Below are 576716 nucleotides of genomic sequence, written 5' to 3' on the forward strand. Positions count from 1 at the left end.
TGGTGGCTTGAGAGAAACGAAGAGAGTGTGAAGTTGCAGTGTGAGAAATTCCAGCCTACTTGGAGAACAGCCAGCTGCTTGTACTCAGTGCTGAGGACCATAGAGGTTCTTCACACTGAATGTGGAGCACCAGACCCCAGAGCTCCATGACGGCCAAGTTACACTCCTCTGTCCTTGCTGGGATGTGAAGGTGTGGTCTGGACTTTTAAGTCTGTTTCTTCCCCTTGAAGGTGAGCCTGACAGTAACAGATGATGTGTGCAGTGTTGGAGAAGATGAAGTGTGTACCGAGCCTACGGTAGGTGCCCAGCTTATTCCATCAGCTCTTACTATGGGGTTTATGGTGGCCCTTGTTTGGTTGCTTTTTTTTTTTCAAAGACTTACTTATTTATTTGGTGTATGAGTACCCTATCTGCATGTACACCTGCATGTCAGAAGAGGACATTGAATCCATTATAGATGGTTGTGAGCCACCTCATTCAGGGGAACTCTCCCAGATGTAATTCCTACTCAAGTTTCTGATTTTTAACCAGTTGGAAGGTCTCTAGGATTGAGGAAGACTCTTTACCTGGTACTGTATACATTGACAGTGAGGAATGGATTCAGGGTAAGGTCAATCTCTGAACCCTTAAGGACCTCATAGACAGGCTTTTGGGGGTGATGGCTCACTAATTTGACCTTGAGAACATTTGCATATTCTCCAAAGTGTGGTGGCAATGTCGGTGGAATGTGCAGCTATTGAAGCTCAAAGGAAGGTCAGAGGCTGTGGCTAACCCGTATTAGGGAACATGTGTTGTATTTTCTTTGTGACTAACTGGTTTTATTTGCTTCTTAATCAAATTTTCATTCTATCCACAGACATCTAATCTTATCTATGTATGCAAGGTCCCTTTACATATTTTCATTACTTCTTTATCTAACCCTGAATAAATACTTGAGTTTGTCACCATTGTGTAGCTCCTGAAGGGGAATGTTCTCTTCATTAGTGCAGTGGCTTACCATTTTTTGGTTAGGCATGATAAGTGAAAAGGCCAAGGGGCAATCAATCTACAGTACTTCTCCAAATCAGCTTGTCATTGAGGAATGAGCTGACCTAGCTCTTCCTCTCCAGTGACATAGCTGCTTTCCACCTCAAGCCTGGAGACTTTCTGCTTGCTCACCTGAGTACCTGGGTTCCTGTAATAAGGCAGACATGTCTTCTGGGATTCATGACAGCTCTGGGCTGGGTCATGGGGTTTGCCTTTTCTCTCCTGTTGCTGTGGTTATTTACAGACTCCACTTGAGACCAGATCTTTGAGTGTAGAGCATAGACATGCTTATAATCTGTTCCAGAAAATGTTGCTGCTGGCGCTGGAAGATGCTGGCAGTATTAACTGCTTACTGGTATCACCTACAAGCTTTTTGACACTTTCAAAGCTGCAGCCAGACCATGGAAAGCAGAGTCTCTAGAGATGGTTCAAGACATTGGCCCAGAGATTGTTATGTGTAATGGTTCCGGAGAAACATCCTTATAGAATGTCACCATCCCATTTAGGAAGGCTGATCACCATTCATACAAGACCCAAAGGGTTCCATCTTATTGAAGAAATCCACAGTAACTTCCCGACACAAAACATGTCTGTTATAAAGAAACAGAGCCTGCACTCTGTGTTGCTTATAAATATAATTTATTACCTGTTTAAAAATTCTTTCTTACATTTGTACATGTTGGCTGACAGAATAAATGCAGGCAATTTACAAACCAAGGGGACTGCAGGAAAATTGGGTGAGGCAACCAGGGAGAGAAAAGAGGCACACCCAAAGCTGGCATCCCTCACCTCCACCACACAGCAAGGTAGAATGCTGGAGAGCATGGTATGGTAGAATGCTGGAGAGCACTCTTCTACCACCAGGGGTCATTAGAAAAGGAATTGCATAGAAGATACAGCAAGACAGAATTCCATAACAAAGAAAGAAGTGTTCCATATGGGAGAAGTCAAGGTTGCGTTATTTTGCTAAAAAAAGAAAAACTGACAAAGCATCAAATTTCAACCTGATACGTCTGAGGTTGAGCTGGTCCAAAGAAGACAGGGGAGGGTGACCCAGCCCCTCTTTTGCAGAAAACTGGGAATTGTTCTCTGATGAATATTGATTTTCTTCTTTACAACAAAGAGGAAGATTACTGGTTCCTTCCAGCTCAGCATTAAGCTCAATACACACAACACTGTGACATCCAACACACACGTACAGTGCACACACACAGCAATGATATTCCCTGCAACTTGGCGAAATACATTGTCTGGAGGCTGAGAGCATCAGTACCCATAGTAGGCTTAGGAAAACGTGAGAAAGAGGGAATGCAAGTCATGTGTTCAACTGGCTTCTTTCCCCCAAGATCTGGATAAAAATGTATCTGAGTCCATACGTGCCCAGGTAGAGGTGCCACTGATGACACAGAACAGCAAAGGCATTTTCTACTGGCTGTGGATTCTTGTCTGTGTGCTGTCTTAAAACTGGTCTAACATACAGCATAGAACTCATAATGATGCTTTGATGCTGTCACATCACAGTGCTGAGTGAGGATCAAAGGCTGAAAGCTCATCACCCCTTAGGCTGCTGATGGGTATAACCAGCCCACAGTTCACAGTCACCACTGCTGGGTGTCATCAGGCTCTGTCGCATTAGGCCTTTGGCATAGAAACATGACACGAGATTTAGACTTACTTAAAATGGGTCTTACGGCACTATTGCCTGCAATTTGAAATTCTGCCATAGCACAAGTTCCCAGATGGTATGTAAAGAGCTGGTATACCATAGCCGGTAGACAGCTGATATCTCAGGACACTCCTTGATTTTTCTGCTTAACGACTAGTGGTTTGGGCCATGACTGTCCTGATACATATCAGGGATTTCCAGTTTAGGGTTCCGGAAATTCTTGGGACAGATGGCTTCGTAAAGTGGAGCATGCTGAAGTCTTGCAGGTAGCCTCTTACCGCTCATTGGCTTCGCCTGCTAGCACGTCCACGGAGAGTGTCGATTTGTCTGAGGGCGCCACTCCAGCCACACCTAACTAGGCCTCTGGCAGAAAATAACCTTTGGTTGAATGAACCTGTTGAGATCTTACCACAGATTAAAAAGGGAAACAGCCAAGCCCCCTGGACTTTCTGAAGACCATTACAGTAAGTTTTCAGAAAACAAAAACAACAACAAAAAAAGGGCAACCATTTGGCTAAAAGGACTAAAGGATCCATGACTGCACTGTTCGTTTGAAGAGATACTCCGCCCACGTGCAGGCCTTCTCCACTCTGAAGAAAAATGAGCTTACATGTCAGCTTCTTAGAAACGTTTATGACTTCATGTGGCTTATTTAATCTAAACTTAGTATTGGTTACAACGTGTGTAATTCCCCATAGTCCCGAGTCCATAAAAAAAAATTATCAGGGACCTGTCAAAGTGGTCAGTATAAGCAGAGGTGACATAATCTGATTTCTTGGGGGGACAGAGAAACAGTATTTTGTTGCACAGAGGGAGAGTTATAAAGTTTTCAGTCAACGTCAGCTCAGTCTGCTTTGAAAATACAAAAACAATACTAAAGGAGTAAGATAGTTGGTCCCACGAGGCACTCAGAAGGCAAAACCAGTTTTATTATCTTGAGATAATAATAAAAATATTTTTCCTTTTGGATCTATAAAATAAGATGCTCATTGGTCATTATCATCTTTACAAAACTGATGTGAATAGTGATGTTTTGATTTACAAAGCGTCTCAAAGACATCTCAAGCCTAACTCCACCCACACCTTGTTTCTGTGGTCCTCCTCTCTGCCACTGGCCTTGGATTTGCACCAGCGCCTCCATCTGGATGGGTTATCTCTCTACAGCAAATGCTCAGCTCAGATCCATGTCCATCTTGAAGACTGGGAACAAGTAAACCTTTCCTACTTCTCACACACTCTCCAACATCCTTCTTGAGTTTTACATGGATTAGCCCCAGAGCATGGGCTGTGTGGATGTCTATGGATTCTGTAAGCTCCCTTTGTCCTGTGGCAATGGAGGTGTGAGTGACCTTGGAGCACAGATGCCATGTCTTCAACAGAAACACACAGAGATGTAAGACAAGCGCCTGTTCTTCTCCAGAAGAGAACTGTCTGGATCCCACCCTCTGAATGAGTCCTTTTCAAACACTTTCAAGAGAAATATCTTTAAAACCTAGTTTTAAAATACTTAGTTTCTAGAGGGTCCTAAATATACTCATTGAGACTTTTCCCTAAGGAATGTCTCTACTCTGATAGTGGAATAATGAAAATCTATAGAATTATAGCATATATGAAAGTGGCTAATGATACACTTTGATCCCGGACGTCTCAACTCCAAAATTATCCTTTCCTTGAAGAGATTAATTGGCTCAGGTGAAGATTTTTTTTTTTTTGGTATGGCAAAAGCAGTGAATTTGCTTTTGAAGATGTTTGACCAAGAGTTTCTTGACACATGCTTGTCATCATGTACTCAACTATCAAGTCAATTTGAATTAATGTCATGAGAAGAAAAAGAGAACACGAAGCCTCTGCCTCTCAAGTCCTGATCTCAGAAGATCATCTTCCTCTGAAGACTGCTCTTCTTGATCAGCAATCACAACTTCCCTTTCCATAGACACAGGGTTCTTCTTTACAAATACAGAGTTTGTTTAAGAAGGTAGAATGGTACCTTAATGCTTAAAGGCTCATCACTTGAGACACTGTGGAAAGATGGTCATGGATTTGAGGCCTTCCTGGGATACCTAGCAAGAATGTATCTCAAACATTAAATAACAAAACACCCAAGGAGATGCCGTGTGTGTGTGTGTGTGTGTGTGTGTATGTATGTGTAAGGCAGAGGACACTTTCTTCTTTGTGAATACAATTTATTTTTTTTCTAAAAGTTAGTATTTGGAATTAAAATATTTTAAATACGCAAAGCCCAATGGAATTCATAAATAAAAATGGCAACTTTCTGAGACTTTTATATAGATGTCATATTATGTCTGTCACAAGAAAGCAACAAAGGATGTGTGTGAGCAAGCTGGCGATATACTGTACTCATACATTTTTTAAATGGATGACTTAACTGAACAGATGTGATAACAAGAGAATAAAACCCTCAAAGGGGAAACGTCCCCATGTCCATTTGTCACCAATGAGTAGTCAAACTCTACAGGTACTTTGTCAACTTTTAGTGAGCTGTATATGAAAGTGAGTAACCATGGGGCAGGCCACTAGATGGCGCCATGCACACATGATTAGTGAGTCCACCCGCCGGCAGCAAGCAAGGCTTTCCTCAGAAGCTGTGTAAAAGTCTGACTTGCCACAGAGGAGATGACAGAGCTCTGTCGGAAGTGAACTGTGGCAGGAGAACCTCGTGTGTTGGAAAGCAGCAATCTAACAACTATAACTTTCCTCCCACGGAGAAAAAGCAGATTTTTTTTTTTTAAGTGAAAATTAGTTGCTGTATGGCATGTTCTAGTTTGGAAACTGTCATTCACATGAAAGACAGTAGTTTTATGACAAATGAGTACCTCACAAGAGCTCAGTCATTCTTCCTCTTTCTGTTATGAGAGACTGAATAAAAAGCAAGTATCTCTAGATGCTTGAACATGAGGACTCTCAAAAGCTTCAGTAATGTTGCTCTGGTTATAGTCATCGTTTCTGTGTTGGTGACTTACCAGTTTTTAGGATAAATTTAACTAGAATGGTAACATATTTGTTCCTTTCTACTTAGCACAAAGCACTGTTACACAGAACATCTAGTCCAGATCTCTAGGCTTTGATTTCTATGATGATTCCACAATACCAGAAATGAAGAGCAACTTTGACATTTGTTTCAAGAGGCAGCAATGGACAATTCTTTCTTCCTCTTGCTTTTTAAGAATATCTAAACTCTTAAAAGATCAAACTCATTGTTATAGACATCAGCCACTGCATTATTTTTGGTAGAACATAATTCCTTTTCTGCCATCAGGGGGACCAGTATTGTTATTTCTGAATGTTCTGAAGGTTAGAGAAAGAGACTGTAGAATACATATCTGAAAGAGAAGACAAACAGCATGACAGATAAGCCCCAACACCCATATCCACAGTTCCTTAATGACTAAGATGGAAGAGTCAGAAAATGTCAGTAACAGAACTCTAAGGGGAGATGACCAAAATGATTTCTAACTGGAATCCACTCAGCAATCTTGATACTTCCAGCCCAAAAGAAAACCACAGTCCTATTTTGAAGGCTCTGGTTAAGGACATGGGTGCTTTCTAACTATTTTTTGGGAGTGGTAAGCTTTTTAATTATCCCATCTGCTAAATGGGAGTTTCTATATCAAAACAAACCATGATGGTCCCAAGGAAAACTCATAGTTTGCACAACTAACATTTTGTAGGATAAGAGAGCTAATTAAATGCTGTAGATACAAGTCAATATTATTAAAGCAAAGATTAGTGAAGAAAGAAAAATTGTAACAATTCTTTCAGCTGCATTGGCTTTTTGTAGAAATGGTCTTGAGATCCAGGGATCAATAAATGAGTAAAGTAGAATTTACAACTAGGTGGAAGGCTGGAGGGTAGGGCTAGAGGATAGGTCCCTACCACAGAACAAGACAGTGATAATAAAAGGATGCCATCTTTCAGTGAGCAACATCATGCAACAATGCTACAATGCCACAGCCTAACAAATAAATGTGTATTGAAGTAATCCCCTTTCAAGTCAGTACTGCCTGAAAGATGAGAAAGGATGATGACATTTCAATGGGAGCTCAGTATCCTGGAACCTTGGGGTAATCTGATCTCATCCCATAGTTTTCAGATAAGGAAAATGAGCTCCACTGAGTTTCAGTGTTTTCCCCCAAGTTCACGAAGCCCGACAGTGACCAACTCCCAAATGATAACTGGTTTCCTGATTCCTAGTTCAGAAACTATTGCCCACAACCACAATGCTTCTCAGATAGACAGCCACAAGATTAAATGACCATTACACAGACAACCCTCCTCATGATAAGAGCCAGAACCCAGAAGACTGCCTGAGCAAGCTGAGCAAGCCAGTGAGTGAGCATTTCAATCTTGTCCACCACAGAATGGCAGATCAAAGGTCAAGGAAGTAAAAGCTATTGAACTAAACTGGTGACCACGCCCACCTCTTTACATAAGAAAAGGGAGGCCGGTCTAGTCAATACCAAATACTAACAGTACTGCTAACTAAAACAAAAGAAAAAAATTTTTTTTACTAGAGTCTTCATAATAATCATCAATAATAAGGATAATATGCTTAAAAAACACTTGAAATTGCATATTACAAACACACATGTGGTACAGAAATGTTTGTGGGAGGAACATGAGTCACTATCTTCCCTGCAATGCTACAGCCCTGTTCCCAAAGGAGCCCAACAGGGTTCCCCGGTGGCAACCTAAGTCGTTCCTCCTTTACATATAGAATCTCCTCTTCCCTGATAGAAATGCCAACACTGGTCCGACAGGTTTCCGAGACAAAACATGATGGGAGGATCATCTGAGACACTGGATGTACATGGTTGGTAGCAAAAGTCTGTGATTTCTCTGGAAATTACTAATCTGGAATAGACACAATAAACTGTCCACAGCTTCAACTCCAAATGATCTGAACAAAAATAGAACGAGCCATGGATAGCATCTGCATCCCTGTCCAATTTGATGTAAACAACGTTTGTAGAAACTGGGTTTGTTAAGAAAGTTTATCCATACATCTGGATAGCAATAAAAAGCGTTTCCTAGGAAACTGTAAGATCCTGTACCGTACAGCATACAGCCCAACGAAGAGAAAATTAGATTGATTTCTAAATTCAAGGTACAAATTTACACAATTTTTCTCAACTCCCGTGGCGGTGCTGTCTGAATGAAGTGGGCGTGTACCTCGGTGGTTGTGTCTGTCCCCAGCCATTCCTGTAGCCATCTTGCCTGTAGAGCGCCTTGGTCTCATCTGGATTTCCTCCTCAGTTGCGTTTCCCCTGGACACAGACTTCCTGTGTAATTTTGTCCTTCAGTTTCAGTTCCAGTGTGGTCAATACTGCCCTTCTGCTGCTAAGGACACTACTGTTTCATGTCTTCCCATCTCTTCCAGGACAGCTGCCAGCATGCTCAAGTTTCCATCTGGGAAGTTTTGTGCTTCCCAAAGATCCAGGATTACGCCAGTGGGGCTCGATTTGGTGGCGAAGTAATTCAAGTACCTGCAATGGCGAATGGGAAAGTATGCTAAAAGGTGTGATTTACAGGTCTATTTACAGTATCGTTTTCTCCTCCGCTTCTGTGCTGAAGCTGTCTGTCTCGAAGCATCTCAGCCCCACTGTGGATTATAGCGGGGCTCGCTAAATGATCGCTGTGTCCCTAATTAGATCAGCCCCAGACAGGACATGTGCTGCTTAACTTTGTTAACCTCAACTCTGAATAGGATAATTTAAGAGACAATGTGTCTGTGGGTTTTGTCCTAAACAGGAAATCAAGAGGCTTATGTTTTCTGTCCAGCCCAGGCCCTGATGGTCTTTGACAGGTCATGCCACATCTCTGCTTTGGAGGTGACAGCTACATTCTCCAAAGCAGTGGCTCTCAGGGTCTCTTCGTAACTTAATACAAGTGCTGCATGAGCATGTAAATTATTCATTACGCATTACGTTCTGCCCAACTGGTGTTGAACAATAATTATGTTAGTGAATGGACATGATACTTAGGCGTGCTTAGCACATGAGCTAGACAAAGCAGATCACAAATACTGATAAATATCTCATCACCCAGAACTTCTCTTGGCTCTGTTTGGGAGCTTAATGTACCCAGGTATATAGGAGCTGAATACATGCTTTCATGAAAAATGAAAATGTAAGAATGAAAAGAGAAAGAATGCTGCTCTCTTTTCAGTCCCGGAGATCTCTGCTAGATGAAAGCAATAGGCCCAGAAGCCTGGACACACTCACCTATCCAGGTTGAGTTTATGGGCCAGCATCCTCCAGTCATGGCCTCTTGTCTGGGGAGCATCCAGGCTGCTGCATAGCTTCTGCCGGATAGGGAGAGGGATGCTGAACGCACTTGGTCCTGTGACAGTGGTGATGGTGCTTGCAGGATCCAGCAGGGGCAAATCGATGCCAGTAGGTTCCTGTAGGAACAGTGCAGCTTTATTTTTCAGAAGACAAATGCAATCCTCAGCATAAAGCCTGACTCTCAGTGAACTGAGATGGATGCGGAGAATTAGTTCTGTTCTCTTCAGGAAGGACAGTTTCCTCCTGGCCTGGAAGTAGTTGGCGCTTACTCTAGGCGGTATGGAGATAGAAGGGAGGACCGTGCAAGGCAGTTTTGCATAGCCATTTCAGGGGTCATTGGTCAGGACTGAGCAGGACAGACAGATGGCTCTGGTGAGATTTCAGGATGGCTTTCCTAATGAGACATTCCAGTTCTCAACCTGTGGGTGGTGAACTTCGGTCTTAGGAAATGAACACGACTTAGTAGCAAAATACATTTATGGTGTGTGTATGTGGCAAGGGTCCAAGAGCATTGGAAATGTGTGTTTTTTGATGGTCATAACCCACAGGTTGAGAACTGCTTCTCCAGGAGGAAAAAAGAGAGGGAACAGCCATTTTCCTGAAGGTTTGTTTAGATGTGGGAAATGTTTAAAGGGCAGTTCTTTCTCTAGGAACAGATCTTGAGATGAACAAGATCTTCTGGAAGCCATCTAGCCCTAAAGCATGCCCTAGGCAAACATTTGGGAAACTCCCATCTAGCCTTGTGAAGGTGATTCCCTTTGGCTCTTGCTTGATAAAATGGGATGATGCTAAGAGATATCAAATTAAGACAAACTTTTTAAAAAGAAAATGGTAAACACAGAATATTGCCTTAGGGCAAGCCACTAATGGTATCCTCTAATTGCTGAACTTCCTTGCCTATTTTTTTTAAAATCCAATTTTAGTAGAGAAAACCATAAATTGGTTCTTAAAATAGTTTCAGCTCATAAAACAGCACAAATGCAAAAATCTAAATTTCATCTGTGAGAAAAACTCTCATCATTTTCTGATCATTTCTGCTGGTCTGAAAGCAGGAGGAAATGTTGCCTGGGAACCGTTAAAGCAATAACAGGAAATCTCCTTGCTCTGCTTTAGATGTCACCTTATTTTATTTTGTTATTATTTATTTATTTATTTATTTTTAAGGCAGGTAACTCCTTGATTCTGCACAATCAGTTGCTGGAGCATTCACTGGCCACAGAGGCCTGGTCGTCATGAAGTCTGTGAAGTCCTGCCAGGTGCTCAGCTTAGGGGGTCAGTGCCACTGCTGTCAGAGCCAACATGCCCTGTCCTGATCCTGAGGCCCCCAAGATGATGCACAGGTCTGCCTTTTGGGGGGTCAGTAACCAATGCTGATTTTTCAATTTCTGTAATCCTTCTGTACAGGGCCCATTGAGGAGCTGGGGGACATGTTGAAGCAAATCTTTTTATTTTTTAAATTATATACTATGCACAGTAGTCTTGGCTTTGAACAAAGTTTCAGGGCTCAAAACCTATACCTTGGTAAAAAGACAGACGCCACTGGCTCCTCTGTGTTAGCTCTGGCTCCCTGGCTAGGCTGAGGGCTGTGGCTCAGGAGCATCCAGTGAGATTGGAAAACTCTGCCGAGACTCCAAACCTGTAGCTCTTTCCCCTCAGGCACAGAGCTCTGCCATGAAGCATGAGTTCATAACCTCTAAGGTCACAGGGCTCCAAAAAGGCAAGCAGCAAGTCATTCAGGGGCACACATCAAGGCTTGTTAGTGGATTCATGTCTGAAATGTTGGGATTCTGGCACTGCATTGCTTTATGGCAGTGGGCCTTGGAGGGGAGCAGAGGAGTTCCACACTATTGCCCGTTTAGTGACCTTGTTTATGGAAATTACAACCTACTCCCTCGGCCTGGAAGGGAAACCTACCACCCCCTCAAACACATCCCACCTTGATGGTCCTTGGGTGGACTGGAGGTTAAAGTCTGCACAGGGAGGAATTGGCTTGTGAGGCCTTGACTCTCCTTATCACAGTTATCTTCCTGCTGCTTGTCTGTTTTCCAGCCTGCACCCCGGCCAGACTGTCTTTCCATAGAGCTCACCCACAGGCACCACCCTGCCCCTCTCTGCTCCTGGTCATTCAGGAGGTGTTTAATCTCTTACATAAAGTTCCTACCTTAAAACTTTGTAGCAGTGTGTGTGTATGTTTATGTGCTCTGAGTATCATTCTTCAGGTACTACCTGGCTTTAGTTTTTGAATCCAGATCTCCTCTGCAAGGCCAGGCTGGCTGCCTGTTGAGTACAGGGCATCTCAGGTGTTCTTCTGTCTCCTCCCCTCCTCAGTGCCGGGACGATTAATGCATGTTGTACCATGTGCCGCTGTTTTACTTTTTACATGGTTTCTGGAGATCAAAACCAGGTCCTTGCACTTTATCAACTGAGCCATCTCCCTAACCCTAATATTTTAACTCTATATTGTTAATGTTCTGTCTTCATACAAGGATAAAGGGTGAAGTGACAAATAGGTCTCATCACTCTATTCTTTAACTGCATCTTTTCCAACCTTCAGTACCTGGTATTTTACTTCCAGGGTCAGTGTTTTATTGTTGTTCTTTGTTTGAGAGCGATAGAGAAGGAAAGGGGATGTGGGACAAGTATACACACACAGGATTGGCTCTTCTGTGTTTGGCTCATTTTACTTAACATAAGGACCTCTATCTGGTTCTGGCCATTCCATGGCTAATTACAGGATTCCTTTATTCTTTATGGCTGAGTAATGCTCCATTGTTATACACAGCGTATTTATTTTTGCTGAGGGTCCCAGGCTGAATCTGTGACTTAGCTAGTGTGAATTGTGCTGCAATAGACAAGGGCATGGAGGCACGTTTGATTAGGCATGCTGCTTCCGTTCCCTCCGGTTATGTACTTAGAAGTGGGGAAGCTGGATCATACAGTGGACCACATTTAGTATTTTCAGGCACCTCTGTAATGACTGTTCTAATTTCCGTTCCCATCAACATGTGAGCGTCCCTCTTCACCACATGCTCATTAGCATTTGTGTGTCACTTTGATCCTAGCCCTCCTAACTGGGGTGAATGACACCACACAGTGGCTTTGATTTGTAGTCCCTGATGGCTAACTCAGCACTTTTTCCATGTTAGTCGTTTGTATTCTTTTGAGAAGTGTCTTTGTCATAATTTACTCATTTTAAAACTTAGAATGTACAGCTCAGATACAAAGTTAATAAACTGTAACAAATATTAAAAAATTAAAATTTAATTAAAAAAATTAGAATGATTTTTTTTTTAGTTCCTTCTATTTGCTAGACAAGGACCTGCCACATTTAAGGCTGGTATGTAATTTCTCCCATTCTGTAGCTGTGTCTTCATCTGTTGATCCGTTTTCCTTTACAAAAGCTTTGTAATTTGAGGTCATCCTAGCTGTCAATTTTTGCTCTATTTCCAGGGCTTTTGGCTCCCTGTCCAGAAAACTGTTGCCTTTAACACGGTTATGAGTTGTTTGCACTGTGTTTCTTCCAGTAGTTGCAGTGTTTCAGGTCTTAAGGCTTAGTTTAATTTGTTTTTGTTTTTGCTTGTGTGGGGTGAGGAGGATTATGTCTCAGTCTTCTACATGTGTTGAGTTTCCCCAGCATCATTTATTGATGAGGTTGTTGTCATTCCAATGTGCATCTTTGGTGCCTCTGTTGAAAACTATCTGGATGTAAATGCATAGGCTTATTTAGGATGCAGTATGTTTGACCGTTTATGGACCTGTATTGTTTGGGCTTCTACGACTTGATAGTATATGTTAGAATCAGGTATTGTGATGCTCCCAACTTTGCCGTTTTCACTCAGGACTGCTTTAGGTACTTACGTTATTTTATTTTTATTTCCAAATTCTTATGAATTTTAGCATTGTGTTGAACCTCAAAAAACATTAATTTTGCTAATCCATGCACAAGGGTGTTTTTTTCCATCTTGTATGTGTGTGTTGTGCAATATCTTTCATGAATGTTTTGTGCTTTTCATTGTAGATAATTTTCTTCCTCTATTAAGTTTATCCCGAGGTTTTTTGTTTTTTTTTTACCTCTGTGCCTACTGTAAACTGGATTTTATGGATTGCAGTAATGGTTTCTCTCTGACATTCATCCTTGATTTATAACTAGGCTATTGATTTTTGTAAGTTGAGTTTTGTATCTGACTACTGAGATTATTAAGTATGAAGTCTACTTTTTCTGTGGATAGAATTACACCATTAAAATAGAGGAAGACTTTAATTTTTCCTTTCATATTTGTTTGCATTTCCTTTCCTTCTCTTGCCAAATTGCTCTAGATAAAACTTCTTGTATTATGCTAAATAAGAGACATGAAGGTGGATATCCATAGATGTGTCCCTCTCTTTGAGGAAGTGCCTTTAGCTTTTTCCTATTATGTGTGACACAGTTGTGGGTTCTTCATACATACTATTTCATGTTCAAGTATGCTACTTCCATATATATATATATATATATATATATATATATATATATATATATAAACTCTTCAAGGTTTTTTTAACATGTAGAGTTGTTGAATTGTGTTATGCCTTTCCTGTACCTGGATGTTTATATAATTTATATTCTTTATTCTAACAATATGATACATGATGTTTAGGTTACAAGTATAAACTATCCTTTCATCCCTCAGATGAAACCTCTTGATCACATTTTTGTTGAGAATTGTTGTGTCTATTTTGTCATAGTTATTGGTCTATAGCTGAGTGTATGCCTGATTTTCTTAAAAAAGCAATGCTGGTATCATAGAATCAACTTAGAAAAGTGCCCTCTCTTGAAAACTGTGGAGTAGTTTGAGAAGATTGGAGTTAAGCTCTTCTTTAAGAATTTACCCCCTAGCTTTGATTAAGCAGTGAGGCATATACACCACCGCTGCCTAGAATTGCAAGGGGCCATACTTGCCATGGTGGAAGTGGACTGTCCAGATTCCTATTCCTACTACTGCTTCTAGAAACAGCCTTCTGACAGTTCATTTGCCCTTTCCTTTCATCTCAAATTCTGAGACAAATGCCTCAGAATTTGGCCCAAAGGACATGTGTTGTAGCAGTCCTCTTCATATGTACCAAAGATACTCTACTTGGAGGCCTGCCAGGTCATGATAGCTCTTCATTATCCTTCAGGTTCATCCATATGCAGACCGGAAGACTGAAAATTCTTCTCGTCTCTTAAATGTCTTGGCAGGCAGAGTATTTTTTCTGTTGTTTTATTAACAGATTCCCTTATGCTACTCATGCGGGACCCTGTTCATTGATGCTACTCGATTACTGTTTGGTAAAATGGGAGGAGGTAATTTTTGCTAGGAAAGGGAGGCAGTGAAGCCCATTCCTGACAAATTCCACTGGCAGAGTAGTACATTGTACTTCCTTTCAACTAAATATTAATAAAGGCTCAATTTGTCTCATTGGGAAACCGTGAAGGTAAAGAAAGGCCAGCTTAAAATAGCGCTGGCTCTCGGAAGGTCTCATACATTCTTGTTGCGTAAGGGCTAATACCATTTTATGTGGACGTTGCCCAGAAACCCAACCTGGCTACTAGGCCTGCCACTCTCTGTGTGTCTGAAACAAGCTCTTTCTACACTTATTGGACGGCTGGCAGTGCATTTTTATAATTCCTTGAAGGTAATCAGAAAAAAATGCAATTATACATTTGTGTTTAAATTTCATGTAGTAATCTCAGTTGCCATGCATTTCTCCTTTATTTCCAGGTAAAAGTAAGGATTACCTTCACAGAATGTTTATTACAATAATCTTTTATGATATTGGTACCATCTGCTTTTGATGTTGTAATTCTCTTAGTTAACCATATGATTTTTCAGCATTAACCAAACATCTGTTCTGGGTGATCACACACATTTCAGGCATCAGACATGGTTTCTATTACTGAAATGCATCCCTAGCCCAAACCTTTAGGTGGCTGTGGGTTTTTTAAATATAGTTATGTTAGCCATGAATCTCCTTTGCATCTTAAGATTATTTATTTATTCATTATTTTTGGCTTTTTGAAGCAGGGCTTCTCTGTGTAAATCTGACTATCCTGGAACTCTGTAGATCAGGCTGGCCTCAAAGTCAGATATCCACCTACCTCTGCCTCCTGGGTGTTGGGAATAAATGTGTATACCACCATCACCCGGCTACTTATTTCTAGGGTTTTGCCTGCATGTATGTATGTGTACCATGTCCCAGAGTATAGAAAAAGAAGATCAGATTTCTTGTCGCTGTAGTTACAGATAGTTGTGAGCTGCCACGAGGGCACTGGAGCTGTGCCCAGGTCTTCTAGAAGATCAGAGAGTGCTCCGAACCATGTCTGTAATCCGAGTTCTAGCTTGAGGAAAGGACATCCGGTGCTTAGGCTGGTGACAGTTCCCACAGACTGGAGAGGGACGCTTACCAAAGCTAGTTATTCCAATACCAGAAATAATGGATACGGTTATGTGCTATGGAGCAAGTTGCATTTATGATACTTTTTAAACACACTGAATTTTCTCAATGGCCCTAATAAACAGCGGTATACCAGGTTAAGCATAAGAAAGTGAAAAGGGGAAGATAATTGGCTATATTCCTACACTGGGAATTAAATTAATGGTGATGGGTCTTTGCCTACATCTAAAATAACATCAAAGCCTAAAGCAAAATTTCGAGTGTTTCTTCTCTGTATTATATTTTCACTTTGGATAACTTCGTCAACCAAGCCCTGTCTAAAACCGAAAGAAAAGAAAGAAAGAAAGAAAGAAAGAAAGAAAGAAAGAAAGAAAGAAAAGAAAGAAAGAAAGAGCTCTTTCATCATTTTCATCTTGACATTCATTCACACCAACATTTTAGGCTTCCGAATATTCATCTTAAACCTCCTTTTCTCAGTCAGAGGCTTTTGAGGACCGTTTGGTAGAGGGGGCATAGAAGGACAGGTGGTGGGTCCCGAGAAAACCATGGTGTATGCATGCTCCGTCGAGCCTGGTCTGTTTTGGGTAGATGGTTCTCCTCTTAGAACCTGTTACCTTGCCTTGTGACAGAAGGAGCAGGGCTCAGGGAAAGGACCCACAAATGAAGCCTTTCCTCTATTTGTTCCAGCTCAGGAGTCATACTGGACCACTTCTTCGTTTGTACTGGGGACTTTGGTCACCGGACTCCCCAGAGCTCATTGTTCTTCCTCATAGAGCCGCGCATTGAACCAGCGTCAGTACCAGATCCCTCCTCCCTCCTCCAAAACCCAACCTGCCTTCAAATGCCAACCACAATGGTGGATGCAGTGACCCAGAAGTACAAGCAATTGAGTGCCCCTTAATCCCCCAAGTCTTCTCCAGTCTGGTCATTTCTTCTATTCTCTGTACCATGTGCTTGTTTGTGTCACACATGTGCAAATGCCTGGCGCGTGACTACAGGGCTGGCCTCTGAGCTGACTGCCAAGTCGCAAAAGCAATCATCTTTTCTCTGTGTTGGCACCAGAAAGAAGTCCTTAAGTTGTGATCACACTTTGCAAAACTGCCCTTTCTGTGTGAGGAGCTAGCAGCCCTGTTGGGGGAGAACTCGGAACAGCTCTCATTTCTTTGTGGCTGCATCTGATCCACCTTTTCAGCGCACAGCAAATGTTCCTGCTGAACAGAAAGCACGCATCAAAGGGCCAGACTCCTCACCCCCCTCCAAAATTCCGCAGCCTTTGTTGTCACTGGAGCTGGGTGGTTATTGAACTTTGCAGACCTGCTGGGCCAGGAAAGTGAAAACACCCTCCGAAGCCAGCAGGGGTGGTGCTGTGTGCCTGGGAGATAGGGCTGTGCATCCAGAGGCCCGGCGGTTGCCATGGCACCCTGACACAGAGATCATTCCTTATGAATGTCACTGAGGTCTGTGACTAAAGTTGTTTATGAGTCAAAAGTCTCATGAAACTACAGGAGGAGAGGATGACTGCGCCTCACAGGCTGTGGGAAAGAAGATTGGAGCTTCAATGAGCTCACATGCTCCCTAACACCCCCCGCCCCCCGCCTAGTTTGCTAAGGAAGATCATCTTTAAATAGGACATGCGGCGCAAGGCAGTCTGAACAGGCTGACATTGCAGGCATCTCTATGCACAAGACAAGAAAGTATTTTAAATCATACACTGCTGGCTGTAGTTCTCCTGGGCTTTGTGGCTCAGGCAGCAGCATGGAGCTGAGCTCCAAGGGGCCTGGAGGGGCAGCTTTCTGACCATTTGGCTTATTCTTCCTCCTTTGTTCCTCCAACATGAAGGCTTACCGCTTTTCAAACCATAGTCTTTTGCATCCAAAGAGGACAGATAAGGTCATGGGTACCTCCTCTTTCCTTACAGAGAGGTTTGAAATAACAGCAACTATTGTTACTGCTGGAATATGAATGTATAGAAATGCCCAGCTGAGTGTGTGAAAATCATAGCAGAGAAAGGCGAAAGAGGCAGCTATGGAGGGTATAGATTTTCTTCTATTCCTGGAGTATCTCTCCCACCCTGAGATAAAGGACATCTCCTCTGATATTTGGAGGTTAGAGAAAGAAAGGAGACCAAAAGATTTCTCCTTTCAATCTGGGAAAGAGTGGGGGAACAGGCACCTATCTTTTCCTTTCTCCTACTCAGTTGCACAAGACTAGGCCAAGATGACAGAAGTTCCTGTGAGAGAAAGGTAGGGCCGACTAAGGATGGTGAAAGTGCCACGTACATGCTACTGAGATCTTGCCCTTCAAGTTCAGGTCTCAATTGTGTTTGTCTCTTATTTTAAAATGTTGTCTCACTATGCGGCCATGGCTGGTCTGCAACTCACTCTTTAGGCCAAGCTATTCTTGGATTTGCAGCAACTCTCAGGTGTGTTGGGGATTACAGGAATTTACTGTCACATCTTGTTCTCAGACCTCTTTTTATAAGTTACACTAGGAATCTTAAATGGATGGCATAAGAAAACTTTGTTTTGAAAAATGATTCCTTTCCCATTCCCAGTTGCATTAAACACATAGGAACCAGCTTGGGAAGTCTCCCTTGTCACTTACACAGGGGGAGCTTTTGCCCACTCCTTGGCATTCTTTCCCCTGAAGCCCTCTCCAAGATCATAAGAGTGTCTTACCTCTGACACAGTACAGTTGAGTTGGAAGATCTGCCCTTCTCCTTCCACTTGCCTCACACAGAGTTTGCAAACCAGCTCCACTGTGTTCAGGCTGAGTCTCTCCAGAGTGAAGGTGCAGTGGAGGTTTCTTTGAGAGCCACTCCAGATATGGTAAAATGGAATTTCCTGGAAGACATGGGGGTGGTAATCACAATGAAGAGATGCTGGATGTACCCATCAAGCAACTGCTGCTTCTCAGTTTTCACCTCATCCAGCCTCATGACTGCCCTGTGTACAGATATGGCCTCACATCTCTTTGCACAAGAAACCAGAGGTGCAGAGAGGTTAAATGGCAGCCAATGTTGAACAGTGAGGATGTGGATGAGTTGAGACTGGAACCCACTGGATCAGGCTATAGGAACCACTCCTACCAGGGTGCCTGCCTCTCATTTAGAAAAACAACACAGCTACTATAGATGAGCTGTCTGAAAAAGCACAGACAGTTCCTAAAATGAATCCTCCAATATCATCATTTCTCATTGAAAGGATCCCCAATGTGACATAGTGGAGCAGGAAAGCTAGCCCCAGGATGGAGTGATGGTTCCACATTCTTGAATCCTTGAATGTTTCTATCCTCCCTTTGCCCAGGGCAGGGGCAACTGAAGCTTGCCCTAGTTGGAAATCCTTCACCACCAAAAAAGAAAAAAAAAAGTCCTTGGCCTATGAAGCACCGAGTCCATACCACATGCTTATTTGTAAACATCCAGACCACCGCACAGAGCTAATCCTATACTCTTGTGGTAATTAAGCCAAAGAAAGGATTCATGAAAGAACATGGTGTTTAGACTGACATTCTAGTGCCAAATCCAGACCAGTGAATGACAGTGTGCCATTCACTGACATACCATCTCAGCCACCAAACTCTGGTTCCTGCAAAGTATGAGTGCTGTGTTAGCTAGCAAGATGGAAGCTCAGTGCACCTCAGATCAGACAATGTGCCCCATTTACTTCTACGGATGCATTTTAGGTTGTTCCTACTGAGGCAGTGAAAGTTGACAACTAACTCACTAAAACTAAAGTAACAGTACAGTTATAAGAATACTTTAAAAAGTATTTCTTTAAATATGTTTATTGAGCATTTCTCAAAACTCTGGCCCCATACTGTTTTGGAAAAATAAGTATTGGCACGGAAGACATTGGAGATATCTCCAAGAAAACTCCATGGCCACAAAATCTCAATCATCTATCTTATATCTGTCTCCAAGCAGCTGGTGCCTCTTGGTTGCCTCACCTGATACTTAGCCAGCAATTTGCTCTTCCAGAGGGAGTGGGCGATGTCGTGAATCGACAGGCGCAGATTGTGGATGCTGCCTTTAAAATGAAGGGCCTTGGGTTCTTCCAGGAGTTGTCCTCCCATTTGCCTCTCCAGTTGTAGAACTTCCTACAATGACATGTCACAAGCAAAGGCGTATTATTGGTGGACCTGCCTGATTTCTCTCAGAGCTCTCATCAAGTAAATAAGTTTCTTTACCATGTCTGGTGGATGGACTACCGTACTTAGTAAATGCCACCAATCTAGCACCCGTGGGTCTGAGACCCTCACCATCAAACCCTGATCATCTTGCATGGGCCTCAGTCCCATTGACAAGTAGCCTGTGCAATCTGCATCACACCACATGGGAGGAAACACGGCAGTTTTTTTTATCTATCTATCTATCTATCTATCTATCTATCTATCTATCTATCTATCTATGTATTGGTAGTTGACAAGAACAGGAGACTGACATTGAGATGGAAAGAGATTCTAATACAAGAAAAATAGTGGTAGAAATATAGGTAAACAGATAAGCAGATTTTCATTGAAATTTGAGAGAAATAGGCTGATAATTAAAAGGCAACTTTCTATGTTATATTTGATAAAACCAACCAACACAAAAATGTGGAATGTTTTAGACATTTAGTCCAGTCTCGTATTAAATTATGTACAAAAAATGAAGTGATAAAAGTTATGAAGCACCTATATCATAGTGACTAAAACATTGGTGTACATGGTGACACACAACAGAAAACCTTGAGGGACATTCATTTGATGTCCACCTGAGGAACAGTGATGGTTCAGGGCTACAGAGGAAGAGTCCAGTGAGCTTCAACCCTGGATAGGATAGCTCAAACATGAGGATGGCAGGAGTTGGCTACCTCTTCCTCCCAACGTGACACCAGAAAGCCGACTTCCCCACCATCAACCCTGGTAAGAATTTATTACCCTGACAATTATCAGGCTTTACCACTTGTTTGACTTTATAAGGTCCCCTCCCCCTGCAGTCCATGAGCATGCAGATGAAACATCGTCAAACACCCCTGCTCTGGCCATTGGTACACAGCCACATACACCTTACCCAGAGACCCTGACCACCTCTCCAGAGGCATAAATACCCACTTCACCTCCAATAAACCTAACCAGTTCCCAGGTGTGGGCATTGCCCGAACATTCACCACTGTGACCAAGCTCATGCCCTTCATTCACCCTCTCTTGGCTAAGCTTCCCTCCCTCCAACCTAGCTCGAGTGTGCAATGGACCTGGTTACCCCAAAGGGGAAGTGGACATAGGTCAGCACCCCCCTTTGTTCAGAGACAGGGTTTGTCACTGGCCTTGACCTATTCAAATAAGCTAGGCAGGGAACCTCAGAGGTTGACCTTTCTGTCTCTCTCGTTTTAGGATTGCTAACATGTTTCATTTACCATTTTTGTAACATAGGTTTTTGGACTTCATGGTCAGAACTTTACCAACTGAGCCTAAAAGAAAGATATATATCCTATTAGAGAAAAAAAAAAAAAAACTTTGGCTACAGGTAATGAAGATTTTTAAGCAACAGTTTCTGAACCAAACAGTTACTCAGATTAAAGTTTAAAAAGAAGAATACCTTATGTCTCAGAAATTCTAGGTGAAGAAAACCCACTCCAGCCCTTATTTACAGCATAGAGATGTAACAGGAAGACAAAGGCTATATCCATTTCCATTCCTCAAGCTACTTAATGGAACTTAATGAAGCATTTCCAACTACAGCTGAAATTATCCAAACAGCAGCACACTGTAAGTTATCAAGATCAATGCACAAATGGGCCACCCTTGTACTTCACTCCTCTCATGCTATCAAGATTCTAATGATGAAAAAATTGTGTAATGCATGATTTTTTAGAAGTGGGGATCCAGGAAAATAATGATATTTGTAAATAATATAAAGTAAACCATGGTTGTCTTTTGTGGTGATATTTCTTTTTTTAAATTTCTCTCTTTTTAAAAAATTAATAATTTATGTATTCACTTTACATCCCAGTTGTAGCCCCCTCTTTCCTCTCCTCCCAGTTTCACCTTCTCATCCTCTTCCCTCTCCCCTATTCCTGAGATAAGGGGAGCTTCCTCCCCCCCCAACCCAGCTCATTAAGTTGCATCAGGACTGAGAGTGTCCTCTTCCCCCTGTGACGATATTTCAGCAAATAAAAGGAATTTCAAGAATACAGGCATTCATTTAGAATGCCATATGTATGCGCCCAGGAACAACCGCATTGTGAAACACAGAGGGACCACAGAGGACAAGTTGGCTCCATCTTGCTAGATACCCAGAGATGCATGGGCTTTGCATTTGTTGAGAGAATACTGAGCCACACTCTGACAATCTAGTCACTACTGAACATCATGGATAAGATGCCAACAGCTCAGTGAAACTGCTGCTTCCTGGGTCTTAGCTTCCATCACTACCTACCTAAAGGTCCTTTGAGGCATAGGAAATACTAGGATAGTGGGGAACATGGTATCGGTAGGGAGTCCTCTAATTAGTGTCTAATGGAAGCCATGAGGCAAGACCCCTCTGGCCCAGAGAAGTGTGTGGTCCAGATGTCTGATAGTATTGACCTGCTCTCTTCAGTGGCTGGGGATGAGTAGCTATTACTTGTGACAGGAGCTGAGCAGCCAGCTAGCTACCATGACACAGATGCCATGTCACTATCCTCAGTTGTGCTTACCTCAGCAGACTCCCAAGATAGCCAGTTGGACCTACAGATCTAACCACAGTCACACATAGCCACTCTCCCAGTACACCCTTCCTGACACCGTACTCCCCATTCCCTGGCAAGAATCCTCTGTCAGCCTATGGAACAGGGAAGAGATGTGAGGGTTAATTGCAGTTGCTTCTGCTTCAGCAGGAACACATAATGAGCTTATGTTGATCATGTTCAGTGTCTAGTTAGCATAATAGAGAAAGCTGATGTTCCCAGTGAACCTGGCACCTGACAAATTCTAAAGCTAAAATGATGTTTGTTTATAAGCCATTAGAAGAAAAGAAACATAATTAGAAATCTTTGAGATTACAGTCATGCCAATCAATCAGTTCTAGCTTCTTTCCAGTATGCCCTAATTACCTCATCAAGACATCTAAAGAGCAATCGATAGTAATTATCTGATTACTATAGATCTTCATTACATCCAAATTATCTCCCTGGGATGTCTGAAAGAAGATGCATTGTATTCTAGGAGGTAATTGTACCCAACAATGTAGAATGCATATCCCATCCCTACAATCAACATAGAATGCCAGAAGACAGCACCTTATCATTATCAGTTTTCTTGGCAGGATGGACCACCTAACAAAATCTTATCTGCCTGTAGGCCATGACCTTGATGTCAAAAAATTTTGAATGCAAAGTCTGGGTTGGAGTCAGTCCAAGAATAAGGCTTTGGTTTTATAGAAGCTAGGGAGTTCTCCCTTAGGAAGACCAGGTCTTCAAAAGGGGAACCCTTTTCAAAGAGAGAGGGGGAGAGAGAGAGGGAGATAGGAGAGAGAGAGAAAGAGAGGGAGAGAGGAGAGAGAAAGAAAAAACAACAAAGTACCACTTAGTAGAAGTGGGGCCATAGAATACACTTTATGTATATTATTTTGTTCTCCTCTCCATCAACCAGAAGGCCTGTAATAAGCTGCCATGCAGAGCTGGAACATGACCTCTTCCACCTTCCTATCAATAAAATAAGTTTTATTGTCTACCAATCAAAAACTGATCGTGAAGTTTACATTAATTTCCTTAAAAATTTTAAACCCATATTAGCACATTGATACACCAATATGGCATGCTATAAAAATAAAGTTATAAACTGTGATTAACGAACACAGAATTGCTAATGTTGTCTTTTGTTGGCCAATGGTGCACTGGGCATGTGGTGTGTAAATTGTTCTCTATCTTGGAGATAGTTGGTGTGAACAGCTATCTTCACACCAATGTCTGAGTGAGGAACTAACTTAGGAATAAATACTTTAGCTATAAACATCTTTACTCAAATTTAACACATTTTTTCTGAGAAATAGTGACTAGTGTTACTACAGTTAGGATATTCAGCTTGAAGAAAAAAAATACAGGAGACAAGCACCAAAGCACAGAGTGGATATGCTGCTGAATAATTTCAATCTCAGCACTCTCAGGAGGCAGAGGCAGATGGATATTTTGAGTTCAAGGCCAGCCTGGTGTACATATTGAGTTCCAGGGAAGCTAGAACTCCATAATCAGACCCTGACTCAAACAAAACAAAACATGAAAAACAAAACTAACAAATAACAAACAAAAAACAAAATCTAAGATAAAACAAAAGAAAAGCAACAACAACAACAACAAACTAATGAAATCACAAAAGATATTCAAGCAGAAATAGAAGATATTTTAATGAATAAGTGGAACACTCCTCAGAAATAAAAAATCATGTAAATCCACTTGTGAGTCAAAATGACTAGTCATATTCAGTGGATGCCACGTGCAAGTTTTGCGACAGAAGGGGGGTCAACCTCAGGACATGCTACACAGGCTTGGTATCTGTACTGTTAGTGTTCAGTGCCCTAATCTGAGATATGCCATACCCATTTCCACTTAAAAATACACTATGACTTTTATAATAGACTTAGTTTTCTGTATTCTTTCTGAATAAAATCATACTGGTTAAGATATGTGATTGGATACAAGGATGAAATAAAAATAACGGGCTCATTCATTAATGAAGCATAATCTTACAGCTACACTTTTTTTTTCTCCTGGCCTTCTTGGAAACAGCCACTCTGCATCATTGAGACGTGTGACTTATGTCAGAAAGTGTATGCTTGGCCCATAGCTTCTCTTCTGCATGGTATAAAGACAATGTGAACCTATAACCAGGCTGAAATAAGCTCTATTCTAAAACAGTGTCTTGACAGACTGTTTTTTTGAGTCACAAAGGTTAGGTTATTTATATACCTTAATGGAGAATAAGAACCAAATATTCTGAAGGTCAAAAGATTTAGGAAGATTTAACAAAATATCGTGACCTTGGAAAGAAATGTCATAATAAACATTAGGATCATGTAGGTTGTTTGTACTCAGAAATATAAAGGTCACCTTCCTTTGTTGAGGTTGTCTTTCTTTTTGGTAGCCAGTCTTACTTTCTTGGTTAGGGTCCTGGCTGAACCTGCTGAATGCTCTGATAAACTGTCTCTGCCACTTGTTTTACTTTGAAACAAAACTGAAGAGTGACTCAATAGCGGTTGACAGCAGATCTCTATCCCAGCTTTCCATGGAGCATACATGTCTGTACGTACGTGAACCCTAGAGTACTGTCACCAGGAACTATCCCTGGGATCTGAGCAGCTCCTTGGCATGGCATCTGCTTCTAGCAGAGACCTGAATGAGGGCTGAATCAATTCCTGAACTCTATGAAATACTGCAGCAAAGGCAGCAGCACAGAATTCCACCATAGATACAAGCAGCTTGCACAGCAACTAATTAAACCAAGGCATTGTCCATACTGAGACATTAGCCTAGGCTACTTAACAGGTATAATAAATCCAAGCTCTTTTAAAGGCCTAAGTGGAAAAATAAAGTAGCACTGGTCTATGCTTGGGGCTCTCACAGGCCTCCAGATAGGAAGATCTATTTACATTGGGCCCAACAGAGGAAGGGAAGAGAAGGGAAGGGAAGGGAAGGGAAGGGAAAGGAAGGGAAGGGAAGAAAAGGGAAGAAAAGGGAAAAAAAGGGAAGGGAAGGGATACTTGGGAACCCATGACTCTTATGTTCTTTCTCTATCACTAGAAATTCTCACTCTTCAGGACTGTCAAGCCACGTGGGATGTGCCACCAATGTACCCCTAACCCATGGACAAATCTTTCTCTGGAGATAGTCTCACAATTAGGCTTCCTGATTAAATTTCAGTTTCTTATAGTCCACTGATCCCTAAAGAGATGGCAGGAAGGAAAAAAAAGCCACTACTTTGCTTCACTTGTCTGGTTTCCTTCTTGGTTGGTATTGTTTCTGTACTTAAAAACAAATTAGAAAAAAAAAAAGAATTCTGTGTACTCTATTTCCAACAGAAACAGGGACATGAATGGGCTGATCTACTTCTGCAAGGAGCTGGATCATTAGTATCAGGCTCAGTAGAAGGTGGAAGGAGCTACTGTGGAGAAATCAATGAGCCCCAAAGATATGAAGCCCACAGCAGCCTTCATAATGTGCTTTGTGCTTGCTAGGCGCTGCCCTTTGCTCTGTCCATGGTGCTGACGCAGCCTAGGGCTGTGCTAGGTCATGGTAGAGTCATAGAACTCCAATGAGCGAGAATGTGTGTTCAGCCCACCAAGCACATTAAGCCTCAGACCAGCCCCCAGTGACTGTGGTGGCTGTCTGTACAGTCGCATCTGCCTTCAGATTTAGTGAAACCTGCCCTGTTTTTATCCAGTCTTTATTCCTATGTTCAAACCTGCCCTGGTCATTGGGAATGAGAAGTTTCTCTCTGCTGCTGTGGCAATTGCCTCTGCCCCCAGCACAGCAGTGTGCCTGTACTCTACTAAAGCAGAGGCCAAAAAAGAGAGCAGCGGTCTTTGTCTCCTGTTCCCCGACAGCTTTCCAGCAGGCGGCTCTCAGTCCTGAACCTGCTGTCCTCACTTCTGGTCTTCAGGCTTCTGGCTGCTGAGCTGGGCAATGGGGAACAGCTGACTGTCATCCAGTCTCTTCCACCTGCTCAGGTCAATGTCACCTCATGCTACTTTCCCTTCCTGTGTTCACACTGGGGTGTTCTGCCCTCCCCCCAAATCTGTCTGCCCGCCTTCATCCTTTAATAATAATAAGGCTAGATGCCAGTGACCATGTGCAAACATTCTCCATCAAGTCTCTTCATTTCCAGGGCTCTGCCTGCTGTCCCAGCAGCTGCTGCTGCCACAGATGCATGAGCTGAGCTGCCACTTTCAGCCTGCTCAGTCAAGAAAGTTTGTGATGCTTTCAAAGCAGTGTGCCAAGGGTCCCTCTCAGCAGAGCGGCCATGCCATTTGTCTCCTTTGGGCATTCTTCTAATGAAAACAAGGATATACCTCACATGAAACATGTAACATGAAACAGGAACTTTCATATCACTCTAGTACTTGTGAGGTCTTGTTGAATTTCTCTTTACCCTTAATATGTTATTATTCAAATTCCATGTGAGCATTTCATAAGCAATTGCCATAAATTTAGGACAATACAAACTTTCCATCTTGTGCTGTCTAGACCAACAACCCAAACCAAGCATTAATATCTGCAATTAAGGTACATGAGGGCAGTCTTTGCTTCTGGAGACTTGTGGGGAGGGGGATTCAATCCCTTTCCCTTTCCCAGATTCGCTAGTCCGCTTGCTTTCTTATCTCATGAATTTCTCCCTCTTTCTTCAAATCCAACAATGAAACATCTGTCTCATCATTCCATGGTTATGATACCTGCTGACCACAGGTCAAATCAGCTCTCTACTTTGTAAAACACTGGTCATTATTTTATATCTACCCTGTCAAGGGGGAGCACAATCATATCTGCAAAGTCCCTATGCTGTGGAAAATGTTCACACATTCCATATTCAGAACAGCAATGCATACTATCTTCAGAGAGGTATTATTATGCTTAGCACAACTTCTTTTCTTCCTATGTTCCCTACAAAAGTAAATTCAGCAAGTAGATCATTTGCACAATATAGGAGAGGGCTTTTAAGTTAAAATCTCACAAGAAGCTGACAATGAGAAGATCAATTCTGAGACAGATCCCTATGACAACATCTGACCAGCTTGACTCCCATCAGAGAAGAAACATCCTGAAAGTAGACCACAATTAAACTTAACATCTTTGTTGTTTTATCACCTTCCAAATACTACAATAGTCTCAATGCCCATGTGGGGATGACTAATAGGCTCTAGTCTTAATTTTGTGCCAGAATTAATAACTTTATCCTTGAGTCTTCCAGAGGTCTGAGATAGAAACAATCATTGGAAGATTTAGCACATTTTTCTTGGTTTTATCTAATCTATGTATCATATGCATGGATACATTTATGTCAGAAGCCAGGACTCTGAGAGTTTAATACACAAGTCAGGTTAGCTCTGGGGTCAGCTGCTGCTTGCCATGAGGCAGTAGCAGATGGACAACAGTGGGTTGGCAACAGGTGGCGAGATGAAAACAAAGCCACCCACCCCCTCTCATAAGTTGCTTAGCAAGCCCAGCCCAGGAGGGCATTACACCATTGGCAACTGAGCATCATCCAAACTATTCTGTTCTTTCTACTTTTCAGTGTTTCTTTCCTTTTTATATTTCTCTTTTCCGGAGTTACTGTCTTCTCCTGGAGCCTACATTAGGGTGGTTGGGAACTAGACTAATCTGAGGGAGAGTTTTCTCTGTACCCAAGGACTCCAAAGTGGAAACCCAGATTGTGGTAATGTAATTTTTTTTTGATCTGGATCACAAATACATTTGTCAGAAACTCAATACACATTACTCATATAGAGTGAATGCAAATAACTTCTTTTAAGTTTTAAATTTCAGCATTTATTGAGGTCCTTTATTCTGAAGAGACATCTCTGATAGTGGAGAAGAAATTACTTATTTCTACATAGATGTATTTTTTTTCTCTCTGGGTGTTTTTTAACTTATTCCAAATATAACCTTGTTCTCTGTTAATTTCTGGTCTATTTATACTAGGATTTAAGTCTTTGCAAATAATGAAAGGAAAACATCATTTTTATTACTTTAATCACCCAAGGAGAAGGAGAGAAAAAGAAACTCACTGATACTCCAAACACCATCTTTTCAACATACGTGACCTCTGTATAGACTTTATTCCAAACTATTCTCACAGTTTTCAGAATCTTTATCTCTTTGTGTGAACTCAACCTCTACTTTGCTCCCTCTGGTCCCTCATGCATGTACACAGGGAGAAACCATCCTGAACAGTATATAAAAGATTCCTGCTGTCTTCCATTGGCCTTGACTTCTACCCCAGTAGTCACTGCTGGCATTCTGATTCTACATCAGTGCTTCCAAATTGCTAAGTGCAGCTTTTAAGTTTCAGGTGACCATTTTTGCTCTAGGGCTTAACAAAATTCAGAAACAAAAAGGCAGGCAGAAAGATGAAAGAATGCATTGGAGCTTATTGCGCTTGACTGACAAAGACTGACACATACTAATATAACCAGATTAAAAATATTTTAATACACCCAGAATTGTTAAAATATAATAATTAATATTCTTAGTATTCACACGCCAAAATTTTTTCTAATAGTATATAAGGATTAAGTAGCTATATCCACTGAAAATAAGTACTCCTCTGGACTTCCACCATAGTCTGATATTTCTGTTTTTCCACAATCTAGAAAGACTCTCTACATCAAGTTGTAACCTTATGAAAATATCAAGCCCTTTCAGACACAACACTGGGTACAAGTGTTAATTATAAGGAATTAGCTTAAAGCATAAACCAGAAAACAGACCTTCTTCCTCCCAGGGTCCAGATTTAGAGAAAAGAGACTATATCAAAGCCAGGGAGGCATAAGGGACCAGGTTGATGAAGTATCCATGGAGTAGGGAGATCATTGTTAGGCAAAACGATGGCTGTGATGTGATCAGAACACATGGGACATGGAAGAGGTTCCCAACAACTGCTATGTGAAATAGGATGCACTGGGAAAAGATGAATAAAAGGACAAGAGAATCAGGGCAGGCACTGTTTAGATTCGTCAGCTTGGGATTGTAATGGGCCTGATTGGAAATGAGCCTGAACAAAAAGAGAATTTGTTAATTTGTGAGCATCATTGGCGATGGGAATCTGGGCAGCCGGCTATAGCTCAATGTGAGCATATGTTTGAAATGAATTCTCTCTGGATATGGATAAAGATAGAAGAGGATTTTTAGATCAGGAGACCAGGGAAGGTTGAGTAAGCTTCCTCTAAAAGCCAGTGGTGGCTTAACTGTGACAGCGATGGAAGCTCATGTGGTTTCAGTCATGACACTGGGGGACGTGCTCAGATTGGAGATCCTGGCAAAGAAGATGTCACTGCTGAGACCAAAACATGAGCACATCTACATGGATAGATGGATGGATGGATGGATGGATGGATGGATGATGTGATGGAATGAAGACGAAAAATAAATGTATCTAGAACAACAATTCTGGGGCTAACACTGAATTTGAGAGAATGCGTGGAATAAAATAGGTTGAAAGAAAGTCCACAAGGCAGGTCCTGTTGGAGCTGCACTCAATGCAACTCAATGCGTAATGGACAACATGGGGGAAATCCAACCCACAAGTGGAGAGATGTCCCAGAGCAACTATGGTGTATGAGAACGAATCCAGCTTTTTCTCTCAGCCTTGTGGTTAATTAAGAGAATATGGCTTTACTACAGGCATTGGAAGGGAGGAAGAGCCATCTGGAGGTCCAGGAGTAGCTAAGGTGAGTAAGTGAAAGAATGGGGAGATGTATGATTTGAAGATGTCAAATGTTTGTTCAAGTTTCTAAGACCTTAACTGACTGCACGATATGCAGGAAACATTGAGGTATAACTCCATTCCCAGTCAAAGTAGCTCAGATCATTTGTAGAAAGACCCTGGAACAAAACCCCAGTAGATTTTTTTATAGGTACTGTGATAAAAAATTACTAAATGAGGAAGAGACCAAGAAAAGAGAAAACAGAGAAGAGAGAAGAAAGGACTGGGAAAGGTGATGCAAAAGAGCCTGGAAATGGAAAGATCACAAGACGAGCATAGAGATGCCAGACCAGCATTGAGAAACAGCAGGATGTGTGAGAAGAAGGTATGTTTCTGGTACTGGAGGGCCCTGTAGAAGTAATCAGCCTCCATGTTCCAATTCAAGTGTGGGTGAGGTAGTACAGACATGACTGAACTAATTGTCTCTTCGGAGTGTTGAGTAGACCGTTTACTTATTACCAGGATTTTGGTATTCCTGCATTATTAAAAGGCCAAAAGGTGCAAGAACGCCTCATCCATTATTCACATTTCTTTCCAGCTAAGTGCTGGGTCCCCAGATGCTGAGAATTTATAAATGTCTGTCTGGAAAGCACTGACCATGATGCAAACTGCTCTCGGGCTGTTTTCACTGCTGAAAGCAATCTGCTGGTCTTCTTTGCATTGACCATTTCCGTCCCTGTTCCATAATTAACATACCCAAATGTGGCTTTTGCAAAGCATTACATGTTTGCATAGATCTTTGTGTGTCTCTTGGGAAGGCAGGTCAGGAGATCCCGAGTACTGCTATGTCGGAATAGAAATTGTGTGGATGAAACATTTCAGATACCATCAATGTCTTTGGCCATGTGCCTCTTGTAATAATTTTGCATGGAATTGTTCAGAAGATTTGCTTTAATCAGATCCCATGGCCCTCCAACAAATACAGCTTTTCTCAAGAAGAGTTTAAACCTAGCTTGATTTGTATTCTGACAGTGCCTTAGAAGTATTGTACACATCCGCAAAGAGGATAAAAGAAACAAGCTGAAGCCTTACACAGAGCCACATTCACATTACTTATTTCCACATCAGGAAACCCAACAAGCTTAACCATTAAGAATATATGTAGTGACCAACAAGGTCCCTTCCTCTCCTGGAGACCATGCTGGCTGCATCTACCTTGAGAACTGCCCAGGGCCTATGGCTGCTCATTTGTCGACAACTGCCTTACTGTCATCTCTGAGATTGCTTCCCAGATGTCCTGACCTGTAACCTCCATTTTTTTCCACAATCCAAAATCATTCTCTGGATAGAAACTGTAGAAAGAAATACCCTGACACTCAGAAAATGTTCTTCCCTTGGCTTTCTTGACTCTTTTCACTCTCATTTTCCTCCCTTGGGTACTCTAATTTCCATTGGCTGGCAGGCCTTCCTGCTTCCATATCATGGTAGCCTCTCCTTGGTCCATGGCTGGCTTTTTAATCAAGTTAGTTCCATAGACCAATTGCAGTTAACTTCCCACACTTGAGGTTTGCTTTCTCTGTACCACTGCCATGTGACCAAGAACCAATGAAACTTTCCTGACTTTGGGAGGCCACATCTGTCAAGTAGAAATAATTATACCTTATGGGGCTAGTACAGAGAGTGAATGAGTTAATAAAAATATGTAGAAATTTGCCTGGCATTCAGAAGCACTCAGTAATAGTCACTATTTTTATTTTTGAACTCTTCTTGTTGGATATTTTCCCTTCTAACCCTGGTTGACAAATATCAACATGATATCACTGATGCCTGAATTTCTACATTGGGATCCATTGTCTGTTCAGAAAACCAGACCCATATATGATTATTTGGAAAGTGTGTGTTATTTTAAAACTGCTACCCCCCATAATAATCCTACATATTTACGGAGTGTAGTATGTTGTCAAAGAATGAGACTCATATTGCACATTCTGACTTTGATATGTATTTTGAAGAAGTTGATATTTTCGCATCAGGCAATAGAAGAACAGACACCAAAAGCTAAGCAGGGACAAAGGAGGAGGGGAACAGAGACTGTGGGACACATAAACCACATAAATATATCAAATTGTCCCTCGGATATCTTTGGATGCCAGACGTAGGCCCCTAACTCAGTAGTCCATAAGTAAAAGCACTATTGCTGGCAAATGTTTGTGTTATCCAAAATCAATAGCTGATAATGTACTCCACAGAGTCGGAGTTTCAAGAGATTGGACCCTTGGAAGGTAATTAGATGACGAGGGTAAGGCTCACCTGAATAAGATAGATGCCATTATAAAAGAGACTCCATAGACCTTCCTAGCCATCTCTCTACCCCGTAAAAGCACAGCAAGAGACTGGCTGTCTAAAACCTGGAAGAAGCCTTTACTAAAGTTCAATCCTGATGAGTCCCTCACAATGGGCTTCCAGCTTCCAGCATAGTGAGGAATAACTGTCTACATTTAGGTCACCAAGTCCATGGTATGTATCATAGTACCATGAATTGACAAAGTCACAAAGCCACCCACTCTAGACTTTGCCATTGTTAGAAGAGATCATTGTTAGAAGTTTGATCTTCCAATACTTAAGTGCCAGTCACCATGCTGCTTGGTCAAGACCCGTTTCCTTCCTCTTATTTTTCTTATATCACAACAGCTTTGCCACATCCCCTTATTAACTTGACACTGCCTACTGAAGTCAGAGTCAGGGGTCTAATGCATATTTGCAGTCATGCCTTGCTCCTGCTTAAACCTCTGTAGACTCTGTAGGGTCTCTCTGATAGCTAAGGTTTACCTTATGCAAAGATGCTTTTGTCCTCAGTCTACTGGTATAAAACATCAATTACTACTCATTTTTGTGTGTCTTTGTCCTTTTCCCAATATCTAGACATCTTGAATGTTTTTTTCCTATCAAGGGTGCTTAAAACCTTAACTTCCATTATGACAAGACTCAAATGTTAGCTCTTGTTCAGATTTTCTTAGAATACTATGTAGCTTCCCATCTGAACTCATACAAAATGTTGCATCTCAGCTGTGACATTCATCACGTTCTGGCTTATCTCCTCAACTCTGGCACACTTCCTTTATTCCTCCTTCTAGATCATAACTTCTTCAAAGGCACTTATTATATCCCTTAAAGCTTCAAATGGGATAAAACGAATGGCAATAATCACACCAGGAATTAAGCTCATTTATTCTGCAAAGCAGCAGCCTGTTGTCAAATGCTAACCCTCTCTCTCACAGCCCTCGTAAAAAGAATGGGAAAGCATATAAATGAAGTAGCACACAAGAGGAACATACAGTGTGAGCAATTACGCCAATTTCTTTTATAGGAAGAAAGCAGCTGAGATAAACACGGAAGCAGATTATTTACCGTCCACGGGCTTCGTTGCCAAATTATTCTACATTTTTCATTAAAAAAGCTCAAGTAAGATAAACAAAAGTAGCCCCGGGGAGGAATCAGCACCGAGAAAATAGCTTATCTATCAGCATGGCCACTGAGATAGATCTATCTGTGTAACTGCTTCCTCTGGGACACAAAGCATGTGTCTGCACACCTGCCCAGAGCCACACCTCCAGGTGTGCAAGGCCACTCCAGACCCGAGAGTCCAGGTGAGGGCGAAGAGGGCAGATCAGGTGTGAAACACTCACCTTCAGGGCATCCTGTGTGTCGTCCAGGCAGTAGACTCTGATGCTGTACTCCAGGGAAGAACAGCAGAGTGGCCCAAAGATGGCCAGTTTCAGGCGCTTGGCAGCTGCTTTGGTGGTGGACTGCCCCACCAGGGCGTAGGTGCTAAGGCTCTCGGTGAGGATGTGACAAGCCTCTGCATCCAACTGAATGTAACAGGGGGTTGTGAAGTTTTCCTCTCCAACCACCACCACATCCTGTGAACGAGAGGGAAGCACACGTGGCTAAGCTACCAGGGACATGTGCCAGGCACCATGGTTGGTGCTGGATAAAATGGGAATATGTCCCTGACTTCTGGTTCCACTTTCACAAACTTTGTGATATCTGTTTGCATTCTCCAGCATCAGCTCTCTGTCTCATTGTCTGTACACTGATGTGATTACTGACATTCTATCCTCGAATCTGTATGAAAACCCAGAAGACAATAGTAAATTATTCCTTTTATTTCAGTATAACTAAGCTTATTCACAGTGTCTGAGAATTTTATGATTTAATCTTACAATCTTTTATTTAATCTGAAAGTGCAAAGTATTGAGGTACCACCATAGCATGTCAACCTTTCCCCAAGAATTGACATCTAAAAATAATTAGAGGACATTATACAATACTACTGTGCTTTCTTTTCCAAAATCGTATTACAGTGATTTCTCAGAATAGTATACTTTCCCCTATAAAACCCCAGCTCTCAGGATCTGCACAAGGTGAGCTCTGGCAGGCACACACTGCCTTTTTACACACTTCTCTGCTACTCTGCTACTTACGTATTCCACTAAACAGTTCGTTACTTTAGACATAAAAATATTCAGTAAGAAATAAGTAGAAGTGATGATTTTTGTAAAAAATAATTGCTAATTCAACCATGTTTTGGTCTACTGCCATGTAACTAAACGGCTTAATTTATATACTAACGAAAAGGGAGAATCAGGTTGATAAGCCAAGGGTCAACATTCCACATGCTCCCAGGGCAGGAGGTAGGGTGGAAGGTGATAAGACATGCTGGAGACTGAAAAGATACAGCATGCGGCTGGGTTATGCATTCAGTGCCCCCTGAGCTCATCCAATGGGACCGCAGGCTCATGGCTAGCAGAGCCATGATTTACCACAGACAAGTACACATTCTGATTTTTATGTGGTCTCCCAACTTTTTAAGTAATTCAGATTGAGAATGATGGGTAGGAAATAAAACACATGCCTGAACATGATTCAATCTCTGAATTAGGTCATTTTGTTTCCAGAGAGCAGGAGTCACTTCCACAAGGCTTTCTAGTGTGCCCCAGCGAGTCTAAGTCATGGTGGGTTGTGAACTACTCAAAAAAGTGAGTGAATGAGATTTAGTTTCCAGGTCTGGATAAAGACATGAAAGAAGTAGCCACCTCAGGTGGTAGCTTATTGGTTAGGCCTTATGGTATCATCTGAGATATGATGAGCTCTGTTTTAATAAACTCAGGGAAATGATATTTTGAAGTGAATATGATTGAATCGTACGCTGATGAGAAAAGGCAGCTCAAGGCCTTTCAGTCTATTCCAGGTCCCAGGACACTGGAGAAAGGAGGACCTGGACGCAGAGTTTAGAATATCTGTGGCCAACAGTGGACACCATGGGCCAAGCCTGTTGTAAGAGTTTGCACGAAAATATTCCTTGTACTTTGCTGGACTCTGAGCTCACCATTCTATCATTATTAGCATCAGTTAGCCCCAGAAATGGAAAAGGCATTCAGCAAAGAATCTTGCAAACAATTAAGAGAGGACCATTTAAGTCTGTTTAAAGACTCTAGTTAATGCGTAACCCCAAACTCAGTCCTAGATGTAGTGTTCTGATAAGGCATGATTCCCTGGTATGGTCAAGTGTAGCCAATGTTTGTAGAAAGAAAAAAATCTAGTTAATCCCAGAATACCAGGCTTTGCTACTAAGGCAGGTTTTTTTTTGTTTTTTTTTTTTCTAAAATATTATAGCCTTAAGCTTTCATGTATGTCTTTATACTTTCTTTGCTAAAAATACCACAAGTGATTATATTGTAACTTCACATTTTGCATATGTAAATTTTATATAAATATACATTTATACTATCATTTACATAAGTATTTGATAAAGATATTCTTGAGAGACAGATGCTAAATGAAGAGTTCTGATGCAAGTTCCGATGATCCCTCCGTCCCTCTTTTCCCAACATGTGGTGCCTGTACTTCTCACAGTGGGGTTGCTGGGACATCTGATCATCCTTCTATCTGTGTGCTGATCTTGAACATCCCCTTCCTTTTGCCCACCAGGCAGACGATAGAGAAGTAGGTGCTGGTCTTTTGTCTCTCATTTTGAGCGTGAGCTAAAGGCCATCATGCTTTGCTTTAGAAATAAAGGTCTCCCCTTCTTGCCTCAGTGATGGACATGGGAGACCCAATTCTCCCACAGATGCTCACTCACCTCCCATTGTCCCTGAACTGCTTGGTTTTTAAGCTGGATCTTCCAGTCCTCGGTGTTTGGGTCTGCACAGTGATGCAGAGTGAGGATGACAGGGCGCGTCAAGAGAGCTCCAGGAGGCCCACAGCTCACCACAGGGGTCAGGAGGGTCTGTGAGTCTTCCATGGGAGGTCTGCAGGGAGAGCAGAGAACCATACCAGTGACATTTCCATAGTATTAATGCACTGTGTCATCCCTGAGATCTAAAGCTGGACAAACAGTGCAAATCTCTTCCTCATAACACTTGGGTAGGGGTGGGTATGGGGCAGTAAGACAAAAATAAATGGATGCCATGTTCTCTACAGACAGGCTTTCATCTTGTAAGACTAGTTCTGACAGCAGAGCACCTCTTTGCCAGCGTGTCTTTGATCCCCATCCTCAGACATAAGACGGCCTTGGGTAACTTCCTCTAAATCCGTGCTCTGATACTTTCAGGATGGAATGAGCAAGAACAGAATCCTTATGAAGTTACATAACCAGCTTTTCTGATAACTCTCACCACTGGTCTCACAGCATTTTAAATACTTTTGTGTTTTCAGGGCCTAACTTGAAAAATACTTCAAAAAACTCACTTCAGAATGAGGACACCCTAGAGCTAAACTTAGTCCAAATGACTTTCAGGCATAATTCAGGCTGGTATAGCAAATTCATTCTTTCAAATGTGAGCAGAAAGAATATAGAAAGGAACTTCTATAGCAAGTTAAAATGAGATTACATCACTTATGTATTTCATACACAAAAAAATCTGGTCGTAAGGGACTCAAAGATGCAAACTATCCTTCCTTGCTTCCTTTCTTCCTTTCCATTCTTTTCTTTCTTTCCTAAACTGTCAATCTGTTTCATTTACATGACTAAACAACAAGCAAATGAACTAATTAGTCCAAGCTGCCAATTAGTATGTGAGGAAGTCATTCCAAAGTTCTTGAGGTTGTTTAACTCTCTTACAGCTCACAGTTGCTTTTCTGTGATTAGACTAAAAGTGAGCTTCTCAAGACTTCTCACACTGACTCACTGCCAGAGAGCATGGCTACAAAAGTTACAGGCCCGTGAAATTTTAGGATTTCTCCCCACCCAGGACAAGAGGCTAATTACTACACAACTGACGTGTGATTAGTGTCTTAGACATATCCAAAGTTATAGACCACAGTTACTGCAACATCATTCATTCATTACCAACTCACATTATAATCTGCCACATTGACCATGATCTGCCTTCTAGACATTTCTTTCTACATGTCCTTGACCTGCTAATTAGCCTTATTTCTATCATGTATTTGGAAATCAATTTATATCTTCATTCTCCATTTTTCCAATGTCATCTGTCTCTCTCCTAATGCTTTTTTCTTCAAGTTCGTAAGGAAGTTGTCAGTGATGGTGTTCATTGAATTAGGAATCCTGAAATCAATCCAAACCTTATGTGTAGAGCACATGAGGTCTGCTATTTTGTTTAATGTTTATGTATATATAGTCACACATTACAAAATCATTGCATTGGATTATTGTCAGTCGAGTAACAACTTATAAATATTATGTATCAGGCTCCAGTTAAGAGGGGATGATGACAATATTATTATTAAAAATCTTTTTAAAAAGTAGGCAGGAGAGCCACTGGAAGCCAAGTAATTTTTTAAAGCTAAGCCCTCAAATATTCCTATCGTAAGTGTTCTTAGGCTATATATAATCTTGCACTGGTAAGTGGCTTTCACATCTAGACATATTTGTGTTTTAAATTTTGCTTTAGTAGATACGGTATACAGTTCTTCTTTTTTTCCCCATCTTATTAATATAGTATTTATTTGTCTTCTCTGTCAAATCCTGAGCCAAGCTCTTCCCCAAGACTTCCTAGGGACGTACAGAAACAGGTGCATACAGGGCAGAGGAGAACATAACAGAACAGAACAACAGAACTATGGGAGGTGGAATTGGAGACCACTGCTTCACATGGCAAAGAAGATGAGAAAGGCCAACATTAGGCAAAAGAGCCCCATAGCCTCTGAGAGGGCAAATCCCAGAATCATATAGGAGAAGAGCTGTTGTTTCAGGGAAGGGTTCCTGGCATAGCCAATGATGAGGCTCCATAAAACAGTCCCAGTCCCAGCCCCAGAGCCAGCTACCCCAACTGTAGCGGCCCCAGCCTGAAAGAACTTGGTGGCTATGTCTATGTCCCTTGAAATGGTGCTGGCTTGGAAGCAGCAGCTAGAGATGAGTGAGGTCAGAGGCTGCTGGACTGCCAAGCTGCTGAGGCCCCCATCTCTTGGCACCCGTGGTCACTTCAACTCCACAGTGGAGAGGGGACGACTCAGCATTTGAGAGATGCTCCTGATCAAGGAATGGGAAGAGAGCAGGCAAACACTTTCAGGGGTGAGGGGCCAAGGCAGGAGAGCTGCTCCCAGGGTAGAGAAGACAGAAAGGGCCAGTATATAGTTCTTAATGCTATGCTATTTCTCCAAATGTTGTTTATCTCCCATAGTCTACTGACCTTCATGATTGGATATGTCTTCCATTTTTGTGTTCATTATAATTACTGCCAACATTATAACACAAGAATAAGACAAGAATATGAACTTTCCAAGGTCACCACTTGCAGCCTCTCTCTCATCAGACATCAATACCTCCAGGTTATTTAGCTCAACCAAATATAAATCCATTAAAATGCACATCTCAGGGACATCCTTCTGTCTTATTCATGTGGACATTTAAAAGGACACATCAAACTCTTCTATAATAGCAGTGACTACCTGAAATTGATTTGTCTCTTATTGTTACCTATGGTTTATGTATTATTTATCACATCGTCTAGAGTTAGTAAATATCAATGCCCTACCCCCATCTAATGCTGCATAAATGAACAGAGATGAATGAATGATGGCAGCTATTATTGTTTTTAACATTGTTAGGAGATAATTTTTTACAGATTTATTATGATGCTTGTCTGCAGTTTCCCTGGAAGATAAAGATGTCTACCTCTGAAGGGAATGATATGTAGGACTACGTCTTATCTAAAAAAAGAGCTTCTTCGTGTTTTGTGGTCCTGTATTAAAACTGTGTAGCTATCACCTGATCCCCTCTGAAATACTCCTGAACTTCAGCTCAGGAGACTAATACAAAATCAATGATGATCTAGAACAGGCCATCATTGTGACTGATGAGCTTTCTGACCTAAAAACTTGTGCCTTCTATCAGTACTGACACAACAGTGACAGCTCACATGATAGCTCATAAGTGAGGGCAGACATTAAAGCCTTCACAGTTGCCAGTTAACACTGTCCCCAAAGCTTACAGTTTGATCTTCATTGTCCTTAAGAATCCTGACCCTCCCTCCTTCCCTCCTTCCCAGGAGCACACCAACTTCTGGACTGTCCTTTCATTCTCCCACGAGGAAGCCTCAAACAAGCTTTGATTACTTCCAGTCCTTTAATATCCCGCATAACATGTTTCCTTTATTAAGTCTACAATTTCCCAGGCACCTGGAGGATGTACTTATATTTGGAATCATAAGGTTTCTGGCAATAGCTTGAGACTTCAATACTATCCTTTCTACCACTTTGGTTTTTATTTTCTCTTAACACATTTTGTCTTCTTTTGTCTAAACTCCCTGACCCCTGTATAACATATGTGAAGCTTTGCTTTCATTTTGTCATGATTAATATTCCATTATCTGCCTTTGGCAGTGACTTTATTGTGGCCTAATACCACTTTTCCTACCAGGAGAGAAATAAGCTTTTAATGGTTGTGTTCCTGGGGCTTGTACCTACCTTTAACTTGCAAGTGTACCCTGAGAGGTAAACAGTCGACTGTACAAGGAGGGACCTCAAAGGGACCCATCTCAAGTGGCCCCAGCAGAGAGTGGAGGTCTGTCTCTCAGGCTGGTGTCAGCAGCCTGTGCTTGGAGAAGGGAAGGAGGGGCTTCCTCTCACTGCCCATGAACATATGGGAGAGGAATCCTCCTGCTGGGTTGGAACATTGTCAGCTGGACACTGTCTGAGCACACCCGTGGCATGCAGTAGTGATGGACACTGCTCTTGGAAGAGGGAGACCAAATGAACGGTGGTGGGAGGAGGGGGAATGAATGTCAAGTGAGTGTCAAAAGAATTTATTAACTCAGTGAGGTGCAAAACTGTAATGAATAGGGAAGTGAAGAAGATGGAGTGGAATCCATAATGGGGTGAAAAACAAAGAAGTAACACTCTTGTACGTTTCTACAATGAAGGAAGCAGCTTCCATCACGTATGAAAGGAGAGACTTAGGTAAACATTAACTATATTAAACCAAGGGCCAGAAGTGTCTAAATTCACACAGCCGTTACTTACATAAAGGAAGGGTTTTCAAAGCATACCGAGCCAAATAGTAGAAACTAAATGTAAGCCTCACCTATGGTTTTGTATGTCCAACGAGCTATCTGAGTTACACAAGCAAACAGTCTCTACATATTAATTGCAGATGACAGGGAAGTGAGCACAGAAACAAAAGTTAGCTACAGGAACAGCAGTTAAGTAGAAGATCAGTAAAGTCTGAGATAAAAAATTTTGAAGTGTTCCAAAAACAAGCACACAAAGAAAAACCTAACAAGATTAAAATCAGGTTAATAACTCCTCAGGTCCCAGTGTTCCTAGGACAAAGTTCATGAGGAGGAGAAGCTGGTTTTTTGTTGGAGAGATTTGCTTTCAGCTGCTGGTGGCTATTATCAGAGAGAAGACCATGCAGAAGAGCATCATGGGAAAATGCTCCTGCGAGCAGCAGCTTTAGCTGCCCATGCACACCTGCAAGGTAAGGTGATCACGTGACCCCTTTCCAGAGGAGGAAGCCAGAGACATGAACACACTTCCAGAGGATGCAGGGCCAATGATCAGCACCACCAGATCTCACAAGCAAATCGTTTCACTTCTTTCCCACTGGTCTACATAGGCTTGCTGACCATGAGCTTAGGGACGGTTTGAAAAGAATCTGCCTTCATCTGCCTCTGTGCCTTCTGTGAATGCAAGCCTTTCTGTCAGGTCCCTCAGGGTGACAATCACATGCCAGGCTCAGGTGTCTTTTAAAGCACACGCCTTCCCACATAACGGGCAATTTGAAATGTTTGCACTCTGGTGTTCCTGACAGGGAATATCCAACTTGCTTCCTGTCAAAAGCTCAATTGAGGAAAAAAAATAAATAAACGAAAGCCATTCTGAAGGGCATGTTGCCATTTTCCCAGACAGACAGAGTCTGTCCCTAGATTAAGTAAGAACAACTATGCACTGTGCTCTGGGCTGAATCCTTGTGGAATTATTTTACTGAGTGTAAACTTTGTACCACTACAGTCTGCTTCCCTTGGGAATCATTAATACAAACAGTCTTTAAACTCATTGCCACTTTTATCTCAGGATCTTAGTGACTCAAAATGTGTTCTTTATGAGGAAGCAGAGAGAAAAGAAATGGACTACTTCTAGCTATATTGTTCCTGCGGATCTGAAAGCTTAGTGAAGCCTTTTTTTTTCTTTTTTCCTTTTTCTTTTTTTTTCTTCTTCCTTCCTTCTTTATTGAGACAGATTTTTGCTATAGCTTGTGCTGGCCTTGAACTCGTGAATTTCTTGTCTCAGTGTTGTGAGCACTAAAGTTTCAGACATGTATCATGCAGCTGGCTACCTTTCTCCCTGGAAGCAATGGAATAGTCAATTTATTATCTATCCCAGGAAACTCATTATGCTACTAACTTATATTCCTACTGCCCACCTGACTTTATCCATACATCACTACACATTTTAGGGTATACATGGATATATATGGTCTTTTCATTACCTCATCACGAATTCATACTTCAGACTAGTTACATAGATTTTACCAAAAGAAGAATGCTAAAGACTACCAACATACTATAGTTGACAAACTTAGTAGTTTCAAAAACGGTTCTTCCTTATTATTTACATTTCAATTTTAGTATCACCACTGTCAACCACCTCTTTAATTTTGATTTTTAGGATCCTCTTATACCAGACAGGTGGGTTGGTACACTCCTGTAATCCTAGCACTCAGGGAGGCAAAGGCAAGTAGAACTCTGTGAGTTTGAAGCCAGCCTGGTCAAAAAAGCCAGTCCAGGACACAGTCCAAGGCTACACAGGGAAACCCTGTCCCAATAAAAACAAAAGGAAAAAAAAAAAGAAGAAGATTCTCTTACATCATGGCTTACAAGGATACCTTATACTTAGTTACCCTTTAGTTCAAAATATTCTCAGTGAAGAGCTAGCATATATTACCCCTGAGTCAGATATGAACCATGTGCCCACCTTATCCTTTCACGTTTAGTTTCATTAAAAATAAATGGGAATTTTCCCATCACCCCCACCCCCAATACCTCCCACCATTCTGTCTTCAACATATTCTACACCCCCTCTCCCCCCAACATTTCTGGCTAGTTAATAAAGAAAACAAAACAAAACTTTTTTGCTCTATAGTAATTTTCACTTTTTACTTCCCTGTCTTGAGGCCTGCCACACTCCTCTCTCACCTGTCTACAGCCCAACCCAACCGAGAACCTTCAGGAAGACCTACTGCTCCCTCTTCCAGCAGGTCACACCAGCAGCCAGCACTTCACTCTTTAAAAAAGTGTTAGTCCTGTGTCATTAAGCTGTCCATAAACTTCCTGTGGCTCTCCACAGTCTACATAGAGAGTCCTGTTCATTTTCACACCTGGAATTTCCGAACTGATTAGTCCTTTTGGCTGACTGATTGAAGAAATTATGAGGCAGTACAGGATACAGGGGAAAAAAATAAAAGAGAATTTAACTTTCAGATCTCAAACTACTTTGCCCACAAGACCTGATAAAGAATGACCTTTTGGTCTCAATGAGATTTAAAAAATAAATCATTATAGAAACAAGACAGAAAGGACCACATTCCTACATGAGCCATAGAAATTGTATTCGTGGGGAAAACTGAGGTTTTGTGGTTTTTCCAGAGCTGTGCAAAGTAGGGGAGGAAGAAATCCCTGCAAAGTCAGCCTCCCAACTCTTCACCTTCTTTGGTCAGACATGGTTTGTTCTGTCTCTGGCTCATTTAGGCCAAGCATCTGCCAGCCTGTGCTGTGCATAGAGAACATTCAGTAATGATGGGGCCCGTTTGTCACATTCACTGTGCCACATGTAATTAAGTTCACGCCTCCCTTCAGACAACTCCCATCAGCAGATGACCAGCTGGGTGCCATCCAGCTGGAAACAGCCAGTTCTGGATGCAATGAAAGGAATCAGACAGAAAGAAAAAAAGAAATGGAGAAAAAGAGTGTTCCCGGTTCCACCACAAATGCCTTCAGCTGTCACATATCTCCTCATCTCCTTGCCCCAACTTCTCAGACAACTTTCATCTGAACTGCTTGAAGATCATGAAGGTCTTCACTGAGCATTGGCAAGTATAGGCAAATGTATGGTGATGAGAAGGTGGAGGAGGGGGTTTTGGAGCGGTGTACATGGGAAGGATGCCCCTTGGAAAGCAAAAGAGCTCTGGGCTCACATGAACTTGGGTTGTGCTTAGCCCTGCTCAGTCATTGCGTAAGACCTGTTGTTGAGACTTGATTCCCCGAGGTTTAAGTTCCAGCACCTTTAAACTGATATTCATCATAATATACAGTTTCTCTAAGACAGAAGCACACATAAGAGTCTGCAGAATGAATGTCAGCAATAGTTCACATTGACGCTCATTCTGAAATACACTTCCACCGTGATTCTGCAGGGAAAACACACAGTGTGTTATAGCAGAAAATTAGTGGTGTGTAGTCTCCTCATTTATTTGAGGGGTCATCTTGTGTTTTATCCCTGATTCATAGTCTCTGGCATGTATTTTCTTTTGGGGGTCGTATGTATTCATATGCGGAGGCTAAAAGTGAACTTTAGATATCTTCCTCAACTGCTCTACATCTTATATTTTCTGAGACAGAATCTCTAGCTGAAACTAGAGCTACTCAGGCTGTTTATACTGGTTTGCTGGCAAGCCCCTGGGATTCTCTTGTCTCTAGCTTCTTAGTGCTGATTATGGGTGTGTGCTGCTGTGCCTCTATGTAGGTGCTGGGTATCAAAATCAGGACTTCATGCTTTTGTGGCAAACACCTTACATGCTGAGCCCTTTCCCTTCCCACTTCCTGCACTTTTTTTCCTCTTAAGATCTTGAGCTTTCTGATAGGGGAGGTCCTCCTCTCCTTCTAGTTGACCCTAGCCTATCAGGTCTCATCAGGACTGGCTGCATGTCTTCCTCTGTGGCCTCATAAGGCTGCACCCCTCAGGGGGAGGTGATCAAAGAGCCAGCCACTGAGTTCATGTCAGAAACAATCCTTGTTCCCGTTACTAGGGAACCCACTTGGAGACTGAGCTGCCATGGGCTACATCTGAGCAGGGGTTTGAGGTCCTCTCCATGCATTGTCCTTGGTTCAGGGCCCCCAGTGCTCAGTTTTTTTTTTTTTTTTTTAAGACAAATGTATATAACAACTGTGAAAATATAAATGTGCTATATGAATGTGAGGGAGGAGTTGGGGAGGTAAAACAGTATTTTCAAAATATATTGTATAAAAAATTAAAAAAAAGATCTTGAGCTTTTTCCATACATATAACTTTCTTGATGAAAACCAAATTCAATAGAGTAATCCTCCCCCAAGTATCTTTTAGTGTCTTTTATTTAAAGTTAAAGACTTCTGGAACCTTAAGGAAGAGGTGTTTGACCTTCTCAATATTCTATTTTCTTCCCCCCAACCAAAATGGATAATCACTGCTCTGAATCAGATACCCCCAAAGATGGAAGGGAAAACTAGTTGAGAGTGCGGAAGGACATACCAAGATGTGGCATGGCAGTGAGCTAATATGGCGTAGGCCTTAGTTGGCGATCATGGTAATTGGGTGACTAAAGGAGGATATGAACAGTGCACGTCATTGTGGCAAAAATGTACAAGCACTTCTCACTTCTTTCAAAGGCACTGCCCAGAGCATCAAAGGCCATCAGTGTTGGTTGAATGCTTGCCTTGGTTTAGGACAAGAGAAAATAAAATGAAATAAATCAATCTTGGAGTTTGTTAATGACTTTTCTTGCTCCCAAATAGGGAGCCCTAAAGGCCTATGAATGTTGCTCTGCATTAGTGATGAAAAACATTTTTGATATAGGTAAATGCAAATCTTTTAATGATTTATTTTTTCCTGTGGCTTGAATTTAAGGCATGGAATAATGCTCAAGGACTCATTGCCTTTTTTTTTTTTTTTTTTACTTCTTAGTCTGGCTATTGTTTGTGTAGTGGAAAGGATACTACCAGAGGAAAAAAAAATGTTCTGGGTCACACTGTTATAAATACCTATGTCTCCACCTGGGTGCACAACAAAAGAGCTTTTCAGCTACTCAAGTACTGAACTCAAAAGAGCTGGCTTCCTGGGGATGAGGATGAGAGTGAGGGATGACACACATGAGGATAGTCTCCTGGCCTGCATTTGTCACCACTCTGCTCAGAGCCAGGCCCAAGGGTGCTTTTCCCTGAGGCCAGTGATGCTACATATTCAGTGAGCACCTCCATTTTCAAAACATCGTTTGCTTTAAGATCTCAATGTGATTTTGAAAAGAATTAATCATCCAGGCTTCTATACACACACACACACACACACACACACACAGATACACACAGATAGAGAGAGAGAGAGAAAGAGAGAGAGAGAGAGAGAACACATTATGTGGGAACTAATCAAGAAAGACCATCTCTGCTATGTCAGAAGCTAAACTTAAAATCGAATTTAGGACATCTAACCTGTTCTTAGTATTTTTTATTTAAAATAGCTTTGTATTGATGAATATGATACATTCAAATTCAAGATAGAACCTTTGGATACAGTCTGGTTTTAATCAACACTAGGCTCATTTTGAAAGGTCTAATTATAAAAGCTAAGCATAGGAAGAAGGTTGATGAGTCCAATGCTGGAGGAGAATTACAAAGGAAAGAATCAACATGGGTTGTTCTAGGCTGAGGTGGGAGGGGCATACTGGGGGCTGTGCTAGGCTGAGGTGGGAGGGGCATACTGGGGGCTGTGCTAGGCTGAGGTGGGAGGGACATTAAAGGATATCCACTTTTGTGACCTTTAACTCCCCAATAATGAGATTCTTGACCTGAGTCACTGGAAACCAGCCTATCTCTTTAGACAATCTATGAATCATGTTTTTGGCCATATTTTTCTGCTAAAGAACCACGTGTCTACTCATAGAGAAGATCTCTAACAGTCCATCCACATTCAAGGTATGAGCCATCTGAAGCTCCAAACTAAAGGAGGAGTAAACTTTGACTTTTTTGTTTTTTATAGGTCTAGAGTCAAATGTATGTCACTCAAGACAAAAATATATTGGGTCTGTGATTTCTACTTTGCAGTTCTCCTCCAAGTCAGAGATTAATAAAAAATATATCAGAAAAAAAAACATACTTACCTCATATTTTCTTTCCTGTGCACGGTCACATACATTTCATAGACTCTCCCTTGGGGAATGGCCCCAGCGGGAATCAGCAAGCTTACTCCTGAATAGTAAAAGAGAGAAGTACGGTATAAGACTTATGAACCAAACAGAAACTTCTAGAATGCCTTTGCAGTTAGCAAAAAGGGAATGAGATTTTGTGCCCATGTAGCACTAGTCTTTAAGTTTTCCCAAAGGACATGTAAAGGCCTATAGTTGCCCTCCCTTCTTGATGGCATTGCTTTTCACCATAGCTCCCTCTGAACTTTTATGGAATTACTTAAGAGAGTGATGTCATTTTGAAAGTTCGTGTTTTATTTAAGGAATAGACAGATGGTCCCACTGTTGTTTTTCTTGTAAATTGAGGGGAAACCAAAAACTGCTATTAAAATTTTAAACAGCTGCAATGATGCATTGTTTTTGATAAAAAAAAAGTTCCCCATGAAATTCAAAGTCAGGGAAATGCTAACCTCAGCCGTATCAGAAAAGTTGTTTTGCTTTTTCCTGAAATATCTGGTGAGTCTCAGTGTTATTGCACAGCAGGGTTAGAGATGGGAAGAATGTATTACGTAAAACTTTAGAAAATGAGCAACAACATCTCACTTAGCTGCAACCCTTCACTATTACTGATGGTGCCTGTGAGAAGGATTATTGGTATGAACTGTGTGAGAACTGGGCTTCTGACAAGGTTGAAGCAATTTGAGCTGGTGTCAGGATCACCTGCAGGGCCTGGTTCCAAAGCCTTGGTGGGAATTATATATATATATATATATATATATATATATATATATATATATATATGTGGTTGTGGGTATAATACTTAATTTATATGACATTAACACAATAGGCTGATGAAACTATTTTTGTTATTTTATTGAATAATATTCACAGTCTTTTCCAGAAACGTTAGGCTGTGCTCTGAAAATAGTTACTAGCTGTCTAATGACCTACAGTTGCAAGTCCATCAGCACTACTAGAAATGAGTACACTGGAAGCCACTGACTTAAGTTCTCCTGAAAGACTGTTGTGCTTTTTATTCTTTAGACATAAACTATATAACAAACTTAAACATAAGTAAAACTACAAATGGACACTGGATGATGCTGAGGTTGTAGATCAATATATCATTGACTAGAAGAAAAACCTAAAAGATATTCTCTTGTTGAATGATACACTGAATAATTAATAAATGAAGGTTTTTGTATCTATTGTTAAATTTCCGATCATTTAAGAAATAATTTTCTGAAATATGGCTTCCTTGAAAACATCGCACTGGACCAACTGATTGCATTTTCTAATTCGTTTGTTTTGAAGTACAGGGACTACCATGAAGGTTCCTGGGTCTATTGTGCCTTCAAGATGGTTAGTGCCAGTTCTGAATTACACATCAGCAGAAGGTTCTTTCCAGAGGAACTGAATTCAGAGTTGGTTGGATGATGGTAAATGGTTTGTAGATTTTAATGTTTGAGAGCTACTGAATGGAAATTTGAGGTAGACAATATCTAACATTTCAAGTTCAGTAAGAAGAGGTAAGATTTTAGAGACTCCAATATATTTTCAAGCTGCATCTTTGTCATTTAAACTTTTACTAATTACCTGAGTTAGGGATGATGAGGTGACCTCCAAGGGAGTTGAAGGTGCCAAAGGCTGTGCAGGATGGGTCAGTCTGTCTCGCAAGACTCTGATTCTTCAGGTTAAGGGCCTCATTCTCTAGCAAGGATTGGGTCATCTGTGGCGACAGCTTGGATGTGAACTCAGAGAGGTCATCCTGGGGAGTGACAGCACCTGAGGTATTATACACTTTGATTTTCAAGTTTGGTAGTGGGTCCAGAATTGGAGAATTGGTCATTGGGATTTTGTCTGAGACATCATGCAGAGCGTAGACTGGTCCTCTGTACATGGCTGCAGCTGAGGTGAGGTCTGGGGGCACTGCCAGGAGATCTGAGTCAGAAAGAGAAAGGAATTCTCCATTCAGACCAAGCTAGATTAGCAAGAATCCACTCCACACCTTTAAGCCAGGGCAAAGCTGCTTGGCTAATAGTGCAGATGGAGAGATCAAAGGCTCTGGAAAATAGCACAAGATAGTGTCAGTATACACTGTGACATGGGCCATAACCTTGCTCCTTCTGCATTTTGCCTTGAGGTCTAATCATGATACTTAGGATATTTGGCCATTTCAACAGATTAGAAAGAACAATAAGAGCTCCTGAGTGACAATTTGGTAATGGTTTTGCTTGCATATGCTAAATTTGGATTCATCTGTACATCACCGCATTAAAAGCATTATAAGAAAGGGAAAAGGGAGCAGAAAAATCAATGAACCAGTGTACTCATTCTTTCAAATAGAAGTTAAAAAGCAGGGCAGAAGTACCTGTCAGAAAAACAAACCAGAAATGATCTGTGCATCTCATCTACTCTGACTTATTATATAGAACGATTTTATTCCTATGACGAACAAAGCCAGCCAAAACCTCTGCCTTCACTCAGCTTTTGTTCTGACTCAATTGAATGACACAAATGCCATTGAATCTGAAGCTATGGGGTGTACTGCTCACTCCCATGTATAACTCAAAGGGTGGAAAGCCTACTGACCTTGTCTGGCAGTCTTGATGTTCACAGGCTGAAAGCCTCCATTGAGTGCTGAGGAGTCAATGATGTCAGACTCAAAGTCACGGTGGTTCTTCCGATACACAAACAGGGCCACCACAACAGTGATTGCAAGACAAACAGTCACAGCTATCACAATCCCTACATACAGAGCAACATCATCTGAGTCAGGAGCAGCTGGAAAGAGAGAATGCAACATCAGGCCAACTGCTTCTAGAAACTTCCCCTAGAACACATCCGTATTGTGGTAATTTTTTCAGACATTTATTGCCATTTTTTTATGGGTTAATTTCAAGTCTATTTCAAAAGCTATATAAAATGACTGTGGCTTTTCAGTGGAAAATTATCACCAATTTCTTTTTCTTTCTCACTGTGCATCAATCCACCCACTAATCTATCTTATAATTGGGCAGCATAACGGACGATTTATTGCTAGGCATTTAAAGAAACTGGAGACCAAAACATCCCAAACCATTGGAAATAAAAACTTTATTACTATTTTTTTTTTTTTTTGCAGGTGAAAAAGTTTGGAAGGGTTTTTTAATTGACTGATAGTTCAAAAGCAAACAAACGAACAACAACAACAACAACAACAAAAAACTCAAACAAACCCATAAACACTCTCAGAAACATCTGGTATGATTTTAATCTATATGTGGATTCAACCAAGATGTTTCCTTAAGTACCATTCCAAATCATAAAATTACTTTCTGCACACTCTACTCTCTTCCTCTTAAATTAGTGTGAGAATGGATGGGAACTATGCAAATCCAGGAAAACAAATGTAAGGAGGAAGCCTGTTGGATCAGAAAGGTGTGCTTTCAGGAGCACAGATTCAGGGCAGAAGCAATGCAATGTCCAGCTTTTAATGTAGACACATTATTATCTCCCAGAATCCTGAACTTCTTGTGGGCCCTTGTTAGAGCTTCCCATTACTTCTCATTACTGGAATAAGCTATAGGTCCCCGATGTACTGTATGAGAGAAAGGTCTTGGTCAATGATCAGGAGTCGGGTAAGCATTTGGCTTGCACAAGGTGCCATCATAGGGGTTATTTCTAATATATATATTCTAATATATATATAATATATTATTTCTAATATATATTTTCTAATATATATATATATTCTTATAAATGTTGCCTGTTGCTTTGGTGACATGAAACATGCTTGGATTGGACTGGAGAAGGTGACAGAACCTGATTATTAAAACAACATAGATAAAATGAAAGTTTTGTTGCCTCAGTTTGACGGTTACATCTTTGTTTTTAGACCCATCAGAAATATTCAGCAAACAGAGTTGCAGTCTCCTCACTGTAAAAGAGGTAGTTAAATTGATGCTTAAGATAGTCTAGAACAACTTATAAAATTTGGGGAGGCAGAGGGGTGGGAATTTTCAAATCTATAGGCTTTGTGTTCTAAAATTTGAGAAGCCTTTCCTCTGTCCTAAGACACAGAGCTACATGGTTTACATGTGGAATAACTCGGCATTTTATCTGCCAGGGGTTGCCAGCAATTACCCACACTCTTGTGTGCCAGTCTTGAATTACACTGGCAGTTTACATGAATCTACTGTTGGAAAATGCCCTCTTTAACAAATACCACCCTTCCCTGTAGTTTAACTTTTCCATCAATCAAATCCATATTGACAGCATTTCTCAAACATCCCAATGCTCTTCATTATGTGAACACTGCTTTCAAAATGCTGACTCTAATTTGCTGTGGGGTTTTATTGGAGACCCTGTAGAAGAATTTGTAACCCGGATCAGAATAGTATATCTAATCCTTAATGTTTTATGTTACACATTCATGATTCACAGCAGATTTGCATTTTCGCAACCTTTCCTTCAGAGTATTTGAACCCTGCCCTTGATGTACACCAGCCAATTTCATGATATGTTTTCTCAGTGACGGGGACTCATGCTTTCAATGGTAGACTGATAGCTTTTAAAGCTGGCAGCGACTTGAAATGACCCTTTTTTCTTTTCAGCATTGGAAATCTAATTTGTTTTTTCATGTTAGAATACATTAGGCTCCTATTTCCTGTGTGCACATCTGTGAGCCAAGGAAAGGCAAACTTGAACAGGGGCAATGATGTTAAAGGATTATTTCCCAACATAAAACCCAAACATCAAACTTACAAGAAAATCCATATTCATTCTGGGTTCTGTGTTCAGTTGAAATGGGATAAATGAATCCTTGAAAAGAAAAAACAAAAAACAAAACAATGAAACAGAAAAGGGAACAAAATCAAATTAATGAAGGAAGACAAAATAGAAAACATGTAAAAAATGGTTTCATTAAAGGAAAAAGGAAAAGAAACCTATAGTCCTTTAAAATTCTGGTTCAGTATAGAACTATGATTTTTGTGCCCCCTGTTTGCTCTGGAGCCTTACTAAGAATTAATAAGTAGGCGGATTGAATTTCAGAGCAAAAACTGGTCTCGAGTCACTAACTTTGGAGTGCTTAAAGTCTTTCTTTTATTGAGCATAAACTCTAATGGATCTAATTTATTTCAGACATCAGGTGTCATTAGCATAAGGAAAATCTTTTTTTCCTTATCCTTGCCATATGCTTTAATTCCCAGGACATGCTCAGAAGGCTCTGAACAGTTTCTCTTTTCTTTTTTATTTAATCATAACAGCTTGCTTTTGGCCTCATGGAACTGAAGCAGGCCTGTCGTCACAGGTCAGAGGTTAAGTACCCATTTACCCAGCTGAGCAGTGCTCCCCTCTCCTCCATCTCAGACCCACTTTTTGGATTTTTGGTTATTGCTCATCCCTTTCATTTAATAGGAATCCAATAGAGACTGCTTGGGGACTGCACAGGCTGTCAATACAAGGACAACTGGTGTTTCTTATTTGAAATCATCATTTGAAAATCAATAGGGCTAAGGATTATAAGGTTATTTATTTTTGGTCTTTAGAGGAATGTTATTCATCCACCAGATAGTAACTAATAACCTCATCCCACTGAAAACGCAGAAGTAGTGAGGTAAGGTTTCTTTTCCTTTTGAGTACATTTTGGGTAGGAAATAGTAACACAAGACTAAAAATGCCAATAAAAAATGGAAGGTGATAGGCACAAAACAGGTAAATAAATGAGGACAGAAAATTTCTGAAATGATGAAGCCATGGAAAGAACTGTAAGTCCAGCTTCTAACTGGTACCCATGTTCCCTAAGATTTAATATTTTGCAGCATGTGAATTAATCAAATAATGTAGCACCATTTGTAGTAATCAAATGAAGATGAACATGTGTGTGAATTAAACATTCCTAGCAATACTCAAGGGCAAAAAACTAGAGAGGAACCCGAAGAATCGCAATTAATTAGTTCAAAGTGAAGGTCTGGAAGGCTGTAGAGGTTCAGAGCGACTCTAAACCATGCTGCAGGTAGCGCTCCTGCAGATAGCAGAGCGCTCACTTCTCAGCAGACATTTACCTATTTGGAAGTTAATTCCGGAGAAACACACAATGCTACTTTAATGAAAGTGAGGCTTGCCAGAGCACAGACAGGTTTGCTTCGAATTAATATTTAATGCTTTATTTTAGAGCAATGATTGCAACCTCCTACTCGGTTTTATAAATATTATATTTCTTATCCCAGTTGTCGGACTCCATGTATTAGTTCGGTTTTCATTTTTAAACATCTCGGTCTGGTAATAGCCTTTTTCCATTTGTAGTCTGTGAATTCAATAAAAGGACAATTGGGACAAATAAAGGCTTTAGAAACCCAAGGACCCAGGGCAAACCAAGTTTACTGCTACAGGAGGAGAGCTGAGGGTGAAGGCCTTCTCTTGGAAGTGAGGATGCTACCCAGACAGAATGTTGAGAAACTTATTACTATTATTTTTTTGCGTGCGACAGGACAAGGATATGAGTAGAAAAAAGAAGCTTGGAGCCGTTTTGCTAGTGATCTGGAAAATGTTGGTAAGCACTTACAGAGACCTGCCTGAGTAAGCAGGAACTTCAAATCTCATGAAAGAAAAGACTGAGTCCAGAGACAAAGGGCATGCTCTGAGGCACATCCTCCATAAAGCAGTTCCTGGTTTTGCCTGATGGCTTGTATTCCCACTTCTTAGTAAAATTCCCGTTCTGACAGGCAAAGCAAAGACTAATAGAAATTTATAGTTCTTATTTATTTCCTAATGTCATATTATTTAGATCCAGCTCATTCAATAACTACATTTGTGTAATATGGTATGATTCTGAGACTAACATTTAACTCCAGGCAGAGAATTCATTCATTCACTCACTCACTCATCCATCCATTCATTCATTCATTCATTCATTCAATCAATCTATCATTTATTCAGTAGATGCACTTGAATTCTACTATATTCTGAGTTCTAATCTAGTTATGGTAGAGGCTTTCCTGTTGCCATGGAGCTTTCATTCTGACATACACTTCACAGGAAACATGTAAGTAAATGACATAATAGACAAAATCATTTTAAATACTGAAAGTGTTGATTGAGCATCAAGCCTGTGCTGATGTAGCTCAGTTGTGGAAGCCTTGTCCAGGCAAAGCCTTGGGTTGACCCCCAGCACTGCATATGTGCAGCACCAGCTCTGGGTGATGGGCACTTCTTGTGATCTCTACTTGAGAAGCAGGAAGATCCAAAGTTCAAAGTTATCATCAGCTACACAGCAAATTCAAGAATAGCCTGGCCTTCATGAGAACTGTTTCAAAACATTGTTATCTTCATCAATGACATCATCATCACCATCCTCATAATATATATGATAGCAAGATTATGTGGTCTCATTAGATATTAAGCAGTAGAAAATCATGTACGCCTCCTGATCTACAAGGAAGTTTTAATTTTATTGCAAACAAAAGGAAAACTCTGTGTCTGAAACATGAAAAAGTCACTTTGGATTCTTTATGCCGAATGAACTGCAGAAGGAACACAGCCATAATATTTCTCTTAGCGTGCAGCTGGGAGACAGCTTTTAATATATCAATATATTTAGTGAAGTACTTACTTTTGAAGTTGTTTTTACTAAAACATAATATTATAAAATTGAATGCCTCGTTCACTATTAATTATTTCTCATAGTCAGTTAGGACCAATCTAGGCAAACTATTGGTTACCTATGTGGGAAAACCTGAAACAGACCAATGTTAAGTGTGCTCAATACCCCAATATACTATTTTATGGAAGCACCCCAATAATGAATTTTTGATGGCAACTCTGAAAAAAACCACCTCCATCCCTTTCTAAACTCTTCTGCAACTACATAAGAAAAATTCTACTTAGGAGGCTGGAGTCAGAGCAGGGGCGATTACTCTATCCTCTAAATGAGGGAACAAAGGAAACCTTTTCCAGAGCTTGTTTTTATGCTTTTCCATCTGATTTGTCTCTCCTGAAATAACAGGGGACATTTTCTTCAGTAATGAGGTGGCCCTGCTGAGTGGAGTCCTAGCAATAATGAAAAAATAACATGCCCAGCACAACACAATACAAAATGATGGTTTTATAGGGTCACTTTGGAAACTAGTTCATATCTCAGGGATTTCACTTAACTTTTCTGAAACTTAAAGTGAAGCCAAATGAAAAAAAGAATGCCAGGGATCCTGGCCAACATTCTGCACTTGAGGTCATGGACTTGAATTTGCCAGCCTGGTGAACTTCTGTTTGAATCCCAGCTCCCCCATTTCTTAAGCTGTGAGATGCTGGCCAAATGACCTTTTTCCCCAAGTGTCAGTTTTCTGATCTGGGTAGAGGACTATAGGTACTTGCTTCCATGGCTGTAGAAAAGAGAAATCAGACTTAACTTATATTGCTTATAGTCAATCAATAAATGACAAACTGTTAACTACCAGTATCATTATGAAGCTCAGTGTTTGGATGAGCTGACTTCTAAGGGATTGTTTTTTTATACACTGAGTGTGGCCTAATTAATGAGTGTCCTCAGAAAACTTGCCTGAATTTCAGCTCCCTGTTTACGGGACAGCCAAGGAGCCCAGTTTCTCTGAGAAGCCATGGCAATGCCCTGTTTTAAGTACTATATACTCTTTTGCTGTCCCTGTTAAAAGTGGTTGTGCTCAGCCTTTGTGGCTTCTGGCAACCGTACAGCGACATGTTTCAGGAGCAAGCTTCCAGGAGCGAAGTGAAAATTGACACTGACCTGATTTCTCAACTGAGAGTGCTCCATTTCTCAGCAAGGGATTTGGAAGGGGGCAGCAGTATTGGCTTTTATGTTTTGGATTCTCATAAGGTTTTGGTGGTGGTGGTGATGGGAGCTTGTTTTGGCATTTGGTAACTGATATCCAGGGATGCTAAATGTCTTGTAAAAAGATGAACATTCTTGGGAACAAAGTGCACTCCATAAACTTACACTACTCAGGTTGCTATTTTCTCTGTCACAGGCAGGAGGCCCAGGGAAGGATTGCAGTAACCTTAGCATTTGGGCCTACATGGACCCAATTTTAGGACAGGCTAAAAAGGAGCTACTTACACTCTATAAACTCTTTTAAAAACAACTTTTTATTCTTAAAGAAAATTTTCTTTTTGGGGAGGAACTTTTCCCAACTTGGAAATTAAAGGTTTCATTATGGAGAAAAAAATTGATTGACTGTAATTATATGGATTTATGTTGTATGTGTAAGTGTTGGTGCCTAGGTGACAGGCAACACGTGTGGAGGTCAAGGGGCAACATTCAGGAGACAGTTCTTTTCTCCCACCATAAGATCTGCATGTTAGACTCAGGTTACCTGGCTGCTAAATCACCTTGTCGGTCCTCATCATGGAGAAAAGTTTAAGGAAACTTAAACTTGAAAAAGCAAAAACAACTTGAAAACAAGAGGAGGTCTCGAGCCTAAGGCTCCTTAGGCTTCAAAAGTGTCTTATATGGAGAGAATGGGCAGCCTTGCCTTGTCCCTGATTTCAGCGGAACTGATTTAAGTTTCTCTCCGATTAGCTTGATGCTGGCTATAGGCTTGCTGTATATATTGCCTTTACTATATTTCGGTATGTGTCGTGTATCCCTGATCTCATCAACATTTTCATACGAAAAGTATTGTGATGGCTATTTTTGATTGTCAACTTGACCGGATTTAGTGTCACCATGGAAATGAATCTCTGGGTACATCCCTGAGGGATACTTTTGGTAAAGGCAATTAAGCTAGGAAGACCTGCCCTTAGTGTGGGTAGTAGCAGTCTACTCACAGCCTGGAGCTTAGTGCTTCAGATGCACAGGCTAGTCACCGCACCCTAGAAATCCTCCTGTCTCCATCATCCCAGCCCTGGGATGAGTTGCAGATCAGCACTCAGGCCCCTCAGGTCTCCACAATATCCCCCCAGCCCCAGAACCATCAAACAGAAACAGGAGAAAGCAGTAAACCTGGTAAAAGAACCCATTTGTAACAGGAGAAAAAAAATGAGATAGAATTGGGTTTATGTAGTGGCTCCAGCTTTTGTCTGTGGGTCTCAGAAGGGTCAGTAGTCTCTATTCAATGTTGCAATGTCTTACTTTACGTAATAGAACAGTTACTAGTGGTAGTCAAAAGAACCATGTATGAAGTTATTTTTTATATCTTCTGAGTATTAATTAAATTGAACTTCAGTCATTTACTTTTTTTTTTGTCTCCATTTGTCCATGTCTGACACTGAAGAGTACAATCAGGAACAATTTCATCTCCAGCCTAACAGTGCCTCAGGATATTAAAACAGAATAGAATTAAAATTAAAACTGAAATTTCTTTAAATATAAAAACAAGATATGATGATTTCACGTTCTACAAAATTTAAGAACTACTGCTCCAGACTTAGCGAATTCTTAAGAGAAAACATGCACATAGACGCTGTAGGAATTAAAGCTCTTTATATTTGGAACCAAGCTAGTCAAAATGAAGATGCTATGGAACTGAGGATTCTTGCCTGCCTCCATGCCTTACTTACTGTCACCTGCTATGGAGTTGATTGTATAAACAGACTTCAGGATGTTGCGAGACCTTTAAAAAAGAGGACCAATTCTTTCTGAGATGATAATGGCATTGTATCAATACAACGCAACAGTGCACATCATAATTCAACAGTTCACACGAGTGTTAACTGTGCTCTTTGTCAAGTTTGTAGTCCTTTTATTTTAACTGTTTACGTGTGAGGGAAGGTCTTACTGTGTGACTCATTCTGGTCTGGAACTCACTAGGTCGCCTAAGTCTCCCTCAGTTTTCTTGCCTTACCCTCCCGAGTGCTGAGCTTATAGGTGTGGGCCACCACACCTGGCTCAGACTCATGTTTTATTTTTTTTAATTAATTTTTATTTTTTTAATATTAACCACAGGCCATTTACTTTGTATCCCAGCCATAGCCCCCTCTCTCATTCCCTCCCAATCCCACCCTTCCTCCCTCATCTCCTCCCTGTCTTTTTCCAAGTCTACTGCTAGGGGAGGTCCTCCTCCCCTTCCATATGACCCTAGCTTATCAGGTTATCTTCAGGACTGGCTGCGGTGTCCTCCTCTGTGGCCAAGCAAGGCTGTTCCTCCCTAGGGTGGTGGGGGGAGGTAAAGGAGCCAGTTATTGAGTTCATGTCAGAAATAGTTCCTGTTCCCCTTACTAAGGAAACCCACTTGGATACTGAGCTACCATGGGCTACAACCGAGCAGGGGTTCTAGGTTATATCCATATATGGTCTTTGTGGAGCTCCTGTCCTCTCCCAGTCATATTAACTCCCCCTTTTAACATATGATTCCCTGCTCTCTACTGAAGGTTTGGTTATGAGTCTCAGCATCTGCTTTGATACGCTGCTAGGTAGAATCTTTCAGTGGTCCTCTGCAGTAGGCTTCTGTCCTGTTTCTTGTTTTATCCTACTTCCCATGTCCATCCCATTTCTCTTTCTAAGTGAGGATTGATCAACTTACCCTGGGTCCTCTTTCCTGTATATCTTCTTTAGGTGCACATATTTTAGTATGTTTATCCTATCTTATAGGACTATGTAAGTAAGTGTATACCATGTGTGTCTTCTCTCTGCTCCTGGGATACCCACTCAGGATGATCTTTTCTAGATCCCACCATTTGCCTGCAAATTTCATGATTTCCTTATTTTTTTATTGCTGAGTAGTATTCCATTGTGTAAAAGTACCACAATTTCTGTATCCATTCCTTCGTTGATGGACATCTGGGTTGTTTCCAGGTTTTGGCTATTATGAATAAAGCTGTTACAAACATGGTTGAGCAAATGTCCTTGTTGTGTACTTGAGCTTCTTTTGGATACATGCCTAGGGGTGGTATAGCTGGATCTTGAGGGAGCACTGTTCCTAATTGTCTGAGAAAGCGCCAGATTGATTTCCAAAGTGGTTGTACCAGTTTACATTCCCACCAGCAATGGAGGAGTGTTCCTCTTTCTCCACAACCTCTCCAGCATGTGTTGTCACTTGAGCTTTTAACCTTGGCCATTCTGATTGGTGTAAGGTGAAAGCTCAGAGTAGTTTTGATTTGCATCTCTCTGATGGCTAAGGACACTGAGCATCTCTTTAGGTGTTTCTCTGCCATTCTATATTCCTCTACAGAGAATTCTCTGTTTAGCTCCATATCCCATTTTTAATCAGATTGCTTTGTTTGTTGCTTTTTAATTTTTTTAGTTCTTTATATATTCTGGATATCAGCCCTCTGTTAGATATAAGGTTGGTGAATATCCTTTCCCAGTCTGTAGGCTCTCATTTTGTTCTGATGACAATGTCTTTTGCTTTACAGAAGCTGTTCATTTTCGTGAGGTCTCATTTATCAGTTGTTGCTCTAAGAGTCTGTGCTGTTGGTGTTCTGTTCAGGAAGTTGTTTCCTGTGCCAATGAGTTTCAAGGTCTTTCCCACTTCTTCTAACTGATTTAATGTGTCTGGTTCTATGTTGAGGTCTTTGATCCACTTGGACTTTACTTTTGTGCAGGGTGATAAATATGGATCTATTTTCATTTTTCTGCATGCAGACATCCAGTTGGACCAGCATGATTTGTTGAAGATGCTGTCTTTTTTCCATTGAATGGTTTTGGCTTCTTTGTCAAAAATCAAGGAATCATAGGTGTTTGGGATTATTTCTGGGTCTTCTATTCGGTTCCATTGATCTACTTTTCTACTTCTAGCCAATACCATGCAGTTTTTACTATTGCTCTGTAGTACAGCTTCAGATCAGGGATGGAGATACCTCCAGATGATCTGTTGTTGTACAGGATCGATTTGGAAATTCTGGGTTTTTTGTTTTTTCATATCAAGTTGAGAATTTTTCTTTCAAGGCCTGTAAAGAATTGTATTGATATTTTGATGGGAATTGCATTGAATCTGTAGATTGCTTTTGGCAGAATGGCCATTTTCACTATGTTAATCCTACCCATCCATGAGCACAGGAGATCTTTCCATCTTCTGATATCTTCTTCAATTTCTTTCTTCAGAGACTTGAATCAAACTCATGTTTTAAAGTCACCAAATTTCAGTTAGGTATTCATTTGTACTTATTTACTTGATGTACACTCACTAGAAAACTTCCTAAGTTTCTCAGTTTCTCTCCCTCTTTCTCTCTCTCTCTCTCTCTTTTTTTTTTTTCATTTAATATCTCATCATTAGTAGCAGCTGCTCCAGGTAGACTTGCCCCTTTCCTTGACCTCTCTGCCTGGTCCGTTTGCCAGTGATTACAGGCCAACCTAACATGTGGGCTATTCGCATCTTGATCGCATTTCTTCTGATGCAAATTTTCTTGTAAAGCCCCAAGAGTGACTCAAAAATAAACATGTCCAGGTTCTGTTTTTTCCCCTCCCATGTCAGGGCTTATTTTATAAACCCATCAGAGCACTAATGATGTCAAAGGTCAGGTTCGTTAAAAACACTCAAGGTCGTTTATTATAATTCACCTTCTCTTCTGAGAGTTCATTATTGACAGGGCTTACAGAAATCTTAGCAAACAAATGTGTAAAATTTAAGACATGACAACAAAAGTGGTAAGGAGCTTTTTTCTTATCATTGCCGTCAGTCATCTGAGGTCACTTTGGTTATCTGTTGCTCCATCGTTTAGGGGACACTGGCTGTGTCACACTAAGTTGGTTCACAACCTTGTTTGTAACAGTTGCCAGTACACATTCTGAAAGCAGGCAGAGCATGATTAACAACCCAGCAGGAAAAAGGTCTTATCTCAGGACTCACAGTGGATGCACCATAAATGCCTGAAATTCATCTCAGTTCATCAAAATCAAACTTATGTAGCCATCACTTGCCCAAGTGCTTTTATGCTGGACAATCCAAAACCATCAATGTTTTAAAAGAAGAATAAAACATTCTTTTTTCAGGGGTGGTAACACTTGACATGTCCCCATCATAACAAAGACAAGACAGAAGTAAAATAATGTGAAATCCTGAGCTAAGGTGATTTAATACTAAAGAGTGTCAGCCAATCTGATGACTTTTTATACTAAAATAAAAGTCAATTGAACACGCTTGTGCCAAACCCATTTTGCTCTGCTTATGTTTTGCTCAGTCTATATAAAGGCATCTTTACTGGTTCCCCCAGAGATGCCAATAAAGGTGAAAGCTCTTGCTTTTGTCTCCTCACACTAACCTTTTTGGGTTCCATAGGTGTTCATCAGGTTTCTGTGGCCTGAAGTTTCTGACCACATCCTTGCTTTTAAAAGCAGGAAAATGATTTACCAGAAGGCAGAAAGGCAGACCACACTGATTATACCAGAGACTATCAAGGACTGTGTTGGGCAGGAAGTCCATGAACACAGTATTTATTTGCCATCTGGGATACCGTGCATATCAAGAGCTATAGCAACACAGCTTTGACATCAACTTCTAACTGCAGAGAAGAGTGCTCACTGCCTAACACGCTCAGCTACGCTTTCCTACCAAACTGCTGTGTTGACAAGAATTTTGCTGGAAAGTGACTAGCACCTTGGCAAGTGCCCACCACAGGCAGTTATAAACACATCATCCCGAAGCCAGGGAAAGGAGATTTGTTAGGTAAATCACTTCCCCATGTTATAAACTCTTGAGGTTGCAGGAGGCCCGGTATGCAGTGCCTCCACACTGAAATTTACATGGGGAGAGTTCTACTTCCTCTGGTGAGAACTGACAGAAGATCTCTGTGACATGCAAATGTTTTAATGAGTAGAAAGTGCTAAACTTGCACAATGCATAACATTTTAATTTCCCTAGTCAGGGGGTTCACTTATGTAGACACAATTCCAGGCAGTTCTTGTTTGGAAATTACAGTTTACAGTTTGTCTTCTATATTATAACCTCTCCTTCAGCAAGAAATGATTCTAGATTCATGTTTGACCTCTTACATGCACCAGTGTGGAAATTCAAATTTCAAGTGGGATTCAAAGGTAAAATTCACAGGAATGTTTGGAGGAATGTGCATATTTAATCCATCAGTCGACATTTATGAACCAGACTACATTTAGTTTTGGATTACTATTTTCCAAAGAAGAGAAACATGGATTAAACTATTATAAAACATTACTTGCTCTTAAAATTACTGATATATTTCAACATAAAATAAGTTTATTTGTTGGCTTAGCATTTTTTAAAGATTTCTTAAGGGCTTTGTTATCCTTTGTTCTCTCTCTCTCTGTCCCTTTGTTTCTTGTTCTCTTGCTTTGTGCCATCAAATCATCTCATATAATTCTATTTCAAATACAGGGAGCAGCTTCCTTCATATAATGTTTGGATAATAAAGAAACTGAAATATTTTAATAGATCGTCAGTACAGCAGCCCTAACAGCACAGCCTTCTGAATAGGCATTAGTACATGAAAGCAGTGAAATTTGCTGTGAAGTTTATTTCTTTCTCATGTCAGAACAACAAGATATATGTTTTTCTTATTTATCTTTGTATTTTGTTATTGCTGTTGTTTGATATAACCTATGAGGTTCAATGTATCAAAGTACTTTAGTGTTTGAAATGATTGCATTCTTGTACAAGATTAATAGTATGCCTATAAAAAAAAAGTCCAACTTCTTTAGAAGTTGGTAATTTAGATACTCTGATGCCTTTAATTATGTTTGACAGTGTATTTTAGTATAATACACTTGTCTCTCAAGGTTTTGGTTTGAATAGACGATTGTCTCTAAAGTGGAAACCGCTTATTTTGTTTTAGGTCAATAAAGCTATGTCCTCTTGTCTCTGCTCTGTATGTGTCTTCTTAAAATGAATTGATACGTATGAGTTGCTAAATGGAGCTTTGGTAACATCTTAAATATTTGGATCCTGTTGCACAAATGCCATTTCACATCATTGCACAATAGTTTGATATATCAGACATTCTAAGAACAAGGCTGGCTGCAAGCGTTGTATGCTATGTGCCTGACGGGAAAATGGAAGATATGGGAAAACCATAATTCCATTCCAAATCTCAATGTCTTTAAAGTATACAATTTACTAGCTTTTAGTATCTCTTGCCACCCTGAGTTGTCTACAACTAGACTTTTCTGTGAGTATTTTATTAAATACTGTTATTAATAATCTATTTTGAATGAACATGACCAAGATCTCAAGTTAAACCATCAATATTGCTATATCTCAAATTCAGAGGACTCAGTGTCAGAACATGCTGGGACACTATCCTTCCTTCAACATTTCTTTTAAAAAAAGTCATTTGTAACTAGAAACATAACAGATTACCAAGCATAAAATAAATGTGCAGAACAGGAATAATGTAGAAAAATAAAAGTATACTTATAATCTCATAAGCTCAGAAACAGAATAATTTTCAACAATCTTTTCCTAAGCTCACTTTTAAATAGTTATAGAAAAATGCAGATATATATCCAAAACCTGCTTTTCTAGGTTTGGATCATAAAAATATTCTAGTGCATGCATCATTATGCATTTCTTAACCACTATAATTTTTAAAGTTTTCTTTCTGGCTGTGAGTGCTCAGCTTTGTTGAGACATGCATCTCAGCTCTAAGAAATGTGAGAGTCAGAAGGTAGCGCTGTCTTGTGGACATGGCATGGCTGCTGTGCGCACGCGCTCATAGCAGCTATGCTTTCCCTGCACAACCAACCCAGTGCAAACGTCCCACACGGAGAAGGGACTCCGGAGACCTCACCCCCGCTTGAAGAGCTCTTGGCTGTCCCTGGCTGCTTGGGAAGTGAGGGTTACTTTTCTTTGGTCTGTGGCCACTGGTAGGTTGCCACAGGGAATCATCTCACATATGCATATGAGCATCACTAATTGGACTTAGTAGTTTTACACACACACAGACACACACACACAGACACACACACTCACTCACATAAAGTTGTGAGTGCGGTGTTGAGGGGAGCTGGAGGGAGGTGCTGGAAGAAGCTAGAGGGAGGATAAGCCCAGGATATTTTGTATAGATATGAAATGTTTAAAGAATGAAAAAAGGGCTTTATAATAATAAGACATAAAGAAATGCAAGTGTGTAGATATACTTGACATACACACATATACACAGTGTTTATATTGATTATTTGCAATGTATTCATTCAAGTCAGATTGGTAGGTTATGTGATTGTATTTTAAAATTTTATTCTTGGATAATTAGGAAACTCTGAATATCCATCAGTAAAACACAGTTTCAACTACACATGCATCAAGATTTGGCTAATTACTTATTTGAAGTATTAGATAATTTAAAACCAATCTTCAAAATTCATTGTATGTGTATGTATGTGTATGTGTGTGTGAGAGAAAGAGATAAAGAGTCAGTTAGTGAGAGGGAGAGAGAGATGTGTGTCTGTCTACAGAGGTCAGAAGTCAATACTGAATGTCTTCCTCTGTTGTCAACTTTAATATCTGACATAGTCTCTTCACTAAGACCTCTTATGAAACCATCAGTAGCTTGGTAAACAACTGAAAATTACTTCAAATGGAAATTAAACATTTAAAATCTACAGAGCCCAAGCAAATTAACTCTATAAATTGGAAGTACGAATAAAACAATAACTAATATGTACTTAGGCATAATGAGAAATTGAACTAAATAAAGAATGATCAAAACAGATAGTCAAAGATATTAATCATCTATTTAAAAGAGATGGTAAAAATTCTTTGTCTTAATTTTTAATATTTTTCAGGACGATTTAAGTATTGAACTCATAAAAGCTTAAAACTGGATTTCTATAGGTTTAAAATTTCTATGAACAAGATGAGCTTAAATCATTTATATTGTAGTTATTGAATGTATACATTTCTTTCTGGATCTTACTTATGGTTTGTATTTACTGTGGCCTTTCTTTTTTCTTCTTTTTACCCTTAATGTTTTTTACCTTGCATTTATAAACTCAATTCATACGTTTATAGACAGTCTTACCATTATATCTTGATCACTTGAGTCAATAAAATTTAATGTGAAAAGCATTACTATCTTTTTCCAGAATAAGAAATGGAATTTTGAAATCCTACTTTAGGTTATAGCTTCTCACATTCCATCTTAATATCATTTAGTTTATCCTTAGTTTCAGCTAGCCCTCAATTATTCTTTGATCACATAAATTATTGGTTTACTTTTTATTGTTCACTTAGTGAGTTTTATGAGAAGCAAATGAATACCTTGTCTCTTATTTTTCTGACAATCTCTTTCAATTTTGCTTTCTTGATTAATAAATGTCATATTTCCTCATGTTAACTGCCAATTGTACTATTGTTCACATAGCCTACTTTAAAAAATATTAATTTATTCACTTTATAACTCAATCATAGCCACCTCCCTCCTCTCTTTTCAATCCCACCCTTCCTTTCACTCCTCCCTGTTTTCTCTCCCCTACTTCTCAGAAATGGGGAGGCCCCTACACAGTCACTTTTTAAATTTCATTTGTTTCTTTCAGTTTTATTAGATCTGTTTTCCAGTCTCTTGATTTTTCTCTTCATTCTTATCTATACCTACATCTAATCTGATTATTAATCTTTCATGGAGCTTTAAATTTTAACCATTGTATTTAATTTTTTTCACCATTCCATTTGATTCACCCAAATGTACCCATCCTTATAACAATATTCTATGCTTTCACTGTAAAATTGAGTTGCCTTTATATTTTTACTTGTTATATATTTTAATTCAGATTGTCCTGAGTCCCTGTTATGAGAATGCTAACTTGTTTGTTTTGTTGTAAGTTTTTCCTTATACTTGAACTTGGGAGACTTTAAACCTTGTATTCCACATACTTTTCAGGAATGGTCTTTGTCATAGACCAGTGAACTTAGATTGCACAAGGGACCTGTAGAGCAGCTTGCTGTCTGCTCTGCTGCCTCAGAAGCTGCTCCAAGGATGCTAATTCCACATATTTCTGGTTTTCACTCCCTGCAGAATATCTTGAGCTCCTCACCACACCTGGGAATAGCATTGTGGTTTTACTATAGACTTTACTTAAATGAAGACTTCATTTTCCTTTTTTTCTACCATGATTTTCCTGTGGTTTCCTTCAAATGGTGGGCAAAAATATTCCAGTTGCTTTTTTTGCTTGGCAACAATTAATGAATTACAGTTTTATTCAGAGTTCTTGTTACAAGTTTCAGCCCAATTTTTTCACAAAACCTCTGACCCCAAGCCAAATTCCATGTACTCTAAGACACAAATCCTGTCCACTTTGGCTCTTGGCCATTCTACCGCTTTCAAACAGCCACTTCTCCCTTTGCTTTGCAACTGCTTTCCTGGCACTTGTAGATTTTCCTCCCTCCTTTAGGTCATGTCTGTCTCTGTCTCTTTTTCTCCTCTGTCTCTCTTCTACCTTCCCTCTCTCTTTCTGTGTGTGTATAATGATAGTTAACTCTGTAACTTTTTTTTTTTTCCTAATATGCTTACACGTTTTAAACCAAAGGTGCTTATATATAGGTGGTGAAGGAATGTGTGTCAGAGTTTGGCTATTTTGAGGAAAATAATGACCAAATATTGACAGCAGCATTTTCCATTTCTCTCATCTTTCACATTTTAAATGCCAATTTAGTTTATTGAGAAACAATGTACCATGGTATCAGGGAACTCTTGAATTCTACTCAGGTTCATGAGGAACTCAGAACTTTTATTTTAACCCAGCGCTATACCAATATTTATAACAGAATTATATTATTTTTGAGCAGATTCAATTATTTTATTTCATACCTGGTTTGACATTGTGTAGACCATCTCTGTTTTGATATAACGTTATTGTGTTACTAAATAACTGAACACATTCAAGATAGGAATTACCCCAAAGCAAATGCATATTAGGTGATAAATTCTTCATTGGCAATTACAACTCTGTGGCTTTCTGTTCTAATCCATTTCCTTTTCTTTCCATGGACATTGTCTCTCTTCCAAGCTTTATAGTTTTCTCATTGAAAAGGCTTTTGTTTTTTAACCAAAGGTAATATTATTTCTTTGCAAAACTTTGGCAGCAATACTTCACCAGAAATTCTAAGCTGAGAGGTAAACACTGTAAAAAACTGTAATTATATAGTGAGGCAATATCTCTGTCGTTAGTCTATCCTCTAGGAAATCAATAGTGGAATAGACTACAATTCTCTGCTCGACCAAAGTAGATCTATGAGGCTAGATGAGAGAGTTTATTGACTTGGTAGGAACTGCTAGCATAGGAAATCACAACAGCAAGAAACTATGGCTTTTTACTTGAATGACTTCAATCCAAACTCTAAAATGATTTTGTTCAACAAGAGACTTGAATTTAAAAAAGCAAAATATAATATAATATAATAAACAAACCAAAACCATCACTTGTTGTCAAAATCATCTTTCATAGTTAGAAGCATGCTGAAAGCCTCTGTTGCTGGCAAATATCCAATCATGAGGAAAATTCACATTATGGCTATGAGAAATGGTCTAGATGTTGAGGAACTGAGGAACGGCTTGCTGGTCACGAGGTTTTAGTTTGAATGTCTTGTGTGTGACAAACGTTAAAGCTTAGTAAGTATTCTGTACAACGAAGGTTCAAGGTTATACTCTATTCATTGTCAACAATGTTGCCCAGAATCTTAAATACACGGAGTAGAAGCAGGAGATATTGTACTACTCTGTTGAGTTATTATGTTCAGCTAGGGTTACAATCCCTCACAACTCTCTAAATATTTATACTTCGCAATTACATCAATCAGTTTGTTTCACACTAAAGATAAAATTAAAAAAAACCTGTTATATTCATGATGTTGTTTTTGGTCCTCAATCAAAACTTATGCTTGGGGATGAAGCAGGTATCTCTAGACAAACAATTAATAAAACAGCTGTCTTCCATTCATTCTTTTGTGTTTATGGCATGAATAGTGTGGTATGTGGTAGCTGTCCTCAACCATCAGAAGCTTAGCAACATGGCAATGTCTGTAGAACAAATTGAGGGGCTCCTGGATTTTCATTCAATGTGGGCAACATGATTAGGTATCTGTACTTTAAGTAAGATGTGTTTTAAAAGATCTTTGTGTATATAGACTCTCAAAAGTAAACACAGTTGCATAAATATGAAAACAAAGTACTTGTCCTTAAATAACAAACACAAATACTCCTCTGTGAATGCATCTCATTACATATGCAGGGTGTAGGAGGAATGTCAACACTTGGCTACCACTAGTTCAGATTCACAGCAGCACATTGTTTAATCCATTTGCCCAGACAATTCTATGCATTTTTTTTTTCATGGTCAGGAAAAGAGATGATACATTCTGAACATCTAAGAGCTCTTCAACACATGGTTGGGTGTTTGCAAGCATTCAAGGCAAGCTACCCTTTCACTGAAAAAATTCTATGCATAAGACATGAAAAGAAGAGAGTAAAGCCCATTCCATCCAGCATATCACATGAACCAACTTCTACACTCATTAAAAGTCATTTTATCAATAAAATTCTCCTCGAACAATCTAAATTGTACCCAGGATGTAATTTCTAGCAGAGACTCAGCACTTTCAAGTGGTTGTGAAGATATTCTTACTAAAGATTTATTGTACATTCGTAAAACTACCTGCAGAAACATTTATTGTCCTTGTATATTTTATATTTCATGATGCTGGTTCATTGCCAGGCATGAATTACAAATAAATAGCTCACTTGTTGGAAGACATGCTTTGATTCTACGAGAAGTTTAAGGTACCCTTATATGAAAGGTAATAAAACTGAGTTTAACGGTTCTCTGGTCTAGAAAGAATGACCACCCCTCCCTGGCTGTGGGTGAATTGTTTCTTGCTTGGGTGAAAGCAACACTATTTGTCACATTGTTAATTTAGTCATTTATTATTCGGTCTAGTTCCTGAGAGATTGGCTTTTTCCAGTTATGAAAGAAAGCTGGGGCTGAGCTGCATCACTACAATTTTATTATTATTTAACCTTCTCAGTTACTAATATTTCTTCAAAATATCCAAACGGCATGGTCTCAGCCCCCTTGGTGCCTGCATTTCTTAACTTTCACTTACCCTGCATGCATAGCCCATCAGTGCAGTTCTTGGATTGCAGGACCAGGCCATCACAGTCTTTGCCTCCATTCTTGGGGGCTGGTGCAGTACACTCCCTCCTGCGCCAATGGGTGCATTCAGTTCCACAGGTCGACCATTTACTCCAGGAGGTCCACCTGCCATCCACTGCAATGAGAAAAGCCAGCATGAGGTCAGAAGGCAGGTACTTCAAGGGTAAAAGAAGCACGGCTCAAGTCCAACATACTAATAAGAACAGACGAACGTACATGAGTGAGAACCTGACATCCTCTTTAGCCTTTAGTGAATGAGTCATGTTCCATCTGTGGGAGTTCTGTGCATTTCCTCCCATCCAATGGGTCACAGAAGGCATACTGAGAAATATTAGGAGCTACGTAAGAAAGCCATTACACTTCTGCTTTATCCATTATGAGTGAGATGTCTGGATACTGTGTTGATGATTTGAAAGTTTGGGTTTTTTTTTTATTATTATTAAAGATTCTGTCTTGTCATGTAAAGAGTGGAAACAAACATGTATGAGATTTGGCAGCAAAGGATGTGTAATGTTCAAGAAACACATTCATTCTCTTTTCTCTTTCTTCTCCCTCTCCCCTGTCTCGACTTCTTTTTCTATTTTCTTTTTGTCATCCAGGCCTCTTAATTTGGCTCAAACCTTTGCTATTCCTTCCTGTAAAGACAACATTATTTGTAGCTTATTTGATGATTCTACTCCTATTTGATGGTGTAGACATTTCTATTCATGTTGAAATAATATTTCAGTAAATCCACAATTTTAGCAGTGATATGGTTATTCAGAATTGACCCAATTACATTCTAATTTTGGTGGATTACTTGTAATAAAGATCAGTAATAATGAGCTGAGATATCTCTATCTTGAGAATATACAACTTGATGCTAATTTGAAAAGTAGAATGAATTGTCATACTTCAAAATGAATCATTTTAAGTATAACAAAGAAATAATATTAAAATGTTAAACCAAGTTTAAAAGAGTTTGATTTTTCCATGAAATACACAAGTGATTATGATTACCTAAAATTCCACAAAAAAACAAGGCCAAGTATCATTTATTGAACCTTTAAACCTCTCAAATCTGAACACAGGGAAAAAAAATATAAATTTTAGTAGCTTACAGTGTTTGGCAAATATGTCTTATTACTGAGTAAATATACTATTCATAATGTGTACTAAGATATAAACATGCCTATGTGCAAAATTAAGGAACACATTACTGTTTCCATAATACCAAGTCAGCCATACATCAACTTTCAGTTACCCAAAGCAATATTTGCTTTGCTGTAAAACAACAATGGGTGCCTGTTACCTAAATTACTGGCACATATGTACATGTGTGCATGTTCTCTCTGTGTGTGTACACACATTGTTCTTTCAACTTAAATTAGTCAATGGACTCTGAATTACAAGAGTCAGAACTCAGGTGAAATAAGGGACAGTGTTTGATAAAACCCGAACTTCTAAGCTTACCTACAAATCAAAATGTGCTCCATAAATAAGCGCCCTCAGCGGTTCAGTGCAGGAAGCCATTTTGATTCTTGGAATCAATACTTGAAAATATAACCCGTAGATTACATGTTTCTCTCCCCCCACTTCTGAAGAATGTTTTATCAAAGGGTGAACAGTAAAAAATTGGGCAAGGCAAAAAGAGCTAAGGAGCTGTGTATTCAAACACTGATCTTGATAACAGAATTCCTAACAATTGAGAACACTGTATTTATGGATTACTTCGAAACTATTTTAGCTTAACTTCACGATATGTTATATGGCTAGGTATTTTAATAGGCTTGGGATTTGGTTTGAATTTGCCTAACTATTAACCCAAATTTACCTAGAGTCAAGAGCTGATAGAAATATGAAATACCACAAGATGATTCCAAGTGGCAGAGGGACACTGCAAATAATTTATAAGACAGATGACCAAGATGTAGAGATAATGAAGAGCTGGCTATGTTGTATTTTCCAAATCCATTATCTCATATGTCACAAAGCTTAGACTTCCTTTTAATTCATTCCAAATGTTTTATTTGCCACTGCCCAGAAACTGATACCACATATCAACTATTCCAGTTAAAACAAACAAAAAACATTTTCTAAATTTCAGCTCCTATTAATTTTCATGTTTTTTTGAAGATCAAGGATCATTATTTCTAACATTTGTGGTTTTCAATGCTATTCATATCATTTGAATTAAAGGATTGCAAACCTGCCTTTAGCAGTTTCACTGAGAAACATAGGATTGTATTATAGGATTGTATTAATGGGTGTTTGGTTCTCTTATATAGCATGCTGCATGTTTAGGTGATAAAGTTAAGGATCCTTTTGGAGGAAGCTTTGACTTCTCAGCAAGGTAAATGCTTAATGTAGAATGGATTTAGATGTTTATCACATGTTTCAGTCAAGGTTGGGTTTTCACATCTAATTCTAGTGCACATTTTCAGAACAGTGGAAGACCACTGGAAAGAGAGGATTGCTTGCTTACCTGGGCACAATGTGGTACATGCAATTTTCTGCACGCTCTGGCCCTCACAGAAGGCCCCTCCATTGAGTGGGGCTGGGTTGGTGCATGTTCTAGTGCGTTTCTGATATCCTCGCCCACAGCGGCTGTTACACACAGACCACTCTGTCCAGGTGGACCAGCCCCCATTAACTGAAGGAGACAAACCAGAGAGGGTGGGTTAAACACATGGGGATGTCCAGCACACACAAACCACCTACAGCTTACAGACCAGAGTCATTCCCCATGCTACCATAAAAGAGTGAGATCTCAGTGCTAGAAAACCACAGATACCAGCTCAGAGATTTGTTGTGTAGCTGAAGAATCTAAACACAGATATGTAGAATTATTTTCCATGAGCAACACACTTATAAAAATAAATAAAACTATGTTCTTTTTTCCTTGGCTAATATTTTTTTAAAGAAAATACATCCCCTTACCTAATTAAACTCCAAAAAATTTTACATTTGACAGTTTATCTCTCACAATAAATGTTTACTTCCTGATGCCAAGGCTGGGAGCCTAAGCATGGGAACTAAATAAAATCACTTTGTCTCCTTAAAAAACAAACGATTAATTATTTTTCTTCAGCTTTTGCAGACTTCACAGCTTTTCAAGGAATTTTATCCAGTTACACAAACCCACATGTGAACCCAATTACAGAATTAAATCTTATAGTATTCAAGTTTTCAACAAACTGTCACTCTGATTGAGCTGGCAGTTGGTTAGTGCATTTGAAATGGATTCTCATCTGTGCAGAAGGATAATCATAGTATGCAATGGAGGGTCAGTATCTATGTGACATCTCATGCAGAAGGATAATCAAGGTATGTGATGGAAGGTCCGTATATGTGTGACTGTAAAAGCAGAATCCCACCCTACACATAGTATTCATTTCTAGACATCTCCCTATAGAAAAGATATCATTATTTTAAACAAATTATTTTGCTAATGTATGTATTGTTTATGTAATCTCTTCAATGAAGCAATTTTAACCATGAATTATTTGCTGGTAGTAAGACACTGTGGAACAAACACTTTTGTCTCCTGGGGTAAAGAAGAGGGTGACCGACTGAAGCAATATAGACTTTATACATGCAAATAATTTGCCACAAATTATATTTTCTAGAAAATCTACTTACTCATCAGAAAATAAATATGACTGTGTAAGTATTTTGTAACATATGTTTAAATGTAGTAGTAATAAATAATTAGAAGCATCTACGATGGTAAAAAAGGAAAATGTTAAGTTGTATATTTTCATACCATTAAAATGATGGAAGAGGAATTATTTAATAAAACATGAGTATTTAACATTGAACATTAAATAAAAACATATATAGGTTTGATTTTAATGTACTATCTATGCATAAAAAATACTAATGGTATCATAATAATTTTGAAAACACTATCTGTAGATGACAGGATTAAAGACATTTTCTACTGTGACCTTTTCTGTGTTTTCCAAATTTTCTCTATTAGATATATATTTATAAGCCAAAAGTAACAGAAAAACAAATATGAAACAGATTCAGAAGAAATAATAATTTCATATATATAAGTAAATATAATCATTTATATTATATATAATATATATATATTTCTGTGGACTATGAAACCCAGTACATGAGCCTTGGGCAATTTACTTTATAGAGCCATGAAAAGCACAAACAGTTGACAGGTAGGGTTTCAGCTGGAGCTCCCAAATCAAGTTCCCGACTCAGCTTTCTAAAATCATAAATGTCACGATGTTGTCATGTATGGTGCTTACTAACATGGAAAGCTAAGAATATGAGTTACAGCTACAATTACCAGTCTGTTGATATTCTAATGTGAAGTGAAAAATCAGAAACTTTTAGACATTCATTCATTATTTATTGCAGATACTAGAAACATCCCCTCATTTTACAGAAAAAAAAAAAAAAAAAGAGAGACTCTAAGACTATAGGTTCAAAAGCCAGATGGTTATTGATCAAGGTGTAGCTGCTTCATCTTTGGTCCTGGCCCTAATCTAAATAATGATGTTATTTGTATATTATCCTTTATAATAACAATGTACTCATTGCATTTGCAGGTATTGAAATCATGCTATATAGAAAGAGATTTTCATTTATATGAAATAGAATATGTCTGTTTATAGTGTGCCTTCATTAGTTATTTGCAATTGGCACATACTATGATTGGGCCCCATTGCTTCTCTGTATTTTAAATGCTGTTATTCAAGTGTTTCAGGCAGTTTATATTCAGATAAAAAGTACAAAACAATTTCTTGTGATTTAAGAAATGCAATGCCTTACCATTCAACTTAGCCATCATCTGGACTAGTAAATTAAACCCCAGAGTAATCAGAGAATTATAAAATAAAACAGAATGCTTTTGTCCCATAATTAAAATGGCAGTTTTCAAGTATTACTATGTGCAGCCACTGGAATATCACAATGGTTTCTGCTCTTGTGACTCCTCATCTTGGCAGTACACAAGCACACAATGTCCTGCCGGTTAGGAAACCACTTCATCTCTATATTTTCAGGTTTCTTCTCAGTATGATATGAGACTTAAATTGATAGGATGGATCAAGTAAAAAACACACATGTGAATCCCAAACATGTTTATACCTCATAGAGACATCATGAAGAAGTAAGTCACCACAAGGGCCATGAGCACTAAATGTGTGTGTGGAAGTGGTCACAGGAAACGTGAGATAGGTAAAGGTTACTAAGAGTTAAGAGTTACTAAACCTACGTCAGAGTACAGGGAATCATATGAAAGAAGGGGAGTTAGTATGATGGGGAAAGGATAGGAGCTCCACAATGACCAAATAGATCTGGGCACAGGGTCTTTTCTGAGACTGACATTCAACCAAGGACCATGTATGGATATAACCTAGAACCTTTGCTCAGATGTAGCCTGTGGTAGCTCAGTAACCAATTGGTTTCCCATAGTGAGGGGAACAAGAACTATTTTTAACAGGAACTCAATGACTGGCTCTTTGACCTCCCCACCCCCACCAAGGGAGGAGCAGTCCTGTTAGGCCACAGAGGAGGGCTTCACAGCCAGTCCTGAAGATACCTGATAAAACAGGATCGGATGAATGGGGAGGAGGTCCCCCCCATCAGTGGACTTGGAAAGGGGCACTGTGGAGATGAGGGAGGGAGGGTGGGATTGGGAGGGAATGAGGGAGCGGGACACGGCTGGGATACAGAGTTAATAAAATGTAACTGATAAGAAAAAATAAAATTAAAAAAAAGAAAAAGAGTTAGTTGAATCAGATCTCTACAGAACTCTCCTGCTTTCAACTTTTCTATCCTCAGTGATGAGAATTTTATGTTCTTTTTAGGGTATGGGTGTTGGCAACTTTTCTTGTATTTAAGTCAAAGGAGGAAAGTCAGGGTGATCTCTTTGGATCTGCTCTTATTGAATTGCCTTCAACTTAAAATGGTCAAACAGCTGAAATGACACATTCTTTGGCACCTCATGTTATCTTAGTCTTATCTCCTGGAATAACTGCCAGGATACTCTTAGAGACAGTCCTCCCTTCACAGGCCATCAGAGTCCAGGCATACTGCAGACTGCTCAAGTAGGAAGGGACAGCTTCAGTATTTTCTGAGTAGAGGAGAAGCCTGGGTTCCTTGTCCTGCAGGACACCTCACCTCAAATACTTGTTCAAAGTCTTGGGGTTTATTTTCCTCTGTGACAAAAATCAATATAATGAAGATCCAATGTTCCAAGAATTACGTAAATGCACAGTGTAACTTCTTAGTGTACAAAAGAGTTCAAAGCATAGCTGGGGCATGAGTCACATTGTGAAACAGCTAGCGGAGCTTTGAATGCTGGCGGCCTAGGAAAGAAAGGGCATTGAAGCCACACCAAAATGGGCTGTGCACCCGCTTGACACTTGAAGAGAATCTATAGATTCAAGAGATGAGCAGAATGAGAGGGCCCAGAATGTGGTAAATCCTTGGCCATGCTGGGAGAATGACAGTCCCTTTACCACAATTGTCTTTATTATGGCTCTACAGTCCTTGGGTGGAGGCCAGTAAGCAAGTTACTGGGGTAGGTAGGCACCAAGTGTGTTTATGGAATATGTTGGTTTTTATATTTCTTGTGTGTCTGTACTCCTGGGTCTGAGACTAGATTCAGAGAAATGTCGTTGGTCTGTCTTGACCTTTGTTATCTCCCCAAAACTCAGTCAGGTCTTGCTGATACTAGTCCTCCCTGAGGAATGAGGCCTCTGAGAAACAGCAGACACTTGGGTAGGTTTCCAGAAACTTCCAAGGCTCAACAGATAATAAGCTTCATCACTCTTTTTTTTTTTTTTCTTCATCACTCTTAAGAACCTCCTGGAAAAACTTAAACTTACTGACCATGCATGAGGCTAGAAGGAATGGTAGTGGGAGTCTAAAAGTATTGGTAGCTGAATATTAGAAAACAAAATAGTGCTAATTAGTGAGGACAAACAGCTTGACAGGTGCTGGACAGAAACCCTGAGAGTTCTCTTACCATACACGATGACAGTGGCTGTGGTGCTTTTCCTCTTAGCAACAATGTTTTTGGCAACACAGGTATAATTTGCCGTGTCTGAGAGCCGGGCCTGCTTGATGATCAGGTTGTGATCGATAGTAATATAAAAATTCCGATCTTCAACAGGATCAATTATGTCCTCATTCTTTAGCCACTCCACCTGAAGATGCACAAGAAAATTTGATAAAGCCCCCACCTGGGCCCCTTGCATGGCTGCTTGTCCCAACCTGGGGTTTGTAGTGTCTATAACATTGTTTCATGCTATGAACTGCTGCCAAGCAGAGGAAAGCAACTTTCCGAGGTCATATTGGGTATCACTCACCTGCCAAACCTGCTGACTCTGTCTGCACTACATTATTCTCAAATGTCAATGAACCAGGTGGGAAATACAAGGCTCAAATTGTTTTCACTTTGCCCCGCAGGCAGGAATGGAGAATGAGCAGTGCCAAAGAGAGAACCCAATCAAAAGTAACAGGCAGAGCATTTCAAAATGAACCCAAACCTTTTGCTATTTGATTTGTTTACTCTTGGCAACTTACCCGCTGTTTTACAGAAAAGAATATGAGGCTATAAAGAAGCTCAAAAGGCATTTCAGACATCATGAAGTTCTAATAAAGCAACATTCAGATGATTTACCTGTAGTTTCTCTGCAACATATGGATTAAATTTTCCTGGAACGGCACACACCTTAAAAAGCAGCCAAACACAAATTTGGAGATGGGCATAAGCCAAAATATTCGGGGGATGGGGAAGTCTCCCCACCAACCCCAACACAATCCAAATAGCCCATAAGTCACACTCAAGTCTCTTTTTGAATCCTTCTAGTATTCAAATCTTTGGCTCACAGTTTGCTTTTGTAGAATCTGGCCTAAGACACGACTATTCTACACTGTCAAAGCATTGTTTTGCTATGCAAATACTATTGATTTAACAACAGTAGTGGTGTCCTTGCTAAATAATGGCAGAGAAATAGTCTCATGAAAACTGTCTTTCTGGAGGGCAAACTATTTTTTATCCTGGCAAATCTGTTTCCCTGTGAACCAGATTTTCCATAAAAGAAAACAAGAGTGATATTTGCTACAGTTAAACTTTCCTTTTGCATTACAGTGGATGTGGACACAGGTAACCTTTAGTAGGAAGGAGTCAGTACTGTTGCCATTTTCAAAATCTTAAAGTGCTTCTTCAGCACTGTAAGAAGTTTAGAAATTAATCTCTAAATCTGACAATGAACTTCACACAGCACAGATCTAAGTTATGTCTATAGTGTGAGGGACTGTCAGGTATAATTCTTAAATCCATAGAAGAAAAACCAGCATTCAAAGGGAAAACCAACAGGCAACCATACTCTGAGAAACAGAAGTTGATGGGGTACAGATGAGAGTCATTATCTGCAAACATGTCAATTTGGAAGCAGTTAAACATTCTTGATATGTGCACTAATGGTAGGGAGAAAGAGAATGGGATCCATTTAAAACTGGATTTTTAAATATGAGTTTTGCTGTCAGATGCAGCCCATACATGATGCCTGTGGCTAGCTGCAATATATTTATATATGTATGAATATAAGGTCCTAAAACATTTACTATTAGATATCTAATTGATAATATTGATAGTTGCTTTATTATTTCGTGGTCTAGTCTTGGCCTTGGTTACCTGTCTGTGATGGTTTAAATAAAAAGGGCCCCATAGGTTTATAGGGGGCTGTCATTATAGGAGGTGTGGCCTTGTTTGAGGTGTGGACTTACTGGAGGAGTTTATTTTGCTAGGGGTGGTCTTTGAGGTCTCAAAAGCTCAAGCTCAGGCCTCGTGGATCATTCACTGTCTCCCCTGCTGCCTGCGGATCAAGATGTAGAACTATTTGCTTACCTCCAGCACCATGTCTGCTTGTATGTCACCATGCTTCCCACCATGATGATAATGGACTAAACCTTTGAACTGTAAGTCACCCCGGTTATATGTTTTCCTTTATAAGAGTTGCCATAGTCATGGTACTCTTCATAGCAATGGAAAACTTGACTAAGATACTGTCTCATCTTTTATTTTTATTTCTAATTAATTTATTTTTATTGATTACAGTTTATTTACTTTGTTTGCCAGCTATAGCCCCCTCCCTCGTCCTCTCCTGACCATACCCTTTCACATCTCCCATGCTGCTCCCAAAGTCCACTGGTAGGGGAGGTCCTCCTCCCCTTCCTTCTGACCCTAGCCTATCAGTTCTCATCAGGACTGGCTGCATTGTCTTCCTCTTTGGCCTGGCTCTAAGTCTGGGTTCCCTAAAGGTCAATGGGACTGTCCCTGACATGAACTCAGTGGCTGGCTCTTTGATCACCTTCCCCTGAAGGAAGACAATGCAGTCAGTCCTGAGAAGATTTAATTGGCTAGAGTCAGAGGGAAGGGGAGGACCTCCCCTATCAGTGGACTTGGAGAGGGGCATGGGAGGAGATGAGGGAGGGAGGGTAGGGTTGGGAGGAATGAGGGAGGGGTCTACATCTGGGATACAAAGTGTATAAACTGTAATTAATATGAAAAATAAACATAAAAAAATAGACGTCCCATCTTAAAGAACACTTTCTTGCAAACTGACAGTGGGATTGATCATTTTGTACTCAGAACAAATCATGTCTCAAGTGTCTGTTTTATTATCACTTTTTAAAAATTAACTTATTTTTTTAAATAAATTACAGTTTTTTCACTTTGTATCCCAGCTGTATCTCCCTCCCTCAACCCCTCTCAATTCCACCCTTCCTCCTTCATCTCCTCCCATGCCCCTTCCCAGTCTGATAGGGGAAATTCTGCTCCCCTTCCCACTGACTCTACCCTATCAGGTCTCATCAGGACTGGCTGCATTGTCTTCTTCTGTAGTCTGGTAAGGCTGCTTCCCCTCAGAGGGAGGTGATCAAAGAGCTAGCCACTGAGTTCATATCAGAAATAGTTCCTGTTCCTCTTACTAGGGTAACCACTTGGAGATTGAGCTGCCATGGGCTACATTTGTGCAGGGGTTCCAGGTTATCTCCATGAATCATCCTTGTTTGGAGTATCAGTCTCAGAAAAGACCCGTGTACCTGTGTTTTTTGGTTCTGTTGTTATCCTTGTGGAACCCCTCTCCAGGTCTTTCTATCCCTTCGTTCATAAGATTCCCTGCACTTTGCCCAAAGCTTGGCTATGAGTCTCAGCATCTGCTTTGATACCTTGCTGGCAAGAGTCTTTGAAAGTCTGTGGTAGGCTCCTGTCCTGTTCCTTGTTTTCTCCCTCTTCTGATATTTGCCTTTCTGAGTGAGGATTGATCACCTTACTCAGGGTCCTCCTTCTTGATTAGCTTCTTTAGGTGTACAGATTTTAGTATGCTTATCCTATATTATATGTCTAATATCCACTTAAAAATGACTATATACCATGTGTGTCTTTCTGCTTCTGGGATACCTCACTCAGGATGATCTTTTGTAGTTCCCACCATTTGCCTGAAAATTTCATGGTTTCCTTGTTTTTTATTGCTGAATAGCATTCCATTGTATAAATTTACTACAATTTCTGTATCCATTCCTCAGTTGAGGGACATCTGGATTGTTTCCAGATTCTGGCTATTATGAATAAAGCTGCTATGAACATGGTTAAGCAATGTCCTTGTTGTGTACTTGAACATAGTTTGGATATATGCCTAGGAGTGTTATAGCTGGATCTTGAGGAAGCACTATTCCTAATTGTCTGAGAAAGCACCAGATTGATTCCAAAGTGGTTGAACCAGTTTACATTCTCACCAGCAATGGAGGATGGTTCCCCTTTCTCTACATCTCTCCAGCATGTGCTGTCACTTGAGTTTTTGGTCTTAGCCATTCTGATCAGTGTAAGGTGAAATCTTGAATGCCATGCCTCAGACATACGGATTCTCTTTTCCTTGGACATGTCTTGAGTTTATATTCTTCCCTACAACATCCCTGTCAGTCACTGTTCTATGTATATGTAGACTCATAAATACCAACTGAGTTCTGGGGTGCAGTTCTCTGATGCCATAAGATCATGTGGAATCTTTCTTCTGAGATTTTGTTTGAATTTTTGGTCTCCTTTGTCTGCATTTTTTTGGGGGCTTGTGTTTTCCCTGCTCATTTTTTTTGGGGGGGTGGGGGGAGCTTCCTTAAAGAATGACTTACATTCAACCCTTAGGCTCATGACTTGCCTCTGGTTTCTCTATGTAGACTGATAATTTGTTTAACAACAGTGATGCTATCCTAATCACAATTGGCATAAAGAGATACAAAGGATATATTACAAACTTCTAGTTTATTTGAAGAGTTTATTACACGGAAAAAAAGAATTCCATTTGCACAATTGAAAAAAGATTTTGAGATTCTGGCCTGACTTTTTGGTGCATGATTGTTTTGTTTTTATACATACAGACACGTATTCTTTCAGTGTTTCCATTAGTGTTGGAACACATAGGACCTGAGAAGAGCCAGGTTGAGCTGAATGCCTCCTGCACTTGAGAAAGTGCACTCACACTCTCCTCTAATGATTGTGTTGACCACAGAATTTCTGCTTTGAGCACTTTCCTGTTCTGGGCTATCTAGTGCCCTTGCAACAAATGGTGGGTAATAGTACTAGAATAGAAAAGAAGAGGGAGGCTCTCACAAAGTTTCACACTCCCTGCACTCCTGTAGCCCTGTATCACAGCTTCTGCTCTGAGATCAGACCCCGGTATGAACAGTTTAGGGCTTTTCTGCTGTGACAGGCAGCAGCACCATCTAGAATTCTACCTTATTAAAATGTCTACTTTTTTTCTTCCCCATCTAAACTTTATGCCTCTTGACATCAGTGTTTCTTCTGAAGTCTTCCCAAGTGGAAGGGACTTGGTTTCCTTAGTGGGTCAAACAGTTGAACCTGGGTTTGGGTAAGTGCTGTATTTTATACTGTTGCTTCAGATTTTTTCTTTTATCAATCCTGCTTTTCTTCTCAGGCATCATGTATCATCTGATATCTTAATTTTTTTTTTTTTTTTTTTTTTTTTTTTTTTTTTTAGCCATCTAGAGGTTTCTTTACTTTATCCAGCACAATTTCTGATAAGACATCTTACTTGTTGGCCCTGCCCCTAGTCTGGATCTATCTGCAACAAACAATTTTATCCTCTTTGTAGAGGTTTTCAACTTTGGCTTACCGATAGGATGACTTGGAGACTGTTTCTAATGTATCAGTTCTAAATTTGACAGGGAAAGTAAATCTTCCCCAGAAAATTTAGGATTCTCATTCTAAAGGGTTCTATGATCAGTGTTTTTAAATCTCACTCAGTGGTTATATGTTATTGTTAGATTATTGACTTTCAGTGAGAGATCTCTAGACTGATAGTGCTAGCACTACCCCAGGAGCAAGATGGAATGCACAATCCCATGTTCTGCCCAACTGGACTCATTGATCCATGTCAAGCACCTGGACAAGAGCTCTGGGCACCACTTTGTACAATGACATTTTGGAAACACTGGTACAAATTTTGTCCTTACCAGTACATGTCACCCACCTGTGGATTCAATGTCTAATATCCTCTCCTCTCACCATTTTGCTATCACCCATACCTCCTTTCTTTAGGGGTCTTTGCTCAACATCTTTCACTAGAATGTCTCCTCTGTTTTATTTCTATTCTCTTCCAATTTTATTTCTATCCTTTCTGTATGACAGCAGAGTCCAGGGTCTTTCTAGCTCACTCATCCTCCTCAACATCCTAGATCCAAGTTGTTTCACCACCTTGATTTCTTCTTTCTTTCTCTCTTCTACTCAGATTCACTTTGTGATGAGCTCATTGCATCTGCTGCAGATGACTCTTGAGTTTATTTCTAATCCAGACTCCACCCCTGGTTTCTGGGCTCATATCTGCTGCCTTGTAATGTGCTCAGTTATCTGATAGTATCCTAAACAGACTGTTCTACCCTGCCCTTCCTACCCTCTCAGCTATCCCAGCCAAGGCCATGTTCAGCCTGTAGCTAGTGAAAGATGCTCCCTGGGTGCCTATTGCATTCTTTCTTTCTCTGACCATTAATTATATGTTGCACAGCAAGATTCTAACTCCTCCTCACCCCCTACCATCCACTTCCTTCCAAGTTTCAGTCTCCATTTTCCTCCTGAATTGCAAGAAGATTCTTACATCTTTCCTTCTACATTTCCTCTTGCTCCTCAATATATGGGGAGACATTAGAATCTCCCAAAGCATGCTACACCATATCTCCAGATCTCCAATGACTCCTTAGTTAAACCAATGTCAACCCCAGGTCTTGACAATGAACTAGTGTGGGGCCCCATTCTGCCAGAGGCCTGTTGCAAAGGCCTCAGTGCTAACTGGTGTGTTTTTGGCAGGAAGATACTGAATCTGCTCGTGCCTCTACATCTGCATGAATCAACCTTCCCTGACGTCCCTCATGCTGTGTCGTTCTCCCACCTCTGAGCATATTCTTGTTTTCAGTATGTCTGTTCCTGGTCAGCCTTTGTACTTTCAGACCCCGTTTATTCCTATATCCCAACCTGTACCCTTCTTTCTTTTATTTTCTCCATCTCATTTGCTAAAATTTAACTAATTCTGTTTCCCTAACATGTAAGCTATATGGATTTTTTGATCTACTATTTAGTTGCTATGTAGCTCAAGCTGGCCTTGAATATATGATCCTCTTGCACAAATATTTTTTTAAAGTACTATAATTACAGTCATCAGCCACCATGCCAAGCTTTTCTTTTTCTTTTCTTTTCTTTCTTTCTTTCTTTCTTTCTTTCTTTCTTTCTTTCTTTCTTTCTTTCTTTCTTTCTCTTTCTTTCTTTCTTTCTTTCTTTCTTTTCTTTCTTCTTTCTTCTTTCTTTCTATGACTTTCTTTCTATTTCTATCTTATGCTCTGGAACTGGCCTATAGACAATGCTTAGCCAAGATATCCTCACATATGAATGAAAACAGAACACATAGTGGAGTGAAATTTGTTATACACAATTTTAGGTTTTTATAAGAAGACTTATGTTCATATGTCAGAATGAAGACTAAATATTTTTAGGGAGGACCATCCCCTAAAACATGATTTTAATTAAGTAGATTTAACTATGGCTAGAGTTCTACTGGGGATTGAGAATTCAAATCTCCAATGCCTTTGAAGATAATTGCTTCACCTCTAGGTGGCTTTATCAGAGAAGCATGAAATAGAAAATGACTTCCAGTTACCCTGAGGAAAACCTCCCAGTGCCTGTTGCCATCTGAATCCAAGTCTATCTTTCCTATCATCAGTGAGTCTTTCTTCAAAGGTGACATGTCTACACAGTATATGTTAAACCTGTGTAACTTCTGGGGAATTAAAAAAAAAAGCTGGTTGAGTAACTTCTACAAACATATCTAGAAATCACAGAATCTGTTTGCAAAATAGCTTCTTAAGAAGTTGAGTCCACCTCTTTCCTAAGATTCCCTGCACTCTTCCCAAAGGTTGCCCTAAGTCTCAGCATATACATTGATAGTCTGCAGGGCAGAGCCTTTCAGAGGCCCTCTGTGGCAGGCTCCGAACTTGTTCCCTGTTTTCTCCTTCTTTTGATGTCCATCCTTTTTGCCTTTCGGGATGGGGATTGAGCATTTTAGCCAGAGTCCTCCCTCTTGATTAGTTTCTTTGGGTGTACAGATTTTAGTAGGTTTATCCTATGTTAAATGTCTATATGAGTGAGTATATACCGTGTGTGTCTTTCTGCTTCTGGGATAGCTCACTCAGGATGATCTTTTCCACCATGATCTTTTCCCACCATTTACCTGTGGGAAATAGTAAGATCTGGAGAGGACAGGAGTTCCACAAGGAGAGCTAATTCTGATCCTAATTGACTAGGATCAGAAGAAAGGAAAAGAAGACCTCCCCTATCAGTGGACTTGGGGAGAGGCATACGTGGAGAAAGGGAAGGAAGGGAGAGATTGGGAGGGGAGGAGGGAGGGAGCTACGGGGGGGGATACAAAGTGAATAAAGTATAATTAATAAAAAATTAAAAAAAAGAAGTTGAGTCTGGCACCAGTCCACAGAGGAAGGCTATGAATGACAGTCCTGATGAGACCTGATAGGCTAGGGTCAGATGGAAGGGGAGGAGGTCCTCCCCTATCAGTGGACTGAGGAAGGGGCATGAGGAAGGGAGGGAAGGAGGGTGGGATTGGGAGTGGACGAGGGTGGTGGCTACAGCTGGGATACAAAGTAAATAAATTTTAATAAATAATTATATTAAAAAAACTGAAAAAAAAAGAAGTTGAATCTGTGGCTCAGTGAAAGAATACTGGTCTAGTGTGAGTGAGAACCAGGGTTCATGCTCTAGCAAGTTAAAATTAAAGAAAAAAGAAAAACAAAAAACAAAGCCAACAAACAAAGAAGAGGGTATGTGCCTGAGTTTGTGGACTGGATGGCTGGCATGACCTGAGCTCTAGCTTTGATCTCTAGCCTACAGAAACCAAATGTAAGTGGTACATAAATTCCAAGAGAAGCCCTCGGGCCTTCGGGTAGTGGGGCAGATGTTCAAAGTCATTCTAGGCTATATGATGAGTTCTAGACTCCCCTGGGATATACCAAACCCTATTTCAAAAAGGAAAATAAGTTTGATCTGTGGTTTCAACTCTCAAGTACAAATCTCAAGTACAGACTATGCATAGGTTCTGTGTCAAGTGCTGGACAATGGAGAGGCAGGGGCCTGCTGATGGTGTTCTCTGCAGAACAGGGGGACGGCACACAAGCACAATTGCAACAGGACACATGTTACAATAAAGAGGGCCTGACACTGAAACATATGAAGGATGGACCTTGAGGAGGGGGGACATCTGCATTTGCTTTTGATGATGGAATTCTGATTACTGAGAGGCAAAGGGCACTGGGATGATGCGGATGCTTGAGGAAGAGGACATGCCTGGGTAGCGGCTGCAGAGCCTTAGCTGATGGCATATAGAAAGCAGAGTATGAAACGGACTCTGCAGTTTCTAGCTCGGGAATCTGTGTGCAGAGCATTGTTACCGAAGGTAGAAACAATATGAGGGCCAAAACAATGACTTGTGTTTGGCCCAATCTCATAAGGAATCCATGCAGAAGAACACGGTGCTGGCAACAGTTTAATTACTCAAAATTCCGTTGGCTTTTTTTTTTTTTTTTTTGTAAACAGTGAAACACTTAAATACTTATGACTTTTTTGGAAGTGTCAGCTTTATCTTAACATTAAAAACAAAACATTGATTTAAAAGGATATTTACAGTGCAAGTGGTCCGAAATAATATTTGATTATTATTTTTGGCGTAGACAAATCATAAAAACTTAAATGTATGAAAGAGAAAAATACATGAGAGTAATTCTATTTATCATGTATAAGACTATCTGAGTCAGCAAGAGAAATTAATATGCAAGAGCTGTAACATCTAATTTTTAAAAATATGCTTCATGTGCTCACTCCAGAATACACAATACTAGAGGAAATGACTCCTCCATTTTGAAGTAATTCCTTGGATATATTATATACAAAATTATGAAAAATATATAGCATCCCTTGTTGTATTTTATTTTTATCATATAGAATGTATTATATTTTTATCGTATTGAATAGTAAGTAATTAAATTGTTCCAATAAAATTTATGCACAATGCAGTCTTGGTTACTCAAGTGTCAGTACCTGATCTGGCTTTTAATTCGCTTCATATTTTGTTTTGTTCCATATTTTTCTCTTTTATATTCCATCTCTCCCATTTGGTAAACTGTCTTATACAACAAGAAACTCACAGTACATAGTTATATTTAACTGTGTATAAAACACTCAAGAAGACAGGAAAATAGGTTGAAATGCAGAAAGCAATAAAAGGTTTCTGCCATAAACCATGGCTTGACACGGTTGCAGTGAGACCAACAGCTTACAGTTTTTGTTCATGGGTTCAGTAACTGTAGCCTTTTGCTACACTGGGTGACATATTTGATGTCATTTTCCCAAGCGTTTAAAAAGCATGGAATTTCATTAAAGGTGAAAAGAATAGTTAAGAAGCAATATTAGAATGTCCTGCTTGCGTATTCTCTGTTACACTTGGAGTCATTCCACTCTGTTCAGCTGAGAATCTCCCCTAAATGGCAGTTCCTAGAGTCTCAAAGAAAAGGGCTAAGTTGACAATCTGAGTTCAAAACTGAACTTGTTCATTTTGGATGATTTGTGTCTCTTTGAGTTGGTTTCTCACCCCCTTGGTCTGCTTGTTTATAAAATGAGAATAACTCTAGACCACATTTCATATGGATTTGGAGGTCAAATGCCTATGCCTAACACACAACGAATAGTTTAAAACTGTTGTGAAAACTTACATAAAAATTTACCTAAGGAGGTGAGAGTGAGGCATGTAAAGACTCAAAATACGAAAGAAACAAAGTTAATCTAAAAAGCTTGATACATGCTAGAATCTAAGTTCTTTACCCTTCACTGAGATTTAGCCTGTCAAGTCACCTCCATTTACTTTTAAATAATAACTGAGCACTATATAAGTAAGCATTGGATAAACCAATAGCTATTTGGCTGATATTAAAACATAACATTTAATTAACTGGCACAATTGCTTTCTAAAAGCATATGTAGAACGCATTGTTAATTGAGGACATTTAAACAATATTAAACCTAACATTAAACCTAATGTTCATTTCTATTTTTGTAATAAATGTAAGAAATATGATAAATATATCCTCATATATATATATATATATATATATATATATTATTCCTCATATGTGTTTCAAGTAATTATTCAACACTTGTTCTTTGTGGCATCCCTCTAAGGTATGGTACGCCTTTCATGATCTTTATCATTTTAAGTAGGCTTTCAGGGATGATATTTCCTGCTAGTCACTTCAAAATGAAAGATATCTAAAAATATTTTCAATGGGTACGTTTATTTTTTTAAATCAAGCAGCATCCCGTTATGATCTGTCCTAGAGACACCATGTCTTTGCAGATACAGAGGAACTGAAATTCATGATGTGAAATCTAGACATCCTGTGGCTTGTGATATTCTTGCTCTGCGGCAGGTATGCTGAGCGAGAACATGATATAGTTCTGCAAAGAAAAACTCACATTGTGAGTCCTGTTTCAACATTCAATCAAAGAACAGCAAACAAAATTACGTTCATACAATTCTAGCTGAAAGCGTTAGCAAATAGGCAAGAGAGGACATTTATCCAGAAGACATAACCTGAAGGTTTATGTACCACTCCAAAAGCCATCTGCAACTCCAGGTTGCTGAGACTTTACCTTCAGAAACCGCAGCCACTGGTGATTCATATTATTTTACTGCTTAGACCTTCCGAGCCCCTGGGTCATCAACAAAGTACTCGATATTTTTGTAGCTCCCTGCCTAGTCCGAGCACATGTTGTGTGTCTTTCCTTTTCAGCAGTCATGCTTCAACCTTTTTATCTCATAAAAGTTACGACCGTGTCGGTCCCCATCACTTGCTCATTCACTCTTCAGATGGCAACACTCTGGAGTACCCCCATCGTTCTGCCCCATTTTTACTTCCATGGCAATCAGTGGTCCTGTTTAATTTTCAAATGCAAAGGCGTCTTTGGTTACTGACTTTGCTACTGCAAGGAGCTGCCCTGGGTGCCCTCAGGAAACCCTCTCTGATGTTTGCATGCCATTATGCAAGTGTCTCACTGCTCCCATTTTATACCCTCTCTCATTTATGACAGTGTGTCTTAACTTTGTGCGACAGAATTGTCCGGCATCTTTGTCCCCAGAGCCCATGGGACAGGCTCTGATTTTATCGGTTACAGGGCAGGGCCTAAGTAACTGAATTTTGAAAGCTTGACTGCAACTTGGCCTGAGACCTGAAAGCTCCTGGACACTGCATGGCCATACCCTCTCTTCGCTTTTGGCTGATAATTCTAAAACCATCAACATTAGTTTCAACTTCTGTTAAGTTCTGCGCATCTTTCCAAGTACTTTCAACTTAGTTCCATCAAGATGTTCAACAAATACGAAAAGCATAATAAGCGCATGATCGATCATAACCTCTTTTCACATTGATCTCTCTTTCAGCTTGATATCTTACTGTTTATCTTATAATAATGGAGTCAGGAGCAGACTTTCAAGTCGGGTTTAATTAATTCTTCTTCTGCATCTTGATTTTCCTTATTTAACAAAGTATGGCCAGATAGTAACAATATACCGTATCATAAAATGGCTTCACTAGACTTTTATAAAGCTGGTGAAACAATCCAACACTTTAAAAATAAATTTTTCTGAGAGCTTATGAAAATCAATCAAATAAGGCCACACATAATTTGTACCACTTTAATGAGCCAAATTTCAAAAATGTATAGTCAATAAAACTATTTTGTTACTAGGGGTGACAAAGAATGTAAGAGTTGAACAGAATTGGTTACAGTCTTTACCTGTTACAAGGTGAAGGACTACCCGGTGAGAGGGTGCTGGAGGATTTAATGAGGTAAGAGACGGGAAGTATATGGAATCAGGAACTGCTCCACAGTCTAAATGGATTTTTCCCTGGTGCTAAACTTAGGACCCAGAGGCTAATGTCAAAATAGGCTGTTTTAAACATGACCCAGAGCCCTCAATGTCTGTTAATGAGTACATATTTTTAAATTCCCAATACCAGTCAGGAAAGCAAACACTTTTACTATACCATTGTAAGGCATTCCGTGAATACCAGCTGCTAAGTTCTCATGTTGGAGGCCAGTGAGATGGCTCAGTAGGCAAGGTGCTTCACAGTCAGTGACCTCAGTTTGATCCCTGAGACCCAGAGGGTGGAAAAAGAAGATTGAGGGTTGAAGGTTGTCCTCAGATGTCCACCCACAGGCTGTGTCATATTCACACCCCAAACAAAATAAATAGATGCAACTTAGAAATCCTCACTTAGTAAACTCTCCTAGTGGAGGCCAGGGCAGCCACAACAGTATTTGTCCAGAATAGATGTTACATTTCCAGCCTCCGTGCATAGGGGTGGGTTCCCAGGTCTTGCTGTAGGAGGATCACATGCTTAAGAATTCCCCCAATACTCTCATCACACAGTTCAGTTGATTGCCTATAGAATTCTCCAAATACTAACATGATTTTAGTGATGAAGATGGGTGATTTCCAACTTGATTAGAAGTTCAGGACTGAAGCATGCTGTCCCTATTGTATGTTTCTAGAAAAAGTGTATAAGAACTGCCAACTTTACTTGTGTGGTTTGATTTAGGAAACAAACTTTATGGTTCTTAGATGCACGGTTTTTTTTTTTTTTTTTTTTTCAATGCAGTTTATTCAGGAACATTGAACAATCCTCCTCGGACCCCGGGGATTTTATAGTTTCACAGTGACTGGTATTTTATAAAAGTCAGTACTACTGGCCGTACTGTCAGGGGAAGCAAGGCTTTGCTGTAAACCACTGCTCAATGGCCCAGACTTCCATAAGTTCTACTGAGAGGTCACTTCAACATTTTACAACCATCACATTTTAACATTGTCTATTACCTTCTTTCTAAATACTTTATATTGATTTTTATAAAATCTACACCATGGACAAAGACAGAAAAAAATTCTATGGTTCCCAATAATTTATCCATTTAAAACTCACAGTTAGATATGGGATAAGTTAAAACCCTCAAAATGAATCCCAATTTTGAAAACTCATTTTTCCACTTTTATTCACCCCTCATTTTCCTAACCAAATATCACAATAGTTATGCTACCCAATACTGACCCCAAACTTCTAGCTAAAATAGTGTTCTTATAGCTAATAAGGTAAAAAAAATAGGAAGTTATTTAAATAAGATAGTCATTCAAAATTTATTTCTAGTAGTGTTCCGTGATTTTTATGTTAAAACTTTTGCTAAGAATCTCACTATATTCCTGTTTTACTACTGAAGAATCAAACTCAAATATTTGTGGGTAGAGTAAAAATAAATAAATAAATTAATTAATTAATTAATTAATTAATAAAGCTAACCATCATAGCATCTTCCTTGGTTTTCTAGTCTTCTCAATGCACTGAGAAAATGAAAAAACAAAAACAAACAAACAAACAAAAAAAACACATCAGCATTAGTCATCTATGAGGAAGACTGAAGGCCAGTGTTAGCAAATGTAACTTCTTTTCAAAACATTATTATATGTCTTTTCTGAGCTGTTATTTTCAATTAAAAGCATCACTGTAAAAGAAAAACTACAAGTGGACATTGTAGATTTATTGTCTAACCAACTGTTTCTCAGAAAACAGGTGGGATGCTATATTTGAAACCTCAATAATACAATTTTTAGGATCATATCTGATGGGGTCCTTAGATGATAAATATACATAGTGGAATGTTATTAAGCGTTGGATATAACAAAGCATATTTACCCAGAAATGGAAACTTTGAATTTTAAACAAATCCACAAGCTTTACATTAGGATATTCTGAGACTACCTCACAGATTACAATATGTGGATTTTATAAGACTTTTCTTTATATTTGCAGTGTCAACCCCAGGATGGAGATATTGCCTATGGTACTAAATAATTTAGATAAAACTTCATCTCTCTCTCCAGCCCCACCAAATACGGAATGTGAATGCCAGTAATGTTACAATGGAAATAACATCAATTTTCCAGTAACCAGAAGTCTCTGAGATTTAGATACATAGAAAGTTCTAAACAGAGATTGTAGCAAACTGAAATATCATGGTGGCTCATGTATATTCACAATCCTTTCACTCTGGTCCCACAGGCTGAATCTTGTGATTTCTTTCAGCATAATCTCTAATATAAATAAAACCAAATTCTTTGAGAGCTTAAATCCTTCTATACAAGAACTTATTGATTTCGGTAGATTAGAGACAAATAAATACATAACCTAACTACATTTTACCAATAGGGCTATGTAATTTTGCTGTTCTGAAGGAAGAAAAGATGGCTTCAATTCTTTGTAGAAACTTCTCATTTTCTGGAGGTATTCAGACCCTCAGTGGCCACTGGCAACCTGCACCCTTCTAACAAAAACTTGCTGACCCAGAGATTGAATTAGGTCTTGTCTAATCATATATGTCAATATAAGAAGCCAGGCACCTTATACATTCCTATTCTCCTCCCCTGCGAAAGACAGATGTGTTGTGTCTAATTATTCACTGATTGGTATCGGGAGAAACATTAACATAATTGGCACATTTGTCCTAATTAACCAAGGAAACTGCCACATGCCATCCAAGATGAAAAAGTGACTCCAGCAACCATTATGCAGAAAAAAATCACATCTATCAGAAAAGTTACATTGTTAATAGGAAATTGGGCCCACTGTGCCAGAACATTGCACTGGAAAGCGACACAACAGAATTCTGAAGTGTGTGTACACCTTTGAGAGTGGGGATTTGGTAGGGAATTGTTATATAGGTACATTAATCAAACAAATGGGAAAAGCAATTATTGGGCAATTATCAAATGCACACTCGGCCAAGCTAAGTTTCTCATAGGTGTATTAGCTAACCTCTGGGAATCTGCCAAGTTTCATTGACTTGTTTACAAGTGACATGTCTGAAGTATTATTATTGTTACTATTATCATTAACTTATTTTTTTAATTTCCCCTTCTTAAAATATGCTATAATATAGAAAATATGGGCAGTTTTTACAACCTTTAGTAATTACATCATACACAGTACATGTTAATCTGTACTTAAGAATGGGACATTACTGTCAGGTTTTCCAGCTGAGCGATACTTGTAGACTGTAAAATGCATATGCTGATGAAGTGGTCGTGTGTGGGGTGGGAGTGTCTAAGAGTCTATCTGAGAAACTCTCAGACTGTGTCCACATGGGTCATGTGCACCATATCCAAGGGAACAAAGCTTTGACAATTCTAAAAGATGTCTATAGGGAACAAGCATTCTGTATAGCCCCACAAAGAGTGTTTGGCTCCCCCTGCTCACAGGCTTGAAGTTCTGGGGTTCTCTCTTTTTTTGTTTCCTCCACTGGCAATAGATATGGTAAGTCTCTTTTGAATATCTCAAACAAGCAAGAAAGCATTCCAGGAAGAGAAGGCCACATTGATTTTGCAACTATTTGCTGCTCTGATCTTAAAAAAAAATATCATCTAATTCTTCTTTGATGGTATTATTCAGTATTCTTTCCACTTTTGGTAGGTCTGTGAAAATAAAGGTATTTTATGTGTTCTAAGAAGTGTTAGTATTCAAGCAAGTTGAAATTCTATCTTTGGGCAATTGTAAAAATAAAATGGGCAAAGAATTAAAAAATTCAAATGGAAACTACAGTGACATTTTGCTCAGTTGTTGTAACTTCTGCAGAAGGAAGGAATTTGCCAAGAAAGGGAATTTGTTTTCCTCCCTTAATTGCACATATGTCTGGCTCATTGCTTTTGAGAGCTGAATGTACACAGACCATATTGCGGAGGCGAACTCATCTTCAGTTCTGTAAACTTCTAAAACTGAAGTTAGACCGTGAAGAGATAAAAGCAAATGGACAAAGAACGTAATGCAATAAAGTCTAATTGAGAAATAAAATTTAAAACCAAAAAAGTCCCAAAGTTGAATGACTATATATGACAATACCACACAAGAGAACAAATCAGCCCAGAATTGTGTTTAAAAGGCTGATTTTTTTTTAAATCAGTAAAAAGGGCTCTAAATTGACAAGCTTATTGATGTTACTAGTCTATTACTCCTTTTTGCCAAGAATTTGACTTCAGATAAACAAGGCAATTCTTAGCCTTCTTTTACCAATGGAAAGTATTCAACACTGTGCTAAGTCTGACCATCACCAGGAAATGCAAACCTTCTGTTCTCTAGAGATGTCTTTTCCCTTTCATGCTGACTGAGGTAAGTACAGACTGTAGGCATATGGAGAGTCTTTGGAATTCCAAAGCAAGAAAGGGATCGAAAAATACAAGATAACTTTTTATTTGCAACAAATCAAGGTCTTGAAAATAAAAGACACCTCTGCCTAGTGATTATAAGTCTCTTTAAGACTTTGCTCATTGTTGAAGCATAAATGATATGTGGAAACAGATTCTATTTTGGTTTTGGGTGATCTAGGAGCCCCTGCTAAGTAGCTCTGTTGAATGTGAACATGCAGAGATATCACTCTCTCATGACAGAACAAATAACTGACAGATTTTATTCATTTTTGAAAATCATATTTAAATAACATATTCAGAAAAAAAAACCTATATATGTTCTGTGCTTTCCCATTTTTCTTACCTTCTACTTCTATCTTAGGAAAAGAAACTATTTTCTTTTTTTTGAGTATCAGTGACAGCCAAGCAAGAATCCTAAATATTATTCTTGTCCCCTTTTTAATACTCTGAAAAATATCTGTTTTCCATTAAGTAGTAAGAGTGATCTTTTAAAGCCACATATCAGGTCATAAAAATTCCTTATTTAAAATCTCTGGTGGCATCCCACACATTTAAAGATGGTTCCAAGGGGCTTGTTATGTCTACAGCCCCTGAAGTCTTCTTTTCTTGACATGGAATATCTTCCTGTCATTGGCTCTCAGATGAGAGCCTCCTGCTTGGTCTTTCAAAACTATCAGCTCCTGGGGGGATTTGTGCCATTTCTCTGATGCCTAGATCTTTCTGACCCAGTTCTTTTCAAGACTGGTTCTCTCCTGTTGCCCAGATCTCAGTGCAAATTTATCTTGCCAGAGAGACTTTCTTTGAACACTCTCAACCGCCAATAACCTCCTAATATGACCTTGTTTTTTTTTTTTTTTCCCACTCTCATACAACCTTGCTGTATTGCTTTTCACTGGTGCTTGACTGAAAACACCTTCATTCTGCCTCTTCTTTTTGTTTGTCCTTTCTCAGGAAAATCATAAGATTATTGAGTGCACAGTGAATCTACAAGAAATATTTCTTGAATAAATGGACTGACAATGGAAGATAGACTATGCATTTTGCATCTACAGATAGTCCTGAGGGAATCACCATGCATGCTCAAATACTGACCCTTGAATCAGGAGCTGGTAAGACAATGTATCTCATAGCTTATATTTGTTGTATAAATTGATGTGTTGAATGTTAATTTTGTCATTAATTTAAATATAGAGGGATGCATAGCTTTGTGTTGTGCTCAGTGTATTAAGAACTAGAGATAGGTTAAGAGAAAAATACCATAAAGGTGTAGAAAATGTTCTTGGAACAATGCAAAGCTTATAATGACCAGCCTGGAAACAAAAGACTTAAAAAAACAAACAAAAAACCATTTTCTAGGTTTTTTTTTATGGTGTTATACAGAAGAGGAAAAATTCCGACATTATAGGCACTGAAAGTAAGGTTCCCTCCCAAATGAAGTCCAAGCTCTTTGTTTCTCTCTAAGCCTCTTTTACCCAGAAAAACCATGACTCATGGCTTGGTAACAACATGCCTGGCAGGAAATTCATCTTCACCCCTTCTGAGGGGTGGCATGGCTCGCGAGGCGCTTTTCAGTGGCCATATTAGACAGAGAGCCACCTGATGCTGCACATTCGCTAGGCTTTTCAGTGGCCATATTAGACAGAGAGCCACCTGATGCTGCACATTCGCTAGGCTTTTCAGTGGCCATATTAGACAGAGAGCCACCTGATGCTGCACATTCGCTAGGCTTTTCAGTGGCCATATTAGACAGAGAGCCACCTGATGCTGCACATTCGCTAGGCTTTTCAGTGGCCATATTAGACAGAGAGCCACCTGATGCTGCACATTCGCTAGGCTTTTCAGTGGCCATATTAGACAGAGAGCCACCTGATGCTGCACATTCGCTAGGCTTTTCAGTGGCCATATTAGACAGAGAGCCACCTGATGCTGCACATTCGCTAGGCTTTTCAGTGGCCATATTAGACAGAGAGCCACCTGATGCTGCACATTCGCTAGGCTTTTCAGTGGCCATATTAGACAGAGAGCCACCTGATGCTGCACATTCGCTAGGCTTTTCAGTGGCCATATTAGACAGAGAGCCACCTGATGCTGCACATTCGCTAGGCTTTTCAGTGGCCATATTAGACAGAGAGCCACCTGATGCTGCACATTCGCTAGGCTTTTCAGTGGCCATATTAGACAGAGAGCCACCTGATGCTGCACATTCGCTAGGCTTTTCAGTGGCCATATTAGACAGAGAGCCACCTGATGCTGCACATTCGCTAGGCTTTTCAGTGGCCATATTAGACAGAGAGCCACCTGATGCTGCACATTCGCTAGGCTTTTCAGTGGCCATATTAGACAGAGAGCCACCTGATGCTGCACATTCGCTAGGCTTTTCAGTGGCCATATTAGACAGAGAGCCACCTGATGCTGCACATTCGCTAGGCTTTTCAGTGGCCATATTAGACAGAGAGCCACCTGATGCTGCACATTCGCTAGGCTTTTCAGTGGCCATATTAGACAGAGAGCCACCTGATGCTGCACATTCGCTAGGCTTTTCAGTGGCCATATTAGACAGAGAGCCACCTGATGCTGCACATTCGCTAGGCTTTTCAGTGGCCATATTAGACAGAGAGCCACCTGATGCTGCACATTTGCTAGTACCTCCAGCTGCCGGTAGGTTTTGGTCTTGTCAGTATCTACTTAAAAAAAATCTGTTTCCTATTTATCATGACTAAACTCAGCAAAACAATCTATTCTTTCACACTTCACCCCATATTTTCCCACTCACCAATTAGAGATGCAAATGTTGATAAATAAGGAGACAGTTTTTTTTTTTTTTTTTTAAGTACAACTGGGTCAATAAGTTGAACACTGTGCCCTGTTCCTCCAATTAAACTCCTATGAGAAATAGCTCAATTATAATTAGGGAAGCAATTATCCCCTTGTTAAAGGTGAAACAAATCACAGGTTTTAGTGAAATTTTCCGTATTGTTCCTCCTCCCATGCCAAAACCCCTTGACTCCATTGATGGTTTGATCCAGTGATCCCCTGAAGGAATAATCTGATGATATAAAGCAGCCCAGGCTTGCCATGCGATAGTAACATTTTTCTAGGCATGAACTCAAATGAGCGGAGAGCGATTAATTTCATAGAGGGCTGCTATTATGCCTTGGGAATGGCCCAGCACCCACTTTATAGCATATTAATTTTCTAGCTTCTTCGGAGACATGGAAGAGAGACAGGCTATTGAGATGGGGTCAAATGCCATGAAGAAGGAAAGGAACTTTCTGGATCGATCCTAGGAAATATGCTGTAAAAATACCAAGAAATACTACTCAATGGTATTTCTGGGATTAGTTTTTCTTTTCTTTCTTTCTTTCTTTTTTTTTTTTTTAAATTGGCTACTGTGTAATTTTAGTGAGACTATGATCCGCGTCACCTGTGATCTTTGGGATGAAGTATCTCCCAAGTATCTCCTTTTATTCCTAGTCTCAATGACATGAGGGTCTCTGAATCGGGCAAAACTTTATAGGTGAAAGGTCATTATTCTTCTAGAAATTTTTATATTTTATTTCCTGAAGGGCAGCTTCTTCATTATATCCAACATACTTTCTTTTTTTTTTTTTAAAAAAAAATTAGGTTTAACATGCTTTGAGAATCTATTGCAATCTTTAGTTTGCTGTTATTAGAGATAAAATAAGAGCCCAAATTTGTGTTCCTTCTCTTTTCAAGTATAGTCAGACAGATGAGTAAGTACATGAATTTCCACATAGTTATAAAATTATAGTACATAGGAGCTTCCGTTTATCCTGACAAACGTTCACTCACACCAGGAGTTAAATGCTAAATCAGCTGTGAGTATGTGGCCAAATAACTGATTGTCCCTTGGCCCCATATCCTGACTGGCTCCTTGGCACCCCTTGACTACTCTGTGAATTAGTCACTGATGGCATTATACACAGTACAACAAAAGGCTCACAGGACTCTGTGCCTATGTGAAGAACACTGTGCAGTCATTAAATACTTTTAAAACATCCAAGCCAAACGGGAAAAATACTGAAAGAAAGAATGTAGAAAAGAAATTAGAGGAAGTAATAGTAGGTAGAGAGTTCTCACATCCTAGTGTTTTGTTCCTAACATGGAAACATTTTACTTAACCAATTAGCTCTAGAAGGCACTCAAAGTCATTGCCACATTGGGAGGTTGAAGTATAAGTAAGCTTTGGCTTACTTGAGACTTATCATTTTTGCCTATTATACTCTAAAAAAAAGAGATATATGAACCTCTGCTCAAATTTCCTCCTTCGCAGAAAATCCAAGGGATGTTGAACTCTTGGAGGACTGGATGGATGGCAGTAACTGCTGACTGGAGGGTAGTGAGGACATCAGCAGTTCATGACATTTGCCCATACTATGGCTTGAACGGGAAATGTTCTCCACAGGCTCCTGTGCTTGAATACTTGGGCCCCAGCTGGCAGTTCTATTTTGGAATGTTGTGGTGCCTTCTGGAAGCAAAAACTTGATGGAGAAGTCAGTCTTAGGCAGTAGGCACTGGCGTTCATTATCCTGGGAGGTGAGCATGGGGGTTGAAATACCCACTTTCTGCCATTTTTTTCTGACTGTAGCTGCATTGTGAGTACCCCTCACTTCTGTTGGAATACCATCCCTATTGTATTTGACTGTATCCCCTCAAACTATAGCCTAAAACAGAAGCTTCTTCTCTGAAGTCTCTTTTTGTCAGGTATTTGGTGACAGCAATGAGAAAAATAATACATCAGGCAATTTGATTAGCATTAGCAGAAGGCAAAGTTGTGTTCTAAGTCTTACATTTGTCTGTAGCACTAATGGCCTCCAAGCAAACCAACGACTGTAGAATATAGGAGGTGTCTTGTTGATTCTTCACATAGCAGAAGTTCCTCCATTATGTATCCCAGAGAGCTTAGGGTAAGCAAAGTTCAGTGGCTATTTTATAATATTGAGCTCAATCTTCTGGGAATTAATAACATAACCTAGTAAGAGGTTATGTTGATAGCACTCTACGGATCTAGATAGGATTAAGCGCTTTTCACGTACTATGTTATTAAATATCACAAACATTTAGTGTATAAATAATAATATCTTCCTTATGTGACTGAAAAATCTGGATGCAAAAGATTAAAATGTCTTGTCTAAAGTCAGAGAGTAAAACATGATTATGCTTGAATTTAAACCTGGATTTTGAAAAGAAAATCAGTTGCTGTTTCATAAAATAGACTACAGGATGCCCATATCCTGGCAAGGACCAACAACTGTTACCGTCACGGCAACACCTATGACATTATAGGCACAAATGCAGTATGATTATATTTGAGGTTAGATTTTTTTTTTAAAGATGCCTGGTTTGGATAGTCAGAAGAAAATTACTGCTTCCTGATAATTTGCAAAGACCGGATCTTCCTTCATGAGACCAACCGCATGTGTGTAAAGTACAGATCATTGGACTGGACCAGCCAGGTGTTCACTGAACACTGATTGTGCTTTCCCCTCAAAAGTAGTTGCTTTAAATAGCAGTGAAGCAGGCTGACCTCCTTGGGGCTAAACTAATGATAATAAAACATGCATTTTCACCTGCTGATTTTATGTTAAGATCAACACCTTATTTTATGTCACAGTTATGCCTTCAAATTCCGTAAACATAAAATGAAAATGAAGTACTGAATGTATTTATATTGACAATAAAATGATCAAATAATCTCTTAGTCTCCCAAGCTCTCTTTTATCCCTTTCTCTTTACATTTTTCTATTGCTCTTGAGCAAACGGCAGCTGGAAAGTGTCATGTAAAGTCATCCATTGGATTTTTGATCTTGGTGATTTTAATGGTGTTAAAAAATCTACAGAGGAGTTTATTAGCCTTCTCTTAAGCATGTATGTTTGATCTCTTTTTTGACTGAAAAAAATAACGAAAAAGTAATATGTATTAAATATAGTTCTTTGAATGTCAAATGGGTATATGATTTTTGAGCTTGCCAAATGTTAATTAGACTCTTCCCCAGTGATGATACACATAAAATTCATAGCCAATTAGTTTGAAGTCATGAATCTTTACTCCTTGACAAAGTGAACTACTTTGTTGAGACTTAAAAAAGAAGAGTAGCATGATATTCTCTTTGTAAGATTTTTCCAGGGTAGCTGTTTTTACGTTGCCTTGAATAGAAGCCAGGCCACAGATGTTCATGCTGCTCATAGGATGCTTGGAACATCACAGTGGCTTTTTGAACAGGTTTGCTTTAGAACTACAAGTAAAGAGGCAGATGTACTATTACGTAACTCAAATGAAATGTATTGAAAACTGTCCTTCAAAAAAAAAAAGAAAAAAGAAAACTGTCCTTCATTTTGGGCACACTAAACCATAGCCTGTGTTTTGGATCTACAAGGTGTGTAGTGATAATCATGCAACTTCTGATACAGTGCTAAAGAGTCCTGAGATGCCAATTACAAGGAAAAATGGTTTTATTTTTTTCAAAGTTAAAAAAAAAATAGATGTCCCTCAATTGAGGAATGGATATAGAAATTGTGGTACATTTACACAATGGAATACTACTCAGCAATTAAAAACAAGGAAATCATGAAATTTGCAGGCAAATGGTGGGAACTAGAAAAGATCATCTTGAGTGATGTATCCCATAAACAGAAAAACATATGTGGTATATACTCACTTATATGTGGATATTACACATATAATATAGAATGGGGGTCTTTTCTGAGACTGACACTCCAACCAAGGACCATTCATGGAGATAAACTAGAACCCCTGCTCAAATGTGGCCCATGGCAGCTCAGTTTCCAAGTGGGTTCCCTAGTAAGGGAAACAGGGACAGTCTCTGACATGAACTCAGTGGCTTGCACTTTGTTCACCTCTCCCTGAGGGAGGAACAGCCTTACCAGGCCACAGAGAAAGACAATGCATCCAGTCCTTATGAGACCTGATAGGCTAGGGTCAGATGGAAGAGGAGGAGGACCTCCCCTATCAGTGCACTGGGAGAAGGACATGCAAGGAGAAGAGAGAGAGAGGGCTACAGCTGGGATATAGAGTGAATAAAATGTAATAAATAAAAAAATGAATTAAAAAATTATAAAATAGGAAATTGTGACTGCCTTGAGTAACAGAGATATAAATGCTATGGCAGAAAAAGTAGAGTCCTTTTGAATATATATTCAAATAATTTGTTGCCAGTATTAACTCAGAAGAATGAGATGCTCTGTTTTGCTGTGATTTGGGGTGGGAAGGGGAACTACCTTAGCTAATTTCTACCTTGTACCAATCTTCAAAGAATTTAAAAGCTGCTAGAAATCAAACAGTAAATGAATTTTTATAATTAGGCACTTAAAATTTCAATATTATTATTTTTAGATTTTTGGGGAGACAAAATTTCAAGATTTTATTGCATGAACAATGAGCAGATCTATGTCCACTGGATCCATATATAGGTGTGAACAACAACATCAGGCTTATACCTCTTTGCACATAAGCAAAATACAGTAAATACTTCAATGACTTCCTGGAATTCAGAGGCTAGTAAGGACCATCAACAAATCTTGGTATTTGTCAAATAAAAGTGTGTTTGGATTTGTAGAACTCTGTAGCATCTATGACAATCATGTTGGGCAATATGAGATAGTTTTCTATTAATCATGTGAAGTAAAGATTGGGTTAGAGTTTAGAGTTATTTGGTAACAAATGAAAGACACGGGATTAGTTTCCATCAACAGGATGCTGGAGTGTAATGGTGAGTGTCCCCGGAGAGCATGCATTCTCCTATACGGTCACCTAGGGCAACTTTTTCAAATCCAGCCCTTTTCAAAGGGCAATATATTGCTGCTAATGAAAAGTCGTGCCAAAATCTGATTCATAGCATTTCATTAGCAATCCAGATGCTGCATTTAAGCAGAACCAAAACATTGAATGAACTGGTAGAAATATAACTGGATGAAAGTGAACATCTTTACGACAGTAGATACAGCTTTCTAATCTCAACAATGATACCATAGACTGAGAAACACACATGTGAAGAGCCAGCTCACAGGACAGACACACACCTTTCTCATATTAACGTTTTTTAAACATCATCTGGAACAGTATTACAATTGATGGTGCATTAAGTCATCGCATCTCTTTCTATAGATGTTTTGAAAGAGAATGATAAAATTAAACCATGGCTGCCTGTGGCTTTGTCCAAAGGGGCTAGTCTAATTGACTCCCAAGTCATTAATCAGTTCCTAATCAATCTGTTTTGCCAGCAGCAGGCAGTTAGGACTCCATTACCAACCATTCATCATGCCATGCCCTAATTCACTGCACCATTAGCCATGGATTAGGCTCTGTTAGAATAAGTGAGTGCCAACTGCTAAATGCAATGCATTTTTGTTACCTCAGCCACTGGGATCCCTTCAGGTGGCCGACACTGGAGTAAGACTTCCTGTTCCAGGGACACTTCCTTTCCCAAGGGTTCCTGCTCAAATGTCTTCCGTAGATCTGGAAGGTGCAGGCAATAAAGTACATGTCAACAGGAAACAACATCTTGCAGGTAGTCCCAAACTCTCCCCAGTTTAAGTATTTTACATCTTCATGTTTTATCCATTTATTGATATTATACCATAATCTGAGAAGTACTATTCTCTGTGGAAGAAAATGTGAAAGTTAAAGGTTTATTAACTGTACTAACTTTAAGCTTCAATGAAAAAACATTAGAGCATTTTAATAATTACTGAAACAAATTAATTGCACTTCAATATTTCTTCGTAATCTATTATGATGATAACCTTTTTTAACTAAGAGAGCCCCAATCTCATGAATCTTATAGAGAGAGTTCCTTATGTACATAAGCATCTTTTTCTTGCAATTGATATTATAAGGTTGTAGTAACTCCAGGATATTTTTATTCATAAATCAAAAGTAAGCTTCTATTCAGGTTGGAAAATAGGATTGTTTGAGAAGCCACAAAGAAGGCACATAACTTCTGGAAATGTCTTTAAAACTCAAGGGAAAACACAGGGGAGCTACTGAGAATAGTCTAGAAAGAATTTAATTTCTAATCATGTAGCCACTTTCAATGAGAAGATTAAGTATTCATTTCTGCTCAAACATGCCAAGCACCTAATTATGTGCTTGTATGGCTAGAGCTATTACAGCAAGATACAGCAGCTTTTGGAAACTATGCAGAGATGAAAATGTCAGAAAACAACCTATCATCTTACAAACATCACTGGTACACACAGCAGGAGACAGATTTAACTAACACATCCTTGAATGAGATATAATTGTTTTGTTTCAAAGATTTGGTTTTAAAATCTAAATACATTTTCCCTATTTTTCCAAGGAAAATGTATTCAGGGCATTTCTTAAGGACCTCTAGAAGTTTATATGGCTTCTACAGCTCAATTCACAGCATTATCTTAGGTTAAAGGGTGGGTTTCAACAATAATTTAATGCTTCTGTTCTTTCATCTATGTCCATGACAAATATACAAGAATCTGGAAGTACCATTTCAGCCAACTGAACTACTAGGTGGAAACACAAAGACTCTAGAGGTGAGGATGTGTGATAACACATTCCGTCCAGAAAGTACTATCTAAAAAAAGTCACCAAGGAAAGATTCATTTACATATTAACTATATTGTTGAAATAACTTGACAGAAGAAACTTTTCTAAGATTCTGGTGGCTATAAGAAAATGATGGATAGATGTAGACTGAGTTAAGACAAGAGTCTCTAAAGGATGAGAAAAATGCTTCCAGAAGGACATTTTAAATATGATTTAAAGAAATCAAGAAATTAAGAAATCAAGAAATTAAGTGTAGTTTTGAAAGGAATATTTAGAATCTAGATTATTGTCATAAGCTGAGAGATATATCAACTATATTCCTGCTTCACAAATGAAGAAAATGTTCATTAGGTCACCCACAACCTCACAGCAAAATCATTGGTATAAAATTGGGATGTGCTAGCCCTTGACTCTATGCGTCTTGCCATCCCACACTGTCCTCTTCATCCTTTCTCATCTGTTTGGGCCCCAACAGAAATATATATATTAAAAATTCTCTTTGTTTTAAATCTGCATTGAGGTAAAGGTTTTGTCAAATATGGCTGCCAATGAAAACTATAGTAGGTGATAACTTTTATAGGCTAAAACATTATTTGGTATGTCTTAGTTACAGAAAATGACCTTAAAAATATCCCAACAAGCAGGGGACAGAGCTCCAAGACCACTGCAAAGGACTGAGGTCAACTGGCACATTACCCTTAGGATGCAGACAGATTTACATAGTAATGAGGAATCAGAGTTAGGGACCAGACGTAAAAACTGATGGGGCTGAGAGAGTAGTGGTCCCAGTAGATAGTTTACAGCAGGAGAGGAGGGAGATTCTGCAATGTATGCAGATCATACCTTCAGGAGTATTTGCATATTTAGAGACTGTCAGCAGGTAAGGCTGTTGTTATATTTGAAGCTACTTCATTAAATCAAAATGCACAGTTACTGACTTGAGCAGCAAAGGGTGGGAAGAAAAAGATAACGTTTCCTTGATACATATTGACTTTAGTATTTCTATAGGATGCTCAAACAAAATTGTCCAGTACATTTAGATCCTATTTTATAATCCTCAGCACTACTGAATTTGGGACCTGTGCCATTTCATTTGGGAAGCTGTTCTTTCCATCACAGGATGCTTATTGTCATCCCTGATCTCTGCTCACTATATTCAAGGAGAACCTTTCTCTGCCGTGACAAAAATCAGTGGATGCAGAAAATGCCAAATGTTCACATGGATGACTATCTCCTGCTCCGAGAAACACTTAGTCGGCTTGGCTGTCTCAGCGGTAGCTGAAGCACTAGAAATAAATGCTACTGCCAGGGAACAGAAAGCAGGCAGAAATATTGAAGTAGAAGGGCTTCCAACAAAAATGACAAAGAGTGAATGGAGAGGTGGGCGGAAGCCCCAAAGAAGAAAGTGGCAGAGGGAGCACAAGGAAACTAAAGTTTTAAGGAGGGGGCAAGGTGCCAACAGCTACAATGTGGCACTGGTGTAAAGACAAATCATTTGTTTGGGAAGAAATGAAGAAATGAACATTTTGAATAACTGCTATTTTTTCCATGGTTAAGGGACAGTGGGTTAGAGTACAGCATGCTGTAATTTCTGTTGGGATAGAGTACAACTTTTGACACCATATTTAGATTTCTGCAAGATGATAACACATGATAGCATGTGCCTGTCGTCATGGTTTTTTAATTGAGAAATACTACGCACCAAGTCATCTATAAATAAATACTACATAATTACTTTGACATAATGGCTGAGCTTTAGGTTCTGCATAAATTTTATCGAATTTTTAAAATAATATCATATTTAACCCCAGAGAGCAGTTATTTCTTTCTGAAAAAGAAAAACATTCTTTTAATTTGCATCATCAAACCTTGCTTTGGGTTGTATAAGGAACATAGAATATATTGTATTGTGGCAGTGTAAGACAGGGTGATTAACATCCTTTATCATTCAGAGAGAGATGATAGAAAGTAGAGAGGACGCCTTGCAGGCAGAGTGAACACAAGGGTGACAGAAAAATGGGTACTTGTCTGCTAAGAATTAAATGCAAAACAGGGTTCAGAATAATATGGGAATTCATGTCATGGAAAAAAAGATAAATTTTACTCTCAGACAGCCTTTAGGATTCTGTATTTCTGGTTTCTTTCCATCAGTTAAAAGGCTGCTACAAAAGTCAGTGTAACAGGTTATTTCTGCAAAGTTAACTTGGTCTAAATATGATTTAGCTATTGATTCTATCAATTAAAAGAAAAGTCAGTGTTGCTGTAAGCAAGGATCCAGAGACAGGTGGACCCCTGAACATGAAGATTGGCTTTCTAAATCCATTAGCTGAAATCCAATTAGCAGATGTTGAGTCAGACCTTCAACGACAGGGATTTCAATCAACCATTTATGCCCAATCAAGGAATAGCTTTAGAATATACACATGTGTGAAAAGACTCATTTGTCATCCTAGTGTTTTGTGGCTTTCAGTGAAGCTTTTGTACAATACTGTGGTTGCAAATTATGTATAGTATGAAAAACACCCACCTCAGACCTTTGCAAGCATTGTGGAGGCTATGATGATGGAATCAACAGATGGCTAGCTAAAAAGTAGACTTTTGGGCCTTTATTTTACTCATTACGAAAAATAAAAGTCTGTTATTTATAGGGTCCTATTACCTATTGGGATCTATAGATGCACACTTTCAGTATGTATTTAAGAGGGCAGGAATCTTATTCTTCATGGAATAAGATGCCACTTGGTTGTAATTAGCAGTGCCCAGAGGAATCGACATAACACTTTACTTTGTAAATTCTAAGTGTAGATAGATCTTAGAAAAATTAACCTTACTTTCATTGAACTTTTTGACACCTGGGTCTGTAACTTGGGTCAGAGAAAAAGAGAAACTGAAGAGAAAGGTGACTTCAAGAAGGTCAGGTATTAAAAATATCAGAAACTAGACTGATAAAGTCTCACAAACATGACTGGCTAAACATGAACTAAACAATGACAACAAAAATAAACATGCTAAAGTAGAAAAGTCCAGCAGGTTCAGGACTACACAGCGAATGCTAAGAATGGGAGAAATAGTTTTCCCCAGGGAAGAGTATATGAATGGGTGATTTGATATAAAATAGTCAGCCTGAAAATATAAAGATAGCATTTACAGAATGAGCCAGTTGTATTTAGGTATGTATTTGTACACACACACATGCATGCACACACACAGCATCAATTAATGAAGACAGAAGATATGAATTTGAGAGGGGCGAGGTGTATGGGAGAATTTGGCAGGAGGAAAGGAAAAGGAGAAATGATGTAATTATATTACAATCATAAAAATAAAAGAAAACAATTATCAAAGTCTTAGATAAAAATTTAAGAACTATATGTAAGACAAAACAGAAGAACATTGAAATTTTGATTATTATATGTACACCCTGAATTACTTTGAAAAAAATAGAGAATAACAGAGAAATCCATACCCAACATACAAGAATGTTCATTATGTTAACTACTTCATTAAGAAGAGTGAGAGCAACATGTCTCTTTCCCAGGGATGGCCTTCAGGCAGCATTGCCTGACAGTCTGAAATGGGTGAATGTTCACTTTGATGGGAAAGTTGAGGCTGCACAGTTCTCGGCTTTGTTTATGATGGATCACACTAGCTTTCATGCACTTGAGAGCCCTGCTGATGTGGGAAGAAGGGAAAGAGAAGCTGTCAGCAAAGAGACCTTCCAATCATATTTAAGCAGGCAGGTGACCAATGCTGTTGTCTTTTCAAAAGACAAATTCTTTGTAATTCCAAGCTTCAAGGAACAATCTACATTTGTTTAAAGTGTCCAGTCTTTCAGGATTTACTATAGCAAAATAATTTTAAAAAGAAGATTTAGGTGTTTTGATGGAATGGTTCTGTAAACTGAAAAATTCACTAAGATTCATTCTTCAGTAGACTATTCTAGTTGTAATTTAGATTCTAATTTACATAGAGTAAGATATAAAGAAAATATTATATTATTAGTATTAGTTGGGTTTTGTCTTCATTTAAACCCCATAAGGCTGTATGAATATTAAAATACATGTTGAATGTTAGTAGGGTTTGGAAGATTTTAAAACACAATATATAATAAGTAATTGTAACCATTCTATACAGAAAATTCTAGAAGATAATGACTCACATATGCATTTTTAAAATGTCATTTCATTATAGAGTTTTACCATATGTTACCTATCTTTAAACTCTAGCATTTTGTATTATATTTACTATAGAAACATAATTTTAGAAAATAAGATATAAGTATTTTGATAGACTGGTTCTGTGAACAGAAAAATTTGCTAATGATTTATTCTTGAGTAGACTATGAGGTTTATTGCTCTTTTAAAAAATTACTACAGTCTTTAATCACAAACAAAATTCTCACAAGCTTTACATACTTCTGATTTTTTTTTTACATGAAACCTTATCTAGGAATCCAGTTTGTTTTGGGAACAAGGAGATCTATTTCCTTCACCATTTATGTTTGTTTTGGATGGTGTCGAATGTCTTACTTGTGTATTGTAGCAAGAGGGACATGACCAACACCTGAATTCACAGTCCCATGTTTTGGGGTATTGTTAATGAACATTTACACTACCTAGTCAGAAAGTAGAAGTTTTGAGTGGTACTAGGAAACAATCCACTTAAAGCTAATATTCACTTGGGTATCCTGTGAGATAGAAATTTACACTTTGAATCGTACTAAAACCCTGTCATAGCCCTTTGAAGCGTGATAAATTCTTGTCGGAGGATTAAAATCCAGCACTAGGGAAGTATAATTGAATAAAAAATTAATATGCATTATGATTCATGTTATGGGTATTGAATGTATAGTTGTATATATACAGATTTTGCATGTGAGTCTATATTAAGGAGGTAAGTACATGCTCAGTGGATTATGACAGTTATTATTATTGTTGTTGTTGTAGGTCATTGTAGAATGGGTCTGGAAGCAGTTGGAAGGGAGAATGGCCAAGAACAGGGTTTGGTGTAGGAAATGTGGTTTCAGGTGTTGATCCTACCACTTGAAACATCTACCTAGGTTTCTTCAGTGGAAAAAAATGTGAATATTGTAAGAAGGATTTCAGAAGCTGCAGGGGCACCTACAAAATCTTTAGTGTCATAAGTAGCGTATAGCAAGTGCTCATGCAAACATTAACCCCACACCTCACCTTTCCCCATGACAGGAGAAGATTTTATTATGGCATATCAACATTTGGCACTGTCACTATTACTTAAACATTAATATGAGACAAGGCTGTTACAAAGGTGGAATGGCTAATATTGATGGGAACTTCATAAGGTGAAAGCTAAGGAGTTCAAGCTACAACTGATAAAACTAGACAACTGTTCAGGTCAGACCCTGGTCCTGACATCCCCACTGGGTGTAGGCAAACAACTCAAATCTGAGTATCGCAGGTTGATAATTGGTTGGTCTGCCATGGTATATGTAGCCCAGTGCCAAATACCATAGGAATTGTGGGAAGCTTTGGGCAATGAGGAAGCCATGGTCTTGACTAGTAGCTCTAACCAGCTGGTTTGAAAAGGAGTCCTTGCTGGCAATTCCACGGCATCACCAGAACTCCCTTCTCCACTGGGCTGGTAGCCAACACTGTCTAACATAGGCCTTGAACCTCCCATACTTACAAAGACTATGTAGGTAACACAATTAGCAGAGAACGGCACATCAGTTCTCTTCCTTGAATTTCCTTACTCACCTGAGTCACTTCTTTTTCTAAATTTTAACAAATTTGAGTAGAAAAACAAAGACACAGCAAAACACTTCTGTTCTCTCACTGCTCAGCTCTGCTCCATGCAGCTTAAAGGAACACGTGCTCTGAAGGCCACAACCCTAAATTTAATTGCTAATTCAAATTTGGAATGTGGATTTTTGTGCAAGTTTTTGTTTATGATGTGGTCAAATACCTAAAACATTATTAACAAATGTTAGTAGGGCAAAATTTTGAGGGTAAAACAGACTAGTTGATAAGCCTCATGTGGCCCAAGGACTGCTATTGTGAGATCATTGGTCTAACATATGTTGAAAATGCTGAAAATTAATGTTTCCTATGCCCTGCCTTCCGCTTTGGAGGAAATCCTCAAGACTTATCTCTATAGCTGTTTTATTTATGAATTTTAGATACAAAACCAAGAAAACTGGCCAAGATATTTTGGAAGGTAGGCTGATCTCATAAAGATTCGTTGTCTAATATTTTAATTAGTATTTAATAATTATTAATGTATATTTTCCTACCTGCTTTCAGAAAGGACACTAGACAATAACCGGGTGTAGTTCAGAAGATGGGTGACATTTTAAATAGATGTAGGACTATTAACACTGGAGCTAGGAAAATGAGTTTTAGATGGCTGAAAAGACAAGTTGTCATTCCTGTAATTCTTGATGATCACATAGGATATAAATGTCCCCGCATTCTTTGCTGAATGAGAGCCATTAATTGCTCTAATGGCTAAATACAGAAGCCGGAAGCTCTTTAAGGTACAGCAGGAAACTGTCATGATCAGTTACGGTCTTTTTCTTCCTTAGAGTAGGAATGGCAAATATTTGGTACCACTGCCTTCCCTTACAGCTCAGATGTCCATAACCAATCAATTATTCCTGTCTATGAAATCTGATTGTGTGCTCAATAGCCTTCTCAATGCAGGGGTCCCACAGGCCAGAGCTAAGCAGTAGCTTTAGTCATGAGGTGATGCTTTGGTTTCTACCCTGATCTTTACTGTATAAAGCTTCCTGACCTGAGGGAAGGGGAGTGGGAAGTACATCAGTCAGACCATTTTTCAATGAAGTACAACATCTTCAACTTTTTGGGTACTATTTTATTTTTAATATTGCAACTGAGCCTAGAACCTCACATACTAAGTAAACATACACTCTATAACTATTGCACATCTCCAACCCTTTTACATTTCTTTATCTTTCAATAAAGGGGCTCATTATATTTCCCAGGCTGTCTCTAAATGCCTTCTGCAGCCTAGCCTTTTCTACAACTTGGCAATTCTTCTGCCTCAGCCTTATAAGTAGCTGTGATCATATATTGCACCTCTAGACCCAACTCTATGTTTATTTAAAATCTCAAAGTGTTCTGAAGTCAAACATATTTTCACGGATGGTGCATATTACACAGTAGCTTTTTAGTAAATGTGCAGTCAGAGTAAATTGCCCAAAATAACCTGGCAGCCTCCTGTATGGAAGGGCTGGGGGACTATTTCTCTTATGGTGTAAAACTTTCAACTCTCATAGTACAGTCCATGACTTTATGTGTTGTGTATCTGAGGTCTTGAGAGGTTAATTTACTTGTTCAATTTGCTTAGAATGGGCTACTCCACATGTGTATTGAAGAACTGGAGGTGCATGCTGGGTGTAGTTCTTCCCTGTTGGCACAGAGCATCACACGCTCTAGAAGGCAGAGATTTGAAAGAAGTTTTATTGGCTTACCATGAAAGAATCAGCAAGGTAGCAGTTCTTCCAGGTTTTTAAGAAGTGTTCACAGTTTTGTCACAGGTGTTGGTGGTGGTCAGTGTCCTTTGACTTGTGGCTATATCTCCCTTCTTTATGCTTTTGCTTCTGAATTTTCATCTGTATCCAACCTCCCTCTGAATCACTCTTTCTACTAGATAACATCCAGTCTGGGGGTCTATCATCAGATCAACAAAGACCCTTCTCCAACATTTGCAACTTCTAGATTAGGGTGTAATAATTTTTTAGGGGGTTGAGGAGTGATTGGAGGGTCACATTTAAGCTTACTACACTGGTTATTAACATGGATCTTGGGTCCACCTGGCCTGGGTTAGATTGTGATCAGCCCTGGGTTAGGTTCCTACACTTGTAAGTCTTCATGCATAAAGTGATGATTACTGTAATGGGTACTGGCTTTGAAAATTAAAAAAGGCAACAATATAAAGACAGTTCATCTTCATTAAACATTTCTTCATGGATGCCATCTCTTAGATACTCTTCTGTCTTGCCCCCTTAAGTCAGTATAGTTGTGTAGTGTTCAGAGTCAGGGTCACACAATTAACTCATTTAACTTTTGCCAAGAGGCTGAACTTCAAACATTAGGATTAAGCTTCCTGCCTTTCAAACTAAGCTTGTTTTGACAAAATGGCTCTAGATTTATGTAAACCCTACACTTCCAAGACATGTATGTTGCAGTGATGTGTTGCAGGCCATCTTCAATACTTCTGATGGATGTCTGACCCCACATTTAGCAAACACAGTGGCTCCACTGTGTTTCAGTTTTTAACTTTTAAATTACTTCTTAATTAATTCCTTTTACAAGTTCAATTGACAGAGGCACTGCATACACTTTTGATTTAAAAAAATCTTTCACTGTATTTTCAAAGTGCTCCTTTATCAAATGAAATAATTCCTCTGTTATATAAGACATTCATACTTGTGTTCATAAAGGGAAAAAATGTACCTGTCCTTCGCTGATGATGGAAGGGGCTAATTATGTTGTCATAGTAGAGTAGAATTTATGCTTAAATCACAAAATTTGCCTGTTAACAGGACATAACTGCTGAGAACCAAGCAACAGGGCATATTTGGGAAGAGTTAGATTAGTCTTCAGAGCTTTCAGCACTTATTAAAAGTGAAAAATGCCTGACTTAATGTCTTAGGACCTGGAGTTCACCATAGCTTTCTCTCCCAGAGACAGATTATTACATCTGTTCTGTCTTTCTTTTAATTGTAAAAATACTGTATTAAGCAACTGAGTGTTTATAATTTAAAATCTAAGGACTATAATATAAAATGTTTTCCATTTTTCGCTTGTCTTTCCTTTCTAGATATTGTAAATGATAAGCAAAGAGCCATTCACCGAACCAAGCCAACTGCGCACCCACATTTGCTACAAGTGTTAGACTGTGAAGTCAACAATTTCTTCCTGTGTCTGCAACTGTAAGCAGTGAGGCAGATTGCACTGAGAAGACCTTGCTCAAGTTTCAGAGCCATCACTAGGTAAAAGGGACACTCAGGCAACATTCCTGATGCTTCCACACCTCTGCTTTACTATTGATAGAATGTGGGTGATGGCAAGACCTGCCTCACAGGATTCCTGGGTAATGGAAAGGGGCTAGAACACAGTTAGGCACAGAGGATGAATGCAGGGCTGTTGGCTTCCAACACAGTGTTTTAAGAAGAAAGAGGGAAGCTAATAGATTTTGACTATTTTCTTTGTAACTTTCATTCTTTGTAACCTCATTTTTCTGTTTAGGAGCTAAAGTTTTTGGCCCTTCCTAAGAATTGACCACAAAAACTTCTACATCACTGTTTATACCTCAGGACAGAGGTGAGGCCAGTATCTTTAAGCAGGAGGAATGGAGACAATGTCTTTACTGTACCAAGAACTGCTCTCCTTCATTGCACTGAGACCATTTAAACTGACGAATCTCAAGTGAACAGTCCCTGAAGTAAAAATGTGCCATCAAGCCATTCTTTTTTATTTCTTGACTTTAGGGCATTTATAGGACAAATATATTTGTATTCAGACAGTATTGCCAAAGGGTTTTTTAGAAAAAATATTTTAGAGTTAGAAGTCCAAATGACATCCATTACAAAGAAGAGGAAGAGAGTAATAGCCATGCAAGCCACACTTTTATATTCATACTGCATCTTTAGTTTCAGAAAAAGATGATTAGATGTCATCTCAATATTTTTAAAGGTATGTCTTAGGGATAAATAATAAGAAACATGCCAACTTTATGGATGGGGAACCTGACATTCCAAAACATTAAGGCTTTCTTTGCTGAGTACAAAAAGAATTCAATGCTTGCTGATAATATTTAGGCAATTAAGCATTTAAGCCATAAACTTCCCCTTTTGTATGGCATAAAATATAATTCCCTGTCAAATTTCAGTCCCATGGTTACACACCCTACCTATAACATAGGGGATGGATACCTTTCCCTAGAATTTAACTGTATGAGATAGTTTTCTATCATTTACTTGTCTGCCCCCTCCCCCAATAAATCTGGGTTATAAATGTCTGTGAATTTGTGAACCTCCATGAAATTTGAGAACATTTACCCGCACACAAAAGCATACATGTTTGGGAAAATACATTCAGCTATGGGCTCTAGCTTTTAATCTTCTATAAACCATAGTGAACTGTTTACAGCTACATTAACTATTAAGATCTAAATAAAACAAAGAGTAAGTTGTTAAAAAAAAATCTCTCCCTTATATAACAATGTCTAAGCTATATAGTTAACCTCTTTTAAATCAAAATATGGACATTGCCATTTGTAACAGGCATTGGGGGCTTAATGATGGTTTCAGGACTAGACCCATAATTCGGAAAAGCACACTAGTGAATAAACTATTTATTTTGGCATTGGAAAATCTGTTATGCTCTACCAAGACATTCAGTAGTAAGATATTAAGTTCATGGTATGGTCCATGCCATTAAGAATGGCTAGTTAAAGAAATACATTATTAGGTTAAATTGTTTAAATGTTTTTTATAATAAGTATTGCAACCAATCACAAGTTGAGGGGTAGCATATTTATTTTCATAAATATATAAACCAACATGATAACTCACGAGAGTTATCTTTAACAAAAGATATCTGAACACAAAACTGCTAAGGTATTCATTGCTTTGTGACACTTGATCCCCATACTGTTCCAGGAATATTTTCTAGATAATTTTGATTAATAATTGAGCAATAAAACATCTTTCTCTACATGGATCTCTACATGGATTCTAAGGGTGGCATGAGGGATATAATAGAAACTATGAGCATAGAATAGATGAATAAATGTTTAATAGATGTCCCCTACTGCCATAAGAAGCAACAAGAAATTAAGGGGGTGTTTATGGGGGTCTGTGGGGAACTACAGAAGCAATCCTTTCCCAGAGATATCTTTGAATTCCTTAGAAAAGAAACTGATTTTACCAAATGGGAAAAAAAATCCAGCATTGCACCATTAATTTGTCCCATGTTTTCAATTTAATTTCACTTATTTGCCATCTTCATTTGTTTACTGCAGCCACATACATGCAAGGAACTAGTTTTATACACTGGGGTTATAACACTGGAGACAAAAGTCCTTGAACTTTGGGGGCTTGCATTCTTCTACGGGAGAAAATCAACACTAGAGAAAATTAAAAAAAGGAGAAAAATACTATCAAGAAAAATATGTGCCTAAGAGAATCATAGGAGTGGGGTTGTGACAGAGCCAGCTGAAGAGGTGATTTCAGTAGAAAATAAAATAAGCAAGGGAGCTGGCCTTACATAGGGGGGAGAATATTTGCGATAGGAAAAAAAAGTTGTGTAAATTGGCTGTCTGGAGAATGAGGCTATTATCCTTTGCAAACAACAACAACAAAAACAAATGGGCGTGGTTATATACACCACGCAAAGAGGAGAAATTTAGGAAGCCTTGGTTCTCCTCCATACTTTTATACTGTAAATAACAAGGAGTGTTCAAGGATTCATCAAGATGAAAGGATAATCTTGAGAATTTCCACCTGACCAAAGCCAAAGCCAAAAGAAGTGACAATAAATGCTATCATCTCCTCCCTTATTTATTCTTAGTGTGTTGGATAAGATATAGATTTGGCTCCTGGGTTGATAAGATTCTGCCTACTCCAACTGCAGGATTTCAGGCAGAATTTTTAGCCTCTGCATTCAATTTCCTTTACCTATAAAGCATGGATCATAATCTCACTCATCTCACAGTGCTTGCAAGGACTGAACAGCTACTATGTGTGAAGTGCTTCAATAGCACCTTTGTATAATTATATGTTCATTCTACAGATTATGTGTTCTTACTAGCCACATGGGTCTCTGGAGAACTTGCTCTGAGGGTTGTCTTAACTGAGAGGTCTTAAGTATGTATAGAACCGATCCCAAAGGTTGTTAAGTATTTCATTGATATATGTTTTCTTGCATTTATTGTTGAAATGCTCTTGTACATATGAGACTCAATGCAATACATTATTAAAAGTTAAATTCCTCTATGTTTACTTTTGAAAACATAGACACCTAATAGAGTTTAGGTGACAGATGTAGCTGGCATCATATTTCTATTAGACACAGCTTTTCTAGACAGTGTGCTAAATACTATAGACTCACTAATGTGAGCAAGGTTGGTGCAAACTGCCAGGTGGCTCAAAAGGCAGTTCTGATCATGTGGAAAAGGAAGGAGGGCAGGAAGGTCACCTTGGCTCTCCTGAGTTCTTTCCAAGAACTTTCTGGTGCCTGATTGTGTCAGGCCTCTGTGAAACTACTGTGACTTACAGGTTAGTACATGTGATTCAAGAGGAACCTCAAGGAACTGTCCCGACATTTGTAAGAAGATGGATTCTTTATGTACTCAACATCCCACTATCACCCAAGATTTGTAGAAGAGCAGTTACCATGTATCCTCAGGCTTGAGGAGAAATTATGACCCCATATTGTGTGACTCAGGAGACAATTCCAGCCTTCTGGATTGACAGCCTAGACAGACACAAGGGAGTGAAGGAAGAAGTGATTTTTCACCCTCAAAGTTTGCTTAGGATGTATAAGTTTTAAAACAAGTGTACAGGGCCATTGCAACCGTGGTAGCTGGCAGCATGAGCAGCTGTTATCACTTACTGAGTTCTTGATTTGTGTCCTGGCCCTTTGCCACATGCTTGGAAAGTTTATCTCCTTAAATCTCAAAATAGCCCTATCATTTTCATTTCATGGTTTATGAAATTAAGGCTCAGAGAGGCTAAGTAACATGACCAATGTCTCACTTGTCAGTGACGGAAGGAGGATTTGAGCATATAAAGCCGGGTCTAGAGGCAAATGCTTTTAACTGTTGCATTTAGAGTTTTTTATTCCCCCTCCTAAATGACAACAATCAAAGAACAACCACCATTACCACTAATACAGCAGCATCTATAACAGCAAGGATATTGACCCAAGTCTTTCCTGTATAGTGTTGCCTGGATTCCCCTTCTTGCCTTACACTTTGGGGTTCTCAAACTGGCTCTGAAACACTTGGGAAACAAACCCTTCTCTGCTTAGGATGGTTCTGTGGCATGCCCTTGGGGCGCTCTGGTTACATTTCCCTCCACAGAGGAAGCCCCCTGCCCCATACACACCTGGGATTGATGACACTTTTAGTAGAAATGAAGGAGTTTGATCAGGAAAGGTATGTTCTTAACTAATTTCTTGCCAAATATTTACTCGTAAATTTCTAACTTTTCCTCTGCTCAGATTGTGTCACTGAATAATTTTCTACTTGATAGAGTTTGGGTATGTGAATTATTGATCATAAACATTAATGGTTCATTCACTCTTCTTCATATAGTTCTGAAAATGGAGCTTTTTAATGAAAGAATGGCGGATGAGCAAAAAACATTTAGGATAGATCCGAGTTCATGGATTTAACCATTGCTTTGCAGTTATGTTCACCTGTGACAAATGTGAACTGGAATTTTTGTCTCACACAGCTCATTTGGCGCATGGAAGCCTCAAAAATCCACCAATGTTGTGTCACCCGAGGGAAATCGACTTGGTAGGGAGCACCCTACCACTGTGATCTGCATCTGCATGAATGAACAGTCCTGAGTAAGGTGGCATGTCTTGGCCATGTGCATGTGAGTTCAATTAATTTGGAAGTTATAGGCAAATCTCCCTTGAGAATTATCACCAGAGGAAAAAGAGCCAGGGAAGAGTTTGTTCTTTGATCATCTGAACATGTCCCTCATGCATATACACGCGTATACACATTTCTGTATAGAATTGGAAGCAATCTTTTCTTTCAAAAATCTATGGACTTCCAAAGCTTATTATATAAGAGTACAATGGGTGGAACTCTGCAGCCTTTTAGTAACAGCTCTAGATTAACTTGGTGTAGAGTCTAGGCTGCAATTTTGAATATTTACTGTCCTTGATCCTCATCAGTATGTCGAAGAATAGAATAAAAACTAATTTTCATCACACTTCTCTCTTCATTATAATTCAAAGTTAATTTTGAATTTATTTATTTATTTTTCTTCAAGACAGGGTTTCTTTGTATAGCCTTGGCTATCCTGGACTCACTTTGTAGACCAGGCTGTCCTCCAACTCAGAAATCCACCTGCCTCTGTCTCCCTGAGTGCTGGGATTAAAGGCATGTGCCACTGTACCTAGCTTTAAAAAAAAAAGTCTTTTTTTAAAGAATGTATGTATATTATGTATGTATGTATTTTATGTGCCTGCATGTATGTCTGTGTGACAGTGTCAGCTCTTGCAGTTATGGACAGTTGTGAGATGCCATGTGGGTACTGGGAATTGAACCTGGGCCCTCTGAAAGAACGGGCAGTCTTCTTAACTGCTGAGCTCTCTCTCTAGCCCCTAATCTAAATCCTGCCTGGAGGATTTAGAGGGCTGTTTCACAGGGGTCTCTTTCAAGCCTGATCCCAGCTGTTGGCAGTATTGGGGGAGAAATCCTCTCTCCTTTGGAAACTGCTCTGGATGTAGAAGCTATTTCAGCCTGGGTCATAAGCTGGCTGGAGTTCCTACCAGCAACTCAGATCCTTAGACCAGTCAATGTGGAAGAAAAGAAGCCCATTGTTTTGTCTCTTCCCCAGGCATCCTAGCCCCTGCCTTCCTGTGGTATTGCTCTCTTCTTCCCATGCCCAGCACTATTGATTCAGCCCTCCACCTAACATCTGTAATGAGCCTAGCATGTTGTTCCTAAGAGCAGTCGTCAATAGGTGTCCTTTAAGTGTGTCTCACATCACAGCGACTCAATGGACAAGCCACTCAGGACACCAAACACATCTCTAGCTATAGTCGGAGAGGGGTACTCTTCTTCAGTGCTTCCATAAGCTGACAGAGAATTCATCAGGAATTGTGTTCAGACACATCTCCTTGACAAATAGTGTACCTTAGGCTTTTTTCTAAGCCTTGAAGACACAAGATTGTGTAAAATAAAATTCTCAACTGCTAGGATCACACTGCTGTGAAATACAAACACTACAGCAAGTGAAAATAAACAAACACAGACAAAGTGAGCTTGATACAGGTTCAGGGCAGGGATAGAAAGCTGTCAAAACTCACAGGGTTTTTTTTTTTTTGAATATTGTTTTTTCTTTCTCATTCACATCTAAACAATCAGAAAAGCTCTCATTTCTACTTTTGATTTATGCAGAACCCTGTTCTCAGCATCTTCACTGCTCACGTCTATATCAGCCCAAAGCGAAACCTTGTAACTCTTTCCTTGTCCTTCCATATTGCTTCTCACTAGCATGCAACCAGGGATTCTTTAAATGAAGGTGAGGTGGCCTTCTCCCTAGTGTGAAGCAATCAGTGATTCTGTGAATGGGGGAGAGATGGCTTCTGCTGGGTTTCCGAGTCATATTACACCCAAATGTCCAACACCTGCCATGTCCTAACTTTTCACCCTCCCATTTTCTCTTGACCCCAGGCCTTACCTTTCCCTGGTCACCCAGAGATCTTAGTGTTTATGCTAGCCTCCTGCAGTCCTGGCTCCCACCCCCACCCCACCCTCACTTTCAGGGTTAGCAGAGAAGCAGAGCTTAGCTCCCCAGCAGACTTCCCTGACCTCTTTCCCCCAGCACAGCATCTTCCCAAGCTGCTTGGTTTAAACCTGGCACATGTCCCCTGCTCCTACCTGTTCATTATTTACTTTATATAGTGTTTACTTTGTCTCACCAGCTCACTCCCAAAGTATAAAACTGTCCAAGGACAGAAAAATAAATCTTGATTAGATAGATATTTGTTGAAGAAATTAACTTTTAAAAATCACAAAGGTAAATAAAGGCTGTAATTCATAAGTAGGCTTGAATTACAGTTGAAGGGCAAGGAAACTGAAATAGTTCACATCTATGTGACTCACATTTTAGAGTTCCTCAGTGATCAGACTGGAGGCTTTGGTGGAGGAGATGGATTGTGACATATAGTGGTTATGTACCAAGCTGTACCCCACCCCCAAGTTCAAATGCTTAATCATAACTCCCAGTAGCTTAAAATGTGATGGCACAGGGAAAATGACACCTTCAAAGAGGTGATTAATTTAAACTCAGGCTGTGTGGATGGGTCATAATCCAACCTGACTTGTGTCTTGTAAGAAAACGAAATGAAGAGACATAAAGAGACACCAGGAAGGATCCCAAGAGTCCTTTGAGGATGCAGCAAGAAGGCAGCTGTCTGCGAGATGCAGAGGCCTCAGGAGAAACCAGGCCTGGTGACACCTTGATCTTAGACTTCTAGCCTTTGAAACTATAACAAAGGAGACCTCTGAGTTTAAGCCCCACGATCTCTGGTGTTTTGAAATGGAATTGTGACTTTATGTGACAGGTCTCTGCTATTGTGAAGTGGGGTGGAAGTGAGACAAGATGAGGTCCATGTTTTAGGAAGGCTGCACCGATCAAAGAGAACACTGAAGTGGGGACCAGAAGACGATAGCTTACTGGGAAGCATGGAAGAGGAAGAGAAGGCAGAGATGAGTGTATATCAGGGATGACATCAATCAATTATGAAGAGAAAGTCTGACACATTAATGTGGTATTGCTATCTGCCACAAAATATGATTTAGTAAAATGCTGTGGTATAAAGAGTTCAACAAATAAAACATGAGTTCCAGGGGTCACACTGTCTGCTAGGAAGAGTGTCAATGTGGAATGTAATTTAGGCCCTATCAGCCTTCACACTGCTCCAGTGGGGAGGGCTGTGTGCTCAGAAGGGGTTTTGTGGAAAGTACCAGCCCACCCTTCCATTAGCACAACAATGAACAAATGAAATCTCTGTAACTATATAAACCAAAAATATTCCTGACATTCAATTGATTGTCCTTATTTGAAAGGTACTTTTATGCCTTTCTGAACTGTACATTTTAGAAATTAGCATTTTAGGAGTGTGTTCCGGCACACTAATACAGCTTCAGTGCAAGTAGAGAACCTTGGCCTGGGAGACTTCTAGTTCTCATAGAATCGCTGTTGAACAGTATCTTAACAGGCTAGAAGAATTAGTTACAAAAAAGCAAACAAACAAGCAGTAGATTCTTCCATAGCCGGACAGCCACCAGATCTAGAAACAAATTAGTTTTCTGATGGCGGTTTCTCAGTACTTTGAAAGAACAATTAAGGTGGTTTCAGAAGAACTATGGTTCAAGTGCAGAACTCTGGGGGCAGCTGTTCGAGTTAGAACTCAGCCTAGAGTTCTTTGATGCCGTATCAACCACCGTCCAGGCTTCTGCACATTCCCATCAGCTCTGTACCCAAGAAGGTCCACATGCGGTGACTCACAGGCGATGCGCACGTATGCCTTCCGACTCTTCGTGGTGCCTGCCGAACTCCAGGCCACACACTGGCACCAGTAATCTTCAGGCCCAAACAGTTCCTCCACCTGCTGCCGCGAAATCTCAATGCTCACTTCCCTCACAATGAGACCTGACAAGAGAAACACAGGTTCAAGTCAAGAGAAGACCTGCAGTGATGAAACGAGATGCCTCCGCTTTCATTTGACGCCACTGATCGCCATGCAGATACTGCCTCTCACCTCTCATTTCCTGAGGACTCCTGTCACTGTACTATACATAGTTGGTCTTTCACTGGCGATCTCATGTCTTCAATATTCATCAGAAGATGAAAGTGGGGATGGGTTTATAACCCCACAAAGTAGCATTCCTTCCTACCTAGTTCGGTAATATTCATCTCTTACCAGGTTCTATCTGTCTATTGCTAAAATGGTATCATCTTGTCTCCCATGTTTGCTAAAAATTCTGTCTTATTTATGGAGGTTGTGCTTAAGATGCCCAGGTATTGTAAACAGCCTTTTCCAATAGGGGCTCCCTGTACTTCACAAAAAAAGCAAGAAAATAACCTAAATCTATAAAATCAGAAGACATCACTTAAAAACCACTTTAACAGATGTGTTTAAAATATAATAATCAGCCCACCGCTTTTTATTGAAATAAATTAAGTTTCAATCAACCAAAGAACATATGTTTTCAAAAAGTTTTTCCTGTATAAACATTTAGAATCTCACATGTTCCTCTGTAATTGTAATGAAATCCCAATGAAGTATTTTCAGCTACAGTGTTGAAATAATTTCAATCTCTTGTATCCTGAGTAACAAAAATTGAACCAAGGATCTAGAATTACTGTTTCAATGGTATTTATATGAGCTGTTAAGGCAACTTCAGAGATTCATTCTGCTATGTGTCTCTTTGCACTGACCAGGGGAGATTATTGGAGTGAAATATGTGGGCAACTGCCAGTTCCCCTGGAGAGTGAATGTACACAGATTCAAAATAAAGTGTTCATTGAGAGCAATAGTGGACCACCCAAGGGGAGCAAGGGAATTTGCTCTGAACCATCTATGGACACAGTAAGAATGACAGGATGAATTGCTTTTGTCTATTAGCGTTATATCCATCAATCCATTCATTTTCCATTGATACTTTATCAAGTATCAGTTATGTTAAAGATATTGTATTAAGCACCTATAAAATTCTAATGAATGAGATAGTTTATTCATTCAACCTTAGTGAACTATAGGCAGTCAATGATATATATGGTGAAGAAGGCTCAGATTAACAATGGGATAACACCATTTACTAATGTGGAATACTTATGTTCAATTCTACAAAGAAGCTGTATAGAGATGAGAGAAAATTTCAAGGGAATTCAGTCTACTATGAAAGATCCCATAGGAGTTACTTTATTTACATTACATGTGGAGAGGTATTTAACATTTAGGTAGGAGTAATGAAAATTATGAGATTAGAAATCAAAATGACCGCTGAACACTGGCCATAGAGAGCAGTGGTATGAAATGGAAATACAGACAAGAAAGGGTCCAGTTTTGATGTTTGCATTCCAAAAAGTCTCTAGTGGGACTCCTAGAATGTCTTCCTTGATATTGCCCAAAGACCTATGGGAAATGCAAGTTCTCAGACCTTACTCCAGATTCAATCAAAAGGAAACTTGGGGATGGGACCACCCAGTAAGAAGCCTGCCAAGTAATGGTGTTTGCTACACTGGAGAATTCTTGTCCATAATGCTTAAGACTTTGGTTGTCTTTCTGAAAGCCGTGTATATCATCGGGGTGTTTAAAAGTAGAGGACTTGGGCAGAGGATGACTGAATATATATGTGAGATAGATAATATCTGTACATTCACATACATGTGTTTAGAGTTTAGTAAACTACAGAATATTATGATGTTTAAAATTTTTTTTTATCATAGGTGACAGGAAAAGGCATGGCTTCTGGACACCTTGAAAGGGGGTATCCCAAATATTTCTCTAATACCTAAGATATATTGAAATAATTTCACTGAATTTAGAGAAATTCATAGGTACCCAACAGAGATAGGTGTCCTCTTATGGAGGAATGAGCAGTATTTTCTGCTAAGAACCTATCGGGTCTGAGTCATAGGCCCTTAGATCTCCTGAAAACTGAATTATACAGAAGCCTAGGAAAACATGTATCACATATCCAGGGCAAGGCAAGATCCTGAAAAGACAACTCTATAAACTCAAATGTTTATAATTTATTATTATTTCAAAGTTTGAGAATAATTAATCCCTTTATATTTATTTACTAGCCAGTTTTATAAAGGTACTCTCAGGTAAATGTCATAGTCTCACCCTCCATCCAGCTCTGAAAAGGACATAAAGAACTCTACTCATCAATGTTTAACTAGTAGAACAATCTTCCTAGAAAAAAAAAAAAATCACTGCTCCTCAAGTCTCAGTTTTCCAACCTTGCTGCCATTTTTCCCTTTAACATGTAGAAATCTTTTTCAAATAAAGAAATACAGCCTTCTTCCCCGACCCCCACCTTCTTTTTCTCCTTATTCTCCAAAGTGTAGTGCTTTCGTGCCCCGTCCCCCTGTCTTGCTAAAACATATTCTTTTTATGTGGAAGTCCAGTTACGGGAAACAAAACTCCTTCCTTTAAAGTTGCTGCGGGAAATTTACAGGCACCGAAGGGCTGATAAAACTGCAGCGTATACTTCTAACTATAATGGCTCTTTCTGAAATGCAGAACAGCAACAAATGGGCTACGGATATTAAAACCACGTACAAATATTTTGTGTCCCGAGATGATAACCTCAGGTCTCATTCCCCTCCCGTTTACTTGAAGTAATTACTGGAAACCTAATTAAATGCCGGTGGAACTTCACCGGGTTCACTGTATCCTTAAGACTGAATAGGTTCGTGGATGTTTCTACTAACCACAAATCCGAAACCTTTTAAGAAGCCACAGACCAGCCCTCCTGCTCCAGGAGCTATTCATAGCATGAATGTTCTGAATTATGTGGCTCAGGCTCCCTGTGGGCACTGGAGTCTAGCACACATGGAGGGCTGTCTTGAGCTTCACAGACACTCCATTCAGGAGCACATGAACTAATTACGGTTGTGTACAGTTGCCTGACCACATGGCCCACACCATTTACATTTCAAATTTTGGTCAATGACAGAATAAGGAATGACTGCAGCATGAAGTATCTAAATCTTAGAGCTCAGGATTCCCTACAATTCTCTGCATTGCTCAGGCTCTTAGCTGCAGAGTTATGTATAGTTTTTCTTTTCTTTTTTTCTTTTTCATTGCTGTGGGTAATTTCATTACCTGTGACATTTTGCCCATCAAATAAGAGGTTAGTGGCTTCAGTAAAAGTAAGTAATATCTTTCCTTTTTGAAAGCAGAATTTCAGATCTTCTTGAAGTCAAGAAAGAGATGCAAGAAACAAGCCTTCTTGACATCTGAAATTCCATCAGCGTTACTTCCAAGGAAGACTGCTTTGAAGAGCTTTTGGAAACTTGAAATTGGTTTCAGGTTATTTAGGGGTTGGGGGAGTGCTACACGATTTACAAATGAGTAGTTGCCATCACATGTGATAACATCAAAGGTTTCCCATCACTTTCTTTAATAGTGGTATCTCAAAGATGCAGGCTGTTTGAAGTTTGCAGTCATTTGTGTTTATAATAGGATTCATTGTGGTTTGGGAACCAGAGTGCAAGGAGCTGATTAGCTTTTTATATCAAAAACTCTTACAGTGAGTATGAACATACAATTAATAAAGAAGTTTCAAATGGATATGAAAATCTAGATAGAAGTTCACCCTTCTGAGACCTCATATAATAAATAAAACAATGAAACTCTCAGTATTATAATTGATCACAAATATATGTATAACTGATTAAAAAACTATATTCCCACGGAAATACAATATGCAATACTATCAAATGACTATGTATTAACAAAATAACTAATATTGGTGAACTTTTAAGTTTTATAAGTGAAAAGACAGGCTAAATATTATCCAGCCTAAGGTTGTTAATTTATTTTATGAAAGGTCTTCTTTTGGGAGGAGGGGAGGTGGAGGGATTTCGAGACAGGGTTTCTCTGTGTAGCCTTGGCTGTCCTGGACTCACTTTGTAGACCAGGCTGGCCTTGAACTCACAAAGATATACATGCTTCTGACTTCCTGAGTAAGAAAGGTCTTCTTTTTTTAAAATTTATTTATTTTTTATATTAATCACAGGTTATTTACTTTGTATCCCAGCCATAGCCCCCTCCCTCCTTCCTTCCTAACCCCATCCTCCCCCCCTTATCTTCTCGATGCCCCTCTCCAAGTCCGCTAATAGGGGAGGACCTCCTCCCGAAAGGTCTTCTTTATAAGTCATTTTATAAATGTTATCTACCAACTTGCTGCAGTCATCATGGAGAACTATGGTGTATCAACATACAACATGAATTAATAAATGTAACACATAAATAGTTTCACGTGCAGAAATCATATAATACCATTAAATACAGAAAAGGTCTTTGACAAAATATAGCATCTCTTCATGATAAAAGTCATGGGCAGTCAAGGGATAAATGGGACATATATCAACATAACAAAGGTAGTATCCAAAAAGCCTATAGGCAACATTATGCTAAATGGAGGAATATTCAAAGCATTTTCACTAAAATCAGTAAGAATATAAGGGTATCCACTATCTCCAATAATGTTCAGTATAATCACTTAAGGTCTCAAAAACAGCAATAAGACAAAAGAAGAAGATAAAGGGAATGCAAATAGAAAAGGAAATCAAAGTATCTTTATTTTCAGGTGTTGTATTTCTCTATATAAAATAACATAGATTCTACCAGAAAACTCCCACAACTGATAAACACATTCAGCAAAGAAGTAGGATACGCAGTTAGCATTCAAAAACCAAAGTCTTTCTATATACCAAAAGTATCCACACTAAGAAGGGAATCAGAGAAATAGTACCATTCATGGTAGCCCTGACAAAACTGAAGTTTTTAAAAATAACCCCAATCAAGGAAGTGGAATATTTATACAGTGAAAAAAAAAAAAGAAATTTGTGTGACTAACCAATTTCTGATTGGATTTAAGGCCCACTTCACGAGACGAGACCCATCCTTGACACTTGCTCCTATGGCCAAGAACCTGAGACTAGATAGGCTAGGGACCTAGGGGACAATGTTATGCTAAAGAAACATATCCATAAAATGTCTCTGCTATAAGGGCATTCTGCTATAATCATAGACCAGTGTCTTACTCAGCCATCATTTCAGAAGTTTTCTCCTGCAGTAGATGGAAACAAATAGTGAGAGTCATAGCTGGGCTATGTACACAGAGCTGATGTCTCTGTCAGCTCCATCCCCACACAGCTCAGAGAACCCTGTGGAAGACGAGGCAGGAAGATCCTGACAGCCAGAGGGAATGGAGATAATCAAAGGAAAAACAACAACAACAACAACAACAACAAACACATGTGAAGACACAGAAACTGAGGTAGCATGCACATGGCAAGCACAGGTCTAGGACTGAACGGTGCCCCAGGGCTGAGAGGGGAAGGGGAGAAAGGCTGGTATCCCTAACTCAGATGCTATCTTCAATCGATAACACTTGCAAAGGAAAAACTAGTTTTTGCCAATGGAGTCTTATTTTTAGTCTACAAACCACTCTTAAGGCCAGTCCCCGTGCCCAGCAGAAGCTGGCCAGCACAAAACTAAGTCATTGGTACTTATGGAGGTTTTCTTGTCTAAGAATTATTTGTTCATTTCCTCTCCTTCCATCTGACCCTAGCTTATCAGGTCTCTTCAGGACTGGTTGCAATGTCCTCTTCTGTGGCCTAGCAAGGCTGCTCCTCCCTCGGAGGGAGGGGGGTCAAAGAGCTCGCCATTGAGTTCATGTCAGAAATAGTCTCTGTTCCCTTTACTAGAGAACCCACTTGGATACTGAGCTACCATGGGCTATATCTGGGCAGGGGTTTTGGGTTATATCCATACATGGTCCTTGGTTGGAGAAACAGTCTCATGAAAGACTCCTGTGCCCTGATATATTTGGTCCTTGTGGAGCTCCTGTCCTCTCCAGGTCTTAATAACTCCTCCCTCTTTCATATGATTCCCTGCACTCTGCTGAAGGTTTGGTTATGAGACTTATCTGCTTTGATACACTGCTAGGTAAAATCTTTTAGAGGCCTTCTGTGGTAGGCTCCTGTCCTGCTACTTGCTTTCTCCTACATCCAATGTCCATCCCATTTGTCTTTCTAAGTGAGGATTTTATCATCTTACCCTAGGTCCTCTTGTTTATCTTCTTTAGGTGTATAGATTTCATTATATTTATCGTATTTTATAGGTCTATATAAGTGAGTATATACCATGTGTGTATTTCTGCTTTTGGGATACCTCACTCAGGATGATCATTTCTAGGTCCCACCATTTGCTTGCAAATTTCATGATTTCCTCGTTTTTAATTGCTGAGTAGTATTCCATTGTGTAAAAGTACCACAATTTCTGTATCCATTCCTCAACTGAGGGACATCTGGATTGTTTCCAGGTTCTGGTTATTACAAATAAAGCTGCTACAAACATGGTTGAGCAAATGTCCTTGTTGTGTACTTGAGCATCTTTTGGATATATGCCTAGGAGTAGTATAGCTGTATCTTGAGGAAAGAGTTTTAAATGGAGCTACCATACAACAGGGAGATGATGTCTTTCCCCGATATGATAGGTTATCATATAAAAAAGTTTAGTGCTAGGTATTGGATACTGTTGGCCATTGGGGTCCCACAGATCTCCCCTGAAAACATGATAGGCCATTGCCCTTTTTCTTGGCTGCCCTTCGAACACTGATGGCGATACTCTATTGCTGAAGACACTACAAACAGGAGCCACATTCTTGATTATCTTCTTTAGGTGTGTAGATTTCATTATGTTTATCATATCTTGTAGGTCTATATAATCAAGACACGGGTGAAGATGATCAATCCTCTTTAGAAAGACAAATGGGATGTGCATTGAACATATGACAGGAGTCTACCGCCGAAGGCATCTGAAAGACTCTACCTAGCAGTGTTTCAAAGCAGACCTAAGACTCATAATCAAACCCTCTGCAGAGTGCAGGAAATCATATGAAAGAAGGGGAGTTAGTATGATATGGAAAGGATAGGAGCTCTACAAGGACCAAATATATCTGGGCACAGGGTCTTTTCTGAGACTGACACTCAACCGAGGACTATCTATGGATATAACCTAGAACTTCTGCTTGGATGTGGCCCGTGGTAGCTCAGTAACCAAGTAGTTTCCCAAAGTAAGGGGAACAAGGACTATTTCTAACAGGATCTGAAGGGCAGGCTCTTTGACCTCCCCACCCCCCCAGGGGAGGAGCAGTCCTGTTAGGCCACAGAGGAGGGCTTTGCAGCCAGTCCTGAAGATACCTGATAAAACAGGGTCAGACGAAGGGGGAGGAGGTCCTCCCCTATCAGTGGACTTGGAAAGGGGCAGGGTGGAGACCAGGGAGGGAGTGTGGGGTTGGGGAGGGAATGAGGGAAAGGGATGATACAGCTGGGACACAGAATTAACAAAATGTAACTAATAAGAAAAATAAAATTAAAAAAAAGAAATATCAAAAAAAAAAAAAAAAACAGGAGCCACAAAACACAAAGAAGTCAAGCTAGTATCAACATGGAAGCTTCAATCCTACTAGCTGTCTTTCATAATGCTAGAAGGGTCTATGCACAATATTAGGAAGGAAAATTAATCAATATTCTTACCCACCTGTGACCTTTATGAGCCTCAATAATATTTGGCTTGGCAAGATAATGTTCGCTGGTACAACAGTGGCACAAATGAATGCTGTGAGAGTAAGCAACGACATTCTGATTGGATTTAGAGGCAATTCTGTACGTTAGAACTCATATATGGTATCACTAACTGGTCCAGTAACCTGTGATTGTCTAGGTCATAGACCCTATGGGGCACCTAATACCATTACACTGCTAAATGAGCATAGTAATAAATAGCGCAGTAGATTATTATCTTCATGCTCACAAACCAATGCACCACTTAACTCTAATCAGACATGGTTCTTTTTCTAGTATCTGACTATTAATACAATGACTAACAACTGCCCAGTATGCAGAGTGTAAGGGACTGTGGTACATGTGTATTATACCTTCTTATATGAAGACTCATAGGTCACTTTGGAAAAGGGTGTGGAAAGACTGTAACATTTACAAGTTGTGGATATCTATAATGGATAGTATTTGTTAGACATGACAGGGTCACTTCATGTATCAACACATAGGGGCTGTGGAGATTGGGCCTGTAAAATTTCCAGTATTGGTGGGAGAAAAGGTCTCAGGAGGCCTCATCTCTATGTGAAAATGTATTGATGGGTGCTGGGAGAAAGAGATGGTTTTGTTTTGTCTTTTAGGGACACAACTCCTGGGAGTCTAAAAATACTCTACTAGATTGTCCTCCATCGATTCGCCTACAGGCAGCAGGAAGTGGGAGTCAGTGGCTTTACAAACAAGAGCACATGACATTTGGAGCAAAGCAAGATGCAGGGGGAGAATTGCAGGTGAAGGATCAAAAGGGAGATTTGATGCAAACACATACATGCATTAAATTATCAAATATAAACTATAAAGTAAATTTACACACGGTCATGAAACATGTCTTTCCAATGTAGTTATCTATTTGTATCTTCAATACAACCGAGTATTTCACTGAACCCCATCCTAAGCAAACAGACTTTGGGGTGCCTGAGCTGAAGTTGTCATTCCTCACAATGACTTTATCCTATGGCAAAAAGAAGTTCCGAGACATCATATCCCACAGACTTGCCAATTTAACTTCCTCTAGCAGCCCCTCTAACAGGGACAGAGCAACAGGACTCTAACAAATCTCATTTCAGGACATTTACAGTTGAACACGAGCTGTGGGAAATGTACCGGGTTTCGGGTAGTGGTGCTCTGGAATGCATTACAGCACCTTATTGAATTAGTGCGGTCTCCTTCTCAGGCTCCCATTCAGATCTTAATCCTATTAGTCTTCACTAATCTGATCTGAAATATGAAACACGCCAGCTTTAACTGTCTTAACCTAAATTAAATCACAAAACCTTGTCATTCTTTAAAAGGATGTCATATGTTAAAAATTGATAGTTATTCTGACAACCTCTACCTTTCATTGCAAAAATGAAACTACTGTAACTTGAAAGGCAGAACTTCACAATCAAGATACTGGTTTATGTTAGACAAGGTTATTTGAAAATCTTTAAACTTTGACAGGAAAGGTGGACACTGCAAACACAGTTAACTATTTTGTCAGACATTGTCTTGCAAATTTTGATATAACATTCATCATATAAGTAGACTAATATAAATAAAAATCACTTAGGCAATTGAGAATTGAAACAGTAGTATGCTAGCTTTATTATGACTGCAATTTTGAATATTACTTATGCTTGTGATAAGGATGAATTTAAGAACTAAACACCTAAGAAGACAGAGTCATGAAGAAACAAAGTCTGAACAGATCAATGAGGAATAATAAGATTAAATCAGTAACAAACTACCACCCTCCGAGGAAAGCTCAGGGAATAGCGGTTTCATTCCTAAATTATGCCAAGTTTTTAAAGAACTACAAACAGTTCTTTTCAAAATCTTCCCAAAATCAAAGGTGGAACTCTTCCATATTCCTTTTACCTGGGCAGCATTGTCCTCACATGAAAACTATACAAGGGCAGTATAAGAAAAAGAGAAGGTGAACCTAGTTGTGAAAATTTTCCAAATACCAGTGAGCTGAGTTCAACAGACTGTTAACTGAGAGGATTATTTCTTACAGAGAGGGAAAGTTCATTGTGCACACATCAAGCAGTGTGGCATCTTACAGTAACAAAAGGAAGGAAAGAACTTTCAGATCCTCCTATTATGGAAAAGGCACTCTAAAAGGCTAACATCCATTCATGGTTAAAAAACTCAAATCAAGACAAAACAAACAAAGAAAAATGGTCTCAACAGGTTAGACAGAGAATGACCACAGTGCAACATAATACAGTCCTACATTGATAAAGCCTCAAGTGAGACCATACTTACAGGAAGAGTTGAAAGCATTTGTTCTAATGCCTAGAGCAAAACAGAGACATTCATCTTCACCACTTTCATTTAACACAGTACTTACTGGAAGCCTTTACCAGAATAATCAGATAAGAAGAGAAGCAAAGGACATTCAAAGAGAAAAAGACAAAATTATACTATCAGCTCTTGGATAATAACATTATCTTTCATATATAAAATTCTATATTTCCCCATAAACCTGGAATAATCAACAAATTCATTAAAGTTGAAAAACAGAAACTAACATACATACAATCAGTGTTGTTCCTATAAATTAACACCAACATAAAAACTTGAAGTGAGCAAGCCCAATTACAATACCCATAAAACAAATAAATGAAAGAAAACATTAAAAAATGATATTAAAGACCTATCTCTCCTGTGAATATTGATGTAAAATATACCCAATAAAATACTTGCAAACCAAATCCAAAAACACATAAAAGATATCATCCACCATAAGTAAGCTCGCTTCATTCCAGGAATACAGGGTAGTTCAATATATGGAAATCCATCTATGTAATCCACCATATAAACAAATTGAAGGAGGAAAGCCACATAATCATCTCCTTATATGCTAAAAACGAATTTGATAAAATTCAACACCCATTCATGTGTAAAGTCTTGGAGAGATCAGGGATACAAGGCACATACCTAAAAATAGTAAAGACAATATACAGCAAGCCTATAGCCAACATCAAACTAAATGGAGAGAAACATGAATCAATCTCACTGAAATCAGGGACAGGGCAAGACTGCCCACTCTCTCCGTATCTCTTCAACATAGTACTTGAAGTCCTACCTAGTGCAGTAAGACAAATAAAGGAGATCAAGGAGATACAGATCAGAAAGGAAGAAGTCAAAGTATCACTATTTTCAGATGATATGATAGTATACATGCGTGACCCCAAAATTCAACTAAAGAACTCCTTCAGTTGATAAACACTTTCAGCAAAGTGGCTGGATATAAAATTAACTCAAAAAAATCAGAAGCCCTCTGTATACCAAAGACAAAAGGGCTGAGAAAGAAATTAGGGAAACTACACCCTTCACAATAGACACAAATAACAAAGTACCTTGGTGTGACTCTAACCAAGCAAGTGAAAGACCTGTTTGAAAAAAAAATTCCAAGTCTCTGAAGAAAGAAATTGAAAAAGATATCAGAAGATGGGAAGGTCTACCAGGTTCATGGATTGGTAGGATTAACAGTGAAAATGGCCATCCTGCCAAAAGCAATCTACAGATTCAATGCAATTCACATCAAATTACCAACACAGTTCTTTACAGACCTTTAAAGAACAATTCTCAGCTTCATATGGAAAAACAAAAGACACAGAATTGCTAAAACAATCCTATACAAAAACAGATCATCTGGAGGTATCTCCATCCCTGATTTCAAGCTGTACTACAGAACCATGGTAATAAAAACTGCATGGTACTGGCATAGAAACAGAATGATGGATCAAAGGAATAGAAAAGAAGACCCAGAAATAAACCCACACACCTATGGATACTTGATTTTTAACAAAGAAGCCAAAACCATACAGAGAAAAAGACAGAATCTTCAACAAATGGTGCTGGTCCAACGGGATATCTACATGTAGAAAAATGCAAATAGATTCATATATATAACCCTTCACAAAACTAAAGTCCAAGTGGATCAAAGACCTCAACATAAAACCAGACACACTAAGTTTGTTAGAAGAAAAATTAGGGAAGAGTCTAGAACTCATTGGTACATGAGACAACTTCCTGAACAGAACACCAACAGCACAGGCTCTAAGATCAACAATCAATAAATGGGACCTCATGAAACTGAAAAGCTCTGTAAAGCAAAGGACACTGTCATCAGAACGAAAGGATAGCCTATAGACTGGGAAAGGTTCTTCACCAACCCTATATCTAATAGTGGGCTAACATTCAGAATATATAAGGAACCCTGGGTAAGATACTCAATCGTCAATCAGAAAGGCAAATGAGACAGACATCAGAACAGGACCAACCCTCCTGCTGAAAACCACTATGCTACACTTATAGACCATTGCCATCATCAGAGACAGCAGCAGATGGGAACAAATACAGAGAGCCACAGACAGATATTATTCAGAGAATGAGAGATCTTAGAACACTCAGACCTAAATGTGATGACTCTATCAACTTCTTCCTCTCAGGGCTCAGAAAACCTTGTGGAAGCGGAGGGGGAAAGAGTGTAATGGAGAATCTGTTTCTCGTGTCTTTTCTTTTTCTGCTGTTCAATTCTGATGTGTAGCTTTTGTTGTATTATATTAATTCATATATTATATACATTAAATAGATTATATTATATTCCCTTGAAGTTTGCTTTATTTTCTAATTAGGAACAGAATAGAGTGGATCTGGATGGGAAAGAAGGTAGGGAGGAACTTGTAGTAGAGGGAGAAATCCATCATCAGGATATACCATGTCTATACATATATATGGATATCACCATATAGATGTGATGGAAAAAAACAATTTTAATAAGTGGAAAAATAGTCTGCCTTGTATGAACTATACTCCCATTTATTTAAACCATAATTCCCGTAATTAACACAGGAACAGTGCCCACCAACCATGGCTTACAATGTAGTCCTATGCAGTATTTTTGATATTGATCTACTATATAACAGTGAATCACACTTTAGAAAATTCTGTAGTTGTTTGAAAAAGTCTAAGATGAACTAGACTTAGACAGAAATTGGGGAAAATGGAGAATTGGATCATTTGAGATTATCACTGAAGCATGGTTTGGCTACAAAGAAATAGGGAGGGATCAAAGACAATTCCAGAAGAACAACATGAAGTGGAAGAACACAGATGATGAAAACAAGCAGACCATTAGATACAGAGGAGATCACGTGTGCTGTGGAAAAAAGTGACTGTTGAATGAGACAGAAGATAGATTCATGGTGAGCCCTGAGTGGCAAGCCTGTAATGTGTGCTGTGTAGAACAGGAAGACTAGAAATTATAAATAGGTTAAATGACATTTTTTAAAAATGCTTTAGGAAGATTAATCTGTGTTTGCTAGTAATTTGACTTGAAGAGTGTTTCAATAATTTTCATTTTAATTATTATAAAATTGTTTCAGATCTATGACCTTACAACAAGTCATTTACCAGAAGTGTTGAGAGCTTTTTGCGGGTGTGTGTGTGACCTTCTGAAAACACTGATAATGGAGACCAGGTGTATGCATCAGGAATAATAACCATTTGCACTGCGGGCCTTTCTTTCTGCACTTGCTCCGAGTGACTTGGACTCGAGCATTAAGAGCTGTCACTCTGAGTGAGTGCCACTCAGAACAGTCCAGACTTCATACTCCATTCTTGGGGGAGGCAGTTTTGTTTCTCCTAAAAGCTCTATTCTTTCTATACTAAATAAACTTTAAAAAACAAAACGTAAAGCTTACGTTTCTAACAGTTCAGCTCTCTTGGGACTTTTATTACTGCAGTGGAACAAATTCCTATCACACATACAAGGTGGGCATTAATGTGGGTAAGAAAATTAATCTGGCTCTGTATTTGTACCTGCCTTTAGGTAAATCTTAAAGTCATTAAGGATTGAATTCCTAATATAACACGAGATTTTCTGTTTATTTATTTATTTTAATCTTGGATTGTGAGAAGATGTCAACAGAGTTCGAAAGAAAGTTTGATACCAGAAGTGAGGCGGTTTTTAAGATTTCTGCTTTCAGCCAAGTTCTCTGGAATTTGACTGATCTCTGGGGGTCTGACTATTAAAACATACAGTGGCACTGCCTAGCGCGGTGAGTGGAAATGTGCACACATGGTTCCCTTATTCCTCACGTCTCGATGAAATAAAACATGGAAGACATTCAGCAACTGTATTGGGATTTCTAAGTTAGGCTAGTTCTGAATAACACGGACAGAATACACAAACTTTGTACTTAAATGAGAATTAAAGTGGTGAGTGTAGTCATGCCTTCTACAGTCTTTCTTCACTTTCCTGGTGTACCACAGTGGAAATGCTAACAAGTCACACACTGTATCAGATCTAGAACAATGTCCAGAACATACTGAAGATTTATAGAGAAAGATTGATTAATAAAAGATAAATCCTCCAATGATATTACATATTTATATAAGAGATATGTCACTATATTTTAGAGGAAAGAAACATTTTTAGTCCTGATAATAATTATATAATTATAACCTGGCCAGAAGAATTAAAAAAATTCTAATTTAAACTGTGAATATGGTAAGCATTCACTCTAAAATTTAGCATACATATAGTTATGCTTTTTAGAGCCTCCAGCCATTTCTGTAACAGTTGAGAAAATACAGATTTAATGTATTAAAAATATTCTCATCATCTTCTTTTATAGAGAATTATAATTAACACAATTATAACTCACTAAATCCTACAAGGACAACTTCAACCTGAAACATGAGCTTTAAAACCCCATTTTTTTCTTGTGGTAATGGGTGATCACTGTGTTTTGATGTTTCTAAAATATTCCTGTATCCTAAAAGCCTTTTATCATGGAGAAAAGGCCGATTTACTAAAACCGCCACCACCAAGTATGATGTACTTCCTTATTGTGGGCATAAAGCTATTGTGAAATTCAAAGGCTGATTTCTGTATACAAGAATATAGCAATTCTTGTTCTGAGACTCTCCTGTCTCAATCATGGATAAACAGTGCTCCCCAACTATACCCTGATATGTCAATAAAGCAGCTTATAGCCATTTGCTGAGCAGGTGAGAGAATAGGACTGGATTTCCTGCCAGCCAGGGGAGAAGTCGCTAGAGGAGGAAGTAGGTGGTTCAGCTAGAGAGAGGTCCAGGTAACATCAGGAGACAGGAAGAACATTCAACTGGAGTAAGGAAAGCTTGAAGCACAAGTGTCTCTCGAATGTACGCTGGGAGGAAACCACTTTAGCTTAGGGGGCTAAGAACAGAATAATAACTGCTTAGTTATTGTGTTGTGAAGCTTATTATTAAACAAATATAAAAGAGTTTCAATTATTTATGAGATAGCTGAGATAAGAGAGAAACTGAGAAAGAAACACAGTTTTGTAAAAACAACTGTAACATGCTATATCTTTTTATTAACAATGTAAATATCTCCTTTCTGCCCTGCTGATCCCATTGCATATATTTTTGTCTTTCAGACTTAGATTTTGATAAACAAGTTTTAAGGTAGATGTACAGAGCAAAGTGTTGATGTAGACTTGTGTAAACCTTTTTTTTTTTTTAATTAATGTGTGTGAACTGTTTGAAAGTATGTAATTTGGAAGGGATATGGCTGAACCTTGTGTTTTTTCTATTAGTTAAACTTATAGCTTTGGGGAAAGTCCTTCATCTTATTTAATCCAGCCTTCTTTAAAAGTGCAGTGCAATTAGAATTCCTAAGTCAGTGAGATGTTGAAAAGTTGAGTATGTAAAATTCTTAGCATAGTAAATACAATGTGAGTAAACTAAAATGGTTTTAGGAGCTAGAACATTTTCATTATTTTCTGAAAACATCGCCCTGACTTCACCATCGCCAGAAACCCTGCGGCTGCTATCTGAGAGGAGCTTTCCTCTGCTTTGTCCCCTGGAAAAACAGTGTGCTTGTAGTTGCTCTCAGTTGCTTCAACGGGACACTAGCACCATTTCCTAACAGTGAGAAATGGCTCAGATGGGCAAGGATAGGATCTGGATATGGGTAAGAGTAAGAGGTCCTGCTATGCCATAACTGATAAGGACTGCTCTTAGATAAGAAGAATGCATTTATTTTCTAAGAGATCACAACAGCACTGATAAATTGATATTCATGATATCAAAATGAAACATGCATTACTGTTTTCTACAGTAAGAGGTCTATACTGACAGAACTAAATGCAGAAAAAAAAGACAACTTCAATAAAAGGGTTCTGGCTTGGCTGGTACCATAAATAACCTTGAACATGGCCCTAAATTTCTCACTGTTTTTAAACTGTTCCCAACTAGCCTGTCAAAACAGTAGTTCTTTCCGTGAATGCTTCACAGGAGTTCAAGGGGAACATATGGAATCTTGAAAAGAATCTACTTCTACAGGTAGACCGTGGAGCATTCTAACAGCTTTCCTTTGGTATACTTTACCACATTTCCCAGCTTGTTCTGCTTTGGATGCGGTCACAAAGTAATGCTAGTGAAGAGCATGGATGTGCTCTTGTTGACCCTTTGGGAGCACATGGTGGTCCTCTGCCTTCTGGTATTTCCCCTTCTATAGGTAGATACAGAAGATATGACCAGAGCTGATGACTGACATTGTGGGCAGAAGGCACCTAGGTTATGGCCAACCAGGAGGAACAACATGACTTTCAATAGGACCTCCTATAGTGGACTGTCATAGAAAGAGGTCCTTGCTCTATTATGATTGGGTCATTTCACCTTGCTGAGGTATCTGAGTGTTCTTTAGGCCTGTGTAATAAAAAGTCTGAAATAATAAAGACCACAGAAAGTTTGCATTCATACTTCTTAGTACAAGTAGGTGCTCCAAATGAATGAAGAAAATGCAAATCACACAATGCTTTTGGAGCATGATTTAAAACTCAGTTCCAGGTTATTAAACATTTAAGAAAATATAGTAATTTTGACTCTTGTCAAATATCTAAATGTTTAATTTCAATATATTTGAAATACTATTCAGGAGAACTCACTCATTATATACATAATACTCTTTTCAAAATACTATGCAATATATTCAAACTATCACTTCTGATAGGGATGTTAAGACAGTCTGTCATTGTGTTTGATCACCATTATCATTCTTTTACCACAAGCCCGATCTGTTGACGTTTTAAAAGACAACTTAAATTTGAAACAACAGAAGAATAATTTCTGGTAATGAATATTATTTGCTACTTGTAATATCTTCATGTTACTTTCACTCCAACATAAAGAAATGGAAGAAAAGCAACGTCTTCCCATTGTGACTCCAGCTCCCTGAGATGTTTATACAACTGCATAGTATTGAACTGAATTGCGTTAGACATTTCTCTGCTTATGTCTCCAAGCAAAATTAGTTCTCTGCTTTTATAAATGTATGTTTGTATGTATATGTGTGTATACGTATGTATGCATGCATGTATGTATGTATACATACAAATGTATTCCCTTCAAAGGATACATTCATGTAACAGTGGCTAACCAAGATCTAGAGGAAGAGCATGAATGCAAACTAACAAGCGTAGTTACAGTTGTAAGATGTGGAACCGGGATTAATGATTCTAACATCAATAAGGATTATGGTGCTTCATGATTCACTGTTTTTAGTACAGGGAAATTACTGCATAGGAAGTTCTGTCTGATTCATATCTACAAATTGCTGGAAACACAGCTAGGATTCAGCAGAAAGTGGATATATCACACAGTCGTTGTATTTGTGCACCTTTCATCCCTGTGTACATTTATATGTATATTATTTTCTGTTGTTTCCTTTTTATCTGCAAAATGCCATGTGCATACTTCATATCCGGTTATATCCCTATTTTAACTTCCCTACTGCCAGGTTCCACTAACTTCTGCACTACTGGATAAATTGGTGGTTAATAAATGGCCTTGAAAATACACTCAGAGATGAACAATAAGCTGCCGTATCTAATCATGACTGTACACCTAGCATATATATTTACTCGTGGAGTCCTGAAGAAAGACAGCTTTACTTAGCAAATGCATCCACGGAAAGAAGAGAAATAATTGTAGAGCAGGCTTGTAAAAGAGGCTCTTTTGTGCTTCTGGATGGATATGGGGCATACAAAAAAAAAGTTCATTACTGTTTAAAATCTGCTACTGCAAAGGAAGTGCCAAATGACGGTCGAGACCAACATTTCAATTATGATTGCTCTATGTCATAAATCCAAGGGCTTGTGTTGTGGTCTCATCCTCATAGTAAGCACATCTATGGGACTTTTGGGCTCTAGCTTTCCCCCAATACACTGAAAAGCATATGTGAGCCTTCCTACGGCCACACCGTTTGTGTCTAGCAAGGTAATATGATGAGGAGATGGGGAGAAAGGCAGAAGTGAAAATGCAGATAATGTACAAAGGGACATGTGTGCCCATTAAATACACAAGTAAGATTGAGGTAAAAATGTACTTGATAACTCAGAATAGAGTTATTGAGATGAGAATAGAAACACTACTTTCTTTTTTATGATTTTCATACCCTCATTACATTCTACAACTTCGTAACTAAAATTGATATCCCTTGATCTATCTTATAAATGTCAGTCCGTCCCCATCTCTCAAAGTTTCCTGCTGGTCAGAAGGTGTTTAGGTTTATTGTGAAAGTCTATTTTGTAGGTGAACCATCCCTATTAAGTACCATTCCTATTTAGACAGAAGGGACCTGGACTGCCATAATGTTGGAGGGTGCCAGCTAGTTTAAATGTTTTTGATAAAAAGCTGACTGCTTAACAAATAAACCACAAGGCAAAGTTAAAATAAGCTGAAGTAGAGTTGAGATGGTCAAAGGGGCCACAGGAAGTCTTGCCAAGGGTTTGTGTTTTACATAAAGCCACAGTTTGGGCTTCATAGAGGAAATCTGTACATTTTATTTCGGGTTCAGAGGATTTACATGCTCTTTCTAATGATCTGAGCCTTCAGCTCTGGGTAATGTATCCCAGTCCCTAGCTTAGTGCTCATGCAAAATTGAAGCACTTTGGAGGCAGTTTAGTGGCTGCAGATGAATCTCAATGTGCAGAAAAAGGCATAATGGCTATTTAGCACTTGCTAGGAGAAGCTGAGGAAATCAGGGGGAAAAAAATCTATTGAACCTGAGCCATCTGGGAAGCCAAATGAGAGAGTCTACATTCACAATGTGTTTGCTAGCCAAGCAATAAGGTGTGTGTGTGTGTGTGTGTGTGTGTGTGTGAGTGTGCATGTGCACACACATTAATGAGGGCACTAGGGAGTGAAGACTGGACTTTGACTGCACTGGCAATTTGATTTGTCTTTGGCAATACATGGAGAAAATGTGATCATGAGAGTTTTCAGGTCTTGGTGAGACAAAGACTGGAACAGGGCAGGGTTAGCACAGATGCCACGGGCATGAGGAAAATGAGGGACAAGTAGGGCCAGAATGAGCAGCTCCTTTCCTGTCTCTGGCTCAGAGTGGAGCATGGCAGATCATAGGAGCTTAGGGAAGCTCACACCAAACACTAGAAAGACACTTGCCATCTGTTAAAGCTGTACTTAAAAACAGGAAGCAAAGCAGGAAAACAAGGCAGGCAGGTACTCTCGCTTTGAGGCTCCACCACTCACTGTGACCTTTGCTTAATAAATACTTGGTAACCATACCATTGCTTATGCAGTGCTTTTACAACATAAAGTCCATCATTTGCTGTATTTCGAGCTGGGTTGTATGTATCAATACAGATTTTGAGACAGGTAGGCAGGCACATAAACAGCAAATACCACTGTGTCTACTCAGTTCACAATGAAATAATCATCACGCTACCAGGTGTATGCTCCCCCAGCCCACAAAGAAACATCCATGCTGGAATTCCTAGAATCTGTGAAAGCAGCAGTGTTTGGCATGCAGCCTTTTCAAAAACCATCAATAGAAAATATCGTAACCTTCTTGGATTTTTTTAGGGGATCACCAAAGCCTAAAGCAAGTGTCCTCATAGAAGACTCACAGAACACAGACACAGGGGAGAAGGTGAAGTAAAGATTGAGGCAAAGGTTGCGCTGATGCGGCCACAAGCTCAGGGATGCTGGGCAGGTAGGAGTAGCGGGAAGGGACAAGGCATGCCTAGTCTTCCTGAGTCACCGAGGGAGGAAGTGTGGCTCTGTCCCACTTTTGACTTCAAGCCTGTGAGAAACAAGCTTCATTTGTTTGAAGTCACCACATCCTTGCTAATTTATTGCAAGGGGCCTACTAAACAAATATGGCAGCTAGATGGATACCCCATCCATTTCCATATACGGAAGCGCCAGGAGAGTCTGGCAGAGCAGAAAGTGAGGACAAGCTGCCTGCCAGGAAGCGGTTTTTCTGGTTTCTAAAATGTCCCCCTAGTAGGTGTGGGGAGGCAGCTTCTTAGTCCCTAACATCATTCTACTACACACAAGACACCACTGTGCAGGAGCATCCTGGCTGCAGCTATAAAAAAAGAGGCATGGCGTTCATCCCCTGCCGTCCCCAGGCTTGCCATGCTCAGCACTTTCCCCTTGGTTTTTCCACATAGATTTTAATTTGCCTCAGATTGAGAGCCTCCATTTTTTCAAGATGGCAGCTTGTTGTCCCAACAAGGATATGAAGTTGAAGAAGGCAGAGGCTCTCTACCCTATAAACTCTATGAAAGGCAACTATGAGTCTCATGAACATATTTATTTAGACTGCAGGAAAAATCAAGGAGATGTTAGAACCTGTCTTCCCTCTGATTTCTCTCACCTATTTTGGCTCTTTTTTGTTTCCTTTACTTTCAGTTCCAAGAAAAATTCCCAGTTCATTCGTGGTTTTTAAACAGACTAGACGCATGCACACTGCTTATGCGATGCTTTTACAACATAATGTCTCCTGCTTGCTGGTTTTTAATCTGGGTTGTATGTCTGACTTTGAGACAAACAGGCAGGCCTACAGATTTGGGAAAAGATCTACTCTGTTCCCAAATAAAATAACAATCATTCGTTATGCCATGTTCAGTTGATATCCCCGGGAGGCCTGCTGTTTCCTGAAGGGAAATGGAGAAGCAGTGGATCTGGGGCAGAGGTGAGGTAGGGGGCACTGTGAGGAGCGGAGAGAAGGGAAGCTGTGGTTGACATGTGTGAGAGAAGAATAAGTAGATAGGTAGGTAGGTAGATAGATAGATAGACAGATAGTCATTAGAACATGGGCCAGCATGTAGGCGTCTGAACACAAGCTCCCTCCTGTCAAGTGCAATGAGGGTTAATCGTACTGTTCTAACAGTTTCTTCTTGCTCTTTCCTTCACTTCTGGGAAACTTTTTCCAGAACAGATTTTTATAATTAGGTCAAACCTTAGCTGAAATTAGGAGTGAATACAAGACTTCTCTCTTAATATGAATTGTTTTTTTTGTTGTTGTTGTTTTGTTTTTTTATTGCTAGATATTATGCTTTCCACAGGCTGTGCCTGCTTTTTATGCCAAGCTCACTGATACTTGGCAAATTGTAGCCATCATGTTATACACGCTGGCTTTGTATTTCCAAATGCACTTGTCAGGGGATCTGGCAAAATGGCTATTTGAACAGGCATGGTGAGAGGGGTCTGTGACTAGCTGGCTAAAGGATGACTCGGGATTGCTGGCAAGTTGGGGTGAAGAGCAGAATTAGCCAAGTTTGTTTACACGTAACAAATAGGTTCATTAATATATATACATATGTGTGTGTGTGTGTGTGTTACTTGTGTGCATGTCTGTATATGCCCAAGTATGTGTGTAAGAGAACAATCCTCTGCCTCACGTCTTAGGCATTGCCTACCTTGTTTAAGCGTATCGTGGGGCTGTGCCTTTCTAATTAGGGTAGGCTGGCTGGTAAGGAGCCCTAGGATGGAGCTACCTGTAGATCCTGTAGCCTGGGGATGGATCTATCTGCCACTCCAGTGCTGGTAATACAGCTACTATCATGCTTGGTTCTGTTTTACCTGGATTTGGGGGCTTGAACTAGTCTTCAAGGTTGTATGGTAAGCAATTCGCAAATGAAGCCTTCTCCTACCCCCTTAAAAAGAATATTAAACTTGCAGATAAGAGTCTGTGCGCTTCAGTAAGCTCAATTTCTTTTTAAACTAAGGTTATTTCTTCTGTAAGTGCCTGAAAACAGGGTGATTTATCTGTTTCATGTACTTTCCCATGAAAAGAAAGTACAAGAGACCCTTCTTAAACCCCTATTTCACCCGCAGGTTAGATTGAAAAAAAAATGAACTACAGCTTCTGACAATGCTGTTATTCTCACTTTGAAGTGGGCATTTTCAAACTGGAAGGCACAGCGGATGCGTGGTAACTGGGCAAATGGCAACATTGCCATAGCAACACAGAACTAATGTTCTCAGAAGCCCCGTTTGGGTATCGAGTAACCTAGAAGAAGAATGTCCTTGGATACCTGCTTCTTATTGTGACCCTTGGGTGGGCATGAGAGCTGGGACTTGATCTTTCTCTGGATTTGTGGACACACACAGACACAAATATGTACGCAATTATATATTGATGTAATGCATATTTTACATCAAATCACATTAATCAATGCTTTTTTATCTTACAGAGGGAAAAGGGGAACTCAAAATGACAAAACTCCTTGTTCTTAATGCTAATTTGAGAAGAATGTTTTTATTGCCATAAAAACTCTCACTACACACAATTCTAGAAAATTTTTGTTTTTCCCTAATAAAACACAGCTTGTTAAAATAGCACCGAAACATGTTTTGGTTTCTTTCCTTAACAATCATCTTTGTAGCCATCTTTGTTCAATAAGTGCATGCTATTAAAATTTTCTATGCAATATGTAATTTAGACAAGAGAAATATTGTAGTTCTGTAAATGTGCTATTGTCAGGGTTTTCAGTATATATGCAGAGTTTATAACATTAGAAATTTCAACTTGGTATTTGCAAATATTAGAATTATAAAATGTGAACAGAAAGAACCCAAAAATGTAGTCTGAAAAATATCAGGTACTCACTTTCGTTTATAAGTTTGGAATGCAATAGACTGAGAGGCCAGGACTGTATGCAGTACAGGAGCTCACATCGTCTGCCATGTAGGGGGACCCTCTTAGTGGTAGAAGGGAAGCAGAAATCAGCAACTGAAACTCCAGTTCTGGAACTCTGACTGAACTGTATTTTTATAATTGCAGTTGAGACTATGTCAGCCATGTTAACTCATATGTTAAAGACTGATTTCAATCAACGTGATTAATCAACTATAAACAGTAACAAGCAAAGAGTAAGCAGAAGCGTCCAATTCAGCATAACTTTTCTTCTCTCATAACTATCTGGCAACTATTCTCTTGTGAAGTTATCAGAGTGACTCCATGGGAAAACCTTCTTGTACTACATGGATCCTTATCAATTTTGTATTTTGATTTACCCAGCCCTGGGGCTAGCTTCATAATGCAAAGAAAAAAAACCTGTTAGTTTCTGGTACTGAAATGAATACCTCTGAGAAGGAAGTCAAATGAATAATTGACTTATATTCAAAAATAATTTATTTTCATTGGCAGATAACTATGTTATGTATTGACATCTCTGTATTTGCAGAGGCAAGATACCAATGACTCAAATTTAAAAAGTCATGATATGGGGTTAGAATATACTTTCCAAATTTTATACATCGTGTACAGAAAGGTAAACAAAACACACACAGCTTCATTTAAAAATGGTTGCTCTGTTATTAAGGGCTGAGTTTAAGATGATTATGAAGAACTAACAAATAGCATGATGTATACACTGGATGCACAAACTAACTTTCCTTACAGAAGTCTTCCTGCTTAATGTAATCATTAAATCACCAATATATGAGACAGAATAGACAAATCACCATTAGAACATTCACAAAATTTCAGTTACCTAAATTTAGCAGAGTAAGTAACTACAATCTCCCCAACAAATACTCATTGACCATTTCTTATGTTTGGTGCCTTATGCTTCTTACTTTTGAAGACAATCATTTTGTGAATAGTGGGTCAAAACATGCCATTTTAATGTGGTTTAAGAGACATATGGCAGAGAGATAATAGAACGATGACAGAGGTAGATGACAGGTAGATAAATGATAACTAGATGATGTGTAGATAGGTTGATAGATACATGATAGATACAGATAGATGAGAGGTAGATAGGTAGATAAATGATAGATATATAAGTGACAGGTATATGGGTAGTTAGATGATAGATGATAAGTAGGTAGATAGATGATGATATTTATAGATAGATAGATGATAGAGAGGTAGATGATAGATTGACAGATATGTAAGAGTATAGAATTATTACACAAATAAGATTTATGGTAAGCCATGTTTTGTACAATAAAATGGTTAAATATTTATACTTTCTCATAGCTTAAGCTATTGTGCATAAAATTAGCATACAAGCACAAATGAAAATGGAATAAGCCCAAGTGCAAGAAATGAAGATATATTAGTTTCATTTTTACAGAAAGATGCTTTTGCAAGACTCCCTGTGCAATATTCTCTATGAATGAAAAGGATTTTGACAGAACGAGGAAGCAGGAAACAGGTTTGAAGAGTAATTCATCTGACATATATTTATAAAGCTAAGTATCCAACATCAAGTAACCTTGAACCTGGAACAGTAGAAATCACAGATAGTATTCTTGATTTCACGGAGTATACTCTTGACATGAAGCACCATGGGATGTAGTAGGTCCATGAACTCAGGAGAACCGATCAGTTATACTCAATGTAATGACAAGCCCGAATCATACCAAACTTTCCTAAGTTAATGACTACCACAGTTCTCTTATTTTGAAAGCCTCATGATTCTAAGACATAAAAATGTAACATAAGAGTACATGTGTAATTTAATACAATCCACACAGCCATCTCCGACTTCCCTTTGACAATATCAGAGCAGCATTTCTTGATCAGCTCCCAGTGTGAGGACTTACAATATCTTCATAGACGTTCACTTGCATAATAGTAAACAATTTTTTTGAAGTAGAATGCTCCTAAGACTTTCACATGTTGAGATTCATATATGGTCTACACAGACCACATGTTCCTCCAAAAAGCATTCATAGAAACCCAACTCCTTAGGTGAAAAGATTGAGGTGGGGGAGAGAACTTTTGGGAGGTCATTAGGGCAACTGTGTGACTCTCAGAAAGGAGACGGCTGTCCTTATAAATGACAACTTGATTAAGTACCCTGTTGTAAGAAAGCAGGCACTCACCAAATACCCAATCTCTACATACCTAGTTCTTGGGCTTCTTAGTTTTTAGATCTGAGAAATAACTTTCTATTGTTTTAATCTACTTGATTATGGCATTTTGGTATAGTAGCTCAAGTAGACTGAGATAACTTTATGCTTTTCCCTGAGGAAGAATCTAATTATTATGGTATTTTAACAATGCTCAACTACATCGCAGTGTGTCTGTGACAAGCCCTTGCTGAGATGTGGAAGAAAAGCAATCAATTTGAATGTGTGGCCAGCTATGTGCATTACCTTTTTTTTTCTTTTTCTTTTTTTTTTTTAGCTGAACTTTTGCTAATTGCTCCAAGACAAAACACCTTCAAGAATAAAACGAATCAAGTCCTAACCCTGCATTAACACTATTATTATTTTAATATATTACACATATATATTAAAGAATCACAGAGGACTGTATGTGGGAGAGTGATGTAATGCAAGTGACATAAGGGAAGCATGAAGAGCACACAATAGCTGCCTTTCCTGGATGGTGCTGTGGATTGAACTCAAAGCCTCAGGCATGCTAGAGTTATTGTACCACACGTTCAAGAGCCAAAGGAGTCCTGTGTTGACATCCTGGTTCTGTTTCTGCCTCATTGTGTAATTTGGGGGAAATTAGCTTCTTTATCCTGCTGAGCCTTAGTTTCCTTATTCACAAAAGAAAAACCCAGAAACTGTCTTATATAAGATCTGTGGAATGCTTAAAGAGCATAAGACATACAAAATGCTCAGTTGAAAGGTCAGAGAATCTTTTCTTGTTGTGTGTTGGTCCTACCAACATTTCAGCTAATTTGAGAATAACGATGAAAGGAGAACAATCTCAGAGATTATTAAAATTTCAAAACAACTGTGGCTTTCTTAGCTCCGCTGCTTCTTCTTGGAAGAAAAATATTTGCTTTCACATGGTGGATTTAGGTGCCATGGAAACAAGAATTGATAAAACTTCAAGTAAATAGAAAGCAAGCAGCTGAGCCTGAGTTTTTCTTGAAAATATTACCTTAAATTTTTGATCAGACCAACATTTCCATGTGATTTGGGGGGTGGGGTGGGGGTAGAGAGATGGCTCAGTGGTCAAGAACACTTGATGATCTTGCCAAGGACCTGGGTTTGGTTCTTGGCACCCACATGGAGCTCACAGCCATTTATAACTCCAGTTCTAGAAGATCAAATTCTTTCTCCTGGTCTGTAAAGGCACCATACACAGGCCAAATACTCATAACACATAAAAGCAAAATAAATATTTCAACATGGTTTTAAAGGACATCTAGGAATATATTACTGTATTATCAGGTCAAAAAATTCTGAATACTGAATGTTGCAAACAAGTAACGTACTCTGCATTTCCTCCAGTTTTTGGACATATGAAAGAAATACAAGTTGGTTTAAATGATGAAAAAGCAAATGGTAAGTGTAATGAGGGCTTTAATGATTAGCCTTCATTTTGATCTTTGTTAAAGGAGTGAAAATAATCATTTGTTTCATACCTCAGAGGACGAGAAACTACAGAATAGTTCCAGAATTTGAGGGGGACACTAATTTTTCTGTTTTATTTAGCTTGAAACTGGGTCTCAAGACCTAGCCTAGAACTTGCTATGGATCCCAGGCCTTGTCTTGAACTGACTGCAATCCTCTTGCCCCAGCCTTCTGAGTGTTGGGATTGCAGATGTAAGCCAGTGGGCTAGGAGTAGCTGAAAGAACTCAAGAGCTCTGCTCTTAAAAATGTTAAATTTTTACTGTGAAAGTATCTTTGCTAGAGACTTTGTTGAATGAAATTAATTATTCTTAGTTGCCAGGAAAAATGTGATTGGTACTAAATATGTTTGCATGTGTTATTCTAAGGAAGATATATCTATAAAAATGAATGTATTTGCCATGACTTTTGTCTGTTCTGTCAATTAATATCAAATTTGTGTTTTTTTTAAGACACTAAAACTATTTCTGTTTTGCAATGTATTTAAAGACTTAATGTATTCTAATATTTCATGCTATAAATAAAAACACCATGGTCCACTCAAAATAATAAGATCAAAATGTTAATGTACAGAGCTGAGGACCCAAATTGCAGATGAATCTAGTTTTATGGAAACATATAAGCAAATAAAGAAAAGCCACATAGAATTCTATTCCCAATCCATTCTCAGGGTTTTTGGTCTCAGAAGATAGCAAAGAACTAAATTTAAGGGACCAAGAAATTTCTACACAGTTTGTCCAGACTGAAGATTTATGATAGCTGGCAGAGAGCTGAAATAAAATGTTGTGGGCTGTTTTGTGGATTTCATTATTTATGATGAAAGTAATATATTCAAAGGACTGAAAAAAATCAAACAATAAAAGTCTCAACTCATCACCCTAGATTCTTAGTTGTCAACTTCTTGATGTGCATTTATGTAGAAGATTTCAATTTATATACAAAAACATGTGTATCCTTTTTCATTGCAGAGTGGTAATATACAGTGGGAATTCTGTGTTGTCCTTTGGTTTTGTGTTCAATTTTATTTGACAGAATTTTGCATAGTTTCACAAGTGGAAAAACTTCACCTAAAAAACATTATAGTAATCCAGTCTAAGAATGAACATAATCAACAGGGCACAGTGGACAACTTGCAATGGAAAATCAGTGTATATACAAAATTTTACTTGAAGGACATCCCTAGACTCATTTACTGCAAAGAAGGAGATATAGTTATTCCAATATTGGTGATATTTTTACACTGTCATTGCAATTTGTGCAATTAGATTCCTTTCCCTATAATTCCATGTTCAAACACTGGTTGGTTTTGTTTGGGGTGCTGGTGCATTTTCTAAAATATAATTTAAAAGATATTTACATAGTATCTAAGTCACATCTTTGAGTCATATTCATCAATGTTGATAAAAGTTTCTAAAAATACTCTCCTTGGCTCTGTTTGTAGTGTTTTTAAATTAAATTTCATAATGATTTCCTATAAGATTTTTTTGTTTTGTGTTTTAAATTAAAAGACTTGACTTCCCATTATTGATACTCAGTAATCAAGCAATAAATGGCTAAAATAAAAATAGTGATGGTGATTATGATAATGGTAGTAGTGACTGTAGTGGTGGCACTGCTGGTGCTGGTGGTGGTCATAGAGTTGGTGATGTCACGCTATAACATCTAGAACTTTCTCTAAATGATGAACTAGGATGCATGTTTCGTGTATCTATTTCTTTACTTTTTCACTTCCTACCTTGCTATCTCATGTACCAATTATCTTTTAACTGGCTAAAATAGCCATTATAATATTCTAGAAGTTTTAAAGTATCTTAATATTTTATCTAAGCAAATTTTAACTGTTAATCTGTGTTCTGTCTCCTGTGATGATCAAATACCCTTGAATGGCTTTTTAAAAAAAAGTTTATAAAGATTTTTTGATTGTGCTTATATTCCAGGTTTCATTCAGCTATTCTTAGAAGTTATTCTACATAAAAGCGGGGTAATCTTATTAAAGCAGTAATAAGTAGCACATATCTCAAATCATTTATTTCTTTTATTCAGGAACTGTATACACATATGTGTGTTTTGTCTATATACAATTTTTACAACTGAGTAGAATTTGAAATTTTTCTTTCTAATGCTGGGTGTGAATCTCAGCGGTAGAGCCTATGCCCCACTGATATTCTAACTGGCTGCCTCATTACATTTGAATTTGAATTGGCTACCTCTACCTAAAAAAATTAACGAGTTATACAATTTTGACCAGCTAGTTTTCTGTACTCTCAATATTTGTAAATTTTTCTTTGAAACCACTTGTTTTCCATGATACAAAATGATGCCACATGTCAGAAATGATATTTTTTTTTCTGTTTCTTTGTAAGCTGTATACATCTTAACGATCTAAGTTACTTAAGACACTTGTTGATATGTTAGCGTGAGTCACTCAGTACTAGCGTCTGGAGATCCTCCTCTTATATGTGTCTAGTATGGCAACATGAGGATGGTTGCTAAATTTCTTGCAAAGTTTCCTTTGGAAATTAAAGCCAACAAAAAATGTGATTTTCTCTCTGATCGCAGGTACTGAATTTTTTTTCCTTAATTCTCATCCAGTCATCCTGTATTGAGTGAAAATGTGTAATCATTTTTTGTTTGCAGTTACATAAAATTACATGAATTATTGATATACACACAATTAATTTTGTGTGTAGAACATAGAAATCCAGTATTTGGAGAATACTGGTATGTTACCAACATACTGAGAAGTTATCAGAAGTGCTGAATATGAATATGAGAAGTTCTATTTTTATTCATAATCTTCCTATATAGACATTTTATTAATTATTAATGACATGCCTAAAAACATTGTGATTCTTATTTTTAGATTTTGATAAGTTGCACTCATCATTAAAAGCCTTTGTATTTGAAATCCTTACAAACAAATGAGCTGAAATCAATAAAATTCTATTCACTTGAGATTTTTGTCAACATCTGGTAGAGTTATTTTCTGAGTAATTAGATGAAGAGGTCCGGCATTTCCTTCATGTAAGCTTGCCCATTCTTGGATAAGCAGTTATTTCTGTAGTCAGCAGCCTACAGTCAATGAGCATACTGATTAATAAATGACCAGCAATTATGCTGAGATGCTATTTGATTTCCTGACATTCCACGTGTTTTTTAGAGTTGCCTCTTCTCAGTCAATAGCCTAGTCTAGGTCTTCAGCTACCATCTCTTCAAATGACATAGTTGTTGGGGAGGTTGAAATATGTGCTGTCATTTGCTGGTCTGTCCTTGTTTTGGCTTACGCCAACAGTTAGGCACAAATTATTTGCAATTTTGAAAACCTGAATCTGCTTTTTGTATATAGAGGTATCTGTGGAAGATAAGATGTAAAAATGATTTCCATTTCAGTCATTTTATTTCCTTTCAGTTGGACGTTGGTTAATAACGTCTTAACATCTACAATATATATCTTAAGGTCATAATATTACAGCTTTAGATCTGAATTTTTAAAGTGCTATTTTCCCTACTGGTTATGAAGACACTTAAGCCACAGAAGAAAGGTATCTATCTTTATAATTTGAGAGAAATATGAGATATTATATAACTATCTTTAATTTGCAGTTGTGAAATAAAACATCATGAAAGATTCATTAATAACTATTTTCAAGTACTAAATTAAAATGTTATATAAAGTAATATTCACTCATTATGTGGATCAATATTGGGCAGTGATGCCAAAAAGCACAGTGTGTTCCCGTTTGCACATATTTCCTGGGTTTCAGGATATATGCCTTTGACTACTATTCAAGTGAGATTCAAAGAAATTTGTGAGGATGTTTAACCTTAATTCTGTAGGTTCGACATTATGTATCTCATTGAACAGTCTGCAGTGTGGCAGCAATAAAGCTTTGATTGCTCATGGCTTGCTTTGCATTGCACAGAATGAGATCATTAATTCTCAGCCAAACTGATTCAAAGCTTTTTTTGCCACAGAATGATGACTCCGTTCTCAGCTTCTCTAAATAAAGCTGTCTTACGACAATAGCTCAGTGGAGTAAACACGCCCCGGACCACAATCCCAAACTCACCAGAGTTTTCATCAACTCTCTCATCTACCACGTGGTCCTTCTGATGAACCCACTCGCTGTTGCACTTGAAGTAGATCTGGGTGGCGGGGCTGGCTTTACAGTACAGGTTCACAGGCTTGTTCTTCACGATGTACGCTTCCTCCGGCTCAATGAGGAAGTGCGGCAATGGCTCGGGTGGGTCAGATGGAAAGGTTTCTGGGAGTTCATGAAAGAAGTCATCGTCTAGTGAAGGAGGAGAAAGTGGAAAATGGTCAAAATACGGCAACCTATCTTTTAGTTGTTAATTTTTTTTTAAGAAAATGACTTTTACTGAAAAATAAAGTTCTTGAATGCTTGCTCTATGCAAAGCAATATTTTGAAATATTGACTGTTTGGTTAGCAAATAATTTGGATTGTTATGCTACTTTCTACACATGACAGAGTTCAACCCGAGGAAGAACACGTTGTATTGAAAACACAGAGAATCGGTAGCAAACTGGGAAATGAAGACCAGGGTCTTGTCTTCCACAGACGGTGCTGTCTTCATAACATATTGTGTGTTTCCCAGTGTACAGCGTTACTATGGAGAACTGAAACAAGGGACTGCAGAGAGGGCTCAGTGGTTAAATGCACTTGTTGCTGGTCCAGAGGACCTGGGTTCAGTTCTCAGCAACCACATGGTGACTAACAGCCATTCATAACTCCAATTCCTGAGACTCTGATGCCCTCCGAGGCCTCAGATGGACACTTTGCACAATACCCATACCCAAATATAAATAGTGATACAAACAAAATGACTCCGTTAGAAGCACAAGGCTTGTAGCAATAATTAAATTCTTTGCAAAGATCTGAGCAAAGACACTAGAAGGTGGATTAACGTTCTCTATGTACAGATTCAAACTGATCATTTGTAAAGATGCAGTTGACTCTTTCATTCAGCTGAACATATTCACCAAGACTTAAATTGTCTAAGCACGGGCAGTGCGAATGAGAGCCTCAAGCTCTAGGGTAGCCGTGGTAGCAGAGCTCTCTGGTCTACTCTTGACATTTTACTTCACACGTTACATGGTATTAGAAAATTGTTTAAACTCATTATAAACAAATTTCATTTTTATAGCTTTTGAAAATTGTCAAAGTGCTATTCCCCACTTTGATATTTCAACATCACTGAATAAGTCTAATCTAAAATCATTGGAAATTCTTGTGGTGTTCATGTCCCCTCCATGTCCTTCTACTCCCACCCCCTTCCACAGGACTTCCCGAGCTCCACCTCCAACACAGTCAACTAACTGAGGCCTATGCGGGCTTACAGAGATGGAAGCACCAACCAAACAGCATGTATAGACTGGACCAGGCCCCCTATACATATGTAGCCAATGGACAATTTGATCTTCTTGTGGGTCCCCTAATAAGTTGAGCAGGTGCTGTCTATGATATGGACTCTTTTGAAAGCTTTTTTTATCACTACCTTCTAATGGGGCTGTTAGTGGATGAGGATGAGCTTAGTCCTGATGCAACTTGTGCTGTGGTGGGTTGGCAGGTAGAGGGAGGCTCTCCTTTTCTGAGGAGAAGGGGAGGGAGGATAAGGGAAAAGGATTGGGAAGGTTGGAGTGGGAGGAGGGGAGGAAGGGGGCTATGATCTGGATGTAAAGTGAATATATAAATTAAAATAAAATCACTGGAAAGATTTATACACTTTGAAATATTATTTTTCTTAACTTAGATTCCACATGATTTCAAATTTTAAAAATTATTTGTGTTTGTTTTAATAAAGCCTAATAATATTTTATAAAATGATAACTGTCCTTTTATTGTGTTATATGTTATATCTGAAAATTATATTCCTATGAGGGACAGAAAAGAACAAGATATCATTAATCCATAAATATGCTAACATTGTGTTTTAAAAATTATGGCTCAAAGGTAAATAAAAAAAAAAAAGGAGTTTACAAGTTCTCTGAAGGTGCTGTTGTATAGCAGTAGTCCTGGTATGATATTGGTGTTTAGAGATTGGCCACAAAGATATTACCTTTAAACTCATTCTATTTGCATTTAGTTACTACCCCATGTTTGGGAGCTAGCCACTGGTGAAGTGGACATCTGTCCACTAAGAAATCTGGCCTGTGACTTTTTTCATCTAGGTCATGGGATAGCTTTCAAATAGTAATTACACCCAGTCATTGCCAATCTGTTTTGCGGTATGAATTGGCTTTACTTGAACCACAGACAAAATTAGTTTTTGAAGCAGCTCCACGATAGTCAATTCCTGACATTGGAGAGATGATGTCTGCTCCAGCTAGGCTTTCTTTTGTAGTTCACTTCCTTGATATACTTCCTAATGGCAAGGCATCATTTCTAGTTTTTCCACTGCTGACAAACAAGGACACAAACTGTCAGCGTACTAAAGACTAACCTTGTTTATATCAATTTCAGCTCCACTAGCCAATATGCAAGACCACTCAAGACCGCTCAGAAAAAAAAAAAAAAAAAAGCTAAAAAGGCAAAGAGATAAGGAACTAACTATTGACGGATCCGTCTGTACAAATTTGATGTCTTAAATGCCTTACCCAATCTTTCTGTCATCTTCAAGAGCACTTCCTTTTATACGTGAGGGTATAGTAGGCTGATAATCAATACAGCTATACAAAATGCCACACACAAATTTCAGTGAAGCATAGCTCTGGTTTCATTATTATTCATGAAAGCAAACAAGACGGAAATTCTAGTATATTTCACTTTTCTTTGGATTGTGTTTGCACACATACAAGCATAAAAATGTAGTTAAAACTACACATTCACTCAAGCATGTAAAGGATAAATGGATGTATGTTCGAGCTATTGTTTTAAGTGAAGCTTGTTCCTTTAAAGGAAATGATTACAAAGTACTAGACAATTACACACATCTATTTACTCAGCATTGTAGCCTGTGTATTTGTATGTTTATAACACATAGAAGGAATTCATAGACACTAAAATTCAGTTATCTCACCTTGCCAAAAACATGCATCTCTTTATTCTCATTATTTTATTGCAGTTATGAAGAAGATGAATAATAATGGAGGATAAAAAAAATCACATGCATATTTTTAAGCTAAAAGAGGCTCAGTGAAATGTCATTTGGAAAAGTAATGATTTAATAAATATCCAGAACACATATGAGCAAACCAATTGGGCATTACCTTAATTTTGAGTTTTACCATAAAATAATCATTGCAAGTGAAAGAAATTAGCTCGTGTCTTGGTTGGAAGTCTCATAGTATTGGTTTGTCAAGTTGCTTGTTAACACTGAAAACGAAATATAATAAGGAGTCATTTCCATCATAAGAAATAACCTTTTCTTCATGTGATGGAACTTGTATTTCTATTGTATTTCTCATCTCTTAGTGTTCTTCTAGAGAGTTGCCTTAACAAACAACAGTCCATTAGCTTGACATTTTTGATGGTGTCCATATTGTAAATTCCAATTTACAGTCTAAATAAAATCACATTATACATTATGCTTTATTTCTAGGGCTCAGTTCAACTGTAGAAATGACAATTACACAAGAAATTTCAATAGTAGAGATGTGTAGTTTAATAAACACAACAACAGGCCGATTCTTAGTAGGCTCATGGACTGCTGTGAAATTTCCACTTCCCGCTGTCACAGATGCCTTGTGTGCCAAGCCCAACCTCCTAAGCTAGTAGAGATAACCCCATCTCGATCTCAGTAAACGTGCTAAGAAAATACTTTCTGATTCTTGCTCCAGATAAAAATTCCAAGAGTCAGTACTCATTTTACAGATAGCACGTGGGTTTTTTTAATAAATTTTATCTTAAAACTTTATCTAAAGCATTTTTTAAATAAACAAACCAGTTCCCCTTGACTAAAGTGATATTCTAACATTCAGGGTATCTAAATCTCCAGCATGTGCTAAGTCAGCTTCTAACGCCTCTGAATCTACACGAACACGTAGCTGCTTTGCCCCTTGCATTTGCTTCTCACAGAAATGGTGAAATCTAACCTCTTACTTTGCCAATCAGTTTTATGCAACCATCAATAACCTTGAAAAGACTAAAAATACTCAACAGATGTTTAACACTAGAATGGAAATAGCATGACGTTGAAGATTATATTATGTTCATGTTCGTTTTCATGTTTTCAAAATATTTTAAAGCTTTTATGTGCATACATGTGCTTGCTGGAGTTTATGTACCTAAGGTTTGTGCATGCACCTATGGTAGCCAGAGGGTACCATGTCCTCTGAAACTGGAGTTACAGGTGGTTGAGAAATGCCTAATAGGGATGCTGGGAACACATAGAACTAGCTGGATAATTCGTGTGGCCAAATACAGAATAGAAATTCAAGGATCCTCGTTAAAATTCATGAACATTTTTGGGAGAATGAAAGAGGAATGTTAAATGAGGCCCTTGTCCCTTGAAACAGCACAGGTCACATTAGCTAAGAATTCAGCCCTACCTACTGATGAAGTTAACTGGACATTCTGTTCGACAATGTCTGAACAGACATGACAGTATTTATAGTGGACATTCATGGTGAAACTTAATTGGGATTTTGCACATTTTTTTAAAGGTGTATTTGGTAGTTTCTAAAAGACATGGACTTTTAGACTGAGAAACCTAGGCTCTAGTCAATTCCTTGCAATTGAAGAACTATGGTAGTCTGTGCAGAGTCTTCCCTTGAGGGCTACTCTTGTTCCCATCAACTGTCCGGGCCCTCAATAAAAACACCCATGTTATGCAGAGGCCAATCTTTCAAGAAAATGGGCCATTTGCACTCTGAGTGGGTAGACTACTTACTGAGATCTCTTCTTACAACCTTATAGGTTTTACTCTTTTTTTTTTTCCTGTTTCTTAGTCTGTATCAAAAGATTTTTAAAATATATTTATTTAATTTTACTTTATGTTCATTGGTGTTTTGACAGTATTTGTCTGCGTGAGGGTGTCAGATCCCCTGGTACTGGAGTTACAGACAGTTGTGAGCTGCCATGTGGATGCTGGGAATTGAACTCAAGTCCTCAGGAAGAACAGCCAGTGCTCTTAACCACAGAGTCATCTCTTATTTTCCCATTATTCACTTTATTATCCTGTTTGCAGTCCCTCCTCCTCTTCTCCGAGTCCACCTCCCCTCACACACTCCTGCTCCCCAGTCTCTCCTTTCCTCTTCAGAGAAAAAGGAAGTTCCCCCTTGGGTACCAACCTGCCCTTTCAGATACTATTAGTCACTTTCAGATACTATTAAGGTCCTATCACAAAACTTGAGATATTAAGGAATAATCCCGAGTTTTCCCTCCACAGAGAGATCAGTAATAAACTCCTCACTGCTTCATAGCTAAATATTTAAAGTGCTATCAGGGTAATAGCAGGAACCTGGTTTACACAGCTTCAGACTGAAAACTTATCTTGTACAATATGTTTCATTTATTCTAAATTATTTTTTATGAAAATGTATATAATTTCAACTTGAAATTGAATGTACTAATTTAGGCAAAATAGTTTGAGTAATGAAATTAAGTTCATGTATAGTTTATTCATATTAACACAGTAAAATTCTCATGGTGATTTTCCTTCTATATGGTACACCTTCAATCAAAGGCTAGATATGCCTTTTTTTATGAGGATAGAGCATTATTGACTTAATTTTCCACTTTCTACCATTACTTAATAATGGCATTCCAACAGCAGTACTGTTTTTATCCAGGTATCAGTAAATCTTATCATTTCTGCTTCTATTATGCCATACAGGCTTGGCTTTTTCATTTATATACAAGAGAGGAAAGCTTTGTACCATGTATTATCTTTATAGACTTTCATTCCACCTAATACTTGACAGGAAAATATTATGCTATGAACATCAATCTGGGAAGCTTTAGGTTGCTGGTTTTATTGCTATATCAAGCCTTAATTTTCATCAACTTAATACATAAGTTTCTACATTTCTGAATCACACGACTTAAACTGTTATTGCTCATAGAATGAAATATAGGACCATTATCTCTTTGTCTGAGACTTGAATCATATTCTTCTAAAACGGAATTTGCTTCCAAAGAACTTGAGAGCAATTTAAAATGAATGACTGAAAAGCTAATTTTATCTGCATTTGGCCACTCATCCATCAGAAACATAATGTATGATATATTACAAAAAAAGCAGCTGGAATTAACTGTTTGAAAAAGACTCTAGGCTATTTTTAATACTTTGATTAAAATACCCTTTGGAAGATAAAGGCTATGGTCCATACATCAAGAAACACATCCCTAGATTCACCATTTAAATTCAAACAGTTGGATCAACAATGCCTTAAATGTATTACATATTTTGGATCTACTGAATATTTCTACCTTCAAAAGAAAAACTTTTTACTCTCAAAGAATTATTTTCTACATCCTTCTATTACTGGGAGCAATGTTTGCCATTCAGCTACTTAGAAGTAGAAGGGCCTCCTTGCGCCCCAGGTGGTTCTGACCTCTGGCTTCCATACTATGAAATCCTCTTAGTCTCTTGCTTGCTACCTCCTCTATGTCATTTCCACTGTGCACCTGGAAGAAACATTTAAAAAGCTCTTATATTCTCATTCCTCATATAATCTACCATGTACAAGGTAAAGAAAGTGGCCAGTTTTATCTGCTGAATTTTTCAGCTAAAATTTTGAATAATTAAAGAGTTGATGAAAGTACATTTACACACAATATTGAGAGCACAAGTGGACACCAGGATCAAGAGTATTTGCAATGTAATATATTATTATATGTCTATATTTATAACCTCTTTTTATATAGTCTGTATATTTCTGAATCTTTGAATTCACACTGTATACAAAGTAACAGAAAAATTTGCGAATATGTACATAAATATATTCACTGAAGCACTGTTTATTTTAACCCCACACACTATATTACAGCAAAAGCCATTTGAACTTATTTGAATGAGATTGAACATATCTAACCTTCAACTGAAGGACTGTTTAATAGGTTTTGAAATATCCAATCATGAACATACCGTTTCGTCAATAAAAATAAAGATGAAGACTTGTAAAGGTTGACTAAACAAAGCAAAGTTTTGGCTAATGTTTTATGCTTTCTGTATCAAGAGGAGGGAAAGAGGTTGTATATATGCAAGTGTGTACACATCCATGAAGCTGGCTGCCCTGTCAGGTCAGAGGGCACACAAAGAAAAACCTTACAGCTGTTACATGCAGACGTTAGAAGTCATTACTTCTGAGACAAAAAGTACATGGATTGATGGGGAATGTTTATCTTTTAATTGAAGATTTTTCAAATCCACCACAGCTGGTGCAAATACATACATACATACATACCTACATACATACATATACGTATGACTTTTGAGCTTTTGTTCAAATTAAGAGATAGAGAAATTAGATAGTTCTCACATATAAACTAATTTCTGCCTAGAATAACACCTTAGGATGCCATGTTAATTACAGCTTCTGAAACCAACAGCACTGACTCCAGTAAAAATTACTTCACATCTCCGCTAAAAGCTGTGCTTTCAGACTGTGGCACTTGTATTTCACTTGTATTTACTTATTCCTAGTTTCATTTTATTTTTCTCCTAATTTTGCCTTAAATTCTTCAGTTCCATTATCTCTGACTCTGAATTCATAGTTTACTATTCTTTTCCTATTTTTTTTCAGGAATTCATATTTGACAATCACTTTCCATAAGATAGTGTGGTCCACACTGTTGTGGCTGAAGCTATGTTTAAGTAGATAAAACTTAAAGATGAATGTCCTTTTCTGGTCTCTGTAGTTGCCTGACAAATGGATGGTGCACAGACATATATGGAGACAAAATATCCATAAACATAAATACATGAAAAGATAATAAATAAATAAAACACATAAAATAGTTTTAAAAGAACTTCATAAAATCTTTTTAATCATTGACAGACAAATAAGACAATAAAGGTTGAGGGTGATTTCATTACTAATGAGAACTATATAGAGAGAAGTCCCCCATAGACGTGAATGTGCAGTGTTTAATGAATTCACAATGCACATTCTGGTGACCTTCCTTGAAAATTGTCTGAAGTGCTCAGCTTTTGTGTTGACTGTGCCAGGCTCTGGTTTCCAGGTGTCACGTGTTAAGTATGTGTTCCCGTGAAGGTGTTTACGATGTGATTATGCTCAGAGGTAAACTAGAGTAAGAACAACAACGACAACAAAAAGTCAATTATCCTAGATTATCTGATTATATTTCGAACCTCAAGGCAGACCTGATGGTCCCAAGATGCTCTGCATCAGTCTTTTAACTAAATAAACGAAAAACATAGGCAGATAAAACTCATGTCATTAAAACCTCCCACGACTTCCCACTGACACTCTTTAGCAGCCTAATTCCTCCATAGCAGATGAAACATCCGGTTCTCTGAACCTGGCTCCCAGATTAAGCCTGTTCTGTGGCTGCCATTCTGGTTACTCCTTTCCCGTGTACATCTAGTCCCTACCAGATGGCGAGTTCATGCCCAAAGGTGGTACTTATTCACTTCCAAATACCCCATGTCTAGAGTGCCTGTCATAGAATTCAAGGCCTTTTTGTTTCAATTTGTATTGTTATTCTTAAGGAGATTTCACAAAACAACACAGCAATGTATAGGAATTACTTCATTTACTGAAATCATGAAGTAAGAAGAAACCATTGTAAAACTATGGCAGAAATATGTGTGTGTGTGTGTGTGTGTGTGTTTACATTTGTGTTTGTGTGTTCAGGGTATCTGGACTCAATGTCTTCATGTTTGAGCTGTTGGCACTTTACTGACTGAGCCATTGCCTCAACCATGAAAGGTATAACAATCTTGTTTGTAAGTATAAATCTACTTCTGATATGAAGAAAAAAACACCTATCTATAAAGCAAACTTTAATACTATCAATCAGGAGCTGTATCTAGTTTTGGACTAAGTAAATTCTTCCACAAAATATAGAAAGTTAAGTCTATCATCATGTGAGTGGGAAGTCTTACAGTATATCTGATTTTATTGCCTTCCTCTTTTGTGCTCACTTGACACCTCGTGAATTACATCACTCTTCCCATTTATAAATTTCCTCTTCCTTGGGGACTCCGCACCAGCACTCTTTTGCTTCCTCTCCTATGTCTTTGACCTTCCACTTTCTCCTTTGCTGCTAAAATACAGATACTTCTCAAAGTTTCTCCTTTGCTCTCTCCCCTGGGCATCTCATCACAGCAGTGGCTTCAATTATCAGATTGTGTCACGAGCATAACCTTCCCCTCCGCTCCCTAACTCCTTAACCCACCCCCACGCCTTTGTATTGACCGAGAATGAAATCAGACTCTGTCCAGGCCAACCAGGACCTGCCTGCTCCGATTGCCCTTTATTGCCTCGTGCCTTAGCCTCCTGTCCTCTTGCCAACATGTGGAGACAGACAGCCTGGCCCTGGAACCTTTATCACACCAGACCCATCCACACTCATGTACTTGGGCTTTACTCGAAGGGCATTTACTTTCCTTCATGGCTTCAAGGTTATAGCTCAAATTATTCTCCTGAGCAAGAAGAGAATCAAGACAAGAAAATCCAAATAAATGACTCCTAAGAACACATTTCTATGTGATTTCTTCTTATCATTTGTTATTATCATCATCAACATCATTATTATTTTTGTCATTATCTCAAATTAGCTTGTTCGCTAAACTGATTGATTTTCCCCTTGCATATAACTACTAGCTCCATGAAGTCAGTTATCAACCATTTTGCTCAACACTGTATCCTCAGCATCAACATCAGATAGATTAATCTCCCCGCTAAAACTAACCTTTCTTTTAAAATCAATTTCTCATTTCTACATATAACATTTCTTTCACAGTCAAAATAAGGTTTTCACGAGGGTTGAATAATAAATTAAGGAACAGAGTCCTTTTTTAGTCCTTTTAGAGTGCTTTTTTAAATCTGAATTATTGCAAGAACCTTGATATTGAATTGTCCTAGATTTTCCTCTTTCAAGTCTACCTGCATCTGTATTAGTCAGCTTTTCGTTGCAATAGCAAACTACTAGAAAGAAACAATTTAAGAGAAAAACAGGTTTCTTTTATCAATGGTTTGAAATCTCATATCTATATCCTGATCATTTGAATCCATCACTCTGGAACCCAGTTGATGCTGCTCATCTCATGGCGACTAGGAAGCAACCAGCCTGAGAGAGGAAGGAACTGCTAACAGGATAGACACCTCTAAGCACAGGCTTCCAAGTACCAATTCCTCTAATAATCTCACCCAAACTTCTAATACCTCCTTGTAGTCCGTCAGTCAGGAGGCATCAATGGATAAGATGGCACCCTCATACCTCACCTCTGAGCACTGCTTTCCTGGGGAACAAGTCGAAGCCGAGATGGTTCAGATTCACAGCACAGCAATAGTACCCGACTACACTGAGTATGAATATTTCAGGATGAAAGCGGAATCAAACACACATCTGCTGGAAACTCTGAGCACTCTACAGACCGTGGCCCCACACTCACTCAACATCCAATTTATCACTAATCCACCAAACTGAAATTTGGAGATTCTAAAACCCACAAATAGAGCTTATAAGGTGTTTGTTTGTTTTACTTCCATATATTTCATGGCTCGGAATCCAGCATCCAGAATTGACTCCTCAGTGTCTGTTTCAATTCTATTAAAAAGTTCATTCTTAATCTTCTCAAACACAAGCATCCCTTGCTGTTCAGCTGTAGAAGTTCTATAATGCAATTTGAGGGGCCAAAGATTTTACATCAGGCAAGAGCTGCCATCTCATAGAAGGTTCTAAAGCTATTTCTCAATTGAAGTGAACTTATCTATAACTGATGACTTCACGAATTACAAAGGAAATTGTTATCGGTATAGATTATGTGTTATAAATCAAAGTTTGGTGTAATCTACAGCAATATCACTATATATAATGCATACATCTTTTAACTGTTATAGAAAATTTTACACATCATAGATGTTAAATACCTGTAACCTATGTTCAAAGAACTTGCATATTCTCTTGCAATTATTTATTCCAGAGCAATTCAAAGTCTCATAAGCAGTGTCCTTTGCCTGCTACAGACATGCAACACCTAACTATTGCTCCTTGGTTTAAAATACTATAATTCCTCATTTCCTGCCAGCATGGTACACAAAGCCACAACAATTAAGTGTTTGTGGATCATACTACACATAATTCTTCCTGATAATTTACCTGGTAGTTTGTTTATGGTGTTTTATTTTTTAAATTGATTTGAGATTGTAATATATTTATATCATTTTCCTTTCTCTTACCTTCCTCCAAACCCTCCCACATACCCAATCCTTGTTCTTTTTCAAAATTATTTTTTATTCATTAATTGTTGTTACATTTATGTGTATTGATTTTTGACTTCCTTAATAAATATTGTTTTTTAATGCTACTACTTTTTCTTTAGTAGAAGTATACTAAGGTAGAAATCTACAGAAACTGTCATGTGTATGTGTGCATGCTGTGGGTAGTCAAACAGCTTTTAAAAACACAAATGTGATCATGTTGAACATGCCGTTTAGGCTTCAGCTGCCCAGTCTATTCTCTGGCTCCTTGGAGTCGTCATTGATGAGAAAGTTGTTTACCTCACAAACCTGTTCTTTCCCATCCTCTTTTCTGCAATGTTTAACATGAGTTAACTAGTACTGGAGACACAGCAGTGCTATGTATGTATGGGCTTGGTGATGTTTCTACAACGCTCAAATTTCTCCAGATGCTTTATAATAGAAGCAGACATGCATCACAACTCCACCCATAGCATTGCTGTCCTGAGATCCAGGAAGTTGAACTATAAATTGATGTATTTTGACAGTTCAGGTCACGATGTTTATACAGCTGGTGCCATAATTCGAGGAAAGAGTAAACTTTCCTAGTGAGCGAGAACGTAGGTGGTGAAGCTCTGCCTTTGCACCAGATCCTTGTGGATGGCAGCAATGGCATTCCTACACTGGGTGTGCTGAATGAAACAGAAGGCATACTGACATGAAGGACAATATGCCCAGCAGACTAAGGAGATAGAAAGGGTATGGATCCCCTCAAGCAAACTGCAGGGTTGCTTAATGTTTCCCAATGTCACCTCCCCTGCCACTGGACATCAGGATGCTTGACACCAGACACCAAATTATTAAAACTTCAAGCAATGACACTTGCTTCTCCACGTGAGGCCTGGCTTCTCCTTGACACTTTGCTCCTACAGTCCCTTCAGGCTCCGTAGCCTTTATGCCCTCCCATTTAACCTCCAGAACTAATTAAATCTGGACAACTCTTCTGTGAAAAGAGTTTCCTTCAAAGTTTTCATTCAATGTTGCCCTCTGGCCATTTTGTTGTCACTTTTAGTCTATCCTGCCCTCTTTACATGAAGTTTATAAAGCTGAGCTATTTTTATAAGATTAAAAGAAAAATCTTTGAAGACCTAAATCTAGTTGATGCTTCACATAACAACCAGCATGTGGAGTCTGACAAAAGCTTCAGAAGCCATGAAATTATTAGTTTCAGAACTTTATGGATAAATAAAAAGTTATAAGGACTCTGGTCTTATTTTAGATGGTTAAAATTTTAAAATTTCCATCATACCTGACTATAAAGAACATTTCATTTCAGCTATCTTGTGTAAAACAACTTTTCAAATCTTATAGATGAATGCTTAGATATTATACATTTGCGCATGCCTCCAAGACAAATTCTATCTGTAACGGAAGAGCTAGGAATGGAATCTGTATGCTCATGGCTTGATAAATATGACCTAAATACATAGGACACAGCCTTCTACATCCTGAGAATGTATTTAAGAAAATTTTTCTTGTGTTATTAGGTTTAACAATTATAACAACTCTACCCACAAACATCCGTGAAAGCACTTGCAAAATGCCAGGTCCCTCATAACTTTCTACTTTCTAATATGTTCTGTTAGATACACTCCCATTTATTTCCCACAGTAGCATCATGGGTGCTACATTATCTCTGTTCTAAAGATGAAAATACGGGCAGGGAAATGAATTAACGTGCTGAAACATATATAGCTAATAAACCCCAGAAATAGCCTTTGACTATCAATCAGTGTCTAGGCCTAGAGAACCACTGATATGTCATCCTCTCTGTGAAGCTGTTGGTAAGAATACCAGCATGTATTTACTAGTTACAGGGAAAAAATGAGAGCTGTTCCCCAAGTTCCCACACAACCATGTTTCCTAGTTTCCTCAGAGGTATTAGTAATATGTTCTTATATTTTTTTCATTTGTATATCTTCCGAATTCCAGAAGCATTTTTGTATATACTGCTTATAGTTGTCTATCAAAGTTGATTTAGGGCCTAGAGATATAGCTAAGCAGTTAAGAGTGTCTCTTTTAGAGGAGCACAGTTCAATTCCCAGCACCCATCCTATATGGCCTGTAATTGCCTATAACACCAGCTCTAGGGGATCCAGCTCTCTCTTCTGTCCTTCTATTAAACCTGCACACACACACAAACACACACACACACACACACTCATAAGCATGCACGCACATAGACAGACAGAAGCACACTCACATATACTCATAAGCACGCATGCACAGAGACACATGAAAGTTATTTTTTTAAATTAAAAAGGTAATGTGTATGCTAAATGAAAGAATTATCACACCAAATCATGTCCACAGTATAGAAAAAAAACGTGGATGCAGAATATGTCTAGCATAAATTATTTGCTGTTCCAAAGTTATGTTTTAACACTGGTACAATCACCATCAAATAAGTGATAATAAAATGAGGCAACATGAAAAAAATAAAGGCAACTGAAGAAGGGCAGGATGATATATGGCATGAGGAGGCACTGAGGATCCAGCCCTGGTCTTTTTGTAACACAGGAAGAGGAAATATTTGAACACTGTCTATTTTCAATCATCAAATCTCCATGAGGAAATAGGAGTTGGTCATGTTTGCAAGTACAGAGGAGCCAGTGATTTGTGGGAAGGGAGAAAGCACAGCTTCTCAAATTAAGGAGGTATTCTATCAGAAAGGCACTCATGTCTGGAAAATAGAGGTCTTTGAGCCTATATAGTTCTTTTTAGGAAAGCATGTCCTTCCTGTCTTCCACTTCACTAAACTTGAGGAGTGAAAAGACATTTGTGAGTGCAGCAAGTTCATTGACATTAGCAGCATATCATTTCCCCAAAGTTTGAAAGAGCAATGGATTGATTTCAAGGTTCACAGTGAGACAGGTTAGGACAGCATGGCTCACATGTCTTTTGGAAACAATATAAATTCATAGAGCTATTTCAAGGTCTTGGGAAGAGGTGATAAACTGCTGGATTTGGTTACACATTTCCTCCTGTGGGGATGATTTTATCCACTGCTTTGAGATAAGTCAGACTGATTTGTTGTTTTCATGCTTTGTTTTTCTTCAAATCTACTTTAAGTGAGTAGGTTGATTTCAGGGCAGGCCTCTTAACTCCCTCTTCTTCCGCTTGAGTTCAACTCAAGTTCTCGTGAAATCATTATCCTTTCTGTACTTTCAAGATGGACTGCCGCAAAACCGAATTACAAAGTAAACAAAATGAAGTTAAGAATGCGTTCCTCAAGGATATGCTGCTTGTGCAGATTAGGGCACAGAATCAGACAGCCACTGGGAATGTGCCACCTTTAGAGCACTTCCTGCCTCCACGTCCTATGCTGTGACTCTGAACACAGCCCCTCAGGCCAGAGAGCGACTTTGCTCTCCCCAAAGTAGAGATACATCCAAATCAAAGGAGGCACACAGCCTCCTTTCAACAGTTGGGAGTGCAAAGAAGCAAGGCAGTCACTGGGGTTCCTTGCTTCTCAGAGCTCTAGTTGTGAGATCTGTCGAGAAAATTGAGCTTGCAGTTCTTCATAAACTGGAAAATCAACCAAACATCACTGAGCCAACAACTCTAACCACACTCTTATTCTGCTCAGTGACAAATTTATCTGTTCACTTCTGGTTCTTCCATAGCCTCAGTGAACCATGATACATGTCTAAAACAATGAAACATTCCATATTGCTCACTACCAACAATTCTCACCCTTCCCAGGAACGAATAGGTTAAAAAGGGCACCCTACATTAATTGTTACAAACATATAGAGTCCACATGTGTCAGAGCTCTAACAGTTTCATTAACTATTAAGTGGGGGCTAGGGGAAATGTGTTGTTTTTATTGTCTTATCATCTACTTCTTGTTTTTATCGTAATCAGCTCCCCCACTCTCTCAGTCCATGTGGCTGAAGTTCCTATAATTTTCTCTCTAGTCTCACAGCATTCCAATCTTCTGACCATAATTACTGGTTTAGGGTGAGCACAAGACTGAGCAGCTCAGATGAAATCTGGGATTCTACTGTAGTGGGAAGAAGATGAACACTGAAAGCATGATTGTTATTAGGAAGTGGGAGGGTCACCTTCATTGCAACTGGCTCTTTCTATGCCCCATCAAGGTGGAACATCATAGGAGACAACTCTAGGGGGTGCCCATTACACTGTAGTCCATGTTAACATCAACCCGGGAGTTATGCATGTAGGAAAAGCCTAGTTCAACTGCCCTTTGCCAGATAGTGGACTGGGCCAGGGAAATGCTTCCCCAGCAAGTGTTTTCAGTCACCATAATGGTTCTTCTTGGCTGTTTCATTGTGTAATGAACTGATTATTGTCTGCTATATTTGCATTTTGGGGGAAGAGTTTCTGGCAGACAGCTGGCACCACAGTTTTACCATGACACAAAACAGACACAAATTGCCTACCCTTGCTTGCCTGTGCTGTGTTTAGTATTGAGTCACTGGCCTAGGCACTGCAAAATCAGGCTTCTGAAAACACAAAGTGTTGTATCTCAGGATGACCCAGGTCTTTGGGTGGTGGGAGAGTCATTGAACCTGAAATGGATTAGCAAGTGGAACTTGTATAATTTAAAGGTCTTTTTATAACAACATCTTTTCAGCTTGCTACTACAGCAATATTTCATTGTAAGTTGGCAAAAATCAAACTAATAAGTGCTCATCTTAAGCTAACAGCTATGTGTTTTGGTAATGATTATATGAACTACATAAAAGAATTTGAGAGAGAATATCCTCTTTGACCCTTCTATAACAATGCAAAATTATTCATTAGTTGTTTTGCTTGTTTGTGCTATATCACTACCTCCACAGCTCACCAAATATTCTGGAAGAAGAGACAGAAAGAGAAGAGGATTATGTGGAATAAAAGATTCCTTTTGTACATGACACTGTCATTGCATTCATGAACATAGCAGAGGTGGCTATCTGCATAAGACATGAACAAAATGTGACCCATTAACATTTATTTCATTCTGGATGTGGAGGGTCCCTGAGACCCCATCCCTCACTCAGGGACTATTGGCACTTTAAAGCTATTGGGAGAGGGGTTTTCATTTGCTTCAAGCTATAACCACTTATAAACTGCCCTAGCTCCAAGTGAATAAAACACATATCTGTTCTCTCTCTTTTCTCACACACAAAGGTACAAAAGTAGGATGATGAGGTAAAATGGGGAATGGAGCATTAAAATGACTAAATTTCTTTATACAAACATATAAAACCACCCAACAAACATAAATAAAGTGCTATAAGATATTCAATGAAGCATAGCCTTTCTTCTCGGTGGAGTAATACCCACAGCTTCTTTTGCTGCCCTGGGAAAGCTTGTCTGAGACCTCAGTTGAGGAATCACATCAAATGAGAGAACAACACAGCTGCAGCCCTAAGCCTGGGTTCACAGGCAGGAGCAGCCATGCAGAATCTCATTCTTCAGGGCAGTACCTGGAATCCAGCATTGGTGTCATGCTCAACAGCTTGTTTAGAGACAAATTGATATGCTTCCACACATACACTATCATGGTAAGATTGGCCAATTGATGGCATGAAATTATCATCTTGATAATTCCTGGTCCAGCTTTCTGTTGCTGCTCTTGCCCCTAATACCCAAGTTCTAGAATCTGATGGGGTTGGCTTTAACTGATACTGAAAAACATAACCCTGCTTTCCTGGTTGGAAACACATGACCCCACCATGAATTTCCCATGCCACATGTTGTATCTGGAGGCAGTGAAGGGAAGACACAATTTTGGTTTTTTGTTTGTTTTAAGATTTACTTAATTGTTAATTTATTATGTATACAGTGTTATGCCTGCATGCCAGAAGAGGGCACTAGACCTCATTATAGATGGTTATGAGCCACCATGTGGTTTCTGGGAATTGAACTCAGAACCTTTGAAAGAGCAGCCAGTGCTCTTTAACTTCTGAGCCATTTCTCCAGCTTGAAGAACTCGTTTTGAAACAGCAATTTAATACTTAATTTCTTGCATTCAGAAGTGTTTAGATACTTTGGACAGCTATGTCTTATTGAGTCATATATAGACTCAAAATGATTCTATATATGACACCCTTTTATTTGTGCTTTTGCTCTCTATATCTTGTTACTCATGGTCAGTTGCCATCTGAAAATATTTATGAAAATTTTCAGGTCAATGGGTGAGAATTTGAATTTGCACACAGTTCTGAGCAGCCTGTTGAAATCTCACCCTGTCTTGCTCTGTCCAGCCTGGGACGTACGTGAGTGATGTTTTTATTGAACCACATCTATGAGTATACTCGACATGCTGCTTGGCACTGTAGCCCTCTTGGTTCTCCCGTTGACTCTAATTGCCCATTGTTTCTTTTCAGTAGGAAGTACCAGTAGCAAAACCAGGCCTAGCAAGGTCATTCATTTCATTGCACCTCACCACATTGGTATTGCATTTTTTTCATTAAACTGAGAAGAAGCGAGAATATGGGGTAAAACATTTTGAGAGAGAACTCATTGTTATATAGGAACATTTTAAATTTTATTTATTGTTTTCTTGTTTATTATCTGTCTCATTGTATTAAAAAGACATGCAATTCCACAACTGGTCCTGAGAGTATTTAGGGAATCCCAGGTGCAGAGACCAACCTCAAACACTAACTGATAGACTTGAAGCACACACTCTTTTCTAAGCTCTGATTTTGTACATGAATCTAATTCTTTCCTCCTCCTCTTACTCCTCCCCACTCCTCCTTTTTCTTCCGTATGATATTTCTATCACCTGTGTTTACTTTGAGGATCCAATGAACCCCTACATGGTATGGGTTCACAACAGTGTCTGATATGAAGTACACACTGAATAAACAGGTCATTCTCAGTTCCTCTTCATCTTTGCCTTTATCATTTTCCTGTCCCACCAAACACTTCATTGAGTTTTTATTGATCATTAAGAATTTTGTGTTGTAAAGCATTTTTCATATCCTTTATTAACCCAGTATGGCATCATCACCAACAGCAAAATAGTTTTAAGGGATGTATTTTTCAAAAATTTCTAACAATTAGCACCTCATTGAATATTTCAAAGGCCACTTGAAGATTAAATTTTATAGCAATATTTCAAATGGCTCATATCTATTAAAATGTTCTCTGAATATGTGCTGAAATGTAAGTGAACCTCTCTGTTCAAATATAGATCAATTTCTCACATATATATAGGCTTAAAATTAGAGGTACTCTAAATATCAATGTATTTTAAAATTATTTAAAGAAAACAACATGAAAAGAAGCATAACACCGAGACACAGGTTATCTTGATGAGTGATGCTCTCTTAAGAGCTGGGCACATGCGTTCATCCACAAGGCAATATTTTCCTTGTTAGCTGGGGTTTAGCTGCCCTATACAACTGATGTTCCCCGCAGGATTTCTTCACTTTAAAGAATTTCCTGAGAAGCAATTTTTCCTATCTAAATTTGATATAATAGAATGCAGTTTTTTTTTTCTCCATTGGAAGAGAAATCAAATTTTGTTTTTAGAGTATCCTGGAGCAAAGGTATTAAAAATTCTTTCTTATTGGTTCTCAGAGGCTTAGAACCACTTCCCTGAAGGAAGGAACAAGTATTATTTAGGAAATGAAAGAAGGGTAAATGTTATCTTCTATTTGTAAGATATATGTGATGCTAAAAACATTAATCAACTTGCAATTTATGTTTGACCCAAAATTTATTGAGTGATGAGTCACTAGACCCTCTGTTCTTTCTGGATGAACTTGACTGCCTAGCACACCCAACAATAACAAAACAACACAACCAGGTTGCCTAGCGTACCAAACAACAACAAAATAATACAACCAATCCCTATCTCTTTTCTGGCCTCTAGTTTATTTATTTATTTTTGTTGTTGTTTGCTTTTGAGACAGGGTCTCTCTGCATAGTCCTGTCTCTCCTGGAGCAGACAGGCTTGCCTCAAACTCACAGAGTTCCACCCATTTCTGCCTCCACCATGATGAGATTAAAGGCATGCACCAGCACACTCAGCTAGATGCCTCTACATGCCTCTCAAAGTTGGCTCATGTTACAAAAAAACATTCTGTTTGAACAAATCATCAAAGAGCAGCCTAGGAATAAAGCCAATTGCAACATGTAACCTAAGGACAGACCATGGTTGAACATGTCACTCAGTAACAGTGCTTGACTAGGCATGTGTACATATCCAGTCCTTGTACACTGGGGTACAGTGCTCTGCTGAACGTTGACCAAAAGAAAGGTTTACTCTTGACAATATCTCCTGCGGCTCAGAAGCACGTCCCAGGGACCCAAGAGTCATTCTTAAGACTGAAACTATCAAAAGAATAGGACCTTGGTCTCTGTCTATCAGAAGACAGAACCTGGTCTAAGCAGTTGTCAGCCAACAAGCTCCGATGGCCTGGATGCATCTATACCAGGCACCCACTTAGATCTTTGAATCTCTGAATCAGGCTCTGTACTCTCCCTTAGTTTCTTGCTTTTAGTTTGCTTTAAAATTCTGAAAGTCGACAGCTAAGATGTGTAGCACTAGTACCTTTTCTGTTAAATAACACTTCTCCCTCATAGGTATTACTTGGATAGTAATTTTGTAACTTTGTTTTTTAGGGACATCAAAGCTATTTCTATTAATCTCATTGTCTCTTCTCTAGGTCTGTACAGGTGTCCCATGGGTGAATTTTTTATGCCAGGTGAGCAGATAATCTGCATTTTGATCACATTATTTATATATTCTGAACACACATCTGGTGAACAGCCATGGCACTTTTTATTTTCTTTTTGAAATTTATTGTTTTATTTTTAAATTGCAGATGAAGCTGAGCATTGCTCTGTTCTTTTTCTTATTATTGAATTTTAATTTTTATATTAACTACAGTTTATTTACTTTGTATCCCAGCTGTAGCCCCTCCCTCATTCCCTCCCAATCCTGCCCTCCCTTCCTCCCTCATCTCCTCCCTGCCCCTCTCTATAAGCAAATCCCTGATCACTTTAAACTCTTTTCATTTTAACTGTCTTAAATCACATGACTTCATTACCTATCCCAAATCCTGTTCCAAGGGAGACAGTTTTGAGACTGGACTTTGCCCCCTGCCACTCGTCAGCTCACAATAGAAATCAACTCTCTTTTACCAAATTCATTACTTCAGTGTCTGCAGCTCTCACAAGCCTACATCATTGCATCTTTACTAGAAAGCTACAATAGAGCAGGGCTTATTTATCCACATTTCACAGGTTAGGATATTAAGGCTCTGAAAACAATGCCTTACCCCAGAATTGCACCATTGTCAAAACAGGTCAGCTCTAGGAACTGCATCTTAGCATTTCCCCTTTATTCCTTTTTAGCATGGTGTTTTATTGACATGCATGGGTATTTGATATTCTATATGTTAAATATCCTATATTTGTCCTATAAAATGTAATTATTTCTTCTTTCAAACCTAATGCTAACTCCCAGGATGCAGAAATACACAATTAAGAATGTGTCCGTGATGCTATCCAGACCCTTGGATATTATTACTTACACAAATATTATCATCATTTTATCTTTCCTGTTCTGATGTTTATATTTTTCACATAAATTAACTTCAGATCATTCTGATAAATATTTGTTGTTTTAAGCAAAGGAAATACCTACCCTCTTTAGCTATAGTAACAGAAGGATTTTTTTTTTCTTTTGCTAAAAAAAAAAAAAAAGCCTACAGATTGTGCTAGAAATGGAATATAGATCATACTTCTGGAAAATAATTGACTATTATCTTTCCCAGGAATGGCTGAAAAATTCCCTCTGATGACAGACAGACGTGTAGAGTGAATAGATTCTTTCACAGAAGCATTGCAGGCTGTGAAAGCAACCTAGACATTTTCTGAATGAGCCTCAGATTTGCTGACAGCCTGCTAACATCACTATGAATACCCCTTTCATTATTTAAAAACATTTGGTTGTCTAAAATAACAGTAAATGTCGTTATATTATGTATGAAATTATAATATACCCTAAGTGAGCACTTCAGTTGAACACTGAGGTATTTAGACATAAATTCAATAAGCTAAGAACTGTCTTCTTTCCCTATGGTCCTAGAATCTAAGTAAAATAACTGATATTTTTGTAGTGACATTTAAAAAAACTCATTAATTTAAAATATAGCTTACAAACTAGAGACATTTCAGGTTCCATTGTGATATTAATAGGAATTATGAATTAATTTAAAAATTTAATAATGTTTTTAAAAAGCCACCACCAAAAGCTAGAAAGGAAATGGGGCACAGGGTTTCACATGACCAGCTATGGATGTGACTCTGCTCTTACCTAGCATGTGTGAAACCCTGGATTCATCCCCCAGCACCATGTTCACAGGCTATGGTGGTTCATGCCTATAATGCTGGCACTCAAGAGGTGGAGGCAAGAGCACCAAAAGTTCAAAGCCATTTTCATCTATAGAGCAAGTTTAAGACCAGCCTGCTCTACAGAAGACCATGTTTCTTTTTTTTTTTTTTTTTTTATCAGTTACATTTTATTAACTCTGTATCCCAGCCATGTCCCGATCCCTCATTCCCTCCCAGTCCCTCCCTCCCTCCCTCATCTCCATCGTGCCCCTTTCCAAGTCCACTGATAGGGGGGACCTCCTCCCCATTCATCTGATCCTGTTTTATCAGGTATCTTCAGGACTGGCTGCAAAGCCCTCCTCTGTGGCCTAACAGGACTGCTCCTCCCTTCGGGGGTGGGGAGACCAAAGAGCCAGTCATTGAGTTCCTGTTAGAAATAGTCCCTGTTCCCCTCACTTTGGGAAACCAATTGGTTACTGAGCTACCACAGGCTACATCTGAGTGGAGGTTCTAGGTTATATCCATACATGGTCCTTGGTTGAATGTCAGTCTCAGAAAAGACCCTGTGCCCAGATATATTTGGTCCTTGTGGAGCTCCTATCCTTTCCCCATCAGACTAACTCCCCTTCTTTCTTATGATTCCCTGTACTCTGCCAAAGGTTTGGTCATGAGTCTTTGCTTTGAAAACACTGCTAGTTAGAGTCTTTCAGATGCGCTCAGTAGACTCCTGTCATACGTTCAATGCACATCCCATCTGTCTTTCTAAATGAGGATTGATCATCTTACCCCATGTCCACTCAATTGAGAAGACCATGTTTCTAAAAGGAAAAGATACAATATATATGGGAAGAAAGGAGAGGACATAAGAGTGAAGACAGTGAGCCACTGAACTCACAGTTGCTGAGCAATGGAAAAGTAGTTTAAACTGGAACATGTTGTTCCAGTGCCTTAGAACATATTTCAGTACTGAATGCATATTAAAACAGCACTATAGTCAGGTGGTATCATATGCCTTTGAGACAGAGATAGGCATATCTGAGTTCGAGGCAAGCCTGGTCAACATAGTGAGTTTTAGGACAGCCTGGGCTAGACAGAAAAACCCTGTCTTGAAAAACCAACCAAACAAACCGCAGTACTATTTAGACATATTGGTTTGTATTTTTACCTTTCCTAACTTTAATTCCTTTTGTTTTTAATGCAGTTATAAGAAAGTTTAAACTTTTGTCTATGGTAAGATATATATACATACATAAAACATCAGAGTTGGTACTGGGGGCTGCATTGCCTGGATGTTTTTGTTCAACTACTCATATAGAACTCTTTTTCACCAGTGAGCTCTCAGAAAAGTCTGTGAATGTCTGGCCACAGCAGGGACTTATGGCCCGGTTCCTGTTGCTGGCTATTGCAGGCAGAGCAAGGGTGCACGCTAGGGCCTCTGTGATAAAGGAAGGGTTATTTGTGTTCATTTTCAGCTAATTGCTGTTTTGCTCTGTTAAACTTCTTTTGCTCACTTAATGTTTGGCAGCTTGATTTGTGCCTTTCATTCTTTAGCAACAGCAAAAGTAGCAAACTGCACCACCCATTGTGGGTGACTCTAGGCAATTACTGCACAGAATTTTATATTTTATCACAGTGAGACAAAGGCGCCTAAAGAAAAGCACATGAATGATTATATGAATAAAATAACCACCAGGTTGTACAAAGACTATGTAATTCAAATGAACGTGCAGTGCAAAATGGCCATTCATTTTCTTAATAGGCAAACAGTTTGGGAAGGAAACTTGGGTCTTTATTTAAGCCTCTGTCATTTAACTGTCTGTCAGTTTACACCAGTTCCCATGTTCTGAAGGTCCTGAGATTGTGGGACAAGGTAACAGGATAGGAGGTTACTTCTGCTTTTTGCTGTGATCCATCGAGGTAGCGCTGAGTTAAGGTCTTTTGGACCTTCTCTGCTTAAACTTATCAGCCATGTTTTGGTCTTAGACTTCTATATTTGGTGCTGTTGACAATTCCTCAAAGGCCACTTGCTCATTTTCCCAAGGTGCCGGCCACATGGCATGCCCATGGTCCGTGTGTCCTGGAATCTCCCAGAGACACTGGAAGTTTGTCTCAAAACCACGGACTTTGTGTTTGGCTCCTAAAGGAATTTGTCTCTGGCTCTGGAATCCTGAAACACCACATTGTTGCTTGACCCCAGTGATGAGGATTTGATTCTGCTCCACTGAAACCCTGTGGTTTATTCACATCTATGCACCTATTAAGGGAACCCTTTACAATATGATAGTCAAAATCTCATTAAAAACACAGTGTTCAATAGCAACATTTGCAAACACTGACTTCCAACAGGAAACTTAAAAGGTCAGTGTTTCACAGAGTGAGTTTGTGATAGGGGCCCCTCTGCTTCAGCCTTTCTGAGGGGCTAATAATGTTGCCTGAATGGCTGAAATGGAAATCAGCTGCTGGAACCCACCTTCTCAAAGGTTAACCTTTTTTTCCCTTGTTTTTCATGAGTATATTATTTTATATTATTATAATTTATTACAATTTATTCACTTTGTATCCAGGCTGTGGCCACATCCCTCATCTCCTCCCAATCCCACCCCCTCCCTCTTCTCTCCCTGAGATTCATAGCCATACTTTGGGCAGAGTGCAGAGAATCTTATGAAAGAAGAGGGAGATAGAAAGACCTGGAAGGGGACACATGCTGCACAAGGAGACCAACAGAGCCAAAAAATTGTCTGGGCTCAGGGGTCCTGCAGAGATGGATACTCCAACCAAGGACAGTGCATGGAGAGGACTTAAGACCCCGGCTCAGATGAAGTCCATAGATCCAATCTCCAAGTGGGTACCCTAGTAAGGGGAACAGAAACTGTCTCTGACACGAACTCAGTGACTGGCTCTCTGATCACCTCCCTCTGAAGGGGGAATAGCCTTGCCAGGCCACAGAGGAAGACAATGCAGCCAGTCCTGATGAGACCTGATATGCTAGGGTCAGATGGAAGGGGAGGAGGACCTCCACTATCAAAGGTTAATCTTGAGGAGGCCATGAAATTGATGGACAGCATAAGTAGACTTCAGCACCCCATGTGGTACCTCAAATGCTCCTAACACATTCCTTAGTTTTAAGATGAGCGTAATCATGGCATATCTGCCCTTTCCTCTTAGAACAGTTTGCACAAATTCATTAGTATGTGTATTACAGAAGTGGTATATTCTATGGGAAAAATTGCTCAAAGAGATGGGCCTTGATGTGCTCATTGTTAAACTGATTCCTTGATATTCAATTATTTACCTTTCCTCTTTTTTGTAAGCATTAATTCCCTTCATGGTTTCATTTCCATAGATTTTAGGAGTCAAGTAGAAACTGCCATTTCGTTGAGCACTGCTCTATAGCCACATAATTAGCACTTTTAACTTCCACTGTCCACAAAAGAAAAGAGAAAAATGAATAAAAGAAATTGATATTTCAATGCGCCTGCCATGTGCAAGGTAGCTTTATTTGCATATGTTATTACTGGATGAATTCAGAGACCTTTCCTTTATTGCTTAGCTTAAATGCAGCCAATTAAGTCTTACATTTTTTTCCTTAGTCAGCAAAGGTAGAAATCTAAGGATAAAATTTAATTATTTTGTCTCCCTCCTCGTAGTATTTTCAAGTATTTTCAAGTCCTGTCATTTGTATCTCTGAACTCTGTCTTCAATCCTCCTAATCCTCTAGAATGAAACACTAGCCTACACTTTGTGTGCCATTTTAAGTATAGCTTATTGTATTGCCAACTGTCTCTAAAGTCCTTTTCTGCTTATTCTTTATCTGTATCATTGAAATTATATTTTACTTTTATACAAAGTTCTTGATTACATAGCAGTTCATTATCTGCATCTCTTCTAATATCTTCTGAACACACTTTGATCAAATATGATTTTATTTTATTTTTTGCCATTAACCTAATTTTTGATGCTACTTCATCTATTACAATTAAAGCCCCTCTCTATTGAGCACTCTTTGTTTTTTATTTTCTTGGATGAAGTTTATTTCTTTCTCTGTCTCCCCCAAAACCATCCACAGCCTCTAACACCCTGACAAGTCACTTATTTCTCTATGATACACTGTCACTTTTAACTTACTAGAACTTAGGCTCCACGAGAACAGACTATGCTTTGCTGCTCAAAGTACATGCCAGTGAAAACGATCAGTATTCAAAGCATAGTGGGCATAACGGCTGTTCAATAAATACTCATTGGATTAATTAATAACCTCAAATGAAGCCTTTCCTTGTATATTTTGTCTCAGAGACACCTTGTTTGCATACCCATCCTCTAGATTGGGAAATATCCTTCAACTCATAAACCTGAAAGTACCTGCCTTTTGAGGCTTTTACTTTTGGGGTATGATTAATCAATAGTCACTCTATATGTTTATCCCTGTCTACCCATCATCACTTGAATTATGGTCGGCTAGGTTCTTTCCAGCCATGCTCGTGATGGAGCTTAAAACATGCTCAGTGATTTGACTGTCTAAGTAGAGTACTAAGGTAGGATAGAAACAAAGGAAAGTAAGAAATGAGCTTATTAAATGGATTCATAAGTAGATTATTCATGTATTTGGAAGAAATTACAAATTTGTATTAATTCTTCAGGTAAAAATGAATAAAGATAGAATGAAACATTCATGTTAGGCCAATAACAGGACATTTAGATTCTTACTACCAGTTAATACTTTAAATGTTAATCTTGGCTATATTTATATGGACAAGTGTTAAGTCTGAAACCAGGACTTCTAGAGTGTTAAAACAGTCCTTAATGTCTTTGCAACTCACTGTCTAACATAGCCTAACTTAAAGGACCTAGGAAAAAACCACAGGAATGGATTGCTTCAGGCTAGCAGTAAATTCTGTGCTCTAAGACACTGTCTAACATGTCAAATTTTAATTAGATAATATGATAAACTATAGTTGGCATTAGAAAATAGGCAGGCATTGATTTTTCCTTTTTTTTTTGCTTTTTATTTATCAAAAAATGCTCAGACAAAACATAAAGTTTCTTGACTTACTATTTATGAGCAATTTCCTCCTTTTAATGGAAATACCTTTAGATATGGATGAAAATCTCTCTCTCTCTCTCTCTTTTTTTTTTCAGTAACTCCCTAGTTAGGCAGCTTCTCTCAGCTACAACAGATTCCTCCCTGTAATGTTTGGTAACATTTTTCACTGAGTAAATCACAGTAGTGTCATAAAATAACAACAATAAAAGTTAAAAGATAAGACAGCCAACAGTTTCTTGAAAAGATCTCAGAAATCCACTGTGCATAAGGTGGACCTGACACTGGTCACCAACATCTGGGCTACCTATTGTGATGACAGAAACAAATTCAGGCATTTAAGATCCTTTTGGAGGGATGGACAGGGTTGAAATAAAATGGGATGGAGGTTACAGCTGAAAAAGACCTTGGGTTTTGGTTAATTGAATGAAGAAGGAAGTTTGCAGGGTGGCACATACTTAGACTTCCAATGTTCAGGAGGTTGATACAAGGGAATCCTGAGTTCAAGGCCAGCCTGCATAGGCTGACATTGCGACCCCCCCCCCCTATACAATAAACACACCAAACCAAACCAAACAAAAGCCATAAGAAAATGTGGGAGATCAAACGTAAGACCCAAATCTCTTCATCCACAGACAGTCCCTGTATTAACCCTTTAGTTCCTATTTGAGTTTGGAGTAACTTAGCCCCTCTGTACCTCCAGATTCATGTGAGAAATGGGCATAATTTTGAAACCAGTTTAAATATGTTGTTATATAGATTAAATGAGTTAAAATGCATAAAACATTGGGTATCCAATATGTGTGTGTGTGCTCAACAAATAGCTTTTCACAAAAGGAGTCAGCTAAAACCCTCACAGCTTACAGCATAAAGAACACTTGAGAAGCTATAAATCAAATGAGTATTTAATTCAAATTTCCACCCAGTAAAACATCTGTTCCCTTCCAAATCAACATTAAAATGCAATAACCCTTACTAGCCATCAGCAATTTATTTATGAAGACCATGTTCTGCATTTCTTAGTACATGCTAGCCTCATGTCTTCCAAGTTTCTTGATTGTAATTGCAAGTAGCACGAGAGCCAGGGCAATTACAGTGTTTTCTATGAATTGCCTCTTCCGTGCAATGCCTCCTGAAACCATTTGCTAAAACAGGTAACAATCCTATCATATAATTGTGTAAAACCCAAGACACCCATGTCTGTTGTTTAATGCTAATTTCTTTGAGTTTCCTGAGAGGAATTGCTATTGACTATTTTCATTAGGAAACTATTGACCCTTCTCCAGTGGAGCATCCTGAGAAGAAAATTTCTAAAGATGCCCATATTTCATTTTTGATATCAAGGTGCAATATGCTTGCTGAAGGATACAGCTTATTTAATACAGAATTAAAATTTTATAGGCTACATTACCTAAAGTAAATTGCTTAATACATTGAGAAGAATAGCTTCTAAGTGTTTGGAACAGCTCCCATGTATTTGAAACCTAAATTAGGTAAACCCACTTACACGAGTACAGAAGTAATAGTCACAGTGATATTCCCCTTTTATCTTATCTTCCTGGCCTCCCGCAATCAGACAAGCAATTTTGAAACAGGCAGGAGTTGTTCTGCTGGTTGTTGCTGGCTGCATAGAGATACATTTCTTCTTCCTCTTATTTTTCTTCATTCTTTCCCCATTTCCTATCACTCCTCCTTCCTCCATCTCTCTATGGGTTTTTCATTTTTTTCCTATTTTTATTAAATTTTTGTTTTTTATATTAATTACAGTTTATTCACTTTGTATCCCAGCTGTAGATCCCTCCTTCTTTCCCTCCCAAGCCCACCCTCCCTCTCTCATCTCCTCCCATGCCCCTCTCCAAGTCCACTGATAGGGGAGTTCCTTCTCCCCTTCCATCTGACCCTAGCTTATCAGGAATCAACAGGACTGGCTGTATTGTCCTCCTCTGTGGACTGGCAAGGCTGTTCTCCCCTCAGGGTTAGGTGATCAAAGAGCCAGCTACGGAGTTCATTCAGAGACAGTCCCAGTTCCCCTTACTAGGCAACCCACTGGGAGACTGAGCTGCCATGGGCTTCATCTGAGCAGGGGTTCTAGGTTATATCCATGAATGGTCCTAGGTTGGAGTATCAGTCTCAGAAAATACCCCTGTGACCAGATTTTTTTGGTTCTGTTGTTCTTCTTGTGGAGCTCCTGTTCTCTCCAGGTCTTACTATCTCTTCCTCCTTTCATAAGATTCCCTGCACTCTACCCAAAGTTTGGTTATCAGTCTCAGCTTCTGCTCTGATATACTGCTGGGTAGAGTCTTTCAGAGGCCCTCTGTGGTAGGATCCTTGAAATAATCCATTGGTTTTTCTACTTAGCTCAAGTCATTCATGATACTCCTGCCTCAGCCTCCCAAATGTTGAGATTACTTGTATGTGCCACCACACCCAGAGTCAGTGATTTCATTTCCTTTTCTTTTTATCTTTTCTTATTCTGCAAAGTTGAGTAACAAGAAAAACAAAATACAAACAAAAACCCAAGACAAATAAATGACATTTTATAGGGTTTAATGCTGATTTTCAGCTTCAACCTTATTTGGGTAATACTACACTGTGTTTTTGAAAATGAATCTTTGTTCCACATTCAAAGTCATATCTAATATATTCATAACAGAGATAAATATAAGACATAGAACTTAAAGTAAAGCTCCAACTAAAGTATGCCTGGTGATTTGTGAGCACAGAGGAGATTTCTGCACTATCCTTTGAATAGAGTAGTTTGGAATCATTCTATAATGATCAGAGGATGCATATGAATTCTGAAAAGCTGGTATAAGGAGTGGTAACAGATGCCAGATGCAGGTCAGATGTTTACCCTCAGCAGGAATGAAAAAGGCAGGGGATTCTGCTAGCCTACCTTGAATATAGGATTAGGTTAGGGCCGTTTTTTGCCTTATCACTTTTACCACAAATTCAACTGTTTTCTATGGAGTCAGTCATCTGCTGCCTAGTATAAGCCACACGGATCTCTCATCTCTCCTCAGATTCCCTTCATTGCTATTTCTAACAGCCAGAGGGATTGGTTGAAATCCTGTGTAAACACATGCGATCAGAATCCTTGAAAGGCTTTGGGCCTCCTTACTAGGATGTGGTGCTGTCTTCCCAGTCTATCCTTCCTACTTCAAGCTAGGTGACTATGCTGAAATCGCTCTCTGCTCTCCAAAGTGTCCCTGTGTGAGGTGGGATGCACCTACCTCCCCATTGTCACTTGTCTAAAGGATCCTTTCCTAAAAGTTGCCTTGATATTTGTTTTTCTACTTCCCTTTGTAGCTTTTATATTTTTAAAACCTTGTTTATTTGTTAATACATTTTAAAAATCTGGTTTTGAGAAGAACAGAGGGTAGAAATTTGCTAGGCAGCTTTGGGGTAAAAGAGCCAGAAATGAACAGTCTTTATTTTTGTTTTGACGTTGCCAGAAAGGTATAAAAGTACTTAGCCCTTAGTTGTTGGCAGGCTACTTCTTGACAGAGACCTGAGATGCCAGAAATGTTTAAGCCAAATATCTTTGGTTCTCCTTGACCAAAAGCACTGAAGAAAGGGGGCCTGGAATCCTTATCTGTTTTCCCCCAAAGGAACACTGCTTTCCTGGAAAGCTACTCAGGAAGTGACTGCAATTGTGATGTAGCTGCATACCCGAAATGGGAAAACATGGTGGTCCCTAATGGTATCCCCAATGGGAGGTCTCCTGTGTTGTAAGAGCTCTGCTTTATCTCTTCATCTCTTCATCTGAAGTACACTATAATAAAGCATTTATTTCTGAGGTTTACCCTCTGTGTTCTGTAAGATTATTTCTTAGATTAATCACACAAGAATCACAGAGTCACTAGCTTAGGGAGACTTTCTTGGCTGCTGAGTTTATGGAACCCTAGACTCTGGAACTAAGCTCATTCAGAGCTGACAAAGGATCCATGGCCTACAAAGACACCCTAATATCCCTGCATCCCTTCCTCCTCCCCTGTCTTTAATGTTTGTTTTCACTACTTTAAAACCTCAGTACTTACACAGTGACTAGTACAAGATTGCCTTCAACAAGTAGATACTGAAGAAGTCAAAGGCCTTCTGTTTTCCTAACCATTGGTTAGAATACTGAGTGAAGAATGAAAGACACTGATTAATTCACCTGTGAATTAATGAAGGTGAGCGACAAAGAAGCTGTGTCATAGCAGGTTAAGCAATTATGAAAGTGATGTAATTGTTTCGATGGCAGTGTCTAATCCAGTCAGTGACAATGAGGCATGCAAAAACTACAGCTGGCCTCCAGTTCTCATTTGAAGAATTTGGACTGAACATTTCAATTACATGAGCAAATCTATATCTCAGTCCCAGACTTATACCTACTCTGATGTTAAGATAAGAAAGGAATCTCAGAGCTGTAGTCCTCCAAGAGCAATCGTAAATGGATTTGCAAAATAATTCAAGAAGAAAAAAAAAGTTATATTATAAACATTCTGAATGACTTGGGATAAAAGCATAAATGGATGCTTGCATACCATATGGCTGAAATTTCAAGGTTACAAATGAAGTTAAGAAACTGTTAGATGAAGTATTTATTAGCCTGAAATCTTGGCAAACATTCTGTGCGGGGACTTCTTATAAGGGTAACTTTCAAACATATTGTTCTTTGGATGACCCATTCTCTTTATCTTCCCAACTTAATGAACATTCTTGCCCACACCTCCATGGCTTTCCTAGTCCTTTTCACAGTTCTGCCCATACTCCTGATAAGCATGGATTCTTGCCCACTCTATACACCTGGGGATTTGCTTACATAGTGAAGAGGAAGATTTACCACTGGGTTATACACATTGTCTAATCAGGCCCAGTTAAGTAGATATCTAAGAGTCCTGGTGACCCACAACATAATTCAGAACAGAAAATGGTTAGAAGGGGCAGCTAGGGAAGGGGCAAAATGAGGACGTAGACATTCTAGAGCAGGAGGCCCAGGTTGGCAAGCCCTCCAGCCCAGCTCTCAGAGTGACACAGTGCGGCCACCATACTCCTTAACAGGAAGGGACAAATTACAAAAGTATGGGAAACAAATACAATTGATCCCATAAAATATAAACAAGGAATTGTCAAAAATACTACTTTGCAATAAGTTAAAAATCTCATGGTCGTTAAATTAGAATAATATAATATGTTGAACTAAATACCCAATCTTTAAATCAGAACTTCACAAGCAATGTGGCATAATGTAGAATACAACATTGTGACATGTATTTAAGGTACATAACGAGCTTAAGAAGTGGGCATTTTAATAAACTTACCTTTCCTTCATCCACTTATGGTTTGTCCTACAGTAGATACTCAATAAACATTTGAATAACTTACACAAATAACAAGCTGAAGTAAACATTGTTAGAAAAAAAAAAGACAGCATAAGTAAAGGTGTTCTGATTTACCGTCGAAATGCATCAAATTGCCTAGGAAGGGCGTAAGTAAAGAAAGCACGTCAAAACTCAAGTAAAAGTAGAAATAAACAATATTAAAATGTCCTGCCAAGATTCTTTAATATCCTGAAAATATACTTTCTATACATTCAAAATGACAGAGCCGAAAGAAAGGATTGTTTTAAAAGAAATGCCTTTAAGAAATGTGCAAAGGGTAAACTGTCTCCTGTGCTCCATTTTTCAGCCCACAACTCTTTTTCTGAAGGTGCCAGGGAAGAACCTGCCCCAAGCCCTTGCCTGCCACATGCCCTTCAAGCACATCCAACAAGCCTTAAAATACATCCTACCCCCTGGAGTCTGTTTTCCAGACCACAACTTTACCTGTTTTTCTGGAGGCTACTCTGGCACCAGGTACTTCATGCCACACTGGTACTAGGGATCCCAGAGGCAATGTTAGTACCCAAAACTTCAGAGGCCATGCAGGCCACAAAAACCCCAATGGAGATACCTACTGGACCTGAAGACTTGCTGGACACTAAAACCTTAGGCCAATCAGGTCAGAAGACCAAGAGGAAACAGAAACCAAAGGAAAAAAGAATAAACAAACAAACAAACAAAAAACCCAAAACAAAAACAAAATACCTCAGCCAAAATAGATAAACTTAGAAACCAGGACCTGAACCAACAATAACCACAAAACTCAGATGGTCAGAGGCCAGCGCAAGAACACAATCAACAGTAATGAGGGCAATATGGAACCACCAGAGCCCAGCTATTCTACTACAACAAGTCCTGGATATCCTAACACAGCTGAAGCATAAGAAAATGACCTTAAATCCAAATTTATGAAGACGATAGAGGCCTTTAAAGAGGAAATGGATAAGTCCTTTAAAGAAATACAGGAAAATAGAATCAAACACATGAAGGAAATCAATAAAACTCTTCAAGACATAAAAACAGAAAAAAAAAGCTGAAGAAATCCTAGAGATGGAAAATATAGGTAAGAGAACAGAAACTACACACACGAACATCACCAACAGATTATAAGAGATGGAAGAAAGGATCTCAGGCATAGAAGGTAGGATAGAAGAAATTAATACATTGGTCAAAGAAAATGTTAAATCTAAAATGTTTCTGACACAAAACATCCAGGAAATTTGGGACACTATGAAAAGGCCAAACCTAAGAACAATATGAATAGAAGAAGGAGAAGATTCCCAGCTCAAAGGTACAGAAAATATTTTCACCAAAATCATAGTAGAAAATTTCCCTAATCTAATGATAGAAATGCCTATAAACATAGAAGCTTACAGAATACTAAATAGATTGGACCAAAAAAGAAAAGGCTCCCACCACATAATAATCAAAACAAAAAATTACACTTGATTTCTCAACAGAGACTCTAAAAGCTAGAAGGGCCTGGGCAGATGTCTTGCAGTTTCTATGAGACTATAGGCCATCCCAGACTACTATACCCAGTAAAAATTTTAATCACCATAAATGGAAAAAACAAGACATTCCATGACAAACCCAAATTCAGCCCTACAAAAGATATTAGAAGGAAAACTTCAACTCAACAAGGTCAACTACAGTCAATAAAACACAGGATATACATAATTTTAACCGGCAAAAGCAAAAGAAGGAAACACATACACACATATACACACTACCATCAAAATAACAGAATTAACATTTGTTGGTCATTAGCATCTCTCAATATCAATGGAAGATGGGGAAAGAGGGTGTGAGGGTGAGATTTGGAGGAGAAGAGGAAAGGGACGAAAAGTAAATATATAAATTAAAAATAAATTTTAAAAAATTAGAAAGAGTCAAAGTATCCCTATTCCCAGATTACATAATACTATACATAAGTAACTTCCAAATTTTACCAGGAACTCCTACAGATGATAAACTTAGGAAAGTGGCTGAACACAAAATTAACTCAAAAAAATTAGTAGCCCTCCTATGTACAAATGCTAAATGGGGTAAGAAAGAAATAAGGGAAACAACACCCTTCACAATAGCCACAAATAATATAAAATATCTTGATATAATTCTAACCAAGCAAGTGAAAGACCTGTAAGTCAAGAATTTCAAAGTTTTGAAGAAAAATATTGAAGCTATCAGAAGTTGTAAAGATAGCAGAAGATCTCCCATGCTCATGGATTGGTAGGATTAATGTATTAAAAAATTGCCATTATACCAAAAGCAATATGCAGATTCAATGCAATTTTCATCAAATTTTCAATACAACTCTTTAAAGACCTTGAAAGAACAATACTCAACCTAATAATAATAATAATAATAATAATAATAATAATAATACAGGACAGCTAAAACAATACTGTACAATAAAAGAACTTCCAGAGGTATTATTATTCCTGACTTTTAAGCTGTATACAGAGCAATAGTAATGAAAGCCACATAGCATTAGAATAAAACAGACACGTTGATAAATGGAATTGAATCAAAGATCCGGAAATAAATTTACACACCTATGGACACTTCATTTTTGACAAAGAAGCCAAAACCATACAATGGGAAAAAAAAAGATCTTCAATAAATGGTGCTGGTTTAATTGGATGTTGTTTTGTGGAAGAATGCAAATAAGTCAACATTTCTCACCCTGCATAAAACTCAAGTCCATATGGGTCAAAGACTTCAACATAAAACCAGATACAGTAAATTTGATAGAAAAGAAAATGGGGAATAGCCTTGAACACATTGGTACAAGTGACAACTTTCTGAACAGAATATTAACAGCTCAAGCACAAAGGTCAACAAATAAGACCTCTTAAAACTGAAAAGCTTCTGTAAGCCAGAGGATACCATACCTACTAAAGGACAAAATGGCAGCCTACCAAATTGGAAAAGATCTTCACCAACCCTACATCCGGCAGAGGGCTGATATCCAAAATATATATAGAACTCATGAAACTAGACAACAACAAACCAAATAGCCTAATTAAAAAATGGGGTACAGACCTAAACAGAGAATTTTCAACAGTGGAATCTCTAATGACTGAGAAGCACTTAAGGAAATGTTGAACATCTTTAGCCATCAGGGAAATGCAAATCAAAATGACTCTGGGATTCCAGCTTATACCTGTCAGAATGGCTTAGATCAAAAACTCAAGAGACAGCACATGCTGGTGTGGATGTGGAGAAAGAGGATCCTCCTTTATTGATGGGGGGAGTATAAACTTATACAACCACTTTGGAAATCAATTTGGAGGTTTCTCAGAAAATTGGGAACAGATCTACCGCAAATCTGAGCTATATAGTTCCTGGACATATAACCAAAAGATTTTCCATCATACCACAAGGACACCTGCTCAACTACATTTTTAGCAGCTTTATTCATAATAGCAAGAATCTGGAATCTACCTAGATGTCACTCAACCGAACAATGGGTAAAGAAACTGTGGTACATTTACACAAAGGAACACAAATCAGCTGTTTAAAAAAAATTACATCATTGAATTTGCAGGCAAATGGATGGAATCAGGAAAGATCACTCAGAATGAAGCTACCCAGATCCAGAAAGACAAACATGGTATGTACTCACTTATAAGTGGATATTAGTCATAAAGTACAGGATAACCATGTTACTATCTATAGACCTAAAGAAGCTAAGTAACAAGGAGGCTCAAGAGGGGATGCTTGAACCTCATTGAGAAAAGAAAATAGATTAGACATAGTGGGTGGATGAAGGGAGGAGGCCTGGTAGGGGAGGGGTAGATTTGGGAACAGGAGGGATCTCATGTGGGAAAGATGTAGGATGAGAGTACTTGGAGAGACAACTGGATTGGGGTGCATCTCAGGGACAAACTAGAAACTTAGGACATTGGAAACTCTCAGGAATCTATGAGGGTGAGGCTAATCTAGCTAAGGCTAATCTAGCTAAGGCTCCTAGGAATGGGGGATATGGAGTCTAACCTGGCCATCTCCTGAAACCAGGTAAGACTTCCAATGGAGGGTTTGGGATAGCAAGTGGGCCACAAACCCACAATTTTTCCTGACTCCTAAAGTGGGAACAGGATCCTTTTTCCCTAACTGGGCTGCCTTGTCTAGCCTCAATAGAAGATGTGCCCAGTCTTACTGCAACTTGATGTCCAAAGGCTGGATGATATCCATGGGATAGCATCTCCTTTTCTAAGGAGAGAGGGAAGAGGGTGGATGGGGAGAGGGCAAAGAAGAGGGAGGGACTAGGAGGTTGTAATCTGGATGCAAATTGAATAAATAAAGTTAAGTAATTAAAAAGTTAAAAAGGGAAAAAAAGAAATGTGCCAATATTTCTCCACTAACACACAATAAAACAATGGGAAAAAAGATGACTGATGGAGAATCTATATTCATGGAAAATGCTGAGGAACAAAACAGTACATAACTAACATGAGATATAGTTATTTCATAACAACTAATAACCTTTAAAATCACTGAAGTTAAGATTTTAAAGGAATTACTTGTCATGAAATACAATGTTCTTGGTTACAAAGATCTTCAGGAAGTATCTTTAAATTTATAGATAACATAAGGATACTTACTACTTAATATTTTGTGGAAGATTTTTCTTATCAGAAATATTTTAGAAATGACATAATCTGCAGCTGCTAAAGAATTTTGCCCAGGGATAACTACCAGAGAGAACAATTCATGTACCTCAGTGTGTATGTGGCTATAATTAGATGCATGTAAATATGCATGTGCATGCACATGAAAATATATACTTAGTTTTGGCATCAGTTCTACAATCTGCATTGTTGAGCAATGAGGTAGCTTATGGTTTCTAGTCTAAGAAACAGTCTTCTGATACCAGAAATCAAGGGAAAGTTGATGCCTTTTAAATATTAAAATTAGTTTTACATTTCACATGAAGAAAGGGCCATATAAGTGGCGAGGTTGGTAAATCAATATTTAGGTTAGTTTCCAACAGGATCACCGGAGAACCAGCAATCAACTCAGACTTTAAGCAGTTTCTTTAATTTCAGTAAAATGGTTTCATTTTTCTGACTTACCAGGGAGCCTCTTAAAATGTTGAAGTGATTCTGTAAAGTGTTTTGTTATGAGCATAGCTGGCTTATGAGTATTTAAGTTAGGACTAAAATGCAGCTGGTGACAGATCTTCAGCTTTCTTTATACATCTTTCTCTTGATTAATTCTTGAATAACAACACTGCCCCATATTCACCACTATTATTCACAATGTTCTGCACATCCACTCTACATTAAAACTTCATGTTTGAGCCAAAGAAGGAGATAAAGCAGGAAAATATGGGTATCAAATGAAAAAAACAAAAACAAAACAACAACAAAAAACCCCACACAGAACAACCAACCAACCAACAACAAAAAGGTTTCTTCTTATTGTTAATGATGCTCATGATTTTCTCTAGAGCCCCTTGACAACTGTCTTTGCCTTGCCTATGAAGTGTTAATATCATTCTAGACTGTGGGCCTTAATTCTGCAGAATTACTTAATGTTTGATACCCCAGGTAGAAGCAAATCATTATTCAGTAATATTCAGGGAGTGCAATCAGCAACTTGATTGTATATAGATTGTAATAGCACCTAGGGGAAAGAAAATCAAACAATGACAAAGGAAGCAGGTAAGCAGGCTTACTTAGTGGGGGAGGTTGTATTTAATATTATTTTAAAAGCACACTTTTCAATTTTCTGCTTTATAATGAACTACAGCCAATTACTTTCCCTCAGCCCTGATAAAAAGAGCTGTCCACCTATTCAACATTTGTTTTACTAATTGAATGATCAATTATTCAAATAAATAATTCTGCTATCAAGCTCCTGGAAAAGCTTGATGTGTTTTCTAGCCACAGCTATAGCAGAGTGTAAAGCAACAGAGCAACTAACCCCAGATAGAATTCTGAAACATTTGCAGAAATTCCTCTAATTGGGAGAAGATTTACAGCAACTGGAGCTGCTCTGGCATCGCCATGTATTCTGATCTTTCTCAGAGACTGCTAATCTCACCTTCTCATAATCTATTTTGCTGATTAATTCATGGGTAAGTATCACTGGGTTCCTTACGAACATGTACTTTGTTAGGTAATGGGTTTTAATGATTAGTCTAAATGCACTCATTCCTTGCCAGCAAGGAAAAACCTCTCCTAAGTTATGTTAGCCCCAAGAGGGCTTTGTGTGGAGTGGGGGGGGTCTGTGGTGGCAAGGGACTTCTCAGCTGACAGATGGCAGATGTGTTCTGTATTCACGTCCTACATTTAGAAGGATTAATAGTAACTGAAGGTCACTCTGTGGCTCTGCACTTTTAAAGACAAACTAAGTTTTGAAAGACTGACTTGCATGTGTGAGCAGATACCGGCCATAGTGTTTGTGGGTATAATTCAGAAGGACTTTCAGCAGTAAGTGACTTGCCTGGATTACACAAATGCCCCTAAGCAAGCAGAACTTACACTGCTGGGACGAAGCCCCTTCTTAAATCTTCTCCTAGGAATTAATTTTCCCACACAGGGGCAGGATGGAAGGGTTTTAAATGACTTTCCTCCATAGCTTACCCTAGAAAGAATCCTATATTCTCTGTACTCACTTCTTTTATCCGTAAATGAAAGTGTCTTGGTTATTAGATACTGAAGAATTGGGAATTTATATAGGGACTACCATAGTTTTCTTTGGCAGATCATATTCTTCCTGTCACGAATACATACTGGTGGTGCCGAGAACTTTAGTTTAAACAATTCGGATTAATTTACATTTAGTCATAACTAAATTAAAGTGTAAGTGAGTTTCAAAATAGGAACTAAAAATTAGATTCTCAGATAAATTATGATCTATTAATGGGAATACATTTACAAAACTAGGCAGAATTTTATCTCAAATCTGATTAAATACTGATGAAAGCCTGTGCAACTGGAGCTATTTTTCTAATAACCTAAGGCTATTATGGCTTGTGGTCATTTCAGAAGCCAAAATGAGTCAAACACTTTGCCTTTCCAAACTAATGTGGCTCATAAAAGATCTAGTTAGTAAGAGTGCATCACGACAAGCTTAGTGAATGATTGCCATAATAGAGATATCAGAAGGGTTGAGAACTAAGTTACAGTACCTTCCAGTACTTGGCAGATCATAAACTAGCAACTGATGCTTGCTGAATGAATAACTGTAGGCAGTTTTAACCATTTAAAACTGCATTTAGTCATTCTTTCATAGTCAGTGTAAGAGTAGAACAATCACGACATTTTAAAATTTTGTTGAGATAAGAATAAAATGTCAGTTAAAAAAATTGACATTGAGGTTGTTGTTAATGGTTTGAGGGTGGTTAAGGTTGCTTGGATAGTAACATGTGTGACTTGGACTAAGAGGTCACGGAGTTTCCTTTAGAGAGATTAGTAACTCCAGCCAGTGGGTACTAGTATCCACAGTTTGTTTGAAGACTTAGGTAGGCAAATAATTAGGCTCTTATTGTAAATAATATAAACATATAAAATAATATAAACATAAAAAATATAAACACAGCTTTGTAATGAGGAACTAAATATTCATTGTGAGGAAGCTTTATTGATTTTGGAATATTTAATTTAAAGATTATTGGTGCAAGAGGGAAAGATAACAGGGGAAGGAATAGACAGACAATAAAGCAATAGTCTGATCAATAATAAATAGGAAACTAAGAGACGCCCCAGAGACTCTGTGCCTCCAAGTTCACTTAAGTCTCAACGTACTTTACATTTCAAATCATATCTCACAAACCAAGTGATAGGATTACACTCCTAAATCCATAAGCATTGATTTTTTGTCTCAGTCGCAGATGCATGCTGTGCACTATTGGGGAATTTGCTAAAACGGGTTTAGAGCACTCAGTGACTACAGCAGAGCAGGCACTATTTTTATAAACTTGCAAAGTCTCCAATAAGCAATTATCTGAGTTTTAGAAAACATAACATTAAGTTCTGCGCAAACCTATCTGAGCATGCTCATGAATCCTTCTAATTTCTACTTTTTTTTTTCCTCCACTGTTGCGGAGGCCTCCTACTCCCCATGGGGGAAGATCCTGCTCTCTAAAAATCACAGCACAAATGTGCGAGCTTTCAGAGTGGTTTTAGGAAACGTTCCCAGTGGACACTGGGAAGCTTGCCTTCCAGTCAGCGAGAGAAGCAGTGCTCAAACGGGCTATTATTTTCACTGATAGCTTGACCCCCATTCCTTGTGGAATTTTGGGTTTATTTTCACATGATTTACTTTCACAGGGCTACAGACACAAGAGCAGCAGCCATCGGAATGATAGCGAGTTGGCTTCTGAGGCAGGATAAGGAGTTTCAGAGAGCGCAGGACCCAAGATAGGAAGGTGACATGCCTGCCGCAGGCCTTTGTTTAGCGCTCCTCCAGAGTTGTCATAGGCCTGAGGATGTGATAAGAGCCATCAATAGTCATCGAGAGCCCCTTGGCTCATGGTGTAAGATGATTGCTATTATCGTAACATTGGTTTCACTTATCTGCCTCGCCTCCAATACAACTTCTGGTTCCCTTCAAAGTTCCTGCTTTGAAAATTCGCTTCCTTTTTCTTCCCCCTTCCCTTTCCTGTGCTCTAGGCTAACTTAACTGTTTTGTCCACTTTGATGAAAGAAACAGTTAGCTTCTGCTTTAGTTCTTCTAGTATAAACATTCATTTTGAACATTTACATATCAGCATGTGAATGTTCGTGTACACTTACTGAATACTTCGAAGCATACCATTACACACATGTGGAAGACAGAGGATAATTTGTGAGAGTAAATTTTCCTCTCAACAAGTGGTGTCTAGGGTCAAATTCAGGTTGCCAGACTTGGTGACAAGCACCTTTACCTACTGACCTATTTCATCAACCCTCATATCCAGTTCTTAAATTTGTTTAAAATAAACATTGAAATCTTTATCTAGATGTCTAAAAATACTACAGAACTTTAAAATTTATTTTTAAAAGAAAATCAAGTCAGTTTATAGTTTATATGTCATTAACATGGTCAAATTTCAAGAAATTAAGTAGCATATTGTTAAAAACCCTTTAAGATCATTTATATAATTATTATGAGTTGCTTTTCATGAACTAATAAACTTTATGTTGAGTGGCTATTTCAAAATTCCCTGGTAACTAATGGCAAATTTTCTTATCTTTTTATGTGACAACACTTTTGTGACCTTTTTAGTGAAAAAAAAAAAGAAAGAAAAGAAACAGTCATCTCTAATTTCTAATTTCATTAGCCACAGGTTTACATGTAGCTGAAAATGTTGAGCCTACTTAATTAACCTGACTTCATCAAATAAGAATCTTAGCCAAGGATACAGGACAAGCACAAAGTCAAAATTTTTATTTTCTTTAATTTTCCATACCATTTAAAACCTCAATTACCATAAGAATTCATTAGTACATAATTTCTACTAGAAGAATTTTACTTGGCACATAGAAAAAGAAAAGGACAGAATTAGGAGTCAGTTTTGTTGTTGTTGTTGTTGTTGTTTAAATATCTAACATTATGATTGTGTATTAATGTACTCTCAATAAGCTTTTACTTTGGCTTCATCTATATAGTTAGATTTTTATCATCATTGTTATTGAAGGACAAGAAGCAACTTGAATTCTTACGGGACAGTATGAGAGGTAGCTTTGCTGCTAAGTACGAATACTCTTGTTTAACAGACATCCACTGCATACTCTGGGCAAACACTCAGAAGAGCTGCAGCATCACAGAGAGCGCTCTGTTGACCATCTCTGTGAAATTATTCACGAGGGTGCCAAACGGCTTCACGCTCACGGCAGACCTACTCTGGAAGGGAAATAGGGGCGTGCGTGTATATATACGTATATGGGAACTGCCGTGTTAGTAGAAAAGAGAATAGCACTGAAAGGAGCAACCAATACTATCCTCCAGTCTTACCTCATTCATCTTTCATAGTAAACACCATCTTTGTAGCTTTTGAAGAAAAAAACAAAAAAACAAACAAACAAATCACAGTGTCAACAGTGCCTCCACACTGCTACCATGTACCTTGGCCTATTGCTAACCCAAGTTGCTCTGATATGAACAACAACAACTGACTTAAAATTTGAAGACTATGTCCTAGATCTCATGTCGGGATATAATAGCTAGTTATAGCACTTAATTATATTAAGGATAACTTGTATATTTTGAGTCCTTTATTGCCAATAATAGAGTTGTGAAAATATATATCAAATATTGCACATTTATATTACCAACTACCGAAGTGGCATGAAAATGGATTACAATTATTCACACATACATGCAAGTATATACATCCAAAAAATAAAAACATGTACCCCGCTAGAACATTCCATGGGGACTAGAGATCTACCTGACAAGGGAGGCTCTGACATAACAGAAGGGACTCTTGTGTTGGTGTGGTATCTGTTCCATAGCTTTTCTATGTAATCCTGGAGTGTATGAAAAAGCATACATGTGTGGATAGGACAGCTGGACAGTGACAGGACCTTAGTAAACGAGAAAGTTGCCAAAGCATCAACCCCCCAAGGACAGGAGCCTGGATGGAGCTAAGTATGAACTGCTTGCTTAGCCTAGGTGTGTAATGCATTGGTGTACATCAAGAGGAGCATGGTTCAAGTCCAGTGTGCGTATTTGGCAAACAGTGTTCTTTTGCCAGGATCATTTTTTTTTTTGCCTGACTTTCAGAACACATTCACATTTTATGTAACTTGAAGCTTAAAAAAAATATAAGTCTTCATTAAGAAGAATTGAAAATTACAAATAAATTAAAAGAATAAATTTAGATACATTGAATGATTTTTTTTTTTTTAGAAAGAGCAAAGACATCATAAATTAAAAACTTGGCATACTGACAGGTACCACAAAATTTAGGAAAGTGACTCATTTCTTCTTACCCCTTGGCATGCTTCCATTATATATATATATATATATTTTTTAATTTGTTGTTACCCATGCTTCATTAGTATTTCCAAATAACAAAAGCTTCACATTTACTACGTATTAATTTAACTTGTCTCTCTTGTCTAAACTACAGAAATATCTTGTTATCTCGTCTTCAGTCCACTGTTGGTCTTTGAAAAACTTTTCAGTGTGGCTCCTTTTAGTGTCTCCCCTCGAAACACTGATGTTTGGTTTTACTTCCGATGCCAGGAACATGCACTGTTTAGATCATTTTTTTCAGCTACTCAGTCACATGGCCTCGTGGCCTAGCAGATATAATTTTAGGGATGGGCCCACTGGCTGTTCTTTTGCTCTCCCACTTGACTCTATTGTCTGAGTGTCTCTGGCATTTACCCACAGTATGTTGTAAAGTACAATGGGACTCTTGAATACACACGCACAGATGTGTGTGTGTGTGTGTGTGTGTGTGTGTGTGTATGTGTGTGTGTAAAAGAAACTTAGGCAAAGAATTATGAAAGCAGCTACTTATTACAGTTTAAAATTCCTTTAATGATGGTCCTGACACAGTTCCTCATCAGCATAAACAAGTAGTAAGTGAAATCACTGTGGAAAAAAAATAAAAATTCATACTTCAAAAGTGTTCCTCCAACTTGAAAACACTGTTATATATAACCCCAGGTCCTACTCTTTCTCCGTGATGCCATGGACACCATCTTGCATGCTTTCTTTTCTACTATTTTGTCAGAGGAAACTTAGAACTATTTGTGTAACTTTGTGTACATCAGTCATTTGTGAATGGTTCCAATTATGCTTATGAAACTATTAGGACATTAACACTTGAGATTATGGTGATTTATTACGTTCTTCGTGTAAGTTCATAGTATAGGACCTTCACACAGAGTAATGCACTATCTACCTGTGCACCCCTTTGGCAATAGGATAAATCGCCTCACCATGTTTTAAAGTCTAAATTGATTTCCTTTTTAGCCACTGCTTCATCAATGCCTGGATGAATGTGAAGGCAGACTGAGCAACGTCCTTAGGGTGCCCTGCTTCTGATGGGTTAGCTGTCAAATGCACCATTGTCCAAATTACACTGCAACTGTAGAATTCCTGCTAAGAAACAACTTACTGCAGCATTGGGCTATCAATCTTATGGGCTGAGTTAGTTTTGGGGGTATCGAAATCTGATCAACTTACTGCAGATACACAGCCTTTCCTACTGCTGCTTCCCCCGATTGCTGTTCACTGCACTGTTGGCAGGATCCAATAACAGAGGCCTATACAAAAGCATCTCTGGGGTAAGTGGTGCATGGTGCTGCCTAAGTGAACGCATTATCACAGCCAAGAACAAGCGGGAAAGTAAGGAAAAGGGAAGAAACTACATTGTCCATATCCAATCTTATTTTACCTCTTCCAACAAAAGACACATAAAGTATATATATATATATATATATATATATATATATATGTATAATGTGATATATATATGTATATATATACATATATGAATATGTATATAAATGTGTGCAGGTGTGGCATGTATATTTTATATATACAAGAGTGTGCTGGCCAGTTTTTATGTCAACTTGACACTAGGTAGAGTCATCAGGGAAGAAGGAAAATCAAGAAAATGTCTTCACAAGATAGGCCTGTAGGGAGCTCTGTTGGGTATTTTCTTGATTGATGACTGATGTGGGAAGGCTCAGCCCACCATAAGCAGTTGTACTACCTGGCAAGTTGTCTTGGGTGTGCAAGTTGTCAGTGAGCAGGCTGGAAGGAGTAAGCCTTTAAGCAGCATGTCTACACAGCTTCTATATCAGGTCCTCCCTTGACTTCCCTTGATGATTTATTACAACTGAAGACTGTAACATAAAATAACTCCCCTCCTCCATATTGCTGTTGGTTATGGTGTTTTGTAACAGCAACAGAAACCCCCAAAGCCTAAGACAAAAGATTTACAATTAGGATACATTTATATCTATCCATATCTCTTTTTATATCTATGTAACTATCTATATATAATGACATGTATAATTTTAGTCATCTATCATTTAAAAATGATCAGTCATTTGTTGTAAAAGAATAACCACTATGCCCTATATGTAAATGGGTTCTCTCTATTGTTATTATTAAAAGGATGGAGCTGGGGACACAAATTGGTGTTTAAGAGAATGCACTGCTCTTCTAGCGGCCAGGGTTCACTTTCCAATGACTACTAGGGCATCTCACAACTACCTGTAACTCCAGCTCCAGGGAACAGGACTCCTCTCACCTATGAGGACACCTTCATATACATATAAACATTTATGCACACTCTTCCCCAGTCCACTCACTTAATTAAAAATATTAAAAGCAAATACCATGAAACAACAGGATAAGTGAAAGAAATCTCCTATAATTATTATTTTTTTATTCTTATTGAAAAGACTTCATATAAAACACATTCTCAGGGTATGTATTTTGGTATGTTGGAACCAATTATCACTTTAATGATTCTATACAACAACTTAATGATGAATCTGCTTACATTTACCTACCTGCATATTGATATAAATACACAGGATGGCAAATAAAGATTTCTGTGATAAGGAAATGCCAGGCTGTTTACTGTGCATTAGATATGAGGTGGGTGAATTCTAGGCTTAATTTAATCATCACACTCAAGACAGGGTTGGACATCAGCTTCATTATTGCATTTATGATAATATTGATGCTTTTGTTTGCCAACTTAATTGAAGCATGATAACATTTTATTATAAATGTCCCCATTTTTAAATAAGTGCAGAAATGGACTCTATTATACTAGCTAACAGCCTTGCAGGTAACCTTTCCCTCCGAATTCTCAGTGAGACCCACTGGCTTCTGCTTCCCACCAGGATGCTCAAATATTTTTCTTTTAAAAGTTAGAAAAGAGGCTCACAAGGTTTTATTACTTCGTTCTATAAAATATTTTGTAAATAGCAGTCTAATTTACTTCATAAATGGACATTTATTAAATCAATGTGAGTATGATCTGATTTCACATATATTATTATGCAGAAATGTATATAAACATACATATTTTATATGCACATACATACTTAAATAAGATTTCTATAAAATGTTTCAAAAGTGTACCATTAAAGAAACAATTAGAAGGACTAAACATTGTCCTAACATTAAGCCCATCTTTACCCTCTTTTGAAACTCAAATTCACTTGAGGGATAGTTCCATAGTAATAATTACTGCTAGGTTCTGTGTTTGGTCTTGACAAGACAAGGTGCTTATAGTATCATTAAAAAGAAGTTAAAATGAGTACAAATACAGAAATAGTGCACAAAGTATTAAGCAAACAGGGCAGAAATGTGGAGAAGATAATGTTTAAACAGATTTTTCAAGGACTTCCTGCTTAGGTGGGAGTCCATGCAAGGGGAAGGCTGTCCACTTGCCATGTTCGAGAACATCAGCAAGTATGGAGAAGCACAGAGTCATTGGTAATGCTGGACCACAACTGTCACATATATAAATATAGGTAATGGCTGGAGAGTTGGTGTGAAGGCTTGAAAGGCTACTGATTTTTTACATTATCAAACCCATTGCCAGGGTTGAGATTCCTTCATTTGACTTGTTGATCAAGAAAGGCCCTGAGTCCTCCAGAATATTCAGGTTATTTCTCTTGCACTTGTTTTCCTACTAGAACTAGACTGTAGGAATCTATCACTAAAGACAACACATACTTTGTTTCCAAGACACAGACATCAAGCTAGAACTAACCTCAAAACTTCTTACCTGCAGACTAGATTCATAGTCCCAAAAGATGCTATGATGCAGGGTGTTGGCAGAGAAAAGCTACTAAGCCAATATACTTAGCTGTAGGCCTTGTAAACTACACTATCAGCCTGCCAAGAGAAACATGCCCAATGGTGTAATGTGGTAGGAACCAGGTAAAAAAAACAGCAGCTAGAAAAGTTACAGACCCTAGCGGGGAACCATTACAGTTATTTTGATAAACAGGCATGGTTTTCTTATGAATTGCCTTCTACATATTTATATTCATGTGATGTTTTTATCTGTAGTCAGAGAAGTTTCTTTTTGCACCAGGCAGCAAAATACTGAGAATAAGTGACTGCTGAACATTCAGGTCAAAGGGGGACATCTAATATTCAAGAAATATGGCAGAAGAGTAGGCAGAAAGAATGGGGAGCTAGAGAAAGGTTTGGGATGTTATGGAGTGTTGTCCTCCTGACATGACTATTCTCAACTTTGAACTCTCAGCAGCTACGATAACCTAGGCAAAACCTGCCTCAAAGTAGGTCCATGAAGATTCTGTCACTGAGGGTGGGACAGCTTTCAAGGTCTCACATGCTCTGAGCTCTATAGGCAGTTAATGGCTGCCAGGCATGTTAGATACATTTTCTTCAGTGGTCTATTTACTGTCAGTTGCCATGCTCCTATAAGGTATTCTAATTGGACATATCGGGTTCCCCAAAAGGAAGACACAAAAGGAGAAGGAAGGGTAATTAGTTGGGAAGAAAAAGTGGATCAATGGGAGTGGGATGGGGACATAAAAGGATAACGGAGGTTGAATATGCTCAAACTGTATTACCTACACATATGAAAATGTCATACCAATTATGACATTTTATTTTCTATAGTTATTATGTATAATTAATATATGCTAATAAAAAGAAATTTGAATGATCTCCTGGCAGGAGGTCATTAATTCTTTAAAGAATGAGTGACAGTGAGAGGCGTAGGAAGCCTGTACTAAACAGTATCTTCAGAGCAGATGGAGAACAAAGTTCTCCAAGGCCAAGTTGAAATGCACAGGTCTCTGGTTGGATCTGGGTGCTTTGGTGTAGTGAGAGGGAGGGAGGGTATAGCTTGGAATAAATCCTGTATCTTGACAGTCTGAAGCTACCAATAAACACACTGAGAATGTTAAGAACAGTAGAGAGTTAAAAAGGGGGAGAAGAGACTTGAGTTACTTCATGCCACATTCGTGTCTGGAGTAGGCCGGAACTGATTTTGAAGTACCAGTGACAGATCTTCCACAGTGAGGTGAAATGTCAAGAGTAGAAACAGCACACAGGAGGGGAAGGAGAGGAAAGGAGGGTCATCATAGCATTGAGGCCAGCCAGGTGTACCAAATGAGTTCTGGGGTAGCATGAGCTACAGAGTGAGATCTTGTCGGGGGAGTTGGGAAAAAATGTCACAGTGATGGACTCCCTGTATATACCTTCTGTCCCAAGTGCTTGGCACACTTACAAATAAAGAGAAGCAAACTCATGAGTGTGCTGTTTATGATTTCCTCATACATATATGTATACAATGTGTGTGTGTGCAGATATTCACATTTCTCATTAGCTATATTAGCTGTACATTTGTATTTGTAGAGACAGAAAAACAAGCAGCCAGTGTTTATTGCTCAGTTTCATTTTGTTACTTAAAAAAAATCTTTTTATCCAAATTCATTTTGTTATTATTGACCAACTAAAGACAAATGTTTTTCAGTGATGGTTCCTGAATCTTGATAAAGAAGGCATTGGTAGCTCAAGGGGTTATTCTAAGGCTCCACAGCCTCATACAACAGAAGCCTCCATTGCAGCCAAGTAGGTGGTTGTCTTATTTTAGACAAAAAAAAAAGCAAATCCTGCTTATAAAATAACATGAAAGGATTCTGACAAATCTTTGCAACTGAAAACAAAATGGCTTTTTTTATTACCCGAAATTCGTCTTCAGAGTTTGCTCATTGGTGAAGCTCCAGTTTTCACATAGATGTTCACAGAAGGCAGCTTATTTAGACATCTCCTCAATACTAAAATATACCTCCCTAACAAATGCAGCTCCCTCTGTTTTTCAAGTTAATATCTTTGAGTCCTAATATGTTTAGAATAATCCTCTTTTATCATGTTTTAATCACTGCTATTGTTTGGCATTATCTAATTAATAAATAATACACAAATAATTTTTCTATTTTTATGAGAGAGATCAGGCTCTAATAGCTTAGAAACTGTCACAAAAATACACAATCTAAAGAATATTCAAAGATGAGAGGTTTGTACAAAGTTGAACCATCAAAAATCTCTAGTTTTCTCCAAGTAACCTTTTCTGTTTTTCTATATAGTGTATCTGTTAATGGAACCATTAGTACAGCTGATGCTAATTTGAAAATTGGGTTAACCCATTTCTGGTCAGCCATTAAAACCTACAGTCTCTCCCTTGGTTTTGTCAAATAACTCAACATCTCTTCCTGTTTTCTCCAACAGATACACTGTTTGTAGTTACCTTGGCTAGGGATTCTTGTCTCCCCCTTGTTTTTTTGTCATATACCTCTTTTCACTGTAGTGCTGGTCTTTTGATCTAGCACTTCGGGGACATACTCAGCTCACTTGCAAACTTTGGGCATGAATGACTTTGATTTTTTTTTCCACGTGGCTCTTGTAACCTTTCCTTCTTTTTAGTTTATTACAATTTATTCACTTCGTATCCCAACTGTAGGCCCCTTCCTCGTTCCCTTCCAATCCCGCCCTCCCTCTCTCTTCTCCTCCCATGTCTGTTCCCCAGTCCACTGATAGGGGAGGTCCTTCTCCCCTTACCTCTGACCCTAGCCTATCAGGTCTCATTAGGACTGGCTGCATTGTCTTCCTCTGTGGTAAAATAAGGTTTCCTGCCCCCTCAGCGGGAGGTGATCAACAAGCCAGCCACTGAGTTCATGTCAGAGACAGTTCCTGTTCCCCTTACTAAAATCTGTACACCTAAAGAAGCTAAGCAAGACAGCAGACACGAGGTAAAATGATCAATCCTCACTTAGAAAGACAAATGAGATGTGCATAGAATGTATGATAGGAGTCTACCACAGAAGGCATCTGAAAGACCCTACCAAGCAGCGTTTCAAAACAAATACTAAGACTCATAGCCAAACCTTCGGCAGAAGGGGAGTTAGTATGACAGGGAAAGGATAGAAGCCCCATAAGGACCAAATATATCTGGGCACAGGGTTTTTTTCTGAAACTGTTTCTCCAACCAAGGACCATGTATGGTTATAACCTAGAACCTTTACTCGGACGAAGCTCGTGGTAGCTCAATAACCAATTGGCTTCCCATAGTAAGAGTAACAGGGACTATCTCTGACTGGAACTCAATGGCAGGCTCTTTGACTCCCCACCCACCAAGGGAGGAGCAGTTCTGCTAGGCCACAGAGGAGGACTTCGCAGCCAGCCCTGAAGATACCTGATAAAACAGGGCCAGACGAAAGGGGAGGAGGTCCTCCCCAATCAGTGGACTTGGAAAGGGGCAGGGAGAAGCTGAGGGATTGAGGGTGGGATTGGGAGGGAATAAGGGAGTGGGATACAGCTGAGATACAGAGTTAATAAAATGTAACTAATAATAATAAACAATAAAAAAAGAAGCTAAACAAGAAGAATGACCCTGGGTAAGATGCTCACTCATTTAGAAAGGCAAATGAGATAGACATCGGAAGAGGGCAAAAACAAGGAACAAGACAGGAGCCTATCACAGAGAGCCTCTGAAAGACACTATCCAGCAGGGTATTAAAGAAGATGCTGAGATTCATAGTCAAACTTTGGGCAGAGTGCAGGGAATCTTATGACTTTGACCTTACCTCCTGTTCTAAAGGCCTTGATGTTTACCTCATTTTTAACATGGTAAAGACTTTTTGTCTTTTTCTTGATGAGGATTTGTGTGTATGTGTTTGTATGCGTGTATGTGTTAAAATGAAGATATAAACCTATTTAAGATGCCAACCGACCTGAGGATTCATGCAAAGCCTTGGGTATTTATTGCAACACTAGTTAATCTCAACTCTGGCCTTTGGAAGACTACCCACTTTTACTATTTATATAAACAAAATGTGAAGCTTAAAGGCTAGTAACTTAAATTCTAGGAAAAAACATACTCTTAGCCACTGAGAAATAATACTTTGAAAACATATTAATGCTTCGTGTAACTGGTTCCCTACTTGCTTGAATTTGATATCTGTAAGAATAAATAGACCTGTTTTTCAAAATTATTGACATTTCTTATTTCAATAAACTTTTACCCTTATTATACTTTCAAACTGTAAAAAAAAAACATTGTTTTTATATTCTATCTACATGCAAAGTTAACAGCTCAACATTAAGGAATTTGAAAATAATGCCTTATACTAAAAACAGAAAAAAAAAAAAAACAACCAGTTTTCTAGCATTGCTGTCTTCTCTATGAATGTCTATTGTCAACCTTGTCAAACAACAAAGTGAGGTTTCTCCCCTGTGATAACTTGTCTTGAACATCAGTTCAGTATAGCTTACTATGTTCGCTGACAGAGATCCCCTTCTTAAAATACTTTCACTTATAATAACCTGATTACTTCAAGCATCTTGCTATTCAGCGGGAAATGTCTAAATGATTGACTGGTCCCCAAAAGCATGAGGATGATTTCCAAGCTATGTTTTCAAGACAGTTAGGCAAATAAATAAAACCCATAATAATTCTGTTGAAGAGATGCATAGTCCAACATTTGTTCCTCAGGGACATTTTTCATATTCAGTGAGTAAGCACATTTGCTTTAACATTAAAAACTACCTACCAGAAATGATCTATTTTTATGCAAACACTATAAACATTAAACCTGCCACATTAATAATAATAACACAGAAAAGGATCCTGAGAAATAGGAATCCAGGAACATCAAGGATGATATAAATTAAAAAAGAACTACTACAACCACCAATAATCAGACAGCAAAAAAGGATAGTAATTTACCCATCTAACATAACATAAAACTTGCCAATGTAGTTCATGATGTTCATCTTTGCTATAATTTTTAGAACATAAAGCCATACCTTGATTAAAAGTCTGATCTACTATTCATGGAATGGTTTTAAAGACTTTGTTTATAAATATATGTATCAAAACAGATGCAAACTAGTTATCTTGGAACAGGTGGGAAAATAAAAAACCCACAGTGAAACTGCGGAATAATCCAGTTTACACTAACTGAGAACAACTAAGATAGGAATTGGAAGTGGGGATGTTAACTTTTGAGGGTTACCTCATCATGGTTACAACAATTACTTCTTTTCTTTATAACCTTTGGAGATGGCGCCAAGATGCGATGATGTTTATGATGCTGGTAGCCTGGACAGTTGCATTCCTTTGTCCCACAGACATTCATATTCTCATATTATTAATTCCTTAAGGATCCTGTTCCTATCTCCATTCCAGAATAAGGAAACTAAAAAATAAAATAAGGAAAGAACTGAACAAATTCACCCAGTCTGAAAACAGTGCTAGCATGCTCCAACAGCCATTCTGATGCCAGTCAAGCTTTCAATTTCCTTGCCTCCCAACACTCATTTCTCAAATAATAACAGCAATTAATAAGCATATAAATTACACATTGAAGTATTCCTATTTAAAGTTGTGTATGTTCCCCTAAAATGCTAGAAAAAAAAATCTGCCTTAAGCACACTCTCTGATCTCCCAGTTGGGAATTTGATATGCCTGCTATTATTCAAAATAATGATCTTAGCTATGCTAGAGCAATCAAGTGAAGTAAAGAAGTTCACACGGCAAATATTTATGAACCAGGACGCATGGTTATACAGACCCCATTTAAAGCTGGTAGGAAATCTGGTCAATTTCAGCAGCAACAACCACAGTTAAGATATTTTTCCCACAGTTTATCTTCCCCAACCATCCAGAGAGCACAGGTTAAGTGCCAGGAAATGTATGTGGCTATTATTTCTAATATTAAAGCATTAGTCAAGTAATTCAAAAATAGGTTGTCAGCTGGATTTTTGTCTCTTTTGCATAGAGAGGGCTATGCTAAATTGAGACTATGACACATGTTTTAGAGGTCTGTTGTTTTATGTTGTAACCAATAGTGACATGTGTTGCCAGGGACATTGTCATCTGACTAACGGGTGAACTTAATTTTTAATTTTAAATTATACTTTTTGATTAGATTATTAAATTTATAAGTGATAGTTCACTTGATAGAATAATTTTAAGTACATTTGGAACAACTTGGGTATGTAAATTTACTTTTCAAATGCAAATTTTATAAAATCAAATACAGATCGTGTATTTCCAATGAAGATTTAGCATATGAATTGGTGATCATAAAAATAACAAATGCAATTCCAAAGACTCCATTAAAAAGGGACTATAAAATATTTCATTGATAGTTTAAAAATATTGGTTACACATTGAAATGGCATTTCAGATACACTGAAATAAAATATTAGCGAGATTAATTTCAGCAGCTTATTGTTTTCACGGTAACCATATGAACATTGTATGGTACATACATAATGTGGTGCCCATTATGGTTTATTGCCTAGAACTCTTCTGGATTATGTAAGCACAGTTCTTGTCCTAAAATACTCTAATAGTATTTCCCAAACGTACTAAAATGTTACTGCTTCAATTGTGATCCTCATTCTCACTGTTATTCTACAAAAGTTTCATTTTGATACATATGGTGGGGTCTCACAGAGAGAAATAATCTTAAACTCAAAGAGAAAACTGCAAGAGCCTCTGCATTGTCTAACTTACTCCACTGCTCCAGACAGCGGGTGGGTTAGAGTCAGTACTTGATAAAATACTTACATTGAAGTAGCAGGACCCAAAAATCTGGGCACAGGAATCTTTTCTGAGTCTGATACTCCAACCAAGGACCATTCATGGAGATAACTTAGAACCCCTGCACAGATGTAGCCCATGGCATCTCAGTCTCCAAGTGGGTGTCCTAGTAAGGGGAACAGGGACTGTCTCTGACATGAACTCAGTGGCTGGCTCTTTGATCACCTCCCCTTGAAGGGGGGAACAGTCTTGCTAGGCCGCAGAGGAAGGCAATGCAGCCAGTTCTGATGAGACCTGATAAGATAGGGTCAGAGGGAGGGGCTGGAGGACCTCTGCTATCAGTGGAGTTGGAGAGGGGCAATGGAGGAGATGAGGGATGGGAGGAGGGAGGGAAGAATGGTGAGATTGAGAGGGTACAAGAGAGGTGGCTATAACTGGGATACAAAGTGAATGAACTGTAATTAATAAAAAACAAATTTTAAAAAGAAAGTAGCAGGACAATAGACAGGAGGTGAGGTACATTTCTAACATGTTCAGAATCAGAAAAGCTCCCTAGAAAATCTAAACAAAAGCATCCAAAGTGGAGAAATCCTACACCATTTTCCTCCTGTGCTTAAAACATTCCAGCTCTTTTTCATTGTGACCCTAACAGTGTTTGTTACAACCTTTAGAGTTCTGAAGTTAAAATATAACCAAACACCCACAGCTGAATCGCTGAACGTCTCAGCATTAGTAGTGCCCCATGTGATCGTCCAGTTCGGGGTGGTCTTCCTTGCCCTTCTTGGTTCCTTATTCTTGATTTCCAAACAGAGTTGAGTAGAACCATCACCAATAAAGCTTCTTCTAGTGCCAGAAGTTAGAACTTTCAAATGAATTCTAGCAAGTTAATACACAGTGCTTTACATTTCCCATAGTACTTTCATAGGTCTGATTCACCATAACTTGATAGGCTTAGTAGGTAATCTTTTACGAAACAAAAATATAAGATTCAAAGAGGCTAAATGTCCTTCAAAGTGACACAGTTTTAGAATCTCATGATCCTGGGTCTGCAACTACTCTAAATCATTTTCCAGTAAATTATGCTGATTGTCACTTTCTGGCAATCATAGAAAGTATGCTGAGCTATTTTCACATATTAAATCATTTATAAGAGATGTGCCAGGCAATCAGATATTTATCATATCTTCAATATATCTCCCTTTTCCTCTCCTGTCAATAGCACCTATATTATATGCAGTCTTAGACATTACTATATATCATTAAATTTATATATAAATAATTCAATAGGCATTGTTTTAACTACTTTAATAGTGACTAATCCCTTAATTGTTATAAGTGCCTTTTTACATAAACAATGAACTGAGCCATGTTAACTTTATGAAGTATTGTTGAAAGCATTTGTTTTGAAGTATTTATAAAAATGAAAATACTCCTTAAGCAGTCATCATAGAGGTTTTCATATGTAGGTTTAAAAATAATTGAGTTTTTTTTTTTGAAAAACAGTGTACACATTCAATTTCAAAGGATTGCTTCCTTTTACCCCAGCATATTTTATTATTTTTAAATTACAAAGTTGTATCTAGTATCTTTCACGACTCAATAGAAAATAGCTAATCAATAATATTTTTAGTCCTAGAGAAATTCTTATAATTAAGCTGATTAGTCGTTAATTAGATTTAAAATAGCACAGATTTGGTGTATAATTTAAACATCTGGCTGAATAATTCTGAAAGGTATATGAATTATTCTACCACCCTTTCAACCATTCATCTACTATAACAAATACTATCACCTAAAAATTGTAACAGAGAAAATAAGGAAATTTTAAATTACCATATGTTTTATAAGCCAGTAAATATATGTTATTTGCTTGAAAGGATTGAGGCTGTATTGACCTGTGACTATTGAAAAGAAAAACTCTCCCAGGAGGATCTAAATAAGATCTACACATCTCATGTTCCCTCAGGGAAATTCCTTCAGATCAGCATGCGTGATATTAGATGTCCAGAAGTAGACCCTTTAACCTGGATATAAAACAGAAGAGAAACACAAGGGATTTCTACCCTCGAGGAAGCACAGTCAGTCATTGGCCAAGATTTATTATGTGGCCCATGTATTATGTGTCACTTCATGATGAAATGCAAGGTGGCTTTAGTACAGATGGAGGAGTTAGATGGTTCAGGAGGAGTCTAAAAGTCATGCCTGTTGATTGCAACCGTGCTCCCCTTTCCAATACAGCCAGAGTTGTTTTCTTAAAGATGTCAAAGGACAAAACATCAAATGTGGAGGGAACAGAAATAAATTGAGATTTCTAAGATGGGATTGTCACAGTTTGGTCATAGCAGTTGATCGAAGAGTGCTGTTGGAACAATCAGGGGGGAAATGGCAGGGGAACCTTTTACCCACAACTCTGGTGAAGCTGATAACACTTACCATGTAAGTCGGCACACAAACCGCACAGAAGTCTCGCTATATTTCTGCCATCTTCTGGGGAGATTTCTAAGTTAAAGTGATTCCAATTATCACTCTGGTCTTGACTAGGAATTTCCACTGAGTACCGTTAACATTTGTGAATACTTAATTTTGTGTTGCATCTAAATATTGAATGAGGGCATTATTTCTGTGGTCTAATTACCCATCCCATCTCTGAATTATGGGCACGATAATTTTTATCAGTATTATGTGGAGAATACTTAGTATGCTATTATTTTTTTTCCTGTTACCATTTAATCATTTGAAATTTTAAACCTAAAATGGACAATTTTCAAATGTGTGATGATAGTCAGCTATTGCATAATTAGAGTTGCTTTAAAAAAAAGAATCCAGCTATTAATATCCATATATTTTGCTTTTAAAGAAACTACGTTATTTCAAACTTTACCATTAAATAGTTTTGAAATTAACTGAGTTTGAAGCTGTGATGATGGCACGCAGATGTGAAAGTAGCCCTAGACAGCCTTATTAAGACATAGGAAGAGAAAAGAAGTTGTAAGTCTGGCTAGCGAAGAGCTTCCTATAAAAAGCCTATATTGAGTTATTTTTAAATTACAATTTTAGGTTAGCATACAAAGTAATGGGTTTCATATGGCACATAGACACACGTCATTCATTTCACACTTCTGCCAACACCCCTATCCCCATCCATTCTGTCCCTCCAATACTTAGGCCACTACTGCTTTGTTATTACACGCATGCCATCTCCTCCTCTTCCCTTTCAACCTCCCTTATTATCTCTTCCTCTTTGCCCAGGATCCCCATTCTCATTTCACCTATAAATACAGAATGCCTGGCCTTTAGATGTGCTTTGAATATATGAAAGTTCACATTGATATTATGAAACACATCTTCTCTGCAGATTGCTACTCCATTTCATTTAAGAGTTTTGTGTCCATGTCTGCTTTGTAACTAAGCCTCTGTCTACCTCTGTCTATCTACCTCTGAAGCTTTGGGAGCAATTTTCAAAAGCACCCGTGACCTCTCTGAAACAATGTTTGAAAGGGTGTGATGGAGAAACTGGGGGAGGTAACTGTGTCATCAGATATTCTGTAAATGAGAGAGTAAATATTTCTGACCAGAAAGCTCTGCATAATACAACAAAGATGCACTCTGCCCATCTTCACCCCCAAAGGGTGAAGACTACCAGGAGGTATAGGGTCTACTTTCACAGCTGAGAGTACAAATGCTGTATCTGTGGTTTCTACAGATAGATTAAGTCTTGGGCTAGAAAAGCTCATCACTGAGATGGGTATGTCACAGGACCTGTCCTTAGGCTAATCAGAAAGGGTGACAATAATATATAATCACCACTCTGGCGTCTGCTGTGTTCTTCTTATTTGTCACTATCTGGAATTATTCTTATCCTTGGATGGTGTGATCCCACTGTTTGCTAAAATGAACACTCTGCCACAAGAAGCTAGTTAGAAGCAACTCTGAAACTTAGGAGGATTGGTTACAGGGCAGACATGGACTGAGAACCAATAAATAAATAAATAAATAATTAAAATTAATAAACCCCCTCTCTTCTAAGCCTTACACTGAAAACAACAGGCTGCAAAGATGCTATCATTAAAAAATAACAAGCCCCTGCTCACCAGGAGATCCACTGGGGCACAGGGAAACAAAAATTCCTCAATCACTGCTCAAATAGGTCAGCTAGAATTAATTCAAAGGGTGGAGGTTCAGTGTGAGCTCCTCATTCTCCTCAGCCTGCTTCTGTAGCCCCTCGTCTGTCCAGGATGTAAGCAGTGTGGCGAAGCCCTCTGCACTTGGCTGGACATTTGACCATGTTCTGTGTGTATTAGGATGAAAGTGGGCCATGTCCTGTAGAGTCAAACTGGAGCTTAGACAATTGCCTAGACTACAGTACAAACAGACTGCTATTTGAATCCAAAGCTATCCACGTACTGCCATGGTCTTGTCTGGTCGCCCTGCTTGCCCTGCAGAGCCACTAGTGCAGTTGGGTGGTCAAAACTCGGGTCACTATCACAATGGGGTCATTTGTCTTTTGCACAGGTTCTAACACAGCGTGATTGGCTTTATGCTCATACATAAACCTTCATTTTTCTTTAAATTACAAAGAACCTTTATACCAAGGTTGAGAGGCAGTAATTCATGCTAGGCTGTGGTTCTTCTTGTTCACCCCCAGGACCTGTCTGTAGGTTCAGCTGTCTCTCAGCAGGCCTGCCCTTACTCTCTTCTATATTAAAGCTAAGGAACACACTGCTCCAATGAAAAGATCCCTTTCGTTTATGACTAACTAGGGTGGTGGTTGTAGTTATAGTGCCATCCTTTGCTGGTAAGAGCAGATATTTCCTATCGGATTGGGACTTTCCTAAGTGCACAGCTGGTTATTACTCCTGCCATATGAAGATGGCCAAATCTTTCCTGGGACTGAAAGACAAATGGAAATGTGATATTGCCCAAACCAAACCATCAAGAATGATAAACATTATCAGAGGCTATTGAGGCAAGCATCGGGCTCCTGTAGGTTCCACAGCCTTCTGGCTGGGCTGCAGGGTCCATGCTGCTGTCTCTGAGTCTCACTGAGCTGCCCTGTGTAAGACAAGCTCTTCAGAGTACACCAGTCCCTTTGAATACATCCTAAAGCAACTTCTACTGTTCTTAGTTATTATGGCAGGCGCCCTCAGAGAGGCTCTGAAAGATCCACAGAATGCTGTTCTGGGTTTCTGCGTCTACAGCAATTTCAGGAGTCACAGGAGACTAAGAAGTGAGCGACCCTTAAGTTTAAGAAAATGAAGCTTTGAGTCAGTACTCATTAATTAGCTATGAGATGTGTAGGAATTTATCCCTGAACTCTGGGATAAGGAGGTGTTACATGACCAGAGGAAGGTTTCTGGAATATATATTACCTCTGTGAGGCTCACTCTATAAAGTGATAATGACTTGTATTTTCTTTTCTCAAAGAGAATATCTCTACTTTTAATTGGTGCAAGTTTATTTTAAGGGTAGCCATAGTGGTGATGAGGAAAGGTATATGCCAGGCACTGTCTCAAGGCTTCAGAGTCCCACTGGGCTAATTTCTTTCATATTTAGTTCATCTAATATTTATAACTACTTTACGAGGTAGGTGCTATCATAATACCTTTTAGGCTTAAAGGAATTAAAGCTCTCAAAGCTTAGGAAAACTGTCATTTTTTAAAAGATGCACCCAAAAGCTCAGCTCTGAGAAAGGTTCTCAGAATCTGTGCATCCAGTGCTCAAGCACCGGGACACAGGCAGCAGAAGGAGGAAGGGGAAGAGTCTTGTGTGTAGTGTTCTATCTCTTGTTGGTTTCATAAACAGCATGAAATAGATTCTAGTTACGGTTTTTAAGAAACGCAAGTACTCTACACAAACTGAGATAGTGTAACAAATCCCCAGGTTAATGGCTGCATTCACACTTGAACCAATCTGTTAGACTTTCCGCTAAACAATTAGAGACACAAGAACTTACTTTTGATCTTCAGCTAAGCCCTTCCCATCAATGACTTTTAAATAGTAGCATTAGCGAAGTCAGTAAGAAATCACAGAGGCACCTACAGGATTCTTTCAAATTAAGCCCTCAGGCAAAAAGCCAGCTTATCTTACATCCCTCCTAATTTCTTATTGTGTATTATATGCTAATAACTAACTTTCAAATATATACAAATTGCATTGTCCCAAAATAGAGAAAGTGTTTCGATCAGAATAAGCTACAAACGAAAACTTGTACAACTTGTATGGATTTTGAATTATCACAAAGGCCCATGCTGTATTCAGCAGAACCCATAAAATTTTATCCTTTGGACAGACGTACACATAGAGAAAATGTCTGGATTTTTTACTATTCCAATTTTAACCTGTACTTCATGAACTGAAGCACATTTAAATTATTGTGTAAACTAGAGGAAGGGAATGGTGTCAGCGAACAACCCGAGACGGCTACCAAGCTCTCTTCAGAACGCTCTGAGTGCCTTAGCATCGTGGCAGTGTTCATTGTCTGCACTCTGCTCCATCTTCATAATTCAATGTGTCCAAGTCCACATTCATTCCACAAAACTGGCATCGTTATTGTACCCCTGGGATAGACCTTCACAGTAAGAACTAGCTAAATGCAGCTCTCCATTTCCTTCTGCTAGTCATGTATCAGTTGCATTAGAGAACAAGCCTCTTGGTTGTATCACTTAGCCTATGCAAATGGAAAAAAAAGGACTCCACATTTATAATCCAGACCATTTATCTGTGGCATCAAACCACTGTGATAATCAGAAGAAACCGGCTCTTCAGAGTATCCGAGAAGGCATTCCCTACTAGTGACAACTAGAATCGACCTTTCCCTTGAACCAAAGTTACAATCCAGAGATACCTCCTCAACCCCTGCTTGTGACACACTTCTTGCCCCGTTCTGGTGACCAGATAGATACTGCAAACTATCTACCAATTTAGTGAGATGTAGTTTAGTTCACTAGTACTTAACTACGCCCAATTGCTGATCATGCATTCATTCACATTCACTCATTCAAAAATTGAGATTCCATTAGGCACAAGGCCATGGGTGAAATCCTGCCACAGCAGACAATTCTCCAAATTGCCTACTCATAGCATTCGCAACTGCCACTGATTTCCTAACAAATTGCATTTGAAAATAAAAACTTACATTTTAATTACTTGTTTTGACACAGCAATGAAGGCATACCTCCTGTTTCTTGTTTCTGCTTTAAATTACATATTTCCAGAAGACAATGGGGCATTGATTTTTAACCACAAGTAAACAAGGCATCTGGACTTTGTCTTAATGAGATAAAGTTTAGTCTGTGCTTCCTCAGTGGGATGGTTTTTGCTATTTAATTGGGAGCAAAAACTTCAGTAGCATGTCCTTTGTCTGCCAGCAGTGAATTCTGTGTGGGAGCAGAGTTCCTGTAGAAAGCCCTCAGATAGAAATGTTGCCTTAGAACTAATTAGATAAAAATCACAGAAAAAAAATGTTATTTATGACTTGAGAGGAAATTTGAAAATATTATTGTACTGCATGATTTCCTTGAATAACAGAGAAAAAAGTGCAGATGTTGGGTTCCATATCTCTACACTGAGATCTTTCAAAAATACTTTCCTTTAAGCAAGCTATTTATATCACAGAGATTTCATGAGGTCTTAGACAAAATTGAGATAGCAAATACAAACAAGTATATTCCCTGACAATGTTTATGTCCCCAAAATAAAAATGCAGTCATTATAAAATAAGAAGAAGAAAAAAAAAACACACTGGAAATATCGCCCCCAAAGCAGCATTTTAGAGATGCTATCACAGACATGATTAAATACCAATTACTTTAATTTGAATGGGGCCTTCCCTAGGGACCACCTGGGAAATCTTGTCAGCACCACCAACAAAAACATAGTGGGACATTTTTCAGGATGTCAAGCAAGAATCCTTTCTAGTTAATGAGGAAATACACTAAAACATCTTTAGTATTTTTCTTCTTCTTCTTCTTCTTCTTCTTCTTCTTCTTCTTCTTCTTCTTCTTCTTCTTCTTCTTCTTCTTCTTCTTCCTCCTCCTCCTCCTCCTCTCCTCTTCCTCCTTCTTCTTCTTTTTCTTTCTGTTCTTCCTTTTTTAAATTGAGTCATTTTCCCTCCTGGTTGAAACCCTTCAAAAACTTCCCACTGCACTTATGACTAATGTTGCCTCCTTCATGTGGCATGCTCACGTTGCCAGTTTCTATTCTCTATCTGTCCATAGCTATCTCCTTAGTTAGTCCAATCACCTCCCAGTCCCTGTGATGGATTCTGGATTCGGTCTTTCCTGCCTCCAGGCCTTTGTGTACTATCACCTGAAGTTTTCCTTCCTTTCTCTTAAATAAGTACTAGGCACGCTTTGCTTGGCCAAAGACATCTCCTTAAGTAAGCACGACCAAATCACCGAAGTCGAGTGTTTTTTTTTAATTAGTCTCTTACTCAAGTAGATTTTTCTGGTTCATCCTTCTCTTAAAACTCTGCCCTCCTCCTCCTCAGTACTTATTAGAACAAATTACATATAGGAATAGGAATTGTTATTTATCAGTCATTCAATTTAGTCTTAGTCATTAGATTGTTTATTACACAGTTATGGGGACCATACTGCCCTTGTTTATCCCAAGTGAGCACAGGTCTGCATGTGTTTACTTGTGTATTTTGTTTTGAAGTACCAGTTAATGGGTTAGTTGCTGCACTTGATTTCTAAGATGGCTGTACGCAAAGGTAGTCGGTCTTCCACAAATCTATGGAGATTGGTAGAATATAGTGGAGAAAGCTCTTGTGTACATGTCTGGGGTTGATTGCAATGAGTTAGCAAAACATTCTCATGGAATTCACAGGACCTGATGTGCTCAAAACTAACCAGAGTTGGAGGGGTGGAAAAGGTGATGTCATGTCTTTCTGTGAGTAGGTTACATCCTAACAGACACTGAGTGTACATATGCACAGCTCTTGTTGGCCATGTTATCTGAGTGGGAGGTGGTCTGGCACTATTGGTAGCCTGTGGGAATGAGGTCAGATCTTGCCAATAGCTGGAAGAGGAGCACACCCCTGTAATGTTAGCACTTTGGAGATGGAGCCAGGAGGATCAGGAGTTTGTGACCACTGTGACTGCGAACACAGCAGAACATAATACAGAGCAAAACCATAAAGGTGGTTCTTAGACCAACATCAGAAAGAACTGCATTTTGCCAAGAACATGAGGCAGCCAAGAAGTGGATCACCAGGCAGAGCCCGGAAGTGGATCACCAGGCAGAGTCTCTGGAAGAAAAGCAGCCCTAGCCAACTCGTGGTGTATGCTGCTGAGACCTGGGCCTGGAGGCAGGTGAGCCCTCCCTGGGCCTCATGCTCCCAAAGAGAGCACAAATGGCTGTTGCTTTTGGCTGCTAATTCTGTGGTAGCTGTTGTACAGCAGTGGGGAACTAACACCACTGCCAAACTGAATCTCGTCCAAAGCCAAGTTGTCAGGAAATGCCTTCTTTCTTCACAGTCTAATTTTATTTTCTGTTATTTTAAAAACCAAGTTTTTGGATGGCAAGGCGTTTTCATTTTTTTAAAAAAATTTTAAAGGTATTTTCTCACTGAAATAATTACATTTTACTTTGTGCTGGGTGTGGTGGCACACGCCTTTTATCCCAGCACTCAAGAAGCCAGAGGCAAGCAGGGGAAAAAATAATAAATACATTCTATTTCGAGATGCAAATAGATTAATATAAGACTACAATAAGAATTGATGCAATTCTAATTTTATGACTTCAGGTTTTGGTGACAGAGTGACAACTGTATGCACTATAGGTTGCCTTAGCTAAGGTGAACTTTTGTGGGAGCTGAAAGTGGTAAGAAAAATGGTTTAATAATATAACTGAATGACACATAGAAAATGTATGTGTATGTGAGACATACATACATATACACACTTAGCTTTTTCATGAGATTATGATTCTAGTGCAAAATCCAGAGAGGCTGAGACAGAACCCTGGAAGGTGTTTGGAGCAGAACAAATGGACCAAGGGCCTGAGGAGATATGACTGGATATACCGAGGCAAAGATGTTTTGATCTTCTCTCCTGAGAGAACATGAAAGTGTTTTATCGTTCTATATATTCGTCAGTTGCATGTCTGGCAACGTGGAGATACTGATCATTCATTGCGTCCTCAGATATACTGGGTACAGTATACCAATATATTAAGGATACTTTCTGAAATGGGTACCATACTGAAAGGGGCGGCCTGTGGTTATTGGTGGGGAGAATGAAGAAAATGGCCTTCTCCCCGTGTCCGTGAAAGTCGCGGTTGTAGACCATTATCCTAGCTGTTGCTTCTAAAGAGGGATCTTTAACAATTTTATTCATTTTTGTACTTCAGTGACCCACTAATCCTAAATTAATCAATTTCTATCAATACCCTCTTCAATTTTTAAAAACTTGTTTTTAAATTGACTCTATTAAGGAACCTAAACTTACCACCTTGCTTTCTTTCACTAGGTTAGATGTTTAAATGGCTATTGCCCTTGTAGAACATGCGTCAGATGTGTGTTTTAAGGTTTTTCTCTTCTGCCTGGACCTGATGCTTTGGCATGCTAAAAGCTTTGATAAAAGAGAGTCCACTGGACATGGGTGAAAAAGCACTGTGTGTAAGTCTGGGCTCTGAGATCAAGCATGCTTCTCCCTGATACCTGTTTGTATAATTGGCATAATGATTTTCCATTTGTTTATTTCTTAAAGCACTGCTAGGTCTTGAGAGGAACTAAAGGACAGGGTAATGATTCCTCCTGTTTCTGATCACATGAGCCATGGGAGAAAATAAACAACAGTCCAAAAGGCCTTAGACTGTCAAGTGATCCAAGGTACTGCTTTGTAGAGGTAAATAAATAAATAAATAAATAAATAAATAAAGCCAAACCCACTACTCTGCAAACATGAAGTGACAGGTATCTGGCTTCCCTGTCTCAACTAATTCTGTTTTTCCCTCCTCTACACATTAGTACTTGCCACTCTTTGAGACTAATATTCCCACTTAGTGAAATCTTCTAAACCCACTGGAAATACTAGTTCCTAGATGGCATTTTTTTAAAAGAATCCTTTTAAGAGATCCTTCATCTTTTTTTTTTTTCTAAATTGACAAACTACCTAAAGTAACTTTAAAACTTTTATTTGGAGATGCTAAAGGTGATCTGAGTTTTTAATGATTTCTTCTATCATGTATCAAATGCACGTTTTTTTCTTTTTTATTATTATTATTATTAATTACACTTTATTCATTTTGTATCCCCCCATAAGCCCCTCCCTCCTCCCCTCCTGAGCCCACCCTTCCTCCCCTTTCTGCATGCATGCTCCTCCCCAAGTCCACTGAAAGGGGACATCTTCCTCTCCTTCTTTCTGATCTTAGACTATCAGTTTTCATCAGAAGTGGCTGCATTGTCATCTTCTGTGGCCTAGTAAGGCTGCTCCCCCCTCAGGGGGAGGTGATCAAAGAGCAGGCCAATCAGATTATGTCAGAGGCAGTCCCTCTTCCCATTACTATGTAACCTACTTGGACACTGAACTGCCATGGGCTACATCTGTGCAGGGGTTCTAGGTTATCTCTATGAATAGTCCTTGGTTGGAGTATGAGTCTCTGGGAAGTTCCCTGTGTTCAAATTTTCTTATTCTGTTGCTCTCCTTATGGAGTTCCTGTCCTCTCCAGCTCTTGCTATTTCCCACTTCTTACATAAAATTCCATTCACTCTGCCCAACAGTTAGCCATCAGGCTCAGCATCTGCTTTGATAGTCTGTAGGGCAGAGGCTTTCAGAGACCCTCTGTGGCAGGTTCCTAGATTGTTTCCTGTTTTCTTCTTCTTCTGATGTCCATCCTCTTTGCCTTTCAGGATGGGGATTGAGTGTTTTAGTTAGGGTCCTCTCTTTTGCTTAGTTTGTTTAGATGTACCGATTTTAGTGGGTTTATCCTATGTTGTATGAAATACAACTCTAAGGTACTTAATGTATATTTTAGACTCAATGAGCATAAATTACTTGTGTTTCAGAGGACTTCAAGAGCATGTCAATCTTGAGGAAATGGAGAATCAGGCACACTCAATAATTTCTAAGTGGAATAAGACAGTAAGTGGTAGCCATTAAAAAGCAGGAAAAAGAATAAAAGACCTGGGTGCCAGTAAAGTGGCTTAGCAGGCATTGCTTGCCATGCAACTCAAGTCTGATCTCTAGAACCTATGTAAAGGCAGAAAGAATAAAGCAACTCCACAAAGATGTCTTATGATATCTACATTATGCATAGCAGAACACCCATCATGTACACATGCATGATAATAATTAATAAAATAAGATAGTATTTTAGAAGGATTGCAAATGGTTGGGAGAATTGTTGAAGACCTTCAAGTAAGATTGTGGTGCCAATGCTACTTTCAACAGCAGAGACTTTGGGGTAGAGGTCCTGTGAAAAGGAGAACATTTGAAGAAACAGTCTCTGCAAAAAATTTCAGTAGAGCAATTATGAGTGTGTTCTTTCATAGGTCAGGGTAGTGGGAACCCAGATGAGCATCAGAGCCTAGACTCACAGTTTGGAATCAGTTTAGCGTGGAGGTAAACAGGAGTCATATAATTTCACCCACAGTAGGGAGCTGCTGAAAGTTTCTGGACAGGCAAATTAATAGTACTCAATTAATATTTGCTAATTCTTATTTTACTCTCACTACATTTCCAAAGCTAGCTCCCCTTTGGGAGACTGTGTAGATATTTTAACCATAATGCATTATTATGGAAAGAAAATAAATAATTTCCCCATTCAGGTTTAGATTCAGCCTAGCCACTGTGCTCATGGATCACCTCTTAGTCCGTGGTCTATCTGTCAGGTCTTTTGATGTCTTTTTTGGTTGTTTTTCATCTCTTGTTTCAAGATGTTTGCTCTAGCTCTGTCTTTCAAAATCCACTGGAAATCTAGTTCCTTGATAATAATGTGTAAAGAGATCCTTAAGAGATTGCTCCAATTCTTTCAAAATTGGCAAACTAATCTAAAATAACCTTAAAGCATTTGTTTGCTGATCCTAAAAATAACGGGAGTTTTTAGTGATTTGCTCTTTTGTTTGCTTGATACCAGCTCTTTAAAATAATTTGTAAGGCACTTAAAATATATTTTAGACGCGATAAATGTAAAAATATATTTTAGACGCGATAAATGTAAATTACTTTCATGTTCCAGAGGATGGGAAGAACATCACAATCTAAATTTAAGAATAGGAACACAGGTATGTTATGTTTTTTGAATCGTCTTTTGAAGATCTTTTTAGCAGGGAAATCAATGGGGCCAGTGTAACCCACAGATGGATCGCTTTCCAGCAATAGACACTACCTTGGGGAAGGAAACTACTTAGTCTCCTGTGTGGCAAAGACATTAGACAGCTATAACACAATAATTAAATTGATGAAGAGTCAATAGACTCTGAAGGACTGGGGGTGGGTGGGAAGGGGGAAGCAAAGAGCACGTAAACATTCTCTTCCATTTTTCTTTAAGAATCACTTTTATATCATCAGAAAGATAACAGGCATTAATAATGCAACTGTATACAGTTTGTAAGTAATTTACAATGTCTGCTAATCCTCAGAGTATTTTCTGGAAGGGGCCTGGTCATATCTCACTTATTACTTAGATCTAACAAAAGGAGGTAAAAACTTTTAGGGATAATTTTTAAAAAGTGTCTTAGATTTTTTTAAATGGCATTTTTGTTATCATCCTCTTGCATTGATGAAAATAACTTACTTGATTACTCAAGTGCCCACCTGGCCAAACTTTGTCTCAATTCTAAATGTACTGCACACAAATAATATCAGAATCTATGATGAACTCACCTCTTCTCAAAACCACAATAAAGTGAGAAAAATGATACTGAAAAACCATAATTATTTAATGTGACAAGGCCCCTCCAGGTTCTAGGTAAAGATCAAAAGATCATAATATTTCTTGGCATATACTGTTTAACTATGTGATAGGGCCTTATACGTTTTCTGGGGTACTGTTTTTATCAATTGCTAAATGACTGTGGGAAGGCATTATTAGTCTTGATGACCTCACAGGGTACCACCAGCTGCCGGCAGAGCTACTCTGTTCTTCCATCAACCTAATATCCCTCAGTGGATGCAATGACAGACTGTCATGTGCTTCTACAGAGTCTTCACAACCACAGCGCCCTCACCATGGGATCTTGCCAGGTTGCTAACTTCTGATGTTTTTGATCACTACTGTTACTATTTTCTTTTAACATTTACTAGAAATTGAATGTTCTTTACAGTTATACTAAGCTATATTTGCTACTAGAGGAAACTATAGCCTCAGAGTGAAATGGAAATGAGTATCAAAGGTAAACCTTAGAATATCATCAAAATCATACCAAAATGATCACAAAATCAAGGCTCTTTTTCTTTACAGAGACTGGGGACCCAATACTGAGACACTTAGTTAATACAAAGAAGTAAAAATGTCAAGAATTCTCATTTACACTAGCAAAAATAATGAATGAATGAATGAAATAAAAATTAAAACAGGAGATTATTACCTTCATTTATCAGGACTGAGAAGACAAACAACCCACCTCCTGCTAAACCAAGTTGTGATTCCAGTGTTTTTGCAATCCCAATGACTGGTATTTTAAACATATTCCTGTACTAAAAAGTAACTGTCTAATCCAACTTGGGTAGATATGATGTCTCCTATTGTCAATGCGCTAGCTTTATATCATGAAAGTCTTAGGGATGGTGCTCTGGACCACAGATACTGTGTGGCAAGATTTTCAAAATCTCTGGCATCAACAGAAAAGTTACTGTTTGATTCGATTAGGCCAGCACAGATCGGATTTCTCTAAGCGAAACCTGACAACTGCAGCATAGAAGTGGCTTATATGTGCTGCAATTGGGGCAGACATGATTCACGAAGTCCAAATTTATCAGAATGTGGCAAAAAAGGTTACATAACAAAAATAGGCCATAACCCTTGATTTCCTTTATAATCATTTCCTTAGGTCACCCCACTTCATAAACATTTATCCTCCACTAATTCTCTACTTAAATTTCTGAGACTAATTTATAGCTTAAACAACTCAAACATACCAAGAATAAAAGTATAAATAAAATGCAAACAGTAGACTAAAAGCAATCTAGAGAATTTCAAAAGCCAGGTAATTTTCCACTATATTTTTAACAAACTCATTATTTTAAAAATGCATTTGCCTTTTATATCCTAAATCTTACGTTAGTTGTTATAGTTAACAAAATTATCACACATATAATATCAAATAAGCAAAACAGAGGATTATGGAGGAGGTATAAAACTATGTAATTTGTTGATTATACTACAATGGTCATATCTTGTCCCTGAAGCCCCAAATTCCAGTAAAGAAAGAGAAAATTTACAAATATATCAGAACAAAAAGAAGGGGAGAGTAGACAACAGTTAGTAAAAATATGTTGAAAAAATATGAAAATAATATCTGATGTCCATCCTCTTTGCCTTTCGGGATGGGGATTGAGCATGTTAGTCAGGGTCCTCTCTCTTGATTAGTTTCTTTAGATGTACAGATTTTAGTAGGTTTATCCTATGTTATATGTCTATATGAGTGAGTATATACCATGTGTCTCTTTCTGCTTCTGGTACAGCTCACTCAAGATGATCCTTTCCAGGTCCCACCATTTACCTGCAAATTTCATGATTTCCTTATTTTTCATTGCAGAGTAATACTCCATTGTGTAGATGTACCACAATTTCTGCATTCATTCTTCAGTTGAGGGGCATCTGGGCTGTTTCCAGCTTCTGGCTATTACAAATAAGGCTGCTACAAACATAGTTGTGCAAATGTCCTTATTGTGTACTTGAGCTTCTTTTGGATATATGCCTAGGAGTGGTATGGCTGGATCTTGAGGAAGCGCTATTCCTAGTTGTCTGAGAAAACACCAGATTGATTTCCAGAGGGGTTGTACAAGTTTACATTCCCACCAGCAGTGGAGGATGGTTCTCCTTTCTCCACAACCTCTCCAGCATGTGTTGTCACTTGAGTTTTTTTTTTTATCTTGGCCATTCAGATGGGTGTAAGATGAAATCTCAGGGTCGTTTTGATTTGCATTTCCCTAATGGCTAATGAGGTTGAGCATTTCTTTAAGTGTTTCTCTGCCATTTGATATTCCTCTACAGAGAGTTCTCTGTTTAGCTCTGTTCCCCATTTTTTAATTGGATTACTTGGTTTGCTGCTTTTCAGCTTCTTTAGTTCTTTGTATATACTGGATATTAGCCCTCTGTCAGATAGAGGGTTGGTGAAGATTCTTTCCCAATCTGTAGGCAGTCTCTTTGTTTTGATGACAGTATCCTTTGCTTTACAGAAGCTTTTCAGTTTCATGAGGTCCCATTCATTGACTGTTGCTCTTAGAGCCTGTGCTGTTGGTGTTCTGTTCAGGAAGTTGTCTCCTGTACCAATGAGCAGGAAACAACCTAGAAACCCGCCATGGAGGGCCTCTGAAAGGCTCTGCCCTGCAGACTGTCAAAGCAGACACTAAGACTTATGGCCAACTGTTGGGCAGAGTGCATGGAATCTTATGTAAGAAATGGGAAATAGTAAGATCTGGAGAGGACAGGAACCACACAAGGAGAGCAACAGAACCAGAAAATTTGAACACAGGGATCTTCCCAGAGACTCATACTCCAGCCAAGTACCAGGTATAGAGATAACCTAGAACCCCTGCACAGATGTAGCCTATGGCAGTTTAGTATCCAAGTGGGTTACATAGTAATGGGAAGAGGGACTGCCTCTGACATAATCTGATTGGCCTGCTCTTTGATCACCTCCCCCTGAGGGGGGAGCAGCCTTACCAGGCCACAGAAGATAACAATACAGCCACTCCTGATGTGATCTGATAGACTAAGATCAGAAGGAAGGAGAGGAGGACCTCCCTTATCAGTGGACTTGGGTAGGGTCATGCATGAAGAAGGGGGAAGGGGGGTGGGACTGGGAGGGGAGGAAGGAGGGATTTAAGGAGCGATACAAAGTGAATAAAGTGTAATTAATAAAATAAAATAAAAGATAAAAAATACTTGGGCAAGTCATAGGTAGATAATGTCAGCAACAAGAAATCTTGCCCTTAACCCTCAAGATATGGCTTCCCTTTCAGAATATGTACCATACATGCCTTTTCTGAGTGCTGGGCTCTTCAGTAATGTGGCCAGGCCTGTGAGTCCCAAATCCATATAGCCTGTGAACCTGTTCTGGTATCAACCCTTTGCAAAAGGGAAGGAGACTCACAACTGGTGTCCAGTCAAAGCACCTCGTCTGCATCACAGGCACTCCGCTTTCTTGGCATCCTAGGAGCAAACCACTGGAGTTTTAAGGAGGAGCAAGGGCATCCCAAGATGCTCCAGGAAGCATCAGTGAGTGCACAGCGCAGCTCTGAATGTATGTATGTAAAGTACTGGTACTAACTTATAAAGCAAGTTACTATAAAACAACAGATGGCTCAGAAAAAAAAAAAAAGACTGAGTTGCTGAAGACTAAGGTCTTAGATAAAAAACAACAAAAACCAAAAACCCTCCTCTTTAAAATTACACATGCAAGATACCCCCCCCACCCCAAAAAAGATAATATGAAGAGAATAAAGGTATTGTGACAAACACCCACACTCATTCTTTTTGAAGAAGACAAGCGGTGGGCAACCTATAAGTCGGAGCTAGAACATAAGGCTGAGGATTCCAAAGGGATTGCCCTCAAAGAAAACTAGGGAGGCTGACATTGAGTCTCATACTACAACAGAAGCATTTGGGGTGAAATTTAACAGACACAAACAAGTGCAGAGGGTCAAAATATCAACTGAAACAAATATAAAAATGTCCCCAAAGTAATCTAATCTGATGAGACGACTCACCTGTGAATAATGTTTAATAACCAGACACTTTCATATAATACTAATTTAACCAAAAGGTGCTATGTTATCTTAAGGACAGGGAGGGATGGGTGTGGAAAGGAAAGAGAAATAGAACAAAGCCAAACTGCAATTTGCAATGTTTGGAGGTTAATTGCAGATGACTGAAAACTTTAGTAACAACAAGAAAAGACCTTATTTAGAAATTAATAGGCAAAACCAAAGGAAATAAGTGAGTTAAAAAGGTTTGATTCAAGAATTAGAGTTCAGTAACTAAGGAATTGTTTGACTTTTAAAACTGTCACATTTTCCTGTTATGGTCATATTGCATTATGCATTTAATTAATTTGTAAATGAAAGAGTGTCTCCACATTGCTAATTTATTATTAAATACATTTATGATAAATTTGTGAATGTTATCTCTGAATACCTTCAAGTAGCTATCTAACACTGAATATAATATTCAGCAAAAATATTTTCTTGTCATAGACTACACCTATTCATCAAATCTGTTACGTGTTTGTTTCAGTGGAGTCAAAGTATTTAGGGAACGTCATAGAATGAAATGCTTCTTGACTACTGAATTAAATCCTCAAATTCTGTCTATGAGCCAGCAAGCATGGCCACCTGTAGTCTCCTTTTTTGGTTCTGTATCACACAAATGCTTTCAGTCTGCTTTAATTAGTGTTCTTGCTTCTTGGGCCAGCCCCTCTCAACTGAAGATATTAAAGACAAGGATAAACTATAAAATCCTTTAGAATTGCTGAACTCCTGTGTGTGAGCTTTCAATAGAGATCTTGCCTTTCTCTATAAAAAGGCACTTGTTACCAAAAAGCAGCAGAGATAATATTATTTGAAATATTCTAATTGAACATTGAGTGGTTTCATAAATAAAGAAACCTGATTTGACTATTTAGCACCATAGAGTATTACTGCTCAGGGCACTGGTATATATTTAATGCAAAATACCATATATATTTTTTTACAGTAGGAGTGCGATTATATACAGGGACCTATACAAAGGAGATAAAAAGAGGAAAGGACACTCTTAGTTTGTCAACTGTGAGGAAAGGGCAATCCATTTTATTTTCTGGCATTCTAAGGGTCCCTTTATAGTGGGCAGAGTATCCCTGAAGCTTTGAGGGCTAAGTAGAATTCTTTGCACTTTGAGCCTCAGATTGATTCACATTCACACAATTTACATGGGTGAGCACAGGCTCATAGCTGATGCTAGACACGTATGTTACAACTCTAATCCAGGCGGACACAGGTGAGGTCGCTAGCATGGTATATGAGTACCTTTTGAACAACTCAATTGTATCCTAACTTATCAGAATCCGTTATTTCAAGCCATTTTTAATACTTTATTTTCACAGTGTTCTGCCTGGCTATCTGTCAAATTAGTCAAACCTCAGACACTAACAACCCTTGCTATAGCCGCTCCAAATGACAAACGTACGAGTATTGTCATCTTTGTCTCTGTTAAGCTTCCAACAAACAGGGCTAATACTAAGAACACTCTCACTCCCCATTCAGTCTGTGTCCTAGAATAAACAAAGATTCCTAAATTGCTAAAGATACTACATATGCTACAGATGTAGCTTAGGCTGCCCTGAAACTATGGCAATCCTCCTGCCTCATCCTACTGCCTTCTCCTCCTTAGTAGTAGGATTATGGTTGTGAGCCATTACCCCTGATATCAGCATATCAATTTTTAACTCTAAAGCAAACTCAGCTTTTTCTGCAAAAATTAACAAGGCTATATCTTTCTTACACATATTTGTAACTTTATTTTCAAATGGATGTTGACACTGCTCTGATGAATGAATACATGTTTCATAAAAGCTTTAAATTGTATACACAATAGCTTTTTTTCCTATTTTCAAGTCAAGGAAAATTAAAAGCAAAACTACTTCATTCATGGAAGTGAGTACAGCTATCTGGTGTTAAAGGGAGATTCTAGATGATTGAATCTTGGGGATATGATACTACGGTCTTGGTAAGGATGTCCTTGACTAGCCAAATATAAGGAAACATGCCTGTCCATTTCCCATTATTCTCTACCACAGGTCATTTAGCTCTTTGTAGCACCTAATAATACTCCCAAATACTCCATTTACATTTGACTTCTTTGGGGTCTGGCCTCCCTAGTCCCTTAGTCATCACTCAAAGCTATGGTTTTGTTTATTGCCTTCATCTAAATTTGGCCTTATAGTGAGGATGACAACTAGAACACACTATAGGCCCATCTCCAAGCTCTTTCAAGGCTCTACTCTCTTAAAAGCATAAGATCCCCTTGTAAGTGGCAGAATAATAATAGCAACAGAAATGCATGGGGTTCTTGATGCCCTCCCAGTGTAGTATGTTACCTATCTATTGTAGTCTTGTATCTACACTGCGGCTATAGAGTGGGGCTTACTATCTCTCCTTGGCAGATACCAAGACTAAATCTCTAGAGCAGTGGTTTTCAAATTCCTAATGTGGCAGCCCTTTAACAAAGTTTCTCATGTTGTGATGACCGCAATCATAGAATTATTTCTTTGCTATTCCGTATTTGTAATTTTGCTACTCTTATGAATCATGAAGTAAATATGCAGAGTACCTGATATGAGACCATGTGAAAAAGTCGTTCAATCCAGGTTGAAAACTATTGCCCTAGAGCAATTAGGCTCTCCTCTCTAGGCTGATGTACACGGGCTTCACTGAGCTATTCCAACTGTATGACCCTTCCTATTAGGATACTTAACTGAGAGAGAGAAAGAGCAAAGACCAACAGATTTCATCCAAGGTACTACCTGTGTTTCTTTCTTTAGTGCATTCATTAGGGCATCCTTCAGAGTTCAGCAGATGCTTCAGCATTAATCCCCTACTGTTTTTTTTTAAGCTCTGGGGGAGGAGGGCACCAGAGAGTAAGGGCTACAGAGATGGCCACAAAGGAAGTCTGTGATGCTGATTCAGCCTCAGAGCTGATGCACAGGGTGAAAGATGCTGTACCGCCCAGGGTAGAATGAAAGAGCCACTTTGTTAGCAATGGGGGAGAGTGCTAGGGGAAACAATGTTTAGCTAGAAGAAAGTCAAGCCTTAGGCAGAAATCAGGGCAATTATTGAGCAGATCTGGGGCATCGCATTCCCTCTGAACACTAGAGCCCATGGCCTTCTGTTTAGAGGCAAATGACAGCACTCAAATAAGTCTCCACCCTGGGTCAGCCCCTGTCCCTCCAGCCGGTATACAAAATCAAAGGGAGTTCGGGACTCTGCCTGGCTTCGCCTCGGGGTTGACAAATGTGTGATCAGCCCCTCCTCATAACCACCTGCTCCCTCTGGACCTTCTAATGGCTTTGAGGACAGAAGCATAATGCAATTTGTCAGAAAAGGGACAAATGTGGCAATAACAATGTCCACCTCAACTGAGTGAGGGCCTGGTTTAATTGTCTCTGCCAGTCTACCTAGCAGGAGTTCAGTGGGAAAAGCTGGCGATCCAAAAGAAATTATTTTCTTATCTTTTATTGAAAATTTCAAGGAAAACACAAGCCTCAGCCCCATGGGACAAAACAGGGAATCATGGGGACAGGGAAGATGGATGTCTTCCAATGTCTTGGCACATCTAACTTTAAGATATTGACGATACCATCATAACTTTCTGCCCTAAATGTCTTTATTAGAGAAACAAGATTTATGTTTGGGGTCTAGGGGGCAAAAGAAACTTGGGTGTGTGTAACGGGTCTCCTGTCAGTCACTAGTCTATTGGATTATGGGCACACAGGGAAAAACAGTAAGAAAGTTATCTTGTTTGGGTGACCACAATTCCATTCCTTGCAATTCACTTTTATCCATTCCCTTGAGCTTTCTGGTATGTGATATTACTTTTTTTTTTTAAGGGAGTAGGGAGTGGGGAGAAGTTGCTACAGGAAATAATGATTCTCTAGTTTCCTGATTTTCAAAAATTAATGTGCACATATGTTTAGCATCAGACTCTGCCATATCGAACCATAAATCTGTACACTACAGGAAAAGTGCATGCATTTTAAATAATTCATGTGTCACAGTATGGACTTGGATTACACTGGAGAAAATTAAGCATGCTAAGAATTCACAATTAAATCGTACCACAAACTCTTTCTCTTTATTTGTGTAATCCACAGAGTTGGCTAGGCAGCATCTGAGAGAACAGAGTTGTTTATTAACCTGGAGTTTTGTAAGGGTTTTCAACAGGGGATCCCGGACTCATCATTATTTTCCTTCCCACTGGTGCCCTCCTGCTTGCATTCAGCCTCTGCCTTCATTACCATTGCCTGGGAACTGTTCCAGAAGTCTCCATACTGGCCTCCCATGGCTTCCTGTCTTTACTCAGTTCCATCCATTCTCCAGTCTCATTTCACCCCATCACTCTTCTCTGCCCAGCACTTCATACTCAGGCCACAACTGTTGATCAGTAGTTAGTTCTTCAGGCACCAGGTCTGTTGCTGCCTCAAGCCTTCTTTTCCCCACTCAGAAACACGTGAACTCGCCTTTTCCTTTCACCCTTTATTGTTATCTTAGCTTGCTTCTTCCTATGCTTTGGTGTATCAGCGCATTGAAGGAACTGACCTTCATTTTGTGGTTGTTTTGCAAGTACTGAGAATTGTGTCTGGCACATATTAACGTACATATGACAAGGGTTTGTTGGGTAAGTCAATACACTGTGTATGCTGAGTTAGAAGGAGATGCATTTGGGAAGATCAGACAGAAAAAAAAGACAACTAAAATGCCTCTCCCCCTAATTTTTGATACCTGGCAATCTAAAATTTGTGGCTGATTCCATGAATGATTTAGTTGCCTCATCCAACAAGACCATGAGAACATAAACACTGCTAACTCGAGCTAGTACAATGAGTCCCTGGCTTCTGACCTCGCCTTTGCCAGAGAAAACAGAGAGGATAAGATGTAAGAGAAGGTGAGAGAAAAAGGGGAGGTGGCAGGAAGGTGATGCTGTCAGAGGTAGGAAGTAGGAAAATAGAAAAGTGTGACCAATCATGGTCTGTCATGGTCCCAGGCGCCAGCTCCTACCTTTCATCTCCTATGCCCAGCAAACCTGGCAACTCTTCTTTAAAAGATAAGGCTAATGTCTGTGAGTGAAAATGTAAGCTTCTCCCGGGACCCTCAGGTGCATCCATTCTTTCTTTCTGCAACCCAATTCCCCAACCTCATATGTGAATGCTCATGCTGTATCCCAGCCTCTGGGTCTGACAGCCACTTTGACATTTGGGAGTTATTACTTGCTTTAGTATTCCTGGGGCACATCTTGTGCAGTTCTTGGAGTGACCTCTACTGCTCTGCATCCAATACCTCTCAAAACACCACAACTGCAACCCCAGCAGACTTTCTCTGCTTCTCTGCAGAGGCAGAAGCATTGACCTACTTTCCCTGCTGTCCCCTCAGCCCACCTGCTCTAGGCCACCCAGCTTCCGGCATATTCCCACAGAGGACCTCTTTCCAGAATTGCCACTTGTCAACCAGATCTGATCTAACATCCAGTTATTCTGATTACACCACAGTTGCATGGACATCCTCATCATCTTTGCCTTTTTAAAAGTTAATTTAAAATGATACCAATATTCACCAAAACTATGTTTTCCCCCCCCAAAGAGCCCAAAATCTTTCCTCACAGCCTATTTGAGGGTCTGTGTGATAGCTGGAGAATAGGCAGCTACCTGCGTCATTAGATTTCCTAGTGTGATCCCCACAAGAACACAGGCCTTAAGTGTCTCCCTGGGTGTCTGGAATAAAAGAGGTATAATCTTCAAACTAGGAGTCCTTACCATCAAGGAAAAAAACTGTAACCGAATTTGCACTCACTCTAAAATGCAGACTGAAGTTCCTCTGTATTTTTCTTTCTTTTTCAATAGAGGAAGTACATTACATCCATAGCATTTTCTTTGATAAGACTAATATACCATCTCAAACAGCACACCATGTTCATTTACTAAACAGATCAAGGCATTGGTTAAAGATATATATCAAAAACCCTGAACTTGACGGCAATTCTTTTTTATCAGTCCTCTGGAATCTCAAGTTTCTTGTTTGAGTTCCCTCCCCCAGTCACAAGTACAGCCCTGGGAGACAGAGAGAGTTTAACACAATGACACAGATATGATCACAGAAGTTGGAAAATCACATTGGTAAAATATCTAGCAAGCTTCCAGCAGTCTGCTGGGTCAACAGCAGCTTCTATGTTCTTTGCTGCTTCACTGCCTGCTTCACTGCCCACTTCACTGCCTCTGTCCAAGACAGAGGGTGAGCAGGGAAACTCAACTGGTTCTTAAATGGAAAGTGACTGTGGTGATGTGAATTCTGCTATGAATGTGACTTGAATATTTTGGGGCTTACCTGAATTTATTGGCAGATGATATAGCAAATACAGAATATAAAGAAAATACTTAGCACCTAAAATACTTAAACCCAAAACCTTCTGTATTTAACATGAATGTAAAACTTATTCCTGTGTGGCTAATTGGATATAGACACTTTCGGATGTCAGGTTCCTCTAACTCTTATATTCTAATCAAATGTACCTGCCAAAACCGCAGTTAACTCCCTTCCATATGAGAATATTAATACCTATAACTTCATCCACATGATGCAAATGGGCAGGCAGAAATCCATAACAAGAGTCTGAGGTAATTTATTCAGGTTCAATAAAATGTCTTTGAACTTAAACACATTTTCAAGAAGGTTATACAGTGCAGTGAAGGAGAGAAAATGATCCAGATAATTATGCTGGAAAGATAAAGAAAGGAATTTTGGAGATTATTGTGACCTTTCTTTTACAAGTGGGAAATAAGATAAAGTCCAAGTCTTCAGTACAATAATATTTACTCATCATATTAAATTCATATAACCTTAAGCCTCTCCCTTGATTATAAATCTGTCTGAGCCCAGGCCATCAGAGGATTATCTTGTTGATCCTTTACCTGAGCTGTCACAGACCCATTTAACTCTTTCAAAAGGGTGCTGTGACCATGATTGTAAAACTAAATAACTAATTTAATAAAATACAAGCTCTTCAGAGATATCATTAGCTGTTAATTTTTGTCTCCATCAAGACTACATTTTTTTCACATCCTATTTTTCTTATTAACAACATTTATTTGCTGAGCCAAACATTAATCATGCCTCAGAATCTTCTGCTAGACCCATCTATGACTTCCTTAAGAAGCCAGTCCTAGCAGAGAACCCTGCTGCCTCAGTTTAGCCCAAATCCCTCATCCTCACCACCTGACTATTTTACATATCTGTTTCCTGTGCTTAGAGGTCTTTTCTTTCCACATTCTAAGCAAGGTCTTCTCACGCCAAGCTCTCTACAACAAGAATCCTGCTGGGTTTATTTAGCGGGAATCCTGTTTAGGTCTGGGGATTTCTCTTAGTACTTTTCCACCCATCAACCCTCACACTGCTCCTTACTGTAAATCCACACGTTTCCATGCTGGCTGCAGGGGAGCCCAGTCTCTTCCTTGCTTCAAGAAAGAGCTCATTGCTCTCTCCCTAAAGTCTTATCTCAGCTCTGAATAAGGTCCTCCTGTGATTGACACTATTTTAACATCAGTCATATTTTCATCTTCAAAATTCTAAAATATAAGAATGATGTTAAAATTGCTCAGTAAAAAAAGTAGGCAAAATTTATATATAGCTTCCTGGCCTGTACTCAACTTTCTGAAGCCTGACCTTGAAGGAAGACTCTGAGATCACAGATGATTGCTAGATCCTCCACAACCAATCTCAAGTGTCTTCAGAAACCAAGCCATCCAGCAAAACAACTAAGTGGGTGCAAACTACAATGAACATGCTAATTGTTTGGTAGGGAATTTGCGTTTACTCTTTTATTTTTTTATTTTAGTCATTAGCTAATATTCACAATATCAGGTGAACTGTAATGTAAGTTCGATGGCTTCTATTCATTCAGGCAACTTTATTTTAAAAATAAAATTCATCGTATACATGAAACTTATTTCTGAAACATGTTTGCCGGGGGTGGGGGGTGGGGGCTACATATCGGTCCATGATGGGGAACTATGAAATAACAGACAGAGAAGATTTTCTTCTGGAGTTCTGAAAGTGTGTGTGATAAAAGGTAAGCCCTACTGTTATCCCAGCATTCTACAAGAGACCCTTACTTTAAAAGAGCTTTCTGAATGTTTTAAAAACTTTAAAATTGACTCTTTTTAACTCTAATTACAACTGAAAGTTGCTTGTGTCTGTATCTTCCAGGCCCAATGTCAAGGGTAATGATATCACATAAGAACAGATGTGAGCATAGTAATAATGCAACTGGAAAAGATAAGTGAGGGGAAGGCAGCTCAGGAATGTCCATGAGCCAGACATAGAACAGGAGATATAAACATTAAGTCGATATAAGAAAGAACCTCCAGGAGCTGATTTAAGGAAATAGCAGAGAGGCCTTGCCTAGCATAGTCACATTCTTTGCTTCCATCTCTAGCACAGTAAGCCAAACCAAACCAAGCCAAAACAACTCCTGTGTGGTAGTTAGTCTCCACTGTGAGCTTGACTTGAGTTAGCATTAACGTGGAAACACAGCTCTGAGTGTCTATGAGGGGATTTCTAGAGAAGTTTCATTGAAACAGACTGAGCAGCCCTGGTCTTGAATGTGATGGCAGTACTGATGGGCTGAGGTCCTCCATTGCATGGAAAGGCAAACAGCAGTGCAGGTGAGTTCATCTTTCTCTGCTTCCTGAGCAGGGCGGCACAATGCTTCTGACTGCTACACTCTCTTGCAGCCATGCTGTCCCTGGGTGACCATCCCTTGAGCCCTCCTCCTCAAACCCTTCCTTATGTTTTCTCCTGTCAGATATATTTTGTCACAACAACCAAAAAAAGAAGCTAACACACAATGTCCTATGTTTAGAGCTGGAGACATAGTTCAGTGGTAGAGCAATAACCTACCACGTATCATGCATGAAACTGTGAGTATAATCCCCAACAAAACAATGAATAAATACAATAAAATCTCTTTTCATCAGAAACCAGGGAATAAGTATTTGTTCAGACAGTGGACAGGTATATAGAAAGATTACTGGGTAAATATGGCTATTTTATAATAAGAAAGGCACTTGTAAAGGTGATGTGTACCATAACTTCCCTTGGGAAGTGAGTTAAAGGGAACTTCACTCCTCAGTTAACCTGTGAGTCATGTTTGTCTTTAGAAACTCAGTAAGACATCAGGCAGCCTGGGCTGAGGCAGTCACAGTGCGACTATGGCTTCTCCTAAAAACAGCCAATAATAACAAGAGTGATGGGAGCAGTCTTGGGTCTGATGAAAGTTCTCTGATGTTAGAATCAAATATTTCACAATTTATTTTGGCTAGGGTGTGGAAAGAGAGGAATGTGTGAAAGCTAAAAATAGTTATATCTTGAGTCAATGTAAATTGGGTAAGATTTTGGCAAAGCAGATAGTATGGCCTTGTTCATTTGAAAATGCCTTTATCAGCTTGAAAAAAAAATGTTCAATCACTTCCAAAAGTTAGTAATGTCAACATCAATGTAAAGGTGTTTGAAAGGACAATCGCGTAGCAGGGTGTTGATCCTGCCACAGACTAAACATGGAACACACAGATTTGAAGGAGAGGGGTGGAGCAGTTCAGGCTTGTGCACCGGGAATTAATGGACTTCCTTCTCCCTCACTTTTTAGAACAGGCTCGCAGAGGGCATTCTGCACATTACTGTTACTGATAACAATCTGAGCCCCTAGAACTCTCCCAAAGTAAGTGCCACAAATACATCATAAATCCAAGCCCTTGTAATGCAAACCGTGCTCCCTCACCCACTGGTAACCCGAGCTCACTGACTCTGGTTTTTCTTTCTTCTTCCCCTGGTATATTTTTCTTCAGACAGTTCTGAGTAAGCCCCCATTAGGGACTGTGCAGTATGAAATGTTTCATCTCTATGAACACACACACACACACACACAAAAAAAAAATGATTTGCAAATGGAGATTTTTGTCCCAGTGGAAAGTTAATCTTTTGACATAAATAGCACTGTGAGTCCTGAACGTGCATTCGGCTTCATCATTTGCTTTAAGTGTGTCTCCCCATCACACGGAGCCCTTTAACCTACGTTTTTCTATTCTCCTGATTAATAAACCCCAATGTTTGACATCTCCCACTTGTTGCATAGTGATTTTCACATTTAGAGAGCAGGAAGTACCATCCTCTTGATGACCATTTTGCAATTCTCTCTGAAAATGTTTCCTTGGGATGTTTTTCAGATTGATTAAAACTAATTAAGAGGGAAAAAAGGAGGAAAGCATTTTTACTTCCTAAGCTAATTAGCCTCCTATAAAATCTCTGTAATTGACATAACATTTCGTAGTTGGATTTCATCATTCACCTGATGATTATTCATGAGGCTGAGCAAAGCAGGCAGCGTTGAGAGAAGCTGAGGGAATGAACAGGTGACTGTGACACACAGGCTGGAGCATTGCCTCTGCCGCCATGTCAATATAGAAAGATTACTGGGTAAATATGTAATATGGAACAGGAATATGGCTGACATTTGTTGTGTTGTCACGGCTACTCCCGTTCTTTTCTCTCCCTACCTCTGTGACCTAGCATATTTGGAACAATTCTACATGGGCACAGAAGGTGCAAGGCAAAGGATGTTGAGTGGCGTGAGAGAAGGAGAGACCCTTGTGACTTTTGCTTTTCCTTGACAGCAACCACGTTCAAATGTTCCTTGTGCAAATAAAGATGGTTTATTCATGAATTTGGCTAACTGCTTAATGAATCTGTTTTTATTTTTAACTTTGCCTCCTCAAGATAGCTCTATAATCTTCTGGTAAACTTGGTATCTCGTATCATTTGATCTGGGAGCATTTCCACTCTGCTCAGAACATTTCCAAATTCTGAGCTTCGGCAAGATGGACTTATATCCGCACTGCAGGGTGGATATTTCCTGCAGTTGAAGGAACTCAAATTTGCCTTTCTGTGCTTCCTTTTCTGTACCTGTCTTCTTCCTCCAAGAGATGAGTAAACAGTAGCTGCTGTGTCTTCTAAAGAAATAAAACAAAATGCTTAACAATAAATGAAGAACATTGTTGGTCTCACAAAATGATCGGAAACTCAATTATCACTTCCCTCCATATGAAGGCATGGTAAGTTAGATATGAGCAAATAACCAGTAGGGAATGATATAGAATAGGTTACTTCTGAAAGGATAATTTCTTACTGTAGGTAATTGACATATGTAAGACCCAAACCTCTGGCCCATAATTTTAGACTATGGTAGTTTTTTTAATCTTAGTCTTCTTGTCTAAAAAACAAACAAACCATACTTCTCATAAACAACAGTATCTTCCTTTAGAATCTCAGTCTGTGGTTACTTTCCACTCACAATGTTCTCAATCTAAAACCTATACAAGTCTGATGGCAAACAGCAGGGCAAGAGGTTTTCATTTAGAGTTTTAGAGTTGATGACAGTTTTTTTTTTAATTAAGAGCAGTTTCATATTTTAGACTAATATTTTAACAATCACAAAGTTCAGAAAGAAATGATGAAAAGAAAACACATCACAAGGAATCGTGCCACGATCCAGATCCAAAGTGAACATTTGAACTGAGATTCCATGGGTGGTAGGATTTTCTCACAGCAACTTGCTTACAGCTTGCCTTTTACTTTAAAAGCATGGATACCAGCATCATTTCCTAAAACTGCATCAAACACACACAGCTCTCCAACACTTGATCATCTATGTAAAGGAAAAGTGTTTTCAAATGCTTTGAGCCATTGTGGAGGAAAATGAAGATTTCTGCGTTCACCAAGAGCAAGTCTGGCTTTTTCCAGGAGGATGAGAACAAGGCAGAGCACGCTTCATTCTTCACAATCAGTGGCCAAGGCAAGTGTCTCCTAACTACACTTCTCAGCTGTTTACCTCTGCTTGATCTGGCCCTTGGGCCCTCTTACTGCATTGACTTTCTATTCAATGCCTTTGGCTCATTTCTGAAGGATCCATCCCACGACTTAAGACATAATTTCTTTGTATTTTGTGCATCCCATCATTTCTTCCCACAGCCAGATACTAGGACTTAAGATGGTATAAACAAAGCTACAGATTTCTGTGCTGGGGAATAGCATAGTTGGAAAACACATACAACCCAAGCTGACCGGAGTTCAGTCCTCAGAATCCATAGGGAGAAACGAAAGGAAAAACCAGGCACGACAGCACATACAGATAATCCCAGTGTTGAGATGGTGACTCTAAGCAGAACCCTGGGACTGGCTGGCTCACCAGCCTGGTCTACTTGCCAACCCCAAGCCGATGTGACAGCCTGTCTCACAAAACAAGGGGGAGAACATCTGAGTAGGGATCTCCAAGGTTGACCTCTACATGCATGAGCATGAATGCATATAGCCATGTGCACACACAAACATACACACACAGAGAAAGAGAGAGGGAGGGATGGAGAGAAAGACTATATATCATCTTAGGTTAGCAATGTTAGTATTATAAAAACTGAAACGTTATGATATAAATCTATGATGATTGATGGAGAAAGATTATATCCATGCTATTGTACTTTACTCAGTTTCTATAAACCCTTCAACTCACTAGATTTTACATCAGGAACATCAAGGTGACAATGTAACCTTGGTAATAAACACAGTTATATGGACAACGTAATGATTTAGTATGGCAAAGGCATTACAAACTAACTTAACGAGAGCCAGGACACAGTACTGTGCCTAGTCTGCCTTTTGTCCATAAGCTACTTGCGATAATAGGACATTTAGTTTGTATTAAACTGTATTATATGTGATCACACCTGGTTACACAGCCTGACTACCCTCTTTGAGCAAAGCTAGACACTAAAAGAGGCCATGTTCCCTTCTACTCCAGGGAGAATGCGCTACAGTTCTCAGCAGCCTAATGTAACCGTCTGCCAGCAGAGGGTTTCTGGTAAATGCTATTTATTCCCACTCAATTAAAGTAAACTGATATTTATTGAGCGCCACTGTACATAAGACAGAAGTTGTAGTAATGCAGTCTCCAGCCCACTAGCCTGCAGACCCCTGGAACTTACTACTTTCCAGGCTCTGCACTCAGGGAGTTCATCAGAGAGTGCTCATGGTCTGGTTCCTCTGAATATTTATACAAGTCCAACTGCTCCTGTTGCTATGTTGGATAACAGAAAGTGCTCTAAACAAAGGACCTTCACCCTCTGAGTCTGAACTTCTGAAATGTAAGCTTAGGATATCTCAAACACTCTTACAGAAACAGCCGCATAAACCGTATTCACAAGAACGGGAGTATAAAGAAAATTTGAATGCAGTACAACATTACCATGGCTGATGGACCTTCCATGAAGAGAGGATGTTTGCACTGTTTCCCAATAAGGGGGCATAACTATAAACACAGAAAATGAGAACTCATGAGTATATGGCAAATGGGTTTAGACTTCCTATACATCTAAAAAAATAAATGATCAACAGTGAGACTTACTGAAAGTATTACTAATCTGCTTCAGCACCTCTCAAACCCAAAGAAAACTCTTTAACAAGTACTGTGACAGCTTCTTTAGTTTCCCTCCACTTGTTCTCAATTTGTCTCATTGAGATGTCTGATATAGACTCTGGGGACCTCTGGCCCACTTTGGAAGCAATTTTATTGAGAATGTCAGATGTATTTGTGTCAATGGGACACTGAACAACAACAGGATCAATATTTTCATAACTCTAAAGAGTCAACAAATCTGATTTGTTCTAGCTGTTAGGAATTGCACAGTTTTATTTTTAAGAAATTGATAAACATGTCAGTGAAAATTTGCAAGTCTTTGTTTTATTGAGGCATATGCTAAAATGCACAAAATGCCCCCTTAAAGTGATAGCCTGGTCTAGTTCATGAGTTTGTCCATTTTAAAACTAGATTTGCTTTTAGGATTTCCGACAGAGGTAGGGTTCCTTTCCCATCACGGGAGACATCTGTGGTGGAGTATGTGATCATAGTGGATAACAGAAAAAATACAGATGGCTCAAAGAAGGGCCAGAAAGGGGACATGGAAATAATATAGGTTACATTTATGGAAAGAGCTTCCTTTTTAAAGCGAGCAGAATTCTCCAGAACAAAAGCTACTTTGATTGAAGTCTATAAAGCCACGTGATTAGCTCTCCTGATTAGGAAGCCTGAAATCAAGGCCACCTGGAATTAATTTCTTTCTGCCATTTGCAATAACATTCAGGGACAACTTTCTGAGATCCTAATCTGACAATGCTCTTTTTCAGCCTCTTCACACCATCTAGGGGGGGGAAAGTGATGTTTCCTTTCCAGATTACCAGACATAGGTTTGAAGTTTAAAAACCCTTCTTAACTCCTGTCTAGTTTAATCCCCTGCATCGAGCAAATATATGAGGCTCCTCTTCCATGTGAGTTTTCTGAATAGGCTTCTCAAACTCCAGGTAAACAACTCTCTTTTTTCTTGAACACCATCTTTAAACTTAAGAAGGGTTATCCAGATCATTTTTGCAGGATGGTATCAGAATCAAAGGTCACACATAGCTCAAGAGAGAAGAGACCCCCACATGCCCGTTTTACCCTGTGCCTTACCTCTACCTGCCATTTCTAGAATATATCACTTTCTTCTTAAGTTAAAAGAAAAAAAAAACTAAAAATAAAATAAATTCAACATTTTTGCTGCACATCTAGTTATATGCTTGTTGTTATTTCAGGTACTATCATTGATAATAAAAAAAAGAATTTCTTCAGTATGTTTCTCTCTAGCCTTCATTATATGATATTTTATCTAAAACAAAATCATTACAAACCCAACTATTTCACTCTGATACCTGTATCCTGAAATGTTAATTGTTACTAGTTTTTATCAGAGTCTGAAGTATAATCATGCTTGGCAAACAAATGTTTACAAATAATCTAAAATCACTATTTTAGGCCCCCAAAGTGACATATGTGCTGTGCTTTCCAAAGCTCTCAGACAGCTAGCTATCATTTATGGAAGAGTCTGTACTGTATCGCAATGATGGATTTTATGGTTAACATCACTGAAATATTTCTTCCCCTTTGTTATCTAGGATTTAGCTGTTTTTCTCTCTCTAACACTTGACTACTGAGACAGGAAATCAAGTTGATAATGTCCTCTGGATCATAACAAGCTCTTCTATTTGTAGTGGTAAAAGATCTGTGGTAACAGCCAGGGCCAACTGAGTGCATGTCAGATGTGCGGGCTGGTCCCAAGACAGCAGGCAACATGAAAGAAAAAAAAGCAAGTTCAAGACCTCACTGACGACAACAAGCTGCCGCTCTGGCCTCCCAGCCGAGTGACACTAAGCCTGTAATGGAAACATTACTCACTGAGGTAGGCACACATGAAATATTAATTTCCTGGACAGTCTGCATTTGCATACTAATACTAAGTTCATCTCCTTGTCTTGTCCTGACTTCCATTAGCAATTCGATTGTCATACCTGAGATTTGGGAAAGAACGGAAAAGAGAAGATCTGTAGAAAATTTTCCTGCGGAAACAGCAACAACAGTGCTTATCACTAGCATCATTAATTTAATCAGAAACCTTGAGGCAGGAGGCTAGAGCAATCTGTTAAGAAAACATTTTCTAAAATGAGAATGCTTCCCATTTCAATTAGGGTCTTGCTCTCTGTTTTTCTCTTAGAGATGTTTTATTTCTCTGTTCTCTCTCTTACCTCCCACGTGGCAACTGATTAGATTTGCAACCAGGGGCTGTAGTTTCTCTAAAGAACTCCTTGCTGAGACTCGACAATTTTGCGACAACATCCCTGTCCCCCAACCTTCATAACTGACTTAAAAAAAAAAAAAAAGACATCTCAATTAGCTTAGACCCACTGTGCCAACGATCGAGTACTTGTTCCGCAGTGAGCTATTACTCCAGAGAACGGATTTTGTTTTATGGTGTTCATGTTAAAGCTCTTTTCTCTTTAATTAGTTTTCTACAAATGGCTGCCAGTGAATAAATCTGCTGTGTCTGTGTGTTTGCACACATGTGGCTGGTTAGTGTGTTTCCTCTCCCAGATGCATGACAAAAGTAAAGCAAACAAACAAACAAAAATGAAGACAATGGGGAGGCACACAGGGGGGTGACATTTTTTTTTTTAAATTGGAATCCCAGGAAGAAGTGTGGGAATACAGAGAGTTTACAAATATCAATTATCAGTTTCAGAATCTTAAAAGTGCTGATCTTGAAACCTCAGGAGACATATTATTATTAAATATACATGTGGTGGTTGGGGAAGTCTCTTCCCAGAGCCAGACCCCATCCCACGGAACATCTTTATTAACGCTGATTCCTCCTTTGGTGAGCTCCACTGCAGTGATGGTGTTCTCTACGTGGAAGGATGGTAACTTCTCTAGAGAGTTTCCTGACTGGAAATCATGTGAGGATGCTGAAAGGAATTTGGGTTGGGAATCAGAGGAAACAGACAAACAAACAACTACAGCTGGAGACACGCAGGTTGGGTCATGCCCGTAATCCCAGCCCTCGCTCAGAATGCTGGGACAGAAGGACTGGTCCAATTTGAGCCCAGTCTGGCCGCACAGTGAGTTGTAGGTTTTTCTTGCTACAGTGGGGACCTCTTGATAGTATGGACAACACCAGCCTGGACATATTTTTGAGAATATATTGTCCTCCCCAAGCCTGTATTTACTTGCAGCCCTCAGTGGGTTTTTCGATAAAGGGAGAGGCAAGTTGCCTGCTCTACAAGTCAAGTTTTCAATGTAGTTATAATTTAAACATTTACATCCATAACCATGGAAGTATAAAAATCAAGGAATTGCACTCAGTAGGTTTCATTCAAGTCCTACTACTAGATATAGAAGATGCTGTCAATAAAATTCATTTGGAAGACATTTATCTATGACTTTAGCACTCAAATTAATACAGTGTAATAATATTTTTAACTTTAAAATCTATTTGAAATTGGGAGACAAATCAAAAGTGATGTTTTAGAAAGCTTTGGGAGAAATGTCTTTTTCTGGTTTCCTGTTTTAACTTTTTAAATTATTATTATTTATTACAATTTATTCACTTTGTATCCTGACTGTGACCCCCTCCCTTATCTCCCAATCCCACCCTCTCTCCTTCTTCTCCTCCCATGCCCCTTCCCCAGTCCACTGAGAGGGGAGGTCCTCCTCCCCTTCCCTCTGACTCTAGTCTATCAGATCTCATCAGGACTGGCTGCACTGTCTTCCTCTGTGGCCTGGGTAGAGGGGACTTCTAAAATCCCAGCAAGTCTCAGACTTATAGAGCAGAGTCCGTTTGTGTGTGCTGCTGCAGCAGAAAGGGTCTTGTATATGCATGTTTTTGTACTACTGTGGTAAGAGTCAGACTTCTGAAACATTAAACGTTCTCCAAGACCCCAATAATCTTGTAGTGCTAAGGACACAGACACTAGTAAAAATAAAAGTAATTTTAGCATAGTTATGATTGCTTCTAGAACTAACAGAAACATATTTACAGTTTAAGTAGGAAGGTCTTAATCTCTCCACAAACATTAAATGTGTGATGAAAAGGCACAGTCTTTGTCCCCAAAGGCTGCCATGTTTAAAAGGAGAAAACACAAAGGGCTCTATTTTTATTTCTTTGGATTCACAGTTTCTTCTATGATACGGAAATGATAAGGAACCAGATGAGTGAGTTTTGCTGGTTCATGCCATGAAAATGGATAAATAACATGGAATAGTCCCTGATCACCCTATTATAGAGACACAGACACTCCCTGCTCCACAGAGCATTCACATATAATGACTTCTCTCATATTTCTAGAACTCACATATTTCAATGGCTTTAGAACTATGAAGGTTCTTAGTGCTCTTTGCAGCCTACCAGGTATAATAACTATTTTCTAAGCTTATTTTTATGTAATAGGCCTTGACGGATTTTTTTTTTCCTATAGATGCAGAAACTGGAGAACAGCAATGTCCCAAAATTAGAAGAAACTGCAATCCAAAAGCAGTCACTTTAAGCCACAAAAGTAGCTTGTATCCATAGGTGAGGCCTACCAGGCAGGCTACTATGACTTCAGACTTCCAGTTTTACTTTTTAAAATGTCTAATTTGAGTGTAACAGAAATGGCTCAGCAGTTAAGAATGCTTGTTGCTTTTTTCATAGGACACATGTTTGGTTACTGTGCCCCTAGAAAGCAGCTTAGAACTATCTACAACTCCACTCCAAGGAATGACACCCACTTCTGACTTCTGTTGGTACTTGTACACACTTGCACATGTGTGTGTACACACACACACACACTCACTCACTCACACATACACAGAGAAAGAAATAAGTTTTGAATGTATAACTTGAAGTTGTGAGATGCCCTATTCTTTGTCACTCTTTTTAATTCTAATCTCAATGTTTCAAGTTGTGAATTGCTCTGCTGTCCTGCCTCCCAAATGTTCAGTTTTGGAAGGCTATTTAAGGTTGCCTATTCACTCTCAATTTCTCGTAAGGAATCTATTATATGATAAATATGAACCACAGCAATTTCTGAAAGAATTTTTCTAATGAAGGAGACAGCCCAAAGGCTATCAACTAAGACATTAAAAATATAATTACTAGAAATTAATTTTGTTAACTTTATGAACCCATAGATCTAAATATTTTATTCACTTGTTTTCTATAGCTATTGTTTATAAACCTTTCTGTAAGCATGAAGAACTAAGGTTGACATGCAAAGTGTTGAGAAATACAGGAGTAATAAAAACAAATAAAAATGGTCACTTCAACTACTTAAAGAATTTCTCAATAGTTATTTTTAATACATATATTCAACTTTCAAAATTAAAATTCAACCTAGACAGACTTTTATTCAACATATATTGTGAACATTTCCCCAAAACACCTTTATCATTGAATGTGGTTTTGATAATTTTTGTGCTTCTTTATATTTTAAATGTTATGTTTTAAGAGACTCAAATGTTCTGTCTCATGGAAGCAACACTTGGTTTAGTAATTTTATCATTTAATTCATATGTTTGGCTCCAGAATATGCTAAACATTTGCTTCTGCTGCATTTTTTATGGTTTCTTCATTGTTCCTCATATCTATCTGTAACACATTTGCTATTAATTCTATTGTATGGTTTGGGAACCATACATTTTCTTGACTCTTGCAAATTATATATTTCTGTGTAATTGGCCTTCAGGTGTTTGAAACGTGTTTCAGCCTTAATTATCACCTATTAAAATCACTAGATTTTTAGCCTCACCATTTAATATGAACAGTTCTATTAGGAACTTTTTTGTTGTTGTTGCTTTGATGTGTTTTGTTTTAGAAGTCTACACATCGTCTTCTTTCTATGCTCTCAAACATGTGATCTTTTTCCAGAAGTGTGGTGTTCATGACTGAACACAACTTTTTAACTGTATGGTTTAATTTCATCCATCCCAGGCAGAAAATCATTATTCTACAAATGCAGTAATATTAAATTGGTTGTTGGCCACCACATCCCTACCTTGGCACTCATTCACCATGTACTTGACTAGATCTCTCAGATCTTTTTCACACGAATCACTTTGGTCCAGCCCAGTTTTTGGAAAATGCTAGCAATCAATCTGTAAGCCTTTCATCTGTAAGCCAGTGTGTATGCAATTGACTCATGTTTTGTCTTTCAGTGGTGATTGAGTTTCTTATTTAAATAAGATTATGCTATTATCCAGAAGCATAGAAGAGGCCCAGTGGCTGCTTGAAGCAGAGTTGTAGTCTGGGGAATATGGACACTAGAGGCCCTGCTTGGTAAACCTTTCTCATAAACAACAAATCTCCAAATGCCTTAGTTGTATGATGGTCATACAGTGAGTGATGCCTTCCTTTAAAACACATACCTGCAGGGTGATAAAAGGGATTTCATGGGATTCCTCAGAGAATACCGAGAAACAAACTTAAAACTGCTCAGATTCTAAAAAGGGTTTCAAGCACCAAAAGAGCTGTGGAAATCACTTTTTTCTCCTTGAAAAGTCCTTTGTGATCTTAAGCCCATCTATTCAGAGTAAAGGTCAAGTGGGCAAACCCAGCAATTCTGTTTTCCCACAAAGCTGTTGCAGTTTTCTGTCTCCTGACAGCCATCACTGGGAGTCTATTATCTACCATTCTGTTTACAGCACCACCCAGATCCTTAACTGGAAACCCACTAAACTGCTCCCTCCTTTCATGGGCTGCCTAGCAGCTTCTTGTAATGGCTTCATGTTATCCGTCTAAAAGCTTTCTTCCCTTGCTCTGTTTGTTTAAGGAAGTGGAACTATCCTAAACAAGCTTTTCGCTACTGGGGAGACCAAATGCAAGCTAATTTGCTAATCAAGGGTCCTTCCGGTTCATTAGGTACCACTGTAAAGTAGCATTTTGATGGCATGCCTGAAACTGTTTTCAAAGAGTGTTTTAGGATTTGATATCTAGTTTCTGGAACACATGTCTTCCCTTTAAGTAACAGTTAGTAGGTTTTAAGGCAAACAGCAGAACACTTAAGTATGCTCTGGAATGTTTCAGAACACAGGCTGGTCCACACGATGTGAAGATACACACACACACACACACACACACACACACACACACACATGCACGCACACTCACATACAACACATTTTCCTTGTCTCCAACCCCCTTTAGATTGGTAGCTTTTTCATGTTCAGGTCCTAATTCAGTTTAAAAACTCAAATGTAAAGAAATAAAGTCTTTTCATTTTAAGTTGATAGTTATCTGGCGGGTTAAAAATTCAGTGTTATTACTTTCCAAGTTCAATGGAACAAAAGAAAACAGGGGATAAGATTCTTCTGAGAAGGCTGTAAGAGAGCTGCTTAAAATATATTTGCATATTTACAAGAATCAGAGCAAGGTCAATGAAGCTCCTTATACTCCAGGTGGAGTCAACATGTAAAATTCAAGCCTCAGGTTAGCTATTTTCATGTTTTCCCTGATTTCAGTAATGTAGTTTTTTGGATTTCTTTATTTTTTTCTTCCATTTTTAAAATTATTATCATTTATTACAATTTATTCACTTATTCAATTTGTACCCAGCTGTAGGCCCTCCCTCATCTCCTCTCAGTTCCACCCTCCCGCTTCTCCCCCTATATCCCTCCCCTAGTGCACTGATAGGGGAAGTCCTGCTCCCTTTCTATTTGACCCTAGCCTATCAAAGACTCTACTGATCGAGGTATGGAAGCAGAGGCCAAACTTTGGGCAAGAGTGAAGGGAGTCTTTTGGATTTCTTAACCAGAAATTCTTGACAAATATAATTTAACACATATATTCTTAACCAAGAAATCAAGGACAGGTAACTTACTGAGACATGAATGGCAAACAAGTTAAAACATAGACATGCAAATGCTTATCACTGAAAGAACCATGCTACATAATCAAAATGCATGACTTTCTGGAAAAGCCACACTATGAAACCCTCGTCAAGGTTATCAGTTGATAGGTGCAATTGTGGAGAATGGATAAAGAGGCAAAACAGAGGATTTCAAGAATTACCCTAATGATGCATGTGATTCTACAGTGATGCCAACATACACTGTCCCTCTGTCAAAACCCACAGATGAAATGATAACAGAAATATCAATAAAATACTTCGGTACAGACCCACACTAACATGTGAAACAAGTAAGGAGTATACTGGTTAAAGAAATAAGATGACAACAGGAGGCCATGCATGGGGCAGGTTGTGGATGTACAGTTTCTGAATGTTCTTGATTGTGGTGCCACCAAAGATGGCTCTGAAAAAAAAGTTTGAAAAGCTCCAGTCTTCACAGCTGGGATACAAATTGAATAAATTGTAAGAAATGATAATAACAAAAAAATTATAAAAGAAAAGCTCCATTCTTCATAGTAGCTTCACATTATTACTGGTTTGATAACATTTAATAAGTATTCTAATTTGCTTTGCAGGGCATGTGGGATTTTTGCTTATTTAAATTTAAAATAAGATATATTTTTAAATGATTGAAAGGTTTAGTTTTTAAATTTTTTCTAAGAAAAAAGGAAAACCACTTAAGCATATAGTCCATAAAACCTGAACACTACCACACAATGAAGTGTTTGTCTTTGTCTTTGCCATGTGATGTTTGTCCCATGTTATTGGTCTCTTCCTAACAGTTATGGTTCAAAGTCAATGGGAATAGTAGAGAGGTAGCAGTCATCTTCAGATAAAAACGTTTTACTTCCTTGTCATCTTTCTTCCTCTGTGAACTTTCATGGCACCCCTATCAATCCCAATAACACTCTTTCCAGCATGCATCCAACACATGTTAAAGGCTTGTGAAAAAAAAAAAAAAGAAAAAAGAAAAAAGATTTCTGGTCCCACAAGTGTCTCACTGAAGAGAAACTTCCAGAAACAAGGCTGGCAAATCTGTACTGGAAACAAAGTTCACAAGCAACATAGATGTGTCCTAACTCCAGAGCTGCAAGGGAGAAATAGATTCTTCTAAAGGGTAAAACAGACTACAGATACATTCATGTCTCTAAAATATCAAGAGAATAATGTGGGGGAGCCCCCAAATGTGATTGCTTAAGTTAGAATACAGCTCTTTTATGTAGGTAGAACATCTGTGCCTCTTAAGTTAGCATTCTTGAGAATTCCTGTTCTAACCTCAAATATGAAATTGTAACTTAACTGTTTCAATTGCATTCAAAACCACTTGAGAAGTGTGTGTGTGTACGCACGCACGCACACACGCACGCACACACGCAAGTATGTGTGTATGTATTAAAGAATGTACTTTTAAAAGAGACATTTTAATTAACCCCAATTTGGTAGACAATGTTGAAACACAGGGGATGTAAGACATTTCTGACCTATTGCCTCTCAGTGATAATGATGATGATAAATGAGGCTACATTCTCAGTCTAGGAATACTTGCCACAGGCATGATTTCTGAACAACTCCCCTCATTTCTCACTGCCGCATATTAAGTAATAATGATGTTAAGCAGAGAATGAGAGAGAGAGGAACCAAACGAAAGAGAGAGGGGGGACAGTGAAGTGAAAGGAGAATGACACAAGTTTTTTTTTTTTTTTTTTTTCTTTCTAAACTTCAATAAAGTTAGTCTAGAAATAAAAAAAATAAAATAAGAAAAGCCCTTCAAGGTCAGTTCTGCCAGCAGCACTGCTGTTTCCTGAGCCATTCTGGTGCGGATCCTTGGGTTTTAATTAGCAATGATGCCACCCTAACAGGAATCCTGACAGACTCAGAGACTCAGACCACTCGCCCTCGTTATGAGAGTCTGCTTTCATGGTTCCGGCAGAAGCACCGATCTGAGCACAGTTGCCAATGCCAACAATCATCTCATTATTTTCTGTGTAACTTAAAGAATAAAGATAAGTTCTCCTGTAAAACGCCTAGGACATTTTTTTTAAGTCTCTTGGTTTTCAGAAAATGTGGAATAACCCTATAGCTTTCTAAATGTTAAATTATTTCTCTATGTGAGTCATAAACATTGATTTTGGCATTTTTCCTACACCAAGAAAATCAGGGCTTTGAAAGCAGTGAGCAAGTGACTTTACACAGAGCCTGTTATAATCTCTCACCCCCCTACCTTCTTAGAAAAGCAGAATTCACAGTGGTCGGTCAAAATTCTGTGTGAGGCTGGAATAGGCCACAACCAATCAGAAGTTTCTAGAGCCAATTAAATACCCCTGATTTACTGATTTAATAAGGAAACTCTGTCTTCTGACCTAAAAGGGTCAATGAGACCAAATATCAACAAAAAGGGAAATGTTTTCATTGAAAACACGGGGAGGTTTCGAATATGTGTCTGTGATGCACTCATTTATCAGTGGAATGTTCGGGAGGGAGAGTAACAAACCATTCAGAAGACTTCACACTAGGCTGCTTAGATTAGATTTTCACTCAGACAGATTAGAAGCTAAGCTACCAAATACACCAAGGCTCTGGGGCACCACTGCATTCACTTTTCAAAGAAACAGTGGTTCTTTATTTCATGTCATTTTGGTCAACCATAAACCTGAAAAAAAAAAATCTTTAAAATAAAAATCTGCTGGTGGCTGATCAAACTAATAGACTCCATTGCTGACCTCCTTTCTACTGTACTGGCAGGCAATGGTTAGACTGAGGGTCTAACCTAACACGTTGCTCCTTACTCCTGGGCATTATTCAAAATAATACACCATCAAAAAAATCTGATAGCTTAAATGACGTGATGCGAAATGATGACAAAATTTGACGGCTTTCTTTTTTTTTTTTAGAACTATCATATATCCTTATTTAAAAACCAGTTATCTATTTCATAAAGTCATAGATAAGTATTCTAGTCAGAGCATACTAAAATGACGCTTCTTTTTGGTTTGGGTGTAGTGGTGCTACGTGCATCTTTCATTTGTGAGCATCTAGTCTTATACATATTCTGTCACGAACATCTTCAAATATGCGGCATGTCTGAAACAAATATACAGTGAGCATCTGTACTTCTTTTGCCTGTATTTTGTTAATAATGTCACTGCATCTATGCTTGCTTCTATCACACTTCTGTATTCCTTTTCCATCCCTCTACCTAGCAATTTTATTTTTGATGTACTTTAGAGAAAATTACATACATGAAGAAATTTCCTTCTGCACACTTAAAGTATTTTATTTAATAGCTATGTGTAGTATAATTCATTGAGTTTTATCTCACTGAGTTACAACAGTGACAATCTTGATTTAATTTCATACCTTCTATCCAGCATGATCAGGTTCTCACTGTTTTTTGACCCACAATGCCCATCTTTGTATTATGGTCAGCTCATTTGAGTCCAGTGATATAGGCTGAAGTATCGAATATACCAAGATTAACATGAGTTGAGTTCATGATTCCTTTGGCCTACTCACAACTTTAACCTCCCTTTGCCACTCAGTTTTGTCTCCCTTAAAGACCTACTTAAGATAACATGAACTGCCTGCCCATGGAGACTGTCTACTAAGTTAACGCTTGTGCTATTATCAGCACTTCAAATATGCATCTGTTTGTTTCTACTCAAGGTCTATGTTGAACTTTGCATACCATATAATGCCTAGATATAGTTGGCTGTGCAATGATCTCCATGATTATAAGGACTGTATGTTCTCAAATTGCTAGGTTACACAACACTTTGAAACACGGAAGCAAAGAACAGAAGAATGTTCAGGGAAAGAATTAGCCCTCTTTGAGCTCCTCTTTCCTGAACAGCGCCATGCTATTTTGTAATGAATCCGCATGTTTATATTCCAGTTCTCTCTGTAAAGTGTTGAGTTTCAATGCTTAGCTTTTCAGTGATCTATGTATACCAGGAAAGGAAATAAACATGGGTGGATTTAAGAATGATATAACAGAAATGTTTCTTTTCTTCCTCACTCTACAGAAGTGTGAACAGCTAAATACAATACAGGCTGCAAAGGGTGTTAGAAATCCAAGCAGGGGCACTTAATGTCAGTCATAGAGGAATGGAAATCTTGACATTGAAAGTGGCCTCCAGGCTGAGGCTGAGAACAAATTCCTACCTTACTCTACTTCCTTTGCACACTAAATTCAGACCACCTTCTCTCTCATGTGTGAACTCCCTTCCACTTTTATCAGTATGGACTGCGGAGCACTTTTCCCTACACGGAGAAAGAGCTGGTAACAATAAGGCATCAGATGACTCTCACTTGCTTTCTAGCAAGTAAAATCCAGGAGAAGTTCAAAGATATGACTATATTATCTTTCTCCCCATTGGTCTCCTTCTTGGATATCCCACAGTGACTATGAAGTTTAAGCTCAAAGAACTTATTATGCTTCTCTGTGCAGTGAAGTCTAGCTCCAGAATATGAAAGCATATGCATGCAAAGGCCGCAAAAGCGCTGAAGCCTGTCAAAGTCTGTCCCCTACCAATATTTGTTAGCTTCTCTCAGAGAACAGACCACATCACAGAGCATTTTTGCTCTTGCCGAAAAATGTGCAAGAGGAAATAGACTAGGCGGAATACAGTCCACATCTCACACTTGCACAAGATCTATCACTCATTCACTTTTTAGATATGTAGAGAGGCCTGTGGTTGTTTGTCCAGTTTTTTTTTATTTGTTTGTCTAATTGTTTTGCTACTGCAGGACAGTGGCAGAAGATAAGAGATCAGACAAAAGAAAACTATTTAAAGGTTATGCCAAACAGTGTTTGAATAAGGGTAGCCACTTAGACAATGAGGCAGAAGTTAATTAGTTTTACGTATCAGTGGATAGAAAAACAAAAATGCTGCCCTTTATCATCAGGGTGTTAGTAATAATATTAAATGGCTATGCCCTTTTCCCCCAAGAACACACTCATCATTACTGACTATAAAATTAAGGCGAGTCCATCTCTCAAATGTGCAGTCAGCATGCTTTGACTCTTCTTTTGAAAGTGTGAACTCTCAACAGAGGTGGTTTGAATATGGCATGAACTTCCTGTTTTGCTTTGTGTGAGCAGCAATAAATAACCTCAGAAGACTCAACCCAGAGAACTGAACTATTTGGGAAAACACAAAGTACATGTTCACAGGCTCAGTCATGAATGCTCATATTTCAGTTTGTTACAGGTTTTTTTGAGCCATATTCATTCACATCCAGTATCATAGCTTTCTCTTAGATTTCAGATAACTCATCTCTTACCTCTTTTAATTTCTCCAAGTTGTAACTCTTCTAAAGACTCTTTTTGGTAAGCACTTTCACTGTGAAGTCCACAGTTGTAGTATTTCCTCTCTCCCAAACATTTATACATAGAAAATGTTTTCAGCATTTAACTAAGTTCTGTCTCAGGGTTAGAGCATATAATTCAAATTTAAAGTGTTATTCCCCAACTCTATTTGATTCTACAATGATTTGAAGATTGTAACATATATATTGTCTTATAGCAAAACTGAATGTATTTTTTTTTCTGTGTGGGTGATTTTCCCAAACAATTCACTATAATTTACAAGTGTTCTATAACAAACATAATGGAATGTAAATTTGAGCATTTAAAAGGAAGCATTTTCACTTTAATAATTTCCTATGATTTCCCATCTGAAGTGTTAGCAATGATTAAAGAAAGAAGGAACAAGCATTAACAGAGGTATTAAAAGTTGGAGTCACTGACAGGGTTCCCTGATGTCTAAGAAGAGAGCCATCAAATACCTAATAGTAGCCACAATCTATTATTTTCTTAAAAACAAACATTAGAACTTCTTTGGAAACATACTATAAAATATTCTTCAGTATGAGCAAAAGTAAAAAAAAAATCCCATAATTATTGAAGTTAAAGCAATTGTAACCACATTGACTGTACAAGTGAAGTATTATACTACAAAGATATACACTAAAACTTATTACAGATCTTATATGGATAAAGGGTCTTGATTTTTGCTACAGTGGTTCTAGGCAATTGTCTTATTAAAACTGAAGATTTGACTTTATGACAACAGACCCAAGTTGGCTTGCATCAATTAACTCTAGAAGTGACTCAGTTAACAAATTTCAAGCTATCATCAGCACTTCTCTCTCTCTCTCTCTCTCTCTAGATATATGTGTGTGTGTGTGTGTGTGTGTGTGTGTGTGTATGCATGTGTATGTATGCTTACTGGTAGCATTTATGTTATTAGCATAGTGCTAGTGGATCTATAACTGATAGAAATATAACATAAGCTTGCAAACTATGGTAGAAGGGTATAGGGGAGATATTATTAAGCTCTATATTTTTAGAACATAGGCAACAGCATGATGTTAGAAATAATATTTGAGAAAATTTCATGGTTTATGCATTTTCTGTATCTGTTTCTATGGCCTGTATGATGAGATTTTCATAAAGCTTTGATGAGGGTGTAAAATATTTTTGAAGTGCTTGTAAACTCTGAGTAAACTGCTTTTGTCATACTTGGTTTTTTGCTTGCCTTTTCCTTTTTGTAAAAGAAAAGAGAGAATTAATATGAAACAGCAGGTTTTCAACTTTCCCAAGGAAATAAAGGGAAAAATACCTGACAGAGCAAATCCAAACCAATTAAGCAGAACAGAAACCATTTTACAGAGAATAAAGGCATTGCTGATATCAAATATAGGCCTAATATGGAAGCAAATAAATTATGCAGCTCTAATTGTGAGATTTACACTAATGTATCATGTCACTTCTAATGTATTCATTATATTTTATTAAAATATTATTAAAATTTATATTTAGGGGGCCAGGCATATTTGAATTAGTATTGCTACATTTTCATAGTTCTTTTTGTTTAACCTAAGATTCTCAATAATTATAAAATTTAATAAATTTTAAAAAGTATTGTGGTGAATATTTTCACTGACTGATGATTCATAAGTGATAGAACAAAACACAGAAACCAAAAGCCAAATTTGATGCAGGCCAACTTTGATGAAGGCCACATAAGAGCAGAAATAGGTAGACTTTTATAAGAGAAGTTATGTAATGTTTAGAAGAGTTAGCCCCTTTACTATATCTCAACATGACAGAACAAGAGATTATAGAATAAACTACTGAATATTTTGGGTAAATATGATTTTTTTCTATTATGTAGGAAGTAGATCACAAGAACTTTCAGAGACCAACTAAAACACAGCCTTCCTTCTGTCCTACAACTCTGGAAGGCTGGTGAGTCAGCAGCATCCACTCATTAGGAGAAAGATCTATCACCTTAGTGGAGTGTAGACATTATGTTTCTGTCAAAAAAAAAAAGGCTCAACTAAGAATAGTTTATTAAATACTTTTTCAGAGTTAACAGATGGATGTTAACATTCTGGAGTCACGATGAGTTCTATACCAGTGACCGTTTATTGGTTTAGTAGCCATAAAAGTCATAGCTGCGTGTACACTTGGATCAATTACACTTCAAAATTTATGAATGATCTGTAGGGACGCCCCTCCTCCACAAAACCATGAGAAAACCTATGGTAAGAACCACTCCTGCCAGAATTTATAGATGTTGCTACTGTTCTGCACTCAGAGCTCTGTAGATGTTTATCAGCACAATAAAAGGGTTTAGAATTGTTTTAATAAGGTACCCTTCAAAAAGATGGTGAGGATCCTGAACTCAAATCAATCACTTTAACCAAAAGCACCAGTGAAAATCAAGTAGCTATGAGAAATGTCAGCCACATGCTTTCTTCTCTTCCTCTATTAAATAAAAGCTTCCAAAATAGCCATATAAATATTTTTAAGTACTTATAAGAATAAGTTCCAGGGGCTTGACAAAGGAAAAGGACTCCTCTCACTATGTGAAAACCATTTTCTTGGTGATATTCTGCAAATACAAATTACCCTAAGAACTGTAGTGTAAACCACAAAATATGTTGCTCATGGTAGAAACTATATAACTTGTAAAAAAAAATAAAAGAATTGATTTTCACTAATAACAATAGCAATTAAGCAGTGATCACTGAAACATCATTAAAACATGACTATGCTATTACTATTGACATCCTGATGCTGCAGAATGTAAGTGCACATTATCTGAGAAGTTCTGGAGCAGAAGTTGGTTACTCAGCTTGTTTAACAGCTGCTGTGACAGTTTCATCTTGGCCATCAAATTGAGAATCACTTAGGAGATTACTAAAGCACATACTCTGTGTTTGTGAAGATGTTCTGGAGAGAAGTAACCAAAGGTGCTGCATACGTGAGTAGCACCGTTCTGTAGGCTGGCAGTCTGAATGGATGGAATAAAAGGAGAGAAAGGACAGCACCCAGGAGAACACAGGCATCTGTCCATCCTCTCCTTCCAGATGCCATGAAGTGAGCTCATCTGTGAGGTCTTCCCTTCCAGGATGGCTTAAAACATCTGTAACCACAAGATTTACCAACTCTTAACTTACTAAGCTTGCCAAAAAGAAGCAAAATAGTACAACTACTGTTTTGATTAATTTATTTGTAAAATTTGCAGATAACATTTCTCCTTCCTGGAGAGATTTAGTTTTCCAGATATACTCCATTAGATACCTTCCCCTCTTTCCTGTTATCCATAAACAATGAGCCTTCTCAGCACTCATCAGAGGTCCATTAGGAAGTTGTAGGCCATCCCTAATGCTAAATGTCTTTTCTTCTCCTCAAGTATGCATGAGATGATATATGGTTACTTTGTTTTAATCTTTAAATCTTCAAAAACCCTAACAATGAGACACGCTCTCTTTCAGCCCTGTTATGAAGCAGGAAAAATTATTCCCTGGGTGCATTATCCAAGTTCATAGGCCAAATTCAGCTTATTTTTTTTCTTTTACAGGTCCTGGCAATAAGGACCTATTATTAACAGGCTCCTCCATCAAGACTAGCCCCAACAAGTACAGATAAGTAATAAAACAACCCAGGCTGTTAGAATGTAAAAGATTTATAAGGATGGCTGGCATGGACAATAAAAACAAGAGTTCAGAGGCCTTCTGAATCATACACAAGATGAAAAATCAGAATCATTTAGCAAAAATAAGGTGCTACGTTAGTTTTCTGGATTTTTTTCATCTTTTTGTGTTTTAATAATATCTACTTAATGCAACAGAGAAATGTCCTCTGAATTATTAGATATGGTGAGGATCATAAATGAAGGGATAATACTTTTGACTAACAGGAGAAAAATACTTTCCCAAGTAAAGGTGAATTTTAATTGAACTTTTTATGCAGAAGGGCAGAATATACTTCTAAAATCATATCACATATTTGCTTGGTGATATGAGATTAAACATGTGATTGAAACTATGTTATTATCATTATTAAAATGGCATTCACTAATATGTGTTCTGTGAAAGACTTAATGTAGATGTAGAATATTAAGTATTTGAGGGAGAACAGAATGCTGAGGTCAAATAAATGGAGAAGATGTTGACGTCATCTCAGATCCGTTTAAATGTCGGGCAGTCCCACTTAGCCAAGGCAACCAGGTGGGAAACCGAAACCCACACAAGCACTGAGAAATAGAAGATCCCTGGCTCTTTCCTTCCATCAGCTGGCTTCAAAAGGTTGAAAGGTTAGAAGGAATCAAGGCTAAAGGCTGAGGACAAGCCAAGTGATGCGCCCATTTGACTGAAACTCATGTTTACCTCGAACTTTCTAGGAAACATTTCTGACCTGTGTTTGGCGATTATAAATTCCCCCTACTGTTGCTAGTTCTTCTTTCTCTCTGGGGTTGTGCTATTTCTGTTTTCTGTATGCCATGAAGTATGTTGCTGTGCTCCTGCATAGACATGGTAACATCACAGAAAGTCCTTCTCTCCTATGTGTATAGAGATGCCACATACAGATACATAACTATGCTGTGAATGGAGAAACTAAGTTATCTCAATGGGAAGTGTGTCTATAGCCACTTTGCTTCCCTATGCTGCAGAACTAGACAACAAATGAAATGATGGGACATCACAAGTTAGTCTGTCTTCAAAATACTTTGCTTTGTAAACACAAGCAAGTCAGTGAAATCAGACCATTTTTCATAACCTTTACTGGTAGTTTATTTCATTTACCATGGAGAAAGGGTATTTATTTCTCTTCAATTCAGCATGCTTATAATTATTTCAAATACTTGAATGATTTTACTTGTTTGGTTTTTGATTTAATTTAAAAATGTAAGCTATTTTAAAATTACAGTTATTTATTGTGTGCATGTGTATATGCCCGTGGTGTGGGGGTAGGTGTACACATGACATATTACAGGTCTATAAATTGGAGGACAACAGGTGGGAGTTGGTTCTCTGCTTTTTTCAGGTGGTTTGCAGGAACTGTACTCAGGTTACCAGACTTCATATCTGAACTATGTCACTGGGCCCCTTAATATTTTATATCTGGATATATATGTATATAATGATAACCTTTATACAGGCATTTGCATGCAAAGGTATTAAGTAATTTTAACTAATAATATTTGGGGAGACCATCTTACTCTTTTTTTCTGTACAATAAAAATTTAACAGTATTGTATAAACAGATAATCTTAATTACAGTTTCAAGGATGTTTTGGATGGTAGAAATGATGATGAGTAAGAAAAGTCAACATTGAAGAAAAGAGACTCCTATATTTCTTGAATAACATTTCCACATCATAGCAGAATTTAAGAGGCTCTCAGTGAAACAGCAAAATGAAATTTAAATGAGTTAATTTTAAAAAATACCGTGATATTTTAAAGTTAAACCCATAGTTTCCATTATCAAGTTAATTTAAAAGTATTGCAAAATCTTTGTCTTACTCAAGATTATTAATGACATTTTTGTGCTTTTCATGGGGTTATTTGGAGAACACAAAGGCATTTTGCAAATAATAAGTTTAAGACATAATCAACTGGGGTATAAAAGAAAAACAGAAAGAGAAAGTAAGAAAAGCTAATTAGAAACAGAACCCACACACCACTAGCATTTCCAGTATGTGATCTCTCAATTAGGTTCTGGCTGCATGAAAGAATTACTCTACAGAAGTTGCTTCAATCTAGGAATGCTTAAAAGCTGGTTCAGAACTGGATACAAAAGGTGTAATTTCAGTTTAAAGCCACCAGACTTCCAGGTTTCATCTGTGTTCCATGTACTTCCCCATGAGAGGGGTCTGGCTACCTCGTTACCCTTCGTAATGGGAGCGGGTGCTGCTGCTGCTAATGCAAAATGTGACAAGAAAATCACTCCGATGGACTAATGAGCTTATTACTCTCCTTGTGAAAAAGCAGTGTTCAAAATCATATGCTTCAAAAGATAACACTGAAATTATTTTACTGTTATTTCATAGTAAAGAATCCCATCAGGATTACTGATGAAAAAAAAAAAAACAAAACAACCAGGATATTTTGCAAATTTTTGACTAATGAAGTAATTGTTAATTAGTTTGGACAGGTATTATTTGTTTAATACAGATTGTTAATCAACTTCTCTTTATCTTAGGTAACAGTGCTTTACAGATATTATTAAATGGGTATAGTTGTAATACATAATCCATATACATACTATACATATATACAGTACAACTACATAATTTATTCCCCACAGCAAAACACAGATATCCTTACTGCTTTACACGTGAGTTAAACAAGCCACAAAGAATGGAAATCATTAAGATGCTACAGTGAATGAATGCTACCAGCAGGAGTCAGGCTCAGTCTCCTTCAGGAGTCTGAGTTCTGAAGCATCTTTCAGAGTAGGGACCTCTGTGAAGCTGAATAGTAAAGTGCTGAGACCATCAGATGCTGGGAAGATAGATCTTCACATTACCCAGCAAAGAGGAAAAAAAGGCAACATAGGGAGTAAAACAGATGCTGACTCCACCTTAGAGAACATCTTGTGGATATGCATTTTCTATATACTAGACATGGGAGGCTGTATCCCAGGAACTTTTAAGGTTTCTCTCTTTTTACACAGTATAACATGAGTAGAGAGACATATAATTTTTATCCTTGAAGATCCTTAATCTTTATTAATAATTCTCTTTTCCTGTTATTCATAGCTGAGAAATTTTTGATAAGATGAAATACCTGTTTCATAATATAGAATCAATAGGTTTTTTTTTTTTTTTTTCTGAGTCTCTAAGTATGGTAGAAACCCAGGCTTGCACTTATCTTAATTCAGGGATATCATGATGAACAAATCTTTCAGCCCCTCTAGTAGCTTGCATTCTAGTTCAGGGACCATGTAGAGATGGTAGTTGGAGATACTATGAGTTAGTAAATCAGATGGCAATTTGTAGTGAGCATGTTCAGAGATAGATTAGATGATTAGAATAATGAAGCCATATTAAATCTATATGATCATCTCAAGGAGAAAGAAAAGCGAATGTGGACAATGTCAGCTGGTGCTCAGTTTGTCTAACAGGAAGGAAAGGACAGTAAGCGCAGCATGATGAGAATGGCAAGGGGCTAGTCCCATGAGCATGGAATCAGGTAGGGGTTTCAGAAGGATCAGGACCGCCTCCCCCAGAGATCTTGTTTTCTTTCTTTTCCAAGTGCCACTAGATATCATTGGAGGGCAAAAAGCTATCCATTTTTACTATGCAGTGTAAGTTTGTATTCTCAACATAATATTTTCTTTGTCTTAATTTTTAAAAGTTTCCTTTGTTCCTTGCTAATCTCAATACAGTTAAAAATTATAAGATTAATTTTTTTTTTACCCATCCCCATCAAGAACATTAAGAGTCTGGAATCTTTGGAAACCTGATTAACAATGTCTCCATTTAGAACTTCCTGAAATTTTTATATTTAATAATATGCTCCTTTTGTTATCTATGGTCTTCTGTCTTTTCTTTTGATTTTTTGTTTTCTTAAAGATATAAAACAAAAATTGTTATTTCTAGATTAACTCTTGAACACAATGAGAGAGATGAAAAAGCTTTTTTGATTTCTGTGTTTGTTGTCTCTTTCTATTATTATTTATTTTATTAAAGTTCTAAAAAGATGATTAAATTTTAAATTTAAGCATTGGTAGGATTTGTGCTGCCAGTTCTGGTATGATTAATGACATTACATTCCTCACTAAAGATAAAATCAAGTTAGGCTTGTACAAATATTAATTAAGTGATTAACTTTTTTAACATAAATTATCATTTCAATCCATTGTCTCCCAGATCCTATGGGAATACTGAAAGAATGAAATTCTTAGTCTTGTTTCATGGAGATGGCCTTTTGAACAATGCTTTATCATAGTACTGTTCTCTGCTGAATCTTCTTTGAAAACACAAAATGTTCTCCATGTTTGACATTAGGAATGGACAGATAGGGGATGGAACCAGAGTTACCCATGTTATCAGTAATTTCTACAGTGAAAAGAGCATTGGCAGATGGCAATCTGCTTCTCATTAACCTCTTCTTCCTTTACTCACTGTGGGGCCTCTGGAGCTCATGGTGGGCCCTAGCATCCCATTTATAAAGTGAGGACACTTGCTTGGCTGACAAATAGGCCACTCAAATACACTGCCTTTAAAGTCATTTTCGAAGTTGAATGATTAGCCAAGGGGCATTCACTAGAGCATAGGTTTAAGAATAATAGTTCTCAGAACTACAGCAATGGATCGATAATTATTTCCTCCAACTCATGGCATCAAAGTGTGTGTTTGAGCTCTGATATTCATGCATCTGACTGGGGAGGGGGAGTCATTACCATTTTGCAAAATCTAATATTCTTCCATTAAAAAATTAACTAAGTATCATATTAAAATGTTTTTCAATTATATTTAGAAATGTACAGAGAAGCATATAAATAGCCATTCTTAGTCGATGTTTTTTTCCATTGGAGCCTTCCTTGCAAGGTTTAATTGTGTTGGCGGGAACTGAGCTGACAGCTGTGGAGGCAGGCCCCTGAGTGCATCAGTCTGGAAGGACGGGTGAATCCAATTAAAAAGATGACATAGTCATCACCTCACCCAACTTATTTCCATTATTAGTTGTACTTTGCTTTTCTAAGTTTTGCAAAGGAGAGGGAATAGAAGTATTTCATCTATCCAACATATATCAAATTTCTGGGAATGCCTTGTAAATTAAAATACTAAGGCATCCTCTTTCTTCCTCACTTGTAAGTATCTATTTCCATTCTCAGGGTTTTTCTCTTCAATTTCATCTATTCCCTCTTCAGTCTTAGATATATTAGCTAGGAGAATAAGCCATTTCTTCATTTTAGGTAAATAAATGGGGAAAATGGGGAAGGGATGGGATTGAATGCCACTTAGATTTTTATTCTCTTTAAGGTAGATTTCAGCTAAGCCTTTTCTCACTCCCCTGTGATAGCAGCTGCAATGTAGGCTTATTTTCTTTTATTTTTTTATAGTACCCTAGGATAGACACAGCAACAGCAAATGTGCCTGTTTAGTAAAATAAGAGTGTGCTTAGAAAGGCTGCTTCTCACCATCAAACCAGGCAATAAGTGTGTAAATATTTATTGTGTTGACAATAATATGCCTGGTGTGTAGAGAAGCTCTTCAGAGACAGAGCACATTCTTGGCAATTTTGTTGTCAGCATGTACTTAAAATGACTGTGCAATGAACACACACACACACACACACACACACACACACACAGCTGATAAATGAATTTTCTGAGCAGTATGAGCTCACAATATCAGTCTTGAAGAGATGGAAAAGTTGAGGGCTAAGCCAGTCAGAGAACAGGTGGTCAGTGTTACCACTGTGGTGATAGCTGGGTTGTAACTTCTTGTCATTACTAAGCAAATAACACCAGAAGTTTCTTACTGAGAATAGCAAGAGCCTGGAAGACAAAACAGACCCTGCCACAAATTTTTCTTTTAATTTTAAAGTAGTTTTCTTTTAATTTTAAAGTAAAAATTAAAGTGTAAAAATATAAAAAATCATATTATCTGACTTTTGAGTTATTTGAATTATTGATATGAGATAAATATCTAGAATGAAATTATTGATACGATATAAATATCAGGAATAAAAATTCATATACCCTTAATAATTTTTACATGTATTTTTTTTGTGTGTGTGTGCAGCTGGTTGAGTATATGTGTTCCTCCAGACTTCACAGGACAACCTGGAAAAGCTGATCCTGTTCTACCATGTGGGTTTAAGGGAACAAATTCAGGTCCTTAGACTCTCTAACAAGTGCTTCTACCCATTTAGCCACGAAATAAGCTCCAGAGATTACAGAAAGCTCAATGCCATGTATAGCCAAGTACAATGGCGTGCTGATGATAAAATCTCAGGCCTCTTAGTCACACGTTAGGCACCCACGATGAGAGTTGTTTCATAGCCTGGTTTGTAATCTATATATCAGTGGGGCTTTGAAAAGATGTGTATCAACACTCATAGAATTACATAAAGGGGGTGAAATTGACTATGTAATATTTCTTTTCTGTTTTTTTGAGATAGAGTTCCTCTGTGTAGCTTTGGCTATGTTGGAACCCACTCTGTAAATTCGACCGAGTGTGTCTCCCTTTACATTTGAAGATGAAGCTACTGTTTTGAAGCTACACAAATCAGGCTTTTATTTGGGGGTCTCCACAGTTAAGTAAATGTTCATCTTTCTATCAACCTAAGATGGAAACTGGATACAGAATTTTATTTTATAATCCATCAGAATCTATATCTAACCACGAGATCTTCCTGCCTCTGGAGTCCTGGGATTAAAGGTGTGTGCCATCACTACCTGGCTACTATAGCTCTCTCTTTCTCTCTATTTTGTAATTCTCTGATGGATGAGCTATAGGCATGTCTGTCTGTTAGTGGCGTGTAACTCCCTGTAGCTGTTCCTTCTGCCTGCTTTTGTATAATTCCCTCTTCAGGAACCAGTAGGCTGAGAAGATTGCCATTATATATGTTTAAGGTTCTTTCTCTATCGATCTCAGTCAATACTGATCATACTACCTTGAGCCATTGAATCAAGATATAATTCCATTTTGCTTATAATATTATAATTAATCTAGATAGATCTATTCAAACTAAATCTAGTTGGCCTAGTGATAGAAATTAGATATAGACTCGGTTTTATTATAAAATAAAATTCTGTATCCAGTTTCTGTCTTAGGCTGATAGAAAGATGAACATTTACTTAACTATGGAGATGCCCAAATAAAAGCCTGATTTGGGTAGCTTAAAAATGGTAGCTTCATCTTTAAATGTAGAGGGAGACACAGTCGCTCTAATTTATAGGAAAGGAAGATCATGTGAGATAAACATGACAGCTTGCCCAATGATACCTAGAGAGGCAACATTGAAGTTGGGGGGTTAAATTTCAAGCTGCTTCATTCCAAATTAACAGAGGCACACTGGGAGAGACTTAAAAGACTCAATTTATGAAGAACAATGTACCTGAAAAGAAGAGCACTGGAGGAAAATGGATCCTCTTCTCCATAAAAACAGCCTTGGACAGTGCTGAGCAGCACACCCACAGAGAAGGCAGGAAAGCTTTGCACATAGGGGAAGCAGCACTTCTCTGCCTATTATTTTTAAGTTAATGTCCATCTGAAAACGTGAGTCTTATTAATTTTGTGGGTTGATCGGGACAGAAGTAGCGGAAAACGATTAGCTTCCTTTCTGAAACTTATTTCCCAAAGTGTGGGCTATTTACTCATTTTTCTTTTCATGTGCATTGCTATGACTGTATGTGCACATGTGTGTAGGCCCACTGTGTGCAGTTTGTGTGTGTGCCCATCGGTAGAAGCCAGGGATAATTTGAGTTTCTTCCTTCCTTGCTATCTACTTTATTCTTTTTGAGGTAGGTCTTTCAGTCAAAGCCTGGGCTCACCTAAATTGCCTAACCAGCTTGCTCTGAAGTCCCACCTTCAGGTCCTCCTGTGAGGCTGCCATATCCACCAGGCATTTATTAGTTCCCGATTCCTGCATAGCAAGCACGACAGGCACCGAGCCGTGTCCCCAACCCTAACAATTTCTTACTCATCTATTATACTGCTGCTTCAATGGCAAAAGGCTGACTCTGTCATGCACTTCCCAGAACTTGACTGCATATCTTACCGTAAGCTAAATGTGAGCCACCTACCACATATTTTCTTAGTTTTATATAGGAAAGAGCTAAATTATGCAGACATAGTTACCCTTATTACATCTTAGTTTAAAAAAATCAATACCTTTGTTGATTGAACAGATAGTATTGTGCTCCTATGAATTTACAAGAACAGGATTAGGCCAGATATAATAATGACCAGGAGTACTATCTTTCCCTTCATAGGCTTTGGAGGCCCCAAAGACTGATGAAATAGAGAGTATATATGCAAAAGTGTCTAAAACTTTGTTTGACAAAGAATGGTAAATGAATGGCAGAGATGAAAGTTGTGTTAACACTGAATCCATATAATAGAAAGACTGTATTTGTGCCAGAAACTACGACAAATTTGAAATTTAAGCAGCCAGTAGTTTGCCATTTCCCAAAAGGGTGTTTGTAGATATTAGAATTCTCTTAAGTTTCAACTTAAAAACTCTTGTTTCTTTGACCTTATTAGTGGCAACTGAGTGACATGACACATGGAAATAAACTGACCACAGAGGCCTTATTCAGAGTGGCAGGCATTGCTGATATAAATGAGCTTTGAAATCCACTTCTGCAATGTGAAACATTCCCCCTCAGGTTTGCAATGTGGTGGTCAAGGAACCCTTGAGAGCAGCAAGGAGGAGGGAGAACCCTTCTATCTCTGAAAAACTCACATCGTTTACTTCTTCGTGCCCAAATGCTAAAAACTAGTGATGGTAGAGCAGTAAATGTCACTGATCCTTACTCCTTGAAGAGCACAAAAATTAGACACATTTGCTGTAAATTTACATTATAGAAATACAGATAGAGCTTAAATATTTACTAAACTTCAAACCAAATATATTCTTTTATTATTAGAAAAGAATCCTATATTACTGCTTCAGTTTTGTCTGAGATATGATTGATGAAAAGTAATAAAATATAAAAATAACACTAGTGTTGGCAAAGAAAACAACTCCTACATTTTTCAAGAGAGAATTCTTTTGACAAACGTTCTTCAGTGCAATTATAAGCATTGCAATATGCCAGAATAAATGTTAAATGTTTAATTTTGGTATTTCAGAGGCTGAATTAGTTTTCTTCTATATTCTATATACCCTAAATACTTAATAACCTGAAGGAATTTCTGTTTTTAAATTCACTGTAACAATGATAAATTTTGCAACAACATTTTTTAGGTTACAAGCCATAAAAGACTATATTGAGTGGAAAATTTTGAAATAGAATCAGCCAAAAATTTGGAAGATAATTTTTTAAAGTAGTTGCAGTTCCATAGATGAAACATGTTTTTATGTGATTGTAGTTATGGTGCATTGCTTTAAATAAAGCTTCACGTTGTTGCTGTTTATGACTTTTTTTATAGACTGATTTTCACACAGAAATACTTTCTTGTAACTTGCTACTGAGATGTATTAATTAATACAAAGTGAATATGCTGTATTAAGTAATACAAAGTTATATGTAGTAAATTCTTTGCATATAACCTTCCAATTGTAAAATAAATAAATAAATAAATAAATAGCCTTTTGCATGCTTCATTTTCCCTGAGGAGCAGCATGAGATTTCCAATCCTTTGCTTGAACACATGAAATATTAAGAGCCAATTTTCAGCAGCACCTCTGTCACTTCCATTATCATTCTACACATCCAGAGGTGATAATGGACTCTGCAAATTGCAGTCTTTCTCTGTCCCAGACCACTGAGAGTTTCACCGGGGAACAGCTCCACACAAAGGGTGGCCCAGATGTCTGTTAATGGCACCGTGTGGCAAACTGCAGACCCTGTCACATACTACAATGTGATGTGTTACCCAGAGGACATACAAAATGAGCAGAAAACAATTTTCTTAGGAATTCAGTAAAATAAACAACAACTTATCCTTCCTCACAGATTAAATATGTATCCCTGTCTTCTCTGGACCCTGGAAAGAGAAGACAAGCTCCCAACTGACTCACTACGAGCACTGGAAGGACAAGGATGTCATTGAAATGTATTACAGACAAGGCTGTTATTTCCCATCACTTTCCTCAGATAGACTACACAGACCTGCCAACATGTGTAAAATTACGTTTCAAAAATGAAGTGAAAGAAACAGAGGAAGATGTAGGAAAGCTCTTTTACCAGCCATTGCTGAGGTGCTGTCCACCAGTCTCTGTGAGGACTTTTGTCTACTAGAAAGAAAGTTCACAACAGGAAAGTCAATGGATTGAACTGGGTTTCCAAACGAGCACATGTCCTGCATCCGCAATTCAGGGAAATATAGGAGAAGAAAGAAGAGATATGAAATGATGCCTTGATATAGATACCTAATCACTTTTTCTCCATTTTAATCACCTTCTGTGGGTGAGTTATCATCCACTGAACCACAAGATTGGTTGTAGGTGTTCTGGTCCAAAGAATGGGGTCACAGTAGAAGGAAAGGACACTTTGAGGATGAAACAAACAAACAAATTGACTTCCCTCACCCAGGTAACCAAATGTTGGTTTACATATTAGACAATATACACATACTTACATAGCACTTAATGTGTAAATTAAGCTAAATGCTGGGTAAGACAAAGAAAGGCTCATTAAATTCTACAAATACAACGTAAACCAAATTTATAACTATCAAACTAATTTTGGCAAGATCAGGAAAGTAAGAGGCAAGAAATGGAAAATGACCAAGTAAAAGGATACTAGCAAAACCAAGGCTTTCATTGATTAGTTTAGGATTAAGTTATGAGCAATGGTTGTGAGGTAGATGGAGATGGCAGGAAGATGCAGGGGGGCGGACCTGAGAGTGTTCATGATGTACACACTGTGCACAAGACTGGCATTGCTTAGGAACGGATTTAATTACTAAAAATTAAATGTCTTGTGGTAGTCCTTCCTTTGTCCCAACTCTTCAAACACAGAACCACACTAAGCATTAGGGCTGAGGGAAGATACATCCCTAGTGTGTACAGCCTTGAAGGGACTACATGCAGTTGATAGATCATTACAGCATAGTGTGGTCCTTGCTCTGGCAAAGGTTATCAAGTTTGCTTTTCTGACACTTTAACATCTGGCCAGAGTTTCAACAGCTAATTTTAAGGCCCCCATGTCCTTCTATTCCCCATGGCTTTCCCCAAGAAATATAGTGTTAAATTAATGCATACAATAGTATGTAATTTATATATACATTTAGAACAATTGATACCCAGAATAAATAGATTAATAGAGACTGTAGGGAGAGGAAGAGAAGGAAATGGAGAATGACCACAATATTTCAAATTCAGGAATCTTCTTTAGGTGATGAAGTTTTGAAACTCAAACAAGATGGTGGTGGCCCAATCACTGCCTGTGTACTAAATGGCCATACATTGTGCATTTAAAAATGATTGCTGTGTGCTTTATGGTAGTTATTTCAAAGTAAAAACCAGTAAAATCTTCGATTTTTTGAGGCAGTGTGAAATAGTATTTCTGACACATTACAGAGACTTGGAGAATCAATAGGTCTCCTCGCTGATTCTGTCTTACTATCTAAATGCAGAGAATGGTATGATTCTATCTGAGGAAAAACATCAGAGAGAAACTTTTGATATAATTGCGTAGACAGTACAAGGTTAATGTTTTTGAGCTTTTTTTTTAAAGTGCACAATACTGCACAGTAACATAACAGGAGGTTCTTTATGACAGAACATGTCAGAACGGTATTCTCAAAAACTTTATTTTCTATGAATTTTTAATGATGCAAGTAATTTTTCAAGGTCACTGAGCGAGCAATCAGTTACTCAGACATGAAATTTGTTCACAGTTTCTTGGCAGCTCTGCAAGGAAACAAGCAAGTGGGACTTGTGGAGGAGGGGAAATGATACCCTTCAGGAGAATGTGGTGCACTATGCAATTAGCTGGAGGTAATGTTGACTCACCCTTCAACCTGCCAAGCTGAGGAGTGTTCTTCACTAGGCGTTCTCGAAGGTGTGGGGTGTCAAAGTTAGTCGCTTTTTTATGGCTTCCACGGGGTTAATACCACGTGTTTAAGAAACTGTTTTCCAGTGATCTCACCCTCACTATCCATCCACACTATCTTCATAACACTCCTAAAGTTGTAACTAACTATAAAAAGAGGATTAAGAAAACCAGCTGTAGTGTTTGCCTGTTGTCATTTAACTTACTTGTCATTAGCAGATCCATAATTCAAGTGAAAATTAAAAAAAAAATAACGCCAATAAAAGACTTTTAGTAAGGCTCTCCTGAAGATAAATCAAGACTAAAGTTTTAGGGAGGCAAAAGTGACCTTGAAGGCAACAAAAGAAATCACTTTAAATTCCTTAAACAAAAATGTGCAGACTTTAAATAAAAAATAAGAAATATGCACTTGTCAATATTTGCAGTCTAGAATGAGATTCCTTAGAACTCTAAAATAATGCAAAAACATGCTGCTATGTTAAGGTTTAAGTATCAGAACCATAACAAAATCAGACGAGTATGAAAAATGTATATATGCACAAAAATATGCCTTAGTCCCTGGTAGGGACAGAGAAATACTGATTGTGTACAGAATGACACCTGAGGGATCACAGAGGTCAAATTATTCTCATCTACTGTTCAAGAGATGAACTTAGGACCTCAAGAAGTGTTTCCCATTTGCAGTTACATTTTTTAAAAATTTTATTCATTTATTTATTTACTTTACATATTGATCTCAGCTTCCCCTCCCTCTCTCCTCTTTCCCCTATCCTCTTCTTTCCTTCCCTTCTCCTCAGAAAAGGGGAGGCCTCCCATGGATATCAACCTGCCTTGGCCTATCAAGTTTCCACAGTTACTTTTGAGCCAGAGAAGGATGCAAGTTTTCCTATTGTTGCCTTCCCAGAAGCAAAAGCATATGCTACATTTGGTGTCTGTCTGTGATGGTTGACATCCAGCAAACATCATAAATTACTCTGATTTTCTAGCAACTTTCATTACGTAAACTGTCCAAGGACATTTGCCTACAGATAGGAAATTATTTTGCTCTTGTAGACCATAATATTCTTGGCTATAGATATTAGTCCTCATGGAATATTAATTACTTTGCATTCTATATGAACTCATTTTGCACTGCTAACATAATTTCTCATTTTAAGTCGTTATTTTCATTTGACATGTTAGTGTACCCATGCAAGAAGGGTAAGTCCATCAGGGTCTGAAGCCACAAGTTCAAGAGAAGATGGAGGGGAGGAGATCAGCAAAGGAAAAGAGTGCTTTCCAGTGACCTATGGGTAAAGAATGGGAATGGGCCAAGGTGAAAAGACAGCCCTATGTTTTACTGAATGGCTGCTTGTAAAGATATTTCCTCATCTTCACCTTAACTGCCATGTATAATGGTTGTAATTACATAAGACAATGAGAAAAAACGTGAAGTATCTAAAAGAAATTATAATAAACAAAGAAGATAAAATGTGTCCAAGTAAAGCTAAGCAGCACTGCCTACTAATTTCCTATAAATCCTCTAGATAGGAGGAAGGCATACAAATCGAATAGTGAAGACTGCGGATATTCCTGGAAAGATAGAGGAGTTGGTGAAAGAATTTCACCACAGCACCAATAAAATAGAGTAGTTTGCTTTGGCAAATTCAACAGTCTCATCTCCATTTTTACTGACTCTCATTAAATTTCTTTTGCATGTTTGGATACAACAGCTTTATTTGCTTCTTTTTTTAAAAAATCATTTCTTTATTTAGGATATACTAGTCTAAAGTGAAACTGTCATGTAAAGAAAAAAAAGGACTGTATTCGGGAAATTAAATACAAGGTTTATCATTAATAACTGTTACATATCAAAATATTTAGAAACTCAAATGCATGCAGAGACAGAACTTATTTTCAAAATAAATCTTTTTAAGACTTTATTTTCAGGTAACAGATATTGTCTGATTTAAAAATGTAAATTCCTTACAAGTCAAAGACATACTGAAAATTAAAAATTAGCAGTATAATTATGAGAAAAACTACAAGTACTCAAACATAAATCCAAAATAGGGACATTGTAAATGTCATATATGTGGAAGTTCTGTATCTGTATGTAAAAAAATAAATGATTTTTAAAGCCCTCTAATTACATATTATGTGACATTTAATGTGTATAGCACATTCATTGGTGAAACTTCAAATGCTAGTGAAATATTTTGCTTTTTATGCAAATATAAGGAAGAGATTTGTTTGTTTAAAAACTAAAACAAGTGAAAACTATTGAGAGTGTTTTCAAAGATCACAAGTATTCAAAGAAATGGCTGGCTTTTTTTAATATCATGAGTAACATGAACAATAAAATATTCTTTTCCTGTATCTTCAATGTTCCCTGTAAAAGGAACTTTTATGTTCCTAAGGTAATTGTCATATTAGAGGCTTTCTGCCTCCTTCTGCTAACCTAGGCCTAGTCCTGGAAGCTTCTAGCCTCTGCACAATCTAACCTAGGCCCAAAATGTTTTCAGCCTCTGAGACTTAATGCTGAATGAGTTCACCCCTCTTGTTCTTTCTGAGCTCAGGGCTGGCTGGTTTAACTCAGCTGTTCTGGCTCAAACTCCTCTCCCAGCTGATTTTTTCAAACTGTATTTTCTCTTGGCCTCTGAATTTCTCTGCTTGACCTCAAACTAACTCCAGCAATTTTTTTCTAATATTTTGGCTCCTCATTCTCTGGCTCTTTCCGCATTTTCAACCTCTCTCTATATAACTCTCCCAGTGAAACTGCCTCCTCCATCTCTCTGCATTGTCCCTTAAGCCGCTTACCTTTTCTCTCACTTCTTTCTTTTTTAAAATTATTTATTTTTATTAATTATGGTTTATTCACTTTGTATCCCAGCTGTAGCCCCTCCTTTGTCCCCACCTAATCCCACACTCCCTCCCTCATCTCCTCCCATGCCCCTCCCCAAGTCCACTGAATAGGAGAGGTCCTCCTCCCTTTTCCACTGACCCTAGCCTATCAGGTCTCTTTCTCTAATTCATCACTGTTTCTGCCACTCATTAGATATCACTTTCAAATATGGATGATTCCTTTTACAAACTACTTTCATTGTTTGGGATTAAAGGGGTCTACTCTACCACCATGCCTATACCTATACTTATCTTTACTTGAAACTTGCTCTATACCAGGCTGGTCTAGAATTCAGATCTGCTTGACTTTGTATCCTGGATTAAAGGCATGTTTGTGTTCCAGCCAGATCTCACTGACATAGAAGGACTTTAGATGCACTCTCTTGCCAGAGCAGCCATGTTCTGAATTCAAATTTCTCTACAGTTCCCAGACAATATTTATACATATTTTAGTTTCTTCATATATAACCTTAAATTAATTATGGATCAGTGGAGGCAATTGTAGATGAACAAACTAAAAGTTAACCTGAAATTATCATTAATGCCTTTACCTACAGCTGTTTACACATTCATAAACTATCTCTCCACACTGGTCAGTGTTGTTTATTGACCTTGTTTTAAGTAGAATTGAAATGCATCAGGAATGCATCTATTTTCTATTATCTCCATTTTTGAGAGATGTTATGCACAGTGACCGCAGATAATATTACTTGAAAAAAGAAGAAAAGCATATATATATATATATTCTCTCTCTCTCTCTCTCTCTCTCTCTCTCTCTCTCTCTCTCTCTTTGTTTCTTGAGATAGGGATTCTCTATGTAGCCTTAGCTGTCCTGGACTCACTTTATAGACCAGGCTGGCCTTGAACTCACAGAGCTCTGCCTGGCTCTGCCTCCTGAGTGCTGGGATTAAAGGCAAGTACCTGCTATTTTTTTTTTTTTATAGAGAATATATAGTCAGGGTTTGAAAATTTTCTTTCTTGAGAAACAAAGAATCCTGTCTATGTCTTCTCTATCTAGCAAATATTTTTATTAACTTTGTCACTTCCATTCATCTGAGATTGGCATAAAAAGGGCTTTCTTTCAAATCACCACAGGAGAACAGCACCCAGCATAGAGGGTTGTGACCCAACCCCGTTCCTATCCCCTGCCTTCAATGCTGTTTGTGTCTCAACATTTGGAGCATTGGGATACAACTGCTGTCTTAACTATTTAGTTCTGAGGTCTCTCACAGAACTTAGAATGCAAAAGAGTGAGAGCTAGAGGTGGTAAAGAGATTGAGAGACTGATTCTTTTCTATTGATCAAGTCAGCATTTGAAATTATTTCATTATGAAAATTTAATATATCACAGGTATGATTTATATGGTATATCATAGATATCACTTATAGATCATAATAGTTATATCACTGTACTCTGGCCATACTGACCCCTCCACTGACCTTCTGGATCCACTCCCCGACTGAGCTTCACACTTCTTCCTCTGCGTGCGTGTATGTGGTGTGTAAATCTAGATTCACATGAAAAAAAATGTCACATTTGGACTTTTCTTCCCCACTGCCTTCTGTTCTCTTCTGCATTCTCCTTATACTCTTTTTTACCCTCCCCTCTCTTCCTACCATTCCTTTCTTTTTCCATGCCCACTCTACTTTCACAACACACATGCACTCACTTACATTTAGATTCTGTATATAAGAAAAAAATTATTTATCCATTCCATCACCTTTTCATTTTATCCCACACACCTTCTTGGAATTTTTTTTGTGATGTTTGTTCTGTATCTCTAAACTAAGAAATAATAAAATAGGAAATAATTCTGAATCTCATTTTACTTTGTCTTTGCTCAGGGAGAAAATAATATAATGGGTCACAGAGTTTAACCACCTCTTTATTTTTTTTTTCAAACCCATGTTATTTTCCTAAGTTGAACAAAAATATAAACTAACGTTGGAATTCAAATCCCTTCACAAGGCAGTGTGTTGCTGTAAGAACTGACTAAATTAATAGGTATCAAACTGAACAAAGTCATCCAGAAAACCAATGATGTGCTCTTCCTGTGATCAGTGAATTAAAAGTTTCTAAAGCCCATGGAGCCATTGGAAAACACTGGCTCCAGACCTGATATTGTCTGGTTTGGTTCAATAATTATTATGTACATGTAATTGACTGAGAATATAACAGACCCATAAGTCACATTGTAAATGGACAAAATGCAATACATGTATACAAATTGACTGTAATTACAAGCTAGTTCAATATAATTGATTTGATAAACTTCCTATTAGTTATAAATATTCTAACAACCCTGTGAATGACTCTGCCTGCAGTTTCACTAAGGGTAACATAGCAGCAGAGCAATCACAGTGGTTGACCATCTTCAAAAGTGCATGTAGTTACTACATGTTTCTTTAGTGGCTCATGATTCTAGAAGGGCCTTAAGTACTTCCATTAAAGGATGCTAATCCCTGAATAGCAACTATTGATTATAATAAATCACTATTATATTGGGATTAAGTATTTTTTCAAATATGAAATTTATCATCTACCCATGATCTAGTATAGTCATGGTCACAAAATACAGTTATTATAAAGTTCTAAACCTTTTCAATTACTGTAAGTGGTAACAAATATCTTTCTTCATACTCAGTAAATCAAAAAAGGCATAGGCTGTAACCCAGACTCCATTTATTTCCTATAATCATTGTTCCCCTCCCCTTTGGAATACATTTTTAAAAAGTATTTAAGAAAACACAAAGACTAATTATTGACCAGAGAGATTCCTATTAAAATAGCCTGGGAGCTTGAGAGAAAGCATGGCGCTTACGAACATGGACTGTTCTTGCAGAGGACCTGAGTTCTGCCGCAAGCACCCATATCAAGTCGCTCCCGGTTGCCTGGTGGCTCTACAGCTCCAAAGAATCTGGTACTCTCTCTGGACTCCAGGGCCGCTTTCCTCATGTCCTCATACCATACACACATACACACGTGATTTTAAAAATAAGAAAAATAAATCTAGAAAAAGTATACGCTCTTTCTGTAATTGTGATTTCAAGGCCAGTCTGTAGCCAGGTGTGACAATCGACTCATCAATGACAACACGCGGGAGCCTGAGGCAGGAGGATCACATATTCAAAACAACCTGAGCTGCTGACAAGAGCCCCTGCTCAAACAACAAAGTGCCATGTTAATAAAATAGAAATCCAGATAGTGTGGTAATTCAATTTTGGCAGTTCTCATGTTATCTTAGAGCCATATGCATCACACAATCAGTGTGATCATAGGGCTTTCGGTTTTTACATTGACTGAACATAGAGAAAAGCACATCTGAAATACCAGAAAAGAGAACCACATTCAAAAGGAGCCACTGATGTTCTTTAACTGCTATCGCGTGTGGAAATTCTCCCTCTAATACTCAGCTGCCTTCCCTCTCTGAAGGTAAGCACCTTTGTTTGGAATATGTGTGTGTGCTCCAGTTACACCCAAGTGGATACCCAGTAAACACCTGGTTACAAATGTACACTGCAAAAACTAAGACCAAAAATGGAACATTCAGGCAGCCGCAGGAGAAGGATCCAAGCACACCATGGATTTACTGATAAATTCCAGAAATGCTTGCTAGAGTGGCAGACGTGTTCCAGGCAGCATCTTGGGTTTTAGGGGTAAGAATATAAACAAAAGCCAACCCCTGATTCGAAAGGCCCTTATCAGCCTAGAACCATTACCCAGCGAAGAGTGCACTCAAGTCAAACCATACTGTGAAACTGAACTGTCTAGCAGTGACTCCAAGTTCAAGGATAAGTTCTGGTGAAAGCAACAGACAGGAGGTAATTTAGTCTTACAGGCGAGCCAAAGGAAAGCTTTCTCAATGTAACGACTGAGCTCACCTCTGTAACATCTCAGGGATTTTTCTAAAATGATAAGAACAAAAATAAAAACTGCAGCCGTCATTAACATGGATCCAGGAGTTAGGTGGGAAATTTTAAACAATTTATGCAGATGGATTTCTCCTAATGTATTAAAATTTTAATGGATGGCCCTATTCTTAGTGATATTCAGAAAAGTATACTTGAGTGATATTTGATTTTTCAGACTCTTTGATTAAGGGCCAAGTCATCACAAACACAGCAGTTAGGGGTCATGGCAGGGTGACGGCCTTTTGGCTGTTCTGCTAGTCCTCACAACTTTGAAGGTGACAGTGTCTTTGATCTGTCTGCCTTTTAAACAAGGGGACCTGGAAATATCACAGATGATCATTTGATCTGTTCCTGGTGGAGACAGCCGTCCTCTGCTGCCCCCAACAAGCATGCTGGGCTCTCTCCCACTGGCTAATCCCAGGCTTTCATGTTGGAGAAAAACCAGGCTTCCAGCCACCTAGAGAGCTAAAGAGAAGGCTGATGAATAGACCTGTGTTTCTAGTAGGCCACAGGATCTAACTGCAGTGCTCTCAGTGAGGAGCTCACCAGTGACCCCCCTCCCCCCACTCCCCTGAAATGGGGAACTGTTAAATGTGAAGAGTCCTTTCACCGCAAGGAAAACAAGGTGGTTTCAGCTGCTAGAAGCAGCATTCAGGAGAAAGCTGGGGGCAGAGAAGGACTCAGCTTAGGAAAAACCTCCAGGCTTCCTGACATAAAGGCCAGCCTCAGCATCCTATCACTGGGGAACACACAAGGAAGCACAGGCAGAGACTCACAGAACAAACCAGGAGACTCGGGCCCAGGACTCATAAAACCTTATGAAGAAACAGAAAGCAGAGCTAGAACAGAGACTGTGCAGGCAGATTGAAAAGTCTTCCCCACAAACATGAGTGACCTGCTTCACTGCCATGACTTAGCATAACAAAGAAAGAAAGCAAAATCAATCAGAAAATGGTAAGGCATTATTATTCCCAGATACAGTAAACTTCAAAACACCAGCAGTCCTGACATGCTTTAAAGCTGCAGTTACAGCCATCTCAATGTTCATTAGGTGAGCAAACCTGTGGTCTCCTGTTTACACATTCCTCATTTACAAACCTCTCCATTCGACAAAGATGAGGAAGAATCAAGTCAGGCTATGTAGGAAAACTCTGGGGCGGAAAAGCCACGTGCTAATAGCAGCTAGCTTTCTATCCCCAGCCTTATTAATCTCCATGGCTTTTAAAATATCACAATTTTACAATATTACAATTCAGCTGAAACAACAAGGCATTTTACTACAAACCAGGTAAACCACAGAAACATGTTTACTTTTATGTAAGCAGAAAGACTAGGTAGGCTGCCATCAATGGCAATGCGTTTCCTTGTTTATAGAGTTCCACTCTTTCCATCTGACCACAGAAAATTTGGACATATGGGGGTAGGGAAATATTGCTTTATTGGCCCATTAAATCTATTGGGAAAATACTGATACTGAACCATGGTAAAAAGTTCATCTAAGAAAGACCTCTTTGGTTTAACTGAAGGGAAAATATATAGAGAAAAATTAGTAGGTTTGCTTGGAGGAGCTAAACCAACGGGTATCCTAGAAGGACTGCACCTTAATGAACTGTTTCCTACAGAAATAAAACGTAACTGTTCATCTTGTCACTTACAATTGATTCATGTGCTGCCTTTGGCATTTTAATCTGAGCATCTGAGAGCAACTTTGTCTTTCTTTAAGACACGAGAATCAGTCAGAGTTAAAGATGGCAAGTGCTGAACATGGTATCATTAAGGAAAGTCTGATTAGAGAACTCCTCAAGCCAATGGTACTGTCATTGGGCAGTACCTGAGTTTTACGTGAAAGACCTTGGTAAGCCAGAAAAGGCAAAAGAATCTAAAATCATGCAAGATTAAATCTTTTAGCTTATGAACATACTTACACGTGATTATATATTCTTGGCCATAATGTAATTAGAACTACATTTTATTAATAAAACTTCAAAATGTCATGGATGCCTTTCTTAAAGTAAAATGCACATCACTTTTCAATTGAAATGATTTATGGGAACTATTTATATTAATTTCTTTTATAAATCACTGTCTTATTTTTCTTAGCATGAACCCAAGGAATACTGCTTGTTTCTATGTGAATCTTTAAGGGGTTATCCCAGCCATTCCTCATCTAAACCATAACAAACCAAAACAAAAACCACAACTTTTCCTTTCATTTAGACTAGTTTGCAAAAGGGGGCTTAGCACTATATTTTAATTTGGGGCCAAATCTGACTAGTCCAAATGTTCAAACCAAATAGTACAATTGGGTTTTAAATAATGAAAAGGAAAGTCCTTTGAAGCTTTTCACAGAGAGCTGATCTGGCTGGATGAGTGTCCCCAGCGGTGGGGAGCAGCCTATGCCTGCTGCCTCGCATCTTCAGGGTGTCATAAAAGCCTTCTGGAGGCGTGCAGTTCCAGATGAAAACTGTACGGGTCACTTGCAGGCTATGCTAAGTAAACAATAAAAAATTTAAAACTGGCACAAAGCTTAAAATCACTCAGGAGGGGGAGTGAAGGAGTTATTTTGAGGAGACTCCCTCCTGCACCCATCCCCTTCACCCATGCACTCTCAAGCTGTGTTGTGAGCAGTAGCTCCTGTCTCCAATGCTGGAACAAGAGGTTCACTTGTAGAACCTGCCACATGGACACACGCGAGGGAGGGAGGAGGTAAATGTTAGTGTTATATAAGGAAATTAAATGCTCAGCATGTGTAATTTGAATCATTGCGTTACTCCATATACACTACAGTGCAGGGGTCATGGAACGTTCCACTCCCCTGAATATATTCTTCTTTCTTCCCATGGAAAGGAAGCCAGTCTTCTGAAAAGACTTGGTACACATCACCTTAAAGACTCTCCTTCATTTCGGGTAACGTGTGGGATGGGTAGAGATGAATAAAGAATATTCATTAGTTTATTTTAGAGTGCACAGCCATATATATTCTAGAAATTAGAAAACCTAATGATGATAAATATATGATATATATGTATATGACACACACACTCAGCTTCCAAGTTAAACAAAGTTTGCATTCATATGTTACTTTATTTCTAATTTCAGGACCAGAATAGAAATAAGTAAGTTCATCCATGATCTCCTTACTTTTTGTTCCCTAACCCAGAATCTGGGTTAGGTTTCCGATCTTCCTCAGTAGTAAAAACTTTTCTTTCTCTTCCTCTCTATTGCATGGTGCCAACAGACTAATCAAACAAGAAAATCATACTGATGGACTAGTATCTTGACAAGAGCAGTAAGGCAAATATGTTTTTCAGTGATGCCTTCAAATATACTAACTATCTAATACTAAGAATTTTAGTTTATCCGAATAGACAGGTATCTTGAAGTCCATCAAGTAGATTTAACCATGGATGGTTATCTAAGTAAAATTCCTGAAAATTAGGCTTATGTCTGACATGTTTAGCTTACTTAAATTAAAAATATATTATTTTATGCATATGGCTGTTTGGGCTGCATGGATTTGTCTCTGCACCATGTGTCCACCCATTGAGGTAGAAACCAGAAAAGAGTACTGTGTTACCTGGTCCTAGAATTACAAACAATTGTGATCTTCCACATAGGTGCCAAGACTTGAACCCAGGTCTTCTGGAAGAGCAGCCACCAGTCTTAACTGCTGAGCCATATCTCTAGGTCCTAGCTTACTGAATTTTAAATGATTTAGTTACTAGACCCCAGTGGCTGTGTTATATCAGATGATATTGTATTCCAGAGGCACTGCTTTACAAAATAATAGGGCAAAGTCCTGGATGCTCCATGGAGCTTTAATTATAAATTGATGATGTATATAGTCATAATACCAGATAACCAACTCTAAGGAAATAAACACAAGTCACATTTAAATCAGTAATTATGAGACAATTTAAGGCATTGTAACAGTTACATTATTTAAAATTTAAGGAAATAAATACCCTTCATTATTCTTCCTTCATTTTCCCATCATTCAAAGCAGAATAAGAGAAACTAAATGCTGGTAGTAAAACTTTATTTTAGAACTAATATACATGTGTGGAGGTCATACGTCAAATGTGGGTGTGGGTTTACCCCTTCTTCATGTGTCTTCTGGGGATTCAATTCAAGCTGTCATCTCTCTAGACTGGCAGTAAAATGTTAAATATTTAGAAACCTCTAAAATATTTAGAAATATTTTAGGATACTGAATCAATTAATTCATCCATCTATCCATCTCTTTGTTTATTCAAGTATTCATTCAGTAGTTACTCACTACCAACTACTCTCTGCTAGTTTCTATACTAGATTTGAGTTACAGAGATTGGGAAGAATAAGATTAAACAAAACATTCCAGCTCTCAGAAGTAACTTTTACTGCTATACTTTTAGCATTCACGTAGCCCCATTTGTCATCACAGTGACTAGACCCTTTTGCTTCTGTTACAGCAATGGAAGTTTTAAGATATTCCCACATATACTTGACCTTTATTTCAGTCAACAGGAAGGGCCTCACTTTATTCACACCCAGTTTGGCGTGGATCTAGTGGCTTGCTTCTACTGTATGACAAGGGAGTAGTGATGTGCAGTTCAGGCATGAGTCATGAACTTCACTGTGGCACCCTGCTGTTCCATTACAGCATTTGCTCTGTTGAAGCCAGGTGTCATAGTATTGTGAAGACACTCACTGAGCCTCCTGCTGTTTGTCACATGATCAGCCAAGCTGAAAGCATATCCAGCCCTAGTGAAGCTCTTAGGTAAGTGGCCTCTGCTGATGGCTGAACTGCAACTCCTCAAGAAACTCAGAGCCTGAAAGGACCAACGCCATTACTCTCTATTGCCTGATCCTGAGTTTGTGTATACACATCACTCACAGCAACAATGAAAGCCATCACTCTTTGGAGGGTAGATTAGGAAGGGGATAACAAAAAATGAAGCATGTGCGTGTGTGCTTGCTGGCATACGCATGTGAAGAGAGAGGGAATGTAGAATGTCTAACTCTATGATATAAACAGACACACCTAGGGAAGGCGATTAGGGGTTGAAGGAAACAGAAACAGAGGTGGGAAAGCACTCAGAACACTTCTAGTACTTATATTCTCTCTGTATAAACTGTTACAGAATCATTTTGAGCAGGAGTTCCCATAGTTAACCAACGCCTTCTGGATTAGGCATGGGAGAGTTACAAAATTGTTGAGAGCCAAACCAGACTCTGTATCTGCTGATTCGCTGCATGGAATGTACTGTTTCCAAGAAGGACTTCTAAGAAAAGGTTAATGTTATAAAAAAGGAAGTGGGGTTAGGGGTAGCTTTGTGAAAAAAAAAAAAAAAAAAAAAAAAAACATAGCCTGTACAAGTCCTGAGTTTGATTTCTAGCATTGAAAACAAGAAGAAAGAATGAAAAAGGAAATTAGCATAGACAAATTAATCAGTTTACCTTGGATTGCCTCATGAAGAGAATGGGCCTTGCTATGAGAAATCTCACTGTCTGGAAAGGAGATAGGGTGTGCTGCTGAAGGGGCTCTCTACCCTGTGTAGATCCAGTGTAGGTAAGAAGAGGGGAGATAATGTAGGTTGCAAAAGGGCCTGAAGAAATAAATTGCCATAGGTCATAGCAATAAGTTATACGTGAATGAGTATGCAATGGAAGGCTGTTTCGTAGTAGTTATTGAGTTGGGTCAGATATTTATCAAACTTTATGCTTAATGAACACTTAATGACCAGAGTAAGAAAATAAGCAATACTCCTAAGATTAGATAAATATTTCAAGAAGGTGATAAAGAAGGCGTTTCCAGTAAATCTTAACTTACCTATGGTTTGTCTGCTTAGCTTGGCAGAAACTATTTATTATCATTAGTTTTACTATTATTAGTTATTTTTATTTTACATTTCAAGAGCTTGCCTTAAGAAAGAAAGAGAGAGAAAAATAAAGGAAGGAAGAATGAGGGAAGGAAGGAAGAAAGAAAGAAAAAAAGAAGGAAAGAAGGAAAGAGAAAAAGAAAGGGTAAAAGAAAGAAGAAATAAGAGCATGAAATATGTGATCTCTCAACAAGATGGATTAAAGAAGCTAAAAACGTTCTAACTATGGTGAATGTCAGGAAAGTCATTTTAATATTTTATCCTTATCTGAGGGAAAATATTCCTATGATAGGAACCATTATGCAAGTAAAATGAACCTAAGTTAGGAAATTTGGAAATACCCTTTCTAAAACTTCTTAAATCTAGGAAGATTGGCTGAAACTTGAAAAGTTCGTTGTTTCTGAGGGAGAGGCAGAGGTTCCATGCTGGTAATGAGAAGGTTGAAATTAAAAATAGAAAAAAAAATCAATTCCTTGGAAATGTTAATTTTACTTTGAAATTGGATGAATAAAAATAATATAAATAGCTTATAAACAGTAATGGCATGCATGGCTAAGATTTCATGGACGTAAACACATTGATAAATAATTTTTAACATTTAGCTAGGAATAGAAGGATGACAGCACTTAGATTATTAGGAGTCTCTGAGTATTAATGAAAATGCTTCCTTGAGAATACACAAGGCAGCCCAGGAGGGTAGCCATTGAGTGTGGCATCTCAGAGCTGATGAGAAGCTGAAGAGGAAACTTGCGGCCTGTACAAGGGACATGCTCCCAGCTAACAGCTGTGCTCCCCAGGACATGTGCCGATCACCTCCGCCCTTGCTTTCTTTTATGTCCATGCTACCTCATTAGAAGACTGAGCATTTTCCCTTGACTCACTCTGATCTGCTACACTTTTCTGCTAAAATCTTTTCATGCACAGATATTTATACATTTTATTTTAATACTTTTAGGAGGTACTCCTCCCAAATTTATTTATAGACCTCAAGAGCCTATTTTGTGAAAACAAATGTCTTCCCTTGTCCAAACTGCCTACCTTGGGCTGGCATGATAATTCAGCAGGTAAAATTGCCTGCTGCAAGGCTGATGACCTGACTCTGATCCCTGGAAACCGTGGTATAAGTTGACTCCTAAAGTTTGCACTCTACCTGTGTGCTCTGGTATGTAAATGCTTCTATACCCATAAGCACAGGTGTATGCACATGCACTCACGTGCGCACACACACACACACACACACACACACACACATGAACTCCATTTTACTTTGTGTGTAATTCAGTTATGTATAAAGTCTGTTCTGTATTTTATTTCCAATAATCTTTGTTATATGCATTCAGCCTAGGTCAGTTAGAGAGAGGTTAGGTACCCAGTCCCTCTGTTGGGTCTAAAAAGAGCTAAGAATCACGTTTTGAATATAGTTTTAAATATACTTTAGAGTTATCTTTATTTTATGTGTATGTGTTGGCAGATGCATGCAGTGCCTGCAGAGCCCCGAAGAGAGCGTTGGACCCCTTGGAATAGGAATTACCATCAGTTTGGATCAGCAGCCTGGGTGCAGGAAATCAAAGCTTGGTCTTCTAGAAGAGTGCTCAGAGCTCTTAGCCACTGGGATATCTCTCCAGCAGCATTTTTTTTTTATTGTGGAAGGCTAAAATATACTTTGTTACTGGCAAACTTAATCAAAATTTGCAAAATCCTTGTGAATAACATATTGGCACACATTAAGAAACCTGCTACACAATATTGAGCTATAATTATTAATATACCCCAAACTGAAAATATTTTGTAGAACCTATTCAAATGTTTCAGTGTAATAACTTTAGCTGTATTAAATAAAATATTCTTTCTTTTTAAAAGTATTTCAAACTCCATAATGCAAATTAAATTATATACATGAAAAATAATATTTTCATTTCACATTACCAACATGAACTTGACATTTTAGATTTCAAAATTATCTGAACTAGTTTCTAATCTGTGTATTGAATTTTTCTGCTGCCTTTTTTTTTTTTTTTTTGTCAAGAATCCTCAGGTCTGAGGATAATGAGAAATAGCTGGCTTGCTCACTTTTAAATATATAACTTTTGGGCCACTAAGGCATAATTTTGTTTTTTAGACAGTAGTTCTGTCTCATTATTTTCCATATATTTAAATATCATACATCTTTAAAGTGGTCACATAAAGATGGAAGAATGGTATTCTAAATGAACAGCTCATTTTATTTTTTGCAGCATCATTTCCCTGCAGCAGCCGGTTCTCTCTGCACAGCCCCATGGTACAAATACAAATCCACCTTTCAATCATCCATGTGGGTTAATGACACTGAGTAATAGCACATTAGCGAAGTGCCATTCCAGACACCAGCCAGGCATGCCAAACGGATCATGTGACAATCGTTTCGGATTCATTTTCCACGAACAGAAACGTGGTTCAGGCTTATTAACCAGCAAATCTGCATAAAGGCAGAGCGTAGAGACAGAGCCTCCATTAAGAGTAGCATCGATCTCATTAATGTAATTTACAAGGATATTTGGCCCATTCTATTGTTGTAAAGCCCTTTTAAAAAAGTTCTTATTCAATAAAGCTGTTATTCCTTTGAAGCAAATTTTTATCTTGTCTCTTATGTCTCTTGAAATAAAAGAACTATAGATTGGTTAATGAAAAACTGTTACTCCAGTCTCCTAAGCTTTGCCACCACTGAGGCAGCACCTTAGAGTTAACTCCTAATGAGTGCCACAAACCCAATGAAAATTTATGGGGATGTCTCCTCCTTTTATGTTTTAATGTTTTTAATTTTTGGTCTGTTCAAAATTGTCTTCAGGGTTTACCTTGAAACTTGGGATCTAAGGCTGAAAATACCTGCTGACTTTCAATATAGACACTTTACTTAAAATCTTTAGTGCATACCAATCTTAAGATAACCAGGGATCCTCTTTCAGTGTTTATGAATGAAAAGCTGTAATTCTCATTGTATACGTGACCGATACATTCCATTTTTGTCTTCAAAGCTTATTGCTTCTTTGTATTCTACGAATAAACCGTATGTTCTTTTTCTCCTTTGGCAGAAAAATCTCCCTACATTTATCTTCAGACTTGCTATGAACACAGATTTTACTTAGAATTCACAATGACTTAATTTATTTTCATCTTCTCCTCTTACAGGTGTAACCAATATTAAATTAAGATGACCTGTTCTTATGTACTCATTTTAAAGAGCAGTGTCAGATGATGAGCTCCAACCAGAGATGGTCATTCCTACAGACAGACAGACAGGCCGACTGTCAAGGGCTGTAACTTCCTCCACTGAGCTTACTCAGGAAACACTGCACTCTTCACTTTCTGTGACATTTACTAAGTTTAACCACTTGGAGGGAAGTCTTTTATAGAAGGCAGACAGTAGCTGTAAATAGCTTAATTATGAGAGGGGCCAGCAGACTCTCATAATGACATAATTTTAGAAGGGAAGTGTTTGTTAGGTTAATAGTTCCCATGTGAGGATCTGTTTCATTTCAAGGTAGCATTTCCTGATGGACAGCGCCAGGGTTTTCAGCTCTGGTAGGCTAATCAGTAAGTGCATCTTTCTTCAGACCTCAGTTTTCTCTTTGATGATGCAGTGATATTTCACAGAATGACAGTCTTTGCTTATGTCACCTAAACCTTCAGTAGTGAATGCTTTCTTCAGTCGTTCAATACTCAAGAGTTTTCTTTTGTTCAGCAAACACAGATGCTGTTATTTTCCCCTAATATTTTATGATCATAAAACTTTGCTTGCATTTCATAGTCGATATTTGCCTTCTGTGATTGCTATTGCACACAGCCGAGATGACTCAAACTGAGCAGATATACATAGAGGCCGATGCAAATGGCACTTGGTATTGCAGTTGCTAATTCTACAGATTCAACCATCCTGGATTAAAAATAGAAAAGTTTTCATGTGTACAGAACATCTAAAGATCTTTTTTCTTGTTATTTTTCCAGTGATACAATATAGCAAAAATTTGTGAAGAATCTGCTATTAGGTATTACTAATAAGCTAGAGTTCATTTAATGTACACATGGATACATATGTAGGCTGTCTACCAGTGCTAAGCCATTTTAGATAAAGGACTTAAGCATCTCCAGATTTCTATACTCGTTGACAATCCTAGAATAAATCACACACACATACTAAAAGATCACCAACCGTATACATGACTGTGCATACATTCCGTGTATACTTTGTTTTTATGCACTGTTACATACAGTAATTTTAAAAGAACAAATGGGTATAAAAGGGATTCCTTAGGACTAGCCAAAGTAGAAACAGAATCATAATAATACATAAAAGTATAAAATGAACAAATAGCTGAATAAAAGAACTGGGACAGATAAATAGGTCATAATGCAGGACACAGCAAATTTCCCAAACACTGCAGATTTGCCTCTCTACAAATATCCCTCCCTGGCTCCTCTATCCTTCCTGCCACGGCCAGTCTTCCCACATGCAGCACCACACATTGCTTTTCGGATTTTCGAACTTGTTCGCCTTATAATTCCTTGGTATTAAAAGTCCATTAAAATTTGTCCATATCATAAGACACATTTCTGCTTATTCTCTTCCGTGGCTGTGCTTTACTCTCTCCCTAAGAGCCACTACTGTCGCCACCCCAGAGGCTGCTGTGCTCTCTGACAAAACTCATCCCCTTGAGGGACTGCGGGATTCTACCCCCTGCCCTGCTCACTTGCAGACTATGTAAAATGTCCAAGATTTGTGAAAGAAGAAGTCATTTAAATAAAAAAAAAATATGTCTGTATACCCCCTCCTCTAGGCTTATGGATGATAGGGAAGTCTGGAAAACCCACCAACATTCATATGATTAAAGGGAAGTTGTGGGACCTTGGCAAGTCCGTTCCTCTCTCACTTGTACCTCACTTTGCTAGGGGAGGTGGCATTATCACTCAGTATCAAGATGTGTACTGAGAACTCACTGATGCCAGTGAATCTTGAGTTGAGAGTGCTTCAGTTTTGAGATAATAAAAGTACAACAATCATAAGAAATCAGAAGATACAAATAATAACACAAATTTTACACAGTTAGGGAAAATAAATTTGCTATCCTTGTAATCTCACAGTAGGGATTTAAAAGTTAATTTTCTAAACCTAAACAACTACCCCAGCTGGGATGCCTTAGAACCTCTTAAGTGTTTTACAGAAGCTTTTCCTATCTTTAGAAAAATAAATGTTTAGAAGACTTTATTTCTTCCTAAACCCTCAGTCAAAATATTACCAATTTGGTCATTAACTGTAAATAGGTAGTACGCTCTGCAATTATAACCAGAAGGTTCCCATTAAAGTTCTCTGAGAAGGGAAAACGTCTTTAAATTTTCCTGTAATTATACCAGACACATGTTAGCTCTTACTTGGGTTGCTGTATGCTACCATTATTACTCACATAAGTAAGTTTTCTTTTACTCTTAAACCATAACATCGATAAATTATCAAGGTCTATATTCTTCATTTTTTATTTAAATCCATCTCATGCTCCTGGTTCATTTCTGGGTCCTCTAGGTGAGACCATCCCTAGTGTTGGGGGCTAGTCATGGTCTCTTTTGCATTTCTGTATTTGGTTTACTTTTTCAGGAAACACTTCCACCTGATAGTAGTTGGGCTCCAATCTTTGTGACATTTTAAGGAGGCTGGCAGCACACAGGGACTTTGTCATTCCACAAGCAATGGAGCTGGTTGAGTATGCCAGTGATATCTTCTGTTCCCAGAGGGGGATGGGATAACATTACTCAAATCCCATAATCACACAGCCAAGTGATACAACATTTAGGAACAGAGCTGCCTTTTAGATTCTACACAAGACACTTCCCTTTCTTTATTATCCCTTCTAAATATATGGGTAAGTAGCTTATATATTTAGCTGTCTAAAATATCACAATTTCTTTATATGCTACTAAGAACCATGCAGCACATATTAAGTTAAAAAAAATAAAGTAAAATCTCATATAAAATAAAAAACCCACAGGCAGCAAGAAGTTTGGGTAAAAACGAGAAATGCATGGGCTTGAGGGGTGGGCCAGAATTCCAAACCCATGAACCTTGCTAGCCCTGGGCACTTGGGTAATTTTCTCACATTCTCTGAGTCACCCCATGCATGGACTAAGTAGAGTTAAACTTGATCTGTCATTTGTCATGAAGATGGAGTGGTGGCTTTATGATGCTGTGCGTTCCATGAAGATAGAGATTAAGCACAGCATGAAAGTGTACTATCATTTAGAAGTGAATTAGGACCTTAAAACTCTAACGTGTGTGTGTACGCGCGCGCGTACTCTTGAAAACAAAGCTTAACAACATTGTCTTGGGGCAGGACATTTCTTTTTTCATTTTGGAGCCCAGTCATGTACTTTTCTAGTGTTTGTTCCCCATAACAGGTTGTAGATCTTCTTTGGAGAAAAGGACAATGACAGTGCATCAATATTGCTCTGAAGAAAGACACAACATGGCATCTACTGATAAAAACTCCAGCTCTTTCTTTACAACCTCTGATGTGTGTATTACTCTTATGCATAGGATGCAGACAAGAACTTGATGAGATTAAGGAACGCTTAAACTCACGTAGGAAGTTCAGTCCTGGTCTGACTACATCTTTTCAACCTTTCGTGACGTCACCCAGTCCTGAGTCTGATTATGACACCCTGTGATCCATACACATGCCTACACAACACATATCTGTATGACTAAGACAAGAGAAAAATCATTGACTACAACCCAACAAGAGTACATGAATCCAATGTCTAGAAAGATCAAGTTAAATTGCTATTATAGATTGTGAAGGAGTAGATATGTACGTTGGAATGCTGAGACCAGTCTAAGATAGCATGAGGTAATTTTGCTTCCTGGCTGTAAAAAGCCTTAGATTTCTTTTGGATCCTCTTTCATCCAAATGATGTTCTTATTCTCTTTATAACATATATGTAGACCACAACTTTGAAAATAGTATGAGTCATGAAGGTTAAACTATGAAATCAACATAAAGCAGATGAGAAGAAAACTTAGGGGAATGAGTGTGATTGGAGAAACTGAAGTTGATGAAGTCATTTTAAGCAATTCTCATGATACATGGGGTCCACCCCTACAACAGACAATGGGGGTCCCTGTCATAGTCAAGCATCTCCAAGACTAACAGTCCCTTGAAAAATTTTGCTCTGGCCAACACTCACCAAGTAACTTGTTAAAGTTTCACTTGGTAAAGAACATGCCAGTCACCCCTCCCCCCTTTTTATCTTTTACATTTGAACTTTTCTTAATTCAGAATATTACTATCTTTATAAAGGGAAGAAATGTTGTGACTAGCTATATAGACACAGATGCCATTAGCTCTTGCCATATTTTAAGAGCACTTTACGTGAACATGAGTGCAAACTTTGGAGCAGGATTGCAGGGGTTGAATGTCAGGCTGCAGTGTTTACTAGTCATGAGATTTGCATCCAATTATGTAGCTTTTCTCTGGGATGAAAAAAAAGTCCCTACTTCATACTTTAAAATGGTTATAACAGTGGTAATACGTGGTATGTGATGAATAAAGTTTAGCTATTCTTGATATTATTATCAGGTGTTTTAAACTCAGTCCTACTGCTCTCAAAGTAGCAATTCAAACTGTCTTTAGTGTACCAAATCCCATCTGTACTTACATCCTTTCCTGCTTTTAAAGTTCTGCTCCCTAACTTTCTCCCACCATTTGCTTGCATTCTGCGGAGAAGCACTTGGTTCATCTAGGGAGTCTTGTGAGAGCTAGCCTTTTCTACATGCTTGTCACAGGACAAGGAGAGGGGGCTGTTCTCTTTCTTGTTTCTTATTACCACTTTAAGATCACCATCAGCCCCACTTTTCGAATATTTGCACTACTTCGCATAATCAGCTAGTAAGATCCTAGATACTCTTCTGCCTACTTCAGTGGTCCCATTTGCTCCCATTTCCTCGTCTCTCCAGACTTTGCTTAGTGGTAATCATGCAAGATGCTAACGAGCCTTCTAACATCTGGTGAGCATTTCGAGTGAGCATTCTTACTGTAAACTGCCTGCCTACACTTCCCCACAACCGTCCAGCCTGCATAAGGGCCTCTCTTTATTCAATCTGCATTGTAGTACTTTTTTTTTTTTAAATAATACACACAATGGACTCGTATCCCAAATCCAAAGCTGTGCTCAGATGGTCTTCAAGATGTGCACATTCGTTGATTTGTATGCAGAAAGAATATGTGAGCTAATGCCTTCCTGGCCATTACTGAGCTTGAATATTCTCTCCCAATGTCTTTACATGTATACTCCTTTGTCATGTGTTTCTATGTTTAGATTTAGAAAAAACTGTTTTTCTTTTATTTATTTATTTATTATGTATACAATATCTGCATGTATGCCTTCACATTAGAAGAGGGCACCAGATCTCATTATAGATGGTTGTGAGCCACCATGTGGTTTCTGGGAACTGAACTCAGGACCTCTGGAAGAACAGCCAGTGCTCTTAACCTCTGAGCCATCTCTCCAGCCCCTTAGTTTTGTTTGTTTGTTTGTTTTTGGTTTTGTTTTGTGAGTTTTCTGTGTGTGTGTGTGTGTGTGAGAGAGAGAGAGAGAGAGAGAGACAGACAGACAGACAGACAGACAGACAGAAAGAGACTTAGGATGGTATAAAATTTCAGAGTATTGGATAGATCCCTGGATGAAGACCATGCTAGAAGAAATATGGTCCCCAAAGTAAAGCAGAATAGGAAGGTAACTCTTGTAGAACAAATTACAGCAGAAGTAGAAAACTGTGTTGTCATCTGAATGGGCATTACTTTCTATTCAGTTTGCTTAAGTGAATATTGAAAACAATATGGAAGCTCTGAATCTGATGACATCAATATCGGGAGGCAGATCCAAAATGGTAAAAGAAGTACTTTATCGGAGATTAAATGTTTCATATTCATAAAGAAAAGTTCTATTTACAAGATACCTAACACGTAACTATATTTCACCCAGAAAACCTACTTTCTTCCTAAGGAAGTAATTTTCTATATATGGACATAGCGATTAATTTTAAGTGCCCAGATATTTACATTATGAACATTATTCATGGTGTGTCCAGAAAATTCCCCTAGAGAAGGCTCAGATATGAATCAGTGGGTTGAATTAAGTTCATAACCTTCTGCAAGGTAAAAGTGTGTATGTGGGCGGGGGGGGGGGGGAGCTCTCCTTGCTGGAATACCTTCAGAATGGGATATTTTTCTTCTACTGTTAGACTTTCTCATACTCCTTAAGCCTTCAGAGCTCAGACTATGAAGGTTGCTAACTGCATATCCTGATTTCTTTTTTCAGAGCCATCACTGCCCTGTTCATATCTTCCCCTCTCCCCGTCTCTTTATATATGTATAGATGTCCCCTAAACAAGTGTGGCTAACATATGAGGCTTCAGTTTATCACTTCTACAGTGCTAATTACTTCAGCAAACTGTTGCTTAAAATCACTAGTTCCTCTGTTCTCAAAAATGAGTAATAAGTGCTAGACACTGGTGTGTATGCTGATGAAATCTGGTTGAGGATTTTCTTTAAGACCACCCACGGATAGTCCTCTGCCACTATACACCTCCTACTTATTATGCCTCGGATTCATAAGGGGGAGGGAAAGCGCTTCAGAAGACAACAAAGGAATTCACTGGAAGAGCAGCAGGGGGTTCTAGCATTCCCAGAAGGCAGGCTTTTATAAGCACCAGCCCATCACTACCTCATTTCTGAGCCCTCCTGCTAACATTCAATGGCTGTGCTTTGGTTCTGGTATATTAGAGTGTCCATTGGCAAGGAACTCAACTTCTATTCAGACATAATAAATCACCGGTCTCATACTAGCACATAATTCACAGTTTCTCCCGCCTCCACCCATTCCCTTCTTTGACAGTTCATCTCCTGTCAAGTGAAGGGAAAGGATATTAATGTTCTTTATTTGGCAACTTTAAGTCAAATCAGCACTCTTCATACCGTCTTTAACTCTTTATTTTGCAAATATGCACTGTAACTCTGAGCTAAGACATGTTTATGTATATTAATGAATGTGCATTTTTTCTCTGTTTATCATGTTAATAGAAGCACTGCCCACTAGAAATCTCAAATGCATTATAATTTCAAGTTTGTAGACCAGGGTTTAGTACATAAAATGACCGCTTGATAAGACTTCTCATTTCAAAAACTGAACACAGTCAAATACAACTACACCAGGAACAGACTTATTTACCATTCTATGTTCTGTTCTTACTAATTCAATTTAATTCAAACCATGCTAACTCAGGTCATCCCCAATCAGGCTTCTGTGAGCCTGAAGTGGGTCCGTATGACACAATTTCTCACTAGGGTAGCTGCAGCCCGTGCTTGGTTCTGGTATCTTACTTTTTTCAACCCGATGTCATTAAATGCAGGGTAGGACTTTAGATGGCTGATGTTAGTATATCCTTCAGAAACAAGGAATGGGGTAACAGAAGGGCGTGGGAGAAAAGACGATGTCTGAGAAATAGTACATGCCAGGCTAACTAGGCAGAAGAAGAGGAATTCCCCAGTACAGTTACATATCTATCCATCCATTTCCATTCCAACACATCAAGCACCATTCTAGGCACCAGGATTTAAAATATTGAGCTACATAGAGCCCTTACTCTTTGTAGCTTGCAGTAGGTAAAAAGTACAACAATAAATAAATAAGCTCCAGTATATAGATCAGAATGGAAGGTGCTATAGAGAAAAGCTAAACAGGGTAATGAGAAAAGGCACATTTAAAAACAAAATTAGCCAACTGAGTGCATAAATGTTTGTGCTGTGCTTTTTAGAAGGACGTTAGTGTTTCTTCAGGTTATGACGGACTTTGCTTAAAGTCCTCAAAGTGGCAGAAGAGCAGTCCATTCTGAAACCCTGAAACAAATGCATTGTAATCTGCTCTGTTGAGATGATCTTCCAGTAATAGGGGACTGGAGCTTTCAAACCTAAAGGAGAAGCGGTATTACTACTCAGAAATGGTCAGCCCCTTTTCTGCCTCGGGAGAGGGAGCATCACCTTTGCAGATAGGGGTAGCCACTAGACTAGAGATGGACGTTGAAATTTGCTTTTGTGAAGATGGCAACTGTGAACACGGATTCCCTCTCAAGTCCCATGCATTCCTCTTACACTTAGCAACTTAATGGAGACATTTGTAAGCAAGTTACACAGCTCTTTGAGGGTTAATCTACTGAGATTAAGAAAGTTGAAAGTTACAAGTTCAACTATTTAGGAGGTTATTAGAATGGCTCCGTTTGGAGATGGAAGTAGGTTAGGCCAAAATTAAAGCACCAGAAGCAAGATTCCAGATTTATATATTGAAAGCAGAGCCAAACAGTTTTGCCAATCCCTATTTTTTTAAAGGTATTTAGAAATCCAAAAACACTTTTTAAAAAACATTCATCCTTGGTTAAAATTGGTTAACAGACGACAAATATGATTCATTCAAATTTACATAATCTGTTTGGGTTGATGTAACACAATTTTGATAAGTGTTCTCAGAGAGTGCAGTGGTGAGTATCTGACATTTATATCCTGCTTCCCTTCTTTAGTACAACACTTCTTTTGAAAATATATGCAATTCTAGTTAATGTAATGTTCTATTTCCAACGAGAAGAAGATATATCCCTTTTAAGAGCTCATTGCACTGTGCCATACTATAAGTTATTGGATACCTGCTGCCAAGAGAGAATATGACAGCCTTCACTACTTTTGTTATAATAAATGAGTTGAAGTTGTGACTCAAACTAAATATCATAAAGCTGTTTACTCAATAAGTATGTGCAATGGAAAGAAATGTTGGATAAGAACTTGTGCTAGGCATTTTATGCCATGGTTAAATATTTTTAAAAAGTATTGATACTGACAAGGTCGATGTCTACTATTTAAAATAAACCATTTTACAAAATTTCTAAGAACAAACTGTATAGGGACTTTTTATGAAGCCATAGAATGTTAATAGTTAAATTATTTAATAGAGCATCCTTCAGCCTAACAAATTTGTTGAATACTTCTTTCTCTGTTCTACTCTCTTTAGGCACAGAATTTAAAAATTAATAAGTTTGTGAATGATTCCAATGTAGTCCTAAGTTAATGCAGACCAGGAAGGTGAACATACCTTGGTATTTCCTGGCCATTTGTAAAGGGGAAAGGAACAGTATTGTTTTGATCTAGGCCTTTCATTTTCCTGTGATTAATTTTGCTATTGGGTCTCAACTGTGGTTTAAAAAAAGCCAAGGTTTTGGGGTGGAGTTCTATAAACTGTATCTATTCTTTCCCAGATCTTCATTTTGTAATTACCGACAAAACAATGTCCAACTACATATATAATTTTACTGTCTTCTGGTATCTTTCCACTGAGAACAAAGTGCCTTGGGATAGTAGAGAAAATTATTTTATCAATTGATATTGAAAAATAATTATAAAAACTACTTTAGTCTGAAAAAAATCAGGTTACTCAAGGAGAGACCTTTTGCTAAAGTGTTCTCATTTGATTCAATCAGTTTTGATTTTATTTAAAAATATTAGAGTTAACATTCTACTTTTTTATATATTCAAGTTCAAAATGTCAAATATACATAAAATAAAATAAAATTATATGCATTACAGAATTTTTTATTATATTAACCTTAGGGTAAAAAAAAATTGTTTCTGAAAGAGCCCTATATTCACCAAGACAAGATCAAAGTATGAATATTCCCTTTTCTTAAGCTTTACAGTGACTATCCTCATCTACTGGGCTTTGGTTGTCAAACGTAAAAAAATATGGTAATTTGCAATTAAACTCCTTGATCACCCCAACATTCTCTGAGTTCAAGTCATTGCTGTTTCCATACCCTGCTCTCTTGCCTTAGCACGCCTATTGCCACTGTCCTATTCAGGCTCTGGCTTCCTACATGAGTAACACAATGGCCTCTCAAGTCTATGAGGCTCTTATTTCTACTCCAGATCCATGCCAACCAGGCTCTACACGACTTCCATGACAACCATTTACAAGTTCAAGCCTGATTCTTAGCATTTCCCTCTACATGCCTTAAAGATTTATTTATTTATTACAATTTATTTACTTTGTATCCCAGCTGTAGCCCCTCCCTCGTCCTCTCTCAATCCCACCCTTGCTCTCTCTTCTCCCATGCCCCTCCCCCAGTCCAGTGATAGGGGAGGTCCTCTTCCCCTTCCATTTGACCCTAGCCTATCAGGTCTCGTCAGGACTGGCTGCAATGTCCTCCTCTGTGGCCTAGCAAGCCTATTCCCTCATCAGGGGGAGGTAGTCAAAGAGCCAGCCACTGACTTCATGTCAGGGACAGCCCCTGTTCCCCTTATTAGGAAACCCACTTGGAGACTGAGCTGCCATGGGCTACATCTGTGTAGAGGTTCTAGATTATCTCCGTGCATGGTCCTTAGTTGGAGTATCAGTCTCAGAAAAGACCCCTGGGCTCAGATTTTTTGATTCTGTTGCTTTCCTTGAGGAGCTCCAGTCTCCTCCAGGTCTTTCTATCTCTCCCTTCTTCCATTAGATTCCCTGCACTCTGCCCAAAGTTTGGCTATGAGTCTCAGCATCTGCTTTAATACCCTGCTGGGTGGATCAGTGGTAGATTTCTCGCGTGCCTTAAATGATTTTTAACATACTTTTTTCTTTCCAGAAGACATCCTGGGTGTCATGATCCAACCAAGATGCTCTTATGCCCAATCCTCAACACTAGAACCTGTCTGTTATAGTGTTTATCAAGATGTGCTATGATGATTGACACACTGCTACTCCTTGGGTGAGAGTAGGGCAATTGATCTGAGATACCTGCTAACTCATATATTGTTTTGTTCCATTAAGTGGACCAGCACATGCTTGCTGAACACCAGAGACACTGAATGGACAGTTATCTCTAACACTGACTGCTGCAAGGCTTTATTGGTTGACTAAGATATCTATGAGTCTCTCTAAATAAATTTTCCTTTCCATATACACTCATAAATCTCTAGTAAATTTTTTCCACAAGTGATACAAGAAGATATTGTTATATAAACACTAAATTTCTGGCATATATTTTAATATTCACATTTAAAATTGTCACTTAAAGTAAAACATTGCTTTTTTTCTTAAGTTATTTCACTTAACAAAGACACCAGACTGGCTAGACTGGTGAGCTCGTCTACTATAAGTACATACATGCCAACAAAAATGTTGCTGTTTTAACCAAAAAACTATGAATGTTGAGTTATTAGCAATTTCTCCCCTACCACATCCTAGTTATTCCACGTGGATTCTAAATTTGGGGTCTAAATAAAAAAAAAAGTATGCAAGTCTCACACAGCATAATTTAGAGCAGGAAGTTACCTTGGTAACCTTATATAAGTTGGCAGACTGTAAGAGGAACTATAGCCTTAGGTTCTTATAAGAAGTAGGAAGTCTACTTTACGACCTTAAATTTTTAGTGGCTAACTCCTTCCTATTGCACTATGGCATTACATTTTCAGGTCTTTTTTTTTTTTTTTTTTTTTTTTCATTTAAGCAAACTGTAGTTTGAAGATGATTTTGCTAAACCCCATCTCATTTTCTTCAAAACTTTACTAATATTTTACATTTTGCTAACAATACCAATAATTTTTATCTTTTTTCTCCTTAGCAAACTAGCTCAATCCACAAAGCACCCAACTTCCCTCACCAAACTACAGTAAGGCCAGAGGACTTTTAAATAATCCCTGACCTAGTAATGTTCCAGAAATAATCAGTAAATCAACAGCAGGAATTTTTATTATAAACTTATTAATCATATAAGCTTATTGAACAAAAAAGAACTTTGAAAACAAAGTGCTATTTATATGATATTCTACCACTGTTAGTATTTATAAAAAAACAAGCCTAAGTACAATCTTTTATGGGTAGCTTTTTATTAATTCACTTTATATAATGAAAAAAATGGAAAAGACAAAAAAACAATAAAAAAATAGAAAGATTCTAATTATTGTTTGTTTTTTTGTTTTTTGTTTTTGGTTTTTTTGCAGATTTTAGGAAGGAATTTTCTTCTGACATAGTTTCTGAAACTTCGATGCTTGTTCACAAGGATACCTACCTAGTATGTTTTAAGAACTTTCAGGTCTGTTTTTTTAATATTGTGATTCTCAGAAATGAATACTGTAATTATATATGATTTAAAGAGAAAAATGCAAGCTCAGGCACATTTTACCATTAACAACAGGAACTCATAGCACAAGTTAATGGCAGCACATGCCCCTTAGTGGTTAATATACCATTTACAAAAGCTTTTTGTTAACTGTAGCAATATGCTGGGATTTTAGGGCCATCTGGAAGTAATTTTACTCCAAGTCTCAGGAGGAGGCAAGAGTTGTTAGCACAGAATATTTCAAATATTTAGATAACTTTAGATAAAGACAATATTATATGATTTAGAAGCTCACTTTCACACAAGCTTGCAAGCTCTCCAGTTTCCAGAGGCATCCTCAAAAGAGATCAGTTAAAAAAACAAAACAAAACAAACAAACAAAAAAACAACAACAAAGCAGTAACAAACAACAACAACTCACAAGGACCTGAGGGGACCACTTGACTTGGCAGGTACTCTTCTTGTTATGGTAAATGGTCTTAACACACCATGGGATGGGTATAATGACATAATAAAATGAGAGAAGGTAGAAAAATCAAAAGGAATGAAAAAAGGAAAAATAAAAGAAAATAAAAAAGTATACTTTTCAAGATCTAAGAAATCATAATAGCACCATTCAGGGTACAAGTCTGCATTTAATCTTGCTCACTGCAAGTACAGGAGTGAAGGGCTCAGATGGGGAGGAAAGGCAGCCTTCAGGAATAAAATCAGCCAGATACTCTGAGTGTGGAACAGGGTGTAATCCGAGCTGTTGAGAGATTTCAGAAGACTTGGGGCCCTCAGACCACAGTAGCTAGCGATGGTTTTATTCTGAGTGTGAGGAAGTGCTAGGTGGCGATGGGAGGGAGAGCCACTGACCACGTGTGGATTTTAAGAGCCTGTCTGCATCTTTATGCATAATGTTTTATGGAGGGAGGGAGAAACTGCTGACTGCTGTGTTGGAACTGTGCGCTTTATACTAGAGGGAAGTAGATCTGTGTAGACAGTTAGCAGACAGATGCAGCCTACACTGTGGAATCAGAGTTTCTGGTGATGCTGTTGCTCCAATACTAAAAAAATAAAAAATAAGAAGGGATGCACGAGAGAAGCTTTGGGGTGAAGTAGACCAGTAATCCTATCATGGAAAGTCTCTGTATGAATCCTGTTCTAGCTGAACTGGTCAAATACATATGAGATTTTTGGGGGGAGGGGGGACTTCAGGGCTGGTGTTGTGAGATTTTGGTGTCACCATCAGGTAGATGAAAGTTCAACTCATTGGACTAAATGATATCATCTCAAAAGTTAATCAGAACACCCTACATAACCCAAACTCACACAAAAATGCATGAGACCAGGTGAAGGGGTGGAGTCCATAGTCCTACTTGAGGAGGAGAAAGAGCCAGAGAAGGGAACTGAGAAAAATAGCTTTGAGAGACAAAAGGGAACCAGGGCAGGTACCATGGCCATCAAGCAAAGTACTGCAAGATCATGGAAGTACCTGACTGCATAGGTCAGCTCCAAACGTAAACAGTTATCACAAGTCTGTAGAAAATTGCTGAAAGGAAAATAAGACATTAAAGTTTGTGAGGGCCTCTGAAAGCCTCTGCCCTTCAGACTATCAAAGCAGATGCTGAGCCTGATGGGCAACTGTTGGGCAGGTGAACGGAATTTTAGGTAAGAACTGGGTAATAGTAAGAGCTGGAGAGGACAGGGTCTCCACAAGGAGAGCAACAGAACAAGAAAATTTGAACACAGGGAACTTCCCAGAGACTCATACTCCAACCAAGGACTATTCATGGAGATAACCCAGAACCCCTGCACAGATGTAGCCCAGGGCAGTTCAGAGTCCAATTGGGTTACATAGTAATGTGAAGAGGGACTGCCTCTGACATAATCTGATTGGCCTGCTCTTTGATCACCTCCCTCTGGGGGGGAGCAGCCTTACCAGGCCATAGTAGAGGACAATGCAGCCACTTTTGATGTGAACTGACAGACTAAGATCAGAAAGGAGAGGAGAACCTCCCCTATTAGTGGACTTGGGGAGTGGCATGCAAGCAGAGGGAGAAGGGAGGGTGGGACTGGGAGGGGAGGAGGGAGGGGCTTATGGGGGGATGCAGAATGAATAAAGTGTAATTGATGAAAAATTTAAAAAAAAATTTCTCAACGTCTCACCTTAAGCTCTGATCCCACTATAAAATTTTAAATTAATATATGAAGCGCTCCTCCTTTAATTTATTCTAATCTTCATAAAGCAATTAACATCTTGGTTCTGACTCGGGTTCTGCATATCTATTATCTGTCAGATAAGGCATAACTAAAATCAACTGCATTTTGGGGGGCAAATTTCAAGCTTCAATAATGTCCTGGAACATTAGCATGAACACAAATTCAGATGTTAAAGACAAAAAGTGTTGCTCCCTGGTTATCTAAATCTTCTGCCTAAGGAGAAATTTTACTTTGGCATATATCTATGCATTCAGCCATGTTGATTAAGAGAACATCTGAAGATAACCCACTTTCTCTGAAGTTCTTAGTTTTTGCCAAAGAAGAAAAGTTCTTTAAAATCTAAGATATAATACAAATATAAAATGTTTCCAGTTGAACATCTCTTGAATGATATACCCATCCAATCTAATTTCACTGGTTAGGTCAACAAGAGAAAATAAGTTGTTTTTTTGTTTATTTGTTTGTTTTAATTTTTTATGGTATCTGTTTTTCTGCTAGATAAAAGGATCATTTGATGGGAGATAGATTTTTTTTCATTTGGAAATACCTACTATGTAGAACATGTAGGAACCTAAAACATCACTGGTTGAGTGCACAGGTAAATTAAAAGTTTCAGGACAAAGTAAACAAAACTCATGCCATAATTCAAAACCTTAAAAATAGAACATTTTCAAGGCCTAGGAGACAGTTCAGTCAGCAAAGTATTGTATTACAAATAGGATGGCCTGCATTAAGTCCCCAGAAGTTGTCTTACAAACAAGATGTGGTGGTGGGAGGACCTTGTAATCCAATGCTGGAAAGGCAGATAAAGGCATATCCCCAAGGGCCCAGCCTCTCCTGCTGGGTGAGCTTCAGATCACTAAGACAGGTTTTCAAAATGGTGGATGGCCCTCTGAGTGGGGAGGGAAAAAATGGTGGGGATCAGATGTGGGGAGAACAGGGAAGAGGGGGGTGAGAGGACTAGGAACAAGAAGGGAAACTGAGGGGTGAACATCTCTTGTCAAGTTGCAGGCTCCTGGGAGGACATGGGTGTGATTTTAGCAGAGACTCCTAACTGGGGGTGGAGGTAGGGAGGGGACATGAAGACTGAAGTGACTACCTCCTAGCCAGATAGGCCTAATGGAAGGAGGGGAACAATATCCCACCCACAAAACCTATGATCCAAAAATTACCTTGCCTACAAGAAGTGCAGGGATAAGGAGGGAACAAAGATTGAGCGAAAGTCCAACCAATAATTGGCCCAACCCGAGAACCACTCCACAGCAGAGAACCAGCCCCTAACTATGATACTCAACCTTGCTTGCAGACAGGAGCCAACCTGACTGTAATTTGGGAAGCTTCAGCTAGCAGCAGAACAGGACAGATGCTGGGATTTGCAGTCAAGCATGGGGCAGAGCTGCAGGGATCCTGTGGAAGTGTTGGGGGAAAGATGGAAGGACCTGGAGGGGACAGGAACCCACAAAGAGACCAACAGAGACAACTAACCCAGGCCCACGGGAGCTTTCAGAGACTGAGACATCAACTAAGGAGCAGGCATGGTATGGAATTAGGCCCCCTGCACATATGTAGCTGATGGACTGCTTGGTCTTCACATGCGCCACCTGGCAAGTGGGGAAAGGGGAGCTGTTTTAAACATGGACGCTATTTCCTGCTTTTGGATCACTTCCCCCTGGCAGCACTACCTTGCCAGGCCTCAGGGGATGAAGATATCTTCAGTCCTGATGTGACTTGATGTGCTGGGGAGGCTGATACAGGGGGAGGGGGCCTTCCTGTGGGGGAAAAGATAAGGGAAGGAGTGGGGAAGAGGAGTGACTGAGAGGAGGGAGGGGGCACCCTTGAGATAGAAAATAAATGAAAAAAAAAGAAAAGAAAAATAAATTTTAAAAAATAGTGGATGGCATCTGAACACATGTAAGCATATACACATAAACCACACAGAGAGAGAGAGAAAGAGAGAGAAGACAGAGACAGAGTCAGAGAGAAAAATATACACACACATGCACACTGGTAAGCACAAAGGTACAAGTACAATATACAAGACATACAATATTTTCCAGTGACTAGCTATGAAACTAGATTCATGTCAAGCATTTATAGGCATCTGGGATGAAAATGAATGTAGTAGATTATTTAATTGGCTAATAGCCCAAAAATCAGACAAAAAAAATTGGCAAAACCCTAGTACAGTTCTGAAATGCTATTTTTTAAGATGTTTACAGGACAATATTTTGTGGAAATAGTTATAACCACACATTGATAGCAAAAAAGCAGAATTTAGGATAAGTAACACTAGATGTTCCATACAGAGGCAAAATGTAGATAATGATCATTTTCAATCCCTGTGAATAGAACAATTGCTTATCAATAGATAATCCAACAAAGCTTCTAGGTCTTCTGGGACAAATTCATTCCACCTCCCCTGTGAAGCTGCCACAAAGCAGACCCAGCGAACGGGAACCAAGAGCATGGACTGAACTTCATATTAATTCACTTGAAGTGAACTCATTTAAGCTTAGACATGACAGTCACTATGGATAATGCTTCCAGAGTTTGGAAACCATGGATCTGAAGTTTATCTGCCAATTATAAAGCACTGAAATGAGCTCTGCTGCAAATAGGAATTTTATTAGTGCATTTTCTAAGGCATCTATGTGATTCACTCTCAAACTGAAATAGCTACAGAAATACCAATATGTTCAAGCACTATAATGATATCATCACTGGCATTGTTCATTAACATTTAGGGGGCAAAGTAAATTTGGCTCAGAGCCAGTAAATGAAATAAGTTAAAGAACTGAACTTTAGTATGTTAGTTATATATTTATTTGTTCCACATATTTTATATAGTACATAAGAAAGTGTTAGTTATCCACAGGAAAAATTAGACATGGTACAAAAGTATCTAATCAAATAATAATTACTTAATTATTAATAATCATGCGAAATTTATCAGAAAGGCTTGAGTATGCATGTGTAAAAGGGCCTATTCATGAAGCTGGATAAAGTAGTGCAGGCCTGTAATCCCAGCACTCAGGGAGGCAGAGGCAGGTAGATCTCTGTACGTTCAAGGCCAGCCTGATCTATAAGGAAAGACCAGGATAGCCAGGGCTTCACAGAGAAACCCTGACTCAAGAAAAAAAAAAAAAAAAAAAAAAAAAAAAGCCTATTCATGAAAAAAAAAAGCCTATTCATGACAAAAGAAAGCAGCAATGCAGACGACAGGGAGGAATCACTGTATAATATTTACGGAAACATTGCAGCACTGAGAATTGTACCACTGATTTTCACAAATACATGTTAATGAATTATTAGATAATTAAAAAACATACACAGAAATAGCTCTCTAATATAATAGTTTTATGTTCTAACGAAGCAATAGATACTCTGAGGCAGGAATGAATAATTCCAGGATTAGCTGTGCCATCCCAATGATTTCGCTTATGCTGAGTAGGTAAGGCTCTCTTCCTTCAGCAACTCTTTATATCTTATTTCTAGCATGTTTCTTTTACCATTTGTTATCAGCTTTACAAAAAAAAAGTTACAATAACTGTTTTGTAGCATGTTCTTGTATAAATTTTAAAAATATCATTTCCGATTTCTGTCAAAATTTACCCAGAATTAATTTATTAGAAGCCATTTAATTACTGGGCTCTTCTTTGCCCCCATTAGAGAGCTGAGTTATTATCTTCCATTTTGTTGTAATGATAACATTCTGACAATACATGTCAGGTAGCTTAAAGGTTTGTCTTGGTTACATTATGTGTTTATACATGTGTGCATGTTTAAGAGTTAAAAAATAATATTTAATAATTAAGCCACATAATTATTAAAGAATTTCAACTTCACTTTCTAAGGAGATTAAGCTACTGCTAGAAAGTTCTGGGGAGGCGTTGACTTTTGTTCTAAACTAAATACACTGCCTAATGAGATCAACAGTGTAAATTCTTATGGATTCTCTGTTTAGTTTAGCAGAACAAACTTCTTACTTTAAAACTTCTTTCCCCCCTTCTTCCCTAAGTGTCAATCTATTTACAATGTAGAAATCATGGTTAGAACACTTACCCAAGTTATGTATTAAAACTGGACTTTTAAACTGGGCATGGTGGCACACGCCTTTATGCCAGACCTCAGTGAGGCAGAGGCAGGCAAACAACTGTGAATTCATGACCAGACTGGTCTACAAAGAGAGTCCAGGATGGCCAAGGTTACACGAGAAACTGGGTCTCAAAAAGCCAAAAAACCCCAAACCAAACAACTTTTAAACACCATGATTTTCTTTTTTTTTATTAAATTTTTATTTTTTTAATTAACAGTTTATTTACTTTGTATCCCAGCTGTAGCCCCTCCCCCATATTCTCCCAACTCCACTCTCTCCCTCATCTCCTCCTTGCCCCTCCCAAAGTCTACTGATAGGGGAGTTCCTCCCTCCCCCCTTCCATCTGACCCTAGCTTATCAGGTCTCTTCAGGAATGGCTATACAGAGGACTGGCTCCTCTGTGGCCTACAAAGGCTGCTCCTCCCTTGGGGATGGGGGAGGTAAAAAAGCCAGCCATTGAGTTCATGTCCCACTTAGGCACTGAGCTGCCATGGGCTACGTCTGTGCAGGGGGTTTAGGTAAGCTTCATGTATGGTCCTTGGAGAGTCAGTCTCAGAAAAGACCCCTGTGCCCAGATATATTTGTTTCTTGTGGAGCTCCTGTACTCTCCAGGTCTACTAACTCCCTCTTCTTTCATATGATTCGCTGCACTCTGCTCAAGGTTTGGTTATGAGTCTCAGCATCTGCTTTGATACACTGCTAGGTAGTCTTTCAGAGGCCCTCTGTTGTAGGCCCCTGTCCTGTTTCTTGTTTTCTCCTACTTCCAATGTCCATCCCATTTGTCTTTCTAAGTGAGGATTGATCAACTTACCCAGGGACCTCCTTCTTGCTTAGCTTCTTTAGGTGTACAGATTTTAGTATGACTTACCTATCTTATAGGTCTAGTATCCACTTATCAGTGAGTATATACCATGTGTGTCTTTCTGCTTCTGGGATACCTCACTCAGGATGATCTTTTCTAGATACCACCATTTGCCTGCAAATTTCATGATTTCCTTATTTTTAATTGCTGAGTAGTATTCCATTGTGTAAATGTACCACAATTTCTGTATCCATTCCTCCATTGAGGGACATCTGGGTTGTTTCCAGGTTCTGGCACTATTATGAATAAAGCTGTTATGAACATGGCTGAGCAAATGTCCCTGTTGTATACTTGAGCATATTTTGGATATATGCCTAGGAGTGCTATAGCTGGATCTTGAGGAAGTGCTATTCCTAATTGTCTGAGAATGCACCAGATTGATTTCCAAAGTGGTTGTACAAGTTTACATTCCCACCAGCAATGGGGGAGGGTTCCTCTTTCTCCACAACCTCTCTAGTATGTGTTGTCACTTGAGTTTTTGATCTTGGCCATTCTGATGGGTATAAGGTGAAATCTCAGGGATGTTTTGATTTGCATTTCTCTGATGGCTAAGGATGTTGAGCATTTCTTTAAGTGTTTCTCTGCCATTCTATATTCCTCTACAGAGAATTCTCAGTTTAGCTCTGTACCCCATTTTTTTAATTAGATTACTTGATTTTTTGCTTTTTAATTTCTTTAGTTTTTTATGTATTCTGGATATCATCCCTCTGTCAGATATAGGGTGGGAAACAACATGATTTTCAAACTAAGGTTTTATTGTACACATTATCTTTTGAACAGAATTTTCTAAATATTTTCTCAACAAAATACTACTTATTCAGGGGATTGAAATACTTCAGTGAGTATTATTAAAATTCAGCAACTAAGGAAAAGAGACAATAGTGCATATAGTAAATATATAAAATAAAAACACTGTGAATCCCAATGAATCTTTCCTTTTAACTTTTAAATTCTAGTGAGGCACTCATTTCCAGCTCTACACTACAAAGCAGGCATTATGGAGGCCTGAAAGGCATCCACCAACAGGAATTTTAAAATGTTGCTTTGTTAAAAGCTGCTAGCTGACTCCTGCTTGCTTCAGAAAGCTTTGCAAGTAATGACTGCTTTGTTAGGTCAAAGTTAAAGATGGCTGGTTGATCAACGATATTACAACCTACAGGCTAAGTATGTTATTAATAAACAATCTGCAGGCCAATGATAGATAGGAAATCTCCAGACCAGTTCTAGTTAATATTAGATTTCAATTACAATGCCATTTTTTTTTAGTTTTAAAAAATGGAATCTGCCAAAAATGCCAAATATATAGTACATTTCATGATTAAATCAAGACCCTGATATCAAAATGCAATAAGGAGATATTAAAACTGTAGGAGTTAGTTATCTTGACTCACTGCACTGAGCTTTAAAATGCTTGCTGGATTGAAAGGGGTAATAAAGAAAATCACTCTGAGGATCAAAAAGTAAAAAGGGAATGTAGCTGAATATAGCTTAGCCTATTGCAAAACTTGAAGGGTGGTGCTATTTGGCAGATGGAGGTGTGACTCAAATGACTCTTACCTTCTCTAATGTTTTGAAGAGCATTTATGTTTTTGGCAGTGTCAAAGAGTGTCTGTATGTTCTGATATTCAAAAAGCATGGCAACAGCAACAGCTTCTGACTTGCTCAATGATTTCGGGATCTTTAGAAAGAATTACCGATGATATAATCTCCCCAATAAATAGGAAGGAATTCATTTTTTAGTATTGCAAACCTAGTCAATAACCCATGGCTGGTGAGATCCCTCTAGAGGAGAATCTATTATTGCCATTTTTCTAAACTGGAATGACTTCTAACTATATTCTCAGTATTTATTTGTATACAGAGTAGTATAGCTCTCATCCCTCCTCAAAGAACTGCTTTATGCACTGGAGAGATACTATTACAGAAATTTGCCATGGAGCAAAATACAAAGAAAAAAATGACGTGGGGTGTCCAATCCCCAAATGACATATCTACAACACAAATCCCACCCTCAAGATTCAGGGAGCAGCAGAAAAAGGGAAGGACTGTGAGAGCCAAAGGACCAAGACATCTTTTGTGATATTTTGTCTTCTACAGATGACAAAATATCATCTGTACCAACAAAACTTTAAAAACATGGTAGCCTAAACAAGTCTGTCATAAGAACATGGATAACGAAAATCCCACAAGATCCTACGTCTGGATGAAGAGCTACAGGAAATCAGAGACTCTGTCTTCTCCAGGGATAAATTCCCAGGTAAGTCATCCAAACCCGAGTGGCCAGCCCTAAACACATATACCTAAGTAACAATGAATGGAATAAGAAGTCTGTATGTATGTGTGCATGCACATTGATTTTTATGTGTGTATATATAAACACGATGATAACTGAAGAAGTTATGAGTTTGAGTGGGAATAGGGGATGACATAGGAGGAGTTGGAGCGGTGAGAGCAAGAAGCAGAAATAATGTATATATACTATTCATTATAAAAATTATAAGTTATTTTTAATTGGCAAAGGTTTTGGGGAATTTGAAATCAAACCAAGAAGGTTCCCAATTGCACAGGAAACTGGGTGTGTTTTTGTTGTTGTTGTTATTCTCATCTTTTACCCTTATGTAGAATCAGCAGATATCTGCTGTCACTAGGAAATATGCTCTTAAAATGCACCTCAAAGTTATGTCTGCATCCAAAGACCATTATACAGTAAGTAGAATTTTAAAGGCTGGAAAAGTTAAATTAATATGAGGAAAAGCAATTCTGCTGTATGAAGAGAGGTGTCTCCTGCCAGTAAGAGGCCATGCTAAAATTAAAGCTTCTTTTAAATCTAATCAAAAGGAAAAATTCTTTTATAATGTATTCATAGGCTCTCAAAGTTCAGGCCTCACACAAGTGCTTTGAAAGCCACTGCTTACTGTGAAAATCTTCATTAGCGTTACTCATTACTACTTTCCCCCAAATTTATGTGGATTAAGTTAGATGGAGAAAATCTGATTCTATGATAAACTGGTCTATTTTATATTAATATTTATAGTTACCTCATACAGAGACCATTTCAAAACGGGCTTTATATATGATACTTTTCCAAATGCAGCCAAAGTAATAGTTATATGCAATTGTACATGTAAATCATGCAGGCATTTCTAATTATTTTTAATGGAAAACAGCTAGTCATTAAGCTGGAAAGAGTGTACATATTTTTCCCTAGTGTCTCATATTTGTTCGCAGTTTCCTTATTTCTGATGAACATTATTTTTTTCTTTCTACATAATATTCACGCTCTTAACCTGAGTCCAATGAAGACTACCATAGATCTTTTGGAAGAGCCTTGCAACCATAAGCTGTTCTTCTTATTTCTCCCTGGGAAAACTCTCAATGATAGAGTGTTCTTCTAGCTATCTATAACTTTATCAGTTTTCAGACAGATGAATTAGACCCAATAGAGAGGTCAGGTCCTGCTGGTCTGTAATGGCTCCCCTGGAATTGAGCAAACCGGTGCCTTTAGAGACAAAAGGAAGCTTTTGTCAATTTCAAAACCAAATTGGGCACTATTAGGCATTGATGTCATTCCTTAAGAACAGGATGAAGTTATTTGCAATGAAGACACACACACAGACACACACACACATTTTCCACATTTTCCTGACATCATAAAGGTCATATTAATCCCACATATAAGATCTCTTTAGGTATCCAAAACAATCTGAGTATATGAGACATAGGTTAAAATCCAGAATTTGACAGGCACATCATGTCTCCTCAGTGAAACAATAAATGTGCTGTCAATTTTCCTTCCAATTATCCACTCTCAGAGTAAAAACTACCTGCTGTCAGTTTTGGTCAGAGAAGCTTCTTTTTGCCATTGTCAGTGGTGATGTAGAGATTCATAACTGCTCAAAGCACAGAGAACAAATGATTGTTCAACTCAGGCTGTAATGAGCTAGTATTTCACCTTCTCCAAGGTTCAGGGAACATCCTGGAAGAGGGTGTGAGAAGAATCTAGGAGCCATCTGGAGAAGAGACTTTACAGATGTGGAACACTGATATCTGGGTATGATATGACTCGAACTCAAAGCAGTACTGATCACCCATAGGAGATCTCTGTGAGCTTAGACTTGTTAACTCTCTGCATAGGAAGAAGGAAGGGCTTGTAGTCCCCTGCCCTTCCTTGAGGACATGTATTCAGGTCATGGTTGCTAGAGAAGAGAAATATTTTGTATAGTTGTGTAGCCAGTGGTAAGCTCACATTTTACAGGAGCAAACTCAACCATGCTTTTATAAAGAATCCTAGTGAAACTGATTGAGTCATATGAAAGAAGAAAAGACATGAAAGTAGAAGGGTGTATTCCAGAAGGGGAAGGGGGTTAGCTAGAATTAGGAGAGCACAAGAAAGAGTAACAGGCTGAATATGATTAAAATCCATTGTGTGCATGTAGGAAAATGTCACATTATTTATATATAAAGAATATATGCCAATAAAAATGTTCTTTAGTCAAGGCTGTAGGCAGAAAGCTACAGCTCCAATAATTTAACTAGCTTTCCAAGATTAAATGCCTATTCAATAGCATATCCTGGTTTTAAAATTCCTTTTTCTTCCTCCAGAACCCATATTATTTTAGTGGACAACTCTCACATTCTTATCTTAATACCCTTTGTGTTAATCTATGTCAGTCAGTAGAATCAGATTTCAAATAAAATATTCATATAGAAAAATTAGAAAGAGTTCAAGGACATAAACTAATATAAATAGCAATATTTTCAAGTTAACACAATTGTATTTTTCAAGGAACTTTACAGACATTATCCTATTTAGACTACACACAGAAGCAATTCATTTAAGTACTAGTTAGATAATAATATTTAATGACAAAGCTTCTATAATGTAAAATTCAAAATCTGAAAACCAAAAGATCACACTGGAGAGATACAGCATTAGCCACAATAGTCATAAGCTCTTTCTCATATGGTCTCACTCATCACTTAGCACAAATCCCAAAGGCATGCTGTGTACCACCAACGTAACGCTCACATGATCTTCAAAGGAGACAGTTACTAGGATGTAGAAGTTAGAATTTAAACACATGGGGAACAACAAATTTTTTTTAAACTAGCTAATACCACAAAGTGGTCAATAATAGGTAAATGTTGGGGTCTATCAATAAAAAATTAAAAGTATTGAGCACATATTTGAAACATAGACAACTTGTAAGCCATTTAAGAACAATTAATTTATTCTGTGGCTTCTTTATAACCTATATAAAAAGGCTCTGCTCACTCAATGAGCCTACATCTAGGTTTCATGGAAAGGAAAGGCCTGTTATCGTATCTGTACTGGAGATGAATGAGTAAGGAAGACATGGGCATGCTTGTATGGAAATCAGCAATACTTCTCCAGGAGGGTAGAGGAATGTAAGACTTAAAGTAAAAGTGTTAAGACTTGGCTGGAAAAGGTGTACAAAGAAAACCACTAAGAAAATTCTCTATCTTCTCACTTATTATTCAACCATTTGTTCACAACAGAAGCTTATTACCAATCATTACAATTTATTAAATTTAAAATGTCAAGAAGAGAAAAAGGAACACAAAATAACTTTCATTTTTTTAACTCTTTTAGTGCATTTTATTGTGACCAATTTTATACAGTTCTAGGTGAGCATTGTCACAGAATTCAAAGCATCCTTTGATGAGTGCTTTAAAAGCCACTGATACTCCAGTCAGTACACAGAGGCTACCTCCTGTGGTAAGCTGAAGGTCACCTGCTTCCAACTCTGAATTTAGGCTTTACACTTAAAGTCACTTCAGGTTTCTCTGCACTGATCAGTGTTTTTATTCATGAAGCCTGGCAAATAGCAAATATTTTAATGTGTCTCAATCATTCAAAACTATTACATATGACGTACCTACTTGAAACATAGTGACGATTAAAAACAGCTACTATTCATAGATCCCACCATGTTGAAGAATTAGACCGTGAGAGTTCACATTATTATTCTTTGTGAATTATATCATTTTCGACCACAATTGCATCTATCATTCACCATGATCCTTGCTTTCTTATTTTCTATGTGGTTCTCCTTAGTTTTTTTTTTTTTTTTTTTTTTTTTTTTTTTTTTTTTTTTTTTTTGTCATTTTGTCACAAACAGAGTCACCTGTGAAGAGGAACCCCCAATTCAGGAACTACCTTTATCAGACAGGTCCACAGACGTGTGTGTGGAGGGGTTCTTTAGTGACAGATGTTGGCGGGCTTGGACCATTGTCAGCCTTGCAACAACTTGACATATGGTTCCCGATTATGTAAGCAAACAAGCCAGCCATGAAGATCAAGCCAGTGGGCAGCCTTTTCCATGGTTCCTGCCTCTCTTCCTGCTTGAGTCCCTGCCCCAACTTCCCTCAAAGACAGACTGACTGTGATGAAAGCCGAATAAACTCTTTCCTCCCCGGTTTGGTCTTGGTTATGGTGTTTACAAAAAGCAAAGAGGGACACAGCCTCAAAGCAACCATGCTTTATGTTAATTATTTTGACAAAAGAGAAGATTTTAAAAAAGGAAGACATAGGCAAAAGAATACAAGAGCTGTTGTAGCAGAAATATCTGGTTAGGTGTGAAGGGTGTGACAAGAAGAAAACCATACTTCTCACACATAAGCACCAAAGACCATACAACCTTCCCCAAGCCAAAGCATGTCAGCCAAGGTCAGAAAGTCTACATATAGCTATGGGATTTTTTTTTCTTCACCAACCATCTCTATCTCAAACTTAAAGTCAAGCTCCACATATTTGTAAAACAAAACAAAACAAAACAACTAAACCAAAAACAAATAAACAAAAAAGAAATGTAATGTTGAAAAGTCTCTGTCTCTGCTTGTACATTTTATTTTATCCGAAATATTTTCAGAATGGAAAATATATTTTTCTGTTAGGGCATATATCTTTTGTAAGATTATGACTGAATTCAGACTTTTGCCTATAAAATTTATTTTTATTTTTAAGTTGATTTATATAAAATGCCTTGTACAATTTCATGAGAGTCAAAAGGTTGGGAAGACACACAGAACCATTACTTCAACTGCTGACATTTTACTCTTCTTTGCTGTGGTTCATTTGTTTCCTTAGACAAATAAAAACGTACTTCTCTATGCTTAATAACAAATAACAAACAGCGATAATATCCTCTATTGGTAGAGTCTTTGGATAATGCAACCTTTTAGTTACCATGGAAATGGAGAGAAACAAAGTTTATCAAGGATCCAATAATATGCAGACACAAGAGAATGAATACTTTAAGGCATTCAGTTCTAAAACATACTTCTTTTTTCAGGACACATTGCATCCATTGTTATTTCCAACTTAAAAAAAATACCCATGATTTTCATAATCCAATGAGGAGGAATACAGCTTAGAGACAGCAAAAAGTGGTCTTGATATTGGTAGGCCACTGAAGACCTGGTCTTGATTCCATTCAGCGATATTTTGAAGCCCAAAAATCAGTCCACTGCTTTGTTCGCTCTATAACTATTTTCCACAGCTGTGGAGGAGCACAGAAATTATTCCACACTCTACAGTGTTTCTTAGAGAGCATTCTCACGGTCTACTTGTACAAAATTAACCATGGCCTCTGGAGGAAACCAGAGAGGCACCTATGTGAGCTAAAGTATGGACATACTGTTTTCTGGAAGCTTACCTCTATGAATGTTTCACGCAATTAGCCGCAGAGAAAGATTCAACAGGCTCCTTTCAAGTAATGACTCACTCACCAACCGACACTGATGCCAACTGACACTGATTAAGCCTGAGAGGCTGAAGGGAAGAACACTGCAATCATGCAGGAAATCAGGGTTCTTTTCCTCTGCTCAGAAGACTGGCCACAGTAAAATAAGCCTCTGGCCTTAGCTAAACAGAATTGCCAAGGAAAGGAGGCTGAGTGTATTTAAGGTGTAGTTGGAAGTTGGTGCATGTGTATATGTCTGTCTGTCTGTCTGTCTGTCTGTCTGTCTCTCTCTCTCTCTGTGTGTGTAGCAGTTCTTTCAGAAAAGGCCAAGGTATCAGGTACATAAAATAGGAACAAAGATGCCATCATCCACTGTAGAGGATTAACAAGACAGGGCTCTGAACCTGAATGATTAGCCCAGGGCAGACTAGGCCAGTAAGCACAGATCTGAATTTCAAGATACAGTTGAGAATGAATCACATTGTCCCTTGAACACCTACAATACTTTCATTGTCTGACTCAATATTAATGATATAAAAGTCTGATATATACCAGTTAGCATAGTAACGTAATAGATATGATAGAAGATTTGAGGATTTATTTTATTTTGTGAGGGGTTGATTCTTGAACAGTTACTTCATAGAAATGTGGTGATATTTTCTTTGTAATCAAAAATAAATTTAGTTTCCATTTTGGTCTTATTTTTTGGCACTTAGTCATCCATGAATAAAGTCTGTAAGAAACTCTCCAGTTTCAAAGGACTTTGGATTTCTAAAAGTCTTAAATTACCCACTAAGTGTTCTCCTAGACAGCAACTCTCACAGACAGAGCATAGGACTTTTCAGTTCCTTGCAATGGCCACGGTGTCAGACAACAAGGCCGGGGCATGCTGCTGCCTTGAATGTAAGCTGGCCCATTAATGGGTGCATTCCCAAGGATCTATGCCTGTCAGCGAAATTAGTACCATCTCCCCCTACACTTTCTTTAGGTACCCCGTTGGCCATTCTTTGATTTGGCATAGAAAGAACATGGGCGCCCTATTCTGAAGTTTCTCAGCTGGATAAACAACAGCTTGCTCTTATTTTGATTAAGGAGAAGCATTACATGTTCTTCCTCAAGCTATTAGTCTGCCAGGGACACACTATAATTTATAAGCCCTATCAAAACTTTCCCTTTAATGAAATGAATAGAAAATTAATGCACTCAGGCGGAAAGATCTTTTAGCTAATACTTTTTAGTACATTCTTCTTTGAAGTACTAGGGAACAATTTTCACTTACTGGTTATTTAAGGAGAAAAAAATCAGTCTCACTGATAGCACCTTGATTGGGTGTAGGAAAAAAGTACAGTATATTACTTCCCTTGTATAAATCATGTCCTGTAAGATGGCAAAGAAAATGCTCCATCCTTTGGATTTTAATGACTATATTAAATATTATCTATCTGAGCATTTAAAAAATTCTAAGCATACTGCCTTTTCTTTTGTGTTTGCAAATGTTGTACATACTGAGTTAATTTACAGTGGAGTCAAGAAACTATAGCCACAAGCATTGGAAGTTTTTTGTTCCTGACTTTGCCTTGAAATAGGGATGAAAATCAGTGTTACTTGTCCAGTTCATAGAAAGGTATAGTATCTAAGGATACTGAAATTAGTGATAATGCAATTATATTTTACTTTTTAATCACAACGATGCAGCTATCCCTCAGGTCTGGGTGAACTGGTACTCTTTACAAAGAGGGGCTTGGTTGAACGTGATTTTACATTTTATACAATCATTATTTTTCCTTGTTTATAATGAGAAACAATTGTAGCCAACATATACCAATTACTACTTAGGTAGAGTGTGAATGACTCAGAAGTACTAAAGCTGTGCTATGAAACAAATAGGGCTCTTATTGTCAGCAATAAGAAACAACCATTCTTGAAATGTTATACATATGTATAATTTTACTAAGTAAGATGGAGTCTGTTCCCTGAGAATTTTAGCTATTAACAACTAGCTAACCCACTCATTTTTTAGAACAGAGGCATTTTTTCAACTAACAAATATCATGATGGTACATGTAGAAATATTGAGTACTATTGTAAAATTAATGTTATTTAGATCTTGTTAATACTTACATGTAGATTAACTAAAATATTTTTAAGAATAAGAAACTATAACTTGTACAAATATTCTAAAAGGGAGTCAGAAAATCCTAGCAAGAGGCAGAGAATCAAGGGTTCTTTGTTTATTATCATTTGTCCTTTAGGATTCAGCTTGGAGGCAGTTTTGAATTTCATAGTTGACACTACCTTTGAAAATATCCTCACAGTAGTGAATAACTTCTTCCATGAAACATACACACACACACACACACACACACACACACACACACACACAGGCACATACACACACCACTCCAAAACTTCTTTCTTTTCATATCTGAAAAGGAAACATTCATTTCTCAATTAAAAGCAACCACAGTAAAAGGTGAATTATTCATTTTGCCTTGATACTCTGTTGACAAATCAGGTCACCGAGATGTATAGTTCCATTTGGTTGTTTTCATGGTGGAATCCTGTAAGCTGAGAGATGCTGTTCCTTGCGAGTGTGTTTGTGCTTACTGTTCATTACCTCTGATGGAAGAACCAAATGGATGTTCAAACTTGACATTCCAGGGAAGAAGAAAGTATTGTAATTTCTTCTACCTGGGTTACTTATTGCAATTTATTTGGCATAGTCATGATCATCTTATAAAAAACAGAAGGAGATCTTTATTAGAACTGTAACAAAATCTTAAATAAAATTTTTTAGTCATCCATAAAATTTTGGGGGGCTAGAGTCCCATTCAGTCAGAGGAATCACATGGTGATATATGAGGCTGGGCACAGGCTTCACTTCATACCTCAGTGTCTTCACTATGTGTGAGTTATCATTCTGTCATCATTTTTAAAAACATTGCAAAAGCAATGCTTAGTTTCATCGTATGGAACTCTTTAAAATCACTTCCATAACTTTCTTTTAGGACAGATTAGAAATTCTGGCTAATGTTATTGTGAATTTTGTAGTTGGAATAACCATTGATAGAATCATTAATATTTCTGTCCCATAAACATTTCTCCATGTAGCATCTTCAAAAGTTTCTAAATCTTGTCTTGAATTCTCACTATCCTTTTGGCATTTAGAATTTTATTTCTAATCACTTAATCTTTTATATCTTAACTTCTTATTCAACAAAAATATTTTGTTCAGATGTATCCCAATTTTTTCTAAGTTATAATTACAGAAAAAATGTATATTTTTCTGTTGCAACATAAGTTGGTATTCAATTTTACTTTTTCTGTAATTTATGGTTTGTTAGGATCATCTGACATCTTCTAATGAAACAAAGTCAGATTATTTTAAAAAAGAAGCATTGGCTTTTTTCAGTACATAAGATTCCTGAAAATCACCAACAACTAGAAGCTACACAAATTGAAAAGTTCATCAACTTTTAAACATTTTATATATTTATTTATTCTGTGTGTGGCTGTATCCCCCCCCACACATTTGTAGTTGTGTACACCACACTATGGCATGATAGGAATATGGAGAAAAGAGGACAATCTATGACAGTCAGCTGTCAGGCTGAACCATCTTATTGCCCCAAACTTGGCTACTTTTAAAGAGATGCTAAAACAATACAGCATCCACAGGACTTAAGATGTTGTGTTATATTTCTATCCTTTTACTTGAAGGATAGGGCAAACCATCTGAACAACTCAACAGAAAACCTTCAACCTCATCTCTTGTCTACTCCTCCACATTCTTTACTGCTGTCGACCATTTTAACTGCTCCACTCTCCCCCTACAATTAGGCTATATTCAATGGAAAATGTCAGAAGTGCCCTCAGTGAAATAAAGAAAATACAGGACCTGATGGCATTTTCTTCTCTTTCACCAATCTTTGCCTAACTGTTACCACATCAAACTAAGAGGATCTTCAAATGTACATCAATCACCACTCTCTAACAGCACCGAGAGTTCTGGACAAGTACTGCCTACAGCTTTGTAATGTGGGATTTTATCTTAACCCCATTTACATCACACAACAAGGCAAGACCTCTGTTCTTCAAGTCTCAGCGCCCCTGTCTGTCTATTAAACAGTGAACACTCAGTGCCTGGCAGGCACAGAGCCCTTTCTGCTCTTCTGATCCTTAAAAAAAGGTTTTTCATTTCTCTCAGCCTTTGAAAACCTTGGCTTTTCTCCTGTTTCTCCTGCAAATAGCACTTTCTCGGAACAACATTATCCCCACTCGGTTTTAAATACGGTGGAAAAAGAAGCTAGACACCTTTAGCGTTTCTTTAATTTTCTGCTTTCAAGTTCCCAGTTGTCCAAGTGGGACAACCGTCATGACCCAAGCGTGTGGCAGCCCTCCATACTTACCGTATGAGCCACTTCTTTGTAACCTAACAAGTTAACATCATTCCTGAAAGTCAGTTATCAGGATTTCAAACCAAGAACACAGTATCAAAAATTTAGGCTATACTGATTTTTACCTAAAGACAAGTCATTTTTTTTTTAATCAAGTCTACAAACATGATAACAGTTTAAAAACCATGCTGACACATGACAATAGGGAGTGATGAAATATTCATTTTGTGGAAATGAAATTAAGAATTTTAAAAACATGATTAATGATTCTTAAATTTGTCAATTATTCATACATAAAAACACAAAATACATACACAATGAATCCAATAAGATACTTTGTTTCATGTATTCACTGTATGCTATTTGAACAGGTTGAACATACTCATATATCATTTTTTTTTTAATATTTTGAAGGTGAAATAATATTTTCTTTTTTCCTTTCTTCAACACCTCCCATGTGCCAAAGGAGGTGTCTCTTAGGTCTCTTGCAAATTCATGGCCTCTGGAATCCTTTTATTAAATAAAAAACCCTGCTGTTTTTTATATATATATATGTATATATATATATATACATATATTTTTTACAAAGCATTATATATGCACATGTGTATACATATACACAGATTAATCTTTGTTGCTATTCTTTGCCTTTTTCAAACACTCAGTTTTATTTTAAGGATGATCTTTTTATAATGTCTATTAGGGAATCATATAATATTCTCTTCTAGAATATATTAAATAAACTATTACTATATTCTATAATTATCAAAAAATTAATTAAAACACAATCACAACATTTTCCTCTTTCCTTCCTTTAACACTTCTCATGTGACCCTTCTCCTTGTTCTTTTTCAAATTCATGGCCTCTGGCCTCTTTTTCTTTCTTTAATCTATATCTCCAAGGCTGATTAACCTACATATTCCTGATACTCTTTAAAACGTCAAGCTGAAAATGCTTAATGTGACTGAAATCAAAGAGTAAAAGCAGGAAACACTTCATACCTTCAGAATTGTGATTCCTGCTTCAAGTTGATTATCATAAATTGATTTTAATTATTCATTATCACATAACAAATTTTGAGTTAAGAACAGTAGCAAAGGTACAATTTCCATCCTCCAAGGCATAGTTACCCTGGTCCAGAAGAGCAGAGCTAGGCAAGCAAGAGGCTGATTCAAAACTCCCTACCTAGTTCCCTTCCACAGACGGGTCTTTATGTGCAAGAAGTCATGGAAAAGATCCTAAAAAAATAAACTGTGGAAACATTTCAGTAACTTAATTGGGATTTTGCAAGGCTCTCAAAGCCTGCATTGTTATAGCCCACTCCCATCAAAGGCCATGATTCAGCTTCAGGACTGGTGCTATTCAAACCCTTTAGCCATATATCTTGGGAATTTACTTCCTAATTACACTGTATGCCTTATAAACACTTTGTTTAGTCATGGGGTGGCATGATATTTTAAGAGGATAAAGCTAATTAAGTCTCACCATTATTTTGAAAAGTTCTTCCTTAACACTTGTCACACATTTAGGTTATAGCCTCACATTGCATTTTTGTTCTGGAAAGTATAGTGATATACTGATGAATTTATCATTTGCTAGAGTGCAGGGAAAATATATGAATATATAACTTTACAGGGATAGGTGTAGTTGCCAGCTCTATTTAAGTTCAGGAGGTACTGAAATGGCAAATGCCACGGCTCCTACCAGAAGTAAGAAATTACGTATTTTGGAAAACCAATACTATCACATTTTTTTATTTTGCCTGAGCAAGTGGAGGGGTAGATAAAAGGAATCCAGGGCTACTGAATTTCAACTGTGAAGAAACTCTACAGTGCTCTCTTCCTGTGCATTGACAAAGTAGACGAGATCTTAAATTGTCATATGAAGAATGTAAAAGTAATGTGGAAGTAAAAATCATAAGGTAGTTGCAATATATTTGGTTCTGGGACAATAGGTGAGTTGTAATGCCATGATAGTATTTTTTTTTTATTTAAAATTTGATCATTGTTTCGTGTCACAATGTGAGGATACATGTGCCATGGCATGCATGTATTAGTCAAAGAACAGTTATGCAGAACTTATTTTCTCCTTCCATCTTTGCAAGGTTTGGCGAGGACCAAACTCAGTTCACAGCAGCTGTCTTTACTAATGGAGCATCTCTATGGCCCAACTGAGGTGTTTTTATTTCGAGTATTGTTTTCATGTGCTTCAGAACAGTCGTTGTCCTAAATAATGGCATTTGATTGATGCCCAAGGATCCACATTTCGATTAAAAAATGCCACCAACCCATGATCATTATCTGACATTGTTTGGTCCTAGGTGACAATGAGTTAGGAATAATACTCAGTAGTAATTTGTCCTGCCTCGTGCATGTTTTAAAACTGCTATTTTGAATAGATTGTGTTGAAATAATATATTACAATTAAAAATTTCAGCATGGTGCGGAAGGTTAATTGTTATAGAAGGACAGGAAAATGACTATTAAGTTGCCCTAGACAGCTGTAAAATCTGGGGGAAAAAAATCAAACAACAATAACGTAAGTAATCTGGAGTTATTAAACAATTAGATTGCATTAAAATATAAAATGTTTTCTTCCATACAAGAGCATGAAAACTAAAATATACATGTAATTTTCCTCTAGTTATGGAGTTACAATTGAAGGTGAGTATATTAAAAACAAGAATACAATGCGCGTGACATGAATGACATGTAACATATATGAAACCACACCTGTCTGCTGCACACTATACACTACACCATCTAAAATTTACTGCAATTTTACTGTGAGATTAAGAGTTAGAACGCTGACAGTATTTGAAATCTTAATAAATGCGATACCTTTTCCAGCTTTCAAGATTTTACTCCAGTGAATCTGAAAACTGGTGTAAAAAGAAATACTAGAGGGTACTCACTTTAAGTTCTGATGAAGTAACTGCCAGATACAAAGAAAAGTCGTCATCTATTTAAACATTCCAGGAAAAATAATAAAGTAGTGATGTACATTAACGAGATAAGTAACAGCTGATTCTGAAATATCTTACTGAGCCCTCCCTGATGTCAGATGGACAGTCCAGCACTTGAAATGCTTCATGGCTACTCCTTCTTCCTAATTCTCTTTCCACTCAGTTTTGCTCAACAAGGTTGGGTATTCTCATTTAAAATATATCTTTCTATGTAGGCATCACAACACTTAGTTTCCTTTTTCTAAAGACTTACTTTTTTGAATTTTCTTCCTCATAGACTTATAACATTGGGCAGAACCCATGGCCTCAGCGGTTCCTATTTGAGCCTGTGCCTTAGAAACCTCATGTCCTTTTTTGATCTCAGCCATCACGTGGATGCTGAGGACACCAAGTTACTATCTATAGCCTTTTCTTCCTTCCCAATACAGGTGAATAATTCTGATACGCTGACATCGTTTCCAACTCGAGACCATTAAAATTAAGACACCTCATCTTCCCTGCAACTCTACTATCACGCTCCTCAGTTCTGTCAATGATATTGTAATTTCTCCATCTTCATGTTCAGAATGCCACCATCAGCTTTAACCAATACGGGGAACTCCACTCCTCTGGAACAATGTGAACTCATCAATTAAATTAAAAGCTGAAGCTTGATTTGTCTTCTAGAATCTCTACCTCTCCCTTTTTTCTCATTCCTGGTGCCCTCATATAAGGACATTTAAATTTTTGTTGCAGTTGGTTGCAGCTTAGGTCCATTTTTTTCCAGATGGGTTCTAAATTATTCTAACTCTGTATGATTTCCCTTATACAATAAAATATAGCTTAAGGAGAACAAAGATCCTGGACCCACCACACTGCTTTGAAATAGATGCACGTCAGCTCCAACATTCACTAGCTTAGCTAGGACTAGTTATTTAATATATGTTGTTTCTTCTCTCCCACATCATGGGTTTGTGAAGCACAATGAATAAACAGTTCCTGAGATAAGCGCTCTATAGATGACTGTCACTGTCACTGTTGCTATTCTACTGCCTTCATTAAAAGCTAACATGTATCAGATGACAAGACTAAAGCCTCTCACTCTCAATGAATCCCGTATTCTCTGTATAGTTTGGCCCCATGCAAACCTCCATTCAGACAGTAGTATGGTTAACATATATACATTTCTGTTTAGGGGGTGGGGAATGAGGAGTAAGGGAGGGGCAGGTAGCAAGGAGGAGCAACAAAACAATATTTGAAATTGAAATTGTCCCTTCTGCTTTGGGTGACTCATGGTTTCCTTTCTTCTTCAGATTTGCTTCCTTTCACTCCACTTTAAAAATACTACTTATTTTAATGTCTTACACTGGCTTTTATTTGCTCCCCCAAAAACATAGAACAAGCCAGCATCTTATGTCTCTGGAAGTTTCCAGAAAAAAAAATAATAAAAGTGCTCCTCAAACTTTGAACGAACTGTTTGTTATGCCACTAGGGCATTGACGTTACTGTTTAGTGAGCCCCAAGATGACCGAAGGACTTTTAAATGTGGTACCCCAAATTTCCCTGTAGAAACCAATTGAGGGCCAAAGAAGAATATTTAAGAGTTGAAAGCACAACTTAAGACCTTCAGAAAAATTTAAAACTGTTATAGGTAAGATTTGCTACATAATTCTACATTTCAAAATGTATTCAAGTAAATCTCAGAGAACTGATGGCACACAACCTTTGTTTTTCTATCAAATATGAAGCTCAGAAAACACTCTATACTATACACTATAACAAAGAGTTAAAGTATCTGTGGGGTGAGGATCTGGCTCATTGTGAGAGTACTTGTCTAATATACACAATAGACTGAGTTAGATCTCCAGTACAGAAAAAAAGAAAAATATTTAGTTAAGTTTCCTGTTGACTAATGCAGCTGTATCAAATAGACAGAGAAAAGATGTTTTAATCATTTTTTAAGCAAGCACATTAAAGTTTTATACTGTCTACTCTTATTTTTCAATGTAGTTTTTAAATGTTGCATCTAGAATAACTAAGCAAAGGTACAAAACCCAGAACTGACTGAAGTTTTACTATAAGTTACCTCATTTGTGACTGGTGCCTTACTGTCAGTCTGTGAGGCTGGCTTCTCTGCACACATGTCTCAGTCTGCAGTCCTAAAGTCCAGGTTCTAGTAAACAAAACCGTATCTTCACTCTTAATATACATGATCTAAACTAAAACAAAGCAGGGAAAGAACACGCTGGCATAAAATGAATGAGAAGGAGACTTAATTAAAATAAAAAACAAAAAACAAAAAACAAACCCTCAGTCAATTTGGGTATCAGATAACATAAATAATGGAACCACTGCTGCTTGAGATATTATTTAAAATGTAAGCACCCTGCCATCAATTCAATTAAAAAGTAGTTATGACCATATAGATTAAAGATAATTAGTATATAATTAGTGAGGTGAGAAGATCACTTTTCTGGAAACTCTTGCTTTAGGTTGCTCATTTAATGTAATTCCCATCAGATCCTCATACTCCATGCTAGAATACTAGGTCATGTAAGTCGAAATGACTATTGTAAAATAACCAAACATGAGTAATAGGAATGATAGAAATTACAATTAAATGGTAACCAGTGGCGCGTGTGTCTGGGCTCACAATTGACTTTTAAATAGTCATAACAGTCTAAATAAAGAGCAGGCTTGTCTTTATTTTTATAGATTATGATGTTATGAGGGAGATTTTAGTTCTCACCTTTGAGATATTTGACTCATAGAAGACAGAAAAAATGTTTGAACTTTTATCTATATTTTATCGAAGGTAGAAAATGGAAAGGATCCTAAAATACAGCAATATTAGGCTTAAAAACCCAATGCCACAGAAAATATTCGCTTTGCTAAGGATAAGAGTCTTTTATGTTGGTTTCTCAAATCTTCCTTGATAGATTTAACTTCATAAAATTTTATTATACATGTATTTATTAAAATTGAGAGTCCCTTACTGTCCTTTTATCAGTGATTTACTATAAATAGTTTACAATGATCTAGTAGGTCCCTTTCAGAAGCCAGGCTTAGAGTCCATTAAACTACACCACTAGAGGGTAACACTGAGCTCAGTCATAAAATGTAATACTCTCTCCTTCCATTCTTTATTCTTCTATGCAAAACTCTCACATCACTGTGCACTTTAATATAAGAATTAAGTCAAATAAGCCTCCTATGAGCCTTGGCTCTCTTCACTGTACGAACAGCTTTAAATACATACATGAAAATGTTTAACATACTTCATCAAAGACTTTCTTCCTTAATAATTCACCTTTAGTTTGTTAGTATGAGTAGGATGGGCTATAGAGAAATCACACATCCCCTGTAGCCATACAAGTTGAAGATTTGTGTCTTAGACTTTCTCATATTCATCATCAGAGAACTACTTTGATCACAAAGAATATTAACAGCAAAATAATAGGTGGAACCTTTGATAAAATCTTATGAAATTTCAGTGGAAGTGTCCAAAATTTGACTCAACATTCTCCCAACTCAGTGCACACCCTCTTAAACTGGGTGGACCAGCATATCTACACAGAGATGTACATGGCTGAGTTGTCAGAGACAATCAAGTCTTTTTCAGGTCCCCATTAGCCATGCCCTGAGAAAGGGGTGAAGTGATTTCATAATTTCTGATCAATAGAAAAGGACACTGATACCCTGGGGATATTGATTCAGAAAGACAGAAAGAATAGCTGGGAAGCACTTTCAGGGATAGAGGAGTTAATGATTTTGTGATTTATCCAAGAGAAACGCCCTACAACCTTTGATAATTGCAAGGCAGAGAGAGGCACCGCTGGCCCTGTCAAATTAGCGGGAGCCAAACCCAAGCGCCGTAAACAGAAAGCTAGCAGGCCTTATTCATCTCAAACTGTGTGTCTGGTTTTTGTGTGTGTTTGGGGTGGGGGGTAGTACTTGTCTAAAAACAGAATACTTGTTAATCCTTGTTAATCCGAGGATCAAAACATTTTACCTTAATTTTTTTATAACTTTTTAGATAAACCAGATCATCTCTGCTGAATTTTTAGGGGAAATTAAGGTTCTTTTTTTTATGGAAATAAGGGATGCATCGATAATGTTCTTAGTATTAAATAATCAACATAGTTAAAATACATACGGGGGTGGGGGGAGTCTATGTAGAAATAAAAATTCAAAACCTTTCACCACCAAACAACAATCTTTGTCTACGTAACTGAAAGCTTCTTTTAATATTTAAATGAATCGTTTTACCCAGACGAAGCTAGCACAGTTTTTATTCCTTCCCATTGCAGAACTGAATTAGCTCTCTGGTCTATCAACACACTAGCAAGAAACCCCGAGGAAGTGCACAATGTGCTCTCCTTGAAATATCTCCTTTTACGTGATGGAGGAGCACGTAGGAATTCAGAACCATGCAATGAGGAAAATCAATAACAACAAAAACTTTAATCAGTGTCCATGCAGCAACAAGGTGGACATTGGCTTCTGAGAGCTGAGGAAGAGCATGCTGTTTGTTAGGAGATGCGAAGAAGGTTGCTGGCGAAGCCCTTCTGGGTTGGCAGGAAATGCAGAAAAAGCAAAGAAGACTTATTAGATGAGAGGGGAAGTACCACACAAGTACTGGGCACCGGCTGGCTTGAACAGTACGGCAAGGGAAGGGAATCTGGAGAAGGCAGCAATAGCCAGGACAGGAAGGGAAGGGCTCACAAATACTGCGTACAGGGATCTATGACTTCCTGTGGCTGGTGAGTGGACTGAGGCCTGAAAGTTCCAAGTTGGAACTTGAGAAGCAAGTCAGTGAAAAATTTGAAAAAACATTCTTCCATTTCATACATGTGAATGCACATACACACAAGTACACACACACACACACACACACACACACACACAAAAGTACACCCCCACCACACCCCGCACACAAACTGGGTTGAAGGAATCAAGGGAAGACTGAAGCTAGGTAAGAATGCATATTTACAGAGACTGAGTGCTTATAGTCAACCAAATAACAAGGAGAAGTTGTCCTGCAGTTAGCGATTGTTTAATTCCCGTATGTCCAAACGATGTTCTATGTAAAAAGGTACAATTCAGTTCTGGGAGGAGTCCACGTGCAGATAGAGCTGAGGGCTGCAAAATTCATGCTCACAAACAGATTCCAAGCAATGGCCTCCTCCAGCTTGGGCTGAACTGCTATCTCTTTATGAGATTAATATCTCAAACCTTCCCATCTCTCCCATGTCTGTAGGAACTGATGTTTTACCTTAACTTACATTTGTCTCCTTAAGTACAGTGACCAGTTAAAGTTTCGATGATAATTTCCAGGGTTATGGAAACAAACATGTTATTTGCTACTCCCTAATGAGTTAATTTTTACTTATTTTCTTAAAAAGGAAAATTAAAACTTAAATTTTAAAGTAACAAAGGCATTTCTCAGAGGTGTTGATCTAAGAACAGTCAATATTTTAAGGACATAACAATCTAAGATAAATTAATAAACTTCCTGTGTATAAGTTATGTGTTGTATGTTATTTATCCCTCTGAGAACAAAAGAAAATGGAAAAAAACAAAAAACAAAAAAAAAAAGCAAACCCACACTCACAACACTAGGCAGCTATTTTTCTAACAGAGGTTAGCATGGCAATAGCCACAAGTGGTTTGACAAATCTAGTCTTTGTCATTGTGTTAAATATGTAAATTACCCTGAGTGACCAAGGCTAAAAGCAAAGTGACAGTTGAGTGTGACTGCCATTAACTGTGCATCACATCCCTGCATGTAATGCAATTATATGGCAGGAAAGAACTAATGCGGGCTGCTCTGGTGGGAGAGGGGAGAAAATATTGAATTTTTCTTAATCTATTTACGTCTTGCAATAGGGGCATTAGCTAGATGGAGGTTCAGCATGCCAGGCACAGTCTTGCTCAGTGTGCTAAGTGGTGCCTCCATTCATAACGTGATAAGAAGGTAATGGTTAGGGAAACAAATACATTATAATCCCGCTGAGTCAGAGGGCAATTTTCTCTTATCAACTTCTCCTCTATCACACCAGCCAATGACATAGACAGAAATCTTTCAGACTTATGCTGCTCTGCTAAGCATCGACATTACTTCTCTCTCTTTCTCATTTTTTTTTTCACAAGTAGAAATATGTTGAAAAATCTCATGGTAAACTATGAATTTCCTCAAAGTTCAAGCTTCACATATTATCAAGACACACAAATAGAATATAGAAACATCCTTCAATGTTTTGTTTATATTTATTAATGATAAATGACAGGTAGTTGATTGATAAATAGAGATAGAAGATAGATAGATAGATAGATAGATAGATAGATAGATAGATGAACAAAATTTAAGAATGAAATAGAGCAAGGTTAGGTGCTGAGCAACATCTTCAGTGCAACTTGGTTTTTAAATACTCTGGGAGTCTGAAGATTAAAATGTTAAGTATCTTTTTCTTGGATGCAATGGATGGTTAACCATCATGACAAGCCTTTGAATGTGTATCTAACTTGTTTCGACAGTTAATTTGTTTGGTGAGTACACAGATTTTAATTTTAGAGCTGACGAACTGCTTGCCTGACAATTTGAACTTTAAAGCACATCACTTATATAATGTGAGGCTCTATAAATACATGCTCTCCTAGGCTTTGGGCACACTGTCCACTTCAGAGTCAATGTCAAACCTATTAACGTGGGCACAGACAAACTCGCTGTTTCTGAGCACAGCATTCTGATAATGCTTTCCATTAATAAAGGGAAGGGATTTCTATTTATTTATCCTTTCCGTTAATAAATCTCTCACTTCCCCAAGGTCTCTTTCCTCAGAATGGGTTTGTGCAAGGCCAAGATTCAAGAATCATCAACTGTATATAATAACCCAACACCAAATCTATAACAAAGAAGCTTGATATGTTAAAGAATGACTCAAGTATTAAATGTACATTTTCTTTAAATATTTCTATTTAGTTTGTATATCCAAATTTAGGTAAGACTAAAGGAAAGTTATGTTTCTCATTAGGTACAATCATAAAACACAACAAGACCTTTAAAAAATGTTGGCCATTAGTCATAGTGCCATACTAATTTACAAACTTTGTAGTTCTGGGACATCTCAGCAGTGGATTAGAATGTTCTACATGGGTAAGTCATATGAATCTTCTGGAAGTCAAGTATTTTACTATGTATAACCTTCTTTGGGAACATCCACAAATGACCATATATTTCAGTTACTGTTTCTGTCCTCCAAGGCAATTATTTTGATCACAATTAAATGTTCTGTGCAACTCTTCACTGTGTTTACTACAGTTTATGGCATATCAGATCCTAGATACAAAAATCAGTGCTCTGTAAGCAGCAAGTATTCAATATTTAGTAAGTGAGTAAACATTTAATAGTGGTTTATTCATTGTCATTTCTCCATTTCTATATTAAACTATGTTAAGCATATCTAATTTTTATGGAAAGATAGATTTTTATAATACATACATATTAGATTGGCTGCTTTATATATTAAGCATGGCAATACCCAATTCAGAAAGAGCATCAGGAATTCCTTCTTCTATGCCCTTCATAATATACATGTCATGACATCTGATTAAACCACAGTAATCATAGAATATGCTCTATTCACATGTCTTCAAGACATCATTACAAGAATCTCTCAGTGAGGTATAGCTATGCCCTGCCTTAAAATATTGGTGGAAATAATTCTGAGCAGCCATGGAGTCTAAATGAAATCCCAGTGCCATAATACTTAGAGCTTATTTTGGAGCCAGTCCTTTAAAACCACATATTTGTTAACAGAACATCGGGTTTTCTTCAGTAAGCCTGTTTTTTTTTTTTCTTTTAGTTGAATACAATGGATCTCTGACTGCATCTAAAATTTTCTACACAGTAAAGAAGTGACTGTTAATCATGGATAATGTAGCTGAATAGCTATAATCATGGAGTATAGCTAACATTCAAAATGCATTAGATTGATGTCTAAGGAAGAGTGCCTATCTACCTCATCTAGCCGGAGTTTTGTTAGAAAGGGTGTATCTCAAAACAAACACACACACAACAGAAAAATCATCTGTAGAAATTCTTGCTTTTAGAGATTTTTCTATTCTAGGACAGACTGGGAGCTACAGCCAAGGGGAAAGTTCGCAGAATCAATATAGATATGGATCAAGATGTCTCAGAAATATGTGTATATGTTAGCCAAATACTTCCCTAACTGATTCATAGTGTGTATGCTTACTTGCAGTGACACAATTTGTGTAAAGACATATTTTATTAACTATGATATTGAGATTTGTAAATTGTCCCTATATGCTCAAGTAAAAAGTAGTCCTTTGTACATGTGTTAGACTGGATCGCCCCTCACAAAGTACCTGATTTCTCTCAATATTATGCTACTCAGGTTTACACACATTTTCAGAGTGGAGGGTTACAGCAGGTTAGTTGTGTTCAATTACTTCTAATAAAAGCAAATTACATATAGACATGGTGTGCACATCTTTAATCTCGGCACTTGGGAGGAAGAAGCAGCTGGATCTCGACGTTCAAGGGCAGCCTAGTCTACACAGCAAGTTCCAGGGCAGCCAGGGCTACACACCCTGCTGTCTTTATCTCTGTCTCTCTCTTTCTCTCTACATACACACATACACACATACATACATACATACATTATTAAAATCAGAACTATCTTCAATTGACCTAACATGTGAATTCTCACAGAAGTGTCATAAATGTACACTCTGATTAAAGATTCTCAATGTAAAAATAAAAATATTATTGACTTTGACATGTTATTCTTTGGTTTCAATCAGCCTTGTTTTTCTGTGTTTCAGATGAAGCATACACAAGGGCATGAGCATCAGTCTAAGTGAAACAACTAAGTTGGAGGCTCAAGTTGGAGGCTAAGTTGGAGGCTGGTATGTTTGGATAGTGAAAATCAAATGCTTGTTTTCTGAGACATTTAAGCACCTTGGGAGAGCTCGTGGATGAACTCATTTGTGTATACCTAGCATGGTCAGCTGCCCCTGAAAGGTACCCATAGGAACCTTCTAAACAGAGAGAGTAATAGATCTGCAAGACCTCTCACTGCGTCAAATGCTTCACTAGCACTGTCGCAAGTCTACTGCTCTTGTCATTGGGCTCATTAGCCTGGATAATTGTCACATCAGTGTCTGCATCTGCTGCTTAACTTCTTGGAGAGCAAAGCAACAGAAGAGTACATTTCAACTACACTTTTTTAAATCTATCTATCTATCTATCTATCTATCTATCTATCTATCTATCTATCTCTATTTATCACAATTTATTTACTTTGTATCCCAGCTGTAGTACCCTCCGTCTCCTCTCAGTCCCACCTACCCCCTCCCTCTTCTCCCTGTGCCCTTTCCCTAGTTCACTGATAGGAGAGGACCTCCTCCCCTTCTACCTGACCCTAGCCAATCAAGTCTCATCAGGGCTGGCTGTATTACCTTCCTTTGTGGCCTGGCAAGGCTGCACTCCCCAGGGGGGAACTAATCAAAGAGCCAGCCACTGAGTCCATGTCAGAGACAGCCCCGCTGGCTCCTTAATACATGTCAGAGATGGCCCCTGTACCCCTACTAAGGAACCCACTTGGAAACTAAGCAGGATGTCTAGGTCCTCTCCATGCATGGACCTTGGTTGAGGTATCAGTCTCTGCAGGGCCCCCTGGCCCAGGGTTTTTGGCTCTGTTGGTCTCCTTGTGGAGTTCCTGTTCCATACAGGTTCTATCTCCCTCTTCTTCCTTAAGGTTTCTTGCACTCTGCCCAAAGTCTGGCTATGAGTCTCAGCATCTGCTTTGATACTCTGATGAGTAGAGTCTTTCAGAGGTTCCCTGTGGAAGGCTCCTTACTGTCTACTTCCCATGTCTATCCAGCTTGCCCTTCTGAGTGAGGTTTCAGCCTCTTCCGTAGGGTCCTCCTTGATGTTTATCTTCTTTAGGACTATAGATTTTAGATTCTAGTATGTTTATCATATATTATATGGCTAATATCCACCTATAAGTGAGTATACGCCAAATCTGTCTTTTTGATTCTGGGATACCTCACTCAGGATGATCTTTCGTGGTTCTTACCATTTGCCTGCAAATTTCATGATTTCCTTGTTTTTAATTACCGAGTAGTATTCTATTGTGTAAATGTACCACAATTTCTGCATCCATTATTCAGTTGACGGACACCAAGGTTGTTTCCAGATTCTGGTTATTATGAATAATGCTGCTATGAACATAGTTAAGCACATGTCCTTGTTGTATGGTTTAGCATCTTTTAGAAGAATAAGTGCGAAAGAGCTTGGACCTCTTTGGCACAGGAGACAACGTTCTGAACAGACCACCAACAGCACAGGCTTTAAGAGCAACATTCACTAAATGGGGCCTCATGAAACTGAAAAGCTTCTGTAAAGCAAAAGACACTGTCATCAGAACAAAACGACAGCCTACAGACTGAGAAAAGATCTTCACCAACTCTACATCTGACAGAGGGCTAATATCCAGAATATATAAAGAACTCAAGAAGTTAACATCAACAAATCAAGTAATCCAATTTAAAAACTGGGTACAGAGTTAAAGAGAGAATTCTCAACAGAGGAATGTCAAATGGCAGAGAAACAATTAAAGAAATGCTCAAAGTCCTTAGTCATCTGAGAAATGCAAATCAAAATGACCCTGAGATTCTACCTCACACCCACCAGAATGGCTAAGATCAAAAACTCAAGGCATGACACATGCTGGAGAGGTTGTGGAGAAAGGGGAACCCTCCTCCATTGCTGGTATGAATATAACCTTGTACAACCACTTTGGAAATCAATCTGGAGCTTTCTCAGAAAATTAGGAATAGCGCTACCTCAAGATCCAGCTATACCATTCCTGGACATATATTGGTAACACATTTTAAAATCTCTTCTTAGAGTATATTTTCTGTGCCCTGAAGGACTGATGGTGGGTGACAAACAGAGAAAACAGGACGAAGAGAAGCAAAGGCTCCATATGGAGGATTACAGGAAGCATCAAGGCATGCCACGTCCCAGAATGGTTCACGGCTCAGTCCCTCCCTGTTCTTCTTCAGGTTAGTGGAAGGATAACATCAGCAACTATTTAGTATGAAACACTCTCTCGTTGTAGAGGTTAATAACAGAAATTTATAAATTATGAACCAAGGTGCAAAGTACTAATAATCTTAACTATCCTAAAAAATGTTTAACCAGAATTCAAGTTCAAGATGCTATTATTCCATAAAGAAACTCAGAGAATGATTTCCTCCAATTCTGATATGTTTACTTCTTTGAAGCTTTCATCTTGATATTTTGTTTCCATAGACTGTTCAGGCATGCTACCTTAACGATATTTTGTTTCCTTATATCTAAATCTGAGAATGAGATGGTTTATGATTCCCAGTACCTGAAGCTAGAGTTACACTTGTATGGGTATGTAGATGAATAGATAGACAGACAGATAGATAGATAGATAGATAGATAGATAGATAGATAGATAGATAGATAGATAGATCGGACCCAGTAAGACCTGCTTGTGAGTTCACACAAGTCAAAGGAAAAGAGGTTGTTCCAGTTTTCATCATAAACACACATAATATCCAAGTTTGTACCAACACAAAAATGGCCTAAAAAATGAGTAATCAGATTAAGTGCTCTTAAAAGTATCACGATAAAAGCAACAATTCTGAGAATTAAACTAGCAAGCTAATATTATTTGCAACTCTACATTGCAAAATATTTTGCTATCATAAAAAGTTAGAGTTGGGGCACAGTATTAAAAAGGTCCACCAATAAGAAGAGACATCTGGTCATTTTGGCAAGAACCCATTTCTGTTAGGGAGTGCAAATGTGTTCTTTATGAGAATGTGCATCGATCACAAACTCTGTGTTTCAGCAGTTTCCAAACATACTGTAAATTATGTTAAGTAACTCATTGAGTCTATGATTTAGATTTTTTTTCTTCAAGCAGGAAGATAATGTTTGCTCCAAAAAGAATAAACCAGTAGACAAATCACATTTATAAACTCTGCAAGTGATGTGAGTGACTGTAAAACATCTGGGAGACGTTAGCGGCTGCATTAACTCTAATCAGGAATCACATTATGGCAGAAGGTTCTTTTTTAATTTTTTTTTTCTAATGAGGGGTAAAGCCCGAGATAGTGAATGTGTTACTCAACGCAACCCTGCAGTCCTTGTCCAAGAACTGATAAAGCACCGAAGAGCTGCGGCCCGGCCAGATCAGAACCAAAGCAAATATCCTTGTTTATATTCGGCCAGAGTGTTACTGGTGATGGTGTCTGAGAAACAAGGTCTGTTCGTTCACAGCCTGATAAATCACAGGCTGCCCCATATCCAATATTTACATTTAATAAGATCCTTCCCCTGTTTCTTCTTGCCACACTCCATTTATCCACTAACAGAGAAACCAGAATAGAGGTCACTAAAGATAAAACTTCACAGGCAATGACGAGATGGAAAGTTCGAAGCCTAGTAACGATCCTATTAAAGCCAGGCAAGCAACATTAAAAATTACTTCAAATGTACATCCTTTCAAAAGAGAACTCTATGATCTTATTTTTAAATGCACAAATGTGAGAGAAAGGCCAAAGAAAGTAGCTTTCCTTGAAAAAGACTTAGTCATCACTTTCAATATATCAGAGAAATATGTTTCAGCTATTTCATCTTTAATAACTATATTTTATTTTATGTACGTAAAGTAATCAAGTTTCACTTTTTATGAGGCGTAAGTCCAATGTATAATCAAATAAAATCTTAATAATTAATATTTGCTAAAATGATTCCTTTCTAAGAGTAATTGCTTCATCGACAAGTTTGCATGCTATGCTCTGAAGAAATAGTGAGAAGTGTACTGACTTAGGTGGCTGGCATGGTAATGGAGGATTAGAGGCACTGATTTATCATAATATTTCCCAAAGTCTCTTTTGAAATGAAAGAGAGAGGGGGAGAGAGAGAAAAAGAAAGAGAGAGAAAGAGAGAATGAGAAGGTGTGCTTGTTAGGCCTGGGTGAGGGGTGAGCAGTACTGTCTTTCAAACCAAACTTTTCAAGGCTCACCATTTGAAAAACCTCCCTTCATGAGTAAATCCACACCTGGAAGTATTGCTCTAAAAACAAGAAGGCTAAAGGAAGTTTTATGACAATTCTTGGGTGGATAAACTGCAATGGATAACTGGAAAAAAAAACTCCCAGTAATTAAAATGAAGCACTTGAGAGATAGGAATGGGTATTTGGGCGTGGGAGCAAGGCTGGAAACTCCCAGAGGAATAAAAATCCATTTGTAGAGAGAAAACAGAGCCCTGCCTTCAGGCCATGTACTACCTTCATCATTTCAGTGTGATTAAATGATCTTCTTCCTTTATAGACCATAAAATAGACTAGCTTATCTCATTATCAAACCACCATCATTACTGCTGCCCAATGTCCCAAAATATTGCTTCTCTCACTCAGAAAACTTCACCAGAAAAGAAAATGCTATCAACACACACCCACAATGCTCCCACCCACCTATGCCCTGCCAATTAAAATATTAAAACAAAATCAAAATAACTTTTCATCCTTCGAACATTGATTTGTGTACCGTGTTGACAGAATGCCTTGCACTAAAGTAAAATCAACCACTTGTCTAACTACTTTCCAGCCAATACTTTTCTATATCAATACAAAGGATGGAATTAATTGGAGAGTGTTCATTAATTCTGTTTTAATTATCTTGAGTGCATAAGGGGACAGAAAGCAGAGACTTCATGGATTTCCCATTTCTTCCCATGTCTGCCCTACTTACCTTCAAACCTAAATTGCACACTGAGCTAAAAGAATTTTTGTCTTGCATAACTGCAGATTCCTACATCTTTCATAGATACTGTTTATTAAAAAAAAAAAAAAAGGTCACAGCACACACTGACTTTATAATGAAGGAGCTCCACTCCCCGAAGAACAGTTAACCCAGACATGTCCAGTGCCTGGAACACTGGGAATTATCTAAAATCATCCTAGAAGCAATGCTGAGATTGTTACCTGCATTTACTGGAATCTGTATTTATCCTCCCAAATCTTTGAGATAAATAGTAGATTAAGGCCTCAAATGGTTAAAATGAGTTCAGAGTTCAATAAGTCTGCACTTGACAGATATTTCTCCATCATTTTTCTGAGCCACCTGGCTTCCTCATACAGAATATGAAATATAGTTATAGGAACATCTTTGCAGTGTCGTTGTTCTAAATTAGTACAATTAATTTTAAAAAGATGATATTTATTACAATATATAAATGTATGGTTAATATTCAGTATTTGAAAATTACTCATGAGTCATTGACTCACTGTATTTATTGACGTTATATTGCTGTGACTACAAAATTAAAAAATGGTTAAAAAAAGAAGTGCTCCTAGAAACTTGTATCTGAAGAAAGCTTTTATGCAAAAATCTATACATCACTTCTTTGAATAAAGGATCAAAAATGGGGCATCAAACTCACATTTATGAAGTTACCAGAAACTCTTTCCTGGGGGAAAATAATGTCTATTTTTTTAATTGTTACTCTCTGTACCTCTTACTCCTTTAGAGCCTTTTAAGAATACACCGTCACTCTACACAGGAACACTGATGAAGACAGCTATTGGTAACACATGTCCACAGACCATTTGGCTTAAATAGTAGACATTTGTTTTCATGGTTCTGAAAAGTGGGAGTGTGAGATACGGTGTGGCAGGGTTGGTTCTTGGTGCTTCCTGGGTATGTCCCATAAGGCCTGTCATTGGCACATGTACTCTATCATCTTTGCTATGTAGCCTCAGCTGCCCTAGAACTTAAGATCCTTCCCCTCCTGGCTTCCTCAATATTGAAATTGCAGGCAAGCATCACCATACCTGGCCCTTACTCTTTTTATAAACACACAAACAACTTGAGAATTTTATCCTCTGAGTCATATAATACTGACTTTCTTTCCAATGTCCTGCTTCTGCTAACCATCCCATGAAGATTCAGTACGTCAATTTATAAGTTTGGAAGGAAAGAGGCATTTAGTTCCTGTTAAACATACATAGCAAAACACTGTGAGGGAGGACCATAAATCCTCATAGCATTTTCCAAGCTACTCATTAAAATACACAGACTCTACAAATCAATCATCATATTCATACAGTTTTTATCCAATTTTACAGTTAAGGAAATACATGAGCAAGTAAAATGGTTAAAATATAAAAAGGTCATCATAATTTTTTATTTAATTTTGTCATTCAATTGGTTCCTAGCTTGGTGAATGAGAAAACTGGCAATTAAAAATTGTGTAATTTAACTTAATGAACATCAGACTGAAAGTAAGTCACAAATACACATTTCCTCCCTTTGGGGAAAAATTACCAATTTTCTTCCAGTAATTTATCTCTGGATCAAATTTATTGTTCATATTGTACAATATACAATTTTATTCTATGTGAAAAATAGCCTTTATTTGAACATCACATGTAGATACAACATTTATACTCAGATTTAATCTATTAAATTTTCTATGCAAAACATTATAAAAGAAGCTCTCAATGGGTCAAAAGTAACCAGGAGCTATAATCATTTTAATATGAAATACCAAAATATCTTTCAATAAAAATAGAGCAAGTTTGATAAAAACCTATTGGATACAAGGTAGTGGGAAGAAAGGTATATGATATTGTGTTTGACTGAAAAAGGATCATGGAGGAGATGGCCAGAGGCTCATCAAATATTTTCATTTAATCCTTATGAAGGGGATAACATGGAAACAATCGAGAGAAATATTGTGATTTGGAGAAATCATTCTGTATTTTCAATTAGTCTTTCAGGAGCTTAAAGCACTGAAAATCAACCTCCAAAAGCACAATGAGTCGTATTATCACCATTAACCTGTGTACTCAGGGCTATTTTGCAGAATTATTGAATAATTATTGAATTATTATCGCTTTTAAATGTTCTCAGTCAATGTTATATCTTTATCAGCTACTTTCAGTGAAAGAAGATATTCTGAGACATACGTCCTAATAATTGTTATGTTCCAAAGACCCCAGAGTCTTTTCTGGTTCCTGGCTTTGCAAAATCCTGGGCACTGGTGTAAAGCATGAGGTAGGAAAGACCTCTCAATTATGGGTATGCTTTGTACAACACCAATAGCGGCACTAGTATCTGTTTACCAGAAGAGCAGGGCAGAGGGTTCTAAACAGGAAATTGAGAGAGCCATGCCCACTGAGGCCGAGGAGGATCAAAGAGAGGTGCAAGCTTCAGCCTCATCTTCAGAGAGCTCACAAAGTGCCACGCAGAGTTCTTCTCACCTTCAAGACGCCTATCAGGAGAAAATGCTCATGATTTAGCAGGAGGGATCCTTCATGGAAGGGAGGGGGCGTGGCAGGCAGCATCACAGCAGCCAGGGGATGTGTGCACCAGGCCCCATCCCCTGGTAAAGGAGATCAGAACAAGGAGGAAACAGCCTCCACTGCAGAGACTCCCCCAGCCCCCATAGACGCACCTTTTGGGAACAACTGATCACCTCTGCGTATAAATCAAAGAGCAGAGGGAAAACTACAGGAAGATACCGCATTCTGCAAAAGGAATGAGGTTAAGATTCAGTACCTGTTTAGGGGTAAAGTTTATGAAAACACACACAGCTGTATTGTGGGGCAAGAGAGCTGAAATAACAAAGAAAAGCTGAAATTCAACAAGTTCTGTTACAGTGACAATGCCACTGTTGTATTTTAGATAGGGAGAATAAGACAGTATGATGCATTTACAGTTATGATTAAAATGATATAGTATAAAGATCACATATGAACGTAATCATTAGAATTATAAGTTGAAAATACATAATAAATTGAGTTGTAATAAACCTCAAAACAATCAATCATCTAAAAAGTTTTTTAAAGCCTTCACTTAATGTCTATTAAAAGTATTCTTTCTCAGAAAAAGCATGAGAAGACATGCATGTCAAAACACTAGAGGCCAACTAAATAGGCAGTTGTATTAATGTAGAGCTGTGATTTTAAGTTATAAATTACTACAGTCTCCTTGAAGTAATTGTTAGTTTATATGTTTAGCTTATTCACATAGCCAAATACCAAGTTTTGTACAACATTGCTCTTCACGTCTGGAGTATAGTAATACATTTTACTTAGTGGCGATCCAACCCAAGTCTGAAATGCTGAATTAAAATGAAGTTTGGGCAACTGTATTTATTCTGCAGGAACTTTCATTCAAGAATCAACAGCAAGGCTAAAGGATATCAAAATAAAATAAAATTAAGAGTTGTGGGATCAGAAATGATCTGTTACCTCAGCACGGAATTTGGCTGTTTCATATTCACAAAAGTTTTTGTTTTTCTTCCTTTTTAGCTCCTCTCTGGATTGGGAAGAATAACTATGGAATTATGCCTGAAACAGAAATTATGCCTTCACTGTCTTAAGGAACAGAGACCGTCATTATTGACGCCATTTGGAAGGAGGAGGCATGTATTGGAGAAGCATGGGCTGCAGCCTGGAAGGCGGCTGGCAACTAGCCCCCGGTATGCATGTTTTCTTTGGACTGCCTCACACAAGAAATTTCAAAGAAACACAGACCTGGATTTTTTTTTTTTTTTAATTAGAAACGGCTACCCTTCTGGACCTATACACCTCCAAGGCAGTCTGAGAAAGTTTTATTTTAAGCAGTATTTGTGTTTTCTGATTTGCCACAGTTCCCAGTGGTTTCCATCAGCTTACACTCAGCCCACTTACTCATGTAACTTCATTGGTCCCAGTAGGAATTGGAGCTTGTGACTCTAGATCTGGCAAGGGAGCCCAAGACTCAAAGGCATGGATTATAGACCTGGGGTAGAGGGAAGTGGAAGATGCAGTGCAGCATGCTAGAAAACAGCTGGAGCTGGGTGACAAGGGGTATGCGATGTGGTCCTGGGCGCACATTAACACCTGTGTGAACTCGGGGCTCCAAGGGGGTCTGTTTCCTCATCTAGGAAATATATGTTCTGGGTAGGTCAAGTTTCAGAGTGAAGGCAGTTCCCCATCTGGGTTTCAGTTTCTCGTGTGTTCTTAGAAAAAAAAAAATGATGCCAAATTAGTGGGTTACTGAAGCCTGGATGATTTAGAGAAAGCCTTGCCTTTGCATAGCCCTGTCAAGAAACGAAACACTGCACACAAAGCTGATGGAACACATTTGGAAGCCAAAATGCCCAAAGGAAGCTTAACATACAAAAGAGCCGCAGTTTTGAGAAGGGCCTCCCCTGTGATGCTGGCTTTACGCATTAGTTCTAACTGACAAAAGAGAACTAATTGTTTCCCCCCGCGTTTATTTTTATTCCTCTTCCCCAAATGCCTGTCTATGCTCGAGGAGCTAACACAAATTCGATCTGCTTTCAAATTCTTGAGCAATTTTTCAACTTTAGCCTGTTTTTAAAAGACTTCTTTATGGAGCTTATGATCCTGAGTATTTTTGTGTACTCACCCCATCATTGGTTACTACTCTTGTACTTTCCTTATCTGTTTAGTCAAATGTGTGTGTTTTTATTTTAGTTTCAAAGTATAAAATAATGTGAAACACATATAATTCAAATTGTGTCACTAAAAATTTCAACCAACATATATAAATTTGTATGTATGTATGTATGTATGTATTTAAATCTACATTCAGTCCTCCTATCAACTGTGAGGATACTATTTCTTAATCATAGAAATAAACTTCCCTAGATATTCATGTATTAGTCAGAGGGCAAGCACTGAAGTGAAGCACAAAGCATATTTTTTCATGTGGGAATGTGCTACAATAGACCTATATGAAGACAGAATGGTGATGGTGTTCTCAGCTGGTATCATCTCTGAGGCCACCGTAGTGTTTATGCTCCATGGTGATGCAAAAGTCACAACGAAATATTTACACACCAAGCTATAATAATAAATTCTGATATCTAAGATATTTGTTTTAAATTCTTATCCTTTGGTCTAAAAGGATCATTATTTGGCATTTGGCTCATTCTGTTAATTCATAGATGCTCCTTAAGTAGAAATTAAGGAAAGTAAGTCAGCATACAGACAACTACTGCCAAGGCCTTCTGATTTGGACTTTGCTATTGAGAACAGTTGCTACTATCCTCCAAGGGAGGAGTCATTTGGTAACAGTTAGGAGTGTGACTGTGTATGTGTGTGTGTGTGTGTGTGTGTGTGGTATGTGTGTGTATTGATTGTGGCAGCAAATGAGAATGGGAGAAAAGTGGTTAAAACACAATCCAAGTTTTTAGGCCTGTTTAACAAGTTTGGATTTCTATACTTTTCAAGAATAATCTGTAATTGAAGACAACTCTTTTCCTTCCTCCACTACACCTAGCATGAAACTCAAATCTCAGGACACACAGCTGACGGCTGCTATATACTGGCGAAAGCGAGAAGGCAGCTGTTTTAGTTGAACAATAATTCTTTTTTTTTTCTGAAAGATGGCAACTTTTCAAAGATGTGAATAAAGTGTGTTTACTCCTAAAAACACCATGAAACCAACCTAATTTCTCCCCACGCTTGAGAAGGCATTGGATGATCTCGCAGTGTCCGGTAGGGTGACATCCAACGGAAAGGAGTAAACAGCCGTTACTTTCCCCTTGATGTACAAAATGGCTCAAGACAGGCAACAAACTATGTGGTCTCCCTATGCCTCGCTCACAATAATGCATCTTGTCCTTGATGGACCTTATTGCTGACACACTGGCATGAAGTTTTGGCAATAGTTAAGAGAAATAGTTTAAGCAGATTGCCCACGTGATGTATAAATACACAAACAGGCAAATATTGGTCAGTCTCTCCCATAAAGTTCAAGTGAGTTCTCCAATGTCAAATATTTTTTCAAAGTAAGGTATTATTTAAAAAAATAGGTTAAAATAATGAACATGTAATAGCAATTGATACTAGAACAAATTGCAAGTAGTGATACTTGGCAATATCTAAGACTTTCTAGTTAGTAAATTAATGTAAAATTCAAACAATCATTTAAATAATTAATATCAAACTATATCGTTATCATTTCACAATAAGTTAAATCAAGTAAAAAAATTGAATATGGACCCAAAACAGGTTACTTGGTTACTGAAGCTGAGATAGCATCTTCATAATGTTGGTTTTGCTGTGTACTGCCTGAAATGTACTTGTGGAATGACCTAAATCTATCATTAACATTACAAGCTAACAACAGAATGATTGTTTTCACTAATTCTTTCGTGAATACAAACAATAGTTCAGTTTTAGCTCTGTTAAAACAACACTAAAAAGACAATAATATGAATGAACCTATCTTTACTACAAGCATAGTCCTCACTTTTAGTAAGAATTACTGATGACACTGATAAGTCAATCCTGGCATGTTTTTAATGAGAATGGCCCCCAAGAGTCCATATATTGAATACTTGTTTTCCAGTTGGTGGAACTGTTTGTGAAGGATTAGGGCATGTGGCTTTGAGGGAGATATTTGGCTGGGGTGAGCTCTGAAGTTTCTACCTCCACCGTTGTGTATAAAGATGTAATCTCTTAGCCTCTGCCCCAGCACCACGCTTACCTGTCTGCTGCAGTGATCCCCATCATTTGGACTCACTCTCAGAGCCGTAAGAACCAAATAAATCTTTGTTTCTGTAAGTTACCTTGGTCATGGTGTTTTCTCACAGCAGTAGAAAGGTAACCAAGGCACCTGGGGAGATGCAACATTAGTAAGGGCACTTGGTGCTCTTACAGAAACAGGGTTCAGCGGCAGTTCCCAGATAGCAGTGAATTCCGTGGGCTCCAGGACTCTATTCTCCTCTACATGGGTGACGGAATGCACATGGTGCACACATACTCATGCAGGCTAATACACGTACACACAAATAAAAATACATACAACTTTTATGGTCTTAAAATATGAGAAAATTTTACATATATGAATGTATCTTTATTTTCAAAGTTCATAAGAACAAAGGCTCCTAAACTGGTCATTTTGAAACTCATATGACAAAATTTAAACAAACTTAGTTCAAGTAGTATATATTTCAACTTTAAATATTATACATGTAATGATATGGCATATATCTAATACATATTACATCATTATAAAATTATATCACCTGTAGTTAAACATTAATGATTTTGTTAACATGTCAATGAGTTATTTTACAACCATAATAAAAGTTTTAGTATTTTAGCCTTTGATGTTATTTTTATTATTCATACTTAATACATTTCATTTGTTAAAAATAAATTAAGTAATATTTATCTATTTAATACATTTTGCTGAGACAGGGTCTCAGTATATAGCTAATGATGAGCTGGATCTACCATCCTCAGTGATTTCATTATTCCTCATCTTGTACAAGGTTGCCTGTCACTTTTAAACACAAGGATACACAATAACAAATTAATATTTCTAATCAGTGTTACCAAATAGAATCAGTAATAAAAACAACTAGAGTCATTCTCAGTATTATTGTTTTTTTCCGTCACAGAATTTGTTACCAATCATTAGGGATATCAGTACCAATATATGTCCTTGTATAGATGCATGCAACAGAAATTTAGAGTTACTTCTATAATTGCTATTTTTTATATTTTATTTTATATCTTTTATTAAAATGTTTATTTTTAAGGTTTTATTTTTTATTTTTCAAATTTTGTGTACATAGTTGTGTCTGGTTGTGTGTTCGTGTACATGAGTGCAGTGATGTGAAGGTCAGAAGATACCCCCACACAGTTGGTAGAACCAAACTCAGTACCTATGCAAGATCCCTGAATTCCTTATTTTGTAATTGATTTTAAAAATTATGCAGATTTTGCTTGAGAAAGTATGGGATAATAGTACACGTTCCTTTTGTGTGACTGGGCAGAATTCCTGGCGGAACAATTCATGACACAGAGATTATTTCAGCACAAAATTTCAGCCCAGTACAACATAGAAGGCATGGTTGTGTGGCCCAGTGGACTTGGCCAGGAGCACAAAGCTGTGCTTTTTCATGAATGAAACAAAAACAAGAGAGACAAATTAGGGATGAATCTTATCTTTTAAAACCCACCCCTTAAACTGGGTGGTGGTGGTACAGGCTTTTGATCCCAGCACCCGGGATGCAGAGTCAGGAGGATCTCTGTGAGTTCAAGGCCTGCCTGGTCTACTGAGAGAGTTCCAGTACATCCAGGCTACAGAGAGAAACTCTGTCTTAAAAACAAAACAAAACAAAACAAACAAACAGCCCCTTATAGTCTATTTCTCCCTGAGAGGCTCAGCCTCCTGAAGGTTCTACAACCTTCAATGTAGAGCCGCAAGTTGGGCACCAAGTTCTCAGCACTGAACAGTGTTGGTGGTGGTGAGGCATTCCAAATTCCAATCTCAACAGTGATTTCATTATTCCTCTAAAATACCAACTTCCAGGCTTGGAAGGCTAGAGGGATGGTCAGAGTTTAAGAGAATTTGCTCCTTTTGCAGAGGATGTGGGTTCTGTTCCCAGTAGCCATCTAAAGCAGTCCACTACCACCTGTAACTACAGTGCCCCGTAGTCCAGTGCCCTCTCCTGGCCTCCTTGTGTATCTGCACTCACAGTAGAAATACAGATGAGTAAAATAAAAACAAGTTTTATTATGTTTATTTTTAATTCGACCAATTGAGACAATTGTAACATGAAGCTACCTCATGTGAGGCTGACAATGTCCCCCAGACTCACTTTACACACTTCACTCACATTTTCCTACATTCTTGTTTTTCACACCCACTTTTCTAAATCTAGAAAATACCAGAGCCTTGGAATCTTTCACTGGCATCCTAGCCACTGTTTACTCTAGCAATCCTAGCAGAGGACAGCTAAAAGATGCTCGCTCGGCCAAGGAAGGGCTACCACGAAGACATCACCGCCAACAATAAAAATACTGCAGGTCACTCTAAAACTGATCATCTCTTAGCCATCTGTCTACATTTAAAAACTTATTTTGTAAAATATTGGACACCAATAATCTTATGTTTTGAATTCAAAATAAAGTTTCAGGTTTGATCATATAAATCCCTCTTGTCCTTTTAATTTAGCGATCCATGAAGAAATACAGAAATTTGCACAACTGTCTTCAAAGTAGTTCTGTTTAACTCATCAGTTTTCCCACCCATGGAGTTTCATACCCTAGCCCCCCCGCCCATGTAACCTTTAAAGGGATGGAGAAATAACTGCCTCATCATCCTGTCCAGGATTTACATCATTTCATAAACATTTGAGTACCAAAGGGACCATCACTCTAAATCCAAACACGTAATTAAAAAAAAAAAAGTAAAACTGTATTTAAAAGGAGACAAACAACCTGAACTACTCGACAAACTCAAACCCTGTTGCTGAGGATGTGGTCACGTCTGGGCTACGTGGCTTAGCTATAGAGTATGTAATAAAACAGCTAAATTTGGATTGGAGGCTCATTTTGCACTCCAAAATGGAATGCAGCACCCGGGAGAATAAGGCAGAAAGAGGCTCTGGAAATCAGAGAGTGCATCTCTGTAATCCTTCAGTGTTGATAATGAAGCATTAAAAAGAGAAGCCTGGGCCAGGGTGCTCTCAAAACTGGAAGGGGAAGAAAATGAAATGACATAGACACAGGTCACAGCGATGGGCAGCTCCACCAGGACCTCTCCTTCCTCAGTCAGAGTGGTGCTGCTGTCAGCTTTCCCTCAGCAGGAAGCTCCAGCACTCTGATCTCTGCTGCTCAACTACTTTTTATTACTGCCATCTCAACCTATCGTTTCACAACTTAACAGACCTTTCTGGAATTTTTAATCTCCCTAACAAGATTTGAAGTTTCTTAAAGGCAAGGAGTGCATGTTGAGTGAAAATAGCCCGGTTGGTAAAGTCCTTGCCTGGGGGAGTATGAGGACCTGACTTCATCCCCAGGAGCTACGTAATAAAAGCAGGTGTGCTTGTCACACTGTCTTGCTCTAGGCAGCAGCCGGCTGGATCCCTAGGATTCAGTAGCGGGCCAGCTTAACTCCCACAATATTGACAAAACTATGTCTCAAAATAAAGCATGGTAGATAGCTTCACAGGAAATGCTCCTGGGTTTTTCCTCTAATCTCCACATGCATGAGCACACATGTACACATAGTGCCACATATGAACATGCACAACACACACACATACATTCTCTTCTCATTTATCTCTATTAGACAAAAGAGTAATACTTCCTTAAGTAAATTACCTTTAGTTACATTACACTTTTTTTTTCTTTCTTCCATAAGTAAATACAAACTGAATCATCAGAGTCTGAAAGACATATAACATGTTAAAATACCTGGAGACAGCATGACCAGCAAGGCTGACACCTAGTCACGACTTAATCCTTAGAGAAGCTTGAATTTCAGCTAGCAAGTCTCCAGGCAGCTACCGAACTACACATTGGGCTCCATAATGACCACTGCTTTGAAGTCAGGCATAGTCTAACACTCAACAATCCGGAGCAAAAGTAACTCAAATAAGTGAACATACACGGATAATTTACACATCACAAAATCATTATTTCCTCTCATTTTGTATCTACCTTCTTTTAGATAATTCTTGAATCTCTTCCAAATTTGGTATTTGCTTTGAACAAAACTGAGACATCAAGCAATGAAGGTGTATATTTTTTTAGGTTGAGTTATCCTACACATGACTTTTGTCAGCTGTGAAAAGTTTATTTTAACTTAGCTACAGAGATCTTTATCCTTCACATTTTTTTAAGGGCTGGTCTGTCCTGGCAAATTTCCAGAATAAATTCTCCATCTTCCTTTTAAGTAGGACAAGATCTTGACATAAAACTACTGAGGGAGCTGGAGGTATGCCTGGCAATGTAGTGAAGGCCTGGATTCCCCAGTTGTTTTCATAGTGATAAATATAAAGTCTGCATCAGGCAGCAAGACAAATCCCCCCTAAGTATGTGCTGGGCACATGTGAGAATGGAGTTAAACAGACTCATTGTCAGTGCGATTTTCTCCTGTTTCCCAAATTTCCCAGAGCACAAAAAGGACCAAAGCATACCCTTATTTGGAAGGGGTACAAAAGCGGGGAGAGGGAAAAGGAAGGAGAAAAGAGAGAAAAGGGGGAGTTCTCCTCTTTGCCATCTGCCCATAGCTTATTATGTCTCATCAGGATTGCCTGGATCCTCTTCCTCTGTGGCCTGGTAAGGTTGCATTGCCAGGGGCAAGTGTTCAAAGAACAGGCAACCAATTCATGACAGAGGCAGCCCCTGCTCCCCTTACTTGGGAAACCCACATGGAGACAGAGCTGCCAATTGGCCACACCTGAGCAGGGCATCTAGGTCTTCTCCATGCATAGTCCTTGGTTGGTACTTAAGTCTCAGCAGAACCCCCTGGGCTAAAATTTTTTAGCTTTGTTGGTCTCCTTGCGGAACTCCTGTCCCCTGCTTGTCCTTCTCTCTCCTTCTTCTTCGGTAAGACACCCTGCACTCTGCCCAAAGTTTGGCTGTGAGTCTCAGTGTCTGCTTTGATCCCCTATTGAATGAAGTCTTTCAGAGGACCCTCTATAGTAGACTCCCATCCTGTTTTCTCTCTTCTACCGCCTCTGGTGTCTCTCCATTCTGAATGAGATTTAAGCATCCTCCTTAGTGTTTAGCTTCTTTAGATCTGTAGATTTTAGTATGGCAATTCTATATTATATGGCTAATATCTGCTTATGAGTGAACGTGTACCATGCCTGTCTTTCTGTTTCTGTATTACCTCAACTAGGAGGATCTTTTCTATTTCCATCCATGTGCCTGTAAATTTCATGATTTCCTTGTTTTTAATAGCTGAGTAGTATTTCACTGTGTAAATGTACCACAATTTATGTGCCTATTCCTCCATTGAGGGACAACTATGTTGTTTCCAGATTCTGGGTAAGAAGGAAGAAAGGGGAGAGGATGGGTCTGGGAGGAGCTAAGGGAGGGGGCTCCAATTGAGATGTATAATGAATAAATTGTGGAAATAAATAAAAAAGAGAGAGAAAAGGGGAGTGGTGAGGGAGAGGCAAGAGGGAGGTAAAAAATATATATATATACTCCATACAAAATTTCTTTCCTCTTTATAGTGGAAAGTCATACACGACTTTAGAGAGAAAATTTTAGCTCAACAGATATCCCAACAAGATACAATCCTGCAAGCAACATAAAACAGCACTGAAGCCATTACCATAGATTCTATTTTGAAACAATGAACTATACTGCTGTAACAAAATAACCCCCCCAAGCACAATTCTTTTAAAGGAGGTCCTACCAAAGTGACATTCCTTTCTGAATGTTAATTACATGATTTGTTAATGTACATTATCCTATGACTTATTATGCATTTAAGCACCTCTAATGATGTTTCTTTGTTTTAGAAAAAGCAAAAAAAAATGTTAGCACAGTAGGGTGAAACTGAGAAAAGATTTAGGCTATACGTGGTCATGAAACCTAGAGTTGGTGTCTTTGAAGTCATGAAAATTACTCTGTAAAAGGAAACTAATTTCCACTCAATTTTTTCAGATGGCCTTTAATAACACACAGATCAAAACATTTTTAAATCACAAATAAACATTTTAAGAACCAAAAAAAAATTTGATGTTAAATCACTCCTTCTCTAAAACCAGCTGGCTATTCATCTCTGCTTTAAACATCTTCTCTTCAGAACATTTAGGTGTATCGGGGAAGAGGTTAACTTCCATTAAAGAGTTTATTACATTTTTTTTTTTGTCTACACAGAAGTACCCATTTAATACTGCTCTCAAGCCTTTTTTTTTTTTTTTTTTTTTACTTCAAATGTCTTTGAGCCTAAATTGTAAATTGTCTTTGCTGAAGTAGCGTTTGCCTGTTTGACCATCTCTGTGGCATTCCATTATGGGCACCTGCTGTTGGTAATTACAGGTCTGTCTCCCTACCATTTCCCTTGCTCTATGCCAAGGCAAGCTTCAGACTGCCTGATTACAAACAACACCAGTTAAAAATCCCTAAGTAGATCTCCATGGTAATTATCCAGGGCAAGTTAGGGCTGTGTTTAAGGAGCTACTCCTTGTTAGAATTTTCTCTTTGCTAGAATTGTAGCATAATCCAGAATCTGTAAGAACTTTTGATTTAATAATGATTTGTTGGATTATACCATTCTGTAGTCTAAAAAAATCAAAATATCCGCTTAAAAATAATAGGCTGTGATCACACTGAAATATCTGCAGACAGTAGAAGCTCCAGGAAAATGACCACACATGATGCACAGGAATTGGCTTTCATGATTCTGGGCCAATAGCTCTTCACAGAGGAGAGCCGCCCTTCACCTAAGTTCACATACTCACATCCTGCCAGAGAGAAAAGTAAGAAATTACCTCTAGATCAATAAAGAATGCAACAACAATTCAATATTAAAAAGACAGGTTTTATTGCCAATATTAACAAGTGAACAGCTGGGAGAAGTCCTTGGCGCTCGAGGACTTCTGACTTGTAGACCTCCACAGCTCCAGTGAGAGTGCAACAGTGCTCAAAGTTCTTGTGCATAATTATTTGAGGGTTACTTGTTTCACATACTAGAGAAGCAAAGTTCTTTTTCACTACAAAGCCATGAATTGTAGGACAGAAAATCCGATGGGAATGGATCTCTAAGGCAAAGAAAACTGACCTTTTGGTTAATCTTTTAGCTTTCCATGACTGCAGAAGAGTATCTGAGATAATCAACATAAAGGAAGAAAAATTTATTTTCACTTATGGTTTCCAAGGTTTCAGCCTATGGTCAGTTGGCCATGTTGCTATTTTGGGGCATAAGTTATTGGGGTATAAAGTTATTGGGAATGCATAGGTGGGGCAAACCTGCTTGCCCCATGATGACCAGAAAGAGGAGTGAATGAAAAAAGGAAAAAAGAGAATTCCCATAACACATGGCCAGTAATCCATGGTTATTATCTAGTAATTGGGTAATAACCTCACTTCCTCCAATTATGTCCTCTCTCTCAAACATTCTATCACTTCCCGGTACTACTACTGGCTGGGTATCCGCCCTCATTCTCTGGGCATTTGAGATCCCCGCTAAAAACAGTCAGTGTCTAATGGATGCTGGATGCTCATTCTTCAGTCTGTTTGGGTTTCCATCTAGATACTAACACTCACCTCACTTGATCCAGAAGCTCTTAAATCAAGGTAAGAGAGAGGGAGGGAGAGAGAGAGGGAGAAAAAGAGAGGCCAGATCTTCCGTAGTGGACTGCCACAAAAAGCTGTGCTTATATTTATGCAAAAATCACAAATTCATTCAGCACCATTAAAATTTTAGATATCACATACTGCTCTTGTGTCAAATACTATGTCCTGTGCTAAAGACAACAGGACGATCAGGCACTGTGCTGGCACGTGGCTGGGAACACGAAAATAGCAGTCCAGATGGGTATGAGAGGTCATTTTGAAAATGAGTGAACTAAAAAGAAAAACGAACAGTGGGATTGGGAGTAGCAGGAGGAAGGGATAGAGCATGAGAAATGAATGTCCAGGGATGGAGTCAAAGAGAAGACTGGTTCTAAGCAAGTGGCTTGCAAAGGAGTGGGGGAGGGCTGTCCTGTTAGGGAGATAGCAGAATGACAAGTGCATAATCTGAAGATGAATCCTGGTGTGGGGAGACTATTCCCTCAGAAAAGTTTGTAGGATCTCAGTAGGACATACAAACACAACTAATCCTGCCAGCCAGGACTATTTAGAACTTTGACACAGGCAGGTACGAAGAGAAAGAGTTCCCATGGATGGCACTACACTTACCTGACTTCACTTTGCAGGCCGAGGAGGGGCGGAGAAACACACTCCACTTCAGTGCAATGGATATGCGTGAACACATTTAGGTAACATGCGCCTTTTGGAATGCACCGCTGTCGAACGCCTGAGTGTATTTCAAGTTAAACCTCAACTAAAATGTCCAGTCAATCATCAAAAACAATCCAGGTCACTTCTGTTGGCTTCTGTTTACAGAGTAAGACCCATGAAGGTAAGAGGTTTAAAAATTACATAGAGAAGACCCTACACCGCTGATTCTCGAGTTCCTATGAACTTTGTGTTTTGTTTTTTAAGTGACTGTTCCTTACGATAGCACTTAGGGAATGAGGGAGGTTGGAAATGAATGGACAGTAAATCTTGTGTTTGTATAAAGTGAACTAAAACGTATCTCTGCCTCCTAGGGGGGACTCTGAAGTGATGAATGACAGGACCTTGTTTGCTTATTCGTTTACTCCATCTATCTCACTGTGATGCTGAAAGGCCGAGAACTGCAGTAATCTGGGACGCGCTCTTTGGTTATGTACTTTCTATTGAGTGTACATATTTTGAAAAAAAAAAAGTTTTTTCTTCTTTAAACATTATAATGAAGCATTTCAAAGGATACAAAGCAAAAGAACAAAAGGATTAGCAATGTCACTATGAATCATAAAATACAACACTGAATATTCTTTGTAGCTGGGAAATTCCTCCTTTGCCCATATTCTTCTCAAAATACAGTCATTATTAAACCAACCATAAAATTTTCTTTTATAACTACGCACCGGAAAAGTTTCTTAAGGCAGAACTATAATCTTTGCAAATGTTCTTTTTAATTCTTACAGAACACGAGTTGCACATGGGTGTCTATGGGAACTGGAGAGCTCCACTGGCCACTCCCCGAATCCATTTAAAATATTTAATTACATGAAGTGTAGGCCAGTCCTAATACATGCGCAGATCCTTTTTCCACTCTACATGCACATATATTGAACAGGCTGGGCATCTAATTAATTTCTTTTTTTCATTTTGGCTTTTATTGTAATATGGACCCTGAACATATAAAGAACCCTGGCCTTACTTGGAAATTTTAGTTTAATTAAATTTTGCTTTTATACTAGGATCAGTAAATGCTTTGTAATGTTAAAAGTTTTGACATACTGAAGAAGGTTAATTGTTTCAATTCCTTTAGAAATAGTTTAAATATTAGCCAAAAAGCAGAGTTTGGTAATTAAATTTTCTTAATCTTTAACCTCCACTTTTACAAACATGGCAATGTATAGTTTTAAAAGAATAAATGGGTGTTTTTCACCTAATGTTATCAAATACTAGTTTTGTTGGACTATATTTTACATTCAGAACTTGGAATTGAAAAAAATATATTTGGGGGGGCTGGGGCGGTGGCTGCATGGTTGAGTACTTCTCTTTCTTTCAGAGAACCAGGGTTTGATTCCCAGCTCCAGCATGGCTCGCAACTCTGAACCAACTGTCAATTCCAGGGGATCACATGCTCTCCTCTGGCCTCCAGAGGCATAGCAAACACTGCTCCCAAAAATAAAAATAAATTTGTTCTTAAACTCATTATGAAGAAAATACTCTCCAAAGTATTTTAATGTAAAAATATTATAATTTGGTATAAAGTATGTGTTTTAAAAAAAGTGTCATTTAAAAAAAAATAAAGTATCGTCGGTAACACGCTTTTGTTGGTTCATAAGCTGTTCTTCTTCTTGATGTTAATCCCAGCTGAAAACAGTCCTCTCATTCTTGTAATAGAATTTTAGCAATGCCAAATGAAACCTGTTCCGTATTGTAGACATTTATGATAAGAATGAAATATCAGCAGCAATAACAAAGGCTAAAGTGCGTTAAGTGCTTTCTAGTGCCAAGAACAGTCCTCCGTTCTTCACTTTTCACAGCCCCATTCCTCCTTACAGTTCTATGACATCAGTACAACAATTGTTCTTATCTTTTACTCCCAACGGGAAGTGAAACGAAGATTTTTATACTTGTATGCAGTTGCCAGACACAAAGTTGAACACACATTTTACTCATCTTTGCCAAGGGACTCACAGACAGACTGGCAATATTTGCAGAACCAGTTGTCACAGAATACCCATTGTTCATATATATGAATGATTTTTAAAATAAATTTTGATTTATTTTACAGATTTCTTCAATTAGAAGATCATCAGATCCAAACATACAGACGCAGGCACACACTCACAGGTGTACACAGACAGGCAAACAGTGTATTTTTAATTTCCTGGCAGTCAAGGAAAGAAAGTTAGAGACAGAAGGAGAGAGGAAGGGAAGGAAAATGGAGAGAGAAGGAGAGGGGGGAGGGGAAGGGAACAGAGAGGGAGAGATTTGAGGCTGGGGGGAAGAAGAGATAAAGCCATTTATTTATGTGAATGCAGTCATGATAAATCTCAGAGTGGACATCAGCTATTTTAAGAAAAGCTTTGCAAGCATAAACAAATGCATTCAAAAGCTAATGTTTTTACTCCATTTTTTAAAAAATGTAGTTCATACCAAGAGGGGTGCATATTTTTTAAACTGTCCAAGAAAGTAACAGTCTATTACACAGCAGGGAATTATTTTCCTAAAAACTGTTCTAAACTAATGGAATAACTGTCCTATTTCAATCAATCTGGGATCATCTTATTATATTTTCAACATAATTTAATTTTATAATACAAGTTTGTGTATATGTACACATTTATTATGTAGCTAAGTACAATGACATCCTCTTTTCATTTCTTAATAGAATTAAATTTCATGCATTGCAAAAGAAAAAATGTATGGAAATAGCCATTTTAAAAATATGTTTTAGTCTTAAAAATAGGTTGAAAATTAAAAATAACAGTCCACTCCATTGGATGAAGGCATACTACCATCTGTTATTAATGTCTAAGTTATATACTAAGGACAAGATTATTCACCAAGGCCCTCATATAATATGTCAGTAAATGGGATTTGGGTTAGTAATTTAATTACATAAACTTCGACCATGTAAGCTCACAATTCATTCAAAATGAACATTTGCAGTGGCCTGAAATGAATTAAAACAGTTAATGACACTAAAGAGGACTTCTTGATTTTATTAAAAGATGTTTGTGTAAGAATCTATTCATGCAAAAGGGAAATCTCTGCTATGGCTAAAGAGTAAAGTTTTTTTTTTCATTTTTGTTATTATTCTTTTCAAAGAACTATAGGGTCATGTAATGATTTGCTTTCTATCCTGTAAAAATATATACTCACTTAATTTCAAAGTACAAATAAGTAGAAGATGTGACACTTATGGTCAGAGAACAGAACTCAGAATTCTGAGAGCAAGAAAACAGGATGAGAATCCAAGGGGACAGTGCGAAGATGCTCAGTAAGCCTGTGCACACGAAATTGGGGTCACGTGAAGACCTGGGCTCCACCCTCCTGACTTATGCGGGGTTTTGCTAATGGCCTGATAATAAGGAAGGGGGAGGTGGGTATGGAGGTCTCCTAGTACTTGAGAGTGGTGTTAGCATGACAGCTGCTGATTAATTACTGCCTGGTTCTCCACTCACACATCAGATGACTGAGCAGCCCTGTTCAGCATCACAGAGCTTTCACAGTTACAGAACACTGGCTGGGAGAATACTTTCAGATGATTACAAGAGATTTGCAGATTCTAGAATAATCGACAGGATCCATTTTTTTTTTCCTTTCAGATGCCTAAAATGTCCATTAGAAATTTTTCTATAGGAGAAATGTTTGTTTAAGAACCTGGTGTTGGGGGTTGATGTGAGCATTTGAGCCTTCACTTCCATCACAGGTAACATGGACATATCACAAAGCTTTGAAAACATTAACCCAGAGGTCTTTTATAAATATTAGCGAGTATTAAATTATACCCATGCTTCCCTTGTTCCCTTCCCAGACACTGCTCCCCACGCACACACACAACTGCATGGATGGGCTCCCTGCAATTTTAAAGTACATTGAAAAATAAACATTGTAGCTAATAGCAAAAGAAAAAAAAAAAAACCTTCACTTTAAATGAACTTCTCAAGGCATCGCATGTGAATGCCATCCCCTATGGAAACAACTCCTTTATAATGTCAGCTTAAACTACTCCAGATGATTTCTTTCAAAGCCTCCCTTTTAAGGCCATCATTGCCACTTATTATCTTGTTATATAGACTGCTACTTTTGTTTCATCACAAATCTTTGCCTGTTTAGTAGCAGCCTGCTACCACTATCAGATGGCATTTGTTTTACTTAATGTACATAGTTTCAGAAAAAAAAAACACAGAACGGCTATTACTGCATTCTATGAAAACATGCCAGTGTACATTTAGCTGACGCAGCATCAGCTGGTATTTAAACTGGGCTTAGCTAATGGACTTTTAATGTCAGCGGGGTTATGTGCAGTTACTGGCTATTAGCAGAAATGGTTCCTTTCTATAAAAATCACTTTTCCTCAAGTGTGTTGTTTGAACATTCCTTTCCCTAATTTAGTGACTGTCACTGAATGCTAAATAAACCAAAGGACTCTGGAGTCTACTGTTATCTTTAAGATCCTCTTTTTAACTTTGCAATTCAGCATTAAACAGGCAACCTTTCCCATTAACGTTTAGACTTGTAATCACAAAACTTTGTGAAGAATTATTTTTACCTTGTCGTTTTCCACGTTGTACTGTGTACATTTCTGGAGGATGGGTGCATGATGGTGTGTCCAATATCGTTATCAGAATCCTAGAATTTGTGTGCTTTTAGAAATCGCAGTCCAAAATTGCCAAAAATTTGGAAGTGTCTATATGCTAATAGCCACTACCTAGTGACATTTGGATGGGTCTATAAATAATTATTATTATACTTAATGTAAGCAAGAAGCATATAACTGCCACATCCTAAATGAAAATCTGGATGTTTTCGGCACAGGTAACTTTCTTTGGCCACTTAAGTAAAAGTTTCATTGCCTATTGTGATAACACTGAAAATAATGCCACTGATATGGCAGCTGTGGGAAACCAAGAAGATTTATCACAATTCTGTTTTTACAAGAAGGAAATAGACCATCCCCGGATTCTGAGCAACAGAGAAGAGCCCAGCTGGCCTTGCCTTCATTGGGCCCATGAATAAGGTCACTTCACATATGGCATTCCAAAACAATGCTGACTCTCTTAGAGAAGTCAAAAACATGTTCTCCCTGAATGCTTGGAAGTGGATATTCTACTGAACATAGACATTCAACTCCAGTCAGTGAACGAGAGTCCACCATAAGACAAGGGGGGGGGGAAGAAGACAGAAGTTCTGCACTTGTTTGTCATAGGTCATGGAAAGGCGACATCACTTGGAAACAGTAAATGTGTCTCTGTCAGATGAGACAGCCTCTACACCACACAATGAAATAACTTAGCAATTTCCCAAGACATCTTTTTGCAGAAACATGGGTTGTAATTTTTTAAGAAACCTGTGATTAAACCAAAACTACCAGTTTACAATCACCTTCATGAATGAGCTTAATAAATAAAACTAAAATATTTGATAGGTTCCATTTTTTTGGGGGGGGATATGGCCGAATCTGTTTGAGATACATGTTCTTTTTCTAAAGCATCAAGATGTGTTCTGCGTACACAGTGCATACTCCTATTATTAACATACACATTCATAGGAAATTATCAAACTGCATTTACCTAATTTTTATAAATATTTATTGCATTAAAACCTCTGTGAGAAATTATCATTCTAGAAAAATTATACTTATTTAATTTGATGAAAATAACATGTAAGTCTTTCATGTGCTTCGTAATAAATTCAATAAAATAACTGCCTCCCCTTTGCAACTGGGGAGGCACACATACAGCTGGCACCTTCCCCAGCCATCTTTCTACTTTTCTTAATAACGTTATTGCAAATAAATTATAACTGTTTTACTGTGGTCATTTTCATTACTTACACATAGATATATATGTATGTGTAGTAGTGGTATAAAAATAAACATTTAGTTCAGCCAATATACCTGGAGAAGCAAACAGTGATGACATTCTCTTAATGCACTATACTTCTATTAAGTCAGCTCCACTTTAGCAAATTCTTTTTTTCAGAACGATTGTCCCTAAGAATTCTCATAAATTTTGAACATAATGCTATCAGATTTCTTCCAAGCAGGTGAGCCTTAGGAAACAACAGGGTATTGTTGTCTATGGCAATGTTTAACAAGGCAGTTCAAGACTAAGTAACACATTTCCTAAAGATCACTGCTGGGTCTCTGCCAGAGTGCTCATCTAATTCCCAGTCCAGCATGCCCAAATAGGTACACACAAGATCAAGATATAACCTAACAAACACAGTCTTTGAAAATACTCTGAAAATCCATTTCCTATGTCACTTGAATAAGACAACCAGGACATGATTAATATAAAAGTTTTATGTCATAACGTCTTCAATATTATGAGGAGAAATCAATCTTAAGTCTCTGTTTCAGAACTAATAATGAATCATAAACAAAACGAAACAAACCCCCCTCCATCTTCCCTCCACTCCTGAAAGAAACCACCGAAACGAGTTTCTGTTTTCCAGGGTGAAAGCCCTGTGGGTGAGGGGCAAGTGTCAGCTTCCTTCATCCTTGTGCAGAGTGCTTAAGCCAATTTTAAGTTACAGTCTCACTTCATCATCTTGTAAGAGATCCAGAATGAAGGCTGAAGATTGCCAAAGAAAATGAGAGGCAATGTAATTACTGTTTTATTTAGAATGATTTCAGTATTGCTACTTGCTAAACTTGAGTCTTTCCACTGGGTGGCCACAATGTGTACATTTTGCAAAGTCTTTACTCAAAGGAGATAAAACATATCACTTTTCTTTTGACCAAAAGCCAAACAGAGTAAACATATATGAAATACCCATAATCTTCAAAGTCCAGTTACCAGAAATTACTTGTCTTTCCTGTCTTCAAGTGTTTTTGTTGGGGTATAATTTGGGAGTTGTTTGGCTTAGATTACAGATAACTTATATCTTAAAACCCACAAAACAGTCCTATGGTCACTGACTGTCATTTTCAGCTCCTGTCAAAGAGATTGACCATCTGCTTAATTTTCAAAGGAGTTGTTCAAAGGACTTTTTCAGTTCTTGTTATCCCAAAAAAGATAGCACAATGATTTAGAATCTTTAAGAACAAGTACCAAACTTTTAGCTTTACAGAGACTAGAATGGTCCAAAACTCCTTCCTCTAATTTTAATCTTACACTTGACTTTTCTTTGCCAATGATTAGAAATGTTGTTACATCATGCAGCCTAACACATTGTACAAAACTTCTGTTGTCTGGGAGAATGTATCTTATGAATTAACTTTACATGAAAAATTTTCTTCACAAAGGGTATGCTTCTAAACTTTCATATTATTCCTTTTATGCTACTTTTATAATTTCTACAGCCACATTAGTTTTCATGAGCTGGAAGAAACAAAGTCTACATTTATCTTCCTGGACATATTTGAGTTAATAAGGGGACTACAAATACAAATTAAATATGCATCAACTTTAAAATCAACTTTCCTAAATAAGCCTTTCCTTTCCATAGGAAAAATAAAACACAATGAATTATATTTAAGTTCAAGTAGTGTATAATTAAATAATCAATTAAGACATTGACTAAATATGTGAAATGTTAACACTTATCAATAAACTTGTTAAATGTAATGAAGGAGTTTTTGTTTGGCATCTTTATCTGGACAAAAAGATAGTTTGTGTTCATCTTACAAGGCCTTTTTACTGCTCTCATAATTGCTGAGAAATGAAACTAGCCACAGGAGCCACATGACACAATGATTAATGAAGGTAAACCCCTCTATACTCACAACATTTTAAAATAAATAAGGCTTGTAACTCTGGAGTTAAATTTGATTAATCAATACTGTATGCTAATAGGATGATGTTAGCCCTATTATATGAAATAAGAACTCCAACAGGCATGTCAATATGAGGAAGGCTCACCTTGTCTCATTTCTCTTCCATAGGAAAATAACACTCAGTATGTTGCTTAATTGAAGGAGGATATTCCCCAAACATTGGGGTTTTCAGATGTTATGCTTCACTTTGCAATACAAAGCACCTTTGAGTTCCTGTTCTTTGCTAATAAAAGGTATACTGGTGTAAGGACAAATATCTGCGTGTTAGGCACTTTCATGTAGCTTGCTTTCTAAGTTATAACTTCAGTTTAATTGATGTCACAGGATTTTAGCATTATGTGGGGAAGGATGAATTATGTTTATGTGCCTAATTTCAAGGACATTCTTTTGCATATTTCAAAACTTCATTGTTTAAATCTGTGGGGAAAGCAATGCTCAGGATGAGAGAAAGCCCATATTTCAAATGCAAGTCAAAACTTTTCAATAAATTCTCACATTATAGCTTGATATCTTCTAATGTTTTCCTTATAAAGAGTGTGATTATTTGCAACATACCTTTCAGATTTTCTTAAGAAGGCATTTTGACATATCCAAAACTAGCAGAGAAGAAAAACACACTCAGTACTTCTGATACTGTGAGTTCACAGAGGTATTTGCACGAAATACTTTTTTTTATTAAAACTTCTATAAATTTTAACACAAATGTTCTCACAACAAGTTAAACTACAGGTTACAATATTTTTTTAAGAATTATGAATAAGAAAACAGTAGCATTTTAAAATTACTCCTGAAAATGTGCCTTAATAAAGTAGCACAAAACTATCACTGAGTTTCCATTAAAAACATCCTTGAACTGAATGCTACTCTCTGTATCAGGTTTCAGATTCATGCAGTCCTTCTTCACAAATACCAGCAATAATTAACACCAGCGAGTAGTTGAAGTAGAGAGTCCATACATATGTTCAAAACCTGTTGATTAAGATTGAGACAGAGACAGCGATAACACTGAGAGATAAAGAGGAGAATAGAGGAAGAGGGAACTGAGAGAAGATAGGTGATTTGGGAGTAAGTGCAGAAGTTAACTGCCAATAATTTAAATCAGAAGGACAGCTTTGTGGGAGAAATAACTGTTTTTCTTAACTGTTTTCTTAACTTTAGTTTTGTTTTAAAAGTTGGTCAGAATCAACATGTGAAGAAATATCAGTGTTTATTGCATATGTCACTGCATTTACAAGCAATTAAATATTAAAATTCAAACAGTGTTTGAATAAATTTAAATCCTGGTGCATTCCTCTCACTTTCTGTCAGAGTTTTACAAAGTTGGAAGGCAAGAACTAATTATTTTCTATGAGCTACCTATTGCTCTAGTTGATTGACACACACTAACTCAACCCTTGTATGATATATGGTATGTATTTTTCTCAGTTTACATGGGCGGAAACCAAGGTACTGAAAGGTTAAACAACTTAAGCATGGTCACATGGCTAGGAGATGCTGGGAGAATTCTGAAGCATTCTACTAACTAAACAACAGACTCACAGTATTAGCAGTTCTTAGCTTGTACCTCCCCAAAGCCAGACAAAATAGTCATTGACTCTAAGTAATAGATAGGGGTGGGGCTATAGCTTCATGGCATAGCTTCACTTGTCTAGCACACTATGTATAGATACCCAGATTCAGCCCCTCTACCAAAGTGGAGGGTCATCTGAATATAATACTGTTGAAATGGAAACTTAACTTCAAGAAAACCCCACTTCCAACATGGGCATGGTGGTAGACAGTTGTAATCCAGGAACTGGATGAGGGTGGGGGCCAAGGTGGGTGGATCATGAGTTCACAGCCCACATGGGAGGTGGGGAAGCATGAATCAGAGTATATGTCTGGACTGGTTCAACTCTCAAGTGTCTCTTTCCTACCACTTGTGACCAATCATTATCATTAATCTTCTAAAAACAGAAATTTTGAAACTGTCCCCACGATCACCATCACTCATGATAGAATCCTGGCCTCCTTGACAGAAGGAACATAGCTGTGCCCACTATTATACTTCAGAAAGTAATATGCAGACAGATCTGTCTTGAGGTGGAACACAGTTTATTCACATCTAAGTCTCCAGTAAGAAGCACACAATCTGGGACTTGTTTGCTCTGCAATGCCACTACTAATATCATTCTGGTCAAATGAGCTCAAAGGTGCCCTGCGCAGGAAATGGGAACAGATTTGTTTTTAAGTTCCACAGAAACAAAGGTCAAGTGAAAGATCTAAGCTGAAACTTCAAGGCTGGAGTCTCTAGGCTCAACTTCAACCCACAAGGTCTTCCAGAAATGGCTACAGCCCCTAGTGCTAATGTTTCTTCTGAAAGTGACTCCCTCTGCTGCTCCAGCAAATCCTTGACCTAAATCAGAAAAGCGCTCTGTGCAGTTAGGGCCTAATGGAGTACACTCTCCCTCCTCATGCTAATAGGAGAATATAGCACACATTACAAGACAGTTATATTTAAGTCTCAACAATAACACTAAATAAGCAAAGAGGGTTCACCTCATACAGCCCTCATGCCTTCCTTTCCTCCTTAGGGGAGTTGCTTAAAAGATATTGGTGTGGATTCTAAGGATGGTTTGTTTCCAGGGTATAAAGATAGATACTTTAAATGATCCTTCCTTGCTTAACACTCATGTTTATTATAATGTAATGATTTCTTTGTTTTACTGACAGAGTCTGGCTTTGTTGTACAGGCTGGCTTTGAACTTACATTCCTCATACTTTGCCTCCTTCAGTGGGACTCTTACAGGTATATGCCACCACATTCTGCCATGACACCTCATTTTTTTTAAACCAGTGCTTGAAAAGTTTGTTCTCTGAAGGTTCTTAATCATTATATAAGTTAGAATGCCCAGAATTACTTGTCTAACAAAAGCCAACTTGACTATTTTCCCTTATTGGAAATCTCCATTGTGTCCATACATGAATTTGTCCTACCAATTATGCCATATGTGAGAGAAAAGCCATCAAATATGGTTGTCATCAAAACCCACTGTCAACTTGTAACACATAAAGTCATGAAAGTACTTTTTATTCCTCTATGGAAAGAAGTGTTTTACATATCTTAAAACACTATAAATTTATGCAATAAGACAATTAACTCTGAACAGTCTCTAACAGTTTTCTGGTCTGAATTTGGAGGTGTTAGCACACATAACACTAGTTGGTGGCAGATAAGAGAGACATTATGATGTGTAAGGGATTCTTCATACATATACATACACACACACACACACACACACACACACCTTGCCTTTCTTAGTACAAATATTTCATTCTTGGAAGTCAGGAGCCCTGAAAATCCCCTAGGGTGGAGGTTTCCCAGCAATCATCAATGAAACAGTGAGAGCACAGGCAGAGAGGGGAAAGTTGTTGCCCACTGCTTACAGATTTTCCCTAGGACCCTTTTAAAATGACTGCTGTCTGTCTTTAAACCACAGTTTCAAAACTCCTTCACTCACAAATAATACCCCTTCTGTTCTTCTATCTTAAGCACTGGTTTTTTTTTTGTCTTGTTTTGTTTTGTTCTTTTTCCTCCCTAGACTGTTTTCAACTAGATATATATTTTCAAAAGCTTCTAATTTTCACAGTACTGCTCCAACAGATTATAAACCTTCCTCACATTGTAAAGTACTTAATGAATGTCTCTGTTCTAATTGCATATGCACTTCCATTCATAAAAATAGTCCACTGGGGTCATTAAGGCATCAGAACTAGCAAATGCTACACCTTTAGGGTATGTGTGGGAGCTCTAGTGTAAAGTGAAGAGAAAGGAGACACACTGGAGAAAATGGGAGCCTGCCCACCAGACCATCCTACAGTAAATGACTTCAGAAAAAAGTGTTAACAGCAGGTCAGTAGTAAACAGGCCTGGCTAATGAGTAGCAGCCACAGGGACAGTAGCTGATAGCAGATTTCTGTGCTTTACACTTCCTTTGATGTCTCACAGATAACACAGAAAGAGCTGGTGTTCTGGAACGCGGAGGATAACAAAGATAGAAGTAGGAGTCCTGCATCTCAGACCACACGATTTGAAGGAAAAAAAAATGTTATTCTCCCTGAACGAAAGTAAATGGAGAAAGACCACACCGAACCCCACATACACCCTGCTGAACCTGCTTTTCTTTTTCTAAGATCATCATTAATCCTCAACCTTTGACTTGTCTGCTGTAGATGGAGAAAAAGTGCAAGAGGCACAGAGTGCTCCAGTTCCTTCCCTTTCAGTCTATGCTTCCTTCTTTCAATATTAATCCACTTATAGTCCCCTGTTTGATTATCTCTATTGATCCTTCTCCTACCCAGTCTTTTTAATTTGGTTGTTGTAAGCTCTCCACAGGGATCCTGCCTCCTTTCGGCATCTTGGGGGACTTTAACATGCCCTTTTCCCAAACCATCCCTTACCTGCCCCTCACCCCCAGTGGCTTAGTCCTTTGTGCACCCAATAACACCAAGGAATTCCAGCAGGAGTCAACACAGCCGATTCCAGAACTGTTCATCAGGTTGCTCACTAGGGCTTCCCAAGATCCTCCTCTAAGCATTTCTGGCTAGCGTCCTGAGAACTTCTGACCAATTTCAAGAAATGTAGGCTTTCTAAAACAGATTCTCTTGAGCATGGTCATATGTGCTCCTGGGGTGTACATAAGAAAACCAGAGCTGACTCAGAAGGATGAGAGGCATCTGTCTAGAAAGGAAGGGGAGATTCATGAGCGTGGCCACTCACTGTAGCAGGAAAAATTTACTCCCTAAGTAGTTATCTCTGATAAGCACTGTCTTGCTAGTCATGTACCTCTTCACAAGCACCAGACTGGCCTGCCTCTGGGCTGGCTGCCTTCCACTTTCATCACCCCCTCTCTGCACCGGTGCCTTAAGATTTTAAGAAATGTAGTCTGCATTAGAGATAAGCCAGTCTGTGAGCATCGTTGGAGGAGCCAGGAAGGTTACTGCTTGTTCTCTCAAGCTCTCCAAATTCATAAAGGAGTGGAACAAACCAGACGTGTGTGTGTGTGTGTGTGTGTGTGTGTGTGTGTGTGTGTGTGTGTCGCGCACAGGGAAGGGAAATTGCTGCCTCTCTTTCCAGGCAAAGCAGTATTGCCTCCTGGCGATACACGTAAAATAAATAAACAAATGCATTTTAAAACATTCGAGAGAAGGATCCGGGTGGGAACTGGGCTTAGATAAAAGGTTATGTGCCTAGATGACCTGAGAGACTCCAGAAAGGGCAGCTTGTGTTCTTTTTCTCTGCCTTTCTCTTTTATCCACTTTACAGACCTAAGGCGGGGAGTTGCAACTACTCCCCCACCTCCCCCACACCCCAAACTCAATGAGGAAGAAGAGATCCCACAAGATGTCCCTCAGTCTGGGTGCTTCCCCTCTGCCCTATGCATCCCCAACTCTGGACCACTGTCCTCCTAGCCTGGCTTTGCTCAGAGCTCCACACACTTACTTCAAGGCTTCTATGCGTTAAAATGTCAGTTGTGAATTGGTTAGCGGCGCCGCTTCCCCCCCCCCCCCCGGGGAGGGTGCACATTTGATTAGCACAGCTAGAGTCTCCCACCAGAGCTGTGGGTTTGAAGTTTTTCAAGGGTCTTCTGGCGGGAGGGTGACACGGAGGGGCTGTTAGTGGAGAGGCAGGCACGCCAGCAGCCTGTCCTTTCTGGGCGAATTGAGCATCCCCATAGCGCCCCAGCAGCAGTCTAGGGGCACTGGCGCCTATGGGTCCTCGGCGGTAATGGACAGATTTTCTTAGCTGAGATGCAAGAAGACCCTGCAAGCCTAGGCAATGCACACCGCGGGGAGCTTCTGCGCATAAGACATACCGGGGCGCGCGTATGGCACACCACACCGACGCTACCCAAAGCCTCTGAAAACCCCCGAGTGTACAATAGTCAACAACGTGCGCGTGGGGGGGTGGCTGAAAGTGTAAAAGACACCCCAGAATCTCAGAGGCGCAGAGGCAGCGGCTACACTTCCACAGCCCGTGTCCCTCCTTGCCCATCACCTCCGGAACGGAGACTGAAAACCTGGTTTCCTAACTAGTTTGGAAAGTGGGATTTAAAGTGGTTTCCAGTGAGGGCAACCAGGCAGACGAGGAAGCTAGGCGCCCCAGGGACAAGGAGAGGTATGAAAAGAGGGAAGGCAGAAGCGAAGGGAGGTGACCGCCGCGCCCTGCGGACCCCCTTACCTTGAGCGGCCGAGCCGGTGCCGCTGGCGCTGAGCAGGGCCAGGGCAGGTAACACAAGCATCTGCAGCACGTATCCTAGTCCCAGTCCGCAGCGGGCCGCTGTCGCCCTCAGACCTTTCCTCATCGTCGGCAGAGGTGTGCGGGGAAGGGAAACGCCACCAGGAGACGCACAAACAGCAGAAAGCCCCGCCGGGCAGAAGGCTGAATCCGGCCACCGCCAGGCAGTCCTGAGAAATAACAGCAGCCCAGAGCACCACTCTCCACTTTCTCCAAGGGCAGGGGCCAAAGGGGGTGGAGAGGAGCCTCCGAGGAGGAGTTTGAAGGTCCCTCGTCCACTGCGCCTAGCCACTGACGTCTCCCGCCTGCGAGTGCTCTGCCCCCAATAGGGAGGTGCAGGGAGGCGCAGCGCGGCCACCACCGCGGCTCTCCCGCAGCTCCACCGCCAGCCGAGCGGGCGCTGCTCTCGGGTCCCCGGGCCCGCGGGGGATCGCACGGGCGGCGGGGAGGGGTGGTAGCAGGAGCGGGAGGAGAGGCGAGCGGCCGAGGCGCTCCCGTGCGCCCGAGAGAGACGCCCCAGCTTCCGCTCGCCCGCCGACGGTCCGGCGACGGTCGCCTCCCGGAGTGGGGCGAGCGGGGGGGGGGTCCTGGGAGGCGCTGGCAGAGGAGGCGTGGAGGGCGCGGCCCCACTCCGCGCGAGGGGAAAGCGACGGCGGGAGCGCGCTCGCCCGCCCGCCCGCCTTATGTAAGCGGGGATGGAGCGAGATCCACGCCTCGCGCGGAAGGTGGAGTCCGCAGGGTTCGCTCGCTCACTCGCTCCAGCGCTGACAAGGGACACCTGGGGGCAGAAGCAACCGCGGCCAGGGGCAGCGCAGCATCCCGCCGGGCGCCAGACTCCTGCTCCGCCAGAGCTTCGGGCGCGCCTCGGGCCACTTGGCCGCGTCCAGCGGAGCTCAGCCCACCGCCTGGCAGTGTCCCCGAGCCGGCCAAGCCTCCGCCAGACGCCCCAGGAATGCACTCGCGCTAGGATTTGGGAGTTGCGCTTGATTGAGCCGGAGGCGGGCTGGAACTTGTTCTCATAGATGGGAAGGACGGCGAGAAGCTTTCGCGGTGCCACAGCCCCACTAGCTTTGGGTTGTCAGCGCCAGTTAGGCTGTTTTATGCTTTGCGAGCCCGTGACCTATTTGCGGTGGAACAAAAACTAAAAATCAATGGAAACTCCCTCCGTACTGATTCCTCTGCCTGTTCATCTGGGTGGCTGCTGAGACTGAGCCTATCAAGAGTGCTGAGGCAATACCAAGAGACACTTTCAGAAAACAGAACCAAATTTGCAGGTTCTCAACATGATGTTGGAGCCTATAACTTAGTCTGCAAATTCCGAACAGGGCTAAATATGCTCCGATTCGGAATGATTTTTTTGGGAGTAGTTAGGCTGGGGATTTCTGACTTAAAGATGAAGGAAGACTCTAACGAGCGGGTAAAACAAGGCCAATCTAGACAAAAGGAAGGCAAATGTATGAACACAGCAGCTAAGCTCAACAAGACAGCACTGTGGAAAAAAAAATCCCTTTCTTAGACTAGTGCACTTTAAAATTAATACTTTATCATGTAAAAAGTTCAAATTAAAGTGCCAAAAGAGCCATGAGCCACACGTAAACACACACACACACACACACACACACACAGAGCTAAGCAAATAGATGGGAGGAAAATATATGAATTCCAAGTCTAATTTAAACTGTGCTCATAACTGTTGGGGCAAGGAGGCCAGGTAACCTCTGCATGTCTTTTTTACTTTTTGTTCTCTCGGAAACATTCTAACTCTAATGCCCGGTGATTCTGCCTGCCCAGCTCCATTGAAACCTCTACCCGTTACGTGTGCCTTGGATGAATTTCATAGACTTGGAAAGGTCACTCTTGGGAGAGTCGTTGACAAAATTAGCCTCTTTTTATTTCCATGGAGGTTCTTCCTGCCACTTTAAAATCGCTTCATTTTCTTTAGCTTCCCCACATGTCCACACCATGATATTTAGGTAAGAGGTCAGGTGCCGGTGCCAGATGGGTGGATCAATCCATGGCGATTTATGAGCGGGATGGCTCCAAAGGCCAGGTGTTTGTTTTCTAATCTGTAAAGTGGGTTCATTCGAAGCAATGATATATAAGGTTTTGTGAGGTTCGATTGAGTTAAATATAGGTAAAAATGTTCAGCACAAAGTCATTGTTGACTGCTGTTCTGATCTAGAAGATTCTCAGCTTTTCTTGCTGCCTCAGCCAGTTCTCTTCAACAGTTCTCATTTCAGTGAGGGTTGAGAATATGTTTGCACCTGTGGTCTCCTTTTTTTTTTTTTTTTTTTGTAGTTATTAGCTCTCACACATATCTGCTGGGCACTCGAAGTGTGGCTTTTGTGAAATGGCGTATTTTTTTTAACGTGTTTCTAATCATCAGAATGTAAGTGGCTATGTGGAGATGGAGATATTGGCTACCATGGTGGATGGTGCTGATAGCCTGTCAATGTCACGCACCACCAGAAGAGACTATGGTTGAATCTAGTGGTTTTATCATTTCCCCTAGGAAGGATAAGAGCTTAGAGTCCACGGGAGAAACCTCTGTGCATAGGCAGTGTCCTGTAAACAAGACTCCAGAAGTTGTAAAGTGATGGGCGTGGTGGCGTGAGCTTCTCATCACAGCACTCAGGAAGGAGACTCTCTGTAAGGTCTTAGCTGGCGTGGTCTACTTATGGAGCTCCAGAATAGCCAGGGCTACATAGAGAGAACCTGTCTCAAACAACAACAACAACAAAATTGTAGAGTTATTCATTTATTCTTCATACCCTTATTTTGCCTGTCTTTCCTGAGTAGAATTTAACTCATTTAGAGCAGAGATCTTTCCATCCCACACTGCTAACACAGAACTTAACCCATACTTGGTATTCAGTCAGGACTGGTTGTCTGGTTGACAAAAAGATTCACCTGGGAAGAATCTTCAAAGTCTAGGACGGTGCGGAAGGTTAAAATGATCACATCCTCCTGTTTGGGTCTTTGAAGCACTCAGCAGTCGATACTGCATGAAATTAATTCCTTAAAAGCATCAGTAAGCGATAAGGCAAAAGAAAGTAGTTCAATACTGAAATTCAGCCTAAAGAGGGCAGGAGCATGGTTTGAGAAATGATGTGTGGAGATGCCGGGGGAAACAGGAGAGTGGGAGTCCAGGGGCTGGGGCCCAGCTAGCACCTGCAAGCAGGGCAGCTCCGGTGTGCAGGCAGGCTCCACACTGCCTTTGTATCAGCACTCTGCCTGGTGTCACTGACTGTCACAATTTCGTCTCCAGGAAAACAATAATGCAGTGTTTCAGAGGCTGCTGAGTGCAGGCTTACTAAATCTCTGAGATCTGGGCAAAAATATCTCTGCCTAGAGAGGATTCTGACTCATTTCTGGCAAACAGGAAAAAGTTATCACCCTTTTTTCCATTCACCTGCTTGAATTTTCACAATAGTGCTTATTTTACATATCTGCCCATGTATTTGAATGCTTATTTTATACACCTTTATGTGTATGTGCATGCCCAAATATGTGCAAGTATAAACACGTGCCAATAGAATGTATCCACCCCAAGGTGCATTTTCCCTATTACATTCAGCACTCTGCCCAGAATATAGAGCACAGCCTAGCACAGGGTCAATAAATATTTCCTGGATATTGAATAGAGGAATATGAGTCAGTGGATTTGAAAACTGAGCCAAGTCCAGTATAGCACCCTGTGCAGTTGTAGACAATATGGAGGCTTTTCTAACCATTGAATAAAAATTAAGTGTAAATAGATTTGAACCCAAAGTGTATCTGAATGTGACCTTTCAGGTTTGGAATAACGCAGGTGTTTGAGGAACCAACATGAAATGCAGCTCACTTTTGAAAAATAAAAAAAATAAAAAGCATTGCTTCAATCCATATACAAGGGCTTCCCATTTCTTGGCTGGCTCCGGTAAGTGGAGAATTAACTGTGGGATAATAAATCCCAGTGACAGGTGCTAATGGGAATTAAGCATGCAAATCCCCTGCATATCCCTCCAGAAATCTACACCAAGAAAAGTATGCTATTTAGCATGTGGGCTGCTTAGAAATAATAGTATTTACTCTAAACCACTATGGAAAAAGTTTCCAGTGCAAGGGTTAAATAAAATGAAGTGAGCATATATTTTCATTACAGAAATATTTTCTCTCATTTTTATCTCTGCCCTGTGTTTGATTCTTCATATTTTTGTATTTTAATGGATATCTAAAAATAATTCTACATAGTGGTGATATTATTAGTTGGCTACATAGAAGAAGGATTTTACAGTAGGATGACAATAAGGAGACCTTTTCCTGACTAGGAGTGGGGGATGGGTGTGTAGACCACAGATAACATGATTGATAGAACTCAAGGAAGGAAGCCCTGATGGTCCAGAATTAGCTGATTCAATCCCTCCTCTCTTCCTCAGCTCAGAGAGACTGAGTCTATCATAATCCTGTAGATGCTAAGTCTTTGTGCTTTTTGTTAATTATGTTAAACAAGACTCTTCACAAGGGAAAGCAATCTGAATTTAGTGTCTTTAAAAGAAGAATGATAACTTATCCCTAACTTAAGAGCCACAGAGGGCAAATGTCTGTGTTCCTAATAGCTAACATGTATGAACTGATTGTTGTGTGCAAGCGATGATTTTAAGCTCTTGTGTACTACCTCACTTAATTCACACACTGCATGTTGATGAAAGTACCACTGTTGTCTTTCTCCAGTAATACTGCTGTAACAGAATACTAAAATAGTAATACATGAAAAACACAATGAATCTGTTGTGAAAGCAGAGTTAGAAAATCTAAGATGGAGATACTGGCAACCGAGTTCGTTTGCTGAGTCATCTAATGAATGAGGAAAGACAATGAGATGGTTTGAGAGAGCAGGAGCAGATAGGCCTCTCATCCCTTTTTAAGAAACCCATTTACACACACACACACACACACACATACACACACACAAACTTACCTTCATGATAACTTAATACATTGATAAGAACAGTGTACCATGACTCAGTTATCTCCTGGAAGGCACCCAAAACTACTGTAGTAGAGAGGGATCAAGTATCCAACACATGAACTTTGGGGGTCACATGGAAATCTAAGATTTATTATTTTTATGCTGAAGGGAGCAGAGTGGCTAAGCAACACAGTTGACATTTCTTAGTGCCAGTCAGATTGCATCGATCATATTCTAGAATCAAGAACTTACACACCATTAACAGAATTGCTTCTTATCCCAATACTCTAGAACTTGATGAAGTTCACTTGTATTTTGACTTCCTAAAGAGACTTGTGGTTGTATGCAAGCTTTGGAAGCCCCCAATTTATAGTGTTTTTACCATTATCAATATCAGCAAAATGACTAACCCTTTTCTCACCTGGCCAACAGAATCCAGGAAGGATGCCCTTGACCAGCGTTAGGCCATGTGCTTCTGACCAAGGCAATCATTATGACCATAGGAATAAGTTATATTGAACTGTGTGGCTTGTGTCAAGTGCTCATTTTGCTAGCAGGAAACATGAGCTAAAACTGGGGAGAAGGGATTCCCCAAAGGAATAGCAATATAGAAAAGAAAGATTAATACAAATTAACTGCCAACATAATGGAAGGGAGTACTTCTGTTTTGTATGGTGTGTAGCATAACTGGTCATCAGGCAGAATTTTGTTCCATAGCTCAACACTGTAGCAAAAGAAGCATTTCTTAAGAAGAGAAGAATACTGGTCCACCTTAGATTGCTTTGACCGACTGGAAGAATTGAGTACAAATTCAATTCAATTTAGAATACTATCACATTACCCTTATTATATTGAATCTCCAGTCTAGGACCCTGAAGAAGAATACTGTGGGTAATAGTCACTGTGCACTAAATGATGATAAATCAATACACAATATAGAGGAAAAAAAGTAAAGGAATTCTAAATAAAGAAAGCATGTGGGGATATAAGGTTTCAGGAAAAGTCAATGAAGGAATAATAGAAAGAAGACAACTAGAAGTGAGACAGAGGCACTTGTATTGGCAACGCGCATGGCTTCAACAATGAGACTATTTATCCGTAACAGCAAGAAGTCGGGGAGTGGGCAGTACAAGGAGGCTCTGGGAACTCAGTTGTGTTTTTCTAAATGACTTGGCTCTTGATTCCCGTAATATGCGGCCTTTGTTCTCACATATGCTGATGGCTTTTACTGCTCTAGGCATCATGTCTGTCTTCCCTGCTGGAAGAAGGAGCAGGTCTCCATAGTACAGCAACCTTAGGTCCATTCTAAACAGTCTTTATGGAAAACCATAGCCAAAACAGCTTCACTGTCTCACACTGACAGTTTTACCAGTGATCCCCCTTGAAGTAGTATGGAGGAGGAATAATGTTGTGAATGCTGGATAGAACAGCTGTGTTGGCAATGGAATGGAGGCACCAACAAAAGGCACTGAGGGAAAGACATTTGGGACGCCAAGAGGTATTTGAAGATCCGGAGGCAGATAGGAAGTAGCTTGAGTATTGGCTGAGTAAAAAGGATGGGTGTTGTTTTTTCTATTTAATGAAAACAGAAGGATAGCCTAATTATGTCTAGTAGGGTGTAGAATTGCAGATTCGGGGAACCTGCAGCATTGGGGTGGAGTGGCATGAAGTACAGTCAGATTGTAGAGGTACTGTTCATAAAATAAATGAAGAAAACAGACGGAGCAATGACAGAGAGCATAGGAAGGAAGAACAGCAGGAGTGACAGTGTGCAAAGTAAGGAATTAAAAGGCAAAGAAGGGAGTTCACTTCAGATGGCCCCAGGGCTAAAAGTACTTGCTGCTCTTACAGAAGGTTGGGTTTGGTTCCCAGCACCCATATCAGGTGGCTCACAACATTTTATAATCTCTGCTCCATGGACTCCAACACATACAGACTTGCAAAAACATACCCATGTACACATAACTGAAAATAAATATTAAAATTTACAAAAAAAAAGGAAAAAATAAAAATAAACGAAGCAATACACAAAAGTTGGTATGATTTCTACAAAGGAGCATTATGTTGTAACTGGCATATTAAAAAAATCAATAGTTCAACAAAAATATGACAAAAATAGAATATGTAACTTAAAAGAATATTTATGGGCAATGGTGCCATTTCTTATTTTGCAGACTAAAGAAATAAGACATTGAATGGAATGGTGAGAAGGACCGTGGATTGGTAAAAGCAGATTTCAGTCTCATTTTATCTATGATAACTATTTTGCTTATTTTTTCGGAAATCTCTACGACTTCCAAACTTAGTTCTGTGTCACAGGAAACTAACCATTTATAAATATGCAAAATTGCGGTGACGATTAAAGGTAGAGCATTTTTCTGTAATGTGTATGAGATATAGTATGATATGCCTGCGTTATCTATTTTGCGACACTTGATTAGCCATCTGAAGAGCAGCGATTGTAGCTGTCTGTGCAAGCGTGATGCCACTGTGGAGTAAACGTTTGACTATTAGATGCTTTCTCTTCTTTGTGTTGCGTGATAATTACTAAACAGGTGATATTCCTGCTTACAGATCTGTGGGACCTTCTCCAGCCTCACCACCTTACAGCTGCACATAACTGCAAGTTCCAACTGATCTTTTAATAATTCCGGAGTGATTTGTGTGCCTTTGTTTGGCTGCCTTGCCTCCCACAACTAACCCTCATATTAGTATCCTAAATCCACGTCAAATAATTTCACCTGCTTTCCGAGAGAGTCTACTATGAGGGGCTCCAGAGCAATCAGTTGCATTTCTCAGTCTTTATTCTTTCCCTTATGAAACAGCAACCCCTCCCTCCCCGCCCCGCCACCTGTGCCGGTTAGGTTTTTGTCGACTTGACGTAAACTAGAGTTGCCTCCAGTTGAGGTCTTGCCTTTATCAGATTGGCCAATGGGTGTGTTTGCGGGTCATTTTCTTGCAAATCACCTCACTCTTCGGTCTATCTTTCACGATGTGTACATTAGAAAGCTGCCAAAGGTTTTGTAAAATGAGGTAGTGTCATAACGACATTTCATAAATGTGCACCAAATGTATCAAAGCCTTAGGAAAATCAAAGAAAATGCACCAGAAATCTGCTCTAATAATCCAGATGAGAAACAGCGATAGTGCGCATGTCAGAAGTAATAAACAGAAAATGAGCGAAGGGAACATGTTCAAGATGTCCAAATGGGATAGAGGCTGCTACACCAGAATATAGGATGAAAAACATTGTATTATTAAATATTCATAATGTAATTAAGAATAAGCTAGGTAACCCTGCAAAGCTACTTGCAGCAATAAATTACTCTCAACTTAATTAAAGCCATTAAAGAATTAAAAATAAGATTTAAGGGGTGAAAGGGACACATAGATTTTTAGGATTACTGGCATTCATTGGACTGAAGCGCTGCTTTCAAGTAATATGGTAATGGCTCCCCAGCACGCACAGCCATATTATTTGCTTTTCAGAGCCCTTAACTGTACCTGACACCAAAAAGGGAACCAATAAATATTTTTAAAATAAACAAAACAGTAATTCCTGAGAAACATTCATAAGATGAAACCTATGCCAATTATATGTGTTTGGTGTCCCGAACTTTATTTTTCCTGAATTTATTTGCAAATTCATTGTTAGAAACATGCTCTGCTTTAGCTTACAAAAATATGCCATAAATTACAGCTTAAAATTCAGAACAGACAACCCTGTTAATCACAAGTCATTATATGGGAAACAATGGCATTACAGTGCATATAACCCAATCAAAACACAATGTGATTAAATCAGACAAAAGGGAAAGTACTTGACCTTTGTGCTTATGACATAAATGAAGAATGAAACACATTGTATGGGAACTGCCAAGTTCATTTCATCATATCACTAACAACTGTCAGCATGAAATACTCTCTATTTTCTTTCTCTGTGTATATACCTTTGTGTGTGTGCGTACACAAGTGTGTGCAGGCACATTTGTCCAGCAGGATTTTGGGGGTCAGGGGACAACCTCTCTCTCAGTCCTTAGATACTTCCTTTTTGTTTTAAATAGGATCTCCTGGTTGGCCCAGATCTTCACTATGTACATCAAACTGCTGGCTGCTGGCTCCCAGAGTCCTCTTGTCTCCACCTCATATCCTGCAGCACCTGGGATGCTACCATGCTTGCTTGGGTTCCGGTGAGTTGAACTGAGGACCTCATGATTCAAGCACTTTGTTTACTGAGTCATCAACCCATCCCCCATTCTGTTACTTCTTTTTTGTAATCTATTTATTTTTTTATTAATTGCAGTTTATTCATTTTGTATCCCAGCTTTAGCCCCCTCCCTCATTCCCTTTCAATCCCACCTTCCTTCCCTCATCTCCTCCCATGCCTCTCTCCCAGTCCACTGATAGGGGAGGTCCTCCTCCCTTCCATCTGATCCTAGTCTGTCAGGTCTCATCAGGAGTGGCTGCATTGTCTTCCTCTGTGGCCTGGTAAGTCTGCTCCCCTTCAAGGGTAGGTGATCAAAGAGCCAGCCACTGAGTTCATGTCAGAGACAGTCCCTGTTCCCATTACTAGGGAAACCACTTGGACACTGAGCTGCCACAGGCTACATCTGTGCAGGAGTTCTAGGTCATCTCTATGAATGGTCCTCATCAGTCTCAGAAAAGACCCCTGTGTCCAGGTATTTTTTCTCTCCTGTGGAACTCTTGTCCCCTCAAGATCTTTCTATCTATCCTTTCTTTCATAAGATTCCCTGCACTCTGCCCAAAGTTTGGCTAAAAGTCACAGCCTCTGCTTTGATACCCTGCTGGGTAGAATCTTTCAGAGACCCTCTATGGTAGGTACCCTGTCCATCCTGTTTGCCTTTCTGAATGAGGGTTGAGCATCTTACCCAGGGTCCTTCTTCTTTCTTAAGTTCTTTAGGTGTACAGATTTTAGTATGATTATCCTATATTATATGTCTAATATCAGCTTAAAAGTGAATATATACCATGTGTGTCTTTCTGTTTCTGGGATACCTCACTCAGGATGATCTTTTCTAGTTCCCACTATTTGCCTGTAAATTTCAAGATTTCCATGTTTTTAATAGCTGAGTAGTATTCCATTGTGTAAATGTACCACAATTTCTATATCCATTCTTCAACTGAGGGACATCTGGGTTGTTTTCAGCTTCTTGCTATTACAAATATAGCAAGAACATGGTTGAGCAAATGTCCTTGTTGTATACTTGATTCTGTTACTTTTTAATTAGTTCTGATTAGAAATAAAAAGACTTTTTTTTTAAGATGGGTTTCTCACTAGTGCTATAATCCACATGAGGATGTGTTTTGTCTTTGGTAGATTGGCAGTCTTAACTAAAAGGAATGATGAATGTAAAAAAGAACAGGGTCAGATGAATGGGGAGGAGGTCCCCCCCATCAGTGGACTTGGAAAGGGGCAGGGTGGAGAGGAGGGAGGGAGGGTGGGATTGGGAGGGAATGAGGGAGTGGGATACAGCTGGGATACAGAGTTAATAAAATGTAACTAATAAGAAAAAAATAAAAAAATGAAAATGAATTCATATGATTGAGGAAAGCAAGTGAAACACACAGAGATAGAAGTGAAGCAATTCAAATGGGAATGTCCCAAAGTTTGTTTAAAGAGACCTCTGACTGTTTCTCCAAACAAGGACCATGTATGGATGCAACCTAGAACCTCTGCTCAGATGTAGCCCATGGTAGCTCAGTGTCCAAGTGGGTACCCTAATAAGGGGAACAGGGACTGTTTCTGACATGAACTCAATGGCAGGCTCTTTGACCTCCCCCGTCACCTGAGGGAGGAGCAGCCCTGCTAGGCCACAGAGGAGGACTTTGCAGCCAGTGCTGAAGACACTTGATAAGCTAGGGTCAGATGGAAGGGGAGGAGGACCTCCCCTATCAGTGGACTTGGAAAGCGGCAGGGAGGAGATGAGGGTGGAAGAGTGGGATTGGGAGGGAAAGAGGGAGCGGGATACAGCAGGAATACAAAGTTAACAAACTGTAACTAATATTAAAAAATAAAAATTAAAAAAAGAGAGCCCTCTGTAAGATAAAACAATCAAACCCAAAGTTAAAAAAAATGATGTCAAGTGATGAGGAAGCCCTGGTCCTGACAATTACCAACAAGTCCCACAAAATGGCCTCAGGGGCTCAAGGACAACCTGGTATTGCTGGCCAACATACAATACAGCTTATTAGAAGGCAACAAGTCAGACACCTTCAAGGATGTGTCCCAGTGTTCTGCATCCACATTTGTGTGGGTTGACACTATGGACTAGGAAGTTCTGAAGGAGATTTTTACTGTGATAAAGCAACATTTGAGTCATGGGCAGTGTCTGACTGGCTGCTTACCTCTTGAGAGAACCAGAGAATAGTTACCTAATGAATATATTAATCAGTAAATTATTTAGCAAATGTAAATGGATTTTAATGTAATCAATATTATTTTCTGTTGCCCTTTGCTCTTTCAGTTTTATTTAGGCCATGGAAGAATCTCTTGATCATGGTTATTCTGAAAGACAAATTTTACCTTGCGCCTTTGTCATCAATGAGGACAAAGGGAGAAATTTACCATTTGTTAACTTGTTTGTCTGCTGGCACATGGCTTTTGTGAAAACTCTGAGGCAACCATTTATAATTAATAGTCTACAGTCCCCTTTTGACCGTTTGATCCAAAGACTACAAATAACACTGATTACAAGCAAGGTTTAATATGAAGATAATCTATTTGAATAATTGAAGAAGCTTAATTGTTCCATGAATCAGTAAAATGAGTTATTGAAGAGGTTACAGAAGGGAGAGTGCATGTATTGAAACATCTCCTCTCCCTCCGTGTTTTTGCTGAAGCTAAGTCTTTCTCAGGACTCAAACTATCTTTGAGTAATGGTTTCTTGTGATGAAGAAAGGTCCACATCTGATTGCTTTTACTCAAGATCCTTGGTTTATCTAAAATTTGTTTCTTCGTGCCGATTCCTCAGAACCCACCTAAACCCACCATTTTCTTAAGCCTCAAATGCACACGTTCTTTGAGGTCTATGTGCTTTGTGGTACCTTTCTACAGATATGTACTTTCCGTCCAGTTGTTTATATTGCACAAATGGTTCAAATTGTGGTCTCAGACACCTCAGCCTCTTTTGACAACAGTTAAAAAATTTAATATACTGAATAATTTTGTTTTACAATTGGAAACAATATTGTTGGTATAATGCTCTTTTGAAATGTATACACCTTAACCCTTGTTCATTCAAATGCTGATTTCTCTCCCCCTACTCTCTGGTTTCAATCCGGACATTGCATTGTGATACCTTTTCTAAGCATCACCTGTCTCAACTTTGTGTGAACATGACAAAATATATTCGACAACCAGCCACAATGTTGAGCAACAGAGAGGAAGGAGTAGGCAGGAGAGGAGAGGAGCCAGAGGACAGGAAAGAGTGGGAGAGAATGGCAGGAGAGAGCCGGGAGAACAGAGGTAGGAGAGAGATCTTGGAACCATGAGCAGAGATGGGCTGGACCTAATATATCAATAAAAGCAAGTATAATGTGGGAAATCTAAATGTTAGGAAACTCTGAGGGTTTGGAGGTTTAGGATGGAGTAAATATTGCCCAGCATTGTGTTCTAGGTTAATTAAATAAATCCCAGTGTCTGTGTGGTGATTTGGGTATACAGCTGTTTAGGATTAACAACAGTGTTAATAAAAGAACATCAATAGTAAATATTAATAGTCACCTACAACACAATATAAACATATATACAAATATTTAGTTAGTATTACTGTATAAAGGCAGATATGTTCTAATTATTATTAAATCAGGCATTATGAGAACGAGAATGAAATTAGGCAATTAACTTTTCATATCCATACATGTGCTTGTGGTTTAGATTAGTATGTCGACTATATGCAAAAATGCTTTAATAAAGTAAGGAATTTCACTTAGTTAAAATTAGCGTATAAGACAAAAGTCAAGTAACAGCAATGTGTGTGTATGTAGTAACATTCAGTCACTATTTAAAATATAGCTAAGATATATTATTTAATAAACTCTGAAAAAATTGACCCCTTCAGACAGACTCAATGTCCCGTTGTTTTTAAAATGCACTAAAAGGTCCCGTCTTTTGTCTTTACATGAACAGAACAGTCTTTCCTCTCATCTTGAAACAGTCATCACTCTAAGGAAGGAAAAGACAAGAAAATGATGTACATTCTGCTTAGGGCAGAAATGCACATGATGAGCCTCCTCTCCCTGGATAGAGAGAAGATGCTTCTTAAACTGGCGCTGTGGCCCTTGACTTTCCTGACTCAGAGGAACACCTCCCTAGCCACATCTAAGGGCCTGCAAGCAATCTTCCTTCATCAAGGCAGGTGCTTAGGGAGGAGGAGGGAATCAAAACCCCCGTTACAGTAAGGGAACTGCTGCTGTAAGTGAACAAGAAGAGCAAGCAGCGTTCCTTGCCACATGTTGACGTGCCTCAGTAGGAGAAAACAGAAAAAAGAAAAAGGAAGATTGGAATTGGCTTTTCTGCGTTCTGACTCTCCAAAAGTAGTTTCGGATTAGAGAGGAACACCACGTGCTTTGAACTCAGTGTGACACAACTGTGGACGTCACTGTGACTGCCGTTATACTCTCAGTGGCAGAGGCCAATGGTGTGAGTGAGAATCTTAACAGTAAGGTCAAAACTATGGAAGAGGAGGACGAGACCTGGAGTACTTGTATGATCTCTTTGTTCCCAAGTCTTCCCCAGAATAATCCCTGAAATAGACATACCTGGCTTCTAACTGCTATTCTGCCTCTGACTGATGTCGTAACCTGTTAAAACTTCAGTCTTCTTTACTCAGTAGCATCTCCTATAAAGTTCTTATTTTGATCAAAGTGATTACCACAAAATATGAGCATATTTTATTCTTGAGATAAAATATAAATGAATAAATATTAGCTTTTAAAATGCCATTGTACTTCAACAAATAAATATTAACAAAAGACAATTTAAAATTTTTTTTGTAAGTGTAATATTTGTGATATAAGATAAATTTATTTCCTTAATAATTTGAAGTATTGTATCTGCTCATAGAAATATTTTAAGGGAGAGTGCTCTATAATAGCTTAGTGAAAGACTCAACATATTCCACAGTCAAAAAGTTGGCAAAAAGCATGCAAGAGTGAAATGATTCAATTATGTGATGATAACATATGATGTGAGCAGCGTGTGTACTTATGTTTGTACCTTATGTTCACAACTTCATGCTAACACTTTCAGCAAAGGAAGCCTCCAAGGTCGGTTGTGTAGAAAACAGAACAATATCTCTAAATCCTCACCATCTTTCTTAAAGGGAAAAACAGCAAAGAGAATGAGACATCTGTTCCCAGGAATTCAAGGGATGGAGACTGTGCATTTTGCAGGAATATGTAACGGAGTTGGTATAACCCAGCATGAGTTCCCAGTAACCATAGCCTCTTAATTCTACAAAGGTTCAGTGTAGTCAAAGTCTCCCAGAAGCAAGCCAAGTGTACTGAAGTTTTGGGACTTATGCGAGTACTCAAAATATCAATTTTTATCTCATTAATACAAGGGGATAACCAATTGAAAGCATCGCTCAGAAGATATTACAGCCTCAGCCATTTTTGACTGGTCAGCGTTCACTGGGAAGATTATGTCATTGATGTGTGTTTCACCCCCATCCTCGACATGTATGTGAAAGGCTCACGTGCGGAATCCTGCCCTTTTGGAGATAAAAATGTCTATTTTTAGTGAGCAGATGGTATCCTAAAGTTTAGAAACACATCTCAGGTGGAATCTTTGAGGGAGGAAGGAGGTCTTGGCCTAGAAGAGGTCTAGTGTCAGTGGGAAACGGCTCCTGGGTGAGGCTGATAGCCTCTCCCCTCCACTGAGCAGCCCTGATTTATGGCTTAAAATACATAACTGCCATGGATGTGCTGATCTGAGCTACAGAGTGAAAGATGAACTCTTTCCTGGCAGACGCCTGTCTGATTACATTCCTGTGCATTTTCTGTCGTGGTTTTTAAGTCGGAAAATCCCAACATTATCTTAATTGACTCATAATTTTAAACTTTTTGATTTGTTCAAATACCACATCACTTTTATTTATATGGTGTCACCAAAGGGCAGAACCCCACACAGTCATGCAAAACCTTTCGGTGTGGCTTCCAAATGCATGTATATGTTATAATACATATAATCCCACATGTGTCTTATCATTTCACCTATGCACTTTATTAGTGGGAACACTGCTCTTAGGTTTCAAATGCAGAATCATAAAAATCATTAAATCCAAAACTTCCTTTAAAAAATACTTCAAATATGTCACAAAGAACAAAACACAGTTTTACACATATATATTCAGGTGGTGGTTCTTTACCATACTAAATTCAATATCAAATTTTAATCCAAGAAAGGTCTGTTTGCAGATGTATGCATATTTATATCTATATACGTTGCGAGGAGTTGTCAAATTTCTAAAAGATGCCAGGGAGAAGTGGCATAAAGTTCCTTAGATTTTTGGAGAGGGTAAATAACATTTACTACCACAAAAGGAGGTGAGTTCATGGAAGCTCTGTTGTGTCCTGTCTTTGGGAGGACAGGATAAGTATTTCATCTTTGCTGGTTTGGGCGGTATTTTAATCAGGTGTATTTTGGATATTTAAAGAAAAGTTGTCAGATCTGGAGAAACCATGTACACTCCAGGAAATATGCATTTACAACCCGCTTTGAAGTAGTCTTTGTGAGTCCTTTCAGATCATTGTTTCCTGGAAGAAAATGTAAAGTCAGCAGAGAATTAAGCAGATTAGAAACAACCCCAAGGGTCTGGAGGGATGGCTCAGTGGTTAAGAGTGCTGGCTGCTCATCTGGAGGACCTGGGTTCAATTCCCAGCATGGAAATTCAGAAAGAACTGCCTGTAACTCCAAGATCTGACACCCTCACACATATGTGCAGGCAAAACACCATGCACATAAAATAGAAATAAATAAATTTAAAAAAAGAAGAAGAAACAAACTAGAATTCATACAGTCTTAGGGACAGAAACTGTCTTTTCCTCCCAAGAATGAGTCTGACTAGCTAGACCAAAAGCTCCTTGGATAGTAGCTGACTAGAATGATTTAGTGTTTTTCTTGTGAGACAACCAGTTCCACACCCCAGGGCTGATAATGGGGTGTATGAATATTTAGTGTGTGTTTGTGTGTGTGTGTGTGTGTGTGTGTTTGTGTGAACACTGACACACACAGAGGAAAGAGAGAGGATAGGAGAGAAGGAGAGAGGACAGGGAGAGAAAGAAGGAGAGAAAGAAGAGAAAAGAGAGGATTGTTACAATTTAGCTAAATACTCTTCTGTCATTAGTTTTACAGAATTCTCAGGCAATTCTGAAGTAGGTCACTCACATGCACACACACATACTTTCTCTCTCTCTCTCTCTCTCTCTCTCTCTCTCACACACACACACACACACACACACACACACACACTCCAATGTACATAATACAAAGTTGGATTGTGCACATCTGGCTCTATGTCTATGCAAACAACTACAGGTGGAAAACATTTGGCGAAAAATGGTTCCCCATCCTGTTCTCTTTCATCACCCCCTAAACAATAGCACAGCAGCTATTTACAGCCTTTATGTATTCCTGGTCATTGCAAGCCATCTAGAGATGAAGGAGTATGTATGAGTGGGCACAGATAGCTTGTATTACATGTGCCCATTAAGTAATTGGACATAATGGAGCTGAGCATTAGTGAAATTTTGTGTACATAAGGGTGGGTGTGTTCCTGGAACCAATATGCCACTTTTTCTTACTTGTCTTGTGACCGATTAGACTTGTTTGAAGAATCGCTATGTAAATGCATGTAAGGTAGCCTCACACAGTGCATGAAATATACTAATAGAAAATTAAACAGGACTTTGTTCCCAAGTCTAACACTTTCTGTTTTATGTCACATTTTTCTGAACTTTCCTTTAAGTTTATGGTTTTTTTTTTTTTCAGAAAATTATTCTTTTTGTATCAATATACTTTTTCTCTACACATTCACTTATTCAGGCTCCAGTAGCTGAAGAAAGTTTTCTCCAAATCTGTTACCGACCCCTTGAACGATAGAGAACATTTTCCTGCCTGCCTTGGTTTTCTGAATTTCTCAGTGAATGGCCAAACACGGCCTGTCTTAATGAGTTCTCTGCATCCCTGAATGCCGGAGAAACCCAGAGCGATAGAAACTCTCCTCCCACGGGTGGTGTGAGCCGTTCAGTTCTCCAAAGACCCTGACATTTTCTGCAGAATTATCGCTGCTGCTTTTTCCTTTTCTGGACCTCAACAGAGATACACTGACTGGGGGACAGCCAGTGGATATGTATGAGATACACAAAGGAATAAGTGATGGAGTGACCACACAAATCCTTGCTTCCCTCTCTGCAAATGCCAAAGATCAAGCGTTTCTGTGCCAGTATTAGTCTCTTACGTTGTGTGGCATGCTTGTTAGGTTGTTAGTGTAGGACTTTGAAGCAGTCCTACTCTCTGCCAGTGACTTAAATTCTGCCCTCTTCTGGCTATGTTTTCATCTTCCTAGAAGAAACACCAAGGTACCTAGGTTTAGTCAGCCTTCCTAAAGGATTCCCTCACTGGAAAGCAGAGCAATGTTCTGGTGAACCATCTTAACACTAGCCTTGCTCCTTCTACTCCATGCTTTCAGCTCACACATGCAGCCCAAGACTTCCTTTGCTCGATTTCCCTTATGATCCTTTCCAGATCATCTTCAGGTTTGAGATTTTGACTTAATTGTGCACAGTAGCTCTTTTCTCTTGAAACAAGTAAGGCTTTGCAATACCCCAAGAGATAAAACATACAAGCCAAAGGAAAATAGACATGATTTAAAATATAAGACTCTATTCATTTAGAGAAACACCGATTTTTAGACATCCTGTTCGACTGTAGGCTCTTCTGGGTCCCTAATAGTTTCATTTGACGCACTTTTTGCTCTGATCATATATGGAGAAGAAATTTAAATAGAGAAGATGTTATGACAATTTCTGATCGTCTACCTGCATGCTGATGTCCCACTGCAGAACTCTGTCTTCAATAGCCAATGGATGGCCAGACTATGGATTACAGGAATTTATGATCCCCTCTATCTTCTGTGACTTGTCTATGAGTTAGCATAGCCCTTGGCTAATTCCAGATTTACCACTTAAAATATCTTTTACTTCAACATAGACAAACTTGTTAATGCTTACGTATTACTGGTCTTCCCCTTAGACTGCAGTCTTGCTAAGTCAGCCAGGTATTTCCTATGAAACAATTTCTGAAAAATCTAAGAGAAAGCAATCACTCCTTTTTATTGTACATTTGTTTGTATTCCGTGCACTCCATGTCATGATTCAAAGAATAACTTCCATGGCCTTGAGTTTGGCATCCTTTGGTGTTTGAAGAGATTTCATCTGAGCTGGGATCTCCCAAAAATCTAAGAGCTGGCTTTGAATAACAGTTTATATCTCAGGGAATTCATCATAAATTGAAGATGTTGTAAGTAAAAAAAAAAAAAAACACACACACACACTTTCTATGCCTTACCATCTGAACAACACAGCCTCGCCTAGTATACCTTTAATGTTCTCAGAGCTCTGGTGTTCATCTTCTGAACAAAATTGCCTAACATAAACCCCAAGTCCTGACTATCTCATGTGGGTTATTAACTACTCTGCTGAAAATGAAAACCACAAAGGTTGTTTGTTTAGTGCATAGTTTCTATTGCATACACATTATTTTTATTTCCTCATAAAGTTTTAGAATAGTTAGTTAAACCAGGGTACTGTCTATATATCAACATCTATTTTATTGAGGAATGTAATGTTATAGTGTCATGGCCTCCAGTTCATCACATCTTCATAGTTCTTGTTTTTTACATGTGGATAGTGTTAATTATTGTCTTTCATTTCTTACACATTTTTACTGTTACAATTCCCTTTCCTGTGTAGGTTTCTTTCTTTTACTAGAAAGGATTCCCATACCAGATGAGTAAGTAATGTTAGGCAGCATATTGACTTTCAATATTCTTCTTATTTGTATGAATTCCCCAGATAAATCCTGAGGTAGAAGACTGCTAATATTTGTTCATATAGCTCAAAGATGAAAATGAGGTAAGAAGGAATTGGAGAAGAAATGCTTTACTCCTCCATAACAGAGTGAGGCAGGGGAGTTCGTAGAGTAGCTCAAGTCATTTGAATGAATTACTGTCCTATCAAGGTGCTTCCGTTTCTCATGTTCTTTGCATTCTCTGTGCTGAGTTCTTGGGCCTGAATCATTAAAAAGGTCTTCCTTGATCAAGCGGGTTCTACCCTTATGCTGACTTTCCATCACATTTCTTTGATTTTTCTTTTTATTGTAATTATGCTTATGGCGTGCCTCAGTCTTTTCTCTACTGACTTCTCACTGCCTCCCATTAAAATTGACATACAATAGTAGTCATTTTGAGTGACTAAATGAGCAGTACTTAAAGAAGTCTGAGTGGAAATTTAATTCATACTTAGTACACCTGTCTTAAAATATTAATATAAAAACAATTTTGTTTTTCCACTTTACAAAATTATTGTGTTTAAATAAATATTTACTTTGTAAAAACAATTATAAAATATCTAATGCAGAGAAGATTTGAGGATGTAGTTTGAGACTCAGTAACTATTCTAATTATTATGACTAGAAAATCATATCAATATTTTCATGGCAAAGATAGTTTTAGAACAAATAATTCTTTAAGGGAAACTGAGTGTTTCCACAGTAACTGCCTCAATGGAATACATATCTTAGAACACATATCAGTGATTTCTATGCTCATGTCATGGCAGCACTACAATGTATCCAATAACCATCTGTACTGAAGGGTTTGGGAGAAGGGTCACTAGTTAAGAGCCTTCCTGCCCTTCCAGAGAACCTGGGTTTGATTCCCCGCATCCACTTGGTAGCTCCCAGCTGTTTGTTATTCCCATTCTCGCTCATCTGGTGTCCTCCTCTGACCTCCTGGATGTGAATTATGCGCATGGCGCACACACAAACATGCAGGCAAACACCCATAAAACTAAATCTTAAAAAAAAAAAACCTTCAGTGTTAAAAAAATCATCTAACTGTAGTATCTGCCTCACTAGGTAACACTCAATTTCTAAAACGCCTTATTCAAACATACATATTATTGGTTTAGTTCATGAAAGGCAAATGTTCTAATCTTATAATTATTATAGATGCAGAACCTTCTGCTTCATTTGATAAAATTAGATAAAACTATTTCTTTTCACGTTTTTTTTCTGTAACTTTTTCCCATAATGCGGAAGGTAGGGTATTTACTTATTTTGAAATAGCAAGCCAGATGATAAAACATCTAGATGCCTAATATCAGTGTCCACGTGAAGACAAAAGAGATCTTAGGAGTGAAGAAAACATATGCCATATAGCCTTGTACTATCTGGTGAATCAATGTAAGTGTTAGAGATGACACAAAGCTGAAAAGGGGCAAAGTCGGAGTACTTTCTCCAAAGGAAAATGGGAACTGTGCATATTTTCAGCAAGAAATCTCATATCAACACGTGCAAACATTCTCAGGTAATTTGCAAGCTTTAATAGACATTAATGTTCACTGTTCACAACCATTGAATCAGTCAGCAAACTCCCTATCAAAGTTTTACCTTTTGTTTTTGGACAGTTATTACCTAGACCATCTCAATGAAATATGACTGATAAAGGGTTGGTTTTCCCTAAGGTTAACTGTGGAGAAGATATTGAAACGTGAGCCTATGTAACTAAACAGAACAACTGGATCAGGATATGACTGAAACAAATTCAATACATCAACGACTTTGAATCTTCAGTAATTGCAGAAATAGACCTGAACAACTAAAACATTTAAAAACTAGAAAGTGATAAGAGAACCCTTTCCTTTCCAGTTTGCCTCCACTCCAAACCGAGATTGTCTCAATTGAGTCTGAAATGTGTATTGGACTACTGTGGCCATAGAAGGCTGGGTGCAGCTCTTACTATCTCTCCAGATAGCTTAGGAATGGAGTGTTTGGTTTCTAGAACTCTGAGCTACAGAAAGGCCTGCTAGTTCCTGCAAGTACTAAAAAATAATGTTGATGGTTCAAGAAGGCACACCAGAGACACGGAGCTTTGTTTCTTCCCGGCTTGCCATGCTACAATTGACAACCAATGGCTGCATGGGATGGAGGGCTCCCAATTTCTCCAGGCTGTGTTGCAGGCTGAATGAGGTCTTTATGTAGAAGCCCCACACTAAGCACAAGATGACAATTAAAAAAATGTAGGTGACTGTTCAGAGGAACTAAATTGTCTAATAACAATACCGAATCCATTTGAAAATCAGATGGTGTCTAATTCTTTGCTTTCAACAAAATTGAAGGAGCATCTAATTGATCTATTCTTTGACAATAAATGAAATGGAATAGAATTGATAGTGAACCCTATCTTATTCTTGCAATAAGTAATATTCATTCTTGGTTACACAAATTGAAGGAATAAAACTGCATCCATCTCATCAAGAAATTTATTTCTAATAAAATGCTGCTTTTATGTGTAAAAATTATTATAAAACATAATATATTTATGTTGTTTTGCTCAAATTTTTACAACTAATCATTGTAATTATATATAAGTGAAGACATTTTTAGGATATAAGAGCCATGTAATCAGAGAAACATTTGTTAAAAATTAAATTTCTATCTATAGACATATCACATGAGAGAAAAGTGTGATTAGGATAGATAGCAAATGAAAACTTAATAACTGAAATAGAATTGTTTCGTAAGTGAATTGAACTTACCAAGTTGAGCAGAAAATTCACAATGTTAAGTTTCTAACTGCTGAAGAGATTTCCCTGTATTTTAAGGACGTGGATAATGTAAATATAAAACCAGTGTCTATTTAAATGCTGCTAAATATACTTGTGTGTGACGTAAGGTTTTTATTTTAAAATGTCAGTAATTATAATTTGTTCAAAATTGTATAATTTGCAAGTACTTGAGTTTATGAAAAATTATTCATCAACAAAAAGTTCTGTGAAAGGTTTGCAGGGTTCAAAGATCATTTCGATTTTAGCAAAGAATAAAGTTGAAGAACATGAGGATAGATTCAATGCATTTATAAAATTGTTCCTAACCACAATAAGAGAAAATCTGTTCAACTCATAAAAAGTGCCATCTAGATATTAATATTAGTGAAATAGACATCCTGGTTTAAAGTAAACCTCTGAGCCAGGTCCTATGTTACTATCAAAATATATTTTTCTTAAATTTCATAACCTGAGACTATTTATTGTATTAACACATAATTGTTCGAGGACTTGAACTTGTAACATACAAAAATCCTGCTGTGACTATGAACTTGAAATAATTATATTCAATGTGTATGAAAAGTTGAAGACTGAAAAACAAAAAAGAATGAGTATACTTTTCTAAGCTTTCTCCAGTTTAAAATACAAGCCGAGTAAACCTGAGAGAGGAAGAGAAGGTCTTCCCTAGGAAGAAGCACACCAATTGTTGCCTTCTGCCCAACGGTCAGCTCTGAGAACACACAAACAAGCAACAGTGCATTGACTCAACAGATTATGTTTGTGAATGTATATGTATATACAAATATAATAAACAATAATAACAACTGGTGAAAAGAGAAGCCATGAATTTTAACGAGAGCAAGGAGAGTTATATCAGATAGTTCAGAGGGAGGAAAGGGAAGAGAGAAATGTAATTGAATACAATCTCAAAAATAAACAGAAAAGAAAATAAAAAATACATGCACATATGAAAACATGCATATATAATATAAAGAATATGTATTTTACATGTTATTTTTATTAACTTACACAGTAAAATACTTTGATTCTAACTTATAGTTATTTTTAGTTTAATATATTACATGGAGTGAACTCTCAAAGGATATTGATTGTACAATACATTTTAATTTTAAGATATTTGATTGCATATTTTTCTGTTTGTTTACTTTCTGTATTTATGCATGTTGTTTTTAAACACTTCATAAAAGTACTACTGCTAATATTAGAAGATTCAGAGTACAAAACACAAAGTAATAGATTTTACAGAATATATATTTTCTCAACTTATTTTTATTATTCCAATATAATATTTATGGCAATAATTTGTTTAATGATACATTATGGTTTATAATGAACCAGATTCAGTGAGATTATACAGTTAACAACCTATTAAATTGTCCTATAGTAATTAGACTTTGGGACATTAGATACGATGGTTAAAACAAATTGTTTATCTGGGTTGAAACTTGTAGGCAGATGAAAAAACACAGCTGCCCTTAATAACTGGATATGATTCTGTTTTATGTGTTTAAAATACATTTTAGGATCTTTAGTGAGGAGGTTATTAGATGAGAGAAAATAACTGTACCAGTGTGGCCTGTGTCATTATCCTAATTAAAATCGACAAGGTTCTTAATTTGAAAATGTTTCTCTAGAAAACAGATGCGCATTCTGCGGATGACTCATGTTTTACATAAGGAGAGCGGGGTATGCAATGGCAGCGCGTGCCTCTCTGCAGAGCCAGCGTGGTGCAGTGGAACACAGTCGTGGATCGGCACTCCAGGGTTTTTCCTGGGAACCCGATGCGTACGCACTGACAGTGGAGGTGCATTTTGGTAAGGATCATTCATTCATCTGAAACCCATGCTTTTGAGGATCTTGAGGTTCATCTACTCAATCAAGAGGAAAGTTTTTCTTTCTTTCTTTCTTTCTTTCTTTCTTTCTTTCTTTCTTTCTTTCTTTCTTTCTTTCTTTCTTTCTTTCTTTCTTTCTTTCTTTCTTCTTTCTTATCTAAGTTGAATCCTTGGTTTGGGTTTGAAACCGATGAACAAATGGTAGGTAGTAATAACTCCCTGTACCACAGTGAGGAGCAAATAATAATGGGGTTGACACTGCCTCATACGTTCATTTGTGCACATGTGTGTGAGTGAGCACACGCGTCCGCATGAGACACAGCTCTGCACACCGTAGCGCTTCTCTCCTGCAGGTGGACGTTTCAGGAGCACTGGGGAACCGCCCAGGAATCTTCCCGGAACATCTCGAGCTTTACACACTCAACATCCCATGCTGTGGAAGCCACTGAAGATGATCTCATCCGGAATGAGTAGGTTCAGCAGTAACAACTTTAAACATTTAAACAACCTTGGTAAAATGAGCATATTTGATATTTCCGTGTTTCTCCAGAATTCAAGACTAACGGTGTAAGTGAAACCAACACAGCGTTTGTCTTTGTAAGAAGTACTTTTTTTTTGTTTTTATTTTTTAAAATTTATTTATTTTTTCCCTTTTTTTAAAATTTTTCATCAATTACACTTTATTCATTCTGCATCCCCCCATAAGCCCCTCCCTCCTCCCCTCCCAATCCCACCCTCCCTCCTCCCTCTGCTTGCATGCCACTCCCCAAGTCCACTGATAGGGGAGGTTCTCCTCTCCTTTCTGATCTTAGTCTGTCAGTTCACATCAAAAGTGGCTGCATTGTCCTCTACTATGGCCTGGTAAGGCTGCTCCCCCCCCAGAGGGAGGTGATCAAAGAGCAGGCCAATCAGATTATGTCAGAGGCAGTCCCTCTTCACATTACTATGTAACCCAATTGGACTCTGAACTGCCCTGGGCTACATCTGTGCAGGGGTTCTGGGTTATCTCCATGAATAGTCCTTGGTTAGAGTATGAGTCTCTGGGAAGTTCCCTGTGTTCAAATTTTCTTGTTCTGTTGCTCTCCTTGTGGAGACCCTGTCCTCTCCAGCTCTTAGTACTTTTAAAGGCTGGTCCTTTAACATTGGGATAAATAATATTCCAAGGTACGGCCATGGCTATCAATCATAGAGCTACTTAAGGAAAGCGTGTTTTAGAAACATTCTAAAAACACATATGAAATTCTAGGATTCCTGTTACTCTAGGGCTTTTACAGTAATTTTAAATTTCTTTAGAACATCTAAAACCCAATGTTCAAGCAAAGGTGATATACTGCTTCTCTCTTTACTTTTTATTTATAATGGCAAGACTGTTTTAATTTTGAATACACTTTTATTTTTAATCAATGGATATTTATGAGGTACTTACTAAGTGCCAGGTGTACTATTAAGCAGCCCTAGGTTAGACAGCCAAATTAAAGATGACATCTGCTTTATGGGAACCAGAGACTATTAGTGATAAGCATCACTCCATAGCCATTTTAAAAGATGAGCATCCACAAACAGCAGGAAACAATTTGGAGAAGTGAATGTATAGACATTTCTGTCTTTGGTAGTTTTATTTTTGAATTTTATGTTATTATATTTCCTTTTTTAATTTAATTTTTATTTTTTTACATTAATTAGATTTTATTTACTTTGTATCCCAGCTGTAGTCCCCTCCCTCATTCCCTCCCGACCCTACCCTCTCTAAGTGCCCCTCTCTAAGTCCACTGATAGGGGAGGTCCTCCTCCCATTCCATCTGACCCTAGCTTATCAGGTCTCATCAGGACTGGCTGCAATGTCCTCTTCTGCAGCCTGGAAAGGCTGCTCCTCCCTCGGGGGTGGGGGAGGAGTGGTCAAAAAGCCAGCCACTGATTTCACTTCAGAGACAGTCCCTGTTCCCCTTACTAGGATACCCACTTGGATACTGAGCTGCCATGGGCTACATCTGAGCAGGGGTTCTAGGTTATATCCATGAATGGTCCTTGGTTGGAGAATCAATCTTAGAAAAGACCACTGTGCCCAGATATATTTGGTCCTTGTGGAGCTCCTGTCCTCTCCAGGTCATACTAACTCCACCTTCTTTCATACGATTCCCTGCACTATGCCCAAAGTTTGGCTAAGAGTCTCAGCATCTGCTTTGATACACTGTTAGGTAGAGTCTTTCAGAAACCCTCTGTGGTAGGCTCCTGTCCTGTTTCTTGTTTTCTCCTTCTTCCAATGTCCATCTCATTTGTCTTTCTAAGTGAGGATTGGTCATCTTACCCTGGGTCCTCCTTCTTGTTTAGCTTCTTTAGGTGTACATATTTTAGTGTGTTTATCTTATCTTTTAGGTCTAGTATCCACTTATAAGTGAATATATACTATGTGTGTCTTTCTGCTTTTGGGATATTTCACTCAGGATGATCTTTTCCTTGTTTTTAATTTCTGAGTAGTATTCCATTGTATAAAAGTACCACAATTTCTGTATCCATTCCTCCATAGACAGACATCTGGCTTGTTTCCAGGTTCTGGCTATTACGAATAAAGCTGCTATGAACATGGTTGAACAAATGTCCTTGTTGTGTACTTGGATATATGCTTAGGGGTGGTATAGCTGGATCTCGAGGAAGCAGGAAACAGATAATTCTCTGTAGAGGAATATCGAATGACAGAGAAACACTTAAAGAAATGCGCAAAATCCTTAGTCATCAGGAAAATACAAATCAAAATGACCCTGAGATTTTGCCTTACACCCATCTGAATGGCTAAGATCAAAATCTCAAGTGACAACACATCCAGGAGAGGTTGTGGAGAAAGGGGAACCCTCCTCCACTGCTGGAGGGAATGTAAACTTGTACAACCACTCTGGAAATCAATCTCGTGCTTTCCCAGACAATTAAGAATAATTGTCTTCCTCGAGATCCAGCTTTGATAGTTTTTGGATCACCCCTTCCCTGGAGTACTATGTAGCCTACTAAGAAGGAGCTTTGCTTTTACTCTTCACATTGGCTCCGAGCCTCCTCAGACTGCATGAGTGTGATTTCTCCTAAATGAAAACCAGGCCATGAACACACTCTACCAAACACCCCTCAATGCTTCCCACTTCTCTAAAGAGAAAGACCACTATTCTTAAAATGTCCTGATTGGATTTTCATATTGCAGCCCATTTCCATCTTCATGGCTTTCCTGAGTCTCTTTCTACACTTTATGTGTCCTAGCTACCTATACCACAGGGTTTACAGTACCGGGTCGTTAGTCATGGTCTTCTGCAACAGGCCCGATGCACGCAGTTTGCTTTCTCCAATAAACTACTGAGTCCTTTTCTGTGTGTCTAGGTAATTCTATTAAACAAATATTCCAATAGTACCTGATTTTTTTGACAAAGGTCCTCTGATAAAAGTACACTATCATCCTGAGTAAGGTATCCCAGAAGCAGAAAGATATACATGGTATATTCTCACTCATAAGTGAGAATAATATTATATTATATTATATTATATTATATTATATTATATTATATTATATTATATTATATATTAATATATATTATAAGTCTAATATAATATTATATGTCTAATATAATAAAACATACTAAAATCTGTACACCTGAAGAAACTAATCAAGAAGGAGGACTCTGGGTAAGATGCTCAATCCTCATTCACAAAGGCAAAATGGATGGACATCAGAAGAAGGAAAAGACAAGGAACAGGACAGGAGGCAACCACAGAAAACCTCTGAAAGACTCTTCCCAGCAGGATATCAAAGCAGATGCTGAGACTCATAGCCAAACTTTGGGCAGAATGCAGGGAATCTTATGAAAGAAGGGGGAGATAGTAAGAATTGGAGAGAACAGGAGCTCCACAAGGAGAGCAACAGAACCAAAATATCTGTGCACAGGGGTCTTTTCTGAGACTGATACTCCAACTAAGGACCATTCATGGAGAAAACCTAGAACCCCTGAACCAATGTAACCCATGGCAGTTCAGTGTCCAAGTGTGTTTCCTAGTAAAGGGAACAATGATTGTCTCTGACATGAACTGATTGGCCTGCTTATTGATCACTTCCCCCTCAGGAGGGTACAGCCTTGCTAGGCTACAGAGGAAGACAATGCAGCCATTTCTGATGAGACCTGCTAGACTAGGATCAGAAAGAAGGGGAGGAAGACCTCTCCTATCAATCGACTGGGGGAGGGGCATGGGTGGAGAAGAGGAAAGAAGGGTGGGGTTGGGAGGGGAGGAGGAAGGGAGCTACAAGTGGGATACAAAATGAATAAACTGTAATTAATAAAATTAAAAATTAAAAAGTACGCTATACTGCGTTTATAATTTACAGATATCTTGGTATATTTTATAACACATACATTCATAACTTAGTGCTATTGTAATTGTGTAATTGTACATTTTGTATATAAGTACAGTGTACATGTGTTTGCTATATATGATATAATAAATATATCATATGTATCTGAGAAGTATGTAAGGAATATTTTCCTTTGAAAAAATTAATAGAGTTGTTTCAATTTTATCTTGATAGTATGAAAATTAGATTAATGAATTCACGGGTAAGAGTTATAAAGTATATGTCTCTGAAAGCAAGTGGCTATTAATGAATTTCCCAGTTATTTATTTCAATGAATCTTATTCATCATGTTTCATTCAGTGTAGAGCTTGGAAGCAGTCTCCTGTAAATTAGGAAACCTTTTCACTGGCCTGAGGAATTTATAGTCTACCAAGAGAGACAACATAAATGCAACAATATGAGGCAATATATCCACAAAGTACAACAAAGATAGTAAAAAAGTGAACATAAAAGAAGAAACAGAGAAACTTGTGTCACCCCAATTATTTTCAATTCACTTCCTTATTCAGCAAGACCAAAACAGTATAGTCATGAATTTATGTGTTACCTCAGATAAAGTTCACAAATTACATTCCAATTTCTGGTACAAAACATCAGCTAACTAGTGTTTTCTATGACTTAAAAAATGTAGAGGCAACAACCATGAATCTCCAAGAAACTCCTGGAGGCAATATGTGGGGTTGGCCTTCTTTTATGATTAGAAAACCTCTCTTTAAAGGTTACACACATTAGAGAAATTAAGAGGAAATAACAGACCAAGTAGAGTTTCTTCTTTGCTGCTCTCTGAGACCATGAAAAAGGTCAAGGGCAACAGTGGAAGGTCTCACGGGTGCTTAAGGTAACAGTGTCAGGCAGGAGCTTCTTATAGCAACTGTGTCCCAACCCAGCGGTGACACAAGAGAGAATGTACAGCGACGGATGGAGGAAATCCTGTGAGTTGAAAGGTGTGCTGGTCAATGGTCTGAATAAAGCCATAGTCAGTAAAAACGGAGAACAAATCTCCATGCGTTTGGTGTTTAGTAGCCTTGGAGACTTCAAATAACATTTCCCCAAATTGCTTCTAAGTCCTTCAGAGGTGTAATGGTTTTTCCTTGACTCACATGATAGTCCAAAATCTGTTAGCAGTTGTATAACACTGTAAAAGGGATATAGAATATATTTTTCTTCTGAAATGTCATTTAATCTAATAAAATTTGTGCCAAAGGTATATATGAATTTTAAAGCTTACCATCGATTCTCACTGCTTTAAGAAGGCACTGGTTTGTACTCAGAAAATTCTTTATTTGGTTCCTGACAAAACTGTTAGCTTAAGGATTGTTTTCAAAGAGCACAGCCAAATTAGTAGGATTATTTAATGTTACTTCAGGTTCATTATTTATGCCAGATGTTTTGTATGTGGGGCACACGGTTTAAAAGGGTGCACTCAGTAATATTAAATAATATGAAAAATGAATGCTGAGAACTGAATTTAAATTTGAAAAACTGAACAGGCTGACAATTGACAAATGGCCCAATTAACATTACAGACATTTCAGCAACTTGAAAAATTAGGAGCAAACAAGCAAAATTGTATTTGTATTAGAAACAAAGTTTCAGAGATTATGAAATCATTTCATTTTCTACTTGAAGAAAATAAGCCAGGATTATTTTTCTCAAGTATTTATTTATGGTCTTTTAAAAGAAGAACAGTAATGTGTGATTAAGTCACTGATGATTTAGAAGTGTTGTTGGGAAAATTTTGTGTGAAATAAGTAGTCACAACTATTTATTTTCTTTCTCAGTTTGTGTGTGTGTGTGTGTGTGTGAGAGAGAGAGAGAGAGAGTGTGTGTGGCTGGTATATGTGTGCACCCATGCACATTGTTGCTAATGGTGGGTGCATGTATGAATACATGCGTGTAGACACCGAAAGTTGATGTCAGGATCTCCATAGATTTTCCACCTTCTCCACTGAGGCGAGGTTGCTTAGTCAAACCTAGGATATTGTCAGTATGAAGAGTTTCACTAACTGGTTAGTTAAGATTAACTCTTTTTTTTTTTTTTTTCATTAGGTCCCATTTATTTTATTTTATTTTTTTCAATGCAGTTTATTCAGGAACCTTGAACAATCATCTGACCCCGGGGAAAGCCAGCCCACAGCTTAAATAGCCTTTGGGTAGCCAACCCCAGCATGCCACGTGAGCAATGCAGATAGGTCCACATACATGCAAGCAAGCCAGATCCTCAGCTTTAGCCAAATGTGGAGCTATTAGTGACAGAGAGCACTCACCATCGGGAAGGTGAAAGGCGGAAACCAGCTCCATCTTTAAGGCGGGGCATTACGCAGCTCTCTACAGTTCCCCCTTTTTGTTTTAGACGCATCAGGCAAGAGTAGAGGTCCGATCTCTGATATTAGAAATAAATTGGGACTTTGTATCGATGTTCATTTAGGTGTCATCCACCCAAAGAGCATCAGACCCGTCAGATACCTTTTTCTCAGAGGTGGGACCTGGGGCATCAACCCACATGCAATCAGATATGCTCTTCTCTGGGTCCAAAGCGGCTGACCCTGAGTGCAGTGCTTAGCCTCGCATCCTGAGCGTAACATTTTAGCTTTTTATGGTAGCCAACGATGCTTGGGGAGACTGTCCTGCTTTAATGGCTATAAAGGCCTGAATGGTCATGGCTGCATTACGCTGTTGTGAGACTCTAATCTTGCATATATACCACAGGCAAACCAAAGAGACCAACACCAGAAGGCCTGCTAATGCTCCCATGCCCGCCCATTCCTTCAGATGATTCATGGCTGCAGCAATCCATGATGATAATCCTGTGGCTAGTCCTGCGTCCACTCTGGTAGAATTTACTGTGACAATGGCCACTCTCAGCTGCTCCATCGTAGTATCGAATTCTCCAGTCCAATTACCTAAAATATAGCTAGACAATTGTTTAGACAGATTTGCAGCACAGGGAAAATTCTCATGTTTTATGCTAGTGACTCAAAGTTCAGCATACTTTCATTGACAGCCAAGTTGAGCGATTTGCCATAGGGTATCAATTTGCTCCTGCACGAGGTCAATCCTCTGATTGAACACCATCAAGCCTCCTTTTAGTTGAGCATTATTTCCTTTTTGTACATCTAAGGCATGAGCTACCTTGGCTAAAAGGTTATTCAGGGTCTGAGCAGTCTGCACAGTTTGACTCCTGGCTAATGCCGCGGTGGTAGCTCCAACAGCTGCCAATGAGATGGCAGTAACAATGGCGGCTGTAATTCCAAGATCCCTTTTCTGTCTGAAGAGAGTCATAGCGTGAGGGGCATCAACGGGCACAGGCACCCAGCGAGGCATGCGAGTAACCAGCTAGTAAATTTACTTGCATTCCAGCATTGGGCAAAAAAGCAAGTATCATTACCACAATTACTTGGCTCTATCTGGCTAATAATGAATAGAAATGGGGGATATAAACTAACAGGTGTGGGTTTATAGGAAATATTATGAGAAGCCTTAACCCCCTCCTTGGAACATCCTGCATCAGTTCTAGAACTAGCAGTGGTGGTGTCCGAGGTCTGAGTAGGTTCAGGAGACCATTGCCCCCAGGGGCGAGACATGCTCCATGTAAATTGACTAACTCCATGTTTTCCTCCACTTTTGAAAGTCATTTAAGGTTCTTAAATTATTTTTTCCCTTTTTTTTTTAAATTTTTCATCAATTACACTTTATTCATTCTGCATCCCCCCCATAAGCCCCTCCCTCCTCCCCTCCCAATCCCACTCTCCCTCCTCCCTCTGCATGCATGCCACTCCCCAAGTCCACTGATAGGGGAGGTTCTCCTCTCCTTTCTGATCTTAGTCCATAAGTTCACATCAAAAGTGGCTGTATTGTCCTCTACTATGGCCTGGTAAGGCTGCTCCCCCTCAGGAGGAGGTGACTAAAGAGCAGGCCAGTCAGTTCATGTCAGAGGCAGTCCCTCTTTACATTACTATGTAACCCAATTGGACTCTGAACTGCCCTGGGCTACATCTGTGCAGGGGTTCTGGGTTATCTCTATGAATAGTCCTTGGTTGGAGTATGAGTCTCTGGGAAGTTCCCTGTGTTCAAATTTTCTTGTTCTGTTGCTCTCCTTGTGGAGACCTTGTCCTCTCCAGCTCTTACTATTTCCTAGTTCTTACATAAAATTCCCTTCACTCTGCCCAACAGTTGCCCATCAGGCTCAGCATCTGCTTTGATAGTCTGTAGGGCAGAGGCTTTCAGAGGCCCTCTGTGGTAGGTTCCTAGGTTGTTTCCTGTTTTCTTCTTCTTCTGATGTCCATCCTCTTTGCCTTTCCGGATGGGGATTGGACAATTTAGTTAGGGTCCTCTCTCTTGCTTAGTTTCTTTAGATGCACAGGTTTTAGTGGGTTTGTCCTATGTTGTATGTCTATATGAGTGAGTATATACCATGTGTGTCTTTTTGCTTCTGGGACAACTCACTCAGGATGAAGATTAACTCTTAATTCCTTCAGAGCCCTCGATTCAGCCTCAGATAGGTAGTCATCAGATTACTCTTCCCACAGAACGAGCTTCTTAAATACCAGAGGTCAATGTTTAAATCATGGCTATTGCCCTAACCCCTGTACATTTGTGGGCATAGAGGCCCTTAGACTGTCAATATGGTTTTAGTTATTGTCATTTGGGCAGACAGTACATAACATATCAACTCAATGGAAAAGAAGTTTTTCTTGGCTCACAGTTTGGGAGGTTTCCATTCACAGCTGGCTGGCTCTATTCAGTGCTCACAAGAATAATGTGTGTAGAGCAATTTATTTGCTCGGTGACATCAGGGAAGGAGAACAACAGCAAGGGGCCAGGCACATGACATATGGCACATGCCCAGTGACTTGGTTATGTAACTAGGCCCCTGCTCCTGATTTCTACGACCACTCAATAATGCCGTCAAGTTCTGTCTCTATTGATCAACTGATCAGAGCCCCCACTGTGCAATAAAATCACAGTGATCCTATCCACTAACTGAAACCACATCTTCAGCACATGATGGGAGGCACATTATACATGAGCTATAACAGAGTATCAAGAAATTTCCCAGGGCCAATGCATTGGCTCAATTTCCAAACCTGGGAACATTAGTCTGATCTCTAGGACCTACACTGGAAGGAAAGAACCAACTCTTACAAGTTGTCCTCTGACCATCAAATGCAAAACATTCCATGCGCCTCTTTCAATAATATAATGACATAAACAGATAGAAACTATTTTTTGATTATTCAGGTTATTATCTTAACCATACAATGAATATTGAAAAGCAACGTAACTTTACGGCGGAAGCATTCAGGTGGAATGCCTTTAATATTGAGTTTAGGATAACGAAACTAGTCATGCCAAGGTAACTGGAATAAATGGAATTACAAAGTCACACAAATGTAAGATGTTTGAATTCTGTCTAATAATTTCCATTATCTCTTTAGGAGGAAGAAAATAACATAAGATTAAATTTACTCTAAAGTGGAGTTAATATGATTATATATCCCTAACCATAGTAATAATAAGAAATAAAAATGATCTACTCTTTTTTTTCCTTCTTTGTTTCAGAAAGTTATTCTTCCATAGGAAAATGTTTGCAGAGAAGGTCAAAGCCCGATGGTGTTGAATTTGCTTTGAAATGCATCCATGTGTAATTGATAGGTTTTTTTTAAGTTTTTGATTTATTTATTTTATTTTGTCTGAATGTATGTATGTATACAATATGTGTGCCTGTTTCCCATGGAGGTCACAGGTGGCATCAGGTCCCCTGGAACTGATGGTGCAGACAATTATAAGCAATGCCATGGGTTCTGGAAAACCAGACACTGCTCCTCTGAACAAATCCTCTCACCACCAAGCCATCCCCTCCGAACCATGCTTGACGCTTTCAATCATTTCATTACAATTCCTCAGGAAGAACTTATTTGTTTGCTCCTTCAGCCATGTGTTCGCTTCTCCTCCTCCCTTTATGTTTGCAGTCACTCTTGTTTCCTGCCTTCCTTAAGTCAACAGAGCAGGTCAGGGATCTGGTCAGATCTAAGGGACTTTGGGGGATATGACTCTGATAACCATCAAGGATGCATCCCTGGAAAGTATAGGGATTTAAAAACGAATGGGCCTGACACATCGCTGTGCCTCTTCAGGCGCTGCTCTGTTCATGTCCTGTTTGTGCCATTCCGAGACTTCTCCATACACAATAAACTCTCAGTTGATTGCAGCATTTATTTATTCCTTCAGTGTTTTTATTAGGTTTATCTAAATCTCTAAGGGGTATCATAACACCATTAAATTGTCATATTGCTAAGTGTTGGAAGAAGATGGGACTGTTGGCCTCTGAACCAGGTGGCCCAGCTGTTTATTGGGTAGCACCCTCTTCCTGACGTTATCCATTGCTGCAGAGCAGTGCTCCCACTTGTTGTGCTGTTTGTTCTTGGGAAGTCAAGCACTTGAGGGCACACTGACCTTAGAGTTTGAGAGGATGGAGATCAACTCTCTGTCACCTGGGCTCTATTGGGTATTATACCCGACTGGGGAAGTGTTACACTGTCAGAAGGAACTCAAAGGTTACCATAGTTAAATGATATTGGGCTGTTGGGTGCCAGGAGTTTCAAATCAGATTCATCTGAAAAAATCAATATGGACACAAGACATTTATTGCCTTATTCCATTATACACCCATACCTCAAACATTTAACATGTTGTCAAGAATAGGACTTTGAGCTCTTAAGCCTTAACCAAATGTAAAAGCAGGGAGCCACAGAAAATTAAATCTTCAGTGAACTAATACATCAAATTTATGATTTTTGTTCTCAGTTATTCCAATGAAGTTATGAAGAAGAAGGGGAGGATATTAAGACCTATGTCCAGTAACAGAAGCATTTTTGTAGAAGCACTGGTAATAGTCATTAATTAAATAAAAATCCAGTTTGGTTTACTAATAACCATGCAAAGGGAAATAAAGGACTTAAAGATGGCTTTGAAGAGTGAATCGATTTAAAGTTGTTTAGCTGATTAGAGAATATGTTGAATTGAAATAGTTCACTGTGCTTTTTTGTGAGAAATAAAAAAGCACTGTGGTACAGTGGCTAGGTTTAGAATACAAGGTGTGATGGGCCCAAGAGCGCCATGAACCGAGAAAGTAATGACATTGTCTACTACAATCTTTTTTTTTTCATCTGTCAATATGGTTTTATTTTATTTTTTTTGTATTTTTTTTTAATTTTTCATCAATTTCACTTTATTCATTCTGCATCCCCCCATAAGCCCCTCCCTCCTCCCCTCCCAATCCCACCCTCCCTCCTCCCTCCCTCATGCCACTCCCCAAGTCCACTAATAGGGGAGGTTCTCCTCTCCTTTCTGATCTTAGTCTGTCAGTTCACATCAAAAGTGGCTGCATTGTCCTCTACTATGGCCTGGTAAGGCTGCTCCCCCCCAGGGGGAGGTGATCAAAGAGCAGGCCAATCAGATTATGTCAGAGGCAGTCCCTCTTCACATTACTATGTAACCCAATTGGACTCTGAACTGCCCTGGGCTACATCTGTGCAAGGGTTCTGGGTTATCTCCATGAATAGTCCTTGGTTGGAGTATGAGTCTCTGCAATCTTAAAGTGAATGAGTACTCAAAGAACAATAATCTAAGAGAAGAGACCTCAAGCCAGGTATTTGCTTACTTTGATTGCATGAACCATTAAATTCATGCTTAAATAATACCAACAATGTTGAGCATAAAAACCAAAATATTTTGTAATCTCATTCTTAGTATGTTTAAAGTAAATATATTCAAATAAGTGATTGTTTGGGTTTTTATTATTTTTCACTATAGGTATGGGGTGGATTCAATTGGAATTATAAGGAGAGTGCATTAAAATTAGTATGAACAAAAATACAATGTACCTTATTTACGGAAGATAGTTACCATATATAATTAGCTATTTATGCTTTACTCTGTTGCTTTGGTAAAATATTTTTGTTGCATTAATTTTGTTTTACAATAGTTTTAGTTCAAATAATACTGAATATATTCTTGCCAAGTAGATAAAATTTGAGTATAACTTTATTGCCCAATTTGGCCATGTAATATTTGTACTCATAAAAAAACAACTGGATAAAATCCCAACTTTCTGCTGTTCTAATTTTAATTATTTAATATTATTAGACCATTCCAACATCTAAGTTCCTCCAGAACAAGTTAACATGTTACTTTTACCAAACACAGACATGCTTAGATACATGCCGCTTTTCAATAAAAATATATTCACTTAATCAGTTTCTTATCTATATTAAAAATTTACAAGTATGTCACAGGAAAATAGTTGGAAAAAACAATGTTGCTGTTTTTAGTGCCTCTACTTTTTCTTGTTATACATAATGTATCTAGTGGGTGTATAGGCCTTTAATTCTATAATTTTGGATGGAGAGGAAGGCAGATGTCTATGAGTCCCAAGACAGCCTGGTCTACACAGTGAGTTCTAGGCCAGCCAGGGATTCATGGTAAGATTCTGTTTCAAAACAAAATGAAGCCAAAAAGACCTGAATGATTTCTGGGCAATGTACATTCAGATATACGTAGATTTCCTCAGCTTTTCTTGTATGTTTATATTAATTAAATTGGTGTTTCCATTAAGCTTCTAGAATAGAGAAAAGATTCTTTAAATGTTACAAAAAAGAGAAACAATATATTCCTATGACTCCTATCCACATGGAAAGATACATTGCAGTATAATAGAAGGAGATAAGAACATTATATTAAAGACTGAGAAAAAACAGAGTTGCTACAGTGTACCAGGAGGGAAAAAGAAAAGGAAATGTCTCTTTATGGGTAATAAGCCTGTGCTTGTTCAGTCAAGCAGTATTAATATTTTGATAAGAGCAAGATTTAATATAAAATCTGAGATGACCAGAAATTTGTAGTAAATAGCGTGCTGTTTTGGACTGCATATTACTCTTGCTGGAGGTAATTTATTTTCAGTTTGGAAGTGCTTGGGACACTTGCCAAAGTGAAGGAGCACAGAGCAGATCACCCAAGACTACGGCAGCCCAGAGGCCTAGCTGGAAACAACCCAACTCAACTGAGCCGCAGATCACCCAAGACTACGGCAGCCCAGAGGCCTAGCTGGAAACAACCCAACTCAACTGAGCCTCAACGGAGGAACGGATACAGAAACTGTGGTACATTTACACAATGGAACACTACTCAGCAATTAAAAACAAGGAAAACATGAAATTTGCAGGCAAATGGCGGGATCTAGAAAAGATCATCCTGAGTGAGGTATCCCAGCAGCAGAAAGACACACATGGTATATGCTTAGTTAGAAGTGGATATAAGACATATAATATAGGATAATCATGCTAAAATCTGTACACCTAAGGAAGCTAAGCAAGAAGGAGGACCCTGGGTAAGATGCTCAAATCTGAAAAATTTTGTCTCAGCACCTTGTGTGGGCCTCAGGGTGACCACTGAAAACATACACTGCTTAACAGGAAGACTAGAAACTGATGTCACTTGTCACATAACTTTGAGTCAAATACAATGCCATCTGCCTTTAATTCCCAAGAGTAAAAGACTTAACAACAAATTGAACACATAATTTATAAGTATTCACAAGAATTTTGTTTGGGATAAACTTGTTAGATTAAAACACTTATGTAGTTCTTGTCCCCTCTGGGTCCTTTTGTACTTTTCCCAAGGTTCCCCATGCTCCACCTAATGTTTGGCTGTGGGTTTCAGTTTGTGTTTCAGTCCGCTGGTGGGTGGAGCCTCTCAGAGAACAGTTGTGCTAGGCTCCTGTCTGCAGACACAGCATGGAGAAAGGTGACCATTTCAATGTTCAGCTCAAAAACTCTCCTTCAGGTCAGGTCATCAGACAAGAAAGTGAACCCAGAAGTCAGTATGGATCTTGATTCTTTACACCATCTATTTTAGAACCTTTTAGAATGTAACACATTAAAAATAACTTTACATGTGGCACTCAATAAAATGAAATAGGGGTATCATATCCCTTTTGTTTCAGAATTACAGATAATGTCCTCAAGGGAAAAACCAAGAACTCAAATCCCTCACTTAATAATTCAGAGGCAACATATGTCCACTTAGAACATATTTGCCTTTAAATCTGAGTTTGGTATCCTACCTCTTTGGGTCATCGTGTCACTACTGCCTGCTTTTTACGTTAACAATCAACAAAACGGAAATTACTTCTAAAAAAAAAAGTCCTCGCCCCAAATAATATAGCAGATAGTTTTCACTTACATTTGAGAAGAAATCTTCTTTCACTCATCACAAAAGGAACATACGCACACATGCAAAGCAAAAATCTCCCTCAACATAGGAGGAATCAAACTTAAAAGAGGGAAAGAAAAGAACTAGGCATATGAGTTAATTTTGATTATTTACAGATCAAGTTTTATCCAGAAAAACTGCTACAAAGATTTTTGTACTCAAGCAATGGAGATGTAACTGTAGAACACATCCCTGCCCTGGGGAAGGAGAAAATGAGGATATGTGGGTTTATACAAACATTGGTCAACACTCCTATTACTTCCTGACCATGTCCGAGGTTACAGCCTACATGTGCTGAGGAGAAAGCCTTATGAAGAAGGGGAAGAAAGAAAGACCTGGAGGGACAGGAGCTCCACAAGGAGACCAACAGCGCCAAAATTCCTGGGCCCAGGGGGGTCTGCAGAGATCGATACTCCAACTAAGGACCATGCATGGAGAGGACGTAGACCCCCTGCTTAGATGTAGCCTATAACAGCTCAGTCTCCAAGTGGGTTCCTTAGTAAGGAGATCTGAAATGAACTCAGTGGCTGGCTATTTGATCACCTCCCACTGAGGGGGCTGCCACAGCCTTGCAGGCCACAGAGGAAGATGATGCAGCCAACCTTGATGAGACCTGATAGGCTAGGGTAAGATAGAAGGGGAAGAGGTCCTCCTCTATTAGGGGACTAGGGAATGGCCATAGAAGGAGAAGAGGGAGGGAGGGTGGGACTAGGAGGAGAAGAAGGGGGGAGGGTGGGACTAGGAGATGAGGGAGGGGCTACAGAGGAGATATAAAGTGAATCAATTATAATAAATAAATAAATGAATAAAAAATTTAAAAGATATATTTATGTATTATGTATACAATGTTGTGTTTCTGTCATGCATGCATACCTGCATGCCAGAAGAGGGCACCAGATTTCATTATAAACAGTTGTGAGCCACAGTGTGGTTGCTGGGAATTGAACTCATGACCTATGGAAGAGGAAGTGCTCTTAATCTCTGAGCTATCTCTCCAGCCCCAAAGTATTTGTTTCTTTTTTTTTTTAAGATTATATTTATTTATGCATTGAGTGCTCTGTCTGCATGTGTGCCTGCAGGCCAGAACAGGACATCAGATTTCAATATATAGGTTGTGAGCCACGATATGGGTGCTGGGACTTGAATTCAGGACCTCTGGAAGAGCAGCCAGTGCTTTAACCAGCTGAACCATCTCTCCAGCCCCCAATAATTTTTTTTAAACAATATGATTATCTGATTCTAAACAAAAACTCTACTTTGGTTTATAAAACATGCAGGTTCTGAATACCCTTAAGTAAACTATACACACTCTAAATAACAAGTAATATAAATAATAAGTATTGCTATGCTGATAAAGGAGCTTTTGCAAAAGAGACTAAATACACGGGGTTTTGCAAAATGTGATATATATATATATATATGACAGTATTCTGGCACTAGTCTAGGTACTTAAGCATAAGAGTGAGGCCAGAGACTTTAGGAACAATACATTAATGAGTTCTCACACCTTAGGAGATATATATGTCATTTATCAGTGCTCATTTTCGCCTATACTACTACTGATATATTACTGTTTATTCACTTGTGACATCCTCAATACTCTGTACTTTTGTGTGATGCTTTCTGTTTTATTCACCAGTTTAAATATCAGCAATTGCAGTGTTCGAAGTTGATCTAGAAGATTACTTATAAAATATGTAACAGTAGAAAAAGAATAGTTCAACTTTACATTTAGGACTCAAAACCTCGTTTCTTCATGGGAAGAGTAAAGTGGGGAGGGACTAATGACTACGTAATTATGGTTAATTACGTTGAATGCATTTGACAGATAAAATCAAGGGTGGTTGTGCAGCAGTGTAAATATTCTTAGTGCCATGAGGTTGGACCCTTAAAGACCTGGACAATACATTACTGGTTAACGTGCCAAGGTGGACAGGGAAATTTTCACTAGGACCCACCCTTGGGTGTAAAGCTACAGGCAATTAATGACTGCTGAGAGTTAGGGAGGATAAATCTTCCTCTGAGATGAGCTCCCTAAGTGGTTTTCTGATACCAGTGGTCACCCCTAAAACATATGCTATGAGCAACATTAATGACTCATCAGGTTGTATATACAGGTTTATATTCATGTATGTCTATATACATATAACAGTGATAATTGAAGAAAGAAAAAGAAAAAACAACTATTTGAGACAAAAAGAATTCATTTGGATTCTTTGAGGATGAAATTTTGCCTCTTTTTGTCAAGTTAAAAATAGCAAAGCAAACAAAGCCAATATTGTGGCTGAGGGTTAATTTAAGATCAAAATAAAGAAAGAAATGAAGAAAATTATGGCTGAGTTACCAGTTATAGGGCTGGGGATGTAAACGGCATAATCTCCCCTAGCTTACTGTATGTCTACTATATCTTAGAATGCTAAAAGGAAGGCAATGATTGCACAAATGTTCAAAAGTACAGAAGAGTGAGAAGAGATCACAATATTTAAGCTGTGTTTTGGCTGTCCATACCTGAGTCCTATTTTCTACAACACATTGTCCTGGTGAGCCTCATGGGAAATCACATTTCTTTTCTGTCTGGTTCCATGTTAGGTGATTTCATGGTTATCTTTAATATATATATATACATATATATATGTATGTATACATATATGTGTACATGTGTATGTAAACATGTATATATTACAGATATACATGTTTTCATGTTCCTGTAATGAGCTCTCTGACAATGTTTTGTTTTGCTTTGTTTTCTTTTGTGACAGGGTTTCCCTGTGCAGTCTTGGCTATCCTGGACTTGCTTTCTAGACTAGCCTGGCCTCGAAGTCACAGAGATCTGCCTGTCTCTGCCTCCCTGAGTGCTGGGATTAAAGGCCTGCACTACCATGCCTTACTAAGACAATGGTTCTTTATCCTGGAAAAGGCTGTTCTATTTCCTGGTTCATTGTTCTTGTTTTCTCTCTCTCTCTCTCTGTCTCTCTCTCTTTCTCTCTCTGTTTCAGAAATGATGTTATTGTTTGCCTCAGAGATACAAGAGCCAAAATGTTCACATCCTTCTTCCAGATCTTAGTCTTGTTGAGCTCTGCCAAACTCCTAAATTACCAGCTTTCTGTGGCTGGTCGCCACCTTAAAACCTCAGCTCTGAAGGCTCCACCCAAGCTTCAAATTCCTCAAAACACAGACTTGACCTTTTGCTCATTTAATTCAGAGAGGGAGTTCCTTCAGCTGTTAATATTTCTGTACTGTGTTCTCTGTTTCCCCTTATGTCTTGAAATTTTGTATTCAAAATAAAATCTTATTAAGTATGCTTTATAAAAGTCATCAGTTATGATAGTCAATGTCTATTTAATCATGTGTAGACCTATACATATGCATATTAATAATAAGCTTTCTAATATGAAATGTTTCTTAGCTGTTAAGAGCAACTATGGTAAGCATCGCAGAAAAGATCACCTATGATCATAGCTTGACATACGAGACAAAATAGTAAGAATAATATTACTTAAAACCTCCAGGATTTAGGCTTCATTACTGAGGAATTATTTCTTCATGTAATCTAAGAGGGAAGATTTGACAGGAAGGTTGATAGGTCTTTTCTTTCTTGTTCAGGTTTACTGCTACCCATCCCCCATCCCCCACTGGAAAGGTTTTGCTCTTATCTTTGCATTATATCTCACGTCCTTCATTCTGGTTCCCCATCTCTTTCATTAACCCATTTTTCAAAGCCCCATGTGACACATTTGAAGTTTCCACAGTTCTAAAGCTCACCTTGCAATCCACTCAATGTGCATTTCCTGAGATTTATATCTTCCTTAAAAGCCTGCATTGCAATTGATCAGTTTTCACTAGGAGTCACAGCCTCTGCTCACCTCCTTGTACAGTTTCATTTCGTCTACCTCTGGCCATTGGTATAAGAGATCGCTTTAATGGTTTTCTAGGAGCCTCAATATCTTCATTTGTAGAAAATGAAAAGGTGACTCTCGACATTATGTTGCATTCACACATCGAGAGCCGAGGGCTCATCCCTTCATAGCTTTTACTATTGGGCTGCTCAGCCTTTCACATCAAAATAAATCAATAGTAGAGTCTTCTGTTCTCTTTACTCCACATCAAGGGATATTTGAAACAAACAGGACTCTATAAGTCTAAAATATGCAACTCAGGAGAGCGGACAAAATGTAGTCTGAAAACTTCTGTATAATTCAGTCATTTCTCTACATCTCAGATGAGAAGTCCTGTCATGGAGTAATCTAATTATAAAAGCATTAAGACACTCCAGGCCAGGGGATCTCACTAAATCAGAAGCCGGCCATTTGGGCTAGGCTGTTTAGTCAGCTAGACCATGAGATCTTCCTTTCTCTTCTACCTAATGCAAGGGATTACTGGCATCCACAGCCACACCCAGCTCTTGATTTAGCAACCTGACTGTGCCCCCACCCCTTTGCTCTAGGCAATAATGAAGGCAGAGATGAGGAGAGGTTCACTTTCTGGATCAGCCATCCATGAAGGACCACAGTTGCTCAAGATACCACAAGAAGCCATGTTGTTGTCTGTGGTCCATTTTACTAGCCATGATGAAGCCTGAGATTCATGTGGACATATGCAATCTCTGCTAATGTCTGATACCTTGGTGATGTCCTCAGCCTTTGCTGCCTCTTGGGGCCATTTTGATGTGAGTTTCATATGTAGACCTGAGATCATGTTGAGGCCTGTTGTGCAGCCACTGAAGGTCATGAGTGGGTTGATGGTCCTGATATGGCCTGGGGCTGTGTTGATTTGTGTGTCCTGTGTTATCAGTGAAGCCCAGGAAGATGCTTGTGGTCTGGGCTGCCATTTGAAGCCGTATTGATGTGTGTGAGTGCTGGAGAGCTGGCGCTGCAACTTGCTGGCTGCACCTCATTTGAAGGCTTTGACTCTCCTCATTTGATGGCTTCTGGGGGAGAGAAAGATTCAAAATCTCTTGGGAACTGAGCACTAGGAATGTGACCATGCCCCACTGTGCATATGGAGAATACAAAATGACCTTACTGACTGGCTCCGCAGGGTTTGGCCACTGAATGTATGGCCTGCCCAATCCCTCAGTGACAAATAATACACTATATACTCACCAAAGCCAGGCAGAAACACCATACAAGCTAGGCCCACCAGGCACTGGGCCTCCCAAGCTTGGAGAGCACAGTGGAGAGCCCCCAGGACTTCCCAGAAAGCAACTGGACCAGCATCCCAGTCTCCAGCTACAGCAGGACTTCCTAACCTGGCGGTGGCAGCAGCACTGAGCTGGCAGAGCACATCAGTCCTCCAGCACAAGACCAACCAGGGCCAAACCAGAGAGCAAAGAGCCCAGATACCCCGATCCCTGCCAAAGTGACCTGCTTGAGAGTGAGTGTGCCCTTGAGTATCTTGCAAAGCCCCAGATCCAGGATCTTTCTAAAACAGAAGCCAGGCATCGGTCCCCTCCCACCTACATACCCACTGTGGGAAACAGAGGGTCACTTGGGACACTGAAGCCCCTGCTTTGTGGGTCCAATTGAGGAGTTAAGGCAGTTAATGCCAGAAATTGCACCATGACTATCACTAGCGCCTGCTACATATACAGGGCAGAGCCCCTCCCACACACTCAAGGGTTCAACATTATCTATCACCTTGTCCCCCGAGACACACTTCCACGCACACTTCTACACACATACAAACAAACACAAACACGCGTGCCTGCACTTGCCTCTTTTGCGCCTGCACACTTTTCTCCCACAAGTACAGCTAGTCCACCAATGCACACGCTGAGGTCACTGGACCTCTCTCAGATTCCTGAAGAACTCTCCAGACACCAGGGAGAGACAGTACCAGTCTGAACTGCAGAATCCAAAAACAAACAGGGAAGGTTTCAGATAAGCCAATAGCCAGGCATAGGTGAAAGAACACATCCAACATAAATCAGGACATCATGACTTCACAAGCAACCCCCAAAATTGATTGATCCTTCCAATTCATCAGAAGCACAGGAAAATGACTTTAAAACTATGCTTACCCAATTATTTAAGGCTCATAAAGAAGAAACAAACAATTCTCTCAGAGCAATAAGCATGCAAATTCAGACAGTTAAAGAGGAAATGAATAAATCTATCAAAGATTTGGCCAGTCAATTGGAGGTAAAGAAAGAGGAAATGGACAAAATTCTTAAAGAAACACAGGCAAACATAGCCAAACAAATAGAGGCACAAGTAGAGATAACATAAGTGGCATATAGAGAGGAAATGAACAAAAAAATAGAGACTATCACAGAGAGACAGGAATCCACATTCAAACAGATGGAGGAAATGGTGCAAGGCCTGAAAACAGAATTAGAATCAATAAAGAAAATACAAACTGATAAAACCCTTAAGCTGGAGAACTTGGACAAAAGATCAGGAGCGACAAAGGTAAGCATCACCAAGAGAATACAAGAGATGGAAGAGAGAATCTCTGGAGCTGAAGATACACTTGTAGAAATTGATAATTTTCTCAAAGAAAAAATAAAATCAGAAAAGTCCCAAACACAAAATATCCAAGAAATCAAGGACACCATGAAAAGAGGAAATCTAAGAATAATAGGAATTGATGAAAAAGAAGACTCCAGGCTCCAAGGTCCAGAAATATTTTCAAGAAAATTATAGAAGAAAAATTTCCCAACTTAAGGAAAGAGATGTCCATAAATATATAAGAGGCCTACAGAACACCAAATAGACTAGACCAGAAAAGAAATATATCGTGTCACATCATAGTCAAAACACTAAATCTACAGAACAAAGAAAAGATATTAATAGCAGCAAGGGAAAAAGGCCAAGTAACATATGAAGGTAGACCTATCAGAATCACACCAGACTTCTCACACCAGAAACTATGAAAGCCAGAAGGGCCTGGGCAGGTGTCATGCAGACTCTAAGAGACCACAGATGCCAACCTAGACTATTATACCCTGCAAAGCTTTCAATCAATGTAGATGGAGAAAACAAAACATTCCATGACAAAACTAAATTTATGAAATATGTACACAGCAAACAAACCCTACAGAAGATACTAGAAGGAAAACTCCAATCCAATGAAAACAACTTCACCCAAGAAAACAGCATACAGATACTATCCCAAACAAAATGAGAAGAAAACAAGCAATGAAACACAGTAAGACCACCGACTCCAATATAAAAGGAACTAACATTCATTGGTCACTATTATCTATCAACATCAATGGACTCAACTTTCCAATAAAAAGACACAGACTAACAGAATGGGTGTGGAAACAGGATCCAACATTCTGCTGAATCCAAGAAATGCACCTCTGCAACAAAGATAAACAATACCTCAGAGTAAAGGACTGGAAAAATGTCTTCCCAGCCAATGAACCCAGAAAACAAGCTGGGGTAGCTATCCTAATATCTAATAAAATAGACTTTCAACCAAAATTAATAAAAAAAGAGGAGGAAGGACACCACATTCTCATCAAAGAAAAAATCCACCAAGAAGATATCACAATTCTGAGCATCTATGCCCCAAATACAAGAGCACCTACATTCACAAACGAAACATTACTAAAATTTAAATCACACATCCATCCCAACACCTTGATAGTGGGAGACTTCAACACCCCACTTTCACCAAGGGACAGATCATCTAGACAGAAACATAATAAGGAAATAAAGGCACTTACAGAGGTCCTAAATCAAATGGACCTAATAGATGTCTACGGAACTTTTCACCCAAACTCAAAAGAGTATACCTTCTTTTCAGCACTTGATGGAACATTCTCCAAAATAGACCATATAGTTGGTCACAAAGGAAGTCTCAACAGATACAAGAAGATTGAAATAATACCCTGTATTCTATCTGACCACCATAGACTAAAAGTGGACCTCAACAACAATGGAATTAGAAAAAAGCCTACAAGCACATGGAAACTGAACAACTTGCTGCTCAATGATAGTTGGGTTAAGGAAGAAATAAAGAAAGAAATTAAAGACTTCCTAGAATTCAATGAAAATGAAGGAACAACATACTGTAATTTATGGGTCACAATGAAAGCAGTGCTCAGAGGAAAATTCATAGCACTAAGTGCCTTCAAGAGGAAATTTGTGACATCTCATACAAGCAACTTAATGGCCCAACTCAAAGTCCTAGAGAAAAAAGAAGCAAATACACCCAAGAGGAGCAGAGGGCTGGAAATAATCAAACTCAGGGCTGAAATCAATCAACTAGAAACAAATAAAACTATTCAAAGAATCAATGAAACCAAGAACCGGTTCTTTGAGAAAATCAACAAGAGAGACAAACCTTTAGCCAAACTAACTAAAAGGCAGAGAGAAACTTCCAAATCAGCAAAATCAGAAATGAAAAGGTGGATATAACTACAAACACCGAGGAAATCCAAAAACTCATTAGGTCGTACTACAAAAGCCTATATGCCACAGAATTCGAAAATCTAAAAGAAATGGACAATTTTCTTGATAGATTCCATTTACCAAAATTAAGTCAAAATCAGGTAGAAAGATTGAATAGTCCTATATCCCCCAAGGAAATAGAAGCAGTCATCAACAGTCTCCCTTCCAAAAAAAGCCCTGGGCCAGATGGATTCAGCGCACAATTCTACCAAATCTTCAAAGAAGTGCTAACTCCAAATCTCTCCAAACTATTTCACAAAATAGAAACAGAAGGAACATTACCAAACTCATTCTATGAAGCCACAGTCACCTTGATACCTAAACCACACAAAGACCCAACAAAAAAAGAGAACTTCAGACCTGTCTCTCTTATGAACATTGATGCAAAAATACTCAATAAAATACTTGCAAACCGAATCCAAGAACAAAACAAAAATATCATCCACCATGACCAAGTAGGCTTCATCCCAGGCATGCGAGGGTGGTTCAACATATGGAAATCCATCAATGTAATCCACCACATGAACAAACTGAAGGAGAAAAACCACATGATCATCTCCTTAGATGCCGAAAAAGCATTTGACAAAGTCCAACACCCATTGATGTTTAACATCTTGGAGAGATCAGGGATACAAGGCACATACCTAAACATAGTAAAGGCAATATACAGCAAGCCTATAGCCAACATCAAACTCAATGGAGAGCAACTTATATCAATGCCACTGACATCAGGGACAAGGCAAGGCTGCCCACTCTCTCCATATCTCTTCAACATAGTACCTGAAGTCCTAGCTAAAGCAATAAGACAACTAAAGGAGATCAAGGGATACAAATCAGAAAGGAAGAGGTCAAAGTTTCACTGTTCACAGATGATATGATAGTATACATGAGCGACCCCAAAAATTCAACCAGAGAACTCTTTCAGCTGATAAACACCTTCAGCAAAGTGTCAGGATATGAAATCAACTCAAAAAAATCAGAGGTTCTTCTGTATACCAAAAATAAATGGGCTGAGTAAGAAATAAGGGATACAACACCCTTCACAATAGCCACTGATAACATAAAGTACCTTGGGGTAACACTAAACAAAGAAGTGAAAGGCCTGTTTGAGAAAAACTTAAAGGCTCTAAAGAAAGAATTAGAAGAAGCTATCAGAAGATGGAAAGATCTCCCGTGCTCATACATTGGTAGGATTAGCATAGTGAAAATGGCCATACTGCCAAAAGCAATCTACAGATTCGATGCCATTCCCATCAAAATACCAACTCAGTTCTTTACAGACCTTGAAAAAAAGATTCTCAGCTTCATATGGAGAAACAAAAAACCCAGAAACTCCAAAATGATCCTGTACAACAACAGATCATCTGGAGGTATCTCCATCCCCAATCTCAAGCTGTACTACAGAGCAATAGTAATAAAAACTACATGGTATTGGCATAGAAACAGAAAGGAACCGAATAGAATACCCAGAAATAAACCCACACACCTATGAATACTTGACTTTTGACAAAGAAACCAAAACCATTCATTGGAAAAAAGACAGCATCTTCAACAAATGGTGCTGGTCTAACTGAATGTCTAAATGCAGAAAAATGAAAGTAGATCCATATTTATCACCCTGCACAAAACTAAAGTCCAACTGGATCAAAGTCCTCAGCATGAAACCAGATACTCTAAATTGGTTAGAAGAAAAAGTGGGGAAGAGTCTAGAACTCATCAGCACAGGAGACAACTTCCTGAACAGAATACCAACAGCACAGGCTCTAAGAGCAACAATCAATAAATGGGACCTCATTAAACTGAAAAGCTTCTATAAAGCAAAGGACACTGTCATCAAAACAAAACGACTGCCTACAGATTGGAAAAGAATCTTCACCATCACTTTATTTGACAGAGGGCTAATATCCAGTATATAGAGAGAACTAAAGAAGCTGAAGAGCAGCAAACCAAGTAATCCAATTAAAAAATGGGGAACAGAACTAAACAGAGAATTCCCAATAGAGGAATATCAAATGGCAGAGAAACACTTAAAGAAATGCTCAACGTCATTAGCCATTAGGGAAATGCAAATCAAAACGACCCTAAGATTTCACCTTATACCCATCAGAATGGCCAAGATGAAAAACTCAAATGACAATACATGATGGAGAGGATGTGGAGAAAAGGGAACTCTCCTCCATTGCTGGTGGGAATGTAAACTGGTACAACCACTTTGGAAGTCAATATGGGGCTTTCTCAGACAATTAGGAACAGTTCTTCCTCAAGACCCAGCTATACCACTGCTAGGTATATACCCAAAATTTGCTCAAGTACACAACAAGGACATTTGCTCAACCATGTTCATAGCAGCTTTCTTTGTAATAGCCAGAACCTGGAAACAACCCAGATGTCCATGAACGAAGGAATGGATACAGAAATTGTGGTATTTTTACACAATGGAATACTACTCAGCAATCAAAAAGGAGGAAATCATGAAATTTGCAGGCAAATGGTGGGATTTTGAAAAAATGATTCTGAGTGAAGTATCCCAGAAGGAGAAAGACAAACATCGTATATACTCGCTTATATAGACCTACAAGATATGATAAACATAATGAAATCTATACAACTAAAGAAGATAAACAAGAAAGTGGACATGTGGTAAGATGATTAATCCTCACTTAGAAAGAAAATGGGATGTGCATTGGATGTATGACATGAGTCTACTGCAGAAGGCATCTGAAAGACTCTACCTCAAACAGATACTAAGACTCATAACCAAACCTTTGGCAGAAGGGGAGTTAGTATGACATGGAAAGGATAGGAACTCCACAAGGACCAAATGTATCTGGGCACAGGGGTCTTTTCTGAGACTGATATTCCACCAATTACCATTATAACCTAGAATCTCTGCTCGGATGTAGCCCGTGGTAGCTCAGTAACCAATTGTTTTCCCATAGTAAGGTGAACAGGGACTATTTCTGACAGGAACTCCATGGCAGGCTCTTTGACCTCCCCAACCCCCAAGGGAGGAGCAGTCCTGCTAGGCCACAGAGGAGGACTTTTCAGCCAGTTCTGAATATACCTGATAAAACAGGATCAGGTGAAAGGGGATGAGGTCCTCCCCAATCAGTGGACTTGGAAAAGGGCAGGGAGAAGCTGAGGGAGGGAGGGTGGGATTGGGAGGGAATAAGGGAGCAGGATACAGCTGGGATACAGAGTTAATAAAATGTAACTAATAATAAAAAAATAAAATTAAATTAAAAAGCAAAACAAAACAAAACAAAAACGAAAATGGCGTTATTTTTTCTCTCCCCCCTCCTCCTTTTCCTCCTTTTTCTTATTTTTCTTCTTGTCTTTTGGTGGGGGGATTACAGGTGAGTAGGGGGACTGACATGGGAGGGTTGGGAGGTGAACACAATTGGGGAATATAATACAAGATTCCAAAATAATCAATAAAGATGTTTTTAAAAAAGTATGTGAATCTAACATGACCAGTAAAATATTTCATTTGCAATTGGTTATTCATAATTTATGTCAACGATTAAAATATCATTTACTTCAACAAAGCAAATGCATCCATTAAAATATATATCTATTAAAAAACAAAACTAAAGGACCCCAAACACCCCATATTGAGATATAATTAATTTACATATCTTCAAATGAAGGCAGTTAAAATGTATAGTTCCATAGATTTTAATGTCATCCTTATAGTCGGTATCAGACCCTTTTGGCTCTCTTCCTTTAGACTCCTAGCAGTCAGTTTTTTCCTTCTTTAGCTTGTATCCAGGCAATCAGGAATCTACATTTTGTGGGATATATTTTTTATTCATTACCATCTTTCCAAAATGTAATTTTGTTTAATAAGTAATTTCAATTTCATTGCATTTTTTTTTCTGTTTGATGCATCAACCAGTAAGAGATAGGTACTAAGAAAAATTTTGATGGATGATTTCTTTTTCAATTCTGAATCTATGTTACCAAAGACATATATGTTAGAATGGCTAGAGTCCCCGTAATGTGAAATTACTAATTTCTCATAGGGATCAATACCTCTGGTTGATCCTTTTGCTTTGAAGGTTTCTCATAAGCTTCTCTTAGTATAGTATCATGCTAACAGCTATAATATACATGCTATCTTTGTCGAGTATTGTTTGCTGACATCTTACTTTTATATCTCTACTTGCAATTTTGTTTCTTAAAAAGAATATACTGGCTTGGTATTAATCAGGTTTTTAAGTACACAGTTTTCTTCAAGAATTTACGGATAAGATTTAATCATTTTATAGCTGTATTTGGCTTTACACATATTTATCTTTAATATGTTATGATCATTTATCTTGTCAGCATTGCTTGAAAGACTGTACTCATGAGGATGTTTCCAGAAATGGTTGTCTCAGGAGTCAGTAAAAGGAGGATGAAATACATATTCTGAAGGTACGTGTCTCCCTTCCACATGCTGGGGACCCAGAAGGACCAGAAACCAGAAGGGAGAGTCCCTGTGTGATTAAATTCAGTTATTCAGCAGACATGTTTTTGTTGATACCTTCCTACCCCCCAGATAAAATATTAGAACCTCCAGCCATTGGAATGCAGACTCAGAGAAGTGTCTCTTCAGAAATCTTTCAAGTACTTAACACTGGAGTTGCACTGTTTGCTTGCTTGTTTTGAGGCTTCAAGCTGCTTGGACCAAAAGGCTATCCATCTTCCTACCTCTGCAGGCTGTGGTTGACCATTGTGGCACTCTCTGGCCTCTGATCATCTGGACTGATCTAATAAATTCCATCACAATTACATATACATTCTATTGGTTCATTTCTCCAGAGAACCTTGGCTAATACAATATTCCATCTTTGTCCTGTATTGGTTCAAGGAGTTTAGTCAACTTAATAAAAATGGTTTATTCTTTTAGGTGGTTGATATACTTGCTTCTGTTGAGAATATTTTATATCTCAGTGAAGCAGGCATCTAATCAAGAGAGAGCCAGTGGTATTAGGTTAGTTAATTCATCTCCCAGTTTAATCTTATAATGGAAGTCCTGAGTATAAATGCTTTACAAACTGAAATCAGCACTATTTCTGCTACTTTCTTGTAGACTTTAAAATAGGACATTAAAAAAGTTTCATTGTGAGGAAAATATGTAAGGGAAAGAATATTTGGGCAATAGGGTCCCAATGTTTGTTTTATGAATTAATAATCAACACATGTTCATACCATGAAGAAATTGTTCTATATCACTTCTCCCAGATATGTGTAAACATTAGTCCATGTAAGAAAGAAACAAACTTTAAGAAATCAAACTGAAATACACACCCTTGAATGGATGGTAAGAAGAATCATTTTCCATGGATGTTGAGTCCAAATTGCCTGGATTCCATCTCACACACCTGTATGGATGTGAACTATGATTGCTCTCATTATTTAGTGCAGGAACAGAGAAATGAGAGTTTCCTGTACCTCTAATATCTCTAATATCATAAATGCCATGCAATACTTTTACAGTACTCTCAGCCCCGATTTTCTAACCACTTATGTGAGGTCTCCAGTGTATCTTCTCAAATAGCTTTATTTTCATGTGTTCAATATAAACATTTCCAGAAATGCACACCTAGTTCTTTTTCACAATTCATGCCTTATTCTTCTTTTGATCTTATCTACATCTGTGTTCCCAAGTGTTCTTTCTTTTCTTATTAACTCTTAAGCTTGTAACACTATCTCTTTGTGCTCTCTTGTACTCCATCAAACTTTCCACTAATCTTCTTGAATATGGCTACTTGTTTTCACATGTTGAACTAATTATGTGAGGACCTAAACTCTTCACTTTTTTTCTCACAAAACTTTCTGGAAAATATTGCTATCTTCTTGGTTACTGGTATGTTACGGAATCTCTCTCTCTCTTTCTCTTTCTTTTTAAGATTAACGCTTGGCCAGTTATAAGCCCGCCCCTTGTAATTCCTACTAATTCTTATAGACCTCTCCCATCTCTCTCTGCTTTGTCTTTCTGGAGCCAGCCTGGTTCATGTCATTATTATCTCATGATCCTTACTGACTCTGGACTGATTTCTCAACAGTTGTTTTCGTTGAACTCACTCTATACACAACTTCCAGATGGAGATTTCCTATCCCCTTCTCTAACTATGACATTATAATACAAAACACTAAATTCCAACATACCCAGTCTTTATATTCTACTGCCTATCAACTTCAGTTCAATACTTTTTTTTTTTTTTAGCAGTTACTTACTGCAACAAGCCCAGGGCTGATATTGCCACTGTCCAAAGCCAGGTCAATGTATTACAACTCACACATCCACATTGAAGGGGAAGCCTCTAAAGGGCTTTGTTACATCCCATAAATATTTTTATTTTTTTCCTGAAACATGCTTCATTCTTTTTTCAAATATGTCACAGGATTGTCTAATTCTAGTTCTCCATTTTTCCCATTGTTGGACACCACCTGAACAAAATATTTGACAGCATTGCTCTGCTTTCATAGGAGTTTGGAAGCATTTATTCCATATAGTGCAGTCTACCTGATTTGACCTGTGTGGACACATTTTATATTTTGCCTTAAACTTTTATGGCAAACTAACATTTAATAATATTATTAATTAATTTTATAATGATATTAATAACTTAAATTATTATTAGTAATAATGTTTGATATGTATATCATTGCATCACGAGTGTTCAGTGCTCACAAAGGCCAGAAGGTGGCATTGTATCTCCTGGAATTGGAGTTCCAGACACTTCTGATACACCATGTGGGTGGTGGGAATTAAATCTAGGTCCTCTGGAATAGCAGCCCGTGGTTTTAACTGCTAAGCAATTTTTTTCAGCCCTAAGAACTAACACCTAATAAGTGCTCCATGGAGAGACCATACTGTCTTTCTTAAAATGCTGTGCTCAAAAATATAACCTTCACTTAGAGTGATGGGTCATTTACATATTTTGTTGTTGTTGACTATTTTGTTGCTATTGTTTTGTTTTTGTGAAACATGGTATTTCTCTTTTGCTCTTGCTGGCTTGAAACTCGCTATGTAGGCTAGCTTTGAACTCATGATTCTCTTGGGTTTACAATTATGCACCTCTACTCTGTCTCTTGTACTTTGTTTGCCCATTTTGAGACTGGCTTTTTCTGTGTTAACTAGGCTTGTCTGGCAGTTCTGGGCTCAGTTGAGTCCTCTGCCTCATTCTTCTGAGTATAGGTGTGTATAACTACACCTGTTTTTGAATTGTACTTTGACAAGATCCTGGTCAGTTTTAATGTCAAGCTGACTTCCCATGTTCTAAGGGAAACTTAATCCTGTGAGTCTTTCCATGACATGCTGGCTTCTCATTTGACTTTTTACAGCAAAAAGATGTGCAGCCATCAGGGTGAGCTGGCATAAGAAATTTTACCCACATGGCTTTGCTCTAACTTTCTTGAGAACTTCTAAGGAGTGACTTCTTGCCCTTCTATATGATAGTTCTAAAATTCAATGAGAAAGATATTTACAGTTCTGTAAATATCACTTTGGCATTTTACATTTTGTAGGAAAAAAGCTTTTACATTGCAGTTCATAGCAGAGTTTGAGGTTCTTAAATGCCAGTGAAAGATGTAGAAAAGAGACCTTTTCTGGTAAAAATAAAAAAGACCAACTTTTGAATTTGACATTGAGAAATAAGAACTTTTAGGAGTTACTGTGAAGAGTAAAGATGTTATTTGATGTCAGGGCACAGGACTCTCTACTCATTGGCTCATAGGAGAAAGCACGGGTTATTAGAGTAAAAAAGAAGGGTAGGTGCTGTGCTTTACTTCCTTTATACAAAGCTTATAAGACCACTTGCAATACTATACAGCAGTAGCAATAAAATGCCTCCAGGAAATGGTGCTGTGTATCTTGGTGTACTGAAGAATGGAGGTATCCAGACACTCACATAAATATTTTAAAGGTGGATAGCATTCCAGTTGGGAACTAATACTGTGATACTGCTTCAGAGAACATTATCTTTTCAAGGAGGAGTGTTTTGCTTTTCCTCTGTGAGCTGATTATGTGGCTTGAAAAATGGTTATAAAAGTTTGGAAAAAAAGTTGCAGGTGGCTGAAGAAGTGTATATTTTGTAAATTTTGTTCTTGCATTCATAAAGCAAGCAAGAAATTCCATGAAAAATGTTACTGTTATTTTCACAACAAATGTGTATATAATAGATGTAATTATTTATTTAGTAGTTTTAGTTTGGTTGCTTTTATAGAAATAAACTTTTATATAATATGCATGAGTATGTGCTGTCCATATTATTACTCAGAGCCCCATTAGAAGGCAAAGTGTTTAAATGAAATAATTAAGTACACAACAAGGACATTTGCTCAACCATGTTTGTAACAGCTTTATTCGTAATAGCCAGAACCTGGAAACAACCCAACTCAAGTGAGCCTCAACTGAGGAATGGATACAGAAATTGTGGTACATTTACACCACGAATTACTTAATACTCAGCAATTAAAAAGAAGGAAATAATGAAATTTGCAGGCAAATGGTGGGACCTAAAAAAAGATCATCCTGAGTGAGGTTAATCCCAGAAGCAGAAAGACACACATAGTATATACTCATTTATAAGTGGATAGTAGACCTATAATATAGGATAAACATACTAAAATATGTACACCTAAAGAAGCTAAGCAAGAAGGAGGACCCAGGGTAAGATGATCAATCCTCAACCAGAAGGGCAAACGGAATGGACATAGGAAGAGGGTGAAAACAAGAAACAAGATAGGAGTCTTCCACAGAGGGCCTCTGACAGACTCTACCCAGCAGGGTATCAAAGCAGATGGTGAGTCTCATAGCCAAACTTTGGGCAGAGTGCAGGGAATCTTATAAAAGAAGAGGGAGATAGAAAGACCTGGAGGGGACAAAAGCTTCACAAGGAGAGCAACAGAACCAAAAAATCTGAGCACAGGTGTCTTTTCTGAGACTGATTCTCCAACCAAGAACCATGCATGGAGATAACCTAGAACTGCTGGACAGATGTAGCTCAGTGTCCAAGTGGGTTTCCTAGTAAGGGGAACAGAGACTGTTTCTGACATGAACTCAGTGGCTGGCTCTTTGATCACCTCCCCCTGAGGGGGGAGCAGCCTTACCAGGCCACAAAGGAAGACAATGCAGCCAGTCCTGATGAGACCTGATAGGCTAGAGCCATTGCAAGGGGAAGAAGACCTCCCCTACAAGTAGACTTAGAGAGGGGCAGGGAGGAGATAAGGGGGAGGGGTGGGATTTGAAGGGAATGAGAGAGAGAGAGAGGGCTACAGTTGGGATACAAAGTGAATAAACTGTAATTAATATAAAAATTAAAATTAAAAAAGAATAATATAATAAAGGACCCACTTGTAAAAAACATTGCCACATTCTTGAAAGGTTCCTGAGACTTGGTCCTCACTAGTATAGGGAGATAATAAAGAAAAAAATAAACACAGATAGAAAAGTTGGAGTTGGACACACTGGATTGTCTTAGGGAGAAACTCCACTCACCTAAACGTTCGGTTACATAGTTGAACAAAAAGTTAATGTTATTTCATGCAGCTGAACAAGGAAGTCAGTTTAGCTCCTCTAAGTAGGAGAATTCTCTGCAGTGGAGCCATCTTCAAGCCATAAATTCCTAGGGATAGAAATCTATGATGAACCTTTTTTATTTATTTATTTGTTCATTCATTCATTTTTATTTTTTATTTTTTACACACACCATCAACATCCACACTTGCCATTTCCCTGAGTCTAGCCCATTTATGATGGGTCTACAGTTTCGGACGGAGTCTTTGGCATTGCCACGTTCATGACTACAGCACACATTCATTTAGGCTACATTCGCTGCAGGCTTTCTCTACTCCCACATTACTTGTCGCTTCATAACATTAATATCATAAGCTGAAAAGAGTGAGCGGATGAGAAAAGACTGGTTTGTGAACAAAGTCATTTTTCTAGGTGTCTGTGGAAGGAAACCAACAGCTACCAGCTCATAGTGTTTTGAAGAAGTAGCCAAAGGGTGCTGTGACCTTCATGTCTCTGTTGGTCAAACTGCAAAGTGAATTTCATTAATGATCCCCCAGATTTTATCCTCGTGGGACATAGAGCGAACAGGGATTGGTGGTGGACTGCAAGCAAGCTGAGGAAACCAGCAGGAGCATCTTATGCATTGTCTTATTCCTTAACTTGTAATTTACTCAAAAACCCACCTAAAATTGGGGGGGAGGAGAAGAAATAACAGAAACAAATTTTAAAGAATCGTTACATATAATCGGTATCTGTTTTATTCATAGGAATAATACACTTTATTTTTGATCACGTGGGATACTTCTTTTAAGTTTATTGCTAGCAGCTTTTTTTCTTGCAACTCTAATCATTTCTTTGTTTTGCTGCCATATTAGTCTGTTTTATAATCTGAAAATAATGAGCCAACAAAATTGAAATTTTGTGACAAATATTTAGATATTCAGAATTGCCAAAGATTTCATAGGCAGTCACATTGGCATAATTTTGTGACCAAATAACATGAATACCTTTCTCTTTCATGATGAGATAGCTTCCGTATGAGTTTCAATGTCCACAGGAATGGTGATTTATAGGCTGGCCTATTGTGCTGCTAATGATATAGAAATTGCAATTTAATGGTTAAGGTTTTGTCACAGTACAAGACTGTTTCACAACTTTAAGGGAAAAAAAAATCTAATGATTTAGTTGGAGCTTTAATTTATTTCTCCAGTTTTTCTTTACTGTTTTGTCCAAATAGGGTAAGTCCTGGTCTAGAAACACAATGACACAACACAGCTCAAAGCTGAATGTCCTTTGAAACCGCTGGGCAGACATTTTGTCTTTCTGAGAAAGTGGCCCCAGAAGCAGCTTAAGGGCATTTTGTTGAAGAATCTGATCTAGCGTATATCTGTCTATCAGTTACCAATTTTCTTTTTGGTCTGTGAAGAGATAAATCAGGTGTTGTGTTCTTTGTACACAAGTATACGGGATCACTAATGTGTACTTGGCATGCCTGGAAGTTTATTACTCAACAGTCACGTGTGAGATAAACTGACTTCAAAGTAAGAAAATTCTTAGAAAGATAATGGGTATGTTTATCTATTTATTTATTCTAGGCTGCTGGCAGGTAAACTGAGATGTTTTACATGTTTCCCTTCATAGATTTCCAAATTCTCACAAATGTTATCTATCTATAGATATGCATAAAACTCACACAGTGGAACTTCTAGCATAGCAAACTGCTAACTCAGCCGTTGCATTATTTCCATAATCTATTGCTGAGTGACAAAGTACCCCCAAAGGGCTGGATTTAAAAAAATAAAAAAAGCACCTACTGTGTTGTAGTTTCTGTGGGTTTGGAGAAGTAAGCCCAGCTGACCTGGGTTATGTGTGCCAGGACATCTCGCAAAGCTCTGATTTAGGTGTGGGCCTTATGATAGCTTTGAGGATACTCTTGGAGGCCTTACTTCTGCGATTCGTGATAGGAACCAGCCTCTTGCCAGAAGGTGGGCTGAGTCCTCCCTGGCTTGCTGCCTTCTAGGCCTCCCCATTTTGTAGGTGGCACCAAGGCAACCTGCTTCCCACTGTGAGGATGAGAGGAACCGAATGCAAAAATGCCACAATCCTGCAAAACCTCCTATCACAGGAATCAGCCCATCACTTCTGCTGTGTTCTCTTCAATATAACAGGGACTTGAGCCAACCCCTTCCAGAATGGGACACGGGAAGAAGCAGCTCGGGCATTTTAGAGGAAACCTCCATACACATATTTCATTCTGGAGCATCGCACAATTTTGCACTCAACATGTCCAAAATGAGTTGTGTTGACGTTGGCTCCAATTTTTCTTTTTTCCTACGTTCTCTCTTGAGTGTGGGTAACTCCTTGAGGTGTGCATAGTTAATGCTTTGTAGGGACTTTACATAGGTGCATTTGTTAAATTTTTCATGTGTATAATATTTATTTCTTATCTATCTATTTGTTTATTTATTTATTTTGTCTGAAGGCTGGTTGATAAAAGTTTGTGTTATTAGTTCAGAAATCGTTGTATCAGAGTATAATGTGTGCATTTCCAAGACACTACATGCTTAGTGAGCATGTCAGAAAGACCACAGGGCACTGCATTTCCTCTTTGACCTGATCTCTTTTATTCTTACCTATTTATTTATTGTTACAAATGCACAGCATGCTGGCTCTCGCTTCCTTTCTGCTTCTGCCTTCAGCTCCATGAGGTATCTGAAAACTGTTGTCTTTCCATGTAGTTAGCATCTGTCTGCGGAGCACAGTGATCTGGAATTTCAATGTGAACACTGAAAATAAAGAAGCCACCCTTGTTTGCACATTGGCCTTCCCTAAACTCCAGCCATTATGCTTCCAAGTCAAAGGGAAAGAGATTTCTCTATTTGAACTCTTGCATTTTTTAAAAAGGAAGTCTCAAGATATTTTTCAGAACTATTAATCCATATATAGAGAGTTTTGAATGAAAATACTATCTAAAAATATTCCATATGAAATTTATATTTCTATAATGCTTTGATATTTGGAGAAACTATTTGAGATTGGTTGAAGAAAAGGTGAGGTGAACTAGAAATTTGGATCCAATTGCTTATCTTATACAGATTTTAAAAACAAGCACTTCATTTTTCTTGCCCTGCTAACAGAACCTGATTCTGTTATAGGAGCTTAATGACATTTTGGAAATTTCTCCTGTCAGAAACAATTATGCAGCAGTTCCCCCTTGTCCAAACGTTTATTTGTCCTTCCCAAAGAACTCTGTAGATTAGTGAGAACTAATGCTACCTTGATTGCAGGAGATTGCATTTCTGTAAATAGAATTATGTCTAGAACTTTCCTGCCATGCAAGTGAGCTAATGTAATTGCATGTGCCCCATTTCTTTTCTGGAAACTTTTGGAGGGTTGGGAGATACCATAGCCTGCTGGCTCTGCTTCTCTGGAAGTAACTATTTATATGCTTGTGGGAAGGTACGATAATCATGGTGTACACAATTTATGCTTCCGCTGTTCCGATTTTTTCACTAGAAATTCAGCTTTGTGCTAACATCTAGTTCATCGAACAAAACAGGATGTCGATCTAGTCACTTTAACTTACTTCTCTGTTTAGATGACCTTAGACTAGTGCTCTCATAAAATCTTATAAGGGAGAAACTATAGAGTGGTTTTCGTGTTTTTTGTTGTTTTTTTTTCTCCTTTTTCTTTTTCAGAACCAGGACTTGAGCCCAAGTCCTCCTGCGTGCTAGGCAAGAGCTTTACCCTTGAACTCCACCCATCTCCATCTCCAGCGTCAGCTCTTGCTGCTCTGTTGCCGGCAAAGTTTGAAATGACCTTACTTTTATGAAGATATCACGTCTCCAGTGATTTCAAGAATACTTCTGGTAAATAGTTGCTAGGCACGCCTAGGTATTCAGTTTACTCTTGCCACATTTTGATTTTGTAAAGTTCTCTTTAGAGGTCAGAATGATGCTATTCGTTTGCCTCATCACAAATCCTTAGTTCTCAACTTTTATCTCTCCTCGAATCGAGTAAGCATGCCGTGGGTACTGATTGCATAAGGTCATTTCAAACATGGACTTTATTTCACTGCCTCTGGTTTGGCAACAGAGGCCTTTGTCACTTCTTGAAGCTGTCGGGTGTCTGCAATATTTAGCGGGTTACTGTTCTGGGATCACTTGGCTCAGCTCCATCATCAAGGCGTAGCAGAGGGTCTTCAGGAGACTATTGCAAACCGGAGTGTTTTGCTCCTCTGCAGCGCTGATTTCTTTCAGTGATACGTAAAAACTATAACCCAGTTTTATGAACATTTTTACACGTTAGCATTACTAGGCCATATTGTCTTTCGTGTACTTTCTTTTTCAATAGTAAGCCTTATTTATATTTGGAACGTTTTTGTGGGTTAGGTCAAACTCAGTGTTTTCTCAGCACTTCCAGGCAGCGCCCTCTGAATTCCGGAGTCAAGTTATTCTCACAATGTCAAACAATATCAGCTGAAATTTGCCATTTATTTCACTGAAAATAGTCATACAATGAGAAGGAAAAAAACCTTCTTTCTCTTCCATTCGCCATATTTATTATAAATACATATTTAACTATAGGTACCTATGGGCTCTGTCTTCTATCTTGCCCCCTAGCCCCCAATATCCTTTCTTTCATTGAAACACTGTACTTACCTACTTGATCCTTTTCATTTTCTTCGCGGGGCTGTTTTCTTTTCCAGACAAAAACATTGTTTTCTGCATCACCAGTTTTTCATATTAAGAAATTATGTCCATTAATATGAAAACATAATGCACAGATTCTCGTGAAAACAAGTTGCATACACATAATGAATGAGCAACAATTATCGTCATTTTTTAGTCATTCAAATCTTTAGTCTGACCTGGTGGTTTTAGGCTTTTCTCCCAGATATTTGAGAGAAGGTGGAAAAAGAGATGCAAGGTCAAGGATATTTGGATTAGATAATGAGTTCAGGGTCAGCCAGTGCAAATTATTAAAACTCTGTATCAACATACAAATTAAAAATTGGGTTGGGATGTAGCTGAGTGGCAGAGCACTTACCTAACTAATACATATGAGGCCCCGTGCCTAATTACTGGTATTGCCAAAAACTTACTTCAGTCACATGAATTAAGATTAAATGCATGGCCAAGTGTGGTAACACAAGCCTGCAATTCCTGCACCAAAGAGGTAAAGGCAGGAAGGAGTTCAAGATCATTCTCAGCTGCATAGCTGGGTTTTGAGATCAACTTGAGCTATGTAAAGCCTTGTTTTAAAATAGAAGCATTTAGTTCAGTTCTGATGCAACTTGATGTGCTGGTCCGAGTTGGTAGGGAAGAGGTTCCCAATATTTGGAGGAGGAGTAGGGGGAAGTGGGAGGGTGGATGGGAACAGGAGGAGAGGAGGGAGGGCCTGTGATAGGGATGTAAAATGAATAAATTAATTAATTAAGAAACAATAAAAATTAAAAATTAAGCATTTAATTAACACACTAACAATATTACTTCATTTAATACCTTAGCACAATATATACAAAATCTATTCTATTATTAGATTTCTAGATAAGTGATGTGGCATACACTACATTAATTTGCAACTAGTATAAAATTAAACTATTTTTAACATGCAGAGAATTTCTTTCCTGTATCATGGTTATAAGAAAAAAAAAAACTGAGGAAAAATTTTCATTCCTAAAGATGGTAAGAAATTAATTCTAAAGCTCAGGTTATGAATCTCTTTGTTTCTCTTTCTCCCTCCCTCTCCCTCGGTCTCTCTCTCTCTCTCTCTCCCTGTGTCTCCCCTCTCTCTCCCTCCCTCTCTCTCTTCCTCCTCACTTATTTCTTTAAAATATATATTCGCATCCCTTTATTTGCCCTCAATAACTTCAGTATAACATCTTATGAATGTAGAAAAAAGAAATGACTTAAGAATTTCAATGTTTTGTTTTTTTTATTTAATAAATGTTTTAATTCACTCAATATTAATGCAACTACAAGAGAAAATTATCACATATAACTTGGGTGTACTGATTCTGAACTTTTTTTTTTTCAATGCAGTTTATTCAACAATAAACCTTGAACAATCATCTGACCCCGGGGAAAGCCAGCCCACAGCTTAAATAGCCTCTGGGTAGCCAACCCAGGCGTGCCACTTGGGCAATGCAGATAGGTCCACATACATGGAAGCAAGCCAGATCCTCAGCCTTAGCCAAATGTGGAATTGTTCGTGACAGAGAGCACTCACCATTGGGAAGGTGGAAGGCAGAAACCAGCTCCATCTTTAAGGCACAGCATTCCGCAGCTCTCTACAGTTCCCCCTTTTTGTTTTAGGCGCATCAGGCAAGAGTAGAGGTCTGATCTCTGATATCAGAAATAAATTGGGACTTTGTACTGATGTTCATTTAGGTGTCATCCACCCAAAGAGCATCAGACCCGTCTGATACCTTTTTCTCAGAGGCGGGACCTGGGGCATCAACCCGCATGCAATCAGACATGCTCTTCTCTGGGTCCAAAGCGGCTGACCCTGAGTGCAGTGCTTAGCCTCGCATAGCAAAAGTTGCCTACATTTTCCCTCTAGCAATGCCCAATATCAAAATTAATCCTTTGCACCCCTTTAGGTGGGTATCGTAATTAACCAATTTTAAACATGTCTCCGTGAGTGGCCATGAGCACAACAAACCACAGCATAGGTGCAGCAAGCAAGGTGTAAACTCAGATCTTGTCCTTCCTCTCCATCTTCAGAGAGGCCATATTAGTTGTTAGCTACTACTTAAGCAGCTTAGCTGGCTCTTGAATTCCTCTCCCCACCTCCCATCTCACTGTTGAAGCTCTGAGATTTATGTGGGCCCTTACGAATCCAACTCTTGTCTTCCTGCTTCTGTAGCAAACGCTTTAATTACTGAGCCCTTTCCTGTCTCCAATCCATTGTTGCTAGTAAGTGCAATCAGGCCAGTCCAATCAGACTTTGTGATCACTCAAGTAATCAGAGCGCTAACCTGGTTTTGTAGGCAAAGCAAGGTTGCTACATATTGAGGTCAAAAGAATGAACAAGTTCCAGTTGAAAGTCCTTTGGACTTTCCTTCCCACATACTTTGTGTGTGGGATTACACACTCCATTTGAACTCATTTTCTCTGAAACCAAGAAAAGTGCTTTGGCCGTTACTGATTAAAACTAACCTGTTTGGGGTTCTTCCAAGTTGCCTTTGATGACAGTATTATAAGTGCTTCATGTGGATTATATAATTTAATCCTCACAACAATCCCTTTAATTTTGGTACAATTAATATCACAGATAAAGACCGTGAAGCTTATGACAGCTAATTAAAATGCCAGAAGCCCCTTAGTCGGTAAGTAGTGGAATTGAGCCTTAAAGCCAGGCTGTCTGATACAAAAGCTCCAGACCCCATAATCCTATAAAAGGATGCACTATTCTGAAGCTGAGAAGAGCCACAGAGAGTAGAGTATAGCATAAGTAGAATGAGGGTTGCTGGCTTTCCTCTCCTTTAATAAAATCTGTGGTAGAATTAAATTTTTAGATCTCTATAAACCTGATAATTTCCTCATTCTCTACCCTGGAGCTCCCAAGTGTCTCCCCCATATTTTGCAATCAGAGATTGCTTCCTGGAAAGGATTACATAGGATAAACGAACAATTTGCTAGAGTTTAACCTTTTCAATATCTAAATTGAGTTTCCAACTCATAAGAAAGATACTTAGACATTGAGCTAGGGTTTCTGATAGAGTATAGCCTAGGTTTTTGAGTTTCAGGTGGACAGGAGCTTGGCCTACTGAAATGAAGTGTGCATTTTTTTTACAATGTATTTAAAAGGACAAACAAGGAATGTACTCACCCTTCTCTTAGAAACTAGAGTAGTCTTCTGGTCACAGAAAAAAAGTCAAACATGAAACAAGTAAGTTAGAATCGATAAAAAAGGATTTGTGTTCTCTCTTGGATCTGAAGTCCTAAGAGGAAGAGACAGCGAGTGATCAAGGCCCCAAGTAACCCCACAGGGATTGGGAGGGCATGGAAGATGTCATCATCCTTTTAGAAGATTTTCACAGAAATGAGGTTTTTATGCAGTTAATGTGCATATTTTCTTCCAGTGGGGAATCAGAAAGCTTGATATAATTCCACTTTTTTTCTGAGTTTAAGTCAATGTGGAAGAACATTATATTTTTCTTATACAGTCACAGTGTATAAAATACACAGTGGAAACTTTAATCCTGGAATTGACTTGAACTATAGACAAGACAAATATAGACAATGAATCCAACCAAAGGAAACAGGATATGTAAATAGAATAACCAGTAGTCAGAAAGAAATTGAGAAATATCAGTTGCTATGAAGGATATGACCTTTGCCTAGGTTTAGTGAAATGAAGCATGTATAGAAGCATGGCTTCAGAATTTTTCATGTCTTTTATTAGTAGCTTTTCTCATTACTGTGACCAGATATATGACAGAGATTCTTGAAGAACACGTTTATTGCTGGTTGCAATTTTAAGTACTACTTCTATTACAAAAGCACAGACATGGAGCTAATGGCTTCAAAGCATGTGGTAAGGGCTCTCACATCTTTGTAGACCAGAAGCTGAAAGTTTGCACTAGAAACAGGGAAGGCTATTACTTACAAAGCTACTCCCTATTTCCCAGCTCTGCGAGGTATGCTATCTATTCCCAGACACTCAAAACTTCTCCTAACATTGCCAAGATGGAACCAAATGTTCAATTATCATTCTATGGGGAAAACTGCAAAAAAACCCACCAAACAATAACATCTTGTCTGACTTTGTAATTTAACCTTTAGCCATGATGAGTTCAGGAAATAAAATTACTTTCCAGATAATATTATTTGCACATTTTCTCCCTCCCAAGCTCTCCTCTTAGTAAGTTTGAACATTGTTTGGTTTGATTATTGTGTTATTTTTGAGTGTGCTGTTTTTAAACTCATTCTGAATTAAGATCTTATGTTGAGAGTTCTCCTGTCACAGCATTTTCTCTTTATGCTACAGTTCCTAGTCACAGTTGGCTGCCTACCTACTGTGCTGGAATATAAGCCCCATAAACATACATATATTTGTGTGCCTTGTTCCATCACCAGTTGCTATCCAATAATCGGTACTATCAGATCCTTCTTCTGGATCACTCAGTCCTAAGTGGGATGTATTCATCAAACCCTTCTCCCTGAGGTTCAGTAGTCTATAATAATTTTAAAGGTTTCACCAGGCATGTTTATAAAATAGGTGTATAAACCAAAAGTTTATTGGCAGTAACCCCTAATGAACTATATTTGTAAATTAATAATATAATTTTCATTACATTTTAATTTGTGTGTGTGTGTGTGTCTGTGTGTGTTTAGGTCATATTATAACTTGAGGGAATCCATTATTTCCTGCTTGAGTCCCAGAGATCAAACTCAAGCCTTAGTCTTGGTGGCAAGTGTCTTTACCTGCTGAGCCATCTGACTGGACCTGAAAAACATAGTTTCAGTGGTTTTTGAAAAATGAAAGTAAATACCATGCTGAGCTGATGGATGTGCTCGTTTATTTTCACATGAATATTTGGCTGAACATTTGTTACCACATGATGATTGTAGGACATCTTCGATGTCTTTTGGAGTAGGAGGATATTTTGACTTTATAGTCATCAGTTGTGAGAATGCTGATTCACAGAACTCTGAAGCACAAAATGGAAAAAGTAAGTTTAAATTCATTTCAGAAACTGCAGTAAATTTTGTCCTCAAGCCAAGCTAAAATCCACTCAGTAATTAAAAACAAAACAAAACAAAAACAAAAACAAAAACAAAAAAAACTCAAATAGAAATTTATAGAACCAATCATTATAAAACAATACAATCCAAAGACATACTTATCTCATTCTTATATTCTAAAGAACTATGGCAGGAAAATATTAACTGTCTTTCTGGTATAATGAACCTAGTATATTGGCACATGCTGGACATATAGAAGAAAGGATAAACAAAGTCCTAAGATGAAGCGTAGACAAGCACCGCCAGAAACACTTTCTCGGGTCATTCAGCACTTGGTTTTGAGCTATGCTTTATTCATTGTGTATTTAGAAAACTTTTCTGCCTTTTGAATTATTATCCACATGGTGTCACATGACCCCATAGGTGGTTGCCACCCATCTGGAGGAAGGTGAGATTTAGAGTAGTTCAGAAGCAAGTTGCTAGTCAGACTTGTCATTACCTATACTTTATTGGTCTATTTCCTTAGAAGGTCACTGTGTTGACAAATTAAGACAGCCTTTTTTTTCCCAAGTAGAGAAATGGATTGGGACACCAAGAGCATATCCTTTCATTGAGGAGATTTTTCAAAAGTTCCACAAGACACTTGCTTTTCTGTTGTGTCAGCTAAATATTAAGTGTTCGTATTTATCTTCAAAAGAAAGGGGGGGCTGGGTTTTCAGCTCCAAGTAGGATTTTGTCATAAGAAAGGAGCCTACAAATACCTGTTTAGCGTGATTACAATGGAAATGGGAGTGGCTGAAAGGAATTCAGGCCTTTTTAAGGAAAGGCTGAGAGTCTTACTCTCATTAGTGAAGCTCTGTTATAGTTCATGTTATGAATAATAATAAAAAAAAGGTGAGGTGAGCGAGAATACGTGTGCACTCTCTTCCCCTCATCCTGATAGCAGAACACTCCTTCTGGTTAGTGAAAGGCTTCTCATTCAACAAGTTTCATTTCTACTAAATCTTTAAGAGGAATTCACTAAAGCATGCTCAAAATGCTTAAGCAGCTTGTATGATGTAAATATTTAAAACAAATATATCCAAATACATAAACACTGACTGTCTCATTTTTCTCGGAGATAAATCCAAACATTTAAACATTTTCGTGGGGGCAGTGAAAAGTCAACTATCTTTGTTCAGATGTTATTTAGCATATCCCTAGATACCATGGAAATTGTTTGGGGTAGATGTTTCCTCCTTTTGACTAAGCCTTTTTAACATTTTGTAATCTTTTACATGTGAACGTAATCCTTCTAAGGTTAAATGTGCCCACTTAAAATTTCATCCATACAAATGTGTTTTTCTCACTGAACATAATTTTAGGCTGTTAAAAAGATTCTGGCATATCCGGTATTCTTTCATATTTAATTATACCTTATTTTAATTAAATAATATTGTCCTCATAAAATATTTTGTAAACTATATAGAAGCTTACTTATAATTCATTTTTTCTTATATTTCTTTTTAGTCGAACAAAAATTCCTGTTTAAGTTCTCTTTTAAAACAGGAGCTTTTGTCAAAATTCTGTCAACGTGAACAACATTGATCAGTTGAAGGCTGAAATAACACCCACTCACAGGATCACATCATGGAAATGAAGATTACAAACCAAGTAATGATCAATGATGAAGTATTTACAGAAATGGACACTGAGGACTTGGCATGCAGCATAGTGATCATTTTTACATTCTGTTGAAGAAGAAAAAATTTCAAAGACATTAGACATCATGTCTGAGAACTCAAAGCTTCAAATACCCTGAGATATAGCTAGAAGAGCAAGATAAATATAGATTTTATGGGCATACTGGGTTAACAATTGCATTATCCTGCATTCACTTGGAGGCCTAAGGACCCCTGTGGATGCAAAATATGTGTCAAAGTCCTTATGAAATATTCTGAAAACTTATCTTTGTTTAGGTATATAGTTTATAGTCTTCATCAGATATTTTATAAGGATATTAGTGATTGTTAAAAACCAAGACCTAGAAAAACTAATAAATAATCATGACAACTAGTAAGATAATTATTCATATATTTGCTCTTATATTTCTTTATACTTCCACCACAGCCAGGTCGGTATGAGAACTGTCACCACACGTGTACCTCAGGTGACAAGACTCAAACTCTGGGTTGGTTGTACAAAGGTACCTTGGCTCTGACTCTAAGTGGATTTGTATTTTGAAGAAAAAAACTTGTTTATACTTTTTAAGTTTAGTTTTTTTCTAATATCCAAAATGATGTTTTAATTGGGAACAGAGTATGAGAAAAGATGAATCAGGCTTCTCGACTAGCAAATAGAAACTAGAAAATCTTTACAGTGAGTATTCAATGAAACACCTTCATAACTGTTGGCAAAGCAAGCAATTCAGTAACGTGAACTGGGATTAGTAACCAACTCCTGTAATCAAGCACTTGCAAGGCTGAGGAAGATTGCCACAAATTTGTATCCAGTCTGTTACGTAGTGATGTCTAGCCCAATGTGGTCTCCAAAGTGAGACCTTGCCTCAAAAACCCAAGTTACAACAAACGAACCTAACCCAGCTCAACCAAACCAAGAACAAGCAATTTGGAAAAAACAACAACAAAAAAAACCCCTATTAAACCCATCTGGTAAATACAGTAACAAGCCCTCCTTGTGAGTTCTCTGAACATTTGGACTTTCACAAATGCCCTAAAACTGTGTGTGTTTCAGGGAACATTTGACTGTATTCAGAAGCACTTCAGGAGTTTGTATGTGGGCAGACACAGATGGCTGGGGCCATATGGGCCTGTGGACTTCAAGGATAATCATGTACTAATAAACTGTCTCAGATAATTTCTCCCATCCAAAACCTCCTACTCAGTGCAGGCAGGCCTCTCTTTCAAATCTCAGCATCTAAGTCATTTCATACTGGGAGCTCTGAACTTCCCCCACAGGGAGGTATAGTGACAAAGACATGTGGGACAATTTCAGGAAAACAACAGGTTGTTGCTAATGCTACTCTCATAAACAAGGTTGATGAGCACAGAAAGTTCTAGAGCCATTCATGTGCCAATGTGGGAGTTAACATCTTACTTTAAGTTTGTTGGGAAGATGGTCCCTAAAACTTGACTGGAACTATCTGAGGTGGTAATAATAAAAAGGGCCAGAAAGTATTTCAAGTGTTAGGCCAGTCTGTGGCTGTCACCTCACTGAAGAAGTTGCTATGAGGTGCCTCATTTTCCCACAAAAATTCTACACATTTTGATAAGGGTGAGGGCAGAAATGAAGCATCATCTTATAAAAATGATATTTTAGGAGAGTTGACCTTGATTCAGTTGAATTAGGTGGGGAAATCAGGATGATATGATTGTGTTTGCTCAGTGGTGCATAAAGGCTGCTGCCCTGAGTACAAGTGCATGCGGTGTAGGTGATCCGTCTCAATTTTACCGTCAAGCTGACACTGGCTTATTCTGCCACACGTTAATCTATCTTTGTTTTGTCATATAAAACTTAGCTTCCAAGTCTATTGTTATGTAGAAAGGTACCTTGCTTGCTTGTACTCTGCATGTGCTGTATTCTACACGCTTGTGGATTCCAACTACAAATCCCTATGGCTGTTTTTCTCAGTCTTCTGAAGGGTGAGTTAGAGGAGTGAGTAAGACAGCCCTGACTCTTAATTTCAAAAACAGAGAACAGGACAGGAGCCTACCACAGAGGGTCTCTGAAAAACTCTACCCAGCAGGGTATCAAAGCAGATGCTGAGACTTATAGCTAAACTTTGGGCAGTGTGCAGAGAATCTTATGAAAGAAAGGGGAGAAGAAAGACCTGGAGGAGACAGGAGCTCCACAAGGGGAGCAATGGAACCAAAAAAATCTGTGCCCAGGGGTCTTTTCTAAGACTGATACTCTAACCAAGGACCATGCATGGAGATACCCTAGAACCCCTGCACAGATGTAGCCCAAGGCAGCTCAGCATCCAAGTTTCTGAATAGTAAGGGAAACAGGAGCTGTCTCTGACATGAACTCAGTGGCTAGCTCTTTGTTCACCTCCCCCTGAGGGTGGGGGCAGCCTTAACAGGCCACAGAGGAGGACAATACAGCCAATCCTGATGAGACCTGCTAGGCTAGGGCCAGATGGAAGAGGAGGAACACCTCCCCTATCAGTGGACTGGGGGAGGGAAAGGGAAAGAAAAGAGGGAGGGAGGGGGTATTGGAAGGGGATGAGGGAAGGAGCTACAGTTGGGATACAAAGTGAATAAATTGTAATTAAAATAAAAGAATTCTATAATGACAGAAAAAGAAAAAGAAAAAAAAAGAGGAGACCTTAGTCATTAATGAACAGCTGTCAGCAGATAAACAGTTTCCTCCTACCTGGGTGGAGTGAGTTTGGATTTTCCTTTATGGGGTTTGCCCTATGTCCACAGCTCAGCTGAGTGATCTGCTATGCTATGACAACTGCCTTGGCAATTTCCTCATCACCATCCTTTGAGCAAGTTCTTTCTTATCTTACTTCCCTCCACTACTCATACTTCCTGGACTCTTTCCAAAAACACACTCAATTTAATTTCTTCAGCTCAATTCCTAGAAGGAACCTAAGACCCTATGAATAGGAAATTACTGTCAGTAGGTTGGTGATTTCCTCCACCCACCAGGAGTCTTGTCTAGATAAAGGGTGTCCTCTTCAGTCTCCATGGCCCCTGCTGCTAGGAATTTTAGTTAGTGTCCCCCTCATACCCTCCCAGAGGCCTGTTCTGATTTAGGTCTATGTTTGTCACAGAGATGGTGCCACCCACCATTTCTTTTTGCTCTGCAGGCCTTCTGCTCTCCCTCCCCTACTCTCCCAGGCCTGATCTCCACCCTTATTTCTCTTTGTGCTCTCTATTCTACCTCGTTCCCACTCTTCAACCACTACCTCTGTCTATTCTATTTCCCCTTCTGAGTGAGATTTACATGTCCTCCCTTGAGTCCCCCTTGCTACTTATCTTCTTGAAGACCATCAGAGCCAGTCAACACGGAGCAGAAGGGCCTATGGAGTCTGAAGGACCAGCTAAAATCAATGCATGGTCTAGACCTAGGTCCTCTAGTTATAAGTAGCTAATGGGCATCTTAGGCTTCAAGTGAGCCCACTAGTTGGGGGATTAGTGGATAGCTCTGACATGGACAATGCTGTCTGCATTTCGATCACTTCCCCCTCATGGGACTGCCCTACCAGGCCATAGAGGAGGAGGACTAACTCAGTCCTCATATAAATAAATGATCTGGATTTTTTGGATAGGGGACTTCCCTATGCTGAAGAAGGGGGCGGTGAGGGAAAGAGGGTGGGACTTGGAGGAGAAGAGGGAGGGGCCATGAGAAAAACTACATTGAATTAATTAATAAAAATGAAAAAAAAAAGAATATGAAATTATTAAAGGATGCAGAAGCATTGTGGCTAGCAGGACAGGAGATGTTCGTTCATTCATTCATTCATTCATTCATTCATTCACCGTTCACTCACTGACAACCTTCAGTGTGCTAAGTAGACATTTTAATGATGACTAATAATTCCTCAAGATTATTGGGGAGATCTCAGTTAGTGAGACACCAGCACTTTCCAAAGATGTGAGAATTTAGATTTTTTTTCTTGCTGTTCTAGGGACCAATTCCAAGCAGGCACAGTGAAATCAAGATTTACAAAGTCTTCATTTGCAAATGACAAAGGGTTAAAATTGAACACATCCTATTTATTTCATGGGCAGAGGGACTCTCTATGCTCCTGGGAGAAAAGTCATTAGTAAATCCTTAGCTATGAGTTGCTTGAGTTTAAGCACGCTAACTACAAGGTGTTATGTTCTAAATTCTTAGCATAAAAAAAACACATCTTTGTTTAAAATGGTGTGTAGGAAGGTTTCGGGAACACATTTTATTCTGTTCTTTGTTCTGTTCCGTCAGTACCATCTGGTATAAGGAAGAGCCTTCCTAACTGACATTAATGACTGGGAGGTCCATCGCAAAGTACAAAGTTTATGGAGTAGAAAGCATGAGTAGAATAATCAAGGGATCTGCATGAAACTAATATATTTTGTTGAAAACTAAGAAAGGAATTTGAGCATGTTATTAGAGCTTAATATTTTATTATATAAGCTATTTTGTAGGAATTGACTATCCTACTAGGAAGTCCTGAAGCACAATATTTTTTTTTTACTTTTTTCTTTTTTATTTAATTATTTTTATTTTTATTAATTACAGTTCATTCACTTTGTATCCCCCCTATACCTCCCTCCTTCCTTCCCTCCCAATCCCACTCTCCCTCTTGTCCCTCCCCCAGTTCCCTAATAAGGGAGGTCCTCCTCCCCTTCCTTCTGAGACTAGTCTATCAGATCACATCAGGAGTGGCTGCATTGTCTTCTTCTGTGGCCTGGTAAGGCTGCTCCCCCCCTCAGGGGGGGGTGATCAAAGAGCAGGTCAATCAGTTCATGTCAGAGACAGTGCCTGTCCCCATTACTATGGAGGCCACTTGGACACTGAACTACCATAGGCTACCTCTGGAACACAATATTTTATGGGAGAATTTAGTTGTGTTCCTAAAAGAAAATGGCCCCATTATTTATAAATTTTCTGACCTCTACTGATTCCCATACTAAAGAACTCTGAGTGAGTAGAGTCAGCCCCCAAGACTCCCAGAAGTTAGCTAGTGTCATCTACTCTGATAGAGGAAACATACAAATACTGTTTGTGCAAGTGTCTTTTTATGTTGTCCCTTATTGCTTTATAATAACACTGCTTATGTTAATAGAAATGTTGTGGTTTGTAAACATTTTAAATGTCAGCTATTGAAGCTCTTAATGTTTATTATTCTCAGATCCCATTCTGCTGTTATCCTTGTTCTTTATCAGACAACAAAACCTCTTCCTCCCACACACCAGTGTAAACAGTCTAACACACATAACTCATGTATACATACAACTTTTTTTAGGTCCAGCTGTGTGTGCCTTCTGCATCCTTCAGGAATTCATTCAAGCAGGGAACAAGTTAGGGGAAAAGAGGAGAGGAAATGAATGTGGGGGAGATTTACAGTCACAAATAATTTTGAGATGTTTTTCTAAGTTGAGTATTTCAATATACAATATCTTGTACATTGTAGAAATTTAAATTATGGTTGTTATCTAAAGAAGTTATGAACATTAAGATAGAGTAAAATATAGCGTTTTGGGTTGTGGGGATCATTGCTCTGGCCTATCTACTGTCCTTATCACTCAGAAATCAGAGACCAGTGCGTCTAACCTCACTGTGACACGGTGAAAAGCTGGTAGGAGGAGTGTGTCTGGAAGAGGAAGTAATCCTATACACATCCCACACAGAGGTGGCACCACACGAGAGAATGGCTTTCTGCTGTTGCCACGACACCTCTTGAGACTAGAAGCAGGACAGCTCAAAGATGCATATCTAACTGCAATTCAGGTATGAGAAATAATGTCATGTGTCTACTTAAAACAATGGGGAGCCCTTGAAAACACTCACTACTTTGTAGCACCCAGGTTAGGGTTAGGGTTAGAGGTAGGAGGAGCTGTTAATGCACATTTACTCTTTAAAATGAGTTTTCCCTTCAGCTAGGGTAGCAGCTAGATAGTGGACTGCTTTTGCTAGCATATGCAGGGCTTTATGTCCAAGATTGGTGAGTTACCATTGTAAAGTGTCATTGAAACAAACATAAATGAAACATAGACTTACCCAGGCAAACACAAGGTACTACATAAGCCAAGAAGGGAATTAGGATAGAATACAAATACCTGACACAATTATACTTGCTTTTCCTCACTGCAATTTTTACAATCAAGCTCACCTGACCCTTCCCCCGCTGACTTTTCACCCCGTTGACCTTTCATCCTGCTGGCCATTTACTCCTATTGCCTTACTAGGAGGAGATTGGAAGAGATCAGTCTGGTCCTACACGCATGATGGGCTTGGCTTTTCCCCCTTCATTGTCATTTCTTTTGAGTTTAGTCTCTGACTTTTACTGATATTTTAAACACTATCAGCATTTTTGTTTGAAGTTTCCATTATGTTGAGAATGTGCTGAAACCTGAAGTTCCTGGAGGATTTTGATGATGAAATATAAGTAATTCATTCACTGGATGGATTTTGCCTTCTAATACTAAGAAGGCATCCGCTCTTTCAGGCAAATGTGTATGCTTTGATTTATTAAAGTTAATCCAGAGAGGAATGTTGAGAAAATATATCATTCATTCATGTGATTTAAAGAAAAATACAAACAAAACATAACCAAAAGCAATCATACCTTGAGAACTTAGTGTATGCAAAGCTCTGCAACAGTGGGAAAATCAATCTGCATATGAATTGCTAGAATAATAACTCCTATTTTTTTTTTTAAGTACAGACTATATTCAGTTCTGTTGTGGTGAGTGTGTGTTGGTTCTCCATACTGGAAGAATTTGCAGAGTTGTTTTTGTAAGCTCACATCAGAATGGTTATCAGCCCATGGTAGCATTGAGCAGAGTCAGAGAGTGATGCAGCCTTTAAAACTATGGTGGCTATGGAAGATCAGCATACGTTTAGGAGAGGGAAAGAACCTGGCCTGCCAGACCCTAAAAGGAAACGTGCACAATCTCGTGTGCAAGCACACAAGTATAGTGACTGGAGGGAAGTGCTGGCATCCTTTGCTTCGAAGTCCTTCTCTTGGGTATGAGTACATCAGTTAGCTCAGAATGGGAATGACACTGAGTGCCATTTTGATATTCCTGTCTGTCACTGCTGTGTTGAAAAGCAGTCATTTCTGGGAACTTAAGAGGCATTTCTCAGCAGTCACCATAATGTTTACCCTCAGGGAATTCAGCCCAACAATGTCAGCAACCAAATTGGCTTAAAGATATTTCATCTCCAAAGGTCTCTGTCACGTTCAAAAAGAGCAAATCATCCTTAATCTGCAGTTGAAATTGAAAGTGAAAGACAGTAGGTATTAACCTGAGTCTCCACTCCAGTCGCATCCCACAACCGCAGTCAAATGCCCCACTGGAATGACAGGCAGGAGCAGCATGCCGGCACTTCTGATCTGAAATATTAATCATTCTCTTTGTAGACCTTCGAGATGGCTTGCAAGTGACAAAACATTCTAAAAAGCACAGGGGATAATAGGCACATTCCGTACGAGCCTTGGAAAATGATGTTCGCAGCGGAGGAAATATTCAGAAGAGGCCAATGACTGCGTAATTGTTAGAGCATTAGAATCCTCTATACTTATGCACAATATAAGTCCTTCTGCCACTGCAACCCCATAACATGTACAAATATCGTCCCTGCTTCAAATGTAGCAACACTATCATGCACATTTCTTTTTGCTCTGAGTTGACATATCAACACCCAAAGTTGAAGAGAGGAGGGAATTTAAAAAAAAAATTAGAGAAGACACGTTTTATTTTAGATTCTGGGTAATAAGTTTGAACTCATCAAGTCTCCAGGCTTTGCTTATTCTGTTAAGCTCTGTTGTTTATTAATTTCAATCAGCCATCAATGCTTCATAAGGACTGTGTTCAAGATATGGATGGCAACAGTGATTCTGAGACCTTGTGGTCCCAAAACGGAGTCATGGCAGAACATACGACATATGACCCTGGAGTGTTCCACCTGCTGGCCTCCACAGGACATCGTTGGCAACAGGACATCATGATCTGGAGCCTCGCTCTCAATAACTCTTAGTATTGAGTGGAGTCGAGGGGGACTTGGTTATAAGGATGGAACACCCTGATTCCAATACCTGAAAAACAGGATGTGTCAGTGTCTGAAAGATTTGAGCACAGCACTGCAACAAAGTAAAAATTCAACACCGTAAAATTTTGTTTCCTGAACAAACTCATTTAAAATGTTGTACAAAATTGCTTTGGTGTTGTGTTTATATAGTATATCCAAAACACACATGAATTTCTCATTTGATTTGGGTCCTGTCCTCAAGATATCTTATTGTGTTTATAAAGCTATTCCAGAATATGAAAAATTTTACAAAATCTGTAACAATTTTGGTTACGATTTTTTGGATAATGTATACTCTGTAAATACACTGTAACAAACTCTACAAGTGTGCTTTGAATACTTTTATTATGATACTTTTGCCATAGTCTCTCTCTTACATGGAAGCCCAGTGAGAATTTTTCATAGCACTCTCCTTATAATTGCAATGATGTCACCTGAATGTACATGGATTCATAGTTGTGGTAAGGCGGGTGACTTGAGGCATTGTCTCTCACCCCCAGAAAAGTACCTGCCACAGGACAAGAGCCTGGGAAATGAGATGTCTTTGCACATAAATAGCCTATCCCTTGTTTATGGTGTTCCTCCCACAGTTTCCTTCTGGTCCTTGCTCTCCTGGGTTCCTTGCTGCTGCATCTTCGCTTTGCCGGGATGCTAATTCATAACCTTCCCAGGTTCCTCTGTCTCTTGGATGCACCTTCATAGGACACTTCTGATCCACATGCAGAGTCGGTAATGTAGTTTGTTGTTGTTGTTGTTGTTTTTGTTTTGTTTGTTTCTGGCCAAAGCAAAGGCTTTGCTTGGCAAGTCTTAAGTATGTATATGTATTTGGAGAGGGGTGGGTGAGAAGGGTGTCCTTCCTACACCTTAACCATTGCATTGCAGGGAAGCTTTCTGGCTTCTCTACAAGGAGATGTGGTCAAGGACTCATTACACCCAACCCAGTCTTGAGATTACCTGTTCCTGTATAGACTGGCATATCTGCACACTTTCCCAGAAACCTCCACTGGGAAGCCTTATCCATCAGGGACCTGGCTGTGTACATACATTGGCTCAATAACTTTTTTTTTTTTTTTTGTTTTGTTTTCCTTGCCCTTGACCCTTGCACATGTATCCCTGACTTGGAAGAAACCATTTTTGGGGAGGCTATTCTTAAAAATGAGTGATTATTTAACCTGCATTTCACCTTCCCTATGTCATTCAGTGAGAGACCCAGTGCATAGGTGAGTGGCACATTGGTATTTTTGCACTATTGGTAGAAAATAGATAGACTTAACTCTCACTTTCAGTTAAGCTAATTTCTTTAATAATTGTCAGTGCACCTGACTCTTGATTAGAATTGCCATGTATATACATACATATGTATGTTTGTGTATGTGTGTGTGTGTGTGTGTGTGTTTGTGTAAAGCTTATTTATAGTTGCCATTTCCCTACTTCAATGAAAGTTCTGTGGTTCTTGGGCCCTTGCTTTCTTTTTCCCTTGCTATACTAAAGTACCAGATGAAAAGCTGAATATACTTTTCCATTAATAGAACTATAAACACACATTATAAAAGATAAGTCACAAAGTTGCTAACTTCCTTGGTCTGGGGCTTCCCACAGGAAAATCAACGTATAACGTGATTTCCACAGAATGTAAATAAGATTCAAGCCTTTAATTCTCAGATCTTCTTTTATCTGCTTTTAAGTCTCCTTTATACAATGTCTTCATCCACAGACCCTTGAAACAATGCTTTATATAACTGATTCTGGTTGACATTTATCATCCCACTTTTTCTACCTGATGCTGAGTGCTACTTAGGTAGAACATTCTTTTCCTAGTTGTTAACTTTTGATTACTTTACCAAACTTCCCATCTTTTTTCCTCTTGTGGGTTCCAGGAATCTTACAGTTGACCTACTTTTCTTATTACAAAAGATGTTAAAGTCTAAAACAGAAGTTGGCAAACTGACCAGTTGGGCAAATCTAGCGTGGACTTTGTTTTTCTGAATTCCCAGAACTATGAAGGTTTTACATTTTTAAAAGATGCTTAAAAATAATATAAGATAGAGATGGAATGTGGCCAATAAACCTAAAATATGTACCATATGACTCTTTGGGGGATGACCATGCTGCGGAGTATATCTAGCTGGCCTCCAAGTAGCCAACACTCAGAGAATCACTTGTTATCAGTAGAAGTAGTGCATTAAAATGAACACCTATCCTCAGAGAGGACCATTTACCTGATTATAGGTGAAATGGGCTGTCCTGTATTTTATTTCCTTACCAGGTATGAAAGCATTTCAAGGTGACTTCTTGCATAAATGTTGGGACAAATTTTTCCTTGCTCTTTTAAATGGTAAGAAGACATTTTCGTATTTGCGATTTTCTGATCTTCTATCCAGAGCAGAGTAGACAGCCACATTAGGAGTCCAGCACATGTTCTCTTTGTTCTCTGAATCTTGAGGTCAACTATGAGCAACACTTATAATGGTGAGGTGTCTAGAAGTTCATATAAGGAACAACACTATGGTAAGTTTTTGATTGCATGCTGTCCATGATAAGTAGACCAAGGTGAGAATGGAAAGGGATGCCATACCAAGAGAACAATTTGAAATGTCATCTATTGAAAATAGAAATATGTGTCCCCATTGATTTTTCTCTTATTTAGATTACTAGGTCTGAAGAAAAAAAGTTGACTACAATTTATGAGTGCAAAAGTGGTTTTGTCTGTGGAGTGTAATAAACTTTACTGATTCAATAAATATACATTGAACATGTTTATCAAGACTTGGGAATCTTGTTTTTTATTTTTTTATTTTAATTTTTATTAATTACACTTTATTCACTTTGTATCCCCCCATAAGCCCCTCCCACCTCCCCTCCTAATCCCACCTTCCCTCCCCCTTCTCCACACATGCCCCTCCCCAAGTCCGCTGATAGGGGAGATCTTCCCACTTCTTTCATAAGATTCCCTGCATTCTGCCCAACAGTTGGCCATAAGTCTCAGCATCTGCTTTGATAAAGACTTGGGAATCTTACAATTGACTCAGGGCTTGTTCTTACTATCAGGGATGAAACTATGAGCAAAATGATATTTCCATTTTGTCTTATTCTTGTGATGATGTGCGTGTAATATACCATATGTCAGATGGTGGCACATAGCATGGAGGTAAATATCACAGAATAAAAGCAATAGGATATATTGAATAGGCATGTTTGTCTGTTGAGTCAGAATTAACTGTATCTTGAATGACATACTGAAAATAGAACAGAAACAGTATGAAACATAGTACTGAGATCAACACTTCATCCCATAAAACCAGGCATGTGTGGTGGTTGGTCACCTGCAATTCTAGCAGTCCAGAGGCACAGGAAAGGGATTTACAAAGCAAGTTGGCCAATCAGATTAGCTGGAATCAATGGATTTAGGTCAAGTGAGAGACCCTACCTTAAAAAATAAACTGGGTAATGTCTATCTTTGTGACTTAGGTGTGTTTCTTGTATCCAACAGATTGTTGGGTCTTGTTTATGCATTCATTCTGTTAGTCTGTGTCTTTTTTATTGGAGAGTTGAGTCCATTGATCTTGAGAGAGATTAATGACCAGTGGATGTTAATGTTGCTTGTGATAGTGTGTTTGTGTGCTTGGTTACTTTTAGTTTTGCTGTAGTGAGGTTATTTATTTCCTGTGTTTTCCTGAATGTAATTAGCTTTCTTGGGTTGTAGTTTTCCTTCTAATATCTTCTGTAATGCTGGATTTTGTGGGTAGGTATTGTTTAAATTTGTTTTTTGTAGTTGAATATCTTGTTTTAGGGTCAGATGGAAGGGGAGGAGGACCTCCCCTATCAGTGGACTGGGGAAGGAGAGTAGGAGGAGAAGAGGGAAGGAGAGTAGAATTGGGAAGGGATGAGGGAGGGGACTACAGCCAGGATACAAAGTGAATAAATTGTAATAAATAAAAAATAATAAAATAAAATGGGGAGCTATTGGAGAAAATACCTTATGTCAACTACTTACAGGTTACACACACACACACACACACACACACACACACACACACACACACAAGCATCCCTTCCTCACATCAGTATACGGATGTACACTACAGACACACATTTTTAAAAAGTGGAAATTATGGTATTTGGGACATTAACGTTTGTTGTAAAGATAGCAAGAAGGCCAGTACAAGTGTGGAGGAAAGAAGCACAGTGGAGACATGAGCTCAGAGATGCCTCTAGGTACCAGATAGAAGGGATGCTCAGCATGTTGTCTTTTATTATAAATGAGCTAGGAGCAGCTAGGGACTTTGAGCATAGGACTGCAACTTAGTACTCAAAAAATTGGAGTTTACTTTTCTCTGTGGAGATTAAGCTGAATGAGAGAGGAAATCCTGACAGGTCAGCTAGAGAAACATTTAAAACATTTAAAAACTGAGGGTGCTCGAGGTAATCGTGACAGCAGCATACAAAATCGTTATTTAAAGAATATAATTGTATTTTGAAGCTACAGTATTGTGTTGTTTTCTATTGCGTATTGTATACAAAATATAAGACAAAAGGAGAACAAAAAATTATCTGTAATTTTAATGCAGTGCAAATGAAACTGATGGAAAAAATGTGGGAAGAAGGTAAAGTTTTGATAGAATGAACTAGAAGTTGGATGCTGGAGTTCGTAATTTTTACCTAACTGTTTGATATCCCAGCCGAGGCCTAAGTGAGACAGAAATACATGCAAGCCAGAGGGAAATGAGGCTGCAGGTACATATTTGGGAGTTACCATTTTATAAACTTTGTAAAGGTGTGAAATGGAATAAAAGGTCCCCAGGGAGTTTTGAAAAAGAAAATGCCTGAGACCTGAGTGCTGGGCTGTAGAAGTAGATGTGGTAAGACAAACAGGGAAGACTGAAAATTACCATCAAAAGCCCAGGATCAAGCGAAGGAGAGGTTGGTGTTAGAAAACAGGTGAGGAAAGTATGTTGAGGAGGATGTGACAAATTCTATTAAATGATGTTCATGGGGAGTCAAATACTCCATTCACAGCTCAGTGATATTTTTTTTAGGGACTTTAGAGGCGGTGTACATTCAAGATAAAATAGAGGAGACACTGCAGAAGTAGGGATTTTTTTTTAATTACTTGTAAAGGAATACGGTAAGTAGAAATGAAAGAAATTAGATGACTTGAAAATGTACAGCTTCATGGGGAAATAAGTTTAAAGTATTTGTATGCTACTCGGAACTAAAGATTGTTTCAAAAAGCAGAATAGAAGGGGGGGGCAGTGTCTAGGATGGTTACTTTCATGCCCATCACTCAGAAGGTTAGAGGTATTGACCTTTGATAAATTTGTTTAAGTCTTTCATGAAAGATGTAGAACTAGGCTAAGAGATGTTGGAAAGTTTATAGAAACTTCTATTCTCTCAGTAAAAAACATGAATGGAAGAATAACCTAAGTGAGGAGTCAATGTTGGGAGCTGGGGAACAGATCAGGGATGAGACTAATTAAAGAAGCTAATGAGGTCATGTCCATGTGAAAATGTATAGACTACCAGAAGCTCAAAGGTACTAAACCTAAGGCAATGGATCAGACCTCCATGAAGAGTCAAGTTCAAGTTATGAGAATTGCAGGGGGATGTAGACATGCACCAGGAAATATCAACATTAATATGACAATGGAATGTCTTAATTTAATAGCAGAAAAATAACACCTAAACATGACACTTAGCTGTGAAATACTTATTCATTCTCTAATTCTACCAGGGCATGGTACATGGAGAGGGTGTGGGACAAAGTGTTTACATAAAGAGGAATTTATTCAATTTCTAACATTACTTTTTCTATAAACGAAACCACATATTTTGTGAACCAAAATAATTGGATGAAAGTATAATGATACAGTCTTAGCTGTCTCATTAACCTGTACTTCTAATTGGGTTAACAGCCAATCTATTCAGTTCTAATTTAGGCATTTTCTCAGGACTTTTTCTGATAATTTTCAGAGAGTCTTGTGAAATCACAAAAGACACATCAAAAGGCACCTATTATCATTAGCATTTCTTTGGTGATTGGGCCTTTTCTTAAGAGGTGGGTGTAGAAATTTAATGCATACTTTATTTACAAATAGTTTGATGAGACCTGCCATATTGTGGTATTTATTATTAAAGTATAAGCACCTATTATCATTAGCATTTCTTTGGTGATTGGTCCTTTTCTTAAGAGGTGGGTGTAGAAATTTAATGCATACTTTATTTACAAATAGTTTGATGAGACCTGCCATATTGTGGTATTTATTATTAAAGTATAACTTAGGGAACTGGAATACCATGGTGCTGTGAACATTCTTTCAAAATGAATTTTATGAACAAGGGGACATTTTAAAGAGCTAGTGTTTCTGCTCTGTTATGTTTCACACTTATATTCTTAAATGACCTTTCTATTTCATTTACAATCATTCTAAAGGGAGATTTTCTTCCTTGTGTATTCTAAAGCACCAGAGAAACCTTTATACTAAGCTAGCTCTAAAGATCAATCTTTAACATTTAATAGATGGATTGCAAACACAAAAGGCTTAAACTCATCAAACCCTTGATACAGAATGCCCTGTATTTTATAGCTTATTATATTTTCTCATTACCCAGTATGAATGTTGTTCAAGGTTACACCTTGCTATTCTATAGTTTTATATGCATCATATTGGTATTTAGATGAGACAGGAACAGTTGACTGCTAACATTATATAAGACTCATTCAGAAGGAACCATTAGTTCATAAATAAATTTCATATATGCCAGAACTAACAAAAGTTTAAATTCAATTTTGCCTTTTAAAAATTAGAATGCTGCATTATAAATCTCTGTGATGTTGTCTGATAAACAACTGTGTCATGTAGAAAGACTGTGGGGCCTAATATACTTTGTAGCTGTCATTTAGCAGGTCAGGCAACAATTTCTTCCCCACATTAAATAAATAATATACCTCTGCACCATTTCCTGGGACCTACTCTGAAATGTGGCCCCCAAGACCAACACGGATCAAGGAGCAGCTGCCTGCTCCCAACAGTGGCCAGGTCTGTCCAGGGTCTTATGTGCATTAATTTCTTTATGTATTCCACACCCCAGTTCCTGGCCTGCTCCATTTCCTGGACCCACTCCAATCTGATGCCCCTGAGAACTAGGACGTATCATTGAGCAACAGGAAAACCAGAGGACTGCAGCCATCTGGGACCATGAGCTCTATCTACAACCCCAGAGACCTAGTACCATCAGAGACTACAAGGGCTGCTAATAACAGAGTCAACCAAATGGTAGTGGACAGCCCATGAACACCAACAACAAAACCCAGGGCAACATGACACCACCAAAACCCAGCTTTTCTACCAAATGTACAGAACAAAGAAAGAATTTTAAAAGCTGTATGGGAAAAAGACTAAGTTACATGTAAAGGAAAACCTATCAAAACTACACCTGACTTCTCAACAGAGACTATGAAAGCCAGAAAGGCCTGCGACCCTAAAGAGCCTAACTGTCAACCTAGACGTCTATACCCAGCAAAACTTTCAATCACCGTAGATGGAGAAAACAAGATATTCCATGACAAAACCAAGTTTAAACAGCACCTAGTCACAAACAAAGCCCTGTGGAAGATACTAGAAGGAAAACCCCAACCTAAGGAGGCTAACTATATCCAGGAAAACACAGGAAACAACCCCACAGCTGCAAGACTAAAAGAAAAAAAGCACGCGCATAAACACTCTACCACCACCAACATCAAAATAACAGAAAGTAACAACTGGTCATTAATAGCTCTCATCATCAGAAGCCTCAACTCTCCAACAAAAAGACAAAAACTAACAGGATGAATGCATAAACAGGACCCAGCATTCTGTTACATACAAGAAACACACCTTAGCAATAATGATAGCCATTATCTCAGAACACAGGGCTGGAATAAAGGTTTTCCAAGCAAATGCACACAAGAAACTAGCTGGAGTAACTATGCTAAAATCTAACAAAATAGACTGTCAACCAAAATTAATCAAACTAGATGGGGAAGGGCATTTCAAACTCATCAAAGGAAAAATCTACCAAGAGGATGTCTCAGTTCTGAACATATATTGTCCAAATCAAAGGGCACCCACGTTTGTTAAAGAAATATTATTACATCTTAAACCACACAATGAACCCCACACGTTAATGTAGTAGACTTCAAGACACCTCTCTCACCAATAGACAGATCATTGGGATAGAAACTAAACAAAGAAATATGATACTAACCAATGTTATGAGTCAATTAGACCTAACAGATACCCACAGAACATGCCATCCAAACACAAAAGAATATACTTTCTTCCCAGTATCTCATCAAACCTTCTCCAAAACTGACCACATCCTTGGACACAAAGCAAGCCTCAACAACTATTAGAAAATTGAATATCACCTTGCATTCTATCAGACCACCATGGATTAAAGCTAGTTGTCAACAACAACAGAAATAATAGAATGCCTATAATGTCATGAAAACTGAACAACTCTCTACTCAATGACCATTGGGTCAGGGAGGAAATAAAGAAAGAAATTATACACTTTCTAGAATTCAGTGAAAATGAAGTCACAACATACCCAAACTTATGGGACACAATGAAAGCAGTGCTAAGAGGAAAATTCATAGAGCTAAGTGCCTTTACAAAGAAAGTGGAGAGAGTTCATAATAGCGACTTACCAGCTCACCTAAAAGCTCTAGAAAAAAAAAAAGAAAGAAAAGAAAAGAACCAAACACACCCAAGAGGAGTTGAAGGCAGGAAATAATCAAACTCAGGACTGAAATCAATGACCTAGAAACAAAGAGAACAATACAGAGAAGCACCAAAACCAAGAGCTGTTTATCTGAGAAAATCAACAACAGACACAAACCCTTAGCCAAACTAACTAATATACAGAGGGAGAGTATCCAAATTAATAAAATCAGAAATGAAAAGGGGAAAAACCACAGACACAATGACAATCAAAAGAATCATTAGATTGTGCTTCAAAAACCTGTATGCCACACAATTGGAAAATCTAAATGAAATGGGTAATTTTCTTTATAGATACCACTTACTAAAGCTAAATCAAGATCAGGTTAACAATTTAAATAAACCTATAACCTCTAAGGAAATAGAGAAGTCATCAAAATCTCTCAACCAAAAAGAGACCTGAGCTAGATGATGTTTGCACAGAATTCTATGAGAATTAAAAAAAAAAATACCAATACTCCTCAAAGTATTTCACAACATAGAAACAGAAGAAACATTGCCAAACTCATTCTATGAGGTAGCAGTCACCCTGATACCTAAACCACATAAAGACCCAACAAAGAAAGAAAATTTAAGACCAATCTCCCTTAAGAACATTGATGCAAAAATGCTCAATAAAATACTTGCAAATGAAATTGAGGAATGCATCAAAAATATCATCCACCATGATCAAGTAGGCTTGATCCCAGGAATGCAGGAATGGTTCAACACAGGAAAATCCATCAATGTCATCCACCATATAAACAAACTGAAAGAAAAAACCCACATGATCATCTTACTAGATACTGAAAAGGCCAGACAAGATTCAACACCCCTTCATGACTTAGAGAGATCAGGGATTCAATTCACATGCATAAGCACAATAATGGCATTATATAGGAAGGCAATAGCCAACATCAAGTTAAATAGAGAGAAACTTAAAAGTGTTTCCACTACAACTAGAGACAAGACAAAGTTGCCCACTCTCACCATATCTCTTCAACACAGTACTTGAAGTTAGAGGTAGAGCAATAATACAAGTTAAGGAGATGAAGAGGATACAAATTGGAAGAGAAGTCAAAGCATTGCTATTTGTAGATGATATGATAGTATACATAAATAACCCCTAGTTTCTACCAGAGAATTCCTATGGCTGACAAATACCTCCAGCAAAGTGGATACAACATTAACTCAAAAGAGTCAGTATCCTTTTTTTTTTATACAAGTGACAAAAGTGCTGAGAAATAAATTAAGAAAACAACACCCAGCATAATAGCACAAATTATATAAGATGTCTTGGTGTAACTCTAATCAAGAAAGTGAAAGAATTGTATGACAAGATCTTCAAGTCTCTGAAGAAAGAAATTGAAGAAGATTTTGGAAGATGGAAAGATCTCCCATGCTCATGGATCAGTAGGATTAACATAGTAAAAATGGCCACAAGCCATTTACAGATTCAAAACAGTTCCCATCAATATTTCAACACAGTTCTTTACAGACATGGAAAGAGCAACCCTTAACTTCATAGGGAAAATTAAAAGACCCAGGGTAATCAAAACAATTCTGTACAATAAAATAACATCTGGCAGTATCAACACACCTGATTTTACACAGATATAGTAATAACTGCATGGTATTGGCATAGAAACAGAGAGGTTGATCAATGGAATTGAACTAAAGACCTAAAAAATAAACCCACACTCCAACAAGTTCTTGATTTTCAACACAGAAGTCAAAAACCATACAATGGAACAAAGAAAGCATTTCAACAAATGGTGATTGTCTAACTGAATGTCTGAATGTAGAAAAATGCAAATACACCCATATTTAGCACTCTGCTCAAAACTCAAGTCCAAGTGGATCAAAGACCTTGACTTAAAACCAGGGACTCTAAATCTATTAGAAGACAGAGTGGGGGGGAAAAAAGAAGAAGACAAAGTAGGGACTGAAACTCCTTGGCACAACTTCTGAACAGAACACTAACAGCACAGGATCTGGGAACAACAAATAGTAAATGGGATCTCATGAGACTGAAAAGCTTCTATAAGTCAAAGGACACTGTCAATAGAACAAAATGGAAGTTGAGAGTTTGGGAAAAAATCTTTACCAACCCCACATCAGGCTAATATCTATAATATACAAACAACTTAAGACATTAAAATCAACAAATCAAATAATCCAATTAAAAAATGGGGTACATGGCTAAACCAAAAATTCATGAGAGTAATCTCAATAGCCGAGAAGCCCTTAAAGAAATGTTCAAAGTCCTTAGTCATTAGAGAAATGCAAATTACTGTAAGATTTCATCTTACAACAGACAGAATGACTAAGATAAAAAAACTAAAATAACAGCACATGCTGGTAAGGATATCTAGAGAGGGGAACACTCCTCCTTTGCTGTTGGGAGTGCAAACTTGTACAACCTCTCTAGAAGTGAATCTGGTGCTTTCTCAGAAAAGTGGGAATAGTTCTACCTCAAGACCCAGCTATACCACTCCAGGGCATATGCCCAAAAGATGCTTCACCATACATAAGGACGTTTGCTCAACTATGTTCATAGTGGCTTTATTCATAACAGCCAGAAACTAGAAACAACCTAGATGTCCCATAACCAAAAAATGGATACAGAAATTGTGTACATTTTGTGTACAAATTGGATACATTTAATAGCTGAATACTACTCAGCTAATAAAAATAAAGAAATCATTAAATTTGCAGGCAAATGATTGGAACTAGCAAAGATCATCCTGAGTGAGGTAACCCAGATCCAGCATCACGCACATGTATGTATGTGTGTACATGTGTGTATGTGTGTAGGTATGTACTCACTTACAAGCAGATATTAGACCTGTACTACAGGATAACCATACTACAATCCATAGATGCAAAGAAGATAAGAAACAGGGAGGATCCAAGGGAAGGTCCTGGAATGTACTCAGAAGAGAAAATAGAATACACAGCAGAAATGGTTAAAGAAAGGGAACCCAAAGGGAAACAAGGGTGGGTATCAGATGTGGGGTGTGAGAGGACTGGGAATAAAAAAGGGGAACTGAGAGGGGATATCTCTCACGCTGGAGATCTGTGACAGGGTAGGCTGGGAAGATCTGGGAAGATCTGGGTGTGACTCCACCTGAGACTTCTAACAGGGTGGGACATGAAGACTGAAGTGACCACCTCCTAGCCAGGCAGGACTAATGGAAGGAGGGCAACAACCTTCTGACAAAACCTTTGATCTAAAAATTACCCTGCCTACTTAAATGCAGGGATGAAGAGGGAACAAAGATTGTTGGAATGTTTAACCAATAATTGGCCCAACCTGAGACTCACCCAATGCTAGATAGCCAGCTTCTGATACTATTAATGATGCTCTACTGTGCTTGCAGAGAGGAGCCTAAATCGACTATCTACTGGGAGGCTCCAACCAGCAGTGAATCATTGAGACAGGTGCTGGGCCTTGCAACCAAGCATGGGGCTGAGCTCTAAGCATACTGTTGAGGGAAAGATGGAAGGACCTGGAGGGAACAGGAACTTCAAAAGCAGACCAAGAGACACAACTAACCAAGTCCCATGAGTGTTACAGAGACTGAGACACCAAGTAAGGAGCATACATGGTCTGGACCTAGGGAGCCTGCTCATATGTGGCCAATGGGCTGCTTGGTCTTCATATTGGGTGCATAGTGAGTGGGGGTGGAAGGCTGTTTTTTGCTTGTTTGTTTGTTTGTTTGTTTTGCTTCCTTTTGGATCCCTCCCCCGGCAGTGTTGCCTTTCCTGGCCTCAGGGGATGAGGATATGCTCAGTCCTGATGTGACCGGTTGTGCTTTGGAGGGTTTTCCAGAGCCTGCCAGCAGAGTTGAACAGTACCAGAGGAGTGGGAAGTGAGGACTGAAATATTTAAAGCAAGTCACACTACACACAGGATCAGCTGTCACTAAGATTGCAGGCACAAGTTTGTTCTACAATTCCTTTTTATAGGCAAAGCAAACAAATCACAACAATACAAGAAAGAAGTTCATGGACCTGCCAAACTTGTTTTCTTCAACTACTTCCCTGTAGCAGATATGGTTCAAGGTCACACAAACAAGTTTTAAGGAACTTGGAAAACATCTTCTTATCTCTGTCTCCAGATGAATATGAAAAACATTTATTTCTCTGAAACACTCAATAACATAGCAGTTTGACAAACAAGCAGCTCTGCACAGGTTGACACAGGGGGAGGGGACTCTGCTTTTCTGGAAGAAAAGGGAGAGAGGAAGGAGGAAAGGGGAGAACTGGGAGGAGAGGAGAGAGAGGGCACCCTTGGAATATAAAGTAAATAAACTAAAATTTTTAAAAAGAAGGAAAGTACACCATCTATTTCATAAAATAGTAATATATCATTATTTTAGAACCCAAGTTTTCTACATCTCAGGAATGAGAATCCATTTGAAATCATTTACAACTTTGCACGTGTAAGAGTCTTTTCTAATGCTTATCAAGTTGGTTATGCAAGATCTACTTTACTTCCTTCTTTTCTTTTCTTTTTTTTCTTCACAATTTATTCATTATGTATCCTGATTGAAGGCCCCTCCCTCAACTCCCCCAGTCCTACCCTTCTTCCCTCTTCCCCCCATCCCTTTCCCCTAATCCACTGAAATGGGGAGTTCCCCACTATTGCCATCTGCCCATAGCTTGTTAAGTCTCATCAGGACTGCTTGTATCTTCTTCCTCTTTGTCCTGGCAAGGCTGTATCATCAGGAGCGAGTGATCAAAGAGCAGGCAACTGAGTTCATGCTAGAGGCAGCCCCCTGCTCCCCTCACTCAGAGATCCACATGGAGACTAAGTTGTCAGTCTGAGCTGCCACATCTGAGCAGGGGGTCTAGGTCCTCTCCATGCATGGTCCTCTGTTGGTGCATCAGTCTCTGCAGGATCTCCTGGGCTCAGATCTTTTAGTTTTGTTGGTCTCCATGTGGGGCTCCTGTCCCCTCCATGTCCCTCTAATCCCAACCCTCTCTTCCTCCATAAGACTTTCTCTGCCCAAAGATTGTCCCTGAGTCTCAGCATCTGCTTCGATCCCGTGGTGGGTGAATCCTATCAGAGGACCCTCTATAATAGACTGCCATCATGTTTCCTCTCTTCCACCACTTCTGGTGTCTACCCTGTTTGCCATTCTGAATGAGATTTAAGCATCCTTCTTACGGTCCTCTTTATTGTTTAGCTTCTTTAGGTTTGTAGATGGCTGTCCTATGTTATATGTCTAATATCTGCTTACTAGTGAGTTTATACTATGCCTGTCTTTCTGTTTCTGGGTTACCTCACTCAGAATGACTTCTTCTAGTTGCATCCATTTGCCTACAAATTTTCTGATTTCCTTGTTTTAATAACTGAGTAGTAGTCCATTGTGTAGTTGTACCACAATTTCTGCATCCATTCCTCTGTTGAAGGACATCTAGGTTGTTTCCAGATTCTGACTATATGAATAAAGCTGCTAGATCTCCCATGCTTCCCTCTTTTCTAAACATATTTTATTTATTTATTGTATATGATGGGGGTCCCCTGTGCCATGATGCACATATGGAGTCAGAGGAAAACCTGTGATTGTTGTTTTTCTCCTTCCTCTGTTTGGGTCTTTAAACATTGCAAACAGAGTTTCAGGCTCTGTGGCAAGTACTTACCCTTTGAGCCATCCTATCAACCCTTGCTTTTCCTGCTAGGGGTGCAGTCTGCTCTGCTGCTCTCAGGCCCTCAGGAACAGATGATGGGTGGAGCCAGTTCTGCATAGCCCTCAGACATCAACATGACCCTGGGAGGCAGTCCAGACCAGGGATTTCTGCCTGGCCATTGGTGGCAACAGACCCCTGCAGGGCCACACACCCAGATGTGACCCCAGGTGGCAGCACAGGCCAAGGCCCCACCCACCATGTTCCCATGTGGCATCACTGGCTACTCACATAATACTGTTCCTCAAGGCCCTTGAGTCTGCAGTTCTGCCACTCTTCATTGTGGCCACATCCTCCTGCTGCTCTTTTCCTTCCATTTCTGCAACACCTGCTCCTCTTAGTGGGTCCCAGGGTCTCTGGGTGTCTGGGGTCATCTCAGGAGTGCTCTGTTCAACTTATGCATTATGGCACTGGGCAAGGGTCATCTTGGGCATGAACTGTTCCCATGGCCTGAGTAGCACCTGACCAGTGGTCATGCTGGGCTTGCTTTTGTCTGGGTTGTGCAGTCCTTGGTGGGGCTCATATCCTCTTGGGCTCACTGTCCTCCCTGGGAGGACTTATGGGCCTGTGCAGTGTTGGACTGGTGCTGGTCTCAGGCTAACTCCCTGTCTGGGCTCTTGGCACTGGACTGGTGGTGGTCTTGGGCCTGCCTCTGGTCAGCGCACACCCTTCTGGCCTCAGTGGGGGCAGTGCACCTTGGACTCACTCTTGCCCCACCCTAGGGGGGTGGCTGGCTCAGCCCCAGGTGGGAGTTTTCCAATCCAAACATTTTGATTTTTAAATGGCTCTTTGTGGTAGTTATTTTGCCTTATACTGCTCAATAATTAATGATTCAGTAACTATTTGCTTAATTCCTACCATATTCCAGGTACTATTTTGTTCTAGATGAGAATGAAACAAACAAACAAACAACCAAAAAAACAGTTTACTGTATAGATCTTAGCAAAGAGGGAAAAAGATGTTAGAAAATATGAGTGTATCACCTGTCAAATGGTCCACAGTAGAGGGAAAAGTAAGTGGGGTTAAATATGGCAAAAAAAAAATAATAACTAGGGTTGGAATATTGTTTTGAATATTGAATATTCAGTTTTGAAGAGGGGTTTTAGGACAAGTCTACTGGCAAAAATGACTGTTTTAAGTGAAACTGCTTATCGACTTACGGGAGAACTCATTAAGTGAACTTCAGAAGTTGTGACTCTAGAAGGTACTTTATTATTATTTTTAAATAGTTCAGTGATTAAACCTGGGTAGTAAAATAGTACTGTCTGTTCCATAGAGCATGCATAAAAGCCATAAAAATGTGAAAGCACAGTTTCACATTTTGGAGTGTAGAATCCAGTAGTGGAAACAAACAGAGCACCAAGCGATTAACGAGCTGCCTAAGATACAATGTAAAATGGAAGTCCAGATCCATTCCCGCCACTTCCCACATTTGGGGAAATTGTATCAGGAACTATCAGGAGTCAGTACATTCCTTTGTAAAACTGACATTTTGATGGGGTCTGTAAGGATAAGTAAGAATTAAGTTTGTAGGGAGACAAGAAAGATGAGAATTTAGAGGACTTCAAACAGCTAGAGAAAGCTTAATTTGATACCAAATGGAACTAAGGTCTATCTATCAAATAAAGTGTTCGGTTTGTTTTATTCTTTTTTTTTTTTTTTTGATTTGTTTATCTTTTTTTTTTTGACCGCTTCAAATATCTTTTTTTTCCTTTTTTTAAAATTTTTCATCAATTACACTTTATTCATTCTGCATCCCTCCATAAGCCTCTCCTTCCTCCCCTCCCAATCCCACCCTCCCTCCTCCCTCTGCATGCATGCCACTCCCCAAGTCCACTGATAGGGGAGGTTCTCCTCTCCTTTCTGATCTTAGTCCATCAGTTCACATCAAAAGTGGCTGCATTGTCCTCTACTATGGCCTGGTAAGGCTGCTCCCCCCCAGGGGGAGGTGATCAGAGAGCAGGCCAATCAGATTATGTCAGAGGCAGTCCCTCTTCACATTACTATGTAACCCAATTGGACTCTGAACTGCCCTGGGCTACATCTGTGCAGGGGTTCTGGGTTATCTCCATGAATAGTCCTTGGTTGGAGTATGAGTCTCTGGGAAGTTCCCTGTGTTCAAATTTTCTTGTTCTGTTGCTCTCCTTGTGGAGACCCTGTCCTCTCCAGCTCTTACTATTTCCCAGTTCTTACCTAAAATTCCATTCACTCTGCCCAACAGTTGCCCATCAGGCTCAGCAACTGCTTTGATAGTCTGTAGGGCAGAGGCTTTCAGAGGCCCTCTGTGGTAGGTTCCTAGGTTGTTTCCTATTTTCTTCTTCTTCTGATGTCCCTCCTCTTTGCCTTTCCAGATGGGGATTGGACATTTTAGTTAGGGTCCTCTCTCTTGCTTAGTTTCTTTAGATGCACAGGTTTTAGTGGGTTTGTCCTATGTTGTATGTCTATATGAGTGAGTATATACCATGTGTGTCTTTTTGCTTCTGGGACAACTCACTCAGGATGATCCTTTCCAGGTCCCACCATTTACCTGCAAATTTCATGATTTCCTTATTTTTCATTGCTGAGTAATATTCCATTGTGTAGATGTACCACATTTTCTGCATCCATTCTTCAGTTGAGGGGCATCTGGGTTGTTTCCAGCTTCTGGCTATTACAAATAAAGCTGCTACAAACATGGTTGAGCAAATTTCCTTTTTGTGTGCTTGAGCCTCTTTTGGATATATGCCAAGGAGTGGTATGGCTGGATCTTGAGGAAGCACTATTCCTAGTTGTCTGAGAAAGCGCCAGATTGATTTCCAGAGTGTTTGTACAAGTTTACATTCCCACCAGCAGTGGAGAAGGGTTCCCCTTTCTCCACAACCTCTCCAGCATGTGTTGTCACTTGAGTTTTTGATCTTGGCCATTCTCATGGGTGTAAGGTGAAATCTCAGGGTTGTTTTGATTTGCATTTCTCTAATGGCTAGTGAGGTTGAGCATTTCTTTAAGTGCTTCTCTGCCCTTCGGTATTCCTCTACAGAGAATTCTCTGTTTAGCTCGGTTTCCCATTTTTTAAGTGGGTTCCTTGGTTTGCTGCTTTTCAGCTTCTTTAGTTCTTTATATATACAGGATATGAGTACTCTGTCAGATAAAGGGTTGGTGAAGATTCTTTCCCAATGTGTAGGCGGTCGCTTTGTTTTGATGACGGTGTCCTTTGCTTTGCAGAAGCTTTTCAGTTTCATGAGGTCCCATTTATTGATTGTTGCTCTTAGAGCCTGTGCTGTTGGTGTTCTGTTCAGGAAGTTTTCTCCTGTACCAATGAGTTCTAGGGTATTTCCCACTTTTTTTTCAAGCTGATTTAATGTGTCTGGTTTTATGTTGAGGTCTTTGATCCACTTGGACTTCAGTTTTGTGCAGGGTGATAAGTATGGATCTATTTTCATTTTTCTACATGTAGACATCCAGTTGGACCAGCACCATTTGTTGAAGATGCTATCTTTTTTCCATTGTATGGTTTTGGCGTCTTTGTCAAATATCAGGTGTCCATAAGTGTGTGGATTTATTTCTGGGTCCTCTGTTTGGTTCCATTGATCCACCATTCTGTTTCTATGTCAGTACCATGCAGTTTTTAAAACTGTTGCTCTATAGTACAACTTAAGATCAGGGATGGAGATACCTCCGGAAGATCTTTTATTGTAGAGGATTGTTTTAGCAACTCTGGGTTTCTTGTTATTCCATATGAAGTTGAGAATTTTTCTTTCCAGGTCTGTAAAGAATTGTGTTGGTAATTTGATGGGAATTGCATTGAATCTGTAGATTGCTTTTGGTAAGATGGCCATTTTCACTATGTTAATCTTGCCAAGCCATGAGCATGGGAGATCTTTCCATCTTCTCATATCTTCTTCTAATTCTTTCTTCAGAGATTTGAAATTTTTTTCATACAAGTCTTTGATTTCCTTGGTTAGAGTTACTCCAAGGTACCTTATGTCATTTGTGGCTATTGTGAAGGGTGTTGTTTCCCTAATTTCTTTCTCAGCTCTTTTGTCTTTTGTATACAGGAGGGCTACTGATTTTTTTGAGTTAATTTTGTATCCGGCCACTTTGCTGAAGGTGTTTATCAGCTGTAGGAGTTCCCTGGTAGAGTTTTTGGGATCACTCACGTATACTATCATATCATCTGCAAATAGTGATAATTTGACATCTTCCTTTCCAATTTGTATCTCCTTGATCTCCTTCAACTGTCTTATTGCTCTAGCAAGGACTTCCAGAACTATGTTGAAGAGATATGGAGAGAGTGGTCAGCCTTGTCTTGTCCCTGATTTTAGTGGGATTGCTTTAAGTTTCTCTCCGTTCAGTTTGATGTTGGCTATAGGCTTGCTGTATATTGCCTTTACTATGTTTAGATATGTGCCTTGTATCCCTGATCTCTCCAATACTTTAAACATGAATGGATGTTGGATTTTGTCAAAGGCTTTTTCAGCATCTAGGGAGATTATCATGTGGTTTTTTTCTTTCAGTTTGTTAATATGGTGGATCACATTGATGGATTTCCGTATATTGAACCACCCCTGCATACCTGGGATGAAGCCTACTTGGTCATAGTGGATAATATCTTTAATGTGTTCTTGGATTCAGTTTGCAAGTATTTTATTAAGTATTTTTGCATCAATGTTCATAAGGGAGATTGGTCTGAAATTCTCTTTCTTTGTTGAGTCTTTGTGAGGTTTAGGTACCAAGGTGACTGTGGCTTCATAGAATGAGTTTGGTAATGTTCCTTCTGTTTCTATTTTGTGGAATAGTTTGAAGAGAATTGGTGTTAGCTCTTCTTTGAAGGTTTGGTAGAATTCTGCGCTGAAGCCATCTGGTCCTGGGCTTTTTTTGGATGGGAGACTTTTGATGACCGCTTCTATTTCTTTGGGCGATATAGGACTATTTAGTTGATTTACCTGGTCCTGATTCAGCTTTGGTAAGTCAAATCTATCAAGAAAGTTTTCCATTTCATTTAGATTTTCAAATTTTGTGGCATATAGACTTTTGAAGTAAGTCCTAATGATTGTTTGGATTTCCTCAGTGTCTGTAGTTATATCCCCCTTTTCATTTCTGATTTTGTTGATTTGGGTGGTGTCTCTCTGCCTTTTAGTTAGGTTGGCTAAGGGTTTGTTGATCTTGTTGATTTTCTCAAAGAACCAGCTCTTGGTTTCATTGATTTTTTGAATTGTTTTATTTGTTTCTAATTGATTGATTTCAGCCCTGAGTTTGATTATTTCCAGCCATCTACTCCTTCTTGGTGTGTCTGCTTCTTCTTTTTCTAGGGTTTTTAAGTGAGCCATTAAGTTGCTTGAATGAGCTGTCTCGAATTTCTTCTTGAAGGCACTTAGTGCTATGAACTTTCCTCTTAGCACTGCTTTCATTATGTCCTACAAGTTTGGGTATGTTGTGTCTTCATTTTCATTGATTTCTAGAAAGACTTTAATTTCTTTCTTTATTTCTTCCCTGACCCAGCTGTCATTTAGTAACAAGTTGTTCAGTTTTCATGTGTGTGTAGGCTTTTTGCTATTTCTGTTATTGTTGAGGTCCAGTTTTATTCCATGGTGATCAGACAAGATACAAGGGATTATTTCAATCTTCTTGTATATGTTGAGGCTTGCTTTGTGACCCACTATATGGTCTATTTTGGAGAAGGTTCCATGAGGTGCTGAGAAGAAGGTAAATTCTTTTGTGTTTGGGTGTAAAGTTCTGTAAATGTCTGTTAGGTCCATTTGATTCATGACCTCTGTCAAAGACATTGTTTCTTTGTTTAATTTATGTTTTGTTGACCTGTCCTTTGTTGAGAGTGGGGTGTTGAAGTCTCCCACTATTAATGTGTGGGGATCTATATGTGCTTTAAATTTTATCAATGTTTCTTTAACAAATGTGGGTGCTCTTGTATTTGGGGCATAGATGTTCAGGATTGTGATGTCTTCCTGGTGGGATTTTCCCTTGATGAGTATGAAGTGTCCTTCCTCATCTCTTTTTATTAATTTTGGTTGAAAGTCTATTTTATCAGATATTAGAATGGCTACTCCTGCTTGCTTCTTGGGTCCGTTTGCTTGGAAAGTAGTCTTCCAACCTTTTACCCTCAGGTAATGTCTATCTTTGTGTCTTAGGTGTGTTTCTTGTATGCAACAGATTGCTGGGTTTTGTTTACGTATCCATTCTGTTAATCTGTGTCTTTTTATTGGAGAGTTGAGTCCATTGATGTTGAGAGAGATTAATGACCAGGGTGCTGCTAAATCCCTTGATTTTGATGTTGGCTGTGCTCATCAGGTTGTGTGCTTGGTTGCCTTTTGTTTTACTGAAATGAGGTTATTTATTTCCTGTGTTTTCTTGAATGTAGCTAGTTTTCCTGGGTTGTATTTTCCCTTCTAGTGTCTTCTGTAATGTTGGATTTGTTTGTAGATATTGTTGAAATTTGTTTTTGTCATTGAATATCTTGTTTTCTCCATCTATGAGGACTGAGAGTTTTGCAGGGTATAGTAGCCTGGGTTGACATCTGTGTTCTCTTAGGGTCTGCATGATATCCGTCCAGGCCCTTCTGGCTTTCATAGTCTCTGTTGAAAATTCAGGTGTGATTCTAATGGGTTTGCCATTATATGTTACTTGGCCTTTTTCCCTTGCAGCTTTTAGTATTTTTTCTTTGTTCTGTATACTTACAGTTTTGTTTATTATGTGGCGGGAGGATTTTCTTTTCTGGTCATATTGTTGGGTGTTCTGTAGGCTTCATGTATTCTAATTGGCCTCTCTTTTAGCTTGGCGAAATTTTCTCCAATGATTTTGTTGAAAATATTTTCTGGGCCTTGGAGAAGGGAGTCTTCTTTTTCTTCTATACCTATTATTCTTAGGTTTTGTCTTTTCATATTGTCTTGCATTTCTTGGATGGTCTGTGTCAGGAATTTTTCAGATTTAACATTTTCTTTGACAGATACATCTATTTCTTCCATTGTATCTTCTACACCTGAGATTCTTTCTTCCATCTCTTGTAGTCTGTTGGTTATGCTTACCTCTGTAGTTCCTGTTTTCTTCCCTAGATTCTTCCTTTCTATTATTTCCTACATTTGTGTTTTCTTTAATTTTTCCAATTCTATCTTCAGGTCTTGAGTTGTTTTGTTTACTTCCTTCACCTGTCTGATTGTACTTTCCTGTTTTTCTTTTAGTTCCTTCAACTCTGTTTCTTTTATTTCATTCAGTGCTTTAAGCATTTCCTTTCTAAAGGCCATAAACTGTTTGGCTGCAGCTTCCTCTATTTCTTTACGGATGGCAATATTCTATTTGAGTTTATCTTCCTCTATGTCTTTACGTATCTTATTTGTTTCCTCTGTTATCATCTTCATGAGCATAGTTGTTAGGTCATCTTCTTGGATTTCAGTTATTCTGGGGTGTCCAGGGCTACTTGCCCCTGGGTAACTGGGTTCTGGAGATGCCATATTGCTCTGTCTTTTGTTGCTTGAGCTTTTATGCTGGCCTCTACCCATTGTGCTATCTTAGGTGTTTGGGGTTATTTTCTGGTGGTTCCTGGGGATCCCGTGGTGGAGAGAATCCCCTTTGCAGAAAGGTGGTTTTTCTTGAAGGATGTCTTCTCAGCTTTTTGGGTATAGTCCCTGGATGGCTGGTGTTTTTTCAGGAGTTGCTCACCTCAGGGATATAGACCTGAGTGGTAACTGTGGTCTTTGTTAGTCAAGAGGGTTCTCTTCTCACCCAGGGAAGTCCTGAGGGCAGCTGCCCTGTTTCTGGGTTTCTTGTTGTAAATTTAATGATCAGCTGCTGTGATCCAGTTGGACATCAGGCGAGCAGCAACTGTTTGTGCCTGTGTCTGGAGCACAGCTGAGTGATGGCCCCACTGGTCTGCTAGACTGCTAGACTTTTTCTAGGGAAGGATTGGGTGATTTAAGTCAGTACAGTCTTCTTCCTTCCCTGTGGATTCTCTGTAGACACGGACTCCCAGTGTCTTTTTTGCCCTGGTGCACACTGCTCAGTGTCCGCCAGCTGGCTGGCTGCAGAAACTGCCTGTGCCTGGAGTACAGTTGAATGATGGCGGCTCAGTCTCCGCCACCTGTCTGGTGCACAGAAACTGCCTGTGTCTGCCTTTCCGGCCTTTGGGAGCCTGGGTGCCTCCCTAAGCTGGGTAATTTCCCGGGGAAGTTTTCAGGCTAGGGGTGTCAGCTGAGTGCTCTGAGATCAGACCAGCCGTTTCCCTCCCTGTGTGTTTGCACCGGACAGTGAAACTCATTCGTTGGTGCCCTGGTGCCCACAGTTCTATCTCAGGTGGCGAATCAGGTGCGCAGGTAGGCAGGGCTCTGTGCCGGAGCCTGGGTCTCGGGCTCTGGCTCCGGGCTGGGTCCTGGGGTGCCCGTGGAACCCGAGTCTTTTCCAGGGGATGTCTGGGTGACCTAAGGCCGGTCCCAATCATTTCCTGTACCCTGGGGTTATCTCTCGACTGAAAATTCCAGTCTCTGAGAGTGTGGTGCACACGGTTCAGTCTGGGACTGTGACCAGAGACACTGGCTTGTGGCTCTGGGCTGGGGCTGGGGCTGGCAGCTGGCAGCTGGTAGCCAAGCGTCTGGTGGAACCGGGATCTCTTCTGAGGTTTAGCTGGGTGGGTTAAAAGCTGATTGAATCCCCCACCGTGGGGTATCCTCTCACCTGGGAAACACAATGACTGTGTTTTATGGCTGCAAGTTCTGATTACTAGTCACTGTGCTGATCCTGCTGCTGCTGCTCAGAATGAGAGTCCTCCCGGCGCCGCCATCTTGCCCCTCCAGTTTGTTTTATTCTTACCTAGGACAAAATAGTACCTGAAATATAGTAGAGATTTAGTAAACAGTTATTGAATCAATTAATTATTAAGCAGCATAATACAAAATAGCTATCTCCGAAATGACCAGAGTTCAAAAGAATGAAGAGTACATGCTTCAAGCTGGGGTTTTTGTAGCTAAGAATAGGAGAGGGAGAAAGGGGTTTCTTCAGGGGCAGAATGGGGCAGTTTGGTGATTTCCTTCAATAACTGCTTCTGAAGTTGTAGTCTGTTTTTATTCACTTGGTATCTAAAGTAGGAGACAGCAGCTTTGTTTCTGCTATCCTCAAATAGCTGGCTTCGTGAAATTTTAATCTCAGTTTCAGGGTCCCGACAGTTTGTTGCTGTTGTTGTTTTGGAGGGGAGCGCATCCTTTACACTTTGTATCTTTGCCCAAAGTAATTGCAATGATGGGTATGAAAGCACAGACACAGCTTCATAAATTGAAGATTTGTAATATTTTTCTTCTGTCAGGGCTGATAGCGCCATTTCCTCAACACCATATATTCATTTTTTTTTCTCTTTAGGTCATTGGTAATTATCCCTATATTTCACACTGTTCATCATTATTATATCTGTTTTATAGTAACTTCTAGCCAGCGAACTTTAAAGTTAGTACAGAAATTGTTCTGAGATTGTCGTGGTGAAATTGATTAGTATTTGTGCTCTTCCTAATGCAGAATTTCAATTCTCCAACTCTTTGGCCCTTTCTAGGAATCCTTGTTCACCAAAGAACAGCAACATTAAACATTGATCTCTTTTTAATCCTGCAATGGCCTTTAAGTAGTCAAGTGAAAGAAACTCATATATCTCTTACTTTAAAACAAAGACCTTAGCTCTCTCTATAAAGAATTACAGGCAACTGAGTACAGATGGGAACTAAAAAGTTGATCTTCCCCAGGGAAGAACACACCAATTGGTATTGCCAAACATTCACACCAGTAACATTATATAAGCTCAACAGGTTGTATTTGGGAATCTATATGTATATACAAATACACATATTCATGTACTAACAATGAAAAAGAGGTCATGAATTTGAAGAAGGGTATATAGATGATCTTGTAAGGTTGAGAGGAAATAAAGAGAGGGGAGGGGAAATATTATAATTAAAATATAATAACAGAAATAAACAATCATAATAAAAATATAGGAAAGATTAAGCTTAGAAGGAACACATATTGGAAACTAGATCTCCTAAGCTGAAGAGTCAACACAGTTGAGGATCTACAGGAAAAGCTCCTGAGGGAAATTATATATTCTCTCGGTAATACATGAACAGGGGAGAAAAACAGTCTTGTTAGTATTAAGAATTAATTAGCAGTCTAGATAGAAGATCAAACTGGCTAGAACATGATCTTAAGCCAAAATCTAATAGAAAGAATTCTCAATTCTCTCCACTTTTGAGGGCTGTGAAAGATGGTCATGGTGACTGATACCTGAATCCTAGTGAGTTAGTGGCAGGGTCAAGAAGTTTGCTGCTAGTTTTAGATAGCAGTTTATGTAGTAAGATTGTATCTCAAAATGAAAGAAACAAGAGGAGGATAGAGAAATGGAGAAATAGGGAGACATACACAGAGAGAAAGAGAGACAGAGAGATAGAGGGAGAGAGATAGAGGCAAGAACAGATAGGTAGGGAGACAGAGACAAAGAGAGATAGAGCAAGGCTGGCTCATCAAAATCAAGTAGAAAGGCTGTCTTTAGAACATAACATGCATAGTGCTACAGTGAGTGGTGATGCAAAGATTCAGTGAGTCCTCCAGAAGATCTAGCTAATCTGTACTCGAGGATGAGTACACTGAGCCAGTTCTATACACCTAGATAAAAAGGCCAAAGATAGGAAGAAGGTGCCATGTCTGACTCTTTCTCTAGTGTGGAAAAGTCAAGGACTAGCTTCAAGCTTGAGATGGCATACTGACTGTCTTGTTAGAGGTGAGTGTAGCTGGTGAAGTGAATGGAAGCCAAAGCCCGGTTACCATTCTGAGAAAATAGTAGGACACCTAAAAATTATACGAACAGCTCTTAGTGCTATAACCACAGTAAGGATACTCTTCCTGTGCTCCGTACGTGGAACATGTATGTTCAGGCTGTATGACAGCCTGTCTGTTTACAACATGTAGTGAACAGGAATATTTTAGTCCATTGTTGAGACATGCAGTTCCCTCAGACTCCATTTCTCAGGTGCAGAGTCCTATCTGATGACCTTCACTGATCAACCAAGCCTTTCAAAAATACCTTCGTTCTGCATTAGACACCTGCTTGTCTAAGAGCTCTCATGGAGATGTGCACTGAGTTAATGTTGTTCTTTTTTATTTTTTAAATTAAATTAATTTATTTATTATAATTTATTCACTTTGTATCCCCACTGCAGCCTCCCCCAGTCCCACCTACCTTCCCACTTCTTCCCCTATGCCCTTTCCCTAGTTCCCTGATAGGGGAGGACCTCCTGCCCTTCTATCTGACCCTAACCTATCAGGACTCATCAGGACTGGCTGCATACTCTTCCTCTGTGGTCTGGCAAGGTTCCACCTCTCTACCCCAGGGGGAAATGATCAGAGAGCCGGCCACTGAGTTCATGCCAGAGACAACCCGTGTACTTCTTACTAGGGACCCTACTTGCAAACTGAGCCACCTATGGGCTTACTCTGGGCAGAGGGTTTCCATGCATGGTCCTTGGTTGGGTTGGAGTATCGGGCTCTACAGTTTCTCCTGGGCCTAGGATTTTGGCTCTGTTGTTCTCCTTATGTAGTTCCTGTCCCCTCCATGTCTTTCTTTCTTCCTCTTCTTCCATAAGGTTTCCAGCTCTCTGCCCAAAGTTTTGCTATGAGTCTCAGTATCTCCTATAAAATACTCAGAAGCTTAATCCAAAGATATCATCTACTACAACCTAGTAGGCTTTATCCCAGGCATACAGGAGTGTTTCAACATATGAAAATCTATCAATGTAATCCACCACATAAACAAGCTGAAAGAAAAAACAAAACAAAAAACAAACAAACAAACAAAAAAACCCCACAACACATGATCATCTCCTTAGATGCCAAAAAATTGACAAAATTCAACACCCGTTCATGTTTAAAGTTTTGGAGAGATGGGGGATAAAAGGCACTTACGTAAACAGTAAGAGTAAGACAGCAAGCTTATAGCCAATATCAAACTAAAGAGAGAGAAACTTAAATCAATCCCACTGAAATCAGGGACAAGGCAAGGCTGCCCACTCTCTCCGTAACTCTTCAATATTGTTCTTGAAGTCCTAGCTAGAGCAATAAGACAACTAGAGGATATCAAAGGGATACAAATCAGAAAGGAAGAAGTCAAAGTATCACTATTTGCAGATGATATGATAGTATATATTAGTGACCCCAAAATTCTACCAGAGAACTCCTTAAGCTGATAAACACCTTCAGCAAAGTGGCTGGATACAAAATTAATTCAAAAAACTCTGAAGCCTCCTGTATACAATTTTAAATCTTTTTACACAGAAAATATATTTTTTAAGGCTATAGATTCCAAAGATAGTGATTACTTTGAAAGATCTGTGTAAAAAAATTGAAAATAAAAATCTTGAGGCATGGTTATAGAATTCTAGATGCATGAAGGATGTTGGTGAGCCATGGGAAGAGATCAAAATGTCAGTATTTATAGATCTTTAGAAGAAGTTAATAACAACTCTTATGGATTACTGTGAAGGGCTAAAATGTCAGTAGATGATATTAAATTTCTTGTAGAATATATTAGAAAACTAGACTTAAACATGGAATCTGAAGCTATTACTAAATTCCGAGAACTCATAATAAAAATTGAAAAGAAGGAAAGTTGCTTCTCATGTACTATCAAAGAAAACATTTTTGAGGTGATGAAAAAGTTCAGAACATGGATGAAATAAAATGGAGGATTAAAAATAATAGAGTAGCAACAGGGATTGGAAATGTTCTATGGTGGGTAGGGAGCTACAGCCTTATGCACTTTAGAGAAATAATCCATGAAAAGAAGACTTGATTGATCTGATAAATGTTATTATTTCTGTATTTAAAAAATTTGAAATCTCTCAACTTTCTGTACACACCACCCAAAGGAGTAAGCTGCCATCAACATAGAGAAACACAGGCATCTATTCGTTAATATAATGTTTTTGACTCATTGAAGACTCATGTGATTGTCAGCATTAATTGAGCTATGCAGAACTACTTTGAAAGATTATTTGTGCATTTTTATACTATGTGTATGTGTGTGCCTGCAGAGGCCACAATATGTAATTGTATCCTTTGGATCTGGAGTTACTGGGAATTGAGAGCCTCTTGACAGGGTTTCTTGGAACCAAACTCTGAAACTCTGGAAGAGCACCAAATGCTCTGAATTTCTGAAACATCTCTTCAGCTCATGCAGCATTTTTTCCCTTTTGTAAATGAAATACTGTTGTATCCTTTTTAGAATACAATATAGTAAAAGTAACTTTCATATCCACTGAGTAACACAAGACAAGTTTGTTTATCTTACTTGCTCTATTGCAATATTTGCCTTATTGTTGTGGTCTGCAACCTAACTTACACTAATTCAATGTGAGCCTGTACATGTTTGTTTTGTTTATCAGAAACATAGTTTTGCAACTGGAAAGATGGCTCAATGATTAAGAACATGTACTGCTCCTGCATAAGACCTCTATTATGTTCCCAGCACTCAAGTTGGTTGGCTTACAACTGAATGAACTCCAAATAGAGCCCAGTCTTACAGTTTTATTTTCTGTAGTTAGTCTAATATCTATGTGTGCGTGTGTATATGTATGTCTACACACACAATCATAATCCTTTACTAAGAATTTTGTGCTTATGTTTATCTTTTGAATTATGAGAGTGGTAGCAAAAATTTGGGCATTTCAGCAACTATAAATCAAAAGGCAGAACAATCTTAACACTGCTGATTTGAACATTAAGTCTTTGCTCAGTAAATATAATTTTCTATGAACAAAACTGAATGTTGATGTAAATCCCCAGTTATTATGGTTAACATCAAATTTTCCCAGACAGGATTGGAGAGTGTTTTTCATAAAATGAATGAATCTATTTCCTTGTGCTCCCTGAAGGTTTTAGCCCGGAGGGCAGTGCCATGTTGCACTTGTACCGAGGTACTGGCTGCTCAGATGTTGGGTTAGGATGCGCCTTTGAAACTGGCTTTATCTATAATACACTAAGTTAGGCCTCATTCTTTTCTGAAATGATTTTAATGACGTCATTCATTTCCTAGTGGAAAGGGTGGGAAACTAATGTGCTGTGCATGCTGTAGGTAGCAGTGTAGAGGCCTCGCCGGGAGCCTGGCTGTGGAGACCAATCACATTACTTTTGCTTTAGCTTTGATGTGATGTTTTCTTATCTTTCTGTGTGTTTAAATTAAGAACCATGTTAAGACTGCAGAGACAGCCACACTTCCCATTAAGTTCCTGTGACCAGTGCATTTCCAAAATGCCAAACCTGATGCAATGAAACCAGAGAAATTGCTTTGGCTCTATCTCGAGGCTTTTGCATCAGAAATATTGAAATGTGTACTAAAGGCAAAAGTTGTCTTTCACAGCTATAGAAGCTTTTTCTGTTCCTATAATCCATCAGCTTTTGAAGGGGATGGAGGCTTTCATTTGAAAACAAAGGTCATATTAGAAATAAAACAATACATGCATGACTAACAGCATCCTCTCATTCCTGAGGAAGCCCTCATTTCAATTTCAAATCAGTAACAAACTCCACAAAACGCTTTTTTAAGAAGAAAAAATAAACTCTTTATTTTTATAGAGAGAGTTGTGAAATGAAATGTAAGTTACATACCATTTTTTTTTCTTTCAGATTTTGCTTATTATAAAAGGTTCAGCTGGTCTGGGAGAGGTATATTTTAGCTGATAAGTAACATTTAACTCACTTACTTCTTATTCATTATTATGAAGCCAGTTTAGTAATCATTGGCCTCAAATATAATAACAAAGTAGGACCAGTTGGATGGGTAAAATCACTTTTCCCAGAAGCCTAAAGTCCTGACTTAGATTCCTGGATCACACGCTAGATGGAAAAAAAATAAAAAATAAAAAACTACTCCTGAACATTGTCATCTGACGTCCAGTACTCAAACACACACACAAATATTACACATACCCAAATACCCAATAGTAAGTCATGTAAAAATTAAAAATAACAAATAATAATGAGTATGTAGAAAGGAAACATTTATAAAACATTGAAACATGTTAGTGATGGTTTTAAAAAGCTGAAATGTAAATTGGTAGCAAATACAGACAAATCATATTGAATCACAAAACTGAACCATTGTGTACATTTAAAGCATTGGGCAGGGTTCATAACACTTTAAATTTCTATATCCAGTATATTTATGTGCAAGATCTGATAACTACCTTTGATTTCTGATATATTTTATACAACTGGTTTGGGAAAATACTTGTATAAAATACATTATACAAACCGAAGTTAGTAGATCATCTGGGAAATAAAAAGAAGTGTGTTATTGGAAATGGAGGTTATTGAAATTTTAAGTCTGAAAGTGACTTTGAATAAAGCTCTCTGTAGACAAAACTTGTCACCAAAGAAGTATAACAAAAAGTAGCCCTTTTCTTTTTAAAAAAAAATCAGTTCATTCATTCTATTTTCTTTTTTAAATTTTAATTGTTTTTATTAATTACAGTTTATTCACTTTGTATTCCCCCTGTACCTCCCTCCCTCCTCCCCTCCCAATCCCATCCTCCCTCCCCCCCCCCTGTGTACCTCTCCCAGTCCACTGATAAGGGAGGTCCTCCTCCCCTTCCCTCTGATCCTAGTCTATCAGGTTTCATCAGGAGTGGCTGCATTGTTTTCCTCTGTGGCCTGGTAAGGCTGCTTCCCCCTCAGGCAGAGGTGATCAAAGAGCAGGCCAATTAGTTCATGTCAGAGACAGTCCCTATCCCCATTACTAAGGAGGCCACTTGGACACCGAACTGCCATAGGCTACATCTGTGCAGGGGTTCCAGGCCATCTCCATGAGTGGTCCTTGGCTGGAGTCTCATAAAGACCCCTGTGCCCAGACTTTTAGGATCTGTTGCTGTCCTTGTGGAGCTTCTGTCTTCTCCAGGTCTTACTATCTCCCACTTCTTTCATAAGATTCCCTGTACTCTTTCCAAAGTTTGGCTATGAGTCTCAGCATCTGCTTTGATACCCTGCAGGGTAGAGCCTTTCAGAAGCCCTCCGTGGTAGGCTCCTATCCTGTTCCCTGTTTTCTCCTTCTTCTAATGTCCATCCTCTTTGCCTTTTTGAATGGGGATTGAGCATCTTAGCCAGAGTCCTCCTTCTTGATTAGCTTCTTTAGGTGAACAGATTTTAGTATGTTTATCCTATATTATGTCTAATATCCTACTTATGAGTGAGTATATACTGTGTGTGTCTTTCTGATTCTGTGATACCTCACTCAGGATGATCTTTTCCAGTTCTCACCATTTACCTGAAATTTCATGATTTCCTTGTTGTTGTTTTTTTGTTTTTGTTTTTGTTTTTGTTTTTATCACTGAGTAATATGCCATTGTGTAGATGTACCACAATTTCTGTATCCATTCCTCAACTGAGGGGCATCGGGGATGCTTCCAGCTTCTGGCTATTACAAATAAAGCTGCTACAAACATGGTTGAACAAATGTTCTTGTTGTGTACTTGAGCATATTTTAAATATATTCCTAGGAGTGGTATAGCTGGATCTTGAGGAAGCACTATTCCTAATTGTCTGAGATAGCGCCAGATTGATTTCCAAAGTGGTTGTATAAGTTTACATTCTCATCAGCAGTGGAGGAGGGTTCCCCTTTCTCCACAGCCTCTCCAGCATGTGTTGTCACTCGAGTTTTTCATTTTGGCCATTCTGATGGGTGTAAGGTGAAATCTCAGGGTCACTTTGATTTGCATTTCCCTAATGGCTAATGACGTTGAGCATTTCTTTAAGGGTTTCTCTGCCATTCGATATTCCTCTACAGAGAATTCTCTGTTTAGCTCGGTTCCTCATTTTTTAATTGGATTACTTGGTTTGCTGCTTTTCAGCTTCCTTAGTTCTTTGTATATACTGGATATGAGTCCTCTGTCAGATAAAGGGTTGGTGAAGATTCTTTCCCATTCTGTAGGCATTCGTTTTATTTTGATGACAGTGTCCTTTGCTTTACAGAAGCTTTTCTGTTTCATGAGGTCCCATTTATTGATTATTGCTCTTAGAGCCTGTGCTGTTGGTGTTCTGTTCAGGAAGTAGTCTCTTGTGTCAATGATTTCAGCATTTATTCTATTTTCATTATCATTAAATATTTGGCACTGTGCATGCTTGGCCACTCTGTAGTATGGGTAAAATATTCTCTTCAGGTTACATCAGATCCACATATCTATCACACTCTAATGGCAAGTATGTTATATTACTGTAGAACAATCAATGACTCATTGGAAGCATTTTGAAGGAAAGAGAGTGAAAAGTAAAATATATTTTCTACATGCAATTTTTGGGCCAGAATCAGGTTAGAAAGAAACACACAAAAATTTTGAATTTGTACAGCGACTAAGATGCTTGTGCCTGAATGCAAAAGACAGTGCTATATACAAGTATTGGCAATGAGGTATAGTTCAGTAAGCACTTGATGAATTAGTGAAAGCATGGTTATAAGTTCTCCAATGGTACAAGTAGCGGCATTCGGGTTGGGAAGGGGGAGAAAAAGAGGGATATCCTTTTAACACCTTTCCACTATTTCCTTTGTCTTAGGTAGCTTTTAAAAAGACCTGGTTTTTCCTTGCTCCTGGTACCAGTGCCCACTGTTATCTCCCTGACCATATACTAGAGTTTTGATTGTCTTAACTGGGTCATTTGAATGCAGCAAACATGACCAGACAGATGCTGGGAAAGTCCTTGAAGCATCAGACTTGTCCTTTCTCCTGTGGACATCATTGGTGTAGCATGTTGGAGTTGGGGAGACAAGCAGCAGAGCTGAATCACTCTAGGTGTGTCACCTGAGCCCTGCCTAGATAAGGTCATTGCCAAACAAGTGCAGCCAATCCAACAGTTCCAGTTAGAAGGTATCCCAGAAGCTTGGACACCGAAAACAAGTTTGTTTTCGTCTGTTTGTTAGTTTTGTTTTGTTTTGATTTTTTTTTATGCAGTAGTGAGTTTGGTGACTTTTATTTTTTTATTGCTATGGCATCCTTGCATCCTTGGATAAATGGAATAGCCTCTTTCCACTACTCTCCCTCCCATTCCCTATCTCTCTTCCCTTGAATGATTTTCTCTCTTCCTTTCAACATAAATCAAAATTTATTTATTACTTGCTGTGTGTCAGGCAGTATGCATAGAGCTGGCAGTGAAAGGATAATAAGATACTGACACAATTACTTTATCCCTACATAAGTCAAATTTCAGTACAGCCCATGCTCTCTATGACTATCAAAGTCAATAAGCTATAAAACTAAGTGACTATCTGAAGCCAGGAGTAATTTGCTTAATTGTTGGATTCAAAGCCTTTGAGCTTCTAACTAAAGGTAAATAATAGACAGTGCTTAGTCATTACTTTCATTGTTGGCTCTGGCCTCATATCTTGGAGTCTGGGCATGGAACAATATTGTCATTCCTAGCTTGTTGGTGTCTGAAGTGCCAGCAACAAAACAGATAAAAGATACTTTACTTATAGGAATTGACAAGCATGTAATGAATGTTGTTATGATACTTCCTAACACGTACTGACACAAACATCAATAACAAATTACAATTTTAGTGGCCTTAGAGCAAATTGCTAAGGAATATCTAAGCTTCATATTTTAAGAATTATATTCCTAAAAATCCCAGGTATATGTAAAAATGAAGATCATAAAATCAGTCATAATCCACTTATGTGAACTGTGCTGTAGTCACTTTCCTAAATATAATTTCATAGCAAATTCTAGCTATAAAATTATGTAGTCTATAAATATTCAGTACATCTATCTTTAATTTTTCAATACATATGCAAGTATGTATCAATTTCTCAGCTAGCTGAATATTATATGTATATCTAAACTTAAAGTTTATTTTCATGAAGACAGTTTTGATTTGACTACTAGCCTATCAAGCAACTTCATAGGGATGGCTAGAAAGGATCATGCACGTAAGCCTAATGGCCCAGGTTCCATTCCCTGATCTACCCTGGGGCTCCAAACAGTTGTTCTCTGAACTTGCTGACTGTCACATCATCATTAGGAGGCGTTTCTCAATGTATATTAGGCAGCACTGTGGCACAGTTGTTGTAGGGAAAAAACAGATTCATACATACTTCTTGCCCATATTTGCCAGTGCCCAAAACGGTAAATAAGTTATCAATTCCATAACAATGAAAACATTATCAGTTATGTCTTCCAAAGGTGAATAATGAATTTTCCTCATTTTTCTTTTTATCTACTGTGATTTGTTTTTTCAAGAAATATTAGAGGTCCAGGTAATTAGTAATATTTGGTATATTTAATCTCATTGCCTGTTGATTCTTTTGATCAATCCCAGTAATCTTTACTAGATTCTTTGGCTTCCTGTTGGAAAAGTGTCTCAGATCCACCTCAAATATTTTCTTTACCAGAACCAAAATCATTTTCCAAGAAGCCCTTCACTTCTTCAGATAGAGACTGGAGTATTGATAGCAACAGGGTCAGGCAAAATTTTTCATTTGTAACTCAAAGGCCTCTCAGTGGAAGATGCAAGGCATACATGCAAAATGTTTAATGAATTCATATAGATCCTTGAATGTGCATGCAGGAATCACTGAACTGTAATTTACACATAATGTCATTGCTTCCATATCTGCATCTCCTATCATCCTTTGCTGAAAATTCAGGTCCCCAACAACAGCAATGTGATCACTCATTTGCTTTTTTTTAATAACTAAAAACCACACAGGACTGTTGAAGAGCAGTTCGGCTGTTCATTCACCATCACACACAAAGCTTTAAATACATTGTTCTCAGTTTCTTTTGTGCTACGATCACATGGATAGGAATATATACAGTTTAATTTTGTATTTAGTTAGTAGAAGCAGTTATTTTCTTTGGCTCTTCTAGCCCATAACTAATTGGAATTATAAAAACAAACAGGAGGATTTTTTTTAATACTACTATTGTGGGCATTTTTATTCTAACTTATTTATTTATTTTTATTCACTTTACATCCGTGTTGTAACCTCATCCTTCCTCCCCTACCAGTCTCACCCTCTTCCCCTTCTTACTCCCATCCCCTTTTCACCAGAAAAGGGAAGCTCCCTTTCCCATCCAGCCTAGCTCATCAAGGTGCAGCAGGACTGAGCATGTCCTTTTCGCCTGGGCCTGGCAAGGCAGTCCCATCAGGGGAAAATGATAAAAAAGCTGGCAAATGAGTCCCTGTCTGATGCAGTCCCCACTTGCCTTACTAAAGGACCCACATGAGGTCTTAGCTGCCCATCTGCTACATTTTTATAGGGGGCCTAGGCCCAGTTCTTAGGTCTTTGGTTGATGCCTTAGTCTCAGCAAGCTCCTCTGGGCCCTAGTTAGTTGGCTCTGTTGGTTTTATTGTGGCGCTCCTGTCACCTCCAGGTCCTTCCTCTTTCCTCCCACTTTTCTACAAAAGTCCCTACACATTGCCGAATGTTTGGCTGTGAGTCTCAGCATCTGTTTTGAGGCACTCGTGGGTAGAGCCCCTCAGAGGACAAATCTGTCAGGCTCCTGTCTGCAAGCTTAGCAGAGTTTTGTTCATAGTGTCAGGAGTTGCCATTCAAAGACCATAAGGTAGGTCTTTGGTTGGATCAGGCATTGGTTGGACATTCCCTCACTCTCTGCTTTTTCTGCTCTCTCTTTGTCCCTGCATATCTTGTAGGCAGGGTAAATTTGGGGTTGAAGTTTTTATGAATGGCTTGGTGTTACCTCCCTCTTCTAGTAAGCTAGTCTAGTTAGAGGGTGTCCTCTTCAGTCTCCATGGTCTCTTCTACTAGGAGTCTCTGCGTGAATTCCCCTTGTATCGTTCCAGGGACCTAGCTGACTTAGGTCTCCAGTTTGTCACAGAGATAACTCTGCCTTCAGTTTCTATTTTCTGTACAAGTCTCCTGTCTTCTCACCCTCACTCTCCCAGGTCTTATCTCCACCCTCTTACCGCTGTGCAGCCCCTCTGCCTCCTTGGTCCCTCCCTTCAGCCATTACCTTTGTCTATTCTATCTCTCCTTCTGAGTGAGATTTATACATCCTCCCTTGGATCTTCTACGTTACTTATCTTCTTTAGGTCTGTGCCTTTTAGTTAGCTTACCCTGTATTAAATGGCTAAAATCCATTATACTTATATGTGAGTATATACCATGTGTGTCTTTCTGGGTCTGGGTTTCCTCACTAAGTATGATCTTTTCTAGTTCCATCCATTTGCTACAAATTTCATTATTTCTTTGTTTTTAATAGCTGAGTAGTATTCAGTTGTTTAAATGTGCCACAGTTTCTTTATCCATGCTTCAGTTAAAGGACATCTAGGTTGGTTCCAGAATCTGGCTATTGTGACTAAATCTGCATAAATATTTTGAGCAAATGTCCTTGCTGTATGGTGGAGCATGTTGTGGGAGTTGTAAACCAGGAGAGGCATAGCTGAGTCTTGAAGTAAAGCTATTTCCAATTTTCTGAGAAAACACCAGATTGATTTCCAAAATGGTTGTGTAATTTTTAATCATTAGATTATTTTCATTAAAGTCAAATCATATCCACATAGTACCTACAATTCAAAGTACACACACACACACTCACACACACATACACACACACACACATATATATAATTTTAACTGTATGACTTCAAATATCTATCTCTTCTGGTATCCATGACCTTTAAAACATGACCAGTTACCTACCAGTCATGCTATGATGTGTTATTTCTGAGTGCAGATCACGTTAGATGTAATGGTTCAGGTCTTTCTTAATGTTCTGAAAGAGACCTCCACTCAGTGTGATGAAGTTCTCAATGCATGAAGGTTTTATCCAGAGTCTACTCAAAAACACAAGTCAAGCATGTATACTACATATGAAAAAAAGGTACTCCTATGTATGTCTACCTAAGCCTTCATCTCTCTCTCCCATCCATTAAAGAAACTCTAATACATTCATGTCTGTGTCTTAGCTAAAAGCAAACTGCTTGTGACTAGCTGCTGGAGCTGGAACATAGATCCAAACTTCTGATAAATGTATCCATGTTAATCATTTGTTATGATCAAAAGTTTATTTTGTCCTCCGTGTATGTGTGGGTGAATTTTTAGAAATTGTCCTCACATATTTCCCAAAGATTTTGTAGCTAGATATTAACAAAACAGTACAGTTATTTTTGACTGTAAAGTATTTGTCTCTCTTCTTTGTTGGTTTTCACACTTATTTTTCTCAAGTCAGAGAAGAGCTGATGGTAAATATAGTTGCAGAGGCATTAGCAGCAGGATTTTTGTTTTGAGAGCCATTGGCATTTCCTCACTGTCTTCCAGCTACAGACAGGTTTGCTACATCACAAAAGAGAAGGGCATTTCTTTGGACTGATGAAGAGGGGGAAGAGCTGCTGCTAACAATAGCTCAGAAACACCAGAGTGATATGAATACTCCATTCATTTGATTTTTTATTTTTCAAAATCTCAATCATTTGCTTTTACTAATAAAGACGCAGGAGTCAGATGTTAAGGTGAAAGCCTGCTAACCCAGAGAGTCAGAGAAAGTACCCAGTTGACCATCCTCTTCAGCCAACGGCCCAAAAGTTAAAAAAAAAAAAAAAGAGGATCTCTCCTTCTCCATGCAATCTCTTTTTTTTTTTTTTTTTTTTTTTTTTTATTTTTTTTTTATGTTATTTTTTTTTATTTTTTTTTATCAGTTACATTTTATTAACTCTGTATCCCAGCCGTGTCCCGATCCCTCATTCCCTCCCAGTCCCTCCCTCCCTCCCTCCCTCATCTCCACCGTGCCCCTTTCCAAGTCCACTGATGGGGGGGACCTCCTCCCCATTCATCTGATCCTGTTTTATCAGGTATCTTCAGGACTGGCTGCAAAGCCCTCCTCTGTGGCCTAACAGGACTGCTCCTCCCTTCGGGGGTGGGGAGACCAAAGAGCCAGTCATCAAGTTCCTGTTAGAAATAGTCCCTGTTCCCCTCACTTTGGGAAACCAATTGGTTACTGAGCTACCACAGGCTACATCTGAGTGGAGGTTCTAGGTTATGTCCATACATGGTCCTTGGTTGAATGTCAGTCTCAGAAAAGACCCTGTGCCCAGATGTATTTGGTCCTTGTGGAGCTCCTATCCTTTCCCCATCAGACTAACTCCCCTTCTTTCTTATGATTCCCTGTACTCTGCCAAAGGTTTGGTCATGAGTCTTTGCTTTGAAAACACTGCTAGTTAGAGTCTTTCAGATGCGCTCAGTAGACTCCTGTCATACGTTCGATGCACATCCCATCTGTCTTTCTAAATGAGGATTGATCATCTTACCCCATGTCCGCTCAATTGATTATCTTTTTTAGGTGTATAGATTTCATTATGTTTATCATATCTTATAGGTCTATATAAGTGAGTATATCCCATGTTTGTCTTTCTCCTTCTGGGATATTTCACTCAGAATGATCTTTTCTAGATCCCACCATTTGCCTGCAAATTTCATGATTTCCTCCTTTTTGATTGCTGAGTAGTATTCCATTGTATAAAAATACCACAATTTCTGTACCCATTCCACCATTGATGGACATCTGGGTTGTTTCCAGGTTCTGGCTATTACAAATAGAGCTGCTATAAACATGGTTGAGCAAGTGTCCTTTTTGTGTACTTGAACAAACTTTGGGTATATACCTAGCAGTGGTATAGCTGGGTCTGTAGGAAGCACTATTCCTATTTGTCTTAGAAAGCGCCAGATAGCTTTCCAGAGTGGTTGTACCAGTTTACATTCCCACCAGCAGTGGAGCAGGGTTCCCCTTTCTCCACAACCTCTCCAGCATGTGTTATCGCTTGAGTTTTTCATCTTGGCCATTCTGATGGGTGTAAGGTGATATCTCAGGGTCGTTTTGATTTGCATTTCCCTGATGGCTAATGAGGATGAGCATTTCTTTAAGTGTTTTTCTGCCATTCGATATTCCTCTGTCGAGAATTCTCTGTTTAGCTCTGTTCCCCATTTTTTAATTGGATTACTTGGTTTGCTGCTTTTCAGCTTCTTTAGTTCTTTGTATATACTGGATATTAGTCCTCTGTCAGATAAAGGGTTAGTGAAGATTCTTTCCCAATCTGTAGGCAGTCGTTTTGTTTTGATGACGGTATCCTTTGCTTTACAGAAACTTTTCAGTTTCATGAGGTCCCATTTATTGATTGTTGCTCTTAGAGCCTGTGCTGTTGGTGTTCTGTTCAGGAAGTTGTCTCCTGTGCCAATGAGTTCTAGGCTGTTCCCCACTTTTTTTTCCAATTGATTTAGGGTATCTGGTTTTATGTTGAGGTCCTTGATCCACTTTGACTTTAGTTTTGTGCAGGGTGATAAATATGGATCTATTTTCATTTTTCTGCATGTAGACATCCAGTTGGTCCAGCACCATTTGTTGAAGATGCTGTCTTTTTTCCATTGAATGGAATTGGCTTCTTTGTCGAATATCGAGTATTCATAGGTGTGTGGATTTATTTCTGGGTCTTCTATGCGGTTCCATTGATCCTCCTTTCTGTTTCTATGCCAGTACCATGCAGTTTTTATTACTGTTGCCCTGTAGTACAGCTTGAGATCAGGGATGGAGATACCTCCAGATGATCTGTTGTTGTACAGGATCGTTTTGGAGATTCTGGGTTTTTTGTTTCTCCATATGAAGCTGAGAATCTTTTTTTCAAGGTCTGTAAAGAATTGAGATGGTATTTTGATGGGAATTGCATTGAATCTGTAGATTGCTTTTGGCAGTATGGCCATTTTCACAATGTTAATCCTACCAATCCATGAGCACGGGAGATCTTTCCATCTTCTGATATCTTCTTCTATTTCTTTCTTCAGAGACTTGAAGTTTTTCTCAAACAGGTCTTTCACTTGCTTGGTTAGGGTCACACCAAGGTACTTTATGTTATTAGTGGCTATTGTGAAGGGTGTTGTTTCCCTAATTTCTTTCTCAGCCTTTTTGTCTTTGGTATATAGGAGGGCTTCTGATTTTTTTGAGTTGATTTTGTATCCTGCCACTTTGCTGAAGGTGTTTATCAGCTGAAGGAGTTCTCTGGTTGAATTTTTGGGGTCGCTCATGTATACTATCATATCATCTGCAAATAGTGACACTTTGACCTCTTCCTTTCTGATTTCTATCCCCTTGATCTCCTTTAGTTGTCTTATTGCTCTGGCTAGGACTTCAAGTACTATGTTGAAGAGATATGGGGACAATGGACAGCCTTGTCTTGTCCCTGATTTCAGTGGGATTGATTTAAGTTTCTCTCCATTGAGTTTGATGTTAGCTATAGGCTTGCTATATATTGCCTTTACTATGTTTAGGTATGTGCCTTGTATCCCTGATCTCTCCAAGACTTTAAACATGAATGGGTGTTGGACTTTGTCAAATGCTTTTTCGGCGTCTAAGGAGATGATCATGTGGTTTTTCTCCTTCAGTTTGTTTATGTAGTGGATTACATTGATGGATTTCCGTATGTTGAACCACCCTTGCATGCCAGGGATGAAGCCTACTTGGTCATGGTGGATGATATCTTTGATGTGTTCTTGGATTCGGTTTGCAAGTATTTTATTGAGTATTTTTGCGTCAATGTTCATAAGAGAGATAGGCCTAAAGTTCTCTTTTTTTGTTGGGTCTTTGTGTGGTTTAGGTATTAAGGTGACTGTGGCTTCATAGAATGAGTTTGGTAGTGTTCCTTCTGTTTCTATTTTGTGGAATAGCTTGAGGAGAATTGGAGTTAGCACTTCTTTGAAGGTCTTGTAGAATTCTGCGCTGAAGCCATCTGGTCCAGGGCTTTTTTTGGAGGGGAGACTGTTAATGACTGCTTCGATTTCCTTGGGAGATATAGGGCTATTCAGTCTTTCTACCTGATCTTGACTTAGTTTTGGTAGGTGGAATCTTTCAAGAAAATTATCCATTTCATTTAGATTCTCAAATTTTGTGGCATATAGGCTTTTGTAGTATGACCTAATAATTGTTTGGATTTCCTCAATGTCTGTGGTTATGTCCCCATTTTCATTTCTGATTTTGCTGATCTGGATAGTTTCTCTCTGCTTTTTAGTTAGTTTGGCTAAGGGTTTGTCTATCTTGTTGATTTTCTCAAAGAACCAGCTTTTTGTTTCATTGATTCTTTGGATAGTTTTATTTGTTTCTAGTTGATTGATTTCAGCCCTTAGTTTGATTATTTCCAGCCGTCTGCTCCTTTTGGGTGTATCTGCTTCTTTTTGTTCTAGGGTTTTCAGTTGGGCCATTAAGTTGTTTGTATGTGATGTTACGAATTTCTTCTTGCAGGCACTTAGTGCTATAAATTTTCCTCTGAGCACTGCTTTCAGTGTGTCCCATAAATTTGGGTATGTTGTGCCTTCCTTTTCATTGAATTCTAGGAAGTCTTTAATTTCTTTCTTTATTTCTTCCTTAACCCAGCTGTCATTGAGTAGTAAGTTGTTTAGTTTCCATGTGTGTGTCGGCTTTTTGTTGTTTCTGTTGTTGTTGAGGTCGAGCTTTAGTCCATGGTGGTCAGATAGTATACAAGGGATTATTTCAATCCTTTTGTATCTGTTGAGGCTTGCTTTGTGGCCCACTATATGGTCTATTTTGGAAAAGGTTCCATGGGGTGCTGAAAAGAAGGTGTACTCTTTTGAGTTTGGGTGAAATGATCTGTAGACGTCTATTAGGTCCATTTGATTTAGGGATTCTGTGAGTGCTTTTATTTCCCTATTTGGTGTCTGTCTAGTTGATCTGTCCCTTGGTGAGAGTGGAGTGTTGAAGTCTCCCACTATTAAGGTATTAGGATCAATGTATGATTTAAGCTTTAATAATGTTTCATTTACGAATGTCGGTGCTCTTGTATTTGGGGCATAGATATTCAAGATTGTGATGTCCTCTTGGTGGATTTTTCCTTTGATGAGAATATAGTGGCCCTCCTTATCTTTTTTGATTAACTTGGGTTGAAAGTCTATTTTATTAGATATTAGGATGGCTACTCCAGCTTGTTTTCTGGAACCGTTTGCTTGAAAAACATTTTTCCAGCCCTTTACTCTGAGGTAGTGTTTGTCTTTGTTGCATAGGTGTGTTTCTTGGATGCAACAGAATGTTGGATCCTGTTTCCTTAACCATTCTGTTAGCCTGTGTCTTTTTATTGGTGAGTTGAGTCCATTGATATTGATTGATAATAGTGACCAATGCATGTTAGTTCCTTTTGTAATGGAGTCGATGATCTAACCCTGATTCATTGCTTGTTTTCTTTTCATTTTTGTTGGGACATTATCTGTATGCCCTGTTTTCTTGGGTGAATTTGTTTTCATTGGATTGGAGTTTTCCTTCTAGTATCTTCTGTAGGGATGGTTTGCTGTGTAGATATTGTATAAATTTAGTTTTGTCATGGAATATTTTGTTTTCTCCATCTATGTTGATTGAAAGCTTTGCAGGGTATAGTAGTCTGGGTTGACATTTGTGATCTCTTAGAGTCTCCATGATACTTGCCCAGGCCCTTCTGGCTTTCATAGTTTCTGATGAGAAGTCTGGCGTGATTCTGATAGGTCTACCTTCATATGTTACTTGGCCTTTTTCCCTTGCTGCTTTTAATATCTTTTCTTTGTTCTGTAGATTTAGTGTTTTGACTATGATGTGACGTGATGTGTTTCTTTTCTGGTCTAGTCTATTTGGAGTTCTGTAGGCCTCTTGTATATTTATGGACATCTCTTTCTTTAAGTTGGGAAAATTTTCTTCTATGATTTTCTTGAAAATATTTTCTGGACCTTGGAGTCTGGAGTCTTCTTTTTCGTGAATTCCTATTATTCTTAGATTTTGTCTTTTCATAGCATCCTTGATTTCTTGAATATTTTGTGATTGGAACTTTTCTGATTTTACTTTTTCTTTGAGAGAAGTATCCATTTCTGCAAGTGTGTCTTCAGCTCCAGAGATTCTCTCTTCCATCTCTTGTATTCTGTTGGTGATGCTTACTTTTGTGGTTCCTGATCTTTTCTCCAAGTTCTCCAGCTCAAGGGTTTTCTCATTTTGTGTTTTCTTTATTGATTCTAATTCTGTTTTCATGCCTTGCACCATTTCTTTCATGTGTTTGAATTTGGATTCCTGTCTCTCTACGATGGCCTCTATTTCTTTTTTCATTTCCTTCTTATATGCCACTAATTTTTCCTCTACTTGTGTATCTATTTGTTTGGCTATGTTTGCCTGTGTTTCTTTAAGGATATTGTCTATTTCTTCTTTCTTTGCCTCCAATTGACTGGCCATCTCTTTGAAAGACTTGTTCATTTCCTCCTTATGAGCCTCAAATAATTGGGCAAGCATGGCTTTAAAATCATTTTCCTGTGCTTCTGCTGAATTGGTGTATCCATCGATTTTGGGGTTTGCTGGTGAAGTCATGATGTCCTGATTTATGTTGGAAGTGTTCTTTCGCCTACCTCTGGCCATTGGCTTATCTGAAACCTTCCCTGCTTGTTTTTGGATTCTGCAGATCAGACTGGTGCTGTCTCTCTCTGGTGTCTGGAGAGTTCTTCAGGAAGCTGAGCACTCTCAGCGTGTGCTGAGGACTAGCTGTACCTGTGGGAGGAAAGTACGCAGGCGCAAACGGGGCAAATGCAAGCGTGTGTGTGCGCGCGCGCGTGTGTGTCTGTGTGTGTAAGTGTGCGTGGATGAGTTTCTCGAGGGACAGAGTGATGGCTAATGTTGAACCCTTGAGTGTGTGGGAGGGGCTCTGCACTGTATATGTCGCAGGCGCTAATGATGATCGCAGCGCAATTTCTGGTATTAACTGTCTTAGCTCCTCAATCAGGCCCACAGGGCAGGAACTTCAATGTCCCTAGTGCCCCTCTGTTTCCCAAAGTGGGTATGTGGGTGGGAGGGGGGTTCGATGCCTGGCTTCTGATTTAGAAGGACTCAGGATCTGGGGAACTGCAGATTCTCAAGGGTGCACTCACTTACAGGCAGGTCTCTTGGCCGAGATCGTGGTATCCGGGGCTCTCTGCTCTCTGGTTTGGCCCTGCTTCTTTGATGTGTTCCGCCAGTTCTGTGCTGCTGTCACTGCCAGGTTCTGAGGTCTTGCTGCAGCTGGAGATTTCAGGGTGGTCACTTCAGCAGGGATGGGGTAACCAGGCTCTCTGTTCTCTGGTTTGGCCCTGGTTAGTCTTAAACTGGAGGGCTGTGGTGCCCCGCCAGTTCAGTACTGCTCCGCTGCCACGTCCTGCTGTAACTGGAGACTGGCTTGCTAGTCCCAATGCTTTCTGGGAAGTCCTGGGATCTCTTCGTTGTGCTCTCCAAGCTTGGGAGGCCCAGTGCCTGGTGTGTCCAGGTTGTATGACGTTTCTGCCTGGTTTCGGTGAGTATATAGCGTATTCTCTGTCACTGTGGGATTGGGCGGGTCGTACCGTCAGTGATGGCGATCCTGCGGAGCTAGTATGGTGTCTAGCAGATTCGCGCCCTGGGAGGATGGTGCAGCCGCTGCGCGAATCTGGGACTCCGGGGTACGTACTGCTGGCTTTTGTCTGCCGCTAAAGTGGTTGGGGCTCCGTCTCAGCGGTTGTATACCGCAGGCAGTTAGGTCTGTGCTGAGAAAGATGAGTCCGCTGTGCCGCTGTGCCGAGGAGGAAGGAGGTCTGGGGGAAGGGAGTGCAGCAAGAACAAAGGATCTTTTCTCTCCCTCCCCAAGCAAGTCTCAGGGTGACCGGAGGCCAAAGTTTTCACCTCCTGCGATGTTCTCTGGTGTTCAGAAAGCCTCGCTGTGGTTTTCCTGGGTTGGGGGTCCTTCCATTCTCCAACTTAGAAGATCAGGTATCCCACTGCTCAGAAACTGTGTGTGCTAGTCGCCATCTTGGCCTCAATCCCATGCAATCTCAAAAAAAAAAAATCCTGGAATTGAATGTCCCTCCCTTCTACTTCCTATGTGCCTCTCCATCCATCTTCCTGACTTGTAAATCTCCATATATTTTTTCTTCTTATGTTACTCCCTGTCAACTGATTACTGCTCTGCCTCGTTGACCTATGACTGACTTTATTTAACCCTGTTCAAGCAGAAAGCCCTCCGATTAAAGGTGTGTGCCCTATAGGACTGAGCCACATCACAATTAGAAACAAGTTTTTCCAGTACACAACAGAATCTCAGGGTTCACAATGTGATCAACTACCTTGTAACATATTTGTCCTCAGTGACCTAGCCGAGGCCCTGAAGCTCAGTTGGTAAATCTGTGGGAAAAACTGTACACTGTATTTTTCCAAACTGCACAATTAACTGTTGTGCTTTATCTGCAGGAGGGCGGAAAATACAACCATAAGGACAAGCGATTACACTGTAGTTCTTTGTGACTTAAAATCTTTAGTTTCTCATAGAATGGATGTAACTTAACAGGGTGGTAATTGGTAAATCATTTTAAGTGTTAAAGCTCAAGCATCACAAAATGGAATACAAAAGTAGAGATTAACCGAGGAAAGTTAATAGTTAGAAGGCTGGTGCAATCACTGCCTTTTCTGTTGTTTAGAAGAGGTTTGTCATGTTCTGTCTCTAGAGTTTCTATACCTGTGATTAACACCCAGATACACACAAATAAAGAAGTGTGTTCTGTGTGCTCTGGGGTGCCTGAATCACCCTTATTTTCATTTGGAATTTCCTTGTTCCATTGTGTTTCATTCCCCAGTGAAATCTCTCTTTCCAATGGATTCTCTTAATGATGCTCAGAACCCAGATAAAGGTAGGTGGGTGTTCTCCAGCTTTCTGAGTCTAGGTTGCCACACTGACTGCCTTTCCAAGGCCTGTTTCACATCTTAATTGGAGGGTGTGTGTGTCTTTCACAGCTCTCACCAACCTCTGAACTCTGCAACTTAGAAGCTCTGTGTTGGAGAAAAACACTTGTTGATGACTAGCTCAGCTTTGTTGAGAGCTCTTTTCCTTCCGTCTTCTGCACATGCGGATACAGCATGCGGTATTTGACAGCAGCACTGTGTCTCTGCCTTCCCAGTTTTGCAAGCTGAGGCTATGCTGGTGTTCATTTTGCAGCAGCAGCTGCCTGTCGGTATTTTCTTTCAACCAATTTTTAATTTTCACATATCTTACAATTTCCCATTTAAAGTGCCTAATTTAATGGGTTTTAGCAAATGTACAAAGATGTACAACAATTTCACCATCTATTTGAGAACATGATTCATCACCATTTGAAAGAAACCTAGTGGCAATTATACTATAATTTCTTTCTACACCTTCCTCTGTCCCCACTGTTTGGTACTGATAATTACAATATCAACGTTGTTAAATGCTATCATTTTCTTTTTAATTTTAAAGGAACCAATGCTGGTGACTGTTGATGTTTCCCTATTTTCTTTCCCAGTTTCATGAATTTATCCGCTATTTTTTTTAACCTTTGCTTCTCAAAATTTTGATTTGTTCTCTCTCACACTATTTTAAATGTTTTGTTTTTTTTTTATACAGAATTTGCAGAGATTAAAAAGTTATTTTGAAGATATTGTCATATTAGGTTATATTTTAGTATTACAACAAAAATACTCTGTACTTTCTGTCGTTATTCGTAATATGTTTTCTTTTAAAATTATTTATTATTTATTACAATTTATTCACTTTGTATCTTAGCTGTAGCTACCTCTCTTGTCTCCTCCCAGTCCCACGCTCCCTTCTCGCCCTATGCCCCTCCCTTACTCCACTGATAGGAGAGGTCCTCCTCCCTTTTTATCTAACTCTAGCCTATCAGGTCTCATCAGGACTGGCTGCATTGTCTTCCTCTGTGGCCTGGCAAGGCTGTGCCCCCCAGAGGGAGGTGATCAAAAAGCCAGCTACTTAGTTGATGTCAGATATCCCCTGCTTCCCTAACTAGGACACCCATATGGAGACTAAGCTACCCATGGGCTCCCCAGCTGAGCAGGGGTCTAAGTTCTCTCCATGCGTGTACCTTGCTTATAGTATCAGTCTCTGCAGGGACCCCTGGGTCCAGATTTGTTGGCTCTGTTGGTCTCATTGTGGAGCTCCTGTTCTCGCCAGGTCTTTCTATCTCCCACTTCTTTCATAAGATTCCCTGTAATCTGCTCAAAGTTTGGGTATGAGTTTCAGCATATGCTTTGATACCCCAATCAGTAGAGTGTTTTAGAGTCCTCCTATGGCAGGCTCCTGTCCTGTTCCCTGTCTTCTCCTGCTTCTAATGTCTATCCCATTTGCCCTTCTGAATGAGGATTGAGTATCTTTCCTAGGGTCCTCCTTGTTGTTTAGCTTCTTTAGGACTATATGTTTATCCTATATTATAAGACTAATATCCACTTATAAATGAGTATATACCATGTATGTCTTTCTGTTTCTGGGTTACTTCACTCAGGATAATCTTTTCTAGTTCTACACATTTGACTTCAAATTTCATGATTTCCTTGTTTTTAATTGCTAAGTAATATTCCATTGTGTAAATGGAGACAACTTCCTGAATAGAACACCAACAGCACAGGCTCTAACAGCAACAATCAATAAATGGGACCTCATGAAACTGAAAAGCTTCTGTAAAGCAAAGGACACTGTCATCGGAACAAAACAACAGCCTACATACTGGGAAAGGATGTTCACCAACCCTATATCTGACAGAGGGCTAATATCCAGAATATATAAAGAATTCAAGAAGTTAAAATGCAACAAATCAAGTAATCCAATTAAAAATGGGGTACAGAGATAAACAGAGAATTCTCAAAAGAGGACTATAGAATGGCAGAGAAACACTTAAAGAGATGCTCAAGGTCCTTAGTCATCAGGGAAACTCAAATCAAAACAACCCTGAGATTTTAGCTTACACCCATCAGAATGGTTAAGATTAAAAACTCAAGTGACAACAAATGCTGGTGAGTACGTAGAGAAAGGGGAGCCCTCCTCCATTGCTGGTGGGAATGTAAACTTGTACAACAACTTTGGAAATCAATCTGGTGCTTTGTTATACCATTAGGAATAGTGCTACCTTAAGATCCACCTACACCACTCCTAGGCATATATCTGAAAGATGTTCAATCATCCATAAAGGACATTTGCTCAACTATGTTTGTAGCAACTCTATTGTAATAACCAGAATCTGGAAACAACCTAGATGTCCCTCAATGGAGGAATGGATACAGAAATTGTAGTACATTTACACAATGGAATACTACTCAGAAGTCATAAAATTTGCATAAAAGATCATCCTGAATGAGGTAACCCAGAAGCAGAAAGACATACATATATACATGCATACACTTGTAAGCAGATATTAGCCAATTTGATTATTTGTCATTTAAAAGTATACAGTATCTTGGACTAGTTTAATCTGCTAAATTTATTCAATTTTCAAATTTAATCCATCCAAGATTGGTGAAAATGGGATGTACTTTTGAATATGAATGCTTGTTGTTGTTACTATCTTATAACCTTCAGAGACCTTAGGCCTTGGAACTATGATGCTTCAGACTATTATACAAAAACAGACTATGTAATACATATGTTAATAATAATAATATTGGCAAAATAATTTTAGCTTAATATTTTAGTTTTACTGTAAATATAGATACATTATATGCATTGCTTCAGAAAATTCTCACCACCATAGAAATTGAGAATGATTCTTACATGAATCTGAAATCAGGAAGGCGACATTCTTCTCTATAGCTTTGTGGGTAGAAATTGGTAGAGTCAATATTCAAACAAGATATGCCATATTTCAGAGCTACTATCTTTCAATATAACTCTGCAGTCTGAACTGATGATCCTGTGAGAAATGCTTTAGAGCATATAATTATTCCATATGAAAAAGCCAATTGTTTTCTACAGTTACTAGAAGTAAACTGATAAATATTTGAGATGAACATACTATATGAATATATCTATATAAATAAGTATAGGTATCTTTGTTAGAAAAATATGAAAGCAATGGTGGGCTGAGTAAAAGCTTTCATGACAGAACATTGACCTCATAATAGTCGTAGGCTCAAGGGCTTGTCTGACTATACTTCTTTGTAATTACTATGATGTGATTGATGTTTGGGGGTGGGGGCTACCAGATTTGACCATATAAAATGGTTATCCATCCTTGCAAAGATCAAATCATTAGTGTTGACCTTCAAGACCTTCCAACAGGCACAAAACTTCCATGGACAATCAGGAGAAGAAACATAAAGCACTACTGATGTGTGACTCCCTTATTGATATGATTGATTACAGAACGACCTACATGATTTGGCAGAGATTGTGGGTGGAAAGGCCTCAAGGGGAGAAGCCCTTTGTACAAGAAGATGAGTTGGAGAAGAGGGTACAGGACTGAAAACATAAATTATTGTTTGAAGTAGGAAGTGATAAATGACATCCTCCTGTTGGTGCTCAGTAGTGGCCAGAGGCTATAGGAGACCATTAGGAAATGACTGCCTAGTAACAGCATCTTTAAAAATACTTCAGTTGACATGACCTTTATTGCTTTAGATGTAGCATATTCTTTTGCAAGTCCTTCAATTCCTGGGGTCATCTGCATATCACAGTTTAACTTTGCATGGTCTACTCTCCAGGACTACATATTGATCCTCTCTGTAAAGGAAGATGAGTATAATCTTTTTATCCAAACTCTATGTGCCAGGATGGCCAGTAATACTTACATTTGTGAAATTTGAAAGATTCACTCATTTAAAAATCTCGCAGCTTAAATCTTGCAAAATTTTAACAAGGCTGAGGAGAGAAAATTATCAGAACACCAATGAACTCTCATTGCTTCAAATACATCCCACTAATGAGGTCATGACTGATTTTTGATTCATGATTATGAAAATGTTGAATGTGAGAACTACTGATTGAGCCCTCACATCTCCATGCTCCTTGGCACCAAACCAGCATACATGGCTCCCAATTCATGGGATCAAGGTGGTGGTTTCTGGTTTTCTGCTTATGACTCCCTGGGATAGACAAGGAATTTTCAGCCTGCTACACTAGCACCTGCTGAGAAACCGCTGTCTGAATTTTAGACAAAGGAAAACTGGCTCTCTTTTCTTTTTCTCAGAGGCTCAAACAAAAATTGTTAGGGTGACCTTGTACTCCTTATTCAGGACCCACTTTGCTTGAGATAATGAGGAAAACTTTCAGAGGAGATCTTCCCCTACAACTTCACCTGCCATCGCTCTCTTTTGTTCTCCTCCCCGCCACTTTTCTTTCTTACATTCAACTCCTTGAATCACGTTTATATATCCTCCTAAATTTCATGCTTAAGATTTCAAGCACCAGTGCCTTAGAAAATGAACTTTGCCTCCTTCTTTTCATTCTTCTACAAAGCAGAGTTGAGTGTCTTGGCTTTTTCATTTGTGCTAGGCCAAGGTAAAATAGTCTGGAGAATCTGACCATTTAGGTTTAGTTGTGAGTTTATAGAAGAAAAGTTAATATCATCCAAGCACTGAGCCAGGTATTTATTCTTGTGGTTTATCTTTATGTCGGCCATCTCCTATGTTAGTGATCAAGAACATGGGAAACACATCAGGAGTTGTGCATTACACTGGAATATCTGCTGAGCCATCTTCTTCACAGAATGATGGGGAAAGTATTGTGGGGTAAAATTACGTGTTAGCCCAGTAACAAAGTGGGATGCTATAAGGTTAAACACAGCCATTCTGAGAAGCCTTAAATTTATTTGTGCACTTCAGAGAAACACACTCAATGGCATAGCTGTGTAGAAACATATCTAATGAGATAATTACTAGGGAAATTGACTCTTGTAATTAAAGCCACAGAAGTCTATCTGAATTCTGGAGAACCAAAAAGCCAGTGATAGTAAATCTGAGCCCAAACGCTTGAGGGCAAGGAGTTTAAGGGAAGAGATGATGGATAGCCTAAGCTTAAGAAAGAGAAAATCCTCTTCATTTTATTTAGGTTTCAGTGGACTGGGTAGTGGTCTTTTACATTGGTGAAAATGATCATCGTATGTTTTTTTCTGGCTGCTTTCTGAATTCTTTATATAAATATAGATAATTAATCCTCTGGCATGTGTATGGCATTCTATCATTTTCTTCTTGACCTTCTTGCCTGTTTCCTTAGCTGTATAGAAACGTTTTGATTTTAGAGGTGCCATTGTCAATTGTTGGTCGTCATTCCTTGGCTAATAGAATCATCTTCACAAAACCCTTTACTAATCTACATCTTGCAGAATTTCTTCTCTCAGTTTTACCATTTCAGGTTTCAAATTGAGTGTTTTTTTTCTCCTAAAATTGAGGTCTTTAATCAACTTGGAGGTTAAGTTTTGTAGAAGTGATAGATGTAGATATATTTTTATTTTTCTGAATGATGATGAAGGCATCCTGTTGAAATTGTCGATTAATTTTTACTATTGATCTATCTTTTAGTAATGCTGTTGTTAATCCTAAACAGCTGTATAATCAAATCACCACACAGAGACTATTATTTATTTATTTATTTATTTTTTTCAATGCAGTTTATTCAGGAACCTTGAACAATCATCTGACCCTGGGGAAAGCCAGCCCACAGCTTAAATAGCCTCTGGGTAGCCAGCCCCAGCATGCCACTTGGGCAATGCAGATAGGTCCACATACATGGAAGCAAGCCAGATCCTCAGCCTTAGCCAAATGTGGAGTTATTCCTGACAGAGAGCACTCACCATCGGGAAGGTGGAAGGCAGAAACCAGCTCCATCTTTAAGGCACGGCATTCCGCAGCTCTCTACAGTTCCCCCTTTTTGTTTTAGACACATCAGGCAAGAGTAGAGGTCTGATCTCTGATATTAGAAATAAATTGGGACTTTGTACAGATGTTCATTTAGGTGTCATCCACCCAAAGAGCATCAGACCCGTCTGATACCTTTTTCTCAGAGGCAGGACCTGGGGCATCAACCCGCATGCAATCAGACATGCTCTTCTCTGGCTCCAAAGCGGCTGACCCTGAGTGCAGTGCTTAGCCTCGCATCCTGAGTGTAACATTTTAGCTTTTTGTGGTAGCCAACGATGCTTGGGGAGAATGTCCTGCTTCAATGGCTGTAAAGGCCTGAATGGTCATGGCTGCATTACGCTGTTGTGAGACTCTAATCTTGCATATATACCACAGGCAAAACAAGGAGACCAACACCAGAAGGCCTGCTAATGCTCCCATGCCCGCCCATTGCTTCAGATGATTCATGGCTGCAGCAATCCATGTTGATAATCCTGTGGCTAGTCCTGCGTCCACTCTGGTAGAATTTACCATGACAATGGCCACTCTCAGCTGCTGCATCGTAGTATCGAATTCTCCAGTCCAATTACCTAAAATATAGCTAGACAATTGTTTAGACAGATTTGCAGCACAGGGAAAATTCTCATGTTGTATGCTAGTGACTCAAAGTTCAGCATACTTTCATTGACAGCCAAGTTGAGCAATTTGCCATAGGGTATCAATTTGCTCCTGCACGAGGTCAATCCTCTGATTGAACACCATCAAGCCTCCTTTTAGTTGAGCATTAATTCTTTTTTGTACTTCTAAGGCATGAGCTACATTGGCTAAAAGGCTATTCAGGGTCTGAGCAGTCTGCACAGTATGACTCCTGGCTAATGCTGCGGTGGTAGCTCCAACAGCCGCCAATGAGATGGCAGTAACAATGGCGACTGTAATTCCAAGATCCCTTTTCTGTCTGGAGAGAGTCATAGCGTGAGGGGCATCAATGGGCACAGGCACCCAGCGAGGCATGCGAGTAACCAGCTAGTAAATTTACTAGCATTCCAGCATTGGGCAAAAAAGCAAGTATCATTACCACAATTACTTGGCTCTATCGGCTAATAATGAATAGAAATGGGGGATATAAACAAACAGGTGTGGGCTTATAGGAAATATTATGAGAAGCCTTAACCCCCTCCTTGGAACATCCTGCATCAGTTCTAGAACTAGCAGTGGTGGTGTCCGAGGTCTGAGTAGGCTCAGGAGACCATTGCCCCCAGGGGCGAGATGTGCTCCGTGTAAATTGACTAACTCCATATTTTCCTCCACTTTTGAAAGTCATTTAAGGTTCTTTTTTTTTTATTTTTTATTTTTTTTTTCAATGCAGTTTATTCAGGAACATTGAACAATCCTCGGACCCCGGGGAAAGCCAGCCCACAGCTTAAATAGCCTCTGGGTAGCCAACCCAGGTGTGCCACAGGGGCAATGCAGATAGGTCCACATACATGGAAGCAAGCCAGATCCTCGGCCTTAGCCAAATGTGGAGTTGTTCGTGACAGAGAGCACTCACCATCGGGAAGGTGGAAGGCGGAAACCAGCTCCATCTTTAAGGCATAGCATTCCGCAGCTCTCCACAGTTCCCCCTTTTTGTTTTAGACGCATCAGGCAAGAGTAGAGGTCTGATCTCTGATATTAGAAATAAATTGGGACTTTGTACAGATGTTCATTTAGGTGTCATCCACCCAAAGAGCATCAGACCCGTCCGATACCTTTTTCTCAGAGGCGGGACCTGGGGCATCAACCCGCATGCAATCAGACATGCTCTTCTCTGGGTCCAAAGTGGCTGACCCTGAGTGCAGTGCTTAGCCTCGCATCCTGAGCGTATCTTAGCTTTTTATGGTACCCAACCATGCTTGGGGAGAATGTCCTGCTTCAATGGCTGTAAAGGCCTGAATGATCATGGCTGCATCACACTGTTGTGAGACTCTAATCTTGCATATATACCACAGGCAAACCAAGGAGACCAACACCAGAAGGCCTGCTAACACTCCCATGCCCGCCCATTCCTTCAGATGATTCATGGCTGCAGCAATCCATGTTGATAATCCTGTGGCTAGTCCTGCGTCCACTCTGGTAGAATTTACTGTGACAATGGCCACTCTCAGCTGCTCCATCGTAGTATCGAATTCTCCAGTCCAATTACCTAAAATATAGCTCGACAATTGTTTAGACAGATTTGCAGCACAGGAAAAATTCTCATGTTGTATGCTAGTGACACAAAGTCCAGCATACTTTCATTGACAGCCAGGTTGAGCGATTTGCCATAGGGTATCAATTTGCTCCTGCACGAGGTCAATCCTCTGATTGAACACCATCAAGCTTCCTTTTAGTTGAGCATTAATTCCTTTATGTACAACTAAGGCATGAGCTACATTGGCTAAATGATTATTCAGGGTCTGAGCAGTCTGCCCAGTATGACTCATGGCTAATGCCCTGGTGGTAGCTCCAACAGCCGTCAATGAGATGGTAGTAACAATGGTGGCTGTAGTTCCAAGATCCCTTTTCTGTCTGAAGAGAGTCATAGTGTGAGGGGCATCAATGGGCACAGGCACCCAGTGAGGCATGCGAGTAACCAGGGCATACCTAAATTTACTAGCATTCCAGCATTGGGCAAAAAAGCAAGTATCATTACCACAATTACTTGGCTCTATCTGGCTAATAATGAATAAAAATGGGGGATATAGACAAACAGGTGTGGGCTTATAGGAAATATTATGAGAAGCCTTAACCCCTCGTTGGAACATCCTGCGTCAGTTCTAGAACTAGCAGTGGTGGTGTCCGAGGTCTGAGTAGGTTCAGGAGACCATTGCCCCCAGGGGCGAGAGGTGCTCCATGCCAATTGACTAACTCCATGTTTTCCTCCAATTTTGAAAGTCATTTAAGGTTCTTAAATTATTTTTTCCCTTTTTTTTTTTTTGTAGTTTCTTTTTTTTTTTTTTTTTTTTTTATTTTTCATCAATTATAGGAAATATTATGAGAAGCCTTAACCCCTCGTTGGAACATCCTGCGTCAGTTCTAGAACTAGCAGTGGTGGTGTCCGAGGTCTGAGTAGGTTCAGGAGACCATTGCCCCCAGGGGCGAGACGTGCTCCATGCCAATTGACTAACTCCATGTTTTCCTCCAATTTTGAAAGTCATTTAAGGTTCTTAAATTATTTTTTCCCTTTTTTCTTAAATTTTTCATCAATTACACTTTATTCATTCTGCATCCCCCCATAAGCCCCTCCCTCCTCCCATCCCAATCCCACCCTCCCTCCTCCCTCTGCTTGCATGCCACACCCCAAGTCCACTGATAGGGGAGGTTCTCCTCTCCTTTCTGATCTTAGTCCATCAGTTCATATCAAAAGTGACTGCATTGTCCTCTACTATGACCTGGTAAGGCTGCTCCCCCTCAGGAGGAGGTGACTAAAGAGCAGGCCAGCCAGTTCATGTCAGAGGCAGTCCCTCTTCACATTACTATGTAACCCAATTGGACTCTGAACTGCCCTGGGCTACATCTGTGCAGGGGTTCTGGGTTATCTCTATGAATAGTCCTTGGTTGGAGTATGAGTCTCTGGGAAGTTCCCTGTGTTCAAATTTTCTTGTTCTGTTGCTCTCCTTGTGCAGACCCTGTCCTCCCCAGCTCTTACTATTTGCCAGTTCTTACCTAAAATTCCATTCACTCTGCCCAACAGTTGCCCATCAGGCTCAGCATCTGCTTTGATAGTCTGTAGGGCAGAGGCTTTCAGAGGCCCTCTGTGGTAGGTTCCTAGGTTGTTTCCTGTTTTCTTCTTCTTCTGATGTCCCTCCTCTTTGCCTTTCCGGATGGGGATTGGACATTTTAGTTAGGGTCCTCTCTCTTGCTTAGTTTCTTTAGATGCACAGGTTTTAGTGGGTTTGTCCTATGTTGTATGTCTATATGAGTGAGTATATACCATGTGTGTCTTTTTGCTTCTGGGACAACTCACTCAGGATGATCCTTTCCAGGTCCCACCATTTACCTGCAAATTTCATGATTTCCTTATTTTTCATTGCTGAGTAATATTCCATTGTGTAGATGTACCACATTTTCTGCATCTATTCTTCAGTTGAGGGGCATCTGGGTTGTTTCCAGCTTCTGGCTATTACAAATAAAGCTGCTACAAACATGGTTGAGCAAATTTCCTTTTTGTGTGCTTGAGCCTCTGTTGGATATATGCCTAGGAGTGGTATGGCTGGATCTTGGGGAAGCACTATTCCTAGTTGTCTGAGAAAACGCCAGATTGATTTCCAGAGTGGTTGTACCAGTTTACATTCCCACCAGCAGTGGAGAAGGGTTCCTCTTTCTCCACAACCTCTCCAGCATGTGTTGTCACTTGAGTTTTTGATCTTGGCTATTCTCATGGGTGTAAGGTGAAATCTCAGGGTTGTTTTGATTTGCATTTCCCTAATGGCTAGTGAGGTTGGGCATTTCTTTAAGTGCTTCTCTGCCCTTCGGTATTCCTCTACAGAGAATTCTCTGTTTAGCTCGGTTTCCCATTTTTTAAGTGGGTTACTTGGTTTGCTGCTTTTCAGCTTCTTTAGTTCTTTATATATACTTGATATGAGTCCTCTGTCAGATAAAGGGTTGGTGAAGATTCTTTCCCAATGTGTAGGCGGTCACTTTGTTTTGATGACAGTGTCCTTTGCTTTGCAGAAGCTTTTCAGTTTCATGAGGTCCCATTTATTGATTGTTGCTCTTAGAGCCTGTGCTGTTGGTGTTCTGTTCAGGAAGTTTTCCCCTGTACCAATGAGTTCTAGGGTATTCCCTACTTTTTTTTCAAGCCGATTTAATGTGTCTGGTTTTATGTTGAGGTCTTTGATCCACTTGGACTTCAGTTTTGTGCAGGGTGATAAGCATGGATCTATTTTCATTTTTCTACATGTAGACATCCAGTTGGACCAGCACCATTTGTTGAAGATGCTATCATTTTTCCATTGTATGGTTTTGGCGTCTTTGTCAAAGATCAGGTGTCCATAAGTGTGTGGGTTTATTTCTGGGTCCTCTGTTCGGTTCCATTGATCCACCAATCTGTTTCTATGCCAGAACCATGCAGTTTTTAAAACTGTTGCTCTATAGTACAACTTAAGATCAGGGATGGAGATACCTACAGAAGATCTTTTATTGTAAAGGATTGTTTTATCAATTCTGGGTTTCTTGTTATTCTATATGAAGTTGAGAATTTTTCTTTCCAGGTCTGTAAAGAATTGTGTTGGTAATTTGATGGGTATTGCATTGAATCTATAGATTGCTTTTGGTAAGATGGCCATTTTTACTATGTTAATCCTGCCAAGCCATGAGCATGGGAGATCTTTCCATCTTCTCATATCTTCTTCTAGTTCTTTGTTCAGAGATTTGAAATTTTTTTCATACAAGTCTTTGACTTCCTTGGTTAGGGTTACTCCGAGGTACCTTATGTCATTTGTGGCTATTGTGAAGGGTGTTGTTTCCCTAATTTCTTTCTCAGCCCTTTTGTCTTTTGTATACAGGAGGGCTACTGATTTTTTTGAGTTAATTTTGTATCCGGCCACTTTGCTGAAGGTGTTTATCAACTGTAGGAGTTCCCTGGTAGAGTTTTTGGGGTTACTCACGTATACTATCATATCATCTGCAAATAGTGATAATTTGACTTCTTCCTTTCCAATTTGTATCCCCTTGATCTCCTTCAACTATCTTATTGCTCTAGCAAGGACTTCCAGCACTATGTTGAAGAGATTTGGAGAGAGTGGGCAGCCTTGTCTTGTCCCTGATTTTAGTGGGATTGCTTTAAGTTTCTCTCCGTTCAGTTTGATGTTGGCTATAGGTTTGCTGTATATCGCCTTTACTATGTTTAGATATATGCCTTGTATCCCTGATCTCTCCAATACTTTAAACATGAATGGATGTTGGATTTTGTCAAAGGCTTTTTCAGCATCTAGGGAGATTATCATGTGGTTTTTTTTCTTTCAGTTTATTAATATGGTGGATCACATTGATGGATTTCCATATATTGAACCACCCCTGCATACCTGGGATGAAGCCTACTTGGTCATGGTGGATGATATCTTTGATGTATTCTTGTATTCGGTTTGTGAGTATTTTGTTGAGTATTTTTGCATCAATGTTCATAAGGGAGATTGGCCTGAAGTTCTCTTTTTTGGTTGGGTCTTTGTGAGGTTTAGGTACCAAGGTGACTGTGGCTTCATAGAATGAGTTTGGGAATGTTGCTTATGTTTCGATTTTGTGGAATAGTTTGAAGAGAATTGGAGTTAGCTCTTTTTTGAATGTCTGGTAGAATTCTGAGGTGAAACCATCAGGTCCTGGGCTTTTTTTGGACGGGAGACTTTCGATGACTGCTTCTATTTCCTTGGGGGATATAGGACTATTTAATTGATTTACCTGGTCCTGATTTAGCTTTGGTAAGTGGAATCGATCAAGAAAATTGTCCATTTCATTTAAATTTTCAAATTTTGTTCCGTATAGACTTTTGAAGTAAGTCCTAATGATTGTTTGGATTTCCTCAGTGTCTGTAGTTATATCCCCCTTTTCATTTCTGATTTTGTTGATTTGGATGGTGTCTTGCTGCCTTTTAGTTAGGTTGGCTAAGGGTTTGTCTATCTTGTTGATTTTCTCAAAGAACCAGCTCTTGGTTTCATTGATTCTTTGAATTGTTTTATTTGTTTCTAATTGATTGATTTTAGCCCTGAGTTTGATTATTTCCAGCCGTCTGTTCCTTCTTGGTATGTCTGCTTCTTCTTTTTCTAGGGTTTTTAAGTGAGCCATTAAGTTGCTTGAATGCGCTGTCTCAAATTTCTTCTTGAAGGCACTTAGTGCTATGAACTTTCCTCTTAGCACTGCTTTCATTGTGTCCCACAAGTTTGGATATGTTGTGTCTTTATTTTCATTGAGTTCTAGGAAGATTTTAATTTCTTTCTTTATTTCTTCCCAGACCCAGCTGTCTTTTAGTAGCAAGTTGTTCAGTTTCCATGTATGTGTAGGCTTTTTGCTATTTCTGTTGTTACTAAGGTCCAGCTTTATTCCATGGTGATCAGACAGGATACAGGGGATTATTTTAATCTTCCTGTATTTGTTGAGGCTTGCTTTGTGACCAACTATGTGGTCTATTTTGGAGAAGGTTCCATGAGGTGCTGAGAAGAAGGTAAATTCTTTTGTGTTTGGGTGTAAGGTTCTGTAAATGTCTGTTAGGTCCATTTGATTCATGACCTCTGTTAGAGATATTGTTTCTTTGTTTAATTTCTGTTTTGTTGACCTGTCCTTTGTTGAGAGTGGGGTGTTGAAGTCTCCCACTATTAGTGTGTGGGAATCTATATGTGGTTTAAGTTTTATCAATATTTCTTTCACAAATGTGCGTGCCCTTGTATTTGGGGCATAGATGTTCAGGATTGTGATGTCTTCTTGGTGGAATTTTCCCTTGATGAGTATGAAGTGTACTTCCCCATCTCTTTTGATTAATTTTGGTTGAAAGACTATTTTATCAGATATTAGAATGGCTACTCCTGCTTGCTTCTTGCGTCTATTTGCTTGAAAAGCCGTCTTCCATCCCTTTACCCTCAGGTAATGTCTATCTTTGTGACTTAGTTGTTTTTCTTGTATACAACAGATTGCTGGGTTTTGTTTACACATCCATTCTGTTAGTCTGTGTCTTTTTATTGGAGAATTAAGTCCATTGATATTGAGAGAGAGTAATGACCAGTGGCTGTTAGATTCTTTTGAATTTGATGTTGGCTGTGGTCATCAGGTTGTGTGCTTGGTTGCTTTTTGTTTTACTGTAGTGGCGTTATTTATTTCCTGTGTTTTCTTGAATGTAGTTAGCTTTCTTGGCTGTATTTTCCCTTCCAATGTCTTCTGTAATGCTGGATTTGTTTGTAGGTATTGTTGAAATTTGTTTTTGTCATTGAATATCTTGTTTTTTCCGTCTATGAGGACTGAGAGTTTTGCAGGGTATAGTAGCCTGGGCTGACATCTGTGTTCTCTTAGGGTTTGCATCATATCTGTCCAGGCCCTTCTGGCTTTCATAGTCTGTTGAAAAGTCAGGTGTGATTCTAATGGGTTTGCCATTATATGTTACTTGGCCTTTTTCTCTTGCAGCTTTTAGTATTTTTTCTTTGTTCTGTATATTTACAGTTTTGATTATTATGTGGCAGGAGGATTTTCTTTTCTAGTCTAATTTATTGGGTGTTCTATAGGCCTCTTGTATTCTTATTGGCCTCTCCTTTAAGTTGGGGAAATTTTCTTCAATGATTTTTTGAAAATATTTTCTGGGCCTTGGTGCAGGGAATCTTCTATTTCCTCTATACCTATTATTCTTAGGTTTTGTCTTTTTATGTTGTCTTGAATTTCGTGGACAGTCTGTGTCAGGAATTTTTTAGATTTAACATTTTCTTTGACAGATACATCTATTTCTTCCATTGTATCTTCCACACCTGAGATTCTTTTTCCATTTCTTGTAGCCTATTGGTTATGCTAACCTCTGTAGTTCCTGCTTTCTTCCCTAAGTTCTTTCTCTCCACAATTTCTTCCATTTGTGTTCTTTTTAATTTTTCCAATTCTATCTTCAGGTCTTGAGCTATTTTGTTGGTTTCCTTCCCCTGTCTGACTGTATTTTCATGTTTTTCCGTCAATTCCTTCAGCTGTTTGTTTGAACAATCCACTGTTTCTTTTATTTCATTCAGTGATTTAAGCATTTCCTCTTTAAAGGCCACATACCGTTTGGCTGCAGCTTCTTCTATTTCTTCTTGTATTTTATTTGTTTCCTCTGTTATCATCTTCTTGAGCATAGATGTTTGGTCGTCTCCTTGAATTTCATTTATGCTGGGGTGTCTGGGGCTATTTCCCCCTGGATAACTGGGTTCTGGAGATTCCACAATGCTCTGGCTTTTGTTGGTTGAACCTTTACGCTTTCCTCTACCCATTGGGCTATCTTAGTTGTTTGAATTTAGTTTCTGGTTGTTCCTGGACTGTTTTAGTGGAGAGAATCCCTTTGGCAGGAAGATGTTTTTTCCTGAAGGAAGCCTTCCCAGCTTTTTGGGTATAGTCCCTGGATGTCTGGTGTTTTTCAGGAGTTGCTACAGCTCACCTCAGGCATAGAGACCTGGGTGGTAACTGTGGTCCTGATTAGTCAAGAGGGCTCTCCTCTCACCGGGAGAAGTCCTGGAGACAGCTGCCCTCCTTCTGGGTTTCTTGCTGTAAATTTAGTGATCAGCTGCGGTAATCTGTGGCGGGTGAGTACTGCTCTGGTGTCTTGGGGCACTCAGATCTGTCTGTTTGCAATCTGCAGTCTGCTAGACTTTCCCTAGGTGACCCCAGCAGCATGGTTTCTTCCTTCTCTGTGGGGTTTCTCTCCGGACAGGGGTTCCCAGTCCCTGTTGTACTGGGGCGCGCAGCTTGTCTGTACTGCCGAGCTGAGCGCAAAGCTCTCTGTGCGCGGCAGGAGCTCGGTTGTGATGGTGGCAGAGACCTTCCGGGGAAAGACTGGGTGACCTGCGATCAGACCCGTAACCCTGCTTCCCCGTGGGGTCCCCCTGCGACTGGGACTCCCAGTCTCAGGTACCCTTGTGCCCACGGATCAGCCTGGGAAAGTGCCTGGGACATGCCAGCTTGCGGCTTCAGCCCGGAGACCCAAAGCCTGCGTTACCCGGGATTTCTTCCGAGTTCTGGCTGGGTAGCCGTGAGTGGACCTGACCGATTCCCACGCCATGGGAGCCTCCCCTCACCTGGGAAACACGAGCGATGTAGTTTCAGGGCCCCGAGTTCAGTCTCCTGGTCTCTGCACGGAAAGTGCTGTCCTGCTTCTCAGACGCGCTGTTTTCCTGGCGCCTCCATCTTGGCTCCAACCTGTCATGAACCAACTTTAATTTATTTAGTTAACCTAGAACACAACGCTGGGCAATAGTTACTCCATCCTAAACCTCCAAGCCCTCATAGTTTCCTAACATTTAGATTCACCCATTAAACTTGCCTTTTGTGAAATCTTAGGTCCGGTTCATTCTCCACATTGTTCCAAGACCTCTCCTCTAGCTCTGTCTCCCAGCTTCTGCTCCTCTCCATCTCCCACTCCTTCCTGTCCTCTGGCTCCTCCCCAATCCTGCCCAGTCCTTCCTCTCCATTGCTCAACATTGTAGCTGGTTGTTTTATTTTGGTATGTTTACACAAAGTTGAGACAGGTGATACTTAGAATAAGTATCACAATGCAATGTCCCATTGAAACCAGAGAGTCAGGGAGAGAAATCAGCATTTGAATGAACAAAGGTAAGGTGTATACATTTCAAAAGGAAATTATACCAACAGTATTCTGTTTTCCAAATGCCATTTGCTAAAAATGTTGCCTTTCCTCTAGTGTATTTTCTTTTTTTGTTACTGTTAAATGTCAGATGTCTGTAATTGTAAGTGATCATATTTGGGTACTCTCTTTTACCTCATTGGTCAGCATGTTTATTTTTTGTTCCAGTACATAATACATCTTGAAGTCTGCAGTAGTAATCCCTCTAGTATTCTTTTCCCCCCCTCAGCATTGCCTTGGCTATTTTGTGTGTTTCTGGTTTCATATCAACCCACACTTTTGAATTCTAATCCTTCCCAGAAATGTCATCACACACACCAAAAAACATACTCTTACAAAGCTATCTAGTTACCTCCTGAGGTAGTCAGGTTGAAACATAAACTTAGGTACTATACACATAGCAGTTATCAGAATAAATTTTTGTCAGGATGAAATTCAGATTTTACAGCAAATAATTTTCACTCCTATCATCATGTATACTTATGCTAGCTGAAGACAGTGATGAAAGAGGTACTGCTCCTCCCCTTTTGGGAGAAGACATAATCCCTAGGAGTGTGTGCGTGTGTGTGTGTGTGTGTGTGTGTGTGTGTGTGTGTGTATGTTGTGACTTAATACTAAAGTTTAAATTTCCCATTCAACAGTTGAATCTATATTAAAATAAGAATGGTTATATTGCACTAAGATAGAGAGAACAAGAATTAGATGATACTCGTCAAGTTCTCGTAGCTCCAAAGAAAAAGGAATTATCGCCTCATAGATAGAAGTTCACATAAAAATGACTGAAGTTATAAAGATAAGAATATCCTCCATTCCCATTTAATTATCCTATAAAACTTTAAGTATTATATATTTATATCTTGTGTTCCTAGTAGCTATAGATCTCTGAATTATACTGAGGTTCAAGTCAAAGACAAAGCATTTATTATAAAAAATGGGCAAATGTGTAATGGTGAATAAGAACATAAATATTATGTAAATTGTTAACATTTCTAATGTTTTACATAATTAAATAATAATAAAGCATTTGATAAAAATATATATGACTTCCAGGTATTAATTTTTTAACTTTAATTTACTATTATGTCTGTAAAGGGCCTCTCCTAAATACTTCCTTTTTAAACATTTAAAGCCCAATTTAATAGGAGGTAGTACTTATATATATATTTGAGAAACACTGTTTTTATTCAGTAAGTGTAAATTATAGTGCACAAATGAAAAGTTTTGTTAATATAGTATCTTTATAATTGAGAATTCCTCTTTGTTAGCATTAAAACTAATAAGTAATAAAAATAAAATAATAAAAATTGAAATAATTATTTCTGAATACAGCATGATTATTAAAACTTTATGTTGTGCTATGGTATGAGTGTGTGTATGTGTTTGTGTGTGTGTGTGAAAGAGAAAGAGAGAGAGAGGGAGAATGGCTTAATGGCTTACTCCAAGTATAAAATATGTTAGGGCTCCTAACAGCAGAAAAACATTAAATTATGCTTCTTAAGGAGATTAGAATTTGTCAGGTATGGTGATACATGCCTGTAATGCCAGCACTCAGGAAGGCAGAGGCAGGCAGATCTCTTAGTTCAAGGCCATCCTGGTCTACAGAGTAAGTCCAGGATAGCCAAAGCTGCACAGAGAAACCCTGACTTGAAACACCACGACCACCACCACCAACAACAAAAATCAGAACTTGTCCTGCGTTTTTTGTCTTTTTCCTGTTTTTCTTGTGGTGTGTGTGTGTGTGTGTGTGTGCTGTCCATTCTATCTGTATCTGTCCAATGTATTACTTGAAGTCCTAGCTAGAACAGTGAGACAACTAAAGGAGATCAAGAGGATACAAATTGGAAAGAAAGAAGTCAAAGCAGATGATGTGATAGTATACATGATTGACATCAAAAATTCTACCAGGGAACTCCTACAGCTGATAAACACCTTCAGCAAAGGAGCTGGATACAAAATTAACTCAAAAAAATAAGGATCCTTCCTGTAAAAAAAAAAAAAGACAAATTGCTGAGAAAAAACATAAAGTATCTTGATGTATCTCTAGTCAAACAAGTGAAGGACTTGCACAAAATAAAAAAAAAAATTAAGTCACTGAGGAAAAAAATTGAAGAAGATATCAGAAGATGAAAAGAGGTCCATGCTTGTGGGTCAGTAGGATCAACATAGTAAAAATGATCATCTTACCAAAAGCAATCTTCAGATTTAATTCAGTCCCCAACAAAATACCAACACAATTCTTTACAGATATTAAAAGAACAATTCTCAACTCCATATGAAAAATCAAAAAGCCCAAAATTGCTAAAATAAATATAATGTAAAATAAAATGGCTCCAGGAAGTATCTCTATCCCTGATCTCAAGCTGTACTATAAAAGCAACAGTAATAAAAACAGCATGATACTGTCATAGAAACAGACTGCTGGATCAATGGAATCAAACTGAAGACTCAGAAATAAACCCAAATACATGCAACACTTGATTTTTGACAAATGAGGAAAACTGCACAATGGAAAAAAAAGATAGCATCTTCACGAAATGGTGCTGGTCTAAATGGATGTCTACATGTGAAAAAAAAAATATATATATATATCACCCTGCACTAAACTGAAGTCCAAGTGGATCAGAGATCTCAACATAAAACCAGACACACTAAACTGCTTAGAAGAAAAAGTGGGGAAGAACTTTGACTTCATTGGCATAGGAGACAACTTCCTGAACAGAACACCAATAGCACAGGCTCTAAGAGCAACCATTAATAAATGGGACCTCATGAAACTTAAAAGCTTCTGTAAAGCAAATGACACTGTTGTCAGAAAAAACAAAAAACAAAAAAACGACAGCCTACAGACTGTGAAACGATCTTCACCAACCCTATATCTGACAGAGGGCTAATATCCAGAATATATAAAAAGTTCAATAATTTAAACAGCAACAAATCAAGTAATCCAATTAAAAAATGGGGTACAGAGCTAAACAGAGAATTCACTGCAGAAGAATATAGAATGGTAGAGAAACACTTAAAGAAATGCTCAACATCCTTAGCCATCAGGGAAATGCAAATCAAAACAACCCTGAGATTTCACCTTACACCCATCAGAATGGCCAAGATCAAAAACTCAAGTGACAACACATGCTGGAGAGGTAATGGAGAAAGGGGAACCCTCCTTCATTGCTGGTGAGAATGAAAATTTGTATAACCGCTTTGGAAATTATTCTGCTACTTTCTCAGACAATTAGGAACAGTGCTTTCTCAAGATCCAGCTATACCACTTCTAGGCATATCCAAAATATGTTCAAGTACACAACAAAGACATTTGTTCAACCATGTTTGTAGCAGCTTTGTTTGTAATAGCCAGAACCTGGAAACAACCCAGATGTCCCTCAGTTGAGGAATGGATACAGAAATTGCGGTACACATTTTACACAATGGAATACTAAGCAATCAAAAACAAGGAAATCATGAAATTTGCAGGCAAATGGTAGGATCTATAAAAGAGTGAGGTATCCCAGAAGCAGAAAGACACACTTATATACTCACTTGTAAGTGGATAATAGACTTAAAAGATAGGATATACATACTAAAATCTGTACAACTAAAGAAGCTAAAGAAGGAGGACCCGGGCTAAGATAATCCTTACTTAGAAAGACAAATGGACATTCAAGTAGGAGAAAACAAGAAACAGGACAGGAGCCTACCTTAGAGGGCCTCTGAAAGACTCTACCTAGCAGTGTATCAAAGCATATGATGAGACTCATAGCCAAACCTTGGGCAGAGTGTAGGGAGTCACATGAAAGAAGGGGGAGTTAGTAAGGCCTCGAGAGGACAGGCGCTCCACAAGGACCTAATATATCTGTGCTCAGGGGTCTTTCCTGAGAATGATTCTCCAACCAAGGACCATTTATGGATAGAGACTAAAACCCCTGCTTGGACATAGCCCAGGCCAGCTCAGTGTCCAAGTGGGCACCCCTGTAAGGGGAACAGGGATTGTCTCTGACATAAACTCAGTGAATGGCTCTTTGACCTATCCTGCTCCCCCAAGGGAGGAATAGCCTTGCTAGGCCACAGAGGAAGACATTGCAGCCAGTCCTGATGAGATCTGATAAGTTAGGGTCAGATGGAAGAGGAGGAGGGCCTCCCCTATCAGTGGACTTAGAGAGGGGCAGGGAGGAGATGAGGAAGGAGATGAGGGAGGGAGGGAGGGTGAGATTGGGAGGGAATGAGAGAGGGGGCTACAGCTGGGATACAAAGTAAAACTATAATTAATATAAAAATTTAATTAAATAAAAGACAAAAAGAAATACACACAAAAATACTTGCAAACTGAATCCAGGAACACACCAAAAATATCATCTACCATGATCAAGCAGGCTTTATCCCAGGAATGCAGGAATGTTTCAACATAAGAAGATCCATCAATGTAATCTACTATATAAATGAACTGAAAGAAAACACACACACACACACACACACACACACACACACACACGATCATCTCATTCGGTGCTGAAAGGCTTTTGACAAAATGCAACACCCCTTCATGTTTAAAGTCTTGGAGAGATCAGGAATACAAGGCACATACCCTAAACACAATAAGGGCAATATACATCAATACTATAGCAAACATCTAGTTAAATGCAGAGAAACGTAAAGCATTCCTGCTAAAATCAGGAACAAGACAAGGCTGCCTACTCTCACCATATCTCTTCAATATAGTACCTGTATTTCTAGCTAGAACAATAAGACAAGTAAATGAGATCAAGGGGAAGAGAAGTCAAAGCATCGCTATTTGCAGATGATATGATAGTACACATAAGTGCCCCAAAGGTTCTACCAGAGAATGCCTATGGCTGACAAATACTGCTAGCAAAGTGTCTGGATACAAAATTAATGCAAAAAAGTCAGTATCCCTCCTTTACAGAAGCGACAGAAGGGCTGAGAAAGAAATTAGAGAAACAACATCCTTCACAATAGCCACTAATAATGTAAAATATCTTGGTGTAACTCTAACCAAGCAAGTGAAAGTCCTGTATGACAAGAACTTCAAGTCTTTGAAGAAAGAAATTGAAGATTTTAGAAGATGGAAAGCTCCTTCATGTATTTGTGTCTGTAGGATTAACATGATAATTATATTTTAAGTCAAGATGTTTGTTTTGTTTAAAGGGGACTGGAGAATTGACTCTGCTACTAAGGGCAACCTTTATTGCTTCTTCAGAGGACCCACATTTGGTTCTTAACATCCACAATAGGCATCTCAGAACTGACCATAACTCCAATTCCCCAGTGATCTGCAGACCTAAAATCACCTGCACTAATGTGAAAACCCACACTTATATTAAACACAGATCTGGCTCTTTCTCAGACAACTAGGAATAGCGCTTCCTCAAGATCCAGCCATACCACTCCTAGGCATATATCCAAAAGAGGCTCAAGTACACAAAAAGGACATTTGCTCAACCATGTTTGTAGCAGTTTTATTTGTAATAGCCAGAAGCTGGAAACAGCCGAGATGCCCCTAAACTGAAGAATGGATGCAGAAACTGTGGTACATCTATACAATGGAGTATTACTCAGCAATGAAAAATAAGGAAATCATGAAATTTGCAGGTAAATGGTGGGACCTGGAAAGGATCATCCTGAGTGAGTTGTCCCAGAAGCAAAAAGACACACACGGTATATACTCACTCATATAAACATACAACATAGGATAAACCCAGTAAAATCTGTACATCTAAACAAACTAAGCAAAAGAGAGGACCCTAACTAAAACGCTCAATCCCCATCCTGAAAGGCAAAGAGGATGGACATCAGAGGAAGAAGAAAACAGGAAATAAACTAGGAACCTGCTACAGAGGGCCTCTGAAAGCCAGAAGAAGAAAACAGGAAACAACATCGGAACCTGCCACAGAGGGCCTCTGAAAGCCTCTGCCCTGCAGACTATCAAAGCAGATGCTGAGCCTGATGGCCAACTGTCAGGCAGAGTGAATGGAATCTTATGTAAGAAGTGGGAAATAGCAAGAGCTGGAGAGGACAGGAACAAGAAAATTTGAACACAGGGAACTTCCCAGAGACTCATTCTCCAACCAAGGACTATTCATAGAGATAACCTAGAACCCCTGCACAGATGTAGCCCATGGCAGGTCAGTGTCCAAGTGGGTTACATAGTAATGGGAAGAGGGACTGCCTCTGACATATCTGATTGGCCTGCTCTTTGATTACCTCCCCCTGAGGGGGGAGCAGCCTTACCAGGCCATAGAAGATGACAATGCAGCCACTTCTGATGAGAACTGATAGTCTAAGATCAGAAAGAAGGAGAGGAAGACCTCTCCTATCAGTGGACTTGGGGAGGGGCATGCATGCAGAAAGGGGAGGAAGGGTGGGATCGGGAGGGGAGGAGGGAGGGGCTTATGGAGGGATACAAAATGAATAAAGTGTAATTAATAATGATAATAATAAATAAATAAATAAATAAATCTTTGGATGCTGAATGTCAGTCAAAGATTGTTATTGAAACCAACAGAAATTTGTTTTGACCAGCTAAAGAAGAAATATGATTTACTAAAAGATTCTAAGTAAGCTCACAGACTCTTTGTGTAGGTCAGTGAAGTGGGGTTGGAGACAATGGACTTCTGAACACTGTAGATAGCACAGCAGCATGAATTCCTTGGTGCCAGTGTTGGATTTTTGTCACCAACATTGAATGCTCCTGTGGTAACCTTGATCTCTGGGGTTCTTAAAACCGAAATCTGGTGGTCGTTAGCATAATCTTCATCATGAAATATTAAATTTCGTGATTACCTTCTGAATCAAATGTGCTCTGATTGCATCCGATTTCAACAGTGCTTTAGTGAACTGGTACCTTTCACTTGTCCTTTGTTAATGTGACCCTGTATTGTTAGCACAAGTCAATACAATTACTGAGCATGTGTAGATTTTATCACATTTGCACTCCTTAATCTCAGAATCATCTAGAGCTCTGACATGAATGTTGGCCCATTAGAATAAGAGCAGCAATACATGGCTGAATGCAAATAAGATATTTAATCTATTTTGGTTTAATTTCTAGAATGGGTTTTGCAAAGACACTTAGTTGTATCTATTGATCTGAGTTCTTTGGACTTGATACTGGCTTATCTGCCCCTGCCCCCATGGCTTTTTGGTTTCAGAAAGTCTATCACAAGTTCCCCTGTCATCATTTCATTCACATGTATTACATTTAATATGTCTCAGATGCTCTGCTTCATGAGCCCAGAATGCAAAACACATGGAGCCCACAAATGAACTGCTCAGGGATATGCCCTGAGCATGGGCCCTTGTAAGGGAGACCAAATTACCTGTGGCATTTAGCTCATGAAATACAGCTAGTACTGCACAATTTTTAGTTTATTATGTTTATTTATTTAATATATTTTAATATTTATTTCTTGGCTCATGGCTAGCATATTGACAGCCAAGTTCTACAGTGGAGACATTTATCTAAGAATTGCCCAGTGATTACTTGCAGGTTCAATAAATGAGTGTTTTTGTTTGTTTGTTTGTTTTTGTTTTTCCCACCAGAACTGCTGCTTTGCTCATTCCGCTCATTCCTGAGAGGTCAAGCAGTCTTTGTAAGTTCTACAAACTTACAACATAGCTATGTAACCCACCAAATGATGAAAGTATTAGCCTGTTAATTTTGCTCTAGTCTGCTTTTCTTAATTCTAGGTGAAGCTACTTTCCTATGAATGGCACATTTGAATCCAATCTCTCTCTCTCTTTTTTTTTTTACTTGTTTTACTTCCTCTTCCTTTCAGAGATGTTTCATAGGGTATATAATGTTAGCTTGTGCTCTTCTCTACTGCTATAGGTTAGAGTGGTAGTCATGAGCTGAATAACATAAGAAGGATTCTACTAATCAGTTATATTTAAATTTGCATTTGCTTACCAATGAAGACTGATGGATTATTATCACCTAACATTGCTAACCTGGAAGTCCAACGTCCATTCTTTTTCATATTGATTGATTTCAAACATTTAAGGATCAACACCTAAAGTTAGGAGGAAGAATTTTTGAGATTGCAGTTTGAAAGGTTTATTGATAATGTTGCTAATAAAACATATAAAACCTGGACTCAAACCAATAAAACAAACAGTCCATTTCATGAATAAAATTGAAATTAAGGAGTTTGTCCTATAAACTTTTATTTAAAGTCATAATTATTTCTATGTATTCTAACAAGATTTTCTTGTTAAACCAATCTTCATTGAGATACTGGTAAGCAATATCCTTATGAAAAAAAATGAAGCCTCTATACTCACGCTCACACATAGAAATGCACACATACACACATACACACTTAGGTCATGGGTCCTAATTTTATTTACATAACATTAGTTGTGTACCATCAATGTCTACTTTAAAGGCTTTATGATATTTATCTGTTTTTCTTTTTCTTTTTTTAATTTTAATTTAATTTTATTTTTAATTACACTTTATTTACTTTGTATCCCCCCCTAGTCCCCTTCCTCCTCCTCTCCCAATCCCTCCCTTCCTCCTCTCTCTCCACGCATGCCCCTCCCCATATCCACTGGTAGGGGAAGGTTTTTTTTTCTTCTTTCTGATCTTAGTCTGTTAAGTCTCATCAGGAGTGGCTGCATTGTCTTCCTCTGAATGATATCTTTCTTAATGCCAACAAAGTAATTGTTCTAGGAAGAGTAATTTAGAGGATATGTCTACAATCTCCTCCAAAACCGTAGGGCATTTTGTAATCTCCGTTATTACCTGCACATTTGCTGGAAGTATTCAGACAAATTGGTGAATAGATAGCAAGCTAAGCCTTCTATTAGTACACTAAGGGATGGCTAAAGAACCTTGGAAGCTCTGCTCTAAAGATTTCTTTTCTTTCTGAGCTTCAGATCACAAGGCCACTGTTTCTCAGTTTGTGTAGATGTCAGCTTATGTCACTTTGGGGGATGAGGGTAACAGATAAGACAAAATTATGGTCAGCATCCAATAAGCTGAGCTAACACAGAGACAAAAAGGTGCACTTCCTTGTCTTTCCTTCTGATCTATTTAGTGTCATATAAAGAACTTCCATGAAACAGAGCATGCGGAAAGTCCTGGAAATAATCTAGGCAAATAGTCCCATGACTGATTTGGGAAAATGAGGATGAGTAAAATTATTTATAAATTTATAATCCATAACATAAAAACTCAAGAAAGATGTTTATAAAATCCATGGAATTGTATTAAAAATTATCTCTAAGTGGATTTAAACCATGACTTTGTTTAAAAGTAATAGCCCAACTTGATACCCACCCCATGGGAGAGAACTAACCCTTGACACGACTAATGATACTCAGGTTTGCTTACAGAAAGAAGCTTAACATAACTGTCCTCTGAGAGGCTGCATCCTCTCAGATAGATGGATGATGGAAATAGATGCAGAGACCCACAGCCGAACAATAGAGCAAGTTCGGGAAGTTCTGTGGAAGAACGGTTGGAATGATTGAGGGAGCCAGAGGGGTCAAGGGCTCCACAAGAAGACCCACAGAGTAAACTAACCTGGGCCCATGGGGGCTCAGAGGCAGAACCAGCAGCCAAAGAGCATGCATGGGCTGGACTGAGCCCCCCTACACATATATACCAGATGTGCAGCTTTTTCTTCCTGTGCATCCCCTAACAATTGGAGAGGGACCTGTCTCTGATTTTGTTGCCTGCCTTTGGATCTCTTTCCCCCAGCTGGGGTGCCTTGTCAGGCCTCAGTGAGAGAGGAAGTGATCAGTACTGCTGCAACTTGATGTGCCAGGGTGGCCTGGTACTCATGGGGGACCTCCCCTTCTCTGAGCAGAAGAGGAATGGGGACGGGAGGAAGGGAGTGTAATGGTAAGACTGGGAAGAGGGAATTGGACTGTGAACAGGATGTAAAGTGAATAAATAATGGAAAAAGAAAAAATGAAATGGGTAAATATATATATGTATGGCATACACACACACACACACACACACACACATATATGAGTTGTGTACATGTAGTCCAAATACTACCCCCCCAAATGACATAAAACAAGCTCAATACTTTTTTTAAACACTTTCATTATGTTTTATTTCTGAAATTTGGAGAGTGTGCATACAGCTCTTTTTTAAATTTAAATTTTTATTATTATTTTCTTCACAATTTATTCATTATATATTCCAGTTGAAGCCCCTCCATCAACTCCCCCAAGTCCCACCCTCCCTTCTTCCCCTCATCTTCTTCCCCTCGTCAACTGAAAGGGGCAGTCCCCCACCATTGCCATCTGCCCATAGCTTTTGAGGAGAACAATGCCGTGCATGAGTTGCAAGACTGCACTAGCCTGCTAGAGCTGTCCTCACAAACTACAACAGAACGGGATTGTAGACCAGCATGCAACTATTCCTCAAAATTCTGAAAGCTAAGAGTCTTGTGTCAAGCTCTGGCAGGGCTCACCTTCTCACGAGGGCTCTCCGTTGGGCATTCTGGCTTCCAGGTGGATGCCTCCATTTTATGTCTTCATTTGTCTCCCAAGAGTGCGCAACAACAGTGAATGAGTGGATTCTGTGCAGTTTCCTAGGAAACCAATCTGTGGTCAGCAACACCAGCATCATGCTATTTGTGCCAAATACAGATGATCTCTAACTTTAATTAATCCATTATATCTAATATTGCTAATTATAGTCACACTATAGTGATAATAATGTAAGTAATTATTATAGCCAAAAATGACAAAGCTATTATCTTACCTATTTTTCTTTTTTGGCAAATTGCTGCTATATAACACCACGTTGTTAACTATATCTCTCATATCATGCATTAGGTACTTGGATTTATTCATACCGCATAAGTGTAGTATCATATCTTTTGACCTGCATCTTCTCTTTATTTTTCCAAAGCAGGGTTTCTTTGTCTGTCTCTGGCTGTCCTCGAACTCAGAGATCTGACTACCTCTGCCTCCCAAGTGTTCAAACTAAAGGGTGCCACTAAAGGGTCTGACAGCTTCTCATTCTTTTTGCTTGCCATTTATTCTTTTTTCTACTCAATATTTCTAGGTAATTTTAGGTTTTGCATATGAGTGAGATAATACAATTTTTTGTTGTCCCAGTCTGGCTTATTTAGCTTAATAAAATGTACTGTGTGTTCAAAGATGTTGTAAATATGAAAATATCTGCTTAAAGTTTAAATTTATTCCACTGTGTAAGAGGTAAGATGTAAAGATATATTGCGATATCATTACCTATATATCTGTTCCTTGACATGGTACTTTCCCCGCTATAACAAAAATGTTCTATAGCACAATTTATTTTCACTTATTTCATAGACATGTTTATTATGAAATATTCTTTGAATTAAAGGAGGACTTGTCTTTGAGCATAAACTGATGAAGAGTGAAAGTCAGAAAAATAGTTTTAAGACATCATGAATATGTATTCAATGATAGTAACAAAACAGGGATTGTTCTTCAAATTCTGTAAAGAGTGGATTTATCGTTTTGTAAATAATAGTTGTTATCAGTGGTAATTTTATGAAGAATAGGTTTGCACTTTTTATCTGAAGGGTATGCTTAAAGAAAATAAAGAGCCTTCAGTTTCTCCCTCTCTTTTTCCATAAGTATTTTTCCTCAAAAACCACATTAGTTTTTAACTTTTCATTTACACAGCTGAGTGATAATCTCTTTACAAATTTCTATTACTAAATTTTTGGCTTTTTAAATTTAATTTAGTTAAATTATTAATTATTAAATTTATTCACTTAGTTTCACCACTGCAGCCCCCTCCTTCGTCTCCTCCCAGTCCTATCCACCCTCCCTCCTCTCCCCCTATGCCCTTTTCCTAATCCCCTGATAGGGAAGAACCCCCTCCCCTTCTATCTGACTAGCTTAACAGGTCTCATCAAGGCTGGCTGCATCTTCTTCCTCTGTGGTCTGGCAAGGCTGCACCCACCAGGGGGAGGTGATCAGAGAGCCAGCCACTGAGTTCATGTCAGAGACAACCCTTGCCCCTCTTACTAGGGAACCCACTTGGAAACTGAGCAGGCTATGGGCTTTATCTGAGCAGGGGGTATAGGTCCTCTCCATGCATGGTCCTTGGTTAGAGTATGGGTCTCTGCAGGTCCCCCTGGGCCCAGGTATTTTGGCTCTGTTGTTCTCCTGGTGAAATTCCTGTCCCCTCCAGGTCTTTCTATCTCCCTCTTCTTCTATAAGGATTCTGGTACTCTGCCCAAAGTTTGACTATGAGTCTCAGTATCTCCTTTGATACCTTGATAAGTAGAGCACTGACTAATTTTTAATAAGAAAATAAAATCTTTATGAAAAGAAAGGTCTGTCAACATGCATGGCTGTTTAGGGTATATAAAAGCTTTTGTCTTATTACTAAGATTCATAATCAATTGGAAGGCAATAATAATATAAAATAAGTATTAATTGGCTCTTTAAATGCATTTAGCGTCCTTATTAAAGAATATAAATCAATTTTATTTATAATTTTGTTTTAACTAATTTAGAGAAATATAAACATGGAAGAAGTGACATAAACACAGGTTAGTTTCATAGTTTTATAGCTTAGATAATCCAGGCAGTGAATTTCATATATTTTTTGTCATTTTTTTAAATTTATTTTTTTATTTAACTTTTATTAACTACACTTTATTCATTTTGTATCCCCCATAAGCCCTTCCCTCCTCCCCTTCCGGTCCCCCCTCCCCCCCTTTCTGCATGCATGTCCCTCCCAAGTTCACTGATAGGGGAGGTCCTCCTCTCCTTCTTTCTAATCTTAGTCTATCAGTTCTCATCAGAAGTGGCTGCATTGTCAGGATTCTAGGTTATCTCCATGAATAGTCCTTGGTTGGAGTATGAGTCTCTGCGAAGTTCCCTGTGTTCAAATTTTCTTGTTCTGTTGCTCTCCTTGTGGAGTTCCTGTCCTCTCCAGCTCTTGCTATTTCCCACTTCTTACATAAAATTCCATTCACTCTGCCCGACAGTTGGCCATCAGGCTCAGCATCTGCTTTGATAGTCTGCAGGGCAGAGGCTTTCAGAGGCCCTCTGTGGCAGGTTCCTAGTTTGTTTCCTGTTTTCTTTTTCTTCTGATGTCCATCCTCTTTGCCTTTCAGGATGGAGATTGAGCGTTTTAGTTAGGGTCCTCTCTTTTGCTTAGTTTGTTTAGATGTACAGATTTTAGTGGGTTTATCCTATGTTGTATGTTTATATGAGTGAGTATATACCGTGTGTGTCTTTTTGCTTCTGGGACAACTCACTCAGGATGATCCTTTCCAGGTCCCACTATTTACCTGCAAATTTCATGATTTCCTTATTTTTCATTGCTGAGTAATACTCCATTGTATAGATGTACCACAGTTTCTGCATCCATTCTTCAGTTGAGGGACATCTCGTCTATTTCCAGCTTCTGGCTATTACAAATAAAGCTGCTACAAACATGGTTGAGCAAATGTCCTTTTTGTGTACTTGAGCCTCTTTTGGGTATATGCCTAGGAGTGGTATGGCTGGAACTTGAGGCGGGCCACAGGCCGAAATTCATATTTTAAAATTAACGTCTAAAATTCTTGTCTTGTCATGTTTTGATTGAGTTCATGTCCAGTTTGTTTGAACTGTTTTTAGAAAATTGCTGCCGCAAAGGACACTTACACCCTCATCTCCAGAATATTTAAATGTATTATACTTTATGGTAAAGGGAAATTAAAATGGCAGACAGAATTACAATTGCAACTCATCTGACGATAAAACAGTGAGATGTCAGTTGCTCTGGTGTGGTAGTGCAGTTAGTCGTTGTCCGTGTGCGGTCATTTAGCCAAGATGCCTGAGAAAACCCAGACCCAAGACCAACCAATGGAGGTGGTCAAGACTTTTGCCTTTCAGGCAGAAATTGCCCAGTTAATGTCCTTGATCATGAATACTTTCTATTCAAACAAAGAGATCTTTCTGAGAGCGCTCATCTCAAATTCATCAGATGCTCTGGATAAAATCGGATATGAGAGCCTGACAGATCCTAGTAAACTAGATTCCAGGAAAGAGTGCACATCAATCTCATTCCCAACAAACAGGATCACACCTCACTATTGTGGATACTGGGATTGGAAAGACCAATGCCGATTTGATCAATAACCTTGGCACTATTGCCAAGTCTGGCACAAAGCCATCATGGAGGCTCTGCAGGCTGGTGCAGATATCTCTGTGATTGGCCAGTTTGGTGTTGGTTTTTATTCTGCGTATTTGGTTGCAGAGAAAGTGACAGTCATCACCAAGCATAATGATGATGAGCAGTATGCCTGGGAATCCTCAGCGAGGGGATCATTCACAGTGAAGACCAACACAGGTGAACCAATGGGCCATGGAACGAAGGTTATCTTGCATCTGAAAGAAGACCAAACTGAGTATTTGGAGGAAAGGAGAATAAAGGAGATTGTGAAGAAACACTTTCAGTTTATTGGCTATCCCATTACTCTCTTTGTGGAGAAGGAGCATGATAAGGAAATCAGTGATGATGAGGCTGAAGAAAAAGAAGATAAAGAGGAAGAAAAAGAAAAGGAAGAAAAGGAATCTGATGACAAGCCTGAAATAAAAGATGTTGGTTCTGATGAAGAAGAGGAAGAAAAGAAGTATAGTGAGAAGAAAAAGAAAAAGAAGAAGATAAAGGAAAAGTACATTGATCAAGAACAACTCAACAAAACAAAGCCTATCTGGACCAGAAATCCTTGATGACATTACTAAGGAAGAATATGGAGAGTTCTACAAGAGCTTAACCAACAACTGGGAAGAACATTTGACAGTAAAGCATTTTTATGTTGAAGGGCAATTGGAATTCCGGGCCTTTCTTTTTGTCCTAAGATGTGCTCCTTTTGATCTGTTTGAAAACAGAAAGAAAAAGAACAGCATCAAGTTGTATGTACGCAGAGTTTTCATCATGGATAACTGTGAGGAGTTGATCCCCGAGTATCTGAATTTCATTAGAGGAGTAGTGGATTCTGAGGATCTCTCTCTAACTATTTCCCGTGAAATGTTGCAAGAAAGCAAAATTCTGAAAGTTATCAGAAAGAATTTGGTCAAGAAATGCTTAGAACTATTTACTGAACTGGCAGAAGACAAAGAGAACTACAAAGAGTTTTATGAGCAGTTCTCAAAAAATATAAAGCTTGGAATTCATGAAGACTTTGAGAATCAGAAGAAGCTTTCAGAGCTCTTGCGATGCTACACATCTGCTCCTGGGGATGAGATGGTGTCTCTCAAGGACTACTGCACCAGAATGAAGGAGAATCAGAAGCACATCTATTTTATCGCAGGTGAGACCAAGGACCAGGTCGCTAACTCAGCCTTTGTGGAACGTCTCTGAAAGCGTGGTTTAGAAGTCATCTATATGATTGAGCCTATTGATGAGTATTGTGTGCAACAGCTAAAGAAATTTGAGGGCAAGACCTTGATATCAGTTACCAAAGAAGAACTGGAACTTCCAGAAGATGAAGAGGAGAAAAAGAAACAGGAAGAAAAAAAAAGACAAAATTTGAAAACCTCTTCAAAATTATGAAGGACATTTTGGAGAAAAATGTTGAAAAGGTGGTTGTGTCAAACTGATTGGTGACATCCCCATGCTGTATTGCCACACGCATATATGGGCAGACAGCAAACATAGAGAATCATGAAAGCTTAGGCCCTCTGAGACAACTCAACAATGGGTTTCATGGCAGCAAAGAAACATCTGGAGATAAACCCTGATCACTCCGTTATCCAAACCACAAGGCAAGAGGCAGAGGCTGATGAGAAGGACAAGTTTTTGAAGGATCTGATCATCTTGCTGTATGAAACTGCACTCCTGTCTTCTGGCTTCAGTCTGGAAGATCCCCAGACACACACTAACAGGATCTGCAGGATGATCAAGCTTGGTCTAGGTGTTGGTGAGGATGGACCTACTGTGGATGACAGCAGTGCTGCTGTGACTGGAGAAATGCCACCCCTGGAAGGAGACAATGACACATCAGGCATAGAAGAAGTAGACTAAGGCTCACCAGAAGAACTATGTGTTTACACTGACCCTCATTCCTTCTGATGATATATTTTCCAGGATTTTTCTTTATTTTTGTTAACCTTTAAAGCATCTATGGCATGAAAACTAAGGGAAGATAAAATTCCTTGTGATACTGTGATACTATAGGTTTGATTCCGCAGGTTGATAGAATGTTTAAGATATAATGTAACCTACTGTTAACCTTGTGGTCTAAAGTGTTTGGCTGTTGAGCTGGATTCCTTAGACCAAATCATTTGTCACTTTAAGTATTCTGAGATATACATGTCTAGAAAGGACAAAAATTAAGATGGTAAGTTTCATCTTACAGTTTTTTTTCATCCCCTGTAGTTTTAATTCTGCATGTACTAGTCTTAGAAGAACACATGTTAAAACAACTTGACAGGAATTCCCCTTTGTGGCTTATTTTTCAAAGTACTGAGAACAAACCCTAAGTTACTTCCCTAGGTCTTGTAACTCAGCAAGGCTTGTGAATGGAAATAGTGCCCAACCACATTTTGCTTTAAAAGGTAAATACAGATGAGATAAAAAAAAAAGTGAGATGTCCTAGTATAAAGACAGGCATTTCTTTTTTTAAAATCTATCTATCTATCTATCTATCTATCTATCTATCTATCTATCTATCTATCTATCTATCTACCTACCTATCTATTTATCTATCTATCTATTTATTATATTAATCACAGGTTATTTACTTTGTATCCCAGCCATAGCCCTCTCCCTCATGCCCTCCCAATCCCACCCTCCCTCCCTCATCTCCTCCCTGCCCCTTTCCAAGCCCACTAACAGGGGAGGACCTCCTCCCCCTCCACCTGATCCTAGCCTAACAAGTCTCTTCAGGACTGGCTACAATGTCCTCTTCTGTGGCCTAGCAACGCTGCTCCTCCCTCGTGGGAGGGGAGTGGAAGAGCTCACCATTGAGTTCATGTCAGAAATAGTCCCTGTTCCCCTTATTAGAGAATACATTTGGACACTGAGCTACCATGGGCTATATCCGAGCAGGGGTTCTAGGTTATATCCATACATGGTCCTTGGTTGGAGAAACAGTCTCATGAAAGACCCCTGTGCCCTGATATATTTGGTCCTTGTGGTGCTCCTGTACTCTCCATGTCTTACTAACACCCCCTTCTTTCATATAATTCCCTGTACTCTGCCCAAGGTTTGGTTATGAGTCTTAATATCTGCTTTGATACACTGCTAGGTAGAGTCTTTCAGAGGCCCTCTGTGGTAAGCTCCTGTCCTATTACTTGTTTTCTCCTACATTCAATGAAAGACAGGTATTTCAAAGATGGAGGAGGTGAGTGATTTCTGTTCACAAGATCCTTTCTCACTGGCTTTGAAGACATGGTAAGACCTGTGAGCTGAGAGTGGCTTCTGAAGCTGAGAAGTAAGGAAATGGACATCCCATGAGCCTGCAAAGAGCCAGCATAAGCTTCAGCATCACAATCAGTTCTTAGACACTGTTTTCTATCCTAGTCACCTCCTTACAACAGGACAACATGCTTCTTCAGTCCTCAAGAAGATCAGCTGCTTCAGCTTGCCATGCCACTGTCTGGTAACTTAAACCAGGGGTGACTGTCCTTCCCATATCCACATGCTCTGTGCTCAGTAAGAGCAATACACAGAAGGATGAGCACACCTGGGTTAAGGATTTAGTACACTCCAGACTGCATGCATGCACTCCACGTACATACAAACACACCTGAACATGCACATGTGTGTTTGTTTTGATTTCTTTTCAGTGTAAAGTCAACTTTAGATGATAATAGACCCTTCAATTATTTTTACTATTTTAGTCATGACTTTAAGTATCAGATCACATCTGACCCCAGAAAGCAGCATGGAGGAAACAATCTCTGTGCTTCCATTCCCGTATATTTGACTGCACAGCTGTCTTTTTCCCCACATCACAGAACTATTGGCACTAACATCTCAGCTGACCTATTTTTAATATTTATGTACAATTTAAGACATTTTCCTTTATCTAAAATTTATACCCAGTTCTGTACTTGAGAGCAACAAGAACAGAAAAGTCTTCTCTTAGTCTGATGTAGCACTTTGTGTTCTCAAGGAGTCAAGTGATTAATTACATGCCCACACTCTTCTGAAAGAGCCTGAGCATTTCTACAAATGAGAAAAAAAAATTAGAACTAAGGTTGTGAATCAAGTCATCCTGATTGTCCAGGATGAAACATCCTTAAATATATTAAAAAAAAAAAAACAGCAAAAATTCTTTCAGGAAAATGGATTTGAAAAAGTTTTGTGGATGATAAAGTAAATGAATTGCAGATTAGACCTATATGAACATTTCAATAAATATGTGAGGCTGCAATGGATTAAAGAGGTATAAGGCATGTATGTTCATGTGTGTGCAAAGCCATCAAGAGAAGCTAGGAGGCATGAAAGACAAGTCCATGCATGTAGTGGTGCCCTTATCCAGTGACTTGGGGATAGCTCCTATGAGCAAAAAACAAAGAATATTTCATTCTTGGCTTATGGAAACTGAAACGTTTTCAAAAACATGATATTAAGATGAAGCTTAATGTTTAGTGTGAGAAGTCAAGCCATGCACCATCATTTTTATGTGGATGTCACTGTTTTTCTACCAGCATAAATGCTTTTTTGAGAAGTTATCTAAAAGTCATTTGTATATTTGATTACCAGAAAATTTTGCATTATGATCTGGATCTCCCAAAAATCTTTTTATTTTATTAATTACACTTTATTCACTTTGTGCCCCTCTGTAGTTCTCACCCTCCTCCCCTCCTAATTCCTCCTTTCCTCCCCCTTCTCCACGCATGCTCCTCCCCAAGTCCACTGATAGGGGATGTCTTCTTTTTCTTCCTTCTGATCCTAGTCTATTAGGTCTCATTAGGACTGGCTGTATTGTCTTCCTCTGTGGCCTGGAAAGTCTGCTCCCCCTCAGAGGGAGGAATCTTAAAATCTGCAAACCCTAATTTTTATTGAGAACTAAAGTACATCTCACAAGTCTAATAAAAAAATTAAAATGAGAGTCAAGGGAAACAGAAGACTCTAGCAATCCCATGATTTTCTCTCAAATGTTATGCTGCATAAGGAAATGCCCTGGTGTCTTTTTTTCTTACCACTGCAGTTTCCATCTAGATGGAGCATGTCTTGTGGGACACAATCACAAAGCATATTTATTCTTGTCTCTTCCTGTCCCTTTTCATTTGTTCTGTTGACTAATTTTTAGTCCTAGTTCTTTACAAGAACAGAATTTAGGGCAAGTCCCCAGGCTCACCTAACTAACTGGGGAAACCTCGAGTCATTAATATTTTCACTCTGCTGTAATGTTCAACATTTTAAGTTTATTCAAGGCCCTGAGTGTTCTCCATTTCTCAGGCTGTTGCCTACTCTAGACTACCCAGCAGCAGCAGGAGACAGGGTTTCTTTCTGCCCTTTCTTCAACTTGTATGTTGCTTCTCTTTCATATTTTCTTTTTTTTAATTTTTAAAAATTGTTTTATTATTTAATTAATTAATTAATTCAATTTACAAATCAATAATAGGACTCTCCCTCCTCTCCTCCCAGTCCAAGCCTTCCTCCTGCATCTTCCACCTTTTAAATTAAAGTTTCTACTCTCTGAGTAAAGTGGGAGGGGGAGGAGAAAACGTAAAGGCGTTGGGCGGGTGACTCATGCCATACAGGGTTGGCAGGCAGCTAAGCAGGACTCACCTGGCTCACAGAGACTGAAGAGAGCCTGCATGGGGCTGAGCTATGTCTTCTGTGTGTATGTTATGGTTGTTGGCTCATTGTATTGGTGGGACTCCTACTGCCTGCTCTTGGGACTCATTTCCTTCCACTTGTTCCCCTTGCCCAGCTTTGATGTAAGAGTTTGTGCCTGGTCTTATTGTATCTCTTGCACTCTGTTCGGTTGATGTCCCTGGAAAACGCCTGCTGTTTTCTGGGCGAAGAGGAGAAATGAGAGGGAGGAATGGAAGGAATGGAGGAAGGGGCAGCTATGGTCAGGATCTATTGTATGAGAGAATAAATAAATAATAAATGAGTAAAGAGGAAAATTGAGAAGTGGCCCTGGTTAATCTGAGTGGCTCACAAAGTAAAATTGAATGGGAGAGATTTGAGAGAGGTCAAAGCAACAATAATCTTTTTTTTTTTTTTTAACAGCCTTTCCTTTTGGGATACCCTCATGAGTTCTTTTGATATTGTTATATACTGCCCCTCTCCTTCAAGGACTTCTCCCCCTGCAGTACCCTTGATCAGGTAGTGTCCTCAGTCCCTTGATTTCTAGTCCTGTTTGTTCTGTCCCCACATAATCTTTCACTCACTGTTGGTATGTCTTTTGCCCTCTATAGCAAAAAAAAAAAAAAAAAAAAAAAAAAAAAAGATTCAGTGTAAGTGTACCACACCGTTACTATCTTTTATTCAAGCTCTCTAGCTGCTCACCTGGAAATATTTCTACCGCCTCTGTCCAGATGGTCTTGGGACAGAACGATACCACAGAAGATTAATGTGTTTCAGAGTCCCTCATTCCTAAGCACTCAAGCGCATTTTGAAACATGTCCACCACCGCACCATCTCCCGGAGCACACATGAAGAGCTCCGGGTGGTATCTTTCCTGGCTCTCTTGTGGAGGATGCCAATGTTTGTTTATTCTTCTGCCTTGAGGAAGATGATGAACTATTGCACACTTCCAGGCAACCTTCTCTTCTGTCTCTCTGTGACCTCTCTGGATGTGTGTAAGAGGGGTGGAAACAAATGTTTGTCATGGTTTCCTTCTGTGAAGTCTACATGGTCATCTTGCCATTTATTTTGGAGTATGGCATCTATTTTATTGGTCCTTGGTAACACTAACATAAACTTCTTCAATGTTTTAATTACATTACCTTATACAAGCTTCAAATATTTATATTTAATAGCATAGTTTTCTTTATAATTTTGTGAATCCATTATTAGTGCCAGGGGCTGACTCTCTACTGTGGGGTGGGTCTCAGGTTGGGCCAATTATTGGTTAGACTTCCCCTCAATCTTTGTTTCCTCTTTATCCCTGCACTTCTTGTAGGCAGGGCAATTTTTTTTTAAAAATTTTTTTACTATTAATTACACTTTATTCATTTTGTATTCCCCCATAAGCTCCTCCCTCCTCCTCTCCCGATCCCACCTTCCCTCCCCCTTCCTCATGCATGCCCCTCCCCAATTCCACTGATGGGGGGGTCCTCTTCTCCTTACTTCTGATCTTATTCTATCAGATCTCATCCAGAGTGGCTGATTTGTCATCTTCTGTGGCCTGGTAAGACTGCTCTCCCCTCAGGGGGAGGTGATCAAAGAGCAGGCCAATCAGATTATGTCAGAGGCAGTCCCTCTTCCCTTTACTATGTAACCCACTTGGACACTGAACTGTCATGTGCTACATCTGTGCAGGGGTTCTAGGTTATCTCCATGAATAGTCCTTGGTTGGAGTATGAGTCTCTGGGAAGTTCCCTGTGTTCAAGTTTTCTGGTTCTGTTGCAATTTTTAATGTATCCTAAATACCTTTTGAAATTTTATCATGAGAGTATGTATTCCCTTTATATCTTTAATTTTATTATTGTTCAGGATTAGCATATACATTCTGGACTCCTTTTGTGACTCCAGGAAAATGTAGTTTTTATTCTTCATGCTGCTGTTCTGTTAGTCTTTCCATGTGATGTATCCTGAGGCACCTGATGGTTTTTCAACACTGTAGTTCAGCTGTTCAGCTTCCAATCCTGTTACCTGTTAAACATGGGTTCCTCCTGTGGAATGCTCATGCAACCAGTCACACAGAGATTTGAAGAATGACCTTCACAGCCTCTTTCAAACCATTACTTATGATTCCACAAGGGAGGAATGGAATGTCTAATTTGTTATTTTGCCTGTGTAGAAAAACATCCACTTTCCCCAGTGGCCCTTCAGTAACACGAGCATAACTGGGGTTATTGAATGCCACCTGCAGAAGCTGAATGAGGCTTGCAAGGCAAGACTGTTCACTAAGTCATCGGGGAAAGCAGACCGCTCCTGTTTCTTCCTGTTGGCAATGGAAGCCATGCTCCCCATCTGGTCTCTGATAATTCCTTGGGGGCTTGGAGGAAGGAGAGGAAATGCTAGTGTGCAGTGCTAAACTATTGTATTCTGGGGTGTTGGTAAGGAAAGGGTTTTTCTTTTAGGCCACTCTTGTGCTAGTTCGGTGACAAAAGGAGGGGGCTGTGTTGCCTGTACCTACTGACTTTTCATGGTGTCCAACTTCCCTAGAACCTCCCCCATGATGTATAAGCTAAAATGCTTACTGATTTTAATAAATTTAAGACATGTATAATTTCATGTATGAGAAACAGAAGGATAATCAAGGTACTGTGCTGTTCATCAAATCCCAGCCTTCTTTCTGATCATCAGATTTCTCAGACATTGTCTCCTGTACATGTTCAGAATTTTTGCCTAGCCTTCGGGAAAGAACTAAGATAAGGAGAGTTTTTTTCATTATGTCTGAAACTAGGCCTCTTATATCTTAAGCACCTTTACCTTCATTGATATTATTAGTGACAGGAAACTCAACTGGAAAATATTCAAAAATATATTAATATTCACAAATATTTTATCTTCATTCAGTACATGTCATTGTGTATATCATTACAGAATAGTAATTGACCTGTAAGCAATTATCTTCACAGTATAATTCTAGCTACCTACTTGATAACTATCCTTCTCTGATAAAGAATGGCTTATTTTCATTTGTTTTGCTGCCAATAATATAAAAAGTCTTAATACTAAAATTAAGATTCAAAACTTGAAAGCAATCCATTATAATATTTAATCTTTTGAATGCTTTAACAATTTGAAAGGAACGACACTGGAGGATTATTTGAGGATTATACCGTTAAGAGGATCTAATTATATTTAAACATGTTCTATGAGAGCTGAAGCTGCCTAGTGAGTGAACTGATTGGTTTATCAGAGAGTGTTTGCTTGATCCCACAAACACTTTAATACTGATTTTCATAAAGTTCTTCAAAGCCCTTTAAAGATACATCAATGAAGTTTTTACATATTTGATGAATTTTTTGTGTATCTTGAGAAATTTGTCATGGCGATATAAAAGAGGTTCTATGCTTTGCTCTGTGTATGCCATCTCTTGAAATATGTTTCATACACCAGCAGTTATGTCTTCTTTGTAAGCATAGTTATAGTGTTAAAATTTGTTCTTACATATTACAATATTACACTCAGGGATGTTACATTCTTTGGTATCAATGCAGAGTAAATATCAAAATGCACTCAATCAATTAAGCCTGTTTGTAGTATCATTAGCTGTCAGATGAAATGCTGTGTTTAAAAAATTATTGCTTATAACATTTAAGAAAAATGTATTGATTTTTATTCTGTATTACTTATTTCTGGAGTGCTACTTCAGTGCATATGCTTTGAAGTTACACAGTCTTAAATATATTAAAATCAGTAAGTATTTTAGCTTATTGATTATTCTAAGCGTGAGGCTTGAAGAGCTGGTACACACTTGCAGCCGTTAAGCTCTGTTCTGTACTCAATTTCATGAAGGGTTCATAGACAACTCTTCAAGTCTTTCTTAAAGTTATATAAGACAGTAGTGTATGACTATATTGCAGGGATGTTCTAAGATGTTACTCCCAGTACATTACGATTTAATTAGAAGTAGATGCTTCAAATACAAGAAATTATATTGAGTAATCTTAGAAGAAAGAGAAGTATGTATTTTCTGTGTAATGTGTTCTTTGGCCATCTAGTTATCATGTGGAGAGGATACTATGCTGCACTGTCTACAGCAGCAACGGGGATGATATGCGAATCCATAGCTGGTGTGGAAGGTAGACTGTGGGCGTCTCCTGCTTTGCCTTCTGCAGTAACTCACCAACATAATTAACCTACAAAACCATGTTTGTTGTCGTTATTATACTCATATCCCTTAGTTGATAATGGTTCCCAAATTAGCAACTACAGTCAATCCATCACTCATCGACATGGAGACATTGGTTTCTTAGGGAAGCATCTTCCTTTAGAATTGCTGAAGAATGAGATTTAGTCTTAACTTTTATCCATACTTAGTTACATTTTTTTTTTTCAAACAGGATCTCTCTTTATACTAGAACCCTGGCTGTCCTGGGCTCACTTTGTAGACCAGGCAGGCCTCAAACTCACAGAGATGTGCCTGCCTCTGCCTCTCAAGTGCTGGGATTACAGAAGTGTGCTGCCACATTCCATGCTCAGCTACTTAGTTGCATTTCAGCTTACATGGGTGAGGGACTTTAGCACCTAGAAGACCCGAGCCCCTACCTTACCAGTAACATAGACATGGTGTGTATGGTTTTTCCATCGTGAATCTGGTGTTTAGAGATATCATCTCTACTGTATCACAAAATCAGTTTAGTCATTTGTTCATCAAACAAATGTTGTTGCCACATTCTATAAAACAAACGTCAATCTAGATCCTGAGGACACAATCTTTCAGATCTAAAAGTATTTTTCATTTTATAGAAATAAAAGGCAAGGAAGTCCCAGAGAACCACGCTGTTAAACTGGCTTGGTGTGACTCAATTCAAACACAAATCAACTAATGCTTTGTCTTTCTTTAGCATATGTTTCTAAATATAGAAGATAGCCCCAAGGTTCTTTCTCATTAAAACTGAACATGTAAGAGTACAGAGAATCCTTCTAGCTCAACTTCCCTGTACTCAACACTGCAGATTTTGAATACTTCAATGATCTGCAAAAATTTTGTCTGAGTACATTCCATACTTTGGTTCACTGTGAGGTACTTCACTTTGTATATGACTGAGTGCTTCTAAGATAAAAACAAGGAATCACCATAATGTTTAAAGTGTCCATTCTAGTATCTTTTTTTAAATATTTTTTCTTCTATAAAAAATAATTTTATTACTGTTAATTTTATATTTTTTTAGGGATGTTTGCTTGTGAATTCAGGGTCCTATGGAAGCCAGAGGCTCATATGCTTGGTGTTGGAGTTACATATATTTGTGAGCTGCCTGGCATAAGTACTGAGAAATGAGCTTATGGATCTGGGACAAGCGGTATGTGCTCTAACTGCTAGCCATCGCTGTTGCCTTTTGTATTTTCTATTCTTTCTTTTAATTATGTCTTGATATTTAAAATATAACTTCTAGTTATCACAAGGTCTGAAATCTACTTAAATGATGGTTGTTGTTATACTCTTAGATTTTCTAGGAACGATATTTATAACACAAAAATGAATGACTGCACATGCATGTGTGCCTGTGTATGTGTATGTTTGACAAAAATATATGCTTATCCTAATCAAATACTTTTTTGGGATTTTGAGAAAGGGTTTCTCTGTGTAGCCCTGGCTGTCCTGGACTTGCTTTGCAGAACAGAGATCCAATTGCCTCTGCCTCCCCAAGTGCTGGGATTAAAGGTATGCACCCCAGCTTATTCCAGACAATGTAAGTCAATATTATTTGGTTAAAACCCTTTTGATTGATAGCTAAAATAATGTACTAAACTGTATAATGTATAAAACTCTATGATGAAAAAAAATGGTAATCTAATTTAAGAAGTAGTAGTTTTCAAGAACGCTATCCTATTTTTGTCCAGTTCAGAGTGAACAGCCTTAAAATTAAAAACAAATAAATACAGAAACAAATAAATAGTTGTATCTTTTTATAATTATTTAATTACTTAATAAATAATTATAAAAAGAAACCACATACACACAGACAATAAAGACAAAATTCTCTTTGATCATCTCCCCCTGAGGGGGTGCAGCCTTACCAGGCCACAGAGGAAGACAATGCAGCCAGTCCTGATGAGACCTGATAGGCTAGGATCAGATGGAAGGGGAGGAGGACCTCCCATATCAGTGGACTTAGAGAGGGGCATGGGAGGAGATGAGGGAGGGAGGGTAGGATAGGGAGGGAGGGAGGGAGGGGCTGAAGCTGGGATACAAAATGAATAAATGATAGGATTCTTGAGCACTTTAAGATAAGGAACTACCTAGGCTGAATAGAACAATGAGTAGAAATTGTCATATACTATGATGCTGAAAATGTATCTTCCAGCTTTCTTCCTAAGGAATGAGTATATGACTGAACTTATATTTTCTATCATTTATTTTTTGGGAGTTAAATTTTTTCCATTGCCTCTTAACTGCCAGTGGGCCAATAGCCATCTTAATTCATGTGCAGTGCTATAACATGACATCATAAGCTAGATACCTTATTTACACATCAGTTACTTTTTATTAACTTTTTACTTTTTATATTAATTGCAGTTTATTCACTTTGTATCCCAGCTGTAACCCCCTACCCCATTCCCTCCCAATTTCACCCTCCTTCCCTCATCTCCTCCCACGCCCAGCATTTTAACAGCAAACATTCATTTCCCACAACCTTTGGGGGAAGTATCCAACAATAGTATGGCAACAGATTTGCTGTCAGCTGGAGAAAAGGCAGACTTTCCAGGTTCATGGTCATGTCTCCTACTTATGTCAACTTGTAATAGGATGGAGAAAGAATGTCTGCATGACTTAGGCATTGATCTCACTCATGAGAACAGGGCTACCTAACCATCTCTCAAAGGTCCTACTTCCAAATACCATCATCTTGTGAGTTAGGATATCAAAATAAAAATTGAAAAGGCCATGCACTCTAGTGAAATTAGAAGGGGGTCTACTTCTGATCTACCCATTTGAGGTAAGCAAATTTCCTAATGAGGTTTGGGAATGACTTCACATTGGTCTGCCTGAAGTGAATACAAAACTCTGTTTGAGACTGAGAGTTCACTGTTTTCTGTGGTTTCTCGCTTGCTTCAAATTTGCATTCCCACATTCTCCCCCATATTTCATCCCCACTAGCTTTTATAGTGTTACCTCCCTATTGTGTTTAATCCCATCCTGTTATCTTTTTTTTCAGTGACAAGAATAAGCATACATGTATAGAAGTAATAATGGAAAGTCCACCACCACCAACAACAAAAAGTCAAGTGCCAGATTGTTTTAGCTTAGAATCTTACCTCGCTTTCTTTCTTTCTTTTTTTTTCCAGAGCCAGAATAGCAATATTTTTATAGAATTCCGATGGTTAAACATATAATACTGAAATGTCACTATACACGTACATAAAGTCATATCATATAAAACAGAAAGAAAAACAATTTCATCATGAAATTGACAAGACAAGGGTGATAAAACCCAGAAGGCAGAAGGAAAAGCCATCACAATTGGCAGTCCTTCCAAATGATAACAGTACCAGTTTTCAGTAGTGGAAGAAATTCTACCTAGTTTGGTTGCAGAAAGTTTATAAGTACATTGAGAGAGAAGAGATGGATGTATCACCAGAAATAGCTATTGATCAGGTTAATGTTTCAAGTTTTAAAATCTTGTCAGTATTTTAAAAACTACATAAAAATACATAAATTACTGTAATATATAATATATGTACATATATATATATATATATATATACTGGAAAGCTTAGACAATATCAATGTTTGATTTTCTTTCAATTAGTATTGAAATGCAGAGAGAAATTTGTCTTTTTATAGAAAGTCTTACAGTCATATCTCTGCATCACAGATAAATGAAACTAGACTGAGTATTTTATATTGGTAATATGTCTTCTTCATACAGGAGTGGTAAGAAGTCACATAAAGGATGCAGTGTCCAAGTGGGTTCCCTAGTAAGGGGCACAGGGGCTGTCTCTGATATGAACTCAGTGGCTGGCTCTTTGATCACCTATCCCTGAGGGAATTACGGCCTTACCAGGCCACAGAAGAAGACAATGCAGACAGTCCTGATGAGACATGATGGGCTAGGATCAAATGGAAGGGGAGGAGGACCTCCTCTATCAGTGGACTGGGGAAGGGTTAAGACAGGAGAAGAGGAAGGGTAGGAAGGATTGGGAGACAATGAGGGAGGGGGCTGCAGCTGGGATGTAAAGTGAATAAATTTTAATTAATTTTAAAAAATTAAAAAATAACTAAGTTACCTGATTTTCAAAGAAGAGTTAATGCCAATACTGCTCAAATTATTTCACAAAATACAAACAGAAGAAGTAATTTGCCAAATTCCTTTTGAAAGGTCACAGTCACTTTGTTTTTTTTTTTTTTTTTTTTTGTGCGTGTGTGTGTTTTTTTTAATTTTATTTTTTTCTTATCAGTTACATTTTATTAACTCCGTATCCCAGCCATGTCCCGATCCCTCATTCCCTCCCAGTCCCTCCCTCCCTCCCTCATCTCCACCGTGCCCCTTTCCAAGTCCACTGATGGGGGGGACCTCCTCCCCATTCATCTGCTCCTGTTTTATCAAGTATCTTCAGAACTGGCTACAAAGCCCTCCTCTGTGTCCTAACAGGACTGCTCCTCCCTTGGGGGGTGGGGAGACCAAAGAGCCAGTCATTGAGTTCCTGTTAGAAATAGTCCTTGTTCCCCTCACTTTGGGAAACCAATTAGTTACTGAGCTACCACAGGCTACATCTGAGCAGAGGTTCTAGGTTATATCCATACATGGTCCTTGGTTGAATGTCAGTCTCACAAAAGATCCTGTACCCAGATATATTTGGTCCTTGTGGAGCTCCTATCCTTTCCCCATCAGACTAACTCCCCTTCTTTCTTATGATTCCTGGTACTCTGCCAAAGGTTTGGTCATGAGTCTTTGCTTTGAAAACACTGCTAGTTAGAGTCTTTCAGATGCGCTCAGTAGACTCCTGTCATACATTCAATGCACATCCCATCTGTCTTTCTAAATGAGGATTGATCATCTTACCCCATGTCTGCTCTCTTGATTATCTTTTTTAGGTGTATAGATTTCATTATGTTTATCATATCTTATAGGTCTATATAAGTGAGTATATACCGTGTTTGTCTTTCTCCTCCTGGGATATTTCACTCAGAATGATCTTTTCTAGATAGCACCATTTGCCTGCAAATTTCATGATTTCCTCCATTTGGATTGCTGAGTAGTATTCCATTGTGTAAAAATACCACAATTTCTGTACCCATTCCTCTGTTGATGGACATCTGGGTTGTTTCCAGGTTCTGGCTATTACAAAGAAAGCTGCTATAAACATGCTTGAGCAAGTATCCCTTTTGTGTACTTGAGCAAACTTTGGGTATATACCTAGCAGTGGTATAGCTGGGTCTTGAGGAAGCACTATTCCTAATTGTCTTAGAAGGCGCCAGATAGCTTTCCAGAGTGGTTGTACCAGTTTACATTCCCACCAGCAGTGGAGGAGGGTTCCCCTTTCTCCACAACCTCTCCAGCGTGTGTTGTCATTTGAGTTTTTCATTTTGGCCATTCTGATGGGTGTAAGGTGATATCTCAGGGTCGTTTTGATTTGCATTTCCCTGATGGCTAATGAGGTTGAGCATTTCTTTAAGTATTTCTCTGCCATTTGATATTCCTCTGTCAAGAATTCTCTGTTTAGCTCTGTTCCCCCCTTTTTAAATTGGATTAATTGGTTTGCTGCTTTTCATCTTTTTTAGTTCTTTGTATATACTGGATATTAGTCCTCTGTCAGATAAAGGGTTAGTGAAGATTCTTTCCCAATCTGTAGGCAGTCGTTTTGTTTTGATGACGGTGTCCTTTGCTTTACAGAAGCTTTTCAATTTCATGAGGTCCCATTTATTGATTGTTGCTCTTAGAGCCTGTGCTGTTGGTGTTCTGTTCAGGAAGTTGTCTCCTGTGCCAATGAGTTCTAGGCTGTTCCCCACTTTTTCTTCTAACAGATTTAGAGTATCTGGTTTTATGCTGAGGTCTTTGATCCACTTGGACTTTAGTTTTGTGCAGGGTGATAGATATAGATCTATTTTCATTTTTCTGCATGTGGACATCCAGTTGGACCAGCACCATTTGTTGAAGATGCTGTCCTATTTCCATTGAATGGTTTTGGCTTCTTTGTCAAAAATCGAGTATTCATAGGTGTATGAATTTATTTCTGGGTCTTCTATGTGGTTCCATTGATCTTCATTTCTGTTTTTATGCCAATACCATGCAGTTTTTATTACTATTGCTCTGTAGTACAACTTGACATCGGGGATGGAGATACCTCCAGATGATCTGTTGTTGTACAGGATTGTTTTGGAGATTCTGGGTGTTTTGTTTCTCCATATGAAGCTGAGAATCTTTTCTTCAAGGTCTGTAAAGAATTGAGTTGGTATTTTGATGGGAATTGCACTGAATCTGTAGATTGCTTTTGGCAGGATGACCATTTTCACAATGTTAATCCTACCAATCCATGAGCACGGGAGATCTTTCCATCTTCTGATATCTTCTTCAATTTCTTTCTTCAGAGACTTGAAGTTTTTCTCAAACAGGTCTTTCACTTGCTTGGTTAGGTTCACACCAAGGTACTTTATGTTATTAGTGGCTATTGTGAAGGGTGTTGTTTCCCTAATTTCTTTCTGGGCCCTTTTGTCTTTGGTATACAGGAGGGCTTCTGATTTTTTTGAGTTGATTTTGTATCCTGCCACTTTGCTGAAGGTGTTTAGCAGCTGGAGGAGTTCTCTGGTTGAATTTTTGGGGTCGCTCATATATACTATCATATCATCTGGGAATAGTGACACTTTGACCTCTTCTTTTCTGATTTGTATTCCCTTGATCTCCTTTAGTTGTCTTATTGGTCTGGCTAGGACTTCAAGTACTATGTTGAAGAGATATGGAGAGAGTGGCCAGCCTTGTCTTGTCCCTGATTTCAGTGGGATTGATTTAAGTTTCTCTCCATTGAGTTTGATGTTGGCTATAGGCTTGCTGTATATTGCCTTTACTATGTTTAGATATGTGCCTTGTATCCCTGATCTCTCTAAGACTTTAAACATGAATGGGTGTTGGACTTTGTCAAATGCTTTTTCAGCATCTAAGGAGAAGATCATGTGGTTTTTTTCCTTCAGTTTGTTTATGTGGTGGATTACATTGATGGATTTTCATATGCTGAACCACACTTGCATGCCTGGGATGAAGCCTACCTGTTTGTGATGGATGATATCTTTGATGTGTTCTTGGATTCAGTTTGCAAGTATTTTATTGAGTATTTTTGCATCATACAAACAACTTAATGGCCCAACTGAAAACCCTAGAAAAAAAAAAGAAGCAAATACACCCAAGAAGAGCAGACAGCTGGAAATAATCAAACTCAGGGCTGAAAACAATCAATTAGAAACAAATAAAACTATTCAAAGAATCAATGAAACAAAAAGCTGGTTCTTTGAGAAAATCAACAAGATAGACAAACCCTTGGCCAAACTAACTAAAAAGCATAGAGAATATATCCAAATCAACAAAATCAGAGATGAAAATTGTGAGATAACTACAGACACTGAGGAAATTCAAGCAATCATTAAGTCATACTGCAAAAGCCTATGTGTCACAAAATTTGAAAACCTAAATGAAATGGACAATTTTCTTGATAGATTCCATCTTCCAACATTAAGTCAAGATCAGGTAGAAAGACTGAATAGCCCTATATCCCCCAAGGAAATTGAGGCAGTCATTCACAGTCTCCCCTCCAAAAAAAAGCCCTGGGCCAGATGGTTTCAGCGTGGAATTCTATCAGACCTTCAAAGAAGTGCTAACACCAATTCTCAAACTATTCCACAAAATAGAAATAGAAGGTACATTACCAAACTCATTTTATGAAGCGACAGTCACCCTGATACCTAAACCACACAAAGACCCAACAGTAAAAGAGAACTTCAGACCTATCTCACTTATGAACATTGATGCAAAAATACACAGTCACTTTGTTATATAAACCACATGAAGACCCAACAAAGAAAGAGAATTACAGACCAACTTCTCTTTAGAATAGATGCAAAAATTATCAATAAGATACTTCCAAACTGAATCTGAGAACACATCAAAATGATACCACATCAGCTTCTTTCCAGAGGTCCAGGGATGTGTCAAAACACATATATCAATAAATGTAATCCATGTAATGAACAGACAGAAAGAAAAACGAACATAATAAACAAAACAAAAAAATGGGAAAAAACCTCACACATGTTCATTAGATGCAGACAAGGCCTTTGACAAAATCCAGCATGCCTTCATGATAATGACTTCTAGTGATGTTAAGGATAGAAGGGTTATATCTCAACATAATAAACATAATCATAACAGGTACAGAGTCCAAATCCGTTTAAATGCAGAGAAATTCAAAGCACTCTGTCTTAGTTAGGGTCACTATTGTCATGATAAAGTGCCATGAGCTAAGTGTTCCCTGAGGGAAAGGACTTATTTGGTGTATACTTCCACATCACAGTTCATCACTGAAAAAAGCAGGACAGGAAGTCAAGCAGGGCAGAGACCCGGAGGCAGGAGCTGACAAAGAGGCCACAGAAGTGTTCTGAGGAAGCCTGTGGCTTCCTCAACATGTTTTCTTACAGACCCCTGGATCACTGGCCAAAAGATGACACCATACACAATAGGCAGAACCCTAACCCCATCAATTACTAATTAGAAAAAGCCCCAAAGCTTGCCTACAGCTTTATTTTATCGGGGCACTTTTCTAAACTGGATTCCCCACTCTGAGGTGACTTTACATGATGTTAAGCTGACATAAAATTATCCATCACACATTTCCACAGAAATCAGAAATAAGACAAGTCTGCCTACTCTTTCTATATCTATAGAACTTTAAGTCTTAGCTAGAGCAGTAAGAGAACTAAAGGGGATACAAATAAGAAGGGAAGAAGTCGAAGTCTCTTTATAGGTAGATGATGTGATAATATATATAAATGACCTTAAAATTCCACCAGGAATGGGGAGATACAAAATGAACAAAGTGTAATTAATAAAAGTTTAAAAAAAAATTCCACCAGAAAACTCCTAAAGCTGATAAACACTTTTAGCAAAGTAGCAGGGTACAAATTTAACACATAAAAACTAGTAGTCTTTCTATATACAAATGAAAAATATACTGAGAAGGAAATAACACTTTTTATAGTAGCCTCAAAAATATAAAATATCTTAGGTTAATTCTAATCAAGAATATAAAAAAGTTTGTTTTTTTTTTTTAAGAAATTGATGGTGAGTGCTCTCTGTCACGAACAACTCCACATTTGGCTAAGGCTGAGGATCTGGCTTGCTTCCATGTATGTGGACCTATCTGCATTGCCCCCGTGGCACGCCTGGGTTGGCTACCCAGAGGCTATTTAAGTTGTGGGCTGGCTTTCCCCGGGGTCCGAGGATTGTTCAATGTTCCTGAATAAACTGCATTGAAAAAAAAAAAAAAAAAAAAGAAATTGACACCAAAAAGGTAATTGGAAAGATATAAGAATATGGAAAGATAGCCCATGCTCATAGATCTGTAGGATTGATGTAGTAAAAATGGCCACAAAGTACCAAAGGAAAACTACAGATTCAATGAAATCCTCATGAAAATTCCAGTACAATTCTTCATAGAACCTGAAATAAAAATTTCAGCTTCAGTGGAAAGAAAAAAATCACAGACTAGTTAAAATGCTTCTAAATGATAAATGAGCTGCTGCTTTTATCATCATTCCCACATTCATATTTCCATAAATGTGTGGTGATATTTCATATTTCCTCTTTCCTATTTAATGATGAAAAAAACAAAACATTTGTAGCTGGCAAATCCAAGACTTAATCTTAAACCTTCAGCTTCTAGCACTCTTTAAGGGCCTACAGCATTTTTAAGTGGATTAGAAATACAAAGTTGTGAGTCTCCTCATCTGTTTGGATCCACTGCCTGGTGGAGTCTCTCAGAGGACAGCTATGCTAGGCTCCTGTCTGTGAGCATAGCAGAGTATCCTTAATAGTGTCATGGGTTTGCTCTCTCCCGTGTGGGTCTCAGGTTGGGCCAGGCATTGGTTGGACATTTCCTCATCTCTGCTCTTATTTATCCCTGATCAATTTGCAGGCAGGGTAAATTTTGGGTTGAAGTTTTTGTGGGTGGGTTGGTGTTCCTCTCCTTCCACTAGGAGTCCTGTCTAGTTAGAAGGTGGCCTCTTCAGTCTCCATGACCCCTGCTACTTGGAGCCTCAGCTAGTATTGCCCCTATATTCTCCCAGAAGCCTACTCTGACCTAAGTTTCTCGCTTGTTTCAGAAATTTCCCCACCCAAGGTTCCTTTTCTCTGCAGGCCCTCTGCCCTTCTGCCCCACTTTCTCCAGGTCTGATCTCCACCCTCATTTCTCTCTGTGCCCATTCTCCTGCTCTATTCCCTCTCAGCAGCGGATCCAAAAAGATGCAGAGACTTACAGCCCAACACTGGGTGAAGCTTAGAGAGTCTTGTGGAAAAGTGGGAGGATTGATAGGACCTGGAGGTGACAGGAGCTCCACAAGAAGATCAACAGAGCCAACTACACAGGGCCAGGAAGGGCTGGCAGCGACTGAAGCACCAACCAAGGACCATGCTTCCTAGACCAAGGGCCCCTTACACAGATTCAGCAGATGAATAGCTGAGTCTTCACATGAGTTGCCTTGTAAGGGGAGCGGGGTCTATCTCTGACAAGAACTCAGTTGCTTGATTTTGGCTCAGTCTCCCCTGCTGAGGCTGCCTCCCCAGGCCTCAGGGGAAGAGAAGGAGCACAGTCCTGATCAACTTTATTAGCAGGAGTGGGTGGTAGGGGAACTCCTCTTTTCTGAGGAATAAGAATGGGGGAAGTGGGAAAGAGGGTAGGACCAGTAAGAGAGAAAAGGGGGGGGGTGATCAGAATGTAGAGTGAATGAATGAATGAATTAATAAAAATTTTAAAAATCTGAAGAAAAGAAACAAAGTTAAATCCTTCAGGTGATGTGTACATAAATAGGAACTTGGGAGAGCAGTTAAGACTGGAGATGTTTTATTAGGACCCATATTTACAAGGAAGGTTGAGGCAGAAGTGGAGTCAATGAACTGTTAATGAAAGACTGTAAATAAAAAACAACTAAAAAGTCTAAAGGTCTTTCATCTCCCCCTTCTTTCATAAGATTCCCTGCACTCTGACCAAAGTTTGGCTGAGTCTCAGCATCTGCTTTGATATCCTTCTTGGTAGTCTTTTAGAGGCCCTCTGTGGTAGGTCCTGTCCTGTTCCCTGTTTCCTCCCTCTTTGGAGGTCTACCCTGTTTGCCTTTCTGAATGCTTATTGTTGAAGATCCTTTCCCAGTCCGTAGACTGTCATTTTGTTCTCATGATACTGTCCTTTGCTTTACAGAAGCTTTTCAGTTTCATGAGGTCCCATTTATTGAATATTGATCTTAGAGCCTGTGCTGTTGGTGATCTGTTCAGGAAGTTGTCTCCTGTGTCAATGAATTGAAGGCTCTTCCTCACTTTTTCTTCTAACAGATTTAGTGTGTCTGGTTTTATGTTGAGGTCTTTGATCCACTTGGACTTTAGTTTTGTGCAGGTTGATAAATATGGATCTATTTGCATTTTTCCACATGTAGACATCCAGTTAGACCAGTATCATTTGTTGAAGATGCTATCTTTTTTTCCATTGTATGGTTTTGGCTTCTTTGTCAAAAATCAAGTATCTGTAGGTGTGTGGGTTTATTTCTGGGTCTTCTATTCGATTCCATTGATCCACCTTTCTGTTTCTATGCCAGTATGCGGATTGAGTATATTACTCAGGATCTTCCTTCTTGCTTAAGTTCTTTAGGTGTACAGATTTTAGTATGATTATCCTATATTTTATGTCTAATATCCACTTATAAGTGAGTATATACCATGTGTGTATTTCTGCTTCTGGGATACCTCACTCAAGATGATCTTTTCTAGTTCCCACCATTTGCCTACAAATTTCATGATTTCCTTGTTTTTAATTACTGAATAATATTCCATGTGTAAATGTACCACAATTTCTGTATCCATTCCTCAGTTGATGGACATCTGGGTTGTTTCCAGATTCTGGCTATTACGAATAAAGCTGCTATGAACATGGTTGAGCAAATGTCCTTGTTGTATACTTGAGCATATTTTGAATATATGCCTAGGAGTGGTATTGCTGGAGGGGAGATGAAAGACTTGGAGGGGACAGGAGTTCTACAAGGATGGAGAAACAGACCAAAATAAATAAATAAATAAATAAATAAAACTCAGCACAGGGGTCTTTTCTGAAACTGATACTCCAGCCAAGAACCATGCATGGAGATAACCTAGAACCCCTGTACAGATGTAGCCCATGGCAGCTCAATCTCCAGGTTGGTTCCCTAATAAGGGGAACAGGGGATGTTTCATGTCTGACATGAACTCAGTGACTGGCTCTTTGATCACCTCCCCCTTAGGGGGAAGCAGCCTTACCAGACCACAGAGGAAGACAATGCAGCCACTCCTGATGAGATCTGATAGGCTAGGGTCAGGGGAGGACTGGGGGAGGGGCATAGGAGAGGAAGAAGAATGGAGGTCAGGATTGGGAGGGGACAAGGGAGCTGACTACAACTGGGATACAAAGTGAATAAACTGTAATAAAACAAACAAACAAACAAACAAAAGTCTAAAGGCACACGCCTGCACACTGTGAAAGAGTAGGATTGCTAGAAGAGGAGACCTCCAAATGCCCACTGAACAATTTATGCAACACCTACCACATGGGAGTAAAGAATTTGTAAACAGACATCCATCTTTTCTATTAAAATCTTATGTTTTTTGGAATAAATGCTAGGCTAAAGGATTTTCAACTTTTGAACAAAAGGGATGCTTCTATTCCAAAGTACATCAGACCATGCTTTCTTCTTTGTTGCTGGCATGGAAATGTGACTTTATATCACTATAAAAGGAAGTCTTATCTTTTATTTTTGTTCTTGTGCCAAATTCAATTTACAGACAGAAAAGCCACTCTTAGCTCTTGATCAGAAATTGTGAAAGCAATTTACTTTAGGTGAGTTGATGTAGCCCCTGGCATCCTATCTCTATTCTTATAAATGTTCATAGCATTTTAGAGTTTGTAAAGAGACATATTTATCTCTTAGGACATGTGAATTTGCTTAGCTATATACTTTTGATAACTTAGGGACTTAGTTATCCCAAAGCAGAAATTTATTTTACTTTTTAAATTTAGAGGGAAATGTGGGTAGTTGGTTTTCTGAGTTCGGTATCTGAGGCCTATTTTTCTAAATTTGTACCTTTTTCTCAGTGTACTGTTGGACATGGCCAACATTTAAAATATTTAAATCACCTTTAAAATATGTAAGTATACGTACATAATTGTTTTCTTCATTTATAAGCAATATACTTTGCATGCAGACATATCTACATATCTCTTCACTAACTTTTTGATAATTATTTAAATTTTCATGACTACACCTTATGAAAATGCATCCTTCAAGCTAAAAATTAAGTGTTTTAGCTGTTCATGCTTGTGCTTTCAGATATCAAACTACATACGTGTTCATTTCTGTTAACTGACATACAGAATGCATGCAGTGTATGCCGTTGCCTTATTCCGCACTAAAGCTGAATTTGCACTTAGTGTTTTGTACAAGTCAAATCTCTTGCACTCTTGCTTGCTTTCACAGATGCATGCCATCTATGTACTAGTCTAAAATTATGACTTCAAATAGTAAAATGCCATAAAACCCTTAATTGCAGAGGCATTAATGAGAATGTGTATAATCCTGGGAAACTGCTCGCTGAATAATGCCTCTCCAGAGAGACTTGCTGACTACACACCTGCTTCCATAAATGAAAGCAGAACCTGTGTCCATTTCATCCCTTCAGCCTTAGCCCTGCTTACACTTCTCGCTCTTCTCATCCTGATATAGCTCTCTTATGAATGACAAGTTTATCCATGGGATAATAAAATGGGGTAAGATAGTCATCTTGGCAGTGTTTTTGCTGATGTATTAATTCATTTCCTTTCACATGCTATATCACCAAGATGTCTATGCGGATTTTATGAGAGGGTTCACTGAAGTGAAAACCAAGCCAATGAACCGTTTAATATGAACTAATGAAACCCAGATATAAAAGGCTTTAGTAACTGTTTTGAAGCTTTAATTGTTGAGCGGATGTAAATTCTGAGCACTGCTAAGTAAAGGAAAGGATTGTAATGAAGAAATTGGGATCACTTTGTGATAATTGGTTTAATTAAATAGCCATGTAAACAATAATGTTCGGGATGGAACCACTGAAACAGGAAGGAATACTCTGAAAGACAAAATCTGTGCAAGTGTATGGCCGCAGTGTTTATTTTCTGTTACCACGGTTTAACAGAAATCATTACTAGCATGGTATAACCATTATGGAAACCTCACTTTTTCAAATAAAGGATTATGAATGTATGAAGTAATTTAAAATTTAAGAAATCTAGCAAACTAATTTTTAACTCTTTATTAATTACACTTTATTCATTTTGTATCCCCCCCTGTTTCTCTCCCTCCTCCCTTCCCAATGTCCCAATCTCTCTCTTCCTCCACCCTCTGCATGCATGCCCCTCCCCAAGTCCACTGATAGGGGAGGACTTCTTTTCCTTCCTTCTGATCCTAGTCAATTAGGTCTCATCAGGAGTGGCTGCATTGTTTTCTTCTGTGGCCTGGTAATGCTGCTTCCCCATCAGGGGGAGGTAATTAAAGCACAGGCCAATCAGTTCATGTCAGAGACAGTCCCTGTTCCTATTGCAATGGAACCCACTTGGACTCTGAACTGCCATGGGTTACATCTGTGCAGGGGTCATAGGTTATCTCTATGCATGGTCCTTGGTTGTAGTATCAGTCTCAGGGAAGACCCCTATGCTCAGACTTTTTTGGTTCTGTTGCTCTCCTTGTGGAGTTCCTGTCCTCTCTAGATCTTACTGTTTCCCACTTCTTTCATAAAATTCGCTGCACTCTGCCCAAAAGTTGGCCATAAGCCTCAGCATTTGCGTTGATAGTCTGCAGGGCAGAGCCTTTCAGAGGTCCTCTGTGTCAAGCTCCTGACTTATTCCCTCTTTTCTCCTTCTTCTAATGTCCATCCTCTTTGCCTTTCTGAATAGGGATTAAATATTTTAGCAAGAGTCCTCCCTCTTGATTAGTTTCTTTAGGTGTACAGATTCTAGTAGGTTTATCCTATGTTACATGTCTATGTGAGTGAGTGTATACCATGTGCATCTTTCTGCTTCTGGGATAGCTCACTCAGGATGATCTTTTCCAGATCCCACCATTTACCTGCAAATTTCATGATTTTCTTGTTTTATATTGCTGAGTAATATTCCATTGTGTAGATGTACCACCATTTCTGTATCTATTCTTCCACTGATGGGCATCTGGGCTGTTTCCATCTTCTGGCTATTACAAATAAGGCTGCTACAAACATGGTTGAGCAAATGTCCTTGTTGTGTACTTGAGCCTCTTTTGGGTATATGCCTAGGAGTGGTGTAGCTGGATCTTGAGGAAGCAATATTCCTAGTTGTCTGAGGAAGTGCCTGATGGCTTTCCAGAGTGGTTGTACAAGTTTACATTCCTACCAGCAGTGGAGGAGGGTTTCCCTTTCTCCACAACCTCTCCAACATGTGATGTCACTTGAGTTTTTGATCTTAGCCATTCTGATGGGTGTAAGGTGAAATCTCAGGGTCGTTTTGATTTGCATTTCCCTTATGACTAAGGACGTTAAACATTTCTTTAACTGTTTCTCTGCCATTCTATATTTCTCTATTGAGAATTCTCTGTTTAGCTCTGTTCCCCATTTTTTACATGGATTACTTGATTTGTTGCTGTTTAACTTCTTGAGTTCTTTATGTATACTGGATATTAGTCCTCTGTCAGATATAGGGTTGGTGAAAATCCTTTCCCAATCTGTAGGCAGTTGTTTTGTTCAGATGACAGTGTCCTTTGCTTTATGGAAGCTTTTCAGTTTCATGAGGTCCCATTTATTGATTGTTGTTCTTAGAGCCTGTGCTGTTGTTCTGTTCAGGAAGTTGTCTCCTGTGTCAATGAATTGAAGGCTCTTTCCCATTTTTTTCTTCTAAGTGGTTTAGTGTGTCTGGTTTTATATTGAGGTCTTTGATCCACTTGGACTTTAGTTTTGTGCAGGGTGATAAGTATAGATCTATTTGCATTTTTCTACATACAGACATCCAGTTAGACCAGCACCATTTGTTGAAGATGCTGTCTCTTTTCCATTGAATGGTTTTGGCATCTTTGTCAAAAATCAGGTATCCATAAGTGTGTGGATTTATGTCAGGGTCTTCTATTCGATTCCATTGATCCACCATTCTGTTTCTATGCCAGTACCATGCAGTTTTTAGTATTGTTGCTCTATAGTACAGCTTGAAATCAGGTATGGAGATACCTCCTGAAGATATTTTACTGTAGAGAATTGTTTTAGCAATTCTGGGTTTCTTGTTGTTCCATATGAAGGTGAGAATTTTTCTTTCAAGGTCTGTAAAGAATTGTGTAGGTAATTTGATGGGAATTGCATTGAATCTGTAGATTGCTTTTAGTAAGCAAACTATTTTAACACTCAGTTTTCTTAGGGAACTAAAGTGATGAACTTGTGAATTTCTCGCTTGAGTTTTTCAATGCATGAAATAGGTTGATAGATATCATACTACATCACATAGGTTGTTGTTGGACTTTACATATAAATCTGGGTACATGGTGGCACACACCTTTAACCCCATGCTTGAGGGACTGAGGAAAAAGAATTGTAAACTCTTCATGACTTGCTTGTGTTATACAGTGAAACCTTATCTTAAAAACAATTTAAAATACTAAAACAGATGAAACTTTATTGGAGTAAGGAAAGGGTCATTTTTATGTGCAATAACTTTATAGATTGTACTATTTCAGGAAAGTTTTGTTCCATTTATTAATTTTTTCTTGCAAACATCTTGGATTTCATAGTGAAAATGCACTAATACATTCAAATGTTCTCATCCATCTTCCCTCAGGTCTGTTTAACTCTGTATTTACCATTTGTGTTTTATTACAGACTTAATATTTACAGTATACTAATCAACATGATAATAAGTATATGCTTACATTATGATATGATTACCATAACCAAGATTCATTCTTCCCCTCATATAATTACTTTTTCTTATGTGGTAAGAATATTGTCTTTTTAAGAAAATGTCAAATATATAGATTATTATTATTGATCACCATGCTGTTCATTATGTCTGTTGACCAGCTTTACCACTTCCCAACTTCTGGGAATGACCTTTCAAATCTGTTTCTCTGGGATTAACTTTTATGGAGTCCAGAAATATATAAAATCTTGCTGTGTTTGCCTTCTTGTTGTGTGGCTTATTTCATTTAGCACAGTGTCCATCTGTGCTTTCATCAGTGTGGGATTTCCTTCTTTATTAAGACCAACTGATATTTGCTGAATATATATCACATTTTCTTTTTCTGTCCATCCTCAGATGCACACTTGTTTGTTTTCCTACCTTGGGAATGAACATGAAACTTTCTTTGAGATGTTGATTCCTTTATCTTTAGATACATACAAAGCTGTGGAATTATTAAATCATGTGGTAGTTTTACCTTTAAATTTTGATTTTTTTATGCTGCTTTGCCTAGTGAATGCAATAATTTTTGTTCTGACAACATCACATAAAGGTTTCATATCCTCCAATTTACCAATGTTTGCTGGCATTTTACTTTTTGATAAAAATTCATCCTAATAGGATGTCATAAGGCAGGACCCTCACAGCAAAAGAGCTGCTCTTTTCATAAGATCAGTACTGACTACTTGTGAGAGAATCCTTCATGACTTGGCCTGTAGACCTTGGCCTTTCATCGTGGAGAGAAGGGATGGGAAGGGACATGTGACCCTCACCTGAGGATTCAGACACTCCAGCCATTTGTGCTGAGTTTTACCTTATCCAGAGATCTCTGGATCTCATGGAGGTGGTAGAGTATACAGGCTGGAGGTGCTATGAGCTGGTGTGAGTAGCTCAGTGCTCCCTGTGCCCAAGAAAGTTACTGTGGTGAAATAGATCTAAGGTATAGCTCTCTCATTATGAAATTGGTTTCCACGTCAGGGTGTTTAGTAAAGTTCAGCTCATGTTATATGCCTTTTAGCTATTTGCAAATTGTTTTAATACGTTATTAAGATACACTGTTTTCTTATGGGATTTTTTATGGTTTTAGGCTGAGCCATTTGAGATTTTAAAATATGTTTTGGATATTAACTTCTTATCAAATATGTTTTGTAAATATGTTCTCCTTTTTTATACATATGTTAACTTCTCATTTTGCTGATTTTTGTCTATGAAAAGTCTTTTACTTTGTGTGTGTCTGGTTTTGGTATTATTTTACTATTCTTACATTTATGTGTATTATTAATTCATAGAAGAAGAGCACTTTCGTTTATCTCAGTTGGTCTTGTTGCTGCCTGTGAATTTGTGTAATATCAGGAAAGAACCCGGAAGTGACTCTGGAGTGACTCTACCATTGACTTTCAGAACCTGTTCCTGGAGAGCTAGCTCTAGAGAGTTCATAAGTGGGGACCTCCACTGGGATGGCCAGGAGCTGAGCCTCACTCCTTCCCCTTAGCGGGTCCTGATGAGATTGGGAGCTTTTTGTTGCATCAGCTAACCATGACTGATTGATGTACCTCACATTTACATGGGCAGCCTATGCCAACATAAAGAGAATCGATACTGTCTTCATGTTCTTCAAATTTTAAAGCCTGCTGTGTCTCCTTCTGATTGCTAGAACTGAAATTACCCTCAACTTCCAAACTGAAAGGAACCCTGAGGAATACAAATATGTGTTTTCTTGCTTCCATGTGTTAAAAAGTAGCTGACATGCCTAGTGATTACCACTGGATGAAAAGCGCCTCGGCCGCTGGAGCTGCCACTGTTCTCTCACTTCTAACATATATTCAGGGAGAAATTGCATCCAAAGTATGAGGAATGGTGATGTAGAAAGTACGTGTTCAACTGCTGCCTTCAGGAACTAAAATAGGATATTGTCAAGTCTTTGGCTCATGAACGCGAACAATGTTTTCTCTGTCATCAATGTAAGGAGGGTCCAAATAATGATGTGTAGTTACACGGAAGAACAATTCAAGCTTGCTGGACCATGGGCTCTTTTTGGTTCACTCACTGCCCATGGCCACATTTTCAAATTTTTACCTTGTTGTATGCAAAAAAAAAACTCCTCTACTAAAAATGGAAGAAAGCCACTCACTTATAAATAGGCGCATTTGAACAGACAGAGGGTTACATGCCCATAATAGCAGTTCTGGGGTGGATGAGGCAAGAAAGAGGGACGCAGCAAGTTTAAGGCCAGTCTGGGCTTTGGAATAACACTGAAAGCAAGCAAACAAAATCAACCAGCCAACCAACCAACCAACCAAACAAACAAACAGAAATTAAAAAAAATAACACCCTTCCAAAGTATAGTTGTTTGGGTGGGCATTTAATCCTATCATCACGTTGGTTTCTGAAAATGTCTTTTCGGGGTGTAGTATAAAGTGAATAATGTATCTGTATTAACTGGAATGGGGCCTTTGATAAAAGGGCCTAAGCCTGCTTTACAAACATAAGGCAAAACAGGCATGATTATTGTAGATAAGGTAGATTAGTTTTAAAATATTCTACCTGTCAAAATGAAAAAGTATTATAACTTACAAATTAAGGGTGCAGATCAGAAAAAGGTCTCATTATTCTACTTATTCCCGTAATACTTTGCTTCCCTTATTATCAATATTCTGTCTTGGCACAGGAACTAGTTGGCAGACTGAGCAAAGATAGACCATCTTTGGCATATTCAAAGAAATGGAATGATGCAGTTTTAATTGATTAATTTCTGATTTTTATATTTTTTTATTAGCTGATTGAATGTTGACTAGGTTCCCAGGCAGGATATGAAGGAAAAAGATAAATAAATATTGTAACATATTCAAGATGAACTTGACATTAAATGTACGTTTTTCTACATGAAGGGGTGGTGCGAGTATGATATTAATAATGATTTGTACCTTTGAAATATGTCCTTGACATAACAAAAGGTTACAAGGGTTAATAAGATCTTTGAGCTTGAAGATAATGTCAGGGCCAGGGGTAGCAGGAACTGATCCCTGTTTGAAAGCTAAGAGACGTGTGGCTGCCAAAGCAAGCAGTTAAATGTATGGGTGTAGACAGTGTCTCCTGAGAGCCACAGTCAGCCTCCTCAGGGCTCTCATTGAACACAGTACATCAGGCGTCAGCAAGAATAGCACTAATAGAATACTGTAAAGCATACCATACTGTTTGTATACCATTCTACATGCTCACCTTCAGACCCTCCCTGTTCTACACAAAGCCTTCACTCTTGCCTGTTCACCTGCCTAACATATCATGTCATGAAAATACAATATTTGGTATTTTCCTTCTATTCTATCTCTATCTTTTTATACAAAGAAATCATGAGTAACTATCTACTGGGGGATAATCATCCACAAGTTTCTTGTATTTTTGCATGGAATGTGAATTAAGCACTGATTATCTCCTGATAATATTTCAAATGTGTTTGGACAGTGAAGGTTCTTGGGAAGCCCAGAGTGTTTTCCTCCAGGGCAAATGACAGGTCAGTTCTCAGGCTTGGAAGGTAGCAGTGATTTCTGCCATGGTTCAAAGAACCAAGCAGTCAGGCTAATGTCTCCTCAGAAAACCTCTATCTGCCTGTCTGTCTGTCTATGTCTATCTATCTGTTGGCCTTTATGTCTAAATCATCTATGTGTTTACTAATTTTAGTTTGGTTGTTTTCTGACAGAAGGTTTCTGCAATCCTGGCTAACCTCAGATTTACTGTAGTTCTCTTGTCTGTCTCACTTTCTTAAATCTTGAATTACAGGATTGCACCAAACCTGGCTCAGGTTTAACCTCTCAAATAAAAAGTTCAAAATTAAGAGACTCTTACAATTTTCTTCCCCTTGGTCTTTCACATGTATGCTTCAAATTAGTGGATCAATACAATGCATTTTGTTAGAATGTGAACATTGTTCTTTTAAGTTATTGATTTGAATTATAAAATATTGTTCAATATTTTAGCTTGGGACTGTAGCAGATTTTCAACAATTTATGAAATGGGCCTAAATATACGTCCTCCATTGTGTACTCTGTATTTATGTGAAGCAGTATTCTCAGCATTGATGAATATAAAATCAAAACATTGATCAACTCTAAATAACATTGCTCTACATCCTGTAGCATCAAATATTTGCTCAAGATTTAATTCTTTATTTAAAAGTAAGTTACTAGATCCAACTAACCAAAGGAAAAATCACTTTCATCTTTAATGAATGACAAAAGAATGTGATTACCAAAGAATTGCTTTAATTTTTTTCACAATTGGCTGAACGGTTCGAGTTTTAGGATTGCAATGTATTTTTCATAATGCAACCAAAATTTGCAGGTGTTGACCTGGAACACTGTGCCACCACATGGACAAGATGAACTGAGCCAAATACAATGGCATTCATTTGTTTACTGGACCTGTCAAAGTTCTGTGAAGTAGATAGACCCTGTCTTTTCCTGACCACTCTCAATTTTGTGGTCTGTACCAGCTAAAATCTTTTCCTGCTTGTGGTGTGGCATTGCAGGCTGTTTAACTTCCCTGTTCTGCCTTGAATTTTATTGTAAAACACCTGTATGCAAAAGTTGTCAGCATGTTCACAGAGTTACACAATGATCATGACAGTCTAATTGGGAACATTTTGAAATTTTCGAAAGAAATTATGTACCGTTAGCTTATATCACCTTCTCTTCATTCCCCCTGACTCTGTTATACTTGTTGCTTTTGTATATTTGCCTGTTGTAAACACTGTACAATTTGAATCATGCCTTATAACATCTTATACATGTTACAACATTTAACAATAAGGCATCATCTTAAAATGGTGACCATCATGTGTAAGTTTCTCAGGGGTACATTCTTTAGTTCTTGGGAATATATGGAAAGGTAGATTTACCTGCAGTACAACAACTCCAAAGAAACACCCAGCTGTTTTTCAAAGCACCTGCATAACTTTTCATTCCCATTAGCAATACAGGATGTATTAAATTTTATGAGCTCTTGTTAGGACTTAGAAATGTCTAGTTTTTAAATTATTAAGTCATGTGGGTATAAATTGTAGCTTTACATATATATGTTATATTACCTTAATACCTCATGGTATTGAACATCTTTTCATGTTATTTTTACGAAACATTTATTTATTAATATTTTATGCATATGAGTGCTTTGTTTTTAGATTTATATAAGTGGACAGTGTGCATTCCGGGTGCCCAGTAATGTTAGGAACAGATAGTAGATCCCCTGAAACTTGAGTTACAGAAAGCTGTACACTGCCATGTGGGTCTTCTGCAAGAATAGCAAAGAACTCTTAATCACTGAACTGTCTCTTCAGCCCATATTAAGACTCTTTCTTTTCCTTTATTGAAAATAGATTTTTTTCATACAATACATTTTGATTACTGTTTTCCATTCTCCACTCATTCCAACTTGTCCCCACCTCTTCTTTCACCTTGATACACACTATATCAGTCTCTTCTTATAAAACAAACTTCTAAGGAACAATAATAAAATGAAATGAAATACAGTAAGATAAATTTATAAAAATGAAATAGGACAAAACAGCCAAACAATAAAGAGAGCCAAAGAAAAAGCACAAGAAAAACATACAGACGCAGAGAAACACATGTACACACAGAGAATAATCTCTTGAGGCTCCCAAAATGCAACTTTTAATATATAAATAAAGGATTTTTACAGAAAAGAATAAAGAAAGAAAAGAAAAGAGAAAGTCCCAGCCTTGACATTCTAAGACAGTCAACACATAGAGTTCCTTTGTGTGGTCCACCCACTAATGGGCATGGGGCTTGGTCTTTAGAGTGGTATAGGGGCATGTGTCCACTGCTTTCAGTTCTAGGATTTCATCTGGAGCAGACCTGTGCAGATACTGTGCACACTAAACCATCTCTGAGTTCATATGGATTCCTTTGTGATTAGACGGCTTTGCTTGTTCAGTGGCCTCTATCTCTTCTGGCTCTTACATTCTTTCTACCTCCACTTCCTCTGAGTCCCCTGAGCCCTGAGGGACTGGGGAGGAGGTCACCCCCTATCAGTGGACTTGGAAAGGGCAGGGTGGAGAGGAGGGAGGGAGGGTGGGAGTGGGAGGGAATGAGGGAGCAGAATACAGCTGGGATACAGAGTTAATAAAATGTAACTGATAAGAAAAAATAAAAATTAAAAAAAAAATAATAAAAGAGGAGCCTTCCTGACAGGCTCATCTATAGTAAAAAAAAAAAAAAGAAGGAAACCTCTCTTTTCAGGGTGAGTATTCCTAGGTCTCTCACTAATGCATATTGTCTAGTTGTGGGTCTCTGTAATTGTTTTACTCTACTTCAGATAGAAGTTTCTCTCACAATAGCTAAGCAAGGCCAGATCTATGAATATAGCAGAATGGCTTTGGGAGTAATTTTATTATTGTGCTATTTTTGAAGAATAGTAAGTCACATTTGATTCCCTCCGTAATCCCAGGCCTTTCTAGTCTCAGGTTCATGACTACCTGAGCACTGTTTGGTATGGGTTACCTTTCATGGTGTGGGGTTTAAATCTTATCAGATATTGGTTGATTACTCGGACATGCTTTGTGCCACTGTGTGCCAGGAAATGTTGCAGGCAAGTTGCTCTTGCAGATTGAAGTGTTTGTCGGTGTTTACCTTTCTTCTTCAGGAGTATGCAGAGTACCTTCATGCACCATTAACTCTAGTCAGTTAGGTGTGAAGGCTCTAGGTAGGTCTAAGCTCAGTTTCTCCATATTCAATGAGTTGTTTTGGTGTTGTCTTCAGGAACAGCTTCTTAGTGTTCAATTAGCAAAGAACAGCAAGAGCCTTGGATTTAGCCTAGGCTGTTTGGGCATTCCCACAGGTCCCCTTTGGCCAGTAACTCAATTAGATGTGACTCATGCCTAGTATATTGAAAGCTTAGGGTGATGGAGAGATATCCAAATGGTGCTCTCTTTTCTGTGTTATTTGATCACTTCATTTAGATCGCTTTCATATATATGTGTAAGCTATATGAAAGCGATCTAAATGAAGATTTTATATATAAACATATATATATATAAACATATATATATATATATATATATATATATATATATATATATATATAGGCTTCTCCTGTATGAGGTTTTTATACAGCCTCTCAAATGAGCCTTAGTTTTAGCCTTGCTGCTCCATATTCCTTCCCTTGGCTTGGAGTTGTCTCCCCTTCCTGGCTAATTCTCTCATTATACCCCAGATCATGCATAATTATTTACTCTATTTCTTCTTCCTAAGGAGAACCCATGTAACTTGCTCTCTAACCTCTGTAGCTATATGAATTACAGCATGCCTCACAATGATTTAACATGCCCTATTTGTCTTTCTAGGTGTGAGTTATCTCACTCAGGATGACTTTTTTTCTAGTTCCATCCATTTACCTGAAAATTCCATTTTCTAAAGGCTGAGTATTATTCCACTGTGTAAATGTACCACCTTTTCTTTATCCAGTCATTTATTGACAAATATGTACATTGATTCTAATTTCTGGCTATTTTGAATAAAACAGCAATGAACATGGCTGTGGAGTGGTCTTAATAGCAGGAAGAAGTGTACTTTGGGCATGTGCCAAGAGTGGTACAGCTGGAACTTGAGGTAGATCAATTCCCATTTCTCTGAGAAGCCGCCACGTGGATTTCCACGGTGGCTGTATGAATTTGTGCTCCAGTCGGCAATGGATGAGTGTTTCCTCTACACTCACCAGCATGAGCTGTCATTTGTTTTATTGATCTTGGCTATTCTGAATGGTCTAAGATGAAATCTCATTCTAGCTTCAATTTGCATTTCTCTGATAACTAAGGATATTGAACATTTCTTTAAGTGCTTCTCAACCCTTTTATGTTTTCTCTTTGAGGAATTCCCTGTTTATCTCTGTATCTAATTTTTGTAATTAGGTTATTTGTAACTATGTCTGATTTTGCGAGTTCCTAATATATTTTGTATGTAGACCTCTATCGGATGTGTAGTTGGTAAAAAAAAAAAATCCTCATTCTATTTTAATTTATTCATTTTAGATCCTGGTCATAGCCCCGGCCCTCTCTCCTCCCTGTTTTCCCTGTCCTCCCTCCTTTACACCTCAGAGAAGGGGAGCCTCCCCCACCAACCCCAGCTTATCAAGTTGCATCTGGACTGACCTCATCTTTTTCCCCTGTGGCCTGGAAAGGTACCTCCAACCGGGGGAAAGTGTTTGAAAAGCAGGCAACAGACTCCATGTCAGAATCAGGCCTTTTGCTTACTAGGTGACCCATATGAGAACAAAGCTGCCCATCGCCTACACCAGTATAGGGAGCCTATGTCCAATCTGTGCATGGTCCTTGGTTGGTGCTTCAGTCTCCACAGCACTCCCTGGGCCCTGGTTAGTTGGCTCTGTTGGTCTTCTTGTGGAACTTCTATCCCCCCAGGTCCTTCTATCCTTTCCCCAACTCTTCCACAAGGCTCCCTCTGCTCCACCCGATGATTGCTTGTGGGGCTCTGCATCAGTTTCCATCAGCTGCTGGGTAAAGCAACTTAGAGGAAAGCTGTATTAGGCTCCCATCTGTAAGCATAGCAGAGTATCCTTAATCTTGACAAGGGTAAGCTCGCTCCCATTGGGTGTGTCTCAGGTTGGGCCAATCATTGGTTAGACATTCCCTCACTCTCTGTTCTGCTTTTGTCCCTGCACAGGGTAAATTTGGGGTTGAAGTTTTTGTGGATGGGTTGGTATTCTCCTCCCTCCACTAGGAGCTGTGTATAGTTAGAAGGTAACCTCTTCAGTTTCCATGACCTCTGTTTCTATGTGTGAGATAGAGTCACCCCCATGGACCCCCAAAGCCTATCCTGCCTTAGGTCTCCAGCTTGTCACAGAGAATTCCCTGCCCAAGGTTTCTCTTTTCACCCCCACTCTCCCCAGGTCTGATATAAACCCTCATTTCTCTCTATGCTCCCTCTCTTTCCCTGCTCCCTCTCTTCAACTACTTCTGAGTGGGAATTGAGCCTCCTCTTTTGCATCCTCCTTGTTACTTATCTTTGGGTCTGTGGGTTGTAGTATGATTGTCCTGTACTACAATGCTAAAATCCACTTATAAGTGAGTACATAGCATATGTGTCTTTCTTGGTCAGGCTTACCTCACAAAGGATGATCTTTTCTAGTCCATTCATTAACCTGAAAATTTCATGATTTCCTTGTTTTTAATAGCTGAGTAGTATTCCATTGTATAAACGTACCACAGCTTCTTTATCCATTTTTCAGTTGGGGGCCTCTGGGTTGTTTTCGATTCTGGCTATTATGAATAAAGCTGCTATGAATATAGTTAAGCACATTTCCTTGGTGTGTGGTATTTTTGGGTATTTACCCCGGAGTGGTATAGCCAGGCCTTGAGGGAGAGCTATTTCCAATTTTCTGAGATAGTGCTAGATTGATTTCCAGAGTGGGTATACAAGTCTGCACTCCCGCCAATAATGAAGGAGTCTTCCCACTTCACATACTTGCCAGCATGTGCAGTCAGTAGTGTTTTTGATCTTAGCTATCTTGAAGGGAGTAAGATGGAATTTCAGACCATTCTTTAGCTTGCAACTTCTATAAAATGACAGTGTCCTTTGCCTTACTTATGTCCGATTTGTTAATTTTTGCGCCTAGTTGTCTGTGTGATTGGTGGTCTTTTCTGAAAGTCAATTTCTGTGCCAATGAGTTCAAGACTATTCCTTTCTTTTTCTTCTTTAAGATTCAGTGTATCTGGTTTTATGTTGAGGTCTCTGATCAATTTGGAATTGAGATTTTTTTTGTAGAGAGGTAATTATGGACCTATTTGCATTTTTCTTTTTTTATTAAATTTTTATTTTTTAATATTAGGTACAGTTTATTTACTTTGTATTCCAGCTGTATCCTGCTCCCTCATTCTCTCCCAATCCCACCCTCCCTCTCTCGTCTTCCCTCTACCTTTTTCCAAGTCCACTGAAAGGGGTACTCTCCTTTTATCTGACCCTAGCTAATCAGGTATCTTCAGGCCTGGCTGCAAAGTTCTCCTCTGTGGCCTAGCAAGGCTGTGTGTGTGTGTGTGTGTGTGTGTGTGTGTGTGTGTGTGTGTGTAGGTCAAAGAGCCAGCCATTGTGTTCATGTCAGAAATAGTCCCTGTTCCCCTTACTAGGGTACCCACTTAGTTATTGAGCTATGGTAGGCTATATCCCAGCAGGGGTTCTAAGTTATAACCATACATGGTCATTGGTTGGAGATACAGTCTCACAAAAGACCCCTGTGCCCAGATATATTTGGTTCTTGTGGATCTCCTGTCCTCTCCAGGGCATACTAACTCCCCCTTCATTCATATGATTCTCTGTACTCTGCTGAAGGTTTGGTTATGAGTCTCAGTATCTGCTTTGATACACTGCTAGGTAGAGTCTTTCAGAGGCCCTCAGTGGTAGGCTCCTGTTATGTTACTTGTTTTCTCCTACAACCAATGTCCATCCCATTTGTCTAAGTGAGGGTTGATCATCTTACCCAGGGTCCTCTTTCTTGTTCATCTTCTTTAGGTGTACAGATTTCAGTATGTTTATTCTATCTTATAGGTCTACTAATTTGCAGGCAAATGACGGGATCTAGAAGAGATTATTCTGAGCGAGGTATCCCAGAAGGAGAAAGACACACATGGTATATACTCACTTATAAATGGGTATTTGCATTCTTCTACATGCAGCCATCCACCCAGTTTAATAGTGCCCTTTGTTGCAGATGCTGTATTATTTCCCATTGTATATTTCTGGCTTCTTTATAAAAAATCAGGTATTCCTAGCTCTTTCAACTTATTTCTGGGCTTTCAATATTATTATTTTGATCAGTGTGTCTGGTTTTGTGTATGTATGAGAGAGAGATATAAAGAAAGAGAAAGGGGAAGAGAGGGAGAGAGAGATAATGCCATGGTGTTTTTATTACTATAGCTTTATAGTAAAATTTGAGATTAGTGATACCCTAAGCAGTTCACTTATCATTCAGGAGTATTCTAGCTATCCTGGAATTTTTGGGTTTCATGAAACTGAAAATTGTCCTTTAAAGATATGTAAACACAATATTGATTTTTTAAATGAGGATTGTGTTAAATCTATAGATATTTTTTTGATACAATGACTATTTTTTACTATATTAATCTTACATTTCCACGAGATTGGGAAATCTTCCTATCTTCTGGTATCTTTTTCAATTTCTTTCTTCAGTCTTGATATTTTTTTTTGTACAAGTCTTTAATTTACTTGGTTAAAATTACCCCCAAATATTTTACATTATTAGAAACTATTGATAAAAGGATTGTTTCCCTGATTTCTTTCTCAGTACATTTGTCATTTGTATATAGGAGAACTGCTGACTTTTATGTGTTAATCTTGTATCCTGCTACATTGCTGAAAATGTCAGCTGTAGAAGTTTTCTCGTAGAATTTTTAGGGTCATTTATACATAATATCAGATCACATGCCAATAAATATACTTGACTTCTATTTTTGCCATTTGAATCCCCTCGTTCTGCTTCAGTTCCCTTATCAATCTAAGACTTCAGGTATTAAATTGAATAGGTGTGGATAGAATAGACAGCCTTGTCTTGTTCCTGATTTCAGTAGAATTCTTTTAAGTTTCTTTTCATTTAAGTTGGTGGTGGCTATAGGTTCATAGTAAACTGCCTTTATTATATTGAGGGATGTGCCTTGTATCCCTAATATATCCATGACTTTTATCATGAAGGGGTGCTGGATTTTGTCTAAGGCTTTTCTGCATCTAATGAAAGGAACATCTGTTTTCTGTCTTTTGCTTTGTATATATAGTGGATTACATTTATCTACTAATGTATGTTGCACTATTCCCATGTCTTATGGATGAAGCCTACTTGATCATGGGGAATGATCTTTCTGGTGTGTACTTGTATTTGTGTATATTTTAAAAAAGTTTTTCACCTATATTTATAGAGGAAATTGGTCTGCACTTCTTTTTTATTTTTTAAAATCTGACTTACTTATCAGAGTAACTGAGACCTTCTAAAAAGAATTTAGCAATATTCCTTTCATTCTATTTTATGGAATAATTTTTGGAGTAAACCCTTCATTGAAGGTCTGATAGAATTTTGCACTAAAACCATTTGCATCTGGACTTTGTGGGTGGGGATTTTAATTACTACTTCTATTTCACTTGGAGTTATATGTCTGTCTAAATTGATTATCTGATCTTTATTAAATTTTGGTAAGTCATAAAAATCAAGAAAATTGTGTTTCTTTTATATTCCGACTTGGTAGAGTATAAGTTTTCAACACGTGTCCTTATGATCCCCTAGATTTTCCTAGTCTTTGTTGTTATATCTCCCATTTTGTCTGTAATTTTGTTCAATTGGATATTTTTCACATTTTAGTTAATTGGGCTAAAGGTGTATTAATGTTGTCAATTATCTCAAAGTACCAACTTATTCTCTCATTGATCTTTTGTTTTGCTTTGTTGTTTTTATTTTATTGATTTAAGCCCCGAGTTCGGTTGTTTCTTGCTATAATGGAAATATATTATTTTTTATTTTTGATCTAGAGCTTCCTGGAGAGCTGTTAAGTTACTAATATGAGATCTCTGTTTCTTTTAATGTAAACAGAGTGCTACGAAGGTGCCTTTTATAACTGCTTTCATTTTGTCTAATATGTTTGTTTTCATCTTTCACTCAAATCTAGAAACTTTTAAATTTATGTCCTAATTTCTATCTTGACTCTTTTTTTAAGTAAATTCCTTTTATTTATTTTTCAGTACATACACTCACACTAAAAAGTTGATCCTCCATTTATACACTAAAGCTTTTCTAAAAAAAAGTTTTTCTGTTAATGGAAATCTAATTATTTTTCACTTTTTAAAATTTATTTATTGCTTGTTGATCTTAGCTTTTGTAAAGCAAAGGACACTGTCAGAACAAAATGACAGCTTACAGTCTGGGAAAGGAACTTCACCAACTCTATATCTGACAGAGGGCTAATATCCACAATATATAAAGAACTCAAGAAGTTAAAAAGCAACAAATCAAGTAATCCAATTAAAAAACGGGGTACAGAGATAAACAGAGAATTCTCTGTAGAGAAATACAGAATGGCAGACACACACTTAAAGAAATGCTCAGTGTTCTTAGTCATCAGGGAGATACAAATAAACCAACCCTAGGAGAATTCACCTTACACCCAACAGAATGGCTAAAATAAAAAACGCAAGTGACAATACATGATGGAGAGGATGTGGAGAAAGAGGAACCTTACTCCATTGTTGGTAGGAATATAAACTTATACAGTTACTTTGGAAATCAACCAGGTGCTTTCTCAGACAATTAGGAATAGCTCTTCCTAAGATCCAGCTATACCACTTCATATATCCAAAATACTTTCAAGTACACAACAAGGACCTTTGTTCAGCCATGTTCATAGCAGGCTACTTGGAATAGCCAGAAACTGGAAACAACCCAGATGTCCCTCAAAGGAGGAATGAATACAGAAATTGTGGTTCATTTAGACAATGGTATATTACTCAGCAATCAAAAACAAGGAGATCAATGAAATTTGCAGTCAAATGGTGGGATCTAGAAAAGATCATCCTAAGTAAGGAATCCCAGAAGCAGAAAGACACACATGGTATATACTCACTTATAAGTGGATACTAGACCCATAATATAGGATAAACATATTGAAATCTGTACATCTAAATAAGCTAAGCAAGAAGGAGGTCCCTGGGTAAGATGATCAATCTTCAATCAGAAAGACAAATGGGATGGACATTGGAAGAAGGAGAAAACAGGATACAGGACAAGAACCTACCACAATGGGCCTCTAAAAGACTCTACCGAGCAGGGTATCAAAGCAGATGCTGAGACTCTTAACAAAATTTGGGCAGAGTACAGGAAATCCTAGGAAAGAAGGGGGAGATAGTGGGACCTGGAGAAGACAGGAGCTCCACAAGGAGATCAACAGAACCAAAATATCTAGGAACAGAGGTCTTTTCTGAGATGGATACTCCAAACAAGGACCATTCATGGAGATAACCTAGAACCCTTGCTGAGTTGTAGCTCATGGCAGTTCATTCTCCAAGGGGGTTCACTAGCAAGAGGAACAGGGACTGTCTCTGACAAGAACTCAGTGGCTGGCTCTTTGACTACCTCCCTGAGGGGGGAGCAGCCTAGCCAGGCCACAGAGGAGGTCAATACAGATAGTCCTGATAAGACCTCATAAGCTAAGGTCAGATGGAATGGGAGGAAAACCTCCCCTATCAGTGGACTTGGAGAGAGGATAGGAGGAGATAAGGGAAGGATTATTAAAAAATTATATTTTTTAATAATTAATATAAAAAATAAAAATTCTTTATATTTTTATGAATTACAGTTTATTCACTTCGTATCCCTTCTGTAGCAACCTCCCTAATCCCCTCCCAATCCCATCCTCCCTCCCTCATCTCTATTCATGCTCTTCCTCAAGTCCACTGATAGGGGAGGTCCTACTCCCCTTCCACCTGACCCTAGCTTATCATGTCTCATCAGGACTGGCTACATTGTCTTCCTCTGTGTATTGGTAAGCCCTTCCCACCTTGCTTCAGAGGGAGGTGTTCAAAGAGCCAACCACTGAGTTCTTGTCAGAGACAGGTCCTGTTCCCCTTAGAAAGGAAACCACTTGGACATTGAGTTGCCATGGGCTACATCTGTACAGGGGTTCTAGGTTAACTCCATGAATGGTTCTTAGTTGGAGTATCAGTCTCAGAAAAGACACCTGGGCCCAGATTTTTTGGTTCTGTTGCTATCCTTGTGGAGTTCCTGTCCACTCCTGGTCTTTTTATCTCCCTCTTCTTTTATGATACTCTTTATTTGACCCTGAATTTGGCTATGAGTCTCACCATTTGCTTTGATACCCTGCTGGGTAGAGTCTTTCAGCCCTCTGTGGTAGGCTCCTGTCTTGTTCCATGTTTTCTTCCTCTTTAGATGTCCATACAGTTTACCTTTCTGAATGAAGATCGAACATCTTACCCAGGGTCCTCCTCCTTTGTCCTCCTTTGTTTCTTTAGGTTTTCAGATTTTAGTATGATTATTCTATATTATATGTCTAACATTCACTTATAAGTGAGTATATACCATGTATGTCTTTCTGCTTCTGGGATACCTCACTCAGGATGATCTTTTCTAGATCCCACTATTTGCCTGCAAATTCCATTGATATCCTTGTTTTTAATTGCTGAGTAGTATTCATTGTCTAAATGAACCACAATTTCTGTATTCATTCCTCAATTGAGGGGCATCTGGGCTTTTTCCATATTTTGGCTATTATGAATAAACTTGCTATGAACATGGTTGAGCAAATGTCCTTGTTGTGTACTTGAACATATTTTGGATATATGCTTAGGGGTGAAATAGCTGGATCTTGAGGTAGCACAATTTCTAATTGTCTGAAAAAGCATCAGATTGAGTTCCAAAATAGTTGTACAAGTTTTCATTCCCATCAGCGATGGAGGAGGGTTCCCCTTTCTCTACAACCTCTCCAGCATGTGTCATGCCCTGAGTTTTTGATCTTAGCCATTTTGATGTGTGTGTGGTGAAATCTCAAGGTGATTTGATTTGTATTTCTCAGATGACTAAGGACATTGAGCATTTCTTTAATAGTTTCTCTGCCTAGTGGTGAAGAGCCTTGAACTCACTGGCACAGAAGACAACTTCCTGAACAGAAGAACACCAACAGCACAGGTTCTACGATCAACAATCAATAAATGGGACATCATGAAATTGAACATCTTCTGTAAAGCAAAAGATACTGTTATCAAAACAAAATGACAGCCTACAGACTGGGAAAGGATCTTCACCTACCATATATCTGACAAAGGGCTAATATCCAGAATATATAAAGAACTCAAGAAGTTAAACAGTAACAAATCAAGTAATCCAATTTAAAGATGGAGAATAGAGCTAAACAGAGAATTCTCAATAAAAGACTCAATTATTTTTAATTCAGTAGAGAGTTGTTCATTTTCCATGAGTGTATAAGTTTTATGTTGTTTCTGATTTTTTAATTCCATTTTAATTCCTTGGTAGTCAGGTAGTATACAAGGTTTTATTTCAGTTTTCTTCTGTCTACTGAGACTTGTCATGTGTCCAACTGTATGGTCATTTTTGGAGAAAGTTGTTTAGAAGAAGGTATATTATTTAGTGTTTATGTGAAATATTCTGTAAATATCTATTAAGTCATTTGGGTTAAGTCGTAAGTTAACTCCAGCATTTTTATGTTTAGTTTATGTTTGGAAAATGAGTTTATTGGTGAAAATGGAGTATTGAAGTCACCACTATGACTGTACGAAGGTCAATATGTGATTTAAGCTTTAGTGTTTTTTTTTTAACTTGTATGCCCTTGTATTTTGTGCACATAAGTTAGGAATTAAAACATTCGTGAGATGTGGGTTTGATGAAGAGTTTTTCCCCATTCTGGAGCCCACTGTGTTTCTTATTTACAGTGTCTTTTGACTTACTAAAACTTTTCAGTTTCATGAAGTACCCTTTATTAATTATAGATATTAGTGCCTATAATATTGATGTTGTGTTCATAAAGTTATCATCTGTGCCAATGCATTCAAGGCTATTCCCCACTTTCTCTACTCTCAGATTCAGCGTATCTGATTTTATGTTGAAGTCTTTGTTTCACTTGGACTTGAGTATTGTGATAGATATGGTGACAGATATGGGTCTATTTGTGCTCCTCTGCATGCCAATATCCAGTGAGTCCAGGATTTGTTGAAGATCCTTTCTTTTTGCCATTGTATAATTTTGGCTGTATTATCAAAAATCAGGTGTCTAGAGGTATGCAAGCTTATATAAATGTCTTTGATTCCATTCCATTCATCCACCTGTCTGCTTTTAAGCAATGCCATGTAGTTTTTAATCACTTTCAAAATATAAAATGAACTCGGGAAACTAGACATCAACAAGCCAAATATTCCAATTTATAAATGGTGTACAGATCTAAACAGAGAATTGTCAACAGAGAAATCTCACATGATCAAGAAGAACTTAAAGAAATTATCAGCATCCCTGGCTATCAGGAAAATACAAATCACAATTCTCAGGTTTAATCTTATACCCATGAGAATGGCTAAGATCAGAAACACAAGCAACAGCTCATGCTAGCGAGGATGTAGAGCAAAGAACACTTCTCCATTATTGCCAAGAGTGCAAATTTGTACAGCTGATTTGGAAATCAATATGACAGTTTCTCAGAAAATTGGGAATTGATCTACTTCAAGACCCTGCTATAATACTCCTGAGCATATATGCAAAGGACGCACCATCATACCACAAGGACACTTGCTCAACTATATTCATAGCGGCTTTATTTGTAAGAGCCAGAAACTGGACAACCTAGATGGCCTTCAACTGAAGAACGGGTAGAGAAAAAAATGTATTACATTTACAAAACTGAGTATGACTTGGCTGTCATAAACAATGACCTCATGAAATATACAGGCAAATGGATGAAACTGTCCAGAATACTTAGAATATGAATTGTGTTATAGATTTAATGTTGACTGTTGAGGATTGTTATGAATACAAATAGTTTCTATATATTGGTGAATGGTCCTTGAAGCTTTTCTGAGAACCTAATAGTTCTCACAGAGTTTCTGCTCAGGTGTATAATCCCATAGTAAACATATGCAGGTTCCTCAAGACGACATTGGGTTTTTTTGATCTATCACTCTCCAACTTACTCTGTGAGACAGCGCTTCTCATGGAGCTTGGAGCTTACAGCTGTCTCCAGCCAGGCTAGGTAGCAAGCAGGTCCCAAATGTCAATAGTGTGGAGGTTGAGAAACAGCACAGGGGGAAAAAAAGTACTAATTTCTCACAGAAACCCACAAAAGTAGATGCATTATCACTTCTTCCAGATACAAAAAATTTTAAAAATTAAAAATTAAGGGTAGAGCCTCACTGTGGATGGGAGAGGAGAGATCCTTGCTATGCTCTAAGCTGTGTTGTCTTCGCAGTTTGCCTGTGAGTGTGTGACAGCTCTGCTGCACCAATGCATCTTGTTTGAAAGCACTCTGTGAGAGCAAACATATCCACTTGAAGGCTTCTTTCTCTACCAAGCAAAGCACTTAGAAGGAGAAAGTTGTTTGTTCAGTTATTCGTGGAACAGGATTTAGTAACTTCTAATTATTCCCCAGCTCTGAGAGCAATGGGTAGTGGTTTAGAAAGCTTTATTTTATTCTATATCAATTTATCTCAAATCTTATTTGCTTATCTCTTTCAGGCACAGGCTTTGATGATGGTAAAACGTTCCCATAAGCTAGGACTATTTTTCTTTTCTCCTAGCACAGAAAAATTAAAGGTATGGATATAGCCACTCTCTCTGCTTTATCCAGGCCTTTTAGAAGCCCATTTTAGTCATAGAGAGGCAATTGAAAACAGCTAAGGAGACATTATTTAGACTCCGAGTTACCACAAGCACACTCAGCCTGTATAAAACTACTCTCTGGAGGGAAATTTGGTATTTTACCTGTACTGAGTACTCAGTGCTTTTAAAAGGTGCACAGTGGATCCATTCAGATTAATGCAAAGTAGTGATTGCTGTTCACTCAGTCACTCTCACCAGATGCCATGGTTTCTATGAGGGATGTTCTATTTTTATTCTCTTAGAGTATTTTATTGCCCTGTATAATTATGAGGGTTTATGCTAAACTCTTGGTGTTAGAGATAAAAACTAATGCCTCGGGTGTTATAAGTCCCTCTGCTTAAATACTGTAGAATAGATATCACTGTATTGTATATTGCTAGTATTTTAAAGTGTTCTGCAGGATAAATGCAGTTGACACTGTCTCCTGCCTGCTCCTCTCAGCTCATCTCCATCTCCTCTCCATCTTTCGGTCTCTTCATATCTCTCTCTCTCTTTCTCTTTCTCTCTCTCTTTCCTTCTTTCACCTGTTTTTTTTCCATAGGGCCAGGAAAGAACTACTCGTTGTTGAGAATTAGATTGACTAGCTTGAATATTCTAGTAGATTTTCTGGGTTGAAAAGCAGATATACACCTCAACCACTTTCTCTGGAAAATGTGATGAATAAAAAAAAAAGTGTTTGAAGAAACTTGTATGTGGATTTTGCATTGAGAAACTTTAATTAAGCAGAGAAAACAGGTGTCTTGTAGTCATTTTTACATTCTTCACACAAATGCTGGTTTCTTGCTTATACACAAACACACCAACACCATGAAAGTGTTATGTCTTTCTTTTTTATTTTTCTGGTGACAAACACATAAAAAGGAACGATTATGAGATGTCCAGTTGGAACAGATAACACATTTTATATTCAAGAATAAAAATAATGCTGAGAGTGGATGGAACTGACATGGAAAACTACTTCATTATGGAGGCTTATTTTCTGTCTTGTTATATTAGATCTTCCATGATATATTTCTCCGTGTGAAAATTCCAAAACTACTTTCTCTCCTCCAACTTCACATTTTTCCAATAAGCTATCACAATCCTTGATTTCTATATTAGTAATAGTCTGAAACTTACATTTTCCTTCTCTGACAACTATCTTTCTTGGTCTCTCTCTCTCTCCTCCCCCTCCTCCCTAGATCCTCTCTCTCTCTTCCTCTCTTCTGTATACTGTTACTATATCAGTTGATAAATTTATAAAACTATTGTTACTTTCCGGGTTTATTGTCATTCACCTTTCTGCTACATTATGTTTCAATAAGAATAGTTTAGCATAATGAATAAATCCTTCATGATTCAGCCTAGGCCTTTCTCTGTTACATCATGGATCCCTTCCCCTCTCCGTGTGCACTGCTCTCGGTTGTCCAAAGAAGTTTCTGCTTCACGGTTGCACCAGGTTTCCCTCTCTTTCCATCCTTCTTCTTTCCCCGTCATCTTCTCCTTTCTCTCTCCTTCTTCTTGCTCCTCTTTCTTTCCTCCTATGTGTGAGAAGATAGCATCATCTCTAGGAATAATGGGACTTTTCTCAACCCTCCCCTGGCTACACGAACACTTAAAAGCTATATAGTTGCTGTTTGCTGAAGTAGTTCACAATTTACCCCACCCCCTAAGCAATATTTCTAAAATATTATTATTCCCAAAGTTACAGAACTCTGTTCCAAGTTACCATATCCCTATGATATGGTAATTTATCAGTTTTGAAGCTTTTATAACTGTTTCTATTGTTGATTTCTTCATCTGTCTCAAAGAGCTTTGAACTTCTTCAGAGCAAGGATTAGTTTTGCAAATTTTATGACCCTTTTTTTCTAATTCTGTATCTGTAACATATTCAGGGGACAGTAAACATTTAAAAAGTATGGTGCATTTTATTTGATGATTAGGATAAAAGAAGCTTGATCACAAGTTTAAAAGTCAAGAGCTTATGTTAGGATTTTCCAAAGAAATAGAACATAATCTTTTAAGAACTAAGGATAGTGATTACCATTATAATCCTTTATAGTCATCTCTGTAACTAGTCACATAATCAAGATTCATAAATAGCTTCTTGCATGAGCCAGACTACATTCCATTTATCTTTTGAAATCACAATGTGTGGTCATGCATGCTCACTTGATGGACTAAAACAAGTTTTCAGTCCTAAAAGATCATTTGTACTATTTAGGACATTATAGCATAGGTTGAAAAGGTTTGTCTTACATTTTCACTGACCATAATTACCAAGTGTGATGACACCAAGGCAGCAAGCATTAGCAGTAGCTTAACAACTTACTCCTCTTGATTTGGGCTACCCTCACACATTTATTGTCTAATGAGTCATCTGACAGCCAGAAACTTTTTTTCCTGCAATTACTACTCACACATCCCTCTAAAAAAATGTGCCTAGCAAACTGTTAGCAACCCAGGACCCCAACTTGCATGGAGCTGCATCAATTACTTTGTACAGTAGAATTCAGTTGTTCTTCTTAGCTATACCTTTACAATGCCCAATTCTGTTCAAACATATCCAGAACATATTTGGGAACTATAAACAATGGACTGGTCTAGCCTGAACACATTTTGGGTGCATATATAATAAATAAGGAAAACTGTGTTTTAAAGTGAGAATTTAGAGGGGAAAATATCTGCTGTTTACCATCTTAAGCTTGTCAGTGGTTAGGCTTGCTTATGTTTAAAGTCACATACATTATTGGAAGTGACATGCACAGAAGAGATAAGGTTATATAATTTGAAACCTGTGAATCAAAATAGAAACCACCCAAATTATACCGTTAGTAACCAAATTACTCTTTTCTTGAACTTCATGAACCAGAGCTCCAAATAACACTGAAAGCTCTGAGTACTCTCACTCATGTGGTATACTGTCAATCTCAAAAGTGTACTTTAAAATAAACTCTAAATAAAGTTCTGTTGCTATTTCTCGATACTGGTAGTTGCTGTCTGTTGCTGGTAGTTGAGGTCTGAACTAGATGTTGCCAGATTCTTGGCTTCTTATTTGAAGAGCTGAAAATGAAGTTCCTACCTACTTAAGAAAACAAAAACAACAAGAAAACAATATTTGAAGCAAAGCTATATATAGTACAGTTGCTATACGGTTACACTGTTAAGAATGACATTAAGTCACATAAGAAAGAGCATTCAAGAGCCCCAGGCTACAGCTTTCCTTTCATGAGGTCTAAAGGGAAGAGGGGTAGTTACGAAGAGGCACATTTTGGGTGGTTCTCTATTTTGGCTGCTAGCTTAGGCTATGTAATCCTTTCTCACAAATGTTTTTTTTTTTTCCATGGTGCAGATGATTTTAATTATATGCACACATAATTTTATACAGGTACAAGATGGTAAATAGGAGATTCTCATTGAAAGGTTAAGAGGAAACACAATTTTGCCTTAATACACTTCCACCCAATAAGTAGGTAAGGTCAGAAAAACCCTCCTTTTCTTCTTCATACCAGGACACTTGGGAAACATGCTTGAATATATGCTGTTGAAATCTGATTGTTATGGGGTAGGGTGTTTAAAGATGGGAGTATGTGTAGCCCAGCATGGGATAGCGAGATGAGAGTTTTCTGAGGTTGCTAGCTGAATGTTTAGGAGAGAAGTATTTGTCTATATTATCCACAGTTGAAGGAAGTAGTTTTCCAAGTACATTATTACAAGAGGGCTATGCACAACCCCAAACACAATTAGGTTCCAAGCTAAACTATCTCTGATGCTCACCTGCCTCAAGCGTTTATTTTAGTTTTTTTTTTTGTTTGTTTGTTTTGTTTTTTTTAATAAGAAGCCAAGTGCCTGGTAACACCTGGCCCAATAACAGAGGCAAATGTTGTAAAGGAGGCTGCCAGCTTTAGAGAGAAACAAGTGCTTTGCACTGGCAAAATAGAACAAATACAAGACAAGAACTCACCTATCAGAGCCTCTAATTTGTGAAAATGGGAAATCATTTGAAGAGAGGAGAGTCTCAACTGAGAATGCAGCTTCAGGCTTTCCGTGTTCCTTAAGAACAAATTCCAGACAAGCGTTTCTCAAGGGTCAGCACATAGAAACTAAAGCAATTGAGGTCTGAGGGACCCCGGATCCATCCTGAGTGGGCAGCACAACTTGACAGCATCATCTAGTCTGTAATTTTTTTTAGCTTCCAAAATGCGAGACTGAGGGTGACCGTGGAGTTTTGCACCATTGATTCTGAGAGCTGATGAGACCTGAGTGGATGTGCATGGCAGTGTTGGATTCTCTGCAAGGAAGGCCACTGGGAGGCCACTGCATGAAGCTGTGAAGGTGAAGCCTCAATTGCAAAGGAGACTCAGGGTGCTGGAGGTAACAGAACAATGGAATGTCCATAAAGGAGAGCTGCATGTGCTGTGTGGAACTGACACAAGAGAGGATGAATGTGCTTCAGGCAACAGACCTGAAGGGCCAGGCCTACTGGATCCTTTGGAGCAAATTTGATTCCATAATGAGTGTGAGATGCCAGGCATGGAGATTCAGGATTTGATGGTTTCCCTGATGGGCTTTGGTAATCTTTTGGGCTGACCATTCTTTCTTACACACCATTGTACACACTTAGAAGAGGAGTGTTTAATCTGTACCATTATATGTTGAAAACATGTAAGTTGTTTTTATAGTAGCCCACAGTCAAGAGATTGCCCTGCGTTTTAGATAAAACTTAAACTTTTAAACAGTGTTGAAATTGTTAAGATGGTAGGGACTTCTGAAATTCAATTGCGTGCAAAAATTGCATTAGAAAATGGCTATGAAATTATTGGGATAAACGGTAATGAGTCAAAAATGGTGTACTTACACATCAAGTTGATAAGGGGTAAAATTGCGAATGTTATTGTTGTCACCTTAACACTGTCTGGAATCAACTAGGGGGCAAGCATTCTCCTGGATAAAATGTTCAGTCCTCATTCTGAAAGGTAAATGGGATGGACATCAGAAGAGGGAGAAAACAGGGAACAGAACAGGAGTCTACCACAGAGGGCCTCTGAAAGACTCTACCCATCAGGGTATCAAAGCAGATGCTGAGACTCATAGCCAAACTTTGGTCAGAGTGCAAGGAATCTTATGAAAGAAGGGGGAGATAGAAAGACCTGGAGCGGACAGGAGCTCCACAAGGAGAGCAACAGAACCAAAAAATCTGGGCCCAAGACACATTCCTAAGAAGTTTGTTTAGGGCAGGTAACCCTGGGAACATACCTGTGAGTGTTTTAGGTTGGTTGAACTGGGAGTTTTACCTGTAAATATGGGTGGCACCATCCCCTAGGTTTATATCCTATTGTATAAGGAAAAAGCCAGCTAAATACCAGGGATTAAAACTTTCTGCTTCCAGATTGTTTATGGGATATGATCCATAGCTACAAGTTCTTGTCCTTAGAAATCCTTGCCATGATGAATTGTGACCTCAAAAAATGAGTCAGAAGAAATATTTTTTTTTCTTTAAGGATTGTGTTTCATCACAAAAGGGAAACATAACTAAAGTAGCCAATAAATCCATTTGTGAGGGTTCTACTTTCATTCAGCAAGTCTCAAAATCCTAAGGTCATCAAACTGTAGTTGGATTTCATTATACAAATATTCAGAGGTTGAGGGGTAAAGATACTGAGACAACAGAAATAAAGGAATTCTGTGGACCAGGTGTATTGCTGTGGTTTTTACTATGATGTATGTTTGCTGATTTTCTGGTGTGAGTAATGGTGCATAAGATATTGTTATGACAGATAAATAATTTAAGCCATGGATGGTAGTTTTTGCACAAACAGTGGCTGTAGTAGGGAGATTTATTATCTAGAGTGACTTTTTCAGTAAAAAAAAAATATTAAGTTTTTGGGCAGAGGAGATCTAATGTAATTAGCCTACGCTGGCTGAGTTAGAACATTGAATTGAGATGTGGTGGGAAATCACTGCCCTGAAGGCTTGCAAGTTCTCTTTCTTTTCACTTTTTAAATTTTAATTTTATTTATTCTTTTTGTATTTATTTCTTTTACTTTTGAGATTATAATATAATGACATTATTTGCCTTCCCTTTCCTTCCTCCAAATCCTTCCATACACCTTCTTGGTCTCTTTAATATTCACAGTGTCATATATATATATATATATATATACACACACACACATATTTCTAAATAATTTCTCAGCCTGTGCAATGTGACTTATACATGTCTTCAGTGCTGACCATGCGGTGTCAGATAACAAATGGGCATGATATGCCTCGGGGAAGACTATGTTTCCTGCTTTCAGCATTTCTCAGTTGCCTGTAGTTCTCTGTAGGGCTGGGGCCCCTGGTCATTCTCTTTCGAGTTCTTGATGATAGCACTAGTCACTGGAGTCCCATGATTCTGCTATTGATTTGGGTCTATTGTTTCTCTCAGGGGTGACAGCTTTTCTAGACTCCATGTTTTCCCCTGGTGTCTGGCTTCTGCAGGCAAATGAGTATATTTATTCCTATTATGGATTCTGGAGCTAGAAAATAACACAGGATGTGTTTAGGAGCCCCTGGACCCACTGTGATCTGGGCTTAAACTAATACAGTATTACCTGTCATAGGCTCACAAGCTCCTAGCCTGATTGGTGTTATAATGACATTTTGAGCCTTATGAAATTTGTGTCAGTTCAGAGCCCATGTCCAGTGCTCTATGAAATTCTTGAATTTTGTTTGTTTCTGAGACAGAATCTCATTAAGCATTTCATGTACTAGCTCTGAATTAATAATCCCCCTGCACCAACCTCCTGAGTTTTGGAACTGCAGTTATATACCACTACTCTTGTTTTTTATTATTTCCTTTTGCCTAGTACTAAGGTACTAGGGAAGGTGGAGAATATCACAGGTCTTTTTGGAGAAAATGGCTAAAAAGTTTGACAGTACAGAATTGCACATAGTACGTCCAACCTTCCTCCATTCAAAAGGTTTTGTCTCTATTGGGTGGCTCACATTTGGGAATTTACTGCAGGATTATGATTCCCTGCTTTTTATGGTCAAGGTTAGACATATGAACATTTGACCTAGAATGTTTCCATAGGTGCAGATCTAGTTAAATTTAGGGGCTTTCTGATCTTGTTCAAATCTAACCAATAGCAAAGGGTGGCAAGTTAAGACTAATAAGATCCCTGCTTTGAGCCTGTAGTCTATTATCATAACTAGAGCCACAATGCCTCTGGCAGTTGAGTGCCTGTGCTGGAGCCAATTATTTCTGACTCCAGGGATTCAACTACTTGTAGTCTTATTGCAGTCAGCTTTCACAATTGTGTGATTGTTGTTTGGTGTGTTGGAGAGTGGGTGTAGAAAAACCTGGCCTATAGAAAAACACTCTTTCAATATCACAGCCCACTCTCCTGAAACTTATTACTCATAGCCCCTGGACCAATCTCTCCCACTCCCATCTCTGTCTCTTTCTCTTGGTTTGTTTCTGTCTATGTTTGTGTGTGTGTGTGTGTGTGTGTGTAGAAATGTAACATGAAGTAGCATCAGTTCACATAAAGGTTGAGTCTTCCTATATGCCATCCATTAGCCAGAGCTCTAGAAAAGTAGCTGTAGTCCTGTCTATTAGCAATTTTGAGAGGCATGCCTTTGGACTAAGTGAAATGATACATTTTCTAATGTGAACCAAATGGGTCCTTTGCTTATTCAGCCCATTGTTTAAGGAATTCTGCAAGATGCATTCTCATGGTTTCATAATAACTCCTCAAATGATTAATGAAAATAAATCTTTTAAAAGAAAATTAAGAAAACGCAAATATCTTAAAAGCAAAAGGAAAGTCTTGTCATTTAGAAATATATGCTGGGAAGCTGTGAAAATGAGTAAGCATGAACATACTAAGACTCAACACAAGGAAGGTTTTATTGCTCCTCAGGCCTTTAATGACAGGATAGTGGGGATGACCATGTTCTTCTTTCTGTTCTGCAGGAACACCGAAGGCAGCAGACAGTTACTTGTCCTCTTCAGTAGGTGGACTCCATGTTTACCATGGGCTGTGGACTGTGATCATTGCTCCAGTCAGTCGGACCAGGACAAATATGGAAAATTCTGTATGTGAGATCTTACACAAAGGCCAAAGTAGCAGATCTTGGTCTCACTCACTTTTCATTGGCAAGATTATGCTCTACTTGCATTCAGAGGAAGCAGGAAAAAACACTGAAGTCTTTATAACCAGGCAGATCCTTGTTTGAGGTTGATGAATACTATCACATGTGGGAATGATCAAATATCACCAATAGATAAATGACATCAGGCAAAAGGAATCTGAAAGACTGACAGAAAATTTCAGTTTGTCAATTCAGTTCTCCCTTTTCAGCAGTTTGGTATCATGCAAGTGTAAAAAGAGTGTTAATGTTTTTAGGATTAAAGGTGCTTTTAACATGGAGATAGGCATTACTATAAAGTAAATAAATTAACCATACACTTTGGGGATTATTAAAGTTCCATGTTTTATAACGAACTAATTTCCCCAAGGTTTTGCAAATAAAAATTCAATTAAGTCCTCTAGAAATAGAATTACAGATGGTTCAAATGGAAATGTATGGAGATGGGTGAATCCAACATGTTGAGTCAGTACTATAAATAAATATCTGTTCTGTTTTGCTTTTACATACTTTTAAATGTGTATTTTCAGGCTCAACCTTTTTTTAGATTATTGGTTATTTTTGATGTTTAGGCATTCCTACTCTTGTAATAAGAAACCTACAAGAAAACAGAAATGACCTTAATCATGCTTTATATCAATGTCTTAAACATATAATTAGGGTAATAGGGCTGATTATCAATATTTCGTAGGAAACTGTTTCTAGTCAAACCTGGAAAGTTTCATTCACAATGTGCCTTAATAAATGTGTCTCACTAGTTCTTGCAGTTAGTATCCTATCTTTAAGTTGTGTATATCGTAATGCCTGTGAAATAATCATTTTTTATCAAGTAATTATTAAGCATCTATTTATATTGCTTGCACTAATTTCTAGGTTGGAGGAATGCAAAGGTCCATAAAGTAATTAACTGTCATTTCCTGAACCCATCCAAGACAAAAGCCAAGTGTTTTCTTACATGGAGTTCAGGGTGCATAGAACTTTAGCTGTACAAAAGTAAGAGACTGGAGGAATGGTAGCATTACTGCCCCTTGCGTTGAACCCTACTTGGCTGCACGCCTCCTTGCTCTCATTTTCCTGTCATTACTACGTAGCTAATTTAGGGTGGAAATGTCCTTGTTAGAATGCTCCCATTCAGTGTGTCTCTGGACATTTCAGCTCAGAGGAGCAAGGAACTCTACAAAGCAAAGGCTTGTCTCCCCTCCCCCTTTCCTGGAAATGCCTATTAAATACCTTGGCAAAACATGGCTGGGAAAGAAGACAGCTTCTTCAACTTCTAAAACACTTGTCATTTCCTGGATTGGCACTTACTAAGATACACAGTAAAAAAAAAAAAAGTTGTTTGTAGACATCTTCCAAACCATTAAGAACAAGGTTCCCAATTAGGATGTGATCATAAGTGGTTAATTGTACTTAAGTGAGTGGAATCATTCACCTCAACACTTAATTGTTGAGTCACTGAATAAGGACCCTGATGCTGGTAAGTGGAACTGACCTTGATTGTTTAAAAGAATCAGTGCAGGACCTTGTTAATAAAGAATGCTTTATTTTTTATTCTAAACTCTCTAAAAGATGGGTAAGAAACTTGGTGTCCACTTATGTTTGATTTGGAGGAACTGTTAGGAAAGAAAGTACCATTTTCAATGGATTTGGGTAACAGCTAGCTCATGCTGAATACTCACAAGGATTACTGTATCATCATCATCATCAATCATCATCATCATTATCATTACTCTGGACCCACCCACATACATATTTTAAGGATCTTTATTTTTATACAAAATATCCTCGTGTGTAAATGTGCAGTTACTTCATCATTCAATAACAAATTAGTACAGCAGAGGTACAACACAGATGACATAAAACACCTCACAATCTTTCCAACTTTTATTTTTCTTGTTGAACCGGCAAACAATGGTGGTCACATAATTAACTGGGCTGTAATTATTCAGTTTTGCAGAGGAAGTGTAAAATTAAATAAAGATGACTTTTTTAGTTCATTCTTTTTAACTTATAAAGAGTTAGACTTCATTGTTAGGCTCAAGGTGAACTCGTTACTGACAGAGATATGAGGAGTTCGTGCCACCATGTCTCTGTCAATTAAGTCATCCCTGGCACCACGTATTCCAGAAAGGAAGAGAATTTGACTTGAAATACAGGAGGACAGAGAAAAGAGCATCTGGAGCCAAGGTCCAAAAGAGACCATGGTTTGTGCAGTCTTGAGCGCTGACCAGAGAAACAAAGGCATGACGAAGTACCATTGCTCATAGAATAATCCTGAAGTGAAACTGCATTTTACTTCCTACTCCTACTAATTTTACTAGTCACCTCAGTATGAACTGCTATTTCTGTCTTCTAGACTTCTAAAGAACAAATTACAATAGTTAGAAGTAGTTGCTTATTTTTGGTAAGTTTTTAAACAAATATAGTTGGAACAGAACACAAGTCTTAAAGGCAATAACTTACATAAGCAGCTCTGAACAGCAGTGGCATAACTGGTCATGAGTTAATTTAGTAGATTCCCTCACTGAAGAAAGTTATTGTATGTGGTGTGTTCTCCAACTATTTCTTTCTTCTGTGTTTGAGTCAGTCCTGAAGTCATGAAAAATGGAGCCATGGACTGACGTGTTAGGATGTAGAGTGTTTTGGAGATAGTCAATAAATTTTCTTTTATTCAGATTAAAGTTGGTTGAGTTGAAACAAGTCATTATTAACATACTTATTACCATATTCATCAAGAGATACTACAATGCTAAGAGCATTCTGTTTTCTCCTTATTTTCATAATCACAATTAACAAGTTTTTGTTGTCATTGGTTTGTTTCAAAACATGTCCTAAGCTCCTGCTTCAGAATATGGAATATTCACTTTATTATAAACAATCAGTACTCGAAATGCTGTACCTGTTGCACTATGAAATTGCTCTTTATCTGAGAAATCTTTCAGGTCCTGAGCTTCAGAGGCCTATGTCCTTGGGAATTGTAAGGATCTAAGAATTAAATCTTATTCGGGCTTTGTCTCAATGTAGCATATCACTAAGAACATAGTTACCGGAATTAAATCAGACCTTGTCCTTGGACGGAAGTTCTGCTAGAAATGTGATTTGCTGTTAGAATGTCAGAGGCAAAACAAACAAACAAAAAAAACCATACCTCTAAAATCTATTTATCCCTAATGTTAAATTCCATTTAGATTATCCCTCATCAGACATAATTTTACTGGTTGCTCTGGGGAATGAATGGTCCATAATAATCGCTTATGATCATTATTATAGGGTTTTTTTTTTCTGTGTTCATGCTCCTTGGATGGTTTTTGTGTGGTTTTGAGTACCGCAGTTAAGGATAACTGAGGATGAAATTCTGATTTTAGCACACTAAAATTTATAAACTCCCGGGAAATAGAAGAACCTGGTGCAGAGTTCTGTTATTTGGTTCTTTACCATTTCTCTTTTCTCAATTCTTAAGTGCATGATATTGTTGAAATTATATATTTATTTGAACTAAACATTATGCTTAATTGATGTTTTAAGTGGAATGGAGAGAAAATCAATTCTAGAAACTATATTTATGATTAACTTTCTCTTCCCATGAGTTAGGCAAAGTTTTGAAGAGCATTGTTTTACTCAATTTTTCTGCTCATGAATATTCATAAGTCAGAGAATATATTTGAACATAATCTTGCAATTGTTGCTAATATTATTAATAAGGCCAACAGTACTGAGCAATAAAGTTTCTATTGACATTTACATATGATGTGAGTGAATTAAGGTGTGAATGCTATTGATGGCCATTCAGGCCAGTCACTGTTACACGGGTATGTAGCACTATTTGAATGTTGAGAATTGCAAATGCAGAGGACATTCAAATACCCCAAACGCATACTAAGGACTGTTCCTCTAGCTCTTGGACAGTTGGAGCCTGACATTGACTGTATCTGTCTTGGAAGCTGGCTTTACAATCCCAAAGTTTGCCCTATTGGAGAGAGAGCCTATATTTTAATAACTGAGCAGGAATAAGGTTCAAAACCAGCTTTCTTGTTCCAGCCTTGGGAAGCTCTGGGAGGGTCCACAATAACCAGAGGCAGCTAAGAGCCTCTTTGTCCAGTTTAGCTTGTGTCAATGCCCATATGTGATGATGTGGAAAGAGCACCCCAGGAAATGCCCTGCATTCAGATCTATGACTTGCTGCTATTTCCTCCCAGGACCCCTTACCTGCAACCTCCACACCGTTGACTTCCTTTTTTTCTGTCTAAAGAAGGAATAGCTGGAATAATGACTTAGAATCTACAGAGATTGGATATGTTTAGAGAACTCTTAACAGGGACATTGAAATATATTTCCAAGAAGGTCAAGCCAAATTTCCTCAGAAATTACTGTGAGTCTCTGAAGAATTTAAGATAAAGCCTTAAATTTCTACCCAGGGTTATTATAACATATAACTATTTTCTTTTTACTACAAGGTTGTGTTGTTGTATATCCATATACTATTTTCTTTCTGTCCCTTACAAACAAAAAACTAGTAGCAAAGCACTCACCAGAACTACAGGTGAAAATCTACTTGTTTTTATATATTGCTTTCTTTCTCTCATTACTTCGTACAAATTAAAACAAAATTCAAAACACGAAAATACTTAATACTAAAAACAGAGATTGTCTGGAAAAAATATCAATGTTCTTAAGTCTAATATATCAAGCCTAATAAAATACTATAATCTAATGACTCATTAAGTCTAATAATCCTCAGAATTCTGTTGTAAAATAACACAGTTGTTCTGCTTTATTAAGATATATTCCACAAAAACAAAGCCAGAAGAAAGTTAAGAAAGTTCGTAGGGAATGAAGAGCTTATTTATAAAATATGATAAATTCTGGTTTATTAATTTATTACAATTTGTCTACAGACTTCTCACTCAGATCAATTCCTCATTTTTCAGTTGCTTTTGTTTTTTCTCTTTGGCTGGCCCCTAGAGGATGTGTGTTCCTAGCCAATGTGTTTTTGGTTTTCCAAGGAAAGGATGAGGAGGCCAGTTAGAAGGGTATAGCTTCCTTTCTCTCTGTCTCAGTCTTGTCTGGGTCTTGTAAGGCAGCTGCTTCTCCTCTGAGGTTGCAGACTCTACTTTCTTTGCTACAGCAAGCAGAGGCCCCTGCTTTGCAGAGTTTCTTTTTCCTGTTTTTGTTTCTTTGTTTTTGAGTCAGTGTTGGGCTATGTAACCACTGCTGGTCTGGAGCTCATAACATAAACCAAGCTGGCCTCAAACTTGCAGCCTGTCTTCTGCCTTTGCCTCCTGAGTGCTAGAATTACAGGAAAGAGCCACCATGCCAAATAGTTCTATTTGTCATTTCTGCTTTTCTTCACTGTCCCCTAGGGAACTCAGCTGCTTTTCTTCCTATGGAGTAAAGCCCCTAATTACCTCTGATTAAATGGGTAGGATGGGTAGTTGCCATGCCTGAGAATCCACAAGTACTTCAAGTAGGCGCCTGCTATCACAACAAAACAACATAACCTCTGACAAATAACAATGCATTTCCTGACATACAATAAAAGAAGATTCTTAAAATTATCCACATGGGTTTATTGTGGCTGTGAACCATGTTTATAATCATAAGCTGTGATGTTTTGAATGTCATTCTCAAAATTTGTGTGTTAGAAACTAAATCCCCCAAATTTATAGGACAATGCATTTGCCTTTGGGGACATATTAGTTATTTTTGGTTGCTAGAAAAAACAAACAAACAAACAAACAAAAAAAACCCACTATGACCAAGGCAATTTATCTGGGATTATGGTTCCAAAGGGCTTTGTGTCCATCATGGCAGGGAGCATGTCAGTAAGCATCAGGCATGGCGGCTGGAACAGAATGCTGAAAGTTAATAAGTACAAAACATATGGCCAGGTCTTATCCTCTCGAAGAGCTCCTTCTTCAAGGCCGCATCTCCTAAACCTCTCCAGAGAGTACCATCAACCGGCAACAAAATGTTGAAGTGCTAGAAGAAGTGGAGAACATTTCTCATTCACAACACTATAGCATGTACCTGTGATGATGAAATCCAGAGGGTGGATCTCCATGGTGGCATCCTTTGAAGATGAGGATGATAAAGGAAAAGATAGCATGATCCCTTTTTCCACCTAACAGAGTCTACTTCAGGATACAGAATGGTCATCCTCATCAGACACTGAGCAGATGCAAGAGCTGTATCCTCAGACTCCCCAACTTCAGGAACTATTAGTCTAAAATTTATATTCTTTACATCCCCCTCCTTTAATGTATTGTTGAGATAGCAAAATAAAACTTGCTAAAGCACTTGTCTAATGCACAGCTTATTTGAGGACAGCAAGCTCTAAGTCAGAAAACCTACATAAGTATAATGAGTCAAATCTTAAAACCTAGGAAGAAAAAAATCAAACAAACCAAACAACGAAACAAAAAAAAACAAAAAAAAAAAACAAAAAAAAAAAAACAAAAAAAAAAAAAAACAAATTGCCTCCCCGGAAAAAAATAGCAAACAACCCTGTGTTTACTTTCCTTGTTGCATGGGGAATTTAACAACATCTACATCCAAATGGCAAGAGTTTTGACAAAAACAACAACAACAACAAAAACAAACAAAATAAGCCCTGGGGCCCATGAAGAGAATGATACTCCAACCAAGGACAAGGCACAGAGAGGACCTAGAACCCCTGCTCTGTTGTAGCCCATAGACTCAGTATCCAAGTGGGTACCCTAGTAAGGAGAACAGGGGCTGTCTCTGGCATGAACTCAGTGGTAGGCTCTCTGATCACCTCTCCCTGGGAGATACAGCCTTGCCAGTCCACAGAGGAAAACAATGCAACCAGTCCTGATGAGACCTAATAGGCTAGGGTCAGAGGGAAGGGGAGGAGGACCTCTTCTATCAGTGGACTGAGGGATGAGGATGGGAAGAGATGAGAGAAGGAGCATGAGACAGGGAGGAGGACACAGCTGGGATACAAAGTGAATAAAATAAGATAATAAGTGACAATTAAAATAGAATAAAAAATAAATTAATAATTCAGATTCTAGCATGTATTACAGGTTTAGTTAAAGCCAACTATTAATAGTATTTTTAGCTATGTAGCTTTAGTATTTTTTTTTCTATTATTGTTATTTGGAAACAGAAGAAAAAACATTACTTCTTAATTTTTTTAATTTTAAAAAATTTTTATTGTTAGTTACATTTTATTTACTCTGTATCCCAGCTATATCCCACTCCCTCACTCCCTCCCAACCCTATCCTCCCTCCCTCATCTCCTCCCTGCCCCTTTCCAAGTCCACTGATAGCAGAGGACCTCCTCCACTTTCATCTGACCCCAGCTTATCAGGTATCTTCAGGCCTGGCTGCAAAGTCCTCCTCTGTGGCCTAGCAGGGCTGCTCCTCCCTTAGGGGGTGGGTGGTCAAAGAGCCTGCTGTTGAGTTCATGTCAGAAATAGTCCCTGTTCCCCTTGCTAGGGCACTGACTTCGTTACTGAGCTACCATGGGCAACATCCAAACAGAGGGTCTAGGTTATATCAATATATGGTCCTTGGTTGGAGAAACAGTCTCATAAAAGACTCCTGTGTCCAGATATATTTGGTCCTTGTAGAGCTCCTATCCTCTCCACATCATACTAACTCCCCCTTCTTTCATATGATTCCCTGCACGCTGCTCAAGGTTTGGTTATGAGTCTTAGTATCTGTTTTGATACACTGCTAGGTAGATTCTTTCAAAGGCCCTCTGTGGTAGGCTCCTGTTCTGTTACTTGTTTTCTCCTATGTCCAATGCCCATCCCATTTGTCTTTCTAAGTGAGGATTGATCATCTTACCCCTGGTCTTCTATCTTGTTATTACTTCTTAATTTTATGGCCCACTTCATGACATGAAAAGCAGCTTTCACAACTGTATGCCATGACATGATATTGAATGATAATTCAGTTGAAAACCTAGTTATATATTCCCTATTACTAGAAAAGTTTAGAAAAGAAATGTCCCTTTTGTGGAATAGTCAGGAAGACCACATAGCTTTAGGCAAGAAAGTATAGAAATCCACCACCCAGCAATTAAAAAGGCCAGAGCTGACCAGTTCTTCATTAAACATTAACCTTTGGTCTCATCTGAGTGTACCAGTGTGTTGAAGGTCTGGGTATGATAACCCATGCAAGCCCTGTGCCATGAGGCTGGTTTACAGGGGAGAATTATTCTTCGTTGCATTGTATCTGACATAAGGTTGTTCTTACAATTTGAAAATTGACAGCTTAGTCAATTTTCAACTGGAAGATGCTAGCTTTTGTCATCATCATGTAGGTGCTAGAAACATCTTGTTTACTGTGCAGAAAACAATGCAGTTTGAGAATAACATGACTGTATCTTAATATTTTATATGCAATATCACTGGCACTGTGTATTTTACCTCTGTATAGCCACAATAAAGCCAGTAACAACTTTTTCTTTTTGTTTTTATTGTTGTTGTTTGTTTGTTTTCTCACACTGGATACTAACGGTGGCCTTGTGGATGTCCTGGCAGCTTATAGCAGCAAGTATAATTTATAGGAGTCCAAGCGTGCTAATAATTATAACTCTAATAATTGTTGCTTATAAAAATTACTAAGAGATAAAGACTGCTGGGACACATATGTGATTTTGTAAAATCTCAATACAAATGCAAGATTGACCATGCTGATATTACCACTATCTCACAAAAACATGGTATTGGACCTATATATTATCAAGTCCTAAATTCTTGGATGCTGCATGACTTACTACACTCTGATGGGCCTATATTTTTGGGGTTTTTTTTTTTTTGTTGTTGTTGTTGTTGTTGTTTTGTCATGAAATAGAGACTTAGACTATATGTGTTGCAGCTGGTACTCAGGAATCTTCCTTGTAAAATTGATCTGGTCAATCCTGATGCCTAGCTAGCAACTGTAATGTTCAATGATTCAGATACGACCGACCATCTCATTTATTTATTAATTTCTGGTTCTGATTTTCTGTTTAACATCTTCACACTGTTCACACTAGAGGAATGTTTTACATTTTCTACAGTGTTAGGATATGATGGAATATATTTTTTGAGTAAAGACTACACTATCATTTTCTCTCCATGCATGAACTAAACACATCAAAGATGCAGATAGAATCAAAATGAAAGGATCGTTTGAGTAGAAAAGCTGGTGGCAAGCAAAATTCTAGCTCCAGTAAATGAATGGCTGATCCAGCAGCCTTTTTCTTTGAAGTTTGATCTAAAGGATAACAACACAAAGAAGCCAAGAAGAAGGAAGATGCTGGCTATGGTGAAAGAAAAACTAAATCTAAGTTAGTTACTTATTCTCCTTCTTTTTAAATACTTGAAGGTCACAAAATTTCAAGATAAAGGTGTAGTTAGTGAACAGGACGAGTTCTCTTAGTGCCTAAGTGAGGGTAGAGAAAATCCACTCTGAAGGTGGGGATATTATCAAAGGCAACATCCCCGGGTTCATGACACCAATGCCATCAGATGCTATGATCCTTAGCATACCCCAGGGCACCCTCACTTGAACCAGACATACAGAGAAATGTTTGGAATTATTTAGAATTTGCCTCATTTAAAATTATAGATATGTCCTTTGTGAAGAATTATTAATCTCACTCACTTGGAAAGATCTACTAACATGATATGTGTAAATGGAATTCAGTTTGCCAGTTTGTGATATATTTGGGATAGGTAAAAACTTACAAACCCTGTGGCACTTACTTACCTAGAAGACAAAAACAAGGAAAGCTACGTATACATATTTTCTTTATTAATCAGGTATTATTTACTGAGCACTTTGGTAGGAAATGCAAGGACAGTTTATCACAGAAAAAACCTTTAAAGTTTTGAAGAATGAATAGAGTTTTTGTTTTTGTTTTTAAATATGGAGGTAAATTACAACATCAGATGGAAGCCAGGAGTGATGTCATACACCTGTAATCCTAGCACTCAGAGGTAGAGGCAGGAAGATCTCTGTAAGTTCAAGGCCAGCTTGGTTTAAAAAGTGACCCTAGTATGGCCAAGGCAACACAGAAAAACCCTCTCTGGAAAACCAAACAAAAAGACAAACAAACAACAAAAAAATACAAATCAAACTAAGCAATGAAACAAACAAAAAACAACAGCCAGAGATCAAAGCAGGAAATGAGATGGCAAAAACTTGGCCATTCAGAGAAACACCCACACTAAAGTCTTTTGGAATGTTGGTTCAAAATGACACATCTCAAGTGAATCTCAGACAGGTGTTGGCAAGGGTTTGAAATTTTAATAGACTGCTTGTATAATTTATAGATTAAGATTTGAGGACTCAGGGAAGGAGTTTCTGAGGTTGCTTTTTTATATTGAGAGCAAGGAAAATCTGAAGAGTACAGAAAGAAGTGTTTAAAGATATCGCAGTAATCGCTATTCCTCTTTCCTCACTCTACCTACTAGCATGGAGCCCTAATTTCCAAAGTTTTTCTTGTCAACGTTAGCCACCATCTTTAGCTTACCAAATTATCAATTCTCAACCTAGATCTAAGCAGCATGTGAGAAAAAGGACCACCCACGCTAAAGCACTGATTTTCTTGCCCCCATTTTCTGCAGCTTCTCTTCCGTTTCTTTTCTAAACCCTCCAGAACCATGCCTCATTCCCTCGCATTTGGCTCCTCCTATTCTTAGGTATTTGTTTCAAATTATCACCTGTATTCTTTAGTTCCTATGCAACCACCATTATATTCTGTTTCATTTTGCTCAAAAGTGACGAGTTTAATTAATTATTTAAATTAATTAATTAAATTATTTATTTAATTAATTAATTAAACATGTCTGCTTTGGTGCCTACTGGGAATCTCATGTTTCATGTTTCTGAAGGGGCTTCTTTCGTATAGATCTGCACTTCCTTTAAAAATACATTTTTGAAATAGCTTGAAATTAGGAGCAATAGCTTAAACTTTTGAGGGTTTTTATGATTGCTCTTTTTAGAGTTAAGTCATGATTTATCATTTTTTTTCTGAGAAAATTTTGTTTGTTATAGAAATTTTAGATGACACATGTGGACTAAAGAAGAAACTGTTGTCAACACCTTTCACAACTCTAAATGGTATTGAATGTATATTTCCTATTTTCTTTTCTTTTCTTTCTTTTTTTCTTTTTTTAGGAAATAGATTTCTTTGTTTTATTTTTTTTTAAATGTGTATTGGACTGTGCCTGCAAATCTATCTGTGCACCATTTGTTACAAAAAGAGGACGTCAGATACTCTCGAACTGATGTTACAGATGGTTGTTAGCCCCCAGATAGGTGCTAGGAACTGAAACAGAGTCCTCCGCAAGAGCAACAAGTGCTTTTAACCAAGGAATCAATTCTACAGCCTCAGATTTCCCATCTTTCTGCTTGCATATGACTGGCTGTGGCTATGCATCAAAGTAGCTACTTATTTACTTAAATTTGGTCTTACATTAATATGTGTATAATCACATCACATAGTTTTGAAATTTGGGCACTTTGACACTTTTATCTCTTATACTATAAATAAAATCTCCACTCATGACTGTGTAAAACCATTTTTAATAATGTTTTTAATTAAAATAAAATTACATCACTTTCTCTTCTGCCTTTCCTCTCTCCAGTCCCTCCCAGCAAATCTGTATTATCCATCTCTATAAAGGCATCCATTCCATGAGAGCTCTACTTAAACTACAGACAGTTCACAACCTCTTCCAATCATGAGTACAGGGCTAATCTGAGTTGCTCACATCCCTTCCTACCTAGACAATAAAAAGTCTTCTAAGTGACCTCCCTGCCTCTTCTTTGCTACATTTAGAGATTTTTCCTTAGCTATTCTGACTGATCTTTAAGGACACAAATCAGAAAATGCCACTGTCCTTCTCAAAATCCTACAGAGTCTATCATACTTAAAATAAAACCCAAAGTCCCTGCCAAAGACAGTGTCCTACATCTCTCTTAGCAGTATCCCCATCCTTAGAATTTTTATAACTCCTTACGGAGAGCGGTCCTCTTCCTGCCCAACACAACATTTGCTTTTTCCCAGACCTTGACATCTGTGGTTATCTCTAGATGATGTGCTCTATTTCCAGCTATCATCATGTCTCTCTGTCTCCTTTTTTTCTGACCGCTAATCAAATGAAATTTTCTTTTGAAGAGTCTGTTGCAACTACCTTGGCATTAGCATTACATAAGTTGCATCAGGTAACTGTGTATTATCTCCCTTTCACAAAGGAAAATAAACTCCATATGAGCCAGCATGTTATCTAGTTCAATTTTTTATTCCCAGTGCTTATGACTCCCCAGTACACAGAATTCACACAAAGAATATTTGTTAAAGCTGAATGGATGTTTTATGTGTCAAGTGCTTCTACACTGAACAATCAATGATTCTCTTGCCCCCAGCAGTGATTACTTGCATGTAATTTTTGGCTAGGAGTAGGATACCTCAACATTTCTCCGTTCCACATTAACGTATTCATTGATATGGCCATTTTCAAACCTTGTTTATACAACCATTAAGTCTATCAACTTTAGAATGGATAGATGGAACTGAAGGGGTTTGAAGGAGGGTTGCTGAAAGGTGCTGGTGGGAAAAATGAGAAGAGGAAGTGATGTAATTATATTTCAATTTAAAACACCTTTTAAAGGACTTTTGAGTAAATATATCTATATAATATATATTTGCTGAAACTGAAAGTCATTAAAGTCACATATAATTACACACTGAGAATGAATGACAGGAGAGCCCCAGAAATATTAGACTGTACCTGTGAACTGATCTCTGAATAATAACCAGATAGGATAGTTGGACAGCAGCCATTTTATGAGCTCAGTGGAAATGTGAAAACAGTAATTTCAGTACCAAAGAAAAAAAAAAAAGGGTACTTTTGAAATCAGAAGAGAGATTGAATCTTGTGTCCAGAGTCCTTTCTGTAGGCTTATCTCCAGGTGATGGAAGAGAACAAGACAGACAGACAGACATAGACACACAGAGACAGATACAAAGAGACAGAGAAAGACAGAAACATAGAGACAGGGAATAGGTAGAGAGAGGTTCTCCTTTACTTAGGCTGGTAGATGCAAAGATGGAAATAAAAGAAAAAGTGAAAAACAAAGTAGACTTAAATTTTTCAAACAAGCCAGGCTTGGTGGTATATGCCTTTAATATACTCCAGTACGGGGGAGTCAGAGGCAAGTAAATCTCTGTGAGTTTTACGCAAACCTGGTCAAAAAAAAAACCCAAAACAAACAGAAAATAACCAACCAGACAAACAAAACCTCAAACAATACTGGAGGAAAACCCTCTCTTCTAGCATTTGACCAGTGTGTGGGCAAGAGACGATGGTCTTTGCTAACACTGACCACTAGGCAACCCAGAGTGCCTACTCCGGTGACTCTCTCACAGTCATGTTTAGCAGAGTAACTATGATGCCTGGGAATAACTGAGTCAGCGCTATACAATGCTGCGCATGTGGGAAATCTGCTCGAATGCTAGCATGAGTTTCCGTGGCTTCCCGGAGGAGTGATCAGTACTAGAGAGCACTTAAAGTGTCCAAGGCCTAAATCAAGCCAGTGGAAACCTTGCTGATCTCTTATGTTAGTGATAACATATGTTTCTGAGACAACATCTGACTTAAACAACTTCACAAAGAAAGTGTTCATTTTGGCTCTCAGTTGGAAGGTACAGTCCATCATAGCATGGAAGTCCTTGGAAAGGGTGTTGAGGCAGCTGGCCCCGTTGCCTCCCTAGTCCAGAGGTACAGAGAGTTGTATGAACATGCTCAATTTGCTTTCTCTTTTTTATGCAATCAGGGGCCCAGTTGAGGAATTGATTTCACCTACTTTAAGGTGGTAGTGGTAGTTCAATTAACCTAATGAAAATTGTTCTTAATAGGAGTGGACGAAGGCTAGCCTTATTGAGGTCATCTTTGACATGCATGCTGAGATGTTGGGGTGATTACGGATCCTGTCTCATTGGCAAAGAACCCTAATCATCCTTCCGCCCTTTCTGGGACCTAAATACTGAAAGACACGTTTGTTAAAATGCTCAGTGCTTAGCACATAAAGCTCCACTTTTTGTTGCAGGTCAGAGGACAAGAGGATCAATAAAGGAAACATGATGCCATAATGGTTTCGCTTTCATCAAAACACGCCAGGTCAAACAGACAGAAAAGACAATAGACAGATGTAGCATTCGTAACCACACTCAGGCAAGTGATGGTATTAAAGTCTGCATTTGTGCTCCAATGAGTGAGAACACCATGAGAGACAAGCTCTCATACTAACAGGTGAATGACTTTCGTGGAGTCAGACAGAATGTAACACTTATTTTAGTTTGGGAGGCTACCTTGCCTGAACTGGTGTGTCTCTCCTTTGTCTTCTTCCCTTCTTCCCCATCCCTCTCTCTCATTGCATTGAGATAGGCTTTCTCTAAGTTCATAGGCTGTGCTGTGGCTGGAGATGTGTCTTCCTTAGGCTCCTGAGTTCTTGGATACTTTTAGCTAATTGGATTCTATTTATTTTATTTTATTTTACTTTGTCATTCAACTTTTACCTTGACTTTCCTTATCCTCCCCTTTATTGTTTGTTCATTTTATTTTTTGTCTCATTTTGTCAAATTTTTTCTTACTCTCTTTTTTTTTCATTTTTTGTCTATTCAAAAAGAGGATGGGGCTAGAAGCATTTCTTATAACAAAATACAATATAAAAAGATGAAACAAAAACTTTCACATTGGAGTTGGACAAGGCAAAAAACAAAAGGTTTTTCTGTTTTTCTCTGTGGTTATTATAATAACTTATGCCATTTATAACATAATCAAGAATGTCATATATCCATATATTGTGTTTTGATCAAAATCACTCCCTATCCCCTCTACCATTCCTTACCCTGCCATCACTTTTCTCTCTCGACCTCATGTGTTCTCTTTCTTAACTCTGAGTGTGTTTAGAATGTGCTCCATTTCTTTTCGTTTCTACTCTTAACATCAATACATTATGATACATCTTATTATCATTTTCATGCCTCTAAGGTTATCTATATGGAAAGCATTTGTTATTAACAGGCAATTACCTTATTTTCACAGTACATCTGTTCATCAGTTGTGGTTCCTTCTACTGTTAGCATTCTGTCATCACAGCGCTCACCACAGAGTGTGCATTCTGCCTTATTCAGGTTTCCCACCAATGAAAATTAACTTGGGAGGAAAGGCTTTATTTTGTTTTCACATCCTGATCATATCTATGATTGAGGAAAGTCAATCTGGAGACAGGAACTGAAGCAGACACCATGAAGGGGTGCTGACTGCTGCATTGCTTTCTATAGCTTCCTCAACCTGCTTTGTTATACAGTCTCCAACATGATCAGAGATGGCAACACCCAGGAAGTGTAACCCTCCTACATCAATCATTAACCCGAAAATGTCCTATATTCTTGCCTATAAGAAATGTGTTGGAAGCATGGTGTGAATTGAGGTTCATTTTTTTCAGATAGTTTTAGTTCAGGTTGTATCTGAAGAAGAAGGAAGAGGAGGAAGAGAAGAAGGAAGAGGTGGAGGAGGAAGTAGAGGAGAAGGATGAGGATGAAGAGGAGGAGGAGGGGAAGAAGGAATTTATCTAAGCATGTAACTAAGCAGCAGGTTTGCTTCTCTTTTTTTTTTGTTTTCTTTTCTTTTTTTTTATATTTTTTATATTTTCTTATTTTTTTTATTTTTTTTAAATTTTTTTTATCAGTTACATTTTATTAACTCTGTATCCCAGCCGTGTCCCGATCCCTCATTCCCTCCCAGTCTCTCCCTCCCTCCCTCCCTCATCTCCACCGTGCCCCTTTCCAAGTCCACTGATGGGGGGGACCTCCTCCCCATTCATCTGATCTTGATTTATCAGGTATCTTCAGGACTGGCTGCAAAGCCCTCCTCTGTGGCCTAGCAGGGCTGCTCCTCCCTTCGGGGGTGGGGAGACCA

General features: G+C 38.6%; 1 protein-coding gene, 1 long non-coding RNA gene and 2 pseudogenes across 5 annotated transcripts; 2 read left to right on the forward strand and 2 right to left on the reverse strand.

The window, feature by feature from the left end:
- Nucleotides 1-1648: 1648 nt before the first annotated feature.
- Nucleotides 1649-357113, reverse strand: Unc5c (unc-5 netrin receptor C). 4 transcript variants are annotated; one of them, XM_060392625.1, is made up of 18 exons: nt 356221-357113; nt 234361-234423; nt 149614-149835; nt 119065-119208; nt 100627-100730; nt 75385-75565; nt 70870-71037; nt 68356-68520; nt 51146-51202; nt 48992-49183; nt 47996-48340; nt 46376-46463; nt 35927-36095; nt 33471-33704; nt 19360-19509; nt 18090-18254; nt 8935-9113; nt 1649-8196 (listed from the first exon to the last, which is right to left on the reverse strand). In XM_060392625.1, exons 1-18 carry the CDS (start codon nt 356342-356344, stop codon nt 8031-8033), a joined length of 2916 nt encoding a protein of 971 aa, XP_060248608.1. In that variant the 5' UTR covers nt 356345-357113; the 3' UTR covers nt 1649-8030. The 4 variants fall into 4 exon arrangements, with proteins under 4 accessions (XP_060248608.1, XP_060248611.1, XP_060248609.1 ...); XM_060392628.1 differs by lacking the exon at nt 234361-234423; XM_060392626.1 differs by lacking the exon at nt 51146-51202.
- LOC110561306 (ATP synthase F(0) complex subunit C2, mitochondrial-like) lies at nt 37900-38447 on the reverse strand (annotated as a pseudogene).
- Nucleotides 357114-357159: 46 nt separating the features above from the next.
- Nucleotides 357160-370215, forward strand: LOC132656876 (uncharacterized). Its single transcript, XR_009594660.1, has 3 exons — nt 357160-357988; nt 365293-365418; nt 369378-370215. It is a non-coding gene; the product is annotated as an uncharacterized LOC132656876 (long non-coding RNA).
- A 136866-nt stretch (nt 370216-507081) lies between these two features.
- LOC110541353 (heat shock protein HSP 90-alpha-like) lies at nt 507082-509289 on the forward strand (annotated as a pseudogene).
- The last annotated feature ends 67427 nt before the right edge of the window (nt 509290-576716 follow it).

Source organism: Meriones unguiculatus, chromosome 10 (genome assembly GCF_030254825.1).
Source record: "Meriones unguiculatus strain TT.TT164.6M chromosome 10, Bangor_MerUng_6.1, whole genome shotgun sequence".
Classification (NCBI taxonomy): Eukaryota; Metazoa; Chordata; class Mammalia; order Rodentia; family Muridae; genus Meriones; species Meriones unguiculatus.

Coding starts and splice junctions, on each gene's coding strand:
- Unc5c (XM_060392625.1), bottom strand. CDS start 356,344: ATGAGGAAAGGTCTGAGGGCGACAGCGGCCCGCTGCGGACTGGGACTA. Junction 100,731..119,064: donor GGCATACGTGCGCATCGCCT/GTGAGTCACCGC, acceptor TGCACCTTCCAG/ATCTACGGAAGACATTTGAG. Junction 18,255..19,359: donor AATTGCTGGCTAAGTATCAG/GTGAGGCAACCA, acceptor CATGTCTTCCAG/GAAATTCCATTTTACCATAT.